At 46.2% G+C, this 506,992-nt stretch overlaps 2 protein-coding genes, 1 long non-coding RNA gene and 1 other non-coding gene across 7 annotated transcripts; 2 read left to right on the forward strand and 2 right to left on the reverse strand.

The window, feature by feature from the left end:
- Positions 1–95,677: 95,677 nt before the first annotated feature.
- ZBTB7C (zinc finger and BTB domain containing 7C) lies at positions 95,678–481,755 on the reverse strand. 4 transcript variants are annotated; one of them, XM_055102785.2, is made up of 6 exons: positions 481,543–481,755; positions 410,691–410,915; positions 254,395–254,456; positions 233,516–233,638; positions 108,291–109,514; positions 95,678–98,320 (listed from the first exon to the last, which is right to left on the reverse strand). In XM_055102785.2, exons 4-6 carry the CDS (start codon positions 233,524–233,526, stop codon positions 97,669–97,671), a joined length of 1,887 nt encoding a protein of 628 aa, XP_054958760.1. In that variant the 5' UTR covers positions 233,527–233,638; positions 254,395–254,456; positions 410,691–410,915; positions 481,543–481,755; the 3' UTR covers positions 95,678–97,668. The 4 variants fall into 4 exon arrangements, with proteins under 4 accessions (XP_054958760.1, XP_034799531.2, XP_034799532.2 ...); XM_034943640.3 differs by having other exon boundaries at positions 233,516–233,642; XM_034943641.3 differs by lacking the exon at positions 233,516–233,638.
- On the forward strand, positions 230,242–253,910 carry LOC117976792 (uncharacterized). The gene is made up of 5 exons (XR_008621974.2): positions 230,242–231,262; positions 237,264–237,390; positions 246,333–246,379; positions 249,749–249,900; positions 250,590–253,910. It is a non-coding gene; the product is annotated as an uncharacterized LOC117976792 (long non-coding RNA).
- LOC112437843 (U6 spliceosomal RNA) lies at positions 238,199–238,305 on the reverse strand. The gene has a single exon (XR_003026344.1). It is a non-coding gene; the product is annotated as a U6 spliceosomal RNA (small nuclear RNA).
- Positions 320,967–323,315, forward strand: ZBTB7C-AS2 (ZBTB7C antisense RNA 2). Its single transcript, XM_055102786.2, has one exon. It carries the CDS (start codon positions 320,967–320,969, stop codon positions 321,501–321,503), a length of 537 nt encoding a protein of 178 aa, XP_054958761.1. The 3' UTR covers positions 321,504–323,315.
- Positions 481,756–506,992: the final 25,237 nt, after the last annotated feature.

A 506,992-nucleotide genomic window follows, 5' to 3' on the forward strand; every position in this document is an offset into this window, starting at 1 on the left:
GTACCGTAGAACTAAAGTTGAAAAGAAACTTAGGTTTCACACAGGTGCCAGAGACAAGACTAGAACACAGGTTTTTTTTGGCTGCCTGTCCAGTAATTCATTCTCATGTGTGACTTAGTTTATAGATTTAATTGGGGACTTCAAATAAGCGGGAAAGAAGCACTAGCAATACAAATCGGTAATCAGGAAGTACCAAATGAGCACTCCAAACAGTAAGAGTTTTTGAAGTATACGCTTTCTTCTGAGAAATGAACGTGTCCCAGAGGAGGGTGCCTTCAGATGGACCTTAAGAGAGATGTGGCCATCCCCTGAGTCATACAAGTTTTCCAGATGTCCTTTCAAAATCTCTGTCCTTTCCACCGTCTCTGTCCTCACACATAGAGGAACTTTTCTCACGGAAAGGTTGCGATGAAGAGCATAAACCCAGGAGTCAGGCACGTTGTAGCTTTGAGTACGACTCTGTTCCAGATCTGTAATCTTTGGCAAATGGAACTCACCTGCAACGATACCTACTTAAATATAGTTGTGTGATGATTAAATAATAAATATGAAAGTAAATAGCATAGGGCTTTGAAGTTCAAGGAAAGTCAGTGATCATTAACTTCTCTTCTGTTGCGTGCGAACATTTATGCTGAGACGAACCTACTCAGCAGAAATTCCTCCTCCAAAAATTCCCTTCCAGGGTGGTTTCTTCCATTGTTAGTTTAGAGGCAGCTCTACTAACCCCTTAATAAAAATAAAAAAGTTTGTGAAGGACACCCAGGAAGCCATTTGGTGGAGCTGTCCCACCTCCTCTGCCTTGTTTCCTCTTTCCAGAGCCACTAGGGAGGACGGTCCAGGGCAAAGGCTGTTCAACTTACAAGTAGGAAGGCTGTTTCTTGTTTTTGGTCTGTCTTCCTGCTAATACAAGTCAACAGTTGTAATATGAAGTAGCATATTAAAAGCTACCCTGGTCACACAAGTATTTTCTCCTATGTGAACAGGGTGTGGATTTGGGTGTCCACCTGAGTAGTAGAAATAGGAACCAAAGCAGGCCTGGCTGGGATTCCAGAATGTGCTCCTAGTATGGGAGTTAGGTACTTTGAGGTTACATTAATTAAGTGGGTAGTACGCCTGAGGTCTAAGTTAGACCATTTCTCCAAAGTCTCAGACTTTGGGTCCATAACTCTTCCATTTAGGAAGCCTTCCAGGATCTACAATTGAGGAAGAGGGAGAAGGGACAATCTGGCTACCAATGCAGTCCCCAAGGGGCTTAGAAATGGGAGCATGCCTAGTGTCCCCTCTGCTAGAAATGCATCTAAACCAAAGTGGGTCAAGACAGAAACTGAAGGCACATAGAGCAGGGATTGCCATGGCAACAAACAGCTTGGAAATCCACTAGGGTACCTCAAGATCTATCAGTAGGTCCCTATTGTATAAATTAGATTGAATGAGTCTTATTTTTATATGGATAGAGACCAAGTTTAACCCTTCATTAAACATGACACTGCAAAATCAATTACATCCAAATCAATTCAGAATCCAATTCAAAAGTAGTTAAGTGCACTGGAAAGACACGTAAGAAAAATGATAATGGTGGTTGCTTCTGGAAAGAGCCTGAGGGTCATAAGTGGAAAATTTAAATTTCATCATTATTTCTTCTGTAGTTTGATTTTTTTGAAAAAGCTCACTGCCTTGGTTCAGACTTCATTGTCTTTCATTGGAAGTAGTGCTTTAGCTCCTCAGCTGGTCTTCTTGCCTCCACTCTTGCTCCCTTCCAATTCATCCTCCTTCCTGCTGCCAGAATTTTTTTTAATAGCATATTTTCTAAATGTAAATCTGATATCACTACCTTGATTGATAGTTTCCTTCTTCCAGTTTTTTTTCCCCCCAGGGTAAAATCAAGACTGTTTAGCATAACCTAAAAGATCCTTAATGATCCATCCCAGGCCAGTCTCTGTAGTGTCACATCTCAACACTCCCCACCTTGCTCCCTTTTCCCCAGCCAGAATGAACTCCTGACAGTTTCCCTAATCACCATGTTCTCTCATTCCCCAGTGCCTATGCTGTGCTCTTTGTTCTGCTAGAAAGCACTTGCCCTATGGTGCCTGACCAACCTCTGCTCATCCTTGGAAGCTCTGTATAGAGCTTCAGTACCCTCATTTATTCATTGAACTCTCTATCCATACATACAAAGACACACACACACACACACACACACACACACACACACACACCACACACACACAGTCATGATCTTTCAAAAAACAACTCATATTCTCCCCTTCTGGTAAATCTTTAAAGCCCTTTCTGGCTTCCCCAGCCCAAAGCTATACCATTCACATATGAATTTTCTCTCTTATACTTACAATGATATACATACCATTCATTTAGTCTTGAGCAGTTTTTTTTTCCAGCTTCTCCTGTGTATATATATTGTCTCCCCATCTAGATTGTAAGTTCCTGAAGGACAAGGACAACTTATTTTCACTTGTCTTCCCCTACTGTTACCAAAATACTAAGTAATTGAAGAAAGATGAAATACAGCATTTGTATAAAAGAAAAACATGTCACAGATCTGCAAACATTCTACACAGCTTTGCGCCCATTCTTCCGGTTTATAGTGGCCCTCCATACAACTGTTGGGTCTCTTTTCAACATCATTTGCTCATCCTAGTGGGATTAAATTGCAGTGAGCATTACTACATCTTAAGGAAAGATCCAGTTATTTGCAACTGAGAGGACCCTGATTAAATGAGATAACTTAAGTAAAAATTTTAAAGAACAAATGCATGGGCTTACTTTTATTGTAAATAATAAGGAAGAAATCCAACACCAGCTAGATATTTATATTGATACAATGAAATTTCAGGTTCCAAATGAATTTATGTTGCAGATTTGAACATATGCGCCCCCCCCCCAACACACAATCCTTATTCATGTTAGTTTTTGCTAAAAAGAAATAGTATTTCACATCTGATAGGAAATGCAGGAGACAGGAATAAGGCATATATGAGAAAAAAACTTCAAATTTAACAAGTGTTCATCAGGTGTCTGTCATGCACCTACCACAGAAGCATTGGTTGATCATAGTGGAAAATTCTCACTCTTTGGCCAAAGTCACTTAAAAAAAATAAGACAGGATTTTTAATAATTAAAGAGAGAAAGAGATTAAAAGAGAAGTTGGCTCGGATAAAGACAAAAATATATGGCAAAACAAATTATATTTCTCATCATTCTCCAGGCATCTTACTATTATATTTCTTATCTCTACACTTAAATGGATAAATAATGATTAGATGAATAGATCATTGGATAACCCAGTGACTGTTCAAATATTATTTGGAAAATTACAATACAATTCCAATGCAATGAGCTCTCCCATAAAGGCATTTAAATATCTGAGATGTACATATTTTGAGAAAAGAATAACAAAGGCCAGTGTCTAAACCCTAAAAGAACAATATACAAATTGTTTGAAGTTCTGTTGTGAGGGGAGATTATTTGGTAGTCACATGCCAACAATTGGGCCTTATGCTTTCATTATAATTGTCTGTGGGTGACAATATTGACTGAGCCAGGCTGCTGCTAGGCAGGATAAGTGTATGAAGGTTTAATACTCTTGGAAAATTTCAAGCTTATTAGCATAATTGCTGTGATGAAGACTGAAGAGCTTACTTAACATAGCTGACTAGAGTAGACAATAGATGCATAAGCAGTGTCCTAATTATTGAATTAATGAGTCCCAATTGTTTGTCCTTACTGTAAATGGTCCTTGCTATGAAAAAGACATTTTGCTGAAGGAGTCTGACAATTGTGTTAGCTGACAAGTGGCCAGAATGTAATTAATGGTGGGGGAGAGCCAATTACTACTGGGTCCTAAAGACTTCACTGGTGAGTTTCAAGGAAAAATTGCATAGCTATATAGTAGTTTCATATCAACTCCTCTTTTCCTTTGTAAAATCGTGGAGCCTGATTCAGTGCTCTTATTTTGCAGTTGAGGAAACTGAGGCCCAGGCTTACTTCTCCAAGTCCTGTGACCACTTAGTGCCATGGATTGTGCAGGTAGTATCCACCTTTTCTGCTCTGGCACTGCCCACTGACTCTTCTTCCTGTTCCTGGTCTGCATGCACACCCATGCTGCAAAACAACACTTCTGAACCTTTGCTGCTCTACAAAACTCCAAGTTCCCATTACTTTATATGCATATGTCCTCACCAACTATTTCGTGGTGAAAATAGAGGCAAATTTCCTACCCACGCCTGAACCCCCAGTGATGGACAGATGTATCTGTTTCCAGACTGACCCTTCCAGCCACTTTCTTCAAAAGCCTTGCCTATCCCTCCGGAGAAGCTTTTTCCTCCACTTACTCTCTGTTCCCTTGACCACCCTGTCTAGGGTGGTCATACATACACACGTCCCTCCCAACATACACATGTCACACTCTACCACATCACCTTTAAAATTTTTTCTTTAAAAACTTTTATCATTTTGTAGAATCATCACATCTACTTATTCTGTACTGAATTATTACTTGTCAACCCTTAACACTTAATGTAAGCTCTAAAAGAGCAGGAAATATGTCTGTTTTGTTCACCATAGTATCCCTAATTCAAGCATATATGGAGGCACTCAATAAGTATTTTTGAATGGATGAATAATTTTCACTCAAGTTCACTCAAACTCAGCATATCCAAATGGAACTGATGACCTCCTTCTGTTTTCCTATCTGAGTATGTCTTAGCCCAGTTCCCTAGAAAACAAACCCTGATGCAAGGATTAAGTATTGATGCGTTTTTTAGAAGGTATAATCCCAGGACAACAGTATGAGGAAAAAGACAAGAAAAAATGGGGAACAAGGTACAGCAATGCATTGCTGTGCTAAACACTACTCCATGAAAAGCCTTAAAGAAATACAGCCTGTCTCTTGGGCAGGTACAGCCACTTGACCATACAGGACATCTCCAGACAGGCAGTATGAAGAAATCACACCATGAAACAATGTGAAGAAGGAAGGAATTTTATCTTTGTGTCTCCTGTCTCCTGTTGGTCATAGCTTTTCCCTCAGGGAGTTAAAATTTTCTCACTTCCCAGTTGGGTTATCCATTTTCTTTAACAGTCACTCAGAAAGCCAGGTCCCATGCCCTGGAGTTCAGAAGCGGTGGGAGGAAACTGTGGGTATGTGGCTGGTTTGCTTCAGGCAGTTAAACCAGAAGGGACTTAACTAAGTCTCTACTGGTAGCAGCTGAAACAGAAGAAGAGGTTAAGGGTCCCAGAGATGGTAAGGCTCAGAAAATCTGAGAAGACATGTAAATTAAGGCTGACATAGGGTAATCATTACTACAGCAAAGGTAGAACCAGGTTTATTTTATCCACTTCATTATACACAGCACCTACCACACTATGTGCTAATTAAACTTCTGTTGAATAAATGCCTGCATAAATGACACCACCACCTGTCGGATCTGCTTAAACAGAAACCTTGGAGTCATCCATGGTCTTCCTTCTTTCTTAATTCCTGTATATCAAAGACAAAATTTCTGTTGGTTCTACCTTTTTAATATATCTCAGATCCAATGCCTCCTCTCCAAGCTCACTGCCTCGGTTCAGACTTCACTGTCTTTCATTGGAAGTATTGCTTTAGCTCCTCAGCTGGTCTTCTTGTCTCTACTCTTGCTCCCTTCCAATTCATCCTCCTCCCTGCTGCCAGAATTTTTTTTAATAGCATATTTTCTAAATGTAAATCTGATATCACTACCTTGATTTATAGTGTCCTTCTTCCTGTTTTTTTTTTTCCAGGACAAAATCAAGACTCTTTAGCATAACCTAAAAGATCCTTAATGATCCATCCCAGGCCAGTCTCCGTAGTGTCACATCTCAACACTCCCCACCTTGCTCCCTTTTCCCCAGCCAGACTGAACTCCTGACAGTTTCCATAATCACCATGTTCTCTCATTCCCCAGTGCCTATGCTGTGCTCTTTGTTCTGCTAGAAAGCACTTGCCCTATGGTGCCTGACCAACCTCTGCTCACCCTTCGAAGCTCTGTATAGAGTTTCAGTACCCTCATTCATTCATTGACCTCTCTATTCATACATACAAAGACACACACACACAAACACGCACACACACACACACACACACACAGCCATTCAGTGTTTATTGTAACCGCCAGGGTTCTTAGTTGCAAGCAACAGAAGAAATTGATGTTGGCTGACTTAAGGAGAAAGAGAATTTGGTGAAAGGATATTGGGTGGCTGACACAATTGCTGGGAAGGCTGCAGAAACAGGCTCAGACAATAAGCAGAAGAAACAAGGAAGGCTAGGCAGCAGCCAGGAAGACAGCCAAGACACAGGACCACATACTGAGGGAGGAAGGCAACCATCACTGCCACCACCATTCCACACGGGATGCCATGGCCTTCACTTCCAAGTCAGTGTCACTGGGCATTACCCACCATTCGCTACCCACCACTCTCACTATCAGCACTGTTGCTCCTGGCAATCAGATGTCACTGCAGTGCCTGTTACTGCCACCAGAATTGTTTCTCCACCACCCGTATTTTGCATTACTAGAGCCCTGTCTTTGAAGCCCGGGGCAGATCTATTAGGTCAACCAAGCTTAGCCTATGTTGCATGCTCTGCTTGCAGGCAGGGTTGAGAAAGTAAGGAGCTAACATTTTGGTAGCCTTCTATATTATAGTGGGGATCTGCTTCTCTCCAGTAATCCTCAGATAATTATCTAAACAAAATAAAGGGGGCCAGGTTCTGGGGAGCCCCTAAATGACAAATGTCCACCATGTTCTCAAAATTGCTCAACAAATAAATTGTGCATCTACCTGTGCCATGTTGTCTTTGAGGCACCAGGGATACAAAAATGAATAAAGTGACCACTTCATACCCACTAAGAGGGCTATGATCAAAAAGACAGAAAATAACCAGTGTTCCTAAGGATGTAGAGAAATTGGAATCTTCATATATTGCTGGCAAGAATGTAAAATGGTGCAGTCATTCTGAAAAGCAATCTGGTAGTATTAACATCTCTAAAGATTAGACAGAGTAACCACATGATCCAGCAATTCCACTTCTAGGTATATACCCAAGGGAAATAGCAACATATGTCCACCCAATAACGTTTACACAAATGTTCATAGCATTCATAAGACCATGAAGTAGAAACATCCCAAATGCCCACCAACTGATGAATGATAAACAGTGGCGTATCTATACAATGGAATATTATTCAGCCATGAAATTAATGAAGTATTGAAACATGCTGCCATATGGATGAATACTGAATCTTGAACCATTATGCTAAGTGAAAGAAGTCGGTCACAAAGGTCACATACTGTGTGATTCCATTATATGTAACATCTAGAATAAGCAAATCTATAAAGATAGAAAGTGGATTTGTGTTTGGCAACGTCTGGGAGTGGAGATGGGGTGGGAAGGGGAGTGACAGCTCATGGGTACAGGGTTTCTTTCTGTGGTAATGAAAATGCTGTAAAATTAGATTGCAGTGATGATTGTATAGTTCTGTGAACATATTAAAAACCATTGAATCATATACTTTAAATGAGTGAATTGTGTGCTATGTGAGTGATGTCTTAATAAAGCTGTTTATAAAAAATGAATGTAATAAAACCTCCTTTTCCTCAAGGAGCTGATATGCTTGTGGGACAGCAGAGTTAACAAGGTGGCTGCCAGTGGCCGCTGGTCAAGCCTGTAATCCCAGAGCTTTGGGAGGCCTGGAAGGATCACTGGAGGCCAGGAGTTCAAGAACAGCCTAGGTAATATAGTGGGACCCTGTCTCTACAAAAACTATATTTAAAAAAAGAGTTAACAAGGAAACAATACAACTTCAAGTTGTGGCAAGGCTTTCCCTCACACCTACTCCTTCTTTCTTCATGCCTCAAGATGGAAGATGTACCTTGCTGCTTGCCACAGCACTTACTATATTTTGAATTGTCTTTCTCTGAACAGTACGATCCTTGAGGTAGGAACAAGTGCGTCTTTGAACTTTGAGTCACCAGGGCTAGCTGCGGTGCCTAGCACACAGTAGCCTTAATAGTTGTTTGTTGAACGGTGAATAAATGAGAGAGCCAGAACTGGAACCTGGGTGTCCCAAGACCTAGACCAGATTCCTTCCTACTACACCCGACTATATTGATGCCAGAAATGAATGCTTTCCAAATCTGACGGCTAGCCAGAGAGACGTCTACAACAAAAACAGTTGCGTTTTCTACAAGCTGTCAGTTTCCAGGTATATGTTTACGTTTTACACTGTAAACGTAATTTTGCTGTTTCCCTTAATTATGCTATGTCCTTCGAATAATCATTTCACTCACCTCATTTACAGCTCTCTTCCTTGAGTTCATCACACAGCACCAGCTTTGCTGTCATCTTTAGCATCCTGTAATTGCAACTTCTCACCCACTTGGCTGGTCAACACTGAGTCGGGGGCTCTCTGGCCTGTGTGCACAGGGTTTCAAGGCCCAGATTTTAGAGATTTGGCTTTTCACTTACCAAAAAGCACAAAGTAGAACTATATCAGCAAAGATTATGTAGAAAATTACTTTTTTCACAGCCTCTTGATATTTAACTTTGCAACAAATATTCCGTACTACTTTTAAAAATCAGCTTTATTGGCTGGGTGCGGTGGCTCACACTTGTAATTCCAGCACTTTGGGAGGCCAAGGCGAGTGGATCACCTGAGGTCTGGAGTTCAAGGCCAGCCTGGTCAACATGATGAAACCCTGTCTCTACTAAAAATAGAAAAATTGGCCAGTCATGGTGGAAAGCACCTGTAGTCCCAGCTACTCTGCAGGCTGAGGCAGGAGAATCACTTGAACTTGGGAGGCAGAGGTTGCAATGAGCCAAGATTGTACCATGGCACTCCAGCCTGGGTGACAAGAGTGAGACTCTGTCTCAAAAAAAAAAAAAATTAACTTTATTGAGATATAACTCATATACCATAAAATTCAACCAGTTAAACTATACAGTTCAATGGCTTTTAGTATACACAGAGCTGTGCAACCATCACCACAATCTAATTTTAGAACATTTTCATCACTTCAAAAATAAACCCCATACTGGTAGCATTCACTCCTCATTCTTCTCTCCCCTACTCTTGACCCTAGCCAACTACTAATCTACTTTTTTGTCTTTATAGATTTGCCTATTCTGAATGTTTCATAGAAATGGAATCATATAGTATGTGGTTTTTTTGTGACCTGGCTTCATTCACTAAGCATGTTTTCAAGGTCCAGCTATGTTATAGCATGTATCAGTATTTCATTTCTTCTTATAGCTGAATAATATTCTATGATATGGATATACCATATTGGGCATTTGCTTGTTTCCATTTTTGTCTCTTATGAATAATGCTGCTGTAAACATTCACATATATTTCTCTACTACTTTTTAAATCATAACTTTGTTTCAAAAATTCCTCCACCCCTCTGATGCTCTTGTCTCTCAGTAGGCTCTCCAGTAATTTACAAGGTTCTTCTAGGCTTTTTATTATTGATTATTAATGGTTATTGAAGGCCTAAAGTTTACCTGGCAAAGATTCAGCCTTCCTGTTATTGTAATTATTACCAATATAGAAAATATTTCACTGAACTAATGAAACAACTGTATCTCCAATGACATTTTGTGACCTGTTAAAAGATGCCAAGGAAGACTGGGTGTGGTGGCTCACACCTGTAATCCCAGCACTTTGGGAGGCTAAGGTGGGAGAATCACTTGAGGTTAGGAGTTTGAGACCAGCCCGGCTAACATAGTGAAACCTTGTCTCTACTAAAAATACAAAAATTAGCCAGGTATGGTGGCCCACTCTAATCCCAGCTACTCGGGAGTCTAAGACACGAGAATCACTTGAACCCAGGAGGCAGAGGTTGCAGTAAGCCAAGATCACACCACTGCACTCCAGCCTGGGCAATAGAGTGAGACTGTTTCAAAAAAAAAAAGATGCCAAGGAGCCATGTTCTTGGAGAGTCTTATCTGCTAGGGACTGTGCACTGTACTGTGAGGACAAGAATTAGGACACAGTCCTTGCCCTCTAAGATCTTCTGTTCTGTTCGAGGAGACAGTTGTAGGGGATGCAACTCACCCAGTCTTGGCGGTCAGGGAAGGCCACTGTAGGCAGGGTGGTACTGCTGGGAGTTAGCCAGGAAAAGAGCCAAGAGAGCAAAGGCAAACACATGAGGCAAGGGCCCAGATGTGAGAGGAGCATGTTTGTATGAAAGGGAGGGAGAAAGGAAAGGAAAGAGAGGGGAGGGGCATGAGGAATTGTGGAAGGAAATGAAGCTGAACCAATAAAGAAGAGCCACATTGTTAAGGGCTTTGAAAGCCATGCTAAGGAAAAGTTCCTCTGCTTGAAGGGGAAGGATTAAAAAAAATCAGTGGATCAAACATTCACTGAATGTTTGACCCTCTCAACACAAAACAAACACAAAAACTTATTGAAAAATATACAAAATGAAAAGGAATTTGTGAAATACTACTTTTTAGTGTTCATGTTAGAAGTAAATGTGTTTCTCTTTTAATCAAAATCTTCAAATTTGGTATCAACTTGTAATAACAGTAATGTTTAAAATTATTTTCTTTTTATTATTTAACAAATATATGTGTGACCCTCCTATGTACAAGAGATTACTCCAATCTCTGAGGCTACAAAATGTTTCACAATGCTTGGTTCCTCACTTCAAGGCATTAAGTGTTAAATCACATAATCGGTATATAAAGAAACCAATAATATTTCATATATTATACATATTTAATAAATTTCTTATTCAGAAGAAGAGGCACCACCAAAGAATTCAAAGTGTATCAACATTAGTGTCCCTCATTGGCACAATTATAATTAATTCAATTTTTTAAACAGCCCTACACCAAGGGGCCTTCAACTAACAAGGCTCTTAATTATTTTTGCTTTGGAAATTTTTTATCCTCTGGTCCAATTCAGGGGTATTTTTTTAAAAAAAAGATTTATTAAACATTACAAACAAAGTAGTGTCCTATGGGCTATGAAGAATATAAAGGAATGGTAGGTATGGTTCCTTCTCTCAATGAAATTCCAATTCTACTGGAAATACGAGAGGTGGCATCAAGGAGGTTGGGGGAGCGTTTATTGTCTCCTCTCATTGTGCCAGATTCTTAAAGCTCACCTTATCTCATTTGATCTTCCAATAACCCCATTAGGAAGATTTTTTCTCAAAAGTAATAGAAGTCCCCATAGAGGTAAAATAACCCAAGATCAACAAGCCACAGTGGACATTTCCAATTGAGGTGAAAACCAGGAAATATTTACCAAGTGTGGTCACATGGGCAACCGCACAGTTCCGCTGAGTGAAAATGGGTTTGAATTCTCTTATAGCTAGCCTTCAGGGGTCTTTCTTGCATCTCCACTCTTTGGTTCCAAGGAAAGTGACGAAAAGCCCTTCTGAGACCTGGGGCTGGGGCTAGCGCTGTCTGGAGGCATCTTCACTCACATGTCTGGTGGGTGATGCTGGCTGCTGGCCAGCACACCTACACATGGTCTTTTGAGTCTTTGGTAAAGGGTAATGGATATAGAGAAATAGGAAAGACCAGTGAAGGGAGATATGCAGTTAAGGGAAGATTTTAATCAAATGGAACATAGAATATTTTTATAGATTGAAGGGAATAAACCAGTAGAAAGGGGGAAATGTTAGTACAGGAAAGAGAACAGATAACAGTGAGAATGGCGCTCTAGAGTTGGTGAAAGGAGATGGGACCCAGTGCACTGGGAGGGTTTAGCCTAACACAGCAACTTGGATGGTTCACCTATTGCACGTATCCTCAATGAGGACAAAAGTTGGCTCCTACTCTTTTTATGTACAAAGCACAGATACACATGCAGTGCATAATCTTATGGCATGAGACAATTAGGAAAAAGATATCTAAAAAGACACTTTAAGGGGCAATAATGAAAAGAAAAGGTTGAGAAACACTGATCTACGGTAACTCAAGAGAAGGCAGAGAGTATATGAGTAGATATCAGTGTTCTGATGTTCGGGTGTTTAGATGTTGGAAACATGTGGAAGCTCTCTTTTGATATCATCTATTTCCCAGTGAAATAAGGAGCAAGAACCAAATATGAGAAGGAGAAAGGGAGTTTTACAGGTTTGACAAGAGATGAGAAAGTTGAAATTGATGTCTTAGAGGGTCAGAGAGGGAATTGACTAAAGACTCACTTGATGTTGATGGACTCCTTAAGGTGAGATCAGTCAGCATGTTTGTGTGCTTTTCTCTAACTGCATTCAGATGCTTGGATTAGGTAGTGGTTGGGTTTCACCAGGGTTGGGATTTTACTAGGGGAGTACAATGGCTGGAAATATGAGCAAGGGCATCTCCCACAGAGTGGCTATAATGGTCCTCAATTCCCTACCCTCACTCTGCACTCCCCATAACAGCACGTGTTCTTGGCTTCTCACACCAAGCCCCTGCAGCTCTCTGTGGAAGGGCTTCTTGTTGGTCTGTGTTAGAATAGGCCTGAAGTGCTAGGAAGCCCCTGAGAATAACCTTTAGCTAACAATGGATGGGATACTACAATTTCCTTGCTCTTGAGAGGGGAATAATTCTACGGATGTTCCACATACCTGCTTAATAAATTCCCTGTATTCACTTCCTTCTCTTCCCTATGTGACTTTCCCACTCCCCTCCCAATGCTTCCTGGGATCACTTCTTAAATAAATGACTTGCACTCAAATCTTTGTCTCAAGGTCAGCTTCTGAGGGAACCAAACTAGGACACAGATGAACCATAGTTTCAAGCCAGGTGAGAAGAGAGTTAAGTACATGATGGTGCAGGTGGGGGTGGAAAAAAGAGAGGGTTGATAGGCAGTGAAAAATGATGGGATCAGTGAATTGGCAAACCCAATGAGATCAATGAATGTTGGAGTTAGGGTACTGGCAGTGGTGATTGGAGAGTAGGACACTTGAAATTGGGAATCTGCAGTTGTTGAAAACAATCCTTAGGGTATGACCATAGGATTGTGTGACTTGGTGAGGTGGAGGGTATGATCGTTGCAGGTGAGGAATCAAAGAACTGAAAGGCCAAGGTCAAAACCACCTATGGCAGAGATTAGTTTCAGTCAGTTGCTTTCTACCTCTCCCTTAGAGTTATCATGAAGATTGAATGACACAATTCACATAAGAGCTTGAGTACAGAGCTTGGTACACAGTATGTGCCTAATAAATGTGATGGGCATGTGATCCAAACCAAACCCTCCCAAGGATTGTGTAACTTGATCCATTGGAGAAGCGCTCTCTTTTCTCTGTGGTCATCCAACACAAAGATGGAAGCAGAGACAAGATGGGGAAAAGATCGTGACAGTGTTCACTTCCCTGCAGTCAGTTGTCTCTACAGCCAGTAGACTCTTTGCCTACAATTATTCAGTTGGGTTTTAGAGTTAACAAAACTAAAAATTTTAATTTTCTTATGCTTTCGTTAATTTGAGTTCAGTTCCTGTCATTTGCAACAACAATAAAAACAATCAAATGACTAATAAGGGAATTCACCTCTTGCCTCAGGCTGACCAAAGTGATCTTATACAGGGTTGGTTTGTGGAGATCCTTTAAAGCCCTAGAGAGGGGGGAGTGTTGTGAGGTTTAAAGAACATTTGACAATGACTCATACCTGAGTTTATCTCAACTCTGCCATGTGCTAACGAAGTGGGCATTGTGCCTTAGGGTTTCATTGAAGAATCTCTAAAAGTCAGCCTTGCTAACTCATATTGTAGCTATCTTTTTGAAGGCATCATCTATTTCACCTGTCAGTGTCCTCTCTATGATACGCACAGCAGAAATTTATTTTAGAATGTGTTGCCGGAAGAACTTGACTTCTCTCAAAGAACTGAGAAGGGTTTTCTTTGTGGAAAGAGAACTAAGGAATCAATTGTGTTTATTCACTTTGGCTATATGGAAGCTCAGAGGCAAATATACAGCCCAATATGTGGGACCTTATCATCTGCAATGTGAATATGGAAATTTTATGTATATTCTATAGAATAGAATATAAATCTATTCTAATTTATGTTTTCCTTAAACTCAATTTTAATATCTTATTTAAATTTTACTATTTATTATAAATGCTGTATAAAAATCCTTATTTATGGAATAAAGAAAAGTATAAATAAATAAGTACACATACGCTGGGCATGGTGGCACACATGCCCGTAGTCTCAGCTACTTGGGAGACTGAGATGAGAGCATTGCTTGAGCCTGGCAGTTCGAGATCAGCCTGGGCAACATACGCAGACCCTGTCTTTAAGAAATAAAATAAAAGATAAAGAAAAGAATAAGTACACACACTAGTATTCAACTTGAGGAATATCCCTTCACCTTTTATGTGATACTTTACTGTAAAATGATACAGTTTAAATTTTTACTGGAAATGGTAAATTCAGAAGCATTCCTTTTACTAAAAAAAATAGCAGTAATAGATGATGATTTAAAAAAAGAAACTAAAGTAATACAGCTGGACTCAATAACAAGATAAAAATCTCCATGACCCAGAAACAAAGTAAATAGGGCTAAAACCATGGTGCTCTGGGCTTCTGGTGCAGAGGCAGTAGTCATGTCTAGGAGCTCAGTCCTGTAGAATAATAGGGACCAAGTGGATCCCACATGAGATGGGGTATTAAAGCCAGGAATATTTACCTGGTCATGAAAGGAAGCTGAAAAAGAAAACTCTTCTTGACTTGTATGTGAGCTTATAGCTTTTATAAAAGCAGGAGGGCGGGAGGCTGAGGCAGGAGAATGGCGTGAACCCTGGAGGCGGAGCTTGCCGTGAGCCAAGATGGCGCCACTGCACTCCAGCCTGGGCGACAGAGCTAGACTTCGTCTCAAAAAAAAAAAAAAAAAAAAGCAGGAGGGAAGCCTAGGGAGGCAGAAGACAGAAACATAACACCACAACTAGGAAATGGAACAAGCTGCCTCCTGGCCTAGTGACTGTATCTGAAGCATCCTCAGTGTCATTATAGGGCAGGAATCCCCCACCGCAAACCTAAGACTTGGTTCTAGACTGAAATACTGGCATGAGGGTGAGGGAAACTAAGTAGACGCTATCAGAAACCTACTAAATAGGGAAGAGAGAAACAAATCTCCCTTTCAAAATGATCTTACAAACTAAAATCATTATAAGGCATTTGAAGAAAGCTAAAATGCTAAGAAAGACCAGAGTAAAAATCAGTTATTCAAATATAATTTGCTTTATTAGAAATATATTTTAGGGGTTATTCTGAGAAAGACTAAAACATAAATATGCTTGGGATGCTAAAATCCATTTAAAAAAGCAAGTGACCAGGTGTGGTGGCTCACGCCTGTAATCCCAGTACTTTGGGAGGCTGAGGAGGGCAGATCATGAGGTGAGGAGTTCAAGTCCAGCCTGACCAACATTGTGAAACCCCGTCTGTACTAAAAATACAAAAATTAGCTGGGCATGGTGGTGCACACCTGTAATCCCAGCTACTCAGGAGGCTGAGGCAGGAGAATTGCTTGAACCCGGGAGGTGGAGGTTGCAGTGAGCCGAGATAAAGCCATTGCACTCTAGCCTGGGTGACAGAGCAAGACTCCATCTCAAAAAAAAAGCAAGCAAACAGGCAGAAATAAGAACTATATAGATAGGACAAAACATTGATTATAAATTTTGAAATAAAAATACAGATTTAAAAATTTAATAGACCAGAAATGGGCACTGTTGATGAACAAATTAATGAACTGAATTACAGTATTATAAAATTCACTCAGAATGCAGCACAAAATATATGAAAAGTTTTAAATAATAATTAAAAGACATGGAGAATAAATTGAGAGACCACGTAATACATCTAATAAGAGTTCCAGAAGAATAGAGGGAATAAGGAAGAAGTAATAACTGAAGAGGTGGTAGCTGAAAATTTGCCAGAATTAAGCAATGATACAGGTCCTTGGTTTGAAAGTGTGTTCCAAGTACCAAGTAGGAAGAACACAACTAAATCCCCACTTAGATTCTTTATAGTGAAACTGCAGAACATAAACAAAAGCCTTTAATAATTAGTAACGAAAATAACAGATCATCTAACAATGAATGATAGACTAATAATAGACTTCTAACTGGAAAAAAGATCAGGCCAAAGTACAATGGAATAATATCTTCAAAATGCAAGGAAATATATTTGGCAAGTAGAATTTTATACACAGCTAAACTGCCATTCAACAGATGGCAAAATATAGGTACATACACATAACCTGAGAGAGTTTACCACCCTCAAACCTCACTAAAAGAGAACACTTAAGCCTTTTAATCCAAAGAAATAAGAAAGGAAGAAGAAAATGAAAGAAACTAGAGACATGGAACAGAAGAAAATATTATGAGGACAGAATAAGAAAATATGTTTCCATAAATTTAATTAATATTGACTGAAATAAAAATCAAAATAACTGATGATCCGTGCTTATAAAAGGGAGAGTAAATTAATATTCTGAATAATAATAATAAGATCAGGAGCACAGTGTTCAATAGGTAAAGTGTGTTCAAGTTCCTGCCATTTTTTAAGAAGGAAGTGGTCTAATCACCTCTTTAAGGCCCCACCTCTTAATACCATTGCATTGGAGATTAAATTTCAACAAGAATTTTAGAGGGACACCAGCATTCAAACCATAGCATCGCCTAATAAATAAATTAGTGTATTCTTTAACAAATAGTATTTGCCCTGGCTCTGGAAAAATATGGAACCTCAGTCATTGCCCTATCAGGGTTTAAATTTCACAAAGAACAACAGAAGCAAGAAATTTTTTCAAAGGAGAAAGAAAATGTAAAATAGGCTCACCAAACTCCTACCGTGGCATAGTGGACAATTAATATTTTGCCTGCCAGCACATCCCTTTCTTTAGGGAACCGCATCTCCCTTCTCTATAAACTGTTCCTCTTCTGCTTATAAGAATCTTATAGGGACTACCATATTCTTAGAGGACCTCAACCATATGGCCATAAGTGATTGGACCAGGAATGGGCATCTGACCTAGCCTGTGTCCATCAGAACTCTACCCAGGGCCACCATGAGTCCATATGGCACTTTTGTGTAAATTAGAAAAAAAGTGGCCCTTCCTCAAGACACTTCATACCCTGTGTTAGGAAACTGTTGACATCTACAATGTTTATGGGGCATGTGGCACCCCTAGGTTTTTGCAGTAACTCCAATGCAGTATTTTTGAACTTCAGACTACCAACAATATGACAGGCAGTATCTCTCCAGTACAGAGACAATAAAATTCAGGAGCTTAGGGCAGACGTCCATTCTGATACATGGAAAAGGCTGGTCTGCAGTGAGACAGGATGAAGTCAATGCGTGGAAAGAAGCCAAAATGCAGAACAGAGGGAGATAGTTCCAGTTATATTTGGGGTCATGATTCCAATTGTTCCTAGAGACTCAAGTGTATCCCTTCCTCTCCCATTGTTTGGATGTTCAACTCTTTCTTTTTTTCCACAAGCCAAAACATTCCTTTTTTGGCATCTGCAGGATCAAATAGAATTTTTGTTATTTGCAAATAATGCAGCTGTGAATTTAATTTCACTAATTTCCACATCCCTCAATTTTAAAGGCAAATGGGGGAGGGCACATTAGCTGTAATCTCTACTTGATCAAGTATGATTTTTACACAAAGGGAAACAGCTCTGTGTCTATCTTTTCCAACCCAATAAGTCGTTTCTCATTCTATGTCCATGCCTAAAAAGAAAATTACATGTTGGCTGCCTGCTTTAATTGTTTGTAATCACTGAAATTTGTAGTCCCATCCTGTGGTGTGTTCTGAGACCTCTCCTCATGGGGCATTCTTTCACTGTGTTTTGTTGGCAGGAGTGTAGCAATTAGAAAATTAGGAAATCTATAAAATCCAGAGGGATATCAGTTTTGGCATTTCTTTCCTTTAGTCAGTGTTGTTGTTAGAAATACACAGGGCACTGGAAAAAAAAATTAAATGGAACCATGGCCTCTACCACTGACATAGAGAGCTAATCTGTTTCCAAGAATCACTCACTATCCCCATTGGCGGATCCCACTATGGGAGGTGAATCCAATGAGTCTCTTCTTGCAGGGAGAAGGGAAGAGTTCTTCTTGCCCTCTGAGCTTGCTTAGAGGCCAGTAACTTTAGAAAGTCATCTTCCTCCCAAGTGCACATGACTCTAATTTGTAGTTACAGCCAAATATGTAGAACTGGAAGATTAAACCTTATTCATGTATGTGCATACATACACCTGGTCACATGCAACTAAAAAGTCATGACTAATTTTAAAACAAACATAGCAGAACTGAGGTTATCCTTTTCTCCTTCAACATGCTTTAAAAGTGTGTTTGCTCTTTGGAAATAGGAAGGAGTCATCTGGAGCCACATTACCTGGCAAATCAGGTAATCAAGCTGCAGTAATTGGGGGTTCAATAAAAAAGTATTAGTAAGCTATAAGACTGGTTTTCTATACGGCTCAAAAGCTGTTGCCAAAAATAATTTTCAAAGGAAACCAGAAAAGAACTTCCATCAATGGAAGCATCCTTAGAATAATTGAGTAACCTTCTAAAAAGATTACACAGGAGGGAAACCACTCGTTTGGAAAGGAAAGAAGAGGTTGTACATATGCTTGCCATTCAAAAACGGTTAAGTGATGAAAAGCACAAACAAGTGCATCTGCGTGAGATACAGTGATATAAATACTTATGTTTCTAGAATATTCATCAGATGAGTCCGGGAAAACTGGCAGTTTAGAAGTAATCAGGTTAGATCTTCTCCTTCCAGTATATCCTAGAATAGATTCCCAATATATTAAAGAGAAAAAATAAAATCATAAAAATTTTAGTGACTGAAAAATGTGAAAGAAAATAGAGTTTGGGGACAAGTTTTCTAAGCATAAACTTATGAAAGAAATGGAAATTTTATAAGACCAAAAACATTGTATAGAAAAAAATGTGCACCAAGGCAGAGTTAATAGCCTTACTATATACAGAACTGTTATAAAGTAATAAAATATTTCATATTTATAAAACATGAGATGTTTTAAAAAATGTTTAATCTTCCTAGTCACTACCAAAACATTGCAATTTAAAGATGTTGTAGCTGGAGTAATATTTCTAAGCACATTAATGTGCTTCCCCCCAACCCTTAATGGTTCTATGCATTTGACCTTACCATGATCAGCCTACAAAATCCATCTGTGTTGGGTAAAGGGGAAGGAGAGGAATTAGGGGTGGGAGGCTGTCAGGTGGGGCAGATAGAAGTCTTACTGTAACAAAAAACAAGAGTTAATAATTTGCTTCTCATATCCAAAATTGGGTTTTATAGCATGGAGAGACAGACTTTGTCAGAAGAAACAGGATTTCTAGATTTCTGTAGTCTCTTTCACTGTGGAAGAAAGTTTCACTCTGCCTATAACAGTTAAACTGTGATGTCTGCTAACCTTATAGTCTAGGATGGAGAAGGGACAAGGAGGATATTATACAAACACAAATAGATACATAATATTAATATATAATTATTAATATATTTACATAAACATACATTTACATAAATATAATATATTCATATAATTATATTTCCATAAATATATTTAATATATATCTATTTAATATATAAGTATATTTACATAAATATATTAATATATTTAATGTAATATATAAATTTATATATTTATATACATATATAGTTATACATACAACTATATAATACATATAATATCCTCTGTATATACTTATATATATGCCTATAGATACACAGAGGATATACAGAGACAAATATAGATAATATATAATCTATTATATAATATATAACGTATAATATATAATCTATTATATAATATCTACGTTTGTCTCTGTATAATATCCTCTGTGTATATTTATACATATACAGAGACAGCAGAACATCCAAAGACAGACCTTTCCTACTCAGGTGAAAGAACAAAGGAGAAAGACTGATGTAGTGCAAGAAGGTCAGGTGCTGGATCCCTATTATTTTCCTCTCCACATATGCCAGGCAGGCACTTACACTTTCTAAATAGATTTGGGGAAGTGCAAGGACATCAGGGCTAGCAGCTCATTTCCCTGGACACAATACAGGTAGGGTAGAAACCCTACCTGTGGCTACTTTGAGCACGGAAGAAGCTGAGACAGGTTTGGCAGATGATAGGCAGTTAGATGGACCATGCACTCCTGGCTCTCCATGGTCTGCTCACAGACAGCAAAGGATCCATGTGAAGCCAAATGCCCTGGTAGGGAATGCAACAGTGCTGAGAAGGTCAGGGGACCAGCAGAAGCAAGTGGGGCTAAATTGCTGGGCTCAAAGGCCCCAGCAACATGTGCTAGCGCAGAATCCCAAGAGGCCAGGTCGGGGTAGGTACTATTCAGCAGTTACAGGTTCAGATACAATCCCTGGGCAGCTGACACCTTACGGGGGATTGGTCTCTGAGAAGTAAGAATTTATAAATTGAGTAGCCTGTTTAAACCAGAGGAGATGGGATACTATTCACTGGGAAGCCTTAGGGCTCCTTACTGTCCAATGAGGAGGTGCTCACGGGGAATATCAGAAATATATTGATGATGTATTAATATTGAATATCAGTACAATATTAAACCAAAATGAAACCACATTTTTAAATCCAGCCAAGTGTGACTTGAGTAATCTGCAACATTGCTAACACAGTACTTTTTTCTTTGTTTCACTCTTTCATGAGTTCTATTTTTTCTGTATATATTTCTGTTTTCCAAATGTCTATAAAAATAATATAAAATACAATTACCCTTTTATAAAAACATGTATCACCTCTGAAATAAAAAATACAATACCTATTTTAAAAAATGTGTTTGTAGCCAGGCGAGGTGGCTTATACCTGTAATCCCAGGATTTTGGAAGGCCAAGGTGGGAGTATTGCTTGCACTTACGAGTTTGAGACCAGCCTGGGCAACACAGCAAGACCTCGCCTCTACTAAAAAATAAATAAATAAATAAAAATAAATAAGCCAGGCATGATGGCGCTCACCTGTAGTTCCAGCTACTCAGGAGGCTGAGATGGGAGGATCACTTGAGCCCAGGAAGTTAAGGCTGCTGTGAGCTGTGATTGCCACTGCACTCCAGCCTGGGCAACAGAGCAAGACCCTGTCTCTAAATAAATACATAAATAAATAATAAAATGTGTTTATATATCAAACAAGATCAGAAGAGACTCTAGGGTAACATTTCAGTTAAAATTATTTTCTGTAAAGTTAAGTGTACAATAAAAATTCAAAGATTAACAAATTTGGGCCTCCTTAATTTTGTCACTTACCCATATATTTCATCTTTTTTTTTAGGTGAAAACAAGCCATCTCCACTGATTTTCAATTATCTGTACTCTGGAAGTCCAACACACCCTTGCCTAATTAAGCATATGCTTCCTAGGATTAGTGCAGGAGAGATTTACCGCCTAACGCGGCTCTCCCAGCTCCCAGCACCATCTGTGCATTGAGCTGTGCCCAGAGTGATTTGGTGATTCACTGGAACCTGGCAAAGGGTCTGGCCAGGCTCCGACAGAAAACAGGATATGGTAATTCTCTCGAGGCTTAGCCCAACTCTGCTGTGGTTTCCTTGATACACTCTCCAGTTCCTCAAGACCAGCCTTTGGTTTTCATTGCTCTGCAGTGGTGTTTCCACATCCACACCCTGGTTCAGACAGAATAAATTAGACAATACATTTGTGAGCTCATTACTTCTCCAAGAGGCCCAGAGAACAGAGTCTGTTACCCAAGGTCACACTGTTAGCAGTGGCAGAATGAGGACAGGACCCAGGCACCCAGCTGTTCATCCAAGAAGACTAGAGCATTTGAGGAAAATATCCACAGCCCAAAGTAATCACTTGTTACCATGAACAGTCATGAACCCCCCTTTCACTTTTATGATCCACTCGAGGGTGGCTCAAGTTCAAACTAATCTAGTCCCACATGGAATTCACTGCAAATGATTTCTAAATGTGGGCAGGATTGAATTGTATTTAAATACAGACTTTCTTCTCCCTGGGCCCCCCAAAGGCTGCCCTTTCCACAGCCTCCCTACCCTTCCCCTGTGCCTACCAGTAACTGTGGTTTCTTGGTAAGTCAGCTAAGGTTCATTATCATTATTATTATTATTATTGATAGGTTATACAAGCACAGTGTACAGAAGTCAAAAAGGACAAAAATAGTAACCAGTAGAAAGTAATTATGTTTCTTACCTTCAGCCACTCAGTGACCAAAACACTGGTATCGGATTTTTGGATATCTTTCTGGAGTTATTCCATGAATGTACAAGTATACATATTTATATACATATATGTCATTTTTTGAAATTGAGGTTGGGACAAGAGTCTGGCTCTGTCACCAAGGCTGGAATGCAGTAGCATGATCTTGGTTCACTGCAACCTCCGCCTCCTGGGTTCAAGTGATTCTTGTGCCTCAGCCTCCCTAGTAGCTGGGACTACAGGCACGCACCACCATGCCCAGCTAATTTTTTTGTATTTTTAGTAGAGATGGGGTTTCGCTATGTTGGCCAGGATGGTCTCGGACTCCTGGCCTCAAGTGATTCACCCACCTCTGCCTCCCGGGATTACCAGTGTGAGCCACTGCGCCCAGCCGGAGATGTGCGCTTTACACTGTTATCCTTTCTTCATCTTCGTTTAACATCTCTTGACTATTGTTCCGTATTAGCATGCATGAACAAGATAGCCATGTATTTCTGATGCCAAATATACCTAGTGCTTTAAAATTTATCTCCAAAGCCACGGTATTCTGTGTCCATTTACAGTCAACAAAAACTGTCGTTTCTATTCCTGTCAAAGTTATGGCTGGGAGGATTTTAACAACTAATGATCAGGAGATAAGTAAGCACACCAATTATATAAATACTGGATACTCCCTGTATAAGTCCCATCAATTGCCATATATTAGGTATCAGAACCTGGCATCTCAGAGTTGGAAGAGATCTTAGAATCATGTGGTCTTTTTGCTCAGGAAAAGAATCCCTTTCACATTCTTCCTGACAGTGTCACCTAACCTGTGCTTAAGCTCCACAGGCATCCCTCCTCCTCTAAAAATAAGACATTTTACTTCTAGGGCATTTAAATCCCAGTCTTATATATATTTTTTTAATTCTTTTTTTTTTTTTTTTTTAGAGATAGGACCTCGTCGTGTTGCCCAGGCTGGCGTGCAGTAGTCATTCACAGGCAAAATCATAGCTCACTGCAGCCTCGAATTCCTGGGCTCAAGCTATCCTCCTGCCTCAGCCTCCCAAGTAGCTGGGATGACAGGCATGTGTCACTGCACCCAAGTTAGTTTTATATTAAAACTTGACTTCCTAGTGGCCCTTTGAGGATACTGATGGCTGCTGCTGTGGTACCTCATGTTTTGTCTCCAGGCTGTCCTTCTCCAGGGCGTTCCACTGCTCTACCAGCACCCAGGTGTCCACATCTCCACTGTCCTGGGCAGGTACCTTGCTGCCACATTGTCTGAAAGAGAGGCACTAAGACCTGGCTGCAGCGACGCAGCTGGGGCCTGACCAACACAGAGCAATAAGCACACAGTCAGGCCTAGAGACTGAAGGGTGTGGCTTGTGCCTTGCTTACCTTTTCCAAATATTTCCTGACTTTCCTTGAGAAAACTCAGAACAAGTGTTACCCTATGGGTTTAGTGGCCATATTTTCTGAGCCAAAAACTGCACCTCCCAACCACCAGCCAAATTGTTGCCTTCTGTGCAGCAAAGACCATCCCACGCCCACCGATGCAGAAAGGAGCAGGTCTAAGCATTGGTGGGCTGATACCTCAGCCCAACACCCCCCTGTGGCTCCTGGAAGTTCATGGGTAGCCTCTGAAAAGACTGCTTGGCCACCATTAGGAGTTGTGCTGATTCTGTGATTTGAAGTTATGGTATCAATTTGGTAAGAACTAAAATGATTATCCACGTTTGTCTTGGGCTCACAGGGCTTTCAGTGATGTGCCCCCCATCCTGATTTTGAGGATGAAGCTGGATAATTATCACCCTGTGACAGTGAAAATGATGCTAATCAGTGCACAGCTGATGAGAATAACCAGATACAGAGTCTCTCCACCTAGCTATAGGTGGCTTTTAAATTAGTTGCTGAGAAGACAACGGACACACCTACATCAGACCTGTCCAGGGGACCAGTGGCTATCCTTAGGCTTGGATCAGAGCGTGAAGAAAGCCATAACCTCAGCAGCTCTAAGGGGCACTGTGTGATTAAAGAAAGACTTAGGGCCCAGCACTGAGAGATGTGTACACAGTCCAGATGGAGAGAGGCGGCAGGAGATTCATCTGCACTACCACTTCTGAGAAAGCGCATGCATCCAAGCAGGAGTGTTTTCATTCTGGTTCTGGGCTCATTCAGCAAGCTTCTGACAATGGATCTGGTTTCCCAGTTACCTGGAAATCAAGTACAGGTATCTGTGAAAAACAGGCATAATTCTGAGCATGCTGATCCTAGGAAGGACCTACTTCCCAGGAAATTAGTCAGTAGTCACACAGCTTTCTAGGTCCAACTTTATTAATCAGGAGAATGAGAGCCTGTTACTGAACATCTGGTCAATTAAGGATAAATGGAAACCAACTGAGTTGCTGTGACATCTCCAAGAATATGACAAGCTGGGAAACCCTGCCTAGGTGCTGGCTAGTACTGTCTTTAAAGGCAACACCGAGTCCTGCTTTCTGGGACCCATTCCTAGGCTCCTCGATAGCTTTTTGGCACCTGACTCTCATTCTTTCTACCTTTCCTGCCCTCATCCCAGTTCCTTTCAACATTCATTTCAACTACCTGACAATGCATGTATTTCTGCCCCCTTGACTCCCTGGACCATTTCTCTACTCCATACCAGTGACACTGCCAGTCTCACCATCTCACTTATGGCTCTGGGCTGGTGAGCTTGTCCTTAGAACACCCTCTCTGCCGTCTCACCCACTCTACAACCTTTAGCGAAAGTCCTCTTTGGGTCCAGACTCTAATCCATCAGCTCCTGTGAATTGAACTTTTCTGGCTCTCCTCTTACTTATCTGATCACTCCTTTTCTCTCCTTTGTTTCCTAACTCACTGTATCAGTCAGGAATTACATTTAGCTTCATATAATAGTACCCCTACTACAGAGGCTTAACAAAATAAAGATCTTTTTTTTTTTAGATGGAGTTTCGCTCTTGTTGCCCAGGCTGGAGTGCAATGGCGCAATCTCAGCTCACTGCAACCTCTGCCTCTCGGGTTCAAGCGATTCTCCTGCCTCAGCCTCCCAAGTAGCTGGGATTACAGGCACCTGCCACCATGCCTGGCTAATTTTTTATATTTTTAGTAGAGATGGGGTTTCACCATGTTGGCCAGGTTGGTTGAACTCCTGACTCAGATGATCTACCTGCCTTGGCCTCCCAAAGTGCTGGGATTACAGGCGTGAACTGCTGTGCTTAGCTAGATTTTTTTTTTTTTTTTTTTTTGAGACAGGGTCTCTCTCTGTCACCCAGGCTATAGAACAGTGGCAGAATCATGGCTCGCCGCAGCCTCAAATTCCTGTGCTCAGTTGATCCTCCCATCTCAGCCTCCCCAGCAGCTGGGATTATAGGCACACACCACCACGAAAATTAACAGCAGTTAATTTTTTTTTTTTTTTTTGTAGAGATGGGGTGTCATTATGTTGTCTGGGCTGGTCTCAAATTCCTGGGCTCAAACTATCCTCCCACTTTGGCCTCCCAAAGTGCTGGGATTACAGGTGTGAGCCACCATACCTGGCCTCGTTTTTCTTATTTCACATGAAGTGCACAGGTAGACAATCCAGGACTGGCACAATGGCTTTGCAATGTTCCCAGTTTCCCAGGCAGCTTCTATCTTTCTGCTCTCTCATCCTTAGCAGGTGGCTTTTGTCTTCATGGTTAGCCATGACTGCAAAATGGCTGTTCAACCTCTTGCCTCCTGTCCTCCATCCAGGCAGAATGAGGGGAAACCACAAGGAGGAAAGGCTGTCATTTACATGAGAAAAGAAAAACCTTCCCAGAAATCCCCAGCACGCTTCCACTTAGGTCTCATAACCAGAGACGGTGTCACATACTCATCCTCACTGCAAAGGAGCTGGGAAATGTATTTTTGGAAGCAGGACCATTGCTGCTGAGGGTTAAGTTAGTAAAGAAAATCAGGTGGATACCAGGTTGGCAACTAGCAGGGTCTGCACACCTTCTACACATGTGATACTCTCCAAGGTTGAGGGAATCCTTAGCCTTTTGTTCTTTTCTGTATACACTTTAGCGTATCTAATTCTAGAAGCTTCCCTATTTCTGTCATCCAAGCCTTGGAATCCTCCTTGATTTCTTCCTCTCCTAAGCTCCATGCTGTGTTCAAATACCACGTCCAACTATTTATTGCATGGAAATAATTCATATGTTCAGCTGTTTTTGGGGGGCAACCACAGTCACTACCCCCACTTAAAGGTAAAAGCCATATTCCTCAGAGGTAAAGGATGGCAACAGCCCCCTAATTCTAGTCCATGCCTTCAGTGTCTTCCCCATTCTACTCCTACCTCTCACTACCATACTCCTCTTTACCACCTACACTGTGACCTTGTCACTCCTCTGCTCAGAACATTTCACGTCTCTATGCCACCCACCAGACAGGATGGCATTTGAGACTGCCAGAATTTGGCTCCCATGTACCATTCTAGACTTCATCCCACTACCCTCTTACTGAGCCCTCAAAACTAACAGGTGAATTCACCAATGTGTTCTGCATATCTCTTGTGTTCTCCAGCCTTTGCATCTTAGCTCACATTGATCATCTCTTCTGGGCTGCCCTCTGCCTCCTTTTATCTCTGTTTCTGGGTCTACCTCAAATCCAGCCTCCTCCATAAAGCTTTTCCCAACCACTTTAGCCTACATGGCTTTCCATTTTTGCTTGGGGGAGAGGGGTACAGTTTCATGATGCTGTAAAGAATACAAACCTTGGCTGGGTGCGGTGGCTCATGCCTATAATCCCAGCACTTTGGGAGCCCGAGGTGGGCAGGGCACGAGGTCTGGAGATCAAGACCATCCTGGCTAACATGGTGAAACTCTGTCTCTACTAAAAAAAAAAAATATATATTAGCCGGGCATGGTGGCAGGCGCCTGTAGTCCCAACTACTGTGGAGACTGAAGCAGGAAAATGGCATGAACCTGGGAGGTGGAACTTGCAGTAAGCTGAGATCGCACCACTGCACTCCAGCCTGGGCAACAGAGTGAGACTGTGTCTAAAAAAAAAAAAAAAGAACACAAACCTTGGCTTCTGGGAGACCTGGGTTCAAATCTCAACTCTCCCATTTACTTATCTCTGAGACCTAGGATTGGGTAGTTAACCTCACTAAACTTCCAGTTTCTCATATGTAACTTGAGTCAGAGATTATTAGTGCCGATCTCAAAAGATGCTGGGAGGAATAAATGCCTGACACATGGCAAGGGCTCAGCATCTTCCTGTGTGGTTATTATCACAGCAGACATTGTTGTTTACCCACCCAGATCCTTCTTAATAGACCAGCAGATTTTCAAGCAACTCCTTCTCCTACACACAGCCACCTTCTTCAGAGAGAGCTGATTCAATCTCCCACTATAGCTCGATTCTTTCTTTATTGATATATCATAGTTGCACATATTTGTGGGATATAAGTGATACTTGACACATGCATACAATGATCAAATCAAGGTAATTGGGATATCCAACACCTCAAACATTTATCTGTTCTCTGTGTTGGAAACATTAAAATTCTTCTAGCTATTTTTAAATATACGATAAATTAACTATAATTACCCTATCATACTGTTGAATACTAGAACTTATTCCTTCTATCTAACTCTATTTTTGTACCCACTAAGAAACTTCTTTTCATTTCCCCCTCCCCTCTTGCCTTCCAAGTCTCTGATAACCACCATCCTACTCTTTGCCTTCCTGAGTAGCTCCCACAGGAGCTAGATGGTCTAGACCCTGCCTGCTTTTCTGACCTCGTGTTCTCCCACCAGAATACGATGCAGCAGCCACGCTTGGCTTTGTTGTTTCTCAAACAAGACAAGCTTCTTCCTGCGTCAGGACTTTTGCTTTTATTATTTCCTCTGAGTGGAATATTCTTCTCCTGCCTTTTCTCTTCCTTGAAGTCATAATTCAAACATTACATCCTTGGAGAGGCTTTTCCCAAAACCCTATCTAAAGTAGCTCCCAAACCCGTTGCATGCTCCTGTTGCAGGAAGTCAGGGACCCCAAATGGAGGGACCGGCTGAAGCCATGGCAGAAGAACATAAATTGTGAAGATTTCATGGACATTTATTAGTTCCCCAAGTTAATACTTTTATAATTTATTATGCCTGGCTTGGCGCGGTGGCTCACGCCTGTAATCCCAGCACTTTGGGAGGCCAAGGCAGGCGGATCACCTGAGGTCGGGAGCTCGAGACCAGCCTGACCAATATAGAGAAACCCTGTCTTTACTAAAAATACAAAATTAGCCGGGCATGGTGGTGCATGCCTGTAATCCCAGCTACTAGGGAGGCTGAGGCAGAAGTGCTTGAACCCAGGAGGCGGAGGTTGCGGTGAGCTGAGATTGTGCCATTGCACTCCAGCCTGGGCAACAAGAGTGAACTCTGTCTCAAAAAAAAAAAAAAAATTTCTTATGCCTGTCTTTATTGCAATTTCTGAACATAAATTGTGAAGATTTCATGGACATTTATCACTTCCCCAATCAATACTCTTGTGATTTCCTATGCCTGCCTTTACTTTAATCTCTTAATCCCATCATCTTCGTAAGCTGAGGATGTATGTCACCTCAGGACCCTGTGATGATTGCGTTAACTGCACAAATTTTTCGTAAAGCATGCGTGTTTAAACAATGTGAAATCTGGGCACCTTGAAAAAAGAATAGGATAACAGCGATGTTCAGGGAACAAGGGAGATAACCATTGGTCTGACTGCCTGAGAGCTGGGCAGAACAGAGCCATATTTCTCTTCTTACAAAAGCGAATAGGAGAAATATCACTGAATTCTTTTTCTCAGCAAGGAACAGCCCTGAGAAAGAGAATGAGTTCCTAGGGGTAGGTCTCTAAAATGGCCACTCTAGGAACGTCTGTCTTATACAGCTGCAGATAAGGGAAGAAATAAGTCTTGTTCTCCTGTGGCGCTCCCAGGCCTATTAGGACGAGGAAATTCCTGCCTAGTAAATTTTAGTCAGACTGGTTGTCTGCTTTCAAACCCTGTCTCCTGGTAAGATGTTATCAATGACAATGCGTGCCCGAAACTTCATTAGCAATTTTAATTTTATCGTGGTCCTGTGATCTCGCTCTGCCTCCGTTTGCCTTGTGATATTTTATTACCTTGTGAAGCATGTGATCTCTGTGACCCACACCCTATTCCTACACTCCCTCCCCTTTGAAAATCACTAATAAAAACTTGCTGGTTTTGCGGCTTGGGGGGCATCATGGAACCTGCTGACATGTGATGTCTCCCCCAGACACCCAGCTTTAAAATTTCTCTCTTTTGTACTCTTTCCCTTTATTTCTCAGACTGGCTGGCACTTAGAGAAATAGAAAAGAACCTACGTGAAATTATGTTGAATTATCGGGGGTGGTTCCCCCAATATGCTCCACTCTTTTTAAAACAGCTTTATTGAGATACTATTCACATACCATACAATTAACCCATTTGTGTGTACAATTTAATGACTTTTAGCATATGTACAGAGTTGTGCAGCTATCACCACAATCAATTTTAGAACATTTTCATAGGCCCCATTAGCAATTGCTCCCCATTTCCACCCAATCCCCCCAGGCCTAGGTAACCACCAATCTACTTTCTGTCTGTATAGACTTTCCTATTCTGCTTATTTCATATAAATGGAGTCATACAATATACATTCCTTTGAGACTGGGTTCTTTCACTTAGCATGTTTTCAAGGTTCATTCATGTTGTAGCATGAAACAGTACTTCATTCTTTTTCATGGTTCGATAATATTCTATTGTATGGTTATACCACATTTTGTTTATTTATCCATCCATTTATTTATCAAACAAATGGATTGATAAATTTTACTTATCTGTTCATCAGTTGATAGGAATTTGGGTCATTTCCACTTTGGGGTTCTTATGAATAATGCTGCAGTGAACATTCATGTACAAGTTTCGTGTAGACATATATTTTCATTTCTCTGGGGCCCTTCGTTATCGATTCCTTCTAAAACAGGGGTTAGAAATCTTTTCCAGCAAAGGGCCAGACAAGTAAATATTCTAGGCTTCATAAGACAGTCTCTAGAGAAACGACTGAACTCTACCACTGCAGTGAAAAGCAGACACAGACAACATGCAAACAGATACTTATGGCTGCATTCCGATTGCATTTTATTTAAGAACACTGAAATTTGAAAGGCCATATAATTTTCTTTTTTTACGGTTTTTAAAATTTTTAAATTTTTGTGGGTACACAGTAGGAGTACAAATGCCATGTAATATTCACATCATGAAATATTCATCTTTTGATTTTTTAACAACCATTTAAAAATATAAGAATCATTGTTAACTCGCAAGCTGTATTAGTCCATCTGTGCATTCCTATAAAGAAGTACCTGAGGTTGGGTAATTTTTAAAGAAAGGAGGTTTAATTGGCTCACAGTTCTACAGGCTTTACAGGAAGCATGGCTCCAGGATCTGCTCCTGGTGAGGGCCTGAAGAAGCTTTTGATCATGGTGGAAGATGAGGGCAGGAGCAAGACAGAGAGAGGAGATGCCACACTCTTTTAAATCACCAGATCTTATGTGAACTCAGAGCAAGAACTCACTCATTGTCATGAGGACAGCACCAAGATATTCATGAGGGATCCACCCCTATAATCCCAATGTTGGAGGTAGGGCCTCCCACCAGGCCCATCCCAACATTGGGGATTACATTTCAACATGAGATTTGGAGGGGATAAACATTCAAACTACATCAGCAACTACACAAAAACAAGTGGCAGGCCAGGTTAGGTCCATGGGCCATATGTTGCCAATGCTTACTCTATAACATAATACGTTGATTTCCTTCAAAGCAGTTATTACAAACCTTGTGTGGCTATTTGTTTAGCTGTTTGCATTTCCTTCCATGAGAATGCAAGTATCATCAGATAGTAGACAATCAACATTTGGTTGGATTAATATATGTACTCTAATTTGTCTCATTGATCTCCTGTCAATAGATATTTGAGTTGTTTCCAATTTTGTGAAGCTACACACGATGCTTCCGGGAATGAATCTGCCAGTAGGTATAAATATTTTAAGTTGTAATGAATTTGACAAATTATCCTCCTAAAAAGTTATATTAGCAAACATATGAATGTGCCCACTTTCCCATACCCTATCCAACACTGAGTATTATCTAGTGGACAAACAAATAAAACAAAGATGAGATTTAAATGTATCAAGTATTAGTGATGGTGTGGACGTTTTCTTAATGATTGGACCCCAATTTGTAAGAGCTCTCATGGATTTGTGCATAAGGGAAATTAACTCCTTAGCTGTCAAATGTATTGCAAATACATTTTTGCAGTGTTTTTATATTTTGATTTTTTATTTCTTGGCTTTTGACTTTTTTTAGGATGCTATTTTTTCCATACAGAAAGTTTCCTTTTTTTAAGTTGTCAAATGTGTCAAATGTTTTCTTTATTGCTTCTAGTTTTCACATTGTGCTTAGAAAGGTCTTTTTCATTCCAAGATTTTAAAGATGATTCATCCTTGTTTTCTTCTAGTAATCTGAGGTTTTCTTTCTCTTTTTTAACATTTTAATCTTTGGATTATTAGTAATGATCACTAGGACAGGTAAGGCCGGGAATTAGCTTTACTTTGTTCTAAACAATGAAACAGTTATCTGTATAAATCATCTTTTTTTCTGCTGATTTGAGATGCCAATTTTAGGATACTACATTTCCAAAACTACTTGGTATATTCAGGGTGATATCAAGCTTTTTAAACACAGATACAAGATATACTCCCCAATCAGTCGGAACAGAGCATCAACACCTCACGGCAAAAGAACCATGGAAAGGGACAGTGGTAGGCTCGGGCAGTCAGTGTGGCATGGACCACACAGCTTGATTTCTGGACTTGGCTGTGGCTCCTCATCCACCTATCTAGTCCTGCTATCCTATCTCCTCTAAGAGCAGAACTCCTGGAGCTGTGGTCCCACAGGGCCTCATTAAATGCTTGACCTAACAATGAAAACACCTACTCCTAGGCTTTGAGTGGTGTTTGGTTTGATCATAAACGGCCTGGTATTTAAGTGACTCTTACTCAAGGATCCTGTTACACACAGCTCAGAGCATCTGATCTGACACATAGGCTGTGTGCACGCACAGGTGAGTATGTACATCTGCCACACTCATCAGCTTTTAGCATCACCGTCATCACTGTAATTCTGGCTTAACAGGCTATTAGGAGAGCAAAAAGTCTTCCTTATTTTGTAATGCTCTGTAATAGTTGAATAGCATCAAAATTAATCTGTTCCTTGAAGTATTCATACATAAAACTCTCTAGGCCTGGCACTTTAACAGTTTCCTTCTTCTTTTTTTTTTTCTTTTCTTTTCTTCTTCTTTTTTTTTTTAAGAGACAGAGTCTCACTCTGTTGCCCAGGCTGCAGTGTAGTGGCACAATCATAGCTTAATTGCAGCCTCGAACTCCTGGGGTCAAGTGATTCTCCCGCACTAGCCTACCAAAGTGCTGAGATAACAGGTGTGAGCCACCACGCCAGGCTGACAATTTTCCTTCTCAATTTATCCCATTGTTTTCCTTGTTGTTACTAACTTGAATTTGCCTTCTTCTTTAAAACTTATTTTGAATAACATATTTTCTTAGAAAATTGTCTATTTTGTTCAGATTTTTAAGTTATTGGGATAGAGTAGTGAAGTTATTCTTCAATAATTACTACTTATTCTATTTCATTACAGTCAGACAATGTAACCAGTACAGATTCTTCTTGGAATTCATGTAGGTTTTTATTGTGATCTATTTGATAAAAATTTAACATTTCAGGTAGGATAGGATAGAGGTTAAGAGCCAAACCATCAAACCATATGGGGTTGCAGCTCAGTTCCACCACTAACAAGTGACTTTTAGGAAAGTTTTTTTTTGGAGAGGGAGTCTCCCTCTGTCGCCCAGGCTGGAGTGCAGTGGCGCAAACTTGGCTCACTGCAACCTCTGTCTTCCGGGTTCAAGTGATTCTTCTGCCTCAGCCTCCTGAGTAGCTGGGATTACAGGCGCACGCCACCACACCCAACTAATTTTTGTATTTTTAGTAGAGATGGGGTTTTGCCATGTTGACTAGGCTGGTCTTGAACTTCTGACCTCAGGTGATCCACCCACCTTGGCCTCCCAAAGTGCTGGGATTACAGGTGTGAGCCACTGCATCCCTGGCCAGGAAAGTTATTTAATGTCTTAATGTCGCCATATGTAATAGAGGGATAGCAATAATGTTGCCAGTTTCAAATGGCTAATAATACATGTAAACCACTAAGAACAGTATCTGAAACATAGTAAATACTCAGTAGATGTTAGTTTTCTGTATTTTTTAATTTTATTTATTTTTTTGAGACAAGACTTGCTCTGTCACCCAGGCTGGAGTGCAATGGCGCCATCTCGGCTCACTGCAACCTCTGCCTCCCGGCTTCAAGTGATTCTCATGCCTCAGCCTCTGGAGGAGCTGGGATTACAGGCGCCCACCACCATGCATGGCTAATTTTTGTATTTTTAGTAGAGACGGCGTTTCTTGACCTCCTGGCCTCAAGTGATCCACTTGCCTCGGCCTCCCAAAGTGTTGGGATTACAGGCATAAGCCACCATCCCTGGCCTTTAGATTTTATTACTATCAGCCTGTGGTGTTATCTCTTTTCAAGTATGCTTTGTAAAATTTTACAGTCTTAATCTATAGAGAAGCTTAACCCAAAAAAGTATCCTGTTTCCTAGAGAGATTCTTCTTTTAGAATGTTCTTTATCTAATTTATACTTGATCTTTATTTTTTCCTATCTTTATCTGTTTTCTCTCTTTATCTCTTTTCTCTTTTTCTCTTTCTCTTTTCTCAATGAATAGAAATCTTTTTGGGGTGGGAGGTGGATAGTAAGGCATATTATTCGTCTTCAATGAAACATTCTATTCCAGCTTATTATTTGCCCAATAATTTTGTTTGAAAATTATCCTGAATTGTTTGCCTTTTTTTCCTGAGTGGTGTTTAAAATGTACTTGGAATTTAAGTTGGAAGGCAGGTCATTGATGGCAGCCTCTGACAGTGATATCTGCCTGCATGGAAAGATGGGAAGGAGGTAGCAGTAGAAAGGATCCTAAATGCATTGTCTTTGATCATCCCTCTTTGCACGCCTCTCATCCCACGGAAGGGGAGTTCTCTTCTGGTTTTGGCTGTCCCTCCACTTTGGGACCAGTAGGTCATCTGGAAAGGTTTTCCAGTTATGAAATTGAGTGAGGCCAAATGAAGACAGCTTTGGGAGATCTCCTTCAACCCTACCTTCCTGGCCCCAAGCAACACATCTCCTTTTTCGTTCGTGTCTTGCTCACCGTTTAATATGGCTTGGCTCTGTGTCCCCACCCAAACCTCATGTCAAATTGTAATCCCCAGTTTCAGAGGAAGGGCCTGCTGGGAGGCCATTGGATCATGGGGGCAGATTTTCCCTTTGTTGTTCTCATGACAGTGAGTGAGTTCTCACGAGACCCGGTTGTTTAAAAGTGTGTGGCACCTTCCCCTTCACGCTCTCTCTTGTGCTCCACTACATGAAGATGTGCCTGCTTCCCTTCACCTTCCACCATGATTGAAAGTTTCCTGAGGCCTCCCCTGTTGTGCTACTTGTACAGCCTGCAGAACCATAAGTCAATTGAGCCTGTTTCCTTTTTGTTTTAGACAGAGTTTTGCTGTTGTTGCCCAAGCTGGAGTGCAATGACGCAATCTCAGCTCACTGCAACCTCCGCTTCCCAGGTTCGAGTGATTCTACTGCCTCAGCCTCCCGAGTAGCTAGGATTACAGGTGCGTGCCACCAAGCCTGGCTAATTTTTTGTATTTTTAGTAGAAATGGGGTTTCACCATGTTAGCCAGGCTGGTCTCTAACTCCTGACCTCAGGTGACCTGCCTGCCTTGGCCTTCCAAAGTGCTGGGATTACAGGCGTGAGCCACTGCGCCTGGCCAAGCCTGTTTTCTTTATAAATTACCCTGTCTCAGGTAGTTCTTTCTTTTTCTTTTTCTTTTCTTTCTTTTTTTTTTTTTTGAGAAGGAGCCTTTCAAGCAGTAGCATGATCTCAGCTCACTGCAAGCTCCGCCTCCCGGGTTCACACCATTCTCCTGCATCAGCCTCCCAAGTAGCTGGGACTACAGGCACCCACCACCACGCCCGGCTGATTTTTTTTTGTATTTTTAGTAGAGACGGGGTTTCACCGTGTTAGCCAGGATGGTCTCGATCTCCTGACCTCGTGATCCGCCCACCTCAGCCTCCCAAAGTGCTGGGATTACAGGCGTGAGCCACTGCGTCCGGCCTCAGGTAGTTCTTTATAGCAGTATAAGAACAGACTATTATATCATTTCTTATTCCATATGCATGGAAACGGACCCTGTAACATTAGGAAGCAGTTGTCCAAAGACTACCCTCACGTCTGACAACAATTGCAAGTTTGAGGGTTCCCAAGACCACCCTTGCATTTGATAATTCACTAGAAAGACTCACAGAACTCAATGAACTCATATACTCACAATTATGATCTATTATGGCAAAAGGCTACAGATTAAAATCAGCCAAGGGAAGAGGCCCATGCAGCAGAGTCCAGGAAAGTTCTAAGCATGGAGCTTCTGGTTGTCTCCTTCCAGTGGAATTAGGTAGAGTGCGACTTTCCCAGTAATTATGTTTGACAATATACACAAAGGATTTCCCACCAGGGAAGCTCACTCAAGCCTCAGTGTTCAGAGCTTTTATTAGGGCTGTATCACTAGGCCCGGTGGAATACGCATGTCACGGATCTCAGTCTCCAGCCCCTCCAGAGGTGAAGCTGATACCATGTGACCCAAAGCCCCACCCTAAATCACATTGTTAGACTATCTGGAGTGACCCAAGGCACTCAGAGAAACAAAAACATTCCTATCAGGCATGACATTCCAAGGAGTTTAGAGATTACCTCCCAGAAGCCCAGCACACAGAGACCTCTTTTGGGCAGGGTTACATTCTTTACAACACTTCCTCTGTGTACGCTTTCATTTGCATTTCTAAATCTGTACCTGCTTTGAATCAGAGGAAAAAGATGTCAGACCCTGGTCCTCTCCTTTCTTTTGGATCAGATTTCTTCATATCTGGCAGCCAGAGCTCCTGGCATCTAGAACGGTGCTGGCACCTCAGCAGCACTCAGTAAATATTTGTTGAATGGATGAAATGTGTATATATGAATGAATATCTTTTAAATACGTGGTGTGAGATTGTGGCCATTCTCTAGTAATATCACGGTGGAATAATTTTTTCTTTATTTTGGCCTTTGTTCTTTGGTGGATTTCAGAGGGAGTGGTGATGCCCTGTCTCTAGAAGGGGATCCTTTTGTTTTACAGATCAGGAAGCTAACTTCAGAAAGGATGTCACCGGGCCACTAATGAGGGACAGAGATGGGATTAGAACAGAAGTTTCCCCCAACTTTTAAAATTTCTCTAAGTCAAATGCTTTAGTTTATCTTTTTCTTACAAAAATGACAAAATTCTTTCTCTCTAATGAGTTTGTTACCAGACAGCAAAACTCCCTCATCTGGGACAGCCTGCAGTTGCCCAGCCAGCCTGTGGTGTTGGTATTAATGAGTCAGAAATCCATCAGTTCCAGGGCTGGAGTAGAATAAAACCGCTAAGGGCCTAGACACTGATTCCACCTTTGAACATTGGAAATTCATCGTGTTTGCATTTATTTTGAGACTTGATTGTCTAATTGGATCTCTCAAGTGTTCCATTGTATTTTGGTTTTAAAAGAGAAGTTCCCGCTTGGATCAGTAGCCAAGCTCTTGGCATCAGGTACATTCTTCAAAAGGACTTTTTAAAGGTAATGCTTGACCTGACAGTTAAGATTACAATGAAAAGACAGTAGCAGCAAGCTCAGTAGTCCAGAATAAAAGGTATTAACATAGTGTGTCTTACATGGCAGGGGTTCCCAACCCCCGGGCCATGGACCAGTACCCATCCATGGCCTGTTAGGAACCAGGTGGCACAGCAGGAGGTGAGCGGTGGGCGAGGGAGCATTACTGCCTGAGCTCCACTTCCTGGCAGATCAGCGGCAGCATTAGATTCTCATAGGAGTGCGAACCCTATCGTGAACTGTGCATATGAGGGATCTGGGTTGCACACTCCTTATGGTGATGATCCAAAGTGAAACAGTTTCATCCCGAAAACCATCCCTCCATACCCTGGGTCCAGGGAAATATTGTCTTCCACGAAACTGGTCCCTAGTGCCAAAAAGACTGGGGACTGCTGTATATGGGGTTGTTCCCCTGCAACCATCAGTGTCTCCTGAGGTTCCTGTCACATCTCTGACCCAAAACTAACTGCAAGATTGACATTCGCACAGCACTTACTATGTGCCAGGCAATATCGTAAGTGCCTTGTAGATATTGAACCATTTATTCCTCACAGTGACCTGCAAGCTGCTGTTATTGTCATCATCCCTGCTGGGGAAACTGAAGCACAGACAAGTTACGTAACTCATCCATGTTTTCTCGGCCGGTAAATAGATCTAGATTCAAGCACCAGCAGTTCAGTTTAAGTCCAATATATTGCTTCTCTTCTTCCCACCATGCCCATGTTCATGATTGCAATACCAGTTACATTACATTAAAATAAACATTTAGGATATGTTGGATTTCCATTGCCATGTAACAAATGACCACAAATGTGGCAGCTTAACACAACACGGATGAGTCATCTCACAGCTTCCCTGGGTCAGGAGTCTAGATATGGTTTAGCTTGGGTCCTCTCTGCAAGGTCTTGCCAGGTTGAAAGCAAGCTGCAGCCAGAGCTTCCATCTCATCCAAGGCCGGGGTCCTCTTCCAAGCTCACTGGTTGTTGGCAGAATTCAGTTCCCTGTGGTTATAGGTCTTGCAGTTGCTTCTTCAAGGCCAAGAGAAGAGCATCTTTGCTGCTCTAAATCTCTGACTTCTCAGCCTCTGACTTCCAGACTGTCTTTTGAAGAGCTCACTTGATTAGGTCAGGCCCACCCAAGATGATCTCCCCTTTAAATAATTGACAGTCTACTGATCAGAGATCTTCATTACATTTACAAAATCTCTTCATCTTTGCCGTGCACATACAAGGGGGTCAGGGATGGGGCAGGAATCTTGAGGGCCTTCGAAAATTCTGCCAGTCATAACACTGAAGCAGAAAATGTCACGAAAGGGTAGAGTAGAGGAGGGGTGGGAGTAACAGAGGAGCAATCCTTACATGTACGTATAGGAGCCTCAGGTCTCTCATTAGCAGCAGCTGGTAGAAGCTATTCCTTCCTCACCTCCACCACCTCCTTGTGACTACTAACTATCAACACGCTTTGGTGTGACACATGCTGGCTTGACCTGTCTTAGAAAACCTTTGCACTCTCTTTGCTACCTGTCTCCCCTGACCCCACCCGCCAACTGCAATTCCTTATGCTCTGCCTCAATTCTGCCATGAGCAACTCCACCCCAAGTTGTATGGCTTTCCCATCCAGGCTGCCAGGGCTGGGTACCCATGAAGGTATGGTGTCATTGAGAGCTGATTAAGGGCAGTAAGTAAAGGTGTTAGCTGTGATATCATCAAGAGGAAGCTAAGAAAAAAGAGGAAGTGTGCCGGTTTATGTCATCTTGGCTGTTCTGAGACATTCTCAAGTGTCTCCAACAGGAGCTTCAGAATCTTAGAATGATATTATCGGATGATCGAATAACCATCAAATAAGCTGTTAATCAAAGTGTACTTCTCCTATGAATTACCTTGACCCCTTCCCACTATTTCTTACATACCCTTCACAGCGTTTGCCAGACATCATTCCTGCAAATCTGGAGATAGGAAAAAAATGTGCTGGGGCTGAAGCAATAAACAGCTTTGTCTATGTCATGGGACAAAGTCAGTTAAGCTTTTCTAGGAGACAAAGCCTTACAGTGATGAGTCTGCACTTAGCAGCCATGGAGTAAAGGGTTAGGGAAGAGATGTCTGTTTGTTTGTTTGTTAAGCTATAGAGGTCCCTTCTATTGTTTGATAAGACCAGAAGAGCTAAAAATAAAGCCCGGGAGATGTAATATAACAGCAGTGAGAACTCTTCTTTGTTAAAAAAATATCCCCACTGATGAAGCATCCTGAATGAGAGTGGAAGGAGAGTATGCAAATGATCTAGGGCCAGGAACGACATCACAGACCTCCATATCCACCACCACCCTTTCATCCCCCTGTGTCCAGTCCAGCACTGTGCTTATGGAATCTGAATAAAGATTGAATTTCCATCTGGAGTTTCCATTGCAGTTTGTTGTAGATAGTGCTTTAGCCTTTTTGGGGGAGAAAGGAGCTTATGAATTCTTTTCATTCATTCATCCATTTGACCAATATTATTTAATGCTGAAAAAGAGATTATTTCTGTTCTTGGGACACTAACAATAGACAAACTTTCTTTTTTAAATTTTTACTGTTAAGTTCTGGGGTACATGTGCAGGATGTGCAGGTTACATAAGTAAACATGTGCCATGGTGGTTTGCTGCACCTATCAACCCATCACCTAGGTGTTAAGCCCAGCATGCATTAGCTCTTTTTCCTAATGCTCTCCCTCCCCCTACCCCACCGCCTGACAGGCCCCAGTGTGTGTTGTTCCTCTCCCTGTGTCCATGTGTTCTCATTGTTCAGCTCCCACTTATAAGTGAGAACATGTGGTGTTTGGTTTTCTGTTCCTGTGTTAGTTTGCTGAGGATAATGGCTTCTAGATCCATCAATGTCCCTGCAAAGGACATGATCTTGTTCCTTTTTAAGGCTGCATAGTATTCCATGGTGTATATGTGCCACATTTTCTTTATCCAGTCTATCATTGATGGGCATTTGGGTTGATTCCATGCATAGACAAATTTTCTACCTTTATTATGGTAGGTAAAACAGAAAGCAAACAATTATATAATGTAATGTAATATATGATGTAGATTAGTAATAAGTGCTATGAAGTTCTCTTATGAGAGTATGATAAAAGTTATGGTTCTTGTCTTAAAAAAAAAAAAATAGAAGTTGGATTCAATGTTGCCTAGAATTTCCAGAGGGTCATATATCCTCTGAATCCTGTCCACAGAGCTACTCTCTAGCAGTGGCTCTCAAGCCCAGTTAAAGTGTGATTTAGTAGTACTGATATGAGGTCTTAGAGCCTTTAGTTTTTTAAGTTCCACTGGTGATTCTACTGCACATTGTTCTAAAGGGTCTGATTTTAACCCACATTATAAAAAAGAAAAGAATAGACAAATGTAATTTACAGAAGGCTTACAAAGAAAGACAAGCATACCTACAAGACACCTAGCCAAAGGCCTGCACTGAGCTCTTCAGAATTCAGAGTCCAGTGGCCTGTGCTAAAAGGCTTTCCAGCCTTGGGAGACAAGGTCCAGTGTGCCTCTGAGGCCATCTGTATTTGCTTAAGCCCATCCTTTAATGCAGTACTCCTCCCCCTACCTTTTTAAAAATTCATGTCCCGCCCCTTTGGATCCAAATTAAAACCTCATCTTTTTCTGGATATTCTGAAATAAAGTCCTTGGTGAAGTGTAATCCCCAAGAGAGAAGTGCTGTATTTTCAGTGTAACCTTATAAACTAAGACCATTCAGCCTTGTTTTCTAAAATGTTCATTATAAAAGTACCAAGATTAAGATTATATGTTGGTGTTTGCCATACTTTTCTAATACATACCATATAATTATGTCATTCTACCTCTTTGCCCCTTTTCTGGTATCTCTCACCAAATGTAAGGCTTTGTAGCTTATGATTAAGGCTATGCATTTCTGTTCTCTGTTCTATTGTGATTTCTAGGTAGAAGAATAAGTAGATGGGAGAAGGGAGGGAGAATCTGAACAGCAGGGATTCTTGTGTAAAGATGCAAACATTTGTTTTCATTCCCCCCTGAAACCCGATGAGAGTGCCAGTAAAGGGATTTTTAAAGGCACAGACCCACATCAGTGGGGAAATGGGAGAGTAGAAAACAGCAACAACACTTGAAACCGGAAAAGCAGCTAGATAAGGGGTAATTTACTTAGCAGACCCAAGAAAACGGAGAGAAAATGGAATCCTAAGCCAACAGTGCAGAATGTGAGAAACCAACTCATTTTGTGAGCCAGAACCCCCATAAGGCTTGAGAGTAGGCGGCACCAGGCACTTCTGGAAGTGGAGGTGAGAGTGACGGGTGCTAAAATTAGGAGAATTGGTTTATGGTCTGTTTATGAAGCAGTCACATCTCCACATTTCTTCCCCAAGTCCGGGCAGCCAGGTTATCCCCCCAATTCTGGACAAAGATGGGAGACAGTAACACCAAGGGTCTCTGGTCTAGGAGAGGCAGGCACTGTAGAGAACAAGGATGGTGAAGTCCCCAGAAGCCATGTCCCCACTCCCCCAAATCTGTTGGCCAGACCTTCACCCTTTAAGCAGGAGCTCAGTAGAGTCCTCTTTGATCATCTGACCTGCCCCAGAGAATAGACCTAAAGAGACTGATACGGAAGTTCCACAAGGAAAAGATTCAAACACACTAAGATGAAGTTTGCAGCTGACAAGTTTATGTACAGCCCAGAGCTTCCAGTAAGATTATTTGTCCACTGGACCTAAACACAAACAACATCCCTACTTCTTAAAATGGAGATAACAATGTCCCTATCGCATAGGGATGGATGGATGCGAGAGATGGATCCATCTCTCACATAGAGACGGATAAATGGACAAGCTGAGAATTACCAGACATCTAAAGAAATCCTCTAACGTGAACAATAGAGACCAAAACAAATAGAAAATAAAGTTGCTTAGAGGCTCTGCTACTTAGAACAAGAACCAACACCACCCCATCCTCATTCATATAAATACAGCTATATATTTATATGGAAATAGATATTCATAATATGTTAAAGTGTGTGTATTTAATACATATTCACATACACATATACACAAAGAGTTACTGGAAATTTAAAAGACAAGAGTAAATCTGAGAAACTTAACAGGAACTTGGAAGTTAAAATTGAGGATATCTCCCAGAAAGCAAAGCAAAAAGTTAAAAGGGTAAAAAATTGGACAGAAAAGAGAAAATAATGAAACAAGTCCAGGAGTTCTGATAGTCAAGTACAGAAACTCCAGAAAGTGAGAGGAAGGAAAAAATAGAGGAGAGGAAATCAAAGAAATAGTTCCATAACATTTCCCAGACCTGATACATTTTCTGGACTGGAAAGGCCATGAGTGTCAAAATGGACACACACAGAGGTAGATGACTGGAAATTTCAAAACACTGGATTCAACTGGATCCTGCCATTTCCAGGGAGAAGAAAATCAGGTGTAAAATAATTGAGAATCAGGATGGCAGAAGGTCACTCAACAGCAACAGCAGAAGCAAGAAGGCAATGGAAGTTGGCATGGTGGCGCACACCTATAATCCCAGCAATTTGAGAGGCTGAAGCAGGTGGATTGCTTGAGCCTAGGAGTTCGAGACCAGCCTGGGCAACATGGCAAAAGGGGTTGCATTCGTGGAACCTGGACAATTACATAAATGAGAAAACGAGGTAACTATTCTTGTAAGAACAAAAAGCACAGGAAAGTAAAGGTAACCACAACCTAGTTCATGGCTCAGGTATAGACAGCTTTTGCCTCATCATAATAATGTAAAGGACAGAGTCTATCCCCTGCATCTGCGGATTCAGCCAACTGCAGATCCAAAATATCTGGCAATAGAAAGAATAAAAAATAATAATACAACAATAAAAAATACAGATAAAAACCAATACAGTTTACCGACTATTTACATAGCATTTACCTTGCATGAGATATTATAAGTAATCTAGAGATTATATAAACTGCACGGAAGGATGTGCATAGGTTATATGCACATACTACACCATTTTCTATCAGGGGTTAAGCATCTGCGGAGTTTGGAACCCTCAGGGATGCTGAAACCGATCCCCTGCGGATATCGAGGGATAACTCTATTGTTCTGACCCAAATTACATTGTTATGGAAGTGAGAAGGAGGGAGTTGGGAAGACAGCCTGTATGTTGTAGGCACAGCAGGGAGGAAAGAGAGCTAAGTGCTGTCATCCACAATAGAACGTACCTAAATGATGGTTAAAACAGGTAAAAGCAAAAAGTAAAACTCAGGGATATTATCTAGAGGCATAAATGTAAATACCAAAATAATCAGCAGAGAGGATAAAATAGTTGCTTCTGGAAAGAGAGAAATTAGAGGTGGTGAACAATGGACTGCTGGTTTTTTTAAATAACAAAACTAGAAGTATTTGGTTTTATAAAAATATATTGTATGTATATAGAATAAAAATAGAAACTTAACAAAAATTTGTTTTAATTTATCAAATACAGAGTAACTGTATCTTTTCCTTTCACACACAAGTGGGGCCGAACCCCACAGGTCTAGGTGATCTGGAAACACCCAGACCAGCTAGTTGAGTTGCTGCAGCTGTTGTTGCTGTCATTTTTTTTTTCCACTTGCATTTACTAAAGGCAAAATCCTATGTGTGACCTTTCAGGCCTGACCTCAGGCAATTGCAGAGACGTTACCAGGCAGGCCCCAAGGGAAAAGCTGCTCTGGCACACCAGAGTTGCAGTACAGCCTGGAGGAAGTTGCAGTCAAGGACTCAGCCCCGAGGGGTAAGTAGCACCCGCATTGTTACTCTTCTCTTAGATTTCAGAGATGTTTTCCCTGCCCTGCTTCCTATCTTGTCTTGATTCCCCCTGTTGAGTTTGGTCTCTAGGAAATCCCTGCCTCAGACAAAGGTGTGCCCCTATGATATGGTTTGTCTGTGTCTCCACCCAAATCTCATCTTGAATTGTAGCTCCCACAATTCCCACGTGTCGTGGGAAGGGCCTGGTGAGAGGTAATCAAATCATGGGTCAGGTCTTTCCTGTGCTATTCTCGTGATAGTGAATAAGTCTCACAAGATCTGATGGTTATGTAAAAGGGAGTTTCCCTGCACAAATTCCCTCTCCTGCCTGCCACCATGTAAGACGTGCCTTTCGCCTTCCACCATGATTGTGAGGCCTCCCCAGCCACATGGAACTGTGAGTTCATTAAACCTTTTTCTTTATAAATTACCCAGTCTTGGGTATGTCTTTGTCAGCAGGGTGAGGACAGACTAATACACTCTGGTACATGCAAAGCTGCACATCTTGTGCTTTCCCTTCCCATAGAGGGGCCTCAGCACCCACATCGAGCAAATGAAGGTGCTGGGCTAGCTCTTGTTGAAGGGTCTCTGGATGCAGCTGGAAAGTTACCAACAAATACAGCTCCTCTCCTGAACTCCTGCTGTGTTTATATTACCTTACCCAATGACTTAACACTTGCTATTAATACATCCTCACCTAAAGATGAGTTCTGTTGTTTTGTTTTGGGGGGTGTGTGTGTGTGTGGAGGGGCGGGGGTGGGCAGAGACAGAGACAAAGACAGAATTTGGGCTTGTCTCTTCTAAGGAGATAAAAATAGCCTTGAGGACAGAGACCCACCTTGTATCACTGTGCCCCACAGCATACTGGACATCCAGTCTGTGATATAGGACAATTCTGTAAAGGAATAATGATGTAGACAATTTCTGTGGGATAGGTAGGAAAAAGTTGCTCCTAATCCTCAGTTTTGTTCACTGCTATGTCCCCAGCACTGAGAACAGTGCCTGGCACATAGTAAGTACTCAAAAAATATTTGTTGGATGAAGGAATGAATGCACCTAAAAGGAAGACTAAACTGGGACTTGGTGGCTAGAAATACAGAAATATTTTGGAACTCATAGAACAAGCTGTTGTTGCCCCCCCCGAGTAAGTGACTGGAAGTAGGAGAAGGGAGGTATCCCAAACTCTCCACCTTCTTCTCATTGAGATTCCCAAGGGCAGAGTGTAAATAGTGAAACCTTGCAGGAGGATGGGTTAGCTAAGTATTTATAGCCTTCCAATATGCATTACCAACTGTTTCCTGTCTAAGAACTTTTTCCCTAAAGAAATATAGCAAGTAAGCACAAGGTGAATAAATAAGGACTTTACGGCAGCATGATTTATAACAGAAAAATTGTGAACAACCAAAGTGTTTATTAATAAGGTATTGGTCACAGGAAAAGATTTACTATATGTTGCTTAATGAGGAAAGTGAGACAAAATGATACATGCCTTTCTTTTGTGATATATGTGTGTGCATATATATATTTATGTAGATACATACAAATATGTATACCTATATGCATGGAAAAACACTGGAAAGATACATATGAAATGATTACAGTATAAGAGAATTAAAGTCTGGTTTTTGTTTTTTGTCTCTGTACTTTTTTCCTTTTTTTTTCGAGACAGGATCTCGCTCTGTCATCTGGGCTGGAATGCAGTGATATGGTGTTGTCTCACTGCAGCCTTGAACTCCCAGGCTAAGCTATCCTCCCATCTCAGTCTCCCTAGTAGCTGGGAGTATAGGCATGCACCACCACATTTGGCTAATTTTTGTATCTTTGGAGAGACGAGGTTTTGCCATGTTGCCCAGGCTGGTCTTTAACTCCAGGGCTCAAGCATCCATGTGCCTTGGCCTCCCAAAGGGTTGGGATTACAGGTGTGAGCCACCATGCCCGGCCTGCTTTTCCATATTTTAAAAGTTTGCATTGCTTCTCTATTCAGGGGAAAATATATTTTATTCCTTTGAATGACATCATATGGCAACGTTTTATATGGAAGTTTATATCAACAACAACATCGGTGAATACACCTAATACAGATACCCTCACAGACAGCAAGAGCGCACTACTCCAGCCCTCTGTACCCGTTTTGAGATAAGTGGAGGTTTATTCTGGGCATACTTAATAACTAAAGATGTGTGATTCTGAATGATGTGCCAAATAACTTGAAAGAATATAACTTGTCCATCAGGGGATATAGACATTCAAGTGACAGGTATCAAAACTGAGCCTGTCTTTAATGGTGAGGGGACTGGACTGGGAGAGGAGGGACTTAGGCAGGGAGAAGAGGAGGAGCAAACAGAAGCTCCAAGCCAAGTGGAGTCAGACACCTCATTAAACTTTTACTGCGCGTGCTCCACTCTATAGCAGGTGCTCTGAAAGATATTAGAGAAGCCAAAGATGAATTTATAGTCTAATTAAAAAGACAAGCCTAGCACTTATAAAACCTTTAAAGACAACAGCTAGACTGCACTGTTTATAATTAGTGCTAAGAGTGAGATTCAGATGAGTGCTCTGATAATAGTCTAGATTTTAAATATTTTAAGATGCTTTGGACATGTATATATGTATATATATTTTTAAACAATTTCATTAAACATTCAAATAGGCTAAAAAAACAAGCAAAGGTTGAACATTGGAATAGTATGACAAATTTTGGTATCCATACGATTTCACATATAACCTCTTGGTAAGGATGTTCCAAGAGATTAGCATCTGAACAGGAAAGATGTGTGAGTGTTTAATCTGTAAGATTAGCAGACAATGGCGCTGAGGCCCCTTTTCTCCTAGGAAAGGCTTGATGGACAGGAAAGATCTATAAGGCCTAGTGACTCAAGGTGCAGAGGCTGTTAATGGATTTACTGAGGAAGGAGGGGGAAGGAATATAGAGTTTTCAGGATCCTGGATGTGACAGGAATTGGTACACAATGGTAAGGCTGGAATCTGCTGTGCAGTCTGGGGCCCTTGGACCTACATGTGGGTGTTGGGGACTTCATGCTGCTCCAGGGCCCCTCCTTGTTCCCAGACTTTCCATATCCTGCACCTGACCCAACAAGGAAATAGCCATTTATTCAGGAATTACAGAGTGTAGTATTAGGATTATCCTCCTCAATATCAAAATAATACCTGTTCATGAGATGATTTAGCAAATACAGAAAAGAGTCAAAGGAAGAAATAAAAGTCATCTGTAATTTTCCTTCAGCTAGGGTTTGCCAGATTTAGCAAAGAAAAATAGCCTTGCAATGTTTGGGAGATATATGCATACCAAAAGTTATTGTTTATCTCCAGTTCAAACTTCGTTGGGTGCCCTGCCTGTTATCTGGCAACCTTACCCTCAGAGATAATCCCAACAGTGGGCTCCACTCGCCCCCTCCATTTCCCAGTCTCTTCAGTCTTGACCATCTTCTTTACCACAGTGGATTCTGTGCCTCAAAGCAAGTTTATCTGAATCCCCATGAAAGCGCTGGGGTTTCCAATGCTACTGCTTCTCTCCGAAGTTCCACCTCACATCCAGCCTCCCCAAGAGTATCGGCAGCACCTCCCATCTCCTAGCAGGGCTGGATTTGCCCTGGCACTGCCCCTCTGCCAGCCCTTGAGACAGTGGGTTGGGGGTGTCTGTCACAGCCACAGAGGGTCCTTGTTTCTGGGCTCACCTGACATCTGATGCTGCCTGAGGCCAGGTGAGTCAATGTCATCCCCCTGGGAAGAAGCAGAGTCCCTTGCCTCTAAGCCAGATGCCTGACCCAGTTCACTCCCACGAGGCCACAGCCAGCCTCCAACACGTGGTCAGACTGGTTCTCCTTTCAGGAACTTTCAACCTGGCAGCCCTACACTACCAAAGAGGAAACAGACCCAGCCTGCCTTTGGCCCTCCATGCTGTGTATCCAGTCCCGGGGCCAGGCTCCTGCAGTTCCAACCCTTTGAAACCTCCTCCGTGTCTCCCTCCTCTCTCCAGCTCCATAAATCTCCTTTACCTCAAGTCGAGGCCACCTTCTCTGGCATCCATCTTCCTAAGCCCATGACATCCCCCACACCTCCCTCAGGGATGCAGGGCCCTTTAAGCCCTGCTTAGGAAAGGGACTGTCAAGGATTAATGACCTACAAAGTGGTGGGGTAGAGATGGGGATGAGGAAAGGGGGTCAAAAGGAGGGGAGATATCATCAGGGTTATCTTCTTTCTCTTTCCTTCTATATTAGGCAAGATCTATTTACTTTGCTTTTAACAAAGAGTATTTTGGGCACTCCAATTCCTTGCCACATGCCTGCCTACAACCTGTCTATATTTTGCATATCATCATAGGGTTTTGCATCTCCCATACTTTGGACAAATTGTTTTGTTTTAATAAATGGCTGTGCTTCAGGGACATTTATGTCAGAATATCATTTCCTTTTCCTAACTTTAGTAAAGACAAGCAAACATTGCTGAAAACCCAGTTAATCAATAGGGCTTGGAAAAAAAAAACCCCACCTAGGGTCATTCCTAAAGCAGTCCCTGTCAATTCTGCTTTCAAGATATTGACACATGCAAGTGCTTAGTAAACCAAAGCCGTTTTCCCACTGAATTAAACAGGTGCTCACTAAAATAATTACCTGGTTTCACAGGAACATGCTATTGACCCCAATCTCAAATTCAACTCTGTAAATGCCTGGCATTCGAGGAAGTATTCCTAAATGTAATCCTTTAATCCACCTTAATCTCTACTCCCACCTCATTTGATCACTGAAATGGAGAAGTCAATCATTGCTCTCCATTCACCAGCCAAAGCCCAGCAAGAGTGACTTCAGCCTTCCCAGGATAAGCCTCCCAGGAAAGGGTTAATTCCGAGAAGGGTGTTCAAAGTAGCTCCAGCAACAAAATCATTTATTTGCTCCTGATTCATTTAGAGTTTAGTACCACCACCAGAAATGAAACTAAAATAAGCAAAGAGTCAACAGTTTGGTACAAATAGCTGCATTTTATGACATCTTTTATTTTTTCTTTGTTGTTTTTTTAAAAAAGGATGCACCTTTTTTGTTTTTTTATTTAAAAAAAGGATGCACCTACTCTTTGTTTAAAACACACACACACACACACACGCACGCACGCACACACACACACCCTAAAATCATACAGGCATACATGAAGTAAAAAGAACCATGTTTCTTCAACTGAAAATTAGACACAAAAGAAACCACTTTTAATAGTTTGCAGGTTGCCCTAGACCTCAGATTTTCAAACTACAGTGGACTGATACCCTGAGGCCCAGACATACCAATCGGAAAGTGAGGACTAGGCCTTTGAGCCTCATAGAGGAAGGTGAGCTGCCTCCCTGACACCCCTTCATTGATTTGTTGCTGTTTTCAAGTAGAAATAAATCTGAGATATTTGAAGACATTTGGAGGCGGCAACAGTGAGAAGAGCAGAAGCTGCTACTCAAGGCTAACACCCAAGGAGGACTTGATAAACACAGGACCGGGAAGCACCCTGCTTGCTGCTGCAGGCTCTCCCTCTCCACACAAACCTTTGAAGGGAGCCCTGGGGCTAGACAGCCATTATATGCTTGACTTGTCTCTAATCCCCCACCGCCTGTCTGAGAAGATAAATATTTTATATTCTTGAAGGCAGGGGGCTGATGGAAGGAAGGGATGCAGTGCCCAGCATGACAGAGGCCCTGGAGAGAGGAGAGAGGGAACAGGGATCAGAATAGAGGAAATTTGAGACCTATTCTTAGAGGGATCTGCTCACGGTGGTCCTCTCTGTAAAATGCCTCCTTGCTCCCCAGTGCTGCTGGATGGAGTCCTGGCATCCCGGACTCTTCACAACCCCATTATCTACTTCCAGTCCAGGTGGATCCCTGCCTAAGGAAATGAGAGCTTCTTGCAGCTCCTCTTGCAGGACATGCTGGCTTTAGACCTCCATGTGGATCTAGGGCTTCCCTCGAGAAGTCAGCCAACCTGGTGGTGGAGGGCTATGTTTCTGGGTGCTGCCAACAGGCTGGAGTCTGGTGGCTGCTGCATGGGCTACATGAGGCCTGCACTACCAGTTCACATAAACACCCACTCACACAACATCTGCCCTTCCAACCAGCCTGCCCTCCTCTCTTAGGTTATCTGTCCAGACCCTGAAGACCTTTGAGTTTGAGGCCGCTGACCATCCTATCCCATACCAGGCACACAGACCAAACTTAATACTCATACCTGTTGAAATGAGAATAAGCCTCTCACCAAGGGGCGCACCAAGTCTATCTGCTCTGGCATCCAGCCTCAGAAACTGTATTAGTCCATTTTCACATGGCTATAAAGACATACCTGAGACTGGGTAATTTATGAAGGAAAGAGGTTGAGTTGACTCGCAGTTTGTCATGGCTGGGGAGGCCTCAGGAAACTTACAATCATGGCAGAAGGGGAAGAAGACACCTTCTTCACAAGATGGTGGGAAAGAGGGACAGAGAGTGGGAGAGAGCCGGAGAGAGGGAGGGGGGATGGGGGGATAGGGGGATGGGGGGATAGAGGATAGGGGAGGGAAAGAAAGAGAGAGAAAGGGAGGGAGGGGGAGGGAGGGGGGATGGGGGATGGGGGGATGGGGGGATAGAGGATGGGGGAGGGAAAGAGAGAGAAAGGGAGGGAGGGAGAGGGAGGGAGGGAGGGAGGGAGAGGGGGGAGAAGGGGGAGAAGGGGAGAAGGGGAGAAGGGGGAGGGGGAGAGGGGGAGAGGGGGAGAGGGGAAGAGAGGGAGAGAGAGAGAGAGGGAGAGAGAGAGAGAGAGGGAGAGGGAGGGAGAGAGAGAGGGAGGGAAGGAGAGGGAGAGAAAGTGTGAAGGGGAAGAGCCTCTTATAAAACCATCAGATCTCATGAGAACTTACTCTCACGAGAACAGCATGGGGAGAACCAACCCTATGATCTAATCACCTCCCACCAGGACCCTCCCTCAATACGTGAGGATTACAGTTGGAGATGAGATTTGGGTGGGGGCACAGATCCAAACCATTTCAGAAATCAAAAGGCCGGAGTTTCCACTAGACAACAGTGATAGTCTTCTGGAAACTCCAGGTCTGGAGCAGGACTGGGCCACCTGTTCCCAACCTCCTTTTGCCTTCCCCCTCCTCCCCTTTCCTTCCCCCCCTTCCCCTTTCCCCTTCCTCCTTCTTCTCCTCCCCCAGCAGAAACCACAATCCCCAAATTGACCTTCCATCATGAAGCTGGGGTCAGAGTGCATTTCCATCAGTGCCTGCGTTTCATCATGGTCCTCTGGGATGGGAGCTGAGAGCCTGTTGCTGATGAACTATCACAGACCAGCTGAAGCTTGGCTCCTTTTAAGCACTCTTTTCCCAGGTTGCCTTTTTTTTTTTTTTTTTTTGGTAACCTCTGGGCTCTTCCCTGACTCCTCTCTTTGCTTCTGCAATTCCTACATTAAATTGAAGTCTGGAGCCGTATTATGGATTGGCTCTGAAGACCACCCCCCTCACTCCTCCTGGAAGGCCACAGCCCCGTGGCTGTGTCTGAGAGCAGGTTCAACCCCTCCTTGTTCTGGAAGAAGAGTTGAGCCCCGCAACTTTAGGATGGTGGTCCTCCAACTTGAGTGGGCATTGGAACCACCTGGAGGTTTGTTAAAACACAGACTCCTGGGCCCCACTCCCAGAATCTGATTCAGTAGGGATCCGGTGAGTTCTGATAATTTGCATTTCTAACAAGCTGTGATGCTGGCTCAGGGAACATACTTTGAGAACCACCAATCTCTGTCTCCCAGAGAAACTTGAGGCTGGAAGAGTCTTCTCTATGCACCTCCTCAACCTTCTGGAGTAGAAGGCTTCCCTGCAAGAAGCTTAGGTTCATCTACGAGGAAGAATCGAGGCTGTCCTGCCTCCTGTCCCTTTTCACTCCCTCCCCCTCTCTCCTTTTTCTCCCTTGCCTTTTTCCTTTTCTCCCTGCTATGGCTCTGTGTCTGTCTCTGGGCCTCTCCACGTGCACATACGTCCCTAGTGATGAGCTGGCTCTGGATTTGTGCAGCAAGCTCACAGCCATCTGGAGATGCTGGGCCACCCTGACTGACATATGCTAAAATACAGGCGGCAGAAAGACTCTGGGCAGAGACCAATTTGTTAATTTAATTGAGTTGCAAACAAGCAGGAAGCCAACAGGGTTTGTGGGAAACCTATTAGGTATTCTCAGAACCAGCAACCGGGTTAGGTCCTGAGCTGAGGCTGGCATCTGCGGGCCAACTGCAGGAGGAGGAAGGGACCTGTCTCACTTCAGGGCTGCCCCACTGTGCAGAGTGGGGCAGAGATGCTCTGTGGGGGCCTGTCTGGTGTAGCGGGTGTCATTAGTGAACTCCTCGGTTCCACCACCCAGAGCCCCTTTACTAGGCTGGCATTCCATCCTCCTTCTCAGAGACTTGCCCTTTGGAGTGAATGAGCCCTACCTTGCTTTGTTCCTCCCCTGCTTGGGAAGCAGCCTGAAGCCAAGGGCTGGCTGACTTGGAATATAAAAGCTGGGCCCCTTGCAAAGTGCTTTCCCAGAACTGAGAGGTTTCCTGGGATGAAGGACAGTCCCAGGCAAACCTGGATGGCTGGTCACCCTACCACTATCTCACTATTTGTTTTCCAGAGCCTCTGATGAGATCAGGCTGAGACTAGACTTCAGTGGAGACCATATCCTGGCTGAGCCCCTTCCTGGCCTGCCCTGCTCCCCTTGCTCCTGAGCCCACATGCCTATCAATCGTGTGCTGAATCCTTGCCTCAGGCTCTGCTTCTAGTGAGACCAGCCTAAGGATGCATCCCCTAAGAATGATCACTCCACCCTCCCTGCTGATGAAAACAAACCACAAATGGGGAGGGAGTTCTTCAGCACTTCTAATCGTTCTGAAGATAAGGAACAGTCAAGGATAATAATAATAGATATTTGTTGATTTCCAGGGGGGCCTCTTAGCTTCCCTGTGATGCCCCCTAACTCCAGCTAGTCATCAAAGAATTTATGTCTTTATTGCATAGAATGCTGAGGACTTGAAGCTGGGAATACTTCATCTGTCCCCACCTTTACATTGGGTACTTACTATGTAGTCAATGCTGCTCTAAGCTCTGTGAGGGAAACAAAAATGAGTCTGACACAGTCTCCGGCCTCCTGTGCAGGTGTGTTAGTAAAATAGTTTCACACAATGTGTTGTAAGGCCACATGGGTGAGTGCCAGGACTTGCTGAGGCAGTGAGGGAGTTCAGAGAAGGCATTGCTCAGGGTGGGTTGGGGGTGCAGGCAGCCTTCTCAGCCGAGGAGCTGCGACTGGGTTCTGAACAGGCCTAGAGTCACCAAGGTAAAAAGGAAATAGCAGAGATGTCCAGGATGCTGCAGTCTAAGGTAGAGAGGCTTGGGTGTGTTTTGGAGTCAGGGAGGGGCTGCTTTTCTGGAGGGATGCTTGCACAAAAACGGAGGGGATGGGGTCTGCAGGAGGAGTGGTGCTGTGTTCTGAGGACAGAAGAACGAGAATGGCTCCCTGCAAACTGGTCCTTTTGGGGAAAAAACCCAGGGCTGTGTCACCATAGCAAGTTCTTAACCTCTCTAGGCCTCCCTCTCCTCAACTGTGAAATGCAGATAAAAATATAGAACTGGGCCAGGTGTGGTGGTTCACGCCTGTAATCTCAGCACTTTGGGAGGTCGAGGTGGGTGGATCGCTTGAGCCTAAGAGTTTGAGACCAGCCTGGGCAACAAAGTGAAACCCCATCTCTATAAAAAATCCAAAAAAAATTAGCCTGGTGTAGTGGCGTGTGCCTGTATTCCCAGTTATTAGGGAGGCTGAGGTGGGAGGATCTTTTGAGCCCAGGAGTTGAGGCTGCAGTGAGCTGTGATCACACCACTGCACTTCAGCCTGTTTCAAAAAACAAAAACAGAAAAGGAACTGGGTATGGATGGTAGTTTATGAAAATTAAATGAGGTGGCTCACATATGCTCTGGGCACTGAGCAATAGCTCATGCAGTGCTGGTTCCCTTTTCCCTGGTGCGATGTAGAAACAATCCCCCAGTCCCCACCCAGCAAACACTGTTGAAATCCTGAAACCTCAAGTCCAAGCTTATAAATAATAATGCCAGACTGGCCGGGTGCAGTGGCTCACGCCTGTAATCTCAGCACTTTGGGAGGCCGAGATGGGCAGATCACTTGAGGCCGAGAGTTCAAGACCAGCCTGGGCAACATGGTGAAATACCGTCTCTACTAAAAATGATTATCTGGGTGTGGTGGTGGGCACCTGTAATCACAGCTACTCGGGAGGCTGAGGCAGGAGAATCACTTGAACCCGGGAGGCGGAGGTTGGAGTGAGCCAAGATCACACCACTGCACTCTAACCTGGGTGTTGGATGGAGACCCTGTCTCAAAAAAAAAAAAAAAAAATGCCAGACTAACCCACAAAACTTCCTTAGCTCATAATGCACCAGAGTGTGTGTGTGTGTGTGTATATATATATGAATAAAGATATAGTACAAAATAATAGTGATAATTAAACAAAAACTTATTAATGAATAAAAAAGGATTTTTATTTATTTTTATAATAGCATAGGCTTAGAAGGAAAGGAGTGATGAGGAAGGGCCATGCTAGCCTTGACCTGAACCCTGAGAAGATGTCAAATGCTTCCTGCTGATCTGGGACAAATGTCACTGGCTGTTATGAAATAGATAGGGGAACTGATCAAAAATGTGCATCCCAGCCTTGAACTCTATCTGTCATGTCTTTCTGCCCCCTGTGGATGGGGCTGGCAGGGTTTGCTCTAAAGAGCCACCACTGCTTAGATGGCCATGAATGATCAGGTCTTCTCCCAGTTCCTTATACCTTCTCCTGCACCCAGAGAGCCCCATAGTCAGTTCCCCATGAATGCTCAGCCATGTTGGGCCTGTGTATTAAAATGATGGTTTAATGTTACATGATCTATAGCACAGCTGCATTGGCTGCTAAATTGCCTCTTTACTAGACTTCATTATGGTTTTGTGTTTGTTCATCTGTGACTTCCTTCGTAACAAGCTGTCCTCATATTTTACGTTTCAATATGCATTTTTTGGTGAGTTTTAAAGCTGGTTCATGGCAACAGAAGTATGTCACATCCGACTGATCCATTGCTGAGAGATCAGGGTTTGTCTTCTTTTTTGTTGGTTTTATACCAATATTTTCAGATGCAGTTATAAACTTTTAACATCCTTACAATTTACCACAGCTCAGTTACACACCCAATTTTCTGCACTTACGTCATCTTTTTCATGCTGAAAGTTTGTTAACGGTAGAATGGATAAATAAAGTGTAGTTGATTCATATAATAGAATAGTATACAAGAATAAAACTGGGTGGGGCATGGTGGCTCATGCCTGTAATCCCAGTGCTTTGAAGTGAGACTCTGAGTCTTAAAAAAAAAAACAGGAATAAAACTGAGCAAACTGCAGCCACACTCAGCAACATAGATGAATCTCACGAATGCAACGTTGAAAGAAAGGAAGTCAGATACAGAAGGATATGTACGATAATGATTCAGTGATGCATTCTTGGGTGAGAAAGCCATAAGGAACATGAGATGGGATTATTATAAAAGTCACAGGGACAGAACTGAGGACTTCTGGGGGCACTGGCTAGGTTCCATTTCTTGACCTCGAGGTAGTTACACATCTGTTTGCTTTAGAATATTTTGTTAAGCTATACATTTATGTGCTTTTGACAATTAAAAGGTTGAAAAATAACCACTATATATACTGAATTGAGTAGGAATTTTGGCCTTACAAAATTCTATTTCATTTGCCAATTATAAGCTTCCTGCTTTATCATTTTATCACTTATTTCTGAGTTTGCCAGTTATGCTCAGCTGAAATCCACCTAATGCCAGATAAATCTGAGAGTGAGGACTTCAAAATCTGAAAACTGCAGAGTCCTGCTAAGTATTTGGTATACCACAGGCATTGAGCTAGGTAGATCATATTAGTCATCATATTGGAGAAACAGAATCATTCTATAGTCATCCATCTGGGGAAACAGAACCAATAAGATGTCTATATATATAGGAAGAGATGTCCTTTAAGAAATTGATTCACATGATTATGGAGGCTGGCAAGTCCAAAATCAGTGGGGTGGGCAGGCAAGCTGGAACCCAGAAAAGCCAATATTCCAGATGGCTGTAGAATTAGGAAGAGCTGATGTTGAAGCTAAAGTTCAAAGGCAGCCTGTTGAAGAATTCTGTCTTGCTAGGTGGGCAAGGCTGCTTGTTTTGTTTAATTCATGCCCTTCAACTGATTGGATGAGGCCCACTCACATAAAGGAGGGCAAATATACTTTATTCAAAGTCCATTGATTGAAATGTTAATCTCTTTAGAAAACAAACACCTCACAGAAACACCCAGAATAATTTTTGACAAATATTTGGGCAACCCCTGGCTGAGCCAAGTTGATGCATAAAAGTAACCATCACAGTAGGTGTCACATGACATGTACCTGGTTTACAGCCTCCTGAATTGATTATTCTGACCCCCATTTTGCAGAAAGCATTTAAATACCTTGTCTATGGTTGCACAGCTGGGAAGCAGCAGAGACAGGAGTTAAATCAAAGTCTATGTGACAACAAATACCAGTGGTGAACAAGCTTTTTTCCTTTTTTGGCATTAGGGCCAATTCAATAAAAAAAAAATGGGCTGCATATTTTCATTTCTTTTCATTTCATTTCATTTTATTGTTGTTTTTGTTGTTGTTTTGAGACAGAGTCTTGCTCTGTCACCCAGACTGGAGTGCAGTGGTGTGATCTCGGCTCACTGCAGCCTCTGCCTCCTGGGTTCAAGTGATTTCCGGCCAATTTTTGTATTTTTAGTAGAGACAGAGTTTCACCATGTTGGCCAGGCTGATCTTGAACTCCTGATCTCAGGGGGATCCGCTTGCCTCAGCCTCCCAAAGTGCTGGGATTACAGGCATAAGCCACCACGCCTGACCATTACATTTCATTTCAATCCAAAATGAAAATAATTTGATTGAATCTCATGGGGAAAATGTATTTAAAATATAATTACCCAACTTACTGATGGTAAATTGCCAATTGCCTTTTCTTTTTAGTGACCAAAATGCTGTATTTGGACATTTTGAAAGAAAGCAGCTTTCTAATATTTCACCCTGACAGAAGACCGAAGTGGGCTGTGTGTTGCACATTCCTGCACGCTGATGCATGCCAGAAAGGTGAGCGAGGAAAGCAGGCTTAACTTTCCATGGAAGAGGACGCAGCTGGACAGATAAGCAGAAGGAAACTGCAGGGCACTGTCCAGGGCTTGAGTGCCTGATGGCTCAAACCTACCTTTCCCTAGAGGTAGAGTATTAATAGCACAGCACTTAACATTATCAACCTTGACCTGATGGTCTTTGGAGGCTACAAATGGAATGGACTAAGACAGACAGCAAGAGGGTGAAGGAGGGGAGGGGAAGTACAGAAAGAGGGAGGGTAATGAAGGAGGAATGGAGAAAACTCAAGCACCAGAGAGACGTCTTTTGAGAAAAAAAACAGCAAAGCAAGCCAGGAGAAAGAAGCTGCTTAAGGATGTCTGATTTGTAAGAGAAAGGGGCTGTGATGGGCTTCACGGGCCCACAGAGTGGTGAAAACCTGGTGCAAGGGTATGCACAGCCCTGCAGAAGGAAGAAAGTGGTGCCCACAGAGATGGGGGCTGAGCCATTTGGGGAGTATATGGGAGTCAGAGAAGTGTGGCTGGTGGAGGTGGCGGGGATGGTCCTGGAAATATTGTCAAGGCCATGAGCTACCAGCCTGATGTGTGGATGGCTCTTTCTCTTTTTTATTTTTTATTTTTTTGAGACAAGATCTCACTCTGTCACCCAGGCTGGAGTGTAGTGGTTTGATCAAGCTCACTGAAGCCTCAACCTCCCGGGGCTCAGGTGACCCTCCTACCTTAGCCTCTTGAGTAGCTGGGATTATAGGCATGGCTAATTTTTATATTTTTGTAGAGATAGAATCTCACAATGTTACCCAGGCTGGTCTCAAATGCCTGGTCTCAAGCAATCTGCCCACCTTGGCTTTTCAAAGTGCTAGGATTCCAGGCGTGAGTCACCATGCCTGCTCTCTTTCTCTTTTTTACAAGTCGTATGCCAAAGGAAAGAGCATGGGCTTTAACATATATATAGAAAGAGATGTATTATAAGAAATTGATTCACATGATTATGGAGGCTGGCAAGTCCAAAATCTGCAAGGTGGGCCAGCAAGCTAGAACCCAGAAGAGCCGGTATTCCAATGGAAATATCGAAATTCAACTTAAAATAATGTCACTACAATGCCTTATCCATATGACTGCCAATTTGTATTTATGTGACATATTTATGTGATACTGTATTAAGTGGTGCTGGTAAAAAGAGGATATTATTTATCTTTTCTCATGGAGTTGCAGGAGAATTCAATATGATAATAAATATGAAATTCCAGGCACAGAGCTGGCTCCTTTCTTCCTGCTGTCATCTTGAATAATTGTAGCTTTGCCACGTTTCAGCATAGTCACTGTTTCACATATGTCATTTTTCTCTTTCCAGTGAGATGGAAGCACCTTAAGGGGTTTTCTCTCTCCAATGAATGGGTCACAATAGGGGAGAGAAGAAAGAGAGGAGGCCAGGATCAGACTGGGTAAAATCACGGTGCTACCATGACTGTTACCTTGGGAATGTCATTTACCTGCCAGAGCTCTGTTTCTTCTCACCTGTACAATGGGTTTATAACACCCACCTTGAAGGGATGTTGCAAGCATCAGGAAAAATGAGTGTTCAATGCCTGTCTTAGTAGGTCCTAAACAATGATTGATCCCGGAGTAGCTAGCCCAGAGCTAAGCCCAGAGTAAGTGCTCAATAAATATTTGTGAATGGGACTCTCTGAAGCCCAGTCCCAAGGTGAGCTGGATTTCCAGGGTTTGGCAATGAAAATCCTTGGATTGTGTAACCTGAGAGCTGAATATGTGAGTGAGGGGGTTCTTACAGCAGAGCACCAGCACAGGCGGCCAAGGAACCCAGGCACCCAGCCTTCTAACCCCTTCCTCTGCCTCAGGGAGAGGCGTGCATGCATCCCTGAGCCGGTCAGTGGCCACAAGGGACACAGCCCCAGGGGACAGCAGGTGTCAGATCAGCCTCCACAGACCCTCCACGGCATTAATCCACTTGTCAGGGCAAATGCTTACTTCCTTCATCCTCTCTTCCCCTGACTTTGAAACACTGAGCCCTGGTGGAAAATTAAAACCCACTTTGTCAGATTCCCCAGAGAAAAAAGGGAGCTTGGAGCAGATGTTTAACACCAGAATTAGCACTCACGGGGCACTGGCAACACCAGCTCCCAGCTGAAGACCTCTGATCCCAGACATGGAAGCCATTCACTTCCTAGGGGTGGCCAGACCAGGATAGTTCCACCTTTCAAGGAGAAAGGTCACGAGCCCTTGGATGGCTTTAGAGTGGTCTTTTTCTGCCCTGCTTATGGCCTCTGCTGTGAGGAAATCTGGCTGTAGCCATTCAGGTTAGCCCTGATTGCATACAGGACTCTCCTCTGGAACGAAGGAGTCTCACCAGGAACACTCTTGGCTGCCTTCAACTGTACATCACCTCAAGTCCTGCTCCTCTGCCGATCCAGACCCTGACCCCAATGCACTACCTTGACAGTATGGGCAAGCCCTCAGGCCAATCCTAATGCTTTTCATCCCTTCAAAGGTGTTCAAGTATTCCCCCTCCATGCAGCCTTACCTGACTACTCCAGCCCAGCTCATCAGCCTCTCCCCTGACCTCCAACTGCCCTTGGAGTTCTGAGTTTAGGCTGTGTTTATACACACACATGCTGTTGGACTGTCTTCCACACAAGGAGCTCTTGTCCCCCCGAGTTAGTAAGTCCCCACAGGTCCTTTCCTACTTTCCCACCTCTGTCCAACACATGGCCGCTTACCCAGTCCCAGCCTCCATCCTCTGCGCCCTGGGCCCCAGCAAGAGCCTTCTAAATGGTTTGTTGTGCCCACTCTTGCCATGGCACTGTCATTCACCAGCCAGAGGGCTATCTTTAAAAAGCAACATTGTGACCTCAAGTCTCCCTCCCTGTCCCCCACCCGAAAAGCCTTCAATGGCTTTGTATTGCCCTGAGCATGGCTCACAAGCCCTCTGTGATCTCATGATTACCAAGCAAATGTGACAGTAGTTACTAGTTACTGTGAGTCCTCCCAGTGAGATTAGAAGGCCTGTGAGAGCAGGAATCTTGGTTACCACTCTATGTACAGGGCCTAGCACGTTGCTGGTACCTCAGTACATTTTTGTGAAATGGTGGGATGAGTGAGTGGATAACTGAATCATCGAATGCCCCTGTGAGGCCTTGAGATTGCTGGCAAGCAGTGGTTGCATTTAGTCTCTATCCTAGGTCGCGTTTTCTGGTAGCAGAATGCCTGGCAGGAGGAGTTGTGAGCACATGACTTCTTAGAGAAGGGCATCCAGTGGACACCAGTCAGTGAGCTGGGGAAAGCCTAGTGTGGTCGAATAAAAAATATATTTGCTCTTTGCCCCATTCCTGGCATAGATATTCCTAAAACTTGTGGAACCCCCTGAAAGACAGGAGCATCTTTTATCATTTATAACGAGCCCCCTTTGAACATATCTGAGTCTTTGCTAATGAGATGGTTCTTGGCAGCGCCCCTAGATAGCTTCAGGATGGTGGCTGGTCACCAGAGGAACCAACCAAGGGTCTGTGCTAACGTGTGGAGATTATTTCATTTTTCCTACATTATGGCAGCTTATCTCAAAATAATGTCTCTCTCCCTTACTTCTTTGCTGATTGTCTTTTAAGCCAGGGAGAGTAGGATCAATGGGCCCCAAGTTCACAAGTCCTGCCCTTGTCCATGTGGCATGAATGTGAGCAGTTCTCCCCATCTGAGACCTGCTGCCACTCTGTGGGATGGTGCCCCTTTGCAAGCTCTGGCCTCTCCTCTGCACACAGGCAGTTGCAAGCCAAGATCTCATTGAGAACCAGCTTGCAAAGGGTAATGCCATGATCCTGGGTTGGGAAGGGTGTGGGGTGCAGCTGTGGGGGAGGCTGCCCAGGACATTAGTATCTCACTTCAGCTGAGCCAGCCATTCCCAGTCACAGGGCTCCATTCCAGTTGCTGACTGCTCTCAGTTTTCTGCTTGTGACACATCATTAAAGCCAGGCTCTGTCCCTGTTCCCTGCCACCTCGTTTTAATACTAATTGCAGCCAAAGCAAATTAGAACAAATCTGCTGTTCCTGAAACATGCTGTGCACAACGGAGCCAAATGTAAGTGATTTTATTTTTACGCAAGTTATTTATGTGATTGCTCTCTTCCATCGGTGCTGATAGGAGGATGACTGCTTTTGAAAGTAGAGGCGATGGGTTCCTCACTGTCAAACAAACAGCCAGGAAGTGACTGCTGGGAGACAAATAGATCCCAAGACCATCCAGCCATACCTCAGCTTTGGAAGGAAGAAAGAGGAAGAAAATGCCTATGTCCTGATTGGCAAGGGGCGGGGCTTGCTTTGTGGCTGCCCTCCTCTCCAGAACATTGGTCAAATGTCTGTCCCAAAGTCCCATCCAGCCTGTGGCATGTCAGATCAAGGCCAGAATTGTCAGTCTCTGTGTTGCAGCTCCTCTGCCGCTGCCCAGAGGCAAGTGACTGGTGTCAAAACAGACCCTTTGTCCTTACCACTTCCTTGGAATATGCAGAAAGCATGTGTCTGGGGAACTTGAGCTGCCAAGCTTTGCTTTGGGGAGACTTCAGTGAAAATATATGCCACTTCTTGGTGGCAGGACTTGGTGGCAAGTTGAGCACATGCAAGAGGCAGACAAAGCATTTATTTAGAAAAACAGCAAAGCAGGGTGAAAAAGAAAAAGTGGAAGAGAATTACTAAACTTTTGATATTTGATCCTTCCTTCCATGTGGAAAAATATGAACACTGGTAGTTTTTCCTTTTGTATCATTTGAATTTTGATGTATGTGGGGGAGTGGCCTGCAACATCTGTTCAGGATGCGGGATTTTTATGATCTCAGACACCCTTGCCCCCATGGAAAGGTGGAGAATGGGAGAGGGTGGGATATCAGGAATTTGTCTTAGAATTTTACGTTCTTGGAGGTTGATTTAGGAGTTCTTTGTTTGGCAAAGCCAGATCTAGAGAAAAATAGCCCAGAACATGGCCCATCTCCCTGTGGGTATAAATAGTCCTTCCTGGGGCCTAGGAATGGCCTGTGCAGTGCACACTTGAGTGAGCAACAGCATCACCTCTGGGGCTTGTTAAAACAGATTGCTGGGACCCACTGGAGAGCGTCTGATTCAGCAGGTGCAGCGTCGGGCCTGAGAATGGACATATCTAATAAGTTCCCAGAGGTGCTGATGCTGCAGAGACAGGGACCATACTTTCAGAACCACTGGCCTAGAACATGGTATGACCCAAGCTGAGTGGGCTGACATGCAGTTCTTGAGGTGAGCAGACAGTGTGGAACATTTGTGGCACTAGGTCAACAGTGGCTGCCATAGCCGGAATCTGTGGAGGTGTCAGTGGTTTCAAGCAGACAAGTGGCTATCCAAGGAGGGAAAAAAGAAGCCCTGATTGTAGCTGTTTCCAACTTCTGTGGTGTAAATACTCCTATCATGGCCAGTTTCAAGCTACCAATATGATGCTACTGAACACTAAGGAAAAATGTGCCTAATTCACTCTTTCAGCACATCAGGGAGGAGAGGGTTACTGATGGGGAACAGGCCTATAGCTTGGCACGTCTGCTGGAATGACTAAAAGGGCTGTTCACCACTATGGGAAAGTCCTGAGGCCTCTCACTGGAAGAATGAAGAGCACAAAGTATGGGAGTGGAGTAGCCAGAAGAAAACAACTGGTTTGTTTCTCTAAGAGAGAGGAGACTTGCATCTGGCCTGCCGGCCCTTCTTTTGCCTGCTGACCTGGGACACAAAAAATTATTACATGTGTTTTTTTTTTAAAAAAAGTTAGGCTGGGCGGGGTGGCTCATGCCTGTAATCCCAGTGCTTTGGGAGGCTGAGGTGGGTGGATCATGAGGTCAGGAGTTAGAGACCAGCCTGGCCAACATGGTGAAACCCTGTCTCTACTAAAGATACAAAAAATTACCCAGGCGTGGTGGTGGGCACCTGTAATCCCAGCTACTTGGGGGGCTGAGGCAGGAGGATCGCTTGAACCCAGGAGGCGGAGGTTGCAATGAGCAGAGCTCGCACCGTTGCACTCCAGCCTGGGTGACAGGGTGAGACTCCGTGTCAAAAAAAACAATATATGTACATATTTTTATGTTTAATAAAGTTAAATTTTAGAGGTACAAAAAAAGAAAATAAACATCATATATTGTTCCACTGTGCAGAAATAAACACTATTACTATGTTGGTTTCTATTCTATTTTGTTTAACATGTATACACACACACACGTAACTATTCACACAGGTTTTATGGAGTTGTCTTACATATACTGTTTTGTAACCCGATTCTTGCATGTAATAGAGAATCATGAACACCTTCTCATGTAATTAAATGTTCTATAGCACAATTTCTAATAAGTGAAGAGTATTCCCTTATGTAGATGGATCACCACTTATTTATTGAATCTCCTCTTCTTGGAAATTTGTTTGTGTCCCACATTTTTTAATTACAAACATGCTCTGCTGAACAGCCTCATATCTAAATATGGCCTCATATCTAAATATGATTATTTCTTGGAATTCAGTTGTCTAATAGGAAACACTGACTCAAGCACAAGTGTGCATGTTTTTAAACTTTTGATTCATAGTGTCAAGTTGCCTTCCAGAAAGGCCATCGCTGTTCACACTCCCATCAGCAGCATTTGCAAGCTCCCTTTTCATCAACCTCTTACCCACAGTGGGTTTTAAAACTCAAATGTATTAGTGAGGCAGTTTGTTTTTTGCTTTTGTTTTTTACATTACAATGAAAGAGTCATGTCGCAAGAAACTGACTGGCATTCAAGTATAAGACAGGCAATCAATGAAGGTACCACCCCACTGAACTTCAAAGTTCCACTAAAATACTTTAATATTTGGCTTGCAGGGAGATGATAAAAATTGCAGCTGTTGCAGTCAGCTATGCTTTCTACAACGTAAGTGTCTTGATTGAAGCAGAGAGGGTGGGAGGAGCTGGGGCACCCAACAGTGCTCAGGGAACAGAGGACCAAAGAGCCACCAGGCAGAACCATCTCTCACAATAGAAGACTGACATTTTGTGATCACAGCTCCTGAAAGGAACAAAGGATGGACAATAGCAGGAACTGGAGGAGAAAAAGAACAAGCTATTAACAAGCAAATTAAGACCAGACAAGGGAGATGAATCAGAAGTGATCCAATAACCAGCCCTGGATTAAGTGCATCTGGCTCTCCCGGGGATTTCACAGTCATTTGCTTCAAACTGCTAATCTTTTCTGAGAGGTTCCCTTCAAGCTGTCTGGAAGGAATGAATAAATGGATGGCTTAGCCAAATAGTTACTCCTGCAATGTTTTATACATGGGTGAGCATATACATTGTCATGCCTCATTGATTCAGAATTTAAAGTGTGACTGTTTTACAGAATTACAGAATTTTAGAGTTAGAAGTGACCTAAATGGCATTTAGTCCATCTGTCATTTTGCAGATGAGGAAACTGAAGCTCAGATAGGTCATATGATTTTTTTCCTATTTCATGCATCAAAATATTGGCAGAGCTAGGACTAGAACCCAGGTCTCCAACTTTTAGTCCAATACTGTTTTACTAACTAGTTGCCATTGGTTACTCTGGTATTTTTCTAAGTTTACTTAGCTGCGAGCAACAGAAATATTTAACATAAGTAACAAGACCAAAAAAGTAGAATCAATAATTTCACTACTTGTCTTTCCTAGGTGGGATATTACAGAGGCAGGTGCATATGCACAGGAGGGTGAGAAAAATAACTTGAGTGTGTGTGACATGGGTAAATGATAAAGTCTCATTGCCTCATCTGTAGCATGGGGTCAATAATAGGACCTACCACACAGGTCGGGGTGAGGTAGCAGAGAGCTTGGCACATGGCATTCAATATATATTAACTAGTTTCTTCTTTTTTTTCCCTCCTCCTCCACCTCCTTTCTTCTTCTATTATTATTATATGAGAGAATGCCAGTTAATCCTTGGTTTAAGTTGAGGCAGAAAGTCACCTTTCAGGGGCTGTTACTTGCATACAAATATCTAAAGTCACAAAGGCACCAGTTGCCCTGGGCGAGAGCATGTAAGATCTTTTGTGGCTGGATCTGTTTGCCTCCTGATACTTCCTAGCATGCTAGTTGGTGGCTAGGGAGGGAGGCAGGTCTGCATAGAAGTCAAGGGAACTGAGCTGGAGGAAAGGGAGAGACTAGTGACTCACCCCATCACTTGGGACTAGAGACTGTAGGGAAGGCTGTCACTGGAATCCCCTCCTGACCTCGCTTTCCTTGGCATAGAAGGTTGTGTTGCAAAAACAACAGCTGAGCTTAGGAGAGTGTGAGCAGAAAAAGGATCACTCTTGGAGCAGAGCTCAGGATGTAGGGTCTGTGGTCTCTGACAGTGCTGATTACTGTTAGCCATACTTATAAGCCCGAATAGGTTAACAACCCAGCAGTGCAGGAATAGTGACCAGCAGCGCCCCCATGTGGCTGCAATGGAAGCAGCACAAATACTCAGTTGAGCACACTTGGGAGCTCTCTCTGGCTGGTATTTGCAACCTGAACTGACTTTGAAATAAATAAATCCTGGGCTGTTCTGGGTAAAGCAAAAGGTCTCCGGAGGGATATGTGGGATTTTCTGTTACTTTGGGCAGCAATTGCTCATTTAATTATTTTGAACCATAAAATAAAATTGCCCTTTACTCAAAGCTGGTCAGAAGGGATACTAGTCTGTATCCTTGAAAACACATATTTATAAATACATACAGAACAATCACAGCTGAAGTCCTTAATAGTTCTGAATTAAATATGTTATACGTAACTTTGAAAGCTTTATTTAGCTAACGTCCCTAGCTTTAGTTAATAATTATAATAATAGTAACAACAAAACATCAACTATATACTGACTACATGCCAGATTCTGTATTAAATTCTTACATGCATTATCTCATTGAATATTCACCGACACTTTATCAGGTGGGTACATTTTATAGATGAGAAAACTGAGGGCAGGGGGGTGATGTGCACAAAGTTACATGTAACTAGGAGTGAAAAAGTTAAGATTTGACATAAACCTGACCTGACTTTAAAATTCTGCCTTGTAAAAGCAGTGTTTAGGCCGGGCACAGTGTCTCACGCCTATAATCCTAGCACTTTGGGAGGCCGAGGTGAGTGGATCACCTGAGGTCAGGAGTTTGAGACCAGCCTGACCAATGTGGTGAAACCCCATCTCTACTAAAAATACAAAACTTAGCTGGGTGTGGTAGCGGGTGCCTATAATCCCAGCTACTTGGGAGGCTGAGGCACGAGAATCGCTTGAACCTGGGAGGCGGAGGTTGCAGTGAGCCGAGATTGCACCAGTGCACCCCAGCCTGGGTGACAAGAGCAAAACTCCATCTCAAAAAAAAAAAAGCAGTGTTTACAGAACGTTGCATTCTCTGGTATTCCTCAGACTAACACCTGGGAATTTTTAGCATCTATTTGATGCTTGCTATTATAGTTTTATATCAACAGCAAAGTCATTATTCCTCGCTTATTTATATACATTTATCTGTATATTGACTGTCTCTCCTAGTGCCTGGTATAAAGTAGAAGCTTAATCAATAATAGTGGAATAAAAAATGAGTGTTATGCTTGGTCTGAATATTCCCTCCAAATGACGAACATTCCAGGTTTTCCAACCAATAAAAGGAAGCTCCAGAAAGAAGTTATGTTTCTGGGGTTGCCTCCATTAAGGTCCATGGGCCAAGACTGTTGGTGTGGGCTGTGTTGGCCCTGCCAGGCCTCTCCAGGATCTGTCCTGTGGCCCTCAGCAGTTAGGCATTCCCCTCATTTGCTCACTAGCAGGCCTCTGTATTCCCATCCTAGAGCTTTCCCCTGCCATTCTCCCCTCCCAGAATGCCATTCTCCACCTCAGTTTGGGCTACTTTCAATTCTTTTTCTTCAAGACATACCTTTTCCCCAGTCTTCCTTGCTCCTTCACCTTCACACACATAGATTAGTCTCCCTGTTTTGGGAGCTCCCATACTTGCAGTGTCTTTAAGAGAGGACAAGGCTGAAAGAGGCCCAGATGCTACCCAGACCTGGATGGTGAAATGGTTTGGTTGTGTCCCCATCCAAATCTCATCTTAAATTGTACTCCCATAATCCCCACATGTTGTGGGTGGGACCTGGTGGGAGATAATTGAATCATGGGGGCGGTTTCCCCCATACTGTTCTCATGGTAGTGAACAAGTCTCATGAGATCTGATGGTTTCATCAGGGAAACTCCTTTTGCTTGGCTCTCATTCTCTCTTACCTGACACCATGTAAGACATGCCTTTGCTTCTCCTTTGATTTCTGCCGTGATTGAGAGGCCTCCCCAGCCATGTGGAACTGTCAGTCCATTAAACCTCTTCTTCTTTATAAATTACCCAGTCTCGGGTATGTCTTTATCAGCAGTGTGAAAACGGACTAATGCAGATGGCAAACTTCTCCTTGGCCCAGGGTTGCTAGGAGGTGCTTCAGGGAGCCCCCTTGGGGAAAGGGTCAGGAAAGGGGAGCCCATGCCGGAAGAGTCCTGGGTCTCCTCTCGCCACTTAAACAAGATGCCCTGCTTCCATCTGTAGGATGTGACTTCCTTTGAAACAAGATGTTAACTGGTCAAAAATACGAAAAACCACTGCTCTATTTCCACCTCCTGCTTTTACAGATAAGAAAACCTCAACTCTTATTTAGACCTCAAAATTCCTCCTTCTTTCCTTGGTTCCTCCCTTCCTTCCTTCCATGTAGCAGAGTTGTGGCAAATGGGCCCCATGTGGGACACCTTATTTCTCTGCTTTCCTTGCAGCTATTTCCGTGTGGCCATGTGACAAAGTTCTCACCAACAGAAAATGAGTGGAGTGACAGGGGCAAGTTTTGCATCACTCGTTTAGGAGGAAATAGTGTGTCCTTCCCTTTTCCTCTTTCTGGGCTCCCATGTGCTGGGTCACAAATGGGCAGTGACTCAGCTTGGGCCATGCCTGTGGGGACAACCGCCTGAGCCAGGGGTCTCTAACTTTCTTCGTGACATGAGCTCCCTTGGCAGTACAGTGAAGCCTATGGACTTTATCACTCCATATGCATTTATTTTAATGTATAAAATAAAATACAGAAGGTTACAAAAGAAACCAATTATACTGAAATACAGATATTAAAATAACTGTAACATAAGCACATACACAAGCACACCTAAATTTGTGACACAGTAAAAATGTACTTCTTTATTGACATTAAATAATAAAATCTAGCAGCAGGGCTGATAACAACTGTAATTTTAAAACGGTAATAAACATTAAGTGATATTTTGAGATATCTTCAACACTGTAATGTGAGATGAAAAATCTTTATGATTTCTATTGGCCACAAAGTCTTTGATCTTGCTAGTACTTCAGAGGTTTATTGCCGTTTGCATAATTGAAGGAAATGCTAAATTTCATGTAGAAGTTTTTGAAAGTACAGATGTAATTTTTTTCTATGCAAGTTCACAAATCCCTTGATTTCTATCTATGGACTCCAGGTTGAGAACCCTTGCCTTAGGGCAGGAGTCCCCAACCCCTAGGCCATGGACCAGTACTGGTCTGCAGCCTGTTAGGAACTGGGGCGCACAGCAGAAGGTGACCAGTGGGCAAGCAAACAAAGCTTCATCTGTATTTACAGCCACTCCCATTGCTCACATTACCGCCTGAGCTCTGCCTCCTGTCACATCAGCAGTGGCATTAGATTCTCATAGAAGCGTGAGCTCTACTGTGAACTGTGCATGTGAGGGACCTAGGTTGTGGCTCCTTATGAGAATCTAATGCCTGATGATCTGCCACTGTCTCCCATCACTTCCAGATGGGACTGTCTAGTTGCAGGGAAACAAGCTCAGGGCTGCCACTGATTCTACATAATGGTATGTTGCATAATTTTTATACTTTTCATTATATATTATAATGTAAATTGTATATTATATGAGAATAAAAATAAAGTGCACAATAAACGTAATGCACTTGAATCATCCCCAAACCATCATTCCCCCACCCTCTGGTCCATGGAAAAATTGTCTTCCACAAAACTGGGGCTGCCTCCGTTTAGGAAGCCCATGGGCCAAGGCTGTTGGTGTGGGCTGTTGGTGTGGGCTATGTCCCCATACTGGTCCCTGGTGCCCAAAAGGTTGGGGACCACTGCCTTAGGGGATGGGACAGCAAAAAGATGAACAGAACTTGGATCCCTGAATGTTTTTATGGAACAGAGCTGCCCTGCCAGTCTGGGCCACTCACCTCTAGACTATTATGAAAGAGAAATAAACAAATCTTACTTAAGCCATTGTAATAGTGAGTTCCTATTACAGCAATTTAGCCTATATCCTAATTCCTATACCCAGAGAGAAAATGGTTTGTTACATATTCTGTTTTCTGCATTTATATAGATGGTTTTCTGTTAGTTGGTCTCCCTAACCATCTCTTCCTCTTTTGCATATAGACAATATCTAGATCAGGGTTGGGTAGAGACTAAGTGTTCAGTCCATATGTGCTGAATTAATACAAATCTGTATAACTGAGTACAAAACACTAGAAAAGGCCAGGCCTGGAGGCTCATACCTGTAATCCCAGCACTTTGGGAGGCCGAGGTGGGTGGGATGGCTTGAGGTCAGGAGCTCGAGACCAGCCTGACCAACATGGCGAAACCCCATCTCTACTAAAAATACAAAAATTAGCCAGGCGTGGTGATGCGCGCCTGTAGTCCAAGCTACTCAGGAGGCTAAGGCAGGAGAATCGCTTAAACCTGGGAGGCAGAGGTTGCAGACAGCTGAGATTGTGCCACTGCACTCCAGCTTGGGTGACAGAGCAAAGAAAAAACAAACAAACAAACAAACAAAACCACTAGAACACTAGCGGTCAGTGACCTGTGGGGCGGGGCCTTGGCCAGTGAAGTACTGTGTGTAAACCTTGATTTTTGTGGTTAGCTGTGTCACTTTGAATAGCCATAGCCATTTACACTCTCTCAACCTCAATTGCATTATTTATTATAACAGAGATAATAATTACTTGAAGTGTTCAAAGTACCAATGGGGTAGACAGATGATGCCCTAAAATCTACGTTGCTGTTCTTTAATATCAGTCACACTTGGAGTCCTTGAGTGTGGGCCTCCAGCACTTCCGAGATGGCTCCCTGCCTTTAGTTGCCGCTTACTGACTTGGGGGCAAAGGTAGACGTAGGGGGCTATGAACATTCTCCTCTAGCCTGCTCTCGTTACTCAGCAGCAGTGATAACTACCCTTTTCTGAGCACATCCCACATTCCAGACACTACGCACTGGCTCACTGTAGCCCTAGGAAGAAAACACTATTGGTGTGATTCCCATTTTGCGAGGAAACTGAGGCACACAGAGGGAAAGTAACTTGCCCAAGGTGTCTTTCCATTATCAAGTGTCCAATTCAAGATTTGAACTCAATACTAGTGATTTGTTACACAGATGCACAGGCCATGTGTGTGGTGTGTGTGCGTGTGTGTGTGTGTGTGTGTGTGTGTGTGTGTGTGTGTGTGTGTGTCTGGTGTGTGGGGAGGGAAACACTGGCTGTTTGAGATCCCTGAGCTGAGGAAGGTGAGCACAGAGTGAGCAGCAGTTGAAGGTGCCCCACGCGGCCCAGTTTGGGGATTCCAAGCAGGAGGGCCCAGGAGTAGCTGTCCCACTGACTTGAATGCACTTCAAGCCCTCTCTTGTTTCCCTAGGGCCGAGCTCTCTTAGCCTCCCAGCCCCAGTTTCAGGCCTCCTGGGTGGCATCCTCAGCTCACCTGCTGATTCCTTCTCTTCATCTAGGCCACTTCACTCCCTCTGGCCCCTGCTCAGTGCCTGGGCCTCGGCCTGGTGGCCTCTGGCCTGGCCAGGGGCATGCGGATGGCAGTGGCATTCCAGCAAGGGTGAGATCACCACCCATCGCCCTGGAGAACAGGCTGCCAGGGGAGGTGTCTGCGTCACTTGTGGCCTTGTTGGCAGATCATAAAAGCTGGAAATGCCTGATGAGGTAATTGTGCCCCAGGGCCCTGGGGGCCAGACCCTGCGGGCTCCCTCCATGGCTGCCACTTCCCGTCACCTCCCTCTGGAGAGGCAGAGTGAGCAGGCTGCTTTTCTCTTCTTTTGCTTCACTGTGGGCCCCCTTCTGGCCCCTGGGAGGAGAGGGCAGAACCTCCATCTTCATGCCAGGGAGCCCCAGCTCCCCAAGTCTTTGCCAACAACTCTGAGACCCTGCCCTGTGGGGCCCTCCTCCAGGAGGGTCCAAGTAGCTGTTCCGTTGATACAGAGGGGTGTGGAAGAGTAGGGAAGGGGAAGCAATAAATAAAATAATGCTGATGTAAGAGGCTTGGTTTGAGCCAAGCTGCCTGGGAGAGACCCAGAGTCTAGAGCTAGTGTTGCTCACTGGCAGGGCTTGTCCCTGCCTTTTCTGACTCTCAGCTTCCTCATCTGTGAAATGGGTGTGTTGGCCTAGAAACGAGGATCTTAATCTGCTGGGAGTGCAGATCCCTCTGAGGCTAGAGGCAAAACCGTGAGAACATGAATTCTAGAGCAGAAGGCTGACGCCTTTCCTTGGATGCTACCGTCAGGTCCCCAGTGAAGTTGGGTCTTTAAAATCCTGCCCCACCTAACAATCTCTGTTGCTTGAAGGTCACCAGGAAATGACACAGAAGCCTTTGGAGTGGTGCCCAAATGCTCACGTAGGCCTGCACCCTGCAGCTCTGAGGGCCCAGCCCCTGGGAAAGGGAGGGCAGTAGTTCCATGTGCTTCTCAGAAGAGCTGGTGCCAACAGGGTCCCTTTGAAGTTCCTGCTTAGGTCCTGGGCCCCAAAAGGAATGGCACAAAAAGACAGCCCGTCCCCGTCCTCCTTATAGCCTCATGGTGCCTGGTGCCATAAGATGGAGTGACGCAAATGTTCAGGCTGGGGAGGAAGTGTTGGGTCCAGTGTCTGAGGTCAGCCACATCACAGAGGTTCTTGCTCTGCTCAGGCTCTGGAAAGAATTTCTGCCCTGCAGCTGCAGTCAGCCCAGCTGGAGCTGAAAGAGTGGAAACTGCAGTAACAAAGCAATTAAAAAGCTGCAAAAGATCATCAGCTTGCTGACCGCATTTCAAAGAATGCGAGAAAGCAGGTGATCATATTCCCAAGCCTCCAGCTTCTGTGAGAACCCATAGGTCAAGCACAGGCATCCAGGCCTGTCCCACCAGGACCCTTTGCCCTCTCCCCAGATGATTTAGCACCCAGATGGTCCTCAGACTCACAAGGGGCAGAACACCTTGAGTTTATAAAGGTTCCCTGCAGCATTGAACTCACATGGTTAATTTCATCCCACATCAGAGGCTTATAAAAGGGGGTATCTAGAGTGATCACCATTACCTTCTATATTCATGATTACCCCCATTTTTATGTGAGGAAACTGAGACTCAGGGGTTACCCAGCTATGAGACACAGGCCTGGCCTTGCCACTCAAACGTTCTGAGGCCAGGTTGACGTGTTTCTCACTCACTCATCTGCTCAGTTAAGTCATGATGCCAAAATACATATTATAGTCTGAAACAGGAGTAGGCAATGAACAGCCTGCTTCAAATCCAGCTCAGCACTTGTTTTTGTAAATAAAGTTTTATTTGAACAGCCATGCCCATTCATTTACATATGATCTATGGCTGCTCTTACCACAATGGCAGAGCTGACTAGTTGCAACAGAAACTGTATGGTCCACAAAGCCCTCAAAGCCTATTATATTTCCTATCTGGCCCTTTACAGAAAACATTTGCCCTAGTCTGGAATATTTACATCAACCTGGATTTCCTCAAGAAAGCAGGTCATCAGGAAGATGACTTCTTTATTTTTATTTTTAATAATTTCATCCTTTAGATTCAGAGGGTTTATGTCCAGGTTTGTTACATGGGTATATGGCATGATGCTGAGCTTTGGGGTACAAATGATCCCATCACCCAGGTAGTGAGCATAGTGCCCAATGGTTTTTCAACCCCTGCCCCCTTCTTGCCCTGTCCTCTCTAATAGTACCCAGTATATATGGTCATTTTTATGAGTACTCAGTGTTTAGCTCCCACTTATAAGTGAGGACACAAATATTTGGTTTTCTTTTCCTGAGTTCATTCACCTAGAATAATGGTCTCTGGCAGCATCCATGTTGCTGCAAAGGACATGATTTCATTCTTTTTTATGGCTGCATAGCATCCCAAGGTTGTACATGTACCACATTTTCTTTTTTTTTTTCTTTTTTTTTTTTTTTTGAGACGGAGTCTTGCTCTGTCGCCCAGGCTGGAGTGCAATGGCGCGATCTCGGCTCACTGCAAGTTCCACCTCCTGGGTTCATGCCATTCTCCTGCCTCAGCCTCCCAAGTAGCTGAGCCTACAGGCACCCACCACTACGCCCGGCTAATTTTTTGTATTTTTTAGTAGAGATGGGGTTTCACCGTGTTAGCCAGGATGGTCTCGATCTCCTGACCTCATGATCTGCCTGCCTCGGTCTCCCAAAGTGCTGGGATTACAGGCATGAGCCACTGCGCCCGGCCATGTACCACATTTTCTTTATCCAATTCACTGTTGATGGGCACCTAGATTGATTCCATGTCTTTGCTCTTGTGAATAGTGCTGTGGTAAACGTGAGTGCATGCATCTTTTTGGTAGAATGATTTATTTTATTTGGATATATACCCAGTAAGGGGATTGTTGAGTAGAATGGTAGTTCTAAGTTCTTTGAAAAATCTCTAAATGGCTTTTTTTTTTTTTTTTTTTTTGAGACGGAGTCTTGCTCTGTCGCCCAGGCTGGAGTGCAGTGGCATGATCTCGGCTCACTGCAACCTCCACCTCCCTGGTTCAAGCAATTCCCTTGCCTCAGCCTCCCAAGTAGCTGGGACTACAGGCGTGCACCACCACACCCAGCTCTTTTTTTTTTTTTTTTTTGTATTTTTAGTAGAGACAGGGTTTCACCACGTTGGCCAGGCTGGTCACGAACTCCTGACCTCAGGCAATCCGTCCACCTCCGCCTCCCAAAGTGCTGGGATTACAGGCATGAGCCACTGTGCCTGGCCCAAATTGCTTTTTACAGTGGCTGAACTAATTTATATTCCCACTAACAATATATAAGTGTAGGGAGATGACTTTTTAACCAAAGACCTGATGTCTAGGAGTTTGCAGCAATAATGCAAATGACAACACCTGTATTTAATCAACTGTTAATACCACCCTGCTGGTGCTTTCTCCAAAGCTTTCAAGTTGCAGCCTCAGCAGATAATGAGGTATGGTATGGGTCGTAATTTTAAGAAAACCACCACCAGATGAAGAAGCTTGCGTCTGAGGTTAGAAGTAGAAACAGGGATAGCAGGCAGGATTGAGGGAAACTGCCCCGGGCTTAGGATGAGACCAGAGACAGGTTGGCTGCTGTGCGGGAGGGAAGCCACTCGGCTGGGTAGGATGATGTAAAGTGCTCCCACAGCGTCTTGTCCACAGGGGGTGCACCACCAGCATCCTCCTTGGAAATGCTGGCCACAGGTGCCCTGTGTAGAAGCACAAGCGAGTTGGTGAAGAGCGGATCCCCACCACCAAGGACTGTGTGGAAGGAATGAGTCCACATCCCTGACTGATTTGGCCGACTCCGTGTGTTCCCCGGGCTGAAGTGAGTGTCCTGCTGGACTCTACAAGGCCACCCTCAGCGTGTCAGTTTCTGGGAAAAAGGTGGGTAATCCTAGGAGACTCTCTGGACGTCTCCTTCTTGGGACTGGCCTTGGGAGGCGGAAGGGGACCTGCTGTGGCCCACTGGGAAGTGGGCTGTGGCGCAAAGATAAATGGGCCCATGGAGCTGACCAGACAGGCAGTGTCTGCAAATGCAGAGGGTCTAGATCAGGGGTGTCCAATCTTTTGGCTTCCCTGGGTCCCAATGGAAGAAGAATTGTCTTAGGCCACATATAAGATACACTAAGACTAAGGATAGCTGAATAACTTTTTAAATATCACAAAAAAAAACCATTCGTACTGTTTGAAGAAATTTTACAAATTTGTGTTGGGCCGCATTCAAAGCCATCCTGGGCCTCATGCGGCCAGAGGCCGCGGGTTGGACAAGCTTGGTCTGGATTTAGGAGGGTCTGCCTCTGTTTCCCCCCATCATTCTTGACCCCCGTTGAGGTGTTAGCGGATGCTCCGGCCGGGTTTCAGCCAAACACCTGGGTTCAGGCTGAGGTCCATGCTCAGCTTCGGGCCAGGGCACTGGAGCAGGAGTGGCACTGAGGGCCTGTCCTCACCAGGGTCTCCTTCCTTTGCCACCTTAGGCAGCTCTGGGATGTTTTATAGGGGAAAGTGGCATCTCCTCCCCTGCCCATGAGGAGGGTGGTGCTGAGTAAAGGTAGCCTCTGCGGGCAGGAGATGGCAGGGACCATGGGACCCAGCAGAGTGAGGGGTGCTGAGGGGTCTCAGAGCAGAGAGACTCCCTTGTTCTGACCCTCTCCAGCTGACTGCAGGTCCGCGAGCCTGGGGGCCCGGACGCTCCTCCATGTGCTTTTCTGCCCCACTACTAACTTCAGTCCACATCACAGCCTCCGAGAGTGGGGCTTCTGGGGCCATCCCCTCTGTGCTCTCCGCAAGCACCATTCTGCGGGACTTTGTAGAGTGACCCGAAGCTTCCGCTCCCTAGCCCTGTGCTCTTCCCCTCTCCAGTCCATCTCGGTCGGGAGTCGGGTCTCTGCCAGCCCAGCGCTCGGAATGGAGCTTTGTGGGGCTGGGGAAGCAACCTTTGCCAATGGGAAGGGGGTGTCACAGCGCCTCATTCCCTCCCAGCTTGCGCTCCTCGGAATAATCTCCAACAGCGTGCCTAGAACCACAGCTGCTTTTGTTTCGGGCGTCGGTGCTTCCCAGAATCCCGGTGCCCGGACCCAGCCGCCGAACCGACCCCGCCCCGCCACGGGCTTTGTTCCCTGCGCTGCGCACTGCGCGCGGCGGCCACGCGGGGGCGCTGGGCCGGGGGCGGGGGCCAGGGCTGGGGGTGGGGCGCGCCCCCGGGCCACCTCCCCCGCCCCTCCCGGCTCCTCCCCGCTCCTCCTCCCATGCCCCGGCCCCCGCCTCGCAGCTGGGCTCGGACTCAGGCTTAGCCGCAGTCTGTGAGCCTCCTCCCCGCACCTGGCCGGCCAGGCCAGCCCAGCCTACTTGTCTCGCTGCGCCCGGCTGCTGCCTCCGCTCCAGGGGTCGGCGCCGGGACCTCCTCCTCCGCCGCCGGCCCGCCCGCTCTACACCGCACACCCGTGGCGCGCCCTCCAGGGGCGGTTTTTCTCCCGGGGTCCTAAGTCTCACTCTACCTGCTTCACGCTTAGTGGTCCTCTAGAAATACAGACGCGTCGTAGGCACTCAGTAAATGCCTGTTGAATGACTGTGTGTAAGCACTCGTCCGTTCTTTACCATACCTCATTTTTAAAGTTAATGGACGTTATTTTTTTCAAGCAATTTTAGATTCACAATAAAATTGAGCCAAAAGTACAAAAAGTTTCATTTCCCCCCTGTACCCACCCCCGAACAACCTCCCCTACTCTCGACCTCCAGACCAGGGCGTGCATTGGTTGCCATTGTGAACCTACACTGCCACATCAGGGTCACCCAAAGTCCACAGTTTTCTTTAGGGTTCACCCTTGGTGCTGTACACTCCATGGGTATGACATGTGTAAGGCCATGTCATTCTGGTATCACACAGCATTTTCACTGCTCCAGAAATTCAACCCTCCGTCTTTCCAACTCCTGGCAACTCCTGCTCTTTTTACTGTCTCCATAGTTTTATGGAATCATGCTAATTTTCACAACCATCCAAGAGGTAGGAACTCTTCCCCTTTTGCCCTTGAAGACACTGAGGCTCAGGGATGTTGCCAGGGCCCTGTCAGCTTCCTGATAGGAAAGCCACTAAATTCCAATCGGCTACCAGTTTTCCTGCAACCCTGGCCTGGGATACTCTCCTGAAAAATGAAGCCAGTAATGGCATGACCACAGCGCTGTCCCACCCTGGCCAGCAAACAGGCTCCCTCAGGGGACTCCACTCCTCTACCTGGACACTTCTGCAGGTGGGAAGTGGGTAAGGAGTGACAGGTGTGGACTGCCTTGCTTGGCTTCCGGGAGGAGCCATTTGTGCCTGCTGCCAGGCCTGCTGAAACATTACTAGGCTGGGCGGAAGTACAGATGGAAGCCCTGGTCGGTGGTCTGCCCCTTCCTTTCCCTAGCCCAGGCTCTGACTTCACCGTAAGGATCTTGCAGAGCAGGCATGGACACCCAGCCTGCAGCCCAAGCTCCATCCCCACCCGAGAGCCAAACACCCCCAGGCTAATCCTCGGGCCCGGTAGTGTGTACACTGGTGAGAGCAGACAGCTGCAGGAAGAGGACCTGCAGAGGCCCTAAAGTGGGCCCCTGACGGGAGGCAGAGCTCAGATAATAATCTTCGTCCATGTGGGCCCCAGGACCTTTGGGCAGGGCCCTGGGTACCTGAAGCATGATCCGAAAGGGAGGGCATGAGCTCCAGGTGGGCATGTCCCTTGACTTTGTGCTAGGGTTACCAGATTTAGTAAATTAAAACAGGAGTCCCCAACCCCTGGGCGTGGACCTATTCTGGTCCATGGCCTGTTAGGAAGTGGGCTGCATAGCAGAAGGTGAACAGCAGGTGGATGAGGATTACTATCTGAGCTCTGCCTCATGTCAGATCATCAGGCATTAGAGTTTCATAGGAGCGAGAACCCTATTGTGAACTGTGCATGCGAGGGATCTAGGTTTCCTGCTCCTTATGAGGATCTAACTAATGCTTGATGATCTGAGGTGGAACAGTTTCATCCTGAAACCAAACCCGTGCCCTGTCTGTGGAAAAATTGTCCGTGAAACTGGCCCATGGTGCCAAAAAAAGTTGGGGACCGCTGAATTAAAACACAGGACACCCATTTAAATTTGAATTTTAGATAATTGCATTAGTCTGTTTTCACATTGCTGATAAGACATACCCAAGACAGGGCAATTTACAAAAGAAAGAGGTTTAATGGACTTACATCTCCACATGGCTGGGGAAGCCTCACAATCATGGCAGAAGGCAAGGAGGAGCAAGTTATGTCTTACATGGATGGCAGCAGACAACGAGACAGAGTTTGTACAGGGGAACTCTTCTTTTTAAAACCACCAGATCTGGTGACACTTATTGGCTATCACAAGAACAGCACACAAAATCCTGCCCCCATAATTCAATTACCTTCAGCCAGGCCCCTCCCACAACATGTGGGAATTCAAGATGAGATTTGGGTGGGGACACAGCCAAACCATATCAATAATCAACAAATAATATTTTAATAGTAGTATGTCCCAAATGTATACTTATACCCCCCAAATTATTTGTTTATCTGAAATTCAAATTTAATTGGGCATCCTGTATTTTATCTGCCAACCCTGCCTTGTGGACTCCTGACCAGTGGGGAGAGAGACAGCAGGAGGAGGGCCCGAGTGGAGTCCTCAAAAGTATGGGGCTTGGGCAGGGGCCTCAGTCCTCTGTGCTGAGGCTGTCCTGGATGCATGTTTCAATATCCTGAAATTGCAGTAAGGTCCTGGCTTCTAGGGGTCCTGGGAATAAGGTCCTTGTCAGGAGCTGGCTCCGCTCAGTAGGAGACCAGGGTGGTTTGACCATAAACTTTGCCATTGAAGCCTCTGGAATGCAGGTGTGTTGGGTGAAGGCTGGGGAGGCAACAGATAGTGTGAGGAGGTGGGGAGGTAGGATGGGGACAGGAAAGTGAGCTTGCAGCTGCTGCCTCCATCTTGGTCCTTCCAAGGTTAAAGAAGATCAGAGGTATGGGGAGAGGTTTTGGGGAGAGATGGGGGGACAGGAGGGACACAGCGGCAAATCCCTGCACTGCCAGGGTGAAAGTGCACTGTGGTTGTGCAGCCTGCTTTCCTGGCTGAAATGTTCCTTTCACGTCACCATAGTTAGCATTGCAGACCAGGTCATGAAGGAAGCCAGGCAGGATCTGATGGAAGCCGGGCAGATGACCTATTGAGGCACAGAGGGTAGGTTTCTTGCAGGTTTGGTGTTGGTGCCCATTGCCCTGAGCTTGGGCCCATGCAGATCAGTGGGGTCACTCAGGGCAGTGAGGAAAGCTCTCACTGGAAGGGGAAGAGCTGGCTCAGGGAGGAGGTGGTGGATGTGGTGGAAAGGCCAAGGTGAATGTTTGGGAATGACTTCTGGAAATCTTTTGTGGAGGACTCACTGAACTGCTTTAGAATTGGAGTCCCAGTCTATCCTAGTGGCTTTTAAAGGAGCTACCTGGAAGAGAGAAGCCACTGTCCTCAGGGCAATGTTCTGGGCAGGTGGGAGTTCTTGTACACACTCCCAGATGGGCCTGGACCACACCCTCCATGTATCTAAGCCTCAGCTTCTGCACCTGGTGAATGGAGATAATTTGGGGGGTTTATTCTGAGAATCAAATGAAATCATGCATAAAAGCAACTTGCAAGGGGAAAGTGTACTTAGAAAGTACAAGATAGCATTGATTGTTAACTCAGTGTGTATGGAGCTCTTCTTTGGGGCCAGACCCTGTGTCAGTCTGCAGGGAATTGGAATGATCCCATGGAGCCCAGGTCTGGTAGGGAAGACAGGTTTGTGACCAGGTCACATAGGTGTAGGCAGGGGGCCCCAAGGGGATCGGAGGAAGGGAGTTGTCCCTATTCCTTGGGAGGTCAGGAAGGGGTTACCCAGGAAGTGTTGCTGGATGGAGCCCTCAAATGTGGGGCGATGTCGGCAGATGGAGCAGAGTGGGAAGGGAATTTCAGTCTGGCAGGCAGGAGGGGAGGCCAGGGGCCAATAAGAGCCTGGGCGGGGGCTGCCAGGCAAGATCAGATGTCTCACTGAAGTGCTTTGGCCCCCAGGAGATTGAACTGTTTCCTGTAGGCAGGGAGGAAGCACGCAGGTGACAGCATCTGGGTGACAGTTTGAAAATATCACTCTGGTTTCCATTGAAGTCAAGGTTTACAGACGCAAGGTGGGGAGGAGGCTGGGAATCTAGAGGGGGAATGTTTCTGCTATGGTCCAGGTTAGCTAACAAGGGTGTGATTGGGGCAGGAGCATAGGTATGGAGAGAAGGAGACTTCCTATAATGTTAGAATTGGAATCTGTGGGGCTCAGTACCAACCTTACTAAACCCCTCTCAGGATCCTGGGCCCTCTGAGCCCCTTCCTCCCTGAGCTCATTCCTGACAGCCCTATTCTGTGGGAGTCTTCTCTCCTCTGAACACTGATAACCTCTTCTTCCCACACCACTGACTTTAGAGTCTAGTGGCATACTTTTGTTTATTTATTTTTAATTGTTTCCAAGTCCCAGTTGTTTTCTTGAATGTCACAGAAACGTTGGTGAAATTATTTTCTAGGAAAGAGCTAGCTTATTTACTTGTTTCTCTCCCTATCTTCCTCCCTCTAGCCCTTTCCCTCCCTCCCTCCCTCCCTCCCTCCCTCCCTCCCTCCCTCCCTCCCTCCCTCCCTCCCTCCCTCCCTTCCTTCCCTCCTTCCTTCCTTCCTTCCTTCCTTCCTTCCTTCCTTCCTTCCATTCTTTCTTTCATTCTTTCTTCCCCTCTTGTACTTATCACCATTTATGCATCTATTTTGCCATTGCACTGTTTCCAGTTTTTGGCAATTATGAATAATGCGGCTTATAAATATTTCTATAATTGTATTTTGATGAACATATGGATATATTTCTCTTGGGCATATAGCTAGGAGTAGAATTGTGGGGTCACAAGGTTCACATATGTTTGACATCAGTTGGTACTGACAAACAGTTTTCCAAAGTGATTGTATTGATTTATGTTCTCGTCAACAGTCTGTGAAAGTTGCAATTGCTCCATACTGTTTTGAACACTTCGTATTGTCAGCTTTAAAATTTTTAGCTATTCTGGTGTTGGCGTAGTGTCATTTCATTGTGGTTTTAATTTGTGTTACTCTGATGACTGAAAGAGTTGACCACTTTTTCCTGTTTATTGGCCATCTTGGTATTCTCTTTGGTGTGGTGCCTGTTCAAGACTCTCATTCAGTTTCCTAATGGGATTAGGAATGTTATTTTAACATTCTGGATACAAGCCCTTTGTCTCTTTTGGGTGTAGTAAACATCTTCTGCTCCGTGGCCTTCTCTTTTACTTCTCTTTCTTCTCTTCTGCTCCATGACATCACTTTCTTAATGATGTCTTTTGATCAACAGAAGTTTCTCATTTTAATACAGTTTAGTTAATCTATCTTTTCCTCCATGGTTGAAGCATTTACCGGAAAGTTTTAAAAACCTTTCCCTACACCAAGGCCATGAAAGTATTCTCTTGTAGGAGCTTTATTGTTTTGTCTTTCACATTTAAATCTACAATTCACTTGGAATTGGTTTTTATGTGTGGTGTGAGATAGGGTCAAGTTTCACATTTTTTTCACATGGGTATCCATTTTACCCAACTCCAGATACTGAAAAGACAATGTTTTTCCCACTCTGTAGCGCATCTTTTATTATCAATCAACTGTCCTATATGTCTGTTTCTAGATTTTCTATTCTGTTCTCCTGGTCTATTTGTCTATCTGTGCACCAATAATACAATGACTTAACTATTGTAGCTTGGTAAATTTTGATATCTGATAGAAAAACTCCTCCTAAATTTGCCCATACTGTACCTTATCACACTGTAATACAATTCCCTGTTTACTGGTGTGAAAGATGAGAGTCAACATTTACTTGCCAAGACTTAAATATGCAAAAATCCTAACTTTACAAATTTTCTGTAACTGACCTTATTTTACTTTAAAGCCCTTCATGTCTACTGTAAGTCTATTGCTGTCTTTGGGTTTTTGTTGTTGTTATTCCATTTTCTCCATTAGTAGTTTGTTAATTATGCATTATTCAACTATTTTGATTGGTTTTCTTAGAGATAAAAACATGCATCCACAAGTCTAATATAAATTGGTACTTTGACCATGCCCAGGATCTTAGAACACTTTAATTCCATTTATTCTTCTGTTTTTGTGTATCGTGGCATATTTTAATTTATATTTTAAAACACATTAAAAAGTGTTATTGCATTATTTCATATTGCCAACATTCATTTAGACTTACCTACATATATAATTTTTCTGGGTCTCCCTACTTTTTCCTGCATGTCTGTGATTCTATCTGGGATCATTTTCATCTCCCTTTAGCATTTCCTAATTTGGTTCTACTGGTGACAGATTATCTCTGATTTTTGGTGTCTACATGATGAATTAATCTCAGATTCATTTTTGAAAGATATTTTACTGAGTACAGAATTCTAAATTGGTTGTTATATTCTTACAGCATTGTGAAAATACTAGTCTGTTGACCTTTGGCTGCTTTATTTCTGTGGAGAAGTCAGCTGTCTGTCTTATGGTTGCTTCTTTTAAGACAGGTCTTTTTTCTCTAGATGTTTTTAGGATTTGTCTTTGTCTTTGGTTTTCAGCAGTTTTGGTCTGATATGCCTAGGGGTGTGTGTGTGTGTGTGTGTGTGTGTGTGTGTGTGTGTGTGTGTGTGTGTGTATTTATCCTTTTGGGGTACCCAGAGCTTCTTAATCTATAATTTGATTTTTTTAATTAGTTTTGGACAATTCCCAATGTTTATCCCTTAAAATTTACTTCTGTCCTATTCTCTTTCTCTTCTCCTTCTGGGACACCAGTTATATGTATAATACTTTTCATCACATATTTTTTTTTCTTCTGCTCTTTTCTTCATTTTCTATCCTTTTGATTCTGTCCTTCAGTTGGAAATTTTCTTCCATCTTCCAGTTCACTAATCCTGTCTTCAACTGAATGTAATTTGTTTATAAACACAGCCATCAAATTCTTAATTTCATATACTGTGGTTTTAGTTACAAATTTAACATTTAGTTTTTTTAATATACTTTCTGGTTTCTGCCAGAATTCTTTATCTTATTATTTAACTCCATGAATTTATCTATTATGGTTATTTTAAAATCTGTTTCCAGTAATTTTCAAATTTGGATATTCTGTGAACTTCTTTTCTTTTTTAAATTTTTATTATTTTTAAAACAAATTTTACTGTGTATATTTGAGGTTTGCAACATGATGTTATGGCATACATATAGATAGTAAAATGATTATAGTGAAGCAAATTAACTTATCTGCATCTCACATAGTTACTGTGAGTTCATTTATGTTATTTATTTTTTCTCTTGGCTTTTGTTTGGATCTTGTCTTTTGGCAAGCCTTGTTGGTTTTGCTGGATGTCATATATGAAAAATAGCAGAAATCAATTTGAAATTCTGAACAATGCTATCTTCCTTCAGAGAGGATTTGCTTTTACTTCCTGCCAGCCTGAGGCTAAGAGCAATTCACCCTAATTCATTCAGGATTCAGTATGACTTTAGTCATCATGAGTACTGGCCTATTTTCTCTTCAGTCATACCCACTAGGGTGTAGCTCTTTTGTATTTCAACCAAAAGCCTGGGTTTTTAAAATCAAGACCTATCTTTTTTTTTTTTTTTTTCCCCAAGACAGAGTCTCACTCTGTTGCCCAGGCTGGAGTGCAGTGGCACAATCTCGGCTCATTGCAACCTCTGCCCCCCGGGTTCAAGAGATTCTCCTGCCTCAGCCTCCCAAGTAGCTGAGACTGTAGGCATGCACCACCATGCCTGCCTAATTTTTGTATTTTTTAGTACAGACGGGGTTTTACCATGTTTGTCAGGCTGGTCTTGAACTCCTGGCCTCAAGTGATCCACCCGCTTCAGCTTCCCAAAATGCTGGGATTACAGGCATGAGCCACTGCGCCTGGCAGAGAGCTATCCTCTCAAATTGTCTCTAAACTTCGCTTGTATGTCCTGAGCCTCTTGAGACTGTGAGATGCTCTGCTCAGTTTCTCAGTCTCTTGGCAAGTCAGCTAGGGGAATTTGGTCCCAAATTGCTGGCTCCCCATCAGTCAAGGGGAAAAGTGGTCCCACATTTCTGGCTCACCTTTCTTGGCTTACTTCTGGATTTTTCCCCACAAATTCTTGCTTCCTCAGTTGCTTTCTGATGCCTTTAAGCAGTATTGTTTTTTAAAAATTATTTTTTTCTAGAATTTCTAAATGATATCAATGGAAAAGTTGGTCCAAGATATCCTAACCGGCAACTGATGGAAGTGGCATCTTCAGCTCCATTATATTTAAGTGATCCAAAATGGGTCAAAGGCTGGGGACATAAGGTGGCAAATTTTCCATGAAATTCCACATAAGGAAAGATCCCTGATGAATTCTTAGACATCATGGATACTGAAAAACTGACTCAGTCATTTAAATCTTACTTTTTTGTAGCTGTTGAAGCATATATACCCACTTGGCAGGTTGACAGGTTGCTTTTGTTTCCCTTCACTTGTGAGTGACTGGATTACCTTGCCATTCCTTTTTTCTGTCCCTTGCCCCTGCCACCACAACCATGCTTTTTGCTTGATCCTTCTCTCCTAGTCCTACTCCAGGTACATCTGAGGATGCTGCATCTCCCACCTTCCAGCTGCTACAAGGGCCAGTGTCAGAGCATCTTAGAGAGCCTCAGAACACTGTGGTGTGGGACTGATTAAAAAATACTTGTAAGGAGGCCAGGTGTGGTGGCTTACACCTATAATCCCAGCACTTTGGGAGGCTGAGGCAAGAGGATTGCTTGAGGCCAGGAGTTCAAGACCAGCCTAGGCAACATAGTGAGACCTTGTCTCTAAAAAAATTACATTTTAAATTTGCTCAGTGTGGTGGCATATACCTGTAATCCCAGCTTCTTGAGAGACTGAGGTGGGAGGATTGCTTGAACCCAGGAGTTCAAGGCTGCAGTGAGCGATGACCTTGCACTTGCCCTCCAGCCTGGGCAAACACGTGAGACTTTTTCTCTAAAAAATAAAAATACTGGCCCGGTGCAGTGGCTCACGCCTGTAATCCCAGCACTTTGGGAGGCTGAGGTGGGCAAATCACCTGAGGTCAGGAGTTCAAGACCATCCTGGCTAACACGGTGAAACCCCATCTCTACTAAAAATACAAAAAATTAGCCAGGCATGGTGGCGCGTGACTGTAGTCCCAGCTGCTCGGGAGGCTGAGGCAAGAGAATCGCTTGAACCAGGGAGGCGGAGCTTGCAGTGAGCCGAGATCGCGCCACTGCACTCCAGCCTGGGTGACAGAGAGAGACTCCATCTCAGAATGAATGAATGAATGAATGAATGAATAAATAAATAAATAAATAAATAAATAAAATAAAAATAATAAATCAATAAAAATACTTGTAAGGGAGGCTTTCCAGTTACTAATGTGAGAAAGGTCTGTGTATTTTACATAAAGTAGTATGTGTGCTTTGTGAGCTTGTGTTTTCTTGCTAGGAATTCTGTTTCTGGACTTGGCGGGAGAGTGGTCCTGAGAGGAGACACTGGGGTCACTCGCCAGGCTCACACATCCCAGACCTATTGTCCGCTTGTTGCCCAGCCACACTCCTCTGCATCACCATCTCCACAGCACCCTCAGGGCTTCTGGGAAGCTGCCTCACTTCATAAATCAAGGTACAACATTGTGTCTGGTCATGGAAATTTAATTTATCTTTAGGCAAAACTTGGAACCAGGCACATATATCTACTTAGGCCCCTCAAGTGTTCACTTCAAAGGCACTTTCCATCAGACTGCACTCTCACCCTCATTTCTCCTCTTTCCCACCTCTCCAGTAGGAAGTTGAGTGTGGAGAGGATGGTCACCCTAGAGAAAGCCAGTATTTGGACATCCCTAGCCAGATTCTATTCAGCATATGTGGACACGTCTACAGACAGATAATCTATCCAACATGGAGAATAAAGTGAAAAATGAAGTGGAAACTGAAAGAAAGCCCACAAACTTGTTCTGTATCTGCAAGTAAGGTAAAATCCATGAAAAAGAAAGCTTCTTACCCAGAGCACCGCAGATGCAACTCCAAGCCTCAGTGATAATGTTGCAGGTGTATGCGTGCGTGTCTGCATGCATGCATGTGTGCATGTGAGAGAAAAGAATATTTAGCAAGCTCCCCCATACAGGAAAGACAAAAGTGGAAACAGATCTGTGTGCTGTTTGGTAATATGGCTTGAATGGCCTTTCCAGTGCGTTATTTTGGTCCTGGAGTGCAGTCATTCTCAACAATGTTTACATCAAGCAACCTTGGATCCTGCCCATGCTGCCTATTGAGCAACTTCAATTCTGGAAAGAGATGAGGATGGCCTTTGATTGGGAAATTAGCTTCTTTCAAATGCGGGCAGAGGCATGGAATCTTGTAGTGTGGGAGTGGAAAGAAATCTTGGAGATCATCTTGTCCACCCCCTCATTTTCCAGATCATAAAGTGCAGGCTTGGAGAGTTGAGGTAACTTTCTCAGGGTTGCACAAAGGATCAGTGGCAGGGGAAGTCTTGGAAACCAGCCTCCTAATTTCTGGTAACCCCATCAGTCTATCCTTAGCAATGATAAAAAGGGATTGAAAATAATAGATGATTAAGGAAATTTTCAAAATCCCCAAATCATAATAAGAGGCTTTGAAATATGAAACTCTAAACCAATGGTTAGATCCTGTTATTGGCATTAGAAGCCATAATCATGTCTCTTTCTCATACGAAAGGATGAGAGTAATGGGATGTGACCATTTTTCTCAGGTAGAGCACACCATGTACTCCAAACTGTATACTCTGTATACATCGAACAGTATACTCAAGCTGCGTCACTTTTGGGTTATCCTGCATTCATTCACACTTCTGTTTGTGAAGACACATCCATTAAGTGAGTACTAGTGTGAGGCAGAAGCTAAGAGGGTCAGGAACATCCTTTTCCAGTCTCTTGGCAGCTAAAGTTGGGGTACCTGTGTCTTGGCCCTGGCCATTAGGATGCTCCTATCTGGGACTTTGCATCTGGAGAGAGTAGTGCAGATGACACAATAGTCATGCTTCTAGTGCTGCTGGTGTTGGTGCCAGGGCAGCCCCCTAGCAAGGCTATTCTTGGGCCATCACCTTGACCCATTTTATTGATATTCTGCCTCTGTGTGTGTTTTATTTTATTTTTTTTTGAGATAGGGTCTTGCTCTGTTGCCCAGGCTGGAGTGCAGTGGCATGATCTCGGCTCACGGCTCACTGTACCTTCCACCTCCTGGGCTCAAGCAATCTTCCTACCTTAGCCTCCTAAGTGGCTATGACTACAGGTGCATGCTAATTTTTAACTTTTTGGTAGAGATGGGGTCTCACTATATTGTCAGGCTGATCTTGAACTCTTGGGCTCCAGCAATCCTCCTGCTTCAGCCTCCCAAAGTGCTGGGATTACAGGCGTGAGCCACTGTGCCCAGCCTGTCCTGCCTCTTTCAGTCACTGCCTGCTTCCTGAGGCTGGCTCTCCAACTTCCTGTCAGTCTTTTGAGCTACAGTATCCTTTAAAGGAATCCCCTTTCTGCTTAAGAGTTGGTCTCTCCTCACTTGTATACAAGAGCCTTGGCCGATGCATTGGAAGAATGAACACCCTCTACAAGTCTTTGCATGTAGTGCTTTTGCTGGGCTCTCTTTGTTATGTATGTCTCACTATAAAGATTAGAGAGACGCTTGTCTTTGATGTCCAAATCAAATAAAGTTGGAGACTATAATTAAGTTTCTCCAGGACCTACAGCCATGCCCCAGGGAAAGGCATTTTAAAGGTCAGTGCATCTCAATGTCCAGCAGGTTACCCGGTGGAGCCTGCAGAAACTTGTCTGTAGGGCACAAGTGTCTCTTCTGTCATAGGTCCCCATTCAAGGAGGGACCAATGTTGGGGCCCAGGACTAGTTATACAATTGATGAGACCCACCTTCAGGCAAGAGGATATTTAGTGCAGCTCCCAGTGTCACACGGAGGGGCTTGACCATCCTCCCCCATGTAATTGACATCAGGACCCAGGTTGGTTTATGGGGATTCCATAGGTGTTGTAGGAAATCAGCCTGAGGGGACAGTGTAGGGGTTCGGGTCCCACTGGGGAGGGAACAAACCAGTGTTTGGACACCTGCCTCTCAGACGGCCCTGTCCACCTGCAGGTGTGATCTTGTCCTTCTCCTGAATCTCTCCTCTCTGCTGGTCCCCAGAGCAGCCTGTGTGTACAAGGACGTGGTGCAGAGTGGAAGGAGACCTCACATCTGTCCCCGCTGCACCTGCCTGAGCCTGCTCCAGGCCTGAGCTGCACGAAGGAGTGTAGAATGGGAATGTGGTGATGAGGGAGAGATGGAAGCTTTGATATTAGACTGGGCCGAGCTATTTAAGTAACTGAAAGTGAAGCTTTTCTTATACCTGCCTGTGAGTGACCTGAAAAGGTATGGAATCCTCTAGAAGTGTAGAGAGTTGGAGAAGGGAGAACCAGCAGAGTGGGGTGAAGGGAAGTGGTAGGAAGATGAGGACACTTCTTGCCGGCCCCCTACAGAGGTCAGCTCCTTTAATCACATGAAGTCAAAATGCAAATGCAGCCTCCAGCCCACCCCTCCCCCATCCAGACTTCCACACACCACATCTTTCCTAAATAGAACTTACGGAACCTCCGGGGCCTGGATCCCAGTGTCAGTCCTTCACCAACACTTGCAGGGCCTGAGCAAGAATACCAGAGGTCCACATATCACAGGGCTACATATTTAAACATACAAACCAAGCTAACAAGCTGTTCATTAAACTGTGTTCTATCCTCCTACCTTGGCAAGCAGACCTTCAGAAAGACCTGGAAAGCCAGGTTCTAGTTCCAATCTTCAGGGTCTTCTGAATTCTGGGCCAGAAAGTCATCTTGGGGATAGGGGGCAGCAGCAGTCTACAGCCCTTAGCCTGCAGCCACCGTCTTCTCTCTCCACCCTTGGCTTTGTCCTGTACATCCCCAGCAAACAGCCACCCTTGTCTGTGCCTCAGCTTAGGGTTGAAGACTCCAGTAGCAGTCTGCCCTCAGGAGCAGGATCTGGGGTAGAGGCTCCTGCAGGTGCACTGTAAGCAGGCTCCCTCCTCCCCTCCCTCCTCTCCTCTCTTCAACCCGACTCCCCTCCTCCCCTCCTCCCCCTCGTCTCCTCCCTTCTAACCTGATTCCCCTCCTCCCCTCCCTCCTCTCCTCCCTTCTAACCTGACTCCGCTCCTCCCCGCTCCTCCCTTCTAACCTGACTCCCCTCCTACCCTCCTTCCTCTCCTCCCTTCTAACCCGACTCCCCTCCCTCCTCTCCTCCCTTCTAACCTGACTCCCCTCCTCCCTTCTATCTCAACTCCCCTCCCAACTTCCTCCTGTCCTCCCTTCTACCCCAACTCCCCTCCTCTCCTGCCTCCTCTCCTCCCGTCTGGCCCGACTCCTATCCTCCCCTCGCTCCTCTCCTCCCTTCTAACCTGACTCCCCTCCTCCCTTCTAACCTGACTCCCCTCCTCCCCTCGCTCCTCTCCTCCCTTCTAACCTGACTCCCTTCCTCCATTCCCTCCTCTCCTCCCTTCTAACCTGACTCCCCTCCCTCCTCTCCTCCCTTCTACTCCAACTCCCCTCCTCCCCTCCCTCCTCTCCTCCTTTCTAGCCTGACTCCCCTCCTTCCTCTCCTCCCTTCTACCCCTTCTCCTCCTCCTCACCTCCTCCTCTCCCCCTCCTCTCCCTCCTCTACTCCCTTCTAACCTGACTCCCTTCCTCCCCTCCCTTCTCTTTCCTCCCCTCCCTCCCTTTCTTCTTTTTTCCATTTTAAGAACACAAGAAAAGCAAAGGAAAAGGGGAAGGAAAGATCAATGGGTATAATTACTTTAAATGTTATTGATGTTAAAAAGGAAAAGACACCCACACTTTCAGGCATCTACTGAGTGGCAGGAAGGGCCAGTGTTGCGCATGTCCCACCCAAACCCCACGGGGACTTTCCAGGTAGGTGTTGTCACCTCCTTTTTATGAGTGAAGAAGAGGCTAAGCCAGAACACTGAGTGACACTGGGACTCTTACCCTGACAGAAGCACTGGGCCAGTCTGCCAGCACCCCCCAGGGTGGAAGGCTAAACCTGAACTGAGACTGGGAGTGTCGGAGCCTCCCAAATACTTTCCAGCTGACAGGAGCTCTCGGTCTGGAGGAGGATGTCAAGTAGTGAACCCTTGTGTTCCCTGGATGTCCACAGTGGCACATTTTGCTATGTCCTTGCTACCCCCACAAAGGCCCCCCTGCTTGGGAGTCCCAGCTATTTGGAAATGAAAATGCACTTTTGCATTTCCGAGTGTGGCTCCTATGGGAAGGATGTTGAAATGGCAGAATAAAAAAAATTTTAATTACAAGACACACCCGACTCTGCAGTGCTGATTGAATTCAGAAACCCCATTTTGGGGAGGGAGGTTCAGCACAGAGCTGACTACTCAGCAACAGCAGGGAGGTATGGATTAAAGGCATCCTGGGCTCCGAATGTGACGAGAAAGCCTCTATGGCTGTACTTGCTGCTGAGGGAGAGAGGGGACCTAGACCACCCATGCTGATGAACCACGATGACCAGCGCTTACAGTTAGGAAGGCAATGTTCCCTTGACTTGGGGTGGGTGACACTGGGAAGGAGTATTTACCAATATCTGTAAAGGGCTGAGGTATCAGGAGGAAAACCCCAGAATGTGCTTTGTCTAAATAGACTTCTGTTCCTAGTGGGAACAGTGGGCCTCATTCTGGTCCTCCACCTCAAAGGGGGCAGGGCGGCACCGTGGTCCGGGGGTTAGTGGCTCTGGGTTCCAGTCCTGGCTCTGGGGTTAGTGGCTCTGGGTTCCAGTTCCGGCTCTGCTAGAGCTTGCCTGGTGGCCTTATCCTCACCATTTTGCCACTTGGAGCTTCAGGCCTCTCATCTGCAGAATACGGCATGGACATATCACGTTTTGAGGCCCCCCAGCATTAATGAAACTCTTCTTCTGTTGGAGAATTGACATCATGAATCTTTCCTTCTCAGGCCAGCGGAGCCAGGCGCTTGCTTTCCCAGGCAGCTGCGATCAGGTGGGGGCATGGGTCTTGGGCTCTTCCAAACAGATGCGCCAGCATTAGACTTCACGCTGCAGAGAGCAGTGTGAGGGAGTGCAGAGTGTGGCACCCATTTTCCCAGGAGACACTGGTGGAGAGGGGGGCCCACAAGACAGAGTCCCCGTGCCCAGGGCCTGAGCTGCAACGATCTGACACAGTGTGGCTTGGGTGGTTCTGGGCTTCCTTGTTTCCAGGCTGTGAGCTACCCCTAGTCCACTTGGCGACTTTGTGCAAATTAGACAATTAGGCACCCCTTCAAGATGCTTTACTGCCCTCTGCTGGAAAATTCTTTAGTACACAAATGTACCAATCTGTCTAGGGCGTGAATGGCAGCCTCTAAATGTAATGGTGTTGTGCAGTATGCAACCTGGACAACCGATCTTGGTGGCTCTGCCGGCCTGACTTTCTTCTGGCTTTTGTGAAAATTCTGAAAGAGACTTAATTTCCTATAGTAAATGCCTTTTCTACTTAAGCTAGCTGAAGTGGCTTCTGGTGTTTGACGAATAACTCCGACTGATATGAATAGGGATGCTGATACGTGCCTCCTGGGGCTGAAACCAGATGACTCATGGAAGCAAGGGTCTCCAAGAAGGCATAAGGGCACCTATGTTACTCAGAGGGTTTGTACTTCATTTATTAATTGTGAGAGGAACATGGGAAAATGATCTAATTCACGCTATCTTCCTTCCTTATTCTGGAAACCTATTTGTTTATTCTTTTGTTTTTGTTGTCAGGGTCAGCGTTCATGGTTAAAGAGGGGAGCGCAAGGATGAAAATGTGAGTGTGCATTATACATATTCCAGCAGGGTGACCTGTGGGGAAAATGGCTTTCCCGGGTCTCGCGCATGCACTGTCGTGTCTCCTATTGTTACAAGGAGAGATGACATCAGCCTATGCACCATTTGTCCAGTGACTGAGTGTGTGTGTGTGAGTGTGTGTGTGTCTGGCTGCAGATAATGTGGCCAGGTTCCAGGTTTTCCAGGGCAAATTTGAGATGTTTTGTTTTTACATGTCAGGCCCTTTCTGGACCCATATGTTTTGGTTTAGGCCACGTGGGCACTGCCACTCAAGGTCATAGCAGCCCCTGCCCAGGGTGTGCCAAGGAGGAAAAAGGAGCAGGATCTCCCCAGGGAATCCTCCTTCCATCAATTTATGGAAATTCCTGTCTGACTCAGTCCTCAGCCTTCAAACCTGAAAGGAGCGAAAGGTCCCACATTCCCCATCCCTTTCTGAGCCAGGAAGTGGGATGAAGGAGGGATGGGCGGGAGCTGCGAGGCCAGTAACTGTTCAAGGGTGCAGTTTCAAGGCTCCTCTGCCCAGAGAAACCAGGCTTGTCTGCTGCTGGCAATCTGACAGTGCTTTGCCAAGGGGCCTTTCTTTCCACCTTGAATGAGGAGCAGGGTGGCAAAGGCCAGGAGAGGGAGCCATTGAATCACGTTCACATTTGGTGACTCCTTTCAGGGCAGGTTTGGACAGAGGGGAGGGCAGAGAAAGGGTGTCTACACCCAGAGGGGTAGTTGTGTTAGGAAGAAGGACTTAGGAGCAGAGAAAAGGAGGACACAGGGGAGTTGGGGAGGGAAATTCACTGGATACAAACCTCCTCATTCTGGAATTTGTCCCAGGATGTCCCAGGTCCTTGGAGGTCCCTTGGCATGAGTGTTGCCTGGCACTTCCCTTCCATAGGGCCCCCCACACCCGCCGGCTCATGCTTCTAGCTGGGGGACTGACCCTGCTGCCCTTATGAAGTCCCAACTTCACCCATTCTCAGAGGGGAAGGGCCACGTACAGGGCACCCGGCTGTGCCCTGTTCTGGAAGTGCCCTTTACATGCTGGTTGCCTGTTCTGCAGTGAGCTCAGAGTTCCCTCAGGGAGGAAAAGCTGTCCAGGCCCCAGGAAAGGAGGAGTGGGGTCTGTAAAGGGCTCTGTTCTTCAGGAAGGGGCAGACTCTGGGTCAGATAAAGGCCTGAGATGAGGGTCTTATTTCCCATTGGGTCTTTACTGTTCTCGTCACATGTTTGGGGGCTCTAAATAAGAACCACGGCTTTTCTATGGAGTCCCCTTCTCTGGCCCCAACTTGCTGCAGGTGACTGGTTTAGGGAGAATGGGGTCAGCAGCCCTGGGCCACCACGCTGAGTTTTGTGAATCTGCCCAGTGCTTCTTTTTCACTCGTCACCCAACTCCTTCTGGCATGATTCTTCTTCCATGGTCATATGGTGGATATGTATTCACCTTTTCACAAATTAGACGGAAGGAACCCTAGAGACTCTCCTCTCCAGTATTCTTTTTTTTGTTGATACAGGGTGTATCGCTCTGTCACCCCAACTAGAGTACAGTGGTGTGATCACAGATCACTGGAACCTCAAACTCCTGGCCTCAAGCAATCCAATCCTTCCTCCTCAACCTCCCAAAGTGCTGGGATTACAGGCCTGAGCCACTGCGCCAGGTCTCCAACATTCTTGAGAGGCAGTGTTGAACTCTTGTGCTGACTGAGAGCTCACTCCTTCACGAGGGACCTCGTTCCTCTTTAGGGCAACTCCAGATGTTAGGAAGTTCTCTTCCTTTTTTTGGGCACCCAGTTGCCTCCTGCAATCTCTCTCCTATTGGCTTGGGTTGGCCAAATTTTTGGTGAAAGTTTCCCCTCCCCAACACACCTGTTGAAGTCCCAAGGCCTGTTCATGTATTCCTTAAGACTTCTTCTCCAGGTAAGCTGCACAGGTTTCTTTGGCCTGTCTTCGGAGGCCTCATCCTCCTTCCTTCACTCCCTCTTCCCTCCACTGGAGGCTCCTTTGCTGTCAGGACCCCACCTCCCTTAGCACCTTGGGGTCCCAGGGTGCAGGTCACACATGGCCGGGCTCCATGGAATTCCCACCTGGCCAGGGCTAGAAGGAGATTTTACTCACAGGAGATCAGGAGCACCCAGGGGTCAAGGCCCACTGGGCCCAGTTCCCTTCCCCTTCTCCATCTTCACCTACATCACTCAGTGGACACTGACCCCCAGAATGAGGACCACATGATCCTAGAATGGCCGAGCTGAGCAGAATCTTGACGAGCAGCTGGCCTTGCATTTCTTGCACTGGGCTATGCTTACCCCGAGCCCTCAGCCATGGGCTGGGGCCTCCCAAAGCTGTAGGGTGGCCAAGGAACAGTTCGACTTCACTAGAAGATTCTGGGGAAAAGGCAAGTCACTTAACTGGCAAGTCGATCAAAACGATGTTTTTATATTAAGACAAATGTTATGTAATAGAATGCAGAAGCATGAATTTCAAAGCCAAAACAGGAGACTTCAGAGTTTTACACTACAGATAGGTTACTTTGGGCTATTTCTTTAGTGTTCTGCCCCCAATTTGCCAACCAGCTGGCCCCCTCTGCTGAGGGGTGTTTAGATGGAGAACTTCGAGAAGCTCTGATTACCCCATTTCCTTTATTACTAGAGGTGAGGGAAGGGAAGACCAGAGTGGAGGGGTGATTAGACTGAAGACACACAGCTTGGAGGAGTCTAAATTGGAAACCCGGATCTGTTCTTTTCTCTGTACCAAGAAACGCTGCATAGACGTTGCCTACTACAGCAAGAAAGGAATCAAAAATAGAAAAGAGGCTCCGGGTTGACCCTTGGTTTTCCAGAAATGCAATTCGAAGAACAGTGTTACCAAGAGTCTGGGCTGTGGGTTGTAAGTAGAGCTGACTCCATTCAATGACAGAAGTATATTCCTTTACCTTAGGTTCTTTTAGGATCTAATGTTCTTTGGGAAAGAGGCTCAGGTGAAGAAAGGAGGAGGCCAATGCCAGCACCTGGAAGTGAGAGCAAGGAGACCCAGACAGCAGCAGGGCCAGCCGGAGCCCATTCCGGATGCCAGGCTGGGGAACTGGCAGGACTTCCCTTGCTCACACATCCTGGGGTGTAGCTGCACACGTTTGTGAACACACGCACACACACGCACACCTCGCACTCAGGCCCACAGGTGCTGCAAAGCTTAAGATCCAACCATGCCTTACAAAGCTGGAATGTAAGAGACTACTGAGAATTGAGTTCTGCCTTCCCTACCATGCAACACCCCCGGATAACTGAAACGGCAATTGGAAGGGGGAATCACTCTCACCAGGTCATTAAGCAAGCATAGCTCACTTTTACTCAAAACACTGTCCTTTAAAGTATAAGGGTCAAAGGTTTTTTTTTTTTTCTTTGTTAAGGTGTCTTTGACATTATTTTAAGTTTATGACACCCAACAATTAAAAACCTTAAGACTGGCTTGTTGCTGTCCTGTGAACTTTCAGAAGTCACATCTCACAGAAGTGCAACTCTCAATATAATTTAATCAAGTCAATTAATACTGTTTAATAAATAGGCCAGAAAATTAGCTGAGAGTTTTTCTCGGCGGGATGTGGCGTGCGACCGAAGTTATGGAAGATTGTCCCTTGAATCACTAAGGCAAACTTTGTTGAGTGTCATTTTACATAGAGCAATCACATAAAAAAAGAGTTATAAATAGAAAAAATTCCAAAGTTCTCCCACAGACAGACAGGGAAATTGAAACATCAAAAAAAAAAAAAAAAATTGAAGCAAAACAAAAACACAACCACCCCTCCCCCCACAACCCATTTGCTTCAAGTTCTTGATCATACAGTACTCAACATCTTTGGATATTTTACAATGTACAATTCCAAACTGCAGCCAAGAAAAAACAGAAAGAACTAACCAGTCATCTGAAAAATTGAGTTTATAAGAAGTCATCACCTTTACAAAATAAAAACAAAAGCCCCAACACCACTGGATTCCAATTTATTCATGTTTCCTTTTTTTTTTTTTCCTCTCTTTTAAAGTCTGGTTCAGCCCCAATCACTTGGCTGATGGGGGGGACAAGGGGGCACGTTGGCTGGTGGACATGGGCATGCTTCAGAGAAAAGTGTCTGAAACGAAGACAGGAATCTGAGAGGCGGCTGCCCAGGCAGATGACTTCTGAGAACAGAGGGTGTGTGTAGCAATCCTGCTGGCTGGAGTGGCATCCGGTGGTGTGAAGAATCAGGGGGTCTCTTCTGGAGAGTTGTGAGAGGGACAGAGTCTGTGCTCTTCTCTGGCCTTTTTGTTTGTTGTGTTTTTGCTCAGGAAAAAGCCAAGGCAACAGGAAGAGCTGAAGTCTCTTTGTGCCCACAGCACAGGGATTGGGGACTCCAGCCCTGGGCTCTCCCTGGGGATGAACCCTCCTCCTCTCTGGGCTGCTCAGAAACCAAAGCAAACTTGGCAAGAAAAGAGAGGGGAGGGAAGGAGAGAGAAGGTCAGGAAGGCACGGGGCCAGCAGAGCCTTCCTTTTCAGGACCTGCTGCAAATTCAAGAACCAGGAGAACATGTGACAACTCTAACTCACAGAGCCCTTCAAACCTCAGAGGCCTCCACCTCCCTGCACTGAGCCCTTTTGTCAAAAATGGGGAGCCAAATACTCCCACTTCATCCCCAGAGCGAGGAGGGAAGGGGTCGAGGGGGTTCTCACACAGCAAAGGGGACCATCACTAGCAATGCCAAGGCCCTGAGGAAACCTCAACTCAAAAAACAAACAGATAAACCCTAGAAACCGGTGTTTTGTCTGTTTTCAGGAATCAGGATGAGGGGAGACTGTTGCCAGGTGTTAAGAGGTGGCCCCCATCTCTTCGATGTTGGCCCTGAGAGCCCCAAGACACTGCACAGCCTTGGAGGGGGCACTGGAGATGGGGGTAAACATTAAATAGCGCCCCCAGGGGTCCAGACATGAACAGCGGCCTGCAGGGAAGGTAGGGTAGCATTCTGAGTTCGCAGAGCTACCTGTGGGCTTTGCTGAAGCTCGGAAGCTCCCCTGATGACCTGATCTCTGTCTAGTCTGGCCATATTTCTCACCTATGCTAATATGCTAATATAGAGCTGGATGTGATAAAACTAACTCCAGAAAGATAAACTGTTTCCCCATGGACTTGGGGAGTACAAAGCTTCTACCATCTCTGTGATTCTCTGGGGGGATAGGTGTGTATGTGTTTAGAGGTGGAGGGCGGAAACCTCAGTTACCAGCCCCTTCCATAGCCAGGTGACACTGAGCTACAGAGGGCTGACCTGTCAAGGTCACAGGACAGGTCAGGGAAGAAATGGCCCGGGCCTTCCAGAGCCTGGTTCCTGACTGGTTCCAGGAGGCCTCCCTGCCAACAGAGCATTTCTTTCTATGTGGCAGGTGGGTAGTTCTCAAAAAGACCCCGGGGCCACTGGAGACTGGAAAATGAGCCCTCAGAGGAGTGTTGGCAGAGACTTTGCCATAGGGGGTGGGGCTTAACCAAGGTGCATGCCCAGCCCCTACCTCCTCCTGCTGTGGCTGGCTGGGCACCAGGCCAACCACCCCCTGACCCCTCATGACTCACCCAGCTCCTAAGTGCCCCTGGGCACCCAGTTCTTCGTGGCATGGGCCGGTGCAAGTTTCTATATGAGAGCCAGAGAGACAGCCAGGGAGGGAGGCCCGGGCTCCCGGCCTTTTGGGAAAAGATGCCCGTCTCAGACCAGCAAAAGGAGGCAGCTGCTTTAGGAGCCCGGGAAAATGCCATCACTGATAGTATTATTATTATTTTCCCATTTTCCCTTTGTGTTTTTAAAATGAAAAGTTCAGATCCATGGGGTAGGGTAGAGTGGGCCTGGAGGGAGAAGGACTGGAGGGCTGGTGGGCTGGAGCCGACAGGGACCAGCCTAGTTGTTGGCTTCGGACATGGAGGCCACGTGGTTGAGGCCGGGGAGCCCAGGGAGGCCGGCCAGGCCGGCGGCCCAAGGGTCGGGCAGCGGGAAGTAGGGCCGCGCCGCCGCCACGTTCTCGGCCAGTGCGAAGGCCAGGAGGCCCCCCGCGTTCCTCTCAGCCTCCAGCTGCGCGCGCCCGAACAGCTTCATCTGCGTCTCCTCGAACTGCCGCTCCAGCTCTTGCAGGCTCAGGGCGCCCTTGGGCGCTGCCAGGAAGTGCTTGGCGGGGCTGGGGCCCGGGAGGCACACAGCTGCGCCGCCCAGGTGGCCGCCCACCTCGCCCAGCGCAGGGGGCATCACGAAGGCCGCCTTGTCGGGGGCCGGGCCGCCGGGCCCGAAGAGCAGGCTGGCGGCCCTCCACGCAGCAGGCTTGCGGCCGCGTCGGGGCCGTGCCATGCGGCAGCTCTGGCGCTTGATGTGGCGGTGCAGGTGGTCAGAGCGCGTGAAGCTCTTGTAGCAGAACTCGCACTGGTAGGGCCGCACGCCCGTGTGGATGCGCATGTGGTTCTTGAGGTCGTAGTTGTGCACGAACTTGGCGTTGCAGTGGATGCACAGGTAGGGCCGCTCCCCTGTGTGCTTCCGCATGTGGATTTTCAGCTTGTCCTGCCTGCAATGCAGAGACTGGGGGTCAGTCCCGCAGGGAACACCAGGAGCCATTCCTAACCTTTTGCTCCCCCTTCCTCCAGAACCAGCCGAGGCTCCCTACTGCCATGGAGTCAAACCCCAGAAATAGGTCTCATGCTAGATCTACCCTCAACTGCTGCCCCACCTTAGACAGGTATGGTTACTCACCTGGATTAAAGGGATGCAGAAAAAGCAGTGTCCTGAAAGCCCCACTCCCCCAAACTCCTTTTATACCCGAGCTCAGAGTCATGAAACTCCCACTCTATTAGGGGTTTATCTCACATACTGGGAAGATACTTCGCCAGAAGTCAGCATTTCTGACCATAGTCCTCGGATAGTGCAGCGACTTCTGCTGATACCGGACTGCACTTTAATCTCACACCCACTCTCTCCAGGCAACCTTATGCTTTCCCTCCAGTTCATCTATATGCTTTGGCCCAAAGTCCCTGGTCCCATCCCAGCCCCTGGGCTATTGAGATCTGTCTGTGTTTGGCACTAATCTGGGAGGCTATAGAAGCTTGGGCACACCTTGTTCAAACCTCCTGCATGGTGGTTTCTTATCCTAAGCCTTGGGCTCTCCTCTTTGTCTGTAGACAATTTCAGGGTTTACAAAAGAGCCAGGTGCGAAAAGAATGCAGCCTAATCTAGGGCAAAACTTTGCAGGGTTTAAGTGGTATTATTCACAGATAAGGTATGGTGTAGGGTGGGGGCGCCTGCGCCTATTGGGGGTCTGGGAGCCTCTGCGCCAGCTGCAGACCCACCACCAACTTGCTGGTGACTTCAGGCAAGTTGCTTAACCTCACTGCCCAGAGCTGAACCTGGTGCCAGACATCAATTCTCATTGTCCAGGGCTCATGGAAAGAACCTGGGTCTGTGTGAGCTAGATTCCACACACCTCCTGGTGGTCTTGACAGGAAAACTGACATCAGGGGGTTGTTTTCATAAACACTGAGCATTGGGTAAACCAGCTTAAGGTGGCTGAGGTATAGGCAGGTGGGCTGCAAGAATTCCTCTTGGGATAATTCGCAGCCTTCCCCAGTGGGGCCATAGGGGCCAGGAAGCTCTGTGTCTAGTCTCCTACTTCCTCCCTGCAGGTGTGGCTTGGGTGGAGCATCTGCCTATAATTTCAGGCTCTGCTTTGAGGTTAGAACAGATGTGGAGTCCAGGTGTCCTCCCTAAGATGGCCAGATTTAAACCCTGTTTAACGTAATCCTAGGACAGCAGGTGCAGGTCCTAGGCTCCTGGTGTCTCCTGGCCACTAGAGGTCTCACCAGCTCTCATTTTCAAAATGGTTCTCCAGGGGCAGAGCAGGAGAGAAAAGGACATTCCCATGAATACTGGCAGGCACTGTGAGAGGAGGATCAGAGAGGACAGATCCAGTCCTCCCACCTGTGCTCACAGGAAGGCTGGAGAGCCCCTGGGAGTGAGGAGAAGGGAAGTGGGGTCATCCTCTTCCCCTCCACATCCCACTGCTCCTGCCTTTTTTCAAACCCACCAGCCACCCCAAGGCTACATAGTTCTCTGCTGTGATATCCCACCCCCTACCAGCATGCTGTGGTCTCTGTAACCCAGATTTCACCTAGATGATTGGATTTTTGAGGAGGAAGGGACTTCAGAGACCATTTAGGCCAGTGGGTCTCAAACTTAAGGACGCATTCGAACCATAATCAGGACTCAATAAAACAGTGCTGGGCCCTACTCCCAGAGAGTCTGATCAGTAGGTCTGGGATAGGGGAGAGGGACAAAGGATTTGCATTTCTAACCAGTTGCCACATGCTGGTGGTGGTGGTGGTCCGTGGACCCCACACTGAGAACCACCGGTCTAGGCAAAGCCTCCACTATGTAGGTGGGCAAACAGGCCCAGCTGGGGAACTTGCCAAGCTCACCCAGAGGGTCATGGCAGGCCCGGGAGTCAAGGCCTCTTTTCTCACCACAGCACTGTGACTGTGAAAATGGAAGTGTCGGGTGCCTGTACCCCTGGAGTGATGCAACTTCCCAGTCCTAAGGGATATGTCTTGGGCCTCCACAAATTCACTCAGGCTCTGATGGAAACACTGATGCTAGGTGGTCGGCTGGGCTCCCTCACCAGGCCTGGCAGAGGGCTCAGCTCAGAATCAGCTAAGCAGGGCTTTAAATGCATCATCTCATTACTCCTCACCACAACCTATGAGGCAGGTTTCTTTATTTTTATTTTTATTTTTTTGAGACAGAGTCTCACTCTGTTGCCCAGGCTGGAGTACAGTGGCACGATCTCGGCTCACTGTAACCTCCACTTCCCAGGTTCAAGTGATTCTCCTGCCTCAGCCTCTCGAGTAGCTGGGATTACAGGCATGCACCACCACGCCCAGCTAATTTTTGTATTTTTTTAAGTAGAAACAGGCCTTCACCATGTTGGTCAGGCTGGTCTCGAACTCCTGACCTTGTGATCTGCCCACCTCGGCCTCCCAACCAAAGTGTTAGGATTACAGGCGTGAGCCACTGTGCCCGGACAAGGAAGGTTTTTTTTTTTTTTTTTTTTTTTTGAGACGGAGTCTCGCTCTGTCGCCCAGGCTGGAGTGCAGTGGTGCGATCTTGGCTCACTGCAAGCTCCGCATCCCGGGTTCACACCATTCTCCTGCCTCAGCCTCCTGAGTAGCTGGGACTACAGGTGCCCACCACCATGCCTGGCTAATTTTTTTTGTATTTTTAATAGGGACAGGGTTTTACCGTATTAGCCAGGATGGTCTCGATCTCCTGACCTCGTGATCTGTCCACCTCAGCCTCCCAAAGTGCTGGGATTACAGGTGTGAGCCACCGCCCCTGGCCAGGTAGGTTTTTTTTAAGTCACTATTACACATAATTAGTAGTACTGATCCTTAGGGTCACTCTCAAACAATGGACAATGTAAGTGGTAAATCTTCAAATGCCTCCCAAACTTCTCATTAGAGTATCTAAAAGAAGTCCCATTTTTGTGGCAATTGGTCCAAGGATGTAAGAAGTGCTGAGAAGGTGCCTACGATATCCTTTTATTGAACATCTGCTATGGGCAGGTAAATACATGACTTCATTGACCCTGGGAATTCATTATTCAGAGGCATATGGTGTAGAGGTAGGGCCCCTCCAGGAGTCTGGGAGTCCCTGTTGTAGCTTCAGACCCACCACCAACTTGCTGGATGGCTTTAGGCAAGTTATTTAACCTCTCTCTGCAGAGCTAAACCTAGGACCAGACATCACTTCCCATTGTCCAGGGCAGATGGAGAGAATCTGGGTTTGCGTGAGCTAGATTCAACACACTTGGTGTAATTCCCTCACTTGGACACAGGCAGAAAGGAGGCTCAAAGAAGTTAAGAGCTTCCCAAAGGTATACAGCTGGTGGGGGCAAAGGAACCTGGGGGGCTACCTGGCTGTGGTTTGTTTGTAAGCTATTCTGGGGATGAGAAAGGATGGATTTTCACAGCAGGGATTCCCAACCTGAGGCCTAAGAGGACTGCTGCAGAAAGGGCAGACCAGAACAATCAAGAGAGGGCACCGGTAGCCAGCTTTCTGCCTCTGTGGCCAGAAGACTGGGGTATGCCAATGGGAGGAACTCAGCCCTGGGCAGGAGCTTTCCCTAATGGAGACATTTGTGGGAATGGGGGCAAGGGGTGGGAAGAGTAGGCAAAGCTCATGATAAGCCAGTTCTGGAAAAAACTTCAGAGGATCATCTAGTTTACCAGGCATACTTTACCACACTCTGATTCATAGTCTGAGTCAGTGGGCCCAGTAAGCTACACTATTAGCAGTACACTTCTCAGGACCTTGAAAACACTGATCTAATTACTTCCAAGATAAGGAAAGAAAGGACCAAAGGGGGAATGGTGTTCTAGGGCCACACAGCCTCCTTCTTTACACTGACCTTTCCTGTGGATACCGTGACGTGCATTGGAGCTGGAGGTGGTGCCGGGCACACTCCAAGAACTAGATCAGTTCCCTTCCCTGGTCTGGGCCTTAGTTTCCTGATCTCTAAAATGCGGGTTGGGCTGCATCCCTGGGGCCTCTAGTGCTCCATAAGTGTATGCATCTGGGTAATGGGCTTCTGCCAAATCTCCTTCTGGAGTCTGTGTGGCTGGCTGGCTTCCTTGCTGCTTCACATATTCAATCTGCCTGTGGAAGCAGCGTGAGTTTAGCTGGAATATGTTCTAGCTGGAATCTCAGGAGCTGAGCTCTTAGTTACTTCTCTGTAGGAATAGAGGTCTGGCAGTTCCACTTAAAACTTCCCAAGGCCCCCTTGTCCAATGGCCTGCGTGCTCACTTACCCCTTAGCATGGCTTTCTGGGCTCTTCACAAGCTCACTGCCATCTCCTCTGCCAGCTTCCTGCCTGCCCCCCATGGTATGCTGCCCCACACTCTGGGCAACTCTGCATCTTTGAACACCTGCAGGTATGAACTGGACTGCCGGTCCCCCAGTGCACAGCCCACCACATTACAGGGTGGATGCCCTGTAAACCCTGGCTCCTTCCCCGTGTGTGCATGTCTTGTGCTTGGACACCGATGCTCCATCCTTAGGGCCCTCCCAGAAGGCCAAGCCCAGAGCCAGGGTGCCTCTTCCTCCCAGCCCTCCTCCTCCTCCCAGCCCTCCTCCTTCCAGCCCCCCTCCTCCCAGCACTCCTCCCTGCACGTGGCATGGAGTTCTGGTACCTGCTTTGATGAGAACCTGTGGGATGCTCTTTCGTACTCTGCACAACACACAACACTGAATGTAGATAGAGAGGAGGCTCACTGCGCGTTTGGTGACTGACTAGTGGTGCCAATTTCAGAACTCTCCGACTACAAATCCAACATGCTCCCCTCTGGCCCTGGTCCCCTTTTCTGCCATCTCGTTCCATCTCTCTACATCAGGGACAGCCAAGGACATATGCACCCAAGCCTCGGTCTACATGCCTCCTTTCAGCCTGGAGAGCTCATCGTCGGGAAAGTCATGTGAGTCCTCACGAGCTCATTCCCAGAATCAAAGAAAAGGGCTGTGGGGCCTTGGCCTGAGGTCTGTGGCCTCCAGAAAGGCTCCCAATCAGGATAATGCTTTCCCAGCAGCCTCTACCCGGACTTCTTGTAACCCGATGGTTTGAGACACACTCTTCCTGCTACCACTGCTAATGCCATTACATTATCTTAATAGGGTTCCCAGAGCTGCCAGGAGTGGGAGGACTACAAAGAAAATAGAGGGAAGACAAAAGCCAGGCTGCTGGCTTGTCTGGAGAGCAGGTAGCTGTGGGGGCACAAAGGTGGTCAGCATTCGGCTGGCACTGGAGGAGGCAGGTGGAGACTAAAAGGCACAGCCTTCGGGGTTCAGCGGAACTGGAAAGCATGCCTTGTCAGAGAGTGACTGCGGTGCAGAGGTCGTCCATCCTCGCCCAGGACGGTGTGCTCTATGGGACCTCTGCTGTCTCTGGGCCAGTCTGTTTTCATTTTGCAGTTTCTTGCCTTCACTACTGTCCCCATCAGGCATGGCTGGGGCATCTCTGGGAGCCAGGCTGTGACAGGATACAGGGGCTCCAGGAGGGAGACCAGCCAGCCATGCTCTCTAGGAGCTACTAACAGAAGGGCTGGGGGAGGCAGGGGGCAAGTCTCTATGGTCTGCAATCAAGGACCCATGTGGTGGGAATTAAGAGGCGGAAGATGCACAGGCTTTCACAGGGCCCAGGGCCAGGCCCAGTTGGCAGTGATGGCTGCAGATGGGGCAAAAAGGTGTGCGGGGGCCACCTGGACCTGGGATGTCCGTGGGCAGGGAAAATACCCACCAAGCATAGCAGTGTCCCTATGCATGAAGACAAATGCTTTATCTTCCTGAGATCACATGCTCCCTGTTCTTCTAGGCCCTTCCTAGGCGTCACCTCTGGCCGAACCCTGCCATCCTAACCTTTGGCTCCTGGCTTCCAGACTTTCTGGGAAGAGAAGGGAAAGGACTCCTGATGAAGAGGATCTAAGGTAATCTTGGTCCAGACTGCCTCTTCCCTATGACCTGGAGCTGTTTCTGTGTCCCAAGTCAGACCTGAAAGGGACAGGAGCTGCCTCTACGGCCAGCACAGGCACAAGCCTTTCCCAGGAGGAAAACGGTGTCTTTGAACTAAACCGAGGGAGTGCACAGGCAAAGGGAGCCCAAGTGGCTATGGGGTGACCAGAGCTAGGAAGGGACAGCATGGGGCCAAAGAAATAGTTTGGTTGATGCCTTTGAGGCCCTGCCTAGGGAGATTTCATATTTGGAACAGATCAGTGGTGGGACACCTGGTAGGACTGGCTGGAATCTAGAGCTGCCTCAGAGGTGAGGTTCCTGACACCAAAGAACAGACAATATCATTGTGGGGCGGCCTCTGTCCCTCCTCTCTAGACCCACAGAATGACAGCAGCAGGCAGGGCCTTAGGGGTGGAGGGGCTCTGCTGGAAGGATTCCCATGTCCTCCCCCTGGATTGTGGCTGCTGAGGTCATTAGTACGTCCCCGTGGGGTGTGGACATTCTGGGAGCTGGCATCTGGGAGGCTGAAGGGCTACCATGCAGGGGAAGGGCAGGCCTCTCCAGCACCCCATGGGGTGGGGCGGGGAGGGTGTCACAGGACCCTGAGCTCTTCCCAACATCAAGGAGGGAGGAAATGGGGCTTTGCCAGGGCAGAAGCTCAGCTGTGTTGAAGGAAAGACTCGGGTTCCAGAAGGGGAAATCATGTCCGAGAGAAGGACCTGAGGGCAGCATGTCTGGGTCCTTGCTGCGGGGACAAGAGTGACATGACAGGGCCCAGTCTCAGGAATTGGCGTGGCCTTGGAAGGGAGTCTGGGAATTCTACATCAACAAGGCAGCCGTCGCTGCTCTAAGTGGCTGCTGAAGAGCTTCCAGGTGGAAGGGGCAGGTGTTAGGAATCGCGTTGGGGAATTCAGCCAAAAATAAGGTCCCCGTGGAAAGGCTGCAGGGAGCCTTGGCCACAGGGAGAATTACAGGAAAACCTCAACCTGGACAGACCACGCTTGGGGCTCTTCAAGCACGGAAAAGAATCCTTGCCAGGCAGTTCCAGAGATGGGGTGAGAAGCAAAGGCCCAGTGATTCTGAAGAATGTGAGGGGGAGGAGAGTGGGGAGTGTCCCACAAGGACAGCCACAGCCCACAGTGAGCAATAAAGCCTCTGAAGGGAGGCAGGCTGGAGCCATCTCCTCCACCCCGCCTTTCCCCAGCTCGGGGTTTCTCTCCTCCTGGGAAGAGAAGGACCCAAGAGCTTGTCTGATCTTTTTCGGGAGGGTCAGAGACCAGTGGGAACAAGTGGTGGGGGTGCTGAGGGGGCTGCAATGCAGCGGCTTCAGCTGGAGACAGGCCTGGGGCCAGATGGCCGTCATTCTGGAGCAGGAGTAACCCAAGGCCAGATGGCTGGATGACCAGAGCTGCCCCACTGCCTATCTGGCTGGGAGTGGGGACTGCAGACAGAGAGGCCACCCCAAGTGACCATCAGGAATGTGCTGGGAGGGAGGAACCTGGAATGTCACCTTCCTGTACAACATAGCACTGCTGCCCAAACCAGGACGCCCACTCCCAGAGAATGTCCCAGGGTCCAGAGGGTGAGAAGTCTGTCTGCAGTGACTACGCACGGTTAAAATCTTCCCTTAAAACAGGGTGCACAGACTGTCCAGACCTGGCGTGGACCTCACAGAAGGCTGTGCGTGGGGAAGGCCCAGAGGAAAGGGAGTGGGGAAGAAGGGAGATGGGGGCTCAGAGTGCCAGCAGGGCCACCGTGCGATATCCTGAGACACAGATCCTTTTGGAATTGGAGTCACCAGCCTCGGTCTCCCCTGAAGGGAGAGGTGCTCCTGTTAGCCATCTGCCAAGGGGGCAGGCATGGGCAGTTAGGGAGGCAGAGCCTGCGCTGGCAGGAGAGGGCGCTCCGGGCTGATAACATGGCTGGCTTTCCTGATCTGGCCTGTGAAGAGCTTCCTGGCATCCTTAAAGTCATATGCAGGGGCTGGGACTCTCGGGTTGAAGCCAGGCCCCCAGTGAAGATGGGTGAGCTGTACTTGAATCCGGCTTTCACACAGTGCTCTGGCTTATCTCCCTCCGTATTCCTGTGCTTTTGCCAAGCCCTGTTCTGGTGTTCTGCCTGGTTCTGTCGGGCTAAGGTGAATTCAGGAGGAGGCAGGGGGCAGCATCACCCACGGTGGCATTGGGGTGGCAGGGCTGTCACTGAGGGACATCCAAGGGGAGGTGAATCTCGGGAACCTTGGGTCCGTCTGCTCTGGGGAGTAACAGGAGCAGGGTGCCCTGCCGTCAGCATTGCCGGGTGGCTGGCTTAGCTCACTGCTAAGGGCAAGGGGACACATCCTGGGTCTGTGAGGCCCTTCCCCTCTGCTCCTGCAGATTCTCCCTCCACTGTCACTGGAAGCACCTGGGACAGATGCTGTCTGGGGTTCCCCTCACAGAAGCAGCTGTGAGCAGGACCCCAAGGCCACCTTGGAAATAATCAGTGTTGTCCTTCAAAGCAGTCCCCTAAGGAGCCTGCAGAGCTATTTCAGCCACACCAGTGTCACCTGAACGGATTTCTGAAACTCTTCTCTGGCAACTTCCAGTAGAGTTTCCAAGCAACCCAGAAGAACAGGTCTCATGACTTTAGAGGACTCATCTTTTTTTTTTTTTTCCTGGAAAAGCATAGTCCCTGATTTGATATCCAGTCTCATTCACAACCTTGCACTGTGTCCTCGGGCCAAAGCTTTGGGCTCACTGAGGAAAATCAAAAGAATGAGCTGCCACCAATTCCCAAAGATACATCTCCAAGAGGAAGTGGGGCAGCAGCAGCGCCACCGGAACAAGTGTGGGTCTCTCAAGGTGAGTTCTTTGAGAGTGACAGTGGCAGTGTGGGGAAGGGACCTAGTCTAGTAAGTCATGTTCACAGGGCAGGCATCGCCAGGCTCTGTTCACACAGGATACACTGAAATGACCAAACCCTGATGCCAGGCCGCCCACCAGAGCCCTCCCCACCTGTGGACATGGCTGAAAAGATCAGCCTCACACCAGGAACCACAGATAGCACCAACCGGCCGTATTTTCCAAAAGTGAGGCCTAGCCAAAGCTGGCAGTGGGCAGATCTGACCCCACGTCAACCCGCCAATCAGTTTTGACTACAAAAGTTGCTGTGCAGAGTAGGCATATAACATATGTTTGCTGAATGGGACAGAGTCTATGAAAGATGAAAGGTTTATAATGTATTGACTTCAAATTTCAAATTTTATAACAGCATAAAGTTGTCCCCCTTCCTCAAATGGAAAGGCAAAGAGGAGAACATAAAAAGAGGCCCAGCCTTTAGGTCTGACCCCAAAATGATTGAGAGGACCTACAGGCATCTCTGCAGTCTACTGGTCACCGGCTTTGCTATTACACAGAGGCTGAGATTCCAGTCTCAGCTCTGCCATTTTCCAGCTGCACACATGCTTGGTCAGCTAGCCACTGGGAGATGTGTCATAACAAAGTCAACCATGTCTCCCCATCTTCCCAGGGCCTGGCTGTGGTAAGCGTGTATTTAAGGTGCCTAGGACGGCCCCTGGCATGCAGAATATGCTTAATAAAGGTCAGTGGCTGCTTCTCCAAATCAAACAAAGGGGCGGCACTCCATCGGGGGAGTGCCATCCATTAAAACTGGGTTCCACAAATTTACAGCTGGAAGGAGAAGAGGAAGCCAAGCAACCCAGGTGCTTGAGCCACCTCACTTCCTTCCCAGCCAGAACAGCCCTGCTCTTACCTGCTTCATGTCATGGGCTTCCACCTAATATTGTATCTGAGAAAATACTGCAGCCCCTGAAAAGGGCTTGAAAGTCACAGCACCAGGTGATGCCTAGCACCCCTGCTAGCCATGAGCCTGCATGTGTCTGGGATCTATCTGGGTCTCTGTCTCCACCCCGAGCCTCCCTGCCCAACTCTGCTGTCCCCCATGGCCTCTGGCCCTGTGCCCCGCACCCGAGGGCTGCCATGCGCACCTGGTGAAGCGGACCTCGCAGATGGTGCACATGTATGGCTTCTCCCCAGTATGGGTCCTCATGTGCCGCGGCAGCTTCCCGGCCCCCATGATGACTTTGTGGCAGATGGGGCACTGCTGAGAGGCCTTGGGCTTCAGCTTGCGCTCTTCTACCAGGGGCCAGGGTGGGAAGAGGCCTCCCAGGTGGGTGGCACTCAGGAAGTTGAGATAGGCACCGTAGTCGTTCTCCGCCTTGATGGGTCCCAGAGGCCCCCCCGGTAGGTCAGGGAACATGTCCTTGAAGAAGTCATTAGGGAAGGGTGGCGGTGGGGGTGGGGGCAGCTCCTCCTTCTCCTCCTCCTTGATCTTCCGATTCTTGATGACCAGATCCAGTGGCCCACTGTCCATGGGCTGCTCAGGCAGCTGGGCAAAGGCACCGAAGTCCCCTGGCCAGAGGTGTGGAAAGAAGTCCGGGGCGAATGGAGACAAGGAGGGTCTCCTGTCGGGGATGTTGGCCTTGGGGTACAGGTTCTCCCTTAGCAGAGATTCGATGGAGAAGTCCCGGATCACCCCCAGATGGCCAGGACTGCCAGCCTGGAAGGAGTCAGGGAAGTCCCTGGGGGTGTCTGAATAGGCCTTCTCTGTGAGATGGTCCGTCTTGGAAGGGCTTTGGTGGCAGCTGATGTCCTGGGGGTCAGGCAAGTTTTCTTGGTCAGCAAAGTCCTCCGTGTCATCATCGTCATCATCCTCCTCTTCCTCCTCCTCCTCTTCGTCCTCCTCATCATCATCATCTTCGTCGTCATCATCGTCCTCCTTGTCGTCCTCCTCCCCCCCGTCCCCCCCAGGCTCCATGATCTCCAGGCACACGTTCACGATGCACTGGATCTCCAGCATCCTGGCTGCGTTGAGGATGTGCTTGACATTGCCGGCGGTGATGGTGAGCGTGGAGGTGTAGGCGAACTCCAGGATAGCAGCCAGAGCCTCAGGCTGGACAAAGTCGATCTCATAGACGTAGGGCTGGCTGGCTAGGGTGCCGGCTGTGAAAAGCTTCTTGAAGTACTTGCTGCAGGCAGCCAGGACGGAGCGGTGGGTCCGATACTCCTGCTCCTGCACCACCAGGAGCACGTCACACAGCAGGCCATCATGCCGCTGCTCATTGAGGCTGCACAGGACCTCACTGCTGTGGTTGGGGAAGGGAATGCCAATGAGCTCGTCAATGTCATTGGCCATGTTCTCAGCCAGAGCCCTGCAGAGACACACAGAGAAGAAGACTGGGTTAGTGAGCGTGGCCCCAGGAGGGGTCTCAACTCTAGGACTCTGAGCCACCTCCTTGGCATAAGGGCTCCCTGTCCACTGCAAGGCCAGTCCTCCTACCTCTTAGCCTTGCCAAATCTCACCTGCAATTCACAGCCTGGCTTACAAGCTGGGGCTTTTCTCTGGACCCCTAAGACTCTTAGAGATAGGCTTCTCACTGGGCAGCTGGTGTCAGCTACTCACCAAAGGCTGCAAGCCTTCTCTCAGGCTTGGTGTTACTGATTTCCACTTTGCCAACATGCAGTTGCAGAATACAACTGCAGGATGAAAAGCCTCATGAACCTAGCTGTTGCCTTGGCTACAGGAACAGGACCCACCTCTGTGGGGCAAGGACCTCTCAGTGCTTCTGCTGAGAAGATGCTCTGATTTGTCTCACAAATCCTCTGATTCTGTAACAGACTTACACTTTGCACTGGCTACTAGGAAGCTTAAAACAAATTTCGTGGCCCATTTTCAGCAAGTAAATGGGGGCCTTGTGGTATGTTTTGCTTCCTGACCTTACTCGTTCATTGTAGTTGAAGTTTCCTTCCATTTGTAAATCTTGATCCTTTTTTTAAAAAAAAAACTAACTTCCTATATGTGTATATCTGAGAGTGATTTCACCTATATTTAAATTCAATACAAATATAAATGCAATATTCAATATAAATATAATGCAATATAAATATAAATTCAAGTACATTGTTAGTTAATTTTTCATGTCTAAATTCTGTTAGCCTCATGAAAATATCAACCCCTGTGGTGAGAAGCGTCTTCTGAGACACCTTATCATTGTATATGTTATACATAAAGTATGGTCAGTGGCAGCCACCAGAAGAAAGCAGGGCACGACAGGGGACAACTGGCATCCCTTCCTTTCAGGAAGCACAGCTCACAGCCCAGGTGAACACAGTCAACCGGGACAAAATGTGGCATCTGCCAGGGCAGGTAGGGGCATCCAAGGAGAGAATATAGTCATGGGTTGTTTGTTAGTTTCTGGTTGGGCCAGTAAAGACCCTTCCTCATCCCTCTTTTCCACTTATCACTGGAGACAGAAACTAAACACCATGGCTTCAGGCTGCTAAAAGCCTAAAACAAAACAACAAATCAGAACAACAACAACAACAATAAAATAAGGTGGGTTGGACAAGCTTCATAGGGCTCTTCTACTTACAGCAAAGCTTCAACATGGCTCATCTAGATAAATCCTAGCAAAGCCCTGGCCCTTATCTTGGTACAAATAAAGTGGGGACAAAACAAAAAGGAAAACAAATCCTAAAGCCCCATGCCCCAGTGGGAAGAGTTCTGGAGATCCTTACACATTTATCTTCTGGATGTTTATCTTCTGGATGTTTCTGTCCTGGGAAGGCAGAGGCAGGGGGAGGGGAGGAGTGAGAAGTATACGCTCATAAAGTGTCATTGGGGCCTGGAGGCACTGGGAAGGCAGCAGGCATGGAGGATGCTGGGTGCCCCTCCTCTGCCCTCACCTTCTCCTCCACCATGGGGCAGCCCAGGCATTCCCTAAGCAATCCCACTGGCCAGGTGTTCAGGAGGCTTCCCAGAGCTAAGGCCTCACTGCTTTCCCACCTTCTCATCTTTAAAAGGGCCAGAGACCCTGGCAGTCCATGCATTCATTCTCTAAATATTATTGGGTAGTCTCCCTGTGCCAGGCTCTGTACTGTACTCTGGGGATGCACAGAGAACAAATCAAGAAGGCCTCTGCTCTAACAGAGCTTAAAGGGACATAACAACTGCAATAAAAATGTACAGCAAGATTCACCAGAGTATACAGATGGCAGATAAGCCATCTAATCTGAAAAGATGTTCAATATCATGAGCCATTAGGGAAATTCAAATTAAAACTATCATAAGACATCACTACATACATAGGATAGTGGCTAAAATAAAAAAATACTGATAACACCGAATGCTGGTGAGGATGTGGAGAAAAGGATCACTCGTATATTGCTGGTGGGAATGTAGAATGGTACAGCTATTCTAGAAAATGATTTGGCAGATCTTAAAAAACAAAATATGCAACTGCCATATGACCCAGCAACTGAATTCTTGAGCATCTACCCCAGAGAAATGAAACCTTATGTCCATGAAAAACTCATACACAAATGTTCATGGTCACTTTATGCATGATAGTGAGTAACTGGAAATAACCTAGACATCCTTCAAAGGTGTATGGCTAAACATTGTGGTACATACACGCCAGGGAATACTATTCAGCAATAAAAAGGAGTGAATTCTCAATATGTGCAACAGCCTTGATGAATCTCCAGGGAGTTACGCTGAGTGAAAAAAGCCAATCCCAATGGGTTAGATATTGCATGATTCCATTTATATAACATTCTTGAGATGATAAAGTTACAGAAATGGAGAAGAGATGAGGGTTGCTGGGGACTAAGGAGGTGGTGGTGGTGGGAGGGAAGTGGGTGTGGCTATAAAAGGGCAACAGGAGGGATACTTGTGATGGAAATGTTCTGTATATTGATTATACCAGTGTTCATATCCTGGTTGATATTGTACTATGGTTTTGCAAGGTGTTACCATTGGAGAAAACTGTGTAAAGGGTACATGAGATGTCTCTGTATCATCTCTTACAACTGTAGCTGAAATGATAAGTATCTCAAAAGAAAAAGTTTAAGAGAAGCAAATGACAGGAAACAACCTAAAGCCACTCATCAATCTCCTCGCTTCTCTCCATCTCTCATCCAGCTATCTACCACAGAGCTGTAAGGGAGGAGAGGAGGGGGGAGCTTTACCCAGGGTGAACAGGGGAGGCTTCCTTGAGGAAGCATCATTTGAGCAGAGACCTAGAAGAGGAGAAGGATCCAGCTTGGGAGGATGTGGAGAACAGTGTACCAGGCTGTGGGAACAGTGGCACAAAGTGGGCAGCCCCACCAAGGTGCCCTTGGTCTGAGGGGCCAGGTTCTGTTCTGAGTGGCCCCGTTGAACATGGTTCTTGTCTATTGACAAACCATTCCACTTCCGCATTTCTCTGGGGGCTCAGATGGACCATACCCACCCAGATCCCTCGAGGGCCTGTGTAGGATTAGTTGATGGACACCCCTCTGTCTCTCTGACCAGGGAAGGTGTCCCCAGGCTGAGGCTTCAATGAGCTGTGCTGCAGAGAGAGCTCTGAGGCCACCTCCTACATCTCCACATCCTCCCATGCTGGATGAGGAGAGAAGCTCCTAGTGACTTCCTCCTTTCCCTGGTTCCCCACTGTAGTGGTGGGCACCCAAGGGAACGCAGAGGGCTTAGGAAACCAGGGCAGCCTGCGTGGTTGCATGCCGGCAGGCTCCTTTGGGGCTGCCATGCCCCAAGAAGGCTGCCTTTGGGCAGCTGGGCTGGGGGCCAGCAAGCAGCCCCTGGAGGCCTGGATCAGATGGGAGGCCTCAAGTCTGAGCCACATTTAGTTTTGGATGCTCAGAGTCAGGTGTGGTGTGAGCATCTGTGCAGTGGGCAAAGGGGACCCATCAGATACCTGTCCCGTCTCCTTGGCCCCGAGCTCTTTGCTTCAGATTCCATTTATATAACAGGACCCATGAAACAAACTGGGAGGATAGGGCAGGCCAAGCAGGCACCTTCTCTTTTCAGGTTAAATATCCTCCCTAAACAATGGGTTTCCCAAAGAGGAGTCAGGATTGCCATCTGCCCTTAGGCTTACTCAGTCCTCACAATAATGCATTTTGCTCCTATTGTTACCATCATTCCCATTTTACAGATGAGGGAAATGAAGCCACTAAGAGCTGATGCACAGAGGATGAGTGAGGGCACAGAGACCTGAGCCTGCATCTGGCTCCCCAGGCCATGCTCCCAACCACAGCCAATTGCAGCTCCTGCCTCTGATCACAAAAGTAACCAAGAAAGGACAGTAGTCTCTGCTAACGCGTAATGAGTGGCCCAGACTGCAGGTTCAGAGGTGCTTAGGGATGCCTTTGTGGTGGAGGGAGGGAAGGATTTGGGTGGCCCTGCCCTCCAGGGACAGCCAAGCAGGCAAGGGCCGGCAGGGCAGACTGGAGCTCTCCAGGCAGGCTTGGCCAGCCTCAGGGGCTGGAATGTGGAGACCACCCCAGCCCCAGGCTACTGCCTTTCTCATAGTGTTGGGGAGGGGTCCTCTCCCTTGCTCGCTCCCCAGACAGCCTCCCCTACTCTGTGTAAATTTTGGTGGTGGTTTTGGCAAAGCTCTGCCGGGGGTAAGAAGAGAAGGGGAGAGAAGAAAATAGAGCTGTGGCTCAATCAGCCTTTCCCATCCCACTTTCTGAGCACAGCTGAGTGGGTGGTCACCTGGATGGACTGAGTGGCCACAATGCTCCCCTCCAATGTGCCCTAAATGTACCTTTGAAGCCCCTACTCTCCAATCCCCAAACATACACCCTGTTCTCAGCTGCCATGCCTTTGTTCATGCTGAACGCTTGGCTGGAGATTACAACTGATCTCGCACTTCCGGGGGTCCACATCCCATCCACACTTCAAGGTCTCACTTAGACAACCCTTTCCCCATCCCTCAATTCAGAGGCTCCGTCTCTCCAGCCTTCGGTCTCCTGATTCTTGCCATTTATTTGACTCTGCCTTGAACTGTAATGATTGGTGTCTCTGCTAGATTGTAAGCTGCTTGAGGGCAGATCATATCATTAAATGCTTAGCACAGTCCTGACAAAGTTGGTGGAAGGTCTATGGCAAGGGCTGTCCTTAGCTGCCATGTTGTGAGGATGCTCAAGCAGCCCTAGGGAGAGGTCCCCATGGCAGAGGATTGAGGCCTTCTGCCAACAGCCAATGCCAACTTGCTAGTTGAATGGGTGAGCCACCTTGAGAGTGGATCCTCCAGCCCCATTCAGGACTTCCGACGACAGCAGCCCTGGCTGACATCTTGATTGCAACCTCATGAAAGACACTGAACCAGGACTGCTCAGTTGAGCATCTCCCAAATTCCGGATCCACAGAAACTATGAGGCAATAAATGTTTATTCTCACTTTAAGCCACTACATTTTTGTGTTGTTATGCAGTAATAGATAATAATCCAGTGACATTATTTCACAGACACTATAGATTTGTGATATTTATCATAATTTTCTGGCAGATGGCAGTTAAATGTCTCACCTTAACAAAATCCGTGTATTACAACAATGTTTTGATAGATGGAAGCAAATGTATTGAGGAAGTGACACCTTTTTCTAATTCTCACAAAGCCACACTGTAGGTAGCAGGGTCCTGACCCTCAAAGGGGTCTTCTCATCTGAAAAGACTGTGTGTAAATGAAACGACCCTTCCACTGTTAAGTAAAAAGCCAAAGTCAGTAAAACCCCAGGAAATTAGTTCTCTATGGAGAGCCAAGTTTTCTTGCTTGCTAAGGGCTTATTCCTTTAGAGATGAAATTGTTTTAAAATGCTTTTCAGGGAAAATTCCCACCATTCCTTAAACTTTACTCTGCCTTTTAAAATAGAAGAGCTGGAACCCGTTAGTCCACGTGTTGGTGATCAGCGTCCCACTGTGATAACCATCCGAGCACTCTGAGAAATGGCGTGTGGTTGTCCTATGCTAAGTGTGGATCTTCTGTGCTTTGAGAGCAATGTCTACTTGTGATTCAGAATCAGGAAACCACAGCTGTGTGACTTTGGGAGGCCCTTCCACTTCTCTGGACTTCTGTCTCATCATGTGATAGGATGGTTACGAGAAATCTGATAACATCATGACCATGAGGAGCCAGAAGTGCAAAGTGGATCTGACGATGGGGACGGAACCCACCCTGTGACCCTGGACTTGAAGGCTGGTTTTCCCAGCAGTGACTTCTCACTGCGCCTTGGTTTGTGGCCTTTGTTCCATTCCTGGAGAAACAGATGTAACCATGGTAGCTCAAGGCTGTTTTTCCAGGCAGGAGACTAACCTCAGTGGCAGGGATTGGGAGGGGTGAGCTGCGGTCAGGAGGTGAGGGCTGCCACTTGCTGTTTCATTGTCTTTTTGGGAAGAAGTGTCCCCACCCTGCATGCTGGGAGCTTCCCTGGTGACCCTAAGATTCCCATGCCCTGGTGGGCCAGTAGACAGCAGTGTCCCAAAGGGGATGTCATGCTCCTGCCCCCATGCCTTCCATCCCTTTGCCTCCCATCATCTAAGCTAAGGCAGTTCTGTCTCCAAGAATAACATGCACAAGGAAAAAAATTCCACACACACACACACACAGACACACATGAGAAACAAAACAAAACACTCAACAGCTAGAAGAGGCTTGATGTGAAGTATGAACCTTTGGTAGGAAGGAGCTAGAAAAAAAATACAGAGATGAAAATAAAGGAGAAAGATGGGAAGAGGAGATGAGGAGCTCAGAAATGGAAGAAAGAGGTTAAAGAAGAATGCAGGGGGGTTGAAACCTTCTTAGATGTGGCCACTATTCCAGAGGACATCCCCTGGGCCTCTGCCTTCAGTGGAAGGTTCTAGAACCCAGGTAGGTCCAAGCAACCCTGTCTGAAAAAATGGCACTTCCCTCTCTGGGCCTCAGTTTGTTCAACTGTAAAATGAGAGCATCTGTCCTCTCAGAGAGAGACTGTGCTCCCCTCTCTCCCTACCAAGGGGCCAGCAAGCTAGTGAGCTTTTGCAATAATAGCTACCATTTATTGAATGCCACTTGTCACGTCAGTCATCACACCTCTAATCCTTTCTCAAGCAACACAACTCTGAAAGATATAGATTTTTATCAGCACCTCCAATTTACAGATAATAAAACAGGTATGGAGAGGGCAGGTAGCTTGCCCATTGCCACCCAGCCAGCCAGTGTCTGAGCCAGGATTTGAACCCAGCTGCGTTTGATGCCAAAGCTCATATTTGTTCCCCTTCACCATGCTGCCCCCTGCGAAGTCCAATTCAAGGGCAGGGGGATTTGGACCCTTCCCCTGGGAGGCTGACTCTTAGTCTAGGGGTTTAATCAGAGCCAGCCTGGAGAGATGAGCAGAGGGGGCTGAGACCCAAGCTTGCCAGGTGACTAAGGAGTATGGAGTGCAAATGAGTGGTATGGGCAGAAAGGTACCGATCCCTGTGGGCTGGGGGTCAGGGAAGGCTTCTAGGAACAGGGGCCTTGTCTGAGCTGTGAAGAGTAGAAAGAATTTCGTTGGGCAGAGGGGGCAGGAAGAACATGCTCTACATCATTTGAATCCGGAATGGATCTGGAGAGCTTTAAATCCCTTCTGAAAATAGGCTTAACCTGGATTCCCCAAGTGGGATCAAACAAATTGTCCTCAGCTGGCGCTGACACTGTGCCTGGAGTTGACTGAGGAGGTTGAGGGTGAGGTCCCCGCTCTCAGATAGCCTGGGCTGACATCTTCGCTTCACCACCCCATGACCTGTGGGACTTGGTAATTACCCTCCTTGAGCTGGGTTTCCTCATCTGTACAATGAGGATGAGTTGCCATGAGGATCAAATGAGGTAATGCACACAAATTGCCTCCTGATATGTAGTCAGTGCTCAACCAATGCTAGCAATTGTGAAGTCCAGGAAGGATGCAGACATCTTATGGGTGTTTTTGCAGGGATGGGACCATAACAGAAACCAATATGCCTTCTGCACAGTTTTGCAGAGATCTACGCTATTGAAGACACTTCCTGAGAAGGGTCCTTACAGGCTCCCAGGGCTCTCCCCTGGCATGTGTTCGGAGCATCACCATCTTCTAAGGTTTTTTCATATCTCCTTGTCTCAGGTACTTCTAACCCAAAGAGCTTGGCAAGGCTGGTACAAATTTTACGTCCATTTTACAGATGAGAAAATTAGGCACAGAATGAAGCCCATGCCCCAGGCCACATGGCAAATCAGTGTCAGAGCTAGAATTAGAACCAGGATGTTTTAACCTATTTATGCCTAGTGTTCCATTATTGGAACGCTAAGCTTGTGGGAGTTATTTATAGCCAACTGCTCAAGGTCATCGCCAAAGTCTGATTTTTCACAAAAAGATTCTCAACCTCTTGCATAAATAGGTTAATGCCCAAGCCTGTGTCCCCTCTGTTAGACCACAGTGCCCCCAACTAGGTGCAAGGCTGCCTGGCTAGTAAAGGACTCGTGTTCTAGTCTTAGTTTTACTAGGAACATGAAGTGCTGGTGTAGGCAAATTATATACTTCTGCTGCCTCAGTTTCCTTATCTAGGAAATGGGGAAGTAATTGCATGGATCTCGCCGAGTGGTATGTGAGTGGAATGAGTCAGCCTGAGGTTCCAGGCACACTTGGGTTATTTGGAAGTCCCATTCCCCCAGTGAGATCACCTGCTTCAAGGCAGGGTCTATTTCTTGTATTTCTGTATTACTCCCAGGATGCCAGCAAGTAGGAACATGGTAGACACTGTATGAATGAGATTGGTTCAAATAAACAAAGGGGATAGCTTTGAAATCACAAAAGGCAGTGGGATGGCCCCAGCCCTCTGCCGTGGGATACCTGACATTTGAACAGAGCCCTATCATTCATAAGGTGCTTATATTAATTCATTTAATTCTTCTGCTGGTATTATGATCCCTGTTATGGTAATCAGAGAGGCTAAGTGACCTGCTCCAAGTCACGCAGCTAGAAAACAGCAGGGTGGGAACTGGATTTCTGCTTGAGTCCCATTGCTTTCCTGCCCTTCAAGAATAGAACTGTTGGTGCAATTCTATTGCTATGATCCACAAGTCCGGTGCCTCCCTGAATCCTGCTCAGCTCAGCAAATCTGGGCTCAGGATGGTGGTTCCATCTGCCAAATCCCCAGGGCAAGCTGGCCCCAGCCAGCCGACTCCCACTATCACGGAAGCTGTCCCCACCCAGTCTCCAGCCTCCACCTCCTCCCATGCCCAGGCCTGGAGCTTCACAGCCACCTGGTGGAATTAGTGGCTGAGGTGGGGGTGGGAGGTGTGCTGCATGGGGTGAGAAGGGATGTGGATTTCCTCTCCAGATGTGGGAATGAGGTTGGGCAGCGGCTACCTGCGTTCTTTGAGCAGGTCTTTACTCGTGGTCTGTAGGCACTGAAATCCACAAAGGGGTGGTGGGTTAGGGCAGGATAAAGGGTGGGAGACCTGGCCCAAGCAGCTGGCCAGCCCTAGATCTCTGCTGGGCACACCCACCCAGCCCTTGGCAGTTTCCCCAAGCAAGGTGGTCACACCCCTTGGCCCTGGAATGCCCCTGGGCCTTGGCTGCCCCAGAGGCTGGAACCAGACATGTGGGCTGGGAGGCTGGGCAGGGCTACTTCAACTTTTAGCCTGTGCCCTGCCCACCACGAGCACCCCAGGCAGAGCGCCCAAACTGGGTAAAGCCGGCCCCACCTGCTCTGCCACCCTGCCAGGACACGCCTAGAGCCCGCAGTCCCCAGCTGAGCCTGGCCCACTCAGCCCCTCAGGGTTTCTGTGCGATTTGCTCTGAGCTTTCTTCCTCTGCTAAGGGCAATGGCCATCCAGGTGTTCCCTTACAGCTGGAATGCAGGCCCTTCCCACCTCACACAATTGTGCACCCCCTCCTCTTTCCCTGCAATGTCCAGCCCCCTTGACAAGACAAGCAAGGGCCCAGAAGAGGCCAGACCCAGGAAGCAGGCACCCCTGGGTTCTCATCCCAGTCACAGACAGATTTTCTCTGCCCCTACATCTAAGGTCTGAGTTTTTTTTCTGCAACCAGTCACTCAAGTCTCTGCTTCATGGTTCTCTGCTGAAACCCCCTGGGTTAACAATGTCACATGCCTGTTGAGCTTTACTTTCAGGAAAGCTTGTTCACAGACATTTTTCTTCATATGTTTTCCTAGGATCCCTGTGTACATAAGGAATTATTTTGCCCATTTTGCCAACGAGAAACCTAAGCTCCTGCTGGTGAATTGATTTGCCCAAGGTCATAGAACTGTGTGAGTGACAGAGGTCCCAAACCTCCTGGCTGGTCACCTAGGCTCTGCCCCCTGTATGAGGCTGTATCCCCTGTTGACCTCCAGCCCCAACATCATCGCCACCTCTTCAACCCTTCCTCCATCTCCTCTACACCAGCATTGGTTTGATTTTATCAGAACAAGGTCTAAGATCCCCATAGAGGTTTAGAGTAGGGCAAAAGCCAGGGTGGGCTTCTCTAGGCTGGACTTGAAGGGTACCTAAGAGGGTAGCCCAAGGGATGGGCCGATGGGTGAGGAAGAATGAGGGGAAGCCTCACACCTGGGCTTTGGGGATAGAAGTGGGTGTGGGATTCAGGCTGGGGGTACATGAGTGTCAGAGCTGCTCAGTCACACCTAGAGGACCCCCTTCGTCTATGTAGAGGCTGCCTGAGGCCTCTGGGGCAATCTGAAGTGGATGTGCCAGGACCACTGCCCTCATCCCCTCATCCAAGGGGTGGCTTGGAGCCTTTTACCTTTCAAAGCACTTTGACCTCTTTGGTGGCAGGCCAGGCGGAATTATGCCTATTTGACAGACGAGGAAACTAAAGTGAAGTGAGGCTAAGGTCACAAAGCAAAGTGATGGGATGAGAGTGGGGGCGCTCGCATCTTCCCTGAGGCCATTGCTTTTGCTAATGCACCATGCAGGGGACTTGCAAGAAAGACAGAAAAAGTGGGTTCCCTACGGGGCTGCCTGGCCTCAGTCACAAAGTGAGGGCTCGTTTCAGTTTGCTAGGGGGCAACTGCAGGGTCAAGAGCTGGTGGGACACACCAATGGAGAGGAGTGCCACTGCAGATGGCTGGCACCCTGGCCGGGTTGGCCATGGAAGTCTGCGGCAGGCAAATCAAATGGTGCCCCTTCAAGCTGTTGTTCTTTAATTATTTTTTCATCCTTTATTTACTAGGGGGGAGCGGGGGGAGACTTGTTTTCTTTTAAGAAAAGTTGCACACCTCTTTCATGTTCAAAATAAAGGATTTACTACTTGTGTTTATTACAGGCGATTTCCTGAGCCAGAAAACTTCTTGGGAGGCTTATTAAACCTTATTAAACCACTGAAAATTTAGATAATAAAATAAATCACTCGTCTCCCATAAACAGCACTAGGCCACGCGTTACTGAGTTTCATACTCCCAATGGCCTCAGGCTGCCTTCACAGGAGATGTCCCCTGCTGGTGTTGGATGGCTCCCTGGAGGGTGGGGCTGTGGTGGAAGGGTGGGACAAGCATCAACCCATGAGAGCACTATTCTTTGTAGCATTTCTGCCCAAAGGGGCCATCTCCTCTAGTAGAGTGGAAATGGTTTAGATTTTGCTAGTTATTGAAGAGGTTGTGTGTGGATAACTGGGCTAAGTGGTACCATATTTTGACCCTTCCTGGGGATATTTTGGCGTCTGTTCTAGAAGGCATTAAGGTGCTCCACAGCTGGCTAGCCTCTGAGTGTGCTGTCTGCATGCCTCTTCTACCCACGTGCCAAGGGCTCCCAGTGCTGTGGGCAGGGCTCTGGAAGCTGAGTCAATTGCTGCTGGCCCTGGGGACTCTACACCAGGGAGAAAGGAAAGCAGAGGCCAGGTGAGGGGGCCATAGTTGGAGTAGAGAAAGGCCGGGAGCATGAGGAGCAAAGGCTGGGAAGTACCCAGGTGTGCGGTCAGCAGACAGCAGGCCAAAATCCTCTGGGGGAGGAATTATTGTTAAAATCCTAGCTCTGCTCTGCAACTGCTTCATGATGTGACCTTGAAGCGGCCGGGTCCCTATTTGAGCTTCAGTTTCTTCTTTTATATAAGACTAGCTGGTTGTGAATGTCCCTTGCTGCCCACACACGAATCCATTTCAATATTTTGGTTCCAGGATAGATCCTTGGATTCTGAGGTTATGCACAGCTCGACTTCAGATGTCTTGGGGCTGCTGCATCTCACTTTGGGTTTCCTGTGACCTTGACTTTGCCCTCTTTCTCCTCCCACCCCCTTCACTTTAGTTCTCTCTGGAACCCTGCCAAGTTACACAGGAAAATACATGTGAACACACGTTGGACTTTCAGATGACGAGTGTTCTACAAGGTCAAGGTGGGGTTATTATTTGACCACAGTGGGTAGAGTGATGACGACTCAACAGGTTGGTAAAAGTGCTTGATGCGTCCCTTCCGCCTGCCCCAGAGGAAAAGTGAGGAGGCAGCTTCCATGTCTGTCTTCCCATCGCCCCTACAGTGGCCAAGAATGGGCATGGAGTTGGGAGCGGCCGCTTCTGCAGAATGTGCACAGATTCATTACAGACACCCCACAGGCCCTGCATGCGCGGGTTGGTGAATGGACAGGAACACAACTCATTCTCCCATAATGGTGACTTCAGGTATGCTGGACAGAGACACAGTAAACAGGTGATGGAAGGACCAATTCTGAGATTCCTTCACCTTTGACTGAATCAAACTGGTCACTGAGATGTACTCTGGGTGCCCAATAGGTACTAGTCGCTGTCCTAAATATTTTACATTTATATTTACATTTGCATTTATATTTCTCTCATTTCATCCTCTCAAAAACCCCATGAGGTGGCTACTGTCATCATTATCACCCCATTTTTCAAGTAGGGAAACTGAGGTAGAGCCGAGGCTTGAACCTAAGCAGTCAGATTCTGGGTTTCCTAAGCAGTCTGCAACTGTCTCTCTCAGCTACTGCAGTATTTATCCATTTAGCTAAGTGCTGGAGAAACATGGATGAAAGAGATGGAGCTCCTGGTCTTAAGAAGTCACAGAAGAGTGGGAGAGGCAGTAAAGACAAGACCTAAAATGAGTGCTAAGTGCTGGTTCATGGAGGCAGATGGGGTGCCTGGGGTCAGAGGACGGGGACTCTGCTGGGCCCAGGAAGGGGACTCCTCCAAGGAGGTGAGGCCCCCAAGCAGCCAGGGATGTGGGGCAGGGGAAGGACAACATTTTGGCAAAGGGATTAGCTTGTGCTAAGGCATGCGCAGAGGCTGAGTGAGGATGGCACATGCAGACAGGAATGCCAGGGAGTTTGCGGTGCTGGGTTCAAAGATTTAAGTTCAACGAATTTAGAGACAGGCTAGTCTGGGAAGCAGAGCAGGGAACACTGCAGCCCACCATGTGGGAGTCTTGGGCGTGGGTGGGACGGTGAGGCAGGGGCCTCATGAGCATTGGAATCCTTCCGCGAAGGAAATCAGGGAAGGTTCTGGATAGGAGAAGAATCTGCTTGGCGCTGTATTTGAGGAAAGGTGTCAGCAAGAAGCAGTCCTGGAGCAGGGAGGGAAGGGAGGCGGGAACCAGTTAGGAGATTGTATCTCCTGACCCAGGAAGCCGCTCTGCATTATTCACGGCCACTCCCCTGCCCTTCTCTACCCCAGACCTCCATGTGGGATCTGGCCGGGGAGGAGCTGCCGTGGGGGGTGGCAGCTGTGGGAGGAAAGAGGACAGAGTCACATGCCGAGGACTCATCACAGGTGTAAGATGTCCTGGTTATGCCTCAGCCCTCGACAAACACTCCTGCCTCCCTGCTGTTGTCTACCTCAATTTGGAGACGAGGTCCAGCCAGATGGCCTCAAAGATCCCGGCCCTGCCTGTGTTTTTCAAAGGAAGCCAAACCTCAGATTTGCCTCAGAACTTGTACTTTTCTTCTAAGCAAACGCCGTCCACCACGAGAACCGCCTGGCATTTGGCTGGGAAAGAACAAACTGGAAGCTTGCAATTTCCAGGCTTAATTGCACAGTTCCTTATAATATTATTATACAGAACTTTTATTGCACTGAGAAAGCCCAAGCGTTTCCTTTTCCTATTTATACCTGAGCCCAGTCTCTCCTCTGCTATCATTTCCTCCCTTGCCCACTGCAGAAGCTGATGGCTGTTTGGTTCCCTTTCCAAAGAGAGGGCAATTAAGATGTGAGATGGAAACTCATTTGTCCCCTTTGGTTGACTCGTGGAATATCAGTCAATTACCACATGTTATTGATCACTCACCATATGCTTGACTGGGCTTCATGCTGTGTGAGGCTATAGAAAATACCTGCTTTAGAGGGGCTTCTGGCTTCACTGGGCAGGTAAGAGTAACCCACAGCAAAATATCTCAAAGAAGTAGGAACCAATAAAGAACCTAATGTGGGGCTGGGCATGGTGGCTCACCTCCCAAAGTAATCCCAGTACTTTGGGAGGCTGAGGCGGGAGGATCATTTAAAGTCAGGAGTTCAAGACCAGCCTGGCCAACATGGTGAAACCCCATCTCTACTAAAAACACAAAAATTAGCTGGGCATGGTGGCAGGTACCTGTAATCCCAGCTACTCGGAAGGCTGAGGGAGGAGAATCGCTGGAACCCAGGAGGCGGAGGTTGCAGTGAGCTGAGATTGCGCCACTGCACTCCAGCATGGGGGACAGAGTAAGACTCAAGTCTCAAAAAAAAAAAAAAAAAAAAAAAAAAAAAAAAAAAAAAAAGAACCAAGTACGGGGTGGGTGCTACAATCAGGAATATGGAAGCCAGCAAGTCAGAGTTAGGTGTCCGGGCTACACGGCTGTCTGGGGAGGGAGGGCATCGTGGAAAGCTGTGCAACAGTACATCACAAGTGCCCGCTTCTGAATGCAGCCTGGGAATCCAGCCCTCCCTTTTGTGCTTTGTGAGACTCTCAGGAGACAGGAGCCTGCCTTCACTCTCCTGATATTTGCTCCCAGCCACAGGAGCCCAGCACCAAGGACTAGACTTTCCCGACCTAAAGGAAGAATAGTTCACCTGATTCAGCACCTTATAGAGTAGCTACCCTTTCCCTCCACCCCAACTCGACCCCACTGCAGCTACCACCGCTCGTCGTCTTGCTCTGCGATTTTTGGTTTCCAGACCATCATAAATTTACAGTGAAAATATTCTCAAGGCAGGAGAATCTCCCCATCTCCACCCTGGACTGAGGAAACCTGGCAGATCCGCTGCTGAGCTAGGACGGGCTCAGGAATTTCCTCACACCTAGAAGGTCGGCTTCCCATTTGAAGTCTCAAGATCAGAAATGTTGAATAAGAAATACAAGGTTAAAAAGTAAAAAGAAGAGTTGGCAAAAAAGTCATTATTTGTGGATATGATTGGATACTTTCCTATACAAATAACAGACAAGTTCAGAAGTATATTAGGGACCCCACTGACTTGGCAACAAAAATAGAAACAACACCTAGGAATAAGTTATTAAGAAATGTGTAAGATCCATACAGAGACTGTTTTAAACATGACTGAAGCACTTCTTAAGACTTAAGTCAATGGAAAGCTACAACTCGTATTTGGACAGGGAGCCACAATACTGTAAAGATGCCAATTTCCCCTAAATAATTTAATAAGTGCAATACAATCCCAATAAAAATATCGGAATTTCTACTGAAATTAGATAAGCTGATTCTGAAGTTCATATAGAAAAATAAGCATTTAGGAATAGCCAAGAAATTTTTGAAACAGATGAGTAACAGAAGTAGGGGGACCAGCCCTACCAGATATGAAAACACATTAGAAAGCCATAAAAATAAAATATTTGGTACTGGATCATGAACAGGAAGACAGATCAATATAAAGTCACGGGCAGTCCATAAACAGACTCACATAAATTCATGTAGGTATGAATTTAGCATGTAATAAAGGTAGAATTTCAATTTGTATTTTAAAATGGATTTTTCAATTAATGAGATTAGAACAACTAGGCAACCATGTAGGAGACAAAACAAAACAAAATAAAACTTGTATCCCTTCCTCACTCCTTACACCAAAACAAATGATACATGTAGCAAAGCTTTAAAAGTTAAAAAAAGTAAATAAAATATTGAAGAACTACTTTATAATTGCAAAGGAAAAATATTTTGCTAAGATAGAAAACCCAGAAGTCATAAAAGATTTGATAAATTTGACTAAATAATGATTTAAACATTTATGTACATCCAAAATTCCATAACAAAATCAAGACACAAACAAACTGAAGAACATATTTGAAACATATGATGAAGGGCTAATTTCCTTTATATATAGAGAGACCATGTGTCACCAAATCAGGAAAAGATCTATAGTTTATTAGAAAAATTGGCAAAAAAAAAAAAACCAACCCATGAACAGGAAGATCATAGAAAAATAAATATAAATAGCTTTTAAGTGTATGAAAAATGCTTACCATCATTCAGCATTAAAGACATAAAAATTAGATTTCAAGTTTCATCTATCAGATGGGCCAAAAATAAAAAAAATTCTGATAACTCAGCAATTACCCTTATAGATATATATCTTGCAATTTCACTACTGCCATATGTTCAACTTACATATAGGATTATCTCTGTGGCATTGATTCTATAGCCAACAATTGGAAGTAAACAGTATATCCATCAATAGAGGCTTGCTAGATACATCATGGAGTACTATGCAGCCATTAAAAAGAATGAGGCATATCTGTATATTGATACATAGAGAACTATGTCTAAGATTTATCACTATGCTGCATGGTTACCAGGTTTAGAAAGAAAAAGATGACCATGTGTACATACTGGTTTGTAGATGCATGAATTAAACTGTTAGAGCCTTCCTACTGGAGAGGTTGGAAGGCTGCCAGTGAGGGGTAGAAGGCAGATTTATTTTCCTACATATACTCTTTGATAGTATTTGAACCTTAAAGCCATTATTATTAAAAATGCTGAATGATCTATATTTTCGTCCTTCTTTTACAGACTTCTAAATTGTCTTTGACATTTTTTGTAATGTCTGATGCCTACTGATTTGTTCTGGGGCCTTTAGCTACCCATTTCAGTTTTTCTGTCTGTAAAATGGAATTAATGACACTGGCTGTCTATCTCATGGGTGGCTGTGAGGCTCAAGGGAGAAATGGATGAAAACAGGCTCTGGCTGCCATCAGGTGCTGTAGGATTCAACTGCAGGACATTAGAGGTGGCCCATGTTCTGCCCAGCACCTGTCTACTGCACGGTAATGTCCCCGTGGCCACATAGGCAAGCTGTGCATCACAGCTGGGTTCTCCAGTGATGGAAGAATACATGACTCCAGTTATCTGTTAGTTCAACATTTACTATATAGCACCAAGGACACAGGTGCTAGGAAGAGCCGTGATGTTGTGTCAGCACCATCTGAGCTTCAAGAGTATGGCTGCAAATGATGATAATCACAATAATGAAAATCTTACTGCTTTCAGCTAACCACTTATCTCACATATAGTAACTCATTTGTTATTTGTTATTCTTGTTTTAAACATATGGCCAATGAGCTCTAAAGGGTTGGACCCACTCAAGGGGCCCAGCAAGTAAGGGGCTGAGCTTCCCCACTTGGACGCTGTCATTTCCCTACTCTAGGACTTTTGATGATTCCCTTTGTGGGACCCTGCCATCTCAGTCTGCCTTTTGTGGTCCCCCACAGTCTGTTCTGGATATAATTTCCCAGTTCTCTCTGACCTGGGGTCTTTTTAAAGCTGGTCTCTAAACTGCCTCTGAACACTCCATTCTCATTTCTGCATTGGTGCGTGTTCCTTTGAGCTGCTCACACCTCTAGTCCCACCTCTCTGGTCATCCCAGGGTCTTTAAGACCCCTTGTGAGTCAGTTTCACTTCTTCCCTGACACCTTCTCCTCTAAGCTATGTGACTTCAGAGAGTGGCAGCCAGCCTCCGGAATGGCTCCCAAGGATCCTCACCTCATGGTATTCATGCCCCGTGCAGTCCCCTCCTGCATTGTATCAGGGCTGGTATATGTGCCTACAGACTACAGGAAGGTGATGGTGTGTGCCTGCCATGGCGAGGCTATAAGAGATATTGCCACATTCACCTTGATTTCTCCAGGAACTCTTACTGTGGGGGAAACCATTGTCATCTTGAGAGATAGTTCAGCAGCCCAAGGAGAGGTATGAAGAGGGACTGAGGCCTCCTATCAACGACCAGCACAACTTGCCAGTGATGTGAGTGAGCCAGCTTGGAAGTAGGTCCTCCTGTCCCCACCTCCAGTCCCAGTCACCTTCAGGACTGAAACCACATAGGAATCCCTGAGCCAGAACTTTCCAGCTAAGCTGCTCCTGGATTCCTGAGTATAAAATCATGTGGATGAGAGATGTTTATTGTTTTAAGCTGCTATGGTTTTGGGGCATTTTGTTATGCAGCAACAGCTAACTAATGTACATTAACTAACTCAACTCCTTTGGGAAGCAGGATGTACTCTTTGGCCTTTGTCCATTTATTTTTTTTGCCTGGGTTTTGTGTGTGTCATCTTGTATCTCCAACAAAATAGTAAAGATCTGTGGTTTATAATTCCCCTATATCTCCCATCATGGTTACTGGGGGTTGGGAACAGCAGGAGAATACACAGTGATTTGCCAGCTTCCTATTTGCAAACAGAAGGCGGGGGTTAACTAAAAGGCTCCAGCACACACACATGCTTCTGGTTTGGCTGGTACCCTCCTAAGTATGCAGACAACTCACACACAGAATGCCTGCAACCTCCCCACCTGAGACCTACAACTCACTGGCACACTGGAGCATTCAAATGCCAGCATTCTCAAATGTCCCATGGTGTGCCTGACTCACAACCCATTGCCAGTGGTCTCCTGGAGGGAGGGGCAGGAGGGCCTGGAGAGGGCTGTCACTTCTTACTACACTGACTGCTACTAGAGATTTATTTACCGGCCCCACACCCTTTTCAAAGATATTTCTTTCAAAGCCAGAGCGACAGCCTCCCTTTCAGCTTTCCTGACACTTAATTCCAAATACATGGTACACTTAATCCCACAGAACAATTTAGGAGCTAAAGAATCATAAAAAAAAATACTGTGGAGGGAGCTGTTGCTGCTCCTTTGAAAACAGCCCCTGCCCCAGTCTCTCCCCAGCTGCCTCCTGGTCCCCAGTCCCCAGAGGTCCATCCCCCCACCCGCCCAGGCAGCTTCCCTACAGGCAGCTGGTGGGAGGGTGCGACCCTTCCCCGGCTTCTTCCTCCTCCCACTCTTTTCCAGGCAGGCAGGCTTATTTTTCAAGACTAATAAACACCAGTTGAAGGGAGGAGGAGAGCCCCTTTGTAAAATGGTGTCTAAATAGAGGCAGCTCTACCATTTTTTTTCGGCCGGGTGGGTGGAGGTGACCAAAGATACAATTATAATGTAGCCCATCCTCTCCCACACGACCCATTTTAACCAGTGTGTAATAAAGCCCAGCTCATCCACCCTCTGATTTGGGTCAAATGAGAGGAATTTTTAGCTTTTCTGCGGAGTTTGTGCCAGCAGGGGAAGCAGAGGGGAGAAGGAGGAGGGAAGGAATAAACAAATATGCTACAGTTCTCTGGAAGAAAGGAAAGGCAGGGCATGCAGGGAGCGGGGATGGGGATGGCCACCCTTCACTTCCGCCAACCGAGTCCCTCTTTCCACGGTAGCCATCTAGCTCCCAAACCTTGGCTGAGACTAAGGTCTCCCTCTTCCTTGCTCCTGACTCAGTGAATCAGCTTTCACTGTGGGAGCCCATGGCACACCCCCTCTGCTCCTCCTGCCTGCCTCCTGCTGGTTCCCTCCACCTTCCAATACCTGGAAGATGTCACCAGTGTGCCCAAATCCCACCAGCCTGGCCTTGCCCATTCCACCTCCTCAGCTAAAATGCCGTCCCCTCCCAACCTCCTCACCCTACCCCACCTTCATTGGGTGAACTCTTGCTCATCCTTTAAGACTTGGCCCAGGTGTCACCTCCTCCAGGAAACCTTCCTGAATCAGGTGCCTGTCCTTCATATTCCCATCCTTCCCTCTCTCCTAGTCCTCACCACATGGAGATGTAAGTGGAAAATGGGTGCTATTGTGATGGGCCTGGGGAGAGCAGGAGAAATAGCTGTGGGGTGTGAGGTGCTGGGGATGGGGTCAGCAGACCACAGCGGGTGCTGTAGGGTGAGTGTCAGGGGATCAGGCACACCCATAGCCCATAGAGTGAAAGGGGCTGCCAGGAATGGAGAGAAACCCAGTCGCATCCAACCCCAGCTGCTTGAAAAGTGGTGACCAAGCCGCCATGGAGTGCTGGGGCTGGGGTGGGATTGGACAGTGGTAGGGACAGGGGTATGACCCTGTTCTGGCCACTAGAGAGCAAGGGGTTTACCATGCAGTGAGCAAGGCAGGAGGTGAGGGCTTGGAAATATTTACAGGTCATTTATAGAGCTTTAGACGAATGGACCTTCATCATGAAAACTGAAAGGAAAAATGTGTACACAGATGCAAAGTTCAACAGAGAAAAGGGTCATGAGGAAGCTTTCCTGAAACAGACAAGAGTAGGATAAAACAAAGGCTGGATCATTTACACATTCCCCAGGAAAATATTGCTTCCTTTACAGCTTCACCCCAAGACTCATTGTGGTCTGTGCACTGAGGGGCCACCCACCTGGTATACTCCCACGTGGAGTGCTTGGCCTCGTCTTTCCTTTGTCAGGGATGCTCTCACTCCTTTACCCTTGAGTCCCTCTTTTCCCTCCACTAGTCCTGAACACTCACTGAGCCCCTCAGGCAGTTGAGGACAGAGCAGGAGGCCTTCAGGCCCACAAGCACCCCCAATTCCATCAGCATACTCAACAATGAGTTTCACACACATATATGTATGGCCAGCTTTCAAATGCAGATGGGATTGGAATCGATTCAACACAAATGTAGGTAAAATCATTACGGAATCACCCAGGGTTGGGGTACAGCCAAACAGGGTCCCATGACATATTTTCAGCTCCAAAAAGGATGCTTATTTTCAAAAGCATGGAGCCCACTGGACGGGAATGTAAGTTCCTTGAGAATGAGAATGAGTTGCTTCTCTGTACCTTTCACAGAGTGGAGCCTGGAGGTTCACATCACTAGGCATTTGGTATAATGTTTGTTGAGTGACTTGCTGAGCACAGATGGGCCTATTTACCTTGAAATAGTCAGTATCACTTCTACTGTCGAAAGGAGGAAATGACCTGGGAGCATCAGTAATAAAGAATGGCAAAGTCCTCAGTAAATAGCAAGTGCTGATGTGTGCTCTGCAGGCCTGGGCACACAGTGTACCTCTGTTCTCATGTGTGGCAAGAAGGGCAAAGTGCTAAATCAGAAAATTTACAGGAGCTAAATCTCCCAAGGAAAACATGAGAGAATCTTATTTCTTCTGATTAAACAATTTATAAATCAGTATAAAAAGGATTTCCTCTGAAAACCTTTGGCCCAATATTGCTTCAATATTGCTATAACTTCAAAACATAACAAAGACAGCCATTGTGAAACATGCCATTGTGTTCCTGAGGGTTCATCATGTGAGGGGAACACCTTTAAGGGGCTTGATCCCCAGAAGGGGAGAGGAGAGCACTTCCCTCTCCCTCTCCCCAGGGAGGACCTGGATTAGCTGGAAGCATGAGTCATGCTTGATTTTCATGCTGTTGGCGCACTCTATCACTTCTGTGCTCAACACAAGATCCTGTCACAGTCAGAACCCCTGAACACTAAGCGTGTCAAGACAGATCTAGAGCTGCTTTAATTTCATGTATCTTCTCTTGAGTACCTACTGTGTGCCAGGTATTGAGCTGGGCTCTTTTACACAAATTACCTCATTTGATCCTTATGCTAACCCTATGAGATGATTATTTTTACCCTCATTTTCCTAGGAGGAGACTGAGACCAGGAGTGGCCAAGTCACATATCTCAGGACTGCAGTAAGTCAGTGGCCTGTTCCATTCTAGAACATCTGAGAGCATCCAAAGGCTGAAAACTGGGATAACTCATGGGTGGCAGAGCTAGGAATGCTGTCTGCAAATATCTGATGAAGGCCTTAAGATGTCAGGGCTGAACAGGGACTTTTATGGTTGAGGATGCTGAGGCACAGAGATGTTAAAGTGTCTACCTGGTTGTGGCAGAAAGCTCAGCTTGAGCTCTTAGGCATGGCCAAGATGCTTGTCCTGGCACAGGGAGCCACAGTGACTGCGCTGGAACCCGCATTTTGCCTTCACCTGCTCAGCTCTCCATTCAGGATGGAGGCCCTGGCATCAGTGGGATGGAGAAAGTCTGTGACTCTGCCAGCCAGCAACCAGAAAGGATTACAGAGACACCATTCTCATCCCTGAGATTACCCTCCCTCCTTCCCACCACCCAAGCCAAAAGGTGAGACCAACATGTCTTGGTTTTCCCAGGACTTTCCTGGTTGAAGCATTGGAAGTCCTGCATTCCAGAAACCCCCTCTGTCTCAGGCAAGTTGGGATGGTTGGTCACCCTCGTTCATCTCCGCCTCCTTGTATGCACCACCCATCTCCGCTGCCCTTAAGGATCATGTGACGTCAGCTCCACTAGACAAACAGCGCAGGGGCTTTTTCCCCCCAGCTTACACCCTTGAGGTCCTGTCCTGTCCCATTCAATGCCAGAGGATGAGTTCCTGCTGTCACCAGGGATTGCTTAACCTGGGCACCTTCGTACTTCTGTGAGGGGGCAGCCCTCTGCCCTGGGGCTCCCAGAGGGATCCAAGGCAAAGAGGAGCAGACAGTAGGGAGACAGAACATAACAGAACTGGGAAGAAAGGCAGGAGGGGAAGTTAATGAGATTTAAACAGGGAGAAAAGGGAGGAAAGGGAAGCAGGGAAAAGGAAGGTGTGGAAAAAGGAGAGAAAGGAGGAGAGGTGACAGTATGTGTTATAGAAATAAAAGAATGGCCAATTGCCATGGCCAGCTTTCTCAACAAGAAGTGGTCTAGGTTTTCAACAGATGCTCACTGGGCACAGATGTCTTGAGAGGTGTATGGGGCTATGGGGATTATGTGGTTAATCCTAATTTTGCAGATGTTGAGAAAACTAAAGCTTATAGGACTGGAATGTAAAAGCGTCCATGGTAGAAATCATGCCAAATGCCTTTTTTGTATCCAACCCAAAATTTCCATGATATCTTTGCATTTATATTTAATTTATAATTATACATAATTTATAATTGATAATTAAATATTTATTAATAAGGACAGTGACAATAGTGATATTGATCTCTGGCAATCCAGTCCTCCTCCTAAGCATGTCTTTCCGAGTAAATGTCAACACAAAGTTGTATAATTATATTGGAAATTTGAGCAATATGGCCATGAAGAATGAGAAGGTGGCCCCAGTCCACTGGGAAACAGAAGCAGGATTGGCTCCACACATATGCAACTGCTGGATGGGGTCACTGGAGGGCACCCCACTAAGCTCTGCCCATTCCAAAGTATATCTCTTCCACCAGCATAGTGTGATGCCATCCACCTTGCCATTCCAACCACTGGGAATTCCCACTAGGGGAGGTCTTAACAAGAAGCTCTGCTGGTGGAAACCACTAAGGCCTTTTTTATCCTGTATCCAAGTTATTTCAGGATTTCTGGGCTAGTCCTATAGTAGTACTTGTGAGCTTATCATGTCAATGACTCGTCTTCTTGGAAGATACGGGGTACCTGTCCCATGGACCTTGGGCCCACCATCTGTGCCTGTGAGTTGAGGCAAGAAGAATGGCAATAGGCCAGGTGTGGTGGCTCATGCCTATAATCCCAGCACTTTGGGAGGCTGAGGCGGGTGGATTACTTGAGTTTAGGAGTTCAAAACCAGCCTGGGCAATATGGCAAAACCCCATTTCTACAAAATATACAAAAATTAGCTGGGCATGGTGGCATGCACCTGTAGTCCCAGCTACTTAGGAGGCTGAAGTGGGAGGCTCACTTGAGCCTGGGAAGTTGAGGCTGCAGTGAGCCGTCTTCACACCACTGCACTCTAGCCTGGGTGACAGAGTGAGACTATCTCAAAAAATAAAAAAAGAAAAATGGCAATAGGAACAGGGAGAAGAAGGTGGTCCCAAGGCAGGGCCCCCCGGGAGGAGTAGGATGTAGGCTAAAGTGGACCCTAGAAGTTCTGCTCTAGAGGAAAATGGCAGGAGAAGGCCTGGAACAAAGCAACAAAGCCCACAGAGGGCTTCTCGAAACACCGCCTCCCTCCTTCAGGGTGCTCCTAAGCTCCCACCACTCCACTCAAGGAAAGGACTCTGCAGTCACAGACTTTAACCGCCAAACATCTAACATGTCCTTTTGGTTGGGAGAGGCCCTGTGGGGAGAGTTTTGATGGTAGGAAGCAGGACTCTGCCTCCCACTGAGGAAGAGGGGCCTCCTTCCACTCCCAGTGCCCCCCGCCCACTCCCTGTCCAGCGAGCGCATGCGCACACAGCGCTAGGCCCAGCTGGCTGGACCCCGCTGCCAGGACCTTGAATCTTAAGTGAGTGACAGTTAGCAGCAGCAGTTTGTGTTGCTTATTTGCAACTATGAACTTTGAGTGACATAAATGTTGGCCATACCTGAATACCAGAGCCTTGCTGGAGATTCACAATGAATCTCTCTCTCTCTCTCTCTCTCTCACATACACACACACAAACACACACGCCTGAGAAAGCCCATAGCATAGAAACCTGTTTAACTTTGTTTAACTCTGCATTTCCCAAACTTGTTTAATCTTTCTGCTTTGCCTAACGCCTTTTAATATCCTGCAGAACTGGTGTGACGAGCACACCTTCAGGGAACACTGGGGGTAGAGCCATGCTTTCCAAACTTTTTCAGTCATGGAATTTGCAGAGAAACACTATTTTTATGGCACAAAGGAATTGGAGGGCTCTCAGGAGGTTGCTGGGCTGTTCAGCTGACAAGAGGCATGAAGGGGCAAAGCCACTGGTTGGGAAGCTGTGGACCAGAGGACAGAGCCCTCTGGGATACAAGCCTGGAGGTCTGACCTCTTGCCCTGGCTCTGGTGTGAAGCAGCCTCCATGAGGTCACACAGGTAGCTGCGGCATCCCAGGGCCTCCTCTACTGTACCATACAGTTTCCCTCTAGGGCCGTTGGAGAAGTGGTCTTATCAGAGGATGCCTGCTTTCTCTGAACAGAAATGAGGGGGCAGAGTGGGGCAGCTCATCTTCCAATACACCCCCATCCCCAGAATTAGCTCAGGGTCAGGACTTGACAGCTCTGCCCTCTCTGCTCACCCCTCCTCCTCCTTCCCAATAAGTTCTGGATCCAGCCCTAGTAGGCAATGCATGGAAGCTTCTTGTGTGAGGAAGCCCACCCATTTGGAGGTCTTCTGTCTCTGCATGTGGTATCTGCTCTTTCCTTCATCTGCCAGCCAGGCATCATCTCCTAACCTTCGGCTTCCATGCTGTTCACCTCCTGAGGCCCCATAATCCTTGCTGGCATCCCTGGGGACTGGGCTAGTGCCCACCCTGGCTCCACCAGCCTTGGTTTGCGGCCCTGTCTCTAGAGCCCCTATCTGCCCACAGCCTGCCTCAGCCAGACTCTTTGGAACACAATCTCTGGCTAACATCACATGCATATTTCAGAGGATCTGTACACCCCACGGATGTGGGTGCTGCCAAGCCCTGGGGGGGCGGAGGTGGGGGTGATGTGTTTCTAACAAGATCAACTATTATAACTGGGCTTTGATTTAAAGCAAAATCTATTTCACAAGCCATGTTTAGTGCTGAGTGACAGGCGAGTGTGCAGAGACCATATCTGTAGATTATGGCATTAAGTGTGCAAATGCAAGCACAGATGAAGCAGCCACAAAATTATGGATAACAACAGGACCTGGATATAAATCCAGGGAGTTGGCAGCCATTGGGAGGCCTCCCAACTCTCCCCTCTACTTAGAGTCTGAGTCAATTTATAGCTTCCCCCTCCCCTGTTCCTGAGATCTTCAAATGCAAGTCTACAGGCCCTGAGAAATGCTGGGCATGTTCACAAGTGCAGAAAAAGGCACTTCTCTTCAAGCTCTCACTGTGTTGCCATTTGGAGTGGAGGAGAAGGAGCAGCCACTAGACGTTAGGAGTGTTGGGTTTAAGACCTAGCTCTGCCGGGTGTGGTGGCTCACGCCTGTAATCCTAGCACTTCGGGAGGCCAAGGCGGGCAGATTGCCTGAGTTCAGGAGTTTGGGACCAGGCTGGGCAACATGGTCAAACCCTGTCTCTACTAAAAATACAAAAATTAGCCGGGTGTGGTGGCGTGTGCCTGTAGTCCCAGCTATTCAGGAGACTAAGGCAGGAGAATTGCTTGAGCCCAGGAGGTGGAGGTTGCAGTGAGCCAAGATTGTGCCACTGCACTCTAGCCTGGGTGACAGAGCAAGACTCCATCTCCAAAAAAACAAAACAAAACAAAACAAAACCTAGCTCTATAGCTCTATAGCTCTATTCCCTGCCAAAATGAATGACTTGGAAAGGGTGGTTAGCCTCCTGGAGTCATAGCTTCCCTCTGTAAGTGAAGGAGCTGGATTTTACCTTGAAGATCCCTTCATAGTTTTATAATCTACGAGTCCATGATAAATAAAACAGCAACGGAGGAACCAGCTATGAAACTCTGGATGAGTTGTTGACCACTTCTCTACTTCCCTTATTTGTAAAATCAGGTGTACAATGGTTAATCATACATGTCAACTTGGCTAGGCCATGGTATCCACATACTGGGTCAAGTAGAAATAGAGGGAGTTGTAAATTACTTTTAGAGGAGATTAACATTTAAATCAGTAGACTTTCAGTAAAGCAGATGACCTTTTAGAATGTAAGTGGGCCTCATCCAATCAGCTGAACGCCTTAAGAGAAAATGACTGAGGTCCCCAGAGGAAGAGGTAACTCTGTCCCCAGAGTCAAGCTGCAACACCTACTCTCCCGTGGGTCTCCAGTCTGCTAGCCTGGAGATTTGGACTTGCCAGCCCTTACAATTGCATGAGCCAATTCTGTAAAATAAATCTCTCTCTCAGTTGGGCATGGTGGCTCATGCCTGCAATCTCAGCAATTTGGGAGGCCGAGGCGGGCAGATCACCTGAGGTTGGGAGTTCAAGACCAGCCTGACCAACATGGAGAAACCCCGTCTCTACTAAAAATACAAAATTAGCTGGGCATGGTGGCGCATGCCTGTAATCCCAGCTACTCGGGAAGCTGAGGCAGGAGAATCACTTCAACCTGGGAGGCAGAGTTTGCAGTGAGCCAAGATTGCACCATTGCACTCCAGCCTGGGCAATAAGAGTGAAACTCTGTCATCAATCAATCAATCTCTCCCTCTCTCTCTCCTTTTCCACTCTCCATCCTATTGGTTCTGCTTCTCTGGAGAACTCTGACTAATACGACTTGGTTAGATGAATTCAGTGGCACTCAAACTTGAGCCTTGTAAGTCTTTTTTTTTTTTTTTTTTTTTTTTTGAGATGGAGTCTCACTCTGTTGCCCAGGCTGAAGTGCAGTGGTGCAACCTCGGCTCACTGCAGGCTCTGCCTCCCGGGTTCACACCATTCTCTTGCCTCAGCCTCCCGAGTAGCTGGGATTACTTGGTGCCTGCCACCACGCCTGGCTAATTTTTGATATTTTTAGTAGAAACGGGGTTTCACCGTGTTAGCCAGGATGGTCTCGATCTCCTGACCTTGTGATCTGCCCGCCTTGGCCTCCCAAAGTTCTGGGATTACAGATGTGAGCCACCGCACCTGGCTGAGCCTTGTCTAAGTCTTAACCCAGGCTACACATCAGACACCTCAGAAGCTGTTAAAAAAAAAACAAAACAAAAAACAAAACACCAGCATCTAGACCCCAGCCCCAGACAAGTTGAATTAGACTTTCTGGAAATGGAGCCTGGGCATCAGTGTTTTAAAACTCCCCAGGGCCTCCCCATGTGCAACCCAGGCTGAGGGCCATGGCTTCTCAGAGGAAACAAGTCACTTTGGAGCTTACTAGAAATGCAAATTCCCTGGGCCCCATCCAGGACCTAAGAATCAGAACCTTTGGGCAGGCTCCTGGCATCTCCAGACTTAACAAGCTCCCCAGCACATTACTCAGCTGCTCTCTCAAGTTTGACAGCTCTGAGCATGGACCACCTCTCAAGGCCCTTTTCACCTTCACAATGTGCTCCACTATTATGGTCAGAATTTGGGGGCCAGAATATAATGTCTCCTCTCAGGAGGGGCCCGAGGACATCATAGTGGGAGAAACCAGCAGGACCCCATGATTTGAGAAGAGAACAAGCTCTTTCCGGAGCTCAGGGAGCGAGATGAACTCAGCATCCTCCCAGTCTCCACTAAGGGCACATGGCACCTGCCAGGTAGGCCGCCTCTGCTCCTGGAGGGTATGTGTGGCCTCCAACCACCGTGGTATCCCCGGCCCCAGCGCAGCCAGGGCAGGGCACAGAGTAGGTGCTCATGCATTTCTGTTGCTGGATTGACTGAATCAATGAGCATACTGTCCCACAGTCACTGGGCCCACCCCTGTCCAGGTGTTCCTGTGGGTGGCACGCCTGTTACCTTTCTCAATTCTCACCACAATCGGAAAATGCCCTTCCCTTGCTTGTTGTTTCATCTCCTAGGCATTCTCCAGGGTCCAGCTGACACCCTCTCCCTTTGAAAGATCTCCTGATTCTTCTCTTCCCTCTGCTGTCTCTCATCACTGTTCCTGACCGGATTTACAGTCAAGCCCAGATTGCTGCCTTGTGTACTCATTGAGTTATTTCTCCCTTTCTTCTGTGTCTTCCCCTGGACTGTGAGCAGACAGAGGACAGGCTGGGCATATGGCAGGAAGCTGTGAGAGCTTGAGAGCTCACAGAACATGCCCAAGACACCTGTGCTTTGTGGTTCAACAGAGGCCCAAGAAAGCAAGTCGGGCCCCTCTATCCTCTCCCACCCCCTCCCCATGTATTCGGAGCCTCTACTATCAGGAGCAAGGCTTTGTGCTATATCTACATAATCTTAGACCCTGTTCCTTCCAATTCCAGGGATATGCTCTTAACCACTGCAGTATAAGCCTCCCCGCTACACTCTGAGTGGAGCAGAGGAAGGGTGTTTTTGTCTTTGAGAAAGGCAAGGATGAAGGGCAAGATTTGAGCCATGGTGGTAGATCAGAAAGAAGATCTGATAACAGGCTTAGGGATCAAAGTGGTAAGGAAATGGCTTCAGGGGAGTCAGGCCTGGCCCCTGGAGAGGGAGGAGAGGGAAGGGCTAGGCTCTTTATGTACATGCTGTCCATGGGGCCTGGTAAGATTCCTGGAATCACTAATCCATTTCACAGGTGAGGCAATCGAGCCTCTCAGAGCTGAAGTAACTCACCCAAAGCATCTGTGCTCTTGTGTGGCAGAGCCAGAAGTCAAATCCAGGTCTCTGTGACCTCAAGGGGCACCAAAGTGAGTATCAAAAAGGCAGAAAGGGACTTATCCCTTCACTCACTCAGCAAAAGCATAGTAAGCAGGTCTGTGTGCCGGGCATTGCTAAACACATAGCAGCGAATAAAAGTGTCAGCCACAATGAGTTCACAGCCTAGTGACTGAGGAGTGAAATGCTTTAGGCCATGTCATCCTGGAGGGGGACTACCTGCCTGGTTCTGGAGTCAACCTCACCAAAGCTTTGAAGCCTGAATCCCAGCTGCAGGCTGGTCTCTGGCCTTCAGCTGTGAAAGTCATTCAGATACTGCCATCCAATGGTGCCATCTGGAGAAAAGGATTGGTGCTATCTTGCTGGTCCAGGTCAAGAGGAGCAGGAGGAAGAAGAGGAAGAAGACTGCCTCCATCTCAGTGGATGTTTTCCAAGGGCCCCCACAAAGCTGGGAAGAGCTTGCCCCATTTCAGTGTGGGTGCCACACCTTTTCCAGCACAGGGTTCTCCTAGAGAAGGGAAATCCCCCATCTGAAACAGTGCCAAGGAGGCCGTAGTTTGCATCCACACTCCCCATTCATTGCTCCCTTAAACATCTGCAGGGACTAGAAGCCCAGCAAAGTCACCAAGAATGACAGGCATCTGTACATGTTGGGGGAAGGAGTGCAAACATGCCACTCTTTAGGGCAAGAAGAGTCTATAGATCCAGAGGCCTCCCTAGCCCACCCCATCCTGCCCTTCCCATGTTTCTGCTCTGATCCTTTCCTTAGCTTCCTTTTGAGGCTGAGTTTTCCCCCTTTCCCCACTGAACTGCCCCTGGGGTCCCAGCCAATCTCAAAACCCAGCCCAAGCAGTAAAAATTCCCATCAGATAATATGTTGAGATTTCAGGTTCGGAAATCACTTTATGTTGTATCCACTTTTCCCCAGCAGCGTCTAAGGTTCTTAAGGGGAGAGAGCATGTCATACTGCTTTTCACATCTATAGCACAATGCCTAGTACATAGTAGGAACTTAATATGTTTATGATAAATGACAGTTTCACAACAGCTATGGATTTCCAGAGACTTCAGATGCAATAAAACATCCTTTACACAAAGGCACTATTGCCACAGGTACTATTTAGAAGATCCAGGGGGTATTGTGATTACCCAGGGGTCCTCTTTAGGAACATAATGATGACATTAGAGTCTCTAAGAAACGTCTGGTCATTTATAATTTTGAGTAAAGAAGCATGAATGACTCAACAATAGAAAAACCCCAACAACACAACTCAAATAGACATTTCTCTAAAGAAGACATACAAATGGCCCAGTAAGCACATGAACAGATGCTCACCATCACTATTAGGAAAGGGTAAGTCAAAACTACAATGAAATACCATCTCATAGCCATTAGGATGGCTACTGTCAAAGAAACTAAATAACAAGTGTTGGTGAGGATGTAGAGAAATTGGAACCCTTGCGCCTGACTGGTAGGAATATAAAATGCTGCAGCTGCTGTGGCAAACGCTAGGGAGGTTCCTCAAAAAATTAGACACGGAATTACCATAGGATCCAGCAATTCTACTTTTGAGTACATAATCAAAAATAATTGGAAGCAAGAACTCAAACAGATATTTGTACAAGCACATTCATAGCATTATTCACACTAGCTCAAAGGTGGAAACAACCCGAAGTCCATCAGTGGATGAATGGGGAAACCAAATGTGATATATACACAAAAAAAACATTATTCAGCCTTAAAAAGGAAGGAAATTCTAACACCTGCTACCACATGCGTGAACTTTGAGGATATCAGGTTAAGTGAAATATGCCAGACATAAAAGGACAAACACTGATTCTGCTTCTTGGAAGTACCTGGAATCAGGGGATGGAGGTGTGGCGAGTTAGTGTTTAATGGGGACAGAGTTTCATTTGGGATGCTAAAGAAGTTCTGGAGATGGCTAGTGGTGATGTTTGCATTACACTGTGAATACACTTACTGTTACTGAATTATATACCTAAATGATGAATCTTACGTTACGTATAATTTTACCACAAGTGAATGTATGAATGAAGCATGAATGAATGAATGAATGAAGGCTGCATGGGATATGAGGAAAGCATTTGACCACTGGAACCCGACAGCCATGATTTCTAGCTGTGTGAAAGTGAGTTGACACTCTACTTCTCTGAATTTCAAGTCTGTCGTCTGTAAAATGGGGTAAGAAGACCCCAAACGGGGATAAAAATACCCATGCTACAAAAGGGAGTCAAGGGTTAAATGAGATAATGTATATGAAGCCTGGCGCTCAGGGCCAGGAGACTCCTCCGATCTCTCACCCTTTCCCCCTTCTCCCTGGGTGGCTGCATCCATCGGCCAGGTTGGCCTCAGGCGCCAACCCCAGCTCACCTTTCCCAGGTCGATCTGCAGCCTCCTTCCCATGTCCCACTCCTGAAGGAGGGCCGCCAGCTTCCTGCGACTCAACAGACAGACACAGGGGCAGGAGGCCAAGCTTCACAGTGTCTCCCCGGGGCGCTTGCAACAAGCAAACAAGCAAAGACTGAAATAGGGAAGGTAGAGTTTCACACTCTGTGGGAAGTTTGTGGCAGAGATATTTTTAGGAGGGGAGAAGGTGGGAGATATTTTTAGGATGGGATGCTTTTCCCATTGCTCCTCCAATCCCACCTCCCCGTGGGGAACCGAGGAAAGGTAGCATTAAGAGCTGCCTGTGATGAAGGAGGCAGCCGGCACTGCTGGGGAGAAGGCAGCCGCTCTCCGCTTCATCCTTGGGCTGGGACCCCAGATGTTTGACCCTGGCCAGCCCCTTGCTGGCCTCCCCGACAGAGCCACTTCCCTTTTGGGAGTGCAGCCTGGAGTTCCCTTCCCCCTCCAGGCCACAGCCCCACTCTCCCTTAGGATGACCTGAAAGGGAAGTTTATAAGAGGAAAAGGAATGAACGGGATCCTATTTAACAGCACATGCTGGGCGGAGGAACTTCCTGACAGGAACCAATGTGGAAACCAGGCCCAGTTTGGCCATGGAAAACTGGTTTGGCTCAGAACTGGCCAGAGTGGACAGGAGACCTTGGGCAGCTGCACGTCGCAATTAAACTGGACTTGTCCGACTTCGCTTTCTTTCTTGTCCCCTCTAAGCAAGCAGACACTATAATAATCTGCACACCACAGGGGGTGTGCAGATTATTTTTTTAAGTCTAGGGGAAAGAAACCCCACCCTCATTTAGGTCACAGAGACATAAAGGGCTACTGGCTGGGCTCAGCAAATCAGGAACAGATGTAGGCAGCGGAGCAGGGCCAGGCGAGCAGAGCCGCTGCCACCAGGCGCCCAGCCTGAGTCACCCTGGCAGGGAGGGCGGGAGGTGGTGGGCAGGGGTGGCCGTCTTTATTTGTGGGCTTGGGTGTGGGGTGCAGGAAACAATGCAAACAGAAGAGTCCCCGGGGCTGGGACAGGCGCAGGGGTGCGGGCAGGTACGGACAGGCTCCCAGTGGCTGCTCTTCTGGGCCAAAGGATTAAAACAGGCCCTGAGTTTGAACAGGGAGAAGGCTCTGCTCCTCCCTCAGCCTCTTTCTCTCCTTCCCCTGCCCTCCCTCTCCCCCCACCCAGGAAGACCTTATTTCCAGGGCTAAGTCTGGCTGTGGCTGGCCGGCTGGCCTCCGCCCTGGCTCCCCAACCCCTCTCTTTAAGGGCCAGGCTGTCCTGTGGCTGGCAGCTGGCAGGAGAGGCCTGGGGTGGACGTTTCAGCCCTTGCTCCCCGAGTTTCTGCACAAAGCCCTATCCTCTCTCCTCAGTTCTCCCTTTTCTCTCCTCACTCTGATTTGTCTCCTGTAGACCCCCAAAGAAATATTAGCTTCTCAGGGCAAAGGCCCTGTCCCTGCCCCTCAGGCCCCAGCCAGGCCTGCAGTGGGTATTCAGTCCTCATTATGACTTTCTCGAAAAGAAAAATTTCTTTCTTTTTTTTTTTTTTTCAGACGGAGTCTCGTTCTGTCACCCAGGCTGGAGTGCAGTGGCACAATCTCAGCTCACTGCAACCTCCACTTCCCAGGTTCAAGCAATTCTCCTGTCTCAGCCTCCTGAGTAGCTGGGATTACAGACGCATGCCACCACGCCTAGCTAATTTTTCCATTTTTAGTAGAGACGGGGTTTCACCATATTGGTCAGGCTGGTCTTGAACTCCTGATCTCAGGTGATCTGCCTGCCTCGGCCTCCCAAAGTGCTGGGATTACAGATGTGAGCCACCACGCCTGGCCCATTATGACCTTTTCTAAGGTCACCCTCCATCTGGGGGGCAGTCATTCCTGAGATATCGCTTTTTCCTTCATATAACACAGCCCCTTGCACATGAGAAGCAGGGACCTCCTCTGTCTCCATGGCCCTCTGGCCTGGCACACAGTAGGTGCTCAGCAGACGACTGTCATAGGAATGGATGAGCACCACTGGGCACCAAGGGAACCATCAGAGAGAGAGCCCAGCAGCTCAGAACCGCACAGCCCTGTGTGGGCAGCTGTGTGCTGAGGCTGCTTCCTTGCACCTTTCTTGTATGGAGAGGAAGGCTTTCATGATACCCTCAGACCAATTGCAGACAGAACTCTGGAACAGAGTAATCTGGTGTTTCCAGCCCCTACAAACTCTCCAGTGACAGGATGAAGAGAAAAGTAAGGGCCTCTTCTCAAAGGTGCTGTCTATGGCCGAGCAGAGAAAACAGAATCAAAGCAGTTTTTAGCTGGACGGTTCCAGCCTGGCAAACACAGAGGAAAAATGGCAGGATCAAGGACGCTTGGCTTAAAGGAATGGACACCCAGCTCTCCTGCTGTCCAGGTCCTTTCCATTCAGTGATGTTTTTGTGATGGGTCACACACTTATTAACATACTGGCACCTTTTGTTTTTTAATTCTCAAATTTCCCTTGATCCTTTGACTCCTCTAGTTAATTGAACTCACATCTTTGCCAGCATCAAAATAGGTCATCTATCAAAGTGCGCAGAGAAGAGGGAGGTGGCACAAGGTACAAGGAGAGAAAAGAGGCGTTTGGCAATTTCCCCAGGATACAGACTTCCATGTGTTTTCTCAACTCTGCCTCCCCCACCCACAGTGCTACAGGCATTAGCATGAAGAGGACGCATTTGAGCTTCATCAGTGTGCTGGGTAGATGGCACTGCCAAACAGCTCCTCAAGACATACTGGCCTCCACTTGGTCATTTCTCCCCTCCCAAATGCCCTTACTGTTCTATGGGAGAGAAACGACACAAGCTCTCCAGTCTTAGCTGCAGATTCGCTCATTCTTATCCAAAGAGGCTGGTGATGCGACAAAGGGCTTCAAGCCCAGTGCCCAATAAGGAGAATCCAGATGGAAATGGGAACAGCCAGCCCAGAGAGGAAGAACATGCTAGAACCTCCACAGGATCTGTTTGATGCCTGGAGTTCCAGGAAGCACAGAGCAGCCCTTCTTCCCTCACCATGGGCTTGGCTGAGATCATCGGCTTAGCGATTGCACAGTTTTGGGTTGATTGATTCCTCCTCCTGCCTCCCCACTCCCAGGATGGCATCTGAAGGCTTCCCCTGCAGCTGCAGGGAGAGCAAGAACTCTCAGGCCTGTTTCTGGGTGGAGGAGGGGCAGGTGACTCCTTTCTACCTTTCCCCAGGTAGAAAGGTAGAAATGACACGACACAGGTCAGCGTCATCCCCCTGCAGTTGAAAGGGAGGATGTTCAGGTTAAACAGAAGAGCCTTCAGAGGCCCCACCTGCTCTGTCCGCTAATCTCCCAGCACGTCCAGAAATCAGAAACACCAGTTGAAGATGCCCCATCCTCCCAAACCCGCTCTCCTAGGAGTTCCCAGCTCTGCTCTCGGGCTGAACATATAATCCATCTTCGTGCACCTAAGAGAGCGCCTCTTGGCATGTAGTACCGGGTGCCAAAGAAATGTTTGTTCCCTCACTCCACCCTCCCTTAACTTGTTCCTCCCCAGCGCCTGCTCAGGCAAATTCAGCAAATGCCTACCAAATGAAGGCCTTCTATGAGTCGGGCTCTGGGCAAGGTGCTGCAAGAATGAAAAATAAACATGTTTCTTGTCCCCAAGGCAGAGGGATAATGGGGCCCCACTAAATGAGCCGCTTCTATGTTCCTAGTGGCTTGTGAGGCACTTTACTCCTGTGACCTGACTTTAGTTTTCACAGCAATGCTAGGAGGCAGCTAATCAGTCTCTAATTTTATTTATGAGGAGACTGAGACTCAACGAGTGAAGGAAGGAATTGACACTCTTGCAGTTGCAACAGGTTCTTTATAAATAACCACAAGGTTTAATGTGGTAAGGACCTGGAAAAGAAAAATGGAAAGTGCTGGGTGCCTAGAGGAGGGTAAGGGGAGGGAGGTGGGGGGTTTCCAATGGGCAAAGGGCCACTGGCAGTTCTATATCCAGGCTATATCTAGGACACTGGTCCCAAATAGAAAAGCAATTTTTAAATATCCAGGACACTGACCCCAAATATTCCCTGCTTTCCAAGCACCTTGCCAGCCACTGAGATTGTGGTTTGAGTGGTTGCCCACACGACTAATTTCCAAAGCAGAGAAGATGCAAGAACCCCATGGGCAGGGAGCAGGGTGAGGGGCTCTGGGCTTGGCAGGAGCCTAGTTCAAGTTGCTGATGGGCTTTGTCCTCTTGACCCACAGAGACCTTGGGACAGCTATTATGAGGGCTCCACAGGGAACCTTCTAGACTTGCATGTTGGAGCCAGGGGTCCCAAAATGCACTGCTCTGCTGAGAACCCATGGGATTGCAGGAGAATGTAGTCATTATGCCCTGCCCAAAGCCCGAACCATGATCCCTTTTCCAACAAATCGAATTCAATCAAGGAAGAAGCTTCAAATAAGTACTAACCTGGCTTTAACACTTCTCCATAATGTCCTACATGTTTCTGAACTTGGCCAAGACAGCACCTAAGTTCCCTTCCAGCAAAGGTCACAGGAAGAGAATAGAAAGAAATGCACAATATGTTGTTATATGCAAAAAAAAAAAAAAAAAAGGCATTTCCTCCTCTATGATTTTTTTTCTTATTCTAAAGGCAATACAGGCTCTCTTTAAAAATCAGAAAATCCTGCAGGGGTGGGGTGGAGGAAATGAGGAGATGTTGGCTAGAGGGTACAAACTTCCAGTTATGAGTAAGTTCTGGAGACCTAATAAAAGTCATGGTGACTATAGTTAATAATAAGGTATGGTATACTTGAAACTTAAATATTCTCCAGACACACACACACAAAGGTAACTATGTAAGTGGAGGTGGTAATGAAGAAGGTGAGATGGGGGTGGTGCTTAAAAACACCCTACTGGTGATTCAATATGGAACTCCCCCAGTACGCTCACACCCCAAACTCCGTCATTGAGAAACCCTGCAATAAACACACAAAACCAGGGAGTGAGGAAGGGCGTGTGGGGCACACCCCATCCAACTTGGCGAGTCTGAGCCTAGTACAGGGCCTGGCATGGAGCAGCTGCTTAAAACATTTGTTGAATGAATGAACAGAGAAGTGAAGTGACAAAGTACAGTCAGGGCACACGGAAGGTCACCAAAGAGGGTAGCTGCTTCCAGTCACAGATAAGTCGGGGTAAGTGAGCCCCCAAAGGTGTAAGCACTGAATGTAGTGGTGGCAACATTTGATGAGCACCTGGGTCACCTCGTCCTCACCATCTGAGTTGGGTCTTATCATCATCACCTCTCAGCAGGCAGAGGCAGGACTCAGGCCTGCACAATACCCTGCTGGCTCCCTGGTTATAGAGGTAAGATGCTGAGGAGACCCACCACGAGCCTCTTTCGGTCTCTTAGCCTCCCCAGCTCACCTGGCTGGGCTCCAGCTTGAGTTTAAACTATGTCTATGCAGAATTAGAGGGGCCCAGGGCACATGAGGGAGAGTCTTGGGGTGGGGGGGAGGGCAGGCAGCCAAGCATCTGTTGCATGAAGGAACAAGCTGCCCCCCATACCATGACTATCCCCAAGACAGATGGAGTAGAAGGCCAGAAGCTAGAGCCTCAGACCCCTCAGGGTTGGAGGTGATGGGAAATTTGGGGATAGCAGGATTTTGTCACTAAGATGGCCCTCTGGCTTATCTCACATGATTCCAAATACCCATCATTCATTCACTCATTCAGTTACACAACACATAATTCTCAAGCTCCTGCAATATATCAGGTCCTATACAAGGGAAAGGATCCTACCGGGAGAGAGCCCAGGAAAATCCAAAGGTTCTGTGTCTAACATCTCCGAGACACACATGCAAGGCCCCTTTGGTGGCAGCACAAAGGTGGGAAAGTGTGGCTGTCTGACTCTGCAGAGAACATGGTGTGGCCCCAGGACCTCTGCTGCCTCTGGGGGGCATACCTTCAGGATGGGCAGGGTACCCTCAACCTTGGTACTGGCACCTTGGCTCACACTCCACCGGCAGCATCAGGTCAGCCTTGAGGGCATCGGTGCAGCAGGCCCAGCATAAGAAGAGTGAGTTGGGTGTACTGGGGAGCAGTCGTGGGATGCTTGGGGGCTCCAAGGGTTGTGGTGAGCACTGCCCCGACTAACTGAAAGCTACAGGAGAACCTCCATTCTCACACCAGAGTGGTAGAGAGAGCCACTAATTTCCAAAGCAGAGAAGATGCAAGAACCCCATAGGCAGGTAGCAGGGTGGGGGGCTCTGGGCTTGGCAGGAGCTTAGTTCAAGTTAATGATGGACTTTGTCCTCTTGATCCACAGAGCCCATAAAATTATACAACATGTAACCTTTTGTGTCTGGCTTCTTTCACTAGCATGATGTTTTCCAGGTACATCCATGTTGTAGCATGTATTAGTGCTTCATTCATTTTTAATGGCTAAATAATATTCCACTGAATGCATATATCACAATTTGTTCATTCATTCATTCATTCATTGATAGACATTCGGTTTAGTTTTGACTATTGTGAATAGCACTGCTGTGAATGTTGATGTACAGGTATTTGTTTGAGTACCCATTTTCATTTATTTTGGGTATATGCCTAGGAGTGGATTGCTGTGAGGAATTATAGAATTTCTAGAGCTGGGGTGAACTTAAAGATCAATTATTCCAGTTTTACAGATTGGTAAACTGAGGCCTCAGATGGCTATCTGCCTTGTTTGGGATCATACATGCGTCACGATATGATGTATGGCCAGATGCCAAGGGGCCAGTGGCGTTTTTCAGTTCAACCACAGGTAAGTCATGACTCGTTGCCCTTATTATGGGGTCCATGGTGCCCAGCACAGTGTCTCTTGTACATAGTAGGCACTAGATATTTGTTGAATAAGTGAAATAAAACATTTATGCCCAATTTTTAAAAGTGTTACCTATTCTGGAAAGGGAGGCACCCACTATCCCATCTCAGAGATTCAAAGAATCCTGCGGAACAAAGTGTCAGAATAAATGGGCCCAGGGTCCACCTCATTGGAGGGGACAAACTCAACTGCAGTGGGATCGTGGGGTACTGGCCACTTCATTTCCTAACCCCTCCCCTCCTGGCTACATCAGCACCTCCTCACCAAAGCAGAGAGGATGAAGCTGGCTGGGCTTTAGGGGCCACAATGGCCTAAGGAGAAGGCAGCCAGCTCACCCATCAGAGCCCCTCCAGACCCATACTCTTAGCAAAACTGCCTTCACAAAAGAGAAGGGGTGGGCTCCAGCCCGCTGGACAGGCCTTGGCTCTTGCAGTTCTGCCATTCCACTTTGTGGGGTATGATGTAGCCTCTAGGACCTGCTTCCTGTGAGGCTACAGGGGAGCTGGGGAAGAGGGACATAGGTCCACTTCCAGGGGGACCGAGCACTGGCACCTCAGCCAGCAAGAAGAGCCTAGTCTGTGGGCCAGTGGGCAAGTGCCCAGGGACTGCAGGGCATGGGGCCACCTCCTCAGCTTTCCACTCCTCTGACAGCAGCACATGAGTCTGTGCTAACGACACCACTGCTCCTCAGCACAGGGAGCAGACGTTACCACACGCTGGCAAGCCCACTGACAGCAGAATGGCGCCTTTGGGGCCCGCCTGGTGGGGGAGTGACATTCAATGTCTCCATCAGCTGAAGGATGACAGCCCCAGATGGGATCAGCCCTGCATGGAGTACAAGGGCTTCTGAGCCAGCCTGCTGTCACTCTTAACACTTCAGTCACCTCAGCCCACACCGTCCTGATTCCTGTATCCAAGCCTTCTAGTACCTGGACAGACCCATGTGTGACTCTGGATATCTGAGTGCAGACAGCACCCTGCCAGATCCAAGTTGCCCACAAGCGACACGGCATTTGGGTGTTCACTTGTACCCTCTCATTTCACATCCTTATTTCTCTGTGGGTCCCAGTGTAAGCCCATATTTTTCATGTATTGACTCTCATTAAGGCGAAGCTAAGAGAGCCACAAACAGTGCTCTAATTAATGTGCACGACAGAAGGAGCAGGCACCTGGAGTTTCCATTCCTAGGCATCCTTCTACTTTCCATCTAACCTGTCAAGCCGCTTCACCTCTGTGGGCCTCTGTTTCTGCATCTGTAAAGGAAGGAATGGTCTCTGCACTTCCCCATCAAGCTCTGAAGTGCCCTCACATGGGGTCTATTATGTAGGTTAGTGGCTGATGTGGCACCATGTGACATGAACTGGGCTGTCCTGACACCAGCCACTGTGAGCTTGGCTGGTCCTGCTGGGGCTGCACACAGTGAGGCCTGGGCAAGCCTCCAGAGCCCACAAGGCCAGGCAACCCCAGAGCCCATGAGGCCAGGCAACCCGAGAGCCCCAGGTTTCCCCTGGGTCTGGCTGTCCACCTGCTCATCTTTCTCCCTCCGCCCCTGCCACTGTAGAGAGCCTGGGCAAGCCCACGTGCTTCCTGCTTCTTTTCCCCACTTGAGATTCGTGCATTCTTTCCTCATTCACCCCTGGTTTGATCTCTCTCATCAAGCATCACTGAAATTTCCCTGGGAGCCTGACACTGGCCAGCCATACAGCTCTCCCTGCAAAGACACCATGGAGCTTCTCCCATTACTGGGGGTAAATTCCTTGAAATGGATGAGTAACAAAAGCTAAAATTTAGTTCTTCTTGATGCAAATCTTTGAGAAGGGAAGTGGAAACCCTACCTGTGATGAAAATGAGACATCAGGAGGCCATCTCTCAGTCTCCAGACAGTCAACAGCCAAAATTCCAGGGAGGCTTAGCATAGCTTGGATCCTGCAACCGGCCCCATGACCATTCAGCATGGGGCATCGAGTCTGCACCTTGCACTCAGGTTTTCTGATTCTAGACACCTGTTGTACCATCCATGTCAGGACCAACAGACAAGTCTGATGTAGCCCAGGAAGGGGAGGCAGTTCCTGGCTGTTTTAAAGGCTGTGGTTTTGCTCATTCTAAGTGATTTCTTTTTTCTTTTTCTTTTTCTTTTTTTTTTTGGTTGAGATAGAGTCTCACTCTGTCGCCCAGGCTGGAGTGCAGTGGTGCAATCTCAGCTCACGGCAAGCTCCGCCTCCCAGGTTCATGCCATTCTCCTGCCTCAGCCTCCCTCTAAGTGATTTCTTTACAATACCACCATCAAGGCCTTTCTCCCTTCTTTTCCTTCAGTTCCCAATCCTCAGATCTTAACGTGCCTCCTGAGGTTCAACAGGGGTCCAGCATCAAATTAAGTTCTGCAAAATGTTTTGAACTCCTACCATGTGCAGAAGACTCTGCTTGTGCTGTGTGACCTGGAAGCCATTAGCCACACGAGGCTATTAAGCACTTGAAATGCAGCTGCTCAAACTGAGATGAGCTGCAAGTGGAAGACAGACACTGGATTTTGAAGATTTAGTACCAAAAAAAAAAGATAGATATAGCATTAATAATTTTATATGAATTACATGTTGAAATGATATGTTAGATATATTGAGTTAAAATATATTGCAAAAATTAATGTTAACTATTTCTTTTTATTTTTGTAATGTGACTATGAGGAACATTTTAAAGTCAGTATGTGGCTGGCACAATATTTCTATAGGACAGTGTTGGTCTACGCATTAGAGGAGGCCAAGAGGAAGAAAACTGGTCCTTATCACAATGGTTTGGGGACTTGGGGGTGTTCCAAGTGAGTTGAAATTAAAACAGTCCCCATAAAGCATTTGTTTTTCACAAAATTATGCACTGTCCCCTTGCACAGCCTATTTGGAGAAGATTCCAACACGCTGAGCCTTATCATAGGGCAACAGAATGTAAGAACATCTTGAGCATGAGATCTGAGCCATCATTTTTCTCTGCAGGTAAGAATACAGGTAACACTTCCACAATGGTGCCTGGGAATGATCAAATTGTTAGTCATCTTGGGTATTTTCAACCCACCTACATTACCGTAGTCCTGTTCCTTATCTGCAGGAACCCAAGATGAGATGGAGCTGTCACTCAGGCCCTCAGCAGGGAAGCAACAGGCTCAAAGCAATGCTGGAACTGCCTGACAAGGTAGGAGGTGTGTGCAGACAGGCACAGGTCACTGCCTTCTCTCTGGGATGTTTGCTTGTGTCGAGGCACAAGTTAGGGGAATTGTAATATATGTCTATGTATTTTACCCCAGGGAAAGGGAGAAGCTCCAGGTATCTGGAAAGGAGAGAAAGTAAGGCAAACAGCAGACTCTGAGTACCTCCCATGCGCTGGGCATGAGTTTTATGTAATCTCATCATCCTCACAATGACCTTGCTGGGTGGGTATGGGCCCATTTTGGAGATGAGAAAACTGAGAGTCAGAGGCCTAGAGCAAGGCCTAGAGCAGGTTGCTTTGATGGAGAGCCACATGTACACTTCAACTGCCCTCCACAGGAAGGATCTGATGTGGGAAACTGCTGGGTGAATGAGGTCTGGCCTGGAAGTCAGGCCTCATGTCCTGGATGCAAATTTCATGAGTTGGTTGACTTTGGACAAGTGGCTTTCCCTCTCTGTACCTCAGTGTTCTTAAAATGAAAATCTAGGTATTGGGAGACATGATCAGTGTTCACCAAACTTTTCCCAACTATAACCCGCTATGACATTTTTCTTCATGACCAGGATATACATCTGCGTGTGAAGACCTGAAATAAAAGTATTGAATAATACTTACTCTAACTACATATGATGCATGTTATTTTCTATTCTATTCTTCTTTTCTTTTTTTAATTTTAAAAAGCTAGCGCTATGACCTACTAGATTGATCAAACTATCCATAATAGAGCATCACTTGCAGTTTGAAAAACACTGCCTTAAATGATTGATTTCCAAGTAGCCCTCTAGAACCAACATCCCGAGGGGCTGTAATTGATGCCAAACTAACAATCTAGAAGCCTCAGTTCCAGACCAGCTTTCTTCCCCCCACAGTATTCCTTCATCTCTCTTTCTCTCTTTAGCCCCTCGTCCCCTGCCTGTCCTCACCCACCCTACCCCTCCTCACCCATCCCACACCTCCTCATACAGAGGCAGCAAAATAAATGCAAAGCATTTCTCTCTATCTAAGGGAAGGGTACGCTGGAGACAGAGAGAAGGACTAGAGGAGGCTGCGGTGCAAAGTTTGTGTCTGACCCCACTCACAGAGCCCTGTTTCCATAGGCCATTTGCTGGGACATGGAAATCTCTAATCACTGAATGCTTCTCTGTAACGGAATTTGTCATAATGGGGCTTTACTGCTCCATACAGCAGCAAAATCCATTTCAGTGCCCTTAAAAAAATGAAATTAAAGAAGTTCCCCTGACTGTAAATGGTGGCTGGGTAAGGAAACTCCTTTGTTCCTTCTGATTATGAGGTTATAAAGGGCCTTATTTTAGCAACCCATATTAGGAACTTACTTTCCCCTCCTATCTTGTCCCTGAAGAAAGGAAGAGCTTCAGTGGACCCATCTGGTGAACTTCCAATCCTGTTGGTTGAAGCAGGCCTTTAAACACGACCTGAGACCGACTCTCCAGGGTCGTCGCAGGGACAGCCTCCTCCCTTGTGCCTATGGAAGGTTTCCACACCGAAGGAAACTACCAGAACCTTCTGCAGGCATGAGGCCTCCTCTGCACCCAGCTTCCTTTTCCACTACCCCTGGGTGGGTGTCCCACTGTGCTGAAGGGTGGTGTTGAGGAAGGAAGCAGTGGGGCACGTCCCCTAGCCCCAGAGCAACTAAGGAGAGAATGAAAGGTCTCAGGGAAGGTTCAGCCTTCCGAGGCCTCACCCTGGGTCAGAGGAAGGCGGGGCAGTGGGGAGCAAAGATCAGGGGCCAGAGGTCAGAGGACTGCAGAAATGAGGTCCTGCCAGATGATATGCCATCCCCTTCCCACGATGGGGGCTTAGGTCTCTTCGCCCTGTTGTTTTGAGTAAGTTTCATGTCACACTCTATTTCATTTCACTTGTCATATTAGGAAGCGGCCATCTTTAGCTCTGGGTTGACTCACAGCAGTGGCGGCAGGTGGCTCTTGAGGTCCCTGCAGCTCCTCTGCTCCTCTGACCTGACTCCACTGGGCATGTCTGCACTTTTCTGGGGCATCCAGCATGAACATGGACCCACAGTATGCCTGTGAGCCACGGAGGAGTGAGTGACTCAGGCAGGCCCCACTCGCCCTATCACCCCTACCCTGGCCCCCGTGGCTGGTGTTTACACAGATTCAGACCCAGTGTGGCCCAGCCTGGCTTCCTCAACTCTCCGGGCCAGTGCTGGGCCTTCCCACCCACTTCTTGCCCTCCTCAGGGGTTAGCATGGGTCTCATGCACCTCAGGACCTGGTAAGTATGTTGAGTTTGAAGCACTTGGCAAGGCAGAGACAGAAATGGTGGCTGCTTGTATGGGGTATGGTATCTGGGAGCCAGAGAGGGACTCTGTCACCCGAACCCCTTTGTCTGAACCTCTGTTCAGTGAACCTCTGTCACTCCTACTGACCCCTGAAGCTTCCCCGCTGACTGATGCCCATCATTCCACAATCAAACCTTCATTCCTTTGGGGCAAGCCAAACCTGTACTTTAGCCCACATTAAAATGCCCAGCCCCCGGGAATGGTGTCATTAACATCTTATCAGTCAATTACATCTCAGTATGGATGAGTTCATCCAGATCAACTCAGCTGAACTCAAGGGCCTACCTTGAGCCTGGTCCTCTGCTGGGCTTTACGGCAGGGCGGGTGGGGGTAGGTAAAAAGGCGAAGAAGACACAGACCTTGCTTTCAAGGGGCCTTAGGCTCTGTCCTGAGAGCAGGCTTTGGAGGTAGAGCTGGGAGTATGCTGGGGAGAGGAGGGTGAGCAAGAGGGAGGGAAAGGCCCCATTTCGTCACCCAAGCATGTTTACCTTGTGGTGCCTACCCAAAGGGGCCCATTACCTCTCCCCCAGGAGAAGTCTCCTCACTAGAGACGTTTGTCACAGGCTCAAATAAGACATGATTTTTTTCTGCCTGACAAACATGAACTGACAAGGAGTAGAAGACATGAAAAGGCAGCCCTAGACCAGGGTTTGGATCCCTGCTCTGCTACTCATTAGCTGTGTGACTCTGAGCAAGTGACTGAACGTCTGTGTGCCTCAGTTTCCTCCTCTGTCAAGTGGGGAGTATGAGTCAATTCTACATCCTAGGGTTGTTGTGAGGATTAAAAGAGTTAATACTATGAGTACTTAGAACAATTCCTGGCTGGCAGGAAGTACTCAATAAACATTAGCTATCATTATTATCTAATAGTAAATATCTTCAGGGGAAAACTGAGTGTTGGTCATGAAGAACTGGGCTTTGGGCTCACTGTAAGGAATGGTGACCACACAGACTCTGGGACGAATAAATGTCTGGAATCTTCAGAGACCCCTCCCTGCCTGGCCAGGGGCCCTGCCTGGCTCCAGCAGCAGATTCAGTGACTGTGGCTCTGGTGGGAGGCCTCTGAGGGGCTCTGGTTCCTTCTCCAGGATCCCTGCCTGACCATGCCTAGGCCATCTCAGCCACAGGCTGGGCAGCGGAGCCACCTCTCCTCTCTCCCTGAGCTGGCTTACTCTGAACATTGCTGGCTGACTCATCTTCTTACAAGCAACTTGGATCATGTCACTCTCTTGTTCAATCACCTTTGACAGGTCCCCACCTTCGTCCTGAAGGACAGTTCCTGAACCTGGCATTCATTCTGCCCCTGTCTGCTTCCTGGGCTTTTCTTTTTCTCTCTGCTGTTCCCCACTAACCACAGGAAGAAATCACCAAGTTCTTAGACTGTGCCCCACTGTACAGATCCAAGAGTATGTATTATCTCATTTAATCCTCACAACAACCTCATAAGGTAGATACTATTATTATCATCCCCATTTTATAGGTGAGGACATTGAGGCACAGAGAGGTTAAGAAATATACTCAAGGTCACACAGCTAGGAGATGGTAGAGTTGAAACTGAATTTCAGAAGGCAGGCTCCAGAGCCTGCATTTCTACCTACTGCCCTGTAAAGCGGCACCCCATGTTCCATAATCTAGATCATTTTCTGTTTCCCTAACACCCTGTGTATGGTCCCATTGCTCACACAAGCCTCTCTGTTGCCTGGAATGCCTTCCTACTCTCATCCCCTCCAGAGTCCTGTCTCATCCACCACAATGGAACCCACACTTCAGGGTTCTCAGTAAAGAGTACCGCCTGTTCAGGGAGAAGTCATCTTTCCTTCTCTGCAGCCTTGGAGATGCAAGTGAACTTTATCTCCCTTCCTGGATTCTGAGGGCTCTGCCTTGTGTGTCCTTGATCTTCTTGCAGCAGGCTGAGCAGGCTTAGTACTAATTATAAAGTGAACGAATGTGTGATGTGCAACAGGCTTTAAACTTTGCAAATGCTTGTATGTTTACCATCTTATTTAAATTTAATACAATTTATTTAATCGAATTCTGTGCTGGAGTGGGCCTTGTTATTCCCATTTTGCAAATATTAATAATAATAGCTACCGTTTGTTGAGTGCTTACTTCCTACAAGGCGCTGTGCTAAAGGGTTAACATATATTGTTTTTCAGTACTCCTCCCAGCGATTCTGAGAAGTAACTATAATGATCCTCATTTTCCAGATGAGAACACTGAAAGTCAGAAATGTGAGGTGATCTGCCCAGGATTGTGCACATAGTAGGAGAGGTTGAAACTGACTTCAAGTCTTCCAGCACTGGATCCTCAGCCTTGGTTGCCTGCTATTGAGTGCTCACTGTGCTCCTGGGCCTGGAGAAGGCAATGAGAGCATCCAAAAGCAAGGAGGGCATCTGAATTCTATGAACAAAGGCAAGAGGCAGGAAAGCTCCAGTGTTGTCTCATGACAAGTAAGACACTGGAGTTTCTAAGAGAATGTGAAAATGTTGAACACAGTGTTCCCTTAAAACACAATTCCTGCTGGCTAGGGCCAGGGAGACTTACAGACCTTTTGCATTCCCAATAAGCTATGTTCTTATGCTCATTACTCTCCCACTTCTCAGATTTGATTCCAAGTGATCAGAGCTGTGACCCTGGTCTGGCAGAGGCCAAAGGAGGCATTTATGGCCAGGCATGGTAATCACTCTTGTAGTAATCCCCACACCTGGGGAGGCTGAGGCAGGAAAAATCCTCCAAAGCTAGGAGTTTAAGACCAACCGGTGCAATAAAGCAAAACCCCATCTCTAGAAAAAAATTAAAAAGAAAAAAAAATTAGCTGGGCACAGTGTCATGTACCTGTAGTCCCGACTACTTGGGAGGCTGAGGCAGGAACACCTCTTGAGCCCAAGAGTTTGAGGCTGCAGTGAGCTGTGACTGTACTACTGCACTCCAGGCTCACCTGGGCAACAGAACGAGACCCTTTCTCTAAAATAAATAAAAAATAAAGGATGGTTACTTACTTTTAAAAGTGGGTGGGGGGGCATTTTTCCATATTATTCTTATTTCTTCCTGAATTGCCTTAGCCTTTTCCTCAATTTAACCTCATTCTTTCCTTTCATTCTTTAAAGCTAGTGCTTACTTTCGAAAAGACTAAAACAGTAGCTTTATATTAATACATAAGTACACAAGTATATGTGATCAGCATCACACTAACATCCTTGTAACCCAAATTTTATCCTCCATATCCACCTTCAATCAAATATCGACAAAGCCCTGACCATGCACAAGCCACAGTGCTAAAGGGGGTCAGGAAGACAGCAGTGCCACAATAAAAGCATAAAGCTTTTGTCTGTGGCTTTGTTTAGTGTCACAGTCTAACAGGGGAGAAAGAACTCAGGCCCCCCGAAATAAGAAAGGACTCCATAGACTCCAGTTACCTTGGCCTCCACCAACCAAATGACAGAATCTTCAGCTGGCCCTTCAGGAGCTCAAAGGAGGGACACATTGCTCTAAGTCTGGGCTGTCAAAGAAACAGGCCTTGAGGGATGAACAATATTTAGGTATGGATAAGTTTTAGGCAGAGAAGGAGAAGGATATACGCTCTAGTCAAAGAAACAAAAAAACACAACTGTATAAACAAAGGAACAAAAAAATGAATATAGACAATGCGCTCAGCTGATCAAGTGGTTCCATTTTGGCTGGTTGGATACATTAACAGAAGGAAACTGGCCAGCCTCAGTGGCTCACACCTATAATCCCAGCACTTTGGGAGGCAAAGGTGGGTGGATCACTTGAGGTCAGGAGTTCAAGACCAGCCTGGCCAACATGGTGAAACCCTGTATCTACTAAAAATACAAAAAATTAGCCGGGTGTGGTGGTGCATACCTGTAATCCCAGCTACTCAGGAGGCTGAGGCACGAGAATCGCTCAAACCTGGAAGGTGGAGGTTGCAGTGAGCAGAGATTGCGCTACTGCACTTCAGCCTGGGCAACAGAGCGCAACTCTGTCTCAGAAAAAAAATAAAAATAAAAAAAAAAAGAAGGAAATTATGGGTGTGGACTTGGCAGTGGGCAGGGGGTCAAATTAGGGAGCTTCCTCAATGTGAGGCTGCAGAATTTGACCTTAATTTGGTAGGCAATGGGCAGCCACTAAAGATACTTGGATGCAAGAGTGCTGAATTGAAACCACAACTTATCTGGTGGCAGTGTGCATGCACCCTCCCTGAGCCCGGTTTACTGATCACACAGGAGAGAAAATTATTTTGAAAAGACAAAGCCCTAAACTAATTATTCCAATTAATTAGAATAATCTGAATTGCTGATTTAGTGAGGATTCCTGCTCCCAACCATGGACCTCTAAGAGTCAAGTTTAGGCCGGGTGCAGTGGCTCACGCCTGTAATCCTACACTTTGGGAGGCTGAGGCGGGTGGATCACTTGAGGTCAGGAGTTCGAAACCAGCCTGGCCAACATGGTGAAACCTCGTCTCTGCTAAAAATACAAAAAATTAGCCGGGTGTGGTGGTGGGCGCCTGTATAATCCCAGCTGCTTGGGAGGCTGAGGCAGGAGAATCGCTTGAACCCGGGAGGCAGAGGGTGCAGAGAGCCGAGATCACACCACTGCACTACAGCCTGGGTGACAGAGCGAGACTCAAGACTCCATCTCCAAAAAAAAAAAAAAAAAAAAGAAGAGTCAGGTTCAGAAAGTGGGGCCCTAGATTTCCAGTTGCCCCAACTCCCCGGGTGATTCTGATGTCCACTCCAGTGGAGTTTCTCACATGGTACTACGCACACCGCTCACATGGGGCTCTCACTAAAATGTGTATTCTGACTCAAGAGGAATGGGGTGGGGCCTAAAAGTCTGCATTTCTGATTAGCTTCCAGGTGACACCAGATGCTTCTGGTTCAAGGGCCACACTTTGAGGTGCAAGATGATAAAGTTTTGTCCTGAACCTAAACAGTTGTTCTCCATGATAGAAAGCCTAAACAAACAAACAAACAAACTGGCTGCTGTGGCTTAATTAATCAGACTCTGGAGATGGGGTCAGGCCTGGCTATGGTTTAAAAGCCCGCTGGGTGAGTCTGCCAATCACGCAGGGTTGACACTGGCCCTTCATAGCGTTCCTCTCTTCCCAAGACCAGCAAGGATAGTTCTGGGATTCAGAACTGGGTGCAGGAGGTGGGAGTGTGGCCCGTGGCAGGGCAGTGAGGTGGGTAGTTCCATGCCCTTCCCACCCTTGGCCAGAGGCCAGTGCTCAGGAAGGTTCCCATAAGGTGGGACCCATCGCGGGAAGTGCCAGGAAAACACCCACAGCCAGAGACAGCATGTGGTTTTTCCTGTGAGTCCCCGGATTTTCTCAGATCATAAAAGGGAAAGGTGAGAGCGTAGCAGGTGCTGGGCCAGTCACAGGGACTGTCGCTGTGTACCAAGGACAAATGAGGTGTGAGTGCCAGGGACACGGGTGGCGTGTGTGTGGCAGAGCTCTACCAGGGGGCTTCGGTGCTTGGCTCTCCTGCCTAATCCTGGGGTTCCAATCGCTATCAAAGGGAATTCTTGCCCAGGGAGTTAAAAGTCCTTTGCAAGGACACCTACAGACTTCCAGATGCGATCCTGCACTTTCCTGAATAATCGCTGTCTGCAGGCCTTATAGACAAGCAAGGCAGGAAGAACAAACCAAGTCCTCCGTCAGCTACTTCTCCCTGCTGTGGGCCTCTAGCTGGGCTGAGCATCAGCACCAACAGAGAGAGAAGCAGAGGACTGGGGATGAGTTCTGCGGAAGTGGACAGAGGCTGAGACCATGAATGCTCAGCATGACCCAGGCCTATCTGTCCAGCCTTAACTTCCCATGGTCCCTACCAAAGCCTTCACTTCCAGAAAAGTTGGCCGGCCAGGCACTTGGCTGCAGGATGGGATCCTGCTCCCCACTGTGCTGGACCCAGGCCAGACAGACCCACCCCTTGCCTGTCTTACCAGAATCAGACCCATCTACCTTCCAGTTCCACTGCCTCCAACCCCTTGTCAGATGGCTCCAGCCCACGGTGCTCTTTCCTCTCTTAACTCCTGAAGCAGAGGTGGCCTGAGTGCCGGTTATCTCTTTGTGCAGCTTCTCTCTCGAACAGAACTGTCCAATAGAAATACACTGTGAGCCACCTATGCAATTTAAAAATTGTCTGGTAGCTATGATAAAAAGGAAAAGAAAAAAAAGGGAAACTAATTTTAACAATATATTTTAATCCAATATATGCCAAATACTGGTGTTTCTGTTTTGTTTTTTTAAAAGACAGGGTCTCGCTCTGTCACCCAGGCTGGAGTACAGTGGTGTGATCATAGCTCACTGCAGCCTCAAACTCCTGGGCTCAAATGATCCTCACCTCAGCCTCCCGAGTAGCTGGGACTACAGGCATGTGCCACTATGCCCGGATAATTTTTTTTTTTTGTAGAGACAGGGTCTTGTTATGTTGCCCAGGCTGGTCTCAAACTCCTGGCCCCAAGTGATCCTCCCATCTTGGCCTCCCAAAGTGCTGGGATTGTAGGCATGAGCCACCATGCTTGGCCCTAAATATTGTTTTGAGATGTATCAATAATAAGAAATTGTATGTTCTTTTTTAAACTAAGTTTTTGAAATCCAGTGTGCATTTTACATTCACAGTGCAACAGAACTTGGGGTGTTCACATTTCAAGCACTTGATATCTACAGACAGCTCATGGTTATTGTATCGGACAGCTCATGACTGTAAGCATTTCCAGGGTGGGTCTCATTCATTAGAGCTTTTAGACACATTGGCTGTAACAGCTGAGGGAAATCTTAGGACTGCTTGGCCCAGCTCCTTCACTGTGCAGGTGAGGAGACAGCTTCGGACAGCGAGGCAGAGTCTAGCAGGCCAGAGCTCTAATCTTCCTGACAGGACCCTACTGATGTTTTCTGAGTTCTGGGCTGGAAGACTCTGCCCATCTCACCCATTGTGGGTCCTTAAGAAAGGTGCCACTTCATCATTGTCCAATGATACCTTCAGAGGCCACTCAGTGGCCTCCGTTTGTCCCATTTGGCAGAGTCCAGTGCTCTGTGTATTCACACTTAGGCCAGTGCTTCTCTTCACACCCAACTCCTCCAGTCCTGGGTCAAGTGGTGGAGAGATGAGGACACAGGAAGAAGAACCTTGGCAAAGATGCAGGGTGTGGATGTCAATCATAGAATCTGTGGCAGCAGATGTCATTCTGAGAATCATTAACATGCTGATATTGCAATAATAAGGGCACCATCCACCCAATCAGCCCAAGCGCTTGTTTCTCCATAGTGGGTCGACACTTCCAGACACAGAGCCCTGGCGGAAATTACAGGAGGAGTGCCACTTCCACTTACTAGGCTCACAGCATTAGTCAACACTTCCCATCCCCTTGGCAAATGTAATGAACTTAACACGTTGTGAACCCTGGAGGCTACCAGCCTTGCTCTGGTATGCCCCAACGCCCCTGTACCCATTAGCTGAGCTGCATGCCTGGTAAGGAGCAGCTGCGCTGGGCCCAAACCTGTTTATGCCAGTTGTACTGGTTATTGTTCTTCACAATTTAAATATCATGTAAACTGATGAAATTGAAGTACAAAAAGAAAGCAAGTTGAAGTTTTCATGAAGACTAAATTGATATACTCAAAGGTGAATCACTTAAAAAATGCTGTTGAATTGGGTGTGGAGGAGATAATACAATATTGGAAAGCAAACTGGAAACCTAGAAGGATTTTGCACTCAAATACGCTTTGCATCTGTCTTTAAGTTCTCATACCACTTTAATAAATCCATTCTAGAAACCACAGAAGAGTCCTTATGGGGATGGTTTACGCCAGAAGAATAGAGGGGGAACCCTAACCACTAGACTCATATGCAGATGAAAGGCCTTGACCCACCTCGAAAGACTGGTGGAGAAGTGTACATTTCTAAGTGCGAAGTTAAAATAAGATTTGTAAGTTATTCATGCAGCTTTGGTTTCTGATCTCTGCTTTAACTGGCTTTTTGGTTGACTGATTAACTCTAGGTTCTTATCAGGTAGATAAAGGCTGATAGATCAAACTTTTGCTGAGCCTTGCTTGCCGAAGGAAAGCCATGAAATACCCTGGTATACTTCCACTAAACACTGAGGATGGAGGCATACAGGGGTTTTGCATTTCTACAGGGATCCTGCAAGTGCCCGGGGGCCAGTTAGGACCAGGTAATTCAACAGAGAGAATGTAATGTGGGGACTCATGTGAGGGAACTCACGATTAACAGAAAGCTGTGAGAGTAGAAGAGGGGAGACTGTATTAACAGAGCACTGACTGGGCTTTCCTGCCGGTACCAGAACTAGGGTAAGGGAGCTGGGCCCACAGAGTAGACTCAGCCGTGGTGGAGATGCCACCTGACGTGGTGGTAGGGGGAAGATATCCGGTTTCTCCCTTCTTCCTGCCCTCCTGCCTCAAGCTCGCTCTAGCCCTCCCCCTGGCCAAGCCTAGCCAGAATCCTACTGGCAATGCCACTGGCAGGGCAGCCCCTAACATGCAGAGCAGGGAAGATATCTGAGGGCATCTGAGGGTAAGCAGGCTCAGGACTGACCCAGATCTGCTGAAATCCAAAAAGTTTCTATGAATGACTCGGAGTGGAATTTAAGACACCTCTAAGGCTGAGCAAGAAAAAGTGAATATTTGAGGCCAGAGCAGAGAGAGGGTTGTCCTCCTGATGGCCCACAATCCAGCTATGTAAGTGACTGCCTATTCTAAGCCTGGCCTTAAGGGCAGCCGTGATTAAAACAAAACAAAACAAAACAAAAACACGCATAGAGATTCATCTTGATGTAAACACAGGAGTTCACAGAAGAGGCAACAAACTGCCCAGGTAAGTCAGAAAAGTCTTCACTAGGAGGCCATGCCAGGCAGCATCTTGGTTTTTAAAATTTTTAAAAGATTAATAGGCTTCGGCCAGGCGCGGTGGCTCACACCTGTAATCCCAGCACTTTGGGAGGCCAAAGCGGGTAGATCATGAGGTCAGGAGATCGAGACCATCCTGGCTAACACGGTGAAACCCCGTCTCTACTAAAAAAATACAAAAAAATTAGCTGGGCATAGTGGCAGGTGCCTGTAGTCCCAGCTACTTGGGAGGCTGAGGCAGAAGAATGGTGTGAACCCGGGAGGCGGAGCTTGCAGTGAGCTGAGATCACGCCACTGCACTCCAGCCTGGGCGACAGAGTGAGACTCCGCCTCGAAAAAAAAAAAAGATTAATAACCTTGTTTATTATAACCAAAACCCAAAGGGTGGCTAATTTAAATGGCCATTGCACTTTATTCTGGCTACTGTTCAACTGCTGTCCCAAAGTCAGATGGTACTGACCTGATGGGTAATGTGGTCACAGCTGCCTGGATAATGATATCATCTGGCTGAGTCCCTCTCATTATTTCTTCTCCGGGTTTTAGCTCATGTGCAACTATTTCAGTGACTACCCAAGACTGGGCAGCTAATGTTGGGGGTGGTGGCATGCCACAGTTGTAGCATTTGACGAGCACCTAAGGGACTTTGCTTCTGGTTACCCCCAGCTATGTGTCTTAGGGAAAGTAACTACACCTCTTGATCTCAGGCCCTCTTCTGTAAAACGAGAGAGTCAAACAGACATTACACATTTTAGGATGATCACTCTGGACATCAGCTTTCATCCTGTAGGTTTTCAGGTGGATGTGAAGAAGGAAAGGGAGATTAGGTAGAAGGTAGATTGAGTTCAGGCAGACCTTGGAAGTAGTTTAAAAAAAAATTCTGAGAGGACATTTTTTTTCTCCCCTTTATCATACACTTTTTCCCTAAAAGCAGAATTCTAAGAAATAAATCCTAGTTAATTGAGAGTTCTGGTTACTTGGGGTACACTTAATCAAGGTTTTACTGCATTTTCAACTGCAGTGAGTTACACAGTGGTTTGCATATGCATTTACTTCTTAAGTGACTTCTGTTCCCTGACCTCATATCTGTTTCATTAAAATGGAACACTTTGAAACGAAAAAGGGAGCATGGAGCTGAATGGTTCTACCTGGATGCAGCTCTGGGGAAACAGCAGTCAAGGTGATAAAAGGCAGCGTCCAACCATGCTCATATATTAGCTGCCCTGCCTGAGAGACAGTAATTGTGTTTTCAACCACACTTCACAGCACTTTTCAACCTGGCAAGGCATTTCTGGGTTATTCTTCTCACTCTGGGGCAGGTGAATTTGCTGCAAAAATCTCCCCCAATTCCCTCCTGGTAGTAACCAGGTGGGAATTTGAACTTTGGCAATATAACAGGTGATCTTAATACTCCCCAAATGCCATGCATCAGAACTCAGACACATTCTTAGGTCTGGAGAAAAATAAGGAGTCCTTGAATTCTCATGGCCACTTTGAGGCAGTTCCATGGCAAGCACGATGGCCATTTTACATAGAGGTGAGAACAGAGGTCTGCAAGGTCAAGGCCATTTATAGACCTAAACTATCCTTCAAGCCAGAAGTCTGGTGGTCAGAGCAAGAAAGAACAAGCTGCCTATTTGAGAGGAGAGCCCTGGAGCAGGGTTGGCCAGCAGGGATGTCAATAAATGATTACTGGGCCGGGCGCGGTGGCTCATGCCACCCATGTAATTAATCCCAGCACTTTGGGAGGCCGAGGCAGGTTGATCACCTGAAGTCAGGGGTTTGAGACCAGCCTGGTCAACATGGTGAAATTTCATCTCTAATAAAAATACAAAAATTAGCCAGGGGTGGTGGCACACCCTTGTCATCCTAGCTACTCCAGAGGCTGAGGCAGGAGAATCACTTGAACCTGGGAGGTAGAGATTGCAATGAGCCGAGATTGCACCATTGCACTCCAGCCTGGGTGACACAGTGAGTCTCTGTCTCAAAAAATAAATAAAATAAAATAAAATAAAATAAATAAATGGTTATTGGGTGAGAGAATGGATGAATGACGGTCTTGTTGAAGGGTTCTCCTGTAACCCACGGCTGAGGGACAGATGGCCGTCTCCTACCCTCGATTCCCCTGAGTAGCCAGATGGGCAAAGTCCCCTGGCTTGTGAACTGATAAACAGCTGGTAACCTCTTATGTGGAACCCAGTAACGTATGGGAAGCCATATTTCAATCAGGCAAGGAGGCTGCAAGCAGGCAGCGACGGCTGTCACCAACCTCTCTTCAAAGCTGCCCTTTCTCCTGGAAATTTCTGTCACTGAGCTATTGCACCTGCAGCTCTGCCGTTATCGGGGGCTCAGGTTCTTGGTCCTCTGAATACCCGCCCAGCTCTTTTATAGAAGTTTCCTTTAGTTCAGGCAAGTAAACACAGTTATGTTATTTTAGCAGGAAAAGGAAAAAGGGAAAAGTGCCAATTGCAAGCATCTGATTAGAAAACCAAAAAATAGGCATTGGGGCTTTTTAAGAGAGTGTGAATGCAAGCAAGAGAGGAAGAAAACGGAATCACAGGCCTGATCCCTTCAAGATGGTCACAAGCTGAGCTGTGACTTTTTATGAAAGCTCTGAAATGCTCAGGGCACCATTCTATGATTCTTAATGCGCTTTCTGGGCAGGGCACTTAGCGGGAAAGGAAATGGGCATCCTGATGACATCAGGGTGGCCACTGATTGCTTCCTGTGCTCCAGTATGACTTTATCCTTATAGTTTCTCTTTTCTTTTAAAATAATTACCAGGATGTGACAACGTTTGACAGGGAGATGGCAAAGAGAGAGGGCAGAGGGCTGGCTGGATATCGAACTAATGTGCTCTGCTCCAAGCTGTTGCTGGGGCAACTACTGCACTGCTGTGGAGGGGTGGGAGTCACAGGGGGAGGGGACAGGTGAAAAGATGCTCTCACTTTCGGTCATAAGTCTGAATCTCCACGTGATCATGAAGCTTATGAATAAGCATTGTGTGGAATCTGAAAGAAATGGTGAAGAGAGAGCAAAGGAGTGTGGTGGGCTGATTTGACTCAATGATCCTGTCCCTACCAGGAACTTCTTTTTCAACAGTTATCAAAGTTTGTGTTGGGTCGAAGTCATTTTCCCCTGCTAGATTGCAAGTCCCAAAAGGGAAGTCTGAGTTTTTTTAATTTCTCTGTCTTTGCTCCTGGCACCATCATCACCACTATTGCTACTGCTATTATTCCTATGGCCACTGCTACTACTATCAAGGCATGGTCGCAAATACATGGAATAATTAGAAAGGAGCTTCCTTTTAGAGGGTCTGTCCAGCCCTTGATGATCTTCTTTTCCTGAAAACTGTTTCCTCTCTTCTCACATAGGGTTCCCCTAGTTATAAAGGAACCCCACTCACTGAACATAGTTGATTGGATCAGTGGTAGGTAACTGACTTAAGCTACGCTAGCTGAGACCTCTACATGTGACTGATGGCCATATGAATATGGATCTTGTGTGACCATCTTCCACCCTGTGCAAGGAAAATCAAAGACAGCTTGTCTGTAGATAGGAAGTGAGTAATCAGTTGTATAGAGAGAAGTCAAGATGAGAGAGCATATGGTCCCAGCAGGAAAGACAACTTTTATTATTGTTGTTGTTGTTATTATTATTATTATTATTATTATTGAGACAGAGTCTTGCTCTGTCGCCCAGGCTGGAGTGCGGTGGCACGATCTCGGTTCACTGCAACCTCTGCCTCCTGGGTTCAAGGCATTCTCCTGCTTCAGCCTCCTGAGTAGCTGGGACTACAGGCGTGTGCCACCATGCCCAGCTAATTTTTGTATTTTTAGTAGAGACGGGGTTTCACCACGTTGGCCAGGCTGGTCTCTAATTCCTGACCTCAGGTAATCTACCTGCCTTGGCCTCCCAAAGTGCTGGGATTACAGGCGCGAGCTACGGCGCCCAGCGTGGATAGACAACCAGTGAGGACCTAGTTGGTTGCCCATAGCTTTCCCGGCTCCAGTCTCTCACAAGGTCTGGCTGTAGCACATTTTCTGCTTTTAAGACCTGTAACAAACCTTTGTATCCTCATAATAAACGGCATTTTCAGCTTAAGCTACCTTGAGTTGGCTGTCTTTACTTACAAGCATCTTTTTTTTTTTTTTACTTACAAAAGCATCTTCACTAATATAATACCTGTGTTACCACCCAGCCTCTCTCAGCAGGCATCACTAATCAATGACAGCAGTCGTTCTGCTAAGACTCAGAATCCATCACCTGGCAGTCACTACCAATTGAGCCAAGTTAGCAGACAAACTAAAAATCTATTGGCAAAAACAAACAAACAAAACCCCCACAAACTATTGGCTAGCCTAACATTTGTGATGGGTGAGAGTTCAAAGGAGTACAATAAGGAGAACATGAGAGGGAGTGATTCACTCTGACGGGGTCTTTTGAACATGGACTTGAACAATGAGTGGATTTCCCCAGGCAGAGATGTACAGGATGCACTCCAGGTGTGAGGGAGACGCCAGCAGCCTCTATGGACCAGGTCACTGTATGGGGATGGATCCAGCATTCTTGGTGTCTTCCTAATCACATTTTACCCGGCTGACTCTGGGTCTCAGAGGCCTTTCTCAGTGCTGTTGTTTAGAATGCTCTAGAAGGGATACTAAACAAAGCCAAAAGTTGGCCGTGGCTAGAGCTAGGATGCTTGTTCTTCCTCTGCCTCCCAGTTCCCTGTGTGGCTTGGGGAAACAGCCAAGTGACTCAGATGGTCTCGGTTTCCAGGACTGGCTTTGTCACCAGTGCACCCTCTCTACTGAATGTTATTGTGCTTTGGTTTCCTCGAATCCATTCTACCCGTCTAATTTCCTTCTGTGGATTCCCTGCTCCCATCCGGGTCCCTGTGGTATGCATATCTGGTTCCTGGGATGAAGCCTGTGATCAGGCATAAACCAACCAATGAGTTCCATTCTCTGATTACAGGGATTGGCTCAGGGATGGACATGTGACATAGGACAGCCAATCAGGCTCAAGCACAGCTAATCCTAAGGTTTGATCTTACACAACCAGCAAGAGATGTTCTCTTTTTCCTGCGGCACTGAAATTGGAGAGGCCATGAGGCTATTCCTGTTGCTGCCATCTTGCCACTTTGTAGACCGGTAAATGAAGCCAATCAATGTGGAGAGCAAAGCCAGGAGACAAAGAAACCTGAGTCCTGAGTTTGCTGAGCAGAGGCAGTGGCACCTGAGTCTGACCCTATCCACTGATCATTGCATTAAGTAGCCAATACACATTCTATTTTGCTTAAGCCAGTTGACATGGGTTGATTCTCATTTGCATCCCCCAAATTCTAAGTATTACACTGTTACTGCCTCAGCTGCCTTATCAATAAAATAGGATTCACAATAGTTGTCCTTTGCAAAGAACTGTTGCCAGGAATAAGTGAGTGCCTATAAAATGCTTTATTAATTGCGAGGCAGGCCCTAGTGGTAAATAACACCACTCTGATAAGTGGTTTTAGGAAGGGGCATCAGTGTTCTCCAAAGAAAAGAAAATGTGACGCATGTTGTCTCATCTTTCACACAATTTATCCTAGCACAATGTCTGGCACAGAAAAGATGCTTAGTATATAATAGGCAAGTGCTGAAAGTTACTGAAACAGCACATTTCCAGTAGCTTACCACTGACTCTGCAGGCTTTCCCCAATATCTAGCTAGTATTTAAGTGGGCTTCCACTCTCACCTTGGCTTTAGATTAAACTCTGCAACCACCCAGCACCCCCTCCCTCATGCATACCTTTGGAACCTCCAGGCCCACCTGCTCTACCAAAGGCGTGTGAGAGGTTGCAGGGAGAGGGACTGTGCAAGTTTGGTACTTAAGTGTGACTCCTGACAATGAACTGGCAGGGTGCAGCCCCCACCAATCGCTCCTGCTGGCTGAGGTGGGCAATGGGGCTCAGGCGGTCCCAGCTGGTTCTCAATTGGCCCCTCAGACAAGGAGGTGGGTTATCACCCATCCATCCCCAGGTGGCTGGCAGCCTTTCCCCACCCACCAGGACAGGTACAGAGGCTCTGTTAACGGCCTCAGTTGTCCAAATACCATTTCTCACTTAAGACAAACCTAATAAAAGGCTCAAAGTGCCTCCCCCAGACGTATTTCTGAACACAGTTCCCTTTTAAATTAGCTGTGTCTCCTTTAACCTGCTGGACTGCAGCCTTAACAGCGACCTCCTTAGCAGGCTGAGCCCAGAGCCACTCCTGGAGTGGGGCACCCACACTCCCACTTCTCTGGCAGCAGCAGATGACTGGGTTGTGCTTTCCTTCACTCTTCTCTGTCAACGCCCCCTCTCCTGGACATTTGGTTTGGGGGAGTTGGATGCATTCTCCCAGGTTGTTCTCATCAAGTGCTCCCTTTTCTACTTTCCTGTATCGTCAGCAGATTAGAATTGGAAATAATTTAGTGGAAGCAGATGATTCTACAGTTCAGCCCGCGATCTTGACAATTAACTAAATAAACTGCTTGAGGTCACTTGGAGTAACGATTCACAGACTTGCCTGTGACAGGCAAAAGTTAAGCCCCTCGGTGAGCAGGACCTCCCCACGGGGTGAAGAGGAGGCTGGTTCTGCCAGAGGAAAATTCTAGGCATCTTATTATTCTCCCGCTCCCTTTCCAGTTCTGACCTTAAGAGTACTCTTAACCTTCCTCCTCCAGCTTGCTAATGGGGAAATAAATCTTGGGAGAGTATCTTAAATTCTTTTTTATCACAGACTGTATCGCCGAGATAATAAGACCAGCCTTCAGAGTAACCATTAAGCCACAAAAGGTGTGGTCATCATTTATGATTTTTTTAGCCTTAATTGCTAGACAGACACTTTAAGTGGGAAGTCTGTCTAATGAGCCCAGTCATTAAAACATCAAAAACTGTTATCCGGGGTTTCTATTTTAGTTAGACATTACATTATTTTAATAAGGGGGCCGCATTTCTTGTCACAGGGTTTGGTAATGGAGGCTGAAGCAACCCCCTGGGGAATGGGGGAGGGGGAGGCAGGCTTGCCTTTGGAAAACAAGGTCGCAAATCAAGCCGGAGCCTGGGAAGGGGGATGCAGATGAGCCTCTCTGAGAACCTAAGAGGGAGGAGGGCCCTGCCTGTAGGGGCGGTAGGGGACTGGTTGGGGGGCTGGAAACACTGTGCCGTAGTGGGGAACGGGGAAGGCAGGTTGTAGGCTGTTCTGGGCTCCTCGTGCATCACTACACAGGTTTCTGATCTGTCGCCACACTACTGGGCACAGTAGCCTTGTCCTCAGCCCTCTCTGACTCCTCCTTGCTCCCTGGGGAAGGAGCTAGCCCACAGGCCCAGCCCAGTCCCTGGCCTCTCCGGAACCCTCCCTTCACCAGGCACCCAACCATCTTCCTCCTTCCTCTGGCTTCCTACAAGCATTCTCAGAGCTGCCTGCCTGTGTGGCACCTGATTCTACCCTTGGCGTTCTCAGGCTGAATGCTCAAGATTTTGCCAATCATTGTATGCTCCTTTTTATTGATCCAGACCAGTACCATCCAAAAGAAATAGAATGTGAGCCACACGCATAATTGTAAATGTTCCAGCAGCCACACTTAATAGTCAAAGTAAACAGGTGAATTTAAACAACCTATATGTTTAAATCAGTATTCCAAAATATTATCATCTCAATATGTAATCAACATTTTAAAAATGATTAGTGAGACATTTGATATTGCTTTTTTTCACACCACATCTTACAGCTCATCTTGACTGGGACTGACCACGTTTCCAGTGCTCAGTGAGGCTTTGATTTTCTAAGCAGCTGCTATAAAACACTCACACTGTGCCAGGCACTGTTCTAAGCAGTTTAGACATGCTTTTCATTTAACACTCACAGCATCCCCATCAAGTAGATACTATTATGCCTAGTTTACAGATGAGGAAACTGAGGCAAAGGTTAAGTAACTTGTTTGAAGTTGCAGAGCTTGTAAGTGTTACCAACCGGTATGGACTCAGCATTATATTGGAAGTCTAACCATCTGGTCTCTCATTTATTCTAAATTCAGTGTGCCCTACATGACTTGGCAAATGTAAATGTGCTGACAAGACTCCCACTAGACCAGGATGGCTGGTTCGCTCTCTCTGCATGACTGACATCTCTGGCCATGGAAATCCCAGGAAACCAAGCTGCCTGTCTAATACCAGGAGATCCTTCTTAAATAAGTAGACATGCCAACATGTACTCTTTATTTTGAAAACAGAAAAAAAGATCAAGAGGTTAGTCTTAAAAAATAGGTTTTAAAAACAAACTGCTAAAAAAAGCTTCTCACACTGACAGCTTCTGACATTGAGGCGCTGAAGGAGGTCATCCTAAAATCAGCTGCTAATTCTAAAAAAGCACAGGTAGCAACAGGAATTGGTCATCATCACAGTTACTGTCATGTCATCATCAAAATGCCATGCATTAATAGTACAGGCACAACCACACTAGCCTGGGAGATGCTCAGTAAACATTGGCTGAAAGAATTAGCTAACCTAACGGCAGGGTGCAGTGGCTCGCAGCTGTAGTTCCAGAACTTTGGGAGGCCAAGGTAACAGGATCGCTTAAGGCCAAGAGTTTGAGACCAGCCTGGGCAACATAGCTAGACCTTCGTATTTACAAAAAGTTAAAAAAATAGCCTAGTATGGTAGTGCACACCTGTAGTTCTAGCTACTCAAAAGGCTGAGGTGGGAAGATCACTTGAGCCCACAAGTTTGAAGTTGTAGTGAGCTGCAATTGCTCCATTGCACTCCAGGCTGGGTGACAGAGTGAGATCCTCCCTCAAAAAAAAAAAAAAAAAAAAAAAAAGTAACTAACCTAGTCCTCTTGGAGAAAGTAGACAGGGCATGCTGAACTATGAAAGAGTAACCCATGGTAACTATTTTATGCCAGACAAAATGGAGAGTGGTTATCAAAACCAGGAGATGTGATGAGGTTGCCCTAAACAGACAGAGGTTTGCATCCAAGGAGAGCAATGGCTCAAGGTGGAGGATGAAGGCAGGAAGGGAATACATGTGAGGGCCTGTGGCTACATTGCATTTATATCTCATACAGGTGTAGTCAACAACCCTCACTAGATTTGCAAAAATACATGTGAAGAAGGGAAGCCAGCCTTTCAAAAAGGGAGTCCGCATTCACAGCCCTGTTGTTTGGTTTTCAATTTTATCAGAATTCAATTCAACTGATGACATTTATAAAGAAGAGAGGCAGGAAAGGCAAATATAAGACAGGGAAGGTGTGCATATATTATATATATATATTTTATATTATATATATCTTATATATAATATATATTATATATATTTTATATTATCTATCTATCTATCTATCGATCAGAAAAAAGTGATGGGGTGCTAGGGGGTCACAGACCAGCCTAAGACATGCAAAGGTCAGAAAAGCACATTCCCAGTAAGAAAAATGAGACGTCAGGTCTGGTCCCACCAGGAAGACAAAGATTCAGGGAAAAACAACAACCAAGGGCTCTGGCAAAGACAAAAGTATCACGGATTGTTAAATTGAGAGAAAAGAAGGCTTAGGGACAAGTTACTATTGGCCCCTCCAGGATCCAGAAGATTCTAACCTAGAGTAGGACAAAGACGGAGGCATAGGAGGGAGTTACACAACATGGGTCTGAATCCATCCCCAGCAACAAAAATTTCTTTACCTTTCAGGGACAAAGACAGCTGCTTTGGCAACTTGGGGAAAAATTGATGAAAATATATGTAAGGTAGAACGACCTAGCAATCTCACTCCTAGGTGCACACCCAAGAGAAATGAAAACTTACATCCCCATAAAAACCTGTGCACAAATGTTTATAGCAGCATTATTTGTAAGAGCCCCAAAGTAGAAACAACTCAAATATCCATCAACTGGTGAATGGATAAACAAAATATGGTAGATCCATACATTGGGATATTATTTGGCAATAAGAAGGAATGAAGCACTGTTCCATGCTACAACATGGAGGAACCCTGAAATCATTATGCTAAGTGAAAGAGGCCAGCCACCAAGGACCACATATTATATGATTCAACTTCTATGAAATATCCAGAATAGGCCAATCTATAGAGACATAAAGTAGATTAATCATTGCCAGGGGTTGAGGGTGCAGGTTAGAGGGAAATGGGGGAGTAACTGCTAATGGGCATGGGGTTTCTTTTCAAGGTGATGAATATGTCCTAAAAATGGTTGTGGGGATGGTTGCAAACTGCGAATATACTAAAAACTTTGAATGGCACACTTTTAATGAGTGGGTTGCATGGTACGTCATATAGTTTGGGTATCTGGCCCACCGAAATCTCATGTGGAAATTTGACCTCCAATGTTAGAAGTGGGGTTTGGTATGAGACATTTGGGTCGGGGGACAGATCCCTCATGAACGGCTTAGTGCTGTCCTCCAGGTAATGAGTGAGTTCTCACTCTATTAGTTTCCTCAAGATCTGATTGTTAAAAAGAGCCTGGCACCTTCCTCTCCTCTCTCTCTCCTGCTTCCTTCCTCTCATGATGTGATGCCAGCTCCCCTTCCTCTTCCACCATGAGTGGAAGTTTCCTGAGACTCTCCCCAGAAGCAGATGATGGCACCATGCTCCTTGCACAGCTTGTAGAACTATGAGCTAAATCAACCTCTTTTCTCTATAAATTGTCTAGCTTCAGGTATTCCTTTATAGCAATGCAAATGGACTAAGACATTCTGTGAATTACATCTCAGTAAAGTTGTATGTATGTATGTATGTACATATGTATGTATCCATCCATCCATCCCAGCCAGTGCCTGGCATGTAAAAGGCATATAGAAGGCATTTAGTAATCGTTAGCTGTAATAGAAGATGCTGTTCTCTTTCTTTTTCTTTGCTATGAGGATGCAAAAGAAGCAAGCAACAGGGAGACCGAAATGCCCTCCTAAGCCAGACTCTCCCATCAGGTAGCAAGCTCCAGGTTTCACTGGGTGGTCCATCCCCCAAGCAGGACATGTGGGAGTACAAAGAACAAGGAGTCAAGCCAGCAGTGTGTGGGGCCATCGTGCAGTGCCTCCCAGGCCCTGGGCAGGCAAGCCCTGAAGCGCCAGGTGGCTGGGTGTGGGTCTTATATCAGAAGGGCCCACACCCAGCTGTTTCAGGATAATGCCGCACTGACCTCTGCTACAGACAAACTCCCACAGTGCTCACCATGGGAAACATACTGATCCCTGCCTCTGTGGCTCTGCAGGGGATGTCTTTCAACAGGACAGCTGCCCCCACGGGGTTAAACCTTGTCCAGAGTGTTTGCAAAGGGTGTATGCTCCAGTCCTTTCGTTTCTGTCCTCTCCTCAGAAGACAAGCCACCCCATGACCCCCAATTCTGCCAATGTGAGAAGAGTCAGGAAAAGGATTTAGAATATGGGCAACCTTGGTTCCTGTGCCCACTGCAGACCTTCAAATAGCAAAGTGATTTCAGGCCCATGGGAAGGCAGAGCTAAGTGTCATTCCTCTTCGTGCCTGATATACTTTGACTGAATTGAATCAGACTCTCTGAACCTCATTTACAATGCCCAGAGCTTGGTAAAGAATCTCAGTGCTTCTCAACAGAGGCACTATTGCACCTCAGGTGCAATAATCTTGGGGCATATGGGATCGTACCAGGCCTTGTAGGACATTTATCATCCATGGCCCTGACATGATTAATACCAGTAGTGCCTCCCAGTGGTGGGACAATTCCAAACATGCCCCCTATTCAATATACTTTCCAAATGCCCCTGGAGGGGGTACTGCTCCAGGGAGTGAGGGGCATGGCATTGCCTCTGGTGATCTCAGAGGTTTCTTCTAGTCCTGCTCAGTGGTGTGCTGGTGAAAACCTAAAAACTAAGTCTCAAAAAAAAAAAAAAAAAAAAAAAAAAGGTAGATGGGTGTGGGGAGGGTTGCTGCTGAGAGAGGGAAAGCCCTGCCTGGTGTGTAGAATGTGCTAAATTCCACGGTGTAAATACTCCTGGTTCACAAAACTGAAATTTAACAACTTGCTGTTGCTATTGCACTCGCAATACCTGGCTCCAGCATACCGCTGCCTGACATCTTGTGTCTCAATATACAACTCCAAATGCTAATTTAAAAAGGTGCACTGCATTAAGAATACCGTCAGACTAGTCTTTCTATGGTCTCATGTTTTAGAACCAAATAATGCTACTACTACTAAAAATCCTGATAACACGTCCTATGACCTGAACCAGACTACAGAGAAATGGGAAACATTTCACTAAATGGCAATCCTAATGTGGTAATGCCAGGCAGGCAGAGTGCAGACTGCAGGAAGCTGCCTGCTCCCCAAACTCCACCCTGGCCTTGGTGGCTGTCCCCGCACCACACTGGGAGGGATTGAACAATTCTAGCTTCAGCTCTTCCCTGCTAGCATTCTCCTTCCTTCTGCATGAACCCCCTCCTCTTTCCAGCATCTCATCTTCAGCAAGCCCCTGACAAGCTCCTTCAGCCCCAGTAGTATAGACTTAGTGTTTGCCTCCTCCTAGGGGAACGTGCATTTCCAAAAGTGGCAAGAAAAAAAAAAAAAAAAAAAAGAAAAAGGCAATATTTAACTGAAAGAATCCAAGACATGTACACAGGCTAGGGACAGCTGTAAAACAAAACAAAGGACCCAAACCCTATTATAATGAATGAAAGTTGGTAGAGAAGATGGTACAAGCAAAAAAACAAAAACTCAAAAGAAGTGTATTTAAAACTATTCCCCTTGTTATGGGTGGGGAGTCAGAAGAGGGGCAGGAGGTAACTTGAGGGGTGCTGTATTTGTTCACTATCTAATTGTTGTAATGGTTTTATGAGTATCTACAAGTGTCAAAACCTATCAAACTACACTCTAAATATGGGAGGTTCATTCTACATCAGTCATACCTCAATAAAGCTGCTAAAAAAATATCCCCCAGGCAAACTGTGAACATGGGTATTTGGCTCAATTCAGAGAGAGCCACCAGCTTGCAATAAAACCATCTTAGCATTGGAAAGAACCAGGGAAGAAGGGGGTTCTGCAGCGGGGTGGGGAATGGGGTGGGGAATGGGACCTCTTTGGCTTCCCATCTGCAAACTGCAGGGAAGGGGCTGGGAGAGGAGGAAGGAGGTTCTATATACCAGGCTCAGCAAGCTCAGGCTGCCCGGAATTGTCTGTTTGCAAGGATGAAGGTGATATAATTGGAATCAGAGCCTCAGCTGAACCAGGAAACGAGTGGAGGTTTAAATATCAGGATGCGAAGTTTACCACAGGGATAGGACAGAGGGAGGGAAGGAGGGAGGGAAGGAGGGAGGGAAGGAGGGAGGAAAGGAGAGAGGGGAGGAGAGAGGGGAAGAGAGAGGGGAGGTGGAGAATGTGGGGAGGGGCATTGGAGAGAAGGGCAGAACCGTCAGGAGAGGGAGGAAGGGAGGTCAGGAGGGAGGAGGATTGAGAAGGAGGGGAGAAGGTGGAGGAGGGGTTAGGAAGGTTCAGGAGGAAGGGAGGAGGAGAGCAGGGGTAGAGGAAGATTGAGGAGGAGTGAGGAGGGATGGGAGGAGGGTGAAAGGCAATGGGAGAAGGGCTGAAAAAGCAAGGTCCAGAAGGAGGAGGGGAGAGGAGAGGTGGGAGAAGGGCCCAGGAAGAAGAAAGAGGGAAGAAGAGGAAGAGGAGAGGGAGGAAGGCTGGGACCAGCCAGGGGACAGGCACTAACACAGCACTGCCAGGCACACAGCAGGCTGGAAAGAAGATTCCTGGAGGTCACCGACATCTCCAGGCAGCCTGGAGGGAAAAGGAACCTGGAGATGTTTCTGGTGATAAGAAAGTGGAGATAAGAAGGCTTGGATGGAGGCCAGAGGTGGCCTCTGGGAGGAGAACCGGGTAGTGGGCGGGGCAGGGCTGGCCTCCTTGCAGCCCACTCTGGTGCTCCCAGAGAACACATGGGAACCTGCCTGGACAGCGTACCCTTCCCCGCTGTGGGGTCAAATAACAATCTGGGGTCACCCCTGGAGCTCAGGCACGAGCTTGTCTCAAGTGCTGAGATGGTGCCTAGGAGAACTCCACAGGTGCCCAGTGAAGTGAGGGCAGGTTACCCGGAACCAGTGCTATCTGGAGAGTAGCTGCAGAGCCATGATTTCCTTAGCCCCTTATCCTTCCTCGCTCTCAAAAGAAGCCAGAGGTTCCCAGGGATTGATTTTATGCCCAGCCAAATGACACCCCTTCTTTCTCCCCTCATGAAGATAAAATCTTCCCCCCAACTATCTGTCAGGGCATGTGAAATTCCATTAGAAAGTCATTCCTTCGCATGGCGTCTGAGGCTGGTCTCCCAAGAGAACCAGGAGAGGGGAGATTCAGGCAGCTGGAAGGACCTCAAGGCTCATCTATTCTAATGGCCCTATTTTACAGGGAGGAAACTGAGACTCATGCATGGGACAGGACTTGCCCACAGTGAGTCTGTAAGCACTGGGCCAGACCTCGGGTTCCCAGGCTCCTTGCCTGGTGCCCTCTCTTCTCTATACCAGGGTCGACCAAGAATGAGCTTCGGCAAGTTAAATGAACATGTGGCGAGGGCGGGGAGGTGAGTGGGAGGATCAGCAGCGACCACAGGCAGGAAGTACTCCAGAGGGCTCAGAACCAACCGCCAGACAAACACCCTGGGGAAACAGAGGCTTCCCTGCCCCTACCTTGTTTTTGAGATAGGGTCTCACTCTGTCGCCCAGGCTGGAGTGCAGTGGCACAATCGTAGCTCACTGCAGCCTCTAAACTCCTGGGCTCAAGTGATCCTCCTACCTCAGCCTCCCAGATAGTTAGGACTACAGGCATGTACCATTATGCCCAGCTAATTTTCTTATTTTTTGTATTCCTGTAGAGACAGGGTCTTGCTTTGTTGCCCAGGCTGATCTCCTGGCTTCAAGCGATCCTCCCACCTCAGCCTCTCAAAGTATTGGAATTACAGGCATGAGCCATTCTGCTTGGCTGGCACTGTTTTTCTAAGCCATGTTTATCCAGCTCTTACTGTGTGGGAAGGGCCTTCTGGGGCTTGGGGCTTAGGACCTCCACCTCTTCTGTCCTATTCCAGGCCTTGTGTCACCTTTTATCTTCTCAATGATTGGGAACTTGCTCCTTTATATGGAATCTGTGCATTAGTAAAGTTGTTAAATGTCCTTGAAACTGTATGAAAAAGTGGGGAGAGTGGAGCACTCGGGGGTAAGGAAGGGGGGCTCTGAGCTATGAACAAAGCCCTGGCAGGAGACATTTTTCAGAGGATGCTGAAGCAGGGAGACTTCCTGGAGGAGGAGAGCTTAGAGAAGGAAGAGAGAAGCAAGACCACACAGCTCCCAGTTGTGGGGTGAGGGTGGGGGTTGCGATCCCTAGCAATGGCCTTGGGGTGTTGCTAAGAACCCAGGCTGGTGGCGGCTGTCACAGGCCTAATGAGGCCCAAGGGAGAACACATCGAAGGGAATGCAAGCACTGCAGACCCTGAGTGGAAAGACCCCCATCCAGGCCAGCCCTGCCCCTGCCTTCGGGTTCCCAATTTTGAATACCTGGAGTTTGTGCCTCTCTAGAGCCCTTTCCCTTTCTAGAACTGGAAAGATCTAGACATGGCACATGACTTCTGCCCTTTCCCTTTCAGATCTTTCTAGAACTGGAAAGATCTAGACGTGACACATGACTTCTGCCCTTTCCCTTTCAGATCTTTCTAGAACTGGAAAGATCCAGACATGACACATGACTTTTGCCCTTAAAAATAGTGCTTATGGATGGTTTCTAACTTGAAAACGCTTACGAAGATGAGCAAAAAAGTGAGATAGAAAATTTGTGAACAATATTATCATGAAGGTGTTGCAACAACCACACACACACAAAACAGTGCATGCGTGGTAAGACAAGGGGGAGGAAAGACAGCCGAGTGACAAGGGAGGGGGCTGAGGCAGGGCCTGCAGAGGAGGGAGGGGGCAAGGGCTGTGGAGGTGCATTTCCTATATGCCCAACAAAGAGCATGCACTACAAAAGGTATTTATTAAAAAGGGAAAACAAATGCTCTATTTTCAAAAAAGACAAAAAGGTGCCTTCTTATGCAGACATGGTGTTAACAAGTGCACCACTACAGCCACCCTCCCCACAAACACTTCTCTCTAGCACTCCCAGGCGCAGAAAGCCTGGTTTCTTCCCATTTCCTGGACGTTCGTTCCATGGGCCTGACTAGCAGCAAAGGTGGTCTGAGACCGAGGCATAGAGAGGTGGAGTGACTTAACCACAGGCCCATAGGCAGATAGGGAGTGGTAGAGACCCAGGATCCTTAAATTCAGCTCAGCATTCTTTCCTACTCTGTATGCGCTTTATTGAATTTATGGTGATGATGATTATGACCATTGTCATCACCCATTGTGCCCAGACAAGGCACAGTATTGTCTTCTCACAGATGGAACAATCATTTTGTGTATTTTCTAGTCTTTGGGCCCCACCACAGTCCATACCACACTGATCCGAGGGTGGCACACCCTCAGTAAGGACGCCGTGCCACTCCCTGACCACATCTGTGTTTGCTGTCCATACTCTGGCCCTGCCCTACCCCCCCCCACCTGGTTCAAAGAGCCGCACTCTAAAAGCCCCTTCTTCCTGGGCACCTCTTAGCCAGCCTGCTCTGCATTCTTAAGAGGCATGATCTTTAGGGAGCTAATTACCTAATTAGTGCATCTAGAGGAAAGCTTAAGTTATGAGGCTGATAATAAGGCAAAAACCATGAAACAATTGTGCTAGGCGGTTCCTCGCTGTCAGGCTCGTTGTTGGCATCAAATTATTAATTATGATTCTTAATCACTCCTTTTCCCATCAGAACCCCTGAGATTTAATTTGCTTCATCATTTGGCCTTCCTAGAATACACGGTTCTGAATGTTGCTTCTCCAGGGCGATGGGGAGAATTGCTACATCTCGCCAAGCAGCCTTTCCTTCTGCCCAGACCTGAGGGCACCAGCAGCCGCTGCCTGGTGTGGAGACCGGGTCCACCTGCACCAGCTGGCCCTGTCATGGGAGGGGTGCTGGAAAAGAAGGGTCCCAGGAGGGGGTTCAGGATGGGGCGGTGACTGGAACCACGTTCTTGGGGGAGGGCATAGTCTAGCTATGAGCAACCTGAAGGGGCTCTCAGGTGGAAGAGAAATCAGGCTTATTCCTTTGCTCCAGTGGACAGAGTTACAATCAATGAGTAGGTCATGTGGAAGTTCGATCTGGGCTTCATATGATAACTCTCTAACAAAGAGAGCCAGGCCAAGGACCGCCTGGACTGTCTGGGGAGCAAACCAGCCTCCAGTTGCTGGGCGCATTCTGGCAGCTGCTGGGTCACCAAGCATTGCGGTGAGAGAAGACTCTTCCCAATTTGTGCCCTGACCCGAAACTGATGGTGGGTTTCTGGGTGTGTCACCTCCACCTCCCCACCCCATCCTTACTCATGACCTTGTCCTCAGCTCCTCTCATGGACCCTAGAATGGGGGCTCAAGCAACGTTTGTTGATTTGAGTCAGAATAAAAAACAAGCCCAAATTCAATAAGAAAAGGAATGCTTGGATTAGGGGAATGTCAGCAGGGACTTTGTTCTTATGCTTTAATTTTTTCCAAGGAGTGTAACGAATTCATGTAAGGTTTATGAAGTGAACAATGAATTTCAAAATTAAAAAGTCAGTGATGAAACTTTAAGAGACTCCTTCTATGTCATTTTCCTCCCATTTCCTCAATATTTGGTAACCCAAGGTGAGCTACTCCCCAGGACTGTTCTGAACCTGTCACAGTTATCCAGGGGAGGGAGGCAGAGGAGAGAAGACCAGAGCCCTGGCTGGGGGTCGGCAGGAAGGAGGTGTGGGAGGCATGCTCTGTTTTCACCTGGGATGGGAGAGATGTGATGAGGGGCCCAGAGGCAGCTTTGCCAAGTCAGTGGCCTGGTACTGGGGTTTTCGTGTGGACGGGTGCCTGCACTCACTCATTATTAAAGACCAACCTTCTCAAAACAGAAACCAAAACATCTATATATCTTATATGAAACTAAGGCATAGCCAGCCAGTGAGCAAAAAAAGAGAAAACATAAACACATTTTTTGGCAGGCAAGTTAGCAATTTCGGACCCTGAAATTATTATGTACATTCTCTTTCAGCCAGCAATTCTACTTCTCATTGTTTATCCTAATAAATAGTTAAGTATGTAAAATGGTTTGTTAAATAATATTAATCTCAGTATGATTATATTGTGGAAATGACTTTAAATGTCCAACAAAAAAGGATACTAGTTAAATAAAGTATGAGATTGTACATTTATACTATGAAATGACTTGTGGCCATTACAAAAATATAGATAAGTATTTTACTGATATGGAAATATGCTATGTTGTGATGTGTACAAATAGTTGTACAGAATGACCCCAATTTGTTTAATAAAATATATGTTCATAGAAAAATGTGTGGAGTAATATATATTTATAGTAACAAAACTTAGTGGGAGAATTCCAGTTTAATTTTTTTCTCTTTTTTTTTTTGCCTTCTCTCTCTCCCTCCCTCCCACCCACCCACCCTTCCTTCTTTTCTCTTTATAATGAACATGATTTACTTTTACCATTTTTTTTTTCAAGATGGAGTCTCGCTCTGTCGCCCAGGATGGAGTGCAGTGGTGCGATCTCAGCTCACTGCAACCCCTGCCATCCCGGGTTCAAGCGATTCTCCTGCCTCAGCCTCCTGAGTAGCTGGGACTCCAGGCACGTGCCACCATGCCCAGCAGATTTTTATATTTTTAGTAGAGATGGGGTTTCACCATGTTGGCCAGGCTAGTCTTGAACTCCTGAACTCTTGAACGACTTGGCCTCCCAAAGTGCTGGCATTATAGGTGTGAGCCACCATGCCCGGTCTACTTTTACCATTTTAAAAAAGTTTAAAATTATGTGGGCTTTTTCCATCATAGATGGTTGAGAAAAAATGGTTACAAAGTATATGTGCGGTAAATCCATGGGCTATGTTTGTATATACTGAGAGAACAGGTGAAGAAAATACTAAGACTACCTAACAGAGGACTGAGGATCGCATTCCAAGTAGTGGGATTACTTCCCTCTCTTCTTGTTTAAATTTTTTTTTATGAAATGAGTATTTCAGTGATAAAAGGTTTAAATTCAATAACTGTGTGGTCTCTCAAATGCTTAGTGGTTAAAGTAGATTCAGTGCATCAGAGAAAAGTAACACAAGTTTGCCCGTGTAGACAACACCAGGCCCAACACATATGGTGTGGAGAACCCAACTTTGATTACCTATCACAGGAAAATCTGCCCACACAAGACTGGTAAGTCGATGGGGTGATATTTCTTGAGGAATCTTTGAGGATGTCCTTCCTGTTGCCATGCAAATGGGCATTTTGTTGTGGACAGGAGCAGGACAGAGGGGTAAGTCCCTGAACCTGCTGGCCAGTAGATTCATCCATGACACCAACTAACTGCAGTAATCCCTTCTAAGCCTCAGTTATCTCATCTGCTAAATGGAGATAATACCCCCTGGTCTGTCTGTCTTGTATGGTTATGGATGTACATGAACAAGTGAAACTACCCCCATCACAAGGAAAAACCATCATGGTTAGTTACTGGGAAAGACAAAAAAAGAGAAAAGGAAGATAAACTCAAAAAAGGATAATTGGAGCTAAATTGGTTTCTGAATCAGGCTGGCCTGGAGCCCCTCCCCTGGAACTTACTCTATTAAAAGGGCTGGCAAGAGGCCAGGGGCAGGAGGTGCCCCGGCTGGCCCAGGCCACTTACCCTCATCTGGGGCTACCTCCTGGCCTAGGGTGTGGCCATTTTCATTCCACTCCAAGTCCAGGGGAAAGCCAAGAAAATCCACAGGTCTTGTATTTCTTCCAGGGTCTTAAGAATGAAACATGTGCAAACGATGAACTCGTTTTATCCTCAGGCTGAGCCCTCCACACAGATTCCATCTCAAGGAGCTTTCTGGCTGATGGCAGAGTCAGGAGAGTCCCAGCTATTATCAGTGACAACAACCCTGCTTGCTCTCTGTGCGAGGCGTACGCCTGTCCCACCATCGGCAGGGTGCACTCCAGGAAGCAGGCTACACACTAGTGCACAAGGTGGCTGTGAAAACACCGCTGCACCAGGAGCCTGGGGCCGGCTGTAAAATGCTGGCCAAATCCCCATTCACTCTGTGTCTCCATCTACTTGTCTGAAATAGGAGGGTGGTGGTGTCCCATGAAAGGCCCTTTCACTTTTGAGGTCCTGGGAGCCACTGGTGCTCTAGAGGCAGTACTTCTACCCTCCACCATGGCCATCTTCATGGGGGGTTTGGACTCCATTTACAGACAGCCACAAGTACAAGGCAGGCATGGAACTCAAGAAAATATCCACACTATAGGTGAGGATGTGGGGACACTGGGAACTGATGGATGGGTGGGAGAGTGAAAATGGCTACTACCCCTGGGAACATAATGTGGCATTATTTTATGAAGTTGAACACATGCACACCCTCTGACCCAGCAATCCCACTCTTGGACATGAGCTCCAGGAGACATGTAAAAGAATGTTCTCAGCCAGTAACAGTGGCTCATGCCTGTAATCCCAGCACTTTGGGAGGCTGAGGTGGGTGGATCATTTGAGGTCAGGAGTTTGAGACCAACCTGGCCAACATGGTGAGAGCTATCTCTACTAAAAATACAAAAATTAGCTGGACACAGTGGTGTGTGCCTGTAATCCCAGCTACTCGGGAGGCTGAGGCAGAAGAATTGCTTGAACCTGGGAGGTCCAAGTTGCAGTGAGCCAAGATAGCATCACTGCACTCCAGCCTGGGCAACAGAGAAAAACTCTGTCTAAAAAAAAAAAGTTCTCAGAAGCATAAGAAAAGAAAATGTGCAAAGAAAGAAAACATGCAAACATCTCCAATATTACTGACCCCAAAAATGGGTAAGTACATCACAGTATATTCATTGGGATCATGGAATACTATTCAGTGGTGAAAAGGAATGGACTACAGCCACCTGCTTCAATGTGGATGAATCGTAGAAACCTAGCATTGAGGTAGAAAAGCAAGCTGCAGAAGAATGAACCCAGTTTGACTTCATTTATGTAAAGTTCAAATACTGTCAAAATAACTAACAATTTTTTTCTGTTTTTTTATTTTTTGGGAAAATATGTATATAACATAAAATTTGCCATTTTAACCACGTTTAAATATATAATTCTGTGGCATTAATTAAATCCACAGTGTTGTGCAATCATTACTATGATCTATTACCAAAACTTTTTTATCACCCCAAACAGAAACTATTCATTAAGCAATACTTCCCCCATTTCCCTTTCCATCCAGCCCCTGGTAACCTCTAACCTACTTTATCTCTATGAATTTGCTTATTGTAGATATTTCATATAAATAGAATCATACCATATTTGTTCTTTTGTGACTGGCTTCTTTCACTTAGTACAGGGTTTTCAAGGTTGTTCCATGTTAAGCATGTATCAGAACTTTTTTTTTTTTTTTTTTAGACGGAGTCTTGCTCTGTCGCCCAGGCTGGAGTGCAGTGGCACGATCTCGGCTCACTGTAGGCTCCGCCTCCCGGGTTCATGCCATTCTCCTGCCTCAGCCTCCAGAGCAGCTGGGACTACAGGCACCCGCCACCGCGCCCAGCTAATTTTTTTTGTATTTTTAGTAGAGACGGGGTTTCACCGTGGTCTCGATCTCCTGACCTCGAGATCCGCCCGCCTCAGCCTCCCAAAGTGCTGGGATTACAGGCGTGAGCCACCGCGCCCGGCCTTATGAGTGACCTTTACACACACACACACACACACACACACACACCCTGCATCTTGCTTATTGGTTCATCTGTTACTGGCCACTTGAGTTGTTTCTACCTTTTGGCTATCGGGAATAATGTTGCGATGTACATTCGTATACTAGTATCTGTTTGAATGACAGTTTTCAGTCCTTTGGGGTATATATCTAGGAGTGAAATATACATGGGGTGGAACTGCTGGGTCACATGGCAATTCTGTGTTTTACTTTCTGGGGAACCACAACAGTTTTTAGTCCTACATAAGTGGTAAGACCATCAGGAAGAAGCCAAGGAATCTGCTAACATAATTCAGGATAGTGACAGCTCTGGAAGACAGGGCGGGGCATACCATGGAGGAGGGAGACCAAGGGCCTCGAAGTACTTTGAGTCACTATTTAGCACTTTTGGTTCTATTTCTTAAACTGAGAGAGGGGTTCACAGGAGTTTATGTTATTATCCTTCGCGCCTATATATACATGTTACAGATATTCTTTTGCATGTATCAAGTGCTGCATTAAAAAAAAAGAAAAATATAAGAAAAAGAAAGTTAACCCATTCCTCTACACCGTCCCCCACCCCCAAGGACTGTGGCACAAATGCTCCCTGGTGCCCTATGTCCCTGCCAGTGGGAGACTCCTCACTGTGCTGAAGGCGAGGCTCGAGCCCAGACGCCCTGTGCATGTCCCAGGCTGCCTCTCCCGCTGGTCTGCAAGCTTCTTGGGGTGGCAATGAAATGTAACTTATCTTTGGACTCCAGTCACTAATACAGTCCCTGGTAAATAGTGCCAGCTCCATGTGTGCTTGCTCAATGAATAGATGAATGTATCAATATTAATTAGCAGCCTCTTCCCAGGACCTACCAGCCATGGCATTTGGAGAGCCATCCCATGCATCCACACCAAATGCTGGAGGCCACCTTCTCTCTCCAGTCCTCAGGGCAGTCTCTGCTGAGCTTGCTGCTTTCTGTCACTGCCATCTCTAGTCTCTAAGCCAATCGCACGGGGGTCCGCCAGTTGCTGGCTTTCCTACCACTACCCTGGCCTGCTTGCACCCTCCGTCCGCACCCACGATTCTCTTATATTCCTGCCAACTGCTTGGGGGGCTCCTCAGCTCTGCTGGCTGTCCTGGCCACTGCTTGCCTGGCCCTGGGCCCTCTCTGTCATTCCTCATCTATTGCTGTTGAAATACTCCAAGGCCCAGTTCAGGGCAGAACTCCTCTAGGAGGCCCTTCCTGGTTAACCCCACCAGAAGGCTTGAGACCAAATGGAGAAAGCACAGGGCCTGCATTAGGCAGGCCAACTAGTTCTCCTGTCGTGCTATGAGTATAGGTCTGCCCTGTGCATAAGGGCATCATATTCCTCAAGGGCAGGGGCTCTATGTTATAATTCTTTCCTAGCTCCCACGGCACTTAGCATACATCTGGGCATCTAAACAGCAAGCTATGATCTGAGAATGGACTTCATTTTTACCTCTCCGGAGGTTCCAGCAATGCAGCTGGGCTGGGCGTGGTTAGAGCTGTGAATGTTGGCACCTGCTGCCCACTCCCAAGGACCCAACAACCAAAGAAACCACACATATTTTCAAGCAAAACTGGATATACCAGAACATACCAGTCCCTCCGTGGACAAAGCAAGGTTTCTGTTCTTTATTAACTATGTGTTTTTCGTATCATTATCTGAAATTTAGATGCCTCAAAATGAAAAGTGTTTTGGAGGCAGGATAGACTAGAATCTACAGCCGAGGTGGGCAGATGGGAGTTAATGCAGAGGCGTGAATAAATGCTGAACTGAGAGACAAGTGGAAGGCTTGGATGGCTCAGGAGGTTCACTTAATCTCACTGTCTCAGTTCCTGCCATAGTGAGAGGCAGCCTGCCACAGAGGTTAGAGCATGGGAGTCAGAGAGAGACCACGGGTTGAAGTACTAGCTCAGCCACTTTCCTGCTATGTGACCTTAGGCAGGTTACTTGACCTCTCTGGCCTCCTTTTTTCATCTATAGAATGGGAATAATAAACAGCCCTTCACTGGATGGTTCTAAGGGTTCAATAAGTTAACACTAGCAAAGCACTTAAAACAGGGCCTGGAGCATCCTATGCCCTCAGCCAGAGGTAACTCTTTTTACTGTACAACAAAACACGTGTTCCATCTCACAGAACATTGCTCTGGGATGAGCCTTTATGGTGTCTAATGAGCTACTCAAGCAGAACGAATCTTTAGTAAAACATACCAAACAGCTCCCCAGATAGACAGCACCAATTTCTATTCCTTCCAGAAGAGATGGGTGGGCATATCCACTTCACTGTACCTTTACTTGCCAGCCCTGGCTATTCTAATTTTTGTACAAAGCTTCGTGAAATTGATGAGTTAAAAAAAAAAGGCATCTTGGAGCTTTTAACTTCAGTATTCTCATTAACAATCATGATCAATCTTTTCTTCTTCTTCTTTTTTTTTTTTTTTAACTGAGGCAGAGTCTCACTCTGTTGCCCGGGCTGGAGTGCAGTGGTGTAATCTTGACTCACTGCAATCTCCACCTCCCTGGTTCAAGCGATTCCCCTGCCTCAGCCTCCCAAGTAGCTGGGACTACAGGTGCACACCATGACGCTTGGCTAATTTTTGTATTTTTAGCAGAGAGGAGGTTTCGCCACATTGGCCAGGCTGGTCTCAAACTCCTGACCTCAAGTGATCCGCCTGCCTCAGCCTCCCAAAGTGCTGGGATTACAGGCGTGAGCCACTGCCCCTAGCCTGATCAACCTTTTCTTATATGTGAACTGATCATTTGCCATAGGTAATCATGTATTTCTGAGCTGTCATTTCCTTTTCCCCCTTTGTGCCACTGAGATGCATGCCTTTCTTTTAAGGATACAAAAGCTCTTTTTATAGGGTTAATATATTAACTTTTTGGCCATATGTGTTATAAATACATACATATGTTTTAAAACTTTAATAGTAAAAAGTTCATTCAGAAACCTGTAATATTTAGTCTTTGACTTGTTCTTCCTCTTTCTTATCCTAAGAAAACAATCAGTGTTCCTGAGCCAGAATATTCACTCTAGTGCCATTTATATTAGGGGAAACAGAAAATTACCCAATATATAGCTAATGTGGTACATTAGCGTGAGTGAATAGTATGCGACCTAAATTAAAATGAGACTTTCTATGAGTGATTAGGAAATGCTCAGATAAAGTGCTAAGTGATAAAAGTAGCACAATGTCCAGAATAACCTCAATTTTATAAAGTGAAGAAAATTATACATATTTTTTGCAAGGTTGCGAAGCTACATCAAAACATTAACAATATCAATTGGAGTTCTTTCTTTCTTTTTTGTCTTTCTGCCTGATGTGGATTCCTAAGGAGCTTATTCTGAGTGGTAGAATTACTGATGCTTTAATCTTCTTTTACCTTTATGATTTCCTAAATTTTCTATAATAAATTATTTTATAACTAAAAAAAATTATCAATCTCAAACTTCAGTGTTCATCAGAATCACCTGCACGGCTTGTTAAAACAAAGATCACTGTGTCCCATCCTCAGGGTTTCTGATTCAGTAGGTTCATGGTGGGTCCCAAGACTCTGCCATTTCCAGCAAATTCCCAGGTGATGCTGATGCTGTTGGTTCAGGGACACACTTTTGAGAACCATGACTCTACACTAAAGGGTATTATTTCTCCCATTACTTTGTTTGCATCCAGGTTGATGAGATGTAAAACAATGGCACCTGATCTTCTTAATCTTTGAGACTGATAAATTGTTTCCACCAGGTGAGAAGGAGCCAGAACATCAAGCCAGTGCAGGCGCAAGCCCAGTGCAAGCGAGTCTTTGTTCCTACTGCCAGCCCCATGCTCATGGAAGACCTGCGTTCCACACATTCCTTCCCCTGAAACCACCAGGCACCTCCCTTTCCTTCTCATTTTCCAACAAAGTGCACTTGGAGGAATGGGGGCATTTCTCATTTGTATTCTCATTCAAAATGTATACCTACTTTTTGTCTTTTTTAAATGTTATTATTAATTGAAGACTATATGTCTACATTTTGAATCATAGTTCATGTGTGACAGGCAGGTCCTCCTGGCCCAACCAGGAACTCCTGGTGGGCCCAGACAGCTTGCTTAGGTCCATCCTGGGTGCCTGGCAAATGTGTGTTGGTTTGCTTGGGTCTCCCCTGAGCTCCAGGACTGTGATAGGCCTGGCAGACACTTTGGTGAGGACATACCAACATAAATAACAATCTCATTGATGGCAGCCCTCCAGAGAAAATGAAACAGGAATGAACTTGTAACTGGCTTGGGGTGGGGTACTTCAATAGCGGGGGTTGAGAGAAAGCACTTTGAGTCTGGAGTGTGTTGGTTGGCATGAGGTTGAAGGGACAAGCTGGACAGACTGCAGAGGGTCCCTTAGGCTGGCATTTCTCGAACTGTCATGTGCACACAACCCCAGGGATTTTGATTCAGTCAGTCTAGGGAGGGGTCTGAGATGCTACATTTCCAGGTGGGGCCCAAGCTGCTGCTCCCTGGGGACAGCCCTCTGACTAGCAAGACCTTGGGCCACAGTAAGGAATTTGAAATCCAATCTAATTACAATGGGGAACCATTGAGGAGTTGGAAGCAGCGGACTGACAGATCCTACTTATGTTTTAAAAGATGACTCTGGGGGAGAAACTGTGTGGGAAGACTCCGAGCAGAAGCAGGGTGACAGGAGATGAGGTGGGAGCTGAGGGCACTGGACCTCAGAGGCAGCCATGGAGGCGAAAGAAGTGGTCAGGTAATGGCTAGGCATGGTGGCTCACGCCTGTAATCCCAGCTTTGGGAGGCTGAGGCGGGCGGATCACTTGAGGTCAGGAGTTCAAGACCAGCCTAGCTCACATGGCAAAACCTTATCTCTACCAACAATACAAAAATTGGGCATGGTGGTGGGTGCCTGTAGTCCCAATTGAGTCAGAAGAATCACTTGAACCTTGGAGGTGGAGGTTGCAGTGAGCTGAGATCACGCCACTGCACTCCAGCCTGGTGACAGAGTGAGACTCCGTCTTAAAAAAAAAAAAAAAGAAGTGGTTAGGTCAGGGATATGTGTAGGAACTAGTGCTAGCAGGACAGGGATGTGTCTAGGAACTAATGGACACTGGGGGAGGAGGGAAAGTGGGAAGCAAAGAGACTCTAACCTGCCCCCAGCAAGTAGGTCTGCACAACCCTATTCACTTGGAGACTAAATGAAGCGGCTCCTTTGGCATCATTCACACAATCAGAGCTCCAGGCCTTGCCTGCCTTGCCTGCAGAGGATGCTGGGAAGGAGCAAGGTCAGTTTGCACACTTACATCCCTGGAACACCAGCCCTGAAGGACAGAAGCATGGCTGCAGGAGGCCGACTGATTTTGGGAGGTACCAAGAGAGTAAGTGGGTGCCTCAGGAGTCTCTGCCAGGACTCCAGGGCAGGCACAAGCCACCAGACCTGCCCCTGGTCTTGGGGAAGGCAGCCACTTCTCACACCTACTCCTGCGCTCCCTGCAGAGCCATGCCCATGAGCACTGTTCTTCCCAGGCTTCTACTCCAGTTGAAAGAAAGCTGTCCCTCGAAGACAGAGATCCAGGCCATCAGCAGGCCATAACCCAGGAATTGTGGGTAGGGGAGGAAGAGGAGGTGGAATACCCATCTGGTGGCAAAACCATTGTATAAGCAACTGTCAGACATCATGTGACTGCATCTCACAGTTAGCTTGTGTCCCTCCACTGTCATCAGAGCCCAGGGATGGGATGCTGTCCCAGCTGCTCTTGTGTGTCTCAAAACTTCTATAAATCTTTTCAAGTTGGCTTAATACTTTTTTTTTTAAAAAATGCACTTACTGTACCAAAATATTAAAGGCAAATTTAAGCGATGTACACACTAGAACTACTCCCAGCCCCCACACTTTACTGACCCTGTATCCACTTCTTAGCTCCCTCTGAGCCTGGATGAGATGCCTCCCATTGGTACATACCTGCAGTAACAGTGGCTCTATGAGGGTGTCTCCCTAGGGCAAATGGGATTCTGGATTTAGCAGCATGTGAAACTGATGGGCAGCAATTCACATGAAGGCTTTTGGATTGAATGAGAGGCTGGGTACAGGTAGGAGATAGCAAGACTGATGGTGTGAGCCATCACCTGGCCTGAGAGGCAGGTTTCCATCTGTAAAATAAGGGCTTAGGAGAGAGGCTGAGCACTGCGGGGGACCTGGGCCCTGATGACAATGTGGGTACAGGGAGAGGGAAAAGGCTGTGCTGGGCACAGAGTGGCTCTGGTGTCCCGAGGGCTCAGGATGGCTTTAGGGGAGACAGTGTTCTCACCAAGCAGCAGCAGAGACCCATGGATGTGGAGGATACAGCATTAAGGCCTGAGCTGACCTGTGCCTGGGGCCCAGTGACATGCTGCAGTCCCTGGTGACTTACAGCATAACAGAAGGTTTCCTGCAGGTGTGGGGAGGAGGTGCCAGGCTCCTGCAGCCGAGCCAGCTGAGCTTGGAGCCATCTAGATCTGGCTGTTCATGTTGCCGTGACCAAACCCCTCAGAGGCTGTGGAAACTGAGATCTTCTTGGACGAACAGCAATGCCAGCACAGCCCAGTGTAGGCACAGAGGTGTGGGCAGCACAGTTCTTCAGGGCCTCAGAACCCAGTCCATGTTGCTGTACAGTGTCTGGATCTGTTATTTTAATGGCGTATAATATTCAACTGAATGGATGGTCGACAATTGATATTACCATTTTCCTACCTTTGGCTGATTGTTGGTCATTTTTTTCTCTTTTGTTATGAAAATGTAGTTGTTTCATCTTTATTTTATAGGCACACAGGTGCTGCAGTAGGGTATGAGGGAGGTGGAGGGCAGAGACTATCATGCTGTCCTGCCCACGTGCAAGCTCCCTGTATAAGAGGCCTCCAAGCAAGAGGCACCATTAAATTCATGGTGCCAGATGGTTGCAGCCAATTCTTCTGAGAAGGCCCAGAGCAGCTGAGGCTGGTGAGGGCTGGGATCACAGTAATCCCTGTGATTACTGACTAAATATGTTACAACAGGCTCTGGTGAAGTATCCGAAACGGGCAGCAAAATGCAAGGGTTGGAGTTCAGGTGGTGGGGAGTGGCCTTCCCAGTGAATGAACTAGCTACTTTGGGCTTCCAGGATTCTTGTCCTGCTGTATATTCAGTCCAACCCAGGAGGAAGAAGAACTGCCCACACCTAAGCCTCCACTATATTAGCACCATTGTAGCTGCTCAGCAAACGAATGAATGAGCGGATGAGTGAATGAACAGACCAGATGGGAGCTGCTTATGTACTGCATGCACTCTAACCACCCCCCACTCCCAACACACACACAAGGAAGTTGAAATATTCCCTCTTGGACTCTGACTCTTTGCAGGAGGGGATGCGGATCTATGGGGCTGGTCGAACTTGTCCTTGGGGCTCTGTCCGGAGGGGCCTGACACCCTGGGCTGTAGCATCTCTCTCCTGGCAGCTGTGGGTACCTGGGTGAGCTGCCCCCAGACACAGAGAGCAAGCATGCCTGATGCCTATGGCTGTACCTCCATGTGGATCACTGATTGCTTTGTGATCACCCATCAAGTGATCACATGCTAGGGGTTGAAAGGGGGACAGAGAAAGCAATATAGGATATACTTCCTCCCTCTAGGAAGTTTACAAACGAATGAGAAAAATGAGTCACATCCAGGCTGCAGAGGGCACAGAGATGAGCCACCCAGATGGGGATCCCAGCTGCTGGGAGCAAGGTCAGCATTCAGCCCTCAGCTCAGGACAGCCCCATCAGGGTTGCAGAGAGCCACCTGGCCCAAAGTCACGCCTTCCAAGAACCGCACATTCAGCGACTATGCAGGGCATCAGAGGCCTGGGCGTTTTGGCCCAAGCTGGGACAAACTTGAAGAGGCCCTTTCAGCCCCAGAGGTCCCTGTGGGGTTGGCATAAGTGGTAGGGCTGGCATTGCTGCAGCAACTCCCTCCCTCCCCCTGCCTCTTGCAGGAGTTGATCCCCTGAACACTCCTAACAAACATCCTGCATGTTAAACTGCTTCCTGGTTGGCTGCCCAGAGAACCCAGCCTTTCAAACAGGGAAGACAATACTGAAAAGTCAGTCATATGGCAACATTCAGGGTTAATTTTGTAGTTCAGGCTCTGAGCAGTATAAGAATGGTGAATATAGAAGTAAGTGCTGCAGGATGCATCCTTATAAAAGAGCTCTCCTTAGAAATGATCATGTATATTTTTATTAATGAGATTGTAAACATAAACATGTATATTACGATTTTTTTTTGTTAATGTGAAGGGTTGTTTCTCTCATATTTTATGTTCGATGTTCAGCTCTGGGGTCCCTGATGGACAGGAGGTGATGTAGCCTGGGGACAGTGGGATGGTTTCTTTCCTGCAGGGCTCAGCCAGCCAGGAAATATGCCAATTAAGGCAAAGCTCTCTGTGAGGAATCATTTCAGTTGTCAAGTTAACCCCATGACCTGGGGATCATAGGCTGGGTACTATCTCCCCAACTCTCCAGGCAGGCTGGGCCCCTTTAATTGGCATCAGTTACTTTGGGGCATGGTGACCTCTACCTAGAAATGTCGGATTCTCTGGAGATGATGAAAAAGCCGAACAAAGCCTGCAGTCTGTCTGCCTGACTGCAACCCTTAGGCAAGCCTGGGATGGCAGGCGGTGGGAATGGGTCCCTCATGTGAATGTATTAGGAGACACTGAGTAGCAGGTACCTTTCCTGGAAGTCAACAGCACATGCTGGAATAGAATCTGCACCACAGTCCTTAGAGCCAAGCAAAATGCAACCAACCACCTTTGAGAACCATGGTGTTTTGTTACTAATTATCTTTTGCACATGCTTTTACTACTCAGTTATTATCGTATATTAAGTTCATTATTACTACAGAGGAGCCAGCTGGAAGGGGGTGGGGTGAATCTGCATTGCCCCCTGCTGTTCTGTGAGGATTACTAGGGTCTCTGGGCACCTGCAGGGGTTTGGAGATGGTGGGCTGAACGGTTCCAGCATCATGGGATTAAGGCTGAGCACTCACCCTCAGGTAGCTGAGACCCAGGAATCCTGATAGGATGCTGGCTGGCATTTTTGGTTTGGTGTCTGTGAAGTGCTATCTGAGCCAGCCCAGGGGGCTCCAGTTCCTCAAGGAGCAGGGGTGGGTGAGAAAGCAGGAAAGCAAGGACAGCTTTTGGGAATGGACAGGCAGAATTTTAACACTGGTTGGGAGAAAGCCCCTTGCAGTTTTCCCCTCTCTCCACCTCTCTGCTCTGAGGACAGCAGCGGTGGCCAGTTGGGACAGCCAGGATGGAGTCTAGGGCCAGGTCAAGGCAGGAGCAGCAACTGCTCAGCCACACCCTCAGCTTTCATCAGCCGTGGAGGAGAAATGCCACGGTCACAGGCAGAATGCAGGGGCCACTGGGAAGCAGGGGAGGGGCAGAGGTTTGCTGCATGGGAGCTCTGAGTCAAAAACTACTTTCAAAATCATAGCTACTGTGTGCTAGATATATCGCATAATTTATCTTTTTGATCTTCTCATCAGCTCAGAGGACAGCTATGATTATCCCACTGAACAGATAAACAACCTGGGACTCAGAAGTTCCAAGTAGTCCACAGTGACTCAATTAGAAAGTGGGTGAACTGAGGTGGGAACCCAGATCTAAGTGGATTCTTATCCAGTAAGGGCTTCCTGCTGTGGAAGCCGTGTAAGGGATCTCACTCCTGAATGGAATTCTGGACTAGATAGTGTCCGTAGGAAGAAGGTGGCCCCAGCCCTGAAAGGTGCATCTCCCTCTGGCTGCCTTACAGACATCTGTTTTTGCACCCCTGAGCTACTGGTGGCTGGCTGCCTTGCTAGGGAACCCCCTTAATGGGGTGCATGGACAGCCCTCTGTGCCATGGTGTAAATGGCAACTTGTTTCAGGATTCGGCTAACCCTGTTCCCCAGACCACAGCAGACAGGGGAAGGATAACAGAGGTGCTGGCCATAACAATATGATGGCTGGAGAGGCAGTGAAGCACTGTGGAGTTGGTCTTGGGGGTCAGGCAGATCCTTATTCTGGGTCCACCATCCACCAGGGAAGAACTTTTAGACCAGGAGGGCTTCTGATGTCCTAACATTGTCTGCCTTGCCCCTCATTAGGTGGCCCCAGTAGACAAGATGATCCAGGGCAGGAACCCTGCCTGGGCAGCCCCAGGAGACACTGTACAGCAGATAAAGTCTGGTGTGGTGTGGCTGCACTGAGGTCGCTAGCCACGCATTCTAAGAATGCAAGATATCATCGTGCAACTCTCTTTACCTAGTGTGCTTTGGGCAAGTGATCCTGGAAGTGCCCTGCCAAGAGGAGGGGAGCTGGCATGCTGGTGGCAGGGTCAGTAGAGAAGCACTGCGCACCGTGCAGTCAGGCTCCCAGGGAGTACTGCACATTTGGCCAGGACTATGCTTCAGGGATACATCATTTTTTATATCATTTGATTTCTTCAAAGGATATCATTTCAAAAATTTACATACAGGTATTTTCTATTTTCCTTTATTACCTCTCAGGCTGACTTTCCCCATTATTATTACCTGTTCTCAGTCTCTGATAATAATTATTTTAAAAAATCCATTATGAGATAATTCTTCACTATCATTGGTAAGTGATTTAGTCTAAGAGCAGACCAGGATTTTGTCATAGACAGGTCTAAGAAGGGTCTTATTAATCACATCAGAACACCTGTGTCTTTAATATACCCTCTGATACCCTGGGGCTTGAAGACAGCCCTGGGCACCACTCTCCTCTGTCCTTATGAGAGCGGGGCTCTGAGGACAGCCCTAGACAGTGTGACCCCCAGTGGCTCTTGAATCCAATCACCTGGAACTGATTGTGGACTCCAGCCTGTCCTGACTTCCACAGTGTGTTGCTTAGCTGGTCTCAAAAATTTCAGCCCATTCTAGCTCCCCGGGGGAGATGCCCTCATTGGCTTCTCGTTACATGGGGACACCTGCTTGCAGTGGGGCCATTGTGATGAACCAGGCTTGTTATTTGAATGGCATGTGACACTTCCATTGCTTTAGGTTTCATCAATCCCTCTGAGGAGAGGTGTGTGCTGGGAGAAAGGGGGGAAGACCAGAGCTCTATGCTGAGTTTGTGGAGTTCTTCAACCTGGTAGGGGTAATCCTCTTGGAGTCCCTTGTAAGGCTGAGCATTTGTGTGGAGGATCTAAAGTCTTGCTGGCCTCAGGAAACAGAGAAAATGACTTCTACCTTTCCGCCTGGGCCCAGGTCAGAGTGACCATCTGCAGCCTTAGGGCAGGGAAGAAGGGGGAGCAAAAGAAATAGAGATGGGAGAGGGAGGAGGAAAGGGGGAGGGAAAAGAGAACCTTCAAGGTTCAAGGGCAAGAGCAATGAAGGAAGATGCGCGTGGCTCAGTGAAGGTTCTGTGTAAATGGTGAAGGCCACCACTTATGGAGTGTGCACAACAGGCCAGGCACTGATGGCTTTCCTCATTCAGTCTTCACATCAACCCTAGGAGGCTCCATCCCCATTTTGCAAATGGGGAAACTGTAGCACAGAGAGGTTAAGTAACTAGTCCAAGGCCACGGAGCCTGCAGATGACAGAGGTAAGACTTGAACCAGGCCCTGATTCCAGAGCCTATGTGCTAAGAGGCTGTGCCATACTGCTTCATCATCAGTCCCAGCTCAGAGCACCTCCCTGAAGGCTCCCCTGAGCCCTTGGTCGAGACCTCCTCCCCATGCTCTGACACTGAACAGCACCGTCTCTCTTGTACCACTCAGCTGAATGTCATGCCTGATTCTATAGAATCTTGCTTCATTTTTAGTTCTGGTCTTACCTGGCTAAATGGATGACAACTCTTTAGAAGGAAGGGGCCAAAGACCTGCATGGGTGTCCTACAGGGGTCAGCATGGGGTCCGCATACAGTAAGTGCTGCTTTGTCTTTGCTGATGAGGCATCGCCTTGGATGGCCCCCACTGGTTGTGAGGAAGGCCTTGTGGGCCAGCATTTCTCCTCCCAGGGCCCCACTGTTCTCCCCTCGGTTCTCCCCACGTGAGGCTCACTCGGCCTTTCATCCCAGCGTGGGCTTTGGGGTTGGCCGACGCTCAGCTCCTCTCCTCTGCCTGGGGCTGCAGAGAGTTCACCACTGTGTTATTGGAAAAGCTTCCAAGAGTTGGAGCCAGGTTCACTCAGAGGGTGCGCCACAGGAGTGGGAGAGGAGGGATGGGAGGGAACATGGAGAGAAGCTGTCCCCTCGGCAGGGAGCAGTGGCGGGAGAAGGGAGGGAGAAAGAGGCAGCGGATTTGAGAACCCCACAGCTGCGTGTCCACAAGGGCCGGCCAGAGGCTGCCCAGCCCAGCCAAGGGGCCTCCTCCCCAAGGCCTGAGTCATCTGGAGGACCCCGTAAGCTCCATCTTTATGTTCGCTCCATTTGTTCTCCAACCTTCCCTGGGTCATACCTACTGTTACCATGAAGAGCTCCACAGGCCTACAGGAAATCACTCCTGCCTGCCTGAACATCAGCCTCTGGGCTGTCCAGTTCAGCTTGACCTTTGGGAAGCTCCTGGTTCTCCCTGCAATGCCCCGAACCGACTGCTCCCCACAAGGTGCCCTCACTCTGGCCCTTCATCCTCCTCTCCATTTAGCCGCCTGCCAGGCTGTTCTCATGCACCGGCCACACAAGTGGCTAGAAATGTGGCATGATTAAAGTGGTCTAGGAAGTCCCCTTCCCCGAATAAACAACTGGCCCCATGCACTGCCCAGAGTGCCTGACTTTGCTTTTTCCTTATGCCTGAGTCCCATCATTAGAAATGTCTGCTGGCCGGTTCACAATTGTAAAGATATGGAACCAACCTAAGTGCCCATCGACCAATGAGTGGATAAAGAAAATGTGGCACACATACACCATGGAGTACTACTCAGCCACAAAAAGGAACAAAATAATGTCTTTTGTAGCAACTTGGATGGGGCTGGAAGCTGTTATTCTAAGCGAAGTAACTCAGGAATGGAAAACCAAATTCCGTATGTTCTCACTTGTAACTGGGAGCTAAGCGATGGGTACGCAAAGGCATACAGAGTGGTATAATGGACACTGGAGACTCAGAAGGGGGAGAGTAGAAAGGGGGTGAGGGATAAAAAAACTACATATTGTGTACGATGTATACTACTTGGGTGAGGAGTGCACTAAAGTCTCAGATTTCACCACTATATAATTTAGCCGTGTAACCAAAAACCACTTGTACCCTAAAAGCTATTGAAATAAAATTTTTTTTTTTTTTAAAGAAAGAAGTGTGCACAGGTAAGCCTTCTCTTTCAAATACAGACACCCTGAGAAGGGGACCATGTGGTAGTGAGTGTCTCTTCCACACCTTAATGTGAATTCGTGCAAAGAACTGGATTTTCCTAATAACTAGGTTTGATCATCAGAACGAGGGGATGAGGTGAGGGGTTTGAAAGGGTGCTGAGAGCTTAGATGGGATGATTTCGGAACACAGATTCCTGGATGGGTGGGTCTCAGCGGGTGGGGAGAGGAATTTGAGCAGTGTAGGAAAAGCATGAAGATACCAGGGGAAAAAAAAGTGTGCTGCAAATGCCCATTTCACTGCCCTCCAAAAAAACTGCCAAAGGAGAGTGGTGAAAAACCAAACGTCAAAGACACACTCAGGATGGCTTCATAACTTCCCAATGTCCCCATCTCCTGGTTAGAACCAATGTTTATGTATTAACTGAGGACACACACACACCCAGAGAAAGTCCAAAAAAAAAAAAAAAAAACCACCACATAGCAATGCCCAGAAAACTACCCCAAACATGTTCCTTTCAAAGCTGCCAACTGAGGAGCCCTCCCTGATCAGTCGGAGGCAGATCAGACCTGTTTCCTTTAATTGCAACTTCCACCCTTCTAGAATTTCTCCTCCTCTGCAGGTCCAGGCCACAGAGACATTAATCCCTATTCAAGTGAAACTTCAAGGTTTTTCCTTCTATTAAAAAAATGAAAAACAAAAAACTCTCAAAACACCCCAAAGCAGTGTCTCTAATGCCACTGGTGTGTGCATTTGCCCGGAAGGGAGGGAGAGGCTCCAGGCACGGCACTGCATGGAGGCCTGGCCTCAAGTTTCCTCACCTGGCCTCTCTCTCGTTGAAAGGCAGAAATGCAACCCTTGGTCCCTCCTCCACCCCACTTCCCCACCCCCTGACAGCTTTGATAAACTGTGATTATTTCAGTCCCTACAGCACAGCTGTCCTGTGAATTGTCCAGTCAGGGTTATGGGGTGGAAGCCAAGGTCTGGAGTGTGGAGCTCAGATCTCCGAATAAACCGGCCCTCCCTTTCCCTCCTCTGCCTGCCTGCTCCCTAGCAGGTGGGAGTCGAGGAGGAGGGCGGTCTCTGGCTGAGACCAGGGATGACAGAAGCATTTTCTGAGCAGCCTGCTGATGGCAGAGCCCCAGTAGGGGAGGGTAAGGGAGCAGAGCTTGCAGACAGGGTTAGGGGTGGAGTCGCCTTACCTACGTGCTGTGAATGCAGGCCTCTCCAAAATCCTCCTTCATCCCAATCAAGGAGCCCTGAAATTGCACCTCTAGAGATTAACCTCAGGCTGCTTCTCTGCTTAAAATGTGCTGGTGCATTATTTGAGGACAGAAATGGAGCTTTAGTCACTTTGTCATTTACAGGAGGTATTTGGGAAATGTTGGTTGAATGAGTGACATTCTGGGCCGCTATTAGAAATAATAATAGAAGAAGAGGAGCAAAGCTCTGGGGGCTTTAAGGGAACTGGGCAGGGATGACCCTGAGTGGGGAGGGAGAAGAAAGTGATGCTAGGTCAATCCTACCATATCACAGTTGTGCACACAGCTAGCCAGGGCAACAACACGGGTGATCTGGTCCTTGCCCTTGAAGAGCGTGACTGTCTTACCAAGTAACGGCCATTTGTATGACTCTGCTAATCCTCCTCCGAGAAGTTGGGAAAATTGTCCTCAACACTCAGAATGGTCAAAGCTGAACTTCAGAAACCATCTACTTAAAGGCTCTCTGAATCATTTTCAGCAGCAGAAGCCCCCTTTCATAAATAAAATTTTGTGCAGAACCAGACCCACACAGATCTGTTGTGCTTGAGCCAGCTGTGTGAATCTCTGTGGAGAACACCAGCGTAATCCATCCAACTCCCCATTTCAAGTCAGGAAATTGAGGCAAAGAGAGGTTAAAAAGTGTTCTCAGACTTCACCACAATCACCTCCAAGCACCCGGTGGCCTCCCTTGAGATTCAACTTCAGTACTTCTTGGGTAGGCATGGGCATCTATAATCTTTTATTTATTTTTATTTTTTACTTTTTTGAGATGGAGTCTTGCTCTGTCACCTAGGCTGGAGTGCAGTGGTCCCATCTCAGCTCACTGCAACTCCCACCTCCTGGGTTCAAGCGATTCTCCTGCCTCCGCCTCCCTAGTAGCTGGGATTACAGGTGCACGCCACCACGCCTAGCTAATTTTTCTATGTTTAGTAGAGATGGGGTTTCACCATATTGGTCAGGCAGGTCTCGAACTCCTGACCTCAAGTGATCTGCCCGCCTCCGCGTCCCCAAGTGCTGGGATTACAGGCGTGAGCCATGGCACCTGGCCTGAAATCTTTTAAAAGAGTTTATAGGTGATTGCAACATGTAATCAGGTTTAGGAACTGCTGGACTAAGCACTATTTGATGGTGAAGAGTCCATTCATAGCAGAGCATAGTCCAGGCTGCTCTTGGGTCATACAAGCCAAATTCCATTACGATAACTTCCAAGAAGCACTGGAATTCATTTCTGGTCCTCAGGTTTGCCTACACTGAACATGATGCCACAGAATGGCTAATGACCAGGACTTAGGATGTTCTAATGAAAGGATAGTTGTTTTTTTTTTTTTTTTTTTTTTTTTGTAATGTTTGGTAGTCTTCAAACTAGGTGAGTTCCCCCATGCCAGTTGGCTCAAATTTGTCTTTGTTAAGAGTGTTAGTTATCCTATTCAGTCCCATAGGCATAAAACTGGGATAAAATGATTTCATTGTGGAGCTGAAATATCAGCATGAAATAGAGTACTCAGCCATACAAAGCGACTGTCTTATAGGAACATAGAGGGAAAGCTCAGTATAGAGCTCTGGGACATGCAAAGGAAACACCAGGGTGTGCAGGATGCTCAAGAGGTCTGAATGGCTCTCACTATACCTACAGAAAGCAAGCATGGCTGAGCTGATCCCAGAATATTTCCTGGCTACTGCTCCCTTGAGCATATAAACCCTTAAAGATAGGACGGCTACAATAAAAAGGCCATATTATCAACAAGTGTTGGTGGGGATATGGAGAAACTGGAACCATCACATACCTGCTGGTGGGAATGTCTAATGGTACAGCCACTGTAAAAAAACATTCTGGTAGTTTCCCAAAGGGTAACTATCAAGTTACCATATGACCCAGCAATTCCACTCCTAGGTATATACCCCAAAGAAATGAAAACCTAGGTCCACACAAAAACTTGCAAATGATTGTTCAAAACAGCATTATTTACAGAAGCCAAATATGGAAACAACCTATATATCCATCACGGGTAAATGGATTTACCCATTATGGGTAAATATCATTATGAATGGGTAAATAAAATATGGTATATCTATACAAGGAATATTGTTCAGCAATAAAGAGAAATGAAGTACTGATGCATGCTACAAAGCTAACGACTCAAAAGTGTTAGGTTAGTTGAAAGACACTAGTCACAAAAGACCACATATTATCTGATTCTATTTATACGAAAGGTCCAGAATAGGCAGATCTATAGAGACAAAAGGTAGATTATTGGTAACCTAGGACGGCTTGGGGTGAAATGGGCAGTGACTGCTAATGGGTACAGTATTTCCTTTGGAGTAATCAAAATACTATAAAACTGATTATGATAATGGTTACACAGCCCTGCAAATATGCTAAAAACCATTGAATTTACACTTTAAATGGGTGGATTATATGCTATGTGAATTATATCTCAATAAATTTTATTGACTGTTTTATTAAGAAAAACAGAAACAAAACAAACATTAGAAAAGTTTCTGTTGTTTAAGTTCTGTTTAATAGAGGCAGCCTCTGCTAGATTTCCCTAGGGCTTATGGATGGCAAGTGTCAACAGGAGCTGAGACCACTGTCATCTCTCCAGTGACCTCTTCCAGTGGCTCCAGAAAGACCAACGGACCAACCCGTTGTCTCCAGAAACAATTTAACAGAATTGTCAGCCAGAATCCACAGCCAAGAAAGCAATAGCCCTGCATGTATGTGTACAAAGCATATGTGTAGGCAGCACCGATTTTCCTGAAGGCCAAGTCCAGTTATATGATATCATTTGGGAGGGCCACATGTACATTTGCATCTGGTTTGCATCTAATTTGGAAAAGCCGACATAGATCGTGTGCCGTATTATTAGGTAATTTTTCAAGTTTGGAGTCTCGGAGTTGCTCCACTCAATTTGTTCAGTGGATGGACTCAGTTATTGACTGATGAATTACAGCTTGCTCCGGGGTTCCTGGCCTAGGAGGGGCAGCCTGTGGTCATGCAAGCTTTCCTGTTCTGTGTTCCATGCACACACAAGCCAAGCTACCATTGCGGGGCAGCTCTTATCCCACGGGGGGAACCTCCTTCTCACTAGCTGGCCTCTGGCATGGAGGAGGGAGGTGCATGGGTGCGGATGAAGTGGAAGGAGGCCCACTCTAGCTGATCCCCTTCCAAGCAAGGCCTAGATGGAGGGGGCCTTCCAAATGGAACAAAAGGGAAAATGACAGAAGAGAGCAAGCATTCCTATTTATCTAAACACAGGATCAAGATGTACAGTGGGAAAGTGAAATTATGCTGCAATTTTTAAAGTCATCCACTGAAGATAAACTCTCCCTTCAAAGGAATTACTCATTTCACTCCATCATGATACCTCAGGGTCTATCAGTATTCAAATTTGTTAAGCAATAACATGCAGAATGTATGATATAAAGGGCCTGTGTCATCACACATTCCCCACGCTATTTTTTTTTTTTTTTGCTAAGTCATGAGAAGTGCAGCAAGTTAAAAATCAAACAAAAATTAACAAGCACACACACACAAGATGGAAAATAAATCCTCCGTGGAAGTTACCATGAAGCAGGCGGCTTTAGAAAGGAAAAACACAATCTCTGACTAATATGAAGGAGACTCCAAATTGCTCTTGGCAACAATCTCTCAACCCGATTCCCCTCCCTCTATTCATCTCCACAGTTCCCAGCCAAAGGAAAATAAACTGAACAGCTCTCTCCCTGGCCCAACCTGTAGGGCTGCCTGGCTGAGCAAGGGCTGAGCAAACAAACATCCCCATGCAATTATACACCTGTGTAATTGCTGTAAACACTGGGACAGCCAGCCGGGTGCTCACGGCCCTTATCAAGCTGATAATCTCAATATTGGGGGAAAATGCCTTTATTCTGGCAGCACGACATCAAGGTAGTATGCAATATGATCTTGTGACCTCAAACCCAGGATTTTTTTTTTTTTTTAAGAAAAGGAAGTAGAAAAAAACTATTCTTCTAGCAGGAGTCGGTAACAATTCTGGGGAAAGAAAGTCCCAGAGCATCACTCAGATGGGTAATAGCTTCAAGGCAAGATTTATCAGTTCACCTTCCTCACAAAAGTGATAGTTAATTTTAGAGGTAGTTATCTTAAACCTATTACACCATTCAGGATGGAAGGAGAGTTAACAGGCCAAACGCCCCAGATTATTTATGGCTGCTCTGTCTCAAACATCCATCCAACACCATTCTATTAGGACAGATATGTCTGGTCAGCTAAAACGAAGGAGGACAGGATTCTCAGGAAATGGCATTGTAAGTGGAGATGTAAGTGGATGAAGGGTCTTTCAGTTGAGTCCTAAAACCGCCCCGGAAGGCCAAAGTGAGCTGCTCTGTGAACCATGTATGGTCTAGAGACTTGGGTTCTAGTCTTGGCTTTGCTACCAACAAGTCCTGTGAGTGTAGACAAGCTTCCCTCCCCAAAGGTAAGGGCAGGCGCTTGAAGCTAAACTCAAGTCCTATGAAAACGCCATCCTGGCCACTGAGGAAGTGGGCAGATGCATCAGGAGGGTGACACCCTGGGACAGTTCTCAGCCCGGCCAGCACTGATCCAGAGAGAGATGCCAGTACTCTCAGAGACTGTTTGGGCCTCTTCTTGTCATCTCCAGCTGGCATGTGCCAAAAGTGCAGACTCTTCGAAATCCACAACTGTAAACCCTAAATGAATAATCTGAACAGCAGGGACTCAAACAGCTTCCTGGGCACTTGGGGCAGAGGCTGACTGTGCTGTGTGCACTCCACTGCATCCCCTTGAACCAGGGACAAGTCCTGGTGACTGCAGCATGGAGACTCCAGTCATTCTAACTTCCCCGCTCTTTCCTCTCCTTCCTTCTCCCTCTCCTCCTCTTCATCCAGGCCTCCTGCTGCTGCTTCTCAACAGCAATGCTTCCCAGGCTCCTTCCCAGGCTCCATCTCACTTCATCCAACCCTTTGAGGGTTGCACTATTACTATTACTATTACTATTCCCATTGACAGAGGCCAGAGATCTCGTCTGATTTCAGTTACTGATGTATGCCCAGCACTTAGCATGGTACCTGGACACATACAGTAAACAATACAATAGCGTTGAATAAATGACTGATTGTTTAAAAAGAAAATGACATTTAAAAAGTTAATATTAAGTGTAACACATACTATTTTCTGTTGTACTATAATTATACCAAGGCGAGTCCTGTCTCTGCAATTAAAGTGTAAGATTCTAAAAGACGTGGGGTACAATGAGTGGCTTTCAATCCTGCCTCTGCTACTACCTGGACAATGTACTTAACCCATTTGGGCCTCAGTTTCCCCATCTGCAAAGTGGGGCTAATGATTCATATCTGATGTGGCCTAATATGAGTCTTTTTTGGGAGAGTGGGTTCTTTTTCTATGCAGCCCAGGTTGTGCCTTAAGGGGGGAGGACCGGCACTGGGGCTACTTTTCTTTCCTGGAGTTTCACCCAGCGGGGGTTCCTGAGCCTTTCTAAGCCCAGAGAGGATTTAACTGGGTGAAAGAAGGGGGACGGAGGGAGTGGAGCTGAAACTTGAACCTGGCAGAGCCTTTACCACCTCCAAGCCAGCGCGCCCCTCCCCCTTCCAAAAAATCTTCTATCTCATCTGGAGAAACTGCTCGATTGTTTCAATCACTTCCTTTCTATTTTCAAAATTCCGCATTTAGAAGAACTGGAAGTGGTCTGCCACTAGCTGACCAATAAGTCACTGGAGTGGGGCTTCCTTCTGCGCGAAGCTGAGTACCAGCTATTAAAAGAAAGAAGGCAGCCGCCCGCTGCCCACCCGCCTGCCGGCACAGACACAGCCGGGACAACGGAAGCCAGGAACAGAAAGGAGCGACCCCGGAGCCCTCACCACAGAGCACGGGGTGGGGGACCCGACGCTGGATGCTCCGCGCGGGGTGGGTGGCGGGCAGGGGGGCGTGGGTGCTGGGTTAGGGGGAAGCTCTCTCCATCGTCCTTCCCAGGCCAGCCCCGCGGCCGCTGCGCCCGCCTGCAGGAACTCAGGCGCTCCAGTGGGTGACGCGGGCCCGGGCGCCCGCGGGAGTGGGGACGCACGGGGTCAGTCCTTTTGCGCCACCCACACCGGGCCGCCTCCGGAGCTGAGAGACTACAGCTCGACTCGCCTGCTCGGGTGGGAGTGCTCCCCATCCACTCACCCCCAGGTTGGAGTCCAGGGAAGAGCCCCCCACCCACCCAGCTCAGCGCGCGATTTGAGCCCAGGGACCTGACAGGACACCCGCCGCGCGCCTAGCTGGACTTCTGCCAATCGCTCCTTTAATTTCTGCCCGTATCGCCGGACCTCGACTTTTGCCAAGTTGCCATGGCTTTTGTCCCCCCTCCCTCCCGTCCCCAAGTTTTGCATCTGACTCTCAGGAGGACCAAGCATTCTTGGGGGAGACAATTTAAACTACCAATGTACACCCGCAACTCCCTCTCGGAGTGCCCTTACGTTCCTTCGGCTGGCCCCTCGCCCCAAAGGAGCCCGCTGGCGTGGGCCGGCGGCAATGGGGCAGCGGCGAGAGTTGCTCTCTGCAGAGTTCCAGATCCTCTCTCCTATTTCGGAAGAGGTGCGTGGCCCCACGCCCCGCAGGAGCTCCGGCGAGGCGGGGGGAGTTGAACGCTTTGCGGACGCCGCCACCCGCGCCAGCCGGAGCCGCCCCGCGGCCACCCGGCCACAGGGTCCCCGCAGCGCGTAGCGAGAATGCCCGCAGCGCCCGAGCTCTCCCGGCCGCCCGGAAGGGCTTCCTCCCCCACCCCCTCCCCCACGGCCCGGCCGCTGGGCTCCCCAGAGCCCCGATCCTAGCCCAGAGGCGGGCCGAGGCCGCCGCAGACCCACCTGGCCGCCCGGGGGACGCCGCGCTCGTGCCCGGGCCGTGTCCTGAGCGCCGCCAGGGTCCCGGGCTGGGAATCCACGCGGCCGCGCTGCTCGCGGGAGCCTGCCGCAGCCGGCGGGAGGTTGTCATTGATTCGTGCTGGGCGAGTTAAGCCATTCCAGGAGTGGTTTTGAGAGAGCACTCCCTCCCCTCCCTCCAACCAGAAGTATTTGGCCGGGAGCCCCTTTGGTCCACCTGTACTGTTAAGCGCAGGTCTCACCACTCGCGCGTTACGCTTCACTTTATGACACCAAATTAAGCTCTTTGGAAAAGGTAAAGCAGAAATAAAGGCCAGGGCGGTGGAGGAGCTTTTCTTTTCCCCTCCTTTCTCCCGGGTTCCTCCGTTTTGTTTTTTGTGGGTTCCCCCCCCTCCTTCTCTAGTACTTCACAAAATGACTTACCACTTATCTCAAAGCAAGGGAGGCTTTTTATTATTATTGTTTTATTCAATTCAGCGTGTCTGTCTTTTTAGAGGCAATTTATTTCCATTTGCCTGAAACCTAAGCCCAATAAAATTACTAGAATTATATGTTTTCTCCTTACAGGGTCGTGAGTGTAACTTAACCAAATCAAACACTGCACAGCAATCCTTTAAGTAACAAAAAAAAGAGGGAGTGCAGGAAGTAACCACAGCACTGCAGCTCCCTCCTCCGCTGGGGGTCATGAGACCTTGTGGGTGGGACCCACAGACACCCCCTTCCCCTCGAACAAACAGACATATCACGCAGGCTGACTCAGAAATGCCAACTGGAGATTCCGGCAGTCCACACTGGGGTGGGCCAGCCACCAATCACAGAGGTGTGGCCAAACACCCTCTCCCAGGCCTTTCCTTCAAACCTCACACAAACCTCTCCTTCAAGCCTTCTTGAAAACTGCCACCTGGGAGGCTCTGGACAGCTGGGAGCTGTCAGGCCTCTTTTACCCTGGAACTGACTGGTCACCTGGAGGAAATAACCATTTAATGCCTTGATACCTCTGCTGACTGTTCTCAGAAATGGGGGAAGCGCCAGGGGAGTGAATCTTTCCTGTTGATCATCTTACCCTGGTGCCATGGAAAATAAGCACAAAACAAGAGTCCAATGAGGTGCTTGGCCTTCCATGGCCTCTGCCACTCTTCTCCGGCAGGCCATGAGCCTTAAAGGATCCTGAAACCAGAAGTAAATCTCAAAGGTGCATTGGCCATGAAGGTCCAGGGATGAGGCTGTGCTTTGCAGAGCCCCAGAAAGATGGTTCAGACAAAACTATCTCCTCCAACAGGTGCCCCTTGCCTGAAATTCCAATGTTAGAGATTCATTCCTTCTCGGGGTATGCTCTGCAGGGAGCCTGCCCCAGAGAGGCAGGGAAACTTGCGTCAGGAAGGCAGGAAAGGTCGGGTCTCTCTCTGTGGTTCCCTCTAAAACTGTAAATACCCACTGCTGCAGGCAGGGGAGCAGGCATTTCCACAATAGACTAGAATGCATCTGTCAAACCCTCCATGCTGTGGAAAGAGGGCTGTGGACTGCTGCGTGAGGGGAGAGAGAGGCTGGGTAGCCAGGATGTGGTGGGGAGAGGCTGCTAGGTCAGGGAATTGGGTGCTGAAGGGAAGAAGCAGGGGTGCTTCATCAGAGCAGGTGGACAGTTTCCAAGATTGGATGACTCCATAGCTTTTTATCAAAAACCAGGTACTCCCGGAACACCCAAGCCAAAGACTGAGAAGTCAAATCCCTTTGTCCACAAAGGCACTAGTTAAATATCCAATGAAGCATAACTCCACACTCCACTCCCAGACCCCAGGAGGTAAAGGTGCCAACACATAACCTGGATGGAATCAGTATGAATCCAGAAGTGTTTGCTGTGTGCCCGTAAAGGGTTTGCCTCAGCGGCCTGGGTGGAGGTGGGGTGGGTGCAGTGGGGTGCCAACCTCGGAGCCTCTCTTCTTGTGGGGCAGATAAAGCACAGGCGGACTGGACAGTGGGGCAAGGTGCATCCAGCACCCTGTGGGTGCATAAGGAACAGGGCAGTGCTTTTGCAGAGCAGTTAGTAAGGCAGGCTCACAGGGACAGGGCTACAGGAGGAGTGGGGCTGGGCAGGCCTGGAAGATGGTGCTGCAGGGAGCAGGAGAGGAGGGCATGTCAGGTGCGGGAGTGGAGGCAGGAGGGGGAGTCACTGGGGAAAGCCAGCAGCTGGCCTGGTTCAGAGGGTTCTCTCAGTAGTTAAGAAAACAGGAGGGGGTCTATGAGGTAGAGCCAGTTTATGGGTGCAGCTTCTGGCTGAAAGGAGAGAGTGCAGGGCAGGGCCTTGTTTGGAGAGGAGGAAGGATGGGAGCACCTTTTCAAACCCAGCTGGAGCGGGATGTGGGAGGGAAGCTGTAGGGAGGGGTGCACAGAGTTGAGGTGCCCAGCCCAGCTTACCCCCAGGCGGCTCCTCCTAGCCAGGGTTCCAGCCCCCGGACTGGAAGGAGTGTCTGGGTAGGCTATGGGTGGTGCCAGGGCCAATGATATTGCAGCCAAGAGCCTGGGGAGAGCTGGCTGCTGTCCAGCCCACCGGCTGGGTCCTGCAGTGGACAGTGAATGCCACTCCTCCCTCCCCCTAATCACTGTGTGTGTGTGCCCTGCTGGGACACACCCTTCGGAATGGTTCTGGGCACAAAGTGGGGAGCCCCGCCCCACCACCCCTCCAGCCTCCCTCGGTGCCAGCTGCCTCCTGGGAACAGGAACATAAAGCAGTCTCAGTGAAGTGGGTGGGGAGAGAGGGCAAGGGGAGGCTCCCAAAGCCACCCACAGAAGGGGCTCTGGATGCACCAGACTCCAGATCTGAGTGTGCATTTCCTTTTGGGCCTGGATTCCTTCCTAGGCCCTCTTTGGCCTCCTCCTCCTCCTCAGCTCCCTTCCTCCAGCCCTAGCCCTTCTCAGCCCCCACCTCTGGCTCCCCGCCTTCCCGGTTCAGGTCAGCCAGAGCACGTGGAAGCCCGCTGGCTTCACACGGCAAGCCTGCCCTGACTTTCACAGCTGGCTCCAAACTCAACAACTCACTCATGTTCCAGTGAGGACGAAAGCTCCTACTTCAACCACCGAGCATGGCTCAGAAAGCTAAACAGAAGCACATAAGCAAACATGCTACTGTCTTAACTTGAAACCTCAGCAGGGCCTAGTCATCTGCTGGGGTTGTAATGTAGGCACACAAACAGCTTTGTGCCCACAAGCACATGCAGATACAGTGTCTGCACACACGTGCATAAAGAGGCAGACACATGTATGAGCTCTGTGATCTGCAAAGAGTATACTAATATCGACTGAGGGCCTATGCCCTCACTCTATGCAACCACGCTGTGAGGTAGATCTTGTTATTTCCTCCATCTTACTGATAAGGAAACTGGAGCTCAGAGAGGTTTTACAACTTGTTTAAGGTCACACTGCCTGACATATGATAAAATTGGACATCACACTGCATCTTTGTGACTCTGGTGACTCAAGGCAACCCTGGGGTTCAAGCTCTGGCTCTTTGGTTCATACAATTGGTTCCCTAAGGGGCAGTGTGGTTTGCTGATGCATGCCTCAGTTTATCCATCTGAACAAGCAGGGTAATGACTCTTCCTGAACCCAAGAGGGTATTGTTAGGCAGGGGGAGGCTGAGATGGAGGTTGGCCTTTGGTAGAGTGCTGAAGCAAGTCATCCTAGAGGATGTGCAGACATGGGAATGAGTGATACTCAAGCCAGAAACTCAGCGCCACGCTTGCTGCCTCCCTGTCCTTCCTGGCCCCCACCCCCGCCCCCACCCAAACCATCCATCAGCGAGTCTGTCTCCAAAATAGAGCTCGAACCTGCCCTCTTCCTGCCACCTCTGCCACTGCTGCCCTTGGCGGAGCCTCTATCCCCTCTCACCTTGACTTCTACAGGCACCTCCTAACTGGTCTCTCTGCCCCATTCCTGTTCTGCTCCTTCGGCTCAACGCCACACGACTGCCAAAGCAATCCACTTAAAACAGGCATCTGGTCCTGTCATAGGGCACTCACATGCACTTTAGACTATTCACCATAGCCCTCAAGGCCCTTCTCTCGCCAAACTCCCTGCACCCCATACTGCAATCACAGACAGGCATCCCCCCTGCGCCGCCCCCCCTCACTGTTCCTTCTCCTTCCTGCTGTGGGACTTGGCTTATGCAAATTTCCCAGCCTGAAATGCTCCCCCAACTTTGGGTCTTGCAGGAATGTCACCTCCTCAGAGAGGCCTTTCCTGACCACATAGATAAATTAGGATCTTGTGCCCCATTATCTATTTCAGACCCTTGATCAAAGGATTCATGCTCGCATTGATTTTATTATTTGACTGTCCCTTCCTCTAGAATGTTGGCTACTTGATGGCAAGGACCCATGCATCTTTTCTTACTGTATCGTGCCTGGTATGTCACTGGCCCCAGGCAGGTATGTGTGGTACAGGTGTTTATTGAGAGAATCCTAGATCTGGGAAACAGAAGGACTGGATCTTGTCTTGATGAAATTCTTCCATTGTAGAGAAAATTTGTGAACCGGGGGGGAAAAGTAACCCATAATCTCATCACACTAGGAAGGCTAATATTTATGGTGTCATGGTGGCGTGGGCAGCGGGTCAGTCTTTCTGTCGCTGGAGTGAACATTTCACACCGCATTTAACACAGGCTCCACTTGTCATTCCTCCTTGTACTTCTTGGATGCTTAACAAATGTTTAATTAAATTTTGAGGAAAACTGAAAGAAAATGCAACCAGCTCAAGGGAGGAGGGACATGCCAAGCCTCTTCCTTCGTGGCCCCTCTGGCTTCCTGTCCAATCACAGGCTATGACCTCACCGTTCTGAACTCCACTGTTTGCATATTAGCACCTGTGGATTGTAATGGCATGGCTCTATCACTTTCATCCACAGATCAGATTTTATTGAAATGTATTAAATGCCAATTTGAAATAATAATGCATTGCCATTTAGCATCGAGAACAGACAGGGAGCCACAAACTGAAGCTAAGCTACACTTTAACAGCCCTTTATATGGTCACCGAGTTTAGCCAAATCTGTTAGTTGCCAAGGCTACATACATTTCTGCCACTGTGTGTTAGGGGGGCAACCCAGCCATTTGGAACCTATCGGCCGTTTGCCAGACTCCATCAAACTCCTCCACTTCTTCCAGAACATAATGGTGATCCAGAGAAATGGAGTCCTTTGGGCTTACTGGCCTTTGGCTGCCCTGTCCTGCAGGGGCTGGAAGGCAAGGGCAAGGAGCTGTAGCCCCAGAGGGAGGATTGGGGGCCGGCAGAGCCTGCCTCCCATTTAGGAGCACTGGGAGACCAGCCGGTGCTTGTCTGGGGCCCTCAGGAACCTCCGAGGGGGAGGTGTGGGCCAAGCACAGGGTGCTGGGTTGTTCTCTCTGTGGGAAAGTACCCTGCCAGGCTGGAGTGCAGGGCAGGACTCCTAGCCTGGCTGGCTGCACAGTAGGCTGTGCGGGGTCCCAGACCTCTGCTCACAGCCTGAGGGCCCCAGGGCTGCCAGGGCCTCACCCTCCTCCCAGACTGTATCAGGTAACACCATCAGGCACCCACTGTGGGAGGAGGGGAGGGTGCCAGGCAGGAGCTTCAGCTAAGCCTGGCTTGTGGGGAGGAGTTGGGGGGGTGGCTGGGCCTGTCACCATGGATCCCAGAGGAGGAGGGCTTGGTCAGAATTTGGCCAAGGTGGGATAGTGGCAGGAAAGGGGGTGGCACCACTAGCTAGGGGAGGCAGATTCCCTCTTGTCTTCCTTCCTCCCTCCTTCCTTCACTCCTCCCTCTCTCCCTTCTTGACTCTTCCTTCCTGTTCACCTTCCTTCTCCCTTCCTCCTCCTTTCGCTCCTCTCTCCCTTCTTGACTCTTCCTTCCTGTTCACCTTCCTTCTCCCTTCCTCCTCCTTTTGCTCCTCTCTCCCTTCCTTCCCTTCACAGGTATGTACTACCTATTCTGTGCCCCACACCACTCCAGGCTTTGGCTGTAAAGTGGTGAACAATCCACGTGGTCTCCACCCTTATGGAGCTGACCTTCTTCTAGCAGGGGAAAGATAATAAACAGATAAACATCTACCATGAACTCAGGTGGGTGAGTCCAGATCATTCAGCCCCATCCTTAGGCAAACCACTTTTCCATCTCCAGCAGCCTCTCATCTCATTTGTTCCCCACCCTCAGGGGCCAGGAGCAGCATTATAGCTCCCATATACTGTGAGGAAGTGGGGTTGAGGGTGGGGAGGTGACTTGCCTGAGGTCACACTGGGAGCACAGGTGGAGCTGCTGCAGTGGAACCTTGGCCATCTGCCTCCCAGGGGAGTGCTTTTTTCTTCCTCCAGCAGGGTTACCGGCACTTACCTCCAAAGCAAGGGAAAGATTTAATTCTGTGCTTCTAAAGACACTTTCTGTTTTTAAGAGAACATTTATGCACAGAAAACTAAGAAAAAAATGCACTAAGAACCTCACCCTAGGACAAACAACTAATTCACCTTATATTAAATTACCACTTACTGTGTGCAAGCCAGGATCCCTGAGGGTCTAGGCAGCCTCAAGAGCTGAGGTCTGCCTACATTAGCTGCAAACTGTCATCATGACCCACATTCCCTTTGTCAGCTCCTAAGAGCTGACAAAGACTCTCTCCTTCAATAAACCTCAGACAGGTTCCTCTGAGCCCCCTCTTGTCCTTGGGCCCTGTCTTTGGCCTGCCTAGTCCAGTTTTAACAAAAATGCTGCTAAGTCAGGTTAGCAAGAATCCCCCATCCCTTGATATCTAATCATCTTGACCTGCTGGCCTGCCTTCTGCAAGAATCCTGTTAAGTCAGTTCAGCGAGGATCCCCCTACCTTTGATGTCTCCTCTTGGTAATTTTCCATCCACTCACCACCCTCTGCACCTTGGCTATAAATCCGTACTTGTCTTTGTATTTGGTGCTGAACCCGGATCCCTCTCCCCTATTGCAGTCCGGCCCAACTCTGAATATAACAAGGACAAGCGGGAGTACCCCTATTGCAGTAGTCCTGAATAATCTTTAGGCCAGGAGCGGTGGCTCACACCTGTAATCTTAGCACTTTGGGAGGCCGAGGTGGGCGGATCACTTCAGGTCAGGAGTTCGAGACCAGCCTGGCCAACATGGTGAAAGCCCCATCTTTACTAAAAGTACAAAAATTAGCTGGACGTGGTGGTGCCTGCCTGTAATCCCAGCTACTCGGGAGGCTGAGGCAGAAGAATCACTTGAAGCCGGGAGGCGGAGGTTGCAGTGAGCCAAGATTGCACCACTGCACTCTAGCCTGGGCGACAGAGCAAGACACCTTCTCAAAAAAAAAAAATTTTTTTTTCTTAGTTTTCTTTACCATGTAACAACTACATAAACAAAACATTTCCTTTATTTTATTTTTTTTAGACAGGGTCTCACTTTGTCACCCAGGCTGGAGTGCAGTGGCACAAACAGGGCTTATTGCAGCCTCAACCTCCCAGACTCAAGTAATCCTCCCACCTCAGCCTCCCAAGTAGCTGGGACTACAGGTGCACACCACCATGCCTGGCTAATTTTTGTATTTTTTTGGTAGAGACAGGGTTTTGTTATGTTACCCAGGTTGGTGGCAAACTCCTGAACTCAAGCCATCTGCTCGCCTCAGCCTCCCAAAATACTGGGATGACAGGTGTGAGCCACTACACCAGGCCAAATTTTTTTAGTAGTTATGTTGCTGTGACTTGGACAGTCTCAGATTTATCACTGCACCCCTGACCTCTCACTCAGGACTCCAAGTGTGTGTCTTTGAAGCCTTTGTCTTCACTCCTGATTGAGGGATTGGGGAGTCCATGGGTGAGTTCTACTCCTGATGAAACCCAGTGCTCCAGATGATAGTCCACTGAAGGACACATTTTCATTCTTAAGATTCTGAGTGTGCTCTCTGAGGCTGGGTTACAGTCCCAGGTTTCTTAGGTTGAAAGGTACTTATTTGAGAAAGAATCTTCCTGGATGGATGTCTTCTGGGCTCTTTTTCAGTAGAGATTCATTCCCTGACCCTCAAGAGGAGGCATTCCTGGTTCTTTGGGGAGGCCTCTGCTCTAGAATCTGGGTTAGAGACTCAGGCAAACCGAGACTGGGTTGCAGTCTTGGGCATCTTTGTTGGGGAGAAGTCATTAGTTAATAACGTGGGAACTTCTCAGTGGACTGGAAATCGTCTTCTGGAAGCCCTGCTGACTATATGTCCCACAATAATGGCACAAACTCTGTCTGCTTCCTTTCTTGTTGGCATAATTTACTGGGTAACCTAGAACTTCAATGACTTTCAAGGGGACAAGGCCCCTCAAAGGCCTGTCCCTTCCCATTGCTTTTGCTCCTTTCTCCTCCTCTTACCACCTTCATCTTCCCTTCAGCTCCCTGGACCCTTCGGCATGTCTCCTTTGCCATCTCTCTGCCCACCATTGACACTTCAGCCCCTCAACTCCCTACAGTAATTTGAACTTTAGACCCCTGCCCTGATTGCGGGTCTCAAGGGACTCAGGGAATCCCTGCTAAGCAACTGCATATCAGGGCAAAAGAAAATCTTTAAAGTCTCCTCCACAAATATTGGTAAAAAGCTTTTGCTGTCTTATTGAGCAGGTAACCTTAACTTGTCCCATCTGTCAAAATGCAATTCAGATAAGAAGAGGAAGTGGGGCAATGACGAGAGCCAATGATGATATAGATATAGACCAGTGAGCTTTGTATTACCCTGTTTACATAACTCATGGCTAAAATTTCAGAATAAAAGGTGAAATAGATGGTCTCTATTTGTGTCTGTCTATATGTTTATGTGTGCATGTATGTATGTATACGTGATATTTTTCTACCTCTGGATAGCATTACCAAATTAATTTATAAAATCTTTTACAAGACTGCTATTCAAATTGACTTAAATATTCCTTAAAATCTCAGAAATATAGAAACTAATCCAAATGTTTTTCAAGTTCATGTGATTTAAGTAAACCATTGGAAAGTAAGAATGATTTAATATTGCTGGTTTAATAAAACCAGCTATATCTTTTGAGTTATCAGCATTGAGTATAATACGATTATACATTTTGTATTTAATTTTTTCCTAGGTTTTTTGCTTTTGTGATTTTTTGTTTAGATACTTGCCTAAAATGCATGTGTTGTAAAAATAGTTAACAGGGAAATAACTTGAGATGATGGCTAGCTTTGTCTAGTGTATTGTGAAATTTTGATAAACAATCCAAGCATATGTGTTAAGAACATGTGTATTAATTTAAGTGGAATAAAAGTTTTATAAATGGACATTTCAATAATAATTATGTTTTATAATATCTGACTAATAATTGTTTCCAAAATTTTTTGTAATTTGCAACATTAGACCTATGCTAAATTAAGCAATAGATATTAATTACTAGACCATTTATAAATAAACTACTGAAACATTAATTACTAAGCTTAAGTTTATATAATTTTGGCTACTTATTTTTATATAGTACAGAGAGGCTATATACGTTTGGGTATGTTAATAAACTTTTTTTTGCCACCTGAAGAACTGTACTATGAAACAACACATACCTATAAAAAATGTAAAATGATATATTCATAAAATTTGCTAGCCTGCTAGATAATCCTGGCATGTGACAGACAATTCGCAATTGTCTACTTCACACTCTAAACGAAATCTTGATCTAGAACTGATATTTAGATTTTCCAGTCTGGGAAATCTCAAAAAAAAATTTCTTTCGCCTTGTAAAAAGAGATATTAAAAAGATTAGGCTTATGTTAATGTTAAATGTTATTTGTATATTTCAGAAATTGTATAAACTTCCAAGAAAATTTTCAGCACACTTGCTGTTGATATGTCCTAGTATAATGTCATCAGTCATAATTTTGGTTATTGTTTAAAACACCATGTGCCACAGAAATCACCAAATTTCCTTATCAAACACACTCTCATCAGATTAACTATGGCCATTTTAAGTCTCTTATCATCCATTGATAGTTTTTGTTTTATTCTGATTGTTTTCTGCAAGTGTTTTCCACCAACTACACGCCAGATTACTTTGTCTTCAACAATCAGGGACTATGCCAGGTAGTCTGGGGTACAGGCTTCTGATGGAGTTGCTTCAGTAATTTTTATTTTTATTAATTTATTGTTTTTGAGACACAGTCTCACTCTGTCACCCAGGCTGGAGTGCAGTGATGCCATCTCGGCTCACTGCAACCTCCGCCTCCTGGGTTCAAGTGATTCTCGTGCCTCAGCATCCCAAGTGGATAGGATTATAGGCACATACCACCATGTCTGGCTAATTTTTGTGTTTTTAGTAGAAAGAGGGTTTCATCATGTTGGCCAGGCTGGTCTCGAACTCCTGACCTGAAGTGATCTGCCTGCCTCGGCCTTTCGGAGTGCTGGGATTACACGCGTGAGCTACCGCACCCAGCCCTGCTTCGGTAATTTTTAAACTATACCACTGAACGTAATCTGGATTTCCAAACCTCTGGTGGAGAAGCTGATAGGTTCTTAAAACTGCTGACCCAAGACCATGCAGAGCAAGAGTTAATCACATGGGACTGAATGAACTGATGAAGGATGACTATTGTTTGGAATATTATTACCAGCTTTGAGGAACCTCTTTTCCTTTTCTCTTAAGCTATCTGTGAACTCACAACATTTACATTATACTATTTTTTTTTTTTGAGAAGGAGTCTCACTCTGTCGCCCAGGCTGGAGTGCAGTGGTTCGATCTCGGCTCACTGCAACCTCTGCCTCCTGGGTTCAAGCCATTCTCCTGCCTCAGCCTCTGGAGTAGCTGGGATTACAGACGTGCCACCACGCCTGGCTAATTGTTGTATTATTAGTAGAGATGGGGTTTCACCATGTTGGCCAGGCTGGTCTCAAACTCCTGACCTCAGGTGATCCACCCACCTCGGCCTCCCAAAGTGCTGGAGTTACAGGCGTGAGCCGCCGTGCCCGGCTGATTATGCTTTTTTAAAACAGAAATGAAGCATTTATCTTTTTCTCTCTGCCTAACCCCTCCAGAATTCAAAAATTCTTTTTTTGAGGGGTGTGGGAGTTGGGGGACGGAGTTTTGTTCTGTTGCCTGGGCTGGAGTGCAATGGCATGATCTCAGCACATCACAACCTCCACCTCCCGGGTTCAAGTGATTCTCCTGCCTCAGCCTCCCAAGTAGCTGGGATTACAGGCACCTGCCACCACGGCTAATTTTTTTTTTTTTTTTGCATTTTTCAGTAGAGATGGGGTTTTACTATGCTAGCCAGGCTGGTCTCGAACGCCTGACCTCAGATGATCTGCCTGCCTCAGCCTCCCAAAGTGTTGGGATTACAGGCGTGAGCCACCATGCCTGGCCAGAAATTCTTATTGAATGTTCTCATCTTCATGGAATATATTTATTCACACAAGTTCAATAAGAATCTGTCCTCCTTATAACAGGACATGATGGGAAACACTGGTTATACAACCAAGGCTTTGACTGGAATGTCATATTTGAAAATGATGCATCAGATATGACCAGACAGTCTTAAGGAACTGAAGTCGACTTGATGGACCCAGTCTACAATATCTTCTAGGGAAAGCCAGCCTGGCACCTGGCTTACAGTGTCCTCAGCATTACAGATGAGTAAAGAAGGTCACTTCCTGCCAGGTCCAGGAGGCTTAGGATATTTTGGGAACTTCAGGAAGAGAAGATCTACCCAAAATCTGTAGGTGCTATAGGCAAAATCTGGTGACGAGTTCTTGCCTTGGCTTCATAGCTTTCAAAGGTACAATCTGAGATTCCTTATGAAAAGTTCCAGCAAAGCAAATTTAAAAAGGCCTATGTGATCGATTACCATTCTTGCTGCACTTATGTAAGTAATCAGGCCAAAGGTAATGAGACCCGCCTTATTTTGTAAAGAAGAATCATCTTACTTTGATTATCTTTGATCCAAAAGAGGAGTGGCTGTGAAGAGAAATTTTTTAGAAATTTCAGCAGAAAACTATAGCACACTCTTGTGAGTTATCAGATTCCTGTCCTGTTCATTGGCTATGAGGTTTTGTTATCCACCTGTACATTAGATTAGGTCCTGCCAGCTTACACATTTTGTCAGTGCCCACTTTTCCCTTTGCTGCTTATTTAACCAGGAGGAGGAAGGGTAGTAACAGGGATGGGGAAGATGAGGGCAGGCCTGTGTGTGTGCGCACACGTGTGTGTGCACGTGTGAGTGCGTGTGCACGCACGTGTGTGCGAGTGTGTGTGCATATGTGTGCGTGCGCGCGTGTGTGTGCACGCGTGTGTGTATGCATGCATGCTCATGTGGGTGTAATGTGTGAGGAGTCACAGTGAGTAGAAGGACCAGAAGCTGGGCTGGGTGGCTGACTGCTAGATGGGGAAGGGGTGAGCACAGCAGTTTCTGTGTTGTTTCAACACCAAACAGGGCTCTGACACCCTCCAGGAAAGCATCTTCTCTAGCTGGCTCCAGCATACTGAGGCAGAGGTTGGCCTCACCCCTAGTGCTAGTCAGCGTGCCACTGCCAGGAGACAGTGCGTATGGCTGAGCCAACCCACAGCCCTTCCCCATCTAGCAATGTGGGCCAAGACAAATCGCCAGGGTAGTGGGTCAGAACAATGACCTTCACCCCACTGCAAGGCCAGTGAGACAAGGACCATCTGTCTTGCCAGTAGGCCAAGGTTAGGCTTGTAGGATGGATGGGGGAACAGGGCAGAACCAAATGGCCCCTACATAGATCAAAACAACGAGCTTGGCCTCCTGCAAAGACCACATCAAAGAAAAGACCCACTGTTTACCCCCAAGAATAGGAAAATAATCATAATGGTGGCAAGCATTGTGCTAAGAACTTTGCATGCATTATTTCTTTCTTCTTCTTCTTCTTTTTTTTTTTTTGAGATGGAGTCTCACTCTGTTGCCTAGGCTGGAATGCAATGGTGTAATCTCGGCTCACTGCAACCTCCACCTTCCGGGTTCCAGTGATTCTCTTGCCTCAGCCTCCTGAGTAGCTAGGATTACAGGCACGCACCACCACACACGACTAATTTTTATATCTTTAGTAGAGACGGGGTTTCACCATGTTGGTCAGGCTGGTTTTGAACTCCTGACCTCAAGTGATCCACCCGCCTCAGCCTCCCAAAGTGCTGGGATTACAGGCGTGAGCCACGGTGCCTGGCCTGCAAGCATAATTTCTTTTAATCCTTACCAACAGTTCTATGAAGTCAGTATATTATTATTCTCTTTTCATAGAATGGCAGCTCAGAGCCAGGATCTGAACTCAGGTCACACTCACTGCCTGTAAAAGTCACTTTAAATCTTGGGAAACTGCATAAGGTGGCTCAGAATATTTTGGATTTCAAATGCAGTAAGAGAAGCTGGGCGCAGTGGCTCATGCCTGTAATCCCAGCACTTTGGGAGACCGAGGTGGGCAAATCACCTTAGGTCAGGAGTTCGTGACCAGCCTGGCCAACATGGCAAAACTCTGTCTCTACTAAAAACACAAAAATTAGCTGGGTCTTGTGGCATGCACCTGTAATCCCAGCTACTCAGGAAGCTGAGGTAAGAGAATCGCTTTAACCAGGGAGGCGGAGGTTGCAGTGAGCCGAGATTGTGCCACCGCACTCCAGCCTGGGAGACAGAGCGAGACTCCATCTCAAAAAAAAAAAAAAAAAAAAAAATACAGTAGGAGAAACCAAAGCAAGGCAGAAGGTAGGACCTGTTAAGCTAATAGGGGTAAAACAGACTATGGCCTTGTCCAAGGCTGTAGATGCTGTTTCTGGGAATCTCAAAGCAGAGAATAAGTAGCTCTCTGTCTCGCATAGTTAGCAGATTTACCTAGCAGTGAGTTCTAGGACAAATGCAAATATGAAGTCCCTGATAAAGGCTTTACATCTCACTGATGAAAAGAAGGGGTGCAACAGCCTGGATTGTGCCATCTAAGGACATGCTGTGCAAGGACTGAAGCATGGTGGCATTTGTCAGTACGTGGATTTCAAATTCTCTGCCGGAATCTCCTGGACAGATGCTTACAATGCAGACTCCTGGGCCCCAGCTCAGAGCCACTGAGTCAGAATCTGAACTCCAAATCTGCATTTTTCACAGATCTCTAAGGATGTATGCTGCCGATATGGAAGAAGCAGTGACAATTGGTAACTGATTGGTGTGGCCTTGCTGGTTAGTGGCCGCTGGTTGAGAATCAGTGCCCTCCTTCAGGTGTGTTGTGGCTGGAGGATGGGAGCAGGAGGAGGTTTTCAACTGCTGGATTGCATCTGAAGCATGTTCACCACATTGATTACTTTTAATAGCTGCATAAAATGTCACCAGTGGACACGGCATGACATACTTAACCACTCCTCTACTGTGGGACACCGGGACCTTTTCCGTATTATAGCTAATGTTAGGATGAGCATCCTTAGACATACTGCCCTCATATTTTGAATGACTGCCTTAGATGAGATTCTTAGAAGGATGAAAGGGGGTATGAACATGTTCATGGTGCCTAACATATAGCACTAAATTGCATTTTCCACTTAGGCTGACACCTGCACTGTTCAAAAGAGTCCGTCTCACCACAGCGCTGCCAGCATTTCAGTCTCCTCACTCTAAAGATAAGGAAATGGAGGCTGGATTGTTGAAGCGACCTGTGACCTGCCCAGAGCTACACACCTAGTCAATGCCAGAACTAAGACCAGAACCCAGGGAGTTCTTGTTCATGGGCCAGGGCGTTTTGCCACTGCTGAGTTCTTCAATCTCCAATCAGACAGGAGGGAAAAATCAAGCTTGAAACACATTCTCTCTCTGTTCCAATCTCCCTGCCAGCTCTGACTTCACCCCCTGAACTAGGAGCTCACGTTTCCATGCTTTTCGTGGTTTCTCTGCCTTGACAACTGGGCCTCTCTTCTCTCTGCTCGAGCTCCACATCCTCCCTGGGCCTGCTCTGATCAGTCAGATGTCATTCCATACTCGCACTGTAGGTCAGACGTAGATATGCGAGTGGGGAAGCAGTGGGACAAAGGTGAGTGACAGCCAAGGGGAGGGACACAGGCCAGCCAGCCCTGTCACAGGAGGGAGGATACTGTAGGAGGATGGGTGGGACCAGTTGACAGTGGGCAAGGGGGTGAGTTGGCCTGCCAGTCTTAGGAGTCTGAATATGGTGGGGAGGGCTTCAGTGCACACCTAACCAGCCATGTGCTACTACCGGGACACAGGGTGTTTACATAGGAGAGCTGGGCTCTGGCTTCCACAGGGTCCTTAACAGTGTCTCTGGTGGGCTTCAGAGAATCCTTAAATCCCCAGCTAAACCATATGCAAAACTGTACAAGTATGTAAGTATGATCCTTTTTCTGGGAGACAGCCCATTAGTATTCATCAAATTTTCAAGAAAGTTTATGACCTCTAAAATGTTAAAAAAAAATCCAGGTGAAAGGCAGGTTGTTGACTAGAACTATAATTTGTTTGTTGTATGAATTATATATTGTTTTACCTATGGTAGGGAAAGATAAAATAATCATAGGTGGCATTTCTCAGATAGATGATTGATGGACAGATGATAGATAGAACAGATGATTGATACATGAATAGAACAAACAAATCTACATTTAACAAATAGGTATCATAAAGAATCATTATTCATGCCACCTACATTTCTTATTTTTCCACTGCATGAGAAGGAGATCATGGAGCTGGGAGGAGGCAGGAAGCCTGGTGCTGAGGTGTTCAGAGTCACTGCCCTCCACAGATGATCAGAGGCAAAGATAAAGTCTTGGTGCAGTGATGAAGTCAGTTAGTGGGAAAACGGGATTTGGTTTCGCAACTTTTCCAGAGCTGTCTCTTGCATAAGATGGGACACACACTTGAAAATAATCACGATGAGCCCTTATTGAGCACTTAGTGGGTGTCAGGCACTGTGCTAAGCACTTTGCAAGTATTATCTTGTTTACTTCTCATCTGGTGGTTTGGACAGCACTATAACTTCCATTTCACAAGGGAGGAAATGCAGGCCCAGGGATGTTAAGTCACTGTCCCCAAAGCACACAGCTGTGAGTGGAACAATGGGTACCCGAAGCCAGGCAGGGTGGGTTCCCAGCTGGGGCTTCTGGTGCCTGGGCAAGATATGCCCTTTGAGAGCAGTGATGTTGGGATGTCAGAATCAACCCCATCTTTGTCTTCCACAAAAGGGCTGGACTCTGAATATCAAAACTCTCCTCTTCCCTTTGCCTTTAAAGGCATAGGGAGGCACATACAGTTGAAATTATCCAGGCTAATTGTTCATTAGATGTTACTGAGCATCTAATATGAGCCAGGCAACATATAAAAGACTTTATAGTCATTTTCTTAATTTCACCATTACCACAAGCTTTTAGGGTGAGGATTAGCATGCCCATTTTACAGATGGGGTACTGAGGTACAAGGAAGTTTAGAGGATCTGCCTGAGGTCAGCTAATAGAGGGAGAGGAGCTAGATTGCACCCACTCTCTTTCTGTTTCTCTGCCTCTCCCTGGGTAATTCAGGGCACAAAGGTACAAGGTACAACCTTCCTTGTTGGGGTCTGCATGATGATTAGGGCAAGAGAAAGACCCAGGGAGCTTCCTGCCATGGTCCAAAGGGAAAAAGGGAAGCAAGGAAGAAGGGAAGAAAAGAAAACATGGATGAAACATGGGCTATATGTCAGGCAGTACCAAGATGTTGATGAATGATCCAAAAATATTGCTACAATTTCAAAAGTCTTACAAAAGAGGGGCACTGGCCACTGGCCATAGGACTGTGAATTGGTCCACCCTGAGCCACTCACTCCAGGATACACTCAGAGGTATGACTATATCTTTTTGGAATTTGGCTGTGTTCTTTGAGGTCAAAGCTCCTGGCCTCATGAAATGTTCTTGACAGGTTCGAGTAAATATGGGAGTACACACACTCTGTGAAAATGGTGGTTCCCTCAGTCCTTCCCCTCTCAGGGTTTTGAACTTGGTTCTGGAAGCCCCAGGGCCTAGGAGGCTGTAGGAACAGCCAGCTCTGAGGAAAGGGTCAGGAAGTGACTAGTGGACAGGGTGATGGCTGTGGCTCAGGGTCATGGCTGGGAAACTCGGAAAGGGAGGTCTCTGAAAGCTATGTCAAGTCCAAAGGCCACAGCTGGATGCAGAGTCTGAGAGGCCTCTGGCAGCAGAACACACAGCCCGTGTACCCAGTAAGCAAGCAGGGGTTAGGGCTGGGCACAATTCTGGGCTTGCGACCCTGTCACCTGGGGTCCTGACAGACAGGCGTGACCAGGGGTCAGGAATCCATCTGAATGGCCAGGAGGTCAATCAAGGTAGGAGGAAGCAGTCTGAGGATAGACCCCAGCTCTCACAGATGATCCAGAGCCTTAGGGATACCTGAGCGGGGGAGGAGTGCTCTGCAGGCAGGGGCACAGCCCTGGGACTGTTCTCTGGCACAGGACAAGGCCCGAGCTGTAACCAGGGAGAGCAGGGGAACCCCAGAGGATTGTAGCCATTGACTGTATACCAAAAGCAAGACCAAGCCTATAGCTGCCGTTCTTTCATGGCAGTCTCCAAAATCTGCCCTGTTCAATTCTTTAAGGGTTCCCTCTCCCGACTTAACAGTCCCTTTGGGTCTGGCATTTCCTTTCATTTTAGAAAATAAAACTTTGTGCTTCTTAAGTCTTGAAAGCAATATAGACACCTTATGGAAAACTTGATGTGTCTAGGACTCTATTATAAAGGCAGTTTTTTTACCCTGTGTTCTTCACTAGCCATTTTATAGTGAGCATCATCCCATAATGCACTCGCCCTCACCCTCCATCCCAACCTTTCCCACTGCCTCATTTGAAGTCTTACCTGCAAGTGCCCCTGGCTGGCATCTGTGTCCTCTGATTAAATGAGTCACACTCTGAGCTATATTGCCACTGCTAAACGCTCAAGTCCTAGTCTCTTTATGGGAATTGTTTAAAAGATCTGAAGAAGTCAAGTCTGCATAATAGGAACCCAGAGAAACTCTCACCAGCAATGCCAATCCTCACCCAGTGCTGCCTCCTAGAGCCACCAAATGTGGGAAGAGCTGGTGCATAACTGAATTCTCATTAGCAGTCCCTTACCCTATATTCTCATTTGCCATCTGGTCCCATGTAGGCTTGGAAACTAGAAAACTAAATGTTAAAATTGTGCATGAAATAGGAGCAAATAGGCCCCATGTGACATGGGCCCCAAGGAAGTGTGCTGGGGTATGTATTCTCTGACCTCTTTTGTCACAGGAACATTTGTCCTATGTTCCAAACAAAAATTGTTTTATTTTTCTCTCAGGTGCTTGGCTCTGTCCCAGATACAAGAGGTAGCCAAATAAATGAGGATTCCCTGTAACTGTAATATTCTTTTTTTTTTTTTTTTTTTTTTGAGACAGAGTCTCACTCTGTCGCCCAGGCTGGAGTGCAGTGGTGCAATCTTGGCTCACTGCAAGCTCCGCCCCCCGGGTTCACGCCATTCTCCTGCCTCAGCCTCCCGAGTAGCTGGGACTACAGGTGCCCGCCACTACACCCGGCTAATTTTTTGTATTTTTTTTTTTTAGTAGAGACGGGGTTTCACCGCATTAGCCAGGATGGTCGCAATCTCCTGACCTCGTGATCTGCCCGCCTCGGCCTCCCAAAGTGCTGGGATTACAGGCGTGAGCCACCGCGCCCGACCAACTCTAATATTCTTTACATGTTATATAGGGTTTTATTTCTTTGAAATGTAAACGATTTCCTTCTCAGTGCTATGACATTTGTGTGGTGTGGTCATCTCATTGCAGGAAGGGGATGCGCCTGCATTCTATATTTCACTCCTCTGGGCAGGCTGAGAACTACCACTAGTTTAGTGCAAACTAATCTAGGGTTAGACTAGAAAAACCAGATTTTTAGATCTTACTTTATCTCAAATTGTACTGTGTGACTCTAACCGGGTTGGAAATAGAAGATTACTCAGCCTGTCAAAGTTGCTGGGCCCCTCACAGACCCTATAGACCCATACTCTCACTTGACCCTTATGGAAGGAGGGTGTGCCTAAGGTTACAAAAGAAGCTATTGGCTAATCTCCTCCACAAGAGACCTTATGAAATGACTAACAACATCCTGTGTAGGAACGTGTGCATTTATAACCCACCTTGTTCCCAAAAGGATTTGAGCCAGCTTACAAATGCGCCTACAGGGCAAGGTAAACATACATAAAAAATAAGGAAGAAAAATGGGGCAAAGGAAAAGTAAGAGGGAAGATGGAGCCAGGATTTGGGTCATGTTCAAGATGAATGCCAAGAAGACCTGCCCACGTGACACGGCATGGCGATAGACTTAGTACTAAGATGCTGGCAGCCAAGAGGAGGGTGAAATACAACAGTCCCATGGAGCTCCGCTTTTTTGTTCTTTAGGTCTCTTCACTAACCCACAATGCGCCCCTTTTCTTTTGAGGCATCAGTTTTCCAGTCTGTCTAATGGGCAAATCCTGCCTTGTAGGATCTTTGTGAGGATTCAGTTAGAGCTTGTCTGTGAAGGAAAGCACTCGAAAAGTAAAGTGGGATACACACAAAACTGATCATTTCATTTTCTTGGCTGTGTCCTTGCCATGTATAAAATACTACTCACTTTCCATTGGCCGATGGAGCCACCAGATTGAAGCTACTATCGTTGATCAAAGTTAATTCTGTATACATTCTTAAGAACATCAAACACTGCCCAAACAATAGGAAGCCTCATGGCACTTCCTGCACTCAAATTCTGTCCATTTCCATCATTATACCTTTTTCTCTTTCCTTGCTTCAACTGGGAAAAATAAAGGTACTCAGAAAGGAACAGCAGGGAATGTCAAATTTAAGTAAAGTTTAAGTCCCCCTTAGAACACTTTTTTTTTTTTTTTTCCCGAGAGCGAGTGATGTTGGATAAGAGAGAGGAGAGACCAGGATTGGGGATGGAGAGTGGACCCCATTAGGGGTCTCTCTGGCTGCAGTTTGGCAGGCACTGCCCCTGCCTGTCACTCAGAGGCTTTCCCCAACCTTTAGTGTTGGTGGTGGAATAAGGCATCTTCTGAATACAGGCCAGAATTTTAGCTGAGAGTGAACCAGTGGTCCAGGGTAGGCAAGCTGCCATTTCAAAAGGTGGGAGGGGGTAGAGCCACCAACTCTGGTCAAGCAGGGTTCTCTGGGTGACCTTAGACAGCTTCCTCTATGTGGCTTTTGCCTATAACCTGGGGGTACTCTCTGAGGAGAGCTTTTCAATAAATAAAAGCATTAACAGCAAGAAGAATCATATAAATAACATAGCAATATAAATAGCATAGAAATAACATAGAATAATATAGACAATAGGTTTGGCTTGGGGTTGAACATGAGAAGGTTGCCATGGGGAAAGGGGTCCAGAAATCTCCTTGGGAACTCACTGGTCCTACAAGGCAATAAGAGCTGCCAGAGCCTGCTAACTGTGGGCGGATGAGGAAACGGAGACAAACCAACCCCAGCTGGGAACAAGATCAGATAAGAAGTGGTCCTTCTGTCTGCGGAGCCCTTCACACTTCTCAAAGTGACCACTCGACAGTTAATATTATTCTCTCCATTTTATGAGGAGGAAACAGAGACCCAGTTGGTTATATTACTTGTCAAAATGGCAAGAACCTGGCAGTCCCAGCAGAAAGACAGCACTTAACAGCAGGGACTCGAAGGCAGACTCTGCATCCTGGCTCTGCTATCACTCACTGTGTGACGTGAGGCAAATGCTTTAGTCTCTCTCTGCCTCAGTTTCCTCATCTGTAAAAGCTGAGTGGATTACCTGAGCTAATATCTGTAAAGTGCTTAGAACACCCGCTGGCATATATATCAGGTGCCACATAAGCATGCTAAAATAAACACATCAACTCCTAGTGCCTGCCTCTGCAACTCCCAAACCAAAATGGGACAATGGCAAAACACCACGTGTGTGCCCCATCCTGTGGGAGAAATTCAATCCCACTCAATATCAACTAAGGGTGGTCATTTGGGGATGGAAACAGGGAATAGGGCTTGAGGGAGGTGGGGAGCAGGTACTTGGCAAACATCCTAGATGCCCTGGGGACCGTCTCTGTTTCCTCTCTCTCTGAGGACTTTGCCAAGAAGGAACACACAGGCTGGATAAATCTGTGCCAAGCAGGAACAAAATGGTATCTGGTCTGGACAAGCTGAGAAGTTAAATATGCCCAGGTTACCACCAGGGGCAAACACTGGCTCCCAGCCCTGTTCCTCCTTTTTCTCTTTGCTTTTGGTGGATTTGTTTTGGTGGCTGCCAAAGGTGCCTATCAGGAACGACAGGTGATTTGCTTTTGGGCAGGGCTGCGAAGATGTCAGGGAAACAAGTTACCTTTCTCATAACTCTGGCCCTCGCAGGCTACAGGATGACCATGGGTAGGAATGATGCTTCCCAAAGCCACCGACACACACACAGGAGCTGGGTCTAGGAGCCAGGAGTCTAGCTTCTAGCCCAGCCCTGCCTCTATGGGGCTGTGTGTTCTAGGGCAAATACTTCTCCCTCCCTGGTCCTTAATGTTCTCCTCAGCAAAATGAGGGTCTTGGAGGGGTGGGGTGGGGGTGATAAACTTGAAAGACCTTTTTGGCTCTCATCTGTGAGTTTGAAGGAAGCATTCTGGGGCCAGAGCTGCAGAATTCTGAATGGCTCTTGGGTGGGCCTACTTTCTCCTAGTTCCTAGGCCCTCTTCTGCAAGACTCCGTTTTTATTATTGATTTGGCAGTGAAGTAGAGTGTTCTATGTTCCTGGCTTAGCCCTGGTGGAAACAGAAGATAGACTCCAAAAGCAGAGGATGGCAAGTGAAGCGTGTCAGGCATGGCCTTCTTCACCTCACCGCCCTGTCCATCCATCTCGAGGTTTTGAAGGCACCTGGTTTTACTGATAATCTGGGGTGAGCATGAAGCCGCTGGGGGAAGGGACAGGCTACAGGGGAGCATGAAGCTGAAGGCAAATTCCTGGGCCTCCCCACACAGGGTGAGCTCCCCAGAGGAGGGTAGGGGCTGGGGAGATACAGTGTAGGGGAAGAGGATGAAGGCCTGGCCAACTGCTCCACTTCCATCTTTCTCAGCCCCTTTCTCAGAGGCGACAGGGGATGCAGAGAGTCAAGTCCACTCCTGGCCTCAAGGAGCATAACCACATTCTGTGTTTTCTTTTCCCAAAGAGATCAGAAGCTTCTGGAAGGGTAGGGGTCATGGCTTATTTATTTATTTTTTCCTTTTCTATTCTCCTTGTCCTAACACATAAAATACCTGCACATGTGGTGGTTAAGCACACCGATCCTAGAGTCAGACTGCTCTAGTGTGAATCCCGGTGGTCTTCTACTTAATCAACCTCAGTTTCCTTGTCTTTAAAATGGGAAAAATGATAATTCCTACCTCATAGGGATCTTACAAGGATTCAATAAAGTAATACTTACAGGACATTTAGCACAGGGCCTGGCACTTGGAAGGTGGCCCATAAAAAGGCTTACCAAGATGAATGGAGCTGAATTGCTTCTGGTCAAAATTCATCATCACAAGAAAGTCAGATGCATGTTCCTTTCTTGCTACTACAAATCATGCCTACACTAATTCATTCATCAGCTCTGTGTCCACAGATGGTGCAAAGATCAACTTTACCAAAGCCAAGCTCAACTCTCCTAAGTTTCAAATCAGTGAGGTTCCTGAACTTCTACTACATGCAAAATATTATTTTAATCATTCATTTTACCCTCTTTCTCCTCCAAATACTTTATTAAAATTGGTAATAGTAGCCTGAATGACCTGAATTCCTCCTACTTTTACTTTTTACCAAAGTGCTGCCCCCATCCCACATGCCATAGTAGTCAATGCCCAGCAGGCAGGACCCCAGAGGCATGAACATTAGGTTCACAGAGCACTGGGCAGCCCAGAGCCCAGGGGGCCTCCAGCCCCCAGAGATTCTGGATCTGTGGGGCTGTGGTCTCTTCACAGAGTGCCTGGCAGGGCTGCAGGATGACAAGAACCCCTGCAGGAACAGACATGCCTTGGTCTTTTGCAACCTGTTCAGATACTGGTTGAGGGTAATGAATGGAAAAGAGTCACAGCATTAATCGCTCTGATCTGGAGTTGCCAATTTGGCTCATGCTCGGACCCACCTCCAGACCCACAGTCTCCTCCTGCACAATGACTGGGCTTGCTTGAAGTGACCAAAGATGATGCCAGGCTCCGATGGGGGTCACTCTTGGCCAACTACCCTAGAGAAACATTTCGCTAGCACACTCAGTGACAAGGAGCTAGAATCCCAAGCACTGTGGAAGCCTCACTTCTTCCCAAAGATGCATTAATCCAGTCCTCTTGTTGAGGGCTTGTTCATGCATCTCACCGGTATCTACTGAGCAACTACTCTGTGCCACATAGGTGCTATGCTAGGTCCCTAACATGGAGCTACCCTAAAATTAAAGCACAGTATAACAGCAGGCACACTGGGATGAGGAGCTGGGAGGCTAGTCAGAGTTCCAGCTCTGCCACTAACTAGTAGTGTGACCTTGGGCAGGTCATCTCCCGCTCTGGGTCTCAAGGGCCTCATCTATCAAACCCAGGACTGGGCTGAGGATGCCTGTGGTCCAGCTGTTAAAGATCCCGGTTAAATAATAAAGATCCTGGATCTATTAAATAACATCCCTGATGTATAAATAGTGGCAATCTTGATCAAAGAGCTCCAAGCTTGTAGAAAACACAAGCTCAGCAACCTACCAATCTCCCCCTTGCCATAGTAAGGGCTCCTGTTTGCTACCTGAAAATGTAAGAACTCACAGCCTTGGGATGAGTGAGAAGTTGAACTGGCCGCAGGGAGAGACACCTGAGAGGGCAGTGGCAGTCTGAGGGGGGCCAGGTGGCCTTCTTGATGTGATATGAGGGATCCCTGAAAGGCCTCCCCTGTCCCAAATATCTGCTCCCTATCCCCCAAATCTGGGGTCCTGCATCTGGAATTCCACCATTTGAGACAAAAGTTTTTTTTTTTTTCCAGTGCCGGGGGAGCAGTGGGGGGTCGTCTTTGATTGCAGACACCTTCAAGCAAAACGCACACAGCCATGAGAAGGGTGTGGTTCCCACCCTTCTAAGGTTGCCTGGGTCTTCCCTGCCTGCCAGCAGAGGCCTGGCAGCTTGTGGGCCCTGGGTGCTTGGGGCTGGAGGAGGTGGGGGGGACCCAGAAGGGACCCTAAAGGGGGCTGTGGGGGGAGGGAGGGCCTCCTGGGCTGACTCAAGGTCTCCTTCACCAAGACCCAGAGGGCCTGGGGGACGGGGGCAGGGAAAGAGAAAGAGCACGTGCAAGATTTGAGTTCTCCAGGAGGGCTGGGAGTGGGAGAGTCCAGGGAAAGAGCCGGTGCCTCCCTTTGGCTAACCGATCCCTTGGAAGAGCCAGCTCAGAGAGGGGAGGAAGGCAGGGCGGGTCAGGAGACAGGGTGGGGCCGGGATGAGAGGAAACTGTAAAACCAACGGGGCGGATTCACGAAAAATTCCCGAGCGTGGTGAGGGTAGAGGGTGCTGGGCAGCACCCCAGTTCGCCGGGCCCACGCTCCTCCAGTTGCCCGGCCTGTTCAGACTGGTTCGCCCACCTTTCTCTCCCTGCCAGCCCCACTCGCCTGACCTCTGAGAAAGCAGAATCCGGGACATGAAGCAACCACAGCCGCTCCGCCCGGCCACAAGCGCCCGGGACTCCGTGTCTGCCCGCAGCCCCTTTCCTGCAGCGTTCACTCCGCTGCCCGGCCCGGCTCGGGCGCCCCGCCCCCGCCCCGCCCCGCCCCGGACGCCCCGCCTCTATCCCCGCCCCTTCCCGGGCGCCCCGCCCTCTCCCTCCACTCTGCGCCCCCGCGGCCTCTCTCTCCTCCCGCGGGAGCCATCGCCCTCCTCCCGGGCGCCCCTCCCCGCGGCCGCAGCCTGTTTCCCGGGCCTCTCCTCCGCATTCTCACATCGCTCCAGCTCGACCTCCCCACCCGCCCGCCTCCCCGGGAGGCCGCGGCCCGGCGCGGCACCGCCCCTGGCCACGGTTACCCGGTTACCGCCTGAGAGGCCGGCGCCTGCCCAGGCGGGCGGGACCCGCACTGACCCCGCAGGGGGCGAGGCGGGGCTGAGAGGGGCGAACGCAGAGCCAGACCCCCCGCCGCCGCCGGCCGCCCACCTCCAGGCAGGGCTTCGTGCCAGACCCGGCTGCAGTTATCAGCTGGGTGGAGGGCAGTGCCAGCTGCAGGCGTCCCCGAGGCGCAAACACCACCCCTGGCCCCAGCCTCCTTCCCTGCAGCCTTCTACCTTCTACCGGAAACAGAGCCACGGGGAGCTAAAGGAGGATCCAGCAACAGAATGGAGGCAGGGACTCCACCTCCGAGGCAGGGCCGCACTGAAGCCCAGCTCACCTACCTGCTGGGTGACCTTGGGCAAGTGACTTCTCTATGCCTCAGTTGTTGCATCTGTAAAATTGAGATAGTAGTAGTATTCACCTCACTGAGTGCTGCGGTTTGGTGCCTGGCACATAATAGGGACTTCATAGACAGTTGTTACTATTATTACCTCTTCCCCCACATTTGGGGTTTGGCAGAGGGACGTATTGGCTACATGGTCATTAAGGATCTGTTAAGCACCTCCTATGCGCGAGGGAGATCACATGGTATGGTCCAAGAGTCTTGGAGTTAGATGTGGGGTTGAATCCTGGCCCTGTCACTTCATAGCTGTGTGTGACCTTGTAAAATTCTGTCTCCTCTCTGAGCTGAAGTTCCCCCACAGGAAAATAGGGACCGTAATGCCCATCTTCCGGGGCCAATGCTGGATTCAATGAGATAATGTACAGGGAGTGCCCAGGGCAGTTCTCAGCACACAATAGTGCCTCTCAGTAAATAAGAGACGCAGGATGGAGAGGACAGGCTCGGTTTCTGCTACAGAAGAGCTCTGGGCAGGTAAGACCTATGGGAGAAAAATGTCACTGAGGAGGATGACCGTTCATGCTCAGCATGCAGTCAGTAGGAAGGGCTGAGGGAGGGCAGGCCCTCCTGTCTAGGAGAATGAAACTGCTAAGGGTGGGATGTCAGGCACCGGTGGGGGATGTTTCCGAATGGGGCCCGTTGGTCCTCAGTGAAGCGGCAGCTACTGGGCCTGAGAAGGGATGTAGGGGCGCTGGAATGACTGATGTCAGCATCTGCTTTATTGGAGAGGCCCCAAAGATGGCTTGGCCATCTCTCTCCCATCCTGACAGGAGAAAAGAATGAAAAGGACAGTTGGAAAATGAGCCCTGAGCAAAATCTCCCCCCTTTATAATAACTGTGAATGTGGCTGGGCATGAGCATGGCCCTGGACAGTGGCTGTGTGACTCTGAAGCTGGGTTCCCTCATCTGTAAAATAGTGGGCTGGTCAGATGCTTTCTAGGCCCCTGAGCTCCTCCCTTCTTGAAAGCAACATTTGCTCTGATCCTAGCAATGTAGGGGAGAAGCCACTCCTGGAGAGTGCAGGGCCCATCTTCAATCCCATCACCCATTCCATGAACTGGCTGGGAGCCCTCTTGGATGAAATGGAAATGGAGTGGGGCTTAACAGTGGGACAGGCTCCCCAAAGCAGCTCAGGAAGACCAGCTGTCCCACTGATTGTGTGATTCTGACAGCTGGAATCAGCCTTTCAAGCAGATGTCCAGCCCTCTTACAGACAAAGAAAGCCCAGAGAAGTGAAAGGACTTGCCCAAGTTCATGTGTCTCTTGAGAGGCAGAGCTGCCTTTCAATCCACTGCACCATATTGCTTCAATTAGTTTCATTAAGAGGGACAACAAAAAAACCAGTAAGCTAGTGACCAAGGCCATCCAAAGTCTCTTTGAGTCCATTTCACGAATGCAAAATGGAAATGCCTTAGCTTCACTACCAGATAAGAAAGTGCTTTGGGAAGTGAGAAGAACACTCCAAACAGCCCAGGAGCTGCCATAAGCACTGTCTGGAGCTGGAGGGGGTTAACTAGGTGGACAGTTGGCAGAGGCTCCTGCCAGGTCAGAGGGGATTTGCCTTTGTGATCAGCACTGCAGGCTCCACGAAGAGTCCAAGGACACTGGGCTCTGAGTACTAATATGCATTTTTATTCTGCAATAATTTTCATACTGAGTTCAAGAGGCACCAGCTCCAAGTACATAAAACCAAATCAAATTAAATTAATTGATTTTATTGAAACCTGCTGCAGTTGTATTCAAGCCCACAGCCAGGGGCATGACCCTCATGAAATACCAAAGGGGCTTTTGAAATAATTAAATTAATCACACCCCGGGTTATGCACAAGGGCTTGCTCCTGGACTCACAGGCAGGCATGTTCCCGGTCCCAGCAACAAGCGGGAGAGGAGCATGTGGCCGCAACACAACCACAAAATGTGGTGCTGCCTAGGGGAGCTGAAGACTCAGACTTCTCATTCCAGGGTAAGCCTTTGTTCATGCTCTTTTGGCAAACATGCACATACACACACTCTCATGCTAACCCATACACACAGTCACAACACCACTCATACTCACACACATACATATGTATACACAAACATACTCATCTGCTAGATTTCCCTTCTGTCTCCCTGTCTACCCATGGTTCAGATCAAGTGCTTACCTCATGATCCTCCTTCTTTAACCCACCAGGACCCCTCCAGCACTTGGATGATGCATTTTCTTGTTGGCTGTTGTTTCATAAGCGCTTTTTTTTGCATCTCTAAGTAAAGGCTAGTAAGCCCCTTGAATGCAGAGAATGGGCCTCCCTGCCTTCTCTGGATCTCTCAGAAAGCTCAGCATAACCTAGAGTGTGAATAACTTAACCACTGTAAGTGCTGTGCACTTGGAAGGAGCTCCAGACATTTATTAAGCACCTACTGTATGCTAGATACTGTTCAGATGACTTTAGACATATTAACTCATTTAGTCCTCACCACGAGCCCCCACCCCCTACATGCCACCAAGTTGGGATTGTTGTTGTCCTTATTTTACAAATGAAAATAGAGAGACACAGAAAGGTCAAGTAGCTTGACTGAGGTCACCCAGCTGGCAAAGGGAGCAGGGTTATATTACTTCTTAGGAAATCTTAAGCCAAAACAATTCTATACATCCTGTTGCTGATCAAGAGGTAGATCACCTTGTGCTTGAACACATTCCCACAAACAAGTATGGTTACAAAATCCCAGCATTACAGGGACACTCACCAACCCTTCATTTTACAGAGGAGGAAATTTGCAGTCCAGGAAGGGGAGGGTTCTTGTCCAAGGTCACAAAGCAATTTAGAGGAGAGCTCCCAGCCTCCTGTTGGCCCACAGCTCAGAGCAGCTCTGTCTGGGAGAAATGTTACTGATTATTCCAGTTCCTCATGCATTCGAATCTAAGACAACACTCCGACGTAGCCCGTCCTTCAGAGACAATGAGTGTCCAGTGATGAGCAAGAATCGCCCCGCGGAGCTGCCCATACTCTATGGCCCAGGTCCTCCTCTGTATCCAGGGAGCAAACTTGGGCAGAGAGAGGGGACCTGGCCTTGTTAGGGATCAGACTCCCAAACTGCGGCCTCATCAGCACCTGCTGTAGTCCTTGTTGTAACTGCTGGGACACCTTTGAAGACAAAGCCTTTCCCTCTGTTCCTGTTGTGCAATGAGCTTTCAAAAGCCCCTGTCCCTCACCGCCACTGCCCCCCAACCTCTGCTCCTTCCACACCCCGCCCACTACCAAATGCTATGCCCTCAAGGTTAACTTCAAAATAAAGCCCTGGAGTCCAGCCAACATGAATCCCCTCCCTGGCTCTGAGAACTTGAGCTGCTTAATAGGAATGGGGAACTTGAACATCGTAACCACAACAGCCCCTCTTTGCAGGGTCTGCACAGCTCTGTGACCAGCATACATATTCTCGCCACGTAAGCCTCATTTTACAGATGAGGAAACTTGGGTAAAGGGTGGGGAGAGGCCTGCATGCCGAGCTAGTAGGGCCTGGATTCAAAGCTGATCTTTCCCTCTTTTTAAAATGACCAGATATTCTTATTAACAGTATGGCATGCCTGTCTGGCACACTGCATAATACGTTTTTCCCAGATTTTTTTGACTGAGCTCTTTGATTACTTCTTTATAGGAGAATAATTTTTTTTTTAAATTGTGGTAAATGTTTATATTTATATATGTGTAACATAAATGTTGCTATTTTAACCATTTTAAGGTGAAATTCCGTGGCATTGAGTACATTCACAGTGTTGTACAACCATCACCACTATTTCCAAGACTTTTTCATCAACCCAAACAAAAACTCTGTAACTGTTAAGCAATAACTTCCCAACGTTCCCCTCCTCTGAACCTTGGTACCACTAATCTACTTTTCATCTCTAAGAATTTGCTTCTTCTATTTATTTATTTATTTGTTTATTTTGGGAGAAATAAGAACACTGGGTAGGAAGAATTTGCCTATCATAGATGCTTCATAGAAGAAGAATCACACAATATCTTGTTGCCCTTTGTGTCTGCAGAGTTAACTCTTTTCCCCAGTAAGCTGGACTTCTCAGCTTCTCAGACCCCCGGTTTCTCCCTGCCTCCCTCCAAGGAATGCCGTTGGGGTGGGAGTCCCGACATGAGTGATGTCATCACAGGGAGGGCCAGTCCTGTGGAAGCTCAGGGTCCCCGGTCCCCAGCAGGTAGAAGCACCTGGCCTGGTCCTCAGCGTTACGGACAGGACCAGTGAAGCAGCAATGTTAGGGGGCAAGAAAAAGGAGTTTCCAGCAGGGGGGGAGACGGGCCAAGGAGTGACCCGCAAAGCGTCCAGGGGCCTGGGCACTACACTGCCACAGGCAGCCAGGGGCGAGCTGTAGATGGACCATATTGGGCACATTTGGTGATGGTTTTGCTGAAGTGCGCCTGGAAGCTGCTGTCCCCACTGGAACAAGCCTCTGGCACCTATTGGGCACCTCCTAAGCTAGAAGGTGGCTCAGTTGTGTTGTCCTTACTGGAGGGGGGTAAGCTCTTGAGGCTGTTTCCCCACTCACAGCCCCCAGCCCCAGGAAGAGGCCTCTTCCTCTGACCTCAACCTCAGCTGGAAGCACAAAGCAGAGCCTGCTCAGCCCTGCCCTTCTCTGGTCCTCAGAACCTCGTGCTGCCCTTCTACCCAAGCTGTCTGTGCCTGCTCTCTGCACAATGGCCATCCGGAGGTAGTCCTGTGTCCGGTCCTTCCTTGGCCGGAGGCAATATCCAGACCCTTCCTCCACCCTTCCAGGCTTCCCGCCCACTCCTGAATCTCCACTTTGAAAGCTTTCCACGGACAAGTGATCTCTCACAACCGCCTTCACTTCCCCTCCCAGTCCAACCTGCCCCTCCCACAGGCCCCAGCCTACCCATTTCCTCTGCCCTTTTCACCCTTTGGCGCCAGAACTCAGCTATTCTGAGCCTTTGGCCCAGCTCTTTCCTCCTTCCAGCTGCTCCTGTGCTGGGGCCTCCATCTCTTGCTTTTTCTCTTTGGCGTTAACTGTTACTCAGCCCTGCATCCCAACAAAGAAATGCACCCTGAAAGCCTGTGGCACTAAGGTATGGGGGACATCAAAGGCAACCAGACTGAGCACAGACCTAACACTTGAGTTACCTATTTGGAAATGTTAAATGCAGGCCACTGCATTGCTAGGGTGTGTGTGTGTGTGTGTGTGTGTGTGTGTGTGTGTGTGTGTGTGTGTGTGTGTGTGTGTGTGTGCGCGCGCGCATGCGCCAGTAGACTCTGGGTCCTTCCAAGAAACTTTTCAAAGCAACCTTTCTCCCCCTTGCCAGAAACAATGAATTAGTGAGGATGAGCCCAAACAGGATTAATAGTCCTTTTCTGGTTACTTGAGTTTCTTGCTTCTTGTATAACACAGCAGCCACAGGGTTTCAAGGTTTCTTTGAGAAGATGCTAGAGCAATGACTACAGAGCTTATAAAATTACACAGAACGGTATGTTTGAAAAGATCATTTTCTGTATTCAGCTCTGTGAAAAGTTTTCCATAAGAGCAGCAACAGTTGGATAAAGGTGCCTGCCCACATAAAACAGCTTTAGTAGGGTTTCAGATCCCTTTCAGAGTGTCGGGAAGAAAGAAGGGAGGGGAAAGGACTATCAAAAGGAAAAACAAGTCCACATGCTTTGATTTGGCCTTGGTGACCAGGACAACACACTCTAAGGGTGCCACAGTCAATATTCGCTTCACTGAGCTTCTTATCAGGCTCCAACCCATGGGGAGCAAAGGGCAGAGCTTGGCAAGAGCACAGGTGCTGTGTGAGGGTTCAGGGTGAGGCCCAGGCTGATTAAGCTGTCCTGGGCCTTTCGGTCAGAGGCTCCCTGCAAAGAGGTCCTTGGAAAAGGCTTACTTGCTGCAAGGCAACCTCCTGGGATCCCTGCACCAAAGTTTTCAGATCTGGAAACTGGCAAATTTTTGTTAGACAAATATGTGGTTGATGTGCAGGTTTTTCTAAACATGAAACAAACCCCACAAGTTATAAGGGGGAAAAGTGGTGGATTTGATTACAAAAATACCACAATCCAAGTTAAAAACAGACTGGGAGAAAATATTTGCATTATAAGTTACAGACATAGGTTTAAATCTACGATATACAAAGAGCTCCTATACATCAATAAGGAAGAACATGAAATATAAGTGTCCACTAACATGATTTAAGTTGCTCAATCTCACCAATGATTTTTATTAATAAAATGTAAACACCAACTCTTAGGTGCTGAAGAAGAAATAGGGGAAGGCAGATCTTGTAGGTAAGGGACACTAGATTAAAGAGCTAGAGGACTTGAAAGCTTATCACCTGTCCTGTAAGACTCAGCAAATCATTTTCCATGTTTGGGACAATGTTCTAGTTTATATTTTCGTGGAAGTTGCGTAAAGGATAATGTTGGTCTTCTGCCTCTTGCATCAGGCATAAACATGGCTTCTTATACCTATCCCCCTTCTCAGAGCAGCTCAGAACACTCATCACATCTTTCTCCTTGACCCTCACCTCTCTGGAAGATTAGAAGCAGAAGATTTATTGGATCAACTTCTCAGCTGTGGAATCTGAGCAAACAGAAGGGAAGTGGCTGAGGTAAGACACCCCTGGCAGCCCTTGGTGAATGTTGCAACTGGTCTGGGGCACTTGCCCTGTCCCCAAGGGGGTCTATGTGTACCACAGGGTCTGCTGTCCAGATGGCTGCATGGGGCATGGGGAGCAGGCAAGGGCTACACAATAGAAAGGTAAGAAAGTGTACTGACTTTATTTTCAGGCAACGCAGGTTAGGATTCTACCTCCTCCTGCATGCTGCTGCACGCATTGTCCCATCTTTTTGCATACTGGGTTCCTTTTCCATAAAGTGGGCACAGTACTCCTCACCTCCCAGTCCCCTTGCCTTACCATTGTCCTTACCACTCAATTGGACATATTTCAGAGACAGCCTTACCCTCTGTTACTTAACGGTTTCAGCTCCCCAAACTAGATCACACGACTTCATGGGCTAGAGCTGTGTCTCCGGAGAGGTCAGGGACCCCAGGGAGCTAACAGCACTGCGGCCCTGCCATCGTCACTTTTGAACTCGCAGCACCTGGCACACTGTGTTGCACATGGAAGGTACAAAATAATAGTTACAGAATGAATGAAGGAAACTATGGATGAGGGAGCCGAGGGTCAGAAAGGTGAAGTGTCGTGCCACAGGCCATATGACCCATTAATAACTGGCAAACACTGTGCCGTCCACTTCCTTCTTTATCAAGGGCAAATGGAGAGGAGAAAACACAGCCAAGCATACTGGCTCATGAAGTCTCGTGTTTTCCAGGGAAAGTCCCATTTCACATCTGTTTTCTCTTACGATTATAATAATGCCCACTTTTACTATCAAAAGTGTCCCTTTTTTTTTCTTAAAAATATGGACTGCTTCACGAATTTGTGTGTCTTCCTTGAACAGGGGCCATGCTAATCTTCTCTGTATCATTCCTATTCTAGTATATGTGCTGCTGAAGCGAGCACAAAAGTATCCCATTTTGGATGATAAAGTCTCTGTTCTCTCTGTTATGAGGGAGAGTGGACAGAAGGTCTCTGTGTTTCCCTGACTCCGTCTACTCTCCCACCCCTCACCTCTCCTGACCTAACAGAAACACAATTAAAATGTCACCTCATTATCTATTCACTGAAAGCCACACTGGAACTGCACTCCCCACAAAGGCCAACTTCCCCCAGCAAAATCCGCCTCAAGGGTGCCCTCATGGCCTGTGCAATGGGGTGATGGGGTTCCCAGCTGCTTAACTGCCTTCCACTATATCACCAGTAAGTGGACCAAAGACCCTGCCTCAGCATTCTTACTGTGCTGAATGATGGGCACCTGCTTGCCAGGCCTGTGCCAAAGAAGCCCTCTACCCACACCCCATGGGCTAACTAGTATCCAGTCTTCCTATTCTGCAGGGGGCATCTGGACCTGAACAGGGACTCATCCATCACAGCTCTTGGGGGGCCTGGCAGCCTCTCCAGAGAAGGATGCGCAGACTGAGGTGAGAGCTGGGGTCTCTGAGATCCACCCACCTGCAGGAATGCTGGATTTGAGGGGAGGCAGAGAGGCATCATGAACACAAAGAAACTTCCCACCCAGAGGAGCTCACCAAACCCGGGGCAGCCTCAGGGATGAGCATTTTCAGACATGTTCAGGAAGACATGGCTGGGATGTTGGATTAGGGGATGGGGCCAGCCCTCCCACTGGTCCTCAGACCTTTAGAGGAGGCCAGGAGGAGAAAAAGAGCCATTGACACCTTAACAGAGTAAGCAGGTACTCTTGGGAGATCCCCTCCACACCTATGAAGTCATTCAAAGCCTGGGATCCACAGGTGCCTCTCCCAGAGCCTTCCTCAGTTCACTCACCTCACTAGGCCCACCCCACTCCTCTGCACCTGTCCCCTCTGCACTGACAGATGACAGAGAACCCCCCCGCCACTGTACGACTGCAGAGGCCTCTGTGGTTGCTGTCCAGGCCTTTCATGGGAGTGTGGTGCCTTTGCCAGGACTAGCCCTCCCCCTGCCCCACAGGGCAGGGACCCTTCACTTTCTGATCCTACAAGGAGCTGTGCCCTGGGTTCTGCCTACAGCCTACACTCAACTGTCTCTTACCAGCCACCTACCTGAAAGTGGGGCATTAGAATCTGGAACCTAAGGTTGGTAGGTCCCAATCTGCTGGACCTGGACCCACAGACTCCCTTGGCAGTAGAAGAAGATGGTACCAGGTCTCACTTAACTCTTTCTCTGGCCCTGCCTGAGCCTTGGAGCCCCATGATCCAGTGCTCACAGGCCTGGCCCCAAGTTAAACAAGAGGACAAAGCCCAGCTTGTGGCTTCTTCCCCCAGCTGGCTGATACCTATTTTCCCTAAAGGAGGAACCCAGGCTGGCTTTGGCCATCTCACCCCCTCCTGGAGAGCAATGGGCATGCCACACTGGGCACTCTTTGAGGTCAGGCACTCAGCCTTCTTTCTTCTGAATTCCTCTCTCCTTCCAGCCCTCACTTCCCCTACCTAGGCCAGGCCCTTCACTCTAGGAAGAATATCCCAGGAATCATCCATCACCAAATTCTAGGAGCTGATCTCAGCAACTATGCGGCTGGAAGGAGCCTGGAAAATCCACTGTGCCCATGATGGGAATGACCATTAGTGCCTGGAGGGCAGGGATGCTGTACCCATTCCTGCAGCCCCAGCCCCAGCACAACCCAGACAGAGGGCTCTCAGCAGAGGCTTCCGGAACTGTGCTTGAGTCCTAGCTTGCTGTCTCCATGGCTGCCCTGGAGGCTGGCCCAGAGCAGGCACACAGTAGGCATCTGTGAATGAAGCAACAGGTGCCTGCCAGGTCCTAGCTCCTGGGCTGGGCACTCTGACTACTTTATGTGGGGCAACAGCCCTACAAGGTAGATACCATCATCCTATTGAATGGATGAGAAAATGGAGGCTCAGACAATTTAAGTGGCTTCCCTGAAGCCACTTGGCAAGTATCAGGCCAGACTTCAAGCTTAATCCTTCCAGTCTCTGAAGACTGTGGTCTTTCCGTTTTCATGTCAGCCACTCAGTCCACGCATTTGGGGATTTCAAAGCCGAATAAGAAGTAGCTCCAGCTCTTGGGTAGTTCATACTGAAAGAGGCAGACAGTTTTGTTCACAGCTACCTGGGACAAGAAACAGACGTGGCCAGGCCTGCACCCAAAGCTGAAACCTATTGTGTAGGCTGCAGGCAGAGGAAGAAGGTCACTGTTCCTCTGTAGTTTGAGAAAGGCATCTGGGAAGAGGTGGCAGTGGATTCGGCCACAGACAGGACATGATGAGGCTAAGGATGCATTGAGGATGGATTTTAAGCTAGTGGGAAGATGGGTGGGAAGATGGGTCTGCATCAGAGGCTTCCCAGTGCCCTTAAATGTCATGATGGCCCGTCAGGCAGCCATTTGCACAGCCTGGTGGAGCAGGCAGGGGTGCAGGGAGGGCTGGCGGCTGGGAATCTGCCCAGGACCTGTTAGGTTTCTCAGCCGGAGCTGCAGGCCTGAAGCAGGTGGAAGGGTTGGGAGCTGGGAGCGGAGTCTGTGTGCCCTGTCTCCATGAGTGTGTTTGGGAGACTCGGGTGACCTCCTGGCCTCCATCAGTGGGAGCTGGGGGAGAGGGAGACCAGCGAGCTCTGAAGGACGCACCCGCCACATCGTTGCACACTTATTTTTCCCAAACACTTGACTGACGTGACCCACGGGGCCACAGGGAATGGCCTTCACTGGGCTGGCAAGTCGAGGGCAATGACAGCCCTCAGTTCCTTGGGCGGCCCCTCCCTCAGGGAGCTGGCCCAGGGCGAAGAGGGCCTTGGACTTGCTGCTCTGTCCCAGGCCAGCCTGCCACAGTGGGGGTGGGAAGGGCCGCCTGGTCCTGTCTGCTTCTCGCTTTTTCTGTTTTCAGGGTCAGCACAGTTCAGGGAGGAGACACAGATGGTCGGGAAGGCCTCTTGCAGAGACAGAGGAGCACAGGCACTGTCTAGGGGGTGGTGGGAGGGGACTGTGGGGTGGAACAGCAGCCTCTGGCACAGCCATGAACTCACTGCAGAGTAACTCACTGCAGAGCCTTCCCAGGCCTTGGTTTCTGTTCTGAGAATGGAGGCCTTGGAGCAACTTGAAAGCTCCGACTTTCCTCTAGTTCTTGAACGTGCCATCTTCCTCTTCCCAAGATGTTGCCAGACAGGAGTGGACAGTTAGTTTACTTCAAGTTTTGCTAATTGTCTATTCCTACCTTGTGATTTGAACAGTCCTGCTGTTAGACCCAAAACCTGATTAAGAAAATCAGTAGATCCCCTCAAAGTCCAAGAAACTCATGATGATTAAGCATCCACTCCACATCAGGCCCCACGCCAACTGAAAAGGTTTATGTGGATTATCTCATTTAATCTTGATATTAACTCTGGGAAGTGGCTGTTATCATCCCCATTTCCCCCAGTTTGGCATAATTTCTTAAAGTCCTGCAGTGGTTTCCCAGGACCTTCAGGATAAAATCCAAACTCCTCCCAGCCCACCCTTCTAGCACCACACCACTCCTAACTGGGCCAGTCCCTCATGGATGGACTGCTTCTTCCACACACAGTCTCAGGGTCTATGATACGTCCGCCCTTCCCATCCATTCAACTTGTATCTTTCCAAGGCCTGGCAAGTCCTTCTCTCCAAGGAAGAGTAGGCAGTAGTGGGAGGCAGGTGAGGCCCTAGGGCACCACATTTAAGGAGGCACTCACTGTCAGGTGCCAGGCCTGCACTTGCATGCTCCTGAGAGTGAGCACCTCCTTAAATTTTACACTGAGTGCCTCACTTGCCTCATCCTTGTCCTGGCCCTGCCCCAGAGACTCAATGCCCAACCCAAAGGACCTCTCCCTCCTCCAAAGTCCACAGCCCTTCCTGGTAGGTCCTGTCACTGGACTGTGTCACGGGGACTGATCTTGATGCCTCGTGTGAATGTCCATCACTACAGGGCAGACACCACTTGTCCCCTGTCCCCATCCTAAAATCAACAGGGCTTGCTCCAACTTCCAAATTGGCTCCCCATCTGCCCTCCTTCATCCTCCACCCCATCAACCTGGAATTCCAATTCATCTTTTAGAATCTATATGAAAATTATGGTTTAGCACTGTATAGCCATTAAAAATTACGTTTCCACATGGGTGAATTCTTCTATAACCTGGCTGTAAGAAGAAAAGATTGGATAATTTGACTATACAAACAAATTTATATGGCAAATCCCATACGTAAAGTCACAGGCAAATAATAAACTGGGAGAAACTATTTGTCACATATATCATAGACAAAGGGCTTAGTGTATAAAAGATTCTTAAAAATTGAGGGACAAAGAACAAAAACCCAATAGCAAATGGACAAGATATAAAGACAATTCACAAAATGCAATATTAAAAATGATCATTAAACATATGAAAAATTTTCAACTTCACTCATAATAAAAAAATGAAAACTAAAATTACAATGAGATACCATTTCTTACCAGTGAGATTGGCAAGAATTCCAAAACTTGACAATAACGTCTGTTGGCAAGGTTGTGGGAAAACAGGAATGCAACTGACACAACCCCATGGAGGGGAATCTGGCAACGCCTAACAAAACTACATCCTCTTCAACTTGATAATCCCATTTTTAGAATCCCAAGCATATGAAACACACATGCACAAGCATTGTAGCATTAGGTAATTGCAGAATATGAGAAGCTACCTAAGTGGTCATCCGTAAGAGAGCAAGTGAATAAACCATCACACATACACATGATGGAGTATTATGCAGCTGTAAAAAAGAGTGAGGAAGACCTCTATGGACTGATATGAAGTGACTGCCAGGAAATATTACTGAATGAATAAAGTAAAATGTAAATACATCTAAATCTGTATTTACCTACCTACCTATCTATCTATATATAGTGCTACCTTTTCTATGAGAAAGGGGAAATAAGACAACATATAATTTTGCTTCTCTTTACACAAATAAATAGATGCATAAGCAGAAAACAATTAAATTGGTTACCTACAAGGAAGCAATGGGTTACAGAAGAGAGTGACATATCTCCAACTATACCTTTCTGTATATCTCCAACTATACCTTTCTATCTCCAACTATACCTTCTATCTCCAACTGTACCTTTCTATTTGACTTCTGAAAGCATGTTCATGTCCTACATATTTTTAAAAATTAATTTAATAGGAATGAGAAGGAAAAAAATCCCTCAAACTGAAAAAAAAGGAACCTAACTGTAGTTCAAATAAATACTATAACCACACTGAAGGACAGAAAAAATCAGGAAGGAAAGACTAATCCTAGTAATTTATGAACATGGCATGGTGAGGTGGGGATGAGAGGAAGGTTTGTTGGTTGTAGTGATTTGGGTGAAACAATTCTGAGAGTATTTTTAGATGTAATATAGGATGAGCAAAGGAGTGAATTTTGTTGACAGTTTGGGGAGCCCAGGTTTCACTGCTGAAGAAGGACATGTAATTATGAGATGGGGAAGGCAGGAAACAACCATGTAGAAATGGATTGGAATTAGAGGTATTGGTATGGATTCACGATTTCTAAAATACAAATATGTCAGTGTGTGTGCATGTGTATGGGTGAATAGTACATGGATGTATAGGTGTATGGATGCATGTATTTCCTAGTTTTGTCCCCTGAAAGGGCCCCAAGGTGCAAATATACCCAGCAACGAGCAAACCCAGATCTGGATGTCTAATACCATTCCTCGCTAAAAGGAACCAGAGCCCCCCAGAGAAATTACTGATTCCAGGGCTAGTGCAGGTTAGGTGCAAGATAAGCCTGGAAATCTCTTCTCATACCAGAAAGTAAGAACATACTCAAAATAGGGATAGTGGTGTATTAAAATATCATAGGTGAGAAATACTAAACCATTGGAAAAACCAGAGTTCATCATTCTATGCAGACAATAAATAAAAACATTCTGTTGCTTACAGTAGAATGCAAAGGGCCCATTGGCAAGAATGGAGGCAGTGCTGGAGTTGGAAATGCATCATTGTGCAACCTCATGTTAATGATTGGATGGGCCAAAAGTCATCAATGGGTGCTACATTTAGGGAGAGACTGATGAGGAGCAGGGTACTGCATGGTTTTAAAATGTCTCCCCATAGACCACTTGCTAGTTCCAAGGGAGAAAAAAAAATCATCCTATAATGGAGAAATCAGACACTGCCTGGACTGAGAGATCAAAATTAACATCACCAATGAGGGCCTCCTGATGATGCCCTGAGAAGAACCAAGAGGGCTTATGCAGGGTTCTGTCCAAGAATACATAACCTGGATTCTAATCACGAGGAAACATCAGACAAATTCAACATGAGGAATATACTGTCTTACAAATAAGTGGGGGCATTGTATTCTTCAAAGATGTCCATGTCATAAAAGACAAAGAAAGGCTGTGAAAAGGTTCCAGATTAAAGGAGATAAAGAGACACAACTAAATGCAATATCCAACCCTAGATGAGATCTACTGGAGGGAGAAATGCTGGGGAGAACATTATGAAGTTAACTGACAAAATCAGGATACAAAGAATAGATTAGATTAAAGTGTTGTATAAATGTTAAATGTATTGGTCAACCATGCTATGATTATGTCAGAGAATATACCTATCCTTGGGAAACACATGCTGAAGTATGTAGGGGTGAACTTACCTTCAAATGGTTCAGGAAATCACGTGTGTGTGTGTGTGTGTGTATGTGTAAGAAAGAACACAAATGATTAAGCAAGTGCTGTAAAATGTTAACAGCAGGTAAATCTGAGATATAAGAATATAAGGATATTCTTTGGATTATTTTTGTTTGCAGTTTCTCTGTAATTTAAAATTTTTCCCAAATAAAAAATTTAAATGTATGTTCCAATATTTGAAAGATGCTCTCTTCTCTGTAGGAGTGGACTCTCCTCAGCCAGGGGACTGCCAGCAGGCAGCCAGGCCAAGGAGGAGTTCCTAATCAAACCCATCTGGGTTCAGTGTGTGGCCTTGGAGAATTCACTTGACCTCTCGCGTCTCTGCTCCCTCCTGTGGGGCCATGTCCACCTCATGGTCTTGGGACAATTAAAAGAGATGATGCCTGCAAGAACTTGGCCCAGGCCCCCCATAGGGTGTGCTGGACATCTACGGGAACTATTACTTCACTGGTAGTGTTTTCATCAGCATAAACCCCTTTAGGGCACAGAGCTGAGAGCTGTCTACATTTCCAAGAGCCACTTCTGGCCTGGAGCAGGACCATGAGCCAAGAACAAGCAGGGCCAGCTGGAGGGTGGCTTCCACCAGCAAAGTGGTCCCCTCGCCCTCCTGCTTCACCCTCAGGCCTCAGCTTCTAGAACTCAGGCCCTCCTGCTCTCTGCCTTGACCACTTGCCCTCACCTGCAAAAGCCTTTCCTTTTGGCTGGCACTTCTTCAAGGCCCCCTCCTGGTGACTCCTGTGACACCTTGCTAGAACTATTCTAGTCTCCTCCTTCAGCTCCTTCTTTGAGTAAGGGACCCGAGGTGGCATTTCAGTGTGGATTCATTTATGGCCCCATCTCTCCTCTTCCAGGGAAACATTTTGTGACAGTGCCATCATTCTTGTGTTCCTGGCAAAAGGAACTATAATTCCTGGCCAACAGGAGGGTGTGTGCGTGTGTGTGTGTATACGCATGTGTGTGTTTGTGTTTGTGTGTGTGTGTCTGTGAGCTGTGGACTTTCTTGGAGGCCATGAAATCGCCCCTCAGGCCAGGCCTGGCCTGTTGTGAACTTGGGGCCAAGTTCTTGGGTCCAAGAACTTGGGGCCAAGGCCTGTGCTGTTGTCTTCCACTTGTCCCTCCCACCCTACTCTGCTCTTCTTGTGCCCTGGGAGGCCGACCACTGCAGACACAGCAACGGGCTCCCTTGCCTCTGGCCTCCTGTCAGCTCAGCCTGTAGGGCCCTAGGTGGAGAATGGAGGAAGGGAGTTTGGGGTTTAGAGTTGGGGTGTTTAATGCCTTGTATCCCTTTCTCCAGGGAGGCCTCAGACCAGCTGTATCCCTGGACCAGAGGTCACAGCCCTGGTAAGGTGGCCCCTCCACCCCACCCTCACTGTCTCTACTTCCAGCAGCCCCTCCCTCTCCTTGCCCAGCCCCTCCCTCTCCTTGTCCCTTTAGTGCCCCTGGGTGTAACAGCTCCCCAGTGTTCACAGACCTGGGGTACTTCACTGGGTCTTGAGAGTTCCCTGCACTGGCACTGGCCTTTGAACTCAACTCTCCAAATTGTCTACGAACTGAAGTTTGCCACCTGTTTCCTGCCATGCCCCTGACTCATGCGGACCCCTGTGGAGGGAGGCAGTGCCCTCTCCCTTAATGTATTTGGTACTTGTCTGCACGGGAGGCCCCACATTGCCATGCTCAGGGAGGGCATCTCAGGGAGGGCATCTCAGGGAGGGGATCTGCTGCGAAGCCATTCGCACTGCAGAACAAAAGCAAGGGCTACCACGTCGGGCCTCTTCTGCCTGCTGCTTCTTGTTCCAACTTCATTTCATCTTTTCATAAGTTACTGTTCTGTGAGAAGCATTACAAGAAGGAAATTAAAAGAGAGAAAAGTTGGTGGAGGAATACCTTTCTTTCTTTCTTTTTTTGGTTTAAACCTTTTGTTATGATCTCTTTAGGAGCCTGATCCAACTAGAGGGACATGTGGCAGAATATGTTCTTCAAAATTAGTTCTGAGAGACACTTGGGGCTCTTTATTATTCATTCTATTAAAATCAAAATATTAGCTGATGCCTGTCGTATCGTCAGAGCGGGTCTGGCAACTTCTCTGATGCATTGTCTACTTGAAAGTAAAGACGAAGGCCTTTCATGTGGAAGCCTCTATCAGGTCCATTCTGTTCTCCTGCTTGTAATGACAGAAAAACCCTGGCCTGCTCTGTGTCTGAGACACTGACAGATCCAGGACAAAGCAGTGGAGCCCATCATGTGTCCCACTGTGCCAGGGCCCTCTGGGCAAGGCTGCCTCTTCTGGGGCCCTACCTCTCCCCTGCCAAGGGTGGCCATGGAGCAGCAGGAGGACCCCTCCTGGTCCCAGGAGTGTGGCTTCTCATATTCATTGATTTTGAAGTGGGTGGAGGGGACAATGCCAGGGACCCTGAGACTTAAAGATCAAACTGCCTTGCCGTTTCCTTGGATGCCCTCTGCTGCCCTTACTTCTGGAAGGAATACCATAATGCAGATAATTCCATTTCTCCAGCAGGAACAAACCAATCTGGCTGTGGCGCTCTGCTCTAGAGCCACCCAGAGGTTGGCCTGATGTTTTCACTTGGGGCCCTAAGTAAACAGAGAAGTTCTTAGCTCAACAGAGGCTTGTCTTTTCTGAGGACTGTAGATGGGACCAGAGTCCCCAACCAATAGGGATCCTGCATGGCTGAGCAAGGCTTGTGCCTGGTGGCCGAGTTACACAGCAGATGAATGCATGTCACTTGGGGGCCTTCCAGCCAGCTGTGGAGAAAGACTCTCCTACGCTGGATGTGGGGAATGTGGGGGCTTCAGGTGCTCAAGGAGGCAGAGATTCCTGGGGGCTGGGTGGGCTTCCCAGGGCTGGTGGGATCGGACAGGTGGTTAAGCACCAGGAAGGAGAGAGAAAAGGGAAGAGCCGGGAGGAATGTGAGTGACCAGCTTGGAAGCCAGGGTGGGAGACCATCTCGGGAGGGACAGGAAAGGAGCATCTGCTGGGGGAGTGGTCAGAAGTCAGTCTGGAATGCCCTCGACTGCAAAGAAGATATTTCTCTCTCCTTCCTTCCTTCCTTCCTTCCCTGCGAGGAAGGTATCCCTCCCTCCCTCTCTCCCTCCCTCTCTCCCTTCCTTCCTTCCTCCCTTCACTGCAAGGAAGATATTTCTCCTTCTTCTCTCCCTCCCTCCCTTCCTTATTTCCTTCCTTCCTTCCTTCCTCCCTTCCCTTCAAGGAAGATATTTCTCCTTCCTTCCTTCCTTCCTTCCTTCCTTCCTTCCCTCCCTCCCTCCCTTCCTTCCTGCAAGGAAGATATTTCTCCTTCCTTCCTCCCTCCCTTCCTTCCTACCCTGCTTCCTTCCTTCCTTCCCTGCTTCCTTCCTTGCTTCCTTCCTTCCCTCCCTCCCTTCCTTCCTTGCAAGGAAGATATTTCCCCTTCCTTCCTTCCCTGCTTCCTTCCTTCCCTCCCTCCCTCCCTCCCTCCCTACCTTCCTTGCAAGGAAGATATTTCCCCTTCCTTCGTTTCCTTCCTTCCTTTCCTTCCTTCCCTTCCTTCCTTCCTTCCTTCCTTCCTTCCTTCCTTCCTTCCTTCTTTCCCTCCCTCCCTCCCTTCCTTCCTTCCCTGCAAGGAAGATATTTCTCCTTCCTTCCTTCCTTCCTTTCCTTCCCTCCTTCCCTCCTTCCTTCCTCCCATCCATTTCCTTGAGCAATCCTAAATTCAATATTAATCTCCCTAGACCTTCTTGTTGATAAATGTTGATTTCCCCAGCACACCTGTTCATATTTCAGATGGAAATGTATTATAAAATCACACCATTCGCTGGTGATTACCATGGTAATCAGGCACGCTCACTGACAGGCCAGCACTCCTCTTGAAGACAAGGGTCTGGAGACAGAAGCTTTCATGTCACCTATGCCATGCCTGGAGAGAGAGGGAAATGAAGCAGGCATGGGTGGTGTTTGGGAGGGATGGTTTCCTTCTCTGGGGAAGTCTTGGCAGACAGCACAGCCCCAAGGGCCCAGGAGGGCTCTGTAGGGTGAGGGGGGTGGGCCAGATGAGGGCAAGTAAGTGGGAGGGTAAGGCCTGCATACCTTGGTGTTCTAGTGTATATACAGCTAGCAACACTTTTACGGGATCCACGGCAAGAGATCTGAGCTACCAGGATCAGGTATCTTAGTCAGAATATCATTCAACCTCCCACCAGGTGTAGGAACAATCTCTACAGCCTCCTAGAACATCACAAAGATATAATTATTATTGCTGCTTCTCTGTATCATAGGATTATGGTTTAGGGTCTGACGAAAGCCCAGGCTGTTTGAACTGTTATTTAGTCCTGATGCAGTCCATTTTAAGTTTTCTAACCAGACTGCTTGGCTTCAGATTCCAATTATAGCACTTACTGGCTGTGTGACCTTGGACAAGTTACTTAACCTCGCTGTTACTTTTCACTTGTAAAAAGCAGATAGTGTAAGTTTCCAATGCATAGGATTGTTGTGAGGATTATGTTAATTAATAAATGTAAAATGGTTGAAATAGTGCCTGTTACAGAGTAGTTGCTTAGAAAGGTGAGCCACTGAGATCCTTGAGTCACCCCTTTATCTTCATAGAAGAGGGAACTGAGGCCAAACCACGGGGAAAGCAGATAGCAAGGACTGGACTGGACTGGACTCTGAGCTAATGCTGTTCATATGAATGACACTCTATCCCCTTGCTCTCTAAGGCTAAGGAAACCTTCCATGCAGGAGTGCTGTGAGCTGAGCAGTGCATAAGAATAGAGTGTTTGTGGGAATCAGCATTTTACCACCTGGCAGACCTGCCTGGGCTGTAGCAGAGCCTCCCCACTCAGTGGACAAGGGACAGGAAGGATCAAAGGTACAGCCACTATCCTGGGCTTTGCACAAACATTGCCTTGCCTCCTTCTCCTGGTACCCCCATGTTATCCTTTCTGAACAAAGAGGTGACTGAGGCCCCAAGAGCCCAAAGCTGCATGACAATGACGGCGAATCAGGACTGGAACCCAGACCCCCTGCCTCCCTACCCACAGCTCTTTCAGCTCCCTTCCCAAATATATCAGCTTGCTGCCCTCTGGCTGTCCTGTTTTCTACCCAAAACTAGGACCTCGTCCACCTTCTCAAGCTCAGTCACCCCCTTACTCCCACTGAAGCCCTGGAATCTTAGGCCTAGTGGGGTTGCAGGTTCCAGAGTACTTACATCCTTAAAGGATATAAACATCTGTAGCCTTCAGTCACCCCCACAATTGCCTATGCATGTTAGATGTGTCTACTAAAAACAACCACTATAATAGTTGTAGCTGCCTTTATTGCTTATTCTGTTTTAGGGTTTATACTACCTTCTCCTTTTAATATAATGATATTTGTCATTAATTGAATTATTTTACATCGCACCAGACATCGTATAATCCAAACCAGGCCAGGAGCTGTGGGCTCTGTATTACAGCACCCACCCCACCAGAGGCAGCTGACAGGCCATTATTCTGTGTCCTGCAAACTCTGTGCAGTGATAAGGAAACTCCACCAATTTGATGCTTTATCTGGTTGCAGGTTGAGGAAAGATATTATTTCAATCAAGATAATGATTCTATTTCTTGAACGGAAATGAGATTTTTTTTCATTGCCTCATGGGGGTGCCACCAACATCTGTCTCCGGGCTGGAACAGGTCATGAACAAGTTAGAGGATTTTCTTGTAACCTGAGAGAGAGTGTAAACATGAAGGAGAACTGAAAGAAGGGAGCTTGCTTGCAAGAGAAAAACATATCTGCCAGGCCTCCACGATTATAAAATAAGCTCAATTTGGAAAATGTATACTGGCATTGAACAGAGCATTCAAGACCAAACTTCAGAAGGTAAGTGTCCGGTGTGAGCCCCACAGCCTGGAATTCAAGTGAGGTAAATGGCCTAAAAATGCCATGATGATACCAAAGATTCACAGAGGAGACTCAGCTATGACAGGACCTTAGACATCTTCTAAGCCTGTTGTCAGGCAGTGTGGATCAGCTGTGTAACTGTGCTGACAGATGACCTAGCTCCTGTTTCAGCCCCTTCTACCAGAGGGGGCTCGCCACCAAAAGAACCCATTCCATCTTGGACCAGATCCTGTGTTGAGGAAGTACCTCCAAATTATAGTCAAGTCACTTCATAAAAGGAAACCACAGTGAAAACTCACACGGTGCTGACAATGCAGGAAATCTAAATGCACTTTGGAAACAGAATACACAATATGCAAATGACATCAGATAATAAATGCAGGGAGACCTCAATAATTTGCACTAAATAGTGAAGTTAGTGAAATTTTAAATTATTTTAAATATTTGGGAATTCCAGGGGCTGTCATGCGGTATCTCAAATAATTTGCTTTAAATAATAATTTAAATTTTATGTATAATTTGCTTTAAATAATTATTATTTGCAATGAGAAATAAAAATAATTATTTGCAATTAGAAGTAAAAATAATTTTCAATTCCTATATCAATTGTTTATATAGTAACTCTAAAGAGTTCGAAAACGTTTGTAAAGTTCTTATGCATTTTAAACATTCCACTGAGAGCTGAATCAGGCTATTAATTGCTCCCTCTCCAAAGAAAAGGCCTATTTCAGCTCAATCCCTTCTGGAATAACCCCAACTGCTGACTCTAAAGACCCAAGAAGGTGGCACCTTTCTATACTGCATCAGATTCACCAAAATTTTGGAATCTAAACCACAATCTTGTTGGTTGTAGACTATCATTGGAAAGTAACACAAAACTCTGGCAATATTGGTTGTCTCTAGGACAGCAGCCTGCTTGAGGCCAGAGGTAGAGGGGAGACATTTTACAATATACCTTCTGGTACTTTTGAATTTAGAGCCTTGAGACGATACTGTCTGTTAAGAATAAAATTCCAGTTAAAAAAGCACATGTTATTTTCAGTTAAAAAAACAGACTTTGGGATTGATTTCTATTTTAATACCTATACTCCCAAAATACAATCTTACTGCAATGAAAATTACTGCCAGGTCAGTGAAAATGACATTTGGCTGTCTTGACAAGAGTGGTGCTCACACGCATGAGTATAAAAGCAATTGATGCCCTGCCCAGGTCTCTGTACCTACTCCCCAGCTGCTGAGTGTGGTACACAGCTTTCACTCATGACATTCTCGGGTCCTTGCTCTTGGTTGAAGTGATGCCTTGGAAGCTGCACCACCAGCAACACTCTGGGGGCAGCTGCTGACAAATAAGGGGACACACAAGCCCTGCCCCCTGCCTCCAAGTCAGACATCACTGCAGTGCAGTTGATGTGGACCAGACCCAGGGAGACCTGCCCTGAGACCACATTCCCACTCAGCTCTTGCTTCTTTACCCTGCTTCCCTCTCTCCTTGACAAGTGTTTCCTAAGAGCTCTCCCTGGATACATCACATCCCACTGAAAACTGACTCAGGCTCTGCTTCTAGGAAGCCCAACCTAAGTCAGTCACCAGTGGCTCAAAATGAAGCCCTCCAGCATCTTTTCAGAGAGTTGTCCCAGGAGCTGGAAGCACACGTGAGCCTTCCTCCTTGAAGGCAGCACCATAACCACCTTCCTGCCTTGCCGAAGACCACCAGTCTGACATAATACAGCCCACGAAAGCCAGCAACAGCAAAACATGGACATCCAGAACAGACAGAGTTCTGACAACTGGACCCCGTGGCGCAGCACAATGATGACTCTTCTTCCCCAGGATGAATAAGCAGGAGGCAAGGGCTGAGCCAAAAGGACCTGTTGCATAATCTGAGCAAAGTCCAGTTATGTGCAGCGGAAAGTCAGTGTGGACGTCTTAGGCAGCTCTACCACTTACTAGCAGAGCAAACTAGAGCAAATATTGAATGATTCTGAGCCTCAGTTTCTTCATCTGCAAAATGGGAATACTGGACAGAGCCTTTGTAAAGCACCTATGAGGCAGTACCATCAAGAGTGCTGCGAATTGCTCATCCAATGTGAATACTGGCTGTTGTTATGTAGATTTATAACTAGCTACCTTCTCCTGCTTGCTTGGGACAAATATTAATTAATCATCATTAAATAAATATATCCCAGCTGCCCCTCATCCTGAGCACAGTACCTAGAGCTCCCTGTGTGAGAAGTGGCTCTGGGGGAAAGGCAAGTGGACAATTGGGAGTCCTGTATTGGTGACTGTCCGCCACGAGCTCAAGATGTGGCCCCATTACTGTCCTCACAGGGCTCTGGTGGCCCTTGGCTGCAGCTGTGTGGGGAATTTTCTCTCTCTCTCTCTCTCTCTGTGTCTTTCTCATTCCCTCTCTCTCTCTGAGACAAAGGGAGTATCTCCAATGCAGATTTCCTGGAATCTACTCAGTGTATAGATTGATCTCAAATACAACCTCAAGTTTGTGAAAAATTCATGCAGCCATTTTCATATCGTGGAGTGGCCGACAAACAGGCAGAAACTAAATTTCATTTACATAGGTGAAGAATCCTTTATTCCATCCTGATTCTTTGCATCTGGACCATTCCTGAAGCCATGCCAAGCCCTCCAGCACCTGGCCCTGTCCAACCTCACCAGCATCTTCTCCCCTCCCACCCTCAGATCCATGCCTACACCATCCTCCACATAGGCATCCACCCCTGTTCCTTCCTTCCTGGAATAGCCTCCCTCCTCCATCAGTCCAGTTCAAGCCTCTCCTTCTCCAGGAAGTCTTCCCTAACCATTTCCCATCCCCAGCATTTCTGCCCGGGCCATGCCAGCCAGAGCTGGTGCACACACCTGGTCATAAAGTTCTTTGTCTCATATGCAGGTGTCTTCTCTTCCTGCACTGGACTGAAAGCTCCTCCAAAACAGAGCCAATGCCTGCTGCTTCTCGTGGATTTCCCAGAGCTTCCAGGTGCTGCCTGGCATCTGGTGATTAATGACATTCTCAGATTGATTAATGGATTGGCTCCTGTGACTGCACTTAGTTTAACACACTGTTAAATGGCCTCTGTGAGAATTTACTGTTCTGAATAGGGGGTCAACCTAGCAGCAAACTTGGAACTGTACAAACTGTTTGTGGCCCCAAGTAAAAAAAAAATGCACATCTCTCTTTTTTCTAGAGTCCTGCTCTCCCGCACAGGAATCGAGTCAAGGGAGTGACTCTTTCATGAGCCAGTGGGAACATTCTCCACTTAGAGGGCAGAGCCAGGGTTCAAACCACCCTCTTCCAATTCAGTGCCTTACATTCCTGGGTTCAGCTCCACCCCAAGGGAGGAAGCTTCCAGAAGAAGAACCAAAAGCCGATCCCATCCAGGTCATGCTCTTTTCCCCTAACAGGGAAGTCCACCCACTTCCCAGGAACATTGTTAAGCCACAGAACTAAAAAAGCAAAATTCATACTCACAAGCACCGATGCCTTAGTTTTAAATTTCAGGACACCAGTTTTTCTGCAAATCTGCTCATTTCCTGCAAAGAGAAGAAAGGGACGGAGAATCATATTAGCATCTGCTCTGGGTATCCTCAGCAGTTTCCTGGCCGACCTCAGGCTTCTGCACCTTCTCTGTGTTCTCACTCCCAGCAGCACTCTCCCCTCCCCAGGCACACCGCATGCTAGTTGGGTGGGTGCCCCTCGCTCCTCACAGGATTCCACCCCTCCAGACCCGTGGGCTCGGCCCACGCTGCCTCCCTCTCCCTCCCCGGCGCTGTGCCAGTCTCAGATTGACCACTGCCTCCAATTCCCTGAAGGCGCCCTGGCTTCTTCCCACTCCGGAGTGAGGCCTCCACTTCTGTAGCATGGGGTTGCCTAGCAACCCTGCGCGTGCAGCTCGGAAGGCCTTCCTAAATTGGACCTCACAGCACAGGGCATCTCCTTGTACAGCTGCCTGCATCTTAACAATCTGGCTCTGAATAATAACACAATGGTAATTGCATTCATGGACCCCAAACTACATTTAAATAATGTTCAAGAGCTGACACAAACCAACAAAGGCCAGAAAATGCATCGGGGAGGTTGACTGTAAGGCCAGGCAGGAACGTTCGGGGCGGGAGGGAGTTGACACCAAAGACTTGAGTTAATGACAACGCGAACCTGAACTGTGAATTCTCCTGCATTTCGCCTGAGTGTGTCATCACTGTAATGTGTTGTAATGTGAGTCTGGGCAATTAACGCCCAGAGGCAGTGATGCTTCAAGACAGGATGCCCTTTAGTTCTGCTGATGCATATGTGGATTTTTGGAGGGAGTCAGGAAGTGGGGAGCTCCTTGGACAGGAGGGGAGACTGTTAATGAGTGATTTTAGTTGGCTTTTACAATCGTGGCTAAATACATTTTTGAAGGTGGGGAAAGAACTTACCAAGCAAGGGCACAAAGCATTTGCTACCTCAGTGAGGGACAAATTCGACATGACTGATGCACTTCAGGATAAGAAGTGAAGGCAAAGAGGCCTTGACACTGGCTGAAGCGCAGACTGAGCAGCCTAGCTCGGAATGGGGAAAGGGGTGGGTGCGAGAGGCCAGCTTTGATCTGTGTCCCTGGCAGAGGATACTGTGCAGCTCTGCTCAAGGGAGGAGGGTCTTAGCACACAAGCAGTGGCAAGCTGGCAATCTGCTCCTTGTGGAGCCTTAGCAGTGAGGGCCGGCAGATCAGCTCTGATCATTTGAAAGCTGGAAGCACTTTGTTTTTAAAAAGCTCAATCCTCCTGCAAGGGAATGGGGCAGATATCTGTACATCCACGTTCATCAGCATTGTTCACAATAGCCAAAAGACGGAGGGAAGTCAAACGTCTATTGGGAGAAGAATGGATAAACAAATGTGGTATATACATACAGCAGAATTTTATTTAGCCTTAAAGTGGAAGGAAATTCGGATACAGGCTACAGCATGGATGAACCTCCAGGCCATTATGCTAAGTGAAATAAGCCAGTCACAAAAAGACAAATACTGTATGATTCCACTTATATGAGGTACCTAGAGAAGTCAAATCCATAAAGACAAGAAGTAGAAGGCCGGGCATGGTGGCTCATGCTTGTAATCCTAGCACTTTGGGAGGCCAAGGTGGGCAGATCACGAGGTCAGGAGATGGAGACCATCCTGCCTAACACGGTGAAACCCCGTCTCTACTAAAAATACACACACACAAAACTTTAGTCGGGTGTGGGGGCCGGTGCCTGTAGTCCCAGCTACTCGGGAGGCTGAGGCAGGAGAATGGCGTGAACCCGGGAGGCAGAGCTTGCAGTGAGTCGAGATGGTGCCACTGCACTCCAGCCTGGGCAACAGGGCAAGACCCCGTCTCAAAAAAAAAAAAAAAAAAAAAGACAGGAAGTAGAATGGTGGTTGCCAGGGGCTGGGCAGGGAGAGGAGAATGAGGAGTTATTGTTTAATGAGGACAGAGCTTCGTTTGAAAAGATGTAAAAGTTCTAGGATGGATGGTGGTGATGATTGCACAACAGTGTGAATGTACTCAATGAATTACACACTTAACAAATGGTTAAAATAAATATCCCCCTGCAACAATAGCACAGCATACACCTCCACACTGTTTCTCTGCAAGACTTCAGTCCATCTTCATTTTGGAAGTCAGAGTGGCCTGTGTCATTCACAAGCTTGGACAGGGAGACTCACTGGGACCAAAGGACATAATGGACAGTGTGACTGGGCCAGGGAGCCTGTATTAGTCTATTCTCACACTGATAATAAAGACATACCCAAGACTGGGTAATTTATAAAGGAGAGAGGTTTAATTGACTCACAGTTCTGCATGACTGGGGAGGCCTCAGGAAACTTAAAATCATGGTGGAGGGGGAAGCAAACACATCCTTCTTCACATAGTGGCAGCAAGGAGAATGCAGAGTAAAGAGGGGGAAGCAATCACATCCTTCTTCACATAGTGGCAGCAAGGAGAATGCAGAGTGAAGAGGAGGAAAAGCCCCTTATAAAACCATCGGCTCTCGTGAGAACTCACTTGCTACCACGAGAACGGTATGGGGGAATCCAGCCCCATGATTCAATTATCTCCCACTGGGTCCCTCCCACAGAATGTGGGAATTATGGGAGTTACAATTCAAGATGAGATTTGGGTGGGGACACAGCCAAACTATATCAGAGCCCATGGCTCATAAGCATGGTGTTTGTGCAATGTGGCCTCAGACAGAGAGAGGGGTCTGAGCATTGAGAGACAGGATTCTCCTATTCCCACCTCTTAAAATCCAAACACCATCACCTTCCAGAACTCAGCCTCCTTCCACTTAGCCAGTCCTATCCCTGTGTCCCCTGTCTGCTCTCCCGACCGGGAACCTGGGCTCCTATTACACTTTCATTGTTACCATTTGTTCACCTCATACCCCCGCCTAGAAAGCCCCTTCCTGTGCCATCTGACCTAATTTTACTCTTTCTACTGGGTCCACATCAAAGTCCATCTCCCTCATCAAGCCTTCCAGATCCCTCCCAGTTGTTCTTTCTCTGAATGCCACAGCCCATAATCAATCACTTCTTAGGTACTATCTCATGTTCTTGTCTGAAAATCTGGTCTCTTCTAATAAGTCCCTGAAAGGAACCCTGAGCAATGATTATTGCTAACATTTTTTTGTCCACCACAAGCTGTAGCTCAGGGCTGAGCACACCATGGTTGCCGGATTGCCTTGCCTCCTTTCTCAGGGAATTCTAACCATAGCTCCCCTGCCCAGGGCACAAAGCATGACTGCTGGCTGCAGAGCCCTGGAGCTAAATATTCCAGGTGAACGCTCAGTTCCTTCCAGTCACTTAGAGGTGTAACTCAATGTGTGCAATAAACAATTGAGCATTTACAGATTTTATTAATTTGGAAAGGTCATTAGAGCTAACAGCTTCTCCAAGTGAGAGTGAATAAATAGCATGGGTAATTTTTTTTCTATGCCCTGGATTTTTTTTCTTGGAATGTACTTTAAGCCTCAAAAATAATGTTAGAAGTAAAAAAGAAAAAAAAATCCAGGCTTTGGAGACAGGGGGAGACTGACAGGGGTTCTGGACAAGCCTCGTCCCCTCTGTCTTCCCATCTGCAAAACAAGGGAGTGGTCTCAAAGGTTCTTCCAACTTAGAAAAATAAAATTATGATTCGATTTTAGGAATGTGAAATTAGCTAGTGACCTTCCAAGTTAGCAGTTGCTGCCTCTCCCCCACCCATCCTTCCAGGTGCCCCTCGCCTTGGATAGATACGGCATGAGTTCACACCTCTGCAGCCAGAACAAGGTCCTTAATCATTTCAGGTGCCTTCCCAGGCCCTGACCTAGGTGCTTTCAATCCCGACGACCTGGCTCACCTTGCTCTCATTAGATCATTAAGGAATACTCAAGACTAATGAGTTGTTTTCTCGAATCTCCAAAAATGGCTGGAAAGGGGCAGGAGGGCATCATCCAAGCTCTGTCTCTCCTTGGCTCGGTGACCAGCCAGTGCTGTCTGTCAAGGGCTGGCCTCTGCGGGGCAGATGCTCCTGGCTCTTCCCAACAGGTGAGAAACGGAAGCAACATTCAGGGAGTGGAGTGGAGGGGCTCTGGCTCCTGCCTGCTGTCGTGGGGAGAAACACTTGGCCCTTGACCAGAGTGCTGTTGGCCAAGGCTTTTCCTGACATCCTTTTCTCTCCCTATCATCATCCGTCCCTCTTCTCTCTGCCTTGGGTGCGGGCAGATGCTGGGAAGGTGGGAGTGCAGTGTCTGTCTGTGAATGTGTGGCCACAAACACTCTTGCCCCCACCTCCAGACTGCCCGGGATTATCAGGAGCAAGAAGAAGACTAAGTGTGAATCAAGACTCTGTAAGGAACAACATTAATACTAATCTTAACATTACCATTGATATTAACTATATGATGGTTTATGATGAAAGAAGTATTTTCCCACGTATGTATCAGGTAGGTAGAATAGATTCAACACATTTGTTGAGTACCTGCTGGGGATGCAGATATGAAAAGGTGTGAATCCTGCCTGCCAACTCCTTGCAGGAGGGTTGTAGACAAGATGATGGAGGCACAGAGGAGCTGAGCAATTGTCTTAGTGTCATCCAGCTAGCAGACACTGAAGCAGTGCTCAAACCAAGCCCATGAACTCAGGGGCCCTTTGCAACTCTACCTACATGACTTGTGAGTTTAGTATGAAATTTAGCCTGCATAACATCATTCAGAAGGGAACAGCCACTAGACAGGATGGTTTGGGGACAGTGGGATTTTATGCCTAGAATGAAACAGCGACTGTGGGCTTCAGTGCATGGGAGGCCCAAGGCACCCCAGAGAGGCAGGCCCTGAGCTGAGCACAGTGCAGAGCCCACTGCAGACACAGCCTTGCTGTCCATGGCCTTTTTGCCCATTGCTAAAGACCCCTCCTCTCAGCAGCCTTTGTAGAGAGGCCTTGAAAGTTGAGGCAAATTCATGACATCTTCCCCCCACCACCCAATCTGCACTAACCTTTCTCTGGCACAGCACTTATAATCGGCATGTGACACAAAATTGGTGTTGTTCTTCTTGGAGTCTCTTTTGGGGAAAACAAGTCCCATGCTTGGGGGAGTCGTACAAATCTCTCACTTTACAACCAAGGCCACGGAAGCCCAGTGGGGCCAAATACCTTGCCTTGAGCACACTAAAGACAAGAGCGGAAGTCAGGTTCCCAAACTCCCTGCCCAGGGCCTGCACACACCCACCTTGCAGAGGTGGGAGGATAGGAACGGGCTGTGCTTTGCTTCCTCTGACCTTCCAGCAGGTGGAAGATGAGCACATGGCCACCCCTCAGTGAGTGTCTGTGGCTGGGAGGATGGCCAGGTCATGGGCCCTGTGGCAGGGTCTGTAGCTCCCAGGAGGCCATAATGCTTGGTGGTTCAGAGGCAGCCTGGCCCTGCCATCGACCAGCTGTGTGACATTGGGCGAGTGACTTAACCTCTCTCTGCGTCAGATTTTTACCAGCAAATGGGGCATAATAACGCTACCTACATCCTATTTCACAAGGTTGAAGCAAGAATAAAATAAAAGAACAAGGAGAAACACTTGGTGCAGGACCTCAGCTGGGGCCAGCAAGGCTGGCTTTTCCCTGGGAGGTGAGCTCCATGGTGGTGGGTGGAGGACACTGAGCCACTATGCTTATTGCTCAGTCCTCAGTGCCTCGCATGGGGCAGGCACATAAATGATAGCTGACCACATTCCTGGAGAAAGTACTTCTGGGGCTAGCGGGAGCCCAGCGCTTGGTGAGAACAAGGCCTGGTGTGTTGAGCTTTCACAGCAGGTGGGCCAGCCTCAGTCCTGAGAGGCCCGGGGGTTGTCCAGCTGAGAGTCTGCAGTGACAGGGAGGCAGCAGCTGCCCCTCCCAGGATCCTTCAGAGGCTATGTTTGCTTTATCTCCAATATTAAAATCAACCACCCTTGGAATGCAAAATGGTACAGCCACTGAGGAAGACAGTTTGGCAGTTGTATACAAAGCTAAACACAGGCTTACCATAGACTCCAGCAATCACACTCTCAGGTATTTACCAAACAATTTGAAAACTTATATCCCCACAACAACCTGCACACAAATGTTTATAGCAGCTTTATTCATAATTGCCAACAACCAGAAGCAACTAGGCTGTCCTTCAGTAGCTGAGTGGATAAATAAACTGTGGAACATCCAGACAAAAGAATGTAATTCAGCGATAAAAAGAAATGAGCAATCAAGCCACAGAAAGATATGGAGGAAATTTAAATTCATATTACTAAAAAACATGAAAGCAGGTGAAAGAAGGCAACTGGAAAAGGCTACATACTGTCTGATTCCAACTATATGACATTCTGGAAAAGGCACGACTATGGAAACAGTAAAAAGATCAGTGGTTGCCAGGGGTTGGGGGAGGAAAGGATGAATAGACAGAGTACAGAGGATTTGTAAGGCAGTGGAACTATTCTGCATGATACTGTAAAGGTGGATAGATGACATTATGCATTTGTCAAAACCCATAAAATGGTACAACATGGACCGTGAACTCCAGTGTAAACGGTTGATGATGGACTTTATTTTATTTTTTGAGATGGAGTCTTGCTTTGTCACCCAGGCTGGAGTGCAGTGGTGTGATCTTGGCTCACTGCAACCACCATCTCCCGGGTTCAAGTGATTCTCCTGCCTCAGCCTCCAAGTAGCTGGGACTATAGCCCGTGGCACCACGCCTGGCTAATTTTTGTCTTTTTAGTAGAGACGGGGTTTCGCCATGTTGGCCAGGCTGGTCACGAACTCTGGACCTCAGGTGATCTGCCTGCCTTGGCATCCCAAAGTGCCGGGATTACAGGCGTGAGCCACTGAACCCAGTGGATGATGGACTTTAGTTCATAACAATGTGTCAATATTGTGTCATCGATTATAACAAATGTGCCACACTAATGCCAGATGGTAATAATAGGAGAAACAAGGCGAGGGAGGGTATTGCAAAGGGATGTGTTGTAAGGACTCTGTACTTTCTGCTTAATTTCTCTATAAATTTAAAACTGCTCTAAATAATAAAGTTTCTTAATTAAAAAAAAATCAACCATTTCAAAACACAACGCTCGGTGCCAATAAGTACAGGGCATCACTGAGTCCCCACTGGACTCCCAGGCCCCATGCTGGGGACTTGGAGGAGGACTGTGAGACCTGCACAATCCTTCCAACTTGAAGTGCAACCATGTCTGGCCAAAATGTTAGACTGTGTGAGAAAGTCAAGTGGGGAGGCCAGCAGGGCCTCCAGCTGGTGATGCAAACAGGGCTGTGCACCCCAGCAACCCGGGCACCTCTGGCTATTAGGCAACGATTCTACTCTTAATTCACTCTTTCTGAGAATACACCCCGGGCCAGGCACACTCTCCCTGACTTCCAGAGGGAAGATCTATAATAGACTTAGCCCCCTCCTCGCAGGTCTAGAGGCTAGACTCTGCCCAGCCTTTTCCTATTCCCCACACTCCCAACACCAGGTATAGTAGGTGTTCAATAAACAGGTATTGAATTAAATAGTAATTATTTGCATGCCTCTTGCTCCCCCATCCAAAAAAAAAATCTGATTATAAGCCCCTTACCCAACCTCCCAACAGAGTACTTGCTGAACAAAATGAATAGCAGAATTCAAGTGGAAGGAACACGCCATAGGAGAAACCTTGTGTTTGTTAATGGGGGCACTTGCCGCAGCGCTGAGAGCATATCTCAGAGGTGACTCCCCTGGCTGCTCCTGCTCTGCTTTGCTCCCCTCCCCAGCAGGATGGACACTCACCAGCTCCTGCAGGGAAGGGTGGAGAGGCCAGGATCCACTGAAACAAGGTGGCAGGCGCGTGGAGTCATCTCTGAGCATCCTGCCTCGTCAGTGTGGAGACAGAAGCAGAATGAAGCCCCTTGGTCCAGGGACCCATCGTGGGGGTGCCTCTGGGAAGCCCAGCAAGCATTTATGGAGGGTCAGCTGGGGTCTACTCCCTGCCACCTAGCCAGCAGGGCATGAAGCCATGGTGTGATTCAGAGGGAGTGGGGGAGGTTGTGTCTGTGTGTGGCTGAGATAATGGAATCCTCCTTCAGTCATTGCTCTGGGGTGACAGCCCCTTAGAAGTCCACATTTCTGTGACCTTGGCCTAGAATCTTAAAATAGCCCTGAGAAAGAGGGAGGGCTGAGCCCAGAGCCAAGGCCAACAGTGGGGCCTGGGCCAAGGGAGGGGAGGGCAGATGAGCCTGTCCAAGGAACAAAGGCTTCATCTCCCTAGTCTGGCTGCCCAATCTGGGTCCTCTGCTCAGTCACGTACATTTTATTTTTTCTAGACTCAGGGAAGTACTCCTGGATTCCCCACCCTACCCCCTGCCCAGACAGCCAGGGGAGGAGGGGTCTCTCACACCAGCTTCTAAGTCATCCTGCAGCTCTCTGTCCATTGCAGGAGCATCCATGGTGAAATATGTGCATCCATGCAGAGTGGTGATATTGGGGGGGTTGTCTGAACTAAAATCTAGAAAGGGGCTAAAGAAGGACTCCACTTGCATAGCTGGGGGGAGGTGTGGTTAGGCCAGTGAACCCTGGTGAGAATTAAGTGCAGCAAGGTGATCATGCCCAGTAAGCTCAGGAGATAATGTGAGAGGGCTCCCAGGGGCAGCAGAGTAAACAGAGGCTTGCAGGATGGGGAGGATTTGGAGAGACAGGGGTGAAGGGCAGTCTAGATAGGGGAGATTCTTAGCAACGCTGCAGAGGCAGGGACAGGCCCAGCATCACCAGGGCAGTGAGTTACCAGGTCTGGCTGGAGCAGATGACATGTGCAGAGAGGATCAGGAAATACAGCCAGGAGGGCAGCTGAGGAACCCCAAATGCCCACCAGCTGACTCTGGGCTTGAGTCTTTGGATAGCTGTGGGGAAGGGAGAACAGATGAGGAGGAGTGGGGGCTGGAGTGCAGCATTTTGTTCGGGCCCTGCAGAGACACATCTGGGAGGGGGGAGGGGGCAGAGGGACTGGCTCAGGCTGAAGTCATCCCCATCCCTGCTTCCCCTTGGCTACTCCCAATTTTGCCAGCTCTGGGAAACTCAGCCAACTAAGCATCTGTGGCCCAAAAATGTAATCTCTGTGTACCAGCCTCTGATTCAGAGAAGTAGGAGTGAGTTTCTAGGAGCTAAAGCCCTGGCAAATATACTATGGTAGGGGCCCTCTTAGCTGTCTGGACTAGTGAGCTACCTGAAAGATTTTAACCTTTAATATATACTTGTACATTCATTCACCAAACTTTTGATGTAACATTAAGGTCTTTTTCTATTTTTTGGTAAATTGTTTCTATTATTATTTCTTACATAAACCATACTCATATGGTGATATGGTTTGACTGTGTCCCCTTCCAAATTTCATCTTGAATTGCAGCTCCCATAATCCCCACGTGTCGTGGGAGGGATGTGGTGGGAGGTAATTGAATCATGGGGGCGGGTTTTCCCCTGCTATTCTCGTGATAGTGAATACGTCTCATGAGATCTGATGGTTTTATAAAGGGGAGTTCCCCTGCACATGTTCTCTTGCCTGCTGCCATGTAAGACGTGACTTTGCTCCTCCTTTGCCTTTTGCCATGATGGTGAGGCCTCCCCAGCCATGTGGAACTGTGAATCCGTTAAACCTCTTTTTCTTTATAAAATTATCAAGTCTCGGATATGTCTTTATTAGCAGTGTGAGAACAGACTAATACATATGGCATTGCCTACAATTTCCAGTTTTCAGGTTTTTTTTCCAGTTGAATGACAAATTAAATACATTGGCAAAATAATCTGAGTGTAAAAAGTCTCCCTAGATTTTTTTGATATTTCCCCAACAACCTTCCGCAGTTGTTTCACCCACACCTAACTCAACAGCATTTTAAAAAAATGACTCAAAATGACTCAAAAATGTTTTTGTGAGTCTTTCCAAAGCTTCAACTTAGTTTTCATAGAAATATTTTCTTCTTTTTTTTTTGCAACAGTATTTAATTGGCTCGTATAATATTTAATTAAATTGCATAATTACAATAGCAAGTTCCACTGGCATAAACAGGTTTGGGAACGAAGCCCAGCTGCCTCCAGGAAAGCATTTGGCTCAGTTGATGGGAGCAGACATGGTGGACATCTTGGACAGCAGCCTTCCTGTCCCAAGTGTTCCTCTAGCTGTGGGTATCAGTCAGGGGGAATGGAGAAAGCTGATAAATTTGGCAAGACAGTTAATTGCAGTTTAGAGGGCATCTAGTGCCCTCCTTATCCAGACCTAGGAAGGCTACTTCTCCAGAGACTAAGGACCTGATGCTGGCGTGCCCACCTTGGTCCAGTCCTCCCCTGGGGCTGCTTCTTCCCTACTCCACCCTTTGGGGAGTGGGCTGTATCTCTCCAGATGCCTTTCCCCTCCGTGCATCCCCACCCAAGACTTCCTCCCATTGCAGCTGTCTAGGAAGGATTTGGCAAACTAACTTTACAGCTTTAGTAACAGACAACAGCCAAATGCACCACTCTCCCAGAGGTGACAGGAAATTCTTACAGAGGTGAGTTTCTAATATGTAATTTCAGGCATCTGCAGTAGGTTGCTTGGGGAAGGATTTGGGGGTCAGAGGGATGTCTAGGAGTCTCTCAATCAAACCATCCTCCTGAGGCAAGGTTTATGTCCAATTGTGTCACCACTGTGCACATGTCCCCATAAGAAGATGTGGCCATGGACTTATCTCTCATTCTTCATGTTCTGAAATCCTTTATGTTGTATGGGATCCTCTCCTCTTTTAACTTCCCTTCTGAAAGTCTTTTTTTTCTAGACCCAGCTCTATGGGTCACATATAGCAAAAGTCAATATTTAACCCAAATGCAATCAAATCAATGAACCACCCAACCGACCAACCAACCAATCTCAAGTACAGTGTTAGCAGGCACCTGCAACTCATGAAGAGAAGAAGGAAAATGCCCTTCAGAAGAACATATCTGTAGTGAATATTTGCTACTTTGAACCATCCACCTTTCATTCTGCCTTCCTCTTGGAAAGAGAAAGCTAATTTCCTTCCAGATTACCACCTGGCCCCCACAGCCAATGTGTTTCAGGGGTGGGTCATGGTTGGCTTAAGTCAATCAGCTCAACTCTGTTCCCTGGCCATGGTGACGAGACCAAATTCTGTCACATAAGATGCAAGGAGATATTTGCTGGGGACTTCTGGGGAAGATGCTCCACTATTGGAGATGTGGAAGGTGCATGCAAGGCCTGGAGCTGCTACAGCCATTTTGTTACCATAAGAAGTCCAGTGAGCAATGCTGAGCTAGTCACAGAAAAATGGAGCTATGGACCAGATCAAACTGCTCCTGAAGATCATCCTGCCTCCAAACTTTTCATTTACCTAAGTCAATAAATTACTTTTATTGTTTTGAATTGGCTAACTTTTAAAAATCAAACTGATAAATATACATGGTTTTACAAAATCAAAAATAATAAAAGCTCAGCAATGAAAAATAGCAGCCCCTGCTCCAGCCCTCTCCACACTGAGCCCCAATTCCCAGAGATAACAGCTCTCAATTTTTAAAAAGCCACTTCTCCTGTTCTTCACTGACATATTTATAAATAAAATGCTGTATTGGTCAGCTAGGGCTGCTGTCACAAAAATGTCATAAACTGTGTGACTTTAACATCAGAACTCTGTCATAGTTCTGGAGGTTGGGAGAGTTCAAGGTCAAGGTGCCGGCCAGTTGAGCTTCTGCTGAGGGCTCTGCTCTTGGTTTCAGACACCACCTTCTCACTGTGCCCTCACATGCCAGAGAGAATATGGTGTCTCTTGTTAGATGGACACTCATCCCATGGGATCAGGGCTCCACCTTTATGACCTTGCTTAATCTTAATTCCTTCCTTACTCCAAATACAGCCATATTGGGAGCTAGGGCTTCAACGTAAGAATTATAGAGGGACGCAGTTCAGTTCATAGCACATTTCTAGATTTCCTACTTTAGATATTATCTATTAGTGTCTCATAATGAAAATGAGGTTTTATCTCCCTCTAACCACATGTTTCTGTTCCCTGTATCTTCCTGATACCATCATTTTTAGTGAAATCAATTGTCAGTGTTTGCAGTATTGTGATGAGGTAGATATGATTCATGGATGAGCCCAAGATACGATTTCCCTTCTTGCATAACGTTGTACTTTTCCTTTCATTGTTAAAAACAATGGCTTTATATGCACTTAACTCTTATTTACACATAAACTGACTTCCAGGTCTGTTAAAATCCCTTCCTAGACAGTTCAGCAAGTTAGGAATCTGTCCATTCCTTTTTTGTTTTTTCCTAGAATCACCCCGTCTAGAGTTCCCCATCTTCCAACTCCAGTCCTAGACCAAGTGCTCCGAAGCCTGGTGCACAGCTGTCACCTGGATTCTTGCATTGGACCTCCAGACACACTGCATCAGTTTTGAGTGCTGCTCTAACAAATTTCCACAAACCAAGTGGCGTTAAGACAACACAGATTTCTTATCTTAGAGTTCTGGAAGTCGGCAGTTGGGAATGGGTCTCAGCGTGCTAAAACCAAGGTGTCGGCAGGGTTGCATTCCTTCTGGAGACTCTCAGGAAGAATTGTTTCCTTGACGTTTCCAGCTTCTAGAGGCCACCACATTCCATGGCTCAGAGCTCCCTTCCTTCATCTTCAAAGCCTGCAACCTCGGGCGAGCCCTTCCCATATTGCCTCCCTCTGACCTCTCTTCCATTTCCCTCTTTCATGTATAAGGACCCTTATGATCCAATCCAGCACATTCTGATCACCCAGAGTGATCTCCCCATCTCAGGGCCAGCTGATTCACAGCCTTCATTCCATCTACCATCTTCAATCCCTTCTGCCGTGTAACCTAATGCTTTCACGGGCCCTGGGGATTAGGATATGGACATCTTTGGGAGTCCATTATCTTGTCTACCCTACACACCATGCTTGTTTCTGGTTTACTCTGGTTTCAGTGGCATGAATGCTCCTCTGGAAGCTTCCTAAGAAAGGCTGCATTGGAGGCACATCATCTGAGCCCATGCCTACCTGAAACGACTTTATTCCTCTCATTCTTGACTGGCAGGAATAGAAAGCGAAGCTGGAAACCACTTACTTTTGGAAGGCTGAAGGCACTGTCCCACTATCTTCTAGATTCCAGGAACGCTGGTAGAAAGTCTAACGCTGTTCTGTGTTCCGATTTTTGCAGGCAACCTCCTTTTTTTCTCTCTGAAGGTTTTATAACTCTTCTCATTATCTCTAGTATTCTGAAATTCCACAATGATGTGCCCCGTTGTGGGTCTGTGCTATTCATTCTCGCAGTCTGGAAGCTCTTGTATAACTTCTCTGATACTTTCCTCTCCTCGGGTTTTATTCTCCATTTCTGGAACTCCTACTGCTGGCCCTCCTAATTTCCTTAATTTTTTCAAATCCTCGTTTCTAAATCATTGTCTTCTTTTCCCAGATTCTGAGAAAGTCCATCATTTCTCTCCCTCAAATCTTCTACTGAATTTTAAATTTCTGCTATTATATGTTTAATTCCTTATTCCTTGGATGTTTCTTCTTTATAACCTTCCATTCTCACTTTATGGATGCATTATCTCCTCTTATCTCTCTGAGGACATCAATTACAGTTTTTTTGAAGTTTTCTTCCACTCCTGGGCTTGGCTCTATTCCTTCGAGCTCTTTTTCTGTTGTTGTATAATTGTTTCCTTTTCCTCCCCCTCCTCCTCCCCCTCCCCCTCCTCCTCATTCTCCTCCTCCTCCTCCTCCTCCCTTCTCTTTCTCTCTGTCTCCTGTTAGAGGTTTCCTTTCTACAAATACCAGCTGATACTTCACCACCATTTATAGTTAAGAGTAAGACACTAAAAAGTTGGTCATTTCTCTGTGGAGGATTAGGGAGGGATCTGGTCATTTTCCAGAGGATATGATCCAAGAAGTTCCAGGCTCGGAGACACTGCTTACGGCTGAGGGAAGGCTTGAGCGCTATACTCAAAATGAAAGAAGGTATTCAAAACTGCATGCTGAGTGGTGACACTTCTAGCACTTCTCTACTTCGGGTGAGAATTTGAGGAAATGTATTTGTGTGTGTGTGTGTGTGTGTAATTTTTTTTTGACTCTTGGGCCAGTCAGTTTACTTGCAAAGGAACCCTTAGCCACCCTGCCTGGAGAATAGACCCTGGCTGCCAGTATTCTTGGAGCCCAGCATATGACACCTATTTTAGAACTGCACGACACTGGGATTTCCCAAGGGACTCTAAAGAGTGAATTAACCGTGAAGAGTCAGCAAGAAACCCTTCTGGAGTAGGCACAGTGACCCCAAACCATCCACATCTCCCATCTGGTCGTGCCCCTTTCAGGTTCATATGTCAGAAAACCCAACCCAGACATATTTAGTGACCCACACTCCATATTTTGCCTTGGTGAAGGGCCCGTGTGGCCGGTGTTTGTAGTACAGGCCAGATCAGGGAAGGACGAGGAGGGCAAATCTAACCCCTACCTGGAGACAGACTCAGTCCACAGTGGTATATCACTGATACACCACACCAAACACAAGCAGGACAGGCATGAAATATCTCATACCACAAGCATTGGCAGGTGTGAAATCAAGACCCAGAGGCCAGTTGCTAGCCTGTTATTGCAGTTTTCTCATAAATAATATGAAAATCCACCTAGTCATGAGGATAGAGTTTTCTAGCAGACAGATGCCCGTCAACAGGAAATGGGTCCCTGTATTCAGAGCTACCTCAGATAACCCACAGGCACCCTGCACCTACACAGAAGCACGGTGCAGGGCAGGCTGGCCATCAGCCTTCTGCCCTCGTCCCAGCTCAGACTCCACACAACAGCATCTAAACTCAGGCCCTGAGGGCCAAGCAGCCTCTGGCGGAGCAGAAAGTAGATGGGCTCTCTATGGGGAAGCTGACACTTGGCCCAGGTCCCCACCTGCCTCTTGAAAAGCAACAGACACGGTCCCACTCCCTGTGGGGAGAAGCTGAGGTGTGTGGCTCACGCCTGACCCTGGTCAGGATGAAGTGGGCCACCCCAGGCACCGCCCCCTTGGAGCCCCAGGCAGGTGCAGAACATCTAACAGCTGCATGTGGGCATCGCACCTGCGCAGGTGAACTCCACTTTCCATACAGGACAACATCCCGACACCCCAGATCTCACTTTAAGCCCCTAAAGACATGGCTACATAAGTACAAAGTCATTTTTGTAAAGTGAATCATTCCCCTCCATGGCTTCCCCCTCTCCATGACACATACAATTGATCTGTTCTTCAGATGTTCAGACTGAACACCAGGCATGCTGAGAAGGAGAATCACCTACTTTAGAATTGTTCTTTTAAAAAACATCAACATCAACAACAATTAAACCCTCCTCTGACAGACATGCATGAATGCCGGGAAGCAAAGGTATAGCCCAGGATGTAAATCCAGGGGACGGTAGGCCCCAGCAGGGGATTCTTTGTATCTTTATAAACTTGATCAGGGCTCCTCTGATGTCCATTCCTGTGATGACATCACCCCTGGCCCTGGCCCTGCCCAGCACAGTCCCTGTCCCATGCTCTGACAAGTTCTTGAGGGAGCCCAGTGACTCATGGCATTGGATTTTCCACACATCTTCTTCCCCCCGTTTCTGGAGTCTGCCCCTCCCTCCACCTACACTCCAGGTGTCCTGCCTCTCCTCCTGCCTCTTTCCCTCCATCTTTCCAGAGCCACCTCCTTTATCTCCATCCCAGGTGCCTCTTGCTTTTAAAAATTTGTTATGAAATATTTCAGACATACAAAAAGGCCAGAAAAATACTATAATGAACACCTGTGCACCCACCACCAGGCTGCATAAATAAAAAGCAGCTCTTTCTAATCCGAGGCGTGCATCCCTCTCTGACACCACAATTCCTAGCAGCCTTTGTTCCAGTCTTCCTCGGGAAAAACCCAGAGAGCTGCATAAATCCAAGGCATAACCAGCTGTCATCTGGACTCCACTATATTAATTTTTCCACTACCCTTTGTGGCTGCACGAAGCTCCCTTCCACCCACCAGCCTGTCTTATTCCTTTATGATTTGACCGCTTCCCAATCCCAGAGGGGAACTGGCTTGCTGAAGGTTCCTACCTAGCTAAAAGCCACATGTGCAGGTCAGCGGAGAGCTGAGTGTTGGAGCAGGGACTTTGCCTGCGTGATGCTGCTGGGCGGGACCACAGTGCTTCCTGCTCACGCTCAGGCACTAGGCCACTCTGTGCATCAGGAATGGTGCAGGGGCTGGGAGGAGGCAGGACATGGACATTGCCTTCCATGGCCTTGTAGTCTTTTGGGGACAACAGACACACGCAGAGAGGGAGCCCAAAGCCTCATGGGCAGGGCTGGAGTTCAGGGTATCTGCCTGTGCAGCACAGCGGGGGCTGCTGAGGCCAAGAGGTCGCAAGGGATTAGAGATGGAACTCAGAATGGGCAAGGATTGAGGGAGGGAGGGACATGCTGGAACCTTCCAGGTGAGAGAAAGTGAAGCAGGAGGCACAGTCGCAGGGCGGGACAGAGAAGGGGGACAAAACTAGGCGGGGGCGGGGGGTGGCTGGCAGGATGAAGCCAGCTGGGCAGGGTCCTGGTGGCAGCAGGCTGCGAGGGTGGGTGTGCAAGCTAAACATGCGAAGGAACCCCACCTCTCCCCGCCCAGCTGTCCTTAGTACCCCACTGTGCTCTGCTCAGATCCTCAGTGGGGATGGGTGTGTGGGGGAAGCTCTTTGTGATTGCTTCCTCCCCCACCCCACCCCCGCCACATGCAGGCCATGGGAGGACACAGAAGGCCAGTGCTGTTGACACGGGCACAGCCTGAGCAGAGGCGGAACATGACGCACTGGGTGCCCTCTCCCCTGCAGCTTTACCCCAGGAGATAAAGAGTGTCCATGCAGCCAGGAGTCCCATGGCAGCTGTAACCCACAACCCTGGGCAGAGGAAGGGCTCAGGAGTTGGGCATGGCCTTCCCCTGCCTCCACAGAAGTCTCCAGCCTGAAGATCACCTCCTACCTCCCCACCTACGCCCCTGGCCTTGCCCTCTTACCCTGCTTGCCATTCATCCAGCAGCCTCAAGACCCCCTCTTCTCACCCTCACCCAGCCACGGCCCCTCCAAGGTGTCCACACCTCCCAGCGTGGAATGTCAGGCCCTCTGTTGAGCAAGAGGATGGAGGCCCAGATGCCTAGCTTTGGTGCCTCTGCCATGAGAGTCTTCCCCCTTTTCTGCCCAGGGCCTCACTCACTGTCTCCGTCTTCCCACCCTTTCCCAGCAGAGACCATACTCCAGGAATTCATGCACCAAGGCCTAAGGGCTCACAATAACACACAGCGTGGCTCCGAGCACAGTTCTAAGTCAGCAGAGCCACAGCTCCAGGTGGTTGCAGGAGATGTGGGAGGTGGCACCACTGGACTCATGTGGCCAGGGACATGGCTGGCCTGGGCCGAAAGCTGGCAGGCTCCGCTACGGGGATCTTTCCTTAACTCACCCTATGTGGAGAAACCTTAAAGCTGCTGAGAAGGACAAAACAGCTTGGGTCCACTGTAGGAATGTTCTGCAGTGCAGAAGAATGGAATTCCTCTTTTGCTTCTGATTCTAGACCCATATTCCAGAAACGTCAACAACAGGGACAGCGGCCCCATGGAGCTGCCTTCAGGTTGCTTCATTTCTTTGTGACCTTCTCAGGGCTAAATCTTTTGGTGCCACCTTCCCTCAGAAGTGGGACCATGGGCCCCCACTGCCCCACCCCCTGGGTTGGGTGTTCCTGTGGTTACCCTGAGCTCCACCACAGCACCTGTCCCGCCACTCTTTAAATGATTCCTGAAGCAGGAGCTGTGTCCCCCTCATCTTTACATCCCCAGCACCCAGCCCAGAGCCTGGCACAAGGGAGTTGCTTGAGAAGTGCAAAGTGCAGGCAGCCCCCCACCCCACCAAATAGTCTTTGCAGTACAGGGTAGAGAGGAGGAGAGGCTCTGAAGAGGGGGTGTCTCCTCTACTCATAATTTCCCTGGGGATTTTTCAGTGACAGCTGTAAGCCATCCTTGACCATTCTGCATGAGTCCCTGATCCTGAACCAGGTGGCCCACACATCAGCTACAGTGTGAAGCTGCTCTTGCACACCTGGGAGATGGGGGCTCCCCTTCAGGCCCTCACCCCTTCTCTCTGCAGTGCCTCCCTCCTTTTTGCATTCCTTCCACCTCTGATTTACACCTTGGCCACTCCATCAGGTCACACTGCTTGCGGTGGTGGGAGATGGATAGAATGTGCCTGGAGAGGGTCCTCACAGAGACAGTAGACACGCTGGGAGGAGCTGGCCTCCTCCTCTCCACCCAACCAACTCTGCGCATGCCCAATCTCTCACTCCAGCCTCCCTTGTGAACCTACCCACCCCATTCCACACGGATCTTTTTACCTAGATACCCACTGCACTTATCATCTCCTCCTCTTGCTTGGCCTTCTGGGCTGCTTCTAAGGGAGAGGCTCAGAGCCAGGTGGAACTGGAGAGGATGACTAATGCCCTTTTATAATCTCGCTGGGAGACAAGGCCCATGCAGGAAGGGAAGGTACAGGTTGGAAAGCCTGATAGCTTTCCTTGCTGATAGAGCCGGAACTTAAACCCAGGCCTCCAGACTCCTGAGACATTCCTTCCCTTCATGTAGCTTAAGCTTTGCCTCCTTATCTACAGCAACATTCCTAAAGACAAGACCATGCCTCTTGAGGACCAAGCAAAAGAGTCACCCAGACTAGGATCTTGGCAAATATTTGACAAATGGTTGTGTTATGTGTTCCATGGCCTAAGGTTACCTCCACAGACCCACTCCTCAGTACCAATTCCACCCTCTCTCCCAACACATCCCAGCTATACCCCTGCAGCCTATGCCAGAGGCTCCCATAGAAACTCAGCCAGGAGCTCTCGGAGGAGAGAGAAAGTGTGTACATTTAGCCTGCTCTGGGCTTACTGGCAATTCTCATTTGGCTGCTGACTTCTCTTGGCCACTAAGCAAAGAGGTAAGTACTCATTTTAATGGTGGCAAAGGACAGTGAGAATAAAAAAGCAGCCCAGCTTGGGGGTGGAGTGGGAGCAATCTTGAGGGGGGTTATATCTGCCTAGGGACCAATGACCAGGGATCCTCAGGGCCCTGGGGACACTCTTCTTTCCCCTCTCTTCACTGTAGGAAGATTTTCAGGGTAGCCAGGAAGTATTTACTGAGGTCTAGCACTCTGCAGAAGGGGTTAGAGGACATCTAACTCCTTAGTTTACAGTTTGGTTCAGGCAAGACTAGAACAAATAAATGAATCTAGCAAGGCTGCTAGACACAAGGTCAATAATCAAAAATCAATTATATTTTCTATAGACTAGTGACAATATGTAGAGGACAAAATTTTTAAATACGACTTACAATAGCATTAACAAATTAAATACCTAAGAAATAAAACCAGTGAAAAATGGGCACAACCTCTACACTGAGAAGTACAATGCCGAGAGAAATAAGACTTAAAGAAATGGAGGTACTATGTTCATGAGTTGAAATAATCAATAGTGTTAAGATGTCTATTTTCTGCAGGAAGGAAATAGACAGTATTAATAACGAAGTCAATTTCCTGTAGGAAGGAAATAGACATCTTAACACTATTGATTCTTTCAATTAATGAACATAGTACTTCCATTTCTTTAAGTCTTATATGTTTACTCATCTATGGTGAGTAAACATAAAAGATCACGCAAATGAGAAATAAAGAGACCATATTCTGCAACAACCAGAATGGCTGAACTAAAACATCAAGTATTGGCGAGGATGTATAACAACTGGGACTCGCTGAAATGACTCCTAGATCAATACAATTACTTAGCAAGGCAGGGGAAAGAAGAATGTCCCCAGGGCCCTAGGGATCCCTGGCCATTAGTCCCTAGACAGGTATAACCTCTCTCAAGGTTGTTCCCCACACTACCCCCAAGCTGGGCTGCTTTTTTATTGCTCACTGTCCCTTGCCACAATTAAAATGAGTGCTTACCTCTTTACTTAGTGGCCAAGAGAAGTCAGGCAGCAGCCAAATGAGAATTGCCAGTGGGCCCAAAGGAGACTCCAGATTCAATGCAGGTCCAGTCAAAATCCCAGCAGTTTTGTTCCCTTGTGTTTGTGTATACATGTGTGGAAACTGAGAAGTGATTCCAAAAGTATATGAAAATGCAAATGACCTATAATACCCAGGTCAATAATGAAGAAGAACAAAGAGAAATTACACTATGTGGTATCAAAACTTCTACTGTAAAGCTACAGTAATAAGCAGAGTGGTATGGTGTATAGGTTCAAGTATACACAAAGAAGCCAATGGAACAGAATAGAATCCAGAGATAGACATATTCACATATGGTCACTATGACAAAGGGTCCACTGCATTTCAGCTGGGAAAGAATGGTGCTTACAATACGTGGTGCTGAGTCAACTGGATAGCTATATTAAAATAAATGTTTCCCAGCACTTTGGGAGGCTGAAGTGAGAGGATCGCTTGAGCCCAGGAATTAGAGACCAGTCTGGGCAACATGGTGAAACCCTGTCTCTACAAAAAATAAAAATAAAAAATTAGCTGGGCATGGTGGTGCGTGCCTGTGGTCCCAGCTACTCCAGAGGCTGAAGTGGGAGGATCGCTTCAGTCCAGGAGGCTGAGGCTGCAGTAAGCTGTGATCTCACCACTACATTCCAGCCTGGGTGACAGAGCAAGATAATAAACAAACAAACAAATAAATAAAGTTGACCACTGCTTCCCACTGAAGTAATTTCGAAGGGATCATAGACCTAAACATGAAAGCTAAGACAACAAAGCTGCTGAACGAGACCCCTGGAGAATATATGTTCGTGATCTCGGGTAGGCAAAGAAGTTCGTTAAACAGGACAGAAAAAGCACTGACCAGAAAGGAAAAGATTGATAAATGGAAATTTGTCAAAATTTAAAACTTCTCTTCATCAAAAACACCATTAAGAGAGTAAAAACGCAAGCTGTAGAATGAGAGAAGATATGTGACAGAGAACTCATGTCCAAAACATACAAAGAAAGACAACAAATAAGAAAAAAATAGACTTACCAATTAAAAAATAGGAAAATATTTGAATAGGCACTTCTCAAAAGAGGATATCGAAATGGTGAATAAACATATAAGATCATGCAAACACAATATAAAAAGACCACAGGGATGTAGCACTGCAGCAACCAGAATGGCTGAAGTGAGACGTCAAGCGCTGGTGAGGATGTATAACAACTGGGCTCTCTTCAATGACAGTCAAGAGTGTAAATCAATACAATTACTTCAAAAGAGTGTTTAGCAATATCTCTTAGAGCTAAACATGCATATACCATACAACCCAGCAAGTTCACTCTTAGGTATGTGCCCAGAAAAGATATTTATGTACAACACAAATACCTCAATGAGAATATTCACAGCAGCATTTAAAAAGATAGTCTCAAACTAGAAATAATCAAAATATCCATCAACAATAAAATGGGTAAAAAAAGTGTGGCATAGTTACTGCATGAATACTATATACCTACAAAAAAGAATAAACTTCTGAATAGTCTACAACATGAATAAATCTCACAGATTATCTATCAATCATCTATCATCTATCTATCCACTGTCTATTATCTATCTATCTATCTATCTATCTATCTATCTATCTATCTATCTATCTATCTAAAATATATTGTATAGAGACTGGATTTCCCTATGTTGCCCAGGCTGGTCTTGAACTCCTGACCTCAAGCAATCCTCCCACCTCGGCCTCCCAAAATGTTGGGATTACAGGTGTGGGCCACCACACCAGGCCACAGATATATTGTTAAGTGAAATATAAAATGAGTGAATATGGCATGATTGCATTTATATAAAGCTCAAAACAGCAAAACTGCTGTACAATGATACAAGTCAGGATAGTGGTTACCTTTGAGGGAGTTCCGACTGAGAGGGAGCTATCCAGAGTGCTGGGAATGTTCTAGAAGATGATCACGGCATGATTACAAGAGTGTTTACCTATGTGAAAATTCATCAAGCTGTGCATTTAAGGTTTGGACACTTTACTGAAAAGGTAGGAGGGTGTGTTGGGGGGCAATGGTGGAAGACAGGACTGCAGTCAGAAGACAAGAAGAGAATAAAGTATAGCCAGGCAAGGTATAATGAGGGTTGAGAGCTGGCCTTGGTGGCCTTTCTTGTGCCCAAGAGCTTTGGGGGACAGAGCAGCTGTTCCAGTAAAAAGGTTAATGCATCAAGGGTCAGCACTAAAGATAAAAAGGAATTTTTACCAGCACCTAGTCCACTTTGAAAGGACAAATAAACAAGAGTGGTTCCTTTACTTTGGAGTGTGAGTCAGGAAGTTAAGCTGCCACCTGGGAACTGTCCACCAATGCCATCCCTGGAGACCACAGAGACCCCTGTCCCCACCCCTGATTTGTATCAAGTGCTGGCTGTTCTAGAATAAATTAATAAAATTGGTTTTTTTCTTCCTTTTTAAAACCCCAGATCTTCGAACTCATGTCTCTCTAACTTCTACTTATGCCCCAGGAGACAAAGGGGGTGGGGGAATATCTTAGTTGGCACAGAGCCTGGAGTCTCACCCAGATATGAGAGGTGTTGCTTTACATATCATTTAACTCCTGCAGGCTCCTTAAGATTTCCACCGACTAAATGTGTTGCCTGCCCCAGGAGGGCTTTGTCAGCCTTTCTTCTCATCTCCACCACTGATCCTGCTCCTTGGCCTGGCTCGGAAGCCCCTGTCAACTTCGGCTCACTCACCTTCCCAATATCTCAGACTGTGTGTGGCAGAAGTATGGCTGAGGTATGCCACTTCCTTATTTGCTCTCCCTTTCCTGACTTAATTTGTGATTTATTGATATTTGTTTGCTTTTAGCAATCCAGCAATCTGGTTTTATTCTCCCACCCTACCCCAGTCACTTATATTAGGGTGGCTCTGGAAGTCTGTTATTTGGATTTGTTCTCCATCTGTCCTGTGCTCACTGTTGCTGTACTCCATGTTATACTGTTTAAAAATAAAGTCGAAAAAGTAACAACTAAATAGATGACAGCCTGGCAAAAACAGCAGCTGTTGCCCATAAGGCAAAATAGAGAATATTCCCCTGGATATATTTATAGAGAAATGGATATTACAGAGTGAGAGAGAAAAGGGGTCTCAGCTAATGCAGTATCATTTAACCCTCTCTGATGTCGAGGAGGCAATGGATGCTCCAAGTTGGGACCTGTTATTCAACCCTCAGGCTCCAAACGGAAATGTGCAGGTCAAAGGAGTCCAAAGAGGAAGCTGGTGTCTGGGAACTTCCATGAGATGAGTGTCTGCATCCCAACCCAGGTACAGGTCAGATCCAAATCAAGCTAACAAGTCCAGACATTGGAGTAGATACAACAATGAATTTCACATGAATTCTGCTTTTGACAAACTTAAATTTTAGTTATGCTAGGAAGACACAAAGTTACCAAAAGTCAATAATAAAATTTATTTTAAAATGTGAGTCACTGGCTGAGAATAGTGGTTTACCCGTAATCCCAGCACTTTGGGAGGCCGAGGCAGGAGGACTGCTTGAGGCCCAGAGTTCAAGACCAGCCCAGGCAACATAGTGAGACCCATCTCTACAAAAAATAAAAAACAATTAACCAGGCGTGGTGGGTCACATTTGTAGTCCCAGCTACTCTAGAGACTGAAGTGGGAGGATTGCTTGAACCCAGGAGGTCAAGGCTGAGTAAGTCATGAATGTGCCACTAAACTCCCACCTGGGCAACAGAACAAGATCTTGTCTCTTAAAAAAAAAAAATCCAAGTCATATGATACCAAAAGGACAAATGACAAAACATAAATGGGACTTTATCAAAATTTAAAACTTTTGGGTTTTAATGGACACCATCAATAAAGTGAAAAGCAACCCACACTTGGTAGAAAATATTTGCAAATCATATATATCTGATAAGGGACTTGTGTCTAGACTATTTAAAGAACTCTCAGAACTCAAAAATAAAAAGATAACCCAATATTTAAAACATGGTCAAAGGATCTGAATAGACATATCTTCAAAGAAGATATGCAAATGGCCAGTAAGTACATGAGAAGCTGAATATCATTAGCCACCAGGGAAATGCAAATGAAAACCATAATAAGATATCACTATCCTCTCATTAGAATGGCTAGAATCAAAAAGTCAGCTAAGAACAAGTGTGGGCAAGGATGTGGAGAAATTGTAGCTTTCACACACTGCTGGTAGGAATGTAAAATGGCACAACCACTTTGGAAAACAGCCTGGCAGTTACTCAAAAGGTTAAATATAGAGTTACCATATGATCCAGAAATTTCACTCCTAAATATATACCCCAAAGCATATATCCACATAAAAGCTTATACATGAACTTCACAGCAGAATTATTCAAAATAGCCAAAAGTGGAAACAAATGTCCATCAATTGATGAATGAATGAATGAATGAATAAAAGGCAGTATATCCACACAGTGAAACAGAATCCAGCCTTAAAAAGGAATGAAGTTCTGATAAATGCTACAGCATGGATGAACCTTGAAAATATCATGCAAAGTGAAAGAAGCCAGCCACAAAAGATCACATATTATATAATTCCATTTAAATTACATGTCCAGCAAAGGCAAATCATTAGAGACAGAAGGCAGATTAAGTGGTTGTCATGGAGTGAGGGAAGAGAGAATTGGGAGTGACTGCTAATGGGTACGAGGTGTCTCCGGGGGTGGGGAAAATGTTCTGGAATTAGAAGAGATGGTTGCAAAACTCCATGAATGTCCTAAAAACTTAAATGATATGCTTTAAATGGGTGAATTCTATGATATGTAAATTATATATCAATTAAACTGGTTTTTTAAAAATTCCATAAAGTTTTTATGGAGAGACAAATGACTCAGAATAGCCAACTCAATATTGAAGAAGAAAACAAAGTATTCAGAGGACTGACTTCAAGAACTACTTATAAAATTATGCTAATGAAGACAGCATGGTATTGGTGAAATAACAGACAAATAGATCAATGGAACAAAGACAGTTTAGGAATAAACCCACATAAATATAGTCAACTGATCTTTGACAAAGGAGCAAAGCCAGTGAATGGAGCAAAGATAATCTTTTCAATAAATGGTGTTAAAACAACTGTATATCCATATGCAAAAAATTAATCTAGACAAAGACCTCACATTCTTCACAAAAATAACTCAAATGGATGAATCATAGACCTAAATGTAAAATGTGAAACTATAAAACTCCTAGAAGATAACAGAGGAGAAAACCTAGATGACCTTGTGTATGATGGTGACTTTTTAGATACAACACCAAAGGCACAACCCATAAAAGAAAGAACTGGTAAGCTGAACCTCATTAAAATGAAAATCTTCTGCTCTGCAAAAAACATGTCAAGAGAATAAGAAGACAAGCCATAGAGTAGGAGAAATATTTGCAAGCAATAAATCTGATAAATAACTGGTATCCAAAATACACAAAGAACTCTTAAAACTCAAAATAAGAAACAATTTGATTAAAAAGTAGACAAATGATTTGAACAGACACCTCACCAAAGAAGATATGTAGATGGCAATTAAGCATATGAAAAATGTTCAACATCAATATCATATGTCATTAAGGAATTGCAAATTAAAACAACAAGGAGACACTACTGCATACCTATTAGAATGCCCAAAATCCAAATCACTGACAACACCAAATGCTAGTGAGGATGTGGAGCAACAGGAACTCTCATTCATTGTTGGTGGGGATGCAAAATGATACAGCCACTGTGGAAGACAGTTTGGCAGTTTCTTATAAAACTTAACATAATCTTACCATATGATCCAGTGATCACATTCCTTGACATTTACCTAAATGAATTAAAAACTTATGTCTACACAAAAACCTGTACATGAATGTTTATAGCAGCTTTATTCATAATCATCAAAACTTGGAAGTGACCAAGGTGTCCTTCAGCGGGTGAATGGATAAATAAACCATGGTACATAGAGACATGCTAAAAAGACATGAGCTATTAAGCTATGAAGAGATATGGATGAAACATAAATGCATATTACCAAGTAAAAGAAACCAGTCTGGCCAGGTGCAGTGGCTCATGCTTGTGATCTCAGCACTTTGGGAGGCCAAAGCAGGAGGATCACTTGAGCCCAGGTGTTTAAGACTAGCCTGGGCAACAGAGCAAGACCCCGTCTCTACAAATAATTAAAAACATATATATATTTTTAAAAAGTCAGTCTGGAAAAGGTTACATACTATATGATCCTAACTATATGACACTCTGGAAAAGACAGAACTAGGAGACAGTAAAAGGATTAGTGGTTTCCAGGGGTTGGGGGGAGGAATGAATAGGTGGAGCACAGAGGATGTTGAAAGCAGTGAAACTGCTCTGTATGTTACTGTCATGATGGACACATGTCATTATACATGTGTCCAAACCTATAGAATATACCACACTAAGAGTGAACCCTAATGTAAACTACGGCCCCTGGGTGATTATGATGTGTCACTGTAGGTTCATTGATTGTGACAAATGTACCACTCTCAGGGGCCGGGGGGGATGTCAATAATGTGGGAGGCTGTGCATGAATGGGGGCAGGGGGTATAAGGGAACTCTCCGTACTTTCTGCTCAATTTTGCTGTGAACCTAAAACTGCTGTGAAAAGTAAATTTTATTAATAAAAAATATCTAAGCCAAGAGAAGAGAGGGGACAAGTTAGTTTGTGATTCATAGCTGAGTGGCTGGTATGGCAGGAAAGGCAGGAGGTCTAAGCTGAGAGACTGTCCATGCCAGACAAGGGGGGATTGGGCTGGGTCTTGAAGAAGGAGTAGAATTTGGAAAGGAGAGTTAATCCAGGTGTGGGGAAGGAGAATATAGGCCAACTTCGAAGAATGCTGAAAACCCTCCTCTGCCTGGCCAGCCTGGACCACCACTATGTGTGGGGGCTATAAAACTCCTCAAACCCAAGTGCAGCCACGTACAAGGTCTGGCTTAGACCCACAAAGGGAAGGCCTTTCCTCCAGCCGGAGACCGGCGAGAGAATCTGTTTTGCAGCTCCCCCAGCTTACACCCTCACCTGGCTCCTGGTTTCAGTGGGGGCAGTTCTCCCTGGAGCTCTCATAGCGGGAGCAGCCAGGGCACAGACCTTTTGGAAGGAATGAGGCTGGTACACTAGATGAAGAAGATGCGGGCCAGAATGGCTTTTTGCCCTAGACACAATCCTCAATCCTGCTGTCCTTTAACTTTCTCAATGACCAGGGTTTTGTTTTTGACTACACAGGGGCCTTTACTTTTAGTTTTCTGTCCGCAAACCCTCCAGTGTCTGGAAATTAATGTGACCATGATGGCGTGCTGCAGAAGAACCTTTAGTGATGGCCCCAGTCACTCTTGAGCTGATGTTTTCATAATTAAAACCAGAGTGTCCTGCACTTGCATTGAGTGGGACCCACTCTTGCCCTGAACCTTTCCGTCTTCAATGGTTTCTCCTGTGCGTGCTAGAGATTAAACAGCTCCTACTGTACCCCCATGATAACAGATCTGTGTTATCAGAATACCTCGCCTTTGTTGGCATCTCATTGCTCTTGACATAAATGAAGCAAACACTTTAATCTAGATCAAATCTGAAAAGAAAGCAGCTACATTTTAGACAGCAGTAAAGAGGACTGGGCACAGACAGCAGGTGCTTTATCCAAATTTATTACCTTCTTATTTGGGTACTGGTTCTGACTGTTCTGACCCCAATGCAGAGACTCCATTGGGCTAAAGGACATGCTGGAAAATTTTGGCAGGGATGGGAATGGGCACTAAGAAGAAACTGGCTAACGGGCAATGTCAGAGCAAAGGAGCCCCTCTCTGGGCCGAGCTTTCATGTGAGGTGGTTCCATGGAGCTGTCAAAATGTAGGGCTGGGATGAAAAATGGCCTCCAGTTGCACAGCTGTGACAACGTGTGTGGCAAATGCAGGGTGAGGTGAGTCAAAGGTGCTTGGACACGCATCAGCCTGCCTTGCGGTGAGAGCGGACACCGTGTGCAGGCACCACTTAGAGGCCACTGTGCACTCCTTGGTGCCATGACACAGGGTAGACTTGGAAAGACTGATGGCTGCTTTTTCTCCAAGTCAATTTTTAAAAATTGTGGTAAAATACACATAACATGTAAATTTACCATTTTAATTATTTTAAGTGTACAGTTCAGTGACATTAAACACATTTACATTGTTGGGCAACTATCCCCACCATCCACCTCCAGAACTTTTTTTCATTTTCCCAAACTGAAACTGTCTCCAATAAACATAAATTCCCCATTCTTCCCTCCTCCCAGCCATGGGCAACCACCATCTATTCTCTGTCTCTAGGAATTTAACTATGCTAGGTCCCTCATATGATGGAATCATGCAGTGTTTGTCCTTTTGCATTTGGTTTATTTCACTTAACATAATGTCCTCAAGGTTCAAACATGTTGGCAGGACTGGTTTCAAAAGATACGGGTCACAAAGCCCCTGCTGATAAAACAGGATGCAGTAAAGAAGCTGGTTAAAACCTACCAAAACCAAGATGGCCACCCTCATTGCTCATTATACGCTAATTATAATATATCAGCATGCTAAAGGAAACTCCCACCACTGCCATGACAGTAGCAACCCTTTTATTCCTTTACTTTCTTAATAAACTTGCATTCACTTCACTCTGTTAGCTCGCTCTTGAATTTCTTCCTGCATAAAGCCAAGAACCCCAATTTTGGGGTTTACCCTGTGACATGTGGTAGCATGTGTCAAAATTCCCTACTTTTTAAGGCTAAATAATATTCCATTTTATGTATATATCAAGTTTATCCACTCATCCATCAGTGAACACTGGTTTGCCTCCACCTCTTGGCTATTGGGAATAATGCTGCTATGAACATAGGTGTACAAGGATCTGTTTGAGTCTCTGCTTTCAATTCCTTCGGGTTTATATCTAGAAGTGGGATTGCTGGATCATATGGTCTCCAACCTTATTTTTAGCCATCTTGTTGCATATATGTGTTTATAAAACTCACAATGTCACTAGTCCTCTTTTGAAGTGGGTGAAACATAAAATGATAAAATACATTGATTAATGATAAATCTCCTCCAGGTTCTAGGTAAAAAAGACCAGTTCCAATAATCCTGCTCATGGAATCGTGGTCATCCTCATTATTCAATCTTGACATTAGCAGACCCTTAGAAGACACAGAAGCCAATGGTCCACTTGGGGTAGACTCCTCTCCATAGCATCCCCAGCTTGGTAGGCTTACTCCCAGTGTTGATCAAAAAAGCCAAACTCTGTGAAATATTCAAAAATATTTATTCTGAGCCAAATGGGAAGACCATGACCCATGACACAGCCTTAGGAGGTCCTGGGAACATGTGGCCAAGGTGGTTGGGTTACAGCTTAGTTTTATGTGTTTTAGCAAGTCATAAGACATCAATCAATATATGAGAGGTATACATTGGTTCAGTCCAGAAATGTGGGACAACTTGAAGCAGTGAATTACAAACCACTGGTGGATTCAAAGATTTTCTGATTGGCACTTGGTTGAAAGAGTTAAGTTATTATTTTAAAACCTGGAATCAATAGAAAGGAGTGTCTGGGTTAAGGTAAGGGGCTGTCAAGACTAAAGTTCTTGTTATGTAGATGAAGCCTCATAAATAGCCACCCTTAGAGGCAATAGATGGCAAGTGTTTCCCATTTAGACCTTTAAAAGGTGCTGGTCTCTCAGCTACTCTCTTCAGGATCAGAAAAAGACCTGGAAAGAGAAAGGGATTTTCTATAGAATGTAAATTTCCCCCACAGTAGACAGATTTTCAGGGCATATTTTCAGACTTTTTTGACATAATTCAAAATATGCTAAAGAAATATATTTTGGGGTAAAGTACTTTGATTTTCCTTCAGGGCCTGCTGTCATGTGATGCTATACTAAAGTCAGGTTGGTATCTTAATGGTACAAAAGAGTTTGTCTTGTCAGTCTTAACATCTCTGTTTTATTGTCAGTGCTGGTCAGTCGTGCCTGAATTCCAAAAGGAAGAGAGTATAATAAGGCGTGTCCAACCCTCTCTTCCCTTCATGGCTTGAACTAGTTTTTCGGGTTTCTATGGAATCCCCTTGGCTGAGAGGAGGAGTCCATTCAGTCAGTGGGGGACTTAGAATTTTATTTTTGGTTTATACCAGCCATGGGGCACTCACTACCACAGCAGGCAGCTGATTTCATGGTGGGCAGCTTTTCTTGTTTTCAAGTTCTTTATTGTGCTGAAGAGAAATTTGTTTTCTCCAGCTCACCAGTAAGGAGGAAGAGCTGTGTGGACTTGCTGGGCATCAGAGAAGCCTGAGGGGGTAGAAAATGCAGTATCTGGTCTCTGAGGCTCACAGGCTGGTGGAGAGAGTGCTGCAGACGAATTGGAAGCAGTTGCATAACCTTGCAGAATCACGAGGCAAAATGGGCAGCGAGGGCAACCCAGTTGCTAGGAGTTGAGGGAAGAGAGATCTACATGGCTGGTTTCTGGGTGCTCACTCCCTGGGGGGCGAAGGACGTGAGTCGGAAAGAAGGTGGCATACACTGACAAGTCCCAAACCTGGGTCTCCAGGCCAGACACATCTCAAGCTCCTCGCCAATTTTCCAAGGCAAGTAGAAATCCTTTCCTGCGTCTTCCCCCTGACAACTTCTCATCAGAAGCCAGCAGTCATCCTAAAACCCCGCTCTGTCAGCCCACACTCTGTGCATCCTGAGCCCGCTCAGTCCATCTCCTGAGTGCCTGTGGATCCATCCCTCCTCTCCATCCTATGGCCCCCACAGCCACTAGACCCTCATCATTTGTTGTGGGTTGAACTCTGTCCACCCCGAATTCATGTGGTGAGGTTCTACCTTCAAGTACCTTATTTGGCAATAAGAACACTGCAGATGTAATTAATTAGGATGAGGTCATACCGGATGAGAGTAGGTCTCTAATCTAGCCTGACTGGTGTCCTTATAAAAAGGGGAGGTTTGGACACCAGCATGCACAGGAAGGCCGTGTGATGGGAAGGCAGAGCTTGGAGTGATGCAGCTGAAGCCAAGGAGTGCCACAGGCTGCCAGCAGCCCTCCAGAAGCTGGCAGAGGCCTGCAGCAGGTTCCCCTCACAGCTTCAGGAGGAACCAACCCTGCTGACAGCTTGATCTCAGACACCTGGACTGCAGAGCCATGAGACAATCAATTCCTGTGACCTCACCCACTCAACTCAGTATGTGTGATTTGCTACAGCAGCCTGAGCAAACGAAAACACCATTTCTCCCCAGCGTTCTTTGGTAGGCCTGAACTCTCTGCCTTCAAGCCCTCCTGTCCTTCCTGTCCCCAAATAGCCCTCACGCAACCATCAGAAGCATTACTAAGACACAGATCTGACCCTGTCACTCCCAGGCTTAAAACCCGCGGAGGCCTCTCCTGCAGCGTAAGCACAGGGGATTTTGAAGTTGGCCAACTGGACGTAAGCCAGCCACCACCTGACCACTGAGGGCCTTTGAGTCCCCCTCCATCTCCTCCTCTCCTTCCTCTGCTCTACACACCCCTAGCCAGCCACCCTGAAGTCTTTGCAGTCTCCTGTGGGGCCTGCTGTCCCTCACTCACCTCTGGATCTCTGTGAAGATCTTCTTATCCACCTGAAAAGCCCCATTTCTTCCTGGAAGATGAAAGCCCCCAGAGAGCCACACTCCCCGTGTAATCCCATCCATCACGGCACTAACCCCACTGCCCCATCTCACAGGGCCCTATCACTAGGCCGTGTCTCATATCTTAAGGCCCCTGCCTCCCAGCCAGCACTGTCTGGCCTGACTAGAGGGTGGTGGCCTTGGGTGGCCAGGGAACACTGGGTTGTCTGCTTGTGGCTCCTCTAAGAGCATCTGTTCATGGTAGTCCTTCTAGAATAGAGAACAATGTGCTCACAACATCACCGTCCCAGGGGGAGCCCTGGGATGAGCCACATGGCTACCAACTCAGTGTACCACAGTAGACAGACCTCAGCAAAGGCCAAGGTGACACTGGGTCTCCTGCTGCCCTATTCAGGGAGACTGCCACACCACCACCATGGAAAAGGTCATGGAGCCCTACCTGCACCTGCAAGTCCAGGGTGCCTGGTTCAAAGTCAACACCGAACACCAGGGTTCCGGGGTGGCTCACTAGACCTGGCAGCATCCACGTTCAGCTTCCCTTGTGGCCTTGGGTGCATGTGGTAGTCTCCCGCCACCCTCACCCCAGGCCTGCACAGTCAGGGTGACAGCCCATTCCCCATAGTACCAGTGCTCTGCAGACAATGGTGCTGCAAAGGGCCGCTGAATCAAAAGGAATGTGACTGTGCCTCTGCTGGCTCGAGAGGCTGGTCACCCTGCTCTCTCCCAGGAGGTGCTGCCTCTGCCCCCAGGTATTCCCTCCTAGAATGAAAACTTCTCCAGGGCAGAAGACCTGGTACAGGGTGAGGCCAAAGGCAGGCCTTCTATACACACTTGTGCAAACAGTAAAGGCGTGCACACGCATGGGACAGCTTGGGGTTTGCCTGGTCCAGCCCTCTCTCTACATGGCACACACAGGGCCCTGCCTGGTAAGATGCTTGAAAGCAGGGGCCTGGTTTCAGTGGATCTGTGGTGGTGTTTGTTGATTTTTAAACCACAAGTACATTTTCCATTTATTTCCTTCAAACAGGTTGTTGTAGCCTCTGCATCCTGGACTCTGCTCTCCTTGGCCTAAGAACCTCCCTTTCATTCACCTCAAGCCTTCTGCACCACTGCCGACTATGGCTGACATCCACGCTCTGCATGTGGGGCTACCCACCTACAGGCCAGCCCTGCTACAGCTCCATCCACCACTAGCCCTCAGGGCTGCCTAGGCAGTAACTGCCTACACTTGGAAGACAGCTACGCCGGGGCCAAGAGTGAAGGTCCCTCTCTCCCAGGCAGCTCTCAGCAAAAGGCATGTGGCAGAGACCCCCCTGGAGGCTCTCCCTAGAGCCCCTGCACACAGGGCCCTCACCCCATTTGTATGTGTTCACCACAGCTTGTCTGCCAACCAGCCCCTTCTCCAACTTTATAATAACAGCAGCCCCCATCACAAGCCCCTTCCCATCTATTGTTCCATTTGACCCTCAGGCCTGGGACTGGACTGAGGAATGCTGGGTAAAGCCTCCTGTTGTCTCTGTCTTATAGATGCAGCAGCCAGAGCATGAGGGGGAGCCACCTGCCCATGGCAGCAGAAGTATATCGGACTCACTCCCAAGCTGCAGTGCCAATCCCTCCTCCCACACTGCATATGCTGCCGGCCCCTGCCCTCCCAGGCACTGCCCTGGGCTCTCCCTCCTAGCAAAATCTGGCCTCAGCTAGTTGGGTAAAATAACAATAATGATGACAACACTAACATCTAATGAGAACTGACTTCATGCAGGGCCTTGTTCTAAGCATCTGCACACATTAATTCATTTACTCCCTACTGTATCCCAATGAGGCAAGTACCATATCATTCCCACATTCCAGGTGGGGACACTGAGGTACACAGCTTAAGTGCCTTCCCAGGTCACACGGCCTGTAAATAGCAGGGAAAGGATTCAGGCCTAGGCAGCAGGTGGCAGAGTTCTATGCACAAAGCCACACTCAGGCATTGACAACCCACAGAGGCTTAGAGGGCTGCATTTCAACAGGGGGTAATGCCTTCATTTGCAAAAAGTCACATGGTGGCAAGGTGGGCAGGTGGCAGGAGGGAGGAAGAGAGATCTCTGAGCAAGGAGTCTTGCATGCTGCATCTCGCATCCTTGGCCAGAGGGGATCAGAGTGTTGGAGGAGTGGACTGAGTTGGTCAGGTAGATCCCTATTTGGGTAACTGGTGTCAGAGCAGAAGGTGGGATGGATGGAGAGGGATGGAGGCTGAAAGACAGGTTGGGAGGCAATTGCAACAGAACCAGACCAAAGCTGAGGCAGTGGATAAAGAGGAGGCCCCCATGTGTCCTGTTATGGCCCCTCCCAGAAGATGGCCTCACACTGGGGTGCTGGCCAACATTTGTCCCAAAGACTTCTGTCATCCGCAGATGTGGCACAGAGCCCACTAGCCTGCTCACCAGACCCATTCTCTGCTGCTGAGGGGCCTGGTGAACTCAACATCTGCTCTGGGACCAGAGATCCCAGGCCCCAAGTTCACACACTCAGAAACTTGAAGGTGCCAGCCCCAGTTCCCTCTGAAGGCAGAGCACAGTTCAGTTCACTCACAGTCCAGTTTGGCCCATAGAGCAGTTGAGATCCTATTCAAATCAGGCACAGACCCAGGATGGAGAGGGGATGAATGAGTGCAGCTCAGTCAAGCACCACTTTGTTGGGGCTGCAGTGCCAGCGCTGGCACCTTGGATGGGAGCCTTGGAGCTCCTCAGAGATGCTGGGCTAAGGCTCAAACAGCAAGCAGGCCTTACTTTCCCCAACAGATGCCAGGGGAGTAAGGCTGCCTCTAGGGAACAAATACTTATTGAGCACCTAAGTGTCAGGCATGGTGCTGGAGGCAGGGATGTAACTTAGAATCAAACTTGCCAAGGCCACAGACCATGGAGCTCAAATTTTCTCCTACACGTGGGCCTGACATGCCAAGTGCCCAGAATAGCAACATTTAGCTTTTACAGACAGTCCAGGATTGAACCAGATAAGCAGGGTCTCTGCCCAACCCTGTGAGAAATCAATAAATCAACCCACAGGTGGCAATAAAGACGGTTAAAACTTCTTACATGCCACGTACTTTGTAAGTGCTTTACATATGTCAACTCACTCTACAATAGAAAGAGTCCAAGGAAGCAAATATCATAAACTCCACTGTTCAGCAGCAAAAACGGAGGCACAGAGGGGTCAAGTCACTCTCCCTTGCACACTCCCTACTGTCCTAGTCTCCTCTACATTGTCCCCAGACTTGCCTATATAGTATCCCTCTATACTCTCTCCCTCTATACTGTCCTAGACTCCTCTATACTGTTCTTAGTCTCCCTCTATACTGTCCTAGTTTCCTCTATACTGTCCTGGTCTCCCTCTGTGCTGTCCTAGTCTCCTCTATACTGTCTCAGTCTCCTCTATACTGCCCTTGTCTCCTCTATACTGTCCCAGTCTCCTCTATACTATCCCAGTCTCCTCTATACTGCCCTTGTCTCCTCTATACTGTCCTATTCTCCTCTATATTGTCCTAGTCTCCCTCTATACTATCCTTGTCTCCTCTATACTGTCCCAGTCTCCCTCTATACTATCCTTGTCTCCTCTATACTGTCCCTAGTCTCCTCTATAATGTTCTAGACTCCCTCTATACTGTCCTTGTCTCCTCTATACTGTCCCAGTCTCCCTCTATACTGTCCTAGTCTCCTCTATACTGTCCTAGTCTCCTCTATGCTATCCTAGTCTCCTCTACGCTGTCCCTAGTCTCCTCTACACTGTCCTAGTCTCCCTCTATACTGTCCTTGTCTCCTCTATACTGTCCTAGCTTCCTCTACACTGTCCTAGTCTCCCTCTATACTCTCCCTTAGTCTCCCTCTATACTGTCCTTGTCTCCTCTATACTGTCCCCTAGTCTCCTCTACACTGTCCTAGTCTCCCTCTATACTGTCCTTGTCTCCTTTATACTGTCTCAGTCTCCTCTATACTGTCCCAGTCTCCTCTATACTGTCCTAGTCTCCTCTATACTGTCCTAGCTTCCTCTACACTGTCCTAGTCTCCCTCTATACTGTCCCTTAGTCTCCCTCTATACTGTCCTTGTCTCCTCTATACTGTCCCCTAGTCTCCTCTACACTGTCCTAGTCTCCCTCTATACTGTCCTTGTCTCCTCTATACTGTCTCAGTCTCCTCTATACTGTCCTAGTCTCCTCTATACTGTCCTAATCTCCTTTATACTGTCCTAGTCTCCTCTACACTGTTCCAGTCTCCTCTATACTGTCCAAGTCTCCATCTATACTGTCCCTTAGTCTCCCTATATACTGTCCTTGTCTCCTCTATACTGTCCCAGTTTCCTCTATGCTGTCCCAGTCTCCACTACGCTGTCCTAGTCTCCCTCTATGCTGTCCTAGTCTCCCTCTATACTGTCCTAGTCTCCTCTATACTGTCCTAGTCGCCCTCTATACTGTCCCGGTCTCCTCTATACTGTCTAGTCTCCTCTATACTGTCCTAGTCTCCCTCTATACTGTCCTAGTCTCCTCTATACTGTCCCAGTCTCCTCTATACTGTCCCAGTCTCCTCTATACTGTCCCAGTCTCCTCTATACTGTCCTAGTCTCCCTCTATACTGTCCTAATCTCCTCTAAACTGCCCTAGTCTTCTCCTTCTATACTGTTCCTAGACCCCCTCTATACTATCCTAGTCTCCTCTGTACTGTCCTAATCTCCCCTCTATACTGTCCTAGTCTCCTGTCTTTATTGTCTGTAGCCTCCCATCTATCCTGTCCCTGGTCTCCCTGCTGCACCCTCCCTAGCCTCCCCCTATAAGCTCCCAGCCTCCACCCTCTTGCCTCTAGGAAAGCATCCTGTGAACCCGGATACTGCGAAAGCTGCCTATGAAACCGACACAGCTAAGGTGTGCTCCCTGCTCTCCACCAGCTGCATCCTGCATGATCTTGGAGCTCAGCCAACACACATGACATGTGAGATGCCTGCCCATTGAGCAACTGTGGCCAAGGAGAGGAGAGTGTGGGAGGAACCACAGCCTTGTGTTGAGAGCAGGACCATATTTGTACAATAGTCCTCCACATTTCGAAAGCATTTCAATTCTCTCCCTCTATACTGTCCAGTTTTTAAAGTAGTGCTTTCATCCACATTCATCAATTGAGAAAATTAAGCTCATGGAAGCTCGGGACTTGCCTGCTGCCTCCCAAATCTGCCCTAGATACCAGCCCCAGGACAATTCCCATCACATCATGTTTCTGGAAAGAAGGTGAGAGGCTTTCCACACAGACACAGGGCAGGAGACTCTTCTTGCCTTAAAATGTGTATGTATGACTGATAGGGGACCATTATCACAATTTACAAGCAGGTCCCCTCCTCCACAAGGGCATGAGAAAGAGTGTCCAGCTTTCTCATCACTCCACCAGACCTGAAGCCACCAGCTCTGGAAGCCTTGCCTCCTATGCTCTGTACCCAATGAAGTCTAAGGAAGCAGCATGAAATCTGCAGAGGAGAGGGGAAGAGGCAGATGTGGAGCTAAATCCTGTAGATCCAGGAAGTCCCTGCCCCTGGAGCTGTGCGGCCCTGAGCTGTGTTCTGAGACAGCAACCGCCATGCCCAGGCTCTGGGCCAGCAACCTTTTCTAACAAACACACCAATAAATCCCGAAGACCAAATTAACAGCACGATTTCAGCCCAATAACTGCATGTGATCCCAACACAGAGTTTCTCAGCGTCCTTAGGGAAGAGCTGGGGATGGGTTTACACTGGGCTCTGCAGAGGTAGTGGGAGATGGGCAAGGTGCAGGAACAGGCAGCCTGGAGACCCAGGAATCTGGAGACCTGGTTACTGACCTGCAGGAGACAGGTTTGTCCCAGTAGAGGCCCCCAGATAAAGGCAGAGGTGTCAGGATAGAGGTGAAAATTCCCCCCATACCCCTTATTCTAACTGTCATATTCTAGAAACATATCCTGGAAACCTGAGGGCTTTAGCCCCTTAACCAATGCCCCCCAACCCCATCTTTCTCAGCAAGCTAATAGACCACACATGTTTAACAGAGACATCTAATTAACTGGCCTTCACAGGAAGCAGGGTTGCAAAGGGGGAAGCTTATGGGATCCAGAATATTTCTTCTACTTAAGCACCTTACAATGGGCTTTTTGGCTGACAGACCCTAGACACGTGTGCACACGTTGGCGGGGAGTGTGTGTAGGAGGGGTGAGGATGGTGTCCCACCTTACTTCTTCAATGGGTTGGCCATACAAAGAGGTGGCCAGGAGTCTCAGGTCTCAGTTCCAGTTCTGCTACTATGACTTTGAGCAAGTCACTTAACGTCCTTTAACCTGATGTTCTGTATGTATGAAATGGGAGAACTGCCAGCCCATCCAAACAAGCAGGTCTCAGGTAAAGGATCTGTTTAAGAGTCTGCTGTTTCCTTACCTAATAGCCATTCTCCCCTTGTGATTTAGAAACCTAAGTGACTTACTTAACTGAAAAATTACATGTCCCAGACAACCTTGGAGACAGAAGTGGCTCACAGGATGTATGTGGCAGTTTTGGGCAGGCCCTTTAAAAGGCCTTATAAAAGTTGTGATAGCTGGACCTCCAGCAGCCATCTTGGACTACAAAGATGCTGAAGATGATGGAAAAGACTGACGGAAGTCCTAGATGACTGTAGATATTTCATACTGGCTTTGAACTGTCTACCTACAGGCTTCCTGTACATAAGAAAAAAAAGAACTTTGAAATTATTTAAGTCACAGTTGTCTATGGTCTCTGCTACTAGCAGCTGAACCCAATTTCTAAGTGGTTCAGGGCCTGCATGCATTTATACCAATAACCTATGCATCCATACTCATAGGTTCAGCACCTTCAGCCATCAACTCCAGAGAAGTCCATGAAGGTCCCAAATCTAGAACCAATGAAGAAACTTTAAGGCACAAGATCTGATTCATAACACCATACAGAGCTAAAAGCATGGGAGAAAACAGCTGCCATGAGCACAAGGAGCAGAGGAAGGTTCATGGGACACAAGGAGGCACAGAATAGAGGCCCTTGAGGGCAGAGAGTTCCCTCCACTGAGGGAAGGGAAGCCAGTGAGGACAGCAGACATGCCGGGGCCTCAGCCTGGGCTCCACACACCATCTCAGAGCCCAGGGCATCCCTGTCCTTCATTAACAGCAAACCATGGTAAGAACAGAGTTTTCCAGAACTCTGTTCCAGTATTGGGTGCTGATATGAGGGGCTCTGTCTGACAGATGTACGTTCAAACACCAACACTACCACTTACTAGCCTTGGGCAAGACAATTAGACCCGTAAGGCCTTTTTCCCAATTCCATGAATTGGGAAGAATCACAGTTATCTTTCAGAGTTGCTGGGCAGAGGATGTATACAAAACTATACATTTTGCACAGCTCTCAGGAAGCAGCTTAAACATACTCTACAGAGCAAAGTCAATTATAATGAAACCATTAAACTGGGTTCTATATACTCTGTTAACTCAAGCAACTACTTTTATATCTCTCTCTATGTATAATATACATTTCCATCCAAACTGCTAGAATATTTTGGTGACTTAAATTTATCCACAGTAAACTATCAGTTAAATATCAATTCATCAATTGGTTGCAGAACTCTCTTTGTAATATTTCTGATTGCCCTCTTCCCAGTCCAGGTAATCCAGGTGGCTTGGCATCTGCTGTATGGACCTATGTCTTTGCTCTATAAAACACAGGAGTATGCCTGAGCATAAATACTCCCCATCTACAACTGGCTTCCACCACTGTACCCCACTACACTTATCACCTACCTCATCTGATGGGCTAACCCGACATTATTGGAGTTTTAGAAATGGGAGGGAGAAGAGGTAAAAGAGGGAGAGAAAAGGGAGAGGGAGAGGGGAAGGAGAGGGAGAGAAAAGGGAGAGGGAGAGGGAAAGGGGAAGGAGAGGGAGAGAGAATGTAAAGAAAGAGGAAAGGGAGAGGAAGAGGAAAGGGAGAGGGAGAGGAAGAGAATGAACAAGCACAGTGACCCAAGACCCATGGAAACTGCCTGCTGCGTTACAGACAATAAGGAAAGCAGCTCTGCTTTCGGTAGCATGGCTGGTTATTTCAATCGTGCTTTCAATCATTCCTTCCATCCATATACACAAGCCCCCTTTTAATGTGATTTTGCTGTATCCCCCATGAGATGGTAGCACTTATTTTTTCAGCACTTGAATATAGATTGGCCTTGTGACTTGCTTTGGCCAGCAGAATGTGGAGGAAGTGACTCTGTAATTTCTGGGCCCAGGGCTCCAGAGGTCTTGAAACTTCTGTCCTCTCCCTCTTAGAATGTCACCATCATGTGAGGAAACACTTCCTAATTTTTTTTTTTGAGACAGAGTCTCACTCTGTCACCAGGCTGGAGTGCAGTGGCATGATCTCAGCTCACTGTGACCTCCACCTCCCAGGTTCAAGTGATTCTCCTGCCTCGGCCTCCCGAGTAGCTGGGACTACAGGCAGACACCACCACGCCCAGCTAATTTTTGTATTTTTAGTAGAGACGGGGTTTCACCATGTTGGGCAGGATGGTCTTGATCGCTTGACCTCGCGATCCACCCGCTTTGGCCTCCCAAAGTGCTGGGATTACAGGCATAAGCCACCGCGCCCAGCCTGAGGAAACACTTCCTTAAGGATGGGAGAGACATGAAAAAATAAGCCCCGTCATCTCAGACTGTTCCAGCTGAACAAAGACATGAGAGCAAACCCAACCAACCCACATGGAGCCCAGCCAAGCTGCTGACCAAAATAGTAAACACATAAATGGTTATTGTTTTAGGTCACTAAGTTTGGGGGCTATTTATTACATAGCAATAGGTAACTGATACAGGTAGATCCCTTCATCCAGGAAACACCTCCAGGTGTCCTCTAAGCTGTCTCATGCTGGCATGTAATGACAACCTCAAATGGCTAACTTCTTGCCCCATTTTAGTTTTTACTTCCTCCCAAATCTTAGTCCTTAACAATCAATCACAATCAACTATACACACTAAGCAAGGTACTATGTTGAGGAGCTGAGGCCTTTAAACAATGGTAGGGCTGGAAGGAATGGACTGTAGAGGTATTTAAGGCTAATTCTGTCCTTCAAAAATGAGAAAACTGAGGGCCAGGCATTTTAGATTGCATGTGCATGACCGCACTGCAAGCACCTGGGGGTAAAATATGCATGACACACACCTTTGCAACCTCCAGGTGTCACATGAGGTGTCACCCATGGTGGGGAGCAGTACATGTTCACTGACAGCATGACTGTCTGGCCAGCTGGCCACAAGATTGAGTTTGAGCATCATACTGTTAGGAGTTAGGTATTCGACTGGGTGCAGTGGCTTATGCCTGTAATCCCAGCACTTTGGGAGGCCAAGGCAGGCAGATCATGAATTCAGGAGACTGAGATGATCCTGGTTAACATGGTGAAACCCCGTCTCTACTAAAAATACAAAAAATTAGCCAGGCGTGATGGCACACACCTGTAGTCCCAGCTACTCGGGAGGCTGAGGCAGGAGAATCGCTTGAACCTGGGAGGTGGAGGTTGCAGTGAGCCAAGATCACACCACTGCACTCCAGCCTGGGCAACAGAGCGAGACTCCATCTCAAAAAAAAAAAAAAAAAAAAAAAAAGAGAAAGAAAAAAAGAGTTAGCTATATACTCTTTAGCCCTAAAGCACAGTTGCAGCCTCTCCTACCAACCTGCCCCAAGGAGAGCCAGCCATGCCTGAAAAGGCTGTCTGGGCCAGGAGGGCTTGGACAAGCATCCACAAACTGAAAGGCCACTGTATTCTGTTTACAGTGAGCAATGAAAAAGATGCCACTGTGTCCACCAGGAATGCCGCTGCTGCTGCAGCTGATTCACATTTGTACGGCCTGGCAGTTTAGAGGGCACCTTCAAAAGCCTCCTCCCATTGAATTCTCGCTCCATCCTTCTGGGCAGGTACATTTCTGGGGGTTTGTGGCTGAGCAAGCTGCTCCACCCTCTTCCTTTCTGCCGTCCTCTAGTCACTAAGGAGAAGGATGTGTCATTGTCTTACTTGGAACGGCCTCCGCCCAACACTGTGGGTTACCTTCAAGCCTCATCTTTCTGTTTGCTCTTAGTCTCCCTTTGCCACAGGAATTTCAAATGATCCTAAAAGTGTCAACGATTGTTTACACTGTCATTACTGTAATGAAGCCTATAGTGAATAGGAAATAAACTGACCACCTTTTAGAGTTTTGCTAATTCTTTCAGGTCCTAAACAGGAAGCCTGTTTTACCAAACCCTGCCTTACCACAAAAATTTTCACTGGACATTGCTGGACTAGTCTTTGCCTTCTAGCAACGAAATAGGAAACATTGGGAAATTAAGAAAAGAAAAATTATAGGCTGCCTGGAAGGTATTATAATTTTTGCAGACAAGGAGGGTCCCCTTGTCCTCTCCTTCTCTCCCTCTCAGAGTGAGAGGGCAGGAGTTTGGGTGAAACATTGTTACAAGGGGTAAGTGGTACATTAAAGAGCATAACTTCTCATTCCATATGAAAAGTCCAATGCAGGTGTTTGTGCAAGGTAGCAATGGGAGGAAAGGGATGGGCATCAAAGAGAGAGAGGTGAGTGGGGCAAAAAGGTGACGGAGAGGCCGCCCCACCTGGAAGATGCTTCCAGCGTCTCCCTGAATGAACAGGTTGCCATTAAGCGAGGTAGATGGGGCAGGAAGCATGCTCAATGGCATGGCTCCTGAGCTGGGGAGACAGGACCTGGCTGGAGAGTATGACTGCAGGCAATAAATAGCAGCCCCAAGAGTGATAACCAACAGGTCCTCCACTCACATCCTCACATTTCACCTGTGCGGGCCTCAGTTCCTCACGGGAGAGGCAGACTACAAGACTGATTGCTGGTTCTGACCACAGATTATTTTGTTAAGGGTGAGCCCTGAGAGCAAATCCCTTCCCAAGCCTGCCTCTGGCCAGGAGGATGTTGCAATCTGCCTGGCACAGACAGCACTGGGTCCTTGCTATGAGAGAAGGTTATGGCACTGCTGGCCTTGCTGCTGATGGGTGGGGCACATCCTCTTGGGCCTCTCTGTCTCTCACCCCTGCATCCTCCTCCCCAGTAGGACCCCTCCTCACTGCTCCACCCACCAGCCTGAGAGTGGCTGCCAAGGGTGGAGGCTGCAGCAGGAAGAAGGGCAGTAGTCCTTGCCCACTGTGGTTGCCTGCCGCCCCCCTGCCTGCCCACAACCCTTCCCTGCATGCCAGGAGTCAGGAGGCTCTGAGTAGAAGCAAAAACCAGAGGCCTTTCAGCTCAGAGGGTGTCTCTCTCTCTCTGTCTCTCTCTCTCTCTCTCTCTCTCTCCCACACACACACACACACACTCGTGCTCATACACACTCGTATATGAACACACCCCCACGCACCCTTACGCCCCCACTTGTGCAGGTGTGCACACCCTCTCATACACAAACACACTCTCACTCTAGACTTTAACATCAAGGATATTTCTGTTCCCTTCCCTCTTCTCCTTCCCTCACAAAAGGACTCCAGCTGGCTCTCCAGTGGCAGCCACAGAGCCTCGAACCATCTGGAAACATAAGCACGGCAGGATTGTGCGAGGCTGGAGGTGAAGACAGCCGGGGTCATGGGAAGGGAGGCGGAAAAACAAGACAGTGCCAGATCCCAGTCAAAACAGCATGTTCGTCCCGCTCAAATCTCATCAAAATGCCAAGATTCCCCCCGCCACGTGCCCGCCCAGGCAGCTTGCCCCAGACCCCGACGTTCTGCCTGAGCTGTGTGCCACCAGCCTTCCTGCCCCATTCCACCATCAGCACCCACTCTGGTGACTTCAAAAAACAGCCACACAGTCTAATTTTAGCTCTAATCTTCCCTGGCCATGGTTGTGTGGTTTCTAATTATTTTATTCCCAAGATTTACCTTGATGGATAGTTATACATTTTCCAATTTACTGTACAATATCTTGTAAAGTGCCCTTTAAAAAAATGTGTGGATAATTCCATGTTGTTAATTTTCCCAGCTCTAAGGAGAAATCTGCAGATAATCGCTTGCCCTAGAAGCTCTGATTCAATCCCCATTTCCTTTAATACTAATAAAATGGACAGTTCATTTATAAGAAGTTCCCTAAAAGAGGGTATGAAAAACATTATATTTCTTTTAAAGTTGTTAAAGGGCATAAATCCATTACTCAGATAGAGATCGCTTAATAATTTAATGCCTTTGGCTTGGCATTGTTCCCAGAATATTTTCACTTTATCTGTCTTTATTTCCAGGTTGGAACAAATTGAGGAATAATCAGCTCCGTTGGCGGGAATTGTCGAAGAGTCTGCAGGGAGGCCCGAGGAAGACGTGGGGGAGTTGGACAGCCTTCCTGACTGTCCATCTCCCTCATAGGCCTTCAGTCCAAGGAGCGGGGCAGGTGTGGGGCACTGAGGGGGTGGCCAAGGGGGAACCAGGCTTTCCTTTTGGCCTCCACGTGGTGGGGAATGTGCCCTGCAGGTTCTGCTTTCCGGGAAGCAGGGGGCTGCCTGGGAGGCAGCCACCCCCACCTCCCTCCCTCCTGCCCAGTGAGGCAAGCAGGTGGGAGGGCCTCGAAGCAGAGCCTTTCTGCAAAGGGGATTAGTTTGCATTTTCTAAATAAAATCATTTACATGATGTATTAACCCAACCCCATAATTAAAATCATTAATGTTTCTTTGTGCAGATTAGCCAAAAAGAGAAACTAAGTGCAGGAATCAACATTCCTTCTTACAGGCTCATCAAACAACACTCCCCTGAGGAAGGCTTGAAAGCTTCATCCACCAGTCCTCTCCCCAACACAGCAAGGTTGATCCCCTGTTCAGGGATTCTTGCTGACTAGTCTCAGCAGTGTTTGCAGGATGTCTGCCCCAACATAGCTGAAAGCAACCCAGTGGGAAGCTGGTTGGGAGCTGGAAGCAAGGCCTGAACAGGACAGTTGGGCTTAAACACAGCTCTCAGACGGAATCCCTGTGTATTCCTTTTCCTTGCTCCTCAGTTTCCCCTAAAAAATAAAGCCACTGAACTAAAATGATGCCTAAGGGATCTTCCTAGAAGTTTCCCAGCACCATGACAGGTGTGCTGCTCCCATGCCTGGGACAGATTTTTGGCCATAATTGGTGCTCAGCTCAGGTTTGTTGAAGAGAATGGAATTGAACATGCTGGAAGGGGATGGACATAGGATGGGAAGAGGTGAAGACATCATCACATCTGGTGCAAGGATGTGAGCTGCCAGTGGGTGGGGCTGTGCAGCTACTGATAGTCCAAGGTGAAAGGGCAGCCTGAGGCCAGCAGCATGGCGCCATAGAGGAAGAGTTAACAAACACTGCTAGGGGAAGGTGCAGAGTGAGAGTGCAGACCCAGGCATCTCTGCACGGAAAGCCCCCTGCCCCTACAGGCTCAGAAGTGCCTGCTCCCGCTGCCTGGCCTCTCCCTGCTCCTGGTGCCCACTCTGATTTTGGAGCAAAGTTGGGGCCAAGCCTGGGAGCTGTCACAAGCCAGCTGGGTATGTGCATGCTCAGGCCAGAACTGACACACCAGACCCCTGCTGCCTCGGCCCCCTCTGGACTTTGGGTGCCAAGGAGAACGGGAGGGAGTCTGAAGGGGTGCTAAGGGTGGCTTGGTGCAGGCTTGCAGGCACCCTTGGCACTAACAGCCTGGGTGCACTGGCACTGTGGATGGCCGGTTAATGGTAGCAGGAGGCAGACAGGTTCCTGGGTAAAAAGTGCAGGTCCCTGGTGAAACTCCACCTTCAGGCCAGGGACAGCCTGAGGCCTGGGGGCCAGGCTGCCATTTCCACAGACCAGAGTGAGAACTTATGGTGCTTTTTCTGGACCCTCCCATGGCCACCCATAGACCAATCAGAGTGCACTTTCTCCCCTCTGAAGCCCATAAAAACCCTGGTCTCAGCCAGACTTGGATAGACAACAGGACAACCTGCCTGCAGAGAGGAGCTACCCACTGTACTCTCTACTGAGAGCTGAGAAAATAATAGGATGAACTGCCTGCAGAGAGCAGTTACCCACTGTGGGTCTCCTCTCTGCTGAGAGCTGAGCAGACAACAGGCCAACCTGCCTGTGGAGAGGAACTACACACTGTGGGTCTCCTCTGAGCTGTTCTGTTGCTTAACAGAGCACCTTTTTGCCTTGCTCACCCTTCACTTGTCCATGTACTTCATTCTTCCTGGATGCAGGACAAGAACTCAGGACCCACCGATGGTGGGGCTGACAGAGCTTTAACACAAACAGGGCTGAAGCATGCCCCTTGCTCATTACATTGCAGGCAACAAAAAGGAGAGAAGAGAGAAGGAGAGAAGAGCTGCGGCCCTTTGGGAAGCCCAGACCAAGGAGCTCCCTGAGCCAGGGCTGTGACACCCTCTTTAGGGCTCTGCGGTTCCAGGCACCACCAAGTTCCCCAGTGCCAGCCATGGAAGCTTCTTGTGGTAGGGTCTGGTCCCGGCACAGCCTTGCAGGGAGCTGGTACCTGTGCCAGTGCCTGGTGCTGCCCACCCTGCTGAAGCCAGCATGCTTAGCTGTGCACAGTGGCCAGACCCCATGCTCATTTGCTCACATACCCCTCGCTGCTCCACACCTGGCTCATCCTTGGCAGGCATGGGATCCAGGCCAGTAGTGCCAGCTGAGCACAGCCTGCCAGGCCGAGTGGGCAAAACGAGCCCAGGAGGCCTGAGCAAAACTCAGGCAAAGGCACTACTGGCCACAGAGGTTTCCAGCCAGAAAAGTAACACTCCAAGGATCCTGAGACAATGTGAAGATAGAGGCAAAGATTGGAGTGGTGCATCCATCAGCCAAAGAACACTGATGATTGATGCTAATCCTCAGAAGCTAGAAGAGGCAAGGAAAGATTCTTCCCTATAACCTTAAGAGAGAGCCCAGCTAATACCTTGATTTCAGACTAGAACTGTCAGAAAATACATTTCTGTTGTTTTAAGCCACCTACTTTGTCATACTTTGTTATGGCAGCCCCGAGAAACTAACACATCTGCCAAGATGCCAGACTTGTGAGTGATACTATCCTGGACCCTCTAGACCAGCCCATCTGCCAGCTAAGTACCACCATATGACCTCAGTTAAGGTCACCTGGAACAGAAGAATCATCAGCTAAGATCTGTCCAAATTCCTGATCCACAAAATCATGATATATAATAACATGGATTGTTATTTTAACCCATGAAGTTTTGGGGTACTTAGTTTTGCAGCAATTGAAAGACATACACAGTAAGTCAGTGGCTGAACTGGAACTAAAATTTAGGTCTCCTGCCTCCTAGTTAATTCAGTAGGGCTTTCCATTCTCCATGGCTTCTCCTGCTCATAAGCCAGTTATTATTCTCAGCAGTTTCATTTGCATACATCTCATAAGTTTTATCCCAGTACCCCAGTTAAGATGTACAATTCATTGAGAACAGATAAACAGCATGCCATCTTGATGCCACCATCAACACCAACCCCCTGGTTGAGTGTTGGAGGTGAAGGCTATAAGCAACAGCAAAACAATAGAAACAAGAAGGGCATGTAGGTGAAACGGTATATAAGAGTACAGGTTTTGAGGTGGCAGGGAGTAAGGATGTTGAATGGGAGAGGCATGTCATGGCTTGAATGTGTCCCCTCCAAAAGCATATATTAGAAATTTAATTCCCAATGCAGCATTGGCAGGTGGGGTCTAATGAGAGGTGTTTAGGCCATAAGGGCTCTACTCTCACGAACAGACTAATGACATGATTGTGGGAGTGGGTTCATTATAAAATGACAAGTTTGCACTCTCTCGCGTGCATGCTCTCTCTCTCTCTCCCTTCACCCCCCACCTTCCTCCATGAGATGACACAGCAAGAAGGCCCTTGCAAGATGCCAGCACCTTGATATTGGACTTGCCAGCCTTCAGAACTGTAAGAAATAAATTTTTCTTTATAATGTATCCAGTCTCTGGTATTCTCTTACAGAAGCACAAAATGGACTAAGATGAGGTGAATTCAGATTGTAAAAGGCTTTGAATGTCAGGCTAGAAAGCCAGAATACAAAGAGCATACATAACAGTGGATATCCTAACAGGAAGACCAGTGAGCTGGAATCAGTCAGTGCTATCTTACTGCCTACATTACTGCCCCTGTTCTAGCTGACTGGATGCCACCTGCTTTCCCCAGCTTCCTAGCAGTTAAGGACACTTGTGAAACACCTGTACTCAGAAACGCAGCTACAACATAAGCCAAATCGATAGCACTTTTGAAAATCAAGGTCTGCATGTTGAGAGCCATGTTGTTTTTAAATGGGTGTTCATAGTTTCTGGGATAGGTCCCATATTCATCTGTGCTTTTTTAATAAAGGGAAATGTTTAGGCAAATTATATCAGCTGCTGCCAGGGGGTGGGAGGCTGCTTGTGGCAAAGCCCAAAGGCCGAGAAATTCTAGAAATGCATTTATGAGATTTCAACCTTGCCACCTCAGAGCCTCTCCAGGTGGTAATGGCCTCTCCTTTGAGGGTGGTTGGGTCAGTTCCATCCACATCAGTCATTATCTCCGCTCAGTTCCTTCCAACACTAAACTTTCTAGTGAAAGTCCTTTCCCATGTATCAACCTCCAGGGCCACTGATCACAACCCAATAGCCTCAGTGGAATTGCTCCCAGAGGTTTAAGCACCTAGAATGCCCTCCCCTTTTATCCCAATCTCAATCCTATGTGACCCTCAAGATCCAGCAAAAAAAAAAAACCCTTCTTTCTGAAGTCTTCTGCAACGCTATAGTCCACAAGCAGACTGCTTTCTCTCTGAGTTTACAATGCGTTATTATATACTATACCATATTCATAGTAAGATGTTTTATAATATCTATTATCTTAAACTATTTTACAGTCACCTAAATACATTTTTAATTTATAATTTTAATAAAAAATAAGACACACTGATGGCAGAAAAAAATTGAAAAACAAACATGTATGATGAAAAATAGGTTTCTGTCTAACCCCAACCCCGGTCTTTTCCCCAGAAGAAGAAACTTCTGTTACTGGTTTCTTGTTTAGTTTTCCAGAAATACTTTATGCCTATATAAGTACATGTGTGCATGCGTGTGTGTGTGTGTGTGTGTGTGTGTATTTACCTGCTAAGGTGCAATACAATTCACAGCACACCATGAACTCTTTCCACATCTTGCTTTTTAATGATCTATTAAGCCTTGCTTTGTGACCTCATACTAAGTTGGTTTTGGGAATTGCTCGTGTGTGCTTGAGAAGAATATGTATTCTCAATTGGACATATAGCCACTACTTTAAACATCTTCATTGCCTTTTTCAAATCTTCTGTTTGCTTACCAGTTTTTGGGAATAGTTTATTTATCAATTACTGAGAAAGGTGTATTTAAATCTCCTGCTCATGAGGGTGGATTTATCCATTTTTCCCTGTAGTTCTGTCTTTCCTTTGCATATTTTGAAACTAAGTGCATACAAATTTAGAAGTGATACCTTCCTAGAGAATTGAAAATTTATTATTATGCTGTGAACCTTGTTAGCACTAATAATGCTTCTTGCTTAAAAAATTTATTTTTGTGATATTAATATAACAATACTAGCTTTCTTTTGGCCAGTGTTTGCCCAGTGTATCTTTTTCCACTCATTCACTTTCAATTTTTTTTGTCTCTTAAAACTGCAGACAGGACTGAACTTGAGTTTTTGTTAATCCAGTCTGACCAATCTCTCTTTTAACTGGTAGATTAAACCTATTTATATTTATTGTAATTACTAATAGATATATACATTTATTTTACCATTTTATATGGTGTTTTTTTTCTACCATTTTTTCCTCTCATTTATAACCTCCTTTAGAAAAAATTGAGGTTTTAAAATTATAGTTTCCTCTTCTGTTTTAGAAATTACACACTCCATTTCTAAGTTTTAGTGCTTACTCTTAAATGTTTTAACATGAATACTTAACTTGAAGTCCAAAATTAATACCACTACATTTTCTTCACCAAATCAAGGACTGTAGAGCACTTTGTGCTCATTTCATTCTATGTTATATATTTAAATTTTAGATGTATCTCATTTTTTCATCCCATAATTAATCATTATTGGTGTTTTTGTAAAATTAACATTTGTTTATATTTACCCATCTGTTTACCAAGGTTTTTGTTCTCCATTGCATCTTAGATCCTCCTTCTGTGACAAGTTTCCTTCTTTCTTAAATACATATTTTAGGAGTTCCTTTGGTGACTCTCCTTTAGTGTGAACTCTCTGAGTTTTTGTTTGTCCAAATTTTTTTTATTATTTATAAACACATAAAATCCTCATTTGATACATTCCCCCCCGCCTCAGCATTTTGAAGATGTCTTCTAGCTGCCAAAGTTGCTGCTGAGAAGTCAGCTGTTTTTCCAGTTTTGTTGTCCTTTGTAGGACATCCATCTTTCCTCCCTGGCTGATTTAATACCTCTCATTAATATCATACGATTTCACTTTCAAACTTCTAAATGTGTGTTTCTTTTCATTTATCTTTATGAGATCAACTTTACTCCCCTAATTTGAGAATTTAAATTTTTAATCAATTCTGAAAAACCCTCAGCCATTTTCTCTTTAAAGATCACCTCTTTCTCAATCTCACTATTCTTTTACCTTTAAGAATTAGACATGTGTTAGAGCTTCCTATTCAGCCTTCTGTGTCTCTTCGCATCTCTGGTATTTTCTTAATTTTTTGTTTCTCTATTCTGTATTCTGAAAAATTTTTTCATATCTACTCGTTAGTTCACTAAATAGCTCTACAACCAAATCTACATTTTCCCATACTTCTCATCTAACTCTGATTCCCTATGTCCAAGTTTATCTAAATTCTAGTAGAGAATCAATCTAAGTTAACCCACACTTTGGTGTAAGGCCAATGTCACCTCTTCTAGAAGCCTTTTAAGTTCATAAATGGATACCTATTCTCAGAAACTTGGAACAGGGTTTTAGCCCATGAGAAGTGTTTGATAAGTCTCTGTTGAACAGGCAAATGAACCCTAGGGAAACGGATAAACTTATAGTTCAAGAACTCAACAAAGGCACCACCTAAAACCCACTCTAGCCTTAGGGAAGAGAAGTTCAGGATTTCGTTTGAGCTGGAGGAAGACTTCATAGAAGAAATAACACTTTAACTGCATCTTGAAATATGAACAGAATGTTACTGTGGGAGGAGGAGGATTTCAACTGGCAGACCCTCCTAGAGCAAAAGATTGAGGTGGGAAGTAAAAGACAAGTCTAATAAGAACAGTAGATGGGATGTGTGAATAGTGAGGGCTAACTGTGGAAATTTAAGGTGAGATCAGACTATAAAGGTGTTAAATAAGAGGATTTCAACTTTATCCTATTTTCTGACAGTTTCTTGATTGAAAAGTTTGGCCCAAAGAAGCTGTTTCAGTCAGGGTCCATGCAGAAAAACAAAGTCCATGCCAGGTAGCTTTGCAGAGGAAATTTAATATGGGAATTAGTTATAAAAGTGTTAGAAAGACTGAAAAACCAAACAGGGGATGATGGAGCAATCCACAGATTAGCAATGGCAACCGTCCTGAGAAATGGGAGGGGAAAGGGCAAGGGTGGTGTTACTGGCACTCAGAGGCTGAAAGTGTTGCTGGAGCTAGGACTGAGGATGTGGAAAAACCACAGTCATTGCTGGAAATGCTGTCCGGAGCAGACAGTGGGGGAGCAATATTCTGGCTTCTCCCCTCCTAAAACTCCAGTTTCCTGTTAATGTCTTCCATTGGCCAAACTTAGCCAAAATCCAGTTAATCATGAAAACTTGGGGATGAAATTTGAAAGGATCTTTCCTCTACAATACAGCACAGAGCAGAGATCACAGGAAATGGTGCAAAGAGCAAATAAGCAAATTACAAGTAAGGGCCCCATCAAGGAAGAACCATTGTGAGGAGAAGAATGGAGGCTGGGAGCAAAGAAAACAGCTGAGGAACCCAGGAAACAGTACAAATGTGGGGAGCTGAGACTCCCAACCATAGAAGCATCCAAAGGGAAGGAACAGTTGGGAGGGTACAAAAATCCAAAAGGCCAATAAATATAAGAAAAGATGCTCAACCTTGGCTATCAGGGAAATGAAAATTAAAACCATACATATACACATCAGAATGGCAAAAATTGAAAGCTCTGACAATACTAAGTGTTGACAAGAAGATGAGACAATGGGTAATATAATTGGTATATTCTTTGCTTCCTTGTGGGAGCATAGTTTGATATGACCACTTTGCAAAAAAAAAAAGCAGTTTCATGTTATCCAGTAAAAAGAAAGGTAGGCATACCCTATGATAGATAATTGCATCCCAGCTATATACTCTATCAACATGTGTGCACATGGTTACCATCAAATATACCAAGAGGATTTACAGCAGCATTGTTTATATTTGCCCCAAAATGGAAATAACCAAATATCCAATCAGTAATGGAAATACTTTTTTAAATTAGTGTATATTTTCACTTATTCATACAATGGAATATAGTAATAAAAATGAACTACAACTGCATACAACCAAATGAATGATTCTTACAAACACAATGTTCTGTGTATGTAAAACATATGACCTAAAATAATATATATAAAATGATTCTATTTTTATTAGGTTCAAAACTAGGAAAGTCCAAAATTAAAAATAATGAAAACACAGCTGGTAAGAGAAAAGCAAGGGGATTATTACCATAATATAAGGATAATGGTTATCTCTGAAGGGGGAGTTTCCAGCGATTCTGATAATGTCCCTTTTCTTAAAGTGGGTGGCAGTTACTTGGGTGTTTGCATTATAACTATTAATATTTGTTAAACTGTGCATATAAGTGTTATGCACTTTTCTGAAAAAATGGCAGATAGGAGGTAGGACTGACTTGCAGCTCCCACTCGGATGGACAGAACAGTGTGTGAAGACTCCCATTGTGAACTTTTGCCTCAAGAACGACCACAGGAACATACCAGGAAAACCAAAAGAATTCAAAGACCCTTTGAAGGAAGCGGCTTGCCACTGCAAACTCTGTGAGACAGCCCAAAAACTGAGTGCCCAAAGTGTGTGAGGGGGAAAGTCTGCCTCTGAACACACATCCTAACTGGGGAACCTGAAAATCCAGATCATGGGAGAATGAGTTAACCTTACCTACAGCTGAAATAAATTTAGAGAGCCGAATGAAATATAAAAGTAGAAGCAGCAAGAAGATCTCTGTAGGCGCTCCTGGTCCCCAGGGAAGCCATTTCTGACTTTATCTTACAGGGTTCCTTGGGGAAGGCTGCCAGTGGAATTGGGGAAGGATACAGAGAGAAGGAAACTTCCAGCTGAACTTTTTAATAATTTCAACTGAATGGGATGTTTTCCTGGGCAGAACGGGGGTGAGGTGTGAACAGGAAGTACAGATACCAGCAGAGAAGCTGTGGCAGGAGGAGAGAGGTGGGGCCTGAAAGCCCTTCCTGCTTTCTCAGCAGGGAGCCTTGTAGCCTGGGGCAAGATCTCAGCCCCACTCACCGGCTGCCTGGATACCAGTTTGGTGCTGTTGGTGGGGCACGGTGGGAGTGAGACTGGCCTTGCTGGCTGTGTGGGAGCTTGGTGAAGCCTGTCACTGATGGCTTTCCCCCTGGTGACTTCCGTGGTGGGACGGTCACTTCCCCGGTGACCTGTATGACATAGTAGCAGAGACAGCCATAATCCCTCTGGAAAAATAACTCCATTGGCCTGAGAACCAACCCTCATCCCCCACAGTAGCTGCAGCAAGCCCCACTCAAGGAGAGTCTGAGCTCAGAAACACCTAATTCCTCCCCCACTTGATGGTCTTTCTCTACCCTCCCTGGTAACTGAAGACAAAAGAAATAATCTCTTGGGAGCTCTATGGCCCTGCCCATCACCTAAGAAACCCGAATACTTATCTAGGAGACCTTAGGCAAGCTTGTATCAGCTGATGCTCCCTTGAAAGTGCTACCTCCTGGCTAGAGGCCAACCAACTGCTAGCACAACCAGCATTCGAGAAAGCCAGTGCACTAAACAAAACTACAACCAAGGACCCTAACAAAGTCCACTTCACTCCCCTGCTACCTCCACTGGAGTAGGTGCTTACATCCATGACTGACAGACCTGGAGATGAATCACACCACAGGACTCTTTGCAGACACTCTCCAGTACAGCTCAGAACCTGGTAGGTCTGCTGGATGGCTAGACCCAGAAAAGCAATAACAATCACTGTAGTCTGGCTCTCAGGAAGCCCCATCCCTAGGGGAAGGGGAAGAGCACCACATCAAGGGATCACTCTGTGGGACGAATCTGAACAGCAGCCCTTGAGCCCCGGATCTTTCCTCTGACATCGTCTACCCAAATGATAAGAAACCGGAAAAGTAATTCTGGTAATATGACAAAACAAGGTAGTTTAACATCCCCAAAATATCACACTAGCTCACCAGCAATGGATCCAAACCAAGAAGAAATCTCTGAATTTCCAAAAAAAGAATACAGAAGGTTGATTATTAAGCTACTCAAGGAGGAACTAGAGAACGGTGAAAACCAACTTAAAGAAATTTTAAAAATAATATAAGATATGGACAAAAAAATCTCCAGAGAAATAGATAGCATAAATAAAAAACAATCACAAGGTCTGGAAATGAAAGACACACTCAGAGAAATGCAAAATACACTGGAAACTTTCAACAATAGAATCAAACAAGTAGAAGAAAGAACTTCAGAGCTCAAAGACAAGGCTTCTGAATTAACCCAATCCAACAAAGAAAAAAAAATTTTAAATGAACAAAGCCTCCTAGAATTTTGGAATTATGTTAAATTACTGATCCTAAGGATAATTGGTGTTCCTGAGGAAGAAGAGAAATCAAAAAGTTTGGAAAGCTTATTTGAAGGAATAATCAAGTAAAACACTCCTGGCCTTGCAGACAAATACAAGAAGCTCAAACAACACCCAGGCAATTCATCACAAAAAGATCATCACCTAGGCACATAGTCATCAGGTTATCTAAAGTCAGGATGAAGAAAATAATCTTAATAGCTGTGAGGCAAAAGCATCAGGTAACCTATAAAAGAAAACCTATCAGACTAACTGCAGATTTCTCAGCAGAAAGCCTACAGGTTAGAAGGGATTGAGGTCCTATCTTTAGCTTCCTTAAACAAAACAATTATCAGCCAAAAATTTTGCATCCAGCAAAACTAAGCTTCATAAATGAAGGAAAAATAAAGTCTTTTTCAGACAAACAAATGATGAGAGAATTCACCACTCCAAGCCAGCACTACAAGAACTGCTCAAAGGAGTTCTAAATCTTGAAACAAAAACCTTGAAATACACCAAAATAGAACCTCCTTAAAGCATAAATCTCAGGGTCTATAAAACAATAACACAATGAAATAAAAAACAAGATATTCAGGCTGCAACTAGCACAATGAATAGAGTAGCACCTCACATCTTAACATTAACATTGAATGTAAATGGTCTAAATGCTCCACTTAAAAGTTACAAAATGGTAGAATGGATAAGAATTCACCAACCAAGTATCTGCTGTCTTCAAGAGACTCACCTAACACATAAGGACTCACATAGACTTAAGGTAAAGGGGTGGAAAAAGATACTCCATGCAAGTGGACACCAAAAATGAGCAGGAGTAGCTATTCTCATATCAGACAAGATAGCCTTTAAAGCAACAACAGTTAAAAAAAAAACAAAGAAGGACAAGATATAATGATAAAAGGACTAGTTAAACAGGAAAAGATCACAATCCTAAATATATATGCACCTAACACTGCAACTCTCAAATTTATAAAACGATTACTACTAGATCTAAGAAATGAAATAGATGGCAACACAATAATAGTGGGGGACTTCAATACTCCACTGACAGCATTAGACAGGTCTTCAAGACAGAAAGTCAACAAAGAAACAATGGACTTAAACTATACCCTAGAACAAATGGACTTAACAGATATTTACAGAACGCTCTACCCAACAACTGCAGAATATGCATTGTATTCATCAGCACATGGAACATTCTCCAAGACAGACCATATAATAGGCCATAAAACACGTCTCAATAAATTTAAGAAAACAGAAATGATATCAAGTACTCTCTCAGACCACAGTGGAATAAAATTGGCAATCAACTCCAAAAGGAACCCTCAAAACTATACAAAGACATGGAAATTAAATAATCTGCTCCTGAATGATTGTTGGTTCAACAATGAAATCAAGATAGAAATTAAAAAATTATTTGAACTGAACAATAATAGTGACACAACCTATCAAAACCTCTGAGATACAGCAAAAGCAGTGCTAAGAGGAAAGTTCATTGCATTAAATGCCTATGTCAAAAAGTCTGAAAGCGCACAAATCGACAATCTAAAGTCACACCTCAAGGAACTAGAAAAACAAGAAGAAACCAAACCCAAACCCAGCAGAAGAAAAGAAATAACCAAGATTAGAGCAGAGCTAAATGACATTAAAAAAATACAAAAGATAAATGAAACTAAAAGCTGGCTCTTTGAAAAGATAAACAAAATTGAAAGACCATTAGCAAGATTAACCAAGAAAAGAAGAGAGAAGATCCAAATAAGCTCAATTAGAAATGAAACAGGAGATATTACAACCGATACCACAGAAATGCAAAAGATCATTTGAGGCTCCTATGAATATGTTTATGTGCACAAACTAGAAAACCTAGAGGAAATGGATAAAATCCTGGAAGTATACAATCCTCCTAAGTTAAACCAGCAAGAAATAGAAACTCTGAACAGACCAATAACAAGCAGTGAGATTGAAATGGTAACAAAAAAATTGTCAACAAAAAAGTCTAGGACCAGATGGATTCACAGCTGAATTATCTCAGACATTAAAAGAAGAATTGGTACCAATCCTATTGAAACTATTCCAAAAGACAGAGAAAAAGGGAATCCTCCCTAAATCATCCTATGAAGCCAGTATCACCCTAACACCAAAATCAGGAAAGGACATAACAAAAAAAGAAAACTACAGAACAATATCTCAGATTAATATAGATGCAAAAGTCCTGAACAAAATAGCAGCTAACCAATTCCAACAGCAGAATATCAAAAAGATAATATACCATGATCAAGTGGGTTTCATACCTGGGATGCAGGGATGGTTTAATATACACAAATCAATAAATGTGATATACCACATAAACAGAATCAAAAACGAAAATTGCATGATCATCTCAATAGTCACAGAAAAAGCATTTGACAATATCTAGCATCCCTTTATGACTAAAACTCTCAGCAAAATCAGTATAGAAGGACATACCTTAAGGTAATAAAAGCCATCTATGACAAACGCACAGCCAATATTATACTGAACAGGGAAACATTGAGACCATTTTCCCTGAGAACTGGAACAAGACAAGAATACCCACTTTCACCACTTCTGTTCAACATAGTACTGGAAGTCCTAGCCAGAGCAATCAGACAAGAGAAAGAAATAAAGGGCATCCAAATCAGTAAAAAGGAAGTCAAACTGTCGTTGCTCACTGCTGGTATGATCCTATAACTAGAAAACCCTAAAGACTTATCAAAAAAAGCTCCTAGATCTGGCTGGGTGTGGTGGCTCATGCCCGTAATCCTAACAATTTGGGAGGCCGAGGCAGGTGGATCGCTTGAGGACAGAGTTCAAGACCAGCCTGGAGAACACAGCAAAACCCCATCTCCACTAAAAATGTAAAAAATTAGCTGGGCATGGTGGTACACACCTATAATTCCAGCTACTTGGGAGGCTGAGGCACAAGAACTGCTTGAACCTGGGAGGTGGAGGTTGCAGTGAGCCAAGATCATGCCACTGCACTCCAGCCTAGGTGACAGAGCAAGACTCTCTACCCACCCCCCCTCCAAAAAAAAAAAAAAGCTCCTAGCTCTGATAAATGATTTCAGTAAAGTTTAAGAATACAAAACCAATGATGTATACAAATCAATAGCATTGCTGTACAACAGTGACCAAGTTGAGAATCAAATCAAGAACTCAACCCCTTTTACGAAAGCTGCAAAAAATAAAATAAAATACTCAAGAATATACCTAACCAAGGAGATGAAAGACCTCTACAAGAAAAACTACAAAACACTGCTGAAAGAAATCATAGACAACACAAACAAATGGAAAAACATCCCATACTCATGGATGGGTAGAATCAATACTGTGAAAATGACCATGACTGCCAAAAGCAATCCACAAATTCAATGAAACTCCCATCAAAATACTATCATCATTTTTCACAGAACTAGAAAAAACAATCCAAAATTCATATGGAACTAAAAAAGAGCTCACATAGCCAAAGTAAGACTAAGCAAAAAGAACAAATCTGGAGGCATCACATTACCCAACTTCAAACTGTACTATAAGGTCATAGTCACCAAAACAGCATGGTACTGGTATAAAAATAGGCACTTAGACCAATGGAACAGAATAGAGAAACCAGGAATAAAGCCACATACTTACAGGCAACTGATCTTTGACAAAGCAAACAAAAACATAAAGTAGGAAAAGGACACCCTATTCAACAAATGATGCTGAGATAATTGGCAAGCCACATGTAGAAGAATGAAACTGGATCCTCATCTCTCAGCTTGTACAAAAATCAACTCAAGATGCATTGAAGACTTAAATCTAAGACTCAAAACTGTAAAAATTCTAGAAGATAACATCACAAAAACTCTTCCAGACATTGGCTTAGGCACAGAGTTCATGACCAAGAACCCAAAAGCAAATGCAACAAAAACAAAAATAAATAGATGGAGGCCGAGGTGGGTGGATCACGAGGTCAGGAGATCGAGACCATTCTGGCTAACATGGTGAAACCCCATCTCTACTAAAAATACAAAAAATTAGCCAGGCGTGGTGGCAGGTGCCTGTAGTCCCAGCTACTCGGGAGGCTGAGGCAGGAGAATGGTGTGAACCTGGGAGGTGGAGCTTGCAGTGAGCAGAGATTGCGCCACTGCACTCCAGCCTGGGCGACAGAGTGAGACTCCATCTCAAATAAATAAATAAATAAATAAATATGGATGGGACTTAATTAAACTAAAAAGCATCTGCACAACAAAAGAAATAATCAGAAGAGTAAACAGACAATCCACAGAGTGGGAGAAAATATTTGCAAACTATGCATCCAACAAAGGACTACTATCCAGAATCTACAAGGAATTTAAATAAATCAGCAAGAAAAAAGCAATTAATCCCATCAAAAAGTGGGCTAAGGAAATGAATAGATAATTCTCAAAAGAAGATATACAAACAGCAAACAAACATGAAAAATACTCAACATCACTAATTATAGGGAAATGCAAATCAAAACTATGATGCAATACCACCTTACTCCTACAAGAAGGGCCATAATTTAAAAAATCAAAAAATAATAGATGTTGATGTGGATGTGGTGAAAAGGAACATCTTTACACTGCTGGTGGGAATGTAAACGATTAATACTACAACCACTATGGAAAACAGTGTGGAGATTCCTTAAAAAACTAAAAGTAGATCTATCATCTGATCCAGCAATCCCGCTACTGAGTATCTACTCAGAGGAAAAGAAGTCATTATATGAAAAAGACACTTCTACATGCATGTTTATAGCAGCACAATTCACAATTGCAAAAATACGGAACCAACCCAAATGCCCATCAATCAACAAGTGGAAAAAAAAGTTATATATATATATATATATATATATATATATATATAGACACCATGGAATACTATTCAGCCAAAAAAAGGAATTAAATAATGGCATTTACAGCAACCTGGATGGAGCTGGAGACCATTATTGTAAGTGAAGTAACTCAGGAATGGAAAACAAAACATTGTATGTCCTCACTTATAAGTGGAAGCTAAGCTATGAGGATGCAAAGGCATAAGAATGGTACAATGGACTCTGGGGACTTGGGAAGGGTGGGAGGGGAGTGAGGGATAAAAGACTACACATTGGGTACAGTGTACACTGCTCAGGTGATGGGTGCACCAAAATCTCAGAAATCACCACTAAAGATCTTATCCATGTAACCAAACAACACTTGTTCCCCTAAAAACCTATTGAAATAAAAAAATAGATCAAGACACCAAAAAAAAAAGAAAAAATGAATGTTATATACTTTTCTATGGTATATACGCTCAAGAGTAAAAACATATTTTTTAAGGAATAGAGGAAAAGAAGAAGAAAGTATCTCAAGCATCTTTTTTCATAAAGTTATTGGAGAATGCGCTCCATCAAAACAAGGGGGCAAACCAAGAAAGGAACAATTTTAGATTCAGGAAACAGGACATCCAAACAGAAGAGAGGATGGGGGAATTCCTAGAATGCTAGAGCCGGTTGAGCCCAGGTTGAGAGCTGTGCTCCAGAAAGCAATCAGACAAAAATGGTCAAAGTATCCAGAGAGATTTCAACAAGGAGATGAAACTGACAGATTGCCTGATGTATTTGAAAGGATTAGGAAGGTATTTATCCAATTAAAGAATGTTGGGGATGGAATTATTAATAAATATATAGAAAACTAAGCATCAGACATACAAACAAAAACAATTATTAATTCCAGAAAACAAAAATTGTGCCTAAATGGAATCATATAGCTCAGGTGTAACCGAAGTACATTTTCACTATAATATACTGTAAATACTAAATTTGGATCTAATCACAATTATGGTATAAAGAGGGAATATGGGAGTGTGTTTCTAGTGTGAATATGGGGTAAAGGGAGCTAAACAGTCATCTTCCATAGCAGGAAGTCAGTTAATAATAAAGCTTAGGCCGGGCGCGGTGGCTCACACCTGTAATCTCAGCACTTTGGGAGGCTGAGGCGGGTGGATCACAAGGTCAGGAGATGGAGATCATCCTGGCTAACACAAATACAAAACGTTAGCCGGGCGTGGTGGCGGGTGCCTGTAGTCCCAGCTACTTGGGAGGCTAAGGCAGGAGAATGGCGTGGACCCGGGAGGCGGAGCTTGCAGTGAGCTGAGATCACACCACTGCACTCCAGCCTGGGCAACAGAGCGAGACTCTGTCTCAAAAAAAAAAAAAAAATAATAATAATAATAATAATAAAGCTTAAAATAGAAAAATGACAAATAATTGTATACGCCTGTTACTTAAAGAAAATGGAAATTAAAAAACACACTTTTTTTCTAAGAAAAAAAGTAGTTGTCTCTCGCAAATGGAAAATGAGGTAGGATGGGAAAAGGACTGCTATTTTCTGTAATAACTTTAATTAAACTCTCTGATTCTTTAAATTATAGGCATACATATCCTGTTAAAAACTAAAACTTAAAAGGATGAGACACCATATCGTACTTGAGGTTGTGATGCTGGCGAAATCATCATCAGGTGCTTTGACAACCCCCATCCCATGCCCCCAACAACCACCACATGCACACACACCCTGGCCTCTGCCCCACAGCTCTCTGCACCACAGTCAGGGCAGGACCAAGTCAGGGATAGAGGGGGCTAGACTGAGCGGACCATGAGCACAGATAGGTCATAAAAGAATAGCAGTGTATTCAATGATATATACACTAAAATTATACCATGACAAAGTGGGATTACCCCAGGGTTGCAAGCAAGTGTTGCCTCATATAAGGGGTTCTATTAATATGCTACACCACATCAAGACGCTAAGCAGGAAAAGCATCTTACAATTTTAGTGCATACTTGACAGGTGTTTTATAGAAATCAACAATCATTCCTAATAAAAATTTCAGAACTAGAATTAAAAAGAATTCCAGTTAACAGCATAGAGCATCCATATTTAAATGAGCAATAATTCCTCTACATTCAGAATATATAAAGATGCCTACTATTATCATTGTCATTGAAATCATTCATAAAAATATTATTATTTAACATTGTCTGGAAAGTTTTTCAAAACAACGACAGAAAAGATAAAGACACCCCAATGGAAATAAATACTGAAAAAGAAGAGACAAAAATATCTCCTGTATATGATGTGATTACATACCTGGAGAGTTAAATCAGCCAAAATGATTCAAATATAAAAATATCCAGTGATCCTGTTAAACTGTAAATCAGATGTCTGTTTCATGCCCTCTCAACTTTGTGGCTTCCCATCTCCCTCAGATTAAATCCAGTGTCCTTGGCCCCATACCATCTGGTAACAACCTAGTTTTGTCCAATTCTCCACCTCTTCTGCTTCACTCCAAACACATGGCTTTCCCTGTTTCTCAGTGATATGCTTAGGCTTTGTGTCCCCACCCAAATCTCATCTTGAATTTAATCCCCATAATCCCCACATGTCAAGGGAGAGACCAGGCTGAGGTAATTGGATCACGGGGGTAGTTTCCCCCATGTTGTTCTCATGACAGTGAGTTCTCACGAGATCTGAGGTCTGCTGGTTTTATAAGTGTTCGATAGTTCCTCCTGCATTCATTCTCTCACCTGCCGCCCCCCTGCGAAGAGGTGCTGATATGTTTTGGCTGTGTCCTCACCCAAATCTCACCTTGAATTGTAACAATCTCCATGTGTCAACGGCGGGGCCAGGTGGAGATAATTGAATCATGGGGGTGGTTCCCTCGTACTGTTCTTGTGGTAGTGAATAAGTCTCACAAAATCTAATGGTTTTATAAATAGGAGTTCCCCTGCACAAGTTCTCTTGCCTGCCACCATGTAAGACGTTGACTTTGCTCCTCCTTTACCTTCTGCCATGATTCTGAGACCTCCCTAGCCATGTGGAACTGTGTCCACTAAACCTCTTTCCTTTATAAATTACCCAGTCTCAGGTATGTCTTTATTTGCAGCGTGAGGACAGACTAATACAGGTGCCTTCCACCATGACTGTAATTTTCCTGAGGCCTCCCCAGCCATGCAAACTGTGAGTCAACTAAACCTCTCTTCTCTACAAATTACCCAGTCTCAGACAGTTCTTTATAGCAGTGAGAGAACAAACTAATACACTCAGGATGCCACATATGTTCCCATCTCAGGGCCTTTGCACTTTCTGTTCCCTCTGTCATCTCATCCAGGTCTGCTCGAGTGATACCTTTTGATACTGGCCCTCCCTGTCTTCCCTATTGCAAATGTCACTTTGTCAGTGGCCTGTCCTGAACACTAAATCTTTCCCTGGTCATTGTTTGTCTTCTGACTATGCTTTATTTTTTTTCTTTATAAGATTTATTGCTGCCATGCTTATTAGTTATGTTTTTGCTTATTGTCTCTCTTCTCGCTAAAATGTAATCTCCAAGAAGATGAAAATTTTAGATTCTCAGAACCTAGAAGAATATCCGGCCCACAAAAGGCACCTGGTAACTCGATGTTGAATAAATGATTAAATGAAAGGCATATAAAACACACAAGAGATAGATAAAAGAATTACTATCTCTTCTTCAGAAAAATAAGAAGTACTCACAGATTGAGATTGACAATTTCCATACATAATATAAAGCTTTTCTGTAATAAAAATAAAAATTAAAAAGGACAACAAAGTATTTGAATAAACAAAACAAAAATGATTAATAGTTATCACCTACAAAGAGTGCATTTAAATTTATAAAAACACCAAGACCATAACAGACGAACAAACAGATAATTCATAGAAAATTATATACAATATAAACAAATACATGGAGAAATAGTAATCTTCACTAGTAAACAAAGGAATGTAAATTAAAGCAAGTTGAAATACTGTTTTATCTGTCAAATTAGAAAAAACAGTTTTTGCTAACTGCTATTGAAGTGGAGAAAAAGCTAGTAGATTCATTCCAGAGTGATGACACTGTATTAAATAATATTTTTGCAAAGCAATTCAGCAATATAGAGAAAGAGCCATATACATGTCTGTGTCCTTTACTAGTAATGCCTCTATTAGGAATTATTCCTATGGAAATTCAATAGCAGCAAAAAGCTATTTGCAAGAAGATGCTCACTGTAGTGTTATCTATAAAAGCCCCAAACTGAAAACCATAAATGGTCAACATTAAGGGTAATGGTTTAATAAATTACAGCACCTCTGTACAATGGAATATTACGTGGCCATTAAAATGATAATTATGCAGAAACATGAAAAATGTTTATGATCCACTGGTCATTGAAAACAGGCAGAATACAAAATAGTAGGCATATACCACAGACAACACTCCCAGCATGTATTACATTTAGAAGAGATAATAAGTAAAAATAATATAATAGTTGGATTGGGGTTAGTAGAATTTTATAGGTGACATAAGAAATATTATTTTTTAAATGTTCTCTTTAAATTTTCACACGGAAGCTCTTGTAATTTCTAACAGGTTAGATTCTGAAAGGCTCTTCCTGTGCCTGAAGTAATACTGCACCAACTATCAATTTGTACATAGCCCTGTAAAACTTTATCATCTTTACTTTTATTTACACTACAATAGCAAGACTCTTCTTACCACCACTTTTAACACTCCCTCTGCTGTGGAGTTTAAAGGCAATGCAGAAATATGTCGAACAAAGGAGGAGGCAAACAAAATAAGATGGAACACTAAGGCTAGAGCGAAAATGACCCTGGAAACCACTCCAGCCACCTGTCCATGGCCGGCAGAGCTAATGTGTTTTTGCCTTGGCCGGAAGTTTTGCTTATGTGTCTGAAAGCTGTTAGGTGGAGGGGAGTCTCCACTTTGCCCAAACCAGAACACATGGTCTAGAAACACAGCTGGGACTTGACTCAGCCACCCTCTAAAACCCAGGCACAAGCCCAAATGGATTTCCCCAGTGACATGCGCGGGGGTCAAGTGGTTCCACTGATCCAGAACCCCCAACATCTTTGAAAACAAGCACAGCTTCATAGCATAGAATGGGATTGGGGGTCCAGTCTTCCCAGAATATTTTCTTTCCCATCTTCCCCTTGGGGAACAGATTCACCCACCTTCCTTGTGATACCTTCCTCATCTTTCTGCTAGATCCTAGCTGGGAGACCTTGAACAAGTTAGTTAAACTCTCTGCGCCTACTTTCCTCCATTGTAGAAAAGGGGATAAGAAAAGCCCCTACCTCACAGCACTATGTGAGCATTAATGAGTTAATATGTGTCAAGTGAAGGGAACACTGCCTACCATATAACACTCAGATGATGCTAGTTATCACTAACTGTTGTCCTCGTGGTGGAATTGACCTGATCTCTCTTTTGCTCCACTGTGGTATGTGCCCATACTTAATAAAAAAACCCAGTCCCAAACTTGGAATGGGACAGAACCTTTTTGCATGATGTAATTTCCAAGCTCTTTCTGGGAAGAAATTTGCATTGATAAAATGCTTAAGCAATTTTCTGATAAACTTTAATGAGATTAAGACCTCTTCTGGGAAGCCAGATACCCACCCACTCAGCTGACTGTCAGTCAGGATCTAATGATCTTGAAACAATCCTTTTTTTTTTTTTTTTTTATCCAGTCTAACAGTGATTAATCATCCTGTTTTTCTATAAAATTTTTCTATAGGAGACAGTCTCTGAATTAACCCACTAATGCTTCTTTTCTTGTGATTTGCTTGAACTTAAACTTCAGCATGTGTTTAAAAGTAAAATATCTGACCAGGCATAACCTCTCATGCCTATAATCCCAGCACTTTGGGAGGCTGAGTTGGGAGGATCATTTGAGCCCAAGAGTTCAAGACCAGCCTAAGCAACATAGCAAGACCTTGTTTCTACTTAAAATAAAAATAAAAATAAATTAGCTGGGTGTGGTTGTGTAGTCCTGGCTACTCAGGAGAATGGGGCAGGACAATCACTTGAGCTGAGGAGGTTGTGGCTGCATTGAGCCATGATTACACCACTGCATTCCAGCCTCGGTGACAGAGCAAGAACCTGTCTCCCCCCAGAAATAAAGAAATAAAGAATATAAAAGAAAATGTTTGAAAAAACAAACAAGTCTATTATAGCATATAAAATAGTTGATAGCATTTATTTGTATTCTTAGTTCTAACATTCATACTAGGGGAGGGACCCTGGGAAGTAAGGACCACACTTGTGATGCAGGATCTAAAAAGAAATGATTTAGGCAGATAGTGAGGGTAAAAGAGTCTTCAGTAAGGATTTCCTTTTAACAAAAAGCAGCCCTCAAATCATTTCCAACAAAAAGCAGCCCGGAAAATCAAGCTGCAGCTTGAAAAAGCAAGCTAGAATCTTGCACAGGTGAATGCCAGCAGCTGTGCCAATAGGAAAAGACTACTTGGGGCTAGGCATGTTCAACATGGCGGCTCCATCTTCCCTTTTCTTTGTCAAGCATGTGTACAGTAAGGAACAGACAATATGGCACTGGCCAGGTAGAGAACCCAATCTGCATACTAAAAGATCAGGGCGGGATGGCCAGCTTCTTCATGGACTATGCAAACGTCACACCTGCTCTGACCAATCTCTGCGGCCCTATGTGAATCAGACACCACCTCCTCAAGCTCACCTATAAAACCCTGTGCATTTCACCATGGAACTGGGAGACCCATTCAGGTGCGCCCCCCCTCTCTCTCTGCAGGAGAGAGAGCTGTTCTCTTTTCTCTTTCTTTTGCCTATTAAACCTCTGCTCTTAAACTCACTTCTTGTGTGTCCACGCTCTCAATTTCTCTGGTGTGAGATGAATCTTGGGTATTTACCCCAGACAATGACACCACTTGATTTGTTTTTACCCATATTTTTATCTAGCACTTAATATTGTGACTGATATAGAAAAGGTAATCAATAAATGTTTGTTAAGAGAATAAATTAATGAAAGAACAAGCAAACTTTTAAAAAGAATTGAAAAAAGCAGCACTTACTATTAGCCAGAAGAACTGGGAGACTGCGTTATAAAGCACTACTGGCTTTGGACTCAACCCAGGGGTTGAAACATGTTTTTAGCTGTGTGGCTTTGGGAAAGTTTATCCACCTTCCTGACCTTCCATTTCTTCATAGCACTATGGAGAGAATAGTGCATTGTGAAGGTATTGTGAGTTGGGACAACTTGTACAGAGAGTATAACACAATGGCAAGTACATTTGGGCCTAAAGATATCTTAGTTCTCCCTCTTGCCACTGACTCTTTTTTTGTGATTGGAAAAGTTACTTCCTCTCTCTGGGCCTCAGTTTCCTTGTTCTTAAATAATAAAAAAATCCCTCATGGGGCATGGCTCCTCTCTCCCTGCCTTCACTTTCTGCAGGCACTGCTGGTGTGTGCTCAGGTGTACCTGCCTCTTCCCGTCAGGTCCCTGCTTTGCATTTGCACCTGCCCCCCTTTTGTTTGTAGTCTAAGTGACATGGGTCTCCCTCTCTTTCCTCCAACTGCATCGCTCAATCCTGCAATGTGTCACAATGGTGTGGAGCTGTCATTCTGGATGATGTGGCGTGACCTCACACTGATGCCATTCCCCTCCCACCGAGCCAACCTGGCTTCCTCCTCCACCCATGGAATAAGCCAGAATGCTGAAAGTGGGAGGGAAATAGAGCACCAAGGTTAAGGAGGCAGTCCCTGACATTTATTAGTGGAATTTCTGTTTCTATGATGAATGTAGAGATTTGGGGTGACTGCCTCTTAAGGTGATATGTAGGGAGATGATGAATCCCAGTGTTTTCCTTAAAGATCCATCCAGTTTAGAGGAAGACATACATATACAAAGTCAATATTGAAAAGATTGTATAGACCTATAGAATAGAGAGGAGGGGAAAGAGATGTGCTTGGACTTACAGCAGTGCAAAGGCTGCTGGAGCAGTGCCCTGAGCTGGCCCTTTAAGGATGGATAGGATTCACTCAGATTTGTGTGGGTGAATAGGCAGAGCCTTCCAGGGCTCCCAAACTGATGGGGTTATGGTGGAATAGGGGTTGAAAAAAAGAGAAAAAGAGAAAAAGAAAAAAAATCCCTCCTGTGCCAGGGATCTAGTCAAGGTAAAATAAATACCTTTAAAAATACTTAAAAAAATAAAGATCCAGGGCAGACTGCAGCTTTCAGCCAAGGTAGAGAGAAACAAGGACTGGATTTACCCTCCCGCCTGGAAAAATAAAAATACTAGACAATATAGGTGAAACAACAGTTTTCAAGACACCAGACATGAGGCACTGAAAGACAGTGATGCCTGAGAGATGAGAAAAACTAATGTGAGCCCTACAATTGCCCAAACTATAGCCTTGAGAGAGTGTCCAGGCCATAGAGCAGGAAGGGAGAACTGAGGCACTAGCATTCTTCCTGAGTAGAAGAGACAGAGCTGAGCATCCAGGGAGATCAAGGCAGTTAAAGTTCATAGGACAGAGCACCAGAGAGAAGAGAGAGAAAGAACCTCAGAGATCTGTAGAGAGCTCCCCTCAAGTAATCATCAGAGTACCGATTAGTGCAAACATGTCAGGAAAATACCCAAAGCCAGGAAAAGAACCACCCAAAAAGGGGTAAAAGAAATAGTACTGAAGTAACCCTCAAAGGGTTAACAAGAATTCTGGATAGAAATACAGTTATAATTAAGCATTAGTCAGGCTGTGCTTTGACCTACTTCCTTGTAACTGAAAGTCATAGTAGCACTAGATACTGACCACATGCATCCCCATTGTTCCAATAGGTAGGATCTCAAAAATTGCTTGTTTTTTAGATCCTAAATTCCAGCAAAACAGCTAATACCAACCAGCCTGAAGACCCCCATAGAAGAAGTGAATCTCATGAGAATACAGTTTCTTCATCACCTTGTCCCATGACTCTGATATAGGAGTTAAGAAGAAATCACTTATGCAGATAGTGAGGGTATGGGAGTTGTTGGTAAGGTTTTCCTTTTTAACGAAAAGCAGCCCCCAAACCATGTTCTAATAAAGAGCAGCCTGTAAAATCAAGCTGCAGACATAGACAAGAAAGCTGGAAGCTTACATGGGTGAATGCCGGCAGCAAAATACTACCTAGGAATAGGCAAGTTCAAAATGGCGGTTCCATCTTCCCTTCTCTCTTTGCCAGCCACGTGTACAGTAAGGAGCAGACAAGATGGCCCTGGCCAAGTGGAAAGCCCATTTGCATAGTAAGATTAGGGTGGGGTGATCAGCCTTCTCCTTTCCCCGCTGCTATGTAAACATCACACATGGTTGAACCAATCTGTGGGCCCTATGTAAATCAGGCTCTGCCTCCTCAAGCCTGCCTATAAAATCTGCTGCAGTCCGCCGCTTTTCCCTTTTTCGGACACCTCTACCCTCCTCTCTCGTTTCTTCTGCCTATTAAACTTTCCGCTCCTTAACCCACTCCATGTGTGTGTGTCCATGTCATTAATCTTCTTGACACAAGACGACGAACCCCATGTATTTACCCCAGACAACAATACCGCTTCAACTTTACCCTGCATTCTTTGACCAATCAACAATCTCCACACTTCAGCCCATTCCAAAGCCCTTAAAAACCCCAGTCCTAAACTTCTTGGGGAGGTAGATTTGAGGTTTCCTCCCATCTCCTCATTCAGTAGCCCTATGATTAAACCTTTCCCTGCTGCAATCCAGTATCTCAGTGTACTGACTTGCCATGCACATCAGGCAATGAACCTATTATGGTTTGTTCATGATGCTCACATGGATCAGGAATAATGCTGCTCCCACCCGCCAGACTTGAAAACCTCACAATTCACAGGGCTAAAATACTAAGAAAGATCTTAATACTATCCTAGACTACACATTAATCTAGTCCCACCGAACAAATCTTATAAGCAAGGTCCAACAGGGTCAAGCTTTTTCAAATATCTTAATTGAGTGCTTTAATAAAGCTCAAGAAAATTTAAAGGAATACAAAAATGTCCAGCACACAGGATAAAATTCACAATGTCTGACATCCAATACAAAATTACCAGATATGCAAAGGAGCTGGAAAATATGGCCCATATTAAGGAGAAAAAGCCAATCAATCCAAACTGACCCAGAACTTAGAATTAGCAGAGAAAGACAATGAAAAAGGTATTATAACTGTATTTCATATGTTTAAAAAGTTAACATATAGAAAGATATAAAAAGACTAAAACTTCTAGAGATGAAAACTACAATATTTAGAATGTGTTAAATGAAATTTCTAAGAGGCCATTGGTTTGGACTGAGCTCCTGCAGTAGGCCCAACAGACCAAACCAAAATGGAGTAACTCACACTGAAGTTCCACACCACCAAGCTGAAACTAAGTTGTTTATCCAAGAAATTAAGAGAGAAAGAGAGATATAATAGTCAAATCTCTAAATAGGGAAGTTTTAGCCAGCATGATAAGAAAGTCCTATCTGCTTTAATCTTTACAAGAAAAGTAACTTTGAAAGGACCACTCTACTTTTGTTATTTGGTTCTCTTTCCTGGGCCCTTCTGTCTATAAAGCCAACCTCCACAGCTCAGCTCATTAGAACACTCATTCTATTTTGTAGAATGAAGTGTTGCCCAATTCTAGATTGAAAATAAAAGCCAATTAACATCTTTAAATCAGATGTGTTGTAATTTTGTCTTTTTCAGATGAAAAATACACTGGATAGAATCCAATAACAGCAGATAAGATTTTGTTCCCTCCACCCTCCCCTATTTTCCAAAAAAGAATAAGGAATTTGAATACATAGCAATAGAGGTTATCCAAAAAGAAACACATAGAGAAAAAAGAATTTTAAAAATGTACAGAGCAAAAGTGCACTGTGGGGACCACTTCAAGCAGCTTGTTCTATGTGTAATTAAAGTCTCCAGAGGAAAGGAGAGAGTTGGAGGACAGGAATAAAGTATTTGAAAAGATAATAGCCAAAAAATTACTAAACTTTATTTTTTAAAAAAACTATAAACCCACAGTTCCAAGAAGCTCAAGAAACCTGAAACATAAGAAATATGAAGAAGGTATACCAAGACATGTCATAATCAAATTGTTCAAAACCAATAATAAAGACAAAATCTTAAAAGCAACCAGGGTGAGTGGAGGGGAAGACACATTACATGCAGAAAAAAGTATAGGGATTACAGCAGATTTCTCATACAAAATAATGTGGGCAAAAAGACAGTGGAGAAATACCTTTAAAATACTGAAAGAAAAAATTATCAACCTGGAATTTTCTACATGGTGAAAATGCCTTTCTAAAGCAAAGGTAAAATAAAGACTTTTTCATACATACAAAAGCTCAAAAAAGAAAAAAAAATAGAAGGCCCATATTATAAGAAGTGTTAAAGGACATTCTTCAAGCACAGTGAAAATGAAGCCAGGTGGAAATATGGATCTAGACAAAGCAATGATAGCTTTAGAAATGGTTTTTTGCATTTATATCTGTATTTTAAAAGATAATTATACAAAAATAATAATATAATATGGGGTTTATAACATATGTAAAAGTAAAATGTATGACGATATTATCATTAAGGTCAAAAGGAAAGAAATGAAAATGTACTATTGTATGGTTTGTATACTATTCATAAAGTGGTATAATATCATTTGAAAGTAGACTTTGACATTACAGATATATATTAGAAACCTGAGAGCAACCTGAGGTAATACAGGTAATACAAATATAGGAAATACAGGCAGTTAACAAAGGAGATAAAAGGGAATCACAAAAATATTCAGTTCAAAGGAAGGCATAAAAAGAGGAAAAATTGAACAAATAAGAGATGAGATGAATAGAAAACAAATAGAAAGATGATAACTCTAAACCTAAACATCAATAATCACATTAAACATAAGTGATCTAAACATTATAATTAAAAGGCAGAGACTGTTAGATGGGATATAAAGGAAGACCCAACTATAAACTGAAACCCACTTTAAATATAAAAAAAAGATGAAAGTAAAAAGGATCAAAAATATATACCAAGCTAATACTAATGAAAAGAAAGCTAGACTAGTTATATTAGTGTCAGACAAAGTAGATTTCAGAGCAAAAATATTACCAGGAATAAAGAGAAAATTCCATAATGATAAAAGGATCAATTCATCAGGAGGAGGACATAACAATTGGAAACTACTATATACCCAATAACAGAGCTTTGAAAAACTTGAACCAAAAACTAAACAATAAAGAGATACCCTTTAAAGCCATATATCTATTAAGGTAATTAAATGTGTACTTAAAAACTTTCCCGTAAAGAAAATTTTAGACCCAGCTGGCTTCACTGGTAAATTCTACTATTTAAAGAAGAAATTATACTAATTCTACATGAGCTCTTCCAGAAAACTGAAGGGAAGGGAATATTTCCCAACTCATTCCATGAGGCAGCATTACCCTGATACCAAAACCAGACAAAACATTACAAGAAAAGAAAACTACAGACTAATACCCTTCATGAACAAGATACAGAAATTGTAAATGAAATTTCAGCAAATAGAATTTGACAATATTTTAAAAGGATAAAATATCAGGACTAAGTGGTATTTATCTCAGGACTGAAAGGTTGGTTTAACATTTGAAAATCAGTGTAAGGCACTGTATTAACAAGTTGAAAAAAAAACTAGGATCATGCAAATAGATGCAGAAAAAGCATTTGATAAAATCAAACATCCATTTCTGATTAAGAAAAAAACCTATCAATAAATATCAGCTGGGCATGGTAGCTTGCACCTATAATCCCACCCACTTAAGAGGCTGAGGCAGGAGGATCACCTGAGCCCAGGAGTTCAAGGCTCCAGTGAGCTATGATTGCACCACCGCACTCCAGCCTGAGTGACAGACCCCATCTCTAGGAAAAAAACAGAAAACAAAAATACGCTTGGAATAGAAAGAAACTTCTTCAACCTACTAACATGTACAAACAAACCTATAACTAACATCATATTTAATGATGAACAACTGAATGTTTTTCTTCTAAGATCAGAAAAAAAGTCAAGGCTATCCACTCTAACTACTCCTATTAAACATTGTCCTGAATGTTCTAGCCAGTGCAATCAGAAAAGAAGTAAAAAGCACCCAGATTGGAGCAGAAGTAAGACTGCTTTTATTCACAGACACCATGATTATCTATGTACAAAATACAATGAAATCCCCAAAAAGCTACTAGAACTAGTAAGAGAGTTGTACCACGTTTGTGATATATAAGATCAATGTATAAATATTAATTGTATTCCTACATACTAGCAACAATAGGAAATTGAAATAAGAAAAGCTACTGACAGTAACACCAAAATATATAAAATGCTCAGTAATAAATACAACAATAGATGTGCAAAATCTGTTTTAAGAACTATAAATAGTGCCAGAAAATTAAAGATCTAAATACACCATGTTCATAGGTTGGAAGATTATTGATATGTCAATTATCCCCCAAATTGATCTGTAGATTCAATGCAATCCCAATCAAAATCCCAGCACATTTTTTTTTTCTTTGAGATGGAGTCCCACTCTGTCACCCAGGCTAGAGTGCAATGGCATGATCTTGGCTCACTGCAACCTCCATCTCCCAGGTTCAAACAATTCTCCCTGCCTCAGCCTCCTGAGTAACTGGGATTACAGGCGCACACCACCACGCTCCACTAATTTTGTATTTTTAGTAGAGACGGGTTTTGCTGTTTTGGCCAGGCTGGTCTGGAACTCCTGACCTCAGGTGATCAGCCTGCCTCAGCCTCCCAAAGTGCTGGGATTACAGGTGTGAGCCACTGTGCCCTGCCTTTTTTTGTTTGACACTGAGTCTTGCTCTGTTGCCCAGGGTGGAGTGCAGTGGTGCGATCTCAGCTCACTGCAACCTCCACCTCCCAGGTTTAAGCGATTCTCAGACCTCAGCCTCCCAAGTAGCTGGGACTACAAGCTCATGCCACCACACCCGGCTAATTTTTGTATTTTTAGTAGAGACGGGGTTTCACCATGTTGCCCAGGCTGGCTTTGAACTACTGAGCACAAATAATCTGCTTGCCTCAGCCTCTCAAAGTACTGGGATTATAGGCGTGAGCCACTGCACCCAGCCACAAACAAATGATTTTTGACAAGAGTGTAAAAGCAATTCAATGGGAAAAGGATAGTCTTTTCAACAAATCTTGATGAAACAATGAGATATTATTTTGCAAAAAAGCTAAATATATACCTTCTACCATACACAAAATAAACTCAAAAGGGACCACTGTCCTTAATGTAAAACCTAAAACTATAGAATTTTGGGACAAAAACAAGAGAAAAATCTTTCTGACCTTCAGTTAGGCAATAATGTCTTAGATACGACACAAAAAGCACTATACATAAAAGAAAAAAACTGAAAAATTGGACTTCATAAAAATTTAGAACTTTGGTCCTTGTAAGATACCATGAAGAGAATGAAAAGATAAACTGCAGAAGGTGAGAAATATGCAACCCACATATCTGGAGTATACAACTCCCAAAGCTCAACAATAAGAAATCAAACAACTGTCCCTCAAATGGGCAAAATATTTGAACAGAACTTTACCAAAAAAAATATGAATGGCAAGTAAGCACATGAAAAATGTTCTGTGTCATTAGTTATAAGGGACATGAAAATCAAAACCACAATGATATATCCCTCCACAACAATTAGAATGGTGAAAATAAGAAGACTGCAAATACGAAATGTCGAGGACAATACAGACCAACTAGAACTCTCCTATATCACTGATAGGAATGGAAAATGGCACGACTATTTTGGTAAGTAGTTTGGCAGTTTCTTAACAAGTTAAAGATACACTACCACACAGTCCAATCATTCCCTTCCTAGGTTTGTGTCCAAGAGAAATGAAAACATATCCACACAGACTCATACATGAATGTTCATAGAAACTTTATTTGTAATAGCCCAAAACTGGAAACAGCCCAAATGTCTATCAACAGGCAAATGGATAAACAACCATGGAATACTGCTCAGCAATAAAAATGAATGAACTATTGATACATGCAACAACTTGTATTAATCTCAAAATAACTATGCTGAGTGAGAGAAACTGCATAAAAAGATTACATGCTGTGTGAGCCTATTTATATAAAATTCTAGAAAATGTAAATAATCTGTAATGACAGAAAGAAGATCTGTCACCGAGCATTCCCTTCCCCCTGGGCACTAGGAGTGGGAGGATATGATCACAAGGGGACATAGGAAACTTTTGGGATGAAGGATATGTCTATTATTTTGATGTGGTGATGATGTCATAGATGTATGCATAAGTCTAAACTTACCAAATTGTCCACTTTAACCATGTGCGATTTACTGTAATTCAGTTATATCCCAATAAAGCTGTTGAAAACAACATGCGCTACAGTAAGGAGTGGCTGTGATCAGCCTGGGTAACCTCCTGGAGTTGCAGCAGATCAAGGCAGACTGCAACAGCCACCACTCAAAAGCTCCCTTCCGGTCAGGGAGATGGTCTATGCATCCCACCTACTAGCTCTGACTCATATCTGGTGCGAGAACTGTAGTAAAGTTTTCGAGTTGGCAAAACCAAAGCACAAGACACCAGTGAAGGCCATGTTCGCCATAAGACCTTATCTGAAAAGCCATTTTGACGTCCTTGCTCCTGGCAGCAAAGCCTGCCCTAGGCCTGGTGATCTGGCCTCCCTGTCTACTCTGAGCATCTTGCCTTCTCCTCCACTGAAAACCATTCTCCAGAAAATAAAACACAACAAAATCAAGATAAAAGGCATCAGCATGGCCCCACACCAGGCTTTAACGGGCAAATTTGTATGAGCAAGGGCAAAATGAAGGGCAGCAAGGAAAACACTGAATTAAAACCCACTTAAATTAAGAATTCAATAGCAGCCACTTAACTAATAAATAGTATTCCTCTCTGCCATTGATTGACTCAGGATTGTAATGAAGAGTTCCAGGGGCAACAGCGGAATGTTTTAATTCATGGGATAAACGTCACCAACTCTTGGGTTCCTAAGATTGAATGTGTTGGAGAAAAGCGGAATGGAGAGCCCACAGGAATTAATTCTTGGAACATCCCTGCGGGGTCAGCATTATTATACCCTGCTTCTAGGTGGATTTAATATCTCGAGTGCTGGGCAGGGCACCGTGTGCACACAGGGGCTCCATGATCGTTATCAAGTGATGATGGGGCAGATAGACTAGAGCTGGAGCTCACACTGGATCAGCTGTTTTATTTATTTCCAAGTTAAGAGACTGAACAAATGGACTTTTGTTATTATCATGGTGATGATTATTGCTGTGGTGCAAAATAATGGCTTGGTGCTGCCGGAACTATGTGGGAAAGACTGCACTAAGTCACTGGCTCCAGAGAGAGTTGTTCTCATAGGATGATGTTGTGCAAAATAAGAGTTCATCTGAAGGATACCCCTGATTCCCACCCTAGACGCCCACCCAACAGCTCTGCCTGGAATCCTCGCCTCTGAGTCACTCCATGCATCACAGAGCATCTTCACAGCATGGACACTAGGCTCCCAAATAGACCCTAAGCTCTCACTGTCGCTGCTTCTTACGAAGCAAGTGCCAGGTGGCATCAGCTCAGGCTCTGTGGGCTCCCCAAATACCCCATTAAGCTGGACATGGTGGTCATGGAAAGGCATTTTGGGGATGTGAGCACTCTGAATCTTCCATATCATCATTAAGATCTATTTTCTGCACCAAATGGAAGAGGCAGGTCTGGCCTCGGCCTTCCTTGTACAGAATACCTTGAACTGGAGCCATCTTAGCATCTGTGGGTGCAGGCAGAGCAGAAGGGCCAGAAGGAAGGTGCAGAGGGGACAAAGGTCCTCTTCCCTATCCTCTGGGACATTCCAGTATATCTAGTCACAGGGCTAGGATTCACATCCCTAGAAAGTCACAGGAGTATGTGAAGAAAGCATGAACATGGAAAAGAATCTGAAATATCCTTACATCTATTTTCAATGACTGTCTCATTGTACAGCTGGGGAAACTGAGGCACAGGAGAGTAAAATGACCGGCTCAAGGCTGCACAGTGAGAGGACGGCAGAGCTGGATGTCAACCCAAGCTCCCTGGCTCATGGTCTACCCTAGCACTTCATGCTTCCAGCCTCAGGAGAGTTCAGTGAAGTTGAAGGATGAAGTACTTGGAAGGTGGCCCATAACCAAGCAACAGGGGTATCTTGACCACTTACAGAGTCCACACCCTGTGGTCCTGCCCTGCTGGGATTCTGGGAAGAAGTCTGCTACTTCCCTATCCTCAGAGAGCTTGCTGTCTCACTAAGGAGATGAGGCCTACCCACAAGAAACTCTCCAAGACAAACACCAGGCAGTATATGAAACCAAGGCTCATACAGATGATGTGGAAATGCTCAAAAAACAGCACCAGTGTAGAGTGGTCTCATCTTGGAGTAAGCCCTACAGACTTACTTTATAAATAAGGAAATGATCAGCATACAGGGAAATGTTACCCAGCCTTTCTTTCCTGTGTGACATACCCAACAGACAGGAACACATTAACACACAACCACTAACCCAATTTAAGTTCAAGAAGACTGCACGTCCGTGTCACTCCGTGTTGCTAGGTTTTGTCTTTAGGGCTATGTGGCCAGATGGGGCAGTTTCAGGCTCCACCAAGACCAGCCTACAGAGCATGCCCCAGACCAGTCATAGAGCCTGACAGTGCCCAGCAGCCAGTATCATTGGATGCAGAATCTGTGAGCCAAGAGCACTGGCTGGGCCTCACTGCAGAGCTGTCCACCTTGTATCCACTCTGTCTTCTCATGCTCCTACCACCAGAATGCCTTCTGTGCCCACTCAGGGTAACCTGCACCTGGCCTGGCCCAGGTTGCTCGTAACATGAGCCACTGTTCCTCTCTGGCCTAGAGTGGCCCCAGCTCCCATGGGAACCATGTGCTCCAGCCTGATTCAACTCCTCATTGTCCCACAAACACCATAAAAGTTCCTGTCCCAGTGCTTGGTGGACACTTTCCCCCACCTAGCAAGGCTTTCAGGTCTCTCCTTCTGGCTAAATCTACCTGCTCTTCAGGACCATCCCCCACACCCTGACTGCCTCAGCCCACGTGGATCTTTCTGTCCTCTGGGCCCCCAGTACACTTGCAAGTAGCACCACTCACGTGGCACCAGCACGAGCAACTCGTGTGGGCAGGGAGATGCTGGTGCAGCCTCCTTGCAATCATCAGCAACCTGAGGGCAGCATCACACTGTGCTGATCTCTGCATCCACTCTGCAGCCACTCATCCAGACATCAGAGTTAAGGATTAGAGAAAACAGAACTGTCTCTTCTTTTTCTCAAAGGAATAGAGGACCTTAAAAATGTACTTAATGAATGCATGCAGCTGAGCTCTCTGGTGTCCCGAAAATGACCTTCCTGACCTCCTTCCTGGCTTCTCTCCACAACCTTCCACAGCAGTCCTGAGAGGGTCAGCTATCTCGCTCTTGACACTGGGAACTGTGTCTATTCATGTCCCTGTGACTCCTTGGTGACAATAAAGCTGCTAAAAAAAAAAAAAAAAAAAACTCAGCAGAAAGGAGCCAAGGATATAAACAGACAATACATAGGAGGAAAAACAAATCATAAACCAACATATTAAATAGTTAGTAATAGATTAGTAATCAAAGATATGCAAATTAAACCACTCAAGCCCCCCAAATGCAATGTAAGGCAATAATATACCATTTTATAGTTATAAATTAGCCCCCCAAATGGAGTTAATAAATCAAATGCTGGTAGGACTGTAGACAAGTGAGAACATTCGTAAACGGCTAGTGACATTAAAATCTGGTACAATATTTGGGTAAAATATTTAGCAAAACACATCAAGACCTATAAAGATATCTGTACTCTATAACCTAGTAATCCCACTGTTGGGACTTCATTCTAAAAGAAGGAACAGAAATCTGCAGTCCCACCATTGTTGAGTCAGCAGTACCTAAGGCCTGTGACTGTTAATACCTCCAGTGCGTGGGTGACATCTCTACAGTCAATTAATGAGCCAGTCTTCATAAGATATTACATTAGCCAGCCTGGCTAACATCAATTACAGTCAGAAGCTGAGCTGTAATCATGGGGCGAATAAGACTGAGCTGCTCATTGTTTAAAATGACCACAGAATGAAATCACCTTTATGAGCACAACTGGGATAAATCAGAGAGAAACAAAGAAAGGAGCACTCGCCGCATGTCACTCCCCACAGCTGGCTCTGTGTCACTGCACATCCTCACAGATGCAGCTAGGCTTGCCTGCCTACTCTGGGAAGCCAGAGCCCCACTCCCCAGGCTTGGCTTGATGAAGGACCTTCTGGGGTCTTCTGAGAGGCTGGATTTCAGCTGTCAGACATGATCCAGGTTTCAGAGAGGTGGAAATAGCTTTCCAATGTGCTGGAAAGCAGTGCTTTGGAAACCTGGCTGCAGGGGTTCGGTTAAGGGAGGCTGGGAAGGGCTACCACCAAGTCACCATGGCAACAGCCTCCTTGGCATCACCCTCCCCCTAACCCGGCCAGCTCCCACCAAATGGTCTGCTCACACGGGGAATGGTGACTAACTACATGTTCATGTGGTGGACACTCCCCCAAAGGACTGTGCCTGGGAGTCAGCCAAAAGGGCAGCCTGTAGAATTTTCTACCTTCACAGGGCACTTTGCAAAGCTCTTTTCCATCTGTCGTCTCAATCAACCCCCACGACCACAAGCAAAGTGGAAGGACAGGGGTCCCAAGTCCTTGGTTGCAGATGAGAAAGTAAAAGACAGAATGGTTATGCCACTTGGGAAGCTCACAGTGAAGTGAGAACCACCTGTCTGGATGAGAGACAATGGGCGGAGATGGGGTAGGAGGAGGGATCTGCCTTCTAGTCCTGGCGGTGCCAGGGAGGTCTCTAATAGAACTGAAAAGCCTGGTTTTAGCAAGAATCAACCCTATCCTTGATATCTAATCACCTAGCCTGCCTTTGGCAAGAATCCTGTTAGGTTTGTTTGGCAAGAGTCCCTCTACTCTTGATGTCTCCACTAGTAATTTTCTAACTCTGCTCCTGCAACTCTGCTCTTTGATTGTAAGTCCCCAATTGTCCTTGTTGTGTTTAGGATTGAGATTAGTTCTATCCTGAAGTCTCTTTTCTCTTATTGCAATAGTTTCTGATTAAAATCTGTCTTTATCTCTTTAGTGCCTGGCTATGGTTTTCTTTGACAATAGTCAATATGTTCAGCAATTCTGAAGCTAGAACACGGGAGTTCAAGTCTTGGTTCATCTCGGATTTTCGCTTAAGTTGGGCAAGTTATTTATGCTCTCTGAGCCAGTTTGCTCATCTCTAGAACAGGGATTGTAATGGAACATACCCCAGAGGAGAACTAAATGACATCATGCAGGCAAAGCACTGAGCCCAGTGCTGGCCTGTGGGGAGGGTGCAATAAAAGAGCCCAGTTTTTCTTATGGTCACATTGAAAATAAAACTCACAATAGGAAGGACATGGCATCCTGTCAAAGAGAGGCATCTCTTGAATCTAATCATGCCAACATCAGACAAACCCTAAATGAGGGGCACTTACAAAATAACTGGCCTGTATTCAACAAAATAGCATTCAGTCCATGGGAGACAGGGAAAGACTGAGAAACTGCTCACAAACTGCAGGAGACTAAAGACGCGTGTCAACTTGCTGTACCGTGTGATTCTGCACTGGGCCCTTTTGCTAAAACGACATCATTGAGACACTTGCACAACTTAATGAGGGTCTGAGGATTATGAAGCAGCAGCAAATCAGTGTGAATTTCCTGGTTTTGGTGGCTGTGGTGTGGTTCTATAGCAGAATGTTCTCGTTTATAGGAAATGCACACTAAATAATATTCTGGGATGATGGAGCGTCAGTTTGGCAATTTACTCGCAAATGGTTCAGGGGTGAGGGAAGGCTCCTTATACTGCATTTGTGCCTTTTCTGTAAGTTTGAGATTGCTTCAAAATTTTAAAAATTCAAAAATAATTTTAAAGTGAAATAAAGCTAATGCTTAGAGAGGTTTAGGTGGTCGACGGAGCTAGGACCCACCAACACCCAGGCCTCCGATCCCACAACTCATGCTCTTCCCACTGACTCCACGGCAGGGAGGAAGGCATCCAGGAGGCGACTGAGAAGGACCATTGCAAGGGTCTTGGTTTCTGGTCCCTATTAGGCCTTTAACCCCAGTCTCTTCAGTCTCTTCATCCATAGAACAAGCAGGTGGCAGAAGCCTGAGGTTCTTAACACAGGCAATACCACACCCCGGATGTTGGAAATGAGGGTGTCAAATAACCTGCAATGCCTCCACAATCTCACCCAGCCAAGACTTGACCTGCATTCTAGCACTGTAGAGAAACAGACTTTGTTTTGTTCATAATTTTAGCAGGAGTTACTCATCATTGAAAAAGAAATCTCATTGCAATAGCAGTGCTGCTCTCAGCAACTGAGCTGTCCACACAACCCCCCTAGCATCCGTACCAAATCAGTGGCTACAGGCACAGGGGCAAGCTTCTGGCCACTTCATTATGTCTCCTAGTCTACTCCTGCCTAAGCACTGATAGAGTGAAATACATACAATTTTATTACAAGTTACTTTCCTTTTATTTCTGTTTAATGTTACAGGTAGCTATATAGAATGGATTTTTTTTTTAGTTTTATGTGTAGGTAGGTTTACATGTATTTATGAGTATCATTTCAGGCTAGCAAAAGGAATATTATAAGATATGTGTTATAATAAAAGGACATTGGGTCTTCAATGGGACATACATCCTAGTAGGCTCCACCCCATTCCTTTAAAGGATTACATAGCACTCTATAGCTCAAAAATTCCTCTACTAATAGACACTGAGGTCATTTGATGTTTGTTTCCATTTTCACTGCTGCAAATATGGCTGCAGTGAACACCCTGGTACCTGCCTCTTTGACTCATGATTAGCTTCTGCTGTAGGTCAAGTTGGATCAAAGCACAAGGTCATCTTCTTCTAGCCCAGCCTCCTCCATTGCTCATCAGATACCCCCTCAGCACCACAGAAACTACATGACAGGAAGTTTTCTCTTCTGTTTCTTGTCCAAGCCTTCCCACTGTCATCACTGACCAATCCCTGGCAACAATTCATCCAGCATCAGATAAGGCATGTGTTCACTGCTTGACAGCAAGGCCCCCCTCAACAGTTCTATTCAACTAAAACTAATCGGCAGGGATAAACAGTGGCCTGGCACCACACTCTCAGCTGGAGTTTGCACAAAGTGAAATGCATTTTAGTCTGGCAGCAAAGTCTTTTCACGACTGGGTCTTCATTGTTATCAATATGGTAACCAAGGCCAGAGGAATAAAGGAAACCCAAATTCTCCTTCCCACTCTCACTCACCATGGCTTCTCCCCAAGGTTCCTCTGAGCACATCACGTTCTGGTTTGCAGGTTGAAAGACACATCAATACGTGTCTCCATCAAACTCACGTGTTGATATCCTAACTTCCAAGGAGATGGTGTTAGAAGGTGGTGGAGCCTTTGGGAGGTCATTAGGTCATGAGGGTGGAGCCCTCCTGAATGGGATTAGAACTTTCATAAAAGAGACCCCTGGAGAGCTCCCCTGACCCTTACACCACGTGAGAACACAGCAATAAACAGCTGGTTGTAAGCCAGCATGCAGCCCCTCACCAGACACCAAATCTACGGGCACCTTGATCTTGGACTTCCCAGCCTCTAGAACTGTAAGAAACTAATGTCTTTTGTTGGTAAGTCACCCAGTTTATGGTATTCTGTGATAGCAACCCAAATGGACTAAGACAAAAGGCCTTGTAGATTTCTAGCTTCTAAATGTCTCTGTCTCACAGATGTGAATTGCAAGTACTCTCCATAGGCCAACATTCAAGATATATCAGCCGTTTTGGCAACTGAGCACAATATTTAGCAAAGATACTTTCCATAGGCAAATGAGAACAAGTTTGAGGTGAAATCTTTGGGAACAGCAGGCCATGCACTTGTTTAAGCATTGAGTTTCAAAGTCTAACGGCACACTTTTCATAATTACAAGCACTTCTCCAGCCCCATGTCATTCATTTATTAATTTATTCACTATATAGACATAGAAGACTATGAAAGAAAATTTTGCATGAGACACTTGTTTAAAATGGCAAGACAAATTTTATGCAAGCTGTCACATTAGGGGAGAGAGACTTCAGCGTAGAACTGAGCTCAACTTTGAATACAGCAGAGACAGCTGGGGATTTATAGCCAAGGAGCAAAGTGAGGGGGCCAGTGGGTGGAAATAACTTAGAAGAACTTGATTAGACATCAAGGGCAGGGTATTCTTGCTAAACTAGGCTTAACAGGATTCTTGCTAAAGGCAAGCTGAGGGCTTAGATATCAAGGGTGAGGGATGAGGAACTTGATTAGATATCAAGGGTAATCAGATATCAAGGGTGGGGGGGATTCTCAATAAACTGGCTTAGCAGGATTCTTTGCTAAAACTGGGCTCAGCTGGCCAAGGTCAAGGCCTAGGCTAGAAGAGGGCTTGGAGGAGCCTCACTAAAGTTTGTCAAGGAAAGCATCCTTGTCAAGACATATACATGTAAATGTGGGTGTAGATAAAAATATAGATGTAGATATATCTATCTATGCATCTATATACATATGCATATTATACTAGTCCATTGTGATGCTATAACAAAATATCTTAGACTGGGTAATTTGTAAGCAACTGAAATTTATTGCTCACAGTTCTAGTAGCTGGGAAGTCCAAGATCAAGCCACCAGCAGATTTGGTGTCTAGTAAGGGCTTGCTCTGTTTCTTTTTTTTTTTTTTCTTTTTTTTTGAGACAGGGTCTTGCTCTGCTGCCCAGGTTGGAGTTCAGTGGTACACTCTTGGCTCACTGCAACCTCTGCTTCCCAGGTTCAAGTGATTCTCATGCCTCAGCCTCCTGAGTAGCTGGGACCACAGGCACATGCCACCACGCCCAGCTAACTTTTTTTGTATTTTTAGTATCGGCAGGGTTTTGTCTTGTTGACCAGGCTGGTCTCAAACTCCTGGCCTCAAGTGATCCACCCATCTCAGCCTCCCAAAGTGCTGGGATTACACGTGTGAGCCGCCATGCCCGGCCTGCTCTGTTTCAAAGATGGTGCCTTCTCACTGTGTCCTCACATCACTGAAGGAGGTACCAGGCTCCCTCAGGCCTTTGATATATGAGCACTAATCATATTCCTAAGGGTTCTACCCTCATGACCTAATCACCGTCCAAAAGCCACACCTCCTAATACTATCACCTTGGAGGTTAGGCTTCAACACATGATTTTGTGGGGGCCATCAACAGTCAGACCATAGCACATATAATCAGGCACTTTACTGGAAGCTGGGGATGAAGTGGTGGAGAAGAAAAAGCCCCTGTTTAGAAGGTTCAGCATCAGGAGCTTCCCTCCTTCATGTGCTGATATAGCGTAGGCAGATGAAAGCACCATGCTCAGAGTGAAATCCACCGCTGTAAGGAATGTTAACTTCTCAAATTACAAGAATACCTGAGATTATAGGGACACCTGGGACCACATTTAAAGATTTTCAGGAGACTCCTGGGAGCTGAGGGGAGGAAGCCCACAGCTCAAAGGTAGAAGTCACTTTGATGGGCAAATGGTTCCGACAATGTTTTATTCCTTGGTGATTTCCTTCTGAGCCTCTTTCTTAGAGATCTCTAGTCCACACTGGAGGTTCATTAGCTTGGTCCAGAACAGGATTAAAATAACCTATTAAATGACAAATTCTCAGATTAAATAAAAGGGAAGAAAAGCCAGCTAATGTTGTTACAAAGACATAAAAAACAGAATAATCTAAAGAGGTTGAAAATAAAGTAATGGAAAAAGGCATTCCAGACAAATAATAATGACAAGATAACTGATGTAACACTATCAGTGTCAGACAAGGGAGAGAGAGAGAAGGAATAAATATAAATCAGTTAAATGTTCACCTCAAGGAGTTAGCAAAACAACAGTAAACACAAAGAAAGTAGAAGAGATAAGATACTAAATATGAGAGTATACATCAGTGAAAGAGGAAACTAATTACCAAAACCTAAACCTAGTTCTTTTTCTCTCTTTCTTCTTTTTTTTTTTTTTGAGACGGAGTCTCGCTCTGTTGCCAGGCTGGAGTGCAGTGGCGCGATCTCAGCTCACTGCAACCTCTGCCTCAGCCTCCCGAGTAGCTGGGACTAAAGGCGTGTGCCACCATGCCCAGCTAATATTTGTATTTTTATGGCTGGGCGCAGTGGCTTATGCCTGTAATCCCAGCACTTTGGGAGGCCCAGGTGGGCGGATCTCGAGGTCAGGCGATCGAGACCATCCTGGCTAATACGGTGAAACCCCGCTAAAAAATACAAAAAATTAGCCGGGTGTGGTGGCACGCACCTGTAATCCCAGCTACTTGGGAGGCTGAGGCACGAGAATCATTTGAACCCAGGAGGCAGAGGTTGCAGTGAGCCAAGATTGCACCACTGCACTCCAGCCTGGGCCACAGAGTGAGACTCTGCCTCAAAAAATATATATATATAAATAAAAATTTTTATATTTTTAGTAGAGGTGTGGTTTCAGCATGTCGGCCAGGATGGTCTCAATCTCTTGACCTCATGATCCGCCCACCTTGGCCTCCCAAAGTGCTGCGATTACTGGCACGCCCGGCCCTAAACCTAGTTCTTTAGAACACAAATCTGTAGCAAGATTGAACAAAAGGAAAAGTAATATGGGACAAAAAAAATAGCAATAGGATTTAAATGGAAATTTCATGACAAAACAGTAGATATTTCTTAAATCAAAAGAGAAACTATGAACCAAGATAGAAGAACACAATTTTCTTTAAAACTACATATATGTATAAATGATCATAACTTTCTCAAGAAGAAATAAAAACCTGCATACATTAGTAACCACAAACAAAACCAAGCTGATAAAAATCTGCACCTCCCTCCTCAAAGGCACTAGACCAAGACGGCTTCATAAGCAAGCTTTGCCAAAACTTTATGGAGTGGTTAATGTTTACCCAAAGCAAACTGTCTCAGAGAATAGAATAAGAAGGAAAACTGGCAAAATAATTTCATGAGGCTAGTATAACCTTAATAATGTCACACAGAGGGTACAATTAAAGAAAGTTGTTGATGAGGCTCACTTATGACAATAGAGGCAAAAATCCTATTTTTAAAAGTCTCAAATTTAGCAATGCATCAAAATTACATCATGATCAACTACAATTTGTCACTTATTTCATACATATATCAAATACATATTTATTTGATACATATATCAATAAATTGTATGTATGTGATACATAAATCGAATAAATATTTATATTATATAGTATTTTATATATAGCATATATTATATTATATATTTCTGTTGAATATATTATATAATTATATTTATATTATAAGGTATTATATTTATTTAATATATGTATCAAATAAATATTTGATACAATTTATCAACTACAATTTTCCATTTATGCTAAAAATGTAAAATGTTCTTCATCAGAAAATGTGTTAATACAATGTGTCACATTATCAGATTAAGAAGAACAAATAAATATGATCATCTTAGTAAATGCTGAAGAAAAAGCATTTGACAAAATTCCATACTCAGTCACGATAACTTGGTAAATTAGGAATAGAAAATGACTTTAATTTGATGAAGATATTTATTAAAAACTAATGACAAACATCAAATGTAATAATGAAAATTTAGATGTATTTTCATTAAATGCAGGACCTAAATTATGCCACTATCACCTAAACTATTCATCACTGAATTCAAAGTCCTATCCAGTGCAATAAGACAATATAAACAAAGTGTAATAATTGGAAAGAAACAACATTCTCATTAGTTGCAAATGATATCATTGCTCATGATGCACCTCGTGATGGTTAATTTTTTTTATGTGTCAACTTGACTGGACTGAGTGATGCCCAGATAGCTGGTAAAATATTACTTCTGGGTGTGTCATGTGTGTCTGTAAGGATGCTTCCAGATGAGATTAACATTTGAATCAGTAGACTGAGTAAAGAAGATCACCCTCACTAATGTGGGTAGGCAGTATCCAATGCTTTGATGGCCAAAGTAGGACAAAAGGGTGCAGGAAGGGTGAATTTGCTCTCTGCTTGAGCTGGGACATGCATCTTCTCCTGTTCTTAGACACTAGAGCTTCTGGTTCTTTGGCCTTTGACCTCTGAGACTTATACCCTTGGCTCCCCTGGTTCTCCAGCAAGATGATAGGAAGGGCATAAAAGATCTGATCAAGGGGAGAGATGTATTCCAGATGGAGAGAAGACTCAATACTGAGGTGCTAATCTCCCAAAACCAATCTGGAAGCCAATTCAGTTTCAATAAAAATGCATGCAGGTTACCACTTCACATTTACTAGAATGCAAAATGGTGCAGTCACTTTGGGAAAGAGTGAAGAGTTTCTCAAAGGTTAAAGGTATAGTTTCCAAAAGACCTAGCAATTTCACTCCTAGGTATAGACCCAAGAGAATGAGAACATCTGCCCTCACAAAAACTTGCACACTTATGTTCATAGCAGCATTCTTGATAATAATCAAAAAGTGGAAACATCCAAATGTCCATCAAGAGATGGATAAACAAAATATGGTATATCCAAACAGTGGAATGTCATTTAGCCATAAAAAATGAATTAGGTACTAATTTATGCTAGGACATGGATGAATCTTGAAAACATTATGCTAAGTGAAATAAGCCAGACACAAAAGGCTACATATTGTATGATTCTATTTATATGAAACATAGAGGACAGGCAAATCCATGGAAACAAAAGTAGATTAATGGTTTCCAGAGGCTGGGAAAAGCAGGGAATGGGAACTGACTGTAAATGGGTGTAGGTTTTCTCTTGGAGGTGACGAAAACATTCTGGAATTAGTATTAATGGTTGCAGAACTGTGTGAATATATTAAAAATCACTGAATTGTACACTTTAAAAGTGCGAAATTTATGGTATGTAAATTGTATCTCAATTTTTAAAAATTTCCATCAAGGTTTTTTGTCATACTTGACACCGATCATAAAGCTCATATGGAAGTATAAAGGGCCAAGAATTGCTAAGATAATTTTGAAAAAAAATGCTGGAGAGACTTGCTCTATTACAGATCAAGATTTATTAGAAAACTCAGTAAGACTTACATGTTATTATCATAGAGATAGACAATTAAGAAAAAAATAGCAATCCTAGAAAGAAACTCATAGATAAACATAAACTTGGTATATGGAAAACTTGGCATTATAAATCAGTAGGAAAAGAGTAGATTAATAAGTATACAAAAATGGAAAAAAATTAGTTACCTCAATGAAGTTTGAAACAACAATGAAATATCATTTTACATTCAGATTAGTAAAAACTACATAATAGTTATTATATTTTAGAAGAAAGGGAAGATAATTGAAAGGGAAGAGGAAGGGTGGAGGGAGAGTCAATGGTGTCTACTTTCAATTCTAAAAAAGGAAAGGATCAGAATAAAATAAGGTAGAAACGTTAAGATTGATTAATTATGGCCCATGGTATATGGATAATAGTTACATAATTTCTCTCTACACTTCTACATGTTTGAAAGAATCTCTAATTTTTAAACTTCCACAAAAATATTGCCCACAAGAAATATGCCAAAATATTAAGTGGTTTTCTAGAGTAGTGAAAATATGAGTGATTTTTTATTTTTTCTACATTTTCCTTTTTAAAAAAAACAGTAAGAAGGTGTTATTTTGCTAACAAAAGACAACATTAAAACTATCAAAAGGGAAAGAACCTACCCCTTTTTTATTGCTATCCAACTGAGAAACTCACATTGTAATGCGAATAAATGGTAATTTTGGTAAAGTTCATAGCATGTATACTTTCCATAACACTTCTACCCATCTTTTTCATGATACATGTGTAAAGGAGGTAAGCAAAGTATCAGATGCTTTTTGCTCTAGTTACACAAGATTATGTGTGATGGAACTGGGCCAAGCACTAGTCTTTTAGGACCCTTAATCTCATGCTTTTTCTGCTACTCCAGACTACCTCTCAATACCCCAGTAGGTCTTCGGTATAAATGTAGACAGCTGCTTCCCATCTTCCAAACAGTTGTGCTGCATGGTTTATTTGTTAAATCAGATATTTTGAACTTGAATCTTGTTGTTTTTGTTTTGTCTTGTTTTGTTTTTTTATGGGGACAGCATTATGACAGCAAGTTAGGGTCAAAGGTTCACAAAAGCACTATGTCCACCCTAACCTGTCTTAGAAGAGTGGTACTCAGCTGCTGGTTTCTGCCATCTCTACCAGGATGACTCGGCAGGTGTCTCAAACTCAGCACTGCCAAAGCTAAGCTGTTTATATTTCTCCCAAACTCGCTCCTCCCAGTCTCCCCTATTTTCATAAATGCTGCATTGATCCACACAGTAGCTCAATCCAGAAACATGTGGGAGTCGCACCTGACTCATCCCCTTCCTCTCCAGCCTCCATCCACTCTGTTCTGTTGGAACCAAATTCTGCCAAGTCTGGCTGTAAAATACATCTCAGTTCCATCACCTGTCTCCATTCTCCTATCAGCGCATGGTCCAGGCCACTGTCCCTCTCCCACAATCATTGAACCTTTGGCAAGAAGGCAAAGGGCAGGAGGCTGATCTGCAGGCCAGGGCCCTGGCTCTCATGTCGGGGGTGTCTGCTAAGTCAATGAGCACCTGCTCTTGGCCTAGCTGAGGAGGTATTTGCAAAGGTGTCCTTGATACTCCTCCTCCCTCCCCCTACAACACACACCCAGCCCTGGTCACAGGCTGCTAATCACTGGCCTTTCCTTTCATAGGGACTTACTCTGGGGGCTTCGTCATCTCCAACTTGAAGCCAAAGTTATTTTTGCTAATTATACGAAGTACTTATTACTGGAAAAGAGTCACAAGTGAGCAAAACAACCACTTAATTAAAGGTCTGATCACTAGCAATGGAAAATTAATTAATGAATTAGTTAATAGATACCAAACTCGGCTTAGCTGAACTGGCAGATTGTTTGCCTAAATAAACCTTGGGAAAACATATATGCATGCTAATGACTGGCCCCAGATTCTTCCTCTACTTATGGTTTACTAGAAGGCAGCAGACTATCATCGAAGCAGTTTTTCCCTCTGCAGAAGCCAGCGCTGCTGCGTTCCTATGCCTAGGATTGGGACATGCATCTGTCAGGGAATTTCAATTATCATAGAACCTCAGAGATCATTTGTTACATTGAGTTCCTTGTGGGCAGGACACAGCCTAGCTCAGTCTTTACTCCCAATGCCCAGTACAGTGCCCGGCCCAGAGTTTGATAGACTGAATTGAGTCCAGATCCCCAACTGAGAGATGCAGATGCCACAGCCCAGAGAGCGACTTGCCCTAAATCACAGGGTTCACTTTTGGCAGAGCTGGATTACCATACTCAGGTCTCCTGACCCTCAATCCACACTACTTTAAGTATGCAAAGAGAAACAATGTGCATGTAATACTTTTCCCCTGCACTTGTATTTTTGTAGCATTAAGGGACCTGAAACAACTGCTTCGCATCATCTTCCAGGAAGAGGGTAAACGGCACAGAACAGTTCTGAAGTGCACCTTGGTGAGCCTCATCTTTCTTCTCTCAGCTCTTAATGACACCCCATTTAAAATCAATGAAAAACAGAAGCTCTTTAAATTCCAATCATCTGCTAAGCAGCATTACAGTGAGGGCATCAAGCAACAGGAACCAATCAACTACAGACTTGTTTTCTCCCCAAAGGCAAATTTGATTTTGGAAATTTGCTTTTGGAAACATCGTAGGCATGGGATCCTGGAAATGGACTCAAGATACAGAGGGAGGAGGGGAGAAAGGCTGACGGGATTTGAGGAGCTGGAGGAGGACAGGGCAGATGACAAAGACAGCAGCAACCGCGATGGGGTAAAAGATCACTGAGACAGTAAAAAGGCCTCAGATTTTATAACCTGAGGTGGCCTCCAGGATCTCCTATTGTAAAATTTCTTCCAGTACCTCATGAAAAACAACCCTCTTCATTCCTCTTCTCATTTTCTTGTTTTCCAGCTCTGTAAATAGCTATAACTGGGCTGCAGGTATGTCCTAAGCTTTCTCTAGGATTTTCTGTCCCAAATAAAAGTGCAAAATAAATAGCTATTTCACTTAGATTTTGAGAATTTAAACTTCACAGCTATTCTAAGGAAGGCTAGAACAACTAATAAGCTGCTTAACCATGTGCAAGGTGCACATTTTATGGCTGTATCATGAAGGGCAACCCCGGCTGGTGAGGACACACCAAAATGTGGGAAACGGGCACTTGGGTTCAGCCGGCTTCACAGTCACGCTGGAGGCTCCCACAACAGAAATCACAAAACATTCCCTCGAGTGCTAAATTTGTAGACAAACATAGCGGTTTATAAGGAACAACAGAGTTCTAGGATTCATTATCTACAGCCACAAAAATACCACATGAGCTTTTTTTTTTTTTTTAAATCGACCTCCTTCCTTTGTGCCAGATAGCAGGTAGCAGCCCCTCTCTTTGAGGATGCAAGGGGGAGGGATTGGAGTGGGAGTAGGGTGAGGTAAAGAGGGACAGGCTCAGAGGTGACAATGGTGAGAAGAAAACCAGCAAGGGAGGTGACGGATTATTTCCTGTGATAGACTATTTCCAAAGACAGCCACAGCAATCTCCTATCAAGAGGTGGGTTATGTTTCCCTCCCCCTGAATCTGGACTGGCCATGAGGTTTGTTCTGACCAACAGAATGTGTCACCAATGACCTTCTGGGCTTGACATGATCTTGCAGCTTCCACTTTGCAGAGGCATGTTCCTGCCACATGCAAAGAAATCAGGATGTTCTGCTACAGAGAGAAGCCACAGGAGAAAGAGTCCCCAGAGAATGAGGGGCCATGCAGAGAGGACTAGGCCATGTTCAGGACTGAGGTTCCCAGTCAAGAGCATCTCCAAGGCCCCAGACATGGGAGTGGCACCATCTTGGGTCGTCTATCCCCAGTTGAGTAACCCAAGTGGAAGACAGAAAAGCTGTCTCCACAGAATCCTCCCCAAATTCTTTTTTTTTTTTTTTGAGACAGTCTTGCCCTGTCATCCAGGCTGGAATGCAATGGTGCGATCTTGGCTCACTGCAACCTCTGCCTCCTGGGTTCAAATAATTCTCCAGCCTCCTGAGTAGCTGGGATTACAGGTGCCCACCACCATGCCCAGCTAATTTTTGTATTTTTAGTACAGACAGGGTTTCACCACGTTGGCCAGGCTGGTCTCGAACTCCTGACCTCATGATCCACCTGCCTCAGCCTCCCAAAGTGCTGGGATTACAGGCATGAGCCACCGCGTCCAGCCATCCTCCTCAAATTCTGACCTATATGATCATGAGCAAATAGTTGCTTTAAGCCACTATATTTAGGGCTGGTTTGCCACGTGGCAATAAACAACTGAAACACCGCCTAACTCTGCTGTCAACCAGCTCCTCACAGGCTGTCCCCTCAGGGACTGCAATGGGTTTGTGTTTTGATTTTGTTTCTGGATTTTTCTGTGTTGTTTTGCTTTCTTGTTTTTTTTTTTTTTCATCAATTGGAGAATCTTGCTGGAGACAGTGAAAATTGATTTGAGACAGACAAAGCCCTTAAACTGCCTGGCAGGGGAACTGGTATGCTGGGCACACTGTCACACCTTTGTCACACATACTTAGAAGGAAAAAGTCCATGGAACCAGCTCACCCCAGGGCCCAGAGGGCAGCACCATGGAGACGGTCCCCCCGGCACCCCCACTCCTCAGAACACAGACCCCTGACTGTTCTGTGAGAAAACTGCTCCTGCTCCACCGTTAAAACAGAATGCCCTGACATCCAGTACTTACAGGCCTTGGTCTCTTTCCAGTCTGAAGTGACAGGCTGGCAGATCCACCAGCCTGGATGCTCCAGGTTCCCTGCCTCCCTGCAGTCATTTCGTGGTCAACATGGCAAAAAAAAAAGGGGAGGCAAAAGAGGCCATGCTTATTCACACAAAGCTTCAGGCAAGTCTGGCATCCCCTCACATTTGGCTTTAGGCAGATCCAGCAAGATGTGGCAGCCTTTATCACCATGAATCATGTCCAAACTCCAGTGGGGAAATATCCACCCAAACAAAATGAACACAAAGGACTGCACGGGGCCTGGGATGGTGGTTCTGTCTTCTGATATTAGCACAGCCTGCCTTTTGCAAGGTAGGAGTCAGACAAGGGACAACCTCCCCAAAATGGCCTGCACTTGGCTGATACTAAAATGAAGGCACCCCTAGTCTTAAGCCTCAGGCAGCTCCCCCACTGACTCCTCACTGGTGGGAGCTGCGCAAAGCAAGCTTCTTGAGCCCCGGGCTGTCCAGGCTACACATCAACCCCACATTCACAGAAGCAGAGATCAGGGGAAGCACTGAACCTGCCTCTGCACTGAGTTTGCCTTGACATCTTCACCTGTATGCAGGGTTTAAGAGCCTTGAAGAAAGGGGATGAAGGAAATCACAATGCAGTGGATAAGAGCCAAGATGAGCAGATGGGAGTCATTCAAAAGGGGTTGGTAGGGAGAGGAAATAGGTATGATGCAAAAGAATATTCATCATTCCACAAATTTTTATTGAGCATCTACTATATGCCAGGCACTGTGCAAGGTGCTAGAGACAGAATGGTAAATAAGACACATTTGGTTCTTGCCCCAAGGAACTCACCCCACAATTAGAATATGGTGTGGTCAGTGCTGTAGGCAGGAGCACAGCCAAGGAGCATGTATTGGAGGGTGCTGGGTGCAGCCAGCTTGTCAGAGAAGGAGGAGTGGGCAGGAAAGGTACCATGGAGGCTGGAGAAAGTGGCAGCACACTGCAGCGTGAGGGTTTCACCGACTCCCGAGACTTCACCCATAACTGAGGGCACTCCTCGACCCCTCCCTGGACTCCCAAGTTCTTATGTCAGGGCCACTGCATCCAGCATTCACTGGATTTGGGCTCCATTCCCATTGGTGTTTCTAAAAACATTGCTTCCCTGAAGGCACTAACCTGCTCAAAAGCCTTCATTGACAATCCACCACTAACAGAATAAACTCCCCAACATCCTGGCCTGGCTTCTCAAGCCCTACACAATCTGCCCCAACCCATATCAACACACCCAGAACAAAAGGTGCCCACAGAGGAACCCCTTAATCCCTGCTCACAGTCATCTGCACAACCCTGTGACTAGCCACACCCCCAACTCTGACCATATTTGAGAATGTCTCCATTTCTAGACATAAATCCTAGACACAAGGGTCTATATATTCTCATGGTTACACACCTACGGAGCCAGAGTCCCCAGCAAGGCATGACTTGAGAAAACTAGGGAAAGGACCCAGGTCCCAACTAACACTCAGTAGCCAACTGGTCCAAAATCCTCAACTAGCTATTATTCCTTGATTTAAGCACCAGCTTTCCTAGGTAATTTTTTTTTCTCTCTCTTTTTTTTTTTGAGACAGAGTCTTGTTCTGTCATCCAGGCTAGAGTGCAGTGGTGTGATCTTCGCTCACTGCAACCTCTGCCTCCTGGGTTCGAGCCATTCTCCTGGCTCAGCCTCCCAAGTAGCTGGAACTACAGGTGCCTGCCACCATGCCCGGCTAATTTTTGTATTTTTAATAGAGATGGGGTTTCGCCATGTTGGCCAGACTGGTGTCGAACTCCTGACCTCGGGTGATCCACCCATCTCAGCCTCCCAAAGTGCTGGGATTACAGGCGTGAGCCACCATGTCTGGCTGTAATTTTTTTTTAATTAAAATCTTTGACAAACCTGAGAAAAACAAGCAATGGGGAAAGGATTCCCTATTTAATAAATGGTGCTGGGAAAACTGGCTAGCCATATGGAGAAAGCTGAAACTGGATCCCTTCCTTACACCTTATACAAAAATTAATTCAAGATGGATTAAAGACTTAAACATTAGACCTAAAACCATAAAAACCCTAGAAGAAAACCTAGGCATTACCATTCAGGACATAGGCATGGGCAAGGACTTCATGTCCAAAACACCAAAAGCAATGGCAACAAAAGACAAAATTGACAAATGGGATCTAATTAAAATAAAGAGCTTCTGCAGAGCAAAAGAAACTACTATCAGAGTGAACCGGAAACCTACAAAATGGGAGAAAATTTTTGCAACCTACTCATCTGACAAAGGGCTAATATCCAGAATCTACAATGAACTCAAACAAATTTACAAGAAAAAAACAAACAACCCCATCAAAAAGTGGGTGAAGGACATGAACAGACACTTCTCAAAAGAAGACATTTATGCAGCTGAAAAACACATGAAAAAATGCTCACCATCACTGGCCATCAGAGAAATGCAAATCAAAACCACAAGGAGATACCATCTCACACCAGTTAGAACGGCAATCATTAAAAAGTCAGGAAACAACAGGTGCTGGAGAGGATGTGGAGAGATAGGAACACTTTTACACTGTTGGTGGGACTGTAAACTAGTTCAACCATTGTGAAAGTCAGTGTGGCGATTCCTCAGGGATCTAGAACTAGAAATACCATTTGACCCAGCCATCCCATTACTGGGTATATACCCAAAGGACTATAAATCATGCTGCTATAAAGACACATGCACATGTATGTTTATTGCGGCTCTATTCACAATAGCAAAGACTTGGAACCAACCCAAATGTCCAACAATGATAGACTGGATTAAGAAAATGTGGCACATATACACCATGGAATACTATGCAGCCATAAAAAATGATGAGTTCATGTCCTTTGTAGGGACATGGATGAAATTGAAAACCATCATTCTCAGTAAACTATCGCAAGAACAAAAAACCAAACACTGCATATTCTCACTCATAGGTGGGAATTGAACAATGAGAACACATGGACACAGGAAGGGGAACATCACACTCTGGGGCCTGTTGTGGGGTGGGGGGAGGGGGGAAGGATAGCATTAGGAGATATACCTAATGCTAAATGACGAGTTAATGGGTACAGCACACCAGCATGGCACATGTATACATATGTAACTAACCTGCACATTGTGCACATATACCCTAAAACTTAAACTATAATAATAAAAAAAAAATTTAGTGTTATGACCTGGCAATTCCAGTTCTAGGTATATATAGCTAACACAAATGTTTACAATAATTTACCAGGAGACAGGTACAAGAATGTAGCATTGGTTTTAATAGTCCCCACCTAGCAATTATCTAAATGCCCACCTACAGTAAGATGCAGACATTGTGGTATAGTCACACAATAAAATGCAATACAAATATGAGAATGTACAAACTACAACTACACATAGCAAAATGAATGAATTCCCCAACCTAAAGTTGAGTAAAATAAGGCAGACACTGAAGGGTAATACTATGTGATTTATGTAAAGTTAATAAAGTTCAAACACAGGCAAGATTAAGCTATGATGTTAAAAGTCAGGACGATGGTTACCCTTGGGAATGTGACAATGACTGAAATGGGGCTTGAGGGTGGCTTATGGGGTGCTGAGAATCTTCTATGTCATGATCTAGATGCTAGGCTCATGAGTATATTCAATGTGTGAAAATTCATTGAACAATATGCCTATGATGTGTACATTTTCTATGTAGCTAATATTTCAATAAAAAGTTTAAAAAGGGAAAAGGAAAAAACTGATGAGGGTGCAGATAAATTAATACTTTCTTACATTGGGGAATGCAAATTAGTAAAGCTTTAAGAAAGGGAATTTGGCAATATTTATCAAAACCTTAAAAAATTTCATATCCTTTGACCTAGTAATTCCAGTCCCAGAAATTTATCTTCAGGAAATAATGAGGGTGCAGTGGTACTTGTCACAGAATTATTTATAACAGGGAAAATTTGGAAATAGCCTAAATGTTGAGCAAATGTACTCCTATTGTGCAGCGACTAAATGCATTTTATAAAATGTTTAATGAGAGGATTATAGGAAATTTAATTTCTTCTTTCTATTTTCTGTTTTTTTCCAAATTCCCTGAAATGAATAGACATCACTTTTACTATGAGAACAGTTATTTGGAAATAAATAAATGCAAACACCCGAGCAGAAATTAAAAACTTAACTTGGCATTCATTCAACAAACATGTACTAAAATCTTCCATTGCCAGGCAGTGGAGGTAGTAATGCACATGGCTTAGGGCCTCCTCTCAGAACCATAATTTAGACAGACATGAAGTTGAGTGTGAATTATTCTCATTGCTGATGCAATAGGACAAGCAACCAATGAGAAGTCAAAATACATGAATTTGAGTCTCAGTTCTACCAGTGAAACTTTTTCAGCACCTTGGCAGGTGAGCTCCTCTATTATCAGTTCCTTCACCTGTAAAATAAGTATAAGAGTTCTCCTGCCTACCTCACTATGATGTAGTCAGCTGCAAAGGAGACTCAGCTGCGCATGCTCTGAAGATGTATAAATATCATGATCATGTTATCATTTATATCAAGAACAAAAGGGGGCCAGGCACAATGGCTCACACTTGTAATCCCAGAACTTTGGGAGGCAAAGGCGGGCAGATCACCTGAGGTCAGAAGTTCAAGACCAGCCTGGGCAACATGGCAAAACCCCATCTCTAATAAAATACAGAAATTAGCCAGGCATAGTGGTGCACGCCTGTAGTCCCAGTTACTCAGGAGGCTGAGACACAAGAATCACTTGAACCCAGGAGGCAGAGGTTGCAATGAGCCGAGATTGCACCACTGCACTTCAGCCTGGGCAACAAAGAGAGACTCTGTCTCAAAAAAAAAAAAAAAAAAGGGAAGAACAAAAGGGGACTGGGCACAGTGGCTCATGCCTGTAATCCAGCACTCTGGGAGGCCAAGGCAGGAGGACTGCTGAGTTCGAGACCAGCTTGAGCAATATAGATCTTGTCTCTACAAAAATAAAAATTAGCCTGGCACGGTAGCGCATGCCTGTAATCCCAGCTACTTGGGAGGCTGAGATGGAAGGATCACTTGAGCCCAGGAGGTCAAGGCTTCAGTGAGTCATGATCATGCCATTGCACTCCAGCCTGAGTGACAGAGTGAGACCCCGTTAAGAAAGAGAGAGGGAAAGGGAGGGAGGGAGGGGCACATAAATATATACTCAAGTTCTGTTAAGAAACATCATCTGGCTGGGCGTGGTGGCTTATACCTGTAATCCCAGCACTTTGGGAGGCTGAGGTGGGTGGATTACTTGAGGACAGGTGCTCGAGACCAACCTGGCCAACATAGCGGAACCGTGTCTCTATTAAAAATACAAAAAGCTGGGTATGGTGTTACACACCTGTAATCCTAACTACTCGGGAGGCTGAGGCATGAGAATTGCTTGAACCCAGGAGGCAGAGGTTGCAGTGAGCCAAGATCGTACCACTGCACTCCAGCCTAGGAAACAGAGTGAGACTCGGTCTCAAAAAAAAAAAAGAGAGAGAGAAGAAAGAAACATCATCCCCAGCCTCCTTTGGTTTTATAATTATCTCATCCTCTCCTGAGCCTTGCTCTTGTCCAGCATGGATAAGACTGCCTTTATCTTATAAGACTGGACTAATGCATAAAGGCAGAGGAAGTTCTTTTTATCATTGAATTCTAGTTGCATGATGGTAGAGAATGTGGGCTGCATGATGTTGATTCTTTGACACTTGCTGAGACTTCTTTAATGGTGTTGTTCATGGTTAGTTTCTATAAATGTATGCCACAGAAGAAGGTGTAGTTTCCATCTGTAGGGTGCAGGGTAATATATAGATCCATTGGCTCATGCTTGTTACTTGTCTTGTTTGAACCTTTTATAGTCTTACTAGTTTGTATCTCCTTGACCTGTCTGTTTACAAAAGGTATGTTTAAAATCTCTTACAGTAATTGTAGATTTGTCTTTTGTGCCTTTCAATTCTTTCAATTTCTGCTTCCCTTATTTTGAGGCTATGTTGTTAGGCACATAAAGATTCATGATTATTATATGTCCTAGCAGACTGTACCTTTTATCACTAAGCAATGATCCTGTTTATTTATATTTTCCTCCTTACATTCTACATTGTTAATAGTATTGCAAGACCAGCTTTGTTTTGGTATCTGTATAACATATTCTCTTCCAACCCTTGGCTTTCATCTCTTTCTTCTTTATTTTATTTAGCAATTTTTTTGTAGAGATGAGGTCTCCCTATGTTGCTCAGGCTAGTCTTGAGCTCTTGGGCTCAAGCAATCCTCCTGCCTCGTCCTCTCAAAGTGCTGGGATTACAGGCATGAGCCATTACGCCAAGCCAGCTTTCATCTTTTTCTGTCATTAAATTGTGTATGTGATTCTTACAAATGGCATATACCTGGATCTTGTGCCCTAAAACAGTTTTTTTCAACAAAAGTTTCTGCCTTTAATGGAGAGTTTTATCTGTTTTGGTTATGACATCAGCTTGGGGTTCTATTTTTTCAAGGGCAATTTTTTTTAATTTTTGTTTTTGTTTGTTTATTGCTCCTGGTCCTTGGAAGATGGTGCTTCCTTGTGAATTCTCTGGGCTGATGACTAGAGTGTCTATGGTTCTCATTTTATAGAAGAACGTGCCCTGCATGACTCCTAGAATAATGCCATTGGCTTCCCAAACACAGGAAACCCACATATGAGCTCCCTTCCTCTTGAGGGATTTAGAACCTCAGACTACATTCATTTTTTCAGGTCCCCATACATGTGAGGCCTTTGGCCTAAGCTCCCACTATGCTCAGACTTTTAGGCCCTCTTCTTTTCAGGCAACTGACAATATCCTTCTCTTGGTTTGAAGCCCAGCCTCAAAATATCATTTTATCAGGGTATAATTGTTGTTATCCTAGTCATCTTTGTCAGAGAAGAGGTGTGCATGTGTGTGTGTGTGTGTGTGTGTGTATTAGTTCTTTGTCAGCTGGAATCATCATGGTAACTAGAAATAAAACAATGGGATAAAAATAGAAAATATTTTGAAAGTACAGAAATAATTGATAACTCAGAAAAATCATCTTTTAAGAACGAGAGTAAAGGAAAACATCATCAGATCAATTGAAAGTGAGAGACAGCACCACTCATAAGGATATCAATGAAAGTATTTCTAAAATATGGACAGATTACTACTTAATGATGAAATATTTAACTCAACAGGAAAATATATTAATATAATAATTCTAAATATGTTCATAATAAAATAGCCTCAAAATGTGTTAAGAAAAAGTTTTCCATTTGCTTGGTAGATCTTCCTCCATCCTTTTATTTTGAGCCTATGTGTGTCTCTGCACATGAGATGGGTTTCCTGAATACAGCACACTGATGGGTCTTGACTCTTTATCCAATTTGCCAATCTGTGTCTTTTAATTGGAGAATTTAGTCCATTTACATTTAAAGTTAATATTGTTATGTGTGAATTTGATCCTGTCATTATGATGTTAGCTGGTGATTTTGCTCGTTAGTTGACGCAGTTTCTTCCTAGTCTCGATGGTCTTTACATTTTGGCATGATTTTGCAGCAGCTGGTACCAGTTGTTCCTTTCCATGTTTAGCGCTTCCTTCAGGAGCTCTTGTAGGGCAGGCCTGGTGGTGACAAAATCTCTCAGCATTTGCTTGTCTGTAAAGGATTTAATTTCTCCTTCACTTATGAAGCTTAGTTTGGCTGGATATGAAATTCTGGGTTGAAAGTTCTTTTCTTTAAGAATGTTGAATATTGGCCCCCACTCTCTTCTGGCTTGTAGGGTTTCTGCCGAGAGATCCGCTGTTAGTCTGATGGGCTTCCCTTTGAGGGTAACCCGACCTTTCTCTCTGGCTGCCCTTAACATTTTTTCCTTCGTTTCAACTTTGGTGAATTTGACAATTATGTGTCTTGGAGTTGCTCTTCTCGAGGAGTATCTTTGTGGCGTTCTCTGTATTTCCTGAATCTGAACGTTGGCCTGCCTTGCTAGATTGGGGAAGTTCTCCTGGATAATATCCTGCAGAGTGTTTTCCAACTTGGTTCCATTCTCCCCATCACTTTCAGGTACACCAATCAGACGTAGATTTGGTCTTTTCACAAAGTCCTATATTTCTTGGAGGCTTTGCTCATTTCTTTTTATTCTTAAAAAGGCAGGGGTTGCAATCCTAGTCTCTGATAAAACAGACTTTAAACCAACAAAGATCAAAAGAGACAAAGAAGGCCATTACATAATGGTAAAGGGATCAATTCAACAAGAAGAGCTAACTATCCTAAATATATATACACCCAATACAGGAGCACCAAGATTCATAAAGCAAGTCCTGAGTGACCTACAAAGAGACTTAGACTCCCACACATTAATAGTGGGAGACTTTAACACCCCACTGTCAACATTAGACAGATCAACGAGACAGAAAGTCAACAAGGATACCCAGGAATTGAACTCAGCTCTGCACCAAGCGGACCTAATAGACATCTACAGAACTCTCCACCCCAAATCAACAGAATATACATTTTTTCAGCACCACACCACACCTATTCCAAAATTGACCATATACTTGGAAGTAAAGCTCTCCTCAGCAAATGTAAAAGAACAGAAATTATAACAAACTATCTCTCAGACCACAGTGCAATCAAACTAGAACTCAGGATTAAGAATCTCACTCAAAGCCGCTCAACTACATGGAAACTGAACAACCTGCTCCTGAATGACTACTGGGTACATAACAAAATGAAGGCAGAAATAAAGATGTTCTTTGAAACCAACGAGAACAAAGACACGACATACCAGAATCTCTGGGACGCATTCAAAGCAGTGTGTAGAGGGAAATTTATAGCACTAAATGCCCACAAGAGAAAGCAGGAAAGATCCAAAATTGACACCCTAACATCACAATTAAAAGAACTAGAAAAGCAAGAGCAAACACATTCAAAAGCTAGCAGAAGGCAAGAAATAACTAAAATCAGAGCAGAACTGAAGGAAATAGAGACACAAAAAACCCTTCAAAAAATCAATGAATCCAGGAGCTGGTTTTTTGAAAGGATTAACAAAATTGATAGACCGCTAGCAAGACTAATAAAGAAAAAAAGAGAGAAGAATCAAATAGACACAATAAAAAATGATAAAGGGGATATCACCACCGATCCCACAGAAATACAAACTACCATCAGAGAATACTACAAACACCTCTACGCAAATAAACTAGAAAATCTAGAAGAAATGGATAAATTCCTGGACACATACACTCTCCCAAGACTAAACCAGGAAGAAGTTGAATCTCTGAATAGACCAATAACAGGAGCTGAAATTGTGGCAATAATCAATAGTTTACCAACCAAAAAGAGTCCAGGACCAGATGGATTCACAGCCGAATTCTACCAGAGGTACAAGGAGGAACTGGTACCATTCCTTCTGAAACTATTCCAATCAATAGAAAAAGAGGGAATCCTCCCTAACTCATTTTATGAGGCCAGCATCATTCTGATACCAAAGCCAGGCAGAGACACAACCAAAAAAGTGAATTTTAGACCAATATCCTTGATGAACATTGATGCAAAAATCCTCAATAAAATACTGGCAAACCGAATCCAGCAGCACATCAAAAAGCTTATCCACCATGATCAAGTGGGCTTCATCCCTGGGATGCAAGGCTGGTTCAATATATGCAAATCAATAAATGTAATCCAGCATATAAACAGAGCCAAAGACAAAAACCACATGATTATCTCAATAGATGCAGAAAAAGCCTTTGACAAAATTCAACAACCCTTCATGCTAAAAACTCTCAATAAATTAGGTATTGATGGGACGTATTTCAAAATGATAAGAGCTATCTATGACAAACCCACAGCCAATATCATACTGAATGGGCAAAAACTGGAAGCATTCCCTTTGAAAACTGGCACAAGACAGGGATGCCCTCTCTCACCACTCCTATTCAACATAGTGTTGGAAGTTCTGGACAGGGCAATTAGGCAGGAGAAGGAAATAAAGGGTATTCAATTAGGAAAAGAGGAAGTCAAATTGTCCCTGTTTGCAGACGACATGATTGTATATCTAGAAAACCCCATTGTCTCAGCCCAAAATCTCCTTAAGCTGATAAGCAACTTCAGCAAAGTCTCAGGATACAAAATCAATGTGCAAAAATCACAAGCATTCTTATACACTAACAACAGACAAACAGAGAGCCAAATCATGAGTGAACTCCCATTCACAATTGCTTCAAAGAGAATAAAATACCTAGGAATCCAACTTACAAGGGATGTGAAGGACCTCTTCAAGGAGAACTATAAACCACTGCTCAAAGAAATAAAAGAGGATACAAACAAATGGAAGAACATTCCATGCTCATGGGTAGGAAGAATCAATATCATGAAAATGGCCATACTGCCCAAGGTAATTTACAGATTCAATGCCATCCCCATCAAGCTACCAATGACTTTCTTCACAGAATTGGAAAAAACTACTTTAAAGTTCATATGGAACCAAAAAAGAGCCCGCATCGCCAAGTCAATCCTAAGCCAAAAGAAAAAGCTGGAGGCATCACACTACCTGACTTCAAACTATACTACAAGGCTACAGTAACCAAAACAGCATGGTACTGGTACCAAAACAGAGATATAGATCAATGGAACAGAACAGAGCCCTCAGAAATAACGCCGCATACCTACAACTATCTGATCTTTGACAAACCTGAGAAAAACAAGCAATGGGGAAAGGATTCCTTATTTAATAAATGGTGCTGGGAAAACTGGCTAGCCATATGGAGAAAGCTGAAACTGGATCCCTTCCTTACACCTTATACAAAAATTAATTCAAGATGGATCAAAGATTTAAACGTTAGACCTAAAACCATATAAACCCTAGAAGAAAACCTAGGCATTACCATTCAGGACATAGGCATGGGCAAGGACTTCATGTCCAAAACACCAAAAGCAATGGCAACAAAAGACAAAATTGACAAATGGGATCTAATTAAAATAAAGAGCTTCTGCACAGCAAAAGAAACTACCATCAGAGTGAACAGGCAACCTACAAAATGGGAGAAAATTTTCACAACCTACTCATCTGACAAAGGGCTAATATCCAGAATCTACAATGAACTCAAACAAATTTACAAGAAAAAAACAAACAACCCCATCAAAAAGTGGGCGAAGGACTTGAACAGACACTTCTCAAAAGAAGACATTTATGCAGCTGAAAAACACATGAAAAAATGCTCACCATCACTGGCCATCAGAGAAATGCAAATCAAAACCACAAGGAGATACCATCTCACACCAGTTGGAATGGCAATCATTAAAAAGTCAGGAAACAACAGGTGCTGGAGAGGATGTGGAGAAACAGGAACACTTTTACACTGTTGGTGGGACTGTAAACTAGTTCAACCATTGTGGAAGTCAGTGTGGTGATTCCTCAGGGATCTAGAACTAGAAATACCATTTGACCCAGCCATCCCATTACTGGGTATATACCCAAAGGACTATAAATCATGCTGCTATAAAGACACATGCACATGTATGTTTATTGAGGCATTATTCACAATAGCAAAGACTTGGAACCAACCCAAATGTCCAACAATGATAGACTGGATTAAGAAAATGTGGCACATATACACCATGGAATACTATGCAGCCATAAAAAATGATGAGTTCACATCCTTTGTAGGGACATGGATGAAATTGGAAATCACCATTCTCAGTAAACTATCGCAAGAACAAAAAACCAAACACGTATATTCTCACTCATAGGTGGGAATTGAACAATGAGATCACATGGACACAGGAAGGGGAATATCACACTCTGGGGACTGTGGTGGGGTGGGGGGAGGGGGGAGGGATAGCATTAGGAGATATACCTAATGCTAGATGACGAGTTAGTGGGTGCAGCGCACCAGCACGGCACATGTATACATATGTAACTAACCTGCACAATGTGCACATGTACCCTAAAACTTAAAGTATAATAAAAAATAAAAAATAAAAAAAGAAAAATAAATAAATAAAAAAGAAGGAATGTAGGCAGTGACTAGAGCAGGTTGGGATGCTAGTGACTGCAACAGGCACTGAGACTCCTGAGGCTTCTCTTCATTTCCCTCTCCTGTACCCACTGCTATCCTACCTAAAAGGAGGAAGAAGCTCTGGATGAGCTGGGATTCCAATTATTGTGCTTATGGGTGGTCACCTAGGAACAAATGGATTCATTTACCATTGTAGGGCTATTTCTTCCCCAGCCTGATGGTCAGGAAAATATTTGTTATATTAGTTTATTTCCTAAAAATAAAACTTATTTATCTCATTTCCCTGGTCTTCTCACCCCAACCCCTACCCAACCAAACAGGCAGAAGGTCATATTAAAAAAAAAAAAAAAAGAAAGAAAAAGTTGATAAAAATACAAAGAGAAATGGGCCAACACAGTATTAGGGTGGAAAATTTAGAAACTCTTGTCAAACAGATACAATAAGCAAGGATATATGTTTTAAATTTTGAGCTTTGAATAACTAGTGTGTTTAACACCAGCCTTGCACCTCAAATTAGATAACAGAACAAGTTTTAAAACTGACCAGAAGAGGCCAGGCATGGTGGCTCATGCCTGTAATCCCAGTACTTTGGGAGGCTAAGGCAGGTGGATCACTTGAGCTCAGGAGTTTCAGACCAGCCTGGGCAACATGGCAAACCCCCCTCTTGACAAAAAATACAAAAATTAGCTGGACATGGTGGCGCACACCTGTAGTCCAAACTACTCAGGAGGCTGAGGTAGGAGATTGCTTGAGCCCAGAAGGCAAAGGTTGCAGGAAAAAAAAACAAAAACAAAAACAAAAAAAACTGACCAGAAGATATAGAGCAGTTTCGGATAACTCCAAAGAGTAAAACAGTCCATGTTCTCTGATCTTAGTGTAATTAAATTTGAAATCAGTAACAAACGGTAACTAAGAAAACAAAGAGAAACAAGTTATATTTGTAAAATTAAAAACATCGATCAGAGACAAAAATCATAATAGATGTTTAAAAATACTTAGTACTGAATGATAATGAAAATAATTTCTATCAAACTTCATGCCAAAATATTTTTATATGCTTTATTAACTTTATGCCAATTTGTTAGAAAACTTAAATAAAATGGACAAATTCCTGGAAGAATATAATTTGTAAAAGTGAACTCTAAGACAAATAGAAAATCTGAAGAGTTTTCCAATCATTAAATACACTGAATCAGTAATTTAAAAATCATTTCACAGTGAAAACAAGAGGCCCAAATGGTTTCACAGGAAAGTTCTATCAGACATGCAATGAGTAAACCATTTTATCTTATTTATAATCTTCCTAGAGCATACAAAATGAAAGACTACTTTGTAACCCATTTTGTAAGGTGAATAAAGACTTCAGGCCAGCGAAGTCTCAAGAAGGAAAATTACAGGCTAATCTCATTCATGAATAAAGATGCAAAAATGGCTGATAAATAATTGATAAACCAAATACAAAAATATATTTAAAATATATACCATTATCAGGTTGAATTTTTCTATGGAATTGGAAAAAAATGGCTTAACATTAGAAAATCTGCCAGTGCAATTCACCACCATAATGAATTAAAAGAGACTAATCATATAGTCATCTTATAAGAGGGTAAGGGAGACACCTGATAAAATGTGTAACTGTTATTCCTGATTAAGCTCCTAGCAAACTAAGAACTGAATGGAACTTCCCTGACTTGATAAGGCCATCTACTACTGCAGCTACTATGAAACTTAACAGTGATGCACTGGAAGCATTCTCTTTAATATCAGGAACAGCACAAGGCTGTCCACCATCTCTGCTACTCTACTCTGTACTGGATATCCTTAGCCAGTACCTTAAGGCAAAAAGAAATAAAGAACATAAAAATTGGAAAGGAAGAAATGAAACTGACATTGTTTGAATTTGATATAATCTATATAGATCTAAAAGAATGTATAGCAATGTGTTAGAATTTATAATAATACAAAGATTGCTAGTTATAATATTACAACAGACTGAATGTTTATGTCCCTTCACAATTCATCTGGTGAAATCCTAGCCCCCAAGGTAATTGTGTAAGAAGGTGGGGCCTTTGGGAAGTGATTAGGTCATGGAGGCACAACCTTCATGAATGAGATGAATTCCCTTATTAAACTGGTCAGAGAGATGGGCACCGTGGCTCACGCCTGTAATCCCCCACTTCGGGAGGCCAAGCCGGGTGGATCACCTGAGGCCAGGAGTTCGAGACCAGCCTGGCCAACATGGTGAAATACCATCTCTACTAAAAGTACAAAAAAAAAAAAAATAGCTGGGCATGGTTGTGGACACTTGTAATCCCAGCTACTTGGGAGGCTGAGGCAGGAGAATTGCTTGAACCTGGGAGGTGGAGGGTGCAGTGAGCCGAGATCACACCATTACACTCCAGCCTAGGCAACAAGAGTGAAACTCCATCTCTAAATAAATAAATGTAAATTAAAAAACAAAAGAGGCCAGAGGGGATTTAGTGGCTTCTTCCACTCTGTGAGGACAAAGTGAGAAGGAGCTGTCTCTGAACCAGAAAGCCCTCACCAGACATCGAATCTGCTGGTATCTTGATCTTAAACTTCTCAGCCTCCAGAAGTGTGAGAAATAAATTTTTATTGTTTATAAACTACCTAGTTTATGGTACTTTGTTACAGCAGCCTGAATAGACTAAGACAAAGATCAATATAAAAACCAATTATATTGTTATACACCTGCAAAAACCCTAATAAAATACTTTCAAAAATAGATATTTAGAACTAGAAGAATATACATTTATTGAACTCAAAAAGTAAAAATTGTTGACTGAACTTCAGTGACCAATCAGGGAAATGCAAGGCTATGCACAACGCGAAACCACTTCCCATTGCCAGACAGGATCGGGCATTGATTGGCTAAATGGGACCGCTCACACACTCCTTCCAGGAGTGTAAATGAGCTTTTTAAATCTTTGGAGAGTAATTGGACAATATCGAACTAAATAATACTAATAATAGCATGTTTTCTAAGACCTAGCAAATTCACTTTTAGGCATGTTATTCACATCTAGTCTCTCACACTTATGCTCCAGGAGACAAGTTCAAAGACATTAATCTCAGAGTTGTAACACAAAAGAATTAGACACAATCTAAATGCCCATCAGCAAGAGAATGGTTGGATGATCTGTGGAATATTATGTAGCAATGAAAAATAATGAGACAGATCTATATGTACTGACATGTAAAGGAATTAGGTTAAGCAAAGAAAACCAAACATCTACGAAAAATAAACACGGTATGATTTTTTTAACACCACAAAACATAATTGTGTATTTACATATATATTCATTCAATATATATTTATTATAATATATTTATTATGTATTGAATGAATATATATGTAAATACACAATTATGTATTTATTATTATGTGCCAGGCATGCTTAAGTGCTGGGGATACAACAGGGGTCAAAAGATAAAAATAATTTGTACCCCCATGGATTTTACAATCTAGGGCACATACAACCACACATAGACATGGACCTTTGGGTCCTATATGCACCCAGGTACATGTCTGAGCATAGAAAAGTCCTAGAAGGTGATGGTTCCATGGTGTAATGGTTAGCACTCTGCACTCTGAAAAGTCCTAGAAGGGTGCATGTTAGTCATGATAGCAGTTACCATCCGAGACAGATACAACGTGGATTCTCACACAATGAAATACAATATAGCAGTGAAAATAAACGAATTTGATATCTATGTAGCAATATGGATAGGTGCTTTAAGTGCTTTGGTCCCCAGTCTTGCTAAGGCTCAGTTTCCACACTTGTTAAAATGGAGATTACAGTAGTTATGCTAGCACCTTCTTTATAGGGTTCTTGTGTACTTTCAAAGAGATAATTAATTCAGAGCATTTAGCACCTAGTACACACTCAATAAATGATAGCTACTGATATTTTTTACAAAGGGAAGGAAGGAGACTTAAACCACCCACAGGACCATGGATGGCTCCTGTTACTCCAGGCCATGCCTGTAGCTTCTGGCTGGGGCTGTTAGCTCCAAGGTCCAAAAGCCAAAGTGCCCCAGCCTCAGTCCCACCTCCTTCCCAGTCCCAGTCCCAGCCGTACTAGGAGGGCTCCCTTTCAGGGCCGCCCAAGCTCCTGAGGGGTAGCAGAACTCTGTGAGGGGAGAGGGTGGGCAATGGCTTCTGTAAGGTGAAGAGGTTTGCAGCCTTCCAGCCAGGTAGCTGCAGTGCCAGGGGCAGACGTGCCCTGCTCTTTGATTCGCTTGCTGCAGGGCAGACCCTAATTATCCTGGGATGCTGAGCAGAACTGCTCCCCTGTGGTGTTTTTGAGGGTCATTAAGAGTGTGGGGGTTGGGGACAGACTGTGCTTCCTTCCCTGGGCAGGCAACAGGATCTATTGTTGGAGTTGGACCATTAGTCAGCTCTGTGCCGCAGGCGCCCGTCCCCTGGGCCTGCATCCTCTTCCCGGCAAGGCCTCGCCATCTCACTTTGGGAAGATTTCGCTGCCCAGACACCCTCCCACTATGCTTAGGTGGCTGTAGCCAGGACAGCCCGCGGAAAGCCACCCCTCCTGCCACCTCCCTAGTCCAAGAGTGCCCTCCTCCTCCTCCACATAGGTGCTATGTGCTGCGGAGACAGTGAACGAAAGTCAAAATTCCTGGCCCCGAGCCAATATATGAAGTAGTAATCTCTTGCTAGGATTTGTGGAAAGAACATTCTCTAGGCCCTATAAAATGAGAGGCTCCTCAAGTCATATTTAAAAGTTTGGAAAGTGAAAAGAGTTGGGTGCCTGGTATCATCACCCTAGCCCCAACTCCACCTTAGGTACCACAGAACCTTCTGCTTTGGGGACATCATCCTTCAAATGCACTGGCATCTTGGTAAGAATGCACCACCACTATAAGTAGAGGGCTGGCTGAAGAGCATCTCACTTGTGAGCAGCTTCTCAGCAGCCTTTAGCCATGAAGCAGCCAAACATTTATGGCAATGGGCTTCCCATCCCAGGCCTCTCATCTTGAGTTTGTGGTTCCACAAACTCAGGGAGGGTGGTGGTGAGAGGGGATGTTTGAGAACTACCTCTGGGGATATAAAAGGAATGACAGCCGAATCTTCCTCTACCTAGCTGGCCTGGATTCAACGAAGCAGCAACAAAAACTATTCCATAAAGGTGTTTCCTCCCTTGGGGGATTAAAATCCAAGGGAAACTCCAAGGTGGTAAGGTGGCAACAGCAAAGGAGCAAAGCAGCAAAGGAGAAACCTACCTGAGAGCCACGCTCTTGAAACCCACAGGGAGCCCAGGCCTGAGTATCCACCGGGACAGGCAGCCCAGGACTCGGTTGTTATGAAAACCATCTTAGTGTTGATGTGGCACTGCGAATTTGGAAAGTGCTTTAAAATCATTCATATTCCTAGACCTGTAATTAATCAAAAGATTGCACCAATCTACAGCCACAGCCATTATGGTCACTGCAGTCATTTTCCAGTGCTCTTGACCAAGGAGTGCTGTCACCATGGTGATGGTGGCAGGGGTTGGGTGGGAAGTGAACACAGCAGTTAGGGGGATTGGCCAAGCTTTCTGGAGTTTGGAGGCAGGGCTAACTCATAACGTGTAGAACACCAGATCTCTGCTAGGAGAGACTCCAATAGGGGACTCAGCCTCTTAAAAATTGCTACCATTAGCCGGGCGTGGTGGCTCACACCTGTAATCCCAGCACTTTGGGAGGCTGAGGCAGGCAGATCACCTGAGGTCAGGAGTTTGAGGCCAGCCTGGCCAACATGGTGAAACCCCATCTTTACTATAAATACAAATATTAGCTGGGCGTGGTGGTGGGCGCCTGTAATTCCCGCTACTTGGGAGGCTGAGGCAGGAGAATCACTTGAACCTGGGAGGCGGAGGTTGCAGTGAGCTGAGATGGCGCCACTGCACTCCAGCCTGGGTGACAGAGGGAGACTCCATCTCAAAAAAAAAAAAAAATTGCTACGATCTGTTAAGTACTTACATCTTGGCACTGTACATACATTATCAAGAATGTCCATAATTCCTCGTTAAAGCAAGTGCTATCATTCCATTCCATTCTACAGTGGGCACAACTGAGGAACCAAGAAGTTAAGCCACTTCCCCAAAGTCCTACCACTACTAAGGATAGAGTAAGGTTCGAGCTTGGGCCTGTGTGACTCCAGAGCTTTTCACTATGACTCATGGCCTCTCTGACCTCCAAGGTGTCCAGACCCACTAAAGCACTGGACCACTAACTCCCTGCTCCTGCGCCTGTCCCTGGAGAGGCCAGAAGCAGCAGCTGGCAAGAGAGAAGGACAGGGGCAAGCAGAGAGAAGAGATGCTGTCTATGCCTCATGCTCGTCTGCTGCAGGTAGCCAACCTGGGCAGGGACCTGGGGTGGAGAAGGAGGCAGAAACTGAAAACTGGATGAAAGACTGAGGATCAAGCTTTAAACTGGGCTAGACTTTCAATACCTAAAAACAAAGCCATTCCTCAATACCTGGGTATGACAAGAAAAGCTAGATTTGATTCAGGAGCTGGAAAGGAGTCCATGGAGTGGTATGGAAAACAGCAAGGTGAGAAAAAGAAAGCTCCTTCATGCTCTCACTCATTGAGCCCAGCTCCCAGCATAAAGCATTGAAATCTACTACTATTACTGCTGCTGCTATTCATTGAGCCCTCACTCGGTGGCAAGCACTGTGGTGACACCCCCACCCCTGCCATGGTCAGCTTTGCTTGTCTCTCACTCCCTTAGAAGATCAGCTCCTTGAGACAGGAACTGTGTCTCACTCAGCATTACAGCTTCTGCATTGGCACAATGTCCGGCCCACCAGAAATACTCAACAAACATTTGATAAACAAGTGCTCTAAACCACTGTCTTAGTCCGTGTGGGCTGCCATAACAAAAATACCATAGACTGGGTGGCTTCAAAACTAGAAATGTATTGCTCCCAGTTCTGAAGGCTGGGAAGCCCAGGATCAAGGTGCTGGCTGATTTCTGTTACTGCTCATGTCCTCACTTGGCCTTCCTCACTGCATGCACACAAAGAGGTGTCTCCAGTCTGTTCCTCTTTTTACAAGAACATTCATGAGCACCCTACCCTAATGACCTCATCTGACTCTATTCACCTCTCAAATGCTCCATCCCCAAATATCATCACATTAGGAATTAGGGTTTCAACATAGGAATTTTGAGGGGACACAAACATTTAAACACTCAGACCATGGCACCCATAAATCATCATCTGGCACTTAGTATTGTTTGCAGCATCTCCCACCCAATTCCCTTCTCTTTTTGACACAATTTAAATCTGGGGGAGATACTAATAAACTTCAAAATGGCTCCCCAAATAGGCGCGATGGTAATTAGAATAAAAGCAGTCCAAAGACTGAACAGACCAAGTATAAATCATCAAAGAAGAAGAGTGTAGAACTGGACCAAAAATGGGGGTAAGAGAATCCTCTCCCCTCATCCCTATGAGGCACAGGCTTAAACTCTAGTAGTCTCAGTCACTTCAGTCCAGAACATTAGCACACTTTTCAACCTTTAAGAAAAAAAAATATAAATAAAGACAGGGTCTTGCTATATTGGCCAGGCTGGTCTCAAATTCCTGGCCTCAAGCAATCCTCCAGCCTAAGCCTCTCAAAGTGCTGGTATTACCAGCATGAGCCACGATGCCCAGCCTTTCAACCTTTTGTTTAAACTTCACCTAGAACAATGAAATGAACAAGCTGGAGATCAGGCCCGCTGTGGCCGTGTTTCTTGGGTGAGGTGCTGGAGCTTGGGCCTGGGCCTGCTATGGCCACCGTGGGAGTCATTAGCACGAATGCGGTGTTTACCTCCCTGGGGAAGGGCAAGCAAGCTGCTGGCATGGTTCAGCATGCACCGTCCCCTGGGAGCCCGGAGAGCACATTAGCAGAGGCTTGGAGAGGGGACTAGGCAATCAGCAGGTGCATGTGCACATGCCAGCCTGGAATTTGAAATTAATCACCTGCAGAAGGCACAATGGGCAGATGGGAGGGAGTTGTGGGAAAGGCGTTGAACCAGCAGCCGAAGCAGCTACTAAATTTAGCCTGGTCCCCAAAGCAGGGCTTAATTAAATTAATCCTGCACACCCCCACCCCCACTCCCAGGCCCCGTTCCTAGGTGAGTTTTTTTCTGTTTCTAGCTTGGCTCCCATTGTAACACAAGCCTCCAAATGTTGATCCCCTTGACAGGTGCCCCAGGCCAGCTCCTCTGGTGCCAGTGCTGGGAAGGAAGTGCAATTCCCAGCTGTCCCTGCCGCTCCTGCAATGCTGGGTGCAGCCCAGAGCAAGGCCATTTGTGAGGATTTGCCAGGCTCTCTAGCAGCTGAGATGGACCTGGCGCTCAGCTGCCCTCCACCCACACGGTAAGGTCCCCACATCAGGGCATGCCTGCTGTTGACCTGCCCCCCACCCCTCCCTTCCTGGTCACTGCTTGTCCCCACACAGAGGGCTTCACCCCTCCCCCAACACCAGCAGGACAGTTATTCCAGCTGATCTCACACAGCCCCAGGGCTGTGGCAGGGAAGGCTATCTTGGCTCCATGAGTCAGCTAAGTGAGTTATTAGTTCCCCAAATTTTAATCTGTACCTTCCCTGAATCTGCTGCCCTGCCACTTGGCCTCCTCTTTTTCATTTATACAACTTCAGCAACTGAATAGGAATTAGGAACCGTGAGCTCTGATTTCTGCCTACTGCAAGCTGGCTGCAGTACACTGGAGAGAATATTTCCCTGCTTGGGGCATCCTGCTTCTGCTTGAAAAATAGGAGGTGAGAGGGCACACACCAGGCCTGGGCATGAAAGTCAGTGCCACTCAGGAAGCTTTCTGACTGCACTTGCCTGTCTCTTTCCCCTCCACAGGGGAGAAGCCCAGGCCTCAATTTCTGTACACATCAGCATTGCCTGCAAGTAACGTCTTGTTAAACATAGAGCACCCAGCCATGCCCCAGAGTCTTCAGTAGGTCCAGGGTGGGCCTGGGAATATGCATTCTGATAAGTCCCCAGGTAAAGCTGCTGTGGCCCAGGGGCCACATTTCAGAACTGAGGCTCCAGATATCTCTAACACCATTCCCTGGGGCTTACACAGATGATGTTTCTAGCTTACTCAGCGTGATTTTGTGGAGGTGGAGGTAGCAGTCCCTGGTGGCCTCTTCGTGGGGTGCTCCTTCCAGAATGTTTCCTCTGCGTCATGTGAGGAAGGCGGGATCCAGTGGTGTTGGGCGCTAGAAGCCTCTCCCTTCCCTGGCAGACCCAGAATGCCTGGTCTTCTAGGACCCAAGCCCAAGAGGACTCAGGCTAAGATTTTTTTTAGCTGAGGAAGTCAGGCACAATTGACCCACCCACTGCCACACACAAGCAACTCTTGGTGGTCAAATTCAATTCAACAAAACTTTACAAAGCTCATTCTACTGGCCTGGCTCACTTTGAGGCTGAAATGGTTTCAGAGGCCTAGAGCAGCCTGGAATTCACAAGGAGCTGAAACTCTAGGTGGCAGGCCTGAGCCAACGCAGCTGAAAGAGCCCCTCACTGTCCGCATTGGCTTCTCCTCCTCCCTCAGCCCAGCAGCAGCAGGAGGGGGGCAGTCGCAGGCGAGTGGGGAAGAGATAGGGGTCAGGTGGGGGACCCATCCCAAAGACACAAAGATATACCTTGCAAGTATCTGAACAATCCTAGGACGGAGTTTTGCATTGGCCCAATTAGAGACTGGCTAGGATCCCGGGCTCAGTCATCTCCATAGCATAAATCCCTCCCTTCCACTGGTACCTCACAGTCAGTGTCCAACAGGGGAGCTACCTCCAAGCCAGAGAGTTCCCTCCTGGGGCTGCACCTCCCCCTGAAGATGGCCCGTGGCCTGGGCCTCACCAACCACCTGCCATGCCCATGCGCCTTGGTCTCAGCACCTGCCCAACCTCTCACCACCCCCCACCACCTGCTCAGGCCCCCTGGATGGCTGCCAGGCAGGCCTGGGCTGCTCCCCATGCAGGATGGGGAGGGGGCATCCCATGGAACCCTGTGCCAGGCAGGGTGGCAGCCTCCTCCTCTAGGCTCCCTTTCTGTGCCCTCAGAAATCTGCTCTCAGAAAGGGCTCCTCACTCGGGAGCCTCTAGTGGTCCCCACTAACCCTCACCACCAAGCCTAAGGCTGAGTCCTAGCATTTCAAGAGGCTCTTCTCTCCTCATCTCCTTTTTTATTTTCCTTTAAGATGTCTCCTTTTGTTTTCCTCTCCCATCTCTATTTGTCTTTTCTGAAGTCTTGGAAACTAATTACATTATTTTTAAAAATTAGGTAATACAGGCACACGATGGAGCATCCCAAAAAACCTTCAAGGCCACATAGTGAAAAGAAGCTCCTCTCCCACAGCACGTTCCCGAGTCTCGGGTGCTCTCCCAATGCCGTGTCCTATGACACACATGTCCTATGAGTCTGTCTAGAGCAGGGGTCCCCAGTCCCCGGGGCCACAGTCTGGTAGTGGCGTGTGGCCTGTTAGGTACCAGGCCACACAGCAGGAGGTGAGCGGCGGGTGGAGCCAGCATTACTGCCTGAGTTCCACCTCCTTTCAGATCAGCACAGCCATGAGAGTCTCACAGGAGCGCGAACTCTATTGTGAACCATGCATGTGAGCAGATGGCTTGAGTCCAGGAGTTCAAGACCAGCGTGGGCAACATGGCCAAACCCCGTCTACTAAAAACACAAAAATTAGCCGGGTATGGTGACACACACCTGTAGTCCCAGCTGAGAATCTAACTAATGCCTGTTGATCTGAGGTGGAACAGTTTCCCCCACCCCACCCCGTCTGTGGAAAATTTGTCTTCCACGAAACCAGTCCCTGGTGCCAAAAAGGTTAGGGGCTGCTGGTCTAGAGACAAGCAGCACGTATGCCCGCATGTTCTAGAGTGCTCTCTCTCCTACACAAAGAGTGGCTTACTACCCAAGATGCCCTGGACCTTGGATTTATTTTTTATTTTACATTGTTGTTTAATTACAAAATATTTCAAAAATATTGACATATGGTGACTTACATAACAAACATCCTTTAACCCCACCCAGCATCATCATATCTTAGTATTATGCTGTGTTTGCCTTTGGATTTTGTTTGTATAGACTCTTATAGACACAGTAGAAGTCCCTGAGGGCCCGTTTCTGGTCCCACTCCCCGCTGCCCTTCCCTGGAGAGAGGCTCTGTCATGCGTCGGCTGTTCATTGCCTCTGACTTTTCTACTTGTCCCTCTCTCTCCCCCATTCTACTTCCACCCAAAGGGAAGCAGTGCTGGGTGGGATGTGCTGCCATGTTCGTCTGGAATATGGCAGCAATCACAGCCATTTCCCTGTTACCCTAACAAATTAGGTGCTATTAGAGCAGGGCTTGGCAGCGCTGCAGTGCCGGGCAACTGCAGAACGTCTTAAACCTCACAGACTCCCAAATGGCATTGTCCCCTTCAGTCAGAAGTGCCATACATCACGGTTAAAAATCAATGCCTGCTAATGTCCCTGCAGGAAGGCAGAAACATGAACTTCATGAATTCTCCTTCTGTTTACACGCTCATTAAGAGGATAAAATGTTACTTGGGTTGGGTCAGGCTTTTTGCTGCCTCTGAGGTGGTCCTGTATGAAAATGTGTGCCTTCATTTGGGTATGGCCTGTGTCACACATTATATGCCTATAGTAGTTACGAAATGCAAACTCCACCTCTTGTCTGTGCAGTCACTGAGTGTCCTAATATCAAAGTAATACTGTGAGTTGAGGCCGGGCGCAGTGGCTCACGCCTGTAATCCCAGCATTTTGGGAGGCTGAGGCAGGTGGATCACAAGGTCAGGAGTTTGAGACCAGCCTGGCCAGCATGGTGAAACCCCATCGCTACTAAAAATACAAAAAATTAGCCGGACATGGTGACACATGCCTGTAGTCCCAGCTACTCGGAAGGCTGCAGCAGGAGAATTACTTGAACCCTGCAAGTGGAGGTTGCAGTGAGCCAAGATCGAGCCACTACACTCTAGCCTGGGCAATGGAGCGAGACTCTGTCTCAAAAAAAAAAAAAAAAAAAAAGTGTGAGTTGATGGCTGCCTTACTTGTCCTCCTGGGGACAGACCTGCCCCCTGTCCTTCCCTTTGAGGGCACAGGCCTTTTCTGATCAGGAGAGATGACAGTGGGCACTCATGGGGTGGGCTGGGCTCTGGAGGCCATCAGTGCTATACCTGGCTGTTTAAGGCTGCCCCATCTTGATGCCCACCTCCACACAGGGACACATCCAGCCATGCTTCTTGGCACTCTACCCAGCTGCTCTGTCCCCACAGTATCCCCTCCCTGTTGATGGCCCAGACCAATGCCACATCCTTACCACTCAGGCACTTTGGCGATAGTCCCAGCCCCACATTCAACATTTCCAACCAAGGCAACTGAGACAGGAGCCCAGTGGCCAGTGGCTCAGGGTGCCCAGCAGGCTGACCCACCAGAGCCCTCTGGGGTATAGTCTCCCTCAGCAGGGTAGGCCAGTGTCTGGCCCTGCTCTGGCCCCTTTCTCTGCTTGTAACGTAGTTCGCAGTCTCCTCTGGGCTCTGCAGATCCATCCAGGAGCACTTGGGCTCTCATCAGAAGCTATCTATGGAATGAAGAACAGCAGAGCACAGCAGTGATCCAGGGCATGTGTGCATCACATCTTTCTTTGTCACCTGTCCAGGGAGTTCAGAATTAGGCAGTGGTCAGCTGCACAGAGGCCTTCCAGGCCCCCCTACATAGCCTCACCATATTCTCCTCTAAGGCACAGACACAAGCGCCCAGTCCCGTCCTACCTCAAAGAGGCACCCACAGAGGTCCCAACCCTGATGGGGTGGAAGCTAGGGGCCCAGGGCAGCATCAGGAGCAGAAAATAGTGAGATGGGAGGGCATCACTTGGTAACAGGAATCAGAGGGAGAGGCCTGGAGGAGAGGGAAAGGTACTCTTGGGTCTGGGAGCTGTGACTCTTTCCACACATTTAATGCTCAACACTCATGCAGGGAAAAAAACTTATCCCCATAATTACTGGGCAAGAGGGCCATGCTGTCCTCACACCCATGACATCCTTGCAGCTCCCTCTCCTGCCTCCAGAACCATCATGACATTCTGTGGATTCTTCATACCTTAGAAGGCATCTGTTTCTCCATTTGATCACAACATCCACCGAAGGGAGAACAGAAAAGGTATATTCTTAGCCTCTTCTTGCATAAACATGAGGAAAATGAGGGGAAGTAACAAAGGAAGTGAAGAGAGAAACTGAACTTTGCAGTCGGATCTTCTCATAACTCAACCTGGTTCTTGCTCCCACCTCACCTGGGCCAAGGCATGGGAGACACAGGGAGTCGTGGATGGGAGATGAGAGTGGCAAAGGATGCCGACTGGACAAAAACCAGTTCCCAGAGGCCAGTCCAGCTGTGGGTGAGTAGGAAACAGCCAGGGGAAAGGGAGGATGAGGAGGCTGAAGGAGGATGGGAATATGCCAGGCAGAGCGCAGCATGTGCAAAGGCCCTGTGGGGAGAGAGAGTTCACGGAAGTGAAGTGAAAATGGCTCACGCGTAGATGTGACATCTATTTTCCTGCATGTTAATATCATCTGACATTGGATACAATTTTTTATGCCACATTTATCCCCAAAATGGATTTGTGGTTGCTTATGAAAAACAGATAGTATAAGCTAAGGGAATCCTCAAAGACCACTTACAGGGCAAAAGCAGAGCTCCCCAAATGACAAATGGCATAGGAATCCCCTGGGGCCTTGTTAGTATGCACATTTTAGTTGGGAGGTCTGGGGTGAAGCCTAAGATTCTGCATTTCTGCTGTTACGGCATTGAGAACCACACTTCAAGTAGCAAAGCTTGTGGCAGGGCCCAGGAGCGGAGGTTCTAACTTCATTCTGTATCAGTGTCATAAAGATGCCTGAGCCCCACCCAGGTCCAACTGAATCAGACTCCCTCGGGGTGGGGTGCAAGCATCAGTATATTTTAAAAGCTCCTTAAGTGATCTGAAGGTGAAGCCAGAGGTAGGAACACTTGGCTAGGTTTTTCATGAGTTCCAGGGTGTATCAATCATCTCCCCCAGGCAGATGAGTTGTGAATGCGGTCTCCCTTGTAAAACAGAGCTTTACTAGCAGGGAGTTTGTAGCCTCTGGAATAGGAAAACAGAAGTTTCTGTCCAAAGTGGAAACCATATGCTGGTGGAGCTGGGCATCCGATTCCACCCCCATTTTGCAGCTGAGGAAACAGGTCCTGAACCCACACAGCTGGCGAAGTCCCTTGGCCCCAGCCAGGTCGTTTTTTTACTCTTGCTACAGATACCAAGCAGGGAGGCTCCCTAGAAGAGGAAGAGCTAGAGGGGCGGGGCCAGGAGGAGGTGCAAGTGACAAAAGACATGCAGACAGGAAATGAATGGCAAAAAAAAATGCCGGAAAGAAAGGCAGAAGAGGCCAGCCCCTGTTCCTTTCAAACCTCCACAAGTAGGCAGTGGCTGCCCTGCCCATAAACAGACATGCCTGGAACATGGCTGTGAGGTAGCAGGCAGGCAGGGCTGGCCAGGAGCACAGCAAGGGGATGACGGGAAGGACACTGCCAGGGCAGAGTGCATCAGAAGCCCACAGGACAGCTTTGCTGCAAAGCAAAGGCCTTCCTGGGCTGAGAATGTACCTCCAAGAGGATGTGGGCAGGCACAGCTGGGCCTGGCTTTTAGGTTTTCAGAAAGTAAAAGACACTGCCTATTTGACCATCCACTGAAAATGCCCTCTGAGGACTCAGTAAGGTTGAGTTACTAGTTGTGAGTGAGGAATGCCATTACTAGTCTGTTGTTGGGCACCCAGGCACCTGTGACAGATGAGAAGATGGGAGAGGGACAGGAGATGTTCAGCCAGAAGAGAACTCAAAGGATAAGAAAGGTGGCCACAGGCACTCCAGAAGGGCTATTTGTTGTGCAGGAAGAAGGAGCCAGAGTAAAAAGGCATGGTCTGTAATCCCAGCGCTTTGGGAGGCTGAGGTGGGGGGATCACCTGAGGTCAGGAGTTCGAGACCAGCCTGGTCAACATGGCGAAACCCTGTCTCTACAAAAATACAAAAAATTAGCCGAGTGTGGTGGCACACGCCTATAATCCCAGCTTCTCAGCAGGCTGAAGCAGGAGAACTGCTTGAATCCAGGAGGCAGAGGTTGCAGTGAGCCAAGATCGCACCACTACACTCCAGCCTGGGCGACAGAGTGAGACTCCATCTCAAAATAAATAGCAAGCCATGGTAAGTACCTCAGCAGGGGGCTGAGGGAGGAGTGGGGGAGTGGGTATGGACTGTGGCTCCATCTCACAAAGAACCTCCCAGCCGAGTTATGTGAGAGTGGCATTGTCACTAGCCAACATAGTGAGTCTATGGGCACTGGGAATATTTAAGCGAGGCTAGTGGCTGTCTGTCATGGACACTACCGAAAATGACTGATGAGATGCACAGCTGGATGAGAGGCATTGGGGGTTCTCTGCAGATATCAGATTGTGTTGACTTTTCTTGGTGAGTCTCTACTTTTAATTGCAAAGTCTTTGCTGTCTTGAAGGAACTGGGGATGAAGCAGCAAGCAGAGGTTCTCACCATAGCTCCCCAGGGCAAGGAAGGCCACAGCCCAGCCTGGAGACCAGCCAGCAGGCAGGGTCAGCTAGAGCAGCGCTCTGATGGACAGACCTCAGGGACATAAAGGCGAGAGTCTTCAGGAAGCATCTGGAAACCTGCTCCTTTCCCACCTAGAAGATGGGTAACAACTGCCACTCCCCGGCTTTTAGGAAAGCCCACACCCAGCCCCACGATGTCTGCAAATTCTCAGGGGGGTGTATTTCTCATTACCTCTGGCTTCTGCAGAATTCTCCTTCCCTTCTCCAGGAGTTGACGCTGCCTTTTAACTCTGTCCTATAATCCCCTGTGCAGAAGCCCCAGTCCCTTCTCCTAGGTTCCTCCCCATTCCCCAGAAAGGGACACACAGGCCAGTGAGGAGAGTGGACGCCCCTGGAGTCTGGCTTCAGGAGAGGATAGGGCTGTCAGATACTTTAAACTGAAGAGCTGACGGCTCCTGCTCCTTGACTTCCCTTGGCCATTTCCACTAACTCAATCCCAGCCTTCAAGTGAGTCCACCTTCTCTCCCTTTTTACTGCAATTCCTGCACAGATTTACACAGAAGAGCTCTCTCTATATATAATTTTTTTTTCTCTTTCTACTCATGCCCACAAGGCCTCATTTCTCACCCAAATGACCTATCAAGGTAGTTCTTAAATGAAAGCAGTTCCTCCCCTCAGAGAACACTAACACCAGCAGGCAAAATAATTTTTCTCATTGCACAGCATGTTCAATAGAGAGCTAGCTAAGTCAGGCCGGATCGATGTCCATGCTCTATGTGGTGAACCAGCACAGATTGGCTGGAGTTAGATATTTGAGTCTGAACCTGAACTTCTCATGTGGGTTCTCACAACATCCCTCCACAAAGGCCTTTCCCCCAAAAACCATAGTCCATAGTTGACTCCAGTCTTGCTGGCAGCTAAGCAAGTCCTGGGAAAATCAGGAGCTGGCAGGTGTCTGGAAACCATTTCTTTGCAGTTCTGTGCTGCTGCATCCTCTGGCTTGAGGTCATCAGGAACCAACCCCACTTTGCAACCCCAGGGCCCACAATCCAAATGCAGTCTCTGGTTTTTGAAGCTTTTAGTCCCATTAGCGTTCACAGTGCTAGGAATGATGCAAGACAGGGGAGGATGGAAGCAGCATTGGACCAGCAGTTCCAGCAGGCCAGGCTGCCAAAGCTTCTGTCTCCCCTCCCTCCCTTCCCTATTACTGGGAGTGCTTAATGTGCACCCATGCAAGAAGACCAATTTGTACCTTCTGTGGAGGACACAGCTTGGAATTTCTTGACTTCTGTGCACCTCAAGAGCCAATGACTTCACTGTTTCTGTCTTGCTCCTTGACTTGATCTCTCATGAGAGTGGAGGAGCCAGAAGAAGGTAAGCCAGTCATAACAGTCAAAGGTTCCCAAAACAAAAGGCAAAGAGCCAAAGCAGGCAGTGATCCCTGAGAATCACCAAGGCCCCCCAACCTCCCTCTGATGAGACTCAGGGGCTCCTTTTTATCTCCAGAATCTATCTATAAGACAGGGTCAGTGGGAAGTAGGCCAAATGCTATATGGTGTGACAGCAAGGGCCTAGGACTTTCTCTGCCTCCCCAGATGCCTCCCAACTTGTGAGCAGGTTCCTGACACTACAAGTTCATTCCTTTAGCATAAGGTGTTAACACTGTCAAATACAAACTACTCCATAAAAGATGAGGCTTTGAGTTTATCATGGCCATAAGAATAGAGATGGGGTGGAAGACGTCCGAGCAAAGCTTAGAAGAAGGTTGGAGCCTGGGGTGGCTGGGTGGAGGGGAGCAATAGGCTGGGCAGAGGCCAGGTAGGCCAAGGATAAGCTCCACAACTCAGATGGCACTTGGTCCAAGCAGTGATGGGGCCTTGACTCCAGGCTTAGCCCCACTTCCACTTTGCTCTGTGAACTTAGGTTAACTCACCCCTCTGGGTCTCCATATCCCTTTTTCAAGGTGAAACCAAAAATAAACTTATCTCACTTCTTGCAAAGTCAAGGATAGTTTTACCAGTTCCCTTGTTAGGGAAATGGTTCTGTGATAAGAGTAGCAAGGCTTTACTCTGTGCCAGGTGCTGTTCTAAGCCCTTAACAAGCGCTAACTCATGTAATCTTCCAAAGATTCCAGAGGTGGGAGCTACGACCACCCCATCTTGCAGATGAAGACCTTGCAGCGACCAGCCCAGGGTCCCCTGGCAAGTGGGTGACAAAGCCAGGAATGAACCCAGGGGGTCTGGGCCAGAGCCCACACCTTAACCATCATACTCCATGGCCTCTCTATGTGCAGGGGCCCCACACACAGAGCATAAGCCCAGCTGCCTGCTTCTAATATTCTGATCCAGTTTATGAGGGGTACCTTGCACCTGGTGTACCCCCAATCACAAAACAGGGATAGCCTCAAGTGCTTTTTCTAGTTGTATTATTTTACTGAGACCAGAGTAACCATCTAAACCCACTTCAAGACTGCCCCTAGGAAGGCGTTCCTCACACCAATGTGGGGGACACACCTGTTGTTAAAAAAAGATAGCCTTGGCCAGGCGTGGTGGCTCATGCCTGTAATCCTAGCACTTTGGGAGGCCGAGGTGGGGGATCACCTGTGGTCAGGAGTTCGAGACCAGCCTGGCCAACATGGCAAAACCCTGTCTCTACTAAAAATACAAAAATTAGCCAGGCACGGTGGCAGGTGCCTGTAATCCCAGCTACTCAGGAGGCTGAGGCAGGAGAATCGCTTGAACCCGGGTGGCGGAGGTTGCAGTGAGCCGAGACCGCACCACTGCACTCCAGCCTGGGCAACACAGTGAGACTCCATCTCAGAAAAAAGTACAAAACTTAGCTCGCCATGGTGGCACACACCTGTAATCCCAGCTGCTCAGGAGGCTGAGGAAGGAGAATCGCTTGAACTCGGGAGGTGGAGGTTGCAGTGAGCCGAGATCACACCACTGCACTCCATCCTGCACAATGGGAGCCAGGCTCTATCTCAAAAAAAAAAAAAAAAAAAAAAAGATAGCCTTGCTAGATTTGATTTCTGACACCTTGACTTCATTTTAATTCTGTTTGAGACAAGCCTGGTTTTCCTACTAGTGCTGAACAGGCCTGACTCTGCAGGGAGGGCTGAGGTGCCTAGAGCCTTTGTTACCTTTAATTAGCTGTGCTCTCATTGATTGATTGATTGATTTTCTTCCTGAATTGCAAGAGAGGACAGCGCCCCTGCTCCCCAGGTGCGTGGGGCCTGCCACTGGAATTATAACGAGCATTAAGTAGGCCCAGCACGCCATTCCAGGCCTGCGAGACCTCCACTGTTCCCTGTCAAACCTCAAATTGATTCTGAAATTGCTTTGAGGACATAAAGTGGGGAACAATTTGAAATCCGTGTAATTATCTGCGTGGCTGTTGCTGGGTGACCCAGCCATCCATACCTGAGACCATCTGAAGAGGCCAGAGCTACGGTTCCAAAACAAAAGGTTAAATAGTGAGTAGGAATCTGTGATTTACGTGGGACTGTCAGGTCCCCAGGATGGTTCTGCTCAGGGACCTGGAGTTGGGCTTCGCTGCGGGCAAGCTAAAGTTCTATCCTGGGAAATACTGCCCAGACCGTAGCTTTATGAACAAACTATGCATAATCACTGAATATCTGCTGAGCATCTACCAAGTGCCCAGCACCGCGTGAGACACGTCAGACATACTAGGAGGTGATACCCCTCCTGGGTGCTATAGAATCCAAGTGGAGAGAATAGTAACATGGGAAGATGTTAGGTAATAATGCATTATTACCTGTAAGACATGATGTGCTAATGCCCAAGTAGGTGGAAATACTCCAAGCTGACAGTTAGGGAGAGTGGATGAACATCAGACCCGTGGCTAAATACTTCACCCTCCATCATGTGTGCTTAGACCTCCTAAGGATTTGGTATGGACAGAGAAACTGAGGCTCAGGGAGCTCAAGTCACTTGCCCAGAGGCTCAGGGAGCTCAGGCCACTTGCCTACTCCCCTCAGCCCCAAGGGTGGCATGTCCACTAGTGGCCAGCCCACGGGAAACATGAAGGAAGCCAAGGATGATGCTATGTAGCCCGAGTTCACTGAAGTTTTTGCAAGAGAAATGCTCAGAAACATCCTGAAAAGAAAAAATACAAACAAACAGAGCCTGAGCTCAAGGTGTCACCATGATTGCAACCGCCAAGGTTTTCACACCTGCAAATGTCTGTGAACAAACATTAGTTCCAAACAGAAATTCAAACCTGAGCACACTCCCTATGCAGGCAACATCTCAAAATCACATTTTAGCAAGAAATTTGACAGTCAGCACCCTCTGCTATGTAGACACCTCCTTTAATGGGCTGAGGGTGGGTGATCTCTCCTCAGCCTGCTCTGGGTAAGATTTCCTCGTGACTCCCACTGTGATCATTAACACCCATGGTCCAGGCTCAGCCACAGTTAAGGAGAGTTTGCAGAACACCAGCTACTTCCTGGAAGAAGGGACCCAATTCTGTTTTGCTACCTTTTGTGTGTGTCTGTGGTAAATATACACAACATCAAATTTACCACTTTAAACATATGTAAGTGTACAGTTTAGTGACATTAAGTACATTCTCAGTGTTGTGCAACCATATCACCGCTAGTCTCCAAAACTTTTTGTATTTCCAGTTAGCACAGTGAGAAATATTAGATGCTCAATAAATATTTGTTGAATTAATGAACAGTCCAGTATTCAGGTACCTGGAATTTACTAGGCTCTGACTTCCATATAGAATTCCATATAGCTGTCAATCATCTGTCCAATATGCTTATCTTCTTATCACAACCCAAATCTCTGTCCTCTCCTCTTCTCCTACAAGTGAATATGTAGCTGAGCTCAGGAACTGTCCCCAGGTATGGGGTCAGAGCCCAGCTATCCCTCCCTAGAACGATGCCTACCTTTTACGTGGTGCTGACAGCAAAACAAAACAAAAAAGCAGGTTCTTTAAAGCCTAGATTAAAACCCAACAAGAATTATCCCCAAAGGAAAAATATGTGGGTACTTAAAACAGATATGCCCTTTGCATCGGAATTCTCTGAGGCACACAGTGTAAAAATGTTAGCCAGTGTTCCACGGAGCAGGCCCGGCACGAGACGATCTGCCAACTATCTGCCACCTCCTTACCACCTTCCCTCCACTCTCCCACTCCACCCTCCTAAGGAATCTCATGCCTGGCATGAGAAACAAATGAGGGGCTTTACTGTCCCTGTAATTGCTCCAAATCCCATTAATTATATGGTAAGCCTCCAACAATAGGCCGGGCTGCCTGCCTTAATACAAGCTCGACTTGGGGCAGATTCCAGGACCTCCAGGGCCTCAGTTTCTACTACTATAAAACTAAGGGCTGATGAATGCTATGTCCCCTTCCAGGCTCCGTGTTCTATGACTCTGAGCTTGAAGAGCCAGTAGCCTCCTCATATGCCCAAAGGCACAAGACAACTAATTACTTCTCACACTGTCACCATAAACTGTCAAAACTTTGTCTATAAAGATGGCAGGTTGGAATCACAGAACTTTCTTTCCTAGCTGAAAAGGATTTGCCCAGGCCGGGGACTGGTCAGGGCCCATGCCAAGATGGGCTACCAAGTCCCAGACTCTTAGACCTGAGCACTTCCAGCTAGACGACTTATGATCATGGTATTTATTGCTGTCAGAGCCTTCTAAGCAGTGTATAATGCTGTTTAAAACCCACCTCTGGCCCGGTGCAGTGGCTCACCCCTGTAATTCCAGCACTTTGGGAAGCCAAGGTGGGTGGATGGCGAGGTCAAGAGATCAAGACCATGCTGGCCAACATGGTGAAACCCCGTCTCTAATAAAAATACAAAAATTAGCTGGGCGTGGTGGCAGGCACCTGTAATCCCAGCTACTTGGGAGGCCGAGGAAGGAGAATCGCTTGAACCTGGGAGGCAGAGATTGCAGTGAGCCGAGATCACGCCACAGCACTCCAGCCTGGCAACAGAGCGAAACTCCATCTCATAAATAAATAAATAAATAAATAAATAAATAAATAAATAAATCATACTTTTCTGCTGCCTTCCTCTGTAAGAACAGGTATCTCTTTATGCAATGGCTGTTGTGGAAGCCATGCATAGACTACATTTTTGGTACATTTTTTACGTAGCAGGGACTCCAACAATTAATGCTTTTAAAAATGAATTAACCTCATAAGACCATGCCAATCTATCCCTTTTTTAAGTTGGACTTTTGTATACTCATTTTGCATAAAGGAAGAGGCACCCAAAAGACACCAGTCATGTATGGCCATGTGAGTTCCCATGTCAGCCATGCAAGGCCATCCACCACACACCCACACACACACAAGATTAGGTGTGTACAGACAAGGCTACTTTGGTTGAACCAGTCTGACCAGTGCTTCTTCCACTCCCTGCCCCGAGATTCCCCATCTCAGAGGAAAGGCAGGCAATTTGGAGTTAGGCCAGCTCCTTAGCTCTGCCCTTCCCCAGCTATTGTTCCTCAAAGGGCGATTCTATTGGCATTTGGGGCAGGATGACCTCTTGCCCTTGCCTCTCCCTCCCACCTTTCCACTTTTGGGGGTCAGTCCACCCCATGCCCAGGCTGGCCAGAGTCCTTCTGCCTTGGTTTCTCAGCGGGCATCCCGAGTCTCCTGCCAGCCTGGGGGCTGCCCTGAACTCTGACCATTACTAGGCTGGGTCCTCTCAGCCAGAGTTTCCAATTGGACCAATACGTTTGTAAAATACAATAAAAATGAACTGATAGAAAAATAGTCATATGTTTAGATGTCACAGCAATGCCAAACTTCAATAAGGGTTTCTAAGCATTTACTGTCAATGTCTGTACTTGTGTCACAGACTGGTAACAAACAGTACCAGTGGACCATACCTTGAGTAGTTCTGTTCGTTCTAGGCCGGTGGTTCTTAAATTATGATCTCAGGACCAGCAGCATCAGCATCAACAGGGAACTTGATGGGGTACATTCTCGAGCCCCATCCCAGACCTCCTGAATCTAAAACTCTGGGGTGCAACTCAGTAAGCTGTGTCTTACCAAGCCCTCCGTGTGAGTCTGATGTATGCTTAAGTCAGAGAACCAAAGCTTTAAGCAGACCCTCCCCTCAGGGTGAGGCTGGGCTGGGACCCCAGGAGCCCTACAGAAGGTGAGGTCTACCTGAAGATTCTAGAACATTCCAGGCCAGGTCTCTGGCCATGGTCCTTACCCCTGGAATTAGAAGACCCCTCTCAGGCTTGGCCACAGGACTGCGGAGATGAGGGAGAGAAAAAGAGGTTGTAAAAATAAAAATCACTGGAGCCCCACACTGCTGGAAAAATACTCTTTAATTAGGGCCAGAGTCCTGGAGATCACCAAGGGAGGCTTCCCGGAGACCACTAGTCTCCATTAGCATTTTCCCAAGGGCTACATCCAGGTTATGAAATAGGAGGGCCGGGTGTGATTTGCATATAATTTGCATATGCCTATTTGGACTGCACACTCTTCTCCAGCAATTTTCAACAGAATTACAATCTTTTCTTTAAAAGCTACTGCTGCCCTAAGGGTTGTCACTTATCATTTTTCCTGCTCTCTCCTCCTCCTCATTCTCCCTCTCTGGCAAATCCACAACCTTAAGCAGGAAGTATAAAAAATGCTGAAGAGCACAGAAGTGGGGATAGTGGCAGCAGGGGCTGCTCTTGACGAGGCTGTCACATGAACATCTCATTCGTGAGGGAATTTCACAGACCTATACGATATGTTTTTAAAAGGAAACGGTACCAAATTGTCATGTTACGCATGTCTGCTATCTCCATAGCTATCATAAAAGAGACCACATCTTATTGCCAAAAATGTTGGAAGAATGTAAATCTCAGAATAAAGGACAACCCTTTTAAGAGAGATAAACTGAGTCTTATAAAAAATGTACTACATTATCTTATTTTTCTCATTTGTTTTCAGACCCAAGATCTGAATCCTGGCTGCACCAAATACTCTAGTTGGTCAACTTCAAGCTTCAGTAGTTTCTCCCCTAGGAAATGGTACCGTGAGTTCTATTTGCCGGGTTCTGGTAAGAGTTGCAAATGTCAAGTGCCTGGCACATAGTGAGCCCTCAAAAATTGGTTCCTGGCCAGGCGCGGTGGCTCATGCCTGTAATCCCAGCACTTTGGGAGGCTGAGGCAGGTGGATCACGCGGTCAGGAGATCAAGACCATCCTGGCTAACACAGTGAAACCCCATCTCTACTAGAAATACAAAAAAAATTAGCTGGGCATGGTGGCAGGTGCCTGTAGTCCCAGCTACTCGGGAGGCTGAGGCAGGAGAATGGCGTGAACCCAGGAGGTGGAACTTGCAGTGAGCCGAGATCATGCCACTGCACTCCAGCCTGGGCAACAGAGTGAGACTCCACCTCAAAAAAAAAAAAAAATTGGTTCCTATTTTTCATTATCAAAATTTTAAAAATCACTGTTATTATTATTAGGTTATTGAGGAGCTTTCCTTTCTCGTCTCTCCTGAGTAAGTGAAAACAATCCTTTCCGCGTTCTGTTTTCTAGGCTATGTGTGCAAGTCTGGATTTTAAAACCAGAAATATAAGTAGTGGATTCAGGTTAAAAAAAAAAAAAAAACTATGTCCAAGACTTCCAAAAAAAGTGTACTGTTAGAACAAGCAGCCTTTCTGTCTTTCCTCATGCTTAAAAGGGCCAGTGAGAGAAAGACTTTTTTCTTTGTGTGTGTGTCTGTGTGTGTGTGTGTCCCCTGAGGATGGTGAGCAGCCTTATTTCAGAATGCCGAGGGAAGGGGCTGTCACCCAAGTGCACAGGCCTGGAAAGGCAAACTGCTTCGCTGGATTTTTGTTCAGAACACATTTGGGAGTGCATCTGCCTCAAAGCTCAGGGGTTTCTTGTCCCCTGGCCTCCCCTAGCTCAGCTCTCCGCTGCTCTGGGGAGTCTGAGATGGGGGCACATCTCACTTGGCAACTCAGGCTGGCAGCAATAGCATTCTCTTTGTGGGGTGACCTATCAACCCACTTGTCCTCTACATCTTGGCCTTCCAAGGAGACACATCAGCAGGCCCCTGGCTGCCTGGCTCCAAATGTCAGCACAAAGTAACTGCCCCTCTATGTGACAGATGTGTGCACATCTTTTCAGCCAATTTGGGCAGTAAATTACATCATGTGCAGTCTTTGCTCACCATTCCCAGATTTATTCAATCGACAACAGAAATGGAGGGATTCCTGGCCCCTGCCAGTCAGTACTCTGTGATACCTCTGACCCAGATTCCCCACCCCTCCAACAAAACCCAGGGGTAGGCATCTCTTCCTCATGTTCCCATAGCACCATCTGCTTCCTAAGGCAGCAGATCCCAAGATGCAGTAGATGTCTGTTCTCTTGTCTTTCTCACCCCCTGCCTGCCCATGGTAGGAGCTGCTTGAGGGCACATGACTTGTCTTGCTCAGCACCAAATCTCCCAGTGCCCAGCACACAGTACCATCGCAAGTGCTTAGTAAATATCTGCTGAATGAAGAAATAAAAAAAAAATGAATGAATGAAAGTTAGCCTTTTCTGCCTAAGAAGAAGCCAGGGTCTGTTACAGTCACTCTCAATTATGGGCAATTTGCCTCCCAGGAGACATTTGGCAATGTCTGGAGACATTTTTGGTTGTCACTAACTCGGTAAGAGGGGGTTGCTACTGTCATCTAATGGGTAAGACGCCAGGGATGCTGCTCAATGTCCTACAATGGACAGGACAGTCTTGATACAACAGATGAGAAAACTGAGGTTCAGAGAGGTAAAGCAATGTGCCCAATAATATGGCTATTCAGTGGCTGGGATGGGACTCACACTAAGATACATCTGATGGCAAGTCTGTGATCTTACCTGACACCTTGAAGGGAAGTCCTAGGACCACTGGGGGTCCCAAGGGCATGCATGGCTGACAGTAAAGATATAAAAGTTATTCCATTAAAAATTTGCTTTTATTTGGATTTTTCTTCAATAAGATAAAGACAAGTAGAAAAAGCAGCCATTTTAGACCAAATATTTCTCCCCAACAAGCCTGCTTTGATTCCTGAAATTTCTCAATTAGATACTCTTCCAAGGCAAGAATCTCTGTACTTCTGCTATTCTCCCACCTACTTAAGACATCTTTGACCTGCCATCTGCTTATCCAGTTTCTGTCCATCTCTCAGGGACAGAGGGAGGGTTTCCTCCTCTGTGAAGCTCGGTCTGACCCCCTTAGAAGGGAGCCAATGCCTGACCTTCAACTACACGTGTAGCCTGTCCCTGCTCAGGGCACATGAAAGGAGGACTCAGGCAGTGCCCACGTGCTGGGCTCACATGCCTGGGCTTCGGCCACATCTTGGAGATCCAGTCCCCTCCTGGGCCTTGCTACCAGCTGGCCAACTTCCCATGGTTCCCAGCCCACAGGGATCTTCTTGAGGCCATCCAGGCAGCTGGCATTCTTGTTCATCCTGCCTGCTCAGCCCTACCTATCCCGAACCCCAGAAGGCTTGTCAAGCTCCCTTCCTGGCCTTTGCTGGCCACCCCACAGCACTACGATGAGTCATATCATCCCTTGTGTCAGGACTCTATTTTACCCCTCCAGCAAGTATCCAAGTAAAGACTCTTCTGTCATCGTTTTATGCTCATTGGCTCTTAATTTCTAAGAGGCAGTAAAGGGCAATGTTCACCAGCATGACTTCTGGAGTCAGATTGCCTAGGTTCAAATCCCAGCTCTGACGCTTTCCAGCTATGGGACCTTGGACAAGCTACTTAAATTCTCTGTGCCTCATGTGAAGAACAGAGATAATAATAGTACCTACCTCACAGCAATGTTGTGAGAATTAACAAGCTTAGCAGAGTCCCTGGCACACAGTAGGTACTCCATAGGAGTCAGTGCGGGTCATGTCACATGCTGTGTCCCTAGAAGCCCAGCTGTCCCAGGCTTCTGAAACAGTGTCTCAATCATTGTTTCAGCAGTGTGTTTTGAATGCCTACTGTGTGTCAGCCATAATGTGAGAACGGAGTTATATCCTGGGCTGTGGTGAACAGGACAAGCTCTTCCACGATGCTAGGGGGCAGGGATGTCAATACATCGTAACTGATTCCATGTGAACCTTCTTGACCACAGAGGCCGATACTAAATGTAATAGTTCTTCATTCGATTCCTATTGTCATCAACTCATCTGATATTCCCACGCCTGATTATGGACCCAAGAAGCTCTTGCATCAGGTCCTGTTCATCTGATCCTCCTTTTGTTATAACTATCACTCCTCTCATCTCTTTATAAGTGTGAACCTAAGGCTCAGAGAGATTAAGCGAGTTATCCAAGATGACACAGTATTCAATGCATGGACTCAAAGCTAGGATTTCTGCTTTCCAGGCCAGTTGTGGCTGTCATGCTCAGCTCCAGGGGCATCATTCATAGGAAATGGAAACCCTGGAGTTCAGAGTGAGTCTAAGCAGTATCTAGCAAAATCCAGAGGCCTCAGGCCAGCAAGTACAGACAGAAGTTGCTAAGAGTGAGCCTAGGGCAGTGGTTCTCAAGCCTGCCTGGGAATTAGATCACCTTAGTGCTAAGGCCCTGTCCAGACAAATTAGATCCGAATTGTGGGGGTCAGGCAGCAGCATTTTTAACCCCCCTCCCCTGCTCCCCAACAGTCCTGAGGTTCAGCCTGCAATCACTGCTCTAGTTCCTTGTTACTCAAAGTATGGTCCCTGGACCAGCAACATAGGCCTTGTTAAGAGGTCATTAGCACTGGCCTGGGAGCTTGCTAGAAATGTAGAGTCTCTGCCCTGCCCTATATCAACTCAGTCAGAACCTGTGTGTTTTAACTGCAATCGCCGAGGCATGGGTAAGTAGAGCTGGTCTTGCAAAGGACAGAAGCCACAGAATACAGATGTCATCCCACTTGGACCCAGCCCTATTGTGGGGAGATTTCTCTGTGGGTGAGTAACATGGTTTGGATGTGCATCCCCTCCAAATCTCATGTTGAAATGTGATTCCCAATGTTGGAGGTGGGGCCCGGTGGGAGGTACTGGATCATAGGCAGAACATGAATGGCTTAGCACCATCTCCTTGGTGATGAGTGAGTTCTCACTCAGTTCATGTGAGATCTGGTTGTTTAAGAGTCTGGGACTGCCCCCTTCTCCTTCTTGCTCCAGCTTTGGCATGTGACATGATGTCTCCCTGTCACCACCTGCCTCACCAGAACCAGAGGCCAGCACCGTGCTTCCTGTACAGGCTGCAAAACGGTAAGCCAATTAAACCTCTTTATAAATTACCCTGTCTCAGGTATTCCTTCGTAGCAACGCAAGAACGAACTAACACAATAAGGTTACCAAATTTAGTGAAAAGTACAGGATGCTCAGTTACATCTGAATTTCAGATAAACAACAAATAACTTTTTAGTATAAGTGTGTTCTGTGCAATATGCGGGATTACTGATAACTTCTTGCTTCAGTTCGTCTACAATGATCTTTCCCTCTAAATCCTGGGGAACAGGGCAAAAGCAACCTTAGGACTTACCAATGACAGAGTCCCCTCTTAAAAGCCCCTCAAGATTCTCAAGTTATAAAGGGATGATTTTGCTCCCTAGGGTACATGTATCAATGCCTAGCTGCATTTTTAGTTGCCACTACAAAACTTCTCATTGCTTATCTGAAGTTCAAATGTCCAGTGAAGGAGGAAAAGGGCAGGAGAGCCCAGAGAGGAGACAAAAGGGTGGGGTCACTGCATATAGTGGCCAAGAGCTGCTAGGACTAGTGCACAGGATGATGGGAGGTGGCAGGTATGGGCAGTACTGTATCCCCAATCAGGCACAAGACACAGCAGCCTCTTCCAGAAATCCCCTTCAACAAGGGCTCTCCAGCTGAGCTTCCTTGGAGACCAAGGGAGGAAGAGCCCACAGTTGCCCCCACCCCTCCAGGCCAGCCCATCCCCTAGAGACTGCTGACAGCTGGGAGAAGGGTGCAGGCTGCAGGCCACCCGAGGTGCCCGCCCCGACCCTGGCTTTCATTTTTAATGAGCCATTTTCCAAGTGCTTCACAAGCAGGCAGGCAGGCATTGTTTGCAGCCAGCAGGGGAGTCCTGAGCCGGCTGTTAATGGGTTTCCCTCAGCTCCCCCTCCTCGCCTGGGGTCTGCACAGCCCCTTCGGATGAAAGGAGCCCTCTGCAGAGGGCATGGTGACCATGGGCATGGCAGCTTCTGTCCTCTGTTCGGGCTGTCAAAGCCTACCCCAATCTGCCTGGGGAATGCCTTCATGAGTGCCAATTAGAGTTGGGACAAAATGTGTGTGATTTCAGAAGCCAGGGGAGTTGAGACACTCGGAACATAGCAACTTCTGCATAAAGCAGGTACCTAGAGAGCTGACCCTGAGAGGATCACCAGTTGAGAGGAACTCAGCAACAGCTGGAGTTTGCTGGGGGTAAATTGGCAAACCAACGCTGGATGAGGCTCACAGGACTCGGGGATTTTTGAAAATTCAAAACCCCAACAGGACACAGGGAAATGGCGGAAGGTTTTCTGTGATCTAGTGAGGAAAGCAAACCTGAGGGATCACGTATCTGGATTCTCAATGGAGTGAAGGTCCTCCCCACAGGGACTCATGATGTCCAAGGTAGTCAGTTTCTCCTCCCACTCCCTGAAACCCCTGCCTGGTTTGAGTGCAAAGGGCACTGGCCTGGTACTCAGGAAGCCCCAGCTTTGCCACCTACTAGCCTGGGGACCCCCAAGAAACACTTCCCACATTGGGCCTCAGTTTCCTCATTTTGGGCAAAGTGGGAGGTAACGAGGTAGACTGGAGCCTGTGTTCAGCCTCAAATCCCACACTCCCGGGAGGAAGGGTGGCTCCTCATGGGCATGGATAGATCAGCCTCTCCAGGGGGCTGCACAATTGTGCTCCACCCCCATCCCCACCCCATCCAACTGTTCAGAGAATCTGTAGGCTGGTGAACTCAATGGACCTGTCCAGCTCTGATACTTAGGGGTCTCAATTAGCTTCTTGCCCCCTACCCCTAAAGCATAACTCAACTGGAAAGATGTATAATCAAGGCCATGGAGAGGCCCTGTGGATGGAGGATAGCCCTTCAGGTCTACCTAAGCACAGGAAGCGCCCAGCCCCCGTAAGAAAGGATCAGCAATTTTCACTGTCCTCACTCCTCTTGTCTTCAGAGAGCCACAGCATCAACTCTCCAGCCCTAGAGACCTGGCAACAGGCTTCCCACTCTCCCACCCAGACCCTGGCTCACACCATCAACCACCTGGACACCCGGCTCCTGCTGGGCTTAAAAGAACACTCCCTTCCTCATGTTTTCCCTTCCTTACAGACAAAATAGAATTGGAATTTTCAAAAGAATGTTACTAAAAATCTTCATGGAAAATAGAAGGGGATTTGTTTTCGTTTTTGTTTTAAAGGACTTTGAAAAGAACAATCCTTCCATGTATGGGTTTAGGAGTAGGAGCTGCCTGAAGTGGGGTCACAGGTGTCTGAAGAGCCGGGACCCCATCTCCCCACCACTCCTCCTCCACCCCTAGCCCCTAGCCTGAGCAGGCAAACACAGGCTGTGATGGTAGCAGGAAGGCCGCTGCAGCATGGGGGTGATATCATTTGGATGTTTATCCCCTTCAAACCTTACGTTGAAATGTGACCCCCAGTGTTGGAAGTGGGTTCTAGTGGGAGGTGTTGGATCATGGGAATGGATTTCTCATGAATGGCTTGGTGCCATGCCCTTGGCAATGAGTGACTTCTTGCTCTATAGTTCACAGGAGAGCTGGTTGTTTTGAAAAGCCTGGCATCTCTTGCTCCCTCTCTTGCCATCGATATGCCAGCTCCCCTTGCCTGCCATGATTAAAAGCTCCCTGAGGCCTCACCATAAGGCAGGCAGATCCTGGTGCCATGCTTGCACAGCCTGCAGAACTGTGAGCCAAATAAGCCTCTTTGTAAATTGCCCAGCCTCAGGTATCTAACACAGGAGGCAATGAAGAGACCTCGTTCTACGTGGTGATGAGCAAGCTGCCACACCTCTCTGGGCCTCAGTTTCTGACCCTGAAAAATGGGGATATGTGTATCCATCACACATGATTGCTGTGAGAATTGTGTGAAATAATTCATGCGAACTTGTCTTGCACATAGAAGACACTCAACAAGCCAGGTGCACTGGCTCACGCCTGTAATCCCAACATTTTGGGAGGCCAAGGCAAGGGGATCACCTGAGGTCAGGAGTTCAATACCAGCCTGGCCAACATGGTGAAACCCTGTCTCTACTAAAAATACAAAAATCAGCCAGGTGTGATTGTGGGCGCCTGTAATCCCAGCTACTCAGGAGGCTGAGGCAGGGGAATCACTTGAACCCAGTAAGCTGAGATTGCGCCACTGCAATCCAGCCTGGGCGACAAGAGTGAAACTCCGTTGCAAAAAAAAAAAAAAAAAAAAAAAGACACTCAAAAAATGTGGCCTTTTCAGCAGGCTTGGCTAAAAACTGCTCCTAGCCAGACATCACAGCCAAAGCTAAAGCCTTTAGTGGAGCGGGATCTTCAACTTGTGCCTCAGCTCAGCCCTGACCTCAGTCTCTGGCACAAGGCAGTGCCTACTGTTTTGACCCAGCTCCCTAGGCCAGCCTCACCCCGATCTGATTCCAGAAACAAAACGTCTCCCCAAATGTCCTGTGTCCCTGATGCCTTTGCTCTGAGGAAGCCAGGTCGAGAGCTTGTTTGCAAAGTACAGGGAGGCACCGGTGTTTTTGGCTGACTGGATAGGTTCCTCCTAGGTGGCTGCCACGTGCCAAGCTTTACACATGGCATCTCAGTGAAACCTCACAGCAGCCTCGATGTGACATATACTATTACCATCTCCAGCTTATAGGCAATACAAGTCAACATCCCAGGTCCTGCAGCTATTGAGGGCAGAGCCAGTGGTTCTCAATCCTGGCTAACAAAAAGGATCACCTGGGGAGGCTTTGAAACATACAGATCCCAGATCCATCCCCAGATATTCTGACCCTATAGGTCTGGGGTGGGCCAGGGCATCAGAATTTCAGAAGATCCCAGGGTCATTCTAACATGCAGCCTGGGTTGAGACAGCTCGCCCGACATTCAGCAGACCTTTCCCCTCTGCTGGAGGACCCCTGCCTCCTTCCTCACCCCCTGCCCATCTCAGGGGCCCTACTGAGGCGCATGCGCACTAGCTATAGCCCAGCCCTTCAGTCGCCACACGTGCCCTCAGCTCCAAGGCTTCCAGGCCCTCTAGATGGGGAAACTGAGGGCTGAGGTGGACTTGTGACCCATGGAGGCCCAGCTGTTTGTCTTCTGCTCTCTGCCACCCCCTATTGATGACAGCAGAACATGTCACTTGCAAAAAAAAAAAAAAAAAAACCTAAAAAAACAACCAAAAAACAAACAAACCAAAACTCACTTCTGTTTTCTTCCTCTCTTCCTCCCACGGGACTGGTTGGGAACCAAGCCCCCCTCACAAGTCCTCCCCTGCCCCCATCCCTCCAGATGAAGCCTCTGGGCTAGAGGCCCACCTGCTTGGTTCTTGGGCTTCTGGCTTCCTGGAGAGGCCCCTTCTGCCTTCCCGGCTGGTCAGGGAGGCAAGTTCCACACAGCCCCTTGCAGACCCATGCTGCCCTAGGCCTTGAATCAGTGCTGGCATGGCGACAGGCTGTTCCTCACACTAGGAGGGTCGCATCTGCGGTCCACGTCCTCCCTCTGGTCCAGCCCAGCTCACAGGAGCCCAACACTGGGCTTGGGCCCAAAGCCTCCACAGTGTTCACTTATTTGCCTGAACTTGGCCCTGCTGCATACACCCCCTGGGGCAGGGGCGATTGTTCTCAACAGCATCTATTGTTTGCTGAATCCTGTGCCCAGCCCTCAGGCTCCGCACCACTTTCATTGGTTCCTAATATTCAAAGAGTCTCTCCCCAAGAAGGGCACTCCTGAGTGAGGCCTCCCGCTGTCTTCTGGGTCCCTGGTATGGAGGGGCCCCAAGCAGGCCCCTTCTTCCCAGAGCCAACATGTCACAGGTTCCAGCCTGTTCCCCTCCCCTGGCAACCAAGCCCAAGGGCTCAGCCTGCTGGAGTAGGTTCTGAGCCCCCACCCCTGTAAACACAAGGCCCAGCTGCATTTTATTTTAATAGAGAGATGGACAGAGCGCGATGGGAGACAGAAAGATCTTAGCAAGCATCAGAGAGTAAGGTCGCTTTCTCCTACCATAAATTTTGTGTCAATTAACGAGTATTCATGAACGATGCCAGAATGCCTGTGTGTGTGTGTGTGTGTGTGTATGTGTGTGTAACCTTGATTTGTAACCAAATTGGTGGGGCTTCCTCTGGGGCTGGCGGTCTGGGAAAGTGTGTGTGTGAGCTCATTCAGGTGTTCATTTAGAGAGACAGTGCAGTACAAGGTTAGAAGCAAGTTTTCTGGAGCCACACACACTATGTGGGTTCAAATTCTGCCTCTGCCCCTTTAAGCCATATGGGTGTGATCCTGGGCCAGCTGCTTACCTTTTGTGTCTCAGTTTTCCTATCCGTTAAATGGGGTTAATAAAACACTCAGCAGAGTGCCTCACACAGAGAAAGAACTTAATCGATGTTAGCTACGATTATGACCTTGGCACTATGAGGGGACGTAATGCTAAACATTCACTCCACACATGTTTTTTATAGTCAAAAGGAAAGCAGCATGGCACATGCAATGGTGTAGGTGGATCTGAATACATTATTAAGTGAAAAAGGCTGCAGTGATTACATACAGCATAACAGGCTTTGAACAAGGCTAAAAGTAATGATAATAAAATGTATGTTTTTAGGAATATATATAAGTGGAATAAAATGGTTGCCGTGGGAGGCCCAGGAATGTTTGGATGTAGGCATTTGTCCAATCTTAGCTTTGTTTTGGGCAATGGGTTCTTGGGTGCTTATTACATTAATAAAAACAACCAAGTAAATACATAATTAAATAAAGGCAGCCCACGCACAGACCAATAAAGAGACTGTCACATGCCAAATATTGTCGTTAAATACCAATAGTTCAAAAGCAGGAAAAACAGAAACAAATACACAGAGTGACGGTTGCAGGCTAGAAACTGTCTGGGCCGTGGGTTTATATCAGTGAATAGAATAGAAAAAAAATTCCCAGCCTCTGGGAGCTCACATTCCAGCGCAGGGAGATGAGTAAGCAAAAGATAAAATGTTGATATCCAAGTGTGTTAGGAAGAGAAATGAGGAAGATTCAGGAGACAGGAAGTAGACAGGCAGAGAAGGCTTCACCGAGAAAGGGACATGCAAGCAAACTGGAGAAGAAGGAGAAGGAGGGGTCATGAGGGTTCTGGAGGCCAAGCTTCCAGGCAAAGGGCACATCCCAGGCCAAGGCCCTCAGGCAAGAATGCGCTAGCACAGGGGGTTCAGTGTGGCGGGAGTGGAGCGAGGGGGAAGTGGGTAGATGGGTAGGTGGGAAGATGGAGCAGGTCATTTGATTCTTGCAGGCTGCTGTGAGGACTTGGCATTGACTGAGTGACATGGTGGGGAGAGGGCACTGGAAGGCTCTCAGCAAGGCAGGAAACATCTGACACATGTCAGAGGATCCTGCTGGCCGCTGCGCCTAGGAGAACTGGGGGCAGAGGCTGGGAAGCCAATCAGTAGGCTATTGTGCTAATCCAGGTGAGAGGTGACGGCTGCCAGCACCTGAGAGATGACAGTGGAAGAGGTGAGAAGCGGCCAAACCCCAGACATCATGATGACACAGCTACTGCTCTCCTGGGGGCTCCCAGGCTGACAACCAAGGCCAGACATGCAATATAAAATCTACCCTAAATGCTATATCAGAGGCCAAGCCCAGTGGGCACTTCCTGTCTCCTTCCCTCCCTTGCAGTTCTGAAGGGCACTGCCAGCTGCAGGAAGTGCACTGGCAGCTGCGGCCCTGCTTCTCAGATCCCGGCTCAGGCGGCCACCACCTCTGATTCCACATGCTCTTTCCCAAGTCGTCCTACAGCCAGCCTGACCAGAAACCCTGACCATCTGTGCGGCCAGGGGGCTGACTATCCTTCCCCACCCAGGGCCTGCCAGCCCCATGCCTGCCTCCCTGAGCTCCAACCAGGGGTCCTGTTGTGTCCTCATTATAGGCCTCAATGTGGCCAGACTGTCAGAGCCCAGGAAGGTTTAGGTTTTATGTCAGTTGTTCTCTACCTTAGCTGCCCATTGAAATCACCTAGAGAAATTCATAAATTATTGGTGCCTGAGTCTCACCCCAAGACTGTTATAATAGGTCTGGCAAATAGCCTCGGCACTGGAATTTTCTCAAAGCTTCCAGGTGATTCTAACATGCAGTCCAGGGTGGGGAACCACTGCTCAGGTGGCTTGGTCTAGCTCCCCTGTCCCTCTCCTTTGTGGGTGTGTCATGCCACAAGCCTCCCTTCAGCCACTTGCTCTCCCAGACAAAGCCCTGGCTGGTGCATCCTCCACAGATGTGAGGCACCTCTGGAGGGCTTGCTCAGCCCAGAGATGAGCTGACTGTACCCAAGCTGGCAGGCACTGTGCTGGGTAGAGCATGTACCCACCTACCTCACATGATGGGCTGGAAACTGGGGACTTTTTGCAGGACCGCCTCGCAGCCTGGAGAGTTGAGTGGATATCCAGGACCACCAGCTTCCCCAGGCTGATTCTAAGGCCAGAAAAGCCCTGCAGCTCAGATACCTGCAATCAAAGCTGCACTGGACTGCTTCCCCTCCCCAGCTCCTCCCCATCCCCATCCTTGCTCCTTTAGGACTAGGACTTGGAATGCATTTTTATTAGACTTTCCCTAGGTGAAAATGGTGCTGGGCTAGGGGTGGGGAAACTGGATGGAGTGTGATTTACACTTCCCTTGCGTCCTCACACCTCCCAAGGGCAGCCGGCCTCAGCAGCCTGCTCACAGAGCCACTGCAGATGGGCTGCATGGTGCAGGCTGCGTGCCGATCCGCCCCAGCCAAGAGCAGCATTTCTGCATAAGCACCCCCATCTCAATCTCCAATGAGCTGGAGGCTGTTTGGTAAATGGGATGGAAGGAGGAGGTGGATGCTGATGTCTGTAAGGTTCTGGCAAAGCCAACACTCAGAGAAATTACTCTTATTCCCCAGACCCCATTCACAGCGGATCAGGCTGCCCCTATTATATTTTATCTTTGCTCCAAACAGCTCCTTTGATTCACATCTGCCTCACAGTTCTATCTCCAGGCCTCCATGCCTGCATAGCCCCAAACAAGAGAGGTCATTTTCCCTAGATAGAGGCTTCCTAGCTTCCTCCTGCCCCTCCTTAGAGACGATGGCCTTCATCAGATTAGTTTCCAGTGGACTTGGCTTGCCCATAGCCCTCCTATAAACCCTAAGCAGGATTTCTCAATCTCAGCACTGACACTCTGGGCTGCTATGTCAGGTGGGGAGAGGAAGGGAGGCTGTCCCAGGCATTGCAGGATGTCTAGCAGCATCCCTGACCTCCACCTACTCAATGCCAGCAGCACTCCCCTCCCAAGTCTGGGACAATCCCAGACCTCACCACCAAATGTCCCCTGGAAGAGAGTGGGCAAAATTATCCTGGCTAAGAAACACTCTGCTATAGCAATGTGACGGGAAACCTCAGGAGGGCAAGAACCATGTCAGCACTTCTGAGAGACAGCTCAGTGGGTGGCCAGTTCAGAAAACTAAGCTCTGATAATCAAAACATAATAGATGTTGGCGTGGATGCGATAAAAAGGGAACACTTCTATACTGTTGGTGGGAATGTAAACTAGCGCAACCACTGTGGAAAACAGTGTGGAGATTCCTTAAAGAACTAACAGTAGATCTACCATTTGATCCAGCAATCCCACTACTGGGTATCTACCCCGAGGAAAATAAGTCATTATACAAAAAAGATACTTGCACTTGCATGTTTATAGCAGCACAATTCGCAATTGCAAAAATGTGGAACCAACCCAAATACCAGTCAATCAATGAGTGGATAAAGAAACTGTGGTGTATATATATATGACGGAATACTACTCAGCCATAAAAAGGAATGAATTAATGGCATTCACAGCAACCTGGATGGGATTGGAGACTATTATTCTAAGTGAAGTAACTTAGGAATGGAAAACCAAACATCATATGTTCTCTTTCATAAGTGGAAACTAAGCTGTGAGGATGCAAAGGCATAAGAATAATACAATGGACGTTGGGGACTCAGGGGAAAGGGTGGGAGGGGTGACAGATAAAACACTACAAATTGGGTTCAGTGTATTCTGCTCGAGTGCACCAACATCTCACAAATCACCACTAAGGAACATACTTATTTAACCAACCACCTGTTCCCCAAAAACCTATGGAAATAAAAAATTGAAACAAAATATCAATTAAAAAAAAAAGCCAGACTCTGCATTAAGGAATGGTATGATCTTGTGAGGAGGTCTAACATCTCTGGGCTTCAGTGTCACCCTCTGGCCAATATTTGTACAGGGCTGGTACTATGATAAGTGCCTTCTGCAGATTTTCTTATATAATCCTCACAACATTCCTCTGGGGAAGGCTTTGTCCCTATTTTACAGCTGGAGAAATTGAGCATGGGGGAAGTTAGGCAACTTGCTCAGGAGCACACAACAAGACAAAGCAGTCTGACTCCAGAGCCTGTGGTCTCACCCATGTGGGTCTTATCCACGGTCTGTACTCCCTCCCTTAAAGCTGAGGGTGGGCCTGAGATGACCACCAAAGTCCTTTGCAGTTCTATGACTTTGCCATTCTTTTGATTTTGCTGCTACAAAATGAGGGTTCACTGGGGATCCTGTAGTCTTTGTATTTCCCTGCCCCTTTAGGACACAGCTTGCTCATACCTTCCTTCACCCAATGATTTAACATGCTCCTACTGTGGGCTGTGCAGTGAGTCAGGATCCAGCAGTTCCGTTGTCAATGAGGTGTGGAGTTTACCCTCTGGTGAAGAGGCAGATATTAAACATCTACTTATAACTGTAAATAAATGAGACATTTATTTACAACTGTGATGCTATGGTCTGAATGTATGTATACTCCCAAAACTCATATGCTGAAACCCTAATCGCAATAGTGATGGGATTAGGGCCTTTGGGAGGTGACAATATCAGAAGGGCAGAGCCTCATGAATAGAATTGGTGCCTTTTTAAAAGAGGCCCCAGAGAGCTGCCTTGACCCTTCCACCATGTGAAGACGGTATGGGAAGGCACCATCTATGAGAAAGTGGGTCCTCACCAGATACCAAATCTGCTGGCACCTTGATCTTGGACCTCCCAGCTTCCAGAATCGTGAGCAGCAAATTTGTTGTTTGTGAACTCTCAGTCTATGATATTGTTACCACAGCCCAAATGGACTAAGAAGCATGTAAAAAGGGGCCCAACCCAGCCCAGAGGGCCAGGGAATGGACCATCTAGCTGCTCTCTGATGGGTGAGCTGGAGTCAACCCGGAGAAGGCAAGGGAAGCCATCACCCCAAGAGAGCAGTGTGCACACCACCCTAAGATGGGAAAGAGTACTATGTGCTGAGCCAGGATCTGGGGTTCAGGTGTCAGTGAGGCATGTAGTTTACCCTCCAGTGAGGAGGCGGATTAGGAATTAAACATCTATTTACAACTGTAAATAAATGAGACATCTATTTACAACTGTGATGCTATGGTCTGAATGTGTGGATACCCCAAAAACTCACATGTAGAAACCCTAATCCCTAGGGTGATGGGATTAGGGCCTATGGGAGGTGATGAGTTCATAAGGGCAGAGAAACCAAAAGGGAAGAGGATGCTAGAGGAGGCTGATGAGGTAAGCAGAACCTTGTACGCCCTGATAAGAATTTCTTGCCTTTATCCTAAAAGCAAGAAGAGGCTATGAGAGGGTTTAAATAAGAGAATGACATGCTCAGATAAGCATGCTTATCGGAGCAATTCCTGTGTGCTGTGTGAAGACTGGGTTGGGCTGGGGATGGTGGCAGGAAACGCCGGGGGACCTGTCTGGGCTGGTCCAGGGAAGGTGGTGGTGAGCTGGACCACATGACGACTCAGGAGCAGAGAGAAGCGGCAGAGTCCAGAGGCATTAACACACAGAGCGGGCAGAGCCACCGTGGATGTGATGCGAGAGGGTGCGTAGAAGCAGGGTTGGCAGACAGGAGGACAATGGAGCTGTTTACAGGACAGAGTCAGTTCCCAGGGCTGTGGGGACTATGTCGGGAGCTCCCTTTGGCCACACTGAGTTTGAAAGGTGCTGTGCATGGTAACATGGGATTGAATGACTGATTGGTCTACTAACTGATTAATTGATAAGTGATCCTGAGACCTCTTTCTAAGATGAAACTCATTTTGAGGACCCTGGCTGACTCAGATACACCCTGGACAAGCACAGATAGAAAACAAAGAAGGCGCACATGCAGCAGGAATGCCTTGGAGGGGAAGAGCCCACATAATGGAAATCTAAGTTATTATTACTATTACCTTATCAGATCTGACAAGATCACAGTCAAAGGTGGGGCCATAGCAGCCTGTAATACAATATAAACGGGATCTCTGGTGGCATTTGGCCATTGCATTGATTCTTATTCACTCAGAAGCTAAATCACAGGGCTAATGTGAAACATGTGTGAAATACCCCTTTTTCATGCACTAGCAATGAAAGGCTTTCACAAATCTGCAGCCAAATGAATGTACTTACTGAGTAATAGGAATGTGCACATGGGCATCATTTTATTACCACATACAGGCCAGCTTCATCAAAGCTTTGATTTCACATTGAAGAAAGTGCTCCAGCTACCCAGGGAGGTAAAGGATTGCCAGCACAAGGCCCCAGGTTGGGAAAGTGACTTTTGATTTGATATCCAAGGCCTGAGGATTTCAACAGTGTGCATAACATCATTTGGTTGCTTGTAGAACCACGGAATGTCAGCATGGGAAAGTATCTCAGGTCACGTAGCTCACCTGCATGACAGGTGAAGGAAGGGCTTGTGGAGGGTCACCTAGTTCACCAGCAACAGATCAGGGACTGGAATCCATCCTTTGACTAGTGTAGGCCATAGCCATTCCTACCACTGGATTCAGGACCCATAAGTCTTCACCAAAACCACCACAGGAAATGACAGCAAAGACTATTATCTAACAGCCCAGGAAGGCAAGCAAAGGACACTGTATCTTGGCAAGCATTTCGGTTAAAGTGCTGGGGGACAGAGCATAAGGACCTGGGAACAAAGTCTTGTTCACTTATCTGTTTATAGATAATGCATACTCTACCTACATCTTTTTTTTTTTTTTTTTTTTTGAGATAGAGTCTTGCTCTGTCACCAACTCTGGAGTGCAGTGGCACAATCCTAGCTCACTGCAACCTCCACCTCCTGGGTTCAAGCAATTATCCTGCCTCAGCCTCTCGAGTAGCTGGGATTACAGGTGCGTGCTACCATGGCCAGCTAATTTTTGTATTTTTAGTAGAGACGGGGGTTTCACCATGTTGGCCAGGCTGGTCTCGAACTCCTGACCTCAAGTGATCTGCCCACCTTGGCCTTCCAAAGGGCTGGGATTACAGGCATGAGTCACCATGCCCAGCCTCTACCTTCTTCTAAAAAAGATTTGGGGTGGTCTGTAATTAAACACACACACACACATACAACAAAATAGTTCAGACTGACATCGGATTGTAGAATTGTTTTTAAAAGCAAAAAAATTGGAAATGACCCAAGTCGGTCCCTCCATAGGGGACTGGTTAAATAAATTCTGTTCATGCATATAGTGGAATACTACAGAGCAATCAAAAAAAAGAAAGAAAACTAAAGAAGTGCTCTGTACTAATATGGAGGTATTTCCAAGATGTATAGTTAAGGAAATAAAAAAGCAAGTTGCAGTACAGAGTATTCAATAGGCTATGTTTTATAGGGTAAAATGGAAAACTAAGAATACATACTTGAATTTCTGTGTTTTAGCACAAATAAACACTATGGGGACAACAGGGGCAGGGATGGAGTAGAAAAAGACAGAGGTGAGAGTGAGAAATCTTAGTGTATACCTCTGTAAAAGCATTTGATTTTCATGTTTTGCCTATTCAAAAATTCTAATCCAACTAAACACAAGAGGAAACACAATAATAACACAAAGTCCTGCAGGTGCAAGAGCCAAAAATTGTTCCCTTCTGCCTTCTCAGAAAAATTGATGCAAATGGTGCCATGCCTGGGGTCCCACCCTCACATCAGCCCAGAAAGTGGAGGGTGAGTCACCAGCCTCTGGCCTGGAGGAGGGAACAGAGCACAGAGAAAGCCCGGTCTGCCGGGCAGCCTGCTCAGGCTGGTCACAGTGGCCTGGTCTCTCTGTCTCTTCGTGGAAAAGATTAGGAAGGCTGGATGGCCTGGGACCTGAATCAGGCCAGTTCCACTCGAGGCCTGCCCTTCTCTGGAGGGCTATGCCCACGTCTGCTCCATGACCCACCCCCGAATCACCATCATCCCAGCTCCTGATACCCTGTGGTTCCAGGAACAACCACACTGTACTAAGCGCAGTGTTCAAATTCTCAGGACCCCACCAGCATACTTGATTCACAAATATACTCTCATTTTAAGGCCATGTGGTATATGGAAAGAGCACAAGGCTGTGAGTCAGGAGATAGGAGTTCCAGCCCAGCTTTGCCGTGAACTCACTGATCCCCAGCTCACAGCCATGAGCACACTTGATCCACCGCTCATCCCACCCTCCCAGGGCCTTCCTCACTGTTCCCAGTCTCGATCCCAGCTTTGGCCCTAGTGCCAAAGCTCTGGGGGTACAATGCCCTACACCCTGGCATTGCTTAGCCACAGTACTTGGAGAAGAATCGCTGGAGGTGAGAGAGGGCAGGGCCCTCAGCTGAGGATGGAGGCTTCAGCTGTGCGAACATGCTCTTCCCCTCCGTCTCTTCTCTGACCCCTTATTGGAGGAGGAGGGGGGCACCCAAACAGCAAATCAATTAAAAGTTACTGCTACCACCCAGATGTCCATACATGAGGTTAAATTAATTGTCTGATTAATGAATTATATCCATATTACAGAAAACCATGTTATAAAGAATTACGGCCATATATATAAACAGTTTTTTTAAGATATTAAGTGAGGCCGGGCGTAGTGACTCATGCCTGTAACCCCAGCACTTTGGGAGGCCGAGGCGGGCGGATCACGAGGTCAGGAGATCAAGACCATCCTGGCTAACACGGTGAAAATTAGCCGGGCGTGGTGGCAGGTGCTGTAGTCCCAGCTACTTGGGAGGCTGAGGCAGGAGAATGGCATGAACCCGGGAGGTGGAGCTTGCAGTGAGCCGAGATTGCGCCACTGCACTCCAGCCTGGGGGACAGAGCGAGACTCTGTCTCAAAAAAAAAAAAAAAGAAATTAAGTGAAAACACAAGCTGAAGAACATAATATTTAGTTTGATCCCATTTTTGTTTAATATGTATCTATTTTCCAGATCCATGGTAACAGTAGAGATATAGACAGTGACACGGATGTGGATCCGGCTATAGATAAAGCAATTCCCTAAATTGTAGATAGTGATGATCTGTGGTGATGAGGGGTGGTATCACAAGTTCCTTCACTCTCTCATAGAAGTTAAATACTTCTATGTTGTTATTTTTTTCTGATACAAAGCAGTTATTATTTTTGTAATTTGAACAAAGATCTTTCAAATTTACTGCATATCTACTATATACCTGGTTGGGCTGGCCCAAATGATGTCCAAAGTAAGTCAGAGGCTTAGGGGAGGAACCCCCCTCCCAACCCTGCCCCATCCATCAGATGGGAACCTGGGGCCCAGGGAGGTCTCGTGGTTGGCAGCACACAGTGAGCTCATGGCAAAGCTGGGCTGGAACGCCTATCTCCTGACTCACAGTCTTGTACTCTTTCCATATACCACGTAGCCTTAAAATGAGTGTATTTTTAGGGGAGGAGGGTTCTTGATGTGCCTGGTAGGGAAAAAGCAGTGGAAATACTGCCCCCGCCCCACACAAAAAAAATTAAATTTCACTTTCCAGGACTCACTACATGGCCGCCAGGTCAATACCGCCACTTCCTAAAAGTCAGCCATTGACTGATGGAAGATTCCAGACAAGTGTTCATTTAAAGATGAACCATTAACCGTAAATCAAAGCCCAGAGTGAGTGCTGAGTTACAAAACTAATTAGAATAAGTGGGTAAATGGATGGCTGGTCTCAGTCCCAGTGGCCACCTGACTGTTATCCACCAGGGCTGGAAGAAGATATATTCTCTGAGTCATAAAAGCAACACAGGGTCAGAGAAGGCTTCTTTAAGAAGTCTCTCTCTAATATAAAAATAATCACCACCATCTCCTCAAAAGGCAGCCAAAATGGCAGGGCACACATTGATCAATTAACAAGTATTATTAAATCTCTTATTCCACTGAGCTTGGAAGGCCCAGCGGCCTCTTCCATTTGACCACCACTTTACAATGCAGAAAGGCTTTAACTCATCATCCTGTTGGATCCCCTGTGCCCTGTTGCTGGTGCTTTTTAACCTTCATTTTTGTGTCTGCAGAAGTGATTAGTGACATGTTCAGGGGCGTGCAAAGCTGACAGGCAGAGCTAGGCGCTGCTGCTGCCCCCATGCCACACTCTGCTGAGGGGCTGCAGAAGGAAAGGAAACTAAACAACCTCTGAGAAAGTAAAACAACCAAAAGCACAACCCAAGCCAGTCCAGAGTTGGTGCTGATCTGTCGCCCTCCCAGACCACCTGCACTACAAAATGCAAACACATTTTTCCACCCTGAGATTTTTGTCTTCTGGGTGCAGTTTATGTATGTGTGTTTGCACATATGAATACACATATGTGCATCTTTAGTGTTTGACTCTTTGTACTCCTTGAAGTGTTTGTACCGACACTGTCCATTAAACTCTCGCCTTAGGGTCAGTAAGACAGGCAATCTATTTCCATTTAATAGATAAGGAAGCTGAGGCTCAGTGCATCTCGCCCCATGTCTTATTATTCCTCAGTGGCAGAGTGGGGAGGGACAAAACCTAAAAGTTGTTGAGGGTTCACTGGATCAAGAACTGTCCATGTCATCTCATTTTGCACCTACAACAATCCCGGGAGGGAGATTTGCTTTCCCCATGTTATACTTGTGGACAGCGAGGCTCAGGGAGACTGTGTCACCTTTCCCGAGTGGCAGAGCCAGAACTCAACATCAGGGCTCTCTGAGCTCAAAGCTGAGGTTCTGTGGTTGCTGTGCTAGTCCACAGTGGGGGTCAACTCTGTGCCAGGCACTGAGTAAGTCCTTTCCCAAAATATCAGTACTGGCAATAGCTTATGCGTAGCCTTCTAACAAGCTCGGAGGGAGCTGAGCTCTGTCTAGGGCTCTTGAGGACAGGGCATGCCCCAGCATGTCTTTAAATCCTGGCATGGCCCACAGCAGGGCACCTGGGCATGGGATGTAACTTGTTGAGGTCTCCACCACAGTGCCATCCTTTTCTAGGGCCTTCTCTTTAATTTCTGCTGTACAAATTAAAGGATGATGTGGACTTTTAGGTAGCATGAGCTCTTGCCTGCTGTTCACATCGTGAATAACTCCATGCACACTCAGTGAGGTGAGTCAGTGCCCCCAAACAGCTCTCTGCACCCAAGAAACCAGGCCAGCTTCATGGTGTGCCTCAGATCCCCTCACCTCCACTCAAGTCACCACTGCCAGCCTTTTCCAATGTTTCCATTAGAGTTTGTCATCCCTCACTGCCCTAAGAAGTCATATGATGATGATGATGATGATGATGATGATGATGATGATGATGATGATGATAAACATTTCCACATGAAGGCTTGGGTGTCTGAGTCATATTTTGTTGCTTTGTCCCAGTGGTTTCTGTATTTAAAAAAAAAAAAAATGAAAAGAGAGGGCAGGACTGAGTGAGTGTGGGCAGGATGAGTAATCCCAGCCTTGCTGGGTCCTGGTGGGAAGAAGAAAAGGGGGTGGAGACAGAATGGAAGAGAAGATGGGAGTGGCTGTGAGGGCTGGGCAGGGGGAGCATCTACCCCAGCTCCGGACAGGGAGGACTTGGGCCCCAAAGTCAGATAGCATCGAAATCCAAACAAGGTTTATGTGCTCAGCTGCAGAATGTGGGCGTGCGGAGGCAAGGGCAGTGTTCCAGCCGAGTGATCCATAACCAACAAAGGGAGAGCCCATCTAAATCTGCCCCAGACTTTCAGGTCAAGGGTTCCCTCCTCCAGGTGGCCTTTGCACACCACCCCAGCCAAGAGTGATCCCCCTTTCCTCTGAACCTGAACCACTCATTTGTCCCGGGGGCCAGAAGGCTTTGCTAGCCCCCATCCCTGTGTATTTTCATTGCTTCCCCAATTCCATCATGAGTTCCTGAAGGACAGGGAACTTGTCTTCCCACCTCTGTGTCTTAGACGGCACCTTGCAGACAGAGCCATGCTGCATGAGCCACCAAGAAATGTTTGTGGACCAAAGTCTCAGAAAATGGTACCAAATAATAATCACACAACTTATCCTTCGATCTTGGGCTTTATGCTATACAAAGCCATGTCACATTCTTGTGAGGTAGGCGGCAAGTGATATTAAGTTCATTTTACAGATAGAAAAACTGAGGCTCGTGCAGCATAGAATCTGAGTGGCTGCCCAATGACTAGTGAGTAACCAGAAACAGTTCTGGAACCCAGGATTCTAACTTTATTCTGATTTTCCTTGGAGGGACTCAAAGTTTCTATTTCCTTTGAAGCACATAACAAATAATTTTGGGGCACACTGCATTACGATAGCCCATCCGCGTCCAAGAGGTACAGTGTATATTAGCATCACCAAGGCTCTGAAGAAATCTCTTTGGCTTAGTTCAGTGCAGCCTTCTCCAAACTTGCCTTACCCTGAAATCTTTTTGCATGTGACCCTACCATATTCTATACTGAGGAAATGTTCTTCTGTACTGTCACTTTCCCGAAGGGTAAACCACGCTCCCAGGACAAGCTGTATATTATTGGCATAGAAAGGCTTAAGCTAGATAAACAAAGCTCTAATGGTGAAATTTCAGGGCTCAGCCAGCTAGTAGGAACATTTCCACTTCTTTTTTTAATCACTGAAATGTTCAAAGAGACACAAAATGTTTGTGTATGTTGTTCACTAAAATCTTTTATTCTGAAATTTTTTTCTGCAATATTTTGAAGAAAATTCTAGACATCATATCATGTTGTCTGAATTTACTTCAGTATATAACACTGTCACAGCATTACACATCCTAAAAAATTAACACTAATTCCTTAATATTTAACCCAATTCTCTCTAATATATCCTTCTATAGTAGGTTGGCTTGAATCAGGATTCAAACAAGACTCATCGATTGCATTTGGTTGGTGCATCTATTAAGATTCTCTAAGTCTATAACAATTCCCTCTTCCTCATCCCCTTTTCCCCCTGAACATCAGTCACGTTAGAGAAAGAAATAAGGTTACTGGTCCTGGGAAGCTCCCCCCTGGTCTGAACTTGGTGATGGCCTTCCACAAGTCCTTGGCTCGGGTATAAATTGGTAGTTAGAGCTATCACTTTATCAGCATTAGCTTCAGCTTCATGGCAAGAAAACATTATGGTTGGTGCAGTGTCCTCCCTTTCACATGGCAGCTGGCTGTCCCACTTGTAGCAAAGCATAAATTGATTTGGGGGTTTGGATGGCAGGAGGCACATCTTTTTGAGCAACTAGGTCTTCCCAGTGTCTCCAAAGTTATATTATATTCTAGAATTTGGTTCTAAATACATCTATAACCCAGGATTTGCTAATTTTCTAGGATTTCATGGAAGATGCTCTCCTACCATTCAGTTCCAAAATTCTATCAGTTTACCCTTTCCTAGTCTGTTTTTTGGTGACCTTTTACCTCTCCTTTGCTTTTTTTTTTTTTTTTAAGAAAAGCCATTTTCCAATTACCAGGCAAGCCAGGGACCTCGTATTCCCTCCAGGCCAGCCCCTACCAGTGACTCCATGGGCTTAGCTAAAGTCCCAGGGTCTCAACAGTCCATGGCTTCCTCCCCTCATCTCTTACAAGACAAGTCAGAATCTCAAGGAGAGCAACAACACATAGTCAAACATGATAAATATGCATCCCAAATTTTTAAAAACCAAATTACACAAATCAAGCTTATTCTGAGAGGTTCGTTTTACCAGGGGTCTCTAGTGCTCCAATCAGCATAATTAAATAGTAAGATCTCTCTAGAATTGATTGTGGTTTTCACTTTTTTTTTCATCCAAGGACCATTTCAGCAAGATGATTTTAAGCTAATAAGAACCCCCAAATTAGAAACTAATTAAGGAGATGGAAAATACAAATGTATTTGTTTTTAGTCGGGTACTATTTTTATCAGAAGAATCATGAAAAATTAAAATTGTTAAATACTCATATGAAGGTTGTCAGTCAAGGGCAATGTAGCTTTCTTCCTCTCCCTGCTGCAAAACTTAAGGTGATATAGCAGAAGCTGTTCCCCCTGGGCTCCCAGGAAGCAATAAAGAGACTAATTTTAAAGAAACAGAATTTATACACTGCCAGACTCGGTGAGGAAAGAGTGTTGCCATAATTCTCTCAAATCTTTAGCAAGTAAGATCCACAGCACCTTTTACTTTTAGAGTGCATGTACACCTGGAAACAGGATTAAATCATTGCAGTACAGACTCTCATGCCCATTTAATAGAGGAGAACATTAAGGTCTGGGGAACTTAAAAGAACTGCACTGGGTCACATAGCAAACTAAGAAAAAGCCAGGTCAATAACCTTATCCAAATGTGCTTGAGTTTGTGACACCCCCCTCTGCATTGTCCTCCAAATGTGGCATAGATCATCTTTTGAAATAGATGTTAAGTCACAGTGACACTGGTTTGAAGGACTCTTTTAGGATTCGTGACAGCCTTGAGAGCTTAGGGCCCAGGAGAGCCAGCAGGAAGCAGCAGCCAGCTGCTAAAGGGGGCGGGGGCTCTCCAGTCTAGAGAAGCAGGCAGCAACACGAGTGACCCAAATACCACTGCGGCGAGCATCAAAGGCCCATTAACCCAACCACACACAGTCAAATGTGGACCCAACCTTGAAAACACTGTCTCAATGCCCAGGACCAGAGAATTTCCATTTATCCTGCAGACTTTGCCCTGATTCCAGTGCAGCTTAAGCCCAGTTACTTTTCATGTCACCCACCTGCACCTCCTGATCCTACTTCCTCCACGCCAGGCCCAGAGGACATGGGATTTGCCTGGAGCCCCCATTCCCTATCACAGAATCCTCACCAGACCCAAGCCAGGGAGGCAAGGAGGACCTACAGGACTTACTTAGATCCATGGCATGCTCCCAAGTCCCAGGAAGGATGGATTATGAGCTCTCACAATAATCTAGGTGGATTCCAAACTCAGGAGGATTGGCTAGAGACCCCACACACACAAAAGGCTGAGGGAAAGTAAAGATGTCAGGGAAACCTACTGCTGCCACCAACACCCAGATCCTTCCCCTCTCCCAAAGGAGAACAGGAGGCAAGGGGTTAATTCAGAGGCACTCACCCCGGGGGATAGAGCACCTAGGGGGAGCACCTCGTGGGAACACCTAGTTGAGTCCTATGGCAGCACCATCTGCCATGAGATGCCAAGAGAAGGGGCATCTTTTAAATCAAATCTGCAGCCTCAAATCCAGCTCCCAGACCAGAAAACACCCCCAGGTAGGGAACTAAGAGTCTCAATAACATTTGATAACTTTATAAAGGACCTTCACATACACTATCTCATTTGAGGCTCAGAAAAATCCCAGAGAGCTATTTAACTCATTCTTCAGATGGGGCTGGGCATAGGGCAGTGGCCAGAGCTGCCATTCACAGGACAATAAAATGTGTACTCCCTCCAGTCCCAAAAAGAACAGCCATATTTCGTGACAATAAGATCTGAACTCCCTACCCTAAGGGGAAGTTATTTGAATTTTTCTTTCTGGGAAAAGCAAGGGGACATGGTAAGGTAGGAACAGGCGTTTGTTTCAAAGACTGAGGCTGGGAGGCAGGAGACAGAGGGATGAAGGACATGGAGCTTTTAGAGAAGGATCCCTGGGTTGGGTCCCAAGAGAGGTGGGATGACTTGGGACCTGGAGTGGCTGGCAACCCTCACTCCACTGGAGTGCAGTGCCTGGGTGCTGTCGGCCCCCTAGAGATGGTGGCCTGGGCACTCCAGCTTCCCCTGTGGCAGAGCTGGCATAGATAGAGCACCAGCTGGCTGCAGGGGCCTGCCTCCTCCAGCTGACCACACAGGTCTGGATAAAGGGTCACCACAGGCAGCTGTCACCACCAGGGGCTAAGACCCAGGCCTCACCCCTCCTTATTTGTGCTGGCCTGCAAAGTGGCCCAGTTCTCATGCAAAGGGAGAGTGGAGACAGAACTACAGAAATGCCAATTAGGAAACTTTCTGCCAAACTTAGCCAATAAGAAAACCCAAATTTGTTTTTATTTGATTTAGGAAAATAAAAAGAATTATTTGTTGAAATTGAGTGTCATGGGGCAATTATTCATTATTTTATTTAGTCCTCATAGTTACCTAGCAAGATAGAATTTATTAGTTCCAATTTCAGGGAAGCTTCTGAGGCTCAGAGACCTTCAGGAACCGCCTGAAGGTCCTAGACCCAGCAAGCGGCAGAGTCCTGAATCCAGTTGCTGAGACCTGGAGTCAGGGCTGGTTCCAGAGAACATAAGTCACCATCTAGAATAAGTGATTCAAGATATCTCTTATTATTCAAGAGAATGTCCCCAGGGATTCATTATAGACATTTCATAGTAAATCCTGATATCTAGCTCAGGATACCCCTGGCCCCTGGGTGCTCCTTGGCAAGATATTCTAGAGTCTAGATTGGTGCTATCCAACACAGTTGCCACTAGCCAAGTTGAAATGTGGTTGGTCCAAACTGAGACGGTGCTATAAGTACAGAATACACTGTAGACTTCAAACACTTTGTATGAAAAGAATGTAAAATATCTCATTCATAATTTTTATGCTGATTACATGTTAAAATAATATGTTAGACCTACTGAGTGAAATGAAATATATCATTAAAATTTATTTCACTTGCTTATTGTTACTTTTTTAAATGCTGCTACTACCACATTTAAAATGACACACGTGGTTTGCATCTGAAGCCCACCCCAGTGGCTATTGGGCCACCTCACTCCAGGTCACAAGTCTTGCCTTGGCTTCTTGCACACCCCTCCCCTTGAGTTGGAAGACAAGGAGTCAAGACTCTCCAAGCATTCGGAGAATGTCCTTTTTTCTCAACACTTCTCTAAATTCCTGGACCCACCCCTCCTGCCTCCAGTCTTTCTGTGTGCCCAGCAACTGCCAAAGCACTTAAATGCAGTCACCATTTCCGAGTGGTAGGGTCCACCTAAAACCACATTTTCTGTGGCCAGAGAAATTCTGATAACCAGTTTTCAAAGCCCAGGCCCCCAACCCTGTTAGCAGTCAGAATCCCTGGAAGTTAGAAGGCACTTCTCCCAGCCTTCCTGGCTCTCACCCCCGCCAGACTGTGAGCTTCTCCAAAAGCAGAATCACGGAAACAAGCTAAATGTACCGATCACTTATTATGGTGCCAGCTGCTGTCCTAAGTGTGTTACATGTTTTATTTTATTTAATTCTCCCCACTAGTCTATGAGTGAGATAGTATCGTCCCTGTTTCTGAAGATAGAAGCTTGAAGCCTCCAGAGGCCTGACCAGGCTCCACACTCCCTCCCGTGGAAGCAAACTGCAGCTCATTCTCTGCATTTCTGGCAGTAAGCACAGTGCTCGGTGCACAACAGGTAATCAGTAAACATTGGTAACATAGGAGAAGAGCGTTTGACAGACCCAGTCCTTGGCTCTTTCTGGTCTTCATCAGGAGGCATGTTGCCCGTTAGCCTCCTAAGACTACAAACTTGAAAGTCCTCACCCACCTACCTCCAGGATTGGATATTTTCTGCCCCTACCCAGTCCCCAAAGATGCTCCCCAGCTTCAGCCCTGCCCAGGTCCCCAACCAAGTCCAAGAAGTACAGACCACTTGCCCCACTGAGAGGTGGGGTCTGCGGATAGCCTAGGGCCAGTACATACAGGTCATATTTAAGCCAGCTCCCTAGCTCAGCCCCTCCAGTCATAGCCAGTCCCTGACTACCCCTTGCCAGAGACCCTGGAGCTCAATTCTTTCTCCATTTCCTTATATAGACAGGAGTTCAGTTCCGAGCCCACCTAGCACCTTTGGTTGATCCACTTCCTAGAGCTGGGCTCAGCTTTCTAGATTCCTTCTTCAACTTATCCTTTCTGCCTAATTTAGAACAAGGCCACCCAGAAGTCCTAATGTTCTGCTCCTCCCCATCCCTTGGCTCTGACCCTGGGGACCCTGACACTGGCCTGTACTGAAAAGGAATTTACCACACCCTCTTGGGCCTCCTGCCCCAGGCCACTGGCCCTTCTCCCCTTGCCTTGGTCAGTTTCCCAAGGCCCCAGGCTATTTTTGCCTCCACCCCAGCCTACCATTTTCCCCACGGTGGAAGTTGCCAGGGTGGTACCTCATATGACGCACACAGCAAAGACCAGAAAATCCATGGGAACAGGCTGTGCCATTGGATCAGAACCCACCTTTGGGGTCTCCAGCCTACTGGCTGGCCCCTGTCCTTCTAGTCTCAAGGCCTTGCCTTCTAGGCCCTAGAGACTTGCTTGATGCTTCCAGGCTTGGCTGACTTCCCTGAATCAACTGCTAGACCCAAGGTATCTGACAGGCCCCTACTGTCCTCTCCAGACCCCTACTCATTACCTCATCCACCTTTGATCATCTGCTAATTGCCTGGGCATTCTTGAAAGAATGGGAAGACAAAAAGCCTTCTGTTTTTAACAAGCAGGACTCATCCATCACCACACCTGTCATTTGACATATCTGAACCAGACCTAAAGGCTTCCCAACCACTGAGGTCTCCAGGTCTATTCCTCACACATCATGGACACGATGAAAGAGCTTCTTCACTTCTCGCTCCCTCTGTTTCTCCACTGGCATGAACTCCCTGTTTCCCACAGAAGCTGATGGGGAATAATGACTTCTTGATTTGTTACTCTGAGCTCCTCAAATACGACATGCTATGTCCATAAAGGCATCAGGCCTTCCCATAAGGCATAGGAAGTGAACCCATCTAATGCTAAATCTTCCAGTGCTTGGCTCCAGCAAGCACATGGGGCAGAAACTAATAACTATAAAGCATCCATCTATCATCTTATCAGGCCTTAGTGTGCTTTGTTTGCATAGTTATCTTCCCACAGGTTGACATTTTATGCTTACTGCAAGCTGATATATTCTCCTACCTGCCATATCATTCATAAAGGATAGACAAGCCTCAGGTTCATTACCTGTCATTACACCGTGTACATGTCACCAGGGGCCAAAGCATTGATTCTTCTTGGATCTCCCCAGCAGTGCAGCCCCAAACGCCCAGGCTCCAGGTCTAATGGGTGTGGATTCTGCTCATGCCTCAGGCCCTGGGTGGACTCCACGCCATCACTTCTTGCTCTTGTGGCTGACCCACTCCTCAGGGTTGGACAGAGCTTCTGAGCTCCCAGCTGCTCAGAGGGGATCTGCAGGAAGAACAGAGGGCTCCATCACCTACCAGGGCCAGAAACACATGTCCAGGTTTTAGCTGTTCTCGAAAATTCTAGCCATCCTTCTCTTTCTCTTTATTATTAGGGCCTGCAATTCTTCATGGCTATACCAACTCGATCTCGTCCAGGGTTTTCACTGACAGTGTCCTGCCCACCAACCCACGCCCAGGCCTCAACACACACACACACACCGCACACACATGCACACACACGCCCTTCATTCCTTTCTTACCTCAGCATATTTCATTTCATCTGCCTGAAAGACTCACCTTCTAATCCTGCATCCAAACCCTAGCCATCATTCAGAGTTTAGCCCAGACTGACCAACAGAACCTCACGCTGTTCCATCACCCCAGGAAAGAGAAAGGAAATGCATGTTCTCACATGTGAGATGTATATAGAAGTGCAAGGACATGTTTATGTGGAACATTCCTTAACTCTTCTATCCCAGATCTCCCAAGCAAGGCTTCTGGTGTTCTGTAGTTTGTTGGGGGGGGGGGGTCCAGGTAGGACACCCCACCTATGGCTGATGATGAACATCTTTTCATAGTTCGTCATCTCAGAGTGAGAGACAAAAGTGGAAACACAAACCTTGCTGGGATGAGGAACAGAGACACCGGCTCCACAGAGCCATCACATTTCATAGCCAAGATTGTGCCTTATGCTGTGTCAGGAGGGGCCAAAGTCCTTCTGGCTGAAGCAGCCTGCCCCAGCCTGGAGGTCTGCCCATCTCCGGACAAGTCCAAGGTGGCTACAGCCCTGCATCTCTGAGCAGGCACAGCCCCCAGCTTTTGGGGGTGAAAGGAGTAGGCTCCTGGGGTGCCCACTTGGCTGTGACTCTCAGCTCCACCCCAACCATGGGCTCCTCCAGGCCTCAGTGGGCCATTGCTGAGAAGAGACTGTGGCAGACGAAGAACATCCATCAGGACACCCAGCATTGCAGACAAGGGGAAGCCCCAGAGATAGGAGTGAGAGTGGCAAAAGAAGGAAGGGACACATATATAATGATTAGACTCTCTTCAAGCTGCTTTTGCATCCATTGGGGATCCATTTAGTTTCTCAGTAGCTCTGTGGAGGGGTGTTTGCAAGATTAGGAAACAGATGCACAGAGAGGTTGAGAAGCTTGCTAAAGATCACACAGTAAGTAAATGAAACAGCCAATTATCATTCTTTCCAGCAAGCTCCCTGGCCCTAGGTTAATTTCATCTTCCTTCCAAGTCACCTCAGGGGTGGGGGATGAGTGGGAATGGGAAGGAGGAGGGGGACATTGGCCTGTTTGCCCTGCTATGGGGGGATGGGGAGAAGAGGAGAACAATCATGCCTTTGGATTCTTCCCTCATAGGAGGGTCGAAGAGGAGAAAGCACAGAGATAATAGAGTGATAAATAAGAAAGACAAGAATGTGGAGGCTCCTAGTTAACAGGAGCAGCTCAGGCACAAAGAAATTGGCTGCGATAAACAGCCACTGCTTTGGGAGAGGCTAGGCTGACCTTGAGCCTCCCAGCAACTTGGCCCTCTACAGCTCACGCTCCAAGTCACTTCTCTGCAAAGCAACAGAGGTTAGAAGCCCCTTCGAAAGAGCAAAACAACTATTATTATCTCCAAAAGGCACATATACATTTCATATACTCTATGTGTGGAATATATTCTTAAATAATAAAAATGAAAACAACTCATAGAAGTCTGCCCATTTGACGAAAGATCTCAGTTGCTCCTGGACAATGGGATTCTCTGCTTGATTCCAAAGCAGCTCTTCTCATGACATAGAGAAACTCACAACCTAGGACATTCCTACTTAGCAAGGAAAGGCAGGGCCAACCTCCTTCTGGAACAAGTAACATAGGCCAAAGGCCAGGAAACCCAGGGTAGGTAGCAGATCCATAGAGTTTGGCAGGAAAATAACTTCAAACCTTAATGGCAGCCATGTAGCTCAGTGCAGCCCCAAGTGCCCACCTCTAGTCAACAGAAGACTAGATCTCCAGACTTCAGGCTCAGGGAAGAACAGAAAATCTGCCCCTGGCATCATCGCTCTTTGTCCCAGGCTGTCCATGGATCCTCATTCAGCCTTGGGACTTTCAGTGAGCCCTGCTATGTGCAGAAGATGCCATGGGGGAAGGAGAAGAAACTACACTCTTAAGAAGCCAGTCACCATCCCGCCCCGACTGGCTGCAGGTCACCTGGCAGCTGTGGCCCCAGAGGCAAACAGCTACAGCACATTCATTTTTGTTGGCGTGGGGAGGGTGAGGATAGGAGCTCTTCCAAGCTCTCCTGCAAGTTGGGGTTGAAACATATTCACAGCAGATGGTGCTGTCGCCCTCACTCCGGGATTCTCATTCCTAATTATCTGTGCTGTCAGCAAAACAATTAACCCTCAAAGAAAAATTGCACCGTCCACTCCCAACCATATGAAAAGGCAATTTTTTCCAAGGACAAGGGACACTTAGGGCAGCCTTGCACTCGGTTCTGGATCTCACCACCCTGGGTGATCTCGCCATCCTTTGACCTCTGCACTCTGTCACAGGCATTGCGGCAGCCCCTCTCCTCTGAGCCTGCGGTCCCTTTCTCATAAAAGAAGGAGGTGAGTCTGTTCCCAAGGGCCCCCTTCAGTACCACAGTGCCACCACTCTACAAGCCATTTCTTTTCATCTGAATTTTCAGTTCCTTTGGAGCTGGAACTGAGTTTCTGTTTGTTTCCTCATTCGTTTGCTCACTTGTTTATTTACCCCTCCATCCATCCATTCTGTGATTTTGGATTTATCATGTTGTTCCCAGGAGATACAAAGACAATATCTGTTCAGCCTTCTTGACTACTTCTTGGAGCTCTTTTCCCCCGGAGATGTGGGCAGAGGAAGGAAGGATAGGATAAGGAGAGGTGGAACTGCCAGGGGCCTGAGGATGTAGCCCTGGCTCGGTCTCAGGCTGTAGGAGGCAAGGCCTGTGGCTGCATTTGGATTCTCTCTGAAGATTTAGCTGCAGAAAAGCAGCCTCCTCTCCAGGGAGCTGAATTTCACTTCAGTCCCCAGGGAAGACCTGCAGAGGTGTGATCTGAGGAGAGTGGACAGGCTCCTACCCCGTCACCCATCAGCGAGATAGGTCTTATTCGCCACTGTAGGGCTGGTGACAGCACAGGGCCTGCCCTTGGTAGGTGCTCATTAAATATATGAGGCATGAGTGAATGACTGTCCTTAAAGGAGCTGTTGTAAAAGAAAGGAGAGTTTTCACAGGGCTACAGCATGCCGCTTGTTACCTTAGAGGCCTACTATTTAAAGCCGGGATCAGTTGGTCTAATTCACCCATCATCATGCACTGTCATGGAAAAGAACACAAAATGAGCAAGAAACTGTGGAATGATTCACTGTCAATGCTGAAAGAGCCCTCAGAGATGGTGACATCCAGGGCCACATTTTACAAGTGTGATCTGGAGATGTTGAGGGGGAGATGGAGAGAAACCCTGCCGTTGGTGGGGGGCCTCCCTCCAAGGCCTCACTCTCGTTCCACAGACTGGGGAATGCATGATGTAGAAAGGAAAAGAAAGGTCTATCAGGGCCATTGTGGGGCTCAGGCAGGGACAGTGCCCTGGGCACCCAGGAAAGAGGTGCAGAAACTGGATAGGGGCTGGTGGGATCAGGGAGCTGGGACCCCTCCCCCGACATCATATTTCCCAGTCTAAGCCTTGTGACATCTTTCTTCCCTCTCCCAACTGTCTACCAGAGCTTGCCCCCTCCCAGTGCCCAGGAGCACAGGTTCCCATGCCAGCTCATCTGCATAAAGGGATTGTGTTTATATTCAAAGTGGGCTGCTGCCCACTCAGAAGCTGCCCACTCAAAGGCAGCACATGTGACTGCACCCCCTGCCCAGAGCCCAAGTGGGACCGATGCCAACGTCTGGCTGGAGACATTTCTAAATATGAGCTTGGCACAAAGAGTCAGGTTCCCAGGCCTTCTCTGCCACAGGAGACCCAGCCAGGATTTTCAAGGCTGCCAGGAGGGACAGGGCTGGGGGCAGGCAGGATCGGGAGGCAGCCAGCTGAGACGGCCATCGTCCCCAGAAACATCGCCCGAACCCCTCCCTGGCCCTCCAGCCTTGTTAGGGGAAGAGAAAGGATTACCCTGCACCTAGAGAGTCTAATCAATTCCCCACAACCCTCGGCAGGAGGGACGGGAAAGCCACTGCCTGCTCAAATGTGTATGGATTAAAAATATACAAATGGAATATTTTTTTCTTCCCCTCCTCAACCCCCTGAAGCCTAGGATGCTTGTTAAAAATAGCCTTGCTGTGGCATGGATCCTACACAACCCAACGGCTGGCAGGAAAATTAAGGAGCCACTGGAGACAGCGCTGTTAAGTGGCTACCCCTGGGGAGTGGAATGGGGAGAGCCAGGAGGGAGGGAGGTGCTTTCAAGTGTTGCCGGACACACTTCTACATTGCCTGGATTTTTTAACAGCAAGCAGATATAAAATAAGTTCATTGTTTTTTACTGGAGTTTCATCCTTTGCATCCTCCAGCCTACGTTTAAGGCTGAATTCATACTTAGTGACCCGACAGTACCTGCTGGCTGGCCTGGCAGTGCTCCAAGGAGACCCAGGACGCTCAGGCCACCAGGTACAAACACAGCCCAGCATCGAGAAAACAGCACTGAATCAGTCAGTCTTGGATCTGTAACCAGCTGGCTGTGCGACCTTAGGTAAGTTGCTTGAGCTCTCTGGGCCTCAGTTTCCTTAACTGTAAAATGATGCGGTTAGATTAAATGTTAAGCCAGGTACCTTCTACTACTAGAAGGTATTAGATCTAACTGCATCATTTTACAGTACCTTCTAGCACCCTCTAGAAGGTATTCTAGTCCTAGCATTTCCTAATTTTAAGGATTGAGGAAAAACATCTAAGATTTGCCCTGTGTTTGTCCCCACCATGAACAGTGAGAGGAATTTGTCCCTGGGCAAATTCCTGCCTCATCTATAACATAGAGTAATAATACCCACACCCAAAGGCTGTTGTAAATATTAAACGCAATAAAATAAAAAAGTACTTGCTCATTGTAGGAACTTAACATCCTTCTATTCCTTTCTTCCTCCTATATTTAGCCCACACTCTGGAGGCCGCATTGCTGGCTGGTTAAGAAATGTGGGCTCTGGAATCAGGTTTGTATCCCAGCTCCACCACCCATTAGCTGTGTGACCTTGGGTAAGCAACTTAATTTCTCTGTGCCCTGGCTTCTTCATCTATGAAACAGGAGTGGGTCGGGAGTGGTGGATGTGCTGCCCACGCCCACACCCCTTCCCCTAATAGCCTGTTGGGCTCCCAGTTTTCAATCTGCATCATCTGCCGATCTGGATTTTGGAACTTCCTTAACAGGCCCCCTCCTCTCTCCCAACCTCTCTAAACTTCCTGGCCCACAGCTGCCTGCCACCTGCAGATTGTTCCACTGGCCTATCCCCTTCCCTCTGCACTCCCTCCCCCACCTGCTTTGGTCTTTACTCAGCAGGCTATGCACCTGGCTAGGAGTGGGGCTTCTACCCTGGAGCCATGGGGATGTGTGTTTTATTTATTTATTTATTTAAATTTATTTTTGAGATGGAGTCTGGCTCTGTCACCTAGGCTGGAGTGCAGTGGCACGATCTCGGCTCACTGCAACCTCCACCTCCCAGGTTCAAGCTATTCTCCTGCCTCAGCCTTCTGAGTAGCTGGATTGCAGGCACACACCTCCACACCCGGCTAATTTTTGTATTTTTAGTAGAGACGGGGTTTCACCTTGTTGGCCAGGCTGGTCTTGAACTCCTGACCTCAAGTGATCCACCCACCTCAGCCTCCCAAAGTGATGGGATTATAGGCATGAGCCACCACACGTGGCCGGGAAGTGTGTTTTAAATCAGTGCTTGTCAAACTTCTACGTGCTTATGAATCACCTGGGATCTTGTCACAATGCAGGTGCTGTTTCAGTAGGTCCCAGGTGGAGTCAAGATCCTGCATTGCTAACAAGCTCCCAGGGGATGCCCATGCCACTGGTCTGGGATCACCTTCTGATTAGCCAGGCTGCAGAGTGGAGGACGTCCTGGCACATGTATGGTGAGGGGAAGGGGAAAGGGGGAAAAAAAGGGAGACAGGGACAAGGCCAGCCAGTTATCCAAAACAGAGAAGGAGTAGAATTTAGACAAAGATGGTATAATGGAGATCAAGTGTGGATTCAAGAGACAAAGAGGAAAAGTAGGAGAATGCTTTATGAAATTATGACATTAGCCAACCAATAAAAATAATGCTTATTGAGATAATGCAGCAACACAGAAGAATGCTTATAGCATATTAACTCAAAAAGCAGACTACCAGTTATATGGATACTATGTCTTCAACACCGCCAAATGCAGGTTTAGGAAAGCTGATAAGTCATGAGGACCATGAAGGTTGTGCTGTGGTAATGTAACGACATGTGTTTTTATTTATTTGTCATTCTCTGGATTTTCTGGAAGAAGTTGTGTCATTTTTGTAATTTAAAATTTATCTTCTATATACTCTCTGATGTCCACTCCTCAAAATCGCCAGTTATTCTTTGTTATGGAGGTTTTCTGTATTTTAAGCACAAACTGCCATTGTTGCAAAGGCTGCAAAATGGTGCATTAAATCTTCTCAGTCAAACCCAAAAATAAAGCAACCCAGATTCTGTTTTTCCTCTAAGCCAAGGGTCCAGCGCTTTGGAAGGCTGGTGCTATCACCTCTCACTATAGCAACAGGAAGACCTTGGTAACCCCGAGCTTACAGTTATTAAGGGTAAAAATAGGAAGTCTGTGGATAGCTGTTCAGTAAGAAGCTGCAGTAGGTGTGCACTGGACAGGCTGGGTTTGGAGCCCTTTCTTGCAGGAAATAGAAAGCAAAAATCAGACTCCAGGAGCTGGTTCCTGCAGGATTACTAGGAGTGCTTGGCATTTTCTTCTTTTTTTCCTATTTCAGGGCTATCAGCTACCTTTCAAACTGGTTTCTGACATGCGTAGAGGTGGACTCTTCTAGAACAGCAGCCTCAGAATTCACTTAGGAATTGGGCATGTTCACCCGACTCCCAAATGCCCACCCCCCAAGGTGCTCTGCGCACTTCTGTTGTGCTTTCCTGGCATACCAGCACCGCCCCCCACACCCCCAGACCTCCATCCCACTCTGTCTCTTCAGCATGCTCCTGGGCAGGTATTTCAGGAGTATATTTCTGTCTCTTCAGCATGCTCCTTGGCAGGTATTTCAGGTCCCCCAGTGTCCCCACAAGGCCTTGGCTCTGACCTCTGGGAGGCTGGAGGGGGTCCCAGCCCCAGTCTGGCTGATCCTGCCTGAGGTGCAGTGTCTGGCCCCAGCCCTGCTGCCCAGTTCCTGGATCCATTTTGCACTCTGGCAAACCAAGTGCAAGGCCCAGCTCTGCTGCCATCTGGCTGTGGGACCTTGGGCAAATCATTTCCCATCTCTGAACCTCAATTACATGATCTATAAAAATGTTAAAATGGGTTTATGGGATCTCTTGGTCCTATCTGGCTCTCATACTCTATGATGCCCATGGAAATAACCATTTAGTAATAGAGGTGAGATATTTCACATACAACAATTTTCTAGACAACTGAACAACTGAACATTGCCCCATTAAGCAACAAAATGTGTTTGATTTTTAAACCTACTGCATAAAGTATTCTTTTAATGTTTACATGCTTCTCTTCCTCACCATGTTAGCCAGGCTGGTCTCAAACTCCTGACCTCAAGTGATCGGCAAATGACACAAACCCTAAAATGTGTGTACTTTCTGCCCCAGCTTCACCCCACAAAGCACTTGAAGGGCTGAGATGCTGAACATGACTGAACCTTGTCTTGCTGACCCTCTGCCACCAGCACAAGGCTCTTTGCCATGCTGAGCATTTGTCTCTGTCTCTCTGCTTTTCTTCTTCTATCCACCCCTTCCTCATAGTCAGTCTCCCATGAGTCATGCCCTGGTTGAGAACACCTGCCTCAAGCCGCTTCCTGTACCTCTAATGCAGAACATGGGTTCCCCCAAGGCTGGGCAACCCAGGGTTCTGAGTGAGGGTGGGGGCAGGGGTGTTCTTGGAAATAAGGTGCCAGGCTTTAGCCATTTTTGCTAACCAGAGGCCCTTTTACCTGACTTTGCCATCTGTGTCTGTGTTCTGGATAGGAGAGGTTGCTTGCAGGCTGGTCTCTGGGTAAGCGGAGTGTCACTGGGCGCTGCTTCCTTCTGTCTCAATGGCTGGTTTCCCCAGAGCGGGGCTAACAGACCATCAGAGGAGCTGACCAACCACGGAGGCCAGATGAGAAAGTGAAATCAGATTTAGAATTTCACTCCAACTCTACATCCCTAGCATCATCACCCTTTTCTTTTTCCTTTTTTTTTTTAGATGGAGTCTTGCTCTGTTGCCAGGCTGGAGTGCAGTGGTGGAATCTTGGGTCACTGCAACCTCTGCCTCCCGGGTTTAAGTGATTCTCCTGCCTCAGCCTTCTGAGTAGCTGGGATTACAGGCACGCGCCACCACACCTGGCTAATTTTTGTATTTTTAGTAGAGATGGGTTTTCACCATGTTGGTCAGGCTGGTCTCGAGCTCCTGACCTCATGATCCACAAGCCTCAGCCTCCCAAAGTGCTGGGATTACAGGCATGAGCCACCACGCCGGGCCAGCATCACCCTTTCCTATAGAGTGATTCCCAGTTTTTTTTTTTTTGTTTTTTTTTTTTTGAGACGGAGTCTCGCTCTGTTACCCAGGCTCACGGCAACTTCCTCCTCCTGGATTCAAGCCATTCTCCTGTCACAGCCTCCCAAGTAGCTGGGACTACAGGCACGCACCACCATGCCCTGCTAATTTTTGTATTTTTAGTAGAGATGGCATTTCACCATGTTGGCCAGGCTGGTCTCAAGCTCCTGACCTCAAGTGATCGGCCTCCCAAAGTGCTGGGATTATAGGCGTGAGCCACCACTCCCAGCCGTGATCCCCAAATTTCAATATGCTCTTGCCTGTTGCTTTTTCCCATAAAAGATACCATAATTCCTCAGTTGAGGCTTTCTTTTCCCTGCTTCCCCTAGGAAGCCCTCCAGAGGCAGGAGGTTAGAGGCAGGCTTCCTCAGACGCAGAACTGACTGGCAGAGCAACACGTGTGCACCCACTCCCTCCTCTCCCCGTCAAGCAGCATGAATCCTCACCCTGCTGCCTCTGCCTTGGGCCCCTGGGCACACCAGCTTCCACCAAGGCTTCACATGCTATGGGGTGGGCAGCCTCTTCCCTTACCTGACCCAGCCAACCTCTGCTTTCTCACCAACCCTACCAAGATTCCACTGGAACATCTGAACTCCCTGCTCAGGGATGGAACCAGCAAAGAGCCTGAAGGTTGTGGTCACAAAAGAGAATTGGAGTTTTCCAGCAGGGAGGTAGGCCATTCTGAGAGATGTTAATACCTACGAAAAGGCCAGGCTCCAGCCACATGGAAGGGAGGTTCTGGGGATGAAACACCAAAATCACCTTGAGACCAGGGTGGGAAATGGTTTGCAAGACACTGAGGTCAACATGCAAAAAGGCAGGAATCAGGGCTGAGGAGGCCTGGAAGGCAGGTACAGAGGCCTCTGTGACCCCACAGCCCTGTTGGCCTGCCCCAGGGAGCAGCATGGTAGCAATGACATGAGCCAAGACTGTAAAATAGCATGAGCCTTGCAAAATAATAACTACCAAGAGCCAGGCATTTTCCAAGGCTAACTCACTGCAGTCATCACAACAACCCTGCCCGTGAATTGGCACCTACTTCCACTTTGCCACCTGCAGGGTGGAGGGGTGGGAATGTTATATACTGTTAGGAGTTGATGCCATCAGAGGAGCCAGACCAGAAGGCAAGTTCAGATTTAGAATTCAACCCCAGCTTTATACATCCCTGACATCATCCTAGGTCCGAGTCTAGCTCCCAATTTTACAGATGAGTAAACTGAGGCTTACAATGGGTAAGCAGCCAAGGTCACACAGTTTATAAAGGCAGAGCCTGGATACAAATCCTCACCTACCTCATTCCAAAGTGAACCCTCTTCACTGCCACACTTCCCTGCAGACCACAGTTCCCCACTAGGGCAAGGTCCATGACTGCCTGACTGTTTTGTTCCAGAGGATCGTGCTATCTCACAAATAAAAATGTTGCTCCAGGCCAGGAGTGGTGGCTCATGCCTGTAATCCCAGCACTTTGGGAGGCCAAGGTGGGAGGGTCACTTGAGGTCAGGACTTCGAGACCAGCCTGACCAACATGGTGAAACCTTGTCTCTACTAAAAATACAAAAATTAGCTAGGTGTGGTGGCACATGCCTATAATCCCCACTACTCGGGAGGCTGAGGCAGGAGAATAGCTTCAACCTGGGAGGCAGAGGTTGCAGTGAGCTGAGATCGTGCCACTGCACTCCAGCCTGGGTGGCAAGGCTAGACTTTGTATCAAAAACAAACAAACAAAAAACACAGTGCCTGATCTGCCATAGAGGCTAAGAGTGCCAGTGAGGTCATTCCCCTGGGGAGGGCCGGTTTCCAAGAGTTCCTGAGTGGACATGCATCACCTGGCTGTGCCTGCTGCCCCTCTGCTCTCACACACACACATGCATCTGGCCAAGGGAAAAAGCCCTGAGGGACAGATGGGAGGCATGGAAGCTGGGGGAGGGGCAAGGAGGTGGCAGAAGAGCACAGTAGGGGCCACAGGGTCAAGGGGGCTTTAATGCAGCCCTAGGCATGGTGCTGGCTGGCTGGTGGCTGGCAGGACCTATTAGCAGCTTGCTCAGTGGCTCCTTCAAATTGAAAGGTCACAGCATCCTGGCCATACCCATCAGGGGAGGGAGGACTAAAGGAGGAAAACATTTTCCCCCTCAGTATATTTTCCAATATGAAATGGGCATGGATGAAAGAAATGTCAGAGAAGAGCAATGATAAATTTTCTCTTTACATCAAGAAGACCAGGTTCAAGTCTGCATCTTTTTTTGATTAGTTTCTTGCATATTGCCTAATGCCCACCTAGCACCACCAGATGCAAACTATAGAGGCTGCATATGTGTTTTAGGGAGTCCCTATAATATGTTCTGTCCTGTTGAGATGACACATTGACAAATGAATAAAGCAGATCCCTACATAAGGGGGCGTGTGGTCTTGTGAGAGGAGGCTGGGCACACAGCTCCAAAGGCAGAGACCCTGAGTCACCCAATCTTGGAGTGATGCTGAAATGAATGATGTCCATGCTAAACGCTGGAGGAGGAAAGTTTAAAGTAGAATCAAGCTTTTCCAGAGGTGGTGGATCCTCCAGCCCTACCACCACTCAGACTAGTTGGCCGGCCACACGCAGGGGAATGAGCTAAAGTCTGGTCCATTAGGGCCCAAGATGGCAAAGGGCCTAGAAATTCCACATTTAACAGAGGCCATGCAGTGGGGGTACACAGTACTGGCATCCTGGAGGGCAGTTTTAAAGGGAAGGGGAGAGAGACTGCAAAACTCAGCCCAGGATGGGGACTACATTTTCTTCATTTTGTGGCCCCTGCACCTAGCACAGTGCCTGGCCTGTAATGGGAACTCCACCTGCCCTTCATAAACAGGGCTATGTCCCACAGCATTGACAGTCTGCTGCACTGCACGGCACTACACTGAAATGAGTGCGTTTCCTCAGTGCATGTGCTGAGTCCCACTCTAACTAGACTGGGACTCTTAAAAACTGTTTTCTTTGTTTATTGTTTTGAGTGGAATATTAGCTTTCTATTACTGCTGTAACAAATGGCCGCACCCTTAGTGGTTTACACAACATGAATTCATTATCTTACAGTTCTGGAGGTTGAAGTCTGACAAGGGTCTCACTGGGCTAAAATCAAGGTGTCAGCTTAGCTGTGTTCCTTCCTGGAGGCTCTAGAGAGGAACATCTCCTTGCCTTTTCAAGCCTCCAGGGGCTGCCTGCATTCCTTGGCTGATGCACCTTCCTCCATCGTCAAAGCTAGAAGCATAGCATCTCTCTGAAGGTTCTTCCGTAGTTACGTCTCCCTCTCTGACCACGGCCAGGCAAGGTTCCTGCTTTTAAGGGCTTATGCGACTAGATTGAGCACATCTGGATAAACCAGGATAATTTCCCCATCTCAGTATCTATAACCTTAATCCCATCTGCAAAGCCCCTGTGTCACATAAGGCAACATACTCACAGGTTCTGGGGATTTGAGTGTGGACATTTTGGAGAGGCCATTTCCTGCCAACCACAAATAACAAATACATTCACATTGTTCAAAACCCAAATGGCATAAAAGGCTATAGATTGAAAAGGTGCCCTTCCACCCCTGTCGCCCACCACCCAGTTCCCCTCCCTGTTAACATTTCCTTGTGTTTCTATCCCAAGAGGTTTTATGCCTAAAGCAATAGCAGTATGTATAACTTTTACACCCATGGTACAGTACCATAATACTGTTCTGCATCTTGTTTTTATCATAACACCCTTGAGATTGTCCTGGATCCATATATAAAAGCATCCTTGTTCTCTTTAATGGCTGCATACCCTTCCAGTGTGTGGATGCACTATAGTTGATTAATCTAGTCTCCTGCTGATGCACTCTTAAGTTGTTTATAATCTTTTGGTCTTACATACAACACTGCAGTGAACAATCTCGTATGTATACCATTTCCCGTATGTGCCTGGATGTCTGTAGAATAAATTCATATAAGTGGAACTCATGGGTCAAAGGACATCTGCATTAAAATTCCCCAGCTACTGCTGAATGGCCCTCCACAGAGCTGAACTAATGTACACACACACTCCCCACCCCAAGCCATGTGTGAGTGCGAGATGGAAGCCCTTTTTGACAGAGAAGCCACGGCTCACACCTCTTCTTTACCCCTCCCTGCTGCCCCCGTGTTTATTCCAGGGATGAACCCAGGAAGCCCTTGAGGATTGCTGCCACTCAAAATCCCCTGGACTCTTGTTGGTGACGGGGCAGGAGTGGAGAGGAGGACAAAGCCGGCAGCCAGCAAAGGAGGGCCCAAGTTCAAAGGTGTTAAAAGACCAGTGGCTTTGGGTGTCTCAACCAGCAAACTTCTCCTCCCTCATGGACTTTCTACAGGCTTGCAAGCCAACTGGTTTCCCCAGTGGGGAAAGTATACCACCACTGTCTAAAAGGAGGGCCTCTCGCCGTGGATGTGCTACAAGAGGAGATAACAAATGCATTTGGGTTTCCAATGGCCCAGCTGCACCGTGTTAAGAAAAACGCCGTTTTCCTGCTCTTAATCCATTCCTGGTGGAGATGTTGCTTCAACTTGAAGGAGCCTTTTATGTGCTGAAGTCAACTGCAATCTAAAAGATAAGTTAAATCACTTATTCAGGAAGACAGGAAGCCTTTGACGGCAGTGACTGATTAAGATTTCACAGCAGCCAGAGCCAGGCCTATGGAACCCAAAGAGTGCTCGTTCCCTCACCAACCAGCACTGTTGGCCCCTCCTTGGCAGCAAGCCAAGCTCAGAATCCTACCCTCAGGGAGATTTCCCTCTGACAGAGCATGGAGGGGGCTGGAGCAGACAGAGGGGAGTGCTAAGTCCCAGCAGGTGAACCTGAGAGCCCTGATGACAGGAACTAGAGGTACCCCACCCTCTGCCCAGCCCCCTTCCTCACCTCCATTTAGCCTTGGCCTGGTCTCCCATGGTCAGCTCAAGGGTCCCCTCTTCCAGGAAGCCTTCCCTGACCCTACAGGCCAGGACTCGCAGGTGCCTTTACACAACATGTTCCTAGAGCACTTGTACTTTACCCCATCCTCGCACCTTTGACTCTGAAGACTTGCCTGTCACCTGGCATGGCAGCCACTTGACTGTGAGCACTCTGGGGGCAGCACATGGTACCATGCTGGATGCCCACTAAGCTCTTGGCACGTGTTTGGAAGGCAGAGGAACCTGAGCTCAGGGAACAGAGTGGCTACCTGCCTTGCCAGTGTCACCTGCCAGCTTATCCAAGTGCTCACAGCCCTGCTGGCTGCTAACCACTGGGCTAGGCCCTGGGGGCATCCGCAGTATTCCAACAGGGCTTCTTGTCCTAAAATGCCACCCAGGCCCCAAAGGCCCACTGTTAGAATCCACTCTTTTAGCAAAGCATCACCTCCAGAAAGTTCCCATCCCCAAGAGGAGGCACAGTCTCACCCTGTGGTCCTCTTCATCTGCTTGGCCAGCCAGGGATGGGGCTCAGGGGAAGGATTAATCTAGGGCCCAGGATGCTGACCAGGGTGAGCAGGCTGGAGGAGGCACTGGGGTGGGCAGTCCATGGGCAGCCTGGGGGCACTGGGTCCAGAAGATGAAAGTATGCCTCAAGGGCATCAAGGTAAGATCCCAACTTTACACATGAACAAAACCCTCAGAAGAGCAGAACTGGGCTAAGTTCAGGACAGAAGAGATGTGCAAGCAGGTGAGCAAATGATGTCAAGGTTGGAGGTGAGCTGAAAGGCGCAGGGGGTAGCTCTGTGGAAAGCACAGTGTTCACTGTGTTGGGAGGGCTGGGACCCAAGTTACTCCACCCCTAGTCCCCCACTTCTGCACCAGTGGTAGCCCTGGGCAGGCCATCAACCTTAGATATCTGAATATGAGAATCATCATCTGCCCTGCCTGCCTTGCACAACTACTGCTCTACATTAAATCAGAAAGGAGATGAGAAAATTCTCTAGAAGCCTAAAAGCAATATAGAAATAGAAACTGTTGTAACAATCATCATTTGCTTTTTCAGAGTGTCTTGCAGCCTGTATAGGGCTTTCCTATCCAGTAACCTCCTAACCCTCAAAACAACTCTGGGAGATAGGTATGGATATGTATACTCAATTTACAGATGTGAAAACTGAGGAACAGATAGTTCCAGCCCAGAATCACACCAATAACAAGGGGCTGAGGTAACAGCTGTGTCCAGGTCTTCTGCTGCAAATAGAGTGTTCTATTTACTACACCAAGATGTACCCTCCATTGTCTAAAATCACAAGCTCTGGCTGTACAGAAAACCCTCCTTATTCTTCAGTCTTTCTATGGATTTGTTGATTCCTCCTCCTCCTTCTTCAATCCATCCGTGGATTTGCTGATTGACGAATGAGCTTCCCTGGTCTCCTTGTCACGGCACTGTTTGGGGGAGTTTGTGGTCAGAGTTTTTATCTGAGGACAAGAAACCAGGCTGCAGCCTGGGCTCAGCCTCTTATCCATTGTGGGGCTAAGGAAGAGTCCCTGTCCCCCAGTATTCTCCAATCCCATCTGATGTTAAAACCTCTTAATGACCCTGATCTAAGCATTTCCAGAAAACGGTTCTCACGGCCTTTCTGGGGGTGGCGGGGGCAATCCTTTGTGACAGCATGAAAAGCAGGATGGGGCTGGCCTGGTTGCAATGGCACACACTAGGTTCCAGGCACTCCACACGTTTCTCATGATAACCTCGTGGTTGATACTCACACAGATGAGGAGCTGAAAGGCTGCAGGAGCTGCCCACCATCCTCACACAGCGTGGAAGTGGTAGCACCAAGACTGAGGCCCAGGAGGGGGGTCCAAAGGGCCATCCTGCATTTTCCATTGCAGCAGGGTGGGAAGGAGAGGGAGATAGAGGCTTTACCTCTACTCTAAATCACCTCCTTAGGTTGCCATATTTTCCTTACTTCAATGAATTATGTGGAACAAAATACATTCAATTGGTAGCAGAAATCGGCCTCCAGTTTCTCAGATCCTCATTCAATGAAAGCATCCTTTGCAGGTGCCACTGCTTGGGAATACACCTGTAATTCACATCTGCACACAAAACTCCATCTTTCTTTGAGGCCTGAACAAACAGGTTTTTGTCGTTTTGTGGTTTTTGTTTGTTTGTTTGTTTAAGAGATGGGGTCTCACTATGTTGCCCAGGCTGGCCTCAAACTCCTGGGCTCAAGGGACCCTACTGTCTCAGCCTCCAGAGTAGCTGGGATGACAGGTGCACACCACTGTGTCCAGCTTTACAAATAGGTTTCTTAGGCTGACCTTATCAATCTCAACATCAACACAATTAAGGAATTTGCTCACAATAGTCTCCTGTTGGAGTCTTTACGTGCACGAACATCGTTCTCACAGACCATCCAATATGGACAAACTTGACTTGGAAACAGGAAAATAGGGAGGTAATTAATCACCTGGTAAAAGGACACACCCCAGATGTACTTTTCACATCACCATCCCCAAATATGCCTTAAGGGGCATCAAGGTAACATCCCAGCTTTATACCACATGAATAGAGCTTCTCTATTCATGTGGTTTTCAGAACATATCCATCTACTAGACTCAGGAACTTGACTTGAGAGACATGGATATTTCTTGCTTCCTGGCAGCAAATCCAACAGCAATTCCAGTCCCTGCAGCCAGTTAGGCAGGGAGGAAAGGGCTGGTGTGTCAGGGCTGGTCCAAGCACACTGGTATACTTGAGTCAACATCTGCAGCAGAGGAAGGGAGACAGAGGGGACTAAATAAACAGAGCTGTGCCATTGGGAGTCCACTAAGCACGCCAATGCCCTCCTACGCCCCTCAGCATCCAGGCCTCCTGGCCTCACACCACCCTAGAACATTCTTGTTGCCCAAACCTCAGAGGAGGGCTTTCCCTGAACCAACTCTGACTTCCTGCTTCCTCTCTGACCCTACATGGTGGTACTCCACCTCTACCAGACATCCCTTCCCTGCTCTGCCTGCAGCTTCATCAAAGCCTACTGGGCCCTGGAGAAGAGAGCCATGCCAATCCCCCCTGCAGTGAGCTAGCATAGTGCATTCAGGTTAGTTACTTTCCTTCTTGGGCATCTCTGGTTTATAACATGAGCCTCTTGGAGAGGGCGGTATTTTGAACAAAGGAAATAATCTTTCATTGTGAAATTTCAAGGACTGTGGGGGGAAGAAATCCAGTGAGGCTGGAGGGCAGTAATGGGGGAACAGAGAGATCTCTGAGATACAACAATGTCACACGGACCAGCCATGAGCTACTACTGGAAATCTGTTTTTCAAAATTTAAAAGAGTCAATTTCCAGATGTCTGCTTAGGGGAGCCAAACTGCTGTTGATTTGTTCCCAGTTCGCCACGGAATAAAGTCTGAACTCCTCACCCGAGCACTCCAGACCTTCCACGTTCTGGCTCCCATAAAGCCTGCTCTCCTTCCTGCCCCTCCTAGGAACCCCACTTGGCCATTCGCTTCCACAGTATCCTGCAGACCTGCTCGGGGCTTCCCAGCCTGCACACTAGCCCAGGCCTGAGCATGCTCCTTTACCAGCACCACTGCACTGCACAACTCCAGTGGGTGCCGTGCTCATGCCAGGCTGTGTGTGTGCAGTGCACAGCACGGCAATCCATGTGCTGCCTCATCCATAGCCTCCACTTCAGGAAGTCTCCCATGCACCCCTGCAACCTTCCTCTTCTCAATTTCTTTGTTGCCTAGAACCTGCAGCTCACTTCAGGCACTGGACACTCCCTGCTTCACATTCTCTTGATCTGAGTGGGTGGGGGTAGGTCCCCAATCAGAGCACAAGTGCCCTGAGGGCAGTGACTGAGTCCTAAGACCTCACACCCCAGGTGAGCGGGCTGAGAAGTTCACGTTGGCTTTCTACTGTGAACTTTTCCTGGGCCAGCATCCACAGCAGCAACGGGCAACTTGCTAGAAATGCACATTCTGGGGCCCCACCCCAGAAGTCTTGAATCAGATGCTCTGGTGGTGGGGCCCAGCACCCTGTTTTGGCAAGCCCACCAGGCAACTCCGATGCGCATGAGGCTTGAGACCCACTGAGTTATAGGATCCTCAACATCCTTTCTGGGTTTATTCAACAGGGTTTTCCAGCTAGGGAAGGGGCAGGCATCATCTTGTCGGACTGTTACAGAGACCCCATCCCCAGGTATTTCTCAGGCATCTCCAAGTGAACTCCCTCAGAAAGCCTCCATGCAGCCTGAAGTGCTATCATGCCAAGGTTGCCAGCCAACAGCGCAGAGCAGCCAGGATGCTTCAGCGCTCCTCCAAAGGGCTCTCCTGTTCAACAAGCCTTCCCTGGGCCCTGCTAGCTGGGTGGTTACATTATTCAGCAACCAAGTAGAGTTTAACAGTGTCCCTGTCTCCCAACCAAGCAATTCACCCCAACTGTGCTACGGGCTTTTCCAACACAAAGCAGGGCAGTGTTCAGGAACTTGGCAACAGGAAGGCCCTCCTCCAGGTCCCCACACCTTTTCACAGTCTGCCCAGGCTAAAGCCCCTGGCATCCCATCTCCTAGGGCAGAAGTGAGTAAGGAAGGGAGGTCAGACCAGATATAAAGAGCCAGATCCCAGCGCCACTCTGGACTTACAGAATCAGAATTGCTAGGAGTACCTGGGGATCCAGATGTTGATCAAGTCTCCCTGCCATTCTTATCGGACAATTCAAGAAATGATCAATGGGCCAACGTGCATTATCTAACAGATGAGGGAACTGAGGCCCAAGGCAGTGAGTGACTGGCATTCCCTGAGCATCCCAGGCCACAGAGCATTCTCTCCACCCTCTCAGCCCCCACAGCACCCGCCACCTGGGTCCCCCTCACAGTTCCTAACACACATAATCCTATACTAAACTTCTAAACACTGCCCTATGTGGCCCTGCTTTCTCCCCCACTGAACTGGAAGGGACTAGAGACAGGACCAGGCCTGAGACAGGACTCCCCCCACAGTACTGTGCTCAGTTCAGGGCACAGGGAAGGAATGAACCATCCCCTGAGGCAGCCTGCATTCTCCATGAGCATATGTGCTAAGATTAATCTATCAGATCACCAGATTGTCACCTTGAAACACACCGGAAGGTCTGTCCCAGAGGGGTGACAGAACATATAGATTCTGATGGGAGGCAGACAGCCACCTGCAGAATAGGTCGGGGGTGGCCAGGAGGAGGAAGTTAGAGCAAGAAGCCAGTGCTCCTGTTGGAGGCTGGGAAGGGGGAGGGAGGAATGCCACAAAGACAAACTGCACCTTCTTGTTGATTTTGCTCAGCCAGGCCCGGGAGAAACACAGCTGGGAACTGGGACGCAGAGCGCACACTTCCTCACCTCTCCCTCTCAGGAGCCCTTCCCTGACACATAGGAAAGGTGACAATGAAACAGAGACAAAGAAGAGCTCCGAGGAGTAAACAAGCCTGCTCAGCGCTCAGCGTCGTTTAGGTGCTGGAGGGCCCAGGAATTCTCCCCAGGTGCCCCGGGCACTGTAGGACTCCTCAATTTGCCTTTCCCCAGCAGCACAGTCGGTGACTGCCAAGGTAAGGAGCTTTGGGGAACTCCTGGAAGGTCTCACTAGTATTTGAACTTTGCCCCACCCAACCCTGACCAGGCCCTCCCACCTCCTCCAGCCAGTCATGTAGACTGGTAATAACAAACACCCCAAAATTTCAGTGGCCTGAGACAACAAAAGTGGATTTCATGCTCATAGGACATGTCCACTAATTCTTCTCCTCAATCCAGCTTTTTCATCTCCAAATTTAGCCTAAACTAATGGCACAGAGTAGAAGTTTTTGTTACACAGCGGATAAAGTTTGGATGCTTGTCCCCTCCAAATCTCATGTTGACATGTAATCCCCAGCGTTGGAGGTGAGGGCTGGTGAGAGTGCTTGGATCACAAGGGCAGATCCCACATGAATGGCTTAGTGCCATCCCCTTGGTGATAAGTGAGTTATTGCTCTGAGTTCATGTGAGATCTGGTTGTTTAAAAGTGTGTAGTAGGGACCGGATGCAGTAGCTCAAACCTGTAATCCCAACATTTTGGGAGGCCGAGGCGGGTGGATCAGTTGAGGTCAGGAGTTCGAGAACAGCCTGGCCAACAATGGTGAAACCCCGTCTCCACTAAAAATACAAAAATTAGCCAGACATGGTGGCGGGCACCTGTAATCCCAGCTACTTGGGTGGCTGAGGCAGGAGAATTGCTTGAACCTGGGAGGTGGAGGTTGCAATGGGCTGAGATCATGCCACTGCACTCCAGCCTGGGTGACTGAACGAGACTCCACTTCAAAAAAATAAAGAAAAAGTATGTGACACCTCTGCCCTGTCTCTCTTGCTCCCACTCTCACCCTGTGACACTGCCTGCTCTCCCTTTGCCTTCCACCATGATTGGAAGCTTCCTGAGGCCTCACCAGAAGCAGATGCTGGAGCCAGGCTTGTACAGTTGGCAGAACTGTGAGTCAATCAAACCCTCTTTTCTTTATTAATTACCCAGCCTCAGGTATTTCTTTATAACAATGCAAAAACGGCCTAACACAGCAGCACAACTCTTGCAGGCATGGAATTGATTTCTGTGCCAGTCAGGATAGGCTGGGCCATGCTGCAGTAACAACAAACAACTCCCAAATTGCAGTAGCTGAGAACACTGCGGGTTTATGCTAATAAATATAGGGCTTCTTTCTGGAGTGATGCAAATGTTTTAAAATTAGAGAGTGGTGACAAGCCTGTGAATATACTAAAAAACATTGCACTGTACACTTAGAGGGATGAACTTTATCTCAATAAATGAGAGGCATGAATTTTATCTCAATAAAGCTATTAAAAACTAGTCCCGGTTTCCTCCTCCCTTATGCCTGGCTGGTGTTGATCACAGGTCCACAGGGGCCTTCCTGTTGGAATCACTCAAGGTTTAGGCTGATGCAGTAGCCCCTGTCTCCAATGCTTCCTGCTGTCCTGTGAGCTCTGGAGGGCCTTGTACTGGCAACAAGATGCTCTGACCTGGAAGTGAAACCCATACTTCACTCACAACTTACTGCCCGGAGTACATCCTGTGACCCCAGCCCCCAACAAAGGGCACAGGAAGGATAATCCTGCCAAGGGCCAGATGACAAGAGAACTAGCTGGTGGCCATCACCCCCATGAACTCACACGCACAGCCACCCAGAACTGGGGCCTGGCCTTCCTCCATCCCCCATGAGAAGGAGAAATTTTTTCTCTGTGTCATTTTTCACCCTAGGGTGAAGGAAAGCTTTCAGAGCAGGTCTAGAAAGAGGAAACTATGAAGATGATCAAAACATGACTTTCAAAGAAAATGACAGGGAACACTATTATAATACGTAACACAGCAATCTTATAATACATAACAACACTCTAATATAAAATGTAACAAAGTTTTTATAGTAATGGCAAGATGACAGGTACAATGCCACCATGACAGTGAGACAGACAGGCCAGATGTACGAAGGAAAATTTCAAGAATGAGTTTAACAGCTGCTGGACCTTCCAACAGATCAAGCATACGAAAGGAGGCCAGAGAAGGCCTGCCCTGCAAGAATGGCCCCTTGAAAGCCCATCAAAAGCTGGTGGTGTTAGTTCTGCGATGTCACTTTGTGACTGTAACAGGCTGTCCTTTTCCTTTTGCCCAAAGAGAGAAGAGTGAGAGAGAACTTGGAAAGGAAGCCATGGATGGTGCAAAAGAGGAAGAAGATGTCATTTGTGCTGAGGCCAGGGCTCTGGGAGGGCAGTGCAGAAGGGAGGAGGGGAAGCGAGAGGCTAGAGACCCCTGCCCTTCTAGGGGTGCTTAACATCTGTGGGGACTTGGGAGATTTTTGACTCGGGAAAAGGCTCCAGAAAAGCATACAGCACATTGGGGTTTCTCTGTGTCTCAGAGCTGCAGTTGTTCTGGTTGCTTCCATAGGCCCAGCCAAAGCATTCTTGGATGTGTTTGAATCTAGAATTGTTCATGAATAGACCCTTCAGGGAGGAAGCTCCCTGCTGTCTGCTGAGGTGAGAACGTGGCCAGTCTGGAAATGTTGACTCTCACTATCTGTGAATTAGCAGTAGATCCCCTGCGAGAATAACTACTTTGCATTTGCAAGCACTGGAATACTACAACAATATGACACTAAATGGACCAATTCAATTCAATTCTATAAACATTTGCACCTCCTTGCACTTCAGACTTGAGAGCAATAGCATGGAAGAGAAAATGCGTAACCCAACTGCGGACAGAGCAGAGGAGTTAGAGGAGACTCCTGCAGAGTCAACAGTTGAGCTGGGATTTAGACAATGAATATTTCTCCAATATGGGATGGTGGTAGGCATGGGGGATTTTAGGGGAAAGTTATGGCATGTGAAAAATCACAGAGCCATGACATGCCACGACAGATTTGAGGAATGAATGCAAGTATGAGAGGAGCGTGGGAAGAGATGCCCCTAGGCAGGCGGGCCAGGGCCAGAGTACTAGGGGCTTTGAATTGGACTTGACCCAGGAGGACAGAAGGAGCCAGGGGAGGGAGAGAACACAGTAAGGGGCTGATGAGTAGCCCAGGTGAGAGACGAGGGACTGAACCAAAATACTGACGGGCACTGAGGGGAGCCTGCAGGTTTGAGTGGTCTAGTGGAATCCCTAGACCAAGTGACCAGCCAAAGGCAGGGGTGAGGGTGAGGGGAAGGAAGAGTGTGGAGGAGCCCGAGGAAGGAGAGTGTCATGAAGGAGGCATGTGGCAGAGACCCCAGGTAGATAAGATGCAGCAGCTGGTGGTGGTGGGTCGCTGGCGGAGGGGTGAGGAAAGGGAGGTCTCCTTGTGGGTTACGTGTCCCTGAAAGCTGGTTGTTAGGCAAAGGCAGAAAGATGAAAGCTAGGGCATCCAAGGGTCACAGGTGTGTTTTGTTTTTCCTGGGGGTATGATGAGTGTGTTTCTGTTCTGAGGGGAAGATGCCAGTGGAGGGAGATGGAATTTGAAGATAGAGGCTAGGGAGGGAGGAAGGCTGGTTAGTGGTACCAGGATGGCCAAGGTCTGCGATGAGCATGGTGGGGTAGCCTGGGCAGGAGACCCAGGACTACGAACATCTCATCTCCCTGTGTCAGGCCAAATTCACAAGGCTTGGTGTCCAGAGAGTCACAGGTGACAGAATACAGAACACAACTGCTTTATGCAATATTTTCATTTGTGTGGAAATCTTGGCTTCTCAAAATGTTTTTATTCATGATTTCACTTCTTCCTCACAATGATCCTATAAGACAGGCACTAATATTCCAGTTTGACAGACGAGGAAGCTGAGTTCAGAGAGGGTAGGTAGCAGCCCCAGAGTTACACAGCCCCATCACAGAGTCTCAGAGCCCAGAGGAGGCTCGTGTTGATTCTTCCGTATAGTCTTTTGCTAAACATAGAAATCTAATGCACTCTTTTATTTGACATTGCAAAATATACCCAGGATCAGGCCTAAAACATATCATGGCATCTAATAAACATGCTTCCTAAATGTCCTCCTAGGTACATATGCTGCTCTGGAAATTCTGATGGTCTTCTCTCCTCTCTCCCCTGATGCCCTGTTGAGAGGACAGTGGGTCTCAACCCCAGGGCACACTGGAATCCCTTGGGAAACCTTTAAAGAAATATCAAGCCCAGGCTGCACACCAGCCCATGGGATCAGAATCTCTGGGGCTAGGGCCTAAACATCAGAGGCATCCAGGGCATTCGGCTGCTCAGAGAGGACTCAGAAGCCCGAGGTGGAGGAAAAGACAATCCCTGAAGGTTCATGGGATAAGCCAGGGAGAGGAAGGAACAGAAGCTGTGCAGATTCAGCAAGTGTGGTCAGACACACAGCCCTCCAGCCAGCACGGCAGGAGGAGACAATGAGGGGAACTGCCTCCCCTCGTGTAACTCCAGCGTTACCTGCCAGGGAGCATGTGCCTCTCTCAGGTGAGCTCCCATTCCACCTTCCCAACAGCTCCATCACAGGGAAGGCAGGCTTGGGCATGTCTCCTAGCAGATGAAGTGACTGAGGCTCGAAGACATGGAACTCCAGCCCCAAGTGTGGCCATCTTTATAGGCAGTCAACTGGAGGACAAGACCTCACTGACAGAGCAGAGCCCCTGGGACAGAGCTATCTCAGGTCCCTTTCAGTTGCCAAGGCCTTCCTGCAGCTGGGCATCTGTCAGTGAGCTGACAGTCCCTTTTCTCCCCAACAAACTCATAGCAAACATGGTTTCATGCTTCCCATGGTCTGAACGTTTGTGTCTGTCTCCCCAGAATTCCTATGTTGAAACCTAATTTCCAATGTGATGGTGTGAGGAGGTGGGGCCTTTGGGAGGTGATTAGGTCACGAAGGTGGAGCTTTCATGAATGGGACTAGTGCCCTTATAATGGGCTGAAGAGACCAGAGTTATCCCTTTCCATGTGTAAGGGCACAGCTAGAAGGTGCCATTCTCTGAACCAAAAAGCAGGCCCTCACCAGACACCCAATCTGCCTTGGTATTGGACTTCCCAGCCTGCAGAGCCATGAACAATCAGTTTCTGCTGTTTATAAGCTCCCTACTTTATGGCATTTTATTATAGCAGCCTAAACTGGCAAAGACAAAGCCTCCCTGGGGAAGTCCTTGTCACCTGCATTGCTGTGGCCCTTTTTCGTTTTCTAAAACAAGACGCATGGGTTAGTTCTAAGGTAACTCCACACCCCCCCAAAACCAGCCTTTTGGCTCGAAGAAGGTACAGGACTTCCTTACCTCCTACTCTAAACTAGCACCCTCTATGGTCTGTTGTGAGACAAGGGGCTTCAACGACCCACAAATATTTACCAGGACACAACTGAGAACCTAAGCTGTGCCAAGAAGGTGTGGCCGCTGCACCTGAGGGCCCACTGTCCAGCTGGGAAACATGACACGCACACAGCAAACAGGTAAACTGGACGAAGCTAATCTTAGATGCATTCCAGCTCTTGGGGAAGTTATTTAGTCTCTCTTTACCTCAACATCCTCTTCAAAACAATGGGGACAGGAATGCCAGAACCTTAGAGGGCAGTGTGGGATCGAATGAATTAATCCATGTAAAGTGCTTAGAACGCACCTGAAAGATACTGAGGCTCACTAAGGCTAGTGCTATTGCTGTTGGGGTTTTTGTGTTCTTGCTGCTCCGGGAGGGAGGGACCCTCCTGCCTAGAGCAGTTTGGAGAGTGTTTCTATAGGAGGGTGGCCTTTTAAGAATGAATACAATTGAGAAGGGAGGCCATTATCTAGGAGGAAGCCAGAAAATGAGAAGTCCCGGAGTTGGAATGTGGACATTAATTTACTGTCAGGGAGCCATGAAGTGCAAGGCCCAGCCCCAGCCCCCACCCCCCTAGAATTCCTGCTGCTGCTGCAGGATAGACCATGTTATTAAAGAAAATACCCCACAGGAATCTAAACCAAACAACTCTCGGCAACATGAGTTCAGGGAACCTTTGGCTCTATCTCCAAGGCAATTGAAAAGAGCTCAAAACAGATTAAAATATGAGATGAATTTTGAAGCCCAGGAAAGAGATAAAATGAATCCTGTGACTGAGGAGCCAATATGATTATTTCATTATTTGGTTAGAAAGTTAAAATGTGCAGGAAATGTCAGATGCTTTCCCGAGATGGAGGGAGGTTAGGGACAGCGTGGCCATTGGGGGTGTATTCTTTTTAATATTAAAACACAGCTTTACCCCTGACTTGGTTTTAATCAGAAAAACCTCACTGGTAGGGCAACCTGCCCTTCTGCCAGCCTACGTGATGTCTTTTTAAACATCCCACCCCTCAATCTTACCCCACCAACACAAAGCACATCTGTCTTTTTAAAAAACTCTCTCCCCCTTAATAAAACAAAACCCCACAGCCTCCCAGATGAAGGGTACCCTCCCATACCCACTCCACCCCTCAGGGCACCAATGATGGCCCAAAACCAGACCCACCCAGGAGAAAGCCCAGCTGCCAGCAGCTTCTCCTGCAGGCTTTCCCCACCTTGCCTGACCATTCATTCTCCTCTGGGGCAATGACCACTCTCACATTGGTTCCTGTCTAGGCCCCCTTGTGTCCTCATATCCCTGTCTTTGTGCCCAATACTCACTTGTCTCCTTGGTTATTTATTAAAAGATTCCAAGGTGCCAAATTGCAGGTTGCAGGGGGTGCTGGAGACACAAAGAATGGAAGGTTAAGTCCCTGCCCTCAGAGAGCTGACAGTCCAATAAAGAACACAGACGCACAGCGAGCAAAGGAACGGTGGGTCACAGCAGAGGGACAGGCTGCGGGAGCAAAGAAGGGCTGGTTCACCCATGCAGAGAGAGGATCAGGAATATCCACCCACAGGAGGCAGCATTTGGGCCTGACCTTTGAGGGTGAGTGGGCTTTGATTATGCAAAGAGTACAGGAAATTCCAGATGGGAGCACAGAATTAAGCAAAGGCTTGTGGTCGAGAAATGTGACCCAAATCCCAGAGACACTGAAGAGACCAGTTTGACTGGCATGAAGAGGCCGTATAGGAGGTGAGGAAAAAAGCTAATGAGGAAGGCTGAGGTCAGATTGATGGGGCTTTTGCATTTTAATTTTTAAAATAAGTAATACATTAAATGGTTCAAATTCAAAAGACACAAAAGGATACAGTGAAAAGTCATCCTGCCATCCCTATCCCCTAGCTTTCCTATTTCCATTTCTTGTATATCCTTCCAGAGGTATTGTATGCAAACACAAGTATGTATACACCTTTTACCTTTTGTGCACAAATGGTAGCATACCATATGTAATACATTGTTCTGCCTTTTTCCATTTAATTATATAAATTATAAACCCAAAGTTTTCAAAATGGAGCATGTATCAGAATTACCTGGCCAGCTTACTAAACACAGTTTGCTGGGCCCCACTCCAAAATCTCTGATTCAGCAGGGCTAGAGTGGGGCCTGAGAATGTGCATTCTCAACAAGTTCCCATGTGATGCTGGTACTGCTGGTCCGGGAACCACACTTTGAGAACCCTGATATAGATCATGCTACATGGATTTACAAGGAGCTACAGTTATTCATCTTCATGGCTGTGTAGTAGTCCATCATTTGCATATACAGTGATGTGTTTAATCCATCCCCACCATTTTGGTTGTTTTCAATCTTTTACTGTTTCAAACAGTTCTGCAGGGATTACACTGGTGCATTCATTATTTCACTCATGTGGAAGTACAGATCTGGGATAAAGTCTGGGTCAAAGGGTATATACACTGGCAATTTTGACAGATACTGCCAGATAGCATCCTGGGGAACATACCTTTGATAAATTCTGTCCTTTGAGTGTGAATGAGACCTGTGAATGACTTCCAATACAATATAGCAAAGGTAATGGGATGTCACTCTGTGATTATGTCATATTATATAAGACTCTGTCTAGCTAGTAGAGTGGCACTACAGACTCTCTGTCTCCCTTTCTGGCTTTGAAGAAGCAAGCTGCCATGAATCCTACGGCTATAGGAACTGAATGTCGCCAATAACCATGAGAATAGAAAAGTGGATCCTTCCCCACTTGGGCCTCCAGATGAGAACCCAGCCCAGGCTGACACCTGGATTGCAGTCTTATAAGGAACCCTAAAGCATGGGACCCAACTATGCCATGCAGAGACTCCTAGCCCACAGAAAAAAAAAATAACTCTCTGAGATAACAAATGTATTAGTTCAAGCAGCTACATTTGTGGCAATTCGTTAGGCAGCCATGGATAACAAAAACAAACATTTAGGAGGGTGCTCAAAAACTAGGCCATAATAGTGAAAGCCTGAAGTGAACAGGGGCAGAAAATGGTAACAGGGATAAGGGAGAAGATATAGGAGATATTTTAGCAGAGGGCAGGGCCTGCAGGTTCATGGAGGAGCAGTCAGAGGGGCTTCCTATTATCAGGGGGCAAGACTGTTGGCCAATGTCCCTGAAACAGGTTCAATAAATTTTCATGAGATTATATCACACAGCAGTCTAAGAGGTGGAGAAACTGATATCCTTCCACCTTATTCCTCTCTAAAAGTGTACCTTCCCTTATAGATGGCTCTGAGATTACCTCAATGCAGCCTACCCAGGCCACCAGCTGCCATCTGCAATTTGCTGACAAGGCAGATTAGCAGCCACACAGAGAAGACCCATAATAAATCAAGGTGACATTTCAAACCAGTGGGGGAAAGATAGACTTTTCAACTAATTGTGTTGAGACAACTCAGGAATTATCTGAAAAAAGTTTGGATGACATGTATGAAAGACCTAAACAAAAAATGAAACTATAGAAAGAACTAGAAGAAAAATGTGAGAGACTAGCTGTAATATTCAGGTAGGAATGACTTTCAAAACATGACCAAAGCCCAGATATCATTTTTTAATAAAGGGCTACATCTGAGTTCAATAATTTTAAAATATACAACACTAGAAAATAAAGTAAAGCCAAAAGATAAATGACAAAATAGGAAAAAATATTTGCAACACACATGGCACGCAGTGGACTAATTTCCTTGCTACATAATTACTGTGCATGTACAAACACGTACAAGTCCATAAGAAAGGCCAGCAACCCAAAAGGGAAATGTAAAATAAAGAAGAAATTGTCCATCTACAAAACAGGAAACATAAATGCATTTTCAACATTTGAAATGGTTCTCATGCTCAAACAATGCAAGAAATTAAGACTACAAGAAGATCCAGTTTTCATATATCAGGTTGGCAAATATCAATAAATTTAAGTGCTTTCTAAACCAGTGAGTGTATAACAATTCTTATCTACAGCTGGTGAAGTTTAAATCAGTGCCACTACCATATATGTGAAAGAGCACACATACACATACGTGTGCATGCTTACATATGTGAATATACACATGGACTCTCTTGAGAAGGACACACCGCACTGGTGACAGAGACTGCCTCTGCTAAAGGAACCATGTGACTACTGCCCCTACACAGGAGTGGAAAGGACACTTTTCACTGCTCTATCCCTTTTGTACTATATAAATTTTTCCCAGGGTATTTATGACATCTTCAGCAATTTTAAAAAATAATAAAGAAAAGGAAGTAGAGAGGGCTTCCCCTTCTGGGAAGATGAAGTAGACATGCTTTCCCCTGTTCTTCTCCCCAAGTTTCATATATATATATATATATATATATATATATATATATATACACACACACACACACACACACACATACATACACATAGTATATATGTACAGATACATATATGTATATATGTATATGTATATATGTATCTATACATATATGTATAGATACATACATGTGTGTATACATACATATATGTGTGCATATATATATATAAAATACAAACATAAGACTCTAAAAGGTAACAAGAAGAAGACTATTGGCTAGGGATCATGTGACCTGGGAGACAGCAGGATGGTGAGTTTTCTGAGTCTTCTTTTAGCCTCATTTATCCCAGACTTGGAGATGAAGAAGCCAACAACCTGGAAATATCAATGGGCACAGACAAGAAAAGCCTAACAAAAGCCTGCTCTCTCCAGCCAAATAACTAGGAAAGAGGCAGCCTAAGAAGATGAATCTGTTAGACAATAACTGCTCTATTCAGCCAAACAGCCCAGGAAACACTGCGGCCCACCCTCCCCATGTCAGCAAAGGCCACATGGGGAGCCTAGACTTCCACTCCAACCCAGCACTCCCTGCTGGGATGGTGTCAGAGGAGGCCTAATAGAGTCAGGATGTTTGCTAACGCTCAGCAGTAAGGAGACTACCCCAACCCCCAACCCCGTGTGGTGTCAGTGGGGGTCACATGGGGAGTTGTAATGAGGCACTCCAACTCCTTCCAGGAAGGTATCCATGGAGGGAGAGTGGGAAACCTGGACGTCAACCCTCACCTGGCAGTAATAACACGGTGCTCCCAGCCCTCCACTGGAGGAGAAAAAAAAAAAAAAGCTAAAGCAGGTTTAAGTACAGTACACAGCCTCAAAACACAATACCAAAAATCTCCAGGTTTCAATCAAAAATTACTTATCATACCAAGAACCAGGGAGATCCCAAACTGAATGAGCAGAGGCAACCAATAGATGCCAACTCCAAGATGACAGACTGTTAGAATTATCTGACAAAGATATTAAAGTAGCCATCACAAAAAAATGCTTAAGCCAGCAACTCTGAACCTGTTGAAACCAATGAAAAGGAAGAAAGCCTAGCAGAAAAAAAAAAAAAAAAAATCAAATATAAAGAACCAAATGGAAACTTCAGAACCAAACAATGCAATAACCAAAACACAAAACTCAACGATGAGCTCGATAGTCAAATAGAGGAGACAGAGGAAAGAATCAGTAACTGATAGATAGAAAAACAAAAGTTACTCAATCTGAAAAATGAAAATAGACTAGGGGAAATAAAAGCCTCAGGGACCTGTGGTACTATAACAGAAGTTCTAACATTTCTGTCACTGGAGTCTCAGAAGAAAAGGAGAAAACAGGTAGAGCTGAAAAGGTGCTCAATAGTAGAAAACCTCCAAATTTGGAAAAAGATAAACCTACAGATTCAAGAAGCTGAGAAAATCTCAGACATAACGAACTTAAAGAAATCCCATGCCAAGACATATCACAGTCAAACTTCTGAAAATTAAAGAGGAACAAAAAGTCTTGAAAACGTTCAGAGAGAAATAAAATCTTACCTATTAGGGGAAAAACAATTAGGAGGACAGCAGGTTTCTCATCAGAAACCATGGAGATGAAAAGGAAGCAGCACATTTTTCAAGTGTGAAAAGAAAGAAAAGAATTATCCACCCAGAATCCTATTTCCAGTGAAAAGACCCTTCTGGAATGAAGGGAAAATCAAGTTATTCTGAGATAAAGGAAAACTAAGATAATCTGTCACCAACAGACTCACTTCTCTCCCCATCCCCTGGAGAAAAACAGCTAAGGTAAGGTCTTTAAACCAAAGAGAAAGATAAAAGAGGTACCTTAGGACAAGAGGAAGGAAGAAACACAGTAAGCAAGAGCATAGGCAAACACAATAGACTTTCTTTCTCCTCTTGAGTTTCTAAATTATATTTGACAGTTGAAGCAAAAATCATAATATTGTCTGATGTGGTTCTAAATGTATGTAGAACAAACATTTAAGACAATTACATTATAAGTGGGGGAGGGTAAAGAAATATAAGAGGCAATAAGGTTTCTACACTTACTCAAGTTGGTAAAATCATGACACCAGTAGACTGTGATAATGTACACATAATGTAATATGTAGAGTATCTACTAAAAAATTATACAAAAATAAACTAAAAAATATATACATAAGTCAAAGTAGAATTCTAAAAAATGTTTTAGTAACCTATAAAAGGCAAGAAAAAGAAAACAGAAATGAAAGACAGAGAGAATAGATAAAAAAATTAAATTGCATACTTAAGCCCTAACATATCAATAATTATAGTACATGTAAATAATCTAAAGATACCAATTTAAAAACATGACTCTGTCTACAAAAAATTCACTTTAAAAATAACAATATAGGCAGGTTACAAGTAAAAGGATGAAGAAAAAGATATGTCATGTAAACATTAAAAGAAAATAGAAGTGGTTATATCAATATGAGATAAAATAGACTTCAGAGCAAAGAAAGTTACCAGAGACAGAGAGGGATATTGTATAATGATAAAATGGTCAATCCACCAGAATATATAGCAACTGTAAATGTATATGTACCAAACAATAGAGTTGCAAAATATGTGAAGCAAAACCCAAAAGAGCTAAAAAGAGAAATACACAAATCCACAATTATACGTTCAGAGTTCAATACTACTCTCACAACAATTAATAAAACAACTAGACAATCAGCAAGCATACAGAATAACCCAACAACACCATCAACCAATAGAATCTAATCAACATTTATAGAACACTCAACCCAACAACAGCAGAATATGCATTATTCTCAGGTGGCCCCAGGATGTATACCAAGACAGATCATATCCTGGGCCATAAAACAAACCTCAACGAATTGAAAAAAATTAAAATTATACAGTGTGTTCTCAGGCTTCAGTGGAATGAATCAACTGGAAATGAATAACAGCAAGATAAGAGTAAAACTTCCAAATACTTAGAACCAAAGCAACATACTTCTGAACAATCCATGGGCCAAAGAGGAATCCAGATGCCCTTCAACAAGTGAATGGTTAAACAAACTGTGGCACCTACATACCATGGAATACTACTTAGCAATAAAAAAGAACAAACTATTGATACATGCATCAACCCGGACGAATCTTCAGGGAATTATGCTGAGTGAAAAAAAATCCAATCTGAAAGGATTACATAAGTATTATATGATTCCATTTATATAATATTCTTGAGATGACAAAATTACAGAAATGAAGAACAGGTTTCCAGGGTAAAGCAGGGAATGAGGGCAAGAGGGGAACAGGTAGCTATAAAATGGCAACAGGAGAGAATCCTTGTAGTGATGAAAATGTTCTCCATCTTGACTATATTTACATCAATATCCTGGGTGTGATATTGTACTATAGTTTCATAAGATATTGCCATTGGGGGAAACTGGGTTAAAAGTACACAGAATCCCTCTGTATTATTTTTGTACAACTGCATGCAAATCTACAATTATTGCAAAATAATAATCTTAATGAAAAAAAAATCCCTCCCAGAAGATGTGTTGATCAAGGTAACACTCCCAACACACACCCACATACAAACTCACACACACACTGCCTACGAAGGCCTTCAGCAGTCACCATATAAATTTGCACTGATTTTTAAGTCTGATGTGATTTTCTGTCTCTCTTTGGAGAGGCCTCATCCAGTCTCCTGTAAGGTCAGAGAAAGCACCTTTGAGATCTTTCACTTGGCCTCTTCAGGATCTTCCACAGTGTGATTCTTTCTATGGAAACAATCACTGTATTTGTAAAAGAAATCCAGAACCCACAAAGGAGAGAAAAGCAGGCACGAGGCAGGAGGTGATTCAAGACACATTACTGGAAGGACACGAAGCCCCTGAAAGTAAGTGTACAAAAGGGTAGGTGTGTGATACGTGATTCTCTGCATGTCTCAAGTTCTTCTGGAGAGAGAGTACCTAGCTTTTACTTATCTCTCAAAGGGGTTCATTTCCTGAAGAGGCGAGAGGAGGAAGCCTACACTCGATACCCAAAACCTACAGTTTCTGCAGCCCCAGGAACAACTGACAAGCTCTATCAAGCTGCAGGCCACCTTCTAGAAACTCCTCATAAGCCTCCTGGTGTTTCTGTCCCCAGCTGAAAAAACACTGCTCTGAAGACTGCTGGACCCTCATGATATTTTGTTTCCATCCTGTGGAACTGGAAATGTCAGGGCTGGGAACGAGCTTAAAGATCATCTCATTTAAAATGCCTATGCCCACCCAACTTACAGAAAGGGAAATTGAGGCCCAGGGACACAGGATGACTTCCCATGATCATTCAGACAATTAGCAGCAAAATTTAAACCAGAGCTCAAGTCTCCTCCTCCTGGCTGCCGGTTTTGGGACATCTGTCCCTTAGCCTGGCATAAGAGCCTGTCAATGGGCAGGATAACCAGGAAGAGAGTGGGAGCTGGGCAGGAGGACTTCCATGCCACATGATTGCCAGGGGCAAAGCTCAGTGAGAGCACGGCCAGGCACCAGATTAAAACCAGCACAGATATGCAGACGTTAATGAGCAAAAGCTTCCCCTGAAACTCCCTAGAAGTACTTCTGATGTGGCAGGTTTCATTATTCCTAAAAGACACAAATAGGTGGTAGCGAAGATTAGGAACACTGCAGAGATTTCATTACCCTGGAAGATAGGCCATTAATCACCACTGTTTCCCAGAAAGGTTTCCATCCTGCCTCCAGCACCCATGGCTCCAATCGCCAGCTGATCACTCACTCCACACATGTTAACTGAGGACCTACTGAGTGCCAGGGGCTTGGAGGCCAGGAGACATGGTCCATCCTGAACTCTGAAGATGCCAATAACATCCACCAGCGGCTCTGCCCAGGTGCAACCACAACCCTGTGTCTGACACGTCAACAGGCCCTTCACTGACCTCCCCTCACCCCAGGGCTGCTCTCCTCCCTCACTGCCATCGCCAGCTATGGATTCTCCAAAGCCCCAGTGCTCACCTGGCTGCAGTCTGAAAAGAATTTTGGAGCAGGAAGAGCCCTCACTGGACAATAGGAAGAGCCTCTGCCTGGCCTCCCTGCCTCTATGCTTGAAGCCCTCTAATTCATTCTATACTCCACTGCCACAGGAACATCCCAAATCACACATCAGACTACTTATTTTTCTGACTAAAATCTAAAGTCAGTGCTCAGCAAGTGTGCATGTGCCTCCTGACATTTCCCAGTCTCCTTTGCAGTTAGGCAGGGCCATGTGACCAGTTCTGGCCAATAGGCTATGAGTGGAACTGTGTCACTTCCGCGCTGAAGGAGTTAAAAGCTGAGTGACTTCTCCATCTTTCTCCTCCCTGCCATTGTGACTCTAGAGGAATCATCAGACTTCACAGAAGTAAAATTAAACCTTGACGGGGGTTAAGCTATTAAAACATTAGGAGTTGCTTACTGGACAGTTAGCAATGATTGACTAACAAAACTTCAGAGTGGCACCCCACTGCCCTCAGGATATGACAAGTGCCAAACTCCTCAACATGGCCATGGTCAGGGCCATTAATGGTCTGCCCAGCCTCCCTCTCTGGACTGTCTCCTGGCCCTTTCTCTTCCTTAAACACACCCTGTCAATAATCATGATTCTACCCTATATGCAGGTCCTGGAGGCACCATGCCCCCTCCCACCTGAGAGGTCCCGTCTACATGGAATCCCCTTACCTCTCCCTACTCCCATCTCCTGTATGTGTCTGGCAAACTCCCAATCGTTCCTCAATACCCAGCTTACATGTCTCCATGTCCAACCCTCCCTGGACATGCTGGGGCCTTTCCTCCTGACCAGAGGCACTAAGAGCTCCAAGAGATTCCTTCACACTGCATTGTGGCTTTTTTATTTTACTTTTCTGTGTTACCCACTCAATTGTGAACTCTGCACAAGCAAGAACAGTGTTTTCCTCCTCTTTATCTCCCCAGATCCCATGATATAGTTTGGATATTTGTCCCCATCCAAATCTCATGTTGAAATGTAATCCCCAATGCTGGAGGTGGGGCCTGGTGGGAGGATTTGATCTTGGGGGCGGATCCCTCACGGCTTGGTACTGTCTTTGTGATAGTGAGTTCTCACAAGATCTGGTCATTTAAAAGGTGTGGCACCTCCTGACCCCTCTTGCTCCTGCTTGTGCCTACTCCTCCTTTACCTTCCGCCATGATGGCAAACTTCCTGATGCTTCCCTAGAAGCTGAGCAGATGCCAGTACCATACTTCCTGTAAAGCCTGAAAAACCATAAGCCAATTAAACCTCTTTTCTTTATAAATTACCCAGTCTCAGATATTTCAAGAGTTTAGAGAAGCCAGGGCAGAATGATATAGTTTGGATATTTGTCCTGCCCAAATCTCATGTTGAATTGTAATCCCCATGCTGGAGGCTGAGCCTGGTGGAAGTTGTTTGGATCATGGGGGCGGATTCTTCATAAATGGCTTGGACCATCCCCTTGGTGATAAGTGAGCTCTCATTCTGAGTTCACATGAGATCTGGTCATTTAAAAGTGTGTGGGCCGGGCACTATGGCTCACGCCTGTAATCCCAGCACTTTGGGAGGTCAAGGCGGGCAGATCACAAGGTCAGGAGATCGAGACCATCCTGGTAAACACGGTGAAACCCCATCTCTACTAAAAATACCAAAAATTAGCCAGGCATGGTGGCGGGGGCCTGTAGTCCCAGCTACTCGGGGGGCTAAGGAAGGAGAATGGCGTGAGCCCAGGAAGTGGAGCTTGCAGTGAGCTGAGATCGCACCACTGCACTCCAGCCTGGGCGACAGAGCAAGACTCTGTCTCAAAAAAAAAAAAAAAAAAAAAAAAAAAAGCGTGTGGCACCTCCTCCCTCCCACTCTGTCTCTCTTGCTCCTGTTCTCACCATGTGAAGTGCCTGCTACCACTTTGCCTTCCGCCAGGAGTAAAAGCTTCCTGAGGCCTTCCCAGAAGCAGATGCTGGTGCCATGCTTCCTGTACAGCCTGAAGAACTGTGAGCCAATTAAATCTCTTTTCTTATAACTTACCCAGTCTCAGGTATTTCTTTATAGCAATGTAAGCATGGCCTCATACAGCCCACCCCAGTGTCCAGTTCCTAGAAGCCATCAGAGGATGTTTATGAACACACAAATAGAGCCCACTTTAAAATCTTTCTGGAGAAGGCCGCCTCTTCTGGAAGGAGAGAGGCATCAAGTTGCAGGAACTCTTCACGAAAGGAGGAGGCTTGAGGTGACGAACAAAATGACCCATCATCCCACTGGGCTCTAGAAAAAGCTCTATTCTGATCTGGCCGGCTGTCTGCCGTAGGCTCCATGCCCCTGGGTGAGGCAGTCCATTCTTCCTCATCTCTGGGGTCCCTCCCAGCACCAAGTGATGCAGCTTTGAGCACTGGCAAGGATGCCTCTGCCATTCTCCCTGCTTTTCTTTTGGTCCCTCTCTTCCCCAGAAGCCTCCACTCAGAGTTCTTGGCTCATTTCCACTGAGCCTCTTATCTGTTTAACCAAAATCTGATAAGGTGTTCACCAGCCTGGTATTACTCTTCCTTGGGTATTTTACCTTAATACAGTGCCACTAAGACCCAACGGATGGGTGCTAATGGGGGGATTTTAGCCAACAAACAGGCAGTGGGACAGACATCTGGTCAGTGATGATGGTTCTTTGGAAACATGCCTTCCCTGTACCCACCTCTCCCACCACCCATCACATAGCAGACACAAGAGCTGTGAGGCCAGCTAGACCCCGGCAGACAGCAGGCAGGGTGCTGGCCTGGAAGAGAGTTCATACTGGCGGAATATCCTGAGGGTGGGACCCAAGCTCTTCATTCCTCATTCCTCATTCCATGGTTTCTTTTATCTGGTATTTCTGGGCAAGACAATGGGCAGGCAGACTGGAAAGTTACAGGACAGCTTTGCCAATCCCTGCCAAAAATGCAGCAACACAAGCTGGAAGGAAGCTAGAAGGAGACTCGAGCCTCTTTTAATTTCCTCTTCTGTTTTGCTTGTGTGCACTCCCCCTACCCACCCTACTTATAGTCTTTTGTGCCCTTGGGCTCTAACTGCAAAGCAGAGCTACTTCCCAACCCAGATGTGGGGGAAACCCACCCGCAGTCTCTCCCCGCCTGGTGTGCTGGCCACATTCGGCAAGGCTCTGGCTCTCCCTTGGGCAGTAAGGACTCCTGGAAGCATGAGATCAACCAGGAAACCCAATTCCCAGGCCAAGCTGGACACACAGTGGGAAGGAAAGCTGGGTGGGTCTCTCCCTCTCTCCCTCTAGACTGAAGTCAGGACTAAACTGGAAGCAACACTGGGAAGCTGGTGGGTGGAAGAAAACCTTCCAGTTCCCTGCCTCCTCAAGCGAAGAGAGCCTTCGGAAGGTTTCCATGACCACTTAGCATACCTGCATCCTTTCTGGGCAGCTTCTGGATGTAGTTCTTCATGTTCTGTGTGTGTACACATACACACACACACAGCAATTGCAGGTAGGAGTGGAAGAGAAAAAGCGAGATTGGGTTGAAATGCTGTCCTGTCTGGGCAAGTTATTTAACCACACTGACCCTCAACTTCCTCCTCTGCAAACTGGAGATAATTTGCAGAATTGTGGTGAGGATTAAATGAGACAAAGCTCCTGCTATGAGATTTGCATGGAGAGGGCTCTCCATAAATGTGAACTCCTTCTCGGATCCTGGCAACCAGTTGTCACTTGAAAATGACACACTAGGAACTTGAAGACTTGGCTTCTGGTCCCAATTCTGCCATCAACTACTAGCTTGGAGACCTTAGGCAAGTCATTTACCCTCTGTGTTTTTCTGTCTCCTAATCTTTAAGAGCAGTGTTTCTCAAATGGTAGTGTGCATCAGAATTGCCTGGAAGGCTTGTAAAATGCAGATGGCCAAAGTTTCTGCTTCTGCAGTTCTGGGGTGGGACTGGGGAATTTGCTTTCCTCACCAGCTCCCAGGTGATGTGGATGCTGCTAGTCCCGGGACCACACTTTGAATCTAAGAACTGTTTCCAGTTCTAATGGTTAAATAAGTATTTTAAACTAATCCATATTAAGTTGTTGTGACTGACACTTGTTTAATATGTTCTTCTTATGTCCATTTGCATTTTAAATATCTTAACCTAACACAATCATCTACTTCTAAGTTGGGTACAAAAGAGCCCTAGAGTCTGCGACAGAAAAGATGATTCGGAAGGAAGGGTTTTCCGGGCCTCTCCAGCCACGCTGTGTAGATGCCCTCTAAGAAGCAGATCGTTTGAAAAACCAGCTTCCCACGTGACTCAGCTGCACTTGGTTAATTACTGTTTTGGGGCACGATGTCTGAGGCCAAGGGAAGGTCTCCGGTTGCCTAAAATCAGCCCATGGCCAGGCCCTATTGCTGAAAGCAGGACTGTCACTCAGCCAGTGACATTCTCAGTCCCCTCCCACCCCTCCTCTCTCAGGGCTCTGGAGAGCAGCCTCCTGCCTGGGGTGGACGGCAGACCCCAGGGCCTGCAGCCTGGAGGCTGTCACTCTGCAGTGGCTCTGCAGTCTGGGTGTACAACCCCTTGCAGCTTTGCTTCCTGCTTTCCTGTGGCTGTAAGGCCTGTCCAGCCAGGTGGCCAAACTCTGTAAATGCTGTTGTCATTCTGCTGATGCTCTGGGCCTTGCCTCAGGGAAGAGAGCTACCCCAGGCATCAATTAGAGAGTAATGACACCCTCCTCCTCAGCCTCTCACCTGTCCCCTGCCCAACAGGGCCTTCTGCCTCTGGTGCACAGAAACGCAAAGAGGGCAGACATTGTTAGGTAGTAACACCTCCATCCCCACCACAGTCTCCATATTTCTAATGGCAAAAAACTCAAGTACGTGGACAAGGTCTTCAGGGAGAAGGTCTGAGAAAGAGGGTTCCCAGAAAGAATCCAGGGGCTGAAAGCAGGGCTGAGATCAAGCCCTCAGGGACTCAGCCTGGGCCCCCACACCAGGCCTCCTGCAGGTTCCAGAGGATGGGGGAGGCAATGCTCTGGCAACCCCACTCCACCCCCCAACAGAGCATCATTCCACAGACCACCTTGTTCTGTTTGTTCATGCTGCAAGTATTTCTTAAGAGTCTACTCCAGTCTGGGTATTGGGTCAGGTGCTGGAGATCTAAAGATGAACAAGAGGTGGCCCCCAGAATCTCCTGATCTAACACAGGGAGAGAGCTGTACGAATTATCATAAAAAATGCAGTGAGGGAAATAAATGCAAAGTCTATGTGAACTCAGGAGAGAGTTAACTCTGCTTGGGGAAGGGGGTGGGAGAAGCAAGAGAGCATTACTGAGGAGGTGACATTTGAACTGGTCCTAAAGGACAAATAAGAGAAAACATGTCTGGACAGAGGTAATATTCAAAATCTTCAACAACTGCTAAGGCCCACACTGGGCCCAACCAGAACAGAAGCTGATTAAATATGACTAAACATTTGCAACTACTTTTACTTCCTCCCCAAACCCTTTTAGAGAACAACAGTATTTAAAAATTAAGCATAAATACGCAAGAATGGGAAGAACTGGAGAAGAAACAAAGTAATAACCGCTTTTGGAAGCTGGAGATCGGATGGACAAGTGGTAAATGGCTCAGAAATCCCAAAAAGCTGAATTCTAAGTCAGCAGCGGAAGAAGCTGAGAACCACCCCCATTTATACTGCAAAACCCTCTTAACAGCTCAGAAATTGGTGGTACCAATCCTTCTTGAAAGCAAGAGTAAAAAGGAGAGAGGTAAAATAAGAAAGGTCGGGCCAGGCACGGTGGCTCACGCCTGTAATCCCAAAACTTTGGGAGGCCGAGGTGGGCAGATCACCTGAGGTCAGGAGTTCAAGATCAGCCTGTCTCTACTAAAAATACAAAATTAGCCAGGCGTGGCAGCATGCACTTCTAATCCCAGCTACTCAGGAGGCTGAAGCAAGAGAATCACTTGAACCCGGGAGGCAGAGGTTGCAGTGAGCTGAGATCGCATCCTGGGCAACAAGAGTGAAACTCCGTTTCAAAAAAAAAGGAAGGTTGGTTAGCAGTCTGCTTAGGAAACAGTTAGAGTTTCTTCTCTGATTAGTGACTGTCCCTTGCCCAGACCAGCAGAAGATGGAGTTTTATTCTTTGGAAAGACCAAATAGAGGCTTTCTGGACTGGGAAACACCAAGTAGAACTGAGGAGAGATCTGCCACACTGAAAACAGGGGGATTAAAGAACATTTACTTACATTCCCATTACTGAGGCTCCAGTCTTCATCCACTAGGCACTCAGAGCACCAACTCTCAGCACATTACCCCCCAGGCAGAAGGTGGATGAGCCTTCTCTGAAGACCCCAACCCAGCTAAGAAGAAAGACTTTACAATATTGACATTGAAGATTCCACAAGAAAAAGGCCCAACCAGATGGTTCTCCAATAAAACCCATTGCCATCAAATCCTACCTGCACTTGGAGATTTTTAAATATATGCAGATAAACAAGAATAACTGGATGACTAAAGAAAGCTTCAAAATCAAACAACAGAGACCAAAACAAACAACTTGGAAAGAACAGAGACTGCAGGAAGAAAAAAACTTAAAAAAAATTACCATTAATTTCCTCAGACAGACAATATGCAATCATAAAACAAGAACAGAATGCTATAAAATGAACATTCAGAGAATAGAAACAAAAATTCTTGTAAATTAAAAATATAATAAACGAAGTACTCAGTAGGGAGTTGGAATATAAAATTGAGGAACTCTTCCAGAAAGTAAAGCAAAAGACAGAGATGGAAAAGAGGAGAGAAAACTCAATAAAACTAGAGGCTAATATAAGTGTTCTAAGCATGTTTAGGGTAGGCTAGGCTAAGCTATAATGTTCAGTAGCTTTTCAAAAATGCATTTTCAACTTATGATATTTTTAACTTATGAGGAGTTTATTAGGACATAATCCTATGGTAAGTTAAGGAGCATCTGTATAGCATTCAATCATTACAGTATCATTTATTAATAAGACTATCTTTTCTCCATTAAGTTGTCTTTCCTCCTTTGTCAAAGATCAGTTGACTACATTTGTGTGGCCTCTTTCTGGGTTCTCTATTCTGTTCTATTGACCTATTTGTCTATTCTTTTGCTAATACCACCCCCTCTTGATTACCATAGCCTAAATTAGCCTGGAAACTGGGTAGTATGCATTCTTCAACTTTGTTCTTTTTCAGTATTGTATCGGCTATTCCAGATATTTGCTTTTCAATATAAACTTTAGAATTACTTTGTCAATATCTAGAGGGATTTTGACTGAGATTGTGTTGAATCTATAGATAAAATCAGGAAGAACCAATATCTTACTATGGAGTCTTCCTATCCATGAACATGTTCGGTTTTGTTTTTTACCCCAGTGTTCTGAAACGTCATGATGCTGTGCTTTGCCTCATAGTGGATCTATTTTTATCAGTTGTGCTTTTATTTTTATCTAAGGTATTGAAAAAGCACAGGTTTTTGACAGAAAAAAATTGGTAAGGTGGACTTTATTAAAATAAAAACCTTCAGATCTATGAAAGACACTGGTAAGAGAATAAAAAGACAAGGCCCAGATTAAAAGAGAATATGATGTGCAATACACACATCTGAAAAAAGACATGTATCCAAAATATTCAAACAACTCTTAAAACTCAACAATAAGAAAACAAATGCCACAATTAAGAAATGGATAAAGATCCAAACAGACTCCTCATCAAAGAAAACATACAGATAGCAAATAAGTACATGAAAAGATGCTCAACATAATTTTGGTAAGGAAATTGTGCATTTAAACAACAATAAAACACTGCCACACACCTGTAAGCTATTTAGGGTCATGAAACTATTCTATATGATACTGTAACAGTGAATATAAGACAGAGAATAAGCATTTGTCAAAACCCACAGAACTTTATAGCACAAAGAGTAAACCTTAATGTATGAAAATTGTTTTTAAATCATTTAGGAGGTGGAGGAAGCCCAGGATGGAATGCATAATTTGACAAAAAAAATCTAAATGTATTAGAAATATATGAAACAAGCTCACTGAAGAGGTCAGGGAATAAGGTGCTGACCTTAGTAGTTTTGGAAATAAGCAGAATGTATAAGACTAAAGGCAAAAGGAACCATACTCTAGTTTGATAGAGTTTTTTCCCATGAGGATATAGGTTAACAATTCTGAAACGGCTACATGCGTATATGGGAATTGAATATTAAATAAATGGATGGCAGATGGTGGGAGCCAGGTTTCTCACTGTTGGAATGGGAAGTTACAAATAAGCAAAGGGAAGAGACTAAAACAATCCATGAGATGATGGATTAGTCGGAGACATCGGTATGAACTCATGTTTACCTTGACATAAATACAAGTGGTTACATATAAAATATTTACAGACATACATATGTACAGTGGTTAGTACACACACATATATATCCATGCTCTGTCATCTGAGGGGGCCTAGAAGCAATGACAACCCAGTAGCAATGAGCACACCTAATTATTAGAAGCCTTGGTTACAAACAGTCACAGCCAAGAAGAGTCTAAGGAGATATGACTACTAAATGTAATGTGGTATCCCGATGGGATCCTGAAACAAGAAAAACATTAGGGGAAAACTAAGAAAATCTGAATAAAGAATGAAATTTAGTTAATGATAACATACCAATATTTGTTGTGACCAATGTACCATACTAATATAAGATATTAAGAATAGGGCAACTGGGTATGACATATACAAAAGCTCTCTGAACTATCATCACAATACTTCTGTAAGCCTATAACTATTCTAAAATAGTTTATTTAAAAGAAAAAAACTCCTACCACCTTTTGGAGAGAAAAAGCAGGGCATGTACAGAGAATCAGGTATCAGAATAGTTCCAGATTTCTCAGTGAAATCTAAAATTATGAAGGAAAATTATGTCCAAGCTAAAATTCTATATCCAACCAAACTATCAATCAAGGGTGATGGTAGAATAAAGATACTTGAAGACATTCAAAGTTCCAAATAATGTATGTTCCATGTACTTCTCTTAGGAAGCTCCTGGAGGATATGCTCCACAAATACAGAGGGATAACCAAGAAAGAAGAGGCCATAAGATGTATGAAACAGAAGATCCAACACAGGAGAGAATCAAAGAATCCCAGGTATGATGGTAAAAGGTGGCCCCAAGATGATAGCTATGCACCAGGCACAGGTATCAATCAGTCCAGATTGGAGCACATCAGAGACACAGAGAAATTTCTGTAAAATAATCTGAACATTTTAAGAAGAGATTTAGATAACTGTTAGAGATCCAGAGATTGAAGTAGTAATAAGTACATGGAATCATAAGCAAATAAAATAATGTAATAATCAACTCTAGGGAAAACAAAGAGTAATTCAAGAAAGGAACAGAATCACAGAGATACTGGATGGCTTACCTGGGAAGAGTGTGTACACAGTCACAACAACGTAACTACTCAATATTTATTTCACCAAAATTATGACATAAATATGTTGGGAGGATGAGGGAGGTAATGGGCCAGTCAGCTTTTGCTAGGTTATATTGCAGTAACAAAAGAAATCACAATAACTTACAAGAACAAAAGTATTTCTCACTCATGTGACATTGAAGGACAGCTAGGAGTCAGCTGTGGCTGCTCCACATGTCTTCTTCACTCTAGGATCTAGGCTGAAGGACTGGCCACTCTTTGGGACATGTCCATTTTCTTGGCAGAGGGAAAAGAGTAACTTAACCTGATCACACAATGGCTTTTAAGCTTCTGATCAGAAGCGGCATATAGCAGTCCCACTCACATGCCACTGATCAAGTAATCACACGACCAGGCTCAATGTCAATTGCATTATTCCCTCCATAGGAATGAAAGTCATATAACTATGGAAAAGGCTTGTTATCCATTGATGGGGGAAAACAAATAAATTGGAAACAATAATACAATTGATTAATACATACGTGCACTGTAGTGCAAGGTGGTAGGTAGGTGCAATGAAAGAGAGCTAAATTTTCACCTTCCACTAGTAGGAAGCCAATACTAGTGGTAAGCCAATGCCTAAAACTGAAAAATCAAGATGTAGCCATTTACACATGTGATTTAGAAATATGGCTATAAGCACAAAAATTCAGGAGAAAGAATGGAAAAGAGTAGCTTCTGAAGATGGAGATAGGCTAGGAAAGCAGGGGATTATTGTTTTTCATACGTTTTTAAAAACCATTTGCTAAGAATTACTAAAAAACGACAAATAATGAGGCCAAGCCAATATCGCTAAACTTCACTATGCCACGGCTATTTCCACTCTGTTTTTGATAGCAAGAAGTATTAATATATAAATCTCTTTAATGTAAAACAAAGAAAGTGAAGTTGTCGACAGCTACTATTATAAAAACGCTTCTTCAAAACCTACCACTTAGGGTCCCACATCCTCGGTGACGACACTCCTTCCTACATAAGAGAAACCTAAATATTTTACTTTTCTCAGTCAACTCTGTATTATTCAAGCCACAAAAGAAGGTTGATGATGCAGAAACCCTAATAGAATATAACTCAAAAGTCACACGAATGACTTTGCATGCATGCATGTTATTGCTGTGCCAGAAATTTGCCCTACTAAGTATGCATAACTCCAGCTAACACTTAAATTCTTTGCCTATATACAGATTAGTTTAGGACAAACTATACTAATGGCCCATGGAATAACAGAGCTTAGAAGTAAAAAACTACCTAGAATGATAAAACGTAAGCAGCTGACCAGGAGTTAACATTCGTTTTCCCCTTCTATACTCTCAAGGTATGCCCTGCAACTTGAAAAGTGTAAAAGTGACAGGCAACATAAACATTTTGGTTGTTGAGTAACAGGAACTCAAATTTGGCGTGATATTTTCTCCTTAATTTTGCCAGGCCACATGTGAATTTTCATTTACAGGCATGACATTGCGCCTGCTTCCCTAACCTGAGCAGAACTGGAGGTAACAGCATCTTAGCCTCAGAAGACCATGAGTCCAATTGTCAGCCCGACCCTCAAACCCACCAGCCTACTGGCCTAGGTCAATACAGAATTCCCCTTTATTAATAACCCCTTACAGAATCCCCCTCACAAAAAACAAAAACTTTTGTAGAAAACTAATTCAATTACAATCTTTTATTTATTTATTTATTTAAGGCAGGGTCTCACTCACTCTGTCACCCAGGATGGAGTGCAGTGGCGCGACCTCGGCTCACTGCAGCCTCGACCTCCCAGGTTCAAGTGATCCTCCTGCCTCAGCCTCCCGAGCAGCTGGGACTACAGGCACACACCACCACCCCTGGCTAATTTTTGTATTTTTAGTAGCGACAAGTTTTCACCATGTTGGCCAGGCTGGTCTCAAACTCCTGAGTTCAAGTGATCCGCCTGCCTGAGCCTCCCAAAGTGCTGGGATTACAGGCATGTGAGCTACCGTGCCTGGCCAAGTGCAATCTTTTTCAAACTGATGGGGCTTAAGGATAGAAGAATATTTTTCACTACATTTCTTTTCATACTTTTTGATGTTTGGATTGCCTAAAATTAAATATTTAAGGCACCGAAAAAGGTGGGGTGGGGAGAAAGGCACCTGAGTCTGGCACGTTGTAGAAACAGCACACAGCAGAGTTTGATCGGGGTTGTGGTGCCTAGGTAAGGCTGGAAGGGAGCTCTGGAAGCCAGGCTGGATGGAGCCTCATGACTTCCCTCAGCACACGGCAGAGTGTGATCAGGGTTGTGGTGCCTAAGTAAGGCTGGAAGGGAGCTCTGGAAGCCAGGCTGGATGGAGCCTCGACCTAAGCATGGGTATTAGAAAGATAATCCTGGGGACGAAATAACTTTAGGGATCAGAACTAGTGGGGACAGATACTCTGTGCTTGGTTATTTGTGCATTGCCTCATGTGAAATCAGGAGCCTGAACTAGAGCAGTAACAACAAATGTGGAGCCAGTGGGAAGAAGTCAGGAGATATTCAGGGAGTCAAATCAACAAGACTAGAGAACTGCTTCATTGACAAAGGTGAAGGGAAGAAGGATGGAAATAAGATACAAGGCTTGAGCAACCGTCAGCTTTGGGTTTAGTCCCCATCCCAGGACAAGCCCCACCCACAGCCTCTAACAAGGCAGAAGGCACTTTGTCCATTGTCTCAGTCTTCTGAAGTGTACTTGGCAAGCATAGCTTTAAGACAAATCTATCCGCACTCATACCTAGGAGCCAGACTGCTCCCTGGAGCTCCCACCACACTGGGAACTGAGGGATTCAGAACACGACTGGTGAAGCTATATAGAGGCAGGAAGAGACTTGTTTTTGAAAGGGCAGTCTGCCCCTTCTCCCTCTCAATACATTCCTAGAATAGAGGCTATTGGAGACTGAAGGGTGTGGTTAGAAAGTTGGGAGAGGGATTGCTGAAGATGTAGTACAGGTTTGTCCAACCCACAGCCTGTGGGCTACATGCGCTTTGAATGCAGCCCTACACAAATTCGTAAACTTTCTTAAAACATGATTTTATTTTTGCAATTTTTTTTTAGCTTATCAGCTATCATTAGTGTTAGTGTTTTTTGGTTTGTTTGTTTGTTTTTTGAGATTGAGTCTCGCTCTGTCACCCAGGCTGGAGTGCAGTGGCACCATCTTGGCTCACTGCAACCTCTGCCTCCTTGGTTCAGGCAATTCTCACGCCTCAGCCTCCCGAATAGCCAGGTTTACAGGCATGCGCCACCATGCCCGGCTAATTTTTGTATTTTTAGTAGAGACGAGGCTTCACCACCTTGGCCAGGCTGGTCTCAAACTCCTGGACTCTAGTGATCCACCTGCCTCAGCCTCCCAAAGTGCTGGGATTACAGGCATGAGCCACCACGCCCAGCCAGTGTTAGTGTATTTTATGTGTGGCCCAAGACAATTCTTCCAGTGTGGCACAGGGAAGCCAAATGATTGGACACCCCTAAGCAGCAGAAGGTCATGTGAGATGATGACTCATGGTGCTAGGTGCAACCTCACATCATGGTTGACATACCCAAATGCACCCACATCCTTCAGATGGGGTTACCGCGATGGCCTTGGAGTTGAGGTGAGCAGAAGGGACCTCATATGATATTTTGTATATACCTTATTCCGTCTTTACTACTTTCTGGTCTGTAGCTCTTTTTTCAATTTAGAGTCAATATTTTTCTGTTTGGGCCAAAAGTATTTTTATAGGCCACAAATCACAGTACCTACAATGTCCTGCAGTGTGTGGCCATTAGGAAGCTGGCGATGACCTCTGCTGAGGCTGATGGGGGTCGCTGATGAGAACACCATGAGGAGGAGCTACAGTCAAGGCCTCAGTTCCTATCCCAGCCAACTGGTTATGCGCAGCCCAGCCATGACAGATCTCATTTGGGGGTACAGCTGGAGAGAGTGGGTAGCACCACAGAAAGTCACCCCCCTTGCAAGTCTAAATGCACATGCTGTTGTGAAGTGGGCAAACATGCCCTGCACAAAGGCAGGCCCGCCCGGAACGCATGCACCATTCAGAGTGTAAGGTAGCAGGGCAGAGATGGACATATGCAGAGAAGTAACTGAAGCACACAAAAGGCCCCTTTAACCTTTTCCAGCTAGCGGTTCAGAAATACACAGGAAACCCTCGATATTTGCCGAGTCGTGATTTGTGGTTTCAAACATGCACAAGGCTGCCTGCTTCTCACTCCTCGCCAGCCCACACGACGTGCTGCTGGCAGCCAGGGTGGCAGACACACGGCCCATGTGTCTCTACAAAGCTCCCTCAGAGTGGCCTTTTCAGCTGCCCTGATTCCATGACGGGGAGATTCTTCCCCCTCCCCACAAATCCACTCATTTTTAACCCCTTATGGTTAGTCACAGATATTATACAATATGTGAACTAGAAGGCAGAGGTCTAAGACACCTAATCTCCACCTTTTCTGGTTCCTTACCCATTATCCTCCATTCCACCCCTGTCGAGTGCAATCAGGAAGACTGTCTACTAAGAATAGGCTGCTCTCTTTGGTTAGCACACTGTAGGCTGAACTCTGACTGTCAAAAAAGGCTTCTCCATCCATCCCAAGGATAATCAGTACAGTTGTGCTTGACTCAGGACAACCTGCCCTCTTCCCTGGCCCCCACAGCCCCCTGCTCAACCATCACTAATAGCAAGAATCTTCCACGCTAGATGCTGAAAGGCAGAAAGAACAGACAGAGAAGAGCAGAGGGCAAATGCTGAGCGTCCACAGGGGAAAAACATGCACCAGCCCAAGGTCCAGGTGAACTCGGATGCTAAGCCTATTGCTTCCATCCACTCAGCAAGTACAGTGCTTACCCTAGACAGTGAGTGGATGCCAACAAAGTGGTACTGATACTTGCCAAAGAGATGAATGCCATCTAAGCTGAAGAGACTGGGTTTACCCACAGCGACCATATTTTTCAAACCACACATCAGAGCCATTCTGGAAAATCCAGCCCATAGAATAGCAGGAGATATACAAAAACAACCTTGAGTGTAGGATGATGGGATGCAGCCATGTATACAGATGTGCTGGGAGAATGCAATTGGTTACGTGAATAAATTCAAGAGCCACACATTGCCCCATCTCTGCAAGGACGCTCAGTCAAAGATGCAGAGTTTAGCAACCTAAGATAATTGAAAGGAAATTCTAGCCTTATTGTGCTTCATCTCAAAAAAATGTTATCAGACACCACTTGATAACCAATAGAAATATTACTCAAATTGTGCTTTCTATCTTCCCAAGTCTCCCACACCTCTCTGGAGTCTGTCCTTTGCCAAATCTTCCAAACCCTCCCAGAGGCCCAGCATGCAGCTACTCTGTTGTCGCTCTGCTTTCTCACTCCACGGTGCTATAGGAGTAATTAGTTCCAGTGGAATAATCTAGGAAGACTTCTCGGAGTAGGAGGCATGTGTGGTGAATTTCAAAAGATGAGTTGGATTTTAATAGAAGTGAAGTAAAGAACATTCAGGTTGAGGGGCTACAATAAGCAAAAACCAGGATGGGGAATGACATATCATGTCATGTTCAGGAACAGCAAAGTAGTTGGAGTCAGGGTATGCAAAGATGCAGAGACAATGAGACTAGAGAGGCAATCGGAGTCTGGTCAAGAGTGGATTTGGAGGTCTGGTTTCTGAACTCATTGGAGGGTTTTTTGGGAGAAAGGTGAAGTGTGCCGAATAGCATTCCAGGAAGCCCCACTGGGTGGATTAGAGAGGAAGAGACCAGTAAGGAATGTACTGCATTAATCTACCAAACCAGCCTCCACTTTAATAGATGCTCAAAATGAATGGGGTTTTATTTCTAACAGGCAGTTGTAATGGAGACTACTGGAAAACACGGTCATCTGAAATCCACAGATAGCTGCCAGGTCTCATTTTATCATCACTTACAGCTAGCTGCCTCCTACCATGAATCTCTTCCCTGAACTTCACTAAGTTGCAAAACAGATGAGTTTGACCTTCATGTCTCTTTGCCTCTATCTTCCTTTGAGACAGAGAAACTAACATGAAGATGGGCCAGAGAGGAGGTGCAGCAAGAAGAGGAAATATGAGCCTGGGCACTATAACCTGCATGCACACAGCAAGGGCTAGCTTTATCAGAAGCGGCAAACCAGCTGACAGCAAAACAGAATAAACAGTACCATTTGACAAAAAGCATGGTTTTCGCCCTCTATGCTGGTCTAGTTGGCTATGCAGGTTTTTTGTTTGGTTTGGTTTGTTGTTGTTGTTGTTGTTTGTTTTTGAGACAGGGTCTTGCAGTGCAGTGGTGCGATCTCAGCTCACTGCAACCTCCGCTTCCTGGGTTCAAGCGATTCTCCTGCCTCAGCCTCCAGAGTACCTTGGATTACAGACACCCACCACCACACCCAGCTAATTTTTGTAGTTTTTGTAGAAATGAGGTTTTACCATGTTGGCCAGGCTGGTCTCGAACTCCTGACCTCAAGTGATCCGCCCTCCTCGGCCTCCCAAAGCGCTGGGATTACAGGCGTTAGCCACTGCACCTGGCCTCTGTAGGTTTGTTTTATAAGCCTGTTTGCCTCCCTTCAACTGAAATCCCAGGCACACTTCAGAACTCACTTGAGCCACAAAACCACCCTAATTATCCCTGCCCTCTCTGGTGTCCTTCTGCTGAACATCTTCAAGACCAGTTTGCCACTTAATCCCAATGCCAAATATAAATACGAATCTATCTTGCATTTTTTTTTTCATTTTGTCTCAATGGACATTCATCTCTTCTCCCTAGCGAGGAATGTGTTCCTTAAGGTCAGGAATTATGTCCTATGTTTCCCGCAGACTTCCCCACAGCACCTAGCAGTGTGTTGGGTATATAGAAAGAATGGAATAAACTGTTGCTGAGTAACTGATTGAAAACGTATTTTCAAAATATTGCAGTGCTTATATTTGCTCTCTTTTTTATAATGGGAAATTCATGAGAGAAGTTGGCTTTAGCAAACTGATTTTGAAATATTTTATTTAAACTGACAGCCAGGCGCGGTAGTACATGCCTGTGATCCCAGCTACTTGGGAGGCCGAAGCAGGAGGACTGCTTGAGCCCAGGAGGTCAAAGCTACAGTGAACCATGATTGCACCACTGCCCTCCAGCCTGGGCAACAGACCAATGCCCCTCTCTAGAAAAAAATAAAAATAAACTGGCAAACACTAGTATCACAGAAGTTGGAGCTGGAAGAGAGATATTTGCACAGATCATCTTATATGGAAGTAATTGGTAGTACATGGATAGTTGATTGATCTAGAACAAGTAGGGACAAAAAGATTCCTTAGAAGTACAAATCAGTTCTATGTTCTTAAGAGTTCAAAGACTACACTCCACCTTGTTCTGTATCGTCTTGTTTACAGGATTAAGTTGACCTCTCCTCTGCCCCCCAGTCTTTATTTGGACCAGGTTCCACTGCAGCCCAACCCTTCTGAGTCATCACACTTTCTAAATAATTGCCCTGCAGTCTGAACTAATGTGGAAGCCTCGGGCTGTGAGTAGCAGGGTAACTGCAGGCTGCAAAACCACATTCTGTCATTTATTCATGGAGTGATGTTCAGAGCCCTTTAACTCTCTCTCTCTCTCTCTCTCTCTCTCTCTCTCGTGTGTGTGTGTGTGTGTGTGTGTGTGTGTGTGTGTGTGTGTTGGGCCTTGTGAGCACCTGAGGGTCTATACCACCCCGTAGATGGGGTTATAGGAGAACAGGGTGAAGGCAGAGGGCTTCAAAGATAGACCAAAAAAAAAAAAAAAAAAAAAAAAAAAAGTGGATTCAATTCCTGACTCTGCTACTTCCTAATGTGTGACCCAGAGTCAGGCCCTTTACTTTCATGACTCTTGGATTTTTTTTTTTTTTTTTTTTTTTTTTGCATTTAAAGGGTTCTTGTAGAGATTGAAAATATGTATAAGCACTTGGCCCAGTGCCTGATACAGGAAAACACCAATAAATGGTTGTAATGGGCAGGATTTCTCTTGGGTGTTCCCCAGGGTAGACTCATAGCCTCACCCTCCATCCAGGCCACCCTAAGCCCAAACCCCAGCCTGCTCATTACTGAAGAGCCCAGCTGAAACCACATTCCTGTGCAGTGAGGCTCTCCCTGATAAAAACAAAGAACTGGATCAACACTGGAAAGGAGAACGCTCAGGGGAAAGTGAGCAACCATGCCCTGTAAGGCACGATTGAATGTGAAGAGCCCGGTACAGTGCCTGGCACGAAGAGGCACTTGATACATATTTTTGAATGAATTAATGAACTAATGCTCTCTGAATTATCTATTTGCGGGTTTTTCTAGACTCCCATCTCCACATCAGGAGATGTCCTATACTTAGCTGGTGTCAGAGGATTTCCAATAGAAAAATTTTTTCAGTGTATTTAAAGATGCCACCACTGGTGTCAAATGAAGCTATGGCCAGCCATCCATATGAAGGGACAAGGGCTGGATCGGGAGCCCTGAACGAAGGAGCATCTGCTGGCTTGTCCTGAGATACCTGTGCTTTTCTGTTTTAATTAAAATCAATAATTATTTTTATCTAACCACAATAGTAATATATCTTCACACTAGACAAAATAGAAGATAAAGATAGGCTAAAACAAGAAAATGTTAATAATATTTTAATATTCATTGTTCCAGACTTTTTTAATACATGGATACATTTTAATCAAAATGGAATCATACCCCAAAAGTATCATTTTTTGCTTAGTAATTTATTTTGATCATCTTTCCAAAGTACTACATATTCTGCTCCACAGAATTCATTTCTTTGATCTAGAAAAGAGTGTCATTTTTTAAATTAGTTTTTTAACACACACATATAACAAAAGTAAGACACAAACAAAAAATCCAGACGGTATCAAAGGTGTAAATAAAATGCAAAGCAAAAGCGCCTCCCACTGTCATGCCCAGTCACGGTCCCAAGAGGTAACACTTGGAGCCCAATTTTTAATAGCTGCTGGTGATGATTTCCTATCTGTCACCTGCTTAAAACCTGCCAGCAGCTTCACCTCGAGAGTAAATTCCAGCCCTGACCAGGGGCTTCACTTCTGAGCCTCCACTTCCCCACAGGTAAAATGAGATGCTGCGTCCCAGCATCGCCAAGGTTTGGTTCCAGCCCCAGCGGGCCACAGTTCTGCCATCCACATGCCTATCTCAAAAGAGATTGCATGCTAATCCCTCCAGAGGCACTAACAGCCTGGTCCCCGTGGCGGCTGGAGAGGGCTGTGCAGTCGCTGGGTCTCCCTCTCCTCTGCCTGAGGGCTTTGCAATTGACAAAAGACCCTTTCTCTGGCTCCTGCCAACGACTCTTGCATTTACCTTCATGTGCTACAGGGCCAAAATGCATGAAGACAACTGCCATGGGTGAGAAAGCCACTGAGCTGGCTGCAGCAGACCTGGACTCCAACCCTCCTTCTGCTAATAACTAGTTGTATGGCTTAAAACCTCCAAGTTTCCATTTCCTCATCTATAAAATGAAGTGAGTGAACTGGAGCTTCAAAATTCCTTCCAACACTGGTGCTCCACTCCAGAGAAGTAAAACCATGGCATCTGGGTGACCGCCGCCATGTGACGCAGCGGCCTCAGAACTGAGCCAGCCAAGTGAAGGGACGTCCTCTCCACGGGCCCCGGCAGGCTGAAGTGCTGAGCTTGGCTCTACCTAGAAGATGTCTCTCAGTCTTCTTTATTGTCCAGAACTCCATGAAGTTGTCAATGTTACTCTGATCTTACTCAAGGAGAAAAATGAAGCCCAGAAATCTGAAGTAACATGTTCAACTTCAAATGGTCCAGTGGCAGAGCCAGGGTTGAAAGCCCAGTCTATCTGACTGTCAACATTTCTTTCATGCTCTGAGTGGAGTTCACTGAATGTTTGATATGCAAGTCAGTCAACTATATTTTCTACAGAATATCAAACCCTTTATTAAATTAACCAGACATGACTTAACGAATTACCATGTTCACAAAAATAATACAAAATCAGTATTCTGATCCTCAGCTGTTAACAATCACTGCTTAAGTGAACCCTCCTTCTTTCTACAGCTGTGGTTTTCAAACTTGAGAGTTTATCAGAACCTCCCAGAAGGCTTGTTGAACGAACTACACGTGGTTGGGCCCACCCCTAGAGTTTCTGATTCAGGTGGTCTGGGTAGGGTGGGACCCCAAAATGCACATCTCTCACGAGATCCCAACAGATGCTGGTGTTGTAGCCTAGGGCCTCGCTTGGAGAACTACTGTTCAAACACTCTTGTCTCTTTGGCTCACCCAGCTTGTAGAAACTCAAGGAAAGCTCTAAGACCTCAAGCTATCTCCTCAAGAAGTTAAAATTCTTACAGCTTTTCAGTTGTCCCGGCCACAACTGTCATCGTTCACTGTGAGGACTTTGCTCCTCTGTTTAGGGTCTGTTGTACCTACTTCTCCTCTCTCTGGCACTCAGTGCAAGGGAGAGCTTGGCTTTCTGCCCCATTCATTGGCTTTCTGCTCCACACCAGCTGGCAAAGGCTGAAAGGAAAGGCCTCTAAGTAAGAATCCCAGCAGGGTGAATTCTCTGTGCTGGTCCCTTAAATCAGAGGGCAAGACTAGTCCCCTTTCAAAGCACAAGATCTTCCCTTCCCACCACACATTGGGTGTCTAATAAATACTTGTATCTACACACAATTGATTTCTTCACCAACTTTTTTTAAAGCTTTGAATTCTTAAAGATGAAATGCTCTTTTTTTGTCCCAAAATACAGTTTTTCAGAACTTCCTTTCAAAACACAGAGACACACCCCAAAAGAATGTAACTGGGATTTGAAATTGTGGTTTCTGCCCAGAAGTCCAAGTGCAAGCTATGGCTGTGTTTCTCTGTTTGGCCTCATTTCTTGCTTGGAGTTATTAGGTATAATCAAGATTGCTGCTTACTGGATAAAGGCCAAAGTTAGGAAGTTCCGTGCTTGAGCTCCAATCCTTTCAGGATTGCTAAGTGGTAAGAACTGCCTGAAAATCAGTGAGTGTTACAGCTCTTTCAGAACTCTTCTAGCAGTTTTTCCAGCTTTTACCAGAATCTCTCCCCTATCCCACAAACAATAAAGAAATCAGACTGGGAAAGCACAGTGTCCTTACTGAGATTGCTCTGGGCAGCCAAAAATTGCTCTGGAGCCGAGGGAGGGAAGTGCTTTGCAAGAAACCTATAAAGGAGAAAAATGGGTATTTGGTGACCTCCATGTTGCCTTTCTGACCTCTTCCTCCAATGCCCACGCTAGGGTCATTCTGGCAGGACAGTGCAGTGAAAAAGGCCTGGAAAGCTGGGAGACCGCGATTCAGTCTCAGCTCTACGGCTGACCAGTGAGTGTCCCTAGACCTCTTACTTCAGCTCCAGGGACAGTATTTGGTTGTGTACATATAGAAGATACTGGCCAGGATGACCTCAGAAATTCGCTTCAGCACTGTCTATTAGTGAGAACTGGAAGTGGTTTTCACTAAATATGCTGATAACTATGCTTTTTGATGTGAAAACACCTTGGCATTTGTGAACTCTTAATAACCAGGGAGGAAATGTTGTTTATCCAAGCCCTGAAGAGCCCACCTGCCAGGGTGGGACTCGAGTGGAATCAAGCGGGGCCCTGCCCAGAGTATGGCTGCCCCCCATATCCCCACTCCCACCTCCCCACCCCCCACCCCTGCCATCCCACCAGGCCTGCTCCAACCACCACACTTCCTGCCCCCTTGGCTCCCTTCTGCAGGGAAGGTGAAGCTAGATGACGCACTTGCCCGGGCATGAAACAAAGGGATTCCTTTCCCTTTTCTTCCCCTTTCTAGAGTCACGGCCTCACCAACACCCTCTCTCCCTGACTGTCTCTCACTATAAAGTCAGTCACTGAATTGTACACCTAAAACAAAGTGAATTCTATGGCATGTAAATTATTCTTCAATAAAGCTGCTAAAAATGTTAAAAGAATGTCTTAATGTAAAGATTTCATTTGATTCTTCTCTGGTTAAGCTCTGAATCGAAACTAAAGGCATTTTGGTCAGGACACCTTCCAAATGATCACACACATGCATGTATGTGCACATCCACACACACACGCACACAGAGGACTATAGCCATCGCCCCTAATTAAAAATAAACCACAAAGGGCAAAATCTGAGAGGCACCAAGATAATCATAACCAACCTGAAATCATCAACCTCAGGCACCAGAGTCAGGAACGATGCTGCTTCAGTCACTGGAAAATGATGTTTCTTTGCTTTCAGGAAGACGAGACCCTCCCAGATAGCCAAAAAGGCATAGAGTTCCTAATCTTCAAGGTGCCTTTTGCAGCATTTACTTTCTAATTGAGCATCAAAAGAGCAAAGCCGAGGACACAATGAAGCAATCACTGGCTCCCCTTCCAAGGCCTGGCCAGTCTCCAGTCTTGGTGGCCCCAGGTCAACAATGCTACAGTGGATTTTGAAGTATTTCTATCACAGCCATTGCACTTGAAAACTTCCATAGTTCAGCTATTTAATTCTCCCTACATTGAGATGGGGTAGAATAGACTTCAAGTTGGCATTCTTTTTTTCCTGAACTTCCAAAACCTCCATGTGACCATTTTTAAAATGCAGGTGTGTTGTACCTGCAAGACCTTAAGAAATGTCCCAGAAGTTTATCTCTGTCCTGCTGCTCTATTTTGTTTGGTCAAATCAAGTGCTGCCTCTGGCAGATTCTCTAATGATTGATTAGAGGGGGCGGTGTCAGTAGCCGGGTTTTCTAGTGATACTAGCTTGAAAGAGCAATTTCTGAAGAGCTCTTTGCCTCATTCACAGCGCTCAGCTAAGCCAGAGGTTCAGCAGATGACTCAAGCTGAAGGGTAGGGGGTGAGGGACCCGAACCAGGGAAAGATCAGATGCAGTGGGTTCATTCATTTTGATAAATCTTTTCTTTTTAATCATCTGTAGTAAGACCATAGTACATTGCGCCATGTGTATGATATATTTTGGAAAGGTAACGAAGTCTGGGAAGTAGGCAGTGTAACTCAGCTCCCAGCTATTAAATCTTTGCTTAGAAGTAGGGTAACGTCAGGGGTTTGTGTGTGTCTGTGTGCGTATGTGTGTAAAAATTACAAGGCTAATACATTAGCAGGGGCAAAAATTAGCCAGGTTCTACTACTATATTGAGATTTAGAACATCAGAGTACAGTGACTAGATTTTTCTGTAGAGATCTTTACAGCTATTTGAAATTATGAACCCATAATATGCAAATGCACGGGGCTAAGAAATACACATTCTTGGCAGAGACTGAAGATGTTATAATGTGTGCTGTAAACGGCGACGCGTATGTGTATAAAATCAGCGCGCACATACTAACTGGTCGATTATCCCCTCTAAAACCACATATAAATTCTCCTGACAGGAATTGGAATTTTGCACACATCCCAAGAATGAACTGACTCTTAATGTGCTGTGTGTGTGTGAAGGATGGAGTATTAAAAAGCATCAGGAAGGGTCACTAAGCTAGGAAAGAGTGCCTGCTGATTCTCCAGCATGACAACAAAGGGTCTGGGGGCTATATTTTCCTCCTGCTCATGGTCATTATAATATTAGTGATAGTCAATAATATTTACTGAGTTCTGGCCTCTGTGACAGTCACTGTGCTGGGTGCTTTTCATCCACGATCTCGTTTAAGGAGAGAGAGAGAGAGAATGTGTGTGTGTGTGTGTGTGTGTGTGTGTGTGTGTGTGTCAGAGGGGTTGGGGGTGATGTGTATGAAGGTGGATCTGTGTACTTGTGTTCTACGCGAATGCTTTACCACCCTGACAAATGGCTACTTTCCCAGGGAATGTAACCATTTACACTGGTAAAAATGTTAGTCTGCCCATGAAGCAGGCGGGAAGGAGAGCTCGGTCACCAGGTACCCAGGGACTGGGGGCAGAGTCCCCATACAAAAATGTGTCCTTTTGTGGTGAAACTACTTCCCACCTGGAGCCAAAGTCTGGGCCAGTCTTAGCTATCTCTGAATGAAGAACAGGACATTAGGGAAGTGCAATCCAGAATCTGAGAAGAAGTAAAAAATTCTCAAACTAGAAAGCTGCTGAGTCAGGTCTATACAGATGCAGGGTCTTAAAAATTGTAAGGAGAGAAAAGAAAAAAGCTTTTAGTTAAACAATGGCTTATAATGACTTCTGCAAATAGGTGACTCTCAGGGAGGTGGTGGAATCTGGTGCATCAGAATCTGTCACAAGAAATTCCAGCAAAGCAACGGGGGTAGAACACAGGATGATTTAGCTTTCTGTAATGTAAGCAGAAATATTATTTTGTCAAATAATTCACTTTTACAACCTTTCTCTCCATCCCTACCCCCCTCTCAAAGCAGTTTAGAAAAACACCCAAGGATTCCAGGTATAGACAGAGGCAAGGACACAACTACTTTCCAATGGCAGGCAAGGACAATAACTAGGATGTTGCCCTCTGCTTTGTCATTGTACTACCCAGCTGATGAGCAAGATTTCTGAGTTCTTGGAAATTATCCAGATTAGGAGATGATTTGCAAAATGGGCACAAGCACATGTAACATCAGAGCTACATGAGAAATCAGAAGCATTTTCCCTGCCTTCAGGAAGCTTTCCATAAATACTCTGCAAAAGCCAAGACAAGAAGCCTGACATGAACAAAACCTCATCAGGTGAGCTCTGGGTCCACCACCTACTCATACTTCATCAAGGCACAGGTTCCCAAGGGCTAAAGACAGTCAGAGACATAGGAGGGCTTTTTTTGTTTAAGTGGTTTATATTTAGTTGTAAGCTAGTACTAGGACAGAGAAACCTTGAGATTACAAAGATGGATAATAATTCCACCGAAGGAAGCATATGCAAACGTGAGCCTTTGAATGAGGTCCCTGAATCTCCTTGCCACATTTCACAGCCTAATCGTTACACAAGATCTGTTAGCCTTCAACTCCTTCACTCTGTTCCTGTCCACTCATCACCCCAACAACACATATTACTTGGCCCACATCACACAGAGTGAATATAATACAAGAAGAATTCTTATGCTGAACCACGAGCCACAATGGTGGTTGTCAGCAAGTCACATGGCTCTCATAGAAGTTGAAATATACAAGTATCCGTCTATAGAATTATAAAGCATAGGTGGACGCCTACCTCTGGGATGTCTTATCACCTGAATTTAGTGATCTGATATTTCTTGGTGCTGTTTGTTACATTTTTACAACAGTGCTTTACGTGGCTCCAAAAGCAATTTCCTAAAATGCCCTAAGAAGAGATATTGGTCAATGAATAAAAATCATTCCAGTTTGGCGCTGGACTAAAATAAATGGTTTTAGTACTTGGTATCAAGTGGATAATCTCTTCCTAAATTCTTATTGTTTAAGGCTAAAATGGAAATTATGCCATTTCCCGAAGCATATTGAGCTAAACTAGGCAGAAAGCCAGATGTGAACTGCACAGGGCGGGAACCAGCCTGGGAGTTAAGATTTGCTGCAATTACTTCCCCATGCCTGACCCCCTTAACCAAATGTATTTCCTCCTGCTTCCTACACACACCTACAGATTTCTTCACTGAGCTTGGCCCCCATCATGTTGGTCCCGCTACCATTCCTTTGTACAGGCGGTTCCCCACCTGAATACCCTCTAGGAACTTCAGGGCCAATTTAGGTGCAGTAGAGAGAATTTGGGCTCTGGAATCAGAGCTCTTCCACTTCCAGATAGCCGTATCACCTCAAGTAAGTTAACCTAAACATTCCAAGCCTCAGTTCATCATCTGCTCATTTGGAATAATAACATTAAATTGAAAGTTGCTGTGAGAATGAGCGGCTATGTCACACATACAAAGTGCCTGTTGTGGTTGCTCAGCAATGTCATTTCTCATCCTCCTACCAGCTCCCTTCGCCAAGTTCATCAGAGGTCTCACAACTTGCCAACTCTAAGCACACAGATTCTAGGACTCTCTTCTTTAAAATCTTACAAGCTACACTATGTCATTTAGCTCTTCAGCATAAGCTTATATATGTCTTGCATATATTTTCACAAACAAATTTTTGCATCTTTGAAGGCAAGACCACGTCTTGGGCTTCTCCTGATCCCCTGCAGAACCTCACCCAGGACCAAAGACTCCATCAGAATCCTAATGCACCTTGTATTCCCTGTGGGATCACAGCTTCCCTACCTGCACACACACAAAAGCAGCAAAGCTTCTGCATGACCAGGTATTTCCAGGGCCAATCCACAACTATTCAGCAACTTTAGCTTGTCGCCTTCAAGCCTGCTGATGGAGGTCTACACTCTGACCCTGCAGTCTGTTTCCAAAAGCATCCTGAGCCCCCGAAAGGGCTGGCTGCCGGGATTAGGGACAGCATTCATTGGAAGCAGATCTCCCTCAACTCAGAAGGGGAACATCAAGCTGTGTACACACAGGGACAAGTCCTGGGATCTGCAGGTCAGGCAGGCAAAGCCTTCTTCCACACAGCAAGGATGATTTCTCCCCAGTGTCCACAGCCCCCTCTGTCCACAGGGCTGCTTGGCCACTGCTGCCTGTTTGCTGCGAAGGGATTGGCCTGAGAGAAAGAGTTTTGCTTACCAGACTCTGAAGCCAGAGGAATTTCAAGGGCCCTCAAGGTGAGCTGCCCTTTGGAGGACCCTGCATATGGGCAGTGACCTTGAGGTAGCCAAGTGAGACCAAGGACATGGTGCCACAAGCTGGGGTCAGGAAAGCCTAAGCTCCCACAGAGTTGATCAGCCCAGAGCCCCCTCCCTGATACCCTGCACCTCACCCCAAGTCAAAGGGCCCAATACGACCTCTGTGGCTTCTCTTTGCCTTGATCAAGGCTATGCCCGATGCTGCCTTAACCTCCTTTCCCCAGCATGAAGCTGCGTCTGTTCTCTTCTCCCATCAAAGTCACTGGCTTATCTCAGACCCCACCGCTTCCCCACCCCCACAACGTGAGCACCATCCCTCCTGCCCTTTTCTTTGTCCCCCCACCCCCACCTTTGCCTGGCCCAGCATCCAGCACATAGTGGGAGCTCAGGAAACACTGATTTCATAAATCACTGTTGAGTACATGATTCGTTTTCTAAGAAGTTCAACCAAAAATTATTTATTCTACCTTAATCCTTAAACAATTAAGCAATTTTATCCTTTGAAGTGTCTTGTGAACAATAACTTGGCAAAATTATTCTTAGAGTGCTATAAATCTTCCTGTATTCAGAAAAATCAAGGATCCCTTTCATACAAAAATCACTGGGTATTGTATCAGCAAAAGACTGGAAACAACTGAAATATCCATGTAGGCGGGCTGGTTAGATAAGTCAAGGTATAATTGTCAGACAGTCAGATATCTCCAAGACGTTAAGTGCAAAGTGAGATTCAATGCGTGAGATAAGCTCCCATTTGAGTAAAGAATTTTTTAAAAATACCATGCGCATGGATGCACACATACACACATATGTTTTGTATTGCATAAAATGTCTTTAAACTGAAGAAACCATTAATAGTGGCTGTCTCAGGGTAAGGAAACTAACAGCAGTGAGAGAAAGATGTTTCACTTTAAAACCCCTTTTGTACCTTTTGAATTTTAAACCATGGAGGTGTTGACCTATTCGGAAAAATTAAATTAAAAATTCAAAGCAAACAATGTTTGGAAAAGTAATAAAAAATCTGCTTTAGGAAAACATAAAAGAGAAATCCTCATTTAAAAATAGTTCAAGGCAGCCTGTTGCATCATCTGTTAGCTGCAGGAGAAAAATTGAGGAGGCACCGTGGCTGCAGAAGGACTGGCCGGTGGGGTGGCGGGTGGCAGCAGGTTCTGGCCCTGGGCTCCTCAACTGCCTTCTGGAGGGACCTGAGAGCAGGACAGCCTTCCTGGCCCTCGTCTGAAGCAGCTCTTAGAGCAGGCAAGCCCCTTTCCTGTCTGGGAGTTGGGGTCGTCAGGTAGACACAAGCCAGTTACTTAGTGACAATCTCATTTTAAAAAGAGGAGACACTCCATAAAAGGAGAGAAAGCTTCCTTCCCTCCAGAAGTTGCCGGTGGGGAGATTAAAACCCCAAATCCCCACTCACCAGAGTGCAATGACAACAGTGCCACTGACTTCAGGAGCTTAAAATACATTTGGGGACACACCCTTTCCCCCAAATACACCTGCTGCTTTTTCCTCCCTCTTCCCACATCCTCTCTTGACAGGCCAAGTGCCCATTTATGACAGAGCTGAAAAATGTCCTTTTTTGTTCTAATATTTCCTGTGCGGCCCCTCCCCTCTTTTATGGCTGCCATTCAAAGCCATCTGGGATGACCCACCAACCAGAGGAAGCTTCAGAATTGAAACAATCAAAACATGTCACCTTTCAAAAGCAACAATTAATGCCCCTGCCCCATCTCCAAAACGCACTGTTTTAAAAACTCATGGTGATGGATGAACACTGTCAGTTCTCAGAGACCTACTGTATAAATGGTCCAGACAGAACTTTGTAAGGATATCCTTTCAAACACAGGGCCAGTGGTCCTCTCTGTTCCCCACACTTTCTCTCCAAGCTCTACCGCCACCCTCCTCAAACTTGGGAAGGGACTAAATTTGCTTTCTGTGTCTTTCTTTCAGGAGTTAAAGAACACCAGAGCTGAAATGGCTCTTAAAGATAGCCTCATGCTACAAATGGGGAAACTGAGGCCCATAAAAGAGGAATGGTTCCCTGGGGAATATACTATATGCCTATCAGTGGGCCAGGACAAAAGTCCTGTCTCAGGCCCCTCTGCTGCTTCCCTAGTTTGCTTGCTTTTGATGTGTCCCCACCTAGAGGCCCTGCTGCTTCCCCTTCCAATGCAGAGTCCCCCTGTAGCCACAGCCTCCCCTAGGGTGGCCCCCACAACCTGTGTCCTGGGTTCACTGCATTGTCTGGTAGGCAGCCACTAGTCCTGTGGGGCTACTGAGCACTTGAAGTATGACTAGTGTTACATATTGAAATGATAATATCTTGGATATACTGGGTTAAATAAAATATATGATTGAAGTTAATTTTACCTACTTCTTTTTACTTTTTAAAAAGGTGGCTGCTAGGAAACTTAAAGTTACATGGATGACTCTTGCTATATTTCTATTAGGCTGCACTGCTCCAGGTCATATGCTACTTATCCAGTCAGCTCCCAGTCAGCAGAACTGACCTGGCCCGTGCCCCATCTTTGTGTGGCCAGACATTATCCACTACAAAGACCAAACCATGCCCAGGTGCTAATTGAGTAAGGAGTGTGCCCCCAGCAGTGACATCTGGATTGAGCTCCTGAAGCCACTGCATGATTTTAACAAGTGCATCTCTCCTTCCGTTCAAGGTAGGGAAGGAGGGAGGGATCCTAGCACCCCTCAAGTGGTGCTAATTCTACCTGCATGTGAGCTCATGACACCATGACACCCAAGAGTCTGAATTCCTGTAGGCTGGGATTTTATTCCCTGAGATAGGGTAGTCGCTTGGGGAGGAGAAGCAAGACAACAAAGCCTTAACTGTTTTTCATTTTTTGGCATCGATCCTGTCTTTTCTCATCTCTCCCTTCATGTTAGGAATAGAAATTTACAAAACATAAATAACAGTGGCTCCCCTGTATGGCTCCCCTCACTCTTTGTCGAGAGCTATTTTAAGTGCCTGTATGTACTGTCTTATCTCATTTTCTCAGCCACCCTATCAAATTGGTATTATCACCACTGCATAGGTGAGGAAACCGATACTCAGAGAGCTTATGTGATGTGCCCAAAGTGATGCAGGAAAGCCACCAAGTTACAGGACTCAGGTCTCATCGACCCCAAAACCTATGCTCCTCATCATTCCTTAACTTCTAGAGCCTCAGTTTCCCCATCTGCAGTATGGGGATGGTATCTGCCTGGAGGCAGGGAGGGGCCTCAGAATCCCCAAGGACACTTCCTCCCCTGGGACTAGGTTCTGGGCCCTGAGGAGGTTCCAGTTTGAAGAGTCCCCATCTCTTGCCATTCCCTGGCTTAGGCAGCACCCCCGGTCCCAGTCTTGACTCTGTGAGGCTCCACCCATGCCACCCTCCCACCCGGGTCCCTCCTGTTTCTGTCTCCAGGGAGTTAAGTGCTCCTAGCCCCCTAAATCAAGATTTCACCTAGGCCTCACCTCCTCCAAAAACCCATCAAAATTCTTAAGTCAGAGAATCATTTCACAGTCAACCGTCCCATCCTGCCAATTCATGCTCTTCTTCCCAGGATGCAATGATGCTCTCACCCTTCAAGCCACCAAGGCCCCAAAACACACACTTCAAAAGAAGCCTTCACCTCCATGAACTTAACAAGGGTCTCATCTCCCATAGGAAGAATTCTATATTTTATTCACTGGGCAAAATAGTTCCTGAGTCCTACTGTGTGCCGGACACTCCTCTAAGCCCTGGGAACAGAGCAATGCAGGAAACAAAGTCCTGGGCTCCTGCAGGAGTGAAGACGTCCCCCAAACAGTGATGCCCTAAACACATGAATCCAATGATGCGGGTTCATATTTCTTGAGTTCCTCCTGCTCTCTTTTAGGTTAAAAAAAAAAAAAAAGATTACTTAATGGGGACTGATTCTTTCCTTGTCATGGTTAAATAAGGTATCGTATATTACTTTAAGGAATACTACACATCCATTACAAGTGCATTTCTAAGGAACACAATGACTTAGTAATGTGATCAAATGCTCAGTAAGGGGATAACTTGCAACATCATATACACACACTGATGGAGACAGGTGAGCATGAGAGGCATGTTTCTAAGCACATCCACTATGTGTTGGAAGGGGGGAAGGACAACTGTTTTCCTTACGCAAAGTACAGAAGCAAAGCCTGCTAAAATCTTTGGTGAAGAGACTTGACATTTTCTTCTAAGTGTCAGTGATTCACAGTGGCAACATGAGTATCAGGCTCTCAAGAGAAAGGAACCTTTCTGTTTAGTAAAAGATGGCATGGATTTTAACAGTTTTGGAAAACAATGTTTTTCCCAATTATATTTTATGTGTGTGTTTATGTGTATATGTGCGCATGTTGGTGGTTCCAGAAAAAAAAGACTGGAAGGAAATATACCAAAATGTGGGTGTTGTAGGATGTTTTTGATTTTATTCTTTTCCATATTTTCCCAATTTTCTATTATGAGTCTTATTGCTTTCATAATCAGAAAATAAGCAGTAAACTGAATGCTAATAGTTTTTTAATTTCCTTATGAATCTGTTTTTACAGGCACCAGTTCAGTGGGGTTTGGAAATCAGTAGGGTGTGAACCACCAATGAATTCCCTGCTCCTGCAGGGCTGAGTGTGCCCCTGGCCCCAAAGAGAAACCCTCCCTGCATCCATGCTGGCAGACAGCTGTCCACAGCTGTTCTGAGGAGGCTGCCAATGAATGAAGCGGGTGGAAAAACACAACATTCCTGACTCTCCAAGGATGGCAGTATGCTTGGAGCTCTTGCCCACCAAAGAAGTAAATAAACAGAGACAGAGGTGGTAGCCAGTCAAGCTAGAGGAACTCCAGTCCTGGAGGTGAGTCAACTGCCAGAGCTCCCAGACTCCCAACAGAACATCTGAAAGAAGACTCCATCTACCTAAGCCAACCACCCTTGTCAAATCAGGGCTAACATCTCTCAACAATGGCCCTCCTGGGCTATACCTCTTGAATGTTACCTTCCCTCCCTGCCTACATGAGAGTATGTATGAACAAGCTTCATTTCTGCCTCTAGGCTGAAGAGATCAAGAAGGCAGGGCCTTGGGCTGACTCAACTTCACATACCCCAACAGCACTAATTGGCTTATTTACAGCAGAACAGTGCCTAGCACACAGCAGTGTCTGAGTACATAGTTGGTAAATGAATATGCCCAGGTATAGCCCAGGAGGAGACAATAGATTGCAAAACAGACAAGGTGCCTGTTCTCAGGGAGCTTACACTCTAGTGGGGAAAGACAGACAATAAACAAAAGGAGAATCAAGATTATATCCAATAAAAGACTGCACATTGGGTACAGTGTACGCTGCTCAGGTGATGGGTGCACCAAAATCTCAGTAAGCACCACTAAACTTACTCGTGTAACCAAATACCACCTGTTCCCCAAAAACCTATGAAATAAAAAAATTAAAATAAAAAGGGCCCCTGAAGCATCCAAAAGAGAGATAATAAACAGGCCTATTTGGTATGTTAAATTATACGGGAAGCATTGCCAAACAAAAAATAATGTGAAGCCTCTAAAAAAGAAAAAAAAAAAAAAGATTGGCGAGGCATGGTAGCTGACGCCTATAATCCCAGCATTTTGGGAGGCCGAGGCAGGCGGATCGCCTGAGGTCAGGAATTCGAGACCAGCCTGGCCAACATGGTAAAACCCCGTCTCTACTAAAAATACAAAAATTAACCAGCCATGGCGGGGGGCGCCTATAATCCCAGCTATTCAGGAAGCTGAGGCAGGAGAATTGCTTGAACCCAGGAGGCGGTAGTTGCAGTGAGCCGAGATCGTGCCGCTGCACATCAGCCTGGGTGACAAGAGTGAGAGACTCCATCTCAAAAAAAAAAGAATATAGTCCAGGTGATGTGTCAGTGAGAAGCCAGTTATGGGAAGATCTGAAGGAAGAACTTTCCAGACAAAGAGAACAGGCAAGCCAGAAACACATGAGCTCAATGTGTTTAAGAAACAAAAAGGAGGTGGAAGGGTGGGCACAGGGAGTGAAGGGGAGGTCAGAGACACAGACAGGGACCAGATCCCGCATGCCCACGGTTGGTTACACAAGGGAGTGGCCTGGTCTGCCTTACTAAAGAAAACTCACTCTGCCTGCTCTGTGACACTGGATTGTGCCATAACAGCCTATAGAGAAGGACTTCATCATTACCTGTTGTACTGATGAATGATGCTCCCAACATCCATTGGGGTTAGAGGTATGGAGGGGCCAATCAACTTGGCCCCAGGGTTCTCACAATGCCTATGGGAACCCCATCTCTTTTTATCTACTTCTATGACTTTGCCTTCCCAACATCCCCTTCACAGTGCCATGGAGTACCGCAAATAAGATGCATATCCAACTGCTGTCCTCCCATCCACCCATGCCCAGCCCGCAGCATTCATTCAGCAAATGTTTTTCATGTCCAGCCCTTGCTGATGCTGAGGACGTGAAGATGAGCAACATGCCAGCCCTGCCCTCAAAAGCTCCAGCATGTGAGGGCTGTGAAAAGCTGGCCAGGTGCCACCCACAGCCACAGCTGTCCAGCCCTGACCTCTCCATCCACAGCCTCCTACTGAAGTCTCCCCCTGGTAAAACCTGCTGTGAGCCCAAGACAGTTCTGATGGGCGGATCAATTCACACCAAAGGGTTAAACAGAAAGACAAGCTCAGTGCCTTGCCAGCTTCCTCCACCCCACCCCACCCCCATTCCTCCCTCCACCAACCCAGGGAAAAAATCTGTTCGGCCTCAGGGATGAAGTTGTAACTGATGGCATGGCAGGTACTATTTACTCCAGACAAAGGAGGGAGGACTTTGGTGTTGGTTTGAGGAGTGGGTGGGTTAGGGGCCATCAGGGACCTATTTGGGGCAGAGTCAGGGGAGGAAGCAAAGAGCTTTGAATGCATGCCTCAAACCTCCTCGACCAGCCCCACACAGAAATGACTCAGCTTGGAGTCAGAGGGAACCACATCTAATGTGCCACTTTCAAAATCTCCTGCATAAGAATCATTGTTGTCATTATTTAGAAAAGCCAACTACCCTCACGTTAATGAGTTCTTGAGTTCTGTCCTGTGAGATTTCTGGGGTGTACCTCACTTTGTGCAAATGGGAGAGTAGTATCTGACAAAAAGTACACACGGTGGCTCTAGAAAATCCTTGTAACCCATCGTTTCTCAGCCTCTTGGGTAAGATAAAAGTGTGGAAAATCCTTGTGTCCTAAATTCCCCCAGGGCAGCTGGCACTCCAAGAAGCCCTGCAGGATGCTGCACACAGGCTGGGGTTCACTCCGGTACCCTCCCTGCAGGATGCTGCACACAGGCCGGGGTTCACTCCGGTACCCTCCCTGCAGGATGCTGCACACAGGCCGGGGTTCACTCCTGTACCCTCCCTGTAGGATGCTGCACACAGGCCGGGGTTCACTCCAGTACCCTCCCTGTAGGATGCTGCACACAGGCTGGGGTTCACTCCAGTACCCTCTGTGTGGTTCGTTGATAGGTTTTCTTCCAGTGGGACACAGTCATCCTGGGGAGAAGTCACTGCTATAGATGGTTCCAGACCCTTGAGTCTCTTCTTCCCAGGAGGGGAGGATGGGTTATAAATAGCCTGGACTCCTTCAGCCCTACACAGGCACAGATCCCACACCCCCGCCCCAGCCTCAGCCAGCTGGTCCTTCCGCGCCCAAGTTCCCACAGCCTGCTATGAGAGGGAGGACAACTGCCCACCCTCGGTGGGGGCAGGGAACAAAAATGCCCTGGTGACAGCCTCCAGTGAACTGTAACTACAACCCCACCACTCCTTCATACCCCCTTCACACCGCCCCTGCTGGAGAGGGGTGAGAGGACGGTAATATTACTAGGGGGTCTCTTATACCCTGGTCAGCCCAGGAAGCCCAAGTTGCGTGCTGAGAATGTTAATTCAGTGGGAAAAGTTATAGGAATAATACTCTCCCCGTCTCTCTGCCTCAGTTTCTCCCTCTGTAATATGAACAAATAGCTGAACTATCTATCTTGTGGGAATGCTGATGAGATTAGCATGCAAAAAAAGTGAAAGGCATCGTAACACTGTATTATTATCAGAATATCAGACATTGACTTCTTCTGTAGGACCCCTAAACACAGGAGATGTGGAGTAAGGGGGCACTGATTTCTATCTGTTCATGAAAGCAGAAGAATTATACCCGGCAACTCTGCACTAGCCTTGAATTCTTGATACTCTGTGTCCTTGAAAGCAATCAAACTTACAAAATATTCTCTCTTGCAAGTCATTTCTGACTAATACAGATTGACACACATTGCATCCAGCTTATTTTCATAAAATTCTGCTGGACTGTATATGACATTATAGACTGAAATCTAGCATCGCCCTAGAGTATTATGGTTTGGGAGGGAAAAGTTCACATAACAATCACTCTGGTTATCATTCAATTCCTTCCTGCTCATACACACTGGTACAAAATAAGTGGCTAAAATCAAAGTGGCCAACTCGTAGTTCTTTTTAATTTAGACACTTTGTTTGCTCAATAAAATACAGAGTGAAAAACATTTACTGAAAACCCACTCATTGATGTTTAATGGCTGTGTCAAATACTCATAACAACATTTATTCCAACACCCCCAGATAATTGCTCATCTTTCTCATTTGGTATCCACAACAGCACAGCATTTGTGTCCAAGTGTAATTGATCCAAAATTGGGCTCCCTTTCAAAAATATCTGTAAAATCTAATTACCAGGAAAACAGAGTTCTGGCATCCTATGGAAAGTGGGTGCTTCAGTGAAAAAAAGCTGCAAATTCTTCTTGGCTAATCAAGCTGCATTGTGTTACAAAAGGAGTTTGAGGAATTTGGGATAATGAGGGAGCAGGAAAAGTTGCGATAGTGTCAGACTGGACTTTGCAGTGACAGTCCTGGTTTTTTTAAGCCAAGGGCAGGGGACAGGAAATATACCACATTCGCTGGCAAGCATGGATTTAAAAAATACCAGATAAAGAGGCCATGATGGGCTTGGGGTGTGGGGGTGGCATTTCTGATCTCAAGCCCTACCAGGCCTTGCCCAGGGAAGTCTCTCCACCCTTGCCTGGAAGGCTGATGTCATTTCTAGTCTCACTGGGCCTCTAGCCACTGTAGCAGGTCACTTTCCTTCCTTGGGCCTGAGTTTGCTCATCTGTAAAATGAGTGCTCCTAATATCTCTAGGGTCTCTTTCAACTTCAAAATCCTATGACCTTCTATAAAGCAAAGGGCATGCTTTTTGCTCATGTACTTGTGGGGGCAGGGAGCGGGAGCCACCGGACCAAGGAGAATGAAGGACTGAGAGTTTCCACCTCTCACGCAGTTTTGTACCTAGTTTCAACACCCGGGTATCTGGCCCGCTCTGGGAATAATGATTTCTTTCAGCCCAGGACGACCTACCGAGGTGTTTCTACCTCGCTGCCCTGGATTCCTCAACCCCACCAATGAAGAACAGGGCCAAGCCACCGGACTTCTCGGAGCCTCTCTCCCAGGACTGGGCACAGTATATCTTCTTTTAAGGGGTCTTCCCTTCCCACTCCCACTCCTCTTTCTGTCCTAGAAGCACCAGAAACTCCGGCTCTAGCCTTGCGCATGGTCCGGCGAGACTTCCCATACAGGCAGCGCACGCCACCCACCCCCAGCTCCCCTCGGCCTTGCGCCCGCGCCGCGGAAGGTTGGGTACCAGCCTCCACAGCTTTGCAGATTGCAAAGATAACGGGAGCTGCCGCTTCGCTTTTCTTTGGCTCCTCCTGGCCTTCATCCTAGTAAAACCAGACAAGCAACCGGAAAAACAAAGCAGCACAGCGGCCAGAGACAATTCGCTTTCAACGGAGCAAGAGACGTGCACACCTTGAGAGAAGACGCACGCAGTTCCCGTGCGTGTCGCTGGGAACAGACCTCGCACTACCCCGCGCGGCGACAGGCACCGGGCCAGGCTCGGCTCACTTGTCCGAGGCTTGGAGGAACTGTGTGCGTGCGCCCATTTCCCCCAGCTTCCCGATTTGACAGCAGCAAGGATCTTTGAGTCCTGCATGAGCGACACCTCGGGCAAGGACTGTACTCTGTGCTCAGATCTCATCGAGAGGTGCTGGATCCCAGCCTTTCCAGCTCATTTTCCAATTTTCAAGAAAAGACAGCGGGTAGTGAGACTGCAAAAGTCCCAGGAAAACGTCACTCACCAAAACGCTCCCGCGCCTTCCAGGCAGAAGTGCGGTAAAACTTTTGGCAGAAACCACCTGTGGCTGCCGACGGGCCCGCCCCGCTCGGGCCCGGAGGCGCCGCGGAGCCCCGGGCCGCACGCGCCCGCAGAAGTTCCTTTCCAGCCCCGCGCGCCACTTCGCTCCGGGCCGCGGTGCCAGCCAGGAGGCGCGGCGCCCGCTCGCTGGCTCGCTCTCCGCTGGCTCTCCCCTCCCTCCTTCCCTCCCTCCCTCCTCCCGCCTCCTCCGTTGCATGGCTGCCGCACGGAGCCCCTGAATAGCCACCGCAGCCCCCCGCCTCCTGCCCACCGCGCGGAGGGCGCCCCTGCTCCAGCCGGCGCCCCAAGGCGCGCGGACCGCCGGCCTCCTAGCAACGGCCCCCGCAATCGCTTTCCGGCGCAGCCCAAGCAAAGCCACCCTCCCGCCGCCCCGCGACCTCCCGAACTGCCTCGGCTGCCGAGGTGCTGTGGAGACCGCGACCCCGGCAGCCGGCGCCCGAGCCCGGCGCGCGAAGCCGCTCACCTCCGCGCGCCGCCGGCCCCGCGCGCCTCCCGCACTTGGCTCCGGGACGCGGTCCTGGCGTCCTCCTTCGCCGCCGGGGTCCGCCGGTCCCTGCGCGCCCGAGCCTCGCCGGCCGCGCCGCTGTCAGAGTCTCGTGGCGGGGCTGCGCCGGCGGGTATGGAGCTGAGCGGCGGCAGCGGGCGAGCGGGCAGCTCCTCCCTCCCCGCGCCGCGCCTCCGCCCTCCCCGCGCCCCGCCTCCCGCGCCGCGGCTGTCAGCCCCGCGCCCCGCGCCCGCGCCGCCGGCTCGGGGGGCGCACAGGGCTAAAGGGCCCGGATGTCTGCGGTCGCCTGTCGCTCGCACCCGCCCCCTCCCCGCCCCGCCGCACATGCACTTGCTGCGCCGCAGCCCCCGCCCGGCTCCGCTAATTTCTATTTTGACAGTAACTGTGGCGAGTGGGCGGCGCGGCGGGGGGCGCCCGGGACTGGCGGAGGCTGCGGGCGGGAGTCAGGACCCGACGCGGAGGCGGAGTGGGGGGGCCGGGCACCGCCACCAACCGCTCGGGGCTCCGCGTCTTTTCTCTTTCTTTCCTTTTTTCTCTCTGCCTCCTCCAGGATTTAAAGGGATAGCCCCGGCCGAGGCGAGGGGGCCAGGCGGCCGCCGTTTCTCCGGTCTCCAGACGCCCTCTGCGGCCCGGCCGGACCCGCCCGCACCCCCAGCGCAGGCTTGGGACCGCCGGGTATTTTTAGGTCCACACCCGACCCGGGGCAGCGGTGCGGCAGAGATGGGCTCTGCCGCCCCGGCGCACGGCTATTTTTACAGAGTCCGATGGGGGAGGAAATAAAACAACTCGGCAACTGCTTTTCTACCCGAAAGTCGGGAGCAAGGAGTGGGGGCGAGAAGTTAGTTTCCCAAATGCTCTCGGCACTCCAGCGAGCGCACCAAGACGCCTCGCCAGCACCTGAAACCGCAAGCTTGCCGCACCCCGGGGCGCCGAATCTCAGCGGGCAATCGCGCTTGGCGGCGCTGCGGCCCGGAGTCCCCACCCCTCTGGGGCCTTGGGCCCCGCACTCCGCACCCTACACGCCGGGGAGCAGCCGCTGGCCGCCAGTCACTCCCCGGGTCGGCCTGGAAGGCGGCCTTCCGAAGCGTCCAATCACCGCGCAACAATGCCAAGGGGCGGGCCCGGGGAGGGCTTGTCCCCGCCCCGTCCCGCCGGGCCCCGCCCCCTCGGAGTCTGTCCGGGCAGGAGAATCTCGCTGGGACGCCGAGTGCTCAGCGGTGCTGGAAGCCACGAAGGGCCAGTGCGAGGGGAGGAGGAAGGGTCCTGGCCCTGGAGAGGGCGTGAGCGTTCTCGGGCGAGGCGACACTTGGGCAGATATTCCCTCCAGCTACGGGCCGGGGAAACTCGAGCTGGCTTTGCCTCCTACCTTTTTGCAGTCCACCCCTCTGCGCTCCAGACAGACATGGGAACCCTCGCCCTCCTTGGTAGTACATCGGAGGCAGCAACCTCGCACGTCAGCGGGTCCTCTCCGGGGCTCCTCCCTCAGAAGCGGGAAAGTTTGTCGTCCTCAAACTCCTACCCGGCTGCGCTTATCTGAGCCGCACCTGGCGCCCAGGAGAGGCGAGATGGCGAATCCCGGCCGCCTAGTGCCCATTCTGGCTACGGATTAATAAAAGGACAGTGGGGCTGCTGCTGTGTCCTTTAATGCTGAAGACACTGGATGACATTTTTTACAGAATTCACAAAAATAAGTTTGTGAACCTTTGGTGCCTCTTCCTAATATCACTTATTGGGATTTTTTTAAAACCATTTCATTCATTCGTGTAATAAACGCACATTGCAAGATAGTACGTTGGGAGTAGTGAAAACAAGGGAAAACTGGCTCTGGAATAGGATGTAAGAGTGGAAAACTAGATATGAATAGAGGGATCTGAAACGTGGGGTTTGGGTACAATTATGTCACGTTTAATTTGCCAAAGAGATCTGGTTTTTCCTACTAAGTAAATGTCACCAAATGAACAGTTTGGACAGCCATCTTATCCAAACTATTCAAATGCACATGTAAATCTAGAATAGTCTATCGTGGAACCTAAGGTATGTTCAGGCTCAGGATGTCAGATTTCCAAGTTGCTAAAGCTTCCAGAATGGCAAAATAATATATCTCGCTTTCAGCAGCTGTGGCAGCCACTGCCCTCTCATATTAGGTTTGTCTCTCTGTTAAATTAAGTTGCCTGTCTTGCTTCCCTTCATTAAAGGGTTTTCAGTTACTTGGAATGCTGCTGACCCAGCTGATACGGCCCCGCTTCTAAGCCATAAGTCTGGCTGCGCCTCATGCCAAGCATGCGGATGCATTTAGAGAGCACCTAGAGGATCCCAGCCCTGCAAATGCCCAGACACCTGCAGGAAACAGAAATGTAGTTCTTGGGGTGAGGGCAGCTACAGCCATAAAAAGGGCATTTAGGTTGAGAAAAGAGGGATGTGGGCAGTAAATTAGACTCTAATAGTAAAGAGTCTAGTAAATAGTAAATAGACTCTAATATAAATGTGGCTCTAAATCAGAAAGCTTCTCCTCTCTTCTCTGGCTCAAAGTAGATGTTCTATAGCTTTAGCTCATGGAATAGCGTAAGCATGGAGATCCAGTGAGTGCTGTAAGATTTATTTGCAACGTACTAGTTTGGATGTAAGTGCAATGGTAAACTTTGCTTTGCAATAATTAATAGAATTTACTGCCAAACTTTAACAGTTATCAGCCATGTATCCTAGAAAAAAAGCATGTCATTCAACTCTCTAGAGCCTCCATTTCCAAATCTGTAAAAAGGGAGATGATAGTAGGTCCCTTTCTACTCCATAGAGATGCTGGAATGGTCGGGTGAGAAAAGGCGAGGGCAAGTGTTGCCCCATGAACAACATTCATTAAGGGGTTACTATGTATTAAGCACTGTAGAGCACATTGTAAATTGTCAATATTAGTTATGGTGATAAACTCTAAATAAATTATCTGAGAATTGGGATCAAATTTTTACCTATTTCCCGAGGATGTTGAAAGACTGATTCAAGAAAAAAGAGGGGAATTAACATTTACAGAGCTCTTTCTAGATTAGAACTTACGGTTTCCATTGCTATATGTTTCTCATGACAACTGTATGCAATATATTTTGTTGTAACTGTTTTATAGATGAAAAATTTGCTATCAATAGTGGTGGTAATGGCCATGTTGCCACTGCTGGGTAGTGTCAGGGGCAGCATTTGGATCCAGGTTTGTGAGTTCAGAAGTTCACGAGCATCCTCCCCTGCGATGCTGCCTCTAGAGGAGAAAGAGGGAAGAGGCTTTGAATAAATCAGAGCAGAAGAGAAATTCAAGGAAATCATGGTGTGTATTACCTACCATAAGGCAGACTGGGTGAAGTGCCTTCCTGGAAAAGGTAGCACTGGACTCAGTCCCTAAGTTTGCATGATTTGTTTTATTTTTTCTTAGTTCGTTTTTTAATTTTTATTTTGAAATAATTTCAGATTTACAGAAAAGTTACAAAGATAATATAAAGAATTGTCATATATCTTCACCCAGAATCTCCATGTGCCAACATTTGCCCATGTTTGCTTTACCCTGCTGTTTCTTTGTATATACATATTCTTTTTTTCTAAACTGTTTGAGCATAGGCTGAAGATATGATGTTCCTTTACTGATAAATTCTTCAGTGAATTTTTTTTTAACAATGAGGACGTTCTTACATAATAATCAAAATCCAGATCTAACCATAGATACAACACTATTATCTAGTCTGAACTATATTTAGATTTCACCAACTGTCTCACCAATAGCAAAAATGAAAAATAAGTAAATTCTAGTCAGGATTCAATTCAGGATTGCATATTGCGTTTAGTTATCATATCTCTTGGGAGAGTATTTTTTATTTTACTAATTTTTCTTTCTCATTTTAGTGGCCATACATTTATAGCCCACATGGGATGACAAAGACTTTCTCCTTGACCACGCTTGAGGCAGGCTCCTTTGAGGTTTCATTTCCACTGGGCTCCCACCCTTGGGCCCTCTCTTCAGCCAGCCAAGTCCAGTTGTAGAAAGAATCCTTCTAAGTTAGTTTAGTGAAAACCCCCCTGACCCTTGATCTCCGATCACCCTGGCCTGCCTTTAGCAAGAATCCTGTTAGGTTAGTCCAGCAAGAATGCACCTACCCTTAATGTCTCCTCTTAGTAATTTTCCATCTATCGACCCCCTTACTCTGTACCTTGGCTATAAATCCCCACTTCCCCTTGTTGAGCCCAGTCTCTCCCTGCCATTGCAACACTCCTATTGCAATAGTCTTGAATAAAGTCTACCACTTCCCTACCATTTTAACAAGTGTCAGAGTAATATTTTCTTTAAAAGGGCCAAAGAAAATATAGAAAAATCAAAACTCACTTGTAATCACTCACCAGCTATAACCAACATTAATCATTAAAAAAAATAAAAGTACATGTGTAATCCAACCATACAACCACCATTCCCTTCCAGTGGCCAGCTTCCCCTAGAAAATACCAAGAATATGGAAGTTCTACTTTCTGTTCCTCCTGAAGTTCTTCCTCAGTGTCCAGCATGATCCTGCTGTCCCTAGCTCAGCCATAACCCACCTCACCATTTTGCTCCTCACCCCAGACTCCAGTTACCATCTCCCTCAAGAAAATGCTGCATCCCCAAGAGCCCCCATGAAGAAGCTAGTGGAGACAGGCCATGCCTCTTCTATACACCTCTTTTTTGTTTGCCACACCAGGGCCTACAAAGGCTCTACTAGATAACAGATTTCACAAAGGGTTTGGAGTAGCTCAAGGTAATTAGAATGTAACACTGGACAACTTGAAGCTGTGCATGATATATGACTTCCCTCATATTCCAGAGAAGAGCAACCAGGGGTTGAACTCTCCATACAGGATTACTTGATGGTACACCCCTGCTTCTAACCTGGCTCCCCAGCTTTCAGGAGACCTTCTTGCCTCACAGGCAATTCATCTACCTTTTGACATGACTCTCCACAGGGGAGAACCAACCCCAAATCTCAGGAAAGGACTTCTCTGGGATCCCGCTCCTTCCTCCTTCAAACATGCATTTCCTAAGCCTCAGTCATCTAGTCACCTAAAGAAACACTCTGGGGTAGATGGCTGGTCACCAACACAAATGTTAATGGTGACCATTGGCATCCCCAGTGCAGCTGAACAGCTAAACCAGCCAGGGAAGGTTGGGTCTACAGGTAAGTCCAGCCCCCTTCAAGACTGCCCAGCTGTCTGAGTTACAGGTATGCCTATGTATTCTTAGAAATATTCAGCAAGTAATTGTTGAACCAAGTGTCTACACATGTACACTTCAACACACTCCTTCCAAAGACAATTCTCAGAGATGGAGAAAATTCAGTCTAAATCTATGAGGATCACAATTTGCTAATTATCTCAACTTCTGCAAAATGCAGTCGTGTTAGTTCCTTGCCTTCATCTTCCTTCCCCTGAATTTATATTGTCTAATTGTCCCTCTCCCCTCCTCCTGTGAGAATAAGGAATGAGAATCACTGAGTTAGGGACCCAATGGGGTTGCCCTTGGTCAGTCAAGCACCTGGTCAGAGCTGTGCAAGGCTGAGGGTGTGATTAAACTTTCAGCAGAGAGGCCTGGCCACACTCAGAGGTTGTGTAGAAGGAAAAGAGGGCTGCTTTTATTCAGGATGTACAGGGAACCAAGCAAATATTAGTTGCAGAGTACCTGCCTATATAAAAATTTGATTTTAAAATGTGTCACAAAATTCATGGCTCATATGAAGTATCATGATTTAACAGTGAAGACTTAGAATAATGAGTAGAAAATATGTATTTACATATGTATTTATGTCAATACCACCAGTTTGTAGTAAATTTTTTTTTTAATTGACAGAGTCTCACTCTGTCTCCCAGGCTGGAGTGCAATGGTGTGATCTTGGCTCACTGCAACCTCCACCTCCCGGGTTCAAGCGATTCTCCTGCCCCTGCCTCCCAAATAGCTGGGATTACAGGCATGTGCCACCATGCCCAGCTAATTCTTGTATTTTTAGTAGAGATGGGGTTTCACCATGTTGCCCAGGCTGGTCTCAAACTCCTGACCTCAGGTGATCAGGTGATCCACCTGCCTCAGCCTCCCAAAGTGTTGGGATTTCAGGCATGAGCCACCATGCCCAGCCAGTAAAGATTCTTTGTAATGTCCAGGCACTTTCTCTTTCTGTTCTAGTTCAGAACCCATTTTTCCTTTTTTCTTTTTCATGTTTAGTGTTGTCAAATGCACTATTCTTCAGTAACTTTCTATCTCCTACCTTGAGAAAAAGTAGTAACACTGTTATTATTCATAATGTCGTGGCTCTTTAGAACCTGTTGGTATTGAAACAATATAGCTTTCCTTGCCTCTGCAGTTCCCAGCTACCAATTACTCATGATGCTGCGTCATAAATCCAGCAGTCCACGAATACTGGCTTCTGATGACTCTCAAAGGTGACTATGCTTTGCAGATGAGGACCTCAAATGCAAGTCTTAGCCAGAGTATGCAGGAAGGGGTTACCAATGGTTTAACCTCTGTTCATGTTAAATTTACCATTTGGAATTATGTAGAATAATATAAAACCACACATCTTCTACCTATGTCTTCTCTTAAGCTCTTTAGGCTGTAATCACTGTATTTCTAGAATGTGGTCTCTTTTCATGTTGACCAAGACCTCTATGTACTGGGTTGAACAGTGTTTTCCCAAAACTCATATCCACCTGCAACCTGTGAATATGAATTTATTTGGAAATATTTGGTCTTTATAGATGTATCAAGTTAAGGTAAGGTTATGCAGGATGGGGGTGGTGTGCCTACATCCAAACAGCAGTATTCTTATAAGGAGAAGAAAATTTGGAAACACAGAGACACACAGGGGACATGCCATGTGAAGACAGAGGCAGCTATTGGAGTGATACGTCTACGCGCCAAGGATCACCAAGGATTGCTGGCAACCAACAGAAGCTGGAACAAAAGCATGGAACAGATTCTCACTCAGAGCCTCCAGAAGGAATTGGTTCTGCTGACACCTTGAATTTGAACTTTTGGCCTCCAGGATTGTGAGAGAACAAAGCTTTGTTCTGTTTAGACACCAAGTGGGTAGTAATTTGTTGTAGCAGCCCTAGAAAACGAATACACCCTGCTTTCTACAGACTCAATGAGAAGGATGGGCCAGGAGCCCATGGGTAGAGTGAGAAGGAATGTCCATCCTTGGTCCAGCATGGTATAAAACTGACCTGGAAAAACACGCCAGCACCACATCATTTGGAGGCAAAAGAGGACACTGAAGAGAAAGACTCATAGGCGTTGTGGAACAGTGGTCTCAAAAATCATCAGAGGAAATAGCAAATGCCACCCCCAGAGGACAGCCTGACCAGTGACATAGAGTCTACTTAGGGTATGGGTGACAGCCAAATGTTGGCAGATGTCTTTGACAAACTTCTTGTCTTAATTCACATTTTAAAATCATTAATGAGCCTGATATTTTTAATAAGCTTTCTGACCATTAATATTTCTTTTTTTTGTAATTGCTTGCTTGTGCCCTTTGCCCATTTTCTAATGGGTTGTTCCTCTTTTTTCTTACTTACTTGTAAGAGCTCTTCACATAGTGAGGATATTAACCCTATAACTGTCACGTATGTTACAACTATTTTTACCATTTTGCCATTAGCTTTTATATTTTGTTCTTATTGATGTCTCTAATATTCTAAATTACACAACTAATGTGTCATCTCTATTAATTTCTAATAATACATAAGTATTTCAGGTTAAGAGAATTAACTTCTGGCTGGGTGTGGTGGCTCACACCTGTAATCCCACCACTTTGGGAGGCTGAGGTGGGTGGATCACCTGAGGTCAGGAGTTTGAGACCAGCCCGGGCAACATGGTGAAACCCTGTCTCTACTAAAAATACAAAAATTATCCAGGCCTGGTGGCATGTGCCTGTAATCCCATCTGCTCCTGAGGCTGCAGCAGGAGAATCGCTTGAACCCGGGAGGCAGAGGTTGCAGTGAGCCAAGATCGTCCCACTGCACTCCAGCCTGGGCAACAGAGTGAAGACTCCTGCTGCAAGAAAAAAAAAAAAGAATTAAATTCCCTTTCACACCCATAATACACAAGAATTTTCCTCTTCTCCCTAGAGATAACTGCTTTTCACAATTTATTGACTGCTTCCCAAACCCTGTTCCATGCATTTCTATTAAGATTCCTTTTGATGCACAAGAATTTTAAACTTCCCTTGGTTAAGTTATTCATCTCTTGAAGCTTGGTGGAGATGTCATCCACTCTATGACTAGTGTCATATTAGACCTTGCCCCAATGTATATTAATACTCACCCATATTTTCTTCCAATGTATTTATGATTTCATCTGTTTTTCCACATTTAAATCTGGAATTAATTTGGAATTTATGTAGAGTATTGCTTGAGGTAAGGAACTTGCTCTATTTTTCTGAATTGTGATGTAGACATGATGAATATTGAACAAAAGCACATCTTGGAATAAAGAAATAGAACAGACAAATGCACAAAGGTAAGGATTTGCAAAGTTAGTTCAAGAAATAGCGACCTAGTGTGGTGATAGCATGTCGGGAAATAGAAAATACAACTGGAAATGTAGGTGAGTTCAGATCCGAGAGGAATTTGAAATTTAGAGTTTCAATCTGTAGGCAAGGAGGAGACCTGAGGGGTTTGGGAAGTGAAAGCATCCAACGAGAGCCATCCATTCTGCTGATGACACCATTGGCAGCTTGAGAGCCGATGGGAGCTGGGTGCACGAGGCAGAGAGATGTGAGAAGGCCACTGCAGTGGCTCAAGCGAAAGTACCGTGAGTCTGACTCAGGATGGTGGCAGTGGGGCCAGAGAGGAGGTGATGATTGCTACAGACCTGGAGGAGGGGGTCAGCAGGCCTCAGATAATGACTGAGTATGGAGAGGAGGGAAGGAACCTGGGGTGACTAACTCTCATGCCTGAGTTATTGTTAGGAGGACAGAAATTTCTCATCATGTGGCTGCAGATGTTATTCTGTTCCTCCAGCTCTTCTCCATCTGGTTCCTCACATGGAAGGTTGATTCCTCATATGGAAGGTTCATTTTACAGATGAAGAAACTGAGGTTCTGGAACTCAGCGACTTGCCCAACAGCGATAGGGGAGCTAGGTCACCATTGCAGCACCTGGAGGAGTTGTAGAGGGCAGGGCTCTGGAGCTATGTTGCTCCTCTTGGAGTATGATGAGATTGCCTCATCTGTGTGCAAAGAGTGGAGGGGCAGTGGGGCAGGGGATGAGGACACGTGCTCCTATGTGTGTCTGTGCCATAGGCATGTGTGGGTGAGTAGGATGGCACATGTGCCCGATGGATTTCTCTCTCAAGAAGTGTTGATGGGCACCAGTGCTCCCTGGGTGGCTTCCTCTTCCCAAATAAACAATCATATGACACAATGTCTGAAAGCCCAGAATATTTCCTGTCTCTTTGGCCTGATGCCCTGTGTGCTGCAAACCTGGAGCCATTGCAGCCACCCCAGCCATCCACCTCCTTCCACCCCAGTCTCTAGCGCCAGGACTCCTGGAACACCGTGAGCTCATGTGCCTGGCCTGCCTGGCCTGCCTGGCACCAGCCACTCAAAGAGGCTGTAACTTCTTCTTTCAGCCAAGGAAAACCCAGAGGCTGGGCCAATGACCTGAACTTTCTCCAAAAGCCTGGCCCAGCTCCATTTCCACACCTGGAGGCCCTGTCCTCCCAGGGGTCTGTTACTCCCACTGGGGCCCCTATTTGGGAACTCGTGAGCAGAGTCCATGGTTACCAAAAGGAAGTTGTGTTTACCAGGAACCGTGACCTTCTCTCCAAGCTGTAAGTAAAGCAGCAACAGCACAGGAAGTGAAAGGGGACCTGGAAGTTTCTGGCCTACAGAAATCTATCCATCCACTGGGGTCTAGTTAATTGGTCATCCACCTGTGACTCCTTACACAATGATTTGATTTGGCTCTATGTCCCCACCCAAATCTCACCTTGAATTGTAATAATCCCCACGTATTGTGGGAGGGACCTGCTGGGAGGTAATTGAATCATGGGGGTGGGTTTTTCCCTGTGCTGTTCTCCTGATAGTAAATAAGTCCTATGAGATCTCATGGTTTTATAAAGGGGAATTCCCCTCAACACGTTCTCTCTTGCCTGCTGCCATGTAGGATGCGACTTTTCTCCTCATTCATATTCCCTCATGATTGTGAGGCCTCTCCAGCCATGTGGAACTGTGAGTCAATTAAACCTTTTTCTTTTATAAATTACCCAGTCTCGGGCATGCCTTTATTAGCAGTGTGAAAACAGACTAATACAACCAAACTCCATGAGAAAGCACTCTGAATTCCCACAGAAAATGTGTATAGTGTTATTATAGCCCTTGTTACCTGAAAAGAAAATACATTCTATTTTTCTGTGCCAAGCCCGATTGATGGGTAGTGATTGTCTGGTAGCTGTCTCAAGAAGAAAGCTGAGGCCGCATGCAGGCACAGCAGGAAGTCTTGCCACCACCTGGTAGGAAAGGCAGCTGCAGTGGGTCACAGCCAGGTACCGCATGGCTGCCTACTGAGACTACCACACTGCACTGCCCTTGGTTACTTCGACTACCCCCTGCCCCAACCGCCAATCATTGTATAAGTAATTTGGGGACAGGATTCCATTCGTTCATTTTTGTATCTCCAGTACCTTGCATAGTGCCTGGCATTTAGTAGGTGCTCAGGAAACATTTTGCTGAATGAATGTTTGGTTAAAAGACTCCATAATCCTTCTCATAGCATGAGAAGCGGATGCATGTGGCCTAACCATTGACAAGTAGTAATTATGCAAACTCAACTTCCTTCAGCCATGCCTCCCTGAGCCCTACACAGGGAGGCTGTTCCTTCTCTGGGCACTTGAGGTCTCTCCTGTAATCTTATTCCTGATGACGTGTTGTCTGACTATGTCTTTGTATAGCTTTATTTTTATGTCTCCAAATTAATAACTTGAGGTTAGCAATGGTAGCTTCTCCTCTAACTTACACTGTACCTAGAATGTTGAACCCAGAGGCACTTAGTAATTCCTGGTTAAATGAATGAATGTGTCATCTTCTGACTCTCCAATGTCATTTGCTCTTCTGTTTTTTAAACATTCTTCATTTGGTTTAGCATCTGGTAGTCAATGGATTCCCATCTCACATAAATGTATCTGATTTCTTCTTAGCAAACAGTGATGCCTTAATTCAATTTCTAAATATTAATCAAATCATAGAATTTTGTCAGAATGTACCATACAGTTTAAAACACTTGACAGATTAATAAACGGAGACTCTAATCATTGACAGAGCTTCTATCTCCTCTCTCTATTTCATTCACTTATTCATTCAATGATAGTATTTTAGAGTAAAATATTTAATAAAAACAATGTATTATAGATAATTTTTGGAATAACACAGAGCAAACCATACTTCTTAATGTTTTGATATCTAGTTTATATTTATGTGAGCTGCTAGACAAAACCAGCCTTAAATGTAGGCAGAACTGGCAGGACTCCCCAACTCAGGTTCACTGGACTTTAAATCCCTCTCCCACCCACACACAGCCCTTCAACAAGAATTTACCAACAATCTAACTTGTGCTTTAGCCAAGTATCAACAGTGATACAAAAGCAATGGAATACACAACCCATGCCCTCCAAGTATTGAGCTCCACAACTGTCTAGAGCTTTAAACATATTTATGGGCTGTCAAAGCTGTAACAGCATCTCATGGAAGCAGATTTTCTAGAAATTTAAAACTTAATCCTCAGACATCAGAACTTAAAATATATACATAATATATATATACATATATATATATATATATGTATGAAAGAAAGTGTTCTGAAACATATTACATACCCACTATTCTTACTACAGACTGTTTGCTGGGCTGTCATTTCTTCATTTTGCTGGCTTCCTGCTTTTTTTTTTTTTTTTTTTTTTGCTGTTCCCACCTGGTACTCTTCAAAAGGGCCACTCTGGGTAAACCTCTGTGCTTTTCTCTGCTTCCTTTCCTTTACCCAGGTCATTTATTGGATCAGCTCCATGAACACATTAACATAAAAGCTGTGCAGTCACACAAGCGCCCCCCTACCCCGCCCCACACTCAGGAGAGCCCTACACTTGCTTTAATACTCTGCTGTAGCTGTCTTGATTTTTTTTTTTTTTTTTTTTGAGACAGAGTCTCTCTCTGTTGCCCAGGCTGCAGTGCAGTGGCACGTCTCGGCTCACTGTAACCTCCGCCTCCCAAGTTCAAGCGATTCTCCTGCCTTAGCCTCCCTAGTAGCTGGGATTACAGGCACCTGCCAACACACCCAGCTAATTTTTGTATTTTTAGTAGAGATGGGGTTTCACCATTTTGGCCAGGCTGGTCTCGAACTCCTGGCCTCAAGTGATCCACCTGCCTTGCCCTCCCAAAGTGCTGGGATTACACTGGGCAGCCACCACCCTCCACTTTGAAATTCCTAATAATAATCTCATTTTTGGATTTGTGTTTTATATGTGAAGTCCCATGGGACGACGAAGCATGCACGTGAGCAGAGGAGAGCTGCTCCATGTCATCTGCCCTTGGCTGCCCCGCTCACACATAGTGCCTGCTGTGCCCACTGTGCTGCTCTCATGACACCCTTACGAGGCCCTCCCTTTGAGTCTCCTGGACTCCCATGCATTGTGAGCCTACAGGAGTTCTGTGCTCATGTTCCATATTCGCTCATCTACAACTGAGTGAGCAGGGAACTGACAGCCCAGAGAGGCCAGCTTTCCATTCAAACCAGAGCTTGCTTCCAATTTAGAAAGATGACAATGACATTCTAAGAAGCACAAATGGCCAAGGAACCCTATCATATTCTTTTTTACTAACGTTGCTTCTCTGTGTTAGCCAGGCACTTATACTGAAAACGGTGACATCCAAAGAAAGGAAAAGACAGGCAGCCCAAGTTCCTCATCCTGTAAGTCCTTCCTTACTTGTCAGTGAACTGAAGGTAGAGGTGGAATGTATCAAAACGTGAAATAAACAGGGTTGAGTTGGTTTTATCCAGCATCTCCCCTATTGTGATAAGAATAAAACACATATGAATATATGGGGTATGAAACATGAATTGCGTAATTTTGGTGATTCTAAAGATAAGTTAAATGCCTTTACATTTGCACTTAAAACCGGCATTGTTTATGCCAAAGGAGGAAAAGACACAGGTATCCATCGAGGGATGAGCGAGGTACCTACAGAAGTCAAAATCATAGACAGAAAGTCGCAGGGTGGCAGTCAGGGCCCGGGTGGAGGGGAGACTCGGGAGTTACTGCTTAATGGGGACAGAGGAGTCAGTTTGGAAAGATGAAAAAAGTTCTTGGGGAATGATGGTGCCGATTGCACAACAAGGTGAAAGTACTTAATGTCATACACTTGAAAACATACACTTGAAAATGGTTAAAGTGGTAAATTTTATGTTATGGGCATTTTACTGCGATCAATCAATCAATGGCACAATATAAAGATAAATGGCAAAATTCATGCTAATAATTTATGTTTTATTTTTCGTTACTTATAATCACAATAGCAACGTTAAAAAAAAACATACATTGGGAGAGATTACAGAAGGAAAAAAGCTTTGTATTTGAGTACCTTTAACTTCACTTCGCCCCTGGGTTTTCATTTTGCACCGGCACCGCCCACTCCATAGCCAGCTGGGTCCTCGCTGTCCATCAACATCTGAGTTCCTGCGGGCTGGTTGCCTCCTCAGCCTCCACATTCACCACCCTCCACACACATGCTCGCTCCTTTTCCCTCCAGTTTCTCCTCCTTCCCTGTTCTTCCTCCCGCCTGCCTTTCTTTTCCTTAATCAAGAGCAAGAGAGGAGCTGTCAGTCTCTCCACTTACTTTCCTGGAGGGCATTTCATCTCCTTCCTCGCCCTCCCGCTTTCACAGAGCCCCGCCCACAGCCTTCTTCCTCGCCCTCTGCTCATTCCCCTCCTCCCTTCCCCACCCACTCCCTTCCCTTTGAAGATCAGCTTTGTCCGCCCCTTCTCTTTCATCCTGTAGCCTCGAAGGACTACTCCCATGCCCCCTGCTTCCTGCTGGTTTAGGTCACTCGTGAGTTGGGAGAAGATCCCGTCCACCTAGAGGTCTGAAGTTTATTTTTTTCTCTCCACTCCGCTGGATTCAAAATGGGTTATCCAGAAACACTTCAAAAAGAACAGGTGGGCAATGCAAATGGCCAGCAATGGATGAATAATGGATAAACTAAATGTGGTCTATCCATACAATGGTATATTATTCAGCCTTAAACAGAATGAAATTCTGAAAATGCTACAAAACATGAATGAACCTTGAAGACATTATGCTAAGTGAAATAAACCAGATGCAAAAGGACATATACTGTATGATCCCACTTAGATAAGGGACTTACAGTAGTCAAATTCAGAGGTAGAATGAGTGGTTCCAGGGACTGAGGAAAGAAGGAAATGGAGAGTTATTGCTTAATGGGTACAGAATGTTTTTTGTGGATGATAAAAAAAAGTTCTGGAAATGGATAGTACCAGTGGTTTACAACATTGTGAATGTACTTAATGTCATTAATTGTACACTTCAAAATTGTTAAAATGGTAAAATCTATGTTATACATATTATATCACAATAAAAAAGTACAGGTGGGAATGCTGACCTGTGCCCTGGCCTCTTTATCATCTTCCTTCTCCTCCTAGAGGTGTGTGTGCCCTGGAGGAGCGAAAGGATGAGTTGGGTCTTCAGCTCAAGGAGGGGCAGGAAAAAGAGGAAATGAAGGTGAAGATGTGGTGTTCTCCCTCAAGGTTATGGTGCTGGCTGACATTGCACTTGTCTAGTGCACAAGCATCTCAAACACAACGTCTGCAAAAGCCAGCTTACATTTCCCCAGAGCTGGGTTCTACCTGGGTTCATTTTCTGTGAACAGAAGTGTATTAAACTCTTAGTTTGGCTTCCCCCGAATCATACCTGCAGACAAGGATCCAGTTGCAAGTCGTTTAATTGGGAGGTGATGTCTCAGTGAGGCCTGATCTGACCATTCCATTTAAAAATACAACCCCCCTCTTGTCCCACCAAGACCATGCTCTATTTTTTGAGCATTTATCGGCTTCAAATATGCTCTGTAAATCACTCATTTATGATGCTTATTCTTATGGTCTATTTTTCCCCATTAGAGTATAAAACCACAGTGCATATTTTTTCATCTATGTTGTTCATGTTAAGTCTCCGGGACAGTGCACATACAGTAAGCTAGAAAAACGTAGATGTTTTTCATCTGTGTTGATGTATGTTAAGTGTACTGATTGGTGCACATACTGTAAGCTTGATAAACACTTGTTGAGTGAAATAATGATTTGGTGAATTGTGATGGCCCCATTTTTTGCTCCCTTAATAGCCAGAAACCACATTAGTGCAGATACTGCCTTATTCTCTGAATCTTGCACACCTAGCACCATGCCTGTCACATCCTGGAATGTTTGAACATAAGACAGTGTAACCCAGTCTAGAGTGACAACTCCTGGCCATGCCTATTGTCTCACCATTGCATCTTTAAAGTTGTGATGCCTTGAACTCTGAGGACTGTACCTGTTTTGTGATCATTTTTCTTTTTCCTGTCTTGCATTTAGCCATCCTAAAGATAAGTCTTCAAGATAAGATTGAGCATGTCCGCCAACCTAGGCACCCATTTGCCTGCAGATTTTTGGTGACACCTGAAGAGGTTGACTCTTAGGTTCCTCTCTCTAAACTCCAGAAAGACCACTCCTCTTCTGACACTTAATTTGCTTCTATGTGTTAATGTTATAGATTATTGAGCAGAAGCTCACACATGCTCTGGGCACTCAGTATTCCAGTTCCTATCTTAAGTCCCCCTTGACTTTCCACCTGAGCACTTTCTCTTAGCCAAAGTGACAAGGAGGTAATGTTTCCCCCTCTACCTACTGGGAGCAGCCCTGGTGGTTGGGAATTAGAAGGTAAGTTCTTCAGCTTATTCACATCTCTGGGCATGGGGGTGTGGGGGACCATGGGCATGTTTGATTCTGTCTGCCAGAGTTCTCCAGTGGGATTGAACCCACTCGCCATCAGAGGTACTCTGGTGCCACACCCCATAATACTCTTTATTGGATTCCTTCTCTTCCCCATGTTACTTCCCCATTCCCTAACCAGTGCTTCCTGGGCACATCTCCCAGTGGCTGCTGTGCTGAAATCTTGGTCTCAGCATCTGCTCCTGGCCAAACTAAGACAATTATATTATTGCTTTCTTATATGTACTGCTTTTCTGAAATCGCTAATGGTAGACTTTTTAACTTTTATATTACGAATTATAATACATATAAAATGCACACTTTCTGCATGTACAGCTCAAGGGATTATTGCAAAGCGAACACCAGCATGTCCACCACGCATGACAGAAAATAAAACAGCGCCAGTGCTCCCAGAAATCCCTGTGCTGCCTCCGCCCTTTCTTACATGTCCCTCCTTCCCTAGCCACTATCCTGACTTCTAAAACCATCAATAACTTTGCCTACTTTTGAACTTGATATAAATGCACTTATTCAATATACATTCTTTCAGGTGTGACTTCTTTAACTTGCTAGTGTTTGTTGCCTTTCATCTATGATGCTGTACAGGGTACAGTTCATTAACTTGCACTGTGTCGTGCTCCATTGTATGGATATACCACAGTGTACTTATCTATTCTATCATGGATAGTCATTCTGGGTGATTACAAAAACAAAACAAACAAACAAAAAATGCTGCTGTGAACATTCTTGTATGTGCACATGCATACACAATTCTGTTGGCTACATACATCAGGGTGGTCTCATTGTAGACTTGGGGGCACTTGTGATACTGGGTGGGAGAAATGATTTGTTTTTAGCAGGGGACCCTCTCTGGGTGCCCATAATATGATACCATGCATGCAGTTGGGTCCTTATTATTGCCATTTATAAATGCGGCTACAAATAAGGGGATCTGTGGCTGCCATAGCAAATTACCACAAACAAAACTTTATCCTTTCATAGTTCTGGAGGCCAGAAGTCAAAATCAAGATGTCAGCAGCACTGGTTTCTTCTGGAGGCTCCAAGGGAGAATCTTTCTGAGCCTGTCTCCTAGCTTTCAGTGGCCCCTGATGGTCACTGGCATTGTTTGGCTTCAGATGCATTTCTAAGCCCTGCCTCCATCCTCACATTGCCTCTCCCCTCTGTCTTTTCCCCTTCTCTCCTCTTCTAAGGACACTTGTCATTGGACTTCAGGCCTATCCCAATCCAGGATGATCTCATCTTGAGATCCATTTACCTTAATTATATCTTCAAAGACCTTTTCCCAAATACAGTCATAGTTACAGGTTCTGGGTAGACCTATCTTTATGGGCCACCATTCAATCCACTACAGGATCCAAGAAGTTGGAGATAGATCCTCCCTAAGAGTTAAACTTGTAAAATCAGTACACAAAGAAGAAGCTAAGTTCTCTGAGTCACCTTGGGCCATAGGCAGGACATCCCACAAATCAAAATATTAATACAAGGAGCAGTGTGTGGCAGAAATTAATCAAAAGCCTCTGTTAAGTGATCTTCAAAGAGTTTCCATTTTGTGAAAAGGCACCATAAAAATCAAAGTGCTCCTGGCCAAGGTCATACTTAGGTTGTTATTATCTGATGATTTGGTCTGCCCTACCCAGTCATCCCAGTCAGTCCTCCCAAAGAAAAATAGGAGGTGACAGAAGGGACACCCAGGCATAAAGTGAAAGTCAGGACACCACGATAGAGGAGAAACACTGAAGACAAATTTTTCACCTTGAAAATGTTCTGAGGACTGATTAAAAGACAGGGGCCCTAGTTGAAGAAAATATAGACACACACACACACACACACACACACACACACACACACACACACACACAAAGAAACTTTGCTTTACAAAGTATTCTTTACAGAGAGCTCCCCTGCAAATCATTTGTCTGCAGGATCCCTTTAGAAATCAAGTGTATTAGTTCATTTTCACACTGCTATAAAGAACTGCCTGAAACTGGGTCATTTATAAAGGAAAGAGGTTTAATTTACTCACAGTTCTACATGGCTGGGGAGACCTTGGGAAACTTACAATCATGGCGGAAGGCAAAGGGGAAGCAGGCACCTTCTTCACAAGGTGGCAGGAAGAAGAATGAATGCAGGAAGAACTACTGAACCCTTATAAAACCATCAGATCTCATGAGAACCCACTCACCATCATGAGAACAGCATGGGGGAAACAGCCCCCATGATTCAATTACCTGCACCTGGTCTGTCCCTTGGCATGTGGGGATTATGGGGATTATAATTCAAGATGAGATTTGGGTGGGGACAGAAAGCCTAACCATATCATCAAGATTCCTTCATACATTTAAAATGCTTTTTTAACCCAAGATTGAGCTTGCTCATAGCCTTTCAGGACCATATCTATTGCCAAAAGCCAGGTTTTCTTGTACCAGTGAAAATGCTCTGGTAGTTTAATCATTTTTTGTTTGTTTGTTTGTTTGCCCTGGTCTCATGAGCAACTTAACATTAGCTCTAGTGAATAAACTGCTCCATGCTTCTCCTCGTCTGGAAAATGTAAGGGTTTTCCTCCATGGAGCAAGCCTCATTCTGTCTGACGTATGCTGGAATCAGAAGACTTGGTATTCAATAGCAATAGGATCCTGGCATCTTGTTTCTTCTCTCTGTTCCTCCAAGCTCTCTATCTTTTAGATAAAATTAACAATTCAAAATTAGTAGAGGCTGGTATGGTGGCTCATGCCCTTAATCCCAGCATTTTGGGAGGCCAAGGTGGGAGAATCACTTGAGCTCAGGAGTTCAAGACCATCCTGGACAATATAGAGAGACCCCCATCTCTACAAATATAAAATAAATTAACTGGGTGTGGTGGCATGCATCTGTATTCCAAGCTACTGGGGAGGCTGAGGCAGGAGGATCATTGAGCCTGGGAAATCAAGGCTGCAGTGAGCTATGATTGCACCAGTGCATTCCAGCTTAGATGGTAGAACAAGACCCTTTCTAAAAAAAAAAAAAAAGGGAGTGAGAAGTTTTTCTTTGGGAAGATTTTCTATAAATCTAAAACGTATTCAGGAAGAAATCTCTATTTCTCCTGCACAAACATGCCAGTATATTTTATTGATTCTAGAGTTTGCATGAAGCTGAAGCATCAGTTGTCCAGCCGGGCTATACAGCAGCAATACCACAATCACAAGACAATTGCACAACAACCAGTATAACAGCTGTTGGAGTGCTGGATCTCTGAGTCAGATGGCCCCCTGATCACCCAGCTGTGTTAGCAGAGCCCAGAACCCACCACAGCAGCAGCAGGCCTGCGGGCACCTGTTCAATTTGCTTTCCCTCCCTCTCCCTACACCCACTTTGCATTGCTCCTCATGATGCTTCCCAGCCAGCTGCCTTCCCCATCCCACGAAGCTGGAGCAAGAGCCTGCCTGCTGCAGGCACACCACACCCTCTCCCTCTGGCAATGGTGTAGTGTGAAGGAAAGGAAAGGAGCTCTGCCCACAAAGACCAGGCGAAGTCTCAGTTCGGAGCTAACTAATAATGGGGCCTCGAGCAAGTCCTTTCACCTTGAGTAGGGGCTAACGCCCTTGCCAACATGGGGCTGAAGGCTTGGGCTCCAGGGAAGACCACCTGGGTTTCAAATTCGGATTCCCCTACTGAGTAGCTGTGTGACCTTGGGCAAGTGGCACAACTTATCTGTTTTCTCAACTACCAAATGGGGACAAAAAAGTGCCTTCCTCACGGTGTCATTGAAGATGAATTGAAGTATTACAAGTGAGGAAGGCTGAACAGTGGCTGCCAAAGAGTAGGAGCTCAATAAATGTTGGCTATTATCTCACAGGTTGCAGGACTTGCAGGAAATGCTGGATGTGGAAAAACTGGGGGAGGTACAAGGCCAAAGAGAAAAAAGAGAGAGAAAGAGGCACGTGGTCATTTTCCTAGTGCTTATAGCCCTTACTTATTAACCCCTTATTTATATATCTCATTTTTTGGCCTTTTCAATTTCTTTCTCTAAGAAACACCCGAAGCCAATTGTGCGATGGAAGAAGGAGTGCAGTTTTCTACCAGATTGATATGGTGGATTGTGGACAGCCTCGGAGGCTGCGATCTGAACAGTTCTTCCTGCCTGGGACATGGTAACCCTCTGTTCTGAACTCAAAGCTCCAGTTCTTCCCTGAGCCTCCTGCTTGCCAGCAGCATGACCTTGAATATATTGCTTGCTTTCCTCACCTGTAAAATGGGATCAGTAAAACCTTCCCTGTCTCCTTCAGAGGAATATTGTGAAGTTCAAAAAGGAAGTGCTTTATAACTGAAAAGTGACCTACACACATGTCCCCTTTCTTCAGAAAGGCCAGGCTGGGGAGGTGGGGATGGCTCACACCTGTAATCCCAGAACTTTGGGAGGCTGAGGCGGGTGGATCACTTAAGGTCAGGAGTTTGAGATCATCCTGGCCAATATGGTGAAACCCCATCTCTACTAAAAATACAAAAATTAGTCGGGCATGGTGGCGGGCACCTGCAGTCCCACCTACTCGGGAGGTTGAGGCTAGAGAATCGCTTGAACCCGGGAGGTGGAGGTTGCAGTGAGCCAAGATCGTGCCATTGCACTCCAGCCTGGGCAACAGAGTGAGACTCCATCTCAAAAAAAAAAAAAAAAAAATTGCCAGGAGAACATTGAGGACAGGGATCAGATCTTGTTCATCTTCTTATTCAACCCTTTCTTCCTCATTGTCTCCTTCCAACACCTGGCTAGTACCTCACACACACTCAGTGCTCAATAACGTGCTTGCTGAGATGACTTGAGGTTGGGGAGAGAGAGGGAAAAGAATCCATAACCCTTGTGGGTTTCCTGCTCTGAAGGCCCTGCCATCTCTCAGCACTGCGTGGGCTTTCCAAACATGTCACCAGTGAAATCACAAGGCCACCAGGAGGGCAGCACAGGGTGAGGTCAGAGAGAATTATCTAATTTTGTAAATTGCATCTTGCAATCACACACACACCCATGGGTGGTAGTAAGGGAGAGAAGGGAAGGGAAGGCAAAGTAGACAATTTTATGCATGTAGAATTGCAGGTCCTGCCAGATGGCTCACAGGCCCAGGGCTGGCCCTGGGCAAAACTGTGCAGCAGGAAAGTTTGTGTTCATTGCTGTCACTCGCTCCATTTCATCATCCTCTCCATCCCCACTCCCCTACCCCCGCAGCACACACACACATCCTACCCTAGCACTCTGTCCTCTGACATATCCACACTTTCCTCTGGGATCCCACCTGCCTGCCACGGATCTGAGTCTTTCTCCACTCCCCTGCCTCATGGCCCCACCCTTTCTCCCACCAATAACCCCCTGTTCCATGAAAGCTTCCCAACAGCTTTGAGAATTGTCGTCCCTGATCATATTAGCATTGATCCACTCTTTTCAGGTAACAGAGTTTGAACTCCACCTCGTAGGGTCACTGAGTGCAGATCTGCCTTCCAAGAGGAAGATGGCAGGTTCCTTGAAGTTGGGGACTGTATCAGGTCCTCACTGCAGCCAACACAGAGCCCAGTACTATCGGGACCATGGAAGCTGCCCAGGGATCACTCAGTAATATACTGGGCTTTTTTGTTTGTTTGTTTTACCAGTTACTTGCATATCAGTACAAGCAGTCATGAAGTCAAAGTCTCTAAAAATGTTGGGTGGGATTAGGGGATCTAAAGACTCCTGAGGATGGAGGAAATGAGCTCCTTAAAGGAACTGGCTGGAGGCTTACTCCCTCGGGTAGTGTCGTGGGACTGTAGTGTTCCATGAAAAAATTCTGACTCAGCTTGGGTGAAGAGTCTATGGGAATTCTCTGCAACATTTTGCAATTTTTCCATTAGTCTAAAAATCATTTCAAAATATAAAAGAAGGAGGAGAATGAGGAGAAGACAATGACAAGCCAAAGTCGTTTTACATAAATTTTATTAAACTTGGAGAAATACATTATTACTGTTGTATATAAGCTCTTTGAGGGCACTGAAAAAGTAAGAAAACCAACTAATTCATCATGTGAGGTTAATATGACCTTCATTCCAAAAGCAAGGACGATACAAAGAATGAAAAGCAAAGATCAGGCTCGTGTATGGGCTCGGACACAATAGTTCTGAATTAACTGAGTAATAAGTTGAATATATCAGTGTATAAAGAAAAATATAACATAACTAAATAGGCTTTAATCCAGGAATGTGAGGCTGACTTATCATCAGAAAATCTTTTAATGAATTACACCATATTAGCTAATTATTATGCTCATTTAAGTGCTGGAAAACCATTAAATAAACATCAAATATTCTTTGATTTTTTAAATTCATAATAAATAAAAAGAAGTCTTGGCAAACTAGGAATTGCAGAGAATTTGTTAACAAGACAAAATCTATCGAACTATAAAAATAAGAAATTTCGTTCAGGAAACTTGCTATATAGAAGAATAATATAAAAATTAGTGCATTTCTACAAATCAGTAATTGACAATTATAAAATGCAGTAGAGAAAAAGAACCCATTCATTAGAGCAATCAAATTTAGAAGGAAAATAGAACTACATTTGACAAGGGAAATATGTGCAAGCAGCTCACAAAGAAATGTGCACATCTCAGCAGTTATCCATTGCTATGGAACAAACCACCCTAAAACTTTGCAGCCTAAAACAACAACCATTTTATTTGCTCATGTTCTTGCAGGTCAGCAATCTGGTCCAGGCTTAGCTGGGGTGGTTTTTTTGCTGGTGTCACCAAGGCTCACTCATGCAGCTGCAGTTACCTATTGTCTCGATGGGCTGTATGATCTAAGATGGTGTCACTCATGTATCTGGTGGCTGGTACTGACTGTTGGCTGGGTTGCCTTCTGCAACCACGTAGCAATGGAACAGTTCCAAGAGGCAAAAGCAGAAGCTGCAAGGCATCCTGGGTAAGGCCACGGTTTGAATGTTTGTGTCCCCTCCAAAACTCATGTTGAAACTTAATCCTCAATGCAACCGTATTAAGATGTTTTCAGGCCTGGGGCAGTGGCTCACGCCTGTAATTCCACTGCACTCCAGCCTGGGTGACAGAGTGAGACTCCATCTCAAAAAAAAAAAAAAAAAAAAAAAAAGGGAGGGGATGTATTCAGACACGGGGACTTCATGGGGCTTTTTCTTTTTTTCTTTGAGATGAAGTTTCGCTCTGTCACCCAGGCTGGAGTGCAGTGGCACAATCTCAGCTCACTGCAACCTCCGCCTTCCGGGTTCAAGTGATTCTCCTGCCTCAGCCTCCCAAATACCTGGGATTACAGGTGCATGCCAACATGCCCGGCTGATTTTTGTATTTTTAGTACAGATGGAGTTTCACCATGTTGGCCAGGCTGGTCTCAAACTCCTGGGCTGAAGTGATCCACCCACCTTGGCCTCCCAAAGTGCTAGGATTACTGGCATGAGCCACCTTGCCCAGCCAAGTCTTGGGGCCTTTAAAGGGTAATTAGAACACCAAGGCTCTGCCCTCATGAATGGATTAGTGCCTTATAAAGGGATTAAGGGTGTGAGCTTGCCCCTTCCTTCTTTCCACCATGTAACACAGTGTTGGTCCCCTCCATAGGGTGCAGAAACAAGGTGCCATCTTGAAGGCAAGGAGCAGCCCTCACCAGACATGGAACCTGCTGGGCACCTTGACCTTGGACTTCTCAGCCTCCAGAAGGGTGGGAAATAAATATCTGGTTTTTGTCAATTGCCCAGTGTCAGATATTTTGCTATAGCAGCACAAACGGACTAAGACAGATACACAATAACATTTCCACTGCAGCGTCCTAATCAAAGCAAGCCTGAAGGCCAGACCAGATTCAAGGGATGGAGGAGTGACTAAGTAACAGTGCAAAGGGGTGTGCATCCTAGGATGAGGACAGGTACTGTGACCACCCTTACAAAGAATCTACCATACAAATTCCTATTGATCACAAACAATAACTTGAATAAATGGAGAGGTATATCCTATTTATAGATGCAAAGATTTAAAATTGTGAAAAATGCCATTTCTCCCCAAAACAATCTATAATTTTTAAAACTGTTATAAAAATTTCGTAAGTGTGGAGTTTTGGTTTTGTGTATGCGTTTGTGTGTGGAATTGGATAACCCCATCCTTAAATGCATAGGAAAGCACAAATAAATAAGACAGTGGATTAAAGATAACGATAATAGATTGAATAAAGGCTTCCATTCTCACTTCCTCCCTAAATCACACTTCATCCTAAATGACAGCAATGTTTTAACTTTATAAACAAAGATGGAAAGAACAGGACAGAATTCTAGCAACAAAATTTTGGAAGCTACAAAGCAGATGAAACAGCGGTGACTAACTTGGCAACTTAGCAGATATGTGAAAACTAAGTTCTAGGCCAACATGGAGAAAACCAGGAAGCGATGTGATTAAATGATAGACCTCTCAAGAGACTCAGGAAACAGTGAGACCAGTCACCTCTGGAAATAAAGGCAAAGGTTGGGCTAAAATAAATATTGGGGGAAACATTCAGGATATAGGCATGGGCAAAGACTTCATGACTAAAACACCAAAAGCAACTGCAATAAAAGCCACAATTGACAAATGGGATCTAATTAAACTAAAGAGCTTCTGCACAGCAGAAGAAACTATCATCAGAGTGAACAGGCAACCTACAGAATGTGAGAGAATTTTTGCAACTATCCATCTGATAAAGGGCTAATATCCATAATCTACAAAAAACTTAAACAAATTTACAAGAAAAAAACAACCCCATCAAAAAGTGGGTGAAGGATATGAACAGACACTTCTCAAAAGAAGACATTTATGCAGCCAACAAACATGAAGAAAAGCTCATCATCGCTGGTCATTAGAGAAATGCAGTTCAAAACCACAATGAGATACCATCTCACACCAGTTAGAATGGCCATCATTAAAAAGTCAGGAAACAACAGATGCTGGAGAGGATGTGGAGAAATAGGAAGACCTTTACACTGTTGGTGGGAGTGTAAACTAGTTCAACCATTGTGGAAGACAGTGTGGGGATTCCTCAAGGATCTAGAACTAGAAATACCATTTGACCCAGCCATCCCATTACTGAGTATATACCCAAAAATTATAAATCGTTCTACTACAAAGACACATGCATGTGTATGTGTATTGCAGCACTGTTCACAACAGCAAAGACTTGGAACCAACCCAAATACCCATCAATGATAGAGTGGATAAAGAAAATGTGGCACATATATACCATGGAATACTATGCAGCCATTAAAAAGGATGAGTGCATGTCCTTTGCAGGGACATGGATGAAACTGGAAACCATCATTCTCAACAAACTAACACAGGAACAGAAAACCAAACACGGCATGTTCTCACTCATAAGTGGGAG

The sequence above is a fragment of the Pan paniscus genome, chromosome 17 (genome assembly GCF_029289425.2).
Source record: "Pan paniscus chromosome 17, NHGRI_mPanPan1-v2.0_pri, whole genome shotgun sequence".
In the NCBI taxonomy this organism is placed as follows: Eukaryota; Metazoa; Chordata; class Mammalia; order Primates; family Hominidae; genus Pan; species Pan paniscus.

Coding starts and splice junctions, on each gene's coding strand:
- ZBTB7C (XM_055102785.2), bottom strand. Junction 98,321..108,290: donor TGCGAGGTCCGCTTCACCAG/GTGCGCATGGCA, acceptor TCTGCATTGCAG/GCAGGACAAGCTGAAAATCC.
- ZBTB7C-AS2 (XM_055102786.2), top strand. CDS start 320,967: ATGGAGAGAATAGTGCATTGTGAAGGTATTGTGAGTTGGGACAACTTG.